This window comes from Phyllopteryx taeniolatus, chromosome 2, assembly GCF_024500385.1.
Source record: "Phyllopteryx taeniolatus isolate TA_2022b chromosome 2, UOR_Ptae_1.2, whole genome shotgun sequence".
Lineage (NCBI taxonomy): Eukaryota > Metazoa > Chordata > Actinopteri > Syngnathiformes > Syngnathidae > Phyllopteryx > Phyllopteryx taeniolatus.
The window spans coordinates 32,797,043-33,373,758 of record NC_084503.1 but is presented as its reverse complement, the minus strand read 5'-3'; the positions used below and the strand labels follow the sequence as shown (position 1 = coordinate 33,373,758).

At 42.2% G+C, this 576,716-nt stretch overlaps 6 protein-coding genes and 1 long non-coding RNA gene across 17 annotated transcripts in view; 5 read left to right on the top strand and 2 right to left on the bottom strand.

Moving 5' to 3' along the window:
* LOC133466179 (uncharacterized) overlaps positions 1-6,673 on the bottom strand; it is a 15,584-nt gene extending 8,911 nt beyond the window's left edge. Inside the window, exons 1-2 of the long non-coding RNA XR_009784873.1 lie at positions 6,218-6,673; positions 3,882-3,973 (exon numbers count right to left, since the gene is read on the bottom strand). This is a non-coding gene — a long non-coding RNA (uncharacterized LOC133466179). The remainder of the gene's footprint in view (positions 1-3,881; positions 3,974-6,217) is intronic.
* Positions 6,674-7,251: 578 nt separating this feature from the next.
* si:ch73-167i17.6 (regulator of G-protein signaling 9-binding protein) lies at positions 7,252-10,115 on the top strand. The gene has a single exon (XM_061765809.1). It carries the CDS (start codon positions 7,699-7,701, stop codon positions 8,437-8,439), a length of 741 nt encoding a protein of 246 aa, XP_061621793.1. The 5' UTR covers positions 7,252-7,698; the 3' UTR covers positions 8,440-10,115.
* Positions 10,116-10,733: 618 nt separating this feature from the next.
* Positions 10,734-15,954, bottom strand: nudt19 (nudix (nucleoside diphosphate linked moiety X)-type motif 19). The gene is made up of 3 exons (XM_061765808.1): positions 15,017-15,954; positions 14,421-14,628; positions 10,734-14,349 (listed from the first exon to the last, which is right to left on the bottom strand). Exons 1-3 carry the CDS (start codon positions 15,788-15,790, stop codon positions 14,162-14,164), a joined length of 1,170 nt encoding a protein of 389 aa, XP_061621792.1. The 5' UTR covers positions 15,791-15,954; the 3' UTR covers positions 10,734-14,161.
* A 24,438-nt stretch (positions 15,955-40,392) lies between these two features.
* Positions 40,393-55,252, top strand: LOC133474275 (b(0,+)-type amino acid transporter 1-like). Of its 5 annotated transcripts, none has more exons than XM_061765806.1 (13): positions 40,393-40,554; positions 44,406-44,534; positions 44,931-45,078; positions 46,150-46,392; positions 48,860-48,985; positions 49,064-49,163; positions 49,270-49,314; positions 52,400-52,523; positions 53,267-53,370; positions 53,493-53,589; positions 53,728-53,877; positions 53,956-54,130; positions 54,934-55,252. In XM_061765806.1, exons 2-13 carry the CDS (start codon positions 44,490-44,492, stop codon positions 54,957-54,959), a joined length of 1,383 nt encoding a protein of 460 aa, XP_061621790.1. In that variant the 5' UTR covers positions 40,393-40,554; positions 44,406-44,489; the 3' UTR covers positions 54,960-55,252. The 5 variants fall into 5 exon arrangements, with proteins under 5 accessions (XP_061621790.1, XP_061621791.1, XP_061621787.1 ...); XM_061765803.1 differs by having other exon boundaries at positions 40,395-40,554; positions 44,408-44,534; positions 54,898-55,252; XM_061765804.1 differs by lacking the exon at positions 40,393-40,554 and adding an exon at positions 43,285-44,091 and having other exon boundaries at positions 54,898-55,252.
* Positions 55,253-56,040: 788 nt separating this feature from the next.
* On the top strand, positions 56,041-79,244 carry LOC133474274 (b(0,+)-type amino acid transporter 1-like). 3 transcript variants are annotated; one of them, XR_009787432.1, is made up of 13 exons: positions 56,041-56,911; positions 58,517-58,641; positions 62,824-62,971; positions 70,066-70,308; positions 70,954-71,079; positions 71,164-71,263; positions 74,253-74,297; positions 75,724-75,847; positions 76,269-76,372; positions 76,463-76,559; positions 76,640-76,789; positions 76,938-77,036; positions 78,423-78,454. XR_009787432.1 is itself a non-coding variant. In XM_061765801.1 (13 exons), exons 1-13 carry the CDS (start codon positions 56,815-56,817, stop codon positions 78,482-78,484), a joined length of 1,596 nt encoding a protein of 531 aa, XP_061621785.1. In that variant the 5' UTR covers positions 56,045-56,814; the 3' UTR covers positions 78,485-79,244. The 3 variants fall into 3 exon arrangements, 2 of the variants coding, with proteins under 2 accessions (XP_061621785.1, XP_061621786.1); XM_061765801.1 differs by having other exon boundaries at positions 56,045-56,911; positions 76,862-77,036; positions 78,423-79,244; XM_061765802.1 differs by having other exon boundaries at positions 56,120-56,138; positions 58,519-58,641; positions 76,862-77,036; positions 78,423-79,243.
* A 21,212-nt stretch (positions 79,245-100,456) lies between these two features.
* On the top strand, positions 100,457-123,397 carry LOC133474273 (AN1-type zinc finger protein 3-like). Its single transcript, XM_061765800.1, has 6 exons — positions 100,457-100,829; positions 108,223-108,263; positions 113,875-114,069; positions 114,997-115,062; positions 117,641-117,877; positions 120,997-123,397. Exons 1-6 carry the CDS (start codon positions 100,747-100,749, stop codon positions 121,149-121,151), a joined length of 777 nt encoding a protein of 258 aa, XP_061621784.1. The 5' UTR covers positions 100,457-100,746; the 3' UTR covers positions 121,152-123,397.
* Positions 123,398-148,162: 24,765 nt separating this feature from the next.
* On the top strand, positions 148,163-419,608 carry LOC133474272 (MAM domain-containing glycosylphosphatidylinositol anchor protein 1). 5 transcript variants are annotated; one of them, XM_061765795.1, is made up of 18 exons: positions 148,163-148,822; positions 150,331-150,420; positions 225,216-225,355; positions 260,924-261,098; positions 316,297-316,493; positions 318,609-318,741; positions 335,731-336,000; positions 340,413-340,742; positions 342,358-342,657; positions 351,686-351,952; positions 353,188-353,336; positions 373,110-373,290; positions 374,093-374,116; positions 381,590-381,742; positions 381,821-381,982; positions 390,985-391,121; positions 411,857-411,965; positions 416,811-419,608. In XM_061765795.1, the coding sequence occupies exons 2-18, from the start codon at positions 150,354-150,356 to the stop codon at positions 416,894-416,896; spliced, it is 2,880 nt and encodes a 959-aa protein (XP_061621779.1). In that variant the 5' UTR covers positions 148,163-148,822; positions 150,331-150,353; the 3' UTR covers positions 416,897-419,608. The 5 variants fall into 5 exon arrangements, with proteins under 5 accessions (XP_061621779.1, XP_061621778.1, XP_061621782.1 ...); XM_061765794.1 differs by having other exon boundaries at positions 411,857-411,974; XM_061765796.1 differs by lacking the exons at positions 148,163-148,822; positions 150,331-150,420 and adding an exon at positions 204,850-205,075 and having other exon boundaries at positions 411,857-411,974.
* The last annotated feature ends 157,108 nt before the right edge of the window (positions 419,609-576,716 follow it).

Sequence of the window (576,716 nt, the reverse complement as noted above, 5' to 3'; positions counted from 1 at the left end):
CATCATCTACGGTCCATAATATCATCAAAAGACACTTCAGAAAACCAATGTCAGTAAATACAGTTCGGCGCTACATCCGTAAGTGCAACTTGAAACTCTACTATGCAAAGCAAAAGCCATTTATCAACAACGCCGCCGGCTTCTCTGGGCCCGAGCTCATAGAAGATGGACTGATGCAAAGTGAAAAAGTGTTCTGTGGTCCGATGAGTCCACATTTCAAATTGTTTTTGGAAATTGTGGACGTTGTGTCCTCCGGCCCAAAAAGGAAAAGAACCATCCGGACTGTTTCAGCAAGACAATGCCAAACCACATTCTGCACATGTTACAACAGCATGGCTTCGTAGTAAAAGAGTGCGGGTACTAGACTGGCCTGCCTGCAGTCCAAACCTGTCTACCACTGAAAGTGTGTGGCGCATTATGAAGCGTAAAATACGACAACGGAGACCCCGGACTGTTGAACAGCTGAAGCTGTACATCAAGCAAGAATGGAAAATAATTCCACCTACAAAGCTTCAACAATTAGTGTCCTCAGTTCCCAAACGTTTATTGAATGTTGTTAAAAGGAAAGGTTATGTAACACAGTGGTAAACATGACCCTGTCCCAGCTTTTTTGGAATATGTCGCACCCATAAAATTCATATTCAATGATTATTTGCTAAAAACAATAAAGTTTATCAGTGTAAAAATGTTATATATTTTCTTTGTAGTATATTCAATGAAATATAGGTTGAATATGATTTGCAAATCATTGTATTCTGTTTTTATTTATGTTTAACCCTACGTCCCAACTTCATTGGAATTGGGGTTGTAGGAAAGTCGCCAGGACACATTATGAACAGTGTTCCCTTGGCTCACGCTATGCTTCTTTATCAGGCCTTTGTGTAGCACAAGCAAACATTTTGTCACTCAACACTGTGACATTAGCATTTGCCACTTGGCACTGAGTCGTGAGCGTGGCTCCCACAGTCTAATTTCTTTATTGTCACACCATGTATGGCATATTCTGAATTTATTTCAGGAGGATTTAAGGTGTTCTGGAAAGTGTGATGCATTTGAAAAAAAATGTGATGATGACGGCTTCAGACTGAAATTAATATGAAGCTTTCACTCAAAAATCATCCTTGCATATCTGAGTGAGATAAATAATATCTGACCAGGATGATGTTCAGGATGTTTGAAAGTTAACCAACATGCTTACTGGGGTCATTACACCAAGTTGAAGTAAACTTTTGTTGTGTCCTGGCCTGTCCTCTATTGACCAGCACATCTCAGATCAAGTTGACTAAGTGGCGACAGACGACCATTTCCTGCTTAAGCCTCCGATTCCATATGATAAGCGTGCGAGGGGTGACGGCCTCCATCAAAAGATGCATTAGTGAGCATTATATTGCTCATCCCAGGATCTTTACCCACCCGCTAATCTGGATTACAGTGGGTTGATCGTTTACGGCATCAGCATCAGTATGTAAAAGTTCATTTTACACCCTTGAAATATGGTGGTTTTGGTCAGGATTTGTTTAATTTCTGTATTTATTTCAGGCATATATGTCAAATAAAGCTATTTTAGGATGGCTTCATAAATACTGTTTCCATATGACCGTTGTCAAAACTCCACACAGCACATGTGGAGATTCAGGTTTCGTGAGCGGGGGGCTCGGTATACAAACAAAAAAAGGGCACCGACTTCTTAATCTGATTTAAAAATGGAACACTTGAGAACGCTTTTTTTCATATGCTTAAACAAATCTGGTGGCATTTTGAAAGGTCACACACAAGATGGGATGATATAAAAGTGTGTGGTAGACAGATGTCACAGAGCAAATACAAATATTGAGGTCATTGCCACTAAAAGTGCTGCTCCGGTATTGTAAAAACATGACGCGTATTTCCAACATTTGGACATGTAAAGGCATGGCAATGGTTTCACTCCCAACTAAACCACACATTCAACGCTGCTCACTATTCTTCCTGCTTTTTGCTCGTTCACGTCTGTATATACTATAAGGTATCAGTTTAGGCGGCACGGTGGCCGACTGGTTAGAGCGTCAGCCTCACAGTTCTGAGGAGCGGGGTTCAATCCCCGGTCCCGCCTGTGTGGAGTTTGCATGTTCTCCCCGTGCCTGCGTGGGTTTTCTCCGGGCACTCCGGTTTCCTCCCATATCCCAAAAACATGCATTAATTGGAGACTCTAAATTCCCCGTAGGCATGACTGTGAGTGCGAATGGTTGTTTGTTTCTATGTGCCCTGCGATTGGCTGGCAACCAGTTCAGGGTGTACCCCGCCTCCTGCCCGATGACAGCTGGGATAGGCTCCAGCATGCCCGCGACCCTAGTGAGGAGAAGCGGCTCAGAAAATGGATGGATGGGTATCAGTTTATTCATGCCATTCAAATGTGCATCGATGTGAATTAATAATTGATGTACAGGTGCCACATGCGCTGCTGCTCATTCTGACCATTCTCATTGCATGGTGTCGTAAATATGTACAGTACATACTGTACAATTCATAATTTTCATTTCTTCTTCTTCTGTGCTGTTAGATATAACTTTGCTGCTGTTAAACCAGATAACTAACATAGGCCTATTGCATGTTATTTTATTTGAACACTAGTAAAGATATGCGTGTGAGTGTGTATGTGTGTGTGTGTTTGTCATGAGGAGCTGCTGTGAAGGAGACAAAGTGTGTGTGAGTCAACAATTATTCAGTCGTGTGTGTGAGAGCATTTCAGTAGTACCTGTGTGAGAGGGTTTCAATTTTTGTGAGAGAGTTTAAATTTTGTGTGAGAGCATTTCAGTAGTGACTGTGAGTGTTTCAATAGTGTGTGTGTGTGTGTGTGAAAGAGAGAGAAAGAGTAAGAGAGAGTGAGAGAGAGAGAGTGAGAGAGCGAGAGCAAGAGAGAGAGACATAGAGAGTGAGTGAGAGAGAGAGAGAGAGAGAGAGAGAGAGGTATTGCTGAATCACGTCCCTGACGGCCTTTGTCAGTGTTAAATTTATTTGTATAGGTGAATGACAATTAAGAATGTTAAAATATTACCGCTATTTTAAACATGTACTGAGCAGTTAATAAAGGTACTGTGTTTAACCATGTGCATATTCTCTCTCTTTGGTTAAAATAACGTTGTTACAATTGAAGGTTAAAATAAATCAGACAACTTCAGTGTGTCTGTTTTAGGGCACCACAACAATAGACAATGTAGCCCAGGGCCATATTACTGCCTTAATCTGATCCGGAATACTCCTAGAAAACTGTCAGGATGTTCACACCATTACAAGCAAACTGCAGGCATTTGACCTCTTGCATTACAATTGAACACCATGCTGTCTAACACTTCCTGTCAGTGTAAAAGCAAACCATAAGGAGCCTCAGTGCAGGAAATCACACCGATGCGATCAGTCTGAGAGCAATCGACCACTTCGGGTCTGACTCATGCCCTGCGCACTTCAATCTGAAATGCTGTCTTATTTTATCAACACTGACAATTGCTTTTGCACAGCAGGGCCAGGTGAGGTTGGGAATTAGGAGCTGGAACACATAAACGTGGGAATAATATAATCTGAAGGTGACTGGCTACCCTGTAAAAGTGTGCTCTTCAATATAACATCTACTGTGCTGACACATGTTGATTACCTTGGGAAAAATAACTGAAGTCACCCCAGCAAGGGGTTACAGGTTGTCATAGAGACACATTCAAAGGACTGCAGTTGCCACGACAAAAACAACAAATCGGACACAGGTATTTTCTTAGACGCCATTCATTAGGCCGTTAGCATTTACAAGATAATATTTCTTCATTCAGATGGACATTGTTGGAGAAGTATGATTTCTTATAACAATATAATCCCAGTTTTTATTACAGTAATGTAGAAAAAACTGTCATAACCTTTGGTGTCAGAAGTTGGATGCAAGGTGTGACAATGAAGATGTCTTGGTGGGAATTGAGAGCAAGGACATTCTCTCCTTTTTCCTGCAGAGCTGCAACAAAGCAAACACACTTTGCACGTGAGGATTGCTTCTATTTCATTACATATCATTTTTTATGCACATTTATATGGTTTCACAGCTACAACTTGGAAACCATAACTGCGAGGAAAATAAATGTGACACCCGTGCGCCACCATTACAATACAGGTGCGCCTCAATATATTGGCATATGGTGGAACACTTTCAATTAAAAAAAAAAAAAAAAAAGAACTACAGTGGAACCTCGGTTTACAAATGACCCGGTATACGAACATTCATGAACAACTCTTTTAAAAGAAAAATGACTGCGCAATACACACTATTTCTGGATTATGAACAGTCTTTGCATGGCTGCTGAAGGCTCAGAATTTTGTGCTTTTTCTTGTGCTATGCTGCATTGTGGGCACTTGTTAAGGCATGACTAAATATCTTTTGTGATGCCAGTCCTGAAACAACTTTCTGCTCTCTGGGAATCGTGGATTAAGACAACTGTGATACCTGAGCATTTCCTGACCTGCTATCGGTGGATTACGGAAAATTGCATTACTTTGACCCAAGACAACTTTCCTATCTTCAAATTCTGACCCTCTCGGCTTTGAAGTGAACCTCGCTGTATCCTGGCTTTGAATTGACCTGTCACAGTTGGTTTTAAATTGATTATTAAAATCCTTTTCAACTTTTCTGACGATTTGGTGTTTTCCACTTGGGTCCTTCATCACACTCGCCACGTGTCACTTGTATGGGATCTCATTAGATTGTGCAGGTGTACAGTACTTCAATGTTTACAATTTGTTGTAAACAACCATCCAAATCAAACCACTACATTATTCACAAGCCGGAATGTGACACGGACAACAACCTAAGCTTCCTTCATTTCCCCTGTGTGTGAGGTCCATTAGCGCTATACTGCTGTCACCGGATCATTAGGCACCATCCGCTTCAATAATGCAAAAAGAGCAAAGCGGGCGAAGCAGGTAAGCGCAACCTCTGCCACCTCTCAACACAGCGGGGCCCGTACAGGTAAACAACACATTATCCAAGCAGTGTACTGGAGTAAGCGGCAACAAACCCAACTCCCCCACTGACAACTCTGTGGGCATGCAACTCACTGGAGGAATGACATACAAACTGTCTGCGCAATGTCGCAAATGAAGAGAACAATTGAAATTATGAGATTGGAGTCATGCATGTGACACTGTGTGGGTTTTCTCTGGGTACTGTGGCTACCTCCCACATTCCAAAAACATGCATGTTAGGCTCAGTGAAGGATCTAAATTGGGTGTACCTTAGGTGTGAATGTGAGTGTCCAGGGTGTACCTTTCGCCCAAAGACAGCTGGGATAGGCTCCGGTTTACTGGTGCCCCCAATGACGATATGGATGGATGGAAATAATGTTGGAATTGACTGTGTGCAAAGTCTTTTTCTGTGTTTTAAAGAATCTTTATAATAATACAAGTTCCACTTTTTAAATTGAACAACTGAAATAAACAAACCTTTCTATGATATAATTTATTGCGATACATCTGTAAGCAATGCATGATGCAGATTGGTGGGAAGTTACTCAGTACAATTTCTTTATACATTAATGAACTTAAGTAGATTTTTCAGGTATCCACTTAAATTGAATATTTAGTTTTCTGACAACTTTTCATTTCATTCAGTAAAAGTAAAAAAAAAAAAAAAAGACAAAGACAAAGGTAAAATCAACCATGGTTGAGATTTTGATTGACTGATTGATAGATTGAGATATTGTGGTCTTATAAATCGGAAGAAAACACACACGGCAGTAACATGGAGGGATGTAAATCAGGGAGCATTAATGACTATTATGTAACATATTTAGAGAAGCAAGATATTCCCTATCAATGTCTTTGAGATACATTTTTTATGTTGTTGGCTCCAAGAATGACTTATCGCAAGTACATTGTGTCTTGTGTTAGCCTATAAAGCCAGCATCTTCTGGTGTTCAAACATTCTTCTAATCTGACAAAAACACTTACTGGTATATGTTGTATTTTTTCAGTATTTTTTAATTTAGCTCATTTTGTTAGTCAGTCCACAACGTTAGCAAAGCTATGGGAATACATTGTTTTGAAAGCATGTCCAGTGATTTTTTCCCCCCCCTTGTCATAATAAGCACTATGCAAGTTACTGAAAGATGGAAAGTATTTTTTGTACAGAGAAGTCTTAAGAAGTATTAAAAATGGGTATTGTTTTCACAGTAACTGACAGTAAAAGTTTGAAAAAAGTACTCACCTTGTACTTAAGTAGAAGTACAGTTATTGTTCTAGTAAAAAAAAAAAAAAAAGACAAAATCAAAATAAAGTGAATTCAGAGATTTGTTTCTTAAATTCAATTGTGGTTGTATAACATGAAACTGTTTTCACCATTTCAGTTTTCCTGATTTTTTTGGGCCGTTGCTACAACGTTGCCTCCCCCACAGTGTTAGAATTTGAGCGCCTTCATTCACAGCAGTGCAATTGAGAGTTAGTTATTATTACTAGGCCAAAGTCTGTTAGCTTGTGAGCTAGCTGGTGGATACTGCACGGAAAGCCCCGTGACGGGCCGGTGGGATATATTCCAGCCACTAAAGGCTTTAAGCAGATGCATTTTCATGGCTCAAACATGTAGAGAGGTGTAGGGATACGAAAGATGCCTGACGAAGTAGCATCCATTTTTCAGCGGGACTTGGTTTCGCGCATTCATCGCACATGGCCACAAAGTTTTTTTTTCATGATTTTGAAGCCTCACTTTAGACACTTCAAATTAGCCAGGGCTGCTCTTAACACTCTTCCTCTGTAATGTGTCAAATTTAGAAGAGATTTATTTTCACTTTACAGGTACTTTTCAGTACGGAAGTAAAAATGTGTGTGTGTTTTTTTTACTGTCAATTATATACAATACAGTTTTGATAACATCAAAAAACATCAAACACTTTACACCAAATAGTTTCCCTCTTTTATTAATTTACAGGAGAATTGACTCCAATCATTTGTTTTGTGTTACTTCCCAGCACACTTTTTTTCCCCCTACAGAATCCGTACTTTTACTTTAGTAGAGAGTATGACTACTTTTGCCACCCCTGATTGATGCAGTGACTACAAAGCGGCGGCCATCCACACCGTGGAAGGTGACGGTCACTTTGTGACGTGATCTCCGCTAGTGTACTGGTTTATAACCCAATGACGCGCGCGTGCGTCCCCCACGTGACGAGCACCCGCGCGAGCCAATCAACGCGCTCGGACCCTCCTCCAGCCTGTGTGCCATCCCTCCCCCGTCACGGTGGACCTCACTTTTTTTTTGCGCGCACACGTGACCAGAGAAGGCGCTTAGTGGCATTTAAACATCAGCCACTGCGCTTTCCGCCCCCAAAATAGACGCACCAAGCCAAACAGAAGCAAACGGCGAATGTCTCCACGTCGAGGGGACGGTTTTGCCCTTCTAACACCGAACGAGGCTCTCCGCCGTTATCTTCGAAATGACGGATTTGTTGAGTTCCTATTATTTTTGCGGCTAAGTGTGGATATTTTGTTGTGTTTCTACACGTGGGGTTTTTGCGCATCCGTGCGTAAAGGAGTTTCCCATTTAAGGGCGCGGAGAGGAAGCGGCGTGCAGGATCGAGAGGAATGTGCACTCACATAGGAGAGAGGTGATCCGCGCAGATCGCCATTTCTCTCTTGTTTGTCATATTTCTGGTGGAGGAGGAGGAGGAGGTGAGAGAGCGTCGGTGAGCAGCCATGGGCAAAGAGGAGTGTAAAACTATGCTGGACGCCCTGAATAAAGTGACGGCGTGCTACAGGCACCTGGTCGTTGCCCTGGGCAGCACTTCGGACTCGCAGAACTTGCGCGAGGAGCTGAAGCGGACCCGCAAGAAGGCGCAGGAGCTGGCCGTGGCCAACCGGACTAAGCTGACCTCCCTGCTCAAAGACAAGAGCATCAGCAAGGAGGACCGCGCCGAGTATGAGCGGCTGTGGGTGCTCTTCTCCAGCAGCATGGATCTGCTGGAGGTGGACATGAAGCGCTCCCTGGAGATAGGCCAGGACTTCCCGCTCAAGGTGCCCACCAGGCACCTGATCCAGACGGGCATGACGGGCAGCACAAGCACGGTGGCGGCGCGCGCCATGAGCGTGCAGAACATGAAGTACGAGGCGGACAGCAACATCGACACGGCGGACCTGCGGGACCTGCAGGCCGAGATCGGCCAGGTCAGCCAGATGATGGAGGAGATGGAGATGAAGGTGCAGGTGGCGCCGTGGGCCGTGGAAGCCAAGCAGGAGGCGGGCGCCGAGCTCAAGTCCAACATGAGTGTGGGAAATTCCTCCGTGGGCGTCATCTCCATCTGCGAGGAGGAACCCAAGGACGAGGAGGCGGGAGGCGGTGGGGACGCGAGTTTCGCGTCCATCTGCGCCGTGGTGGTGTTCTTTGTCATCGTGACTGTGGCGGTGGTGCTTGGATATCTGGTCATCAACATGTCCTGAACAGCAGCAGCCCGTCCCTGGAGGGACTGGGGAGGGGAGAGGGGACACACACACACACACACACACACACACATCCTAAACGCTAACAGTGGCGTGCAAAGGTCTTGGGGCAACTCCGCATGCACATTTTAGGGGTGAATTTTCTGGAAATTAAATAATCACCAGTTGGCTCTTTTGTCCTCAGGCCAAAGCCATGTCTAATATAAAAAATGCTTTGTCCCCATCTGGTTGCATCTAGTAGTTTCATTTATTCAGGTTAGATTCTTGTCTAATGGGAAAAACAGTTCTTTGCTGCCATCTTGTGAGAGTTACAGGTCATTACAAACCTTTCTTGTATTTGGGGCAGGCAACCTTTCCTCCGGACAGAAAAGCCAGTGCCTCTGTATTGTGGTGAGCCTCCAAAAATGGATTCATCACCACTGAAATGTCAAAATCACTATCTTAGTTACCCCCCCAAAACAGCAAAATAAAGATTTATGATGTAACTATTTCACCATTAAATAGACAATAGGACAACCAAAAGCACCACAGGGTGTGTTTATTTATTTTGTATGATTATTTATTCTGGCAAACAAAACTGGACTTGTAACAGTAAGTAACTTGAATTGTGAATGTATTTGCACTAGATAAAAAAACAAAACAAAAAAAAGTAGAACTGTAAGTGTTGAGAATGGCTGTCAGGCACAGATTGAGGTGAAGTCGGCCTGTTTTTAGGATCCAGAGGGCTGTGTATTTGTGGAAAGGAGTGGAAAGAAAAAAAATATGAGTAGAGTCATAGATAACTATATTTCCCCCGTTGGGCAGTTGGGTTTGTGGCACAATCGCTAGGCACCTCATGACAGGATATCAGATACACTGTATGACATGAACAAACAGTCCATACATCAGATACTGACAGACATAAAATGAAGAACGTATCTCGCACACTACAATCCACTTTGCACCACTGGTATGACCAGGCCAGCTGGATATCTGATTGAAGGCCTTTATGGCTTTGGGCGCAAAAGAGAATTTGGATGTGTTCTTGGTGGGCAGAAGCAATGGCTTGATGGCAGTAAATAAGTAAATGAGATGCCAGAGGGCGTGAATATCACAGACAATGTTATTTGCCTTTCTCGACTTTTTATAAATGTATTCAATGCTCGGAAAATATAAGGCAGTGAGTGTCTGGCCATCAGGATGCCAACAACGCATAATCCAAGTGGATTAGCGAGAGAGCTCATGCCTGAATGTAGCCTGACTACTAAGTATTCCTCTCGACGCTAAACGATGCTTTCTGTTTAGAAATGTTTAAAGCAAATGCGGCCATCGGATAGAGAGAAAAGCATGAGGGGAAAAGTTAGCACTTCACAGGCTGGATGTGATTCAATCGGCACTATTTCACACTCTAGTAAGAACAGGTTGCCCACGTTATCATATGATCCACGAAGCCAGATTGTGTATTAAATCACAATGCTATCAAGACAGTTTTTTTGGGGGACCTTTACTCGATGTCAACAGTCTTTAAATAATGCACCAGTTCACTGTTAAGCCTGTGCTCCTATTCAGGGTTGACTGTATATATTGCTATGTGGATGTAAATATACATATGAATAGAGGTTTTGTACAAACAGTCATCTGTCAGATAATGTACATACAATCCGGTATATTTATTATAATAAAAATATTACAAAAAGCACACAGAAATTATTCCATATATGCATGCAGTTTTTTTCCCTTCTCTTTAGCATCTTCAGAGATAATTATCTTGGTTTTAAAAGTGCCAAATGTCAAGCCTCTATGTTGTAAACTGCAAAGTTAAAGGGATTTTAAGCAGACGATTATTACCTCAGACATAACCACTTAAAGGTTAATCCATCCATCCATGTTCTGTACCGCTTATCCTCACTAGGGTTGCGGGCATGCTGGAGCCTATCCCAGCTGACTTTTGGTGAGAGGCGGGGTACACCCTGAACTGGTCGCCAGTCAATCACAACCTTAAGGTTAAATGGTGTTCAATTCTCCAGTGGAGACACTTGATCTGCCTGGCTAATGGTTTTAGTTGTAAGAGTATTTGTGTAGTCCTGGAATAGCGCAGGAGATGTTAAGGCTCTGAGGCTTGAGGAGGAGGCGTTTGGTGTAAGTAATGCACAGGGAAACCAATAAAATAACTGCTCAAGGTTAGTAGAAAGCTGAAGCTGGATACATCATTTTATGCAAAAACAGACAAATCCCCCCCCCCATTATATTTACAAGCGTGTTGTGGCACTTTCCTTGAAGGGAGTCTGTAAAAAAAGCAGCAGTACAAATCAAAGTCAATTCAATTATTTATTTTTCCTCAGCACACCCAAAACTAACACACAACAGCTCAAGGTTAGTAGAAAACTGCTTTTTTCTCAAAGCGGAATACATAATTATATGGACACAAAGACTTTGGACTGTGCTGTAGTGCTTGTTGCTTATGCTGGGTTGTTGTAGAAAGGGTGCAATACAAAGCCATCCTTTGAAAAGTGAATTTAATTCAAATCACATTGTTAAAAAATATTCAGTAAGTTTTCTAATGTAATTTCAGCAAAACATATTAATCATAACATTTGTATTCCTTTTGTGTGTGTGATTGGGTGTAAGCAAATGAGGCAAAATGGAGTGCACTACTTTGCTGCAACCAGCAGAGGCGCTGTTGATTCTGTCTAGTTTGTGGTCTCAAGAAGAAGAATATGAAGTCAGCTGTGGGAAGGGAATTATTCCGTTCAAACAAAACCGGCAATAAAACATGAGCTCCGAACATTCAGAGATTCTCCCATCCCATTACAAAAATATATATTTTTTAATAATCGATCATTGATTGTTAGTTTTTTCCATTTTCAATTAAAATGCCCATTTTTACTAGTATTGTCTACATTTTTTGTTTTAGCAATTAAACACAAACTAGGCTACTGTTTTCTTCAAGACGTTATTAATAAACAACCAAGGCTGTATTGTAACTCCTATTTATGCAATGGTTGCTGTTTCCATACTTTATGTGCAAGACTTAAAATGAATATATTTTTTAGAGTAAATACAACTCCCCCCCCCCCCCCCAAACATAATAATAGTTATGAAATCAATTTCAAGGAAAGTATATCAAACTCAACCCAACACTTACCCATCAAAATTTAAATACTACTTCCCAGACCTTTGTGAAATGTTTTAATCAGTCGTTTTGACAAAATACTTGTGGCGTGCAGCGCTGCCTTAAACTTGTTTAACATTAGACTTTGTTTAAAAAGTGCTTCTCAGGAGTTTTCACCTCTCTCTCAATGTCAAAATTTAAAAAATTAACTATTTTCCTATTCCCCCCCCCCGTTATTTTTCTCCAACTGCTGTGAGTCCCTTAAAAGCCCTCTGGTACAGATTGGCCCCTAATCGAAAAAAGGTTCCCCACCCTCGCTTTAAATAAAAAGCCAAAAAGCACTTAGGACACAGAGCTGAATTAAAATAATGTTGCATCTAGTTTAACTTTGCTGGCAGGCATTTCAAGAAAGTTTGAAAAGATCCAAAAATACATGGGTGATAAATTAAAACATGGCAAAGAAATGGCGCGGACTAAAATGTTGGGTCTTCAAAGCGAGAGTGACACTAACTCTACTATTTGAGACAGCCTGAGAAATATCGAAATAGATTTTTGTGCAAGCTTTCAAATTCTAGAACATCCACCAAAAAGCTGCATTACACTTTAATCATAAACTGTAAGCAGGGCCATTTACAGGTGAGTGAGTCCTCATCCAAAGAGAGTGCGCAACAGAGGCGCTAGCTACACACAGCAACGCATCATCGCCTCATCACAGACAGAGATAGTGAGGTTTCCAAGGCAGTGGAGTTGCCATGGTAACCCTCAATTGACTCTCCAAGACAAACAGCATGAAGGTTGAGCGTTGTTATTTCAACTTAGCCCATCACACATTCACGCATGCAGAAAAATACAGAGATATAGAAGGTAAACACACCATAACATTAGGCTATAATTCAATTTTTTTTAATCAAAATACAATAATTGCATGTAGTTTAGATATTATTTAGCTTTTTTTCTCCCAGAAATACAAAATCTTATACAATCAATGGTGCTTCTTATAATAATATAAACAATAACAACAATAATACATGATCCTAACTTAATAGCCACAGTACATGATGTACTATAAGGCTGGATTGGATGCTGATACTTGTCCTCATGCACACAATTTAATTTCACTCCAAATTGATGAATTAAAACAAAACAAACAGAAAAAAACAAAACAAAAGTCTTTCTACTGCTGAAATAAGTGTTAGCTTCATAAAAGTCTGAGGTTAGTTAGCTTTGACACACAGGTGCATCGCAATAAATTAGTCCATGGGCGGCATGCTGAAGTCGTGTTGGTTTCCCTCTAAGTATGTTGGCACCTTTATTGGGGGCCTACACCGTCAGCAAATGAAACAACAATGTAGACTTACAAGTACATTCTTATTTATGAAATATTTAATACCTGTCTGTTATTATTACTTGCAATGTGATGGCAGAATTGATGTTACATTAGACTGGCCAGCAGTAATATATTTTTCTTCACGGATCTTTAATATCCTGGTTGCATTTACTGTCCTGAAAAAGTGTCTCTATGGAAGACTGTATTTTAGGTTCTGAATATTTCTGTTTAAATGTTTGTGTGAAAGAAGAAGGCTAAGTTGATTTAATTGAATACATCAAGCCAAAAATGTAATTCCCGTCGAAACAGCCAATTCAGAGAAATCTTAAAATGTTCTTTTGGAATGGTAGGACAATAGTCCACAAAACACTAAGGCTCTGTAATGTTACTGTTGTGATATCAGTGCACTATCTGCCGGGAATTTGCTACTGCCAAATAATACAAGTGTACTCTAGAATCCTGTACAGTGGTCTGACAGTGTCTGCATGTGATTTTCACGTGTATTGCTTGTACTGTGACTTGTACACAATGTGCAGGTGTTTTTATGACCTGGATAGGAGGGCCTTTAAAAGATACAAAAATAAATAAATAAATGAAAAAAAACTAAAACTTAAAATCTCGATTTAATCAATTATAACAAAACAATCTGATTTAAATTAACATGACTTCCAGAAAAAGATGTGACTTTTTGATTATTGAATTATTATTTTTTTTTTTCATCAATCCTGGAAGTAAGTCATTAAAGCCGTACTCTTCCTATACATCAAAAAGGTTATATTTTCATCAAAGGCGCTTTGTCTGTTCGGGCGCAAAATTCCAGATTACCGATTACAATTTTCTATTTTTCCAAGGATGTTTCTATGACAGCTTGTTATTTTGATGACTTTAAAGTTCCACTTTGACCAGGAATTCCTTTCGTAGCCAAAGGTCTACTAGTCACAAATCTTCTAAAATATATTCACTGTGGGCCATGGTCCATAATACAGTACAATATAGTGAATAGTGAGGGTTCACTGTACTGTAATACAAAGATTTCTTGCCAGCTATTAATGATAATCGACACCTAACACAGTGGAAATAAACTACAAATAATCCAGCGTAGTTTCACCAATATACAGCACACGTAAATGAGCCGAAGCCCAAATGCTGTTGAGCAGTGTGAGTGCAGGCTGGCGGGGGAAAGTGAAGGGAGTGGGAATCGCCCCGAAGTCCTGCACAATTCTAATGGTTTCGTGTCAGTAGGCTCTAAACTTGATTGTGTGTTTTCCTTGAGTGATCTTGTTCATGATTTGCTCCTACTGTGTTCACACAGGGGTTGTGGATTCCAACGGTCCAATGAGGGGCAGCATGTGGTTGAACTTGGGTGTGATGTTGACCTGCAGGTGTGGACAGTAAGGGTCTGAGATCAGGAAGCGGTGTAGTGCCGATTCAGAACCTTCTCGAGTTTCCACATTAGTTGTTTCTGAACTGTTTGATGGGTACAGGTGGTCTCCTGCAGAGAAGAGAAGCCATATTTGAACACAATATCCATGGGAGGGGCGGGGCACTGGATGAGACAAGTACCTGGCAGCACTGATACATAGCTATCGTCCTGCAAGAAGATGACAGGAAGCCATTGCTCGCAGCCGTCGGTGCCGCGCCGTCTGGCAAACGCGTGGAGGTCGCTCAGCGAGGGGAAGCGGCACATGCGACTCAGCTCGTAGTACTGCGGGGGGGCGATCCACAAATCGCGATCCTGGAAGTTCTGCAAGATGTCTGAGGGTGTCGACCACTGGGACATAGTGGATACAGGTTTGATTTCAGGTGTGTCAGTGGGAAACAGGTTATTGTGATATCAAGATATTAAGACCTCACCAAATTATTTCAAAACTTTGCCCACCATTAATGGGATCAATAACAACACATCAATCTCATTTGGAAAAAAAAAAATTCTTTTTGAGAGGGGAAGTGAAAATAAAACCCTTGAGAATTGTTCAACCTTTGAGATTACATCGGAAACACTAAACATTTCTTTTGTAATGAGAAAAGTCAATCATTGTTTTGAATTGTAATCCTTGTGTGACACGATTCATGGCCAACATTTTCACATCACACACAATCGTAGGGCACGTATCAACAAACAAGATAAATAGTGGCCCTGAAACGATGTTATGTCTCACCTGTAAGTGTTGAATTTCCTTCTGGTCTTGGAAGGCATGTGGTCTCTCCTCCAGGCAGCACATGAAGAAGGCCGTGTCAAACCTCTTCACGCAGTATCGTCCCGCTGGGGTCAGCCAGTTGGCCCACTCGTGGAGGGCCCAGATGTTGGGCACCACCTCCAGCTCCCTGCACATCCTGACGAAGTTGGACGGGTTCTGGTTGACCAGAGTCCTCCACCTGCTCAGTTCACCGCTGCACAACTCGTTTACTCTGTAATGCTTGACTTCATCAGCGGCGCACCTGTCATTAAGGCTCTTTAGTAGACTCAATTCATCCTTTTTGGACACAAAAAGCAGCACGCCTGACTCCTCGAATGTCTCCCTCAAGGCACAGATCCGGAACGCAACATCTCCCGGGATTGGTGAGCCCAGCTTGAGCCTGTCAGTAGCAAATATCGGCGGTCTGGTCTCCGATGGTTGTTTCACGCTCCTTAAGCCAAAATTCCGAGAGTTCGTAAAAGCTTTGAAAACGTCCAACCACTCACTGGAAAAGTCGGAGGAGTCCACCATACCTCCGGGGAACACATAGGCGTTTGGCATGAACCCGCTTTTACTGCTTCGTTTAAGGAGTAAAACATTGTAGTCAAACCGCTGCGTGACTGGAGGTCGTCGTTCGTTTTTGCCCGGCTGGGAGCACACAACACCCGGTGAGGATAAACTGTCCGCGCCGAGCCTGTGACCCGCGGCCAAAATGAGAGTGGCCGCCTCTTTCCAGTGTTTCAGTCCAGTGTTCATTTTAAAACGTCCGAATTTTTGTGTGTGACAAATTCACTCGAAAGTCGCTACACAAACGGGGAAAGTTGCTTTGGTGGCGATACCCGGAAATTGTTGGACTTTCAGTCATAACTATTTCCGGCTACCTTAAGGTTGGAAGAGGTCATTGCTGCTCTCTACAGGCTGGATGATTAAAAAATATATATATATCGGCTGCTGCCACCTACAGGCTGCGAGACGCACACGTTCGCTCATTTTACAAAGTACTGGACCTCAACTATGGAAATCTGTGCCTTCTGAAGGATTACAATTTGAGCTTGAATTAGAAATTTCTAATACAGCTTATTATTATTACTATATTTTTACTATAAAAATTCTGTGGAAAAAAAATTCGCACAGTAAATGGGTACATCTCAATTCAAACAGTGAAAACCCTCCATAATATTAATATATAATATAGACACTGCACATAGAGTAGAAGAAACATGTCACAAATTCTTTATTTTTCTATTATGTTGATGACTATAGTATAAGGGTAACAAAAAACAAAAGTTCACCTTCTCAAGAAACACTTGAAATTACTTTTAACAGACAAAAGTAGGTAGGATTCGGCCTTTTAAAAAGTATTTTCCAATGTGTTCAATGAAACTACAATATACAATATATGAGTTTCACTTTTTGCATTTAACTACTGAAATAAATGAACTATTCTGCGGCATTCAAATTTATTGAAATGCACCTGTAGTTATTTCAAAATTGGTTCTCTTGTTTTAGGTATTTGTTATAAAGGAATTAACATAATATTTTTTCAACTAACATATTTGATCAAACACATCTTTGATCTGCTGTACAAATCATTTGGATACCTATGTATATATTTTAACTATCTTGTTTTTGTATTTACAATTATACACAATACACAATTTGTATAGGATACATTCTAAGACACAAACTTAATTGTATGACAAATACAGGTATGTTAATTGCAATGAATGAGTAATTTTAGCTGTTGAAAATAGTTACAGTGAATTAAACAAACCCTAGTGGGGCCCCATGGTGACCCTAGTGGTTAGCATGTCTGTCTCACAGGCGAGAGGTCCTGGATTTGATTCTCGGCTTCGGCCCTCTTGCGTTGGGTTTGCATGGTCTCCTTATGCTTACTTGCATCCCAAAAACATGCACGTTAGGTTCATTGATGACTTAATTGTCCATAAATGTGAGTTAACATGAATGGTTGTTTGTCTATACTCTGTGCCACCCATGCAACTGGCTGCAGGAAACTTCAGTGTGCCCGCCACTCGCCCAAAGTCAGATGGAATAGGCTTCCAGCTCATCCGTGCTGAGGACAAGCGCACGCAAAACGGATGGACAGATGTAGCATAATATGAAAGTAAACACACATACTGTCTTTCAGAATTCCCTAAAAATATAACATGCATATTTTAGTTAGTTCCTGCGATGAAATCTGGATGAATATAAAACATGACTATGGCTTTTATTTTTTAGATTGACATGCTCTAACGAAACATATCTAGCCATTTCCTTCGAGTTTTGATGAGTTACTTTTATTTTATGCATCACACCAAGTACCACCCCTTCAGGGTCATCAGGTGCCTCCATCCATTCAGATTAGAAGAAAATCTCCCAGTGCATGACGGACAAACATCCAGTGAAGGCCACTGTGCTTCATAAGGAAGTGAGTGTGTCTTCCAGTCTCATAATCAGAAATAATGCTTCATAATGTTTTTACAGCAGAACCTCCAAAGTGGAACTCAATTTGGTTTCATATTGGTCTAAAGTGTCCAAGACTGCCTCCTTATTAGTTATAATTAATATGTTTCAGTGGCAACTCTACGTTGATGCCACTGTATAGCTTGTTTTTCAGAACACAATGTATCTCTAACGGAGGCTAGTCCTTCCCATGCAAAATGAATGGATGTACCCTATTTCCTGCAGTAGCTGTTGTCCCTGTAATAGACGCTATGCCTCCCTTTTCCCAAACATCACAATTCAGAGACAATATTTTTAACACACGTATATCAAATAGTTACATAATTGCTGAGCTTGTTTGAACTCTCTCGCTAACCAAAACAGCAGCACCCACCAAAGTACATAAACAGTCTCGCAGATGAATACAAGTGCAGAGACTTACCTCATGTTGTCAACAAGTTCCTTGTGTAGTGTTAAGGATGATCTTACGTTATATGGAGATGGTGTTGCAATAGACTTTTTTCACAGTGCACTTGGTTTTCTTGGTGTTCACCGTGGTGCAGCACGCAAGGATGACATCGCCCCAGTGCAAGCTTGCCCATATTTGCAAGTATTTGCATAGCAGCCAACCAGGAAGGGACAGGGAGGCTTTTCCCGCTGGTTGGTCTATTTTTGTTAATGCTCTAAAATTACTCCGCCAGCCCCTCTCCTATTGGAGGCGCACTGCGACCCTGCTCTGGAATTGAACATTTTTAAATTCGAGGGCGCTTCGTGGCAAATGGCAACCTTGCACGATGTTCTATCCCCCGCCCTCGCAGCATATATGCAATTAACAGGTTCGTTGGTGGCGCGCTGCGCGTTGTTAAGTGCCATGTAAAAAGGCCTCAATTGGTGATCGCTCCACAATGTTGTGTGAGCCTATGTTAATGTTCGTGTCTGGTTCTTGACATTTCTCTGCTTGAGTTTTTTTGTGTTTAAACTCCTTTTTCATTTGCCCTAAATTGTAATTTATTGGTAAGATCATTTAATATGATTGAAAAATGCATTCAAATAAAGGCCTCTCCTCATGTAAATGCATCCCTTTGTCTGACGTTGTGTGTTTGACGTAAAGATGAGCTTGAGATACACTATCTCTACATGGTGGTAGTAGACCTCATGTCATCCACCCCACATTCTGCATACCACTCACAATTTTAAACGCTAGTAAATTGAGTTACAATCTCAGTCACTGAACAAATTAAAGTAGTAAGTCAAGGTACCACTTTATATAAATTAGCTCATCTCTAATCCATTCAAACAGCCAATTGGACATTACTATCCAATCTATTCATGGTGTACGGGGCAGTTATGATGAAGAAGAGGAATTCACTCAAATATCGTCCTTCAGCGAAGCTCACTTATTGTGGGGGCTTCTTTTCAACTTTGTCCATCTGAGTACACAGATGGTATCAAGAATACAACACAGATGCTGTGTAAAACATCAACTCACAGGAATGCTGATAATGATAACCACCCTGGTCTCTTAGGTCGTCTACTCAAGAGGGACTAACTCTGTATTTTAAAGTGCGTGAATGAAGTGGAATGCCTGTGCACGAAAAGGTGGATATCCATTGACACTGCATGGCAATCACAACAAAATGAAATCTTGCGTGTTGTTTGTAAGAAAAGTGAAACATTTAAAACCTAATGCTTCTGAAGTTGTAAAGTCAGAATTCCACCAACATTTTCAGGGAAAAAATAGTCCTCTAAACTGCGACTGGCTGGCAACTAGTCCAGGATGTAAATCGCCTCTAGCCAAAACCAATTATTTCATAAGAAAAATGAATTAAAAAAAAATGCATTGATAATGTAAATGCATGGGTTGTTTTAAAGAACAAAGCAGGCCATATGTGGCCCACCACTTCCATAAAACCAGATATGAAACTTTTGGCAACACTGTCCTGCCTACTGAATAAAAATAAGCTAGTTATAATAACTCAGTGAAAGATAAGAGAGCAAATGAGTGTATGCAATATATTTAGTAAGAGGCTCACTTCGTTTGACACTGCGTCAATCATCAAAGTTAAGGGCAAGTAATTCAAATTTTTTCAAATGAAACATTTTCACGCTTCTATGAATTTGTCATACAACAATGTTAAAATTATACCTTTAAAATTGCCTAGACAATTAGTAAAAGTTTATGATGGCTTCAGTTTGTCATTGTAATGGATGAAGTTTCTTTCCATTATTTTCTTTCTTTCATTTTGTGTTCGACCTTATACTGTAGATGTTCTACTGCAAATACAATGAACTCCCTTCCTAATCTCTTGTGTTTATATGCTGCCCTTATCGTCCCTTTATCAGCCAAGAACGTGTATGCCTGCTGTATGTTTATTGTTTTCTCTGCTGACTTAGTAAAACAAAAAAAAAAAGTAGGGCACATTTAAAGTACTTATAAAAAAAAATAAAATAAATAAAACACTTTGTGTTGGCATCAGGCGGCACGGTGGCCGACTGGTTAGAGCGTCAGCCTCACAGTTCTGAGGTGCGGGGTTCAATCCCCGTCCCCGCCTGTGTGGAGTTTGCATGTTCTCCCCGTGCCTGCGTGGGTTTTCTCCGGGCACTCCGGTTTCCTCCCACATCCCAAAAACATGCATTAATTGGAGACTCTAAATTGCCCGTAGGCATGACTGTGAGTGTGAATGGTTGTTTGTTTGTATGTGCCCTGCGATTGGCTGGCAACCAGTTCAGGGTGTACCCCGCCTCCTGCCCGATGACAGCTGGGATAGGCTCCAGCACGCCCGCGACCCTAGTGAGGAGAAGCGGCTCAGAAAATGGATGGATGGGTTGTGTTGGCAACAAACGTGCACATTGTCACATGTACACATTTCAGAAAAACAACAAAATTTCTTACAGGAAACAAGAATGTGGCTGCGGCTTTTGGTTGACTAAGCGCTTTTGTGTTTGAAAGTCATAATGTTGCAAGTTATTTATCAAAAATCTCAGAACGTTGAAGTTAAGGTGATGGTGTTCCTAATATTTTACCCTTCTCATAAAGATAAATTAGAACCAAAATATTGAGGTTGGACTCTCTTCCACTCTGGACTTGCCCACGGTGAGAGGCGCCAAGCAGGTGTGGGTATACTTATTGCCCCCCGGCTCGGCACCTGTACGTTAGGGTTCACCCTGGTGGACGAGAGGGTAGCCTCCCTCCGCCTTCGGGTGGGGGGACGGGGCCTGACTGTTGTTTGTGCCTTTGCACCGAACAGCAGTTCAGAGTACCCACCCTTTTTGGAGTCCTTGGAGGGGGTGCTGGAGAGCGCTCCCGCTGGGGACTCCATCGTTCTGCTGGGGGACTTCAATGCTCACGTGGGCAATGACAGTGAGACCTGGAAGGGCGTGATTGGGAGGAACGCCCCCCCCCCCCCCCCCCAATCGGAACCTGAGCGGTGTTCTGTTATTGGACTTTTGTTGCTCATCACGGATTGTCCATAACGAACACCATGTTCAAGCATAAGGGTGTCCACACGTGCACTTGGCACCAGGACACCCTAGGTCGCAGTTCGATGATCGACTTTGTGGTCATGTCATCGGACTTGCGGCCGCATGTCTTGGACACTCGGGTAAAGAGAGGGGCAGAGCTGTCAACTGATCACCACCTGGTGGTGAGTTGGCTCCGATGGTGGGGGAAGATGCCGGTCTGACGTGGCAGGCCAAAACGTATTGTGAGGCTCTGCTGGGAACGTCTGGCGGAATCCCCTGTCAGAAGAAGTTTCAACTCTCACCTCTGACAGAACTTTGCTCCTGTTCCGGCGGAGGCAGGGGACATTGAGTCCGAGTGGACCATGTTCCGCGCCTCCATTGCTGAGGCGGCCGACCAGAGCTGTGGCCGTAACGTGGTTGGTGCCTGTCATGGTGGCAATCCCCGAACCCATTGGTGGACACCAACGGTGAGGGATGCCCTCAAGCTGAAGAAGGAGTCCTATCGGGCCTTTTTAACACGGGCCTGAGGCTTCTGATGGGTACCGGCTGGCCAAGCGGAATGCAGCTTTGGTGGTCGCTGAAGCAGAAACTCGGGCATGGGAGGAGTTCGGTGAGGCCATGGAGAAAGACTTCTGGACGGCTTTGAGGAAATTCTGGTCCACCATCCGGCGTCTCAGGAGGGGGAAGCAGTGCACCATCAACACTGTGTATAGTGGGGATGGGGTGCTGCTGACCTCGACTAGGGACGTTGTGAGCCAGTGGGGAGAATACTTTGAAGACCTCCTCAATTCCACCGACACGCCTTCCCATGAGGGAGCAGAGTCTGGGTTCTCTGAGGCGGGCTCTCCTATCTCTGGGGTTGAGGTCACCGAGGTGGTTAAAAAGCTCCTCGGTGGCAAGGCCTCGGGGGTGGATGAGATTCGCCCGGAGTTCCTCAAGGCTCTGGATGTTGTAGGGCTGTCCTGGTTGACACGCCTCTGCAACATCGCGTGGACATCGGGGACAGTGCCTCTGGATTGGCAGACTGGGGTGGTGGTCCCCCTTTTTAAGAAAGGGGACCGGAGGGTGTGTTCCAACTAGAGGGGGATCACACTCCTCAGCCTCCCTGGTAAGGTCTATTCAGGGGTGCTGGAGAGGAGGGTCCGTCGGGAAGTTGAATCTCAGATTCAGGAGGAGCAGTGTGGTTTTCGTCTTGGCCGTGGAACAGTGGACCAGCTCTAAACCCTTGGCAGGGTCCTCGAGGGTGCATGGGAGTTCGCCCAACCAGTCTACATGTGTTTTGTGGACTTGGAGAAGGCGTTCGACCGTATCCCTCGGGGGGTCCTGTCGGGGGTGCTTCGGGAGTATGGGGTACCGAACCCCCTGATACGGGCTATTCGGTCCCTGTACGACCGGAGTCAGAGTTTGGTCCGCATATCCGGCAGTAAGTCGGACTCGTTTACGGTGAGGGTTGGACTCCGCCAAGGCTGCCCTTTGTCACCGATTCTGTTCATAACTTTTATGGACAGAATTTCTAGGCGCAGCCGAGGCGTAGTGGGGGTCCGGTTTGCTGGCCTCAGTATTGCATCTCTGCTTTTTGCTGATGATGTGGTTCTGTTGGCTTCATCAAGCCGTGACCTCCAACTCTCACTGGAGCAGTTCACAGCCGAGTGTGAAGGGGCTGGGATGAGAATCAGCACCTCCAAATCTGAGACCATGGTCCTCAGTCGGAAAAGGCTGGCGTGCCCTCTCCAGGTCGGGGATGAGATCCTGCCCCAAGTGGACGAGTTCAAGTATCTTGGGGTCTTGTTCACGAGTGAGGGAAGAATGGAACGGGAGATTGATAGGTGGTGTAGCGTCTGCAGTGATGCGGACTTTGTATCGATCCGTTGTGGTAAAGAAGGAGCTAAGCCAAAAGGCGAAGCTCTCGATTTACCGGTTGATCTACGTTCCTACCCTCACCTATGGTCACGAGCTGTGAGTTTCCTCCGCAGGGTGTCCGGGCTCTCCCTTAGAGATAGGGTGAGAAGCTCGGTCATCCGGGAGGATCTCAGAGTAGAGCCGCTGCTCCTTCACATCGAGAGGAGCCAGATGAGGTGGCTGGGGCATCTGATTCGGATGCCTCCCGGACGCCTCCCTGGTGAGGTGTTCCGGGCACATCCCACCGGGAGGAGTCCCCGGGGACAACCCAGGACACGCTGGAGAGACTACATCCTTCGGCTGGCCTGGGAACGCCTCAGGATCCCCCCGGAAGAGATGGATGAAGTGGCTGGGAAGAGGGAAGTCTGGGCGTCCCTGCTAAAGCTACTGCCCCTGCGACCCGACCTCGGATAAGTGGTAAAAAATGGATGGATGAATGGATGGAGAACCAAAATATTAGAAACTGCCTGCTCAGTATGCAGTTCAGAAAGCACAACTGTAATGCTAAACATATTGTTAAATGAATACCTCTCAAAACTGAGCATTATTGCATTGGTAAAGGCAGAGCTGTTGTCGGCATATCTAATATTGCATTGCGGATCCACCTTAACCATTTCACACGTTCACCCACTCGACTTTGACGTGGTGGTGGTGAGGTTATGTGGTTCTTCACGACCCGCTCTTATAGCCTTGGGTCGTGTTGCCCCGTAAAGTCAACAGAGGGTTTTAAAAGGGAACACCTTATCAAACTGACTCACTCCTGAGCAAACAAATCTCAGCGATAACATTAATTTGTTGCCATTTTTTAATATTAAATAATAACCTTGAATGTAAAAAAAAAACAAAAAACAAAAAAGTCAATCATTAATGCCTTGTCCCCAATCATAGTGCTCAACGGGAAAGTCTTGTCATGCTATCAGTATTTGAGTTTAGCATGCAATGTAAAAAATGTAATAAGTAATACTATTATGTAGACAGCACAGTAGCCAAGTGATTAGCACATCTGCATTACAAAAGGAGAAAAGCAGGTGTGTGGGATATGTTTAAAAGTCTGACGAAAAAGGTTATACAGTACATATAATGTACTCTTATCTGGAAGAAGGAGAATTTAGTGAACATTTTTTTTAGAAGGAAGCAAAATAATTTTTGGTGTACTTTGCATGTTCTCCACTGGTTGCATGGATTTTTCTAACACATCTCTAAAATATGATCCTAAATTTGCAATTGGTGTTAATGTTAATGTATATGGTTATTTGTCAAAGCAAATAATTTGTTTTAACTTCCATGATTCTTGCTAAAATCTGTTCCAAATTTTCTAGTTGTCATATGTAATAAATAATACAATTGAGATATTAAAAGCATTTTTGTTACCAAACCCCTTTTCATAGTTACTTGAATTGTAGTCGAACAAACTATTATCCTTGACTTCTGATTTCAAAACTAGTTATCCATTAGTTTGTTGTGTATACAGTATCTCATAATATGATGAAGCGATAAACATTTGATAACGGCCCTCTGAGGGAAACCTTAACTACAATATGGCCCGCGACAAAAATTAGTTGCTATTTGTGGCCTGGGATTTATAGGCAACCGTTCCAGGGTGTACCCCGCCTCTCGTCCAAAAGTCAGCTTAGATGGGCTCCAACTCACCTGTGGCCATAATGAGTCCTTTTTTTCAAACACGCTATCAGAAAAAAAAATATCCCACTAATTTGTCTTATCTGTTGTGTCATGCTTCACAGGAGTGCTGTGCTACGCCGAGCTGGGCACTATGATCCCAAAATCCGGAGGTGAGCATTTCTATCTGATGGAGGCTTTCGGCTCCCCGGTGGCTTACCTTTACTCGTGCACCGAAGTGATGGTATCAAGCCCTCAAGCTTGGCCATCATCACATTGAGCTTTGCAGAGTACGCTTCAGCTCCTTTCTATCCTGAATGCACCCCCTCCTATCATGGTAACCAAGTGTCTGGTGGCTGCAGCCATAGATAGAATCTACAACCCAATTCCAATGAAGTCGGGTCGTTGTGTTAAACATGAATAAAAACAGAATACAATGATTTGCAAATCATTTGCAACCTATATTTAATTGAATACACTATAAAGACAAGATATTTAATGTTCAAACTGATAAACTTGATTGTTTTTAGCAAATAATCATTAACTTAGAATTTTATGGCTGCAACACGTTCCAAAAAAAGCACGTTCCGCTTTTTGTCGTCTTTTCCACAATTGGCTCGGCAAATGGAAGTTGCTTTACTGTGGGCAGGTAAAGGGCATGGGAAAACTGAAGACAATTTGGCGCCGGAGATGTTGGGAAGGGGTTAAAGGTTTAAATTAAATGTTTAAATTAAATGATTTGATCCTGGTCACTGATGGTGTAGTGGTACACTCGCCTGACTTTGGTGCAGGCAGTGTGGATTCAGTTCCCACTCAGTGACGGTGTGAATGTGAGTGTGAATCGTTGTCCGTGTCTATATGTGCCCTGCGACTGACTGGCGACCAGTTCAGGGTGTAGTCCGCTTTTTGCCCGGTCAGCTGGGAGAGGCTCCAGCGTCCCGCAACCCTAACCAGGATAAGCGGTGTTGAAAATGGATGGATGGATGGATGGAGTTCCAAATATTTGCCCAAGGCCAGCCCGATTTAAGGCGGCACGGTGGACGACTGGTTAGAGCGTCAGCCTCACAGTTCTGAAGACCCGGGTTCAATCCCCGGACCCGCCTGTGTGGAGTTTGCATGTTCTCCCCGTGCCTGCGTGGGTTTTCTCCGGGCACTCCGGTTTCCTCCCACATCCCAAAAACATGCATTAATTGGAGACTCTAAATTGCCCGTAGGCATGACTGTGAGTGTGAATGGTTGTTTGTTTCTATGTGCCCTGCGATTGGCTGGCAACCAGTTCTGGGTGTACCCCGCCTCCTGCCCGATGACAGCTGGGATAGGCTCCAGCACGCCCGCGACCCTAGTGAGGAGAAGCGGCTCAGAAAATGGATGGATGGATGGATGGATTTGATCCTCAGGCTGGCATATGTATGTGGCCGAGTAGGTCACATGGTGGAAATTTTATCTTTTATTAGTCTGAGGCGCTTCACCCCGTCCCCAGCTCTGATGTTCTATATGTGAGTGTTATTAAGTTTTATGTTATTGTAGTACTTTATCGTTAATGTACTAAAAGTACTGAAGCTTTAATGTTTTTGCGAAAAAGGTTAATATGGTTTCTCTTGCAGGGATTTCTATCTATTTTATACATAATTCAAGCAGACATCATGAGTTTGAGTTTGACACCCCTGTAACCAGTAATCCACTGCAGTCTGTGCAGGGATTGTTGTCTGTGTTTAACATAACACAGAATTGACTCCTTGCTGCTTTGACCTTTACCCCCTCATAGGGCCCATCACCATATATCTGCAACTGCTAATGGAAGTCGTTCCTCCTGAGAAATGTGAGTGAGGAGGTGACAAACAGGTTGACTTCAATTTCGCTCCTGTAGCATGGAAGGTGCCAGACTCCTGGGAAATTTTGGAATACCTGACTGGATCTCAGTCAAAACTACAGGGTAACCTTGGTTAAATAGCTGCAAAAAAACGTGACACGGACATGTTGGTCAAAATGCACAAAAAGGAGAATTCCTGTTTACCTTATTCATAAATTCAGGACCACAACATTATGAACTCCTGCAAAACCCAATGAGTATATATCAACATACACACGTGGCTATTCATATGGAAAAATAAATAAACTAAAACATTGCGTGGGTTTTCTCCGGGCACTCCGGGCACTCCGGTTTCCTCGCACATCCCAAAAACATGCATTAATTGGAGACTCTAAAATTGCCCGGAGGTGTGACTGTGAGTGCGAATGGTTGGTTGTTTGTATGTGCCCTGCGATTGGCTGGCAACCAGTTCAGGGTGTATCCCGCCTCCTGCCCGATGACAGCTGAGATAGGCTACAGAACCAGAACCCCTCTATGCCTCGGCTCCATAAAAGTTATGAAGAGGCGGAGGAGTGTGATCCCCCTTTAGTTGGAACACACCCTCCGGTCCCCGGACCACCACCCCAGTCTGCCAATCCAGAGGCACTGCCCCCGATGTCCACGAGTTGTTGCAGAGGCGTGTCAACCAGGACAGCCCCACAACATCCAGAGCCTGTCGGTGGAATTGAGGAGGTTTTCGAAGTATTCTCCCCACCGACTCACAACATCCCGAGTCGAGGTCAGCAGCGCCCCATCCCCACTATACACAGTGTTGGTGGTGCACTGCTTTCCTCTCCTGAGACGCCGGATGGTGGACCAAAATTTCCTCGAAGCCGTCCGGAAGTCTTTCTCCATCAGCTGCCTCAGGAGTCCTACCGGCCAAAAAGCCCGATAGGACTCCTTCTTCAGCTTGTCGGCATCCCTCACCGTTGGTGTCCACCAACGGCTTCGGGGATTGCCGCCACGACATGCACCGACCACCTTACAGCCACAGCTCCGGTCGGCTGCCTCAGCAATGGAGGCGCGGAACATGGTCCACTCGGACTCGATGTCCCCCGCCTCCCCCGGAACATGAGCAAAGTTCTGTCGGAGGTGGGAGTTGAAACTCCTTCTGACAGGGGATTCTGCCAGACGTTCCCAGCAAACCCTCACAATACGTTTGGGCCTGCCACGTCGGACCGGCATCTTCCCCCACCATCGGAGCCAACTCACCACAAGGTGACAAGGTTGACAGCTCCGCCCTTGTCTTCACCCGAGTGTCCAAGACATGCGGCCGTAAGTCCGATGACACGACCACAAAGTCGATCATCGAACTGCGACCTAGGGTGTCCTGGTGCCAAGTGCACGTGTGGACACCCTTATGCTTGAACATGGTATTCGTTATGGACAAGCCGTGATGAGCACAGAAGTCCAGTAACAGAACACCGCTCGGGTTCTGATCGGGGAGGACGTTCCTCCCAATCACGCCCTTCCAGGTCTCACTGTCATTGCCCACGTGAGCGTTGAAGTCCCCCAGCAGAACGATGGAGTCCCCAGCGGGAGGGTTCTCCAGCACCCCCTCCAAGGACTCCAAAAAGGGCGGGTACTCTGAACTGCTGTTTGGTGCATAGGCACAAACAACAGTCAGGACCCGTCCCCCCACCCGAAGGCAGAGAGAGGCTACCTTCTCGTCCACCGGGGTGAAGCCCAACGTACAGGCACCAAGCCGGGGGGCAATAAATATACCCACACCTGCTCGGCGCCTCTCACCGTGGGCAACTCCAGAGTGGAAGAGAGTCCAACCCCTCTCGAGAGGACTGGTACCAGAGCCCAAACCGTGTGTGGAGGCGAGTCCGACTATATCTAATCGGAATTTCTTGACCTCACACACCAGCTCGGGCTCCTTCCCTGCCAGAGAGGTGACATTCCATGTCCCACTAAAACATTATTAGAAAGATTTTTTTCATTTTTTAAAATCTTTGTCATTGAAGGTGAATTTCAAAACATCACCACTACATGACAGTGGACCATTGTTTTGTGTAGGTGATGCATATTTTATGCTTCAGTAGTTAAGGTCAAGGCGTCATGGGACATTAGCCTCCTGACAGGCAGCGTAGACTCAGTTTCCACTCAGTGACGGACCGTGTGAAAGTGAAAGTAGTAATGGTCTGTATGTGCCCTGCAACTTGCTGGCATCCTCAACAGGGTTTAGGCTCCAGCTCCCCGCAACCCTTAACAAGCAGTATAGAAAATGGATAGGTAGATATTGATATAAGTATAGCTGCTGTGAAGCTGTAAGCCTGTTTGTTATAAAGTAACACATACGACAATATCTTTTCAATGCTGCAAAATGACACATTCGCTAAAAGACCGCTTTAATTAAACAGTAAAAATAATTCTGATACAGTATTTTTAATTTTCCATCTTGAAAATTGTGTTTTATTTTATTGTGATATTTTGTCATAATAAAAATGGATGAAACACATTTAATTGTATGACAAATAAATACAGGTATTGTCATAGCAATGAATGAGCAATTTTAGTTTTTGAAAATAGTTAAAACAACCTTGGTGGGGGAGCACCGTGGACTCAGTGGTTAGCACAGTCGATAGTCGAGAGGTCCTGGATTAGAATCTCGGCTCACCCGCTCCTGCGTTTTGTGGAAGTTGTATGTTTGCCCCGTGCTTGCGTGCGTTTCAAAACATGCATTTAAGGTTTGGTGAAGACTAAACGGTCTCTGTGAATGTGAGCATGAATGATTCTTTGTTTTTCTATATGTGTCCTGCGATTAGCTGGCAACCAGTCCAAGGTGAACCCCCGCCCAATGTCAGCTGGGATCAACTTCAGTTCACCCATGACTCTAATGAGGAGAAGCACTATACACAAATTGGATGTGTGGGATTCCTTGTGGTCTGTTGTTTGAATGTGAAATATATCTTTGGTGACAGCAGTCGTGGAACTTTTCTGACTTTCACATCTTAACATCCACATTTACCCTTTTCCATATTTACTTGCCGAGGTGGGGAAGCCAAATCGGTGTTGCAGATCTGGAGCTAAATGAAAGCTAAGCAGCTAGCTTAGCGACAGAGCCCTCCTTTGCCTTCAGTGATTATTGGAATTGTGAGCTTGCTACCGGACAATAGTGACAAACTAGCTGTGGTTGTGAACAACGACAGGGCCTTTGGAAAATCCAGTTTACTGTACTTTTATAAGAATTAGCTAATGGCAAACATCACGGATGCTAACGTGTCATTACGCCACATCAGCTCAATCAGATCGAACAGGTTAGCCAAGGCCTGTGGGAAGGAGAATGGGGGCTGACTCGCCTTGTACGTGATCGAAGTGTGATGTAATCCTGGCTATGTAATAATTAAGATCTTCATCTGCTGCAGGGACATCAGACATTTACCTGTAAGTCTGCATTCCTATTACTTACCCAGAGAGTTTGGACATACCATTGTGGTCATTATGTACATCCCTGACACAGAGAAAAGCGCCGTCGCTAAACTTTAAACACAGCACCCTGCGGTGTTTTAATCTCTTGGGACTTTTATCATGCCACTTGGGACAAGACAATACCTGGTTTTACTAGTATCAGGACTGTGTACCGTATATTGGTTTTGGAGAAAAACTTAATTAATTTGGAAATGTGATTCGTCGGAAGGTAACGCCTGCCTTCAATTCCGGTTTCGTTCGACATATGTTTAACGTTAAAATCAAACTATTTTTGTCTCGTAAAGGGCCACCACGTCTCTTTTTAGATGTATAAAATTTAGGAAAAGGGACGAAAAAACCTCAATCAGTCTCATAATCTAGAAGGCTGCTACATTTATGAAATAAGAGTTCTCGATCACAGAGGTTTATTACCTCAAAGCACATATAAAACACAACAAGAAGTGGAATTTTATAGAACATTTAATTATATCTTAAGGGAAATCTACAGGGAAACAATACGGAGGGATTTAACTACAAAAAGGAAACACCAATAATGGTAATAGACAGAAACAACGCACACAAAAAGGGAGGACGACATCGTGTATGGTTGGAATATAAATGTGAGCGTGGAATTGGTTGAGTCATAGCGAGAGAGAGCAAAGTTGGATTTGTGTGAAGATAGTATTTTCCCCAGACTTATAAGGCACTAATCATGTACATTCTGACAACCATTGTTGTGCTACTCACAACCGTAGATCATCTGGTTTTTGGGGATGGTCTTTCGCAGTTGTCTCTGAGAAACGGAGGCAGGTTCAGTTGAAGAAGATGCACAAAAATAAAACTAAAAGGCGGGAAAAGAAAAAGGGAAGTTCTTCGTCACGCTTTTGGTGGGAGAATACGACGGTTCCTCTTCCTGGCTTTTTCAGGGTCCGCTGGCACTTAGCTCACTCTTGGCTGGGAGCGTACCTGGTACTTTTAGTAGCTGCTACTCTGATTGCCTAGCGGTGACTCACGTAGGCCGGGAAGCCAAGTCTCCATCCCAGGTTCGCGTTGGCCAAACCGTGTGTTCAAACAAAGAAAAGGGGAGGGGGAAGGGGCGGTCAAGGTCAGCCCTGCAGCGGCAGGGAAGTTAGCCAGCAAGAGCCAAGAAGTAAGACAGGAGAATGAGAAGAGGAAGGAGTCAAAGGTTATACCCACGGGGGATGTCTAAGGGACGGAGAAACTGGAAAAGACCACTTCCATCGACTTGAATTTTGGTCTACAATTTAGCAATTTCATATATTAATATAAAATATTCCCAACTTTGTACTCTTACTCATAGCTCAAGCATATAGAATGATTGTTTAAACTTTGGTCTTGGCAGATCAACTGCTTATTGTTCAATACAATACAATTTTGTACCGTTTGGCTTCAAATCAAGACAAACAGTTCTCAAAGTCTTGCGGCTGGACCTGTAAAGCTGACACAATGACACAGACACCAAGGCATACATTTGGAATATTTCTGCAGCGTTCGTGAAATATCAGAACAGACATTCATCTTCAGTTAAAGAAACTTCGACTGCGAGTCCACAGGTTTGCATTAACTCAACCGCCACCGGGTGTTGTCCATCCATCCATCCATCCATTTTCTGAGCCGCTTCTCCTCACTAGGGTCGCGGGCGTGCTGGAGCCTATCCCAGCTGTCATCGGGCAGGAGGCAGGGTACACCCTGAACTGGTTGCCAGCCAATCGCAGGGCACATACAAACAAACAACCATTCGCACTCACAGTCACACCTAAGGGCAATTTAGTGTCTCCAATAAATGCATGTTTTGGGGATGTGGGAGGAAACCGGAGTGCCCGGAGAAAACCCACGCAGGCACGGGGAGAACATGCAAACTCCACACAGGCGGGGCGGGGGATTGAACCCGGGTCCTCAGAACTGTGAGGCTGACGCTCTAACCAGTCGGTCACCGTGCCGCGTGGGTGTTGTCCACGTTCCAGCAATTGTTCCCAGTGAGCATTTGGCGTTGTCTTGCATACATGTTTTAACATTAAAACAAATAGTTCATTGCTGTATTTGAGTTCCTGAAAAATGCGGTGATTCAACATAACTCAAGGTCCGGGAGTAATATCTGTGGCATATCCAACTAATAAAGCTATCGTTGTTGATCTGTCCCACTTGGTATTATTGGAGAGAGGATCTCCCAACCTATCTTCAATTCTGCACATCAAAGTGTCTTTGTTGAGAGGAGACCCAGGATTCGAGAGAAACTGTTAATTAGTTTAGGGTCGAGCTGACATACGTCAGGTGTCCTTTGGTGGCCATCTTGCAAAGCAGGGTGGCTTGGAAGAATGCAGTTTATCAAGCTGTTGTTGGTGGTGGGGGGGTTGCTATGACAACCGGGCCATAGTCACTACATATCCCCCTTTTCACCGGCTGGAGCAGCTTGATGGTGATGCGGACGGCGACTTCATGAAAGATGGCACAGGTTGGGAGGTGAACACAACAATGCAGTTACCAGAGTACAACATCAGTGCACTAAGTGGTTCTCACTAAGGGGTCTTGTAGTCCCAAAAAGTTGAAGGAAGCGCCAGTGTCACGAGAGTGACCACAGGTGGACACTGTCAGCATTGCCGGTGTGGACCCCCCTTTTGTAAAGATGTCAATCCGGTTGCGGTTTTGGTAGAGGCGGCGTATGAAGGAGCCTCAGGGCGTAGCAGTGGGTGGTTTCTCGAGTGTGTTCTGGCCTCCGCAGGGGTCACCCTGCACCTATGCATAAATCCCACGCCTAGTATAGTCAATTAATGGCATGAAACGACGTAGCAGATCTTGTCCATTGAGCATAGGCACTGACTTGACAGGTGACAGGAACACAGGATGAATTATAGAATATGGCCCAATTGCCCAATGTAACGACACAAGCGAGTCTAATTGGGTGTTTGCTAAGACAAAGTGGCGTATTGTCATTTCGCAGTGTTGAAGGTTGAGCGTCCGACCCTCCTGCTGTAATTTGTCACAAAGTAAGTCAAACATGTCCTCGGACATGACCGTGATGTCTGCTGCACTGTCCACGGGTCCGTCAAATTGGTTGTCAAGTAAAAATCTTTGGACGTTATTAAAGGTTAGCTTACCTGAAGTCGTCGAAATGGATGTTTGTCTTTTTTGTTTGGCAAGTTCCCGGAGTCATTTGGTTACTATTGAGGTTTATTTGACGCAATGGGTTTTCGCCTGTGCCGTTTGGGCTTGTCGTGCTCGGGCAAACAGGACCTGTAGTCCGTTTTTACCGGCAAATGTTCAAAGCTTTGGTGGGCGTCATTATTTTGGTAGCTCAAACCAAAAATATTCTGTTCCTATAGCTTTGTGTTGGTCTTTTTCTGCATAGCGAAGCCTTTAGCTGCTAGGTTGCACAATTGTGAGCGGGACAGCATGCGAGGGCAGGCTACCACTCCCAAATGTTGTTTAACATCTGGGTACATGTTTTCAACAAAAAGCGTTTTAAAATGTGTCTTCTTCCATGTACGGTTCATTTAGAAACCCGAAATATGCTTTGCGTAAACGACAGTAATAAGCTTGTTGCGTTTCGAGGCTCCCTTGTTTCACAGTAAGAGCGGCCGGTAAGCCGGTTATGGCTTCCGGGTTGTCAAATTCGCGCGACAAAGCCTGACGGAGGCTCACTTCTCACTACTCACTTCTCGACTACACTGTCAGACTAAAGGTGCTAAATTTGTACCTTTGAGGGTCCAATGGCTTGTCACTGGGGCAGTACCCTCAAGGGTACACCTACTTTACCCCTTAACCAGGGTACATATTGGGACCCTTAGAATTTGTACCCTTAGGGTACATATTTGTCTACACTGGGTACAAATGAACTCATTCAGTGCCAGCCCTCCAAGTTAACATGGATATTTGACTTCTAAAGCAGTCAGTGGCAGTGAATGTGTTAAAAGGGTACATATTACAATTTGTAGCTTCATGGTACAAGACCATTATACATTCTGCTTGTGCATGATATTTATCTTTGAAAAATCCATCCATTCCATTTCAACACCGCTTATCCTGGTTAGGGTCGCAGGAGGCTGGAGCCTATCCCAGCTGACTTCGGGCGAAAGGCGGACTACACCCTGAACTGGTCGCCAGTCAGTCGCAGGGCACATATAGACACGGACAACCATTCACACTCACATTCACACCGTCACTGAGTGGGAACTGAACCCACGCTGCCTGCACCAAAGTCAGGCGAGTGTACCACTACACCATCAGTGACTTCTTTGAAAAATATTATTTTAAATGTTAAAATTTCACATTTCCTTTGAGATGTGTGATACAGTGTGTTGTATTTTTAGTTTGATAAATTAATGTTAATACTGTTGATTCAGACTATTGTTCACTTCGTGGGAGAGAGATGAGAGGGTCACATGAGCAAGGTGGAAGCCACGTTGGTGGAATATGGAGATCCACAAAGTAAACATCCTTGCCCTAAGGAATATCACCTTTTACAGGCTGTTCTTTGATCCAGTTTGTCACGCAACTATCAGTGCCCAAACCTGATGCTGAACATTATCCTGGATGAGCAACATGCAAGCATTCTCCACCTGTTTAAATGTGTCTATTGATGAGTGGTATACTTTTAAACTACAATTGTTCTAAACCATTGAATCCATGTTCTTTTTTCACCCGAGGGTTATGAGGTTCTCTCGGGTGAGGCAGGTTTCTGATCCTTTATGATAATTTCATTGTTGGCCTGTTCTCATCCAGCACAGTTAACCTACACATTAAAGTGCACAAAGACGATCAAGGATTTCCATGCAAAAAGCTTTCAAATTAATTAGCGAAGATTTTATTTTTAAGCTTAAGAAATTGTTCATAAGAAAATATTTACAACTGCTCTTCGTGTGATACACAAAATGATGGGTTCAATTGTGCGATTAGTTATTTGAAGAATATTTTCACTGTACAAAAGAAAAAAAAGGCAACATACCAACTGGGTGGCACGGTAGCTGACTGGTTAGCACATCTGCCTCACAGTTCTGAGGACCGGGGTTCAAATGTGTGGAGTTTGCATGTGCTCCCCGTGCCTGCGTGGGTTTTCTCCGGGCACTCCGGTTTCCTCCCACATCCCAAAAACATGCATGAATTGGAGACTCTAAATTGCCCTTAGGTGTGAATGTGAGTGCGCAAATGGTTGTTTGTTTCTATGTGCCCTGCGATTGGCTGGCGACCGGTTCAGGGCGTACCCCGCCTCTCGCCCGAAGATTGCTGGGAAAGAGTCCAGCACACCCGCGACCCTAGTGAGGATAAGCGGAACGGAAGATGAATGAATGAATGAATGAACGTACCAACTGATCTCGAAGAGGATGACACCCTACTGTTGCCCATGTGGTGCGACAGGGCTAAAGGTTGGATGTCCAAGCCAAGGACTCATGCTGCTCCCCACAGTCGTAAACCATTTCAACATTTTGAGCAACACCTGCATTGTTTGAGAATGAGGTTACATGAATATGTTATCAGTCTGATATTTTGCTGCTTGCTAATTGCCGGAAATATGCACAGTTTATTTTATTTATTTATAAAACCAAGGGTGAAATACCTAGAGTCAAACCAGAGGATGCAATGCTGGAGTGTGCAGAGAAGCCAGTGGCTGCTCTGACAGTGGAGGGCCAAGAGACGCTGGAGGCTGCAAAAACAAAAAGGACCTTATTTTAAAAAGAGAACCTATTACATTTAAAAAAAAAACTAAATATAGTACAAGTATATCTAAATATGTGTTTATAAAAGACATACCGAAAATGGCTTTTCTGTTTGAGTCAAGGGTGACATTTCATTTGAACATTTTCTTAAATTCATCCAGAGCATTCTGGGTAAATCTCTCATAATGTTGTTTCTTGATTGTTGTTACATAATATTCTAGTTTCTAGTTTCTAGGGATGGTGAATCTTGGGTTAGTTTGCTGTAAGCTATAACCCTCAAAATAATACATATATCAAAATTCATAAAATATTTCACCGTGACTGTGTAGTGCATCTCTATAATATGAATTTCAAAATTTGAATGGAACTACCAAAATAAATAAAGCTTTTGACATTATTCCAATTTATTGATGTACCTGGAAACATAAAAAAAAAAAAGTTTTTCTATACAAATTCTTAACGTTCGTGTCACCAACAAGTAAAGTAATCACAACGGAACAATATACAGCGACTGAAATAAATATTTCACAAGTCTCCATTTTTCTCACTAAATATATTTCCAAAGGTGCTATTGACATGAAAATTTCACCATTTGTTGAGAACAACAACCCAAGTAATCCATACATACAAAGCAAGTAGAACAAATAAGCTCAGAAATGAAATTATGTGTAATAATGTGAAATGACACAGGGAAAAAGTATTGAACACGCCAAGTGGTATGTACTTAATACTTTGTACAAAAGCCTTTGTTTGCAATGACCGCTTCAAGATGCCTCCTGTATGGGGAAACTAGTCGCATGCATTGCTCTGGTGTGATTTTGGCCCATTCCTCCACACAAGCAGTCTTCAAATCTTGAAGGTTACATGGGCTTCTTTTATGGATGTTGAGTTTCAGTTCTTTCCATAGAGTTTCGATTGGATTCAAGTCAGGTGATTGGCTGTTCCATTCTAGCAGCAGAGAAATTTCACCTCCAAATGTAGTGTGCATTATGGCATCCAAGCAGTGCAATTTGCTCTGATAAGACCAGACTATATTCTCCCAGTATTCAACTGGCTTGTCCAGATGTTGTTCAGCAAACTTTAAATGAGCTTTGACTTGCTTTTTTGTCATTAATGGGGTCTAGCATGGTGAGCGTGCATACAGGTCATGGCAGAAGAGTGCATTACTTGTACTTGTGACAACAGTACCTGCTAATTCCAGGTCTTTTTGAAGTTCTCCACAGGTGATCCTTGGCTCTTGGACAACTCTTCTGATTATTCTTTGCACTCCTCTATCAAAAATCTTGCGAGGAGCACCTGATCGAGGCAAATTCATGGTAGTATGTGGCTTTCAACTTAAGTATTATGGCCCCAACGGTGCTCACTGGAACTGGGCTTTCCATGCCTTTTACTTTTACTTTTTCAGTGTGTTATTTCACATTATTACACACTTAATTTCTGATCTTATTTGTTCTACTTCTTTGTATGCATAGATTACTTGGGTTGTTCCCAACATCTGGTGAAAATTTCATGTCAATAGCACCTTTGGAAATATATTTAGTGAGAAAAATGGTGACGTGTTAAATACTTATTTCACCCGCTGTAGATGTGTGACAAATTGGATAAAAGAACAGCCTGTAATACATGATATTCCTTAGGGCAATGATGTTTACTTTGTAGATCTCCATATTCCACCAATCTGGCTTCCACTTTGCTCTCGTGACCCTCACTAAGTACACAATAGTCTGAACCAACAGTCTGTTTCTTTCCCTTTCGGCTTGTCCCTTTAGGGGTCGCCACAGCGCGTCATCCTATCTCCTGCATCCTCCTCTCGAACACCAACTGCCATCATGTCTTCCCTCACGACATCCACCAACCTTCTCTTTGGTCTTCCTCTAGCGCTCTTGCCTGGCAGCTTCATCCTCATCATCCTTCTACCAATATACTCACTATTTCTCCTCGGGACGTGTCCAAACCATCGAAGTCTGCTCTCTCTAACTTTGTCTCCAAAACATCGAACCTTGGCTGTCCCTCTGATGAGCTAGTTTCTAATTGTATCCAACCTAGTCACTCCGAGAGCGAACCTCAACATCATCATTTCCGCCACCTCCAACTCTGCTTCCTGTTGTCTCTTCAGGGCCACTGTCTCTAATCCGTACATCATGGCTGGCCTCACCACTGTTTTATAAACTTTGCCCTTCATCCTAGCAGAGACTCTTCTGTCACATAACACACCTGACACCTTCCTCCACCCGTTCCAACCTGCTTGGACCCGTTTCTTCACTTCCTGACCACACTCACCATTGCTCTAAAGTCCTCCACCCTTGCTATCTCTTCTCCCTGTAGCCTCACTCTTCGCCCACCACCCCTCTCATTCATGGACATATATTCTGTCTTACTTCGGCTAATCTTCATTCCTGAACCAACAGTATTAACATTAAATTTTGTGGACTTATTTTATCAAACTAAAAATACAACATTCAGTATCACACAGCTCAAAGGAAATTTGAAATTAGAAAATTTCATTCATCCATCCATTTTACTGGTCTCTTAAACATTGAAGATATAGTAGGACTATGGGACAGCATGTATTGTAAATGTTTTAAATTCATCTTTGCAGTTATGGGCGCAGGTTTGCACATTTTACCAAAGAAGGAGCTCAGATGGCTTGCAGATCTCTACAACCAGTCTTCCGTATCTCCAGGAAGAGGACGTATGAGGAGATTGCCATGGTAAGACTTATTAAATTTTTACAGACCCTAATTGAGTTTATCTGTGGTTGGCAAATTATCATTGTTGTACATACATGTCCAAAGTGTAATCTGCAACCCATTCCCTTAGGAATCTCAGACGTCTTTGATCAAGGGCACTTAAACTGCGGTCAAATACTCTCCAGGGGGAGTGGTCATTCCCATCTTTCAGCCACGCATCAATATTTCATTGTATTAAAATTCTGGAAGTGAAGCACATTTATGAGCTGATGACATACCCTCACTGGCTAGTCATTAGACAAAGCTACATGTAGCGGAGACTTGACACTTTATCTGCGAATCATGTGGCAAAAACAACATTTGTATATTCTGAAAAAAAAAAAAAAATTAAAAGCTACCAAACATTACGATAAAGAAATGTTCTACGATACTATCCTTGTTCAAAGAGGTTAATATTGGAGACCAGCTAATTTATAATTTACGATGTTTGTTAACAGCTACCGGATGAGATTTTGAGGATGATTTCATTCTTGCAGTGCTAAAGGGTGGTGACCATATGATCCGTGCCCTGGCTCTGACCTGCACCCGTTTTTGGGTGATAGACAACAGTCATTCCGCAATGAAGCACACCTTCACTGGCTAGACAGTGGGTGAGTGAGCGAATGAGTGATAGATACTATACAGATATATTTGACTGTTTTGTTTTTTGATATCAGGTGTCGTGACCTGGGGTCTGTATTCCCCTGGATTTAGGAACACTTTCAGAATCCCCTATGTCATCGACACCTGTGTCCAATGTCATAGTAAATTTAAAGACACAAAAGGGTTTCAGCGACAGGGAAAGAGAGGAGAAATTCTCAATTTTCAGTCTGACGACGACAAGCTGGGGGGATGCTGCAGTATGGACTGTTTTTTTTTTGTTTCTGGATGCACAGATTAAAAAAAAAAATTTGCTTTTGATTCTTGTTTTTTGTGTGAATATCTGAAGTTACAAAAGCATGTACATTCCATACAGGCTGCACAGTTATCATATGAAAACAGTGTTTGTGTAGGAGCAGTAAAATTTACAATGAAAGATTTCCTACAAAAACAACCCAGTTTAGATCACAAAAAGAATACTATTTACAAGGTTCATATGGACAGCATATTAGGGTCAGGAGGTCTGTAAACGGTTTGTAAAATTATATGAAGCAGAAAGTTTTAATTATTTGAAGTGTGCCTGTATAAGTAAACTATTTGAGGACCAAATGCCTTATTTACATACAGGTAATTATAGTATTTAGAACTAATGATATATTCTAAATGTAAAGCAAAGCAAAGTAAGACATTCAATTAAATTAATATTTATTAAATGTGGCGGCACGGTGACCGACTGGTTAGAGTGCCTGCCTCATAGTTCTGAGGACCGGGGTTCAATCCCCGGCCCCGCCTGTGTGGAGTTTATATGTTCTCCCCGTGTCTGCGTGGGTTTTCTCCGGGTACTTCGGTTTCCTCCCACATCCCAAAAACATCCATTTTAGGTTGATTGACAACTCTAAATTGCCCGTAGGTGTGAATGTGAGTGCGAATGGTTGTTTGTTTGTATGCGCCCTGTGATTGGCTGGCAACCAGTTCAGGGTGTACCCCGCCTCCTGCCTGAAGATAGCTGGTATAGGCTTCAGCACGCCCGCGACCCTAGTTAGGAGAAGTCGCTCAGAAAATGGATGGATGGATGGATTTATTAAATGTTGGTTCAATGGTGGCAGAAAAAATCCATGACCCTGGAAAAGCTACATGTAATTATAGTCCATCCATCCATCCAGCCATCCATTTTCGGTACCGCTTTATCCTCACCAGGGTAGCGGGCACGCTGGAGCCTATCCCAGCTATCTTTGTGCGGTAATTATAGTATTTTGAATTAATAAGCTCCATCCATTTTCTGTACTGCTAATTAAATGTAAAGCAAAGCGCAAATTTTGACATTCAATTCAATAAATACATAGTAAATGTTGGTTCAATGCTGGCAGAAAAAAATTCATGACTCTGGAACAGCTGATGAGTGTGATGACAGAAATTATGCCAATTAAAAAGGTTAATAAAGCAATTATTAAGCCACTGACATATATCATTTCAAAGTGGTAAATGTTTTAATGTTGTGTATTGATAGAACACTTTAGCATTGACAAAACAGTAACCCTCGTGAGTCAAGTTCTCATGCATTGTCTACTATGGGGACGACCTCTCCAACATGGCCGCCACGTAGGCACCTGAGGGCATAGTCAAGAGGAGCAACGTATCCAAAGTAGTGGGCGCAACCAAAGGAGCGGCTGCACGCTGTAGACACATACTGAACCCACACCCTCCCACCCAGAAACACACACACTCGGGGTTGAAAACAGAAGTAGACCAAGATGGTCAGAAGAAGAGAGTAATAAATGGAATCAAAAGCTATAAAACGTTGATTCCTTTACCTACCCACCGCTGAGGCCCAAGGTTAGTGTTTGTGATACTGTGAGAAAACGTTTATGTGAACTTTGTCCTAATTCATTGTGATGTAAAGTTGTAGCTCAATGTTAAGCTTTTTTTTTATTCTGTCATCGGCTCTTACACTAATGTGGGGACTAAAATAAATGCTAAAAACCATCAGTGTATCAGTGCAAACAACTGTTTACCTTGTTAGCTGCTTCAATGTACACATTGTCAGTGTAAGGATGTTTAAGTTTTGCTTAGAGAGAGTCAAACTCCTCTCTTGAAACAAGGGGTTTATAGAGTCACTTGGAGAGATTGTGGGAGAATTTTTTTAACATTATGTAAGTAGGAGATTCACTTTATAAAGCAATTTAGTGGGAGTAGCTGCTTTCTTGCTTATAAATTGTTGATTTATTTTAGATGTCATTTTTCCCACAGTGCGTCAGATCTCGCTTACACCAGGCTCCCTGCAACCTTAGGCACTAAGGGAGTCCTGGCCGGCTCTCCGTTTAAAGGGTTAGACCTCCCCGTTATTCCTACATATTACACAGTGGACCGTAAATGGCGATAGGAGGTTGCTTAAGCTGGTGTCGAGAGAGATTCGGTTAGGTTCCCACAGCCGCTTATGAAGCGTCGGCCCCGCTTACTTTAGGCTGCGCCTCAATAGAGTAACCTTAGCAGAGCAAACCACGCTTCTTTAAGGCTGCTCTATCTCACGATCTTTTGAATTTGGTACTGACCGACAAAATTTCGAAGGTCTTGGTAAGACAATCAGGACCTCCATCCATCCATCCATTTTCTGATCCGCTTCTCCTCACTAGGATCGCGGGCGTGCTGGAGCCTATCCAAGCTATCATCGGGCAGGAGGCGGGGTACACCCTGAAATGAGTAGGGGTTTGATGATGTCGTGAGGGAAGACATGAGGGCAGTTGGTGTTAGAGAGGAAGATGCAGGACATAGGCTTACATGGAAAATGATGACACACTGTGGCGAAAGGAAAAGAAGAAGAAGGGGTTTGAGGAGAGAGGTCAAAAAGGAGCAAAACCCCTATTTGATTTCACCTAATCTTTGTCAAAGATTCTTAAAGCCATCTTTTTAGAAGTTGCCTCTCTAATCATCCTGGGTCTGACCCAAAAATATATTGGAGACCAAGAGCTTCTACTGTACCTCTGTGTGTTCCATCCATCCATCTATCCATTTTCCTCCGCTTATCCGAGGTTGGGTCACGGGGGCAGCAGCTTGAGCAAGGAAGGACAGACTTCCCTCTCCCCAGCACTTCCTCCAGCTCTTCCGAGGGGATCCTAAGGCCTTCCCAAGCCAGCCGAGAGACATAGTCTCTCCAGTATGTCCTGAGTCGTCCCCGGGGTCTCCTCCCGGTGGGACGTGCCCAGAACACCTCACCAGGGAGGCCTCCGGGAGGCATCCTAATCAGATGCCCGAGCCACCTCACCTGGCTCCTCTCAATGTGGAGGGGCAGCGGCTCTACTCTGAGCTCCTCCCGGATGACCGAGCTTCTCACCCTCTCTCTAAGGGAGACCCTGGACACCCTACGGAGGAAACTCATTTCGGCCGCTTGTATCTGGGATCTTGTTCTTTCGGTCATGACCCACAGCTCCTGACCATAGGTAAGGGTAGGAATGAAGATTGACCGGTAAATCAAGAGCTTCGCATTTTGGCTTAGCTCCTTCTTCACCACAATGGACCGATACAAAGTCTGCATAACCGCAGACGCTGCACCGATCCACCTGTCAATCTCCCATTCCGTTCTTCCCTCACTCGTGAACAAGACCCCAAGGACAGCTTCACAACATCCAGAGCCTTTAGGAGCTCCGGGCAAATCTCATCCACCCCCGGGGCCTTGCCACCGAGGAGCTTTTTAACCACCTCAGTGACCTCAACCCCAGAGATAATAGAGCCCACCTCAGAGACCCTAAACTCTTTGAGGAGGTCTATTCTCACCACCAACACACGTCCCGAGTCAAGGTCAGCAGTGCCCCATCGCCACTATACACAGTGTTGATGATGCACTGCTTCCCCCGCCTGAGACGCCGGGTGGTGGACCAGAATATCCTCGAAGCCATTCGGAAATCGTTCTCCATGGCCTCACCGAACTCCTCCCAATTTTTGCCTCAGCAACCACCAAAGCTGCATTCCGCTTGGCCAGGCGGTACCCATCAGCTGCCTCAGGAGTCCCACAGGCCAAAAAGGCCCGATAGGACTCCTTCTTCAGCTTGGCGGCATCCCTCACCGCTGGTGTCCACCAGCGGGTTCGGGGATTGCCGCCACGACAGGCATCGACTACCTTACGGCCACAGCTCCGGTCGGCCACCTCAGCAATGGAGGAGCGGAACATGGTCCACTCGGACTCAATGTCCCCCGCCTCCCTTGAGACATGGGTGTAGTTCTACTGGAGGTGGGAGTTGAAACTTCTTCTGACAGGAGATTCTGACAGACATTCCCAGCAGACCCTCACAATACATTTGGGCCTGGCAGGTCGGACTGGCAGCTCACCGTGGGCAACTCCAGAGTGGAAGAGAGTCCTACCCCTCTCGAGAAGACTGATACCAGAGCCCAAGCTGTGTGTGGAGGCGAGCCCGACTATATCTCGTCGGAACTTCTCGACCTTGCACACCATCTCAGGCTCCTTCCCTGCCAGAGAGGTGACGTTCCACATCCCTAAAGCCAGCTTCTGTAGCCAGGGATCGGATTGCCTTTGGTCACCGCCCAGCTCACAATGCACCCGACCCCTAATGCCCCTTCCACAGGTGGTGGGCCCATGGGAAGGGGGATCCATATTACCCTTTCGGGCTGTGTAAGTTTAGTGATTGGGGCAGTCCCGATGGGGGTCTGTGATTATTGTATTTGTAAAGACTTATTTGTGTTTAATAAGTGTTTCATTGGGGGTTTAATGAGAGTTGTTTTTGTGTCACACATTACGAGGAGGTTTGGTGCAGCGTGGTCCCACCCCAACAGCGATGATATATGGCTGAAACGTATTCTTATGTTTTGTGGATTAGGATGTTCTACTTTTACGATAGAATGCTCCCCCCCACTTTCCTCTTCTCCTAGAGAGAGGTTTTTCGACGGGGAGCCGCGAAGCATTGGTGCTCCCACGAGGATGCATGTACAAATGTGTAAATTTAGATTTAGTTAGCTTTGTGTTGGTATTGTTTGTGCATAGGAAATTTGATTGATTTGGCTATTTGGTTCTCACGTGTGGCCTCAGGTGGCGACAAGGGGAGACGGAGCAATTCGACCTTAATAGGATCATTGCCTGTCCTAGTTAAAAGTTAACTTTAATTAGACGCCTTGGAGCATTGTAGGGTTTCTTTGACCAATTAGTTTTAAGAATTGTAGGTAACATGTTACTGCAGTCACCAGCCCGGGAGGACCATAGGGAACTTTGCTCTCTCCATTCCTGTTCCCCCTGTACACATTGGACTTCAAGTACAACTCCGAGCGCTTCCACGTGATGTTTGTCGACAATACTGCGATCGTGAGTTGTATTAGGAATGGACGGGAGGAAGAGTCTAGGACACTGATTAAGGACTTTGTGACATGGTATGAGCCAAACCATCTGCACTCAAACACCATCATTTCAGTGGGGGACTTCAGGAGGCATTCTTGCTCAAATTTTGACTTACTGGAGCTGGCTTTGAATACATTCATGGTAATTATTAACTAGCTATCTATTTCTTTTTTTCCCCTGACAGAAAGTCATATGAGGACGCATGTTTTGCTTCCACTCTTTCCTATACACACTATACTGTACACTAGGCAATATAATTTTCATGGAATTATATTTATTTATGAAGTTAACCTATAACATTTTGTGGCCCTGAGTTGTGCATGTTGTGTCTTTCTCATGCACCAAGAGACCAAAGTGAAGAAAGAAGCACAAGTGAGAGGTACAGGAAGAGTGCCAGAACGACTCCACAGGTCTGGACAGGGATTCTACAATGATGGACAAACATCCAGTGAAGGCAATTGTGCTGCAAAAGGAAGTAGGTTTGTCATTAATTTTGTATGTGTGTGAGAAGGTATACATAAAACGAGAAATGAATTGTAGGTGTCTGGGCCTGAGTACCAGGCAGTGCCACAGCAGCTGTCGCCGACAATTAGCTTCACAGTCACTTCGCCATTATTAATAATAAGATAATTCATTTTATTTATAGGTGAATTGCTTCTGTTTGGGTCCTATGAACCTCCTTAAGTCTGTATGGGCCATTTGAATCAGGGATTGAAAAGTGACCACTAAGGCGGGGTACACACGATGCAATTTTTAACCTCTTAACTGATTTTTAAAAAGAAAGACTCCATATTTGACTAGCAGAGGTGGGTAGTAGTGGTTGGGAATCACTGGTGTCTGTACTGTATTGTACATGTGTGTGTGAGCTCAGATTGGCCTGCTGAGCGCTGTCTGTTTGATCGTCGGCAACATGATCGGCTCAGGCATCTTCATCTCCCCAAAAGCGGTCCTGTTCTACTCTGGAGCTGTGGGGCCCTGCCTCCTCATATGGACTGCCTGTGGAGTGTTAGCCATTCTGGGTGAGAGACCAAAATGATTTGATACTGACTGCCTTAAAGACGTACTGTATGCATGACGCAATATTGACAACAAACAGTAAATGTTTTTATTTGTTTGAAAACAACACTTCAAGGAAACATTTTAAGGGAAAATCGGCTAAATTAATGCAACAAAGATTACAGGACTCTCAAATATTGAATGAACTAAATATAAATTGACCTGAATTGGCAACTAAGTCAGAAGCTAATTGTCCCTGGGATTCAAAGGGGGGTTGACTGATTGTCCCGATAGGACGGTAATCATCGACAGGGGTGGACATAAAAAAAAAGAGGCAAGATGCTTAAACAACATTGCCCATGAATGAATGTGGTTGGATGTTTGATGGTGGTCGGAGAGGCCGTAGGCACAGAATGGCAGCCATGCTTCTTACACAAGTAGCTTACCAACACTAGGGTGTGACTGTGGAGTGAATGAATTATGTGTGCAATTGTAAAGTGTCTTTGAATGCTTTGAAAAGCGCTATAGAAGTGTATCCATCCATCCTTCCATCCATCCATTATCTGAGCCGCTTCTCCTCACAAGGGGCGCGAGAGTGCCTATCCCAGCTATCATCGGGCAGGAGGCGGGGTACACCCTGAACTGGTTGCCAGGATGCATTATTATTATTAGAAATTATTACTATTATTATTAGAAATTGTGTACGTGTCTTGGATCTTTTCGTTCAGCTAATGAATTAGAAAATGGAAGGAAAAACAAGGTTTGATTGTATGCCTTCGATCTGAGATGTTCTGGATTCAAATCTCGGTTTAGGCCCTTTTGTGTGGAGTTTGCATGTTCTCCCTGTGTTTGTGTGTTTTCCTCTCACATTTCCAAAACATGCATGTAGACTCTAAATTGTCCATAGGTGTGAATGTGAGTGTGAGTGTTGGTTATTTGTCTAGAACTGCCCTGCGATTGACTGATGTCTACGACAGGGGGTACCCTGCCTCTCACCCAAAAGTCACGAATTGCCAAGTTGTCTCCTTGAATTTGCTATCAGAAAAATAATGCCTGCCACTAATTTGTCTTATCTGTGTTGTTGTGCTTCACAGGAGCGCTGTGCTACGCCGAGCTGGGCACCATGATCTCAAAATCCGGGGGGGCGTATTATTATCTGATGGAGGCTTTTGGCTCCCCGGTGGCCTACCTTTACTCGTGGACCACCGTGATGGTAGTCAAGCCCGCGGCATTTTCCATTCTCGCCCTGAGCTTTGCCGAGTACGCTTCAGCTCCTTTCTTTCCTGGATGCAACCTTCCTGTTATGGTCACCAAGTGTCTGGCGGCTGCAGCCATAGGTAACGACTATTACAGTATTACTGTAAAAGACTATTGCATTCTGTAAAAACAATGGTGTTTATGGACGGGTGTTTTTTTTTTTTTTATTTAAAAAAAAAAAAAATTTAACCACCTTAATTACATGAGAGCCGGTACTGGGGACGGCTCTCTAGTTTTCATGTTGGTTACACCTCTAACTAGACATTTAGTTTGCACAGGAAAAACCAAAGGTGAAAGAGTGAAGGCAATTGTGTTGAAATGTGCAAAAATGACATAGAAATGCATTGTTGGCGATGGCCACAATATATCCTGCCAGCCATCCTCCAAATGAAATGCAATAACTATAGATACGATTTTAATGGTACACAGGCTTGTAATAAGGAGGATTGGATCACCTATTTTTGGTGGTATTTAATACTGTTGGACCAGCCAGGACAACTCTCATGTTAACGTCAGTGTTAATGTTACTGTTCTGACTTGAGTGCATTGTTTTGTTGCCAACTAAAATGATTAAATAATTTCAATGTTATTGTTGTAACATGGGCAAGATGTGTTGGTGCGTAGCAACTGTAGTAAGATCTTGATTTGTAAAATTTTCTTAGACTGTTTTATTATTTAAAAATCAATATCTAACAAACTCTATTTTATATACACTTAGCCTTTTCGTGTTTTCCATCTTTCACAACCTAAAGGAATTTTTTTCCTAAGAACAAACAAAGCAAAGCAAATTTATTTATATAGCGCATTTCATACACAAGGTAACGCAATGTGCTTTACATGATTAAAAGCATTTAAAAACAAAGAAAAAACAGCATATAAACATTGAAAACAAAGAGAATTTAAAAAAAATAAAAATACAATTAAAACAGCATACAGTGCAAGAAATATCATTTAAAAGTAGAAATGCTCTAAAAAGCATGGGAAAAAAGAAGAGTTTTTATCCTGGACTTAAAAACATGCACACTTGGGGCTGACGTCACTTCTGTTAGCAACCTATTCCATTTATGTGCAGCATAATAGCTAAATGCTGCTTCACCATGTTTGCTTTGGACTCTGTGCTCCACTATTTGACCTGAGTCTGTCGATCTCAGAGCCCTACTGGGTTTTTATATTCCATATTTCTTTCATGTATTCAGGACCTAAACAGTTTAGTGATTTATAGACCAGTTGCAGAACTTTAAAATCTATTCTAAAGCTGACTGGAAGCCAGTGTAAAGGCTTTAGAATTGGAATAATATGCTCTGACCTCTTTGTTCTGGTCAGAACCCGAGCTGCAGCATTCTGAACGAGCTGCATCTGTTTAATGCTCGTTTTAGGGAGTCCAGTCAGAAGACCATTACAATAGTCAAGTCTACTTGAGATAAAATCATGGATGAGCTTCTCCTGGTCTGCTTGACACATACATGCCTTCACTCTGGATATGTTCTTCATATGGTAGAAGGCAGTTTTAGTAATTGATTTGATATGACTGTTGAAAGTAAGGTCGGAATCAATCAGAACACCAAGGTTTCGGACTTGGTCTTTGTTTTTTAAAGAGAGTGACTCCATGTATTTACTAACAGCAATCCTCTTTTCTTTATTGCCCCAAATTTTTTTCTCAGTTTTGTTATGGTTTATCCACCCATCCATTTTCTGAGCCGCTTCTCCTCACTAGGGTCGCGGGTGTACTGGTGCCTATCCCAGCTATCACCCTGAACTGGTTGCCAGCCAATCGCAGGGCACATACAAACAAACAACCATCCGCACTCACATTCACACCTACGGGCAATTTAGAGTTGTCAATTAACCTACCATGCATGTTTTTGGGATGTGGGAGGAAACCGGAGCGCCCGGAGAAAACCCACGCAGGCACGGGGAGAACATGCAAACCGCTCCTCAGAACTGTGAGGCAGATGCTCTAACCAGTCATCCACCGTGCCGCCTGCTATGTTTAATTGAAGACAGTTTTGGCTCATCCAGTTATTTATCTGTTTTAGACAGTGACACAACACCTCAATTGAACTGTAGTCATCTGGAGACTGCTAGATATTACTGTGTGTCATCTGCATAGCTATGATAGTCAAAATGAAAGTTCTGAAGAATTTGACCCAAGGGTAGCATATACAGGCTGAACACAAGGGGTCCAAGAACTGACCCTTGAGGGACCCCATAGGTCATTGCCATTCGATGAGATTGAACACTTCCAATGGTTACAAAATAATTCCTTTCCTCCAGGTAGGACCTGAACCATTTAAGGACTGTTACATTTAGTCCTACCACCGTTTCCAACCTGTTCAACAGTCTATTCCAACCTCTTCAGCAGTATATTATGATCTACCGTATCAAAGGCCGCAACAACAACACAATAAAAAAACATTTTTGGGGAATTTGCTGCTTGAAACTGTTAATTTGGTGCCATAACATATACAGTGTATTTATGGAGATTATAATGCCAATGTATAGCATTCTATTACATATAACCAATCCGTCATTTTTTTCCCCCTACAGTTTTCATTGTGACCATCAACTGCTTCAGTGTCAAACTAGCGAGTTACGTACAAAACATCTTCACTGCGGCCAAACTTTTAATCATCCTCATCATAGTGGGAGCAGGCATTGTTTTATTGGTACAAGGTGAGAATTCATAGATGTTGTTTCTCTAACAGAGAAAATGGGGTCAGTTGATCTAATATATATATTTTTTTTGTCCAGGAAAAACAGAGAACTTATCAAATACATTTGATGGCAAGTCAGTGTCTGTTGGAGGAATTGGATTTGCGTTTTATAGTGGACTCTGGGCCTATGATGGATGGTAAACATTATTTCATCAAAGTGAAATAATGAATGTCTTATAATATGACAGCATAGTTCATTTTTTTATAGTGTGCTGATATTATTTGTTTGGATTTCATTCTCAGGAGTCAACTGAATTTTATCACAGAGGAGCTGAAAAACCCTGTCAGGTAGGTAATAAATTCTGCCCCTCAATCCAAATGTCACACTACACGGTGTAACGTAAATCACTTGTTATTTAACGTATAATTAGTGAGTTAATTGATAGTAGGATGTAATTCAACACTACTGTTGGTTAGCACCACTATCTTTATTTACAGTGACCAGAGAAACACTGACAAGAGTCTCAAAGATTTCTCTGAAGGCGTGCTATATTTGAGAGTTTGTTAAGTCAGGAGAACAGCGGACCATTGAATCGATTATAAATAGATTAATAATAATAATAATATCCATCCATTTTCTGAGCCGCTTCTCCTCACTAGGGTCGCGGGCGTGCTGGAGCCTATCCCAGCTATCATCGGGCAGGAGGCGGGGTACAAACTGAACTGGTTGCCAGCCAATTGCAGGGCACATACAAACAAACAACCATTCACACTCACAGTCACACCTACGGGCAATTTAGAGTTTTTCAATTAACCTACCATGCATGTTTTTGGGATGTGGGAGGAAACCGGAGTGCCCGGAGAAAACCCACGCAGGCACGGGGAGAACATGCAAACTCCACACAGGCGGGGGCAGGGATTGAACCCCGGTCCACCGTGCCGCATAATAATAATAATAGTGGATAATTATTATTACTACTACTACTACTAATTATTATTATTATTAATTATTACTATTAGTGGCGAGGCTAGCCCCTATTTTGGGTCGTTGACTTAAAAAGTTCGATCAAAATTTATATACTTTCCAAAAATTTGATCATGGATTCAGTTCACCCAAAGTACTCGACCTAGACCCGCGACTGTTGTACAACCCCAATTCCAATGAAGTTGGGACGTTGTGTTAAGCATAAATAAAAACAGAATACAATGATTTGCAAATTATCTTCAACCTAATTGAATACACTACAAAGACAATTTAATGTTCAAACTGATAAACTTGATTGTTTTTTAGCAAATAATCATTAACTTAGTATTTTATGGCTGCAACACGTTCCAAAAAAGTTGGGACAGGTGGCAAAAGAGACTGAGAAAGTTGAGGAATCCTCATCCAACAGCTATTTGGAACATCCCACAGGTGAACAGGTTAATTGAGAACGGGTGGGTGCCATGATTGGGTATAAAATGAGCTTCCCTGAATTGCTCAGTCATTCACAAGCAAAGATGGGGCGAGATTCACCTCTTTGTGAACAAGTGAGAAAATAGTCATACAGTTTAAGGACAATGTTCCTCAATGTACAATTGGAAGGAATTTAGGGATTTCATCATCTACGGTCCATAATATCATCAAAAGGTTCAGAGAATCTGGAGAAATCACTGCATGTAAGAAAACACAGGTCCAAATGTACACAAACACTTCAGAAAACCAATGTCAGTAAATACAATTCAGCGCTACATCCGTAAGTGCAACTTGAGACTCTACTATGCAAAACAAAAGCCATTTATCAACAACACCCAGAAACGCCGCCGGCTTGTCTGGGCCCGAGCTCATCTAAGATGGACTGATGCAAAGTGGAAAAGTGTTCTGTGGTCTGACGAGTCCACGTTTCAAATTGTTTTTGGAAATTGTGGACGTCGTGCCCTCTGGGCCAAAGAGGAAAAGAACCATCCGCACTGTTATGGACGCAAATTTCAAAAGCCAGCATCTGTGATGGTATGGGGCTGTGTTAGTGCCAATGGCATGGGTAACTTACACATATGTGAAGGCACCATTAATGCTGAAAGGTACATACAGGTTTTGGAGAAACATATGCTGCCATCCAAGCAACATCTTTTTCATGGACGCCCCTGCTTATTTCAGCAAGACAATGCCAAACCACATTCTGCATGTGTTACAACAGCGTGGCTTTGTAGTAAAAGAGTGCGGCTACTAGACTGGCCTGCCTGCAGTCCGGACCTGTCTCCATTGAAAATGTGGGGCGCATTATGAAGTGTAAAATACGACAACGGAGACCCCGGACTGTTGAACAGCTGAAGCAATAAAGAATTCCACCTACAAAGCTTCAACAATTAGTGTCCTCAGTTCCCAAATGTTTATTGAATGTTGTTCAAAGAAAAGGTGATGTAACACTGTGGTAAACATGACCCTGTCCCAGCTTTTTTGGAACGTGTTGCAGTCATAAAATTCTAAGTTAATGATTATTTGCTAAAAATAATCAAGTTTATCAGTTTGAACATTAAATATCTTGTCTTTGTAGTGTATTTAATTAAATTTAGGTTGAATCATTGTGTTCTGTTTTTATTTATGTTTACACAAAGTCCCAACTTCATTGGAATTGGGGTTGTACATTAATCACGTGGATATTGGTTGGTATTGAATGTGTGTGAGTGTGTGCCAGAGACAGGGACTTGTTTTTCCCCTTGAATTTATGTACACTCCAATGTCCAGGAGTGACAGCATGCTATGCGTCTTTATCATGACTGTTTTGTGAATAAAAACAGCGATCCCCAGTGATTTATAGACATATCGTGTCTGTCGGGGATGGCCGAATAAACTGAAAGTTTATTTGAGGCCTCGGGCCTCTTTGGCCGAGTCTCTTTGTCTCTGGTGGGGGAAGTGTGTGTGTGTGTATCTGTGTGTGTGTGTGAGTGTGTCATTGAGTTCACCTGTAAAATCTTGTGTGATCCAATACAAGAGTGATTATGGTCAGAGAGGTATTAATGTAATAGTATGTTTATTGTTGTGGTTGCAATTTACCACTCCAATAGCCTCAAAAATAGTTTGGGTTGTGCAAATTTCTCCCACTTCTCCCCAACTGGGCTCTGAGCATTCTACCTATACAGAGCAATTGATATGATATATGATAAATATTGTGAAATATACAGCTTTTTGAAAGTGTCAATCAAAGGTAGGCCTTATTACTGTAACCTTGGAGTGATTATTATTATTATTTTTTTGATATAGCTAGTATATTGGCTCCCATTAGATTGAGCAGGTGTACCTAATGGTGTGGCTGGTGTTATAGCAGCATATGCTCTCTAGTGGCTGCTGTAATTATGAGCAGAGCTGGACAGCAATGGGACATTTCTGTTCCCTCTTTCAATATCTCTTTAATTTTATTCTTCACTTCTTTCTTTGCCTTTCATTTTGCCACAGGAACATGCCATTAGCTATCATCATTGGGATCCCCTTGGTGGCAGTGTGCTACGTGATGACCAACATCGCTTATTTCACAGTCTTGAGCAGAGATGAAATATTGCGGTCCCCAGCGGTAGCTGTGGTAAGAGGAATGGTCAGAGTAAAACTTGAGAGTCAATATTCATCAGTAAATTGGTACACAAAAAGAAAAAGAAAAATCTACTTTACACAAATTATATTGAGTCATGCTGGCACGGTGACCGACTAGTTAGCACATCTGCCTCACAGTTCTGGGGACCGGGGTTCAAATCCCGGCCCCGCCTGTGTGGAGTTTGCATGTTCTCCCCGTGCCTGCGTGGGTTTTCTCCGGGCACTCCGATTTCCTCCCACATCCCAAAAACATGCACGGTTGGTTGATTGAGGACTCTAAATTGCCCGTAGGTGTGAATGTGTGCGTGAATGGTTGTTTTTTTATATGTGCCCTCTGATTGGCTGGCGACCGGTTCAGCGTGTACCCCGCCTCCCACCCGAAGATAGCTGGGATAGGCCCCAGCAGCCCGCGACCCTACTGAGGATAAGCGGTAAACAAAATGGATGGATGGATGGATATTGATTTATACATACTCAAGGCCTTGATCAGGGCTTTCCAGACATGCACATATTCTGTCCGCTCATATAATGATGAAATGACCCAAAAGCGTTTTTATTTTTTTGCTTGAAGAGGTCACCAGTGATTACTGAATATGAATTCACAAACCAGCAGCACAAAATCAATTGATATTTCCCATATAGGTCCTTGACTTCAGAGGATATAATAGGTAAAATATTCAAGGTCAAAGGTTAAGGAAAGGACAAGGTCTCTTTTTTGTGTGTGCCCTTTTTCAGGCTTTTGGAGACAAAGTCTTTCACTCTATGTCGTGGATCGTTCCGTTTTTTGTCCTCTTTTCCACATTTGGCTCGGCCAATGGCAGCTGCTTCACTGCAGGCAGGTAAAGAAGATGACTGAAGATGTGGAAACTGACAAAGATTTGGGTTTTGGTTACTTGTTAGGAAGGAAAACGTTATGCCAATCATTTCAAAAGTAATTTCAGTATGATGTTTTAATCCTCAGGTTGGCCTATGTATGTGGGAGAGAAGGTCACATGGTGGAAATTTTATCTTATATTAGTGTGAGGCGCTTAACCCCAACCCCAGCTCTTTTGTTTAACGTGAGTGCTGCACATTATAAATTGTTCTGTTTGTGAGCATTAACGTCTCCCTGACTCTGCTTTCCCCCCCCCCCCCCCCATATAACACAGAGACTTATAACATGGTAGACTATAAACTGAATATTTTTTCTCTTGCAGGGTTTTCTGGCTATTTTATACATAATTCCAGCAGACATCAACACCCTCATCAACTACTTCAGCTTTGCTCAGTGGTTTTTCTGCGGCCTGACCATATTGTCTCTTATTGTCATGCGTTTCACTAAGAAGGAGCTGAAAAGACCAGTCAAGGTGCAGACCACCATCAATTAAAAAAATTATTATTATTTTTTTTACTACAACAATAGCTTTAGTGGTTGTGTTCCAAAGGTCCCCATCATAATCGCTGTCCTAATGGTGCTGGTCAGTTGCTACCTGGTCCTGGCCCCCATCATTGACAATCCCAACATTAAGTTCCTCTACTGCGCTATCTTCATTCTCAGCGGGCTCCTCCTGCACTACCCCTTTGTCCATCTGAAGGTCAAGTGGGCACGCAGACTCATGAGTAAGTAAATTAACAGTCTAGTTGTGAAAAAAAGGTGTTGAAATTGTACAATAGAGAGAATAATGTTGGGTTGCAGCATTAATTACAAGGTAAAAAGTGTGTACACTTCATTTGATTACACTTCATTTGTCACATTGCAGTGAAGTGCGATATGGTGCAAACATGCTGGAACACCTCGCCATTACATCTGTCGTACAGGAGGTGAAAATAGAAGAAAATATTCAGTTGTAGCTAAACTTCGCTTCAAATGTATTGCAGCAGTCAAAACATCAAAGATGTGACTGACAGATGTTTTGTTTCACAAATGTGTCCCATTATATTTATCGATTACAGACGGTGCCTGTGCAAATTACATTTACATAGAAGTGTAACCAACATATACCAACAGATAGCGTTTTTCAATAATTATGGCTCTCATGTAATTCATTAACCAAAATATTACACGCAGATCTGATTATGACGCAGTGCAGTTATTGAAAACTGCAAACCATTCATTCATTTGCTGCTGATTGTGTTCAGGGTCATGGGTGAGCATGAGCCTATCCCAGCTGACTTTGAGCGAGAGAAGTGTTACAACCCAGACTGGGCGTCACTCAATAACAGGGGACATATAGACAAACAAACATTCACACTCAGATGTGCCCATCTCGTAAACCTAGCAAAGGAATCAGTAACCCACCGCAGTCCAAGTTTGCAGGAATCGTATGTGTTTGGTGTAACAAAGAATTGACTCCTTGTGTGCTTCTTTGACCTTTACGCCCTCACAGGGCCCATCACCAAATATCTGCAAATCCTGATGGAAGTTGTTCCTCCTGAGAAATTTGAGTGAGGAGGTGACAAGTCGGTCAACTTCCATTTGGCTCCAGTAGCAGGGAAAGTGCCAGACTCATTTTTGCAAACTTGGAATACCTGACGGCATCTAAGCCAGAACTACGGGGTCATCTTTGTTAAATATCTGCAAACAGTTTGGCATTGACATACGGGTCCAAATGTACACAAATGAGGATTCTTGTTCTGTTGTATTGCTTATACATTAAGAGCCGTAACGTTAGGTATGCACCTGCACAATCTGATTAGCTGATCATTTTCAGCCTTAACAAAAATAAAGATACTCAATTTTGATTAACACTGTCAGAGAGGTTTATAGCAAGAATCATTTGTTACCTTTGTAATTGAACTAGAATTTCAAATAATCACCACTTGGTGTCAGTGGAGCATTGTGTAATGCACGTGAGGCTTCCTTCACTCCTGTTTTCTTTAATATGCATTTTATGCTTCAATAATAAAGGTCGCTCATAATGTCATGGGACATTCGCCTGACTTCGGTGCAGGTGGGGTGGGTTCAGTTCTCAATCAGTGATGGTGTGAATGTGAGAGTCTGTGTATTTCCCCTGTGACTAGTTGGCGACTAGTCCAAGCCCAAATTGTAGTCTGCCTTTCACCCGAAGTAAACTGGGAGGCTGGGATTGGCTACAGCTCCCCGCAACCCTAACAGGATAAGAAGGCTTAGAAAATTGAAAGATAGATGGATAGATTAATACATTTAGCCACTGTGAAGATGTTTTGCGCCTAAGTTTCGCATGGTTGAATCACCAAAACAAGCTTCTTAGGTTTATTGAAGAATAAATTCTCCCTATGAGTGAATGTGAGTGACTGCAATTGAATAGTGAACAATCCAGGGTACACCTGCCAAACGTAAACTGGGATAGGCTCCAGTTCATCCATGACACTAATCAGGACAAGCGGCATACAAACTGAATGGATGGATGGAATATAAAGTAAACACACACACACTCAGTCTTTTAGAATGCCCTAAGAATAATTTCCACATTTCAGTTGGTTCATGCTATGGCCACAAAAGATATATTTCAAACCCAAAATACACACGACGGATTTTCCCCTTCAGTGTAGGCCAGATGATCATCCAGCACGTCTACAAAGAGATCCTGCGGCCTTTGCTTCCTTTAATGTGTGAGAAGAAACAAGAGTTGCAACAGGACCTGCGTGGGTGAGTGGCTGCTTCACCATTGACAACGCGACTTCTCAAAATGCCTGAGCATCTGACAGTTCCTGGCCGAGAAGATCATCACCTTAGCGGAGCAACCTCTCTATTCAGCCAACCTGGGTCTGTGTGATAATATCCTCTTTCCTAAACTCAAGGGGGTCATTAAGGGAGAGGGGTGGGGCATTTTGAAGAATGGATGACATCAAGATGGCTGTGATGACACACCGTCAAGATCAGTGAAATGGTGGTGGACTTGAGCAGGCCCAGACCTCACCTGAAGTGGTTTGCATAAATCAGTGGTCATTAAATTTTGCACACGAAGTACCGCCTCAAAATTTGGTAATGGGCTCAGCTCACCCAAAGTACTCGACATAGACTCCCCCCTGATGGCCAGTAATCGCGTTTTACACACGAAGTAACGCCTCAGAATACACGTGGCTCTCAGTACCACCATAATGACCAATGTAGTGTTTGAAAGCAAACATTTCTAAATGATTAAATGCAAATGTCCCTTACTTACAAATAAAAACAACTGCACTGTACATAAAATGTTTACTGTATTGGATTAAGAAAAAAAGTTAGTCACTCTTTTGTCATACAGTTTGAACATTTAAGTACCACTAGAGGAAGCCCACGTACCACTAGTGGTAGTGCTACCACACTGAGAATCACTGCATAAATGATGACAGTGTGGAGTTTGTACAGATATACAAATACCTGGGTGTGCAGCTGGATGAAAGGCTGGACTGGATGGCCAACATTGATACTTTGGGCAGGTAAGGTCAGAGTCACTTGTACTTCCTCACAAGACTGACCTCTTTCACCATCTGCAGAAAAATGGACCGGATCACACTGCTCAGCCTCCCTGCAAAGGTCTATTCAGGGGTGCTGGAGAGGAGGGTCCGTCGGAAGTCGAATCTCAGATTCAGGAGGAGCAGTGTGATTTTCGTCCTGGCCGTGGAACAGTGGACCAGCTCTACACCCTCGGCAGGGTCCTCGAGGGTGCATGGGAGTTCGCCCAACCAATCTACATGTGTTTTGTGGACATGGAGAAGGCGTTCGACCGTGTCCCTCGGGGAGTCCTGTCGGGGGTGCTTCGGGAGTATAGGGTGCCGAACCCCGCGATACGGGCTGTTCGGTCCCTGTACGATTGTACCGTCAGAGTTTGTTCCGCATTGCCGGCAGTAAGTCAGACTTGTTTCCGGTGAGGGTTGGACACCGCCAAGGCTGCCCTTTGTCACCGATTTTGTTCATAACTTTTATGGACAGAATTTATTGGCGCAGCTGAGGCATGGAGGGGATCCGGTTTGGTGACCTCAGTATTGCATCTCTGCTTTTTCCAGATGATGTGGTTCTGTTGGCTTTATCAAGCTGTGATCTCCAACTCTCACAGGAGGTCAACTAAATTGGAGCTAGAAACCAGCTGACTAAAGAAATTAACATTGCAAAGAGAATCTATGCAGCAAAGTTGGAAAAACAGTTTAGCGCTAACGACTCTAAATCAGTCTGGCATGCATTCCAATCGCTGACCAATTACAAGCGACGATCACCCCAAGCTGAGAACAATAGCAGACTACCCAACGACTTGAATACCGCCTGCCAACCCACCTAGGACCACCACCATTTCCTTTCCTCAATAAACTGTTCATCATTTTACATGTCTCCGCCTGCTCTTGGATCCAGCTACTCCCCATACGTGACATAAAGATGATTCTGATTCTGAGAAGACGGAACGATAGGGCTTATGGGAGGAAGGTAGGCATGGTTGGCAGGCTGAGGCCGCTGGGAGGCAGACTGGTGACGTACAGGGTGACGTACAGGGTGTTCTTCCCGCTGGGTCCTGTTCTGGTCGGTTCATTCTGTCACGATTGGTTTTTGAAGGAGAGGACGGCAAGGCAAAAATGTAGAGGACCCAAGCGCAGGGAAGCAGGGAGGCAAGGCAGGAGTGTAGGAGTCTCGAAGAAATAATATTTAATTTCCAAAAAAGGGGCAAACAAGGAACATGGATAAAGCAAACTAAACAAAGTCCCACAACAGATAATCAAAGTAACAAAGAAACACTTGAATAAACCTAAAACTGGAAACAAAACATGACTGGAAACTAAGACGTGGCACAGACAGAGACAATGAGACCTGACAATGACAATGAACTGAGCAGAACTAAATGAAACCAGGGAAGTAAATAAATACTTTCTTTAACTGACTGAAGGTCGTATGAGGACACTGCTTTTGCTTGTAAACTTTACTGTACTGACTTTACAATACGCATAATAATTTTAGTACGGAAAATGGATGGATGGATGATTTTTATGTGTCCTGAAGTTAATCTATTACTTTTTTGTGACTGAGTTGAACATGTTGTGTCTTTGTCATGCACCAAGAGAACAAAGTGGAAGAAACATTCAAAGAAAAGAGGATGGAGTGCCAGAATGGCTCTGCTGGCCTTAACGGGGACCCTACAATGATGGACAAACGTCTGGGAAAGGCCACTGTGCTTCAAAAGGAGGTGAGCGTATAATTTTTAATTTTTTTGTATGACTGTGTTTAATTTTCGAGAATTTATTCACAAAGCAAATAATTAGAGATGAGTTGTCTAGGCCTAAATACAAGGCTCCACCAAATAAACGTCACAGTCACTCTTGCATTGCTAAAGTTTGAGTCCAATGAACCCCCTTAAGCATGTTTAAGCCCGTTTAATCAGGTTTAGGGAAACGTGACTACTAAAGCGGTTAATGATTTTTTAACATCTTAACAGATTCCTAAACTGTGAGCGATCCCATATGTGACAAAGAAAATTTTGGGCAATTGTGTGCTTCATGCTCTTATTGTGTTTGGTGTAATGGCGTAATACTAAGACAGACCTGTAAGAACCAGCAGGTTGTCCAGACTGCTGGAAAACATAAAAAAGAATCAAGAGTAGTAGTAGTGATGGGCACGGCAGTTCTTTTGAGTGTACTGAATCAGTTCTATAAAAAGATTTATTCACCTAATCGTTCAGTTCTTTCCCACAAAATCATTCAAATCAGAGTTTCACCTTCACGCAAGCACGTTCATCGACGGACTATGCTTTGTTGTTGTCATGTATTGTAAACTCGGAAAGGCGGGGAGATTTTAAAACAAAACAAACAAACGAAAATAAAAACTTCAGCTAAACTATCACCAACCTCTCTCTCTCAAACACCCGGCTTCGGTTGTGACTTGTGAACATGCGTGCAGCGAGCTCAGCTACCAAACATCCTTCCGCGTCCCCTTACGTCCAGCTAGGCTCTTGCCGGCCGGCGTGACTTTTCTGCATTCCGCCACGGTGGACAGCATCACTGACACCAGCACCCGCCACCCGGGCTTCCTGCTCACCCACCTTACTGTTATTGTCATCTGATTAGTGTGAAGCGTCTTTCAGTGCCTTGAGAAGCGCAATGTAAGTTTAATGTATTAGTATTATTATGAAATAAAAACCAGTTCACTTAAGTACCTTCCCTTAACGAATCACTCTTCAATTTTTCAGTACACTAGTACACCAGTACACCAGTTCACTGAATGAATCACTCTTCAGTTATTCAGTACACCAGTTTACTGGATGAATCACTCCGGTTCTTCAGTTCTCCAGTACATTCAGTTCACTTAAGTCCCTCCCCCGCCTGCACGGTGCTGCCTGACGCTGGCTGCTCATTGGTCATTTGCCGAAGTGAGTGGCAACGCTGGCGAACCCCAAATCACATGGCAGTAAGTTTAATGAAGTCCCGCCCTCGCCTGCACGCTGGCTGCTCATTGGTCAATCGCTGAAGATTCAGAAGTGAGTGACGGAATCAGAATAAGAATCATTTTTATTTGCCAAGTATGTCCAAAAAACACACAAGGACTTTGTCTCCGGTAGTTGGAGCCGCTCTAGTATGTGTCAGTAGTTCCGTTTACGCTCCCAGTCGACTCGCTCGGCTCACGGCGGCCAAGCTAAAAGAACGAATCATTTCGTAATCTGATTCAGTTCAGTTCGTTCACTAAAAATATTCTTTTTTTCTAAACGAATCGTTCGTGAACGAAACAACACTAAGTAGTAATAGATGAACAAATAGAAGAAGCTAGGCTAACTGTTAGTTTATCTGGTAACTTCATTACAGCTGCCAACTTTTCTCCTTGTCATTTGTATTGTTGTGAGAGCGCTTTCCTATTGACTATCATTAAATTTTACAATCCCTATTCCAATGAAGTTGGGACGTGGTGTTAAACATAAATGAAAACAGAATACAATGATTTGCAAATCATGTTCGACGTATATTTAATTGAATACACCACAAAGAGAATATATTTAATCTTCAAACTGATAAACTTTATTGTTTTTAGCAAATAATCATTAACTTAGAATTTTATGGCTGTAACACGTTCAAAAAAAGCTGGGATAGGCTCATGTTTACCACTGTGTTACATCACCTTTTCTTTTAACAACATTCAATAAACGTTTGGGAACTGAGGACACTAATTGTTGAAGCTTTGTAGGTGGAATTCGTTCCCATTCTTGCTTGATGTACAACTTGAGCTGTTCAACAGTCCGGGGTCTCCGTTGTCGTATGTTACGCTTCATAATGGGCCGCAATTCAATGGGAGACAGGTCTGGACTTCAGGCAGGCCAGTCTAGTACCCGCACTCTTTTACAAGAAAGCCACACTGTTGTAACACGTGCAGAATGTGGTTTGGCATTGTCTTGCTGAAATAAGCAGGGGCGTCCATGAACAAGACGTTGCTTGGATGGCAGCGTGTTTCTCCAAAACCTGTATGTACCTTTCAGCATTAATGGTGCCTTCACAGATGTGTAAGTTACCCATGCCATTGGCACTAACACAGCCCCATACCATCACAGATGCTGGCTTTTGAAATTTGCGTCCATAACAGTGCGGATGGTTCTTTTCCTCTTTGGCCCGGAGGACACGACGTCCACAATTTCCCAGAACAATTTGAAATGTGAACTCGTCGGACCACAGAACACTTTTCCACTTTGCAGATGAGCTTGGGCCCAGAGAAGCCGGCGGTGTTTCTGGGTGTTGCTGATAAATGGCTGTTGCTTTGCATAGATGAGTTTCAAGTTGCACTTACGGATGTAGCGCCGAACTGTATTTACTGACATTGGTTTTCTGAAGTGTTCCTGAGCCCATGTGGTGATATCCTTTACACATTGATGTCGGTTTTTGATGCAGTGCCGCCTGAGGGATCGAAGGTCACGGGCATTCAATGTTGGTTTTTGGCCTTGCCCCATACATGCAGTGACTTCTCCAGATTCTCTGAACCTTTTGATGATATTATGGAGCGTAGATGATGAAATCCCTAAATTCCTTGCAATTATACATTGAGGAACATTGTCCTTAAACTGTGCAACTATTTTCTCACGCACTTGTTCATAAAGAGGTGAACCTCGCCCCATCTTTGCTTGTGAATGACTGAGCAATTCAGGGAAGCTAAAATTAAAATTAAAATTCTAAGTTAATGATTTTTCGCAACCCTTAATTTACAATAAAGTTTATCAGTTTGAACATTAAATATCTTGTCTTTGTAGTGTATTCAATTAAATATAGGTTGAACATGATTTGCAAATCATTTTTTTCTGTTTTTGTCTAACACAACGACCCAACTTCATTGGAATTGGGGTTTCACATCACAATCATCACACACATTAGAATTGGCAATCGTAAAACATTTCCGATTGTTGGCCCTTATTTACGATTGTACTCCACACTACAGGATAGTCACATCAGAAACATACGCTAATCGAACCTTTGCAAAAATTATTATTATTATTGGTACGCGTGTATCGTGCATTAGTTATAAATGTGTCCATTAAACAATGAACTACCTGTATGGTGATTTTGTTATATCTTGCTGTATATTGTTCTAAGTTGATGAGAACATAAACAACTCACAAATAGCTCCATTTACTTTAAACACAGACAGTGCAGATGTGCTTCCAGTTTGGTCAAGTGTCATCGCATCTACAGCAGTGGTAAAACATTGCAAGGTTATTCGTAGAGCACAATTTGTACACAAGATAATTTAAAATGCTTTACAGCTACATAAAATTACAAGAAGGCAAACAAAGTCATTCAATAAAACATTAAAATAACCATTAATTAATTATATTAAAGGTCTCTTGTTATGCTAACCTCAACCTCACCCTCAATAACTGTACAATAACTCAAGTGCTACAGTTAAAAACCTGGGCATCCGCCTCGACTCCTCAAGTCAAGCTAAGTTTATTTGTATTGCCCTTAATTACAAAAGAGTCTCAAAGGGCTTCACTCCTGTCTCTCCTTTACTGCTTACATTCAAGACATTTCCAAAACAGCCTTCTTTCACTTACGTAACTTCTCCATGAGTCACTCAGTAATAACCCCAGACGCCGAAACTGAAATCCATGCATTTGTTTCTTCTAGACTGAACAAAGATACATGATTTGTATTGAATAAAGAATAATTTTCTGACCATCCAGTCATCCATCCAATTAACTTAAATTTTATCAATTCCCTAGCACACATGACGATCTCTCACCGAGCACTAATGTGTACTGTGGAACAGTGATTGGGATGGTGTCTGTACTTTAAATGTGTGTGTGTGTGTGTGTGTGTGTTTGTGTGTGTGTGTGTGCGCGCGTGTGTGTGTGTGTGTGTGTGTGTGTGTGTGTGTGTGTGTGTGTGTGAGAGCTCAGGTGGGCCTGCTGAGTGCCATCTGTCTGATCGTGGGCACCATGATCGGCTCAGGCATCTTCATCTCCCCTAAAGGGGTCTTGCTCAATTCTGGAGCTGTGGGATCCTGCCTCCTTATCTGGACCGCCTGTGGAGTGTTAGCCATGCTGGGTGAGAGACCAAAACGATCTAATACTGACTGCATCGAAGACGCATGACGTAATACTGACAACATATCTTAAAAAATGTCATTATTAGTGGTATGTTCCATTATGTTTTATCATTGGAAGCTTTAAAGTGGAACACAATATGGTTGAATATTGGTCTGATGTGTCCAGTGTTAAAAGTCCAGTGTTAAAGATGATCTTAGATAATATGGAGATGGTGGTAAATGATAAGCGATCACTCCACAATTTTGTATGCGTCCATGCCTATGTTCCTGTCTGGCACGGACGGTTTCTCTGCTTTTGTCATATACTGCCCTGCAGTTCCATTATAGGAGCCTGGAGGGCGCTTTGCGTCCTCTCTCTCCCCCCCCCCCCCCCCCTTTCTGTTTTCAGCGCCTGTCACCAACCAGCCTCATCACCACCGGTATATAGGCCTGCCTGTTCCCGGAAATCCTCGCCAAAGTATTGCAGCCTCTTCTAGTGGTACCACGGCCCATCTGACTCAAGTAAGCCACTCTATACCTCATTCCCTTTTTAACTATTGTCTCCTCGTTCTCAGTGTTCCCCTGTGTTCCTGAGCCAAGTCATTCCTGCCACCAAGCCAGCCGCCTGTCCTCTCCACTGCCTGCCACCTGTCAACGCCACCGCCTGCCAACACATCCAGGACCACCTCCATTACCTTTTCTCAATAAACTGTTCATCACGTTCTATCTGCCTCCGCATGTTCTTGGGTCCAGCTCCACTCCATTCTTGACAGAATACTTTGGCCATCATGGACCCAGCAATCATGAAACCACTCACCCTACAAGGCACCCACATAGGAAAACAAGAACGGAACTCATGGAATCCCTACACTCCCTCACACAACAAGTTTCCCTCCTTTCCTTGAAGATGCAATCTGAACTTCCTACTGTAAGTACTCCTTCCGAGCCCGCAGCCTCCGAGCAAACTCCGCCCAAGCCCTACTCCGGGGACCTAGGTGCATGTAGCCAGTTTTTTCTTAATTGCTCACTCGTTTTCAACCATCAACCCTACCGTTATCCCACCGAACGATCCAAGGTATCATATGTCACTATCCTCCTCCGCAGCAAAGTGGTCCATGTCCTTATGGCAAAACTACTCCTCGGTACTTAATTCATTCAATTCTTTTTCCGCCGAACTCCGCAAAGTATTTGATCACCCAGTTCAGGGCAAAGAAGCCACCCATTGCCTCATGCTCACGCAGGGCGCTAAATCAGTAGCTGAATATTCCATTGAGTTCCGGATATTGCCAGGTGAATGCGGGTGGAACGACGTGGCACTTAGGGGGATTTTTTTCCTAATGGGCTATCCGAACAACTGAAGGAAAGATAGCAGTCCGGGACGAGCCTTCCTCTCTCGAGGATCTCATCGCCCTTTCCATCCGTTTAGATAACAGACTGTGAGAGTGAGCATGAGAGAAGAGGGTCCGCATATGTAAGAATCCTCCCACTCAGAGCACCACGCAGTCCGGCCCTTCTTCCCTCCAGCTGTCTCTACAACTTTTCCCGACCTGAGAAATAGGCAATGGAGGACCATATCCATGACTCTCTGGCTTCCGGACTCATACGACCTTCTTCTTCTCCAGTAGGGACTTTTTTTGTTGAAAAGAAAGACACCACTCTCGGCCCATGTATCGACTACCGTGGTCTCAATGACATCACCGTCAAAAATAAATCTCCGCTTCCCCTCATCGACCCCTCGTTTGAACCCCTCTGTGATGCCCAGATAGTCACCAAATTGGATCTACGAAACGCCTAACAGCGTCACTGATTGCGTAGTGGTACACTCGCCTGACTTTGGTGCAGGCAGCGTGGGTTCAGTTCCCACTCAGTGACGTTGTGAATGTGAGTGCGAATGGTTGTCCGTGTCTAAACGTGCCTTGGGACTGACTGGCGACCAGTTCAGGGTGTAGTCCGCCTTTCGCCCGAAGTCAGCTGGGATAGGCTCCAGTGTCCCGCGACCCTAACCAGGATAAGTGGTGTTGAAAATGGATGGATGGAGACGCCTAACACCTCATCCGTATCCGAGAGGGGGATGAATGGAAAACCGCTTTCAACACCCCTCTTGGACACTTCGAATACCAGATCATGCCGTTTGGATTGAGTAACGCCCCCGCTGTCTTCCAGACCTTCATTAACGACGTCCTCCGTGATATGCTGAACGGGTTTGGTTTTGTCTATTTGGATGACATTCTCATTTTTTTCCTGCTTCCTTGAAGAACATTGCCATCATGTAGACCAAGTCCTCCAGCGCCTCCTCGAGAACCACCTGTATTTTAAACCCAAAAAATGTGAATTCCACCTGTCCTCCGTACACTTCCTGGGCTACTTTATCTCTAAAGGACAACTACAACCGGACCCTGCCAAGATCCAAGCCGTCGTTAACTGGCCCACTCCCACCACCCGCAAAGAACTGCAACATTTTCTTGGACTCGCCAATTTCTATCGTCGATTCATCCGGAATTACAGCAAGGTCGCAATTCCCCTCACTAGCCTCACATCCACCAGCTCCCCCTTTCAGTGGACCCCGGCAGCATCCTAAGCATTCAGTCAACACAAGACCCTGTTTACCAGTACGCCCATTCTTCGCCACCCCGACCCCTCCCTCCAGTTCGTGGTCAAGGTTGACGCCTCAGGCACGGGGGCAGGGGCTGTCCTCTCGCACCAGGACCCCACGACCCAGAAACTTAACCCCTGTTCCTTTTTTATCTCGTCGTTTGTCCCCTGCCGAAAGGAACTACGACGTCGGCAACCGAGAGCTGCTGGCCATTGTATGGGCCTTGGAAGAGTGGAGACACTGGCTGGAGGGGACTGTACGACCATTCATCATTTGGACAGACCACAAGAATCTCTCTTACCTCCGTTCCGCCAAACGCCTTAGCCCGCGACAAGCTCACTGGGCTCTCTTCTTGAGCAGGTTTAATTTCAGTCTCTCCTTCCGTCCTGGCTCCACAAACGGCAAACCAGATGCCCTTTACTCACCCCCATCCAGCCCTGACAAACCGGAACCCATCCTTCCTTGCTTGTGCATCGTTGGAGCTGCCACTTGGCAGATCGAACAAGTGGTTAAGGAGGCCCAAAAGACTCACCTGGATCCCAAGACCGGGCCTTCAAACCGCCTGTTCATACCCGATTCTGCACGCGCTGACGTCCTTCAGTAGGCCCATAAATCCAAACTCACCTGTCATCCTGGCATCACCTGCACCATTCACCATTCATCCGGGAGTACTTCTGGTGGCCCAGCCTTGTTAAAGACACCAGTGAGTTCGTCCAAGCCTGCTCCGTCTGTGCCCGAGGGAAGCCTTCACACCTGTCCCCAGCTGGAGCTGCTGTGTCCATTGCCTATCCCAAGCCGCCCTTGGTCCCATATCGCTCTGGTTCATTACGTTCCGCTCCCCAAACTACCATCTGCCTTTGAAACTGCTAATCTCCTTGTCCAGCATGTCTTCAGTCTCCACGGTATCCCCATCGACATCGTCTCTGACAGAGGTCCTGAAAGAATTCTATAAAGCAGTGGGCGCAGCAGCCAGCTTGTACTCAGGGTATCATCCACAGACCAACGGCCAGACAGAGCGGGTAAATAAATCCCTGGAATCAGCCCTCCGTTTTGTTGCAGGACGCAAACCCTCATCCTAGAGCTCATTCCTCCCGTGGATTGAGTATGCCCACAAATCTCTCACCAGCTCCACTACCAGTATGTCCTTGTTCATGGCTTGCCACGGTTTCCAACCACCACTGTTCAAAATACAGGAGCAGGCCGTGGCGGTTCCATCCGTACAGAATCACTTCCGGAGAGTCCAGGTGGTGTGGAAGAATGTCCGGGCGCCGTTGACCCGGTCTGTGGCCCGCAACAAGCTGCTCGCGGACCGTCATCGCTCCTCAATGCCCGAATACAAGGCGGGTCAATCCGTCTGGCTCTCTTCCCACGACCTCCCACTTCAGACGGCGTCCCGGAAGCTCACTCCGCGTTTCATTGGTCCCTCCCCCATTACCAAACTCAGCAATCCCACTTCCGTCCAATTAAAGCTTCCACAGTCCCTGAAAATTCATCCCACATTCCGCTCTCTTTGCTGAAGCCTGTCGCCACCTGCGCCCTGAGCCCTCTGGCTGAACCTCTTCCACCCCCCCCGGATTAGTGACGGCCTTCACAGTGTCGCGCATCCTCGACGTGAGGTAGAGGGGGAGGGGGTTCCAGTACCTGGTCGATTGGGAAGGGTATGGGCCGGAGGAGTGGTCTTGGATTTCCCAGAAGCTCATTCTCGATCACACCCTTTTGGACGACTTCTGCGCGGCTCACCCGGGGAAGCCTGTCAGGACGCCGGGAGGCATCGGTTGAGAGGGGGGTACTGTCATATACTGCCTTGCAGTTCCATTATAGGAGCCTGGAGGGCACTTTGCGTCCTCGCTCTCCCCCCCTCCACTCTCAGCCACTCTATACCTCATTCCCTTTTTAACTCTTGTGTCTCCTCGTTCTCAGTGTTCCATGTGTTCCTGAGCCACGTCATTCCTGCCACCAAGCCAGCCGCCTGTCCTCTCCACTGCCTGCCACCTGTCCACGCCACTGCCTGCCAACACATCCACGACCACCTCCATTACCTTGTCTCAATAAACTGTTCATCACATTTAAGCTGCCTCCGCCCTCTCTTGGGTCCAGCTCCTCTCCATTTTTGACAGATTTACAATTATTTTGGTTTAAACTCTTGTTTCATTTTAAAAATGCATACAAATAAAGGTCTTTCTCCGTGTGAATGCATCCCTTCATCTGTAGTTGAGTAAATGACACCCCCGGATGCTATTTGCGGGACTAGGGTAATTAACATGTCACAGTGACACATTAGTGGTAGTGTCCCAACAGATCCAGACAGTGACATGTCTATATTTCTTCCCAATATGTGTGTTACATTTGATACAGAGAAGTGCCGTGGTACCTTGACTTACGGGTACACCAACTTGGGAGTTTTCTGAGTTACGGGCCGTCCCTAGGTTGATTTAAAAAAAATTGTTTTGTTTTGTATTGCAAGCCAAGGTCTGAGTGAGCTTCAGATACACCACCACTACAAGTTGGCAGTGGACCTCACAATATCCGCCCAGCATCCCACATTTCACTTACAATTTAAGATACAAGTAAATGGCTCAAGCTCAATCATGCAGTGAATTTAACTTGTAAGTAAAGGTACCAGTACATAAATCAACTTGTCTCTAATCCATTCAAATTTTCAAGTGGGTACAAATGGCCAATGTATTCATAAAGTGCGTAGCAGTTATGATGAAGCAGAGGAATTCACTCAACTATTATCCATCAGCAAAGTTGGCCACTGTGACCTTACTGATTATAGGGGAAGCTTATCAACTGCAGAGTACAGTTGGCTTCAAGGCTACAACATAGATGCTGCGGAAAACATCAAATCAAAGGGATTCCTAGTGAGATAACTACTCTGGTCTCCGAGGTCATCCACTCAAGAAGGACCACTCTGTATTTTAAAAAGAGTAGATGAACTGGAACTCATATACACAAAAAATGTGAATATGCGACAACACTGCATAGCAATCAGGATAATTTAGTATGTGACATTACAAAGATGAATGGCATCTTGCTTGTTATTGAAAAGTGAAACCTTTAAAGTTGAATGCTTCGAAGTCATAAAATTCAGAATTCCACCAACAGGAAAAAATATACCTCTAAACTGTGATTCACTGTCGACCAGTCCAGTGTGAACCCTGACTCTCCCCTAAAGTTAGCTGGTAAAGGTTCCAGCTCACCCGTGGGCTGTGACCCTCAAGAGGCAAGTTCTAGAGTAAATGGATGGATAAATACACCTCTAAAGTCACACAAATGAGACATCAATATAAAGGTTCTGTATATCCTGAGGCCTAAGCTCAGTATGTTGTGTATTTTTTTTCCCTCATATGCATATTATATTAGATACAACTTTGTCATTACTGTAAAATGTTGATTAGCAGAGGTGAAGAAACAGTAAATTGCAGTTTAATAAGGCAAGTGGGAAAGCTGGAGTATTATTAATAATTCTTTATTATTTTTGTGGACTTTAACACTGATGTAAAGTCAAAGAAAGTTAACGTTTATTTTGACAATTTTAAGGGTGACACAACAGACTACTACTAGGGTTAAAATCTGTTACATAAAGGGGTACAAAGGGAATAACATTTTGATTGACTATTCAAAGCAGGAAAAACTTTAGCTAGCCCAAAGTAAACACAAACAAATAATAAAAATGTTGATTTGGTTCAATATATCGATTGTGCAGGTTTAATCTCTACAAACAATAGTTAGGACCTTGCCCTAGGACACTAGAGCACTTGTAAAAAAAACAAAAAAAGAACGGCAGCTGTAATAGTCCTGAACATAAAGATTGAACACAAATAAAAAGCCTTATCGTCAATGTATTGTGCAGATACAATTCAATTTGGGCTATGAAAACATAAAACACAACTAATAATAAAATACTAAAAATGTCAAGCAAATACCACTGGCAGGATCGTTGTCACTGCTCGAGAGCTTCTCAATCCCCAGTGATCGGGGCTCCGCTGGGACGGCTGGCAAGCAGCGCTAGGCGGGGAGGAGAGGGAAAGGGAGACGGCGGTTCTCTCAGTTCTCTCTCTAATATGTCCTTTTCATTCAAAACAACAAAAACCCTAAATAACTAAACAAAGAAAAATGTCATTTCCATTTTGACAAAAATAAAACTAAATAGGGCAGTACGATGGCCGACTGGTTAGTGCATACGTAGAGGTTGTGGGTACGTACGCGGGCTCTGGCCTTTCCGCGTACCTGCGAGGTTTTCTCAGGGCAGTCCGGTTTCTTCCCACATCCCTAAAACATGCGTGTTGCAATCCAATTGAAGATTAAAATCGTTACCTTTGTTAATGTGAGTGTTTGTCCAGGTTTGTCTATATGTGGCCTGCGATTGGCTGGCGACCAGTTCACGGTGCCTCTTCCCCAAAGTCATCTGGGATAGGCTCCAGCTCACTTGCAATCCTAATGAGTCATTTCCTTGAACCTGCTATCAGAAAAGTAATTCCCACTAATTTGTTTTATCTGTGTTGTTGCGCTACCCAGGAGCGCTGTGCTACACCGAGCTGGGCACCATGATCCCAAATTCCGGAGGGGAGCATTCTTATCTGATGGAAGCTTTCGGCTCCCCGGTGGCCTACCTTTACTCGTGGACCTCCGTGATGGTATCCAAGCCCTCAGGCGTGGCCATAATCACACTGAGCTTTGCCGAGTATGCCTCAACTCCTTTCTATCCTGAATGCAGCCCTCCTGTCATTGTCACCAAGTGTCTGGCGGCTGCAGCCATAGGTAGCGTATACTACGGTACATGACTACTACAGGTTAAAAAACAATGGTGTTTAGGGTAGTTTCTTGAATTTTTTAATTACAACCATCATAAATATTGGAGACACTTAATGCATTGCACTTTTCCAGCGCTTTTCAAGACACTCAAATATGCTTTAAAAGAGCATACATTATTCATTCACTCCACAGTCACACCTGGTGACTTCTTAGGTTTTCATATTGGTTACAATTTTTTAGTTTGCACAGGCAAGTATCATCTCCTTTTTTGGTGGTACAGTATTTGATAATGTTGGAATAGCCGGGACACCGCTCATGTTAGCATCCGTTCTGACTTGTGTGCATTGTTTGTGGCCCACTAAAATGATCTGGCAATGTTTATGTCAATGTTATTGTTTTGCTGTTAGCACCTTTAGTCAAGATCTTGAGCTGTTTTATCAATTAATTACCAATATCAAATATCTAACAAACTATATTTTGATCACTTTGTATTTAGCCTTGCTGATGTGTTTGCCATACTTCACAACTGTAGATGAAGACATTAAAGAAAATAATAATAATAATGAATATTGTTATTATTACCAACAATTCAATATATTAAATTTAGGAAATTGGCTGCTTGATACCAAGATTTTGTTTCTTCTTCTTCAGTTTTCATTGTGACCATCAACTGTTTCAGTGTCAAACTAGCGAATTACGTACAAAACATCTTCACTGCGGCCAAACTTTTCCTCATCGTCATCATAGTGGGAGCAGGCATTGTTTTCTTGGTGGAAGGTGAGACTTGTTAGACGTTGTCTCTGTAATAGAGTATAATGGTGCCAATTGATGTAATTTTGATATTTATATCTTTGTGTCCAGGAAAAACTGAGAACTTGTCAAACGCATTTGATGCCAAGTCAATGTCTGTTGGAGGAATTGGACTTGCCTTTTATAGTGGACTCTGGGCCTATGATGGATGGTAAACATTCAGTATTTCATCAGCGTTGCAATGAGCAATCTCATGTCTTATAATCAGAGATGGGTAGAGTAGCCAATAATGTCTTTAGAATAATATGACTCCAAATCATTTCTTGAGTAAGACTAAGAAAGTACTCAGAGAAAAAAACTCCTCAAGTACTGAGTAACTATTGAGTAACTTCTGATTTATTTTTTAAATCAGAGCATAACTGGCAAATAAAATAAAAATAACGAAATAAAATATGAATGTGCAAATTCAGATATTGCTGAACAATATCACGTAGTCTAAAACATAACAAATAAAATCTTTATAAAATAAAATATTTGTAAAATAACAAATTAAGGTACAACCCCAATTCCAATGAAGTTGGGACGTTGTGTTAAACATAAATAAAAACAGAATACAATGATTTGCAAATCATGTTCAACCTATATTTAATTGAATACACTACAAAGACAAGATATTTAATGTTCAAACTCATCAACTTGATTGTTTTTAGCAAATAATCATTAACTTAGAATTTTATGGCTGCAACACGTTCCCAAAAATCTGGGACAGGTGGAAAAAAAGACTGAGAAAGTTGAGGAATGCTCATCAAACACCTGTTTGGAACATCCCACAGGTGAACAGGCTAATTGGGAACAGGTGGGTGCCATGATTGGGTATAAAAGGAGCTTCCCTGAATTGCTCAGTCATTCACAAGCAAAGATGGGGCGAGGTTCACCTCTTTGTGAACAAGAGCGTGGGAAAATAGTCGAACAGTTTAAGGACAATGTTCCTCAATGTACAATTGCAAGGAATATAGGGATTTCATCATCTACGGTCCATAATATCATCAAAAGGTTCAGAGAATCAGGAGAAATCACTGCATGTAAGCGGCAAGGCTGAAAACCAACATTGAATGCCCGTGACCTTCGATCCCTCAGGCGGCACTGCATCAAAAACCGACATCAAGGTGTAAAGGATATCACCACATGGGCTCAGGAACACTTCAGAAAACCAATGTCAGTAAATACAGTTCGGCGCTTCATCCGTAAGTGCAACTTAAAACTCTACTATGCAAAGCAAAAGCCATTTATCAACAACACCCAGAAACGCCGCCGGCTTCCTTGGGCCCGAGCTCATCTAAGATGGACTGATGCAAAGTGGAAAAGTGTTCTGTGGTCCGACGAGTCCACATTTTAAATTGTTTTTGGAAATTGTGGACGTCGTGTCCTCCGGGCCAAAGAGGAAACGAACCATCCGGACTGTTATGGACGCAAAGTTCAAAAGCCAGCATCTGTGATGGAATGGGGCTGTGTTAGTGCCAATGGCATGGATAACTTACACATCTGTGAAGGCACCATTAATGCTGAAAGGTACATACAGGTTTTGGAGAAACATATGGTGTCATCCAAACAATGTCTTTTTCATGGACGCCCCTGCTTATTTCAGCAAGACAATGCCAAACCACATTCTGCACGTGTTACAACACCGTGGCTTCGTAGTAAAAAAGTGCGGGTACTAGACTGGCCTGCCTGTCGTCCAGACCTGTCTCCCATTGAAAATGTGTGTGCATTATGAAGCATAAAATACGACAACGGAGACCCTGGACTGTTGAACAGCTGAAGCTGTACATCAAGATCATCAGAATGGGAAGTTATTCCACCGACAAAGCTTCAACAATTAGTGTCCTCAGTTCCCAAACATTTATTGAATGTTGTTCAAAGGAAAGGTGATGTAACACTGTCCCAGCTTTTTTGGAACGTGTTGAAGCCATAAAATTCTAAGTTAATGATTTTTTGCAACCCTTAATTTACAATAAAGTTGATCAGTTTGAACATTAAATATCTTCTCTTTGTAGTGTATTCAATTAAATATCGGTCGAACATGATTTGCAAATCATTGTATTCTGTTTTTATTTATGTTTAACACAACATCCCAACTTCATCGGTATTGGGGTTGTAAATTCAGCTCCAAGAAATGGTCTTAGACTATATTGTTTCTACTTGATAAACAGCTTAATGCTGTCGGTCCACGCAGATGACAAAAACAGGAACAAGGCTACAGTGGATATTAAAGGTATTCACACCCCTGTTCAAATGCCAGGTTTTTGTGTTGTAAAAGAATTGTACAACTCAACTGATTTATTTTTGTATCTTTTTGAGAGGGTAGGTGAAAATAAACAACTGAAATAAACTTGAATGTGATTGACTTGGACTTGACGTTTAACTTGCTGCCTTCTTGGCCAGGTCACCATTCCAAAAGAGTTTTGTTTTAAGTGGTCTTTTACCTGGTTATATAACGTTCAGATAAAATAAATAAAAACAAAAGTGCCTGCACGAGGATGCACTCCCTCTTATAACTGGCATGTGGCTGTGTTCAGTAGTAACAGATCACATTCAAACTCATGTTCAATTGGAGTCCAGTTTTTAATTGGATAAAACAACAACAACAACACATGCATAGGGCCTTACATAAACAGTATTTGCTTTATCCACTAAAATGACAGAATGAAGTAGCTGTTTGCCGACCAAACCTATTGAAAAAAGTGTGTGTGTGTGTGAGAGAGAGAGAGAGAGAGAGAGAGAGAGCTAGAGAGAGACACACACACACACACACACGCACACACACACACACACACACAATAGAAGACACGTGACGTTCTTCTGTCGTTTGATTGGTGAACTTGAGTCAAATGTCATTGTGGTAATCACGGTGGATTGGAGCAATGACGCCCGATACGGAAGTTGAAAACGAAAGTCTAAAAATAGATCGTGCACGCAATTATTGATAAATGAAAGTAGCTAGCGGCATGTAGATGATTGTAACGGAGTAAAAGTACCGTTTCCTCTTAACATAAATACTGTAGTAAAAGTAAAAAGCTTTATCCAAAATGTTACTTGAGTAAATGTAACATGCTCCTACCCACCTCTGCTTATAATATGACAGCTTCCATCATTTTTAAGGTGTGCCGATATTACTTGTTTACATTTCATTAATTTCTCAGGAATCAAGTGAATTTCATCACAGAGGAGCTGAAAAACCCTTTCAGGTAGGTAACAAATTCTGCACCTCAATCCCAAAGTCACAATGTACTCTATGTTATATATTGAGATACCGGTAGGTTATCTTAAACAAACCCCAATTCCAATGAAGTTGGAATTGGGGTTCCAATGTGTAAAACATGAATAAATACACAATAAAATGATGTAAAAATATTTCTCAACCTATATTCAATTGAATACACTACAAAAAGAAGATATTTAATGTTAAAGCTGAGGAACGTTATTGATTTTTTTCTAATATTCTCTCATTTTGAATTTTATGCCAGCAGCACGTTCCAAAGCTGGGACAGGGGAAACAAAAGTTTATGAATGCTCAAAAAAATCCTGTTTGAACATTCCACAGGTGAACAGGTTAATAGGAAAATAGTGGGTTTGTCATGATTGGGTCTACATTTTATACCTTAGGGGGGTCGCACCCCCGAAGGGCTCAGTTGTTCACAAGCAAGGTTGAGGCAAGCGAGGTTCACCACTTTGTGAACAACTGCCTGAGCAAATAGTCCAACAGTTTAAGAACATCATTTCTCAACATAAAATTACAAGGAATTTGGGGATTTCATCATCTACGGTTCATATCATCATCAAAAGATTCAGAGAATCTGTAGAAATATCTGCATCTAATGGCAAGGGCAAGGCTGAAAACCAACACTGAATGCCCGTGACCTTCGTTCCCTCAGGCGGCACTGCATTAAAAACCGGCCACTCGGGCTCAGGAATACTTCAGTAAACCATTGTCAGTACACACAGTTTATTGCTACAGCTACAAATGCAAGTTAAATATAGAAAGCACATCGGACCAAAAACAGCTAAGTAAGAAAATGCAAGTTAACAGAGAATCAAACACTACTGACTACATGGAGGTAAACAAAAAGAATTTGTCTCACACTAGCACTCACCTACTGTATAAAGCAACTGATTACTGACCGACCGGCATCAGGTGCACCGCCCACCTTGCTCACCAACACTGCAACAGAAAAAAAACAACGACAACGGAAAACAGAGACATGACATTGACAGGCGCAAAACAAACCCTGGTCTGTCTACCTTTGGCCGAGGTGCCGTGAGGGATCCTGGTTAAAGTAAAACCATTTTAAACTTAAAAAGAAAAACTTATCTGTAAGGAGACAGGCAGCTAATATGCAACAGCCAAAATGTGCCAGAGTACTCTTTTTCCTGTTCAGTAGATTAATTAATTAATTTTAAAAAATTAACTTTCAATTTTTCATTTTGTTTGGCTTTATTCTGTGGGTGTACCTAATGTTCTGGCTGGTGTATACGTTCTCGCAGCAGATGCTTTCCAGTGGCTTTTGTATGAGCAGAGACGGACAGCAACTGGAAATTTCTGTGCCCCCCCCCCCCCCCTTTTTTTTTTAAATGTCTTTTTGATTTCTTTCTTCGTCTTTCATTTTGTTGCAGGAACATGCCATTAGCAATCCTTATTGGGATCCCCTTTGTGACCATGTGCTATGTGATGGTCAATCTTGCTTATTTCACTGTCATGACCCCCAATGAACTACTGATGTCCCCAGCTGTAGCTTTGGTAAGTGGAATAATCAGAAATGGGCTGAAAAAAAAATCCTGCATACAGGATAGTGCTTCATGCCTGCTTAGTTGCCTGTTTTCATAAAAAAAAATGTTTTATCATTCATCGGTTTAGCGGTAATTTAAAAAATTACATCGAGTCATACATCATATGAAAGGTCTTGATAAGGGATTTTCAGATATGTAAATATTTTGTACATGTGCCCTCGTATGAAGGCACAATGAAAAATATTTTGGGTACATTTTTCACACACCAGTATTATCCATCCATACACTTTTTATAGTGCATGTCCTCATTAGCGTCACGTGTGAGCTAGAGCTTATTCCAGCTAACTTTGGGCAATATTATGAGTATTTATATTTAATTACAGTTAAAATTAACCATGCTCCTAAACTTTCTTTTTTTGTGCCTTCTTTAGACATTTGGAGACAGAGTTCTTTACCCTATGTCTTGGATTGTTCCGCTTTTTGTCGTCTTTTCCACTTTTGGTGCTGCCAATGGAACCTGCTTCACTTCAGGCAGGTAAAGAACATGTGAAAGCTAAAGACAATTTGGCACTGGTGACATATTAGGAAGGGGTTAAATGCTTAAATTAAATGTTTTGATCCTCAGGCTGGCCTATGTATGTGGCCGAGAAGGTCACATGGTCGAAATTTTATCTTTTATTAGTCTGAGGCGCCTAACCCCATCCCCAGCTCTCATGTTCAACGTGAGTGACATAAAGTTTCATGTTGTTATTTTAGTACTTTATCAATGCTATAAAAGTGATAAATGTGGTTTCTCTTGCAGGGTTTTCTGGCTATTTTATACATAATTCCAGCAGACATCAACACCCTCATAAATTACTTCAGCTTTGCTCAGTGGTTATTCTATGGCCTGACTATATTGTCTCTTATTGTCATGCGTTTCACTAGGAAGGAGCTGAAAAGACCAGTCAAGGTGCAGACCACCAACCATGATTTTTTTTTTCTTAACTAAAACAATAGTTTAAGTGTTTGTGTTAATCCAAAGGTTCCCATCATAATCGCCGTCCTAATGGTGCTCATCTCTTGCTTCCTGGTCCTGGCCCCCATCATTGACAATCCAGCCATAGAGTTCCTCTACTGTGCTATCTTCATTCTCAGCGGGCTCCTCCTGTACTACCCATTTGTCTACCTGAAAGTCGAGTGGGCATGCAGACTCATGAGTAAGTACATTTACACTCTTGTAGTAAAAAAATAAAAAATAAATAAAAAAAGACTGCTGAAAATTGTAAAACAGAGAGAATGATGCTGCCACTGTTTTAGTAATGTAAATGTGGTAAATGTATGAATGCTTTGTTTGATTAGATGTACTCCTTGTCACATGGCAGTAATATGGTATAAAGTGCTGTCAAAAATGTATCTCGGTGTACTGTACATTATGTATAAACTCGCCACCAAAAGTATTGATTGATAAAACAATACATTGCACACAGTTTGCAGTGAATAACTACATTTACAGTTGGAGGTGTAACCACCATTAAAACCAGAGCATAGAGTTTCAACATTCTCATGTAATGAACCTAAACATTGGACAAAGTTTTCAATTTACGACGCTCTACAGGGTTCTACACCACGACAAATCATTCATTCATTCATTTTCTGCCGCTTATCAGGATTTCAGCAGGTGAGTTGGATCCTATGCGTGCTGACTTAAGGCGAGAGGGGCGTTACACCCTGGACTGGGCGCCAGTCAATAACAGGACACATAAAGAAAATAATCATTTACTCTCATATTTATCGATGGGCAATTTACAGTCTTTAATGAATCTGATGTGTATGTTTGTGAGATGTGGGAGGTAGCCGTACTACCCAGAGAAAACCCTGCACAAGCACAGGGAGCACATGCAGCTCCACACAGCACAGAGCCTGAGCTGAGATTCAAACATCAGACATGCTAGGCAGATGTGCTAACCACTAGAACTGTGCTGCCCATATTAGATTTATAATAATATATCCAACCATCCATCCATTTTCTGAGCCGCTTCTCCTCACTAGGGTCGCGGGCGTACTGGAGCCTATCCCAGCTGTCATCGGGCAGGAGGCGGGGTACACCCTGAACTGGTTGCCAGCCAATTGCAGGGCACATACAAACAAACAACCATTCGCACTCACAGTCACACCTACAGGCAATTTAGACTTGTCAATTAACCTACCATGCATGTTTTTGGGATGCGTGAGGAAACCGGAGTGCCCGGAGAAAACCCACGCAGGCATGGGGAGAACATGCAAACTCCACACAGGCGGGGCCGGGGATTGAACCCCGCTCCTCAGAACTGTGAGGCAAACGCTCTAACCAGTCGACACCGTGCCGCCATAATAATATATATGATTATAATTGATCATGACACCTTTTCCAATTTAATTTCAGTGTAACTTATTAATTACCATGATCACCTTTCTTTTTTAATTGGCTGGGAGAAGTCACCTGCTTCTGCCTTATTATGAGATGCTGGAAAACGTAGCAGCGGAACCACTATGTGTTGTATGTGTTTAGTGTAACACAAGCAAATGACTCCTTGTGTGCTGCTTTGACCTTTACCCCCTCACAGGGCCCATCACCATATATCTGCAGCTCCTGATGGAAGTGGTTCCTCCTGAGAAATGTGAGTGACGAGGCGACAACTGGGTCAACTTCCATTTGGCTCCTGGAGCAGGGATGGTGCCAAACTAATTTTTGGAACACTTGGAATACCTGATGGGATCTAAGCCAGAACTACGGGGTCATCTTTGTTAAATAGCTGCAAACAGTGTGACATTTACATATGGGTCTAAATGTACATGAATGAGAATTCCGGTTTTGCTTCACTGCTTCTATATTCAGGGTGACAAAATTATCTACACTTGCACTATCTGAGGTCGGCACGGTGAACGACTGGTTAGAGCGTCAGCCTCACAGTTCTGAGGACCAGGGGTTCAATCCCCGGCCCCGCCTGTGTAGAGTTTGCATGTTCTCCCCGTGCCTGCGTGGGTTTTTCCCTTCACTCCGGTTTCCTCCCACATCCCAAAAACATGCATGGTAGGTTGATTGAAAACTCTAAATTGCCCATAGGAGTGAATGTGAGTGTGAATGGTTGTTTGTTTATGTGTGCCCTGCGATTGGCTGGCAACCAGTCCAGGGTGTACACCGCCTCCTGCCCGAAGATAGCTAGGATAGGCTCCAGCACTCCACACAGGCGGGGCCGGGAATTGAACCCCAGTCCTCAGAACTGTAAGGCAGACGCTCTAACCAGTCATCCACCATGCCACCAGGAAATGGTTTTAAAATGGCTTTTTTTATTTTATTTTATTTTTTATTTCATTTGTTATGTAAAATTATGACATTCGTATGATAAACTGTTTTTGTTTGCTTCGTTGATTTTAAATAAACTATTCATGAGCAAGAATGCGTTTTCCTATTTTGTTTAACCTTTGCGATTGCACTAGAAAAAAGAAATACCACTAGATGTCAGTGGAGCATTGCTTTATGCAGGCATGAGGAGTCCTTCAAGCCTATTCTCTTCAATGTGTAGTTTATGCTTAAATAACTAAATTTGGCCGCATGAAAGATGTTTTGCACGTAAGTCGCAAGTTTGACACTGACACAGATCATTTATATATAATACAAAAGTTTGGACAAGAAATGTTAAGCAAAATTTGATTCAATTGGAATATTAAGAAATAATCTGTATGTTTCCAGCATTTGTGATACAAAGGTTAATGTGCTCTGCGAATCTGACCGATGTCTGCGGGGTCTTTTCCAGAATAAGTCAGAACTCCATGGAGATCTGGCATTTTTGATCCCTGTAATTACAAGTGACAGAAAGTTGGTCAAAGAAATATGGCACAAAAAAAAGTCGAACTACAAACTTTTAATGCTCTTTTTAGGGAGTCCACTCAGAAGATCATTACAATAGTCAAGTCTACTTGAGATAAACGCATGGATTAACTTCTCCTGGTCTGTTTGACACATGCAAGCCTTCACTCTGGATATGTTCTTCAGATGGTAGAAGGCAGTTTTAGGAATTGATTTGATATGACTGTTGAAAGTCAGGTCGGAATCTTTCAGAACACCAAGGTTTCAGACTTGGTCTTTGGTTTGTAAAGAGAGTGACTCCAGGTATTTATTAAAGGCAATCCTCTTTTCTTTATTGCCAAAAACAATTATCTCAGTTTTGTTTTGGTTTATTTGAAGACAATTTTAGCTCATCCAGTTATTTATCTGTTTTAGACAGTGGCACAGCACCTCAATTGAACTGTAGTCATCTGGAGAAACTGCTAGATATTACTGTGTGTCATCTGCATAGCCATTACAGTCAAAATTAAAGTTCTGAAGAATTTGACCCAAGGGTCGCATATACAGGCTAAACAGGAGGGGTCCAATTAACTGACCCTTGAGGGACCCCATAGGTAATTGAACACTTGATGAGATTGAACACTTCCAATGGTTACAAAATAACTCCTTTCCTCCAGGTAGGACCTGAACCATTTAAGGACTGTTCCATTTAGTCCTACCCACGTTTCCAACCTGTTCAGCAGTATATTATGATCGACCGTATCAAAAGCCGCACTGAGGTCCAACAAGACACCTTTCCCGAGTCAGTATTAAACCTTATATCATTTAGGACTTTGATAAGAGCAGATTCTGTACCGTGATGAGTTCGGAAACCTGATTGAAATTTGTCAAAAAGTCCATTTAAGTTCAAGAAATTGCTGAGTTGATTAAAAATAACTTAACTATCAACAATCTTGGCTATGAAAGGGAGATTTGAGATGGGTCTATAGCTTGCTAACCTGGAAGCGTCCAGTGTTCTATTTTTTAGCATAGGCTTAATGGCAGCTACTTTAAGAGCTTTAGGAAACTCGCCTGACTGATGTGAGCAATTTATTATTTGCCGCAAATCAGCTAGCACAGACTTCTCAATAGCTTTGAAAAAGTCAGATGGTATTGAGTCAAGACAGCTCGTTCATGGTTTCAGCTGCTGAACTGTTTTCTCTACAGTTTTTTTTTTGGTCCTTGAGTGTCGGTTGGACTCTTAATATGTTGAAAGAGGTCAAACGTGTCTCGTATAGCAGAGAGTTCTTTAGATTTTTTCCCCCCATGTTATTGTCAACATGAATGTTATAGCCTCCCTTTATGACAAAATAGTTGTCAGCAGTTCTGAAAAGTCCTCCATAAATTTTCTATTGTATCTTGGAGGCCTATAAATTATTAAAACAATAACCTTTGGGTCACCTTTAACTAAAAAAAGAGCGCTATTCAAAAGAGCTAATATCAGCCAGTGTAATTTCTTTAGACTGAAATAATGACTTAAAAATAATAGCAATACCACCGCCTTTTTACCTTACGTGACACTTGTTCATAAAATTAAAATTTGCTGGTGTTGCCTCATTTAAAATGGTATTACAGCTACTTTCTGTTAACCACGTTTCATTTAGTCACAAAAAGTCCAGAGCATAGGTTGTAATGATGTCAGTAATCAACATTGATTTATTACCCAGTGTCCTGATATTGAAAAGAGCTAGTCTCGCAGAGATAACTGGAGACAATGTTTTGATAGATTCACATTTTATCCTCACTTAGTTTGTAGTTCGACTTCTTTTGTGCCATATTTCTTTGACCAACTTTCTGTCACTTGTAATTACAGGGATCAAAAATGCCACATCTCCATGGGGTTCTGACTTATTCTGGAAAAGACCCCGCAGACATCGGTCAGATTCGCAGAGCACATTAACCTTTGTATCACAAATGCTGGAAACATACAGATTATTTCTTAATATTCCAATTGAATAAAATTTTGCTTAACATTTCTTGTCCAAACTTTTGTATTATATATAAATGATTCTATAGGGTTCCGTTAAGTCTGGCCACATGAGCAATATGGATTCATTTCACCAAGTTCATGTGAATCCTGCAAAGCAAAGTAAAGAAAAGCAAATGTATTTATACAGCGCATTTCATACACAAGGTAACTCAATGTGCTTTACATGATTAAAAGCACTTAAAAACAAAAACAAAAACTGCTTATAAACATTTAAAACAAAGAGAAAAAAATAAAAATACAATTAAAACAGCGTACAGTGCAAGAAATATAATTTAAAAGTGGAAATGCTCTAAAAAGCATGGGGAAAAAAAAGAAGAGTTTTTAACCTGGACTTTAAAACATGCACATCCCAAATACTAGAAAAAGTTAGTTTGGTAAAATATGGCACAGTTGAAGACCATGACAATAGGAACTCCTGGGATGTCATGGCAATGACAGAAATACAGTCCTCCTTATTACAAGCCTGTGTACCATGAAGATGTTATTTAATTGTACTGTAAAATTATTGATGAATTATTAATTGGGAGGATACCGGCTGGGATACAGTGTGGTCGTCCATAAAAATGCATTTCTATGTAGTTTTTATGTATTTCAAACAAACCAATACAATACTTTTTGCCTTTACACTGGCTTTCTGTTTGGCCTTTGCAAACAAAATTTTCAGTTAGAGGTGTAACCAACCAGAAAGGTGTCTCCAGCACTTATTACTCTCATGTAGGAAGGCAGCACGGTTAGCATCTGTCTCACGGTTTTGAGGTTTGGGGTTTGAATCTAGGCTGCGCCCTTCCTGTTTGAAGTTTATATGTTCTTCCCGTGCTTGTGTGGGTTTTCCCCAGGTACTCTGACTTCCTTCCACATTTCACAAACATGCAGGTTAGTTTCAAGACTGAATCCACGTCCATAGGAGTGAATGTGCATATGAATGCTTTTGTCCAGGGTATAATATACTCCTCTTGCCCCCAAGTCAGTTGGGATAGGCTCCAGCATATCCACGACCCTATAATGAGGACAAGTGCTATAGAAAATGATGTACTTAAGTAATATGGTTAATGTTACCTATGGCTGCAGCCACCAGACACTTGGTGACAATGACAGGAGGGCTGCATTCAGGATAACGTGATAATGGAAAAGGTCGAGGGCCTGGATACGATCAAGGTGGTCCATGAGTAAAGGTAGACCACTGGCCGGGGGCCCAAAAACCTCCATCAGCTAGGAATACTCCCCCCCCGGATTTTAGGATCATGGTGCCAGGCTCGGCATAGCACAGTGCTCCTGTGAAGCACAACACAACAGATAAGACCATGAGGCTAGTGGGAGGCTTTTCCCCCCCTGATAACAGGTTCAAGGAAACGGCTCATTAGGGCGGGTGTGAGCTGGAGGCATGCTGACATTCAAGCTAACTTTTGGGCAAGAGGAAGGGTACACCCTGTACTGCTCGCGATTTAATAAAAGGGGACATATAAACAGAAAACCATTAATACTCGCATTCACACCTATGGATAATTCAGACAGGATGAGTTCTGAATCGGTCCGGGTCAGATACTAGGGGATCCTTTACTGTTTCAAAATGAACTGAACTGAAGGCTGTAAACTGGGCTGTTCAACAATGGTCTTTATAATGATACTCTTTATGTTCTGAATGAAAGACCTTAGCGCAGAGGCTAAGTGTACACCCTGCAACCGGAGGTTCACCGGTTTGTATCCTCGCCCGAGCACATGTCGTCGTTGTGTCCCTGAGCAAGATGCTTAACCCCCATTCCCCGTAAATGAATGTGGTTGGATGTTTGGTGGTGGTCGGAGGGGCTGTAGGCACAGAATGGCAGCCAGGCTACCGTCAGACTGCCCCAGGTGACACAAGCAGCTTACCACCACCAGTGTGTGACTGTGGAGTGAATGAATAATGTATGCAATTGGAAAGGGTCTTTGAGCACCATGAAAAGCACTATATAAGTGTAATGCATTATTATTTTTATTATTATTATTAAAAATGTATTTCAACATAATAATGCATGACGCCCAACATACAGTGAAGTATGTAGAAGATTACCTGCAGGGTTGCGATGATGCCTTATAAAACAAAATCTGCTGTGTTCACTGTATTGTAATCAACTGAAATTTCTCCTATTCAGTTATTGACTGAAAGCATCCTAATCAATCTAGACTGAGAGGAAATATGCTAAATATACTGATGAAACCATTGAGGACTAGAACATGCACAGAGACAAAAGACACTCAAAGATGGACTCATTAAAGGAATACATTGGAAAGCTCTGATTAGAATTTATTCGCATAATGTTATCATCACATTACTGGGATCCTTTTCAATCAGTTATCATTTGGATTAGAACCTTCCAATCAATTCAGCGACCTTTCATAAAAAATGCCAGAATTAAGCAAATGCTGTGGATAGAATGTAAAATATTCATCCAACACAACAAAAAGATCTAAAGAATTGGATTGGTGGAAATGACTGGATGAAACGTTGAACAACCCTTTTAAAATAGTTTGTTTGAAATGACTGCCCTCTCACAAATGTTTCACAATTAACTTTGTTTGACAAATTGTGTGTGCTTGTTTGTTTGTTCCAAGCAGGCTGAAGCTTATTTACGGGGTCCTTCAGTAGGCTACTGTGTTACAAAATCTTACAAAAAAAGTCACTTATATCATGTAACATCCGTATTCAGATAGTATTTTGTGGTAATCAGTGAGATTATACTACAAGCATGTGGTGAGAAGTTATATTTTGATGAACAATTACTCGTTATTTTTAGTTACTGTAGTTTTTAGTTGAAGAAGAGGAAGAAAAAGAAGAAGACTATTAATTCCAACAGTAGAAGGGTGACACACAAGCCAAAGAAGAAAATATCACATTTTGGTGCAGATCTGGGAAGTTAATATCTTCCTAATCTTTGCTGTTACAGTCCGCTTGCATTGGGACAGGTGGAAGCACATGGACCTGTGGTGAAAAAAAGCTCGTAGGGCAAGAAGGGCACTTGTCCCTGACTTTGTATTGTGCTTTATCACCACCGATAAGATTGGAGTAGAACACCTAATAGATCATGATGTTTTTTTCTAAACCAAACAAGTCACACAGACTGTTGTTTAATGAGTGCCATTCTTACAGATTTAATGACTGTGACCAAATTAAAATACCCTACTTCCTCAATTAGTGGCATTCCGTCACAGGCTGGCCACACACAAAGCAAAATGTGACTGAAGTGGACCATCGGGAAAAAAATTACAGCTGGCTGCATACAAAGCGACTGAGCACCACAGATCTACCAATCTGGTGCAACAGGAAAACTGTGACACTGTATTGGGTTTTAAGGCTCCGCATACAATATACTGTAGTATATTATTTTTTTATTCTCCCACAAAAACATGGTGTGATTGTCAAGGAAGAATAGGAAACGGGTGAGAATAAAGAGAGAGTGTGGATATTTTCAGAGGCAGTGATCAGTTGTCCAATTCCATGACTGCGCCTGGGCATTTCGGCGACAGAGACTCTCCATGCTTTGCTTTCTAGCCAAAGGTACCTGTACATATTAAATTATAGATATAGTGAAGTATTATTGTAAAACACAATATGTAAATACTGTATATACTTAAATTGGAGGTGCCACAGTGCCTGCCAGCCAGGCTGGGTCTTGCTTACTTTTTTTTCCTTTTTTTTTGTGTGAAAGTTCACCTGCAATTTTAATTGGCTGTTACATCTCTGACGTTGCGACGCTGTTCACCGGCGATTAAAATTTTCGCAGCAAAAGCAATGGCCGGAGGTCGGCCACTCATGAAAACTAGTTGCCGATCCCCGCACACACTGCCACAGTTTAGTTGGTTTGCGCTGTGTTCCTCAGCGTGGGCTAATAGACACTGGGCCCATTAACCTTTATCATTTTACCCATGAAAAAAAAAAAATAACAGGTACTAATTGGGAACATTTCCTTTCTTCAGATAGTTGATGGCTGAGCCAATTTGAACTCCTTTGCTAACCAAAACAGCAGGACAGACACCCTTAAACAGTTTCCCAGATGACTCCGCTATATGCCCAACATCATGTGACCAAATGCGGACAACAGGTTAGCGGACTTCCAGTGTATGCTACACTAACAAGCATGACTACGGTTTGATCACATGAGTGTTTGAAGCAAACTTTTTGTTGAAAATGTTTTATTCTTTATGGTGTCTTGAGGCAAACGTTAAATACATTTCTATCATTTGTACCCTGTGACTGACTGGCGACCAGCTCAGGGTGTAGTCCGCCTTTCGCTCGAAGTCAGCTGGGATAGGCTCCAGCATCCCGCGACCCTAACGAGGATAAGCAGTGTTGAAAATGGATGGATGGATGTACCGGTATATCATTTATTTATATATATATACTAAGATATATGTAAACACAAACAAAACTTAAACATCAAATATTGTCATCTTTGGTGGCTCTGTGGTGACAAGTTGTATTCAAAAAAATACATTGCAGAAGTTTAAAGTTCCTACAAGTGCCACAATGGCCACAGTGCCCTTTGCCATTCACCCGAACAGGAACCCAAATGCGGAATTAGGTTGTGCATCAACTGGATTGTACCACATGTTATACATTCCTTATACAGTATTAAAGACGATGTTGAGATGGCATCTTTAACTACAATTATTGTTACAGAAGACGCAGACGTGATCGCATCACGTTGTGTGCCTCCATTTTTATATTCCGGGGATCTAGGTAATTTATTAATCCTGCCAAGTCTGCCTCGCTTCTTGCAGTGTTTCTGAATTGCTCAATAATAATCCTGGAATTGTGTTTTGAACTCCTCTTCAACGTGACATAAATTGTAATATACTGGTAATATTGTTCAATAATATTACAGAAATGCAACCCCCCCCCACACACACACACACACCGTAGTTGGGTTGATGAAACAAACATCCCGACACCAAACTTATGCTAATGATTTTAAACACTTAAAAGAAAATCAGTCATGTTTGTGGAATGTGTTGCTCTAAAGATTGTTGACGCTCGTACAGACCCAGTGATCTTCACGTTGCTGGACCTCGTTGTAAAATGTGAAATACTGCATACATTTTTAAAACAAGTTCCTTCTAAATTTTATTGAGAACACGATTGAGAGAGCTTACACTCACAGGCACTCAAGAGAAAGCTGTTTTTTTGAAACTGTCTGGCAATGTTTCTGTTTTCTTTTCTTTTCTGCTCAGTCTCTTCTCTCTCTTGATCTCTCTCTCTCTCTCTCTCTCTCTCTCTCTGTCTCACGCACACTGGTTGCTAATCTTCAAAATGCAGCATGGTTTGCTGCAGGTATGAATAAGATGGATAAGCACAAGCTGGCAGGTGTTGCAGCTAAGTTGTACAATCAAACAACAGGAACATCTGATAAGTTATTAATCATAATTTACATATCACACTAGCATTTTGTTACTTTTTGTGCCTGTACTACCTTCACATCATTCATTTAAAGCTGTAATACACTTCCATTTAATTGAGTGTGTTTTTGCCCTGCAAAATTTTTATGCATTTTTTTCCACTTTGCACATCTGTCTGCCCATAAGAGTTTGTGCCGTACGTCTGTGTTGAAATCCGGTGGAATTCAGGGGGATGTCTATAGGTTTTGCCTAGTAATTGTGCTGCAGCGCCTGCCAAGCTTGTGGCCTGATCCTGTACTTTTTACGTGTTTAGTTGCTCTTTGATCAGCAGATAGTAAGATGGTGGGCAGGCTGGAGATCCTACTTGATGCTCATACACATCCTGCACACAGCAGGCGCGTATGTATGAGGGTGTGAAAGAGGGAGAATGTTCAAAAAGGGAAAACAAAGTGGAAAATACATCATCTGCAAAAGTATGGTTAAAAAAAAAGACATGGACGGAAAATAAGAAAGAACAGAAAGAAAATGATGATGTTGTTTTGAGGGCATTTTGTCTTGAATGGAGGAGTGCAAACAGCTTTTAGTGAATGTCTGGCAGCATCCTCTCTGATGTTTATCCCATCTGTGCGCACTTCTAAACACCGCCTCGAGCCTCCAGTGCTTCACAGACTGGTTATGATCTCACAGCTCATTGTCAGACATTCCTCTTCATCTGTCAACTGAGATTTGTAAGGCTCTAAACCTCCATATTGGAGTCTTTATCATCATTTCACCACATTCAATCAGCGCACACTAAAAGCAGCACATTTAATCTGCCTTTAACAACAAAGAAAAATACTGGGAACTTGATTTACGACTATAATTTGTTTTCGTGACTCAATTTACTCGTTTATTAAATACATTTCCCCCCTTGAAATGAATTGAAATGCCATTAATCCTTTTCAGTCCCCCCAAAAGGAACATTTTTGTTGTGTTTTTAATGATGAAAAGAGCACTGTATGGTCAAATATAAATATGAAAACATAATAAAAGAGAATGTAAAGGAATAAACTGTTCTTTAAGTGTAATTAAAGGAAGCGGTTTTCAAACTGCTAACAAGGTTTGAATGTAGCCTCTTGCCAATCCCCGCCCTCACATCTCTGCTCAAAGAAACGTCCCCAGCTCTATCACATGCATGTACACCAAGTGTGCTACATTGCTAGCATGACTAGGTCATCATGGTACAGTACGTTGCTAAGCATGAATTGTTATCGGCTTGATGTTGTATTTTGTGGAATTTACAATCAATTAAAAATATAAGCGAGGTGATCAACTGACCTGACGACACGGTGAGAGCGGTGACGTAAGCGGTGGTTTTGTAAGCCCAGCCAAATGCAGCCATCCACGTATAGGACATCAATGTTATATATGTTTACACTTGTTTTGTCTTGGGATCTGTCCAATTTCGTTGTTTTTTTAAACTTTTGTTGCTAAACAGGGGGAAGAATCTGGCCAAAAAAAAAAAAGTCTGCAGGAGGTGCTGGGTGTTCAGACAAATAGATCAGTAGTGAGAATGCGACCCTATTAAAAGTCTAAACATTTCTACCAAGTATTGCAAAAAGTGCAAGGTGAAGATGTCCAAATAAGCAATAGTAGTGCAGTAAGAACACGAGAAATGCAATGACCATTAAGTAAATAAATTGCACTCGGGATAAATGAAATATGGAGTCTGTTTTTCTCCTCGGCCTCTAATCCGACGGCCTGAGGGCAAAGGCTCAAACTTTTGCTGTCGATGATTAAGACAGATCTTAATGGCATTAGCTTTCCTTAGGACCGGTTTGTTATGGATAGACACCATCCTGACCTGCTGACTTCCTGAGATTTTTCCAGGAGTTTTAACAAGATAATACAGGCAATTATTTTCAGACAAGAAATATAGCAACAAGGGGCTGAAAAAAGGTAGGCAGAAAAAAATAATCAAAAAATGTCTTCACTGTTGTTGTTGCACCGTTGCAGCTGCTTACACAGTAAAATTTTATAATGACTCATGAATAGTTTTTTTTTTATCTTAATTTACATTTTCTCTGGGTTCTCTGGCTTCCTCCCACATTCCAAAGATAAGCAAGTTAGGTCAATTGAAGACTAAATTGCCCCTAGGTGGGAATGTGAGTGCAATTACTGCTGACATGCCCAGGGTAACCCGCCAGCTGGACTCCAGGTCATTGCAACCGTATTGAGGACAAGCACGCAATTTTAAAAAAAAGTTATATATATATATATATATATATATATATATATATATATATGAAAGATGCATGGTTTATTTGAATAACCCCCAAGTGACAAAAGCGAATCCTTGCTTGTTTAAGGCCTGCAAAGTCCTGAAGGTTTTCATCCATGGTAAACATGATCTGCCATCCATAGAGTGTACTTAATTAAACACACACTGGCATTTTCACAGTTATCAGACATCAAGGTAATCCCATTTTTCTGATAAACGCCCTCAGTAGGAATCCTTGAGCGGTGACATGTGGCTTGTCCTCCAGTCAATAACAAGCAGGGCCGCCTATCTGCAGATAGTATTAAAAGATAGGAAATACTCATTTATGGACATATGTGCTGACATAGATTTCCCATAAAATCTCTTTGGAGCATGTTTTCAAGTGGCTCCCTCTGACATTAGCGGCCCGGAATTGACACTAGCTACTGACACGTGGACTAATGCATGTTTCGCTGCCTAATCAGTATTTACTGCATGGGCCGGTACATGCTACTGTACAAAATATTCATTACACACTGAATATTTTCTGAGCAAACACCTTGGGTACTGCCAGGAGTGACCCCTCCTCTTTTTGTAAATGTAACATAAAGAGAGCATTTTGAGATAACTCTCTTGATCGGGACTTTGATATGAGCCAAGGGAAATAAACGGGGAGGCTCCTGCTGCCGTCTTTGTGGGAAAGAACGGTGTTTGCTGTGTCAGGGTAAAAAACACAAATCTTAGCACTGTGGCTCCTCAACGGGATGGGAAGAGCACAAAATAGCTATTTAAGCCTGTGTAATGAAAAGTATTGGGACAAAAGTATTAGGACAAACGGCCATTACATTAAAATACATTATTCTTATTATATTTAGTAATTTCAGTTAGCTGTCTTTTCTTTTTCTGAACTTTGCGTTTAAATGTTTTTAATCATGTAAAGTACCTTGAGTTACCTTGTGAATGCAATGTGCTATATAAATACATTTACCTTGCCTTGCCTTCCACCAACAGGAAGTGAAAATAGATAACTGCATCATCCACTCTTCTGGAAGGATTTTTGTCTGTGGGGATTTTTGAGAGGTTAGCAGGGTTGGCACTGGGTCATGAAACCTTTAAGCCAATGTGGCTAAACAGTATGAAAATCTCCTAGCCACACTTGTGTGTAGTTAGTCACAACCTCACATGTGCAGCTAAACATTAAGCCACACTGAGCTAGAACCTCCTCACGGGGAAGCCAGGAAGCTTTTAACGATGTTGGCCCAATTAAAATTACCTTATCATCAATCAGGAGTAGGGCTGAACGATTTGGGAAAATACTCTAATTGCAATTTTAATTTTTTTTTAAAACAAATATTGCAATTTAGCATGAATTTTTTTGGGGGGTCATCAACATTATTCATCTAACACAAAAAATAAATCATTCTATAGTATGACCAAGACAACATTGGATACAGCCAATAAATAAACAACCCTTTTCTGTAGGCTGGGTGTAAATGTTATGATTAATTGATCGTCTTCTTCTTTTCCTCTTGGCTTGTCCCGTTCGGGGTCGCCACAGCGTGTCACCCTTTTTCCATGAGAGCCTATCTCCTGCATCCTCCTCCCTAACAACAACTTCCCTCACTACATCTACCAACTGACTCTTTGGTCTTCCTCTAGCTCTCTTGCCTGGCATCTCCATCCTCATCATCCTTCTACCAATATGAACACTATTTCTACTCTGGACGAGATCAAACCATTGAAGTCTGCTCTCTCTAACTTTGTCTCCAAAACATCTAACCTCCGTCCCCCTGATGAGCTCATTTCTGATTTTATCCAACCTGATCACTTCTAGAAAGAACCTCAACCTCTTAATCTCCGCCAGCTCCGCTTCCTGTTTTCTCTTCAGTGCCACTGTCTCTAATCCATACATCATGGCTGGCCTCACCACTGTTTTATAAACTTTGCCGTTCATTCGAGCAGAGACTCTTCTGTCACATAACACACCTGACACCTACCGCCACCCGTTCCAACCTCCTTGGACTTGTTTATTCACTTCCTGACCATTGCTCTGGACTGTTGATCCCAAGTATTTAAAGTCATCGACCCTCGCTATCTCTTCTCCCTGTAGCCTCACTCTTCCCCCTCAACCTCTCTCATTCATGCACATATATTCTGTCTTACTTTGGTGAATCTTTATTCCTTTCATTTCCAGTACATGCCTCTACCTTTCTAACTGTTCCTCCACCTGCTCCCTGCTTTTACTGCAGATCACAATGTCATCTGCGAACCTCATGGTCCACGGGGACTCCAGTCTAACCTCACCTGTCAGCCTATCCATCACCACTGCAAACAGGAAAGGGCTGAGCCGATCCCTGATGCAGTCCCACCTCCACCTTAAACTCCTCTGTCACACTTACAGCATACCTCACCACTGTTCTGCTGCCCTCATACATGTCCTGTACTATTCTAACATACTTCTCTGCCACTCCAGACATCCACATGCAGTACCACAGTTCCTCTCTGGGTACTCTGTCATAGGCTTTCTCTAGATCTACAAAGACACAATGTAGCTCTTTCTGACCTTCTCTGGACTTTTCCATCAACACCCTCAAGGCAAATAATGCATCTGTGGTACTCTTTCTAGGCATGAAACCTTACTGTTGCTCGCAAATACTCACTTCTGTCCAGAGTCTAGCCTCCACTACTCTTTCCCATAACTTCATTGTGTGGGTCATCAACTTTATTCCTCTAGAGTTCCCATTGCTCTGCACATCACCTTTGTTCTTAAAAATGGGACCCAGCATACTTTTCCTCCATTCCTCAGGCATCTTCTCACCCGCTAGAATTCTGTTGAACAAGCTAGTCAAAACCTCCACAGCTACCTCTCCTAGATGCTTCCATACCGCCACTGGTATGTCATCAGGACCAACTGCCTTTCCATTTTTCATCCTTTTTAGTGCCTTTCTAATTTACTAATCATTGCTACTTCCTGGTCCACCACACTTCCCTCTTCCACTCTACTTTCTCTGTGAGTTTCCTCATTCATCAACTCCTTTAATTATTCTTTCCATCTATCCAGCACACTGCTGGCACCAGTCAACACATTTCCATCTCTATCCTTAATCACCCTAACCTGCTGCACATCCTTCCCATCTCTATCCCTCTGTCTGGCCAACCTGTATAGATATTTTTCTCCTTCTTTAGTGTCAAACCTGGCATACATGTCATCATATGCCTCTTGTTTGGCCTTTGCCACCTCTATCTTCGCCCTAAGTCACAGCTCCACGTATTCGTTCTTCTTAGCTAACCTCCTTCCATGTATGATTTCCTGTACTTTGAGGTTCCACCACCAAGTCTCCTTCTCCATTTTCCTACCCGAAGCTACACCAAGTACACTCCTTCCTGTTTCTCTGATCACCTTGGCTGTAGTGATCCAGTCTTCTGGAAGCTCCTCCTGTCCACCAAGAGCCTGTCTCACCTCTTCCTGAAAAGCCGCACAACACTCTTCCTTTCTCAGCTTCCACCACATGGTTCGCTGTTCTGCATTTTTCTTCTTAATCTTCCACCCATTACCAGAGACATCTTACACACCACCATCCTATGCTGTCTAGCCACACTGTCCCCTACCACTACCTTACAGTCAGTAACCTCCTTCAGATTACGTTGTCTGCACAAAATGTAATTCACCTGCATGCTTCTACCTCTGCTCTGGTCACCCTATGTTCCTGCCTCTTCTGGAAGAAAGTGTTAATTCCAGCCATTTCCATCCTTTTTGCAAAGTCTACCACCATCTGTACCTTGAGGTTGCTTACCTACCTTACCTTATGATTAATTGATATGAATAACAAATCTTTATTTTACTCTGGAACTGTAAAAATAAAAATCTTTAATCATCGTAGAATATTGACTGATTGAATTAACTTCATGCCTTGTAAACATGTAATATAATGATGTTCTTCCCAATAGCAGTAGCACTGCTGTCAGTGTCAGCTGAGTATATAGATATAGCCTACGTTCACATGGCAGGGCATGATGCCCAATACGGATATTTTTGTTAAATCTGATATTTTTATGTATCTGTTACAAAAACAAATGCGACTTCTACTGTGGACCAAAAGCGTCCGTGACGTCACATGCATGCACAAAAAACAGGTTGTCACATTGTGGATGCGCGCAAACACGATGCGCCGTGTTGGCCGAAGTAAATATGGCCCCTTGTGCAGGCCTCATCTTGATGCATTAGTGGCAATTTAAAGGATTTTGTGCAACCGGAGCCAACATTTTCTTATAATGTATTTATCAGTTGTAAAGCATCTTTTCGCGACTGGCTGTTTTCTGCTCCTTTGTCAACCATTGCTTTTGTGGCACGTCTGTTTTGTCGAACAATTGTGACATTTGTTGCCTTTTGATGACCTGTAGGTCAGATGAGCGCCCCGTGAGCGTCCATATTGCACTCATGTCAGCTACATATTATTGTCATTATTATTATTATTATTATTATTATTATTATTATTATTATTATTATTATTATTATATCCGAATACGAAAGAGGCCTGTGTCGGATATGAAAAAAATCAGAATTGTACTGTTCATATTGACATGAAAAAAATCAGATACATTGGAATTCACCTGACGTGGGAAAACAGCCTTGGTTGAGAGTGACACGAAAATCTTTGGGAGTAAATATTAGTAGGCTAACTTAAGCTTTCAGATAATTGTAACAATTTCAAAAGCAGGACAATGTGGTCTAAATTACATAAGTTTTGTCAAAATTGACCTAAACTATAATTAATGGGCGGCTGTGGGTTAGTTGGTCGAGTGAGTTTTCCAGTGACCGATGGGTCGCCGGTTCGAATCCTGACTCTGACTGTCTGTAGGTCGAAGTGTCCTTGGGCAAGATACTGAACTTTAATTTGCTCCCAGTAGGCCTGGCAGCGCCTTACATGGCAGCAGCCACCCATTGGTGTATGAATGGGTGAATGTGAGGGTTTGTAAAGTGTTTTGGGCACTGTGAAAGTGTAGATAGAGCGCTATTTAAGTGCAGTCCATTTACCATTTAATATGGATGTGGGGGGGGGGGGGGGGGGGGGATAACTGGTTTGCCTTGGGCCCCCAAATGACAAGCTATTGCTCTGGGCTGAGCCAGCACCACCACCGCTTGACCAATGACACATCCAAACTGGGATTAGTGTTTTGTGCATTGATGAAGAAGGCAGCTACCAAGCTGTGAGAACTGATATAAATTTCAGGACACATTGACCATCGACACTTCAAACGTATGTCGTTGTAATACGCTTCAATTCAGTGCCAAGCGGCATTGGTTTTGTCTTCCCCGATCCACCGCTGCCTGCAAACTTCAGTCGACGGTTGATCCAACACAGGCTCTGTAGTATAATCTTCTTCTAGACCTGGATCAGGGTATCAGTTGGATAGTCCATAGTGTGATGGGGCAGATACAACAGCACATGACATCCCAGAGGTACTCGATTGGATTCAGGTCAGGTAAATTGTGGGACAGTTAATAATCTAATAATTTATCAATGCTTTTTTCACCTGGGTCCCCCTCTGGAGCCAGGTCTGGAGGTGGCGCTCGAGGGCGAGCGCCTGGTGGCCGGGCACAGCCCAAAAGGGTAACGTGGGTCCCCTTTCCCATAGGCTCAACACCTCTGGGAGGGGCCATAGGGGTTGGGTGCACTGCGAGCTGCGCGCTGGCAGAAGTCAGGGACCTTGGCGATCCAATCCCCGGCTACAGAAGCTGGCTCTAGGGACGTGGAATGTCACCTCTCTGGCAGGGAAGGAGCCCGAGCTGGTGTGTGAGGTCGAGTAGTTCCGACTAGATATAGTCGGGCTCGCCTCCACACACGGCTTGGGCTCTGGTACCAGTCCTCTTGAGAGGGGTTGGACTCTCTTCCACTCTGGAGTTGCCCACGGTGAGAGGCGCCAAGCAGGTGTGGGTATACTTATTGCCCCCCGGCTCGGGCCTGTATATTGGGATTCACCCCGGTGGACGAGAGGGTAGCCTCCCTACGCCTTCGGGTGGGGGGATGGCCTACGCACCAAACAGCAGTTCAGAGTACCCACTGTTTTTGGAGTCCTTAGAGGGGGTGCTGGAGAGCGCTCCCGCTGGGGACTCCATCGTTCTGCTGGGGGACTTCAATGCTCACGTGGGCAATGACAGTGATTGGGAGGAACGGGCCCTCCAATCAGAACCCGAGTGTTGGTCTGCTATTGGACTTTTGTGCTCATCACGGATTGTCCATAACAAACACCATGTGCCGGTCTGACCTGGCAGTCCCAAACGTATTGTGAGGGTCTGCTGGGAACTTCTGACGGAATCCCCTGTCAGAAGGAGTTTCAACTCTCACCTCCGACAGAACTTTGGTCATGTTCCGGGGGAGGCGGGGGACATCGAGTCCGAGTGGACCATGTTCCGCGCCTCCATTGCTGAGGCGGCCGACTGGAGCTCTGGGCGTAAGGTGGTCGGTGCCTGTCGTGGTGGCAACCCCTGAACCCGTTGGTGGACACCAATGGTCAGGGATGCCGTCAAGCTGAAGAAGGAGTCCTATCGGGCCTTTCTGGCCTGTGGAACTCCTGAGGCAGCTGATGGCTGGCCAAGCGGAATGCAGCTTTGGTGGTCGCTGAAGCAAAAACTCGGGCATGGGAGGAGTTCGGTGAGGCCATGGAGAAAGACTTCCAGACGGCTTCGAGGAAATTCTGGTCCACCATCCGACGTCTCAGGAGGGGGAAGTAGTGCACCATCAACACTGTGTATAGTGGGGATGGGGCACTGCTGACCTGACTCTGGACGTTGTGAGTCGGTGGGGAGAATACTTCGAAGACCTCCTCAATTCCACCGAAACGCCTTCCAGTGAGGAAGCAGAGTCTGGGTTCTCTGAGGTGGGGTCTCCTATCTCTGGGGTCGAGGTCACCGAGGTGGTTAAAAAGCTCCTCGGTGGCAGATCCCCGGGGGTGGATGAGATTCTCCCGGAGTTCCTAAAGGCTCTGGATGTTGTGGGGCTGTCCTGGTTGACACGCCTCTGCAACATCGTGTGGACATCGGGGACAGTGCCTCTGGATTGGCAGACTGGGGGGGGGTGGTCCCCCTTTTTAAGAAAGGGGACCGGAAGGTGTGTTCCAACTACAGGGGGATCACACTCCTCAGCCTCCCTGGTAAGGTCTATTCAGGGGTGCTGGAGAAGAGGGTCCGTCGGGAAGTCGAATCTCGGATTCAGGAGGAGTAGTGTGGTTTTCGTCCTGGCCGTGGAACAGTGGACCAGCTCTACACCCTCAGCAGGGTCCTCAAGGGTGCATGGGATTTCGCCCAACCAGTCTACATGTGTTTTGTGGACTTGGAGAAGGCGTTCGACCGTGTCCCTTGGGGAGTTCTGCGGGGGGTACTTCGGGAGTATGGGGTACCGAACTCCCTGATATGGGCTGTGCGGTCCCTGTACGACGGATGTCAGAGTTTGATCCGCATTTCTGGCAGTAAGTCGGATGCGTTTCCGGTGAGAGTTGGACTCCGCCAAGGCTGCCCTTTGTCACCGATTCTGTTCATAACTTTTATCCTACCCTCACCTATGGTCACAAGCTGTGGTTTGTGACCAGAAGAACAAGATCCCGGATACAAGCGGCCAGAATGAGTTTCCTCTGCTGGGTGTCCGGGCTCTCCCTTAGAGATAGGGTGAGAAGCTCAGTCATCCGGGAGGATCTCAGAGTAGGGCCGCTGCCCCTCCACATTGAGAGGAGCCAGATGAGGTGGCTGGGGCATCTGATTCGAATGCCTCCCGAACGCCTCCCTGCTGAGGTGTTCCGGGCACGTCCCACCGGGAGGAGACCCGGGGACGACCCAAGACACTCTGGAGAGACTACGTCTCTCGGCTGGCCTGGGAATGTCTTGGGATCCCCCCGGAAGAGCTGGAGGAAGTGGCTGGAGAGAAGGAAGTCTGGGCGTCCCTGCTAAAGCTACTGCCCCCGCGACCCGACCTCGGATAAGCGGTATGGATGGATGGATGGATGGATGGATGGATGGATGCTTTTGTCATCTAGGAAATGCTGACAAACACCAGCCACCTCAAAGAGGGCCTGTCTTATGGTCTCTGCTCTAATTCACTCCAAAGGTGTTTGGGCTCTCAAGTTCTACCACACCAAACTCCTCAAAGCAGGAGTTTGCACCAGGGAAACAAAGGGGTCAAGCCACACCTTTAATTGATTAATTAATTGATATGAAGATACTTTAATGTACTAAATTTTCAGGGTATCTTAAGGGAGCTAAATGTCTAAACTGTGTTTCATCCAGCATCTAATTAATTCTAGTTCTTTAGTTCTTGTGTTTATTGCTGTGATGGAAGAAAGAGGGGGGTACGTAAGTATGTAAGGGGAGGGGATATGTCTTTGAAGTCGTGTAGTGAACATCTCTAGAGGACCACCAAGCCCGAGGCTGGATCCAAGCTATGAGGAGGAAAAAGCAGTAAAGCACTTTTCCACACAGAGGCCCAAAATGAGGCTTGTAATAACTAACTGAATGTCCCTGTGTACTGCACTGACTGACCATTACAATTTGTTTATTTTAAACAGCAGAAAAAAATAGCTAAGTTCAGGGAGTTTCAAAGTTTGGAATCTGAAAGGCAAATAGGACTTTTATATGTATAGTTGGGACCTGTACTGAATTATGCCCCGTAGCAACACTGGAAATGTGTGAAATAATATCTCCTTGTACCAAATGAACATGCAGGTGGATGCATGCACAGCGCACATGTTCTTCCCTGCAGACAGAAAGAACTTCCTGGTCCATCCTGTTGGAGGAAACCACTCTGGTTCCAAAGGGAATTTTGCTCAAAGTTGAGGTTGAACAAAAACTAAAAACATCAAATCCATGGACGGGGAAATAACTGTGGCAGCTGAGTCATATTTAATCACAGACTTGATGACTTCAGAGAATGCAGTCATCAACTTTTAAGTTTTTAGATTTAAAGTACAGTAAATACTTAAGAGGAGTTTCTGGACAATAACATTCAGGGAATACGCTGGAGCGCTTCCATCTGTCAATGACATCACTTTTGGATCTAGGACAATCTGTGTTTATTATTATATTCTACTGACAAATAAACAAATAAATTACCTTTTACCTCAACATGCACCAAAACTCACCAGTTTTGTCAAGCGCATGTCCCCGCCTTTTCAGTGAGTTGAAAACTGCAGAATTTTTACACCACAGTTTTTTTTCTTTCTTTTTCTTTCTTCAGATGAAGTCTTTCTGGTTGAAGATCCATCCATCCATCCATCCATTCTCTACCGCTTATCCGGGTCGGGTCGCGGGGGCAGTAGCTTCAGCAGGGACGCCCAGAATACCCTCTCCCCAGCCACTTCATCCAGCTCTTCCGGGGGGATCCCGAGGCGTTCCCAGGCCAGCCGAAGGATGTAGTCTCTCCAGCGCGTCCTAGGTCGTCCCCGGGGTCTCCTCCCGGTGGGACATGCCCGGAACACCTCACCAGGGAGGCGTCCAAGAGGCATCCAAATCAGATGCCCCAGCCACCTCATCTGGCTCCTCTCAATGCGGAGGAGTAGCGGCTCTACTCTGAGATCCTCCCGGATGACCGAGCTTCTCACCCTATCTCTAAGGGAGAGCCCGGACACCCTGCGGAGGAAACTCATTTCGGCCGCTTGTATCTGGGATCTTGTTCTTTCGGTCACGACCCACAGCTCATGACCATAGGTGAGGGTAGGAACGAAGATCGACCGGTAAATTGAGAGCTTCGCCTTTCGGCTTAGCTCTTTCTTTACCACAACGGACCGATACAAAGTCCGCATCACTGCAGACGCTGCACCGATCCGCCTGTCGATCTCCCGTTCCATTCTTCCCTCACTCGTGAACAAGACCCCAAGATACTTGAATTCCTCCACTTGGGGCAGGATCTCATCCCCGACCTGGAGATGGCATGCCACCCTTTCCCGACTGAGGATTTCCCGATTGAAGATGTCAATTTTAATTACATTAAGTCAAGAGAACATTTCATGCTCCCTCTGGGCTCTCCTCGCTCAGTTTCCTACTTACGTTGCACCTTTCACTTCCACTCGTGTGCAGAGGTTGCAGTCATTTCAGTGGTGCTTGGGGGTTATTAACACGTGAATTGAAGGTATTTGTCGATTTACCTCCTTATTATCACATTAATTAAGTTGAAGAAGAGCGGATTAGCACTGGTTTCGACCAGTCTTGACTGAGAATCCCGAGTTGGACCAGTCCAAGACAAGACTTCAAGACCAGACCTTCAAAATGTGGTCTCAAGACCGGTCTTGAGTGTTAGTGACTTGCCCCCCCCCCCCCCCCCCCCCCCCACACACACACACATTTTGTGCAGTTTAATTACAAAATTGTATTTAAGAATTACATCCTTTGGCGTGCAAAGGTGTGTTTCTGCCCGGGGCACACAAGCCTTCGTGATTCCCCCCTTAACACCTTCGTCGGGGGGGTTTGGAATGTCTTGATGCCCACATTTGGATTCCTGGGTCCACCGTCCTTCTCTTTGGGAAATTTTGAAATGATATTGTAAAATAAATTTAAAAATATATAAAATAGAAGTTAATTCTGTGGTGAAAAGTGTGGAATATTTGGATTATGGGAATTATTACAATGTGGAAAATAGCTCCAAAGATGTTCTGAATGAGTTGATCAATTTGAATTTGGAATGGGAAAGATGGGGAAGTGTTTGTTGAACGTTTTATTCATTTGTGGAAAATGTGGAATTCCAAGGAAAGTGGGGATTTGGGAAATGTGGAAAAGAGTGGCCCGGATATGCTGGATGAAAGAGGTATACGTTGGAATGGTTTGAATCTGTGGGGAAATGTTAAAGAACTTGAACGATGAAAATTGCTTTTCTACTTTTTGGGGTGTGCAGTTAAATAATAGATTTAAAAAACATTTTGTTCATCAAAGTGTGCCTGCTTGAGCTCGAAAATACGTTTAGCTGTGAGCTTCCTAGTTATGAGTTTTTCATGGAACCTACCATGTCAACTCAAACGGAGGCGCTTCCTCTACAAATATTTATCATTTGGCTTTTAAATGGATATAATGTTTACATGATATAATTACTGGGTATTTCTACAGTTTCACTGTCCGGAATAATGGCACCGGTAGAACATTTGGCAGCCCCGTTTAGCCCAATCCCCCTCCTTTTGCGCCAGTGGTTTGGTCCTCTCTCCAGCTGATCGGCCCCAGGAATCCCCGGTGGTTCCGTCCGTCATCGGCTTTGACGGCTCCCATGTTTCACTCTCGCTTTAGGCTGTTTTAATCCACAGGACTTTGTGGCCGCTCGTGTCGGCAAAAAGCTCCACGCCCTCAGAAAATCGAGGAAAAAAGGGATTATCTCGTCGCGCCAACGCGTTTTGTATACATCCAAACGCGCGGATCTATAGGCGGATTTAAAGGCCCTCGCTCCATCCCCGGATTCACCTGCTACAAGGAGAGCCTCAACACGGAAGAGCAACATGGGGGACACCGGGAGCGAGGGCAGCAAGCCCCCGAGTAACGTCAACGTCGTACCGCCGCGCTGTCCCTGCGGCTTCTGGGGGTAAGACCGGGAAGCTCTCGAAACGTCTTGTTGTGGCTCTTAAAAGCTTCACTGTCGACGGTTAGCTTAGCCGCTTAGCCATTAGCGCTAGCAGCTCAAGCGGGGATGAGCTTGTTATCAGCTCCCCTCCGGTACGGCCCCATTGTTTTGTAGCATTAGCTGCAAGCTAACTCCAGCTGGCCTCTTTCACTTCCCTCCCCGGGAGACCAGGGTGGATAATCTAGCTAATGTGACAGGTGTGAGAAGGGTAATAACAAGGTTGGATCAAAAAGTGAAAATACACGGGCAAACAAAAGTGTAGAGGGTTTGTTTAACAAGACAACACGTTATTGTCATAAATCCCATCGCCCTGTACCGCGGAAAAGCAATTTCTGTCAGGATTTGAACGCATCATGTACGCTTGTTTTGTGATGTATACAGTACATAATATAGTAAGCCACATACTGTACAGTACTTGTGTTGTTGTTTGCCCAATAAGAGATGAAAATGCACGTTAGTGAACGTGTGGCGACTTCTATATGGCAACATTAGCTCTGTGTTTTAAGTACATAATTAGATTATTGACTCGAGACATGTACAGTTACACAACGAACACGTTTACAATTAAAAACAGAACAATTCCGATATTTGAAAAGCTTTAGTTGACTTTAAATGTTAAAAAGTGAGGTACATATGCAGTTTGTTAAAATACACCTGCAGTTGTGGTGGAGTATACTGTGTGCATACTACAAATGAGATCCATGCAAACATTTGAAACGCTTATCTTGAGGCTTTCACAGAGCTTTAATACATTCATTAACATGACACGATGAGTTCATACATTAAGGAACCAGATTCATAATAAAGCCATAAGACTCCAATGTCACCGTATGTTAAACCTTTGTTGTTGTGTTTTCAAAGTGGTTAACTTTTTCTTTTTTTAAAACTCTAGTGTGACAATGACTGCTACGAAATTAAGTGGACGAGACTCATTATGCCAGACTTTATGTGTTCATCATTTAAAGTTGAGACTAAAAGCAATGCTTAACTTGAGTTTACATTTGAATAACTTAAGCTAGGTACACACATACTGAAAATCGGGACGTTATTATGGGACGTCTTTGAAAAGATTATCCTCAGTGATTATCTTGAGGTTTGGGCTTTGTTAAAAGTAATTTTTACTTCTTGTTTTGCTCAGAAAATGGTTCAGGCTGTTGAATATTTACAATGGCAAATCCTTCCTTATGTGTGGTCAACACCGAGTTTGGGCAATCCACAGACTCTGGCCTGTGAAGTCTATTTACAGTTGATATATAAAAAAAAAAAAAAGAAGTTCCTGTTCAAATGCCAGGTTTTTGTAATACAAAAAAGGAGACCAAGAGAAATCATTTCAAATCTGTTTCCACCACAAATGCAGAGGTAGGTAGAGTGGCCAAATATTGTACTCAAGTAAGAGTACTGTTCCTCAAAAGTAAGAAGTAGTCCTCCAAATAATTACTTACAACACTTAGTGAAAAAAGTGCTAACTGGTGAGTAACTTCTGTTTTTTTTTTTTAAATCAGACCATGAACATCAAATAAAATAAACATAAAAATAATAAAATCTGAATGTGTAAATTCTTAATCTAAAAAATAACAAATAAAATATTTTATGAAATCAGAAACTGAATGAAATCTTTATAAAACAACAAATGTAAGCAAATTCAGCTCTTTTGTTGCCACTTGTTAAGCAGCACAATAGGCTCACCAGGCAGAGATCACAAAAAACAGGAACAAGGCTGCAGTGGATGTACAGTAAAGTCTTCAGCTCCCTGTTCAAAAGCCAGGTGTTCGTCATGTAAAATAATTTAGACCAAGATGAATAATTAAAAACCTTTTTCACCATTAATGTGACCTAGAATTTGTACAACTCAAATGATTTATTTATTTATTTTATAAATCTTCTTGAGAGGGGAGGTAAAAATAAGCAGCTATAATAATCCTGGGATTGACTTGGACTGGACGTTTAACTTGCTGCCTTCTTGACCTGATCACCATTGCAAAAGAGATGTTCTGTCTCAAATGGTCTTTTACCTGGTTAAATAAAGGTTAATTAAAAATAATGAAAATAAATCTGCTTGCACAAGGGTGCACTCTCTTTTATACAGACCCTATTCCCCAAAATTAGAATATCATGGGAAAAAAAATTTATTTCCATAATTCCATTCAAAAAGTTATAAACTTTCACATATTATAGATTCAGGGCCCACAATTTCAAGTATTGTTTATTTTTACATAATTTTGGCTTTCAGCTCATATTCTTCTTGATAATACCCCATAAATTCTCAATGGGGTTTAGATCCGGCGAGTTTGCTGGCCAGTCAAGCACTGTGATGGCATGGGCATCAAAGCAAGGAAGATGAAATCTGCATCTCCAAACAGATCCTCAGGAGAAGGAATCATGAAGTCCTCTAAAACATTCTGGTAGACTGCTGCGGTGACTTTGGATTTAAGTAAGCAGTGTATACCAACACCTGCACTGGACACTGCACCCCAAATCATGACTGACTGTGGATATTTCAAACTGGACCTCAAGCAACTTGGGTTCTGTTCTTCACCAGTCTTCCTCCAAACCCTTGGACCTTGATTCCCGAATGAAAGGCACACTTTACTTTCATCGGAAAAGAGGACCTTGGACCACTGGCCACCAGTCCAATCCTTCTTCTCGTTGGCCCAGTTGCGACGCTTCCTATGTTGGTTCAGGCTCAGGTGTGGCCTGACCCGAGGAACTCGACATTTGTAGCCCATGCATCTAAATGTGGTGTTTTTTTAAGCTGTGCCTTCCGGCTCATTCCACTCTTTCTAGATCTCTGCTAGATTCTTGAATCTTCTCTGTTTGATAATCCGCTGAAGCCCACGGTCTTCTCTTTGGCTGGTGCATCTACTCCTACATTTTGTCCTTCCTCTAGACTTTCCATTGATATGCTTGGACACAGCACTCTGTGCACAGCCAGCCTGCTTAGCTATGAACATTTGTGGCATAGCCATCCTACGGAGGGTATCATTGATGCTCTTCTGGCCAGTTGTCAAGTCTGCAGTCTTCCCCATATTGAACTCAACTGAAACAATTGAACCAAGCTGAAGAAATTTAATGACACATGGGGAAACCTGTGCAGGTGTTTTGAATTTACTAGATGATTAGTGTGTGATACTCAGTTCAAAACATTTATGGCCTGCAAAATTTGGGCTGATTTCTTCACAGTATTAAATTTTTTTTGAATTCCTGATTTTGTGGGTTTTATGACCTGAAACCCAAATTATGTAAAAATAAACAAATAAATACTTGAAATTGTTTAAATTGTGGGCTCAGAATCCATGATCTATGAAAGTTTAACTTTTTGAATGGAATTGTGGAAACCTTTCAATGATATTATAATTTTTGGGAAAAGGTCTGTAACTGGGATGCGGCTGTGTTCAGGAGTAACCAATCACACACCTGCCACCTTTTCAAATGCCAAAAAACAACAACACATGCATAGAGCCTTACAGAAGTATTGTAGGCATTATTCACTGAAATGACTTGTGGATATGTTTTGTGGTACTTGCACTACAACCGTGTGTGTGTGTGCGTGTGCGTGTGCGTGCGAGAGAGAAAGCTATTACAGCATATACCCCAAAAGATACGTTTTACTTCTGACCATAAAATAGGGTTAATGTTGCCATATGAAAAGCCACAACAACAACAAAAACATCTGCAACTTACTGCAAGGTGTTTTATCAAGTTAGACGTGAGCTGAAATATAGACAGACACAGACTACAATGCATGGTAAAGCCGGTTTTTTTTTTGTAGTCGGAAATGTAAATACGAGTTGCGTGGCGCAGAATTTTTTTGCCCAATATGAGTCACTTTGGCAGGCCTGCCCTAATAGATGCAGTCATGTGACTGCCTTGTGCTGTTTGATTGGTGAACTACAGTTAAATGTCGCTATGAGTTACATTGGATTGTTGCAACAGCGCCTGATGAGGAAGTGGGAGTCCAAACATAAAAATTGAGCACGCAATAATGGATCACAACAACAGGTTGCTAAGGTGCTAGGTGCTAACAGAGTAGCAAGGATTAAGAGTGAATGTTGCTTGCTTAAAGTTGTTTATTGACATTCCAGTTTAAGTTCACTGTAAAACTAAACTCACATAATAAAAGAATTACACCTAATGTCTGTCATTAGCTCCTACGTTGGTTTGAAGACTAAAATAAATGCTAAAAACCATCAGTGCAAGAGTGCAACGCACTGTTTAACTTGTTAACTGCCTCAATGTTGACATAGACTTATTTTATTGTTTCACACTCACCCAATTGACTTCACTTCACAAGTTCTGCGCGGTGTAGGCTGAGGATCAGAGTGGGAGGGAGCCCGTCAGCCTTCTACACATCGTGAAAGCCTCTTTTGCACAGTATAATCTTATTCCAAGTGTTGCACTGAGGCGATTTGTCATTTATTTTTCACAAATTAAGAAACACTTTTGTTCGCCATTTCCGTTGGGCACAAGCACGTCTTTGTGTGCGTTCTTTTTTGTTGTTTTTTTGCACTTTTTTCTTCGAGCTCGGCGGACTATAGGCATCAAAACTGTGAACTGAAATTTTAAAATTTGAACGATTCCGGGAGAACCGGAATGGGAGTCCCGGTTCCAATCGGTTCTTGATGCCCAATCCTGCCCATAGTGCAGACATATGAAGAAAACAGGAGATTGTTGTCACGTGTAGTAAACAGTCAGTACTAGCCAGAAATTCAGAGTTGATGTCGGCCTCTTGGCAGTCTCCTTAACCAGTGTGGTTCATTGCCTTTTCATGGAGGGACGTCCAGTTTTTGGTAGTGTCACTGGTGTGCCATATTTTCTGCACTGGGTGATGGCCATCTTCAATTATATTCAACGCCTGGGAAATTCTAAATTGTACCCTTCTCCTGACTGATACTTTTGAACAGTGATATCCCTCTGATGGTGTGGAAGCTCTGGCTTGTATAAGTTGTGACTAAAAAAATGTCAGGAAAAGCCTAATAGAACATCTGAACTCTATTTAAGGTTAATCAGAGGCACTTTAAATGGTGGCAGGTATGTGATGACTCCCATTTAACATGAGTTTGAATGTGATTGATTAATTCTGAACATGGCTTTGACTCCCCATTTATAGGAGGGCGTCCAAACACATTGTCTCAGTGAATTATTTTTACTTCCTATCTCTAAAAGGTTTTTTTTTTCCAATTGAGTTGTGCAGGTAATAGGCCAAATTAATGGTGGAAATTATCTGGGTCTCCTTTTTTTAAAACAAAATAAACAAGCATTTGGACAGAGGTGTGGAGACTTTTAACATCCTATCAATCTATCTATTTTTAATAGAGATTGCTATATGTATGGTGTGTCTTTTTGCCGATTTTTAAAAAATGTTTTATTTTAAATTTTTATTTATTTATTTATTTCCTCGGGGAACCTATGCTGCGATAATTGCTGAACACTTCACATAGTCGCTGTTTCTGTGTTCAGACCAAAGCCATGTCTATCTAATATGTAAATATTGGCTTTGTGCCATTTTGTGGCAGCTTGGGGCCAAGGAACTAGAGGCGGCGGAACTACCCCCCCTACACACTTTTTACCTTATGTGCCCCTTTGTGTGATGTTCCTCTTTGCTCAGCCACAATATCCTTTTTTAGGAATGAAAATTTCGATCAGCATACCTCCACCCAACCCAACATTTGACCCTGGAACTGTTGTTTCTATTCCCATTATTTCCTGTGGGAAAATGAAATTGATAGACGACCAGTGTTGCAACATTGTATTGTAATGTTGCTTAACCTTTTTGTAATTGTATGTCTCAGACAGCGATTTGAATTTCTATGAATCTCCTATGTATTCACTAAGTCAGAGAGTTTAACAGCTCATTCCGGTACCATCTATTAAATGCAGTTTCCCTGGAACAAGCGCCACCCATCCAAAGCTTTTTTCTCCTTAGGGGTGTCACTCAAGACAGAATCAGTGAGGTGGCAGAGCTCGTCTTCTTGTCCGTTCCATTCATTCTCATTAGGAGCAGCAGTGGACCACCTATGGGACTGATTGGTTGTGCTGTGCTCCAATTTCCTTTGCCTTAACAAGCATGCTGTCATTCTCTTGCTGCTTATGTTTCCTCTCCTCCTGCTGTAATTAATTTTTCCGATTACCTCTGCCAATATGGGAGTTTTTTTTTTTTTTTTTTTTTTTTAGGTAGACAATATATGCATTTCTTTGCTACCAGTATAGAACAAACATTTGTGTACAGATTTTAATTAAATTTGGTATGTCGCTTTTGTTTGACCGACGGACTGAATCTGGACTTTTTTTGTAACGGAGAAACTTGAAAGGGAGTAATAAAACTACAAATGAAAATATTATTATATTATACTGGGGTCAAGAAACTATGTTGAAGTGAGGGGAGCAGCTTCATGTAGTCACGCCATTAGCCTTGTCTAAGAAAGAAAAGTGCTTTGTCACCATCTTTTGGCATCAATTGGCAATTACAAACGTATTTGTGTGGGCGTCAATTATTCACAAATTTTTGCTATTTCCGGCAGAATAGCGGGAGTTCACGGTACACAAAAAGCCAAAGATCATCCATGACAGCGGTTCAATATTTTGTGCAACTTTATAGGTGGAAGAATTCTGAATTGTTCAACACCAGGTGTGTTTTGTCGATAGCAGCTCAACTGATGTTTTGGTCATTATACCGATCTTTTCTAGCTTGGTATCATTGTCAACTGGAGATCAGCGGTGGTCCTTTGCTTACTTAGAACGTTGGTCATTGTGCAAAACTATTGCAGTTTTTGCTTCTTCCAGTGATAAGTTTGCTTTTCGATCCACACTTCCTTTCTGTGTTGTACAAATCATAACAGTGACAGACAGATTTCAGATTTGCTGCGGCTGACCCCACATTCAGAAACGGGAACAAAGGTGTGCGCCGAATAAATAGAATGTGACTGACCGTCACGCTCGCTGCACAGACGGTAAGGAGGGAGGTTGGACAGGAAATGAGTTATCCGTCCGTGGAGAGCCAGAATCAACTGTTGTGTCTGAGTTGTGTTGCTGAAATCAGGAAAGCTTCAGTGATCCATCCAGACTTTTTATCAAATATCTTTCATCCACAATCAGGAGGGTAGTGGTGTTCAGTTCACAGTAAAATATTTTCCCTGAAGTACAGGGAAAAATAAGCTTCTACTAACTAAAGGCAAGGTAATAATGTTTTTGTCTGCGCAGGGATCCCGAATGAGTAAGTAATTCTCAGCCAGGGATTTTTGGATCATAGTTGAAAACATTTCCCCTTGGTTGTCAAGCACCATTTTTCAGATTAAAAAAGTTAATTTAAACATGTGACTGTTTCGAGAAAATCCCTTTTTTCTGCTCTTTTTCGCAGGTCCAGCAAAACGATGAATCTGTGCTCCAAATGTTTTGCAGGTTGGTTTTTGTTCTGCTGCATGACTGACCTTGTATCTTAGTTTTAAACTTTATTGCTGTTAGAATGTTTTACTGTTATCCCAATCTGTCTTTAGTTTTCAGTTAGTCAGGCTGCGGTTTAAAGGAAAGCAGCTGAATGTGCTTTTTGGGCGGAGAAATGTTGTGTACCTTAGCTGTCTCCCACCGCAATTTGACGTTATTTACCTGACAACTGCTCCAGAGATACTCTTTTTGCTGCTTTTCTTCCAACTGGGCGAGAGGTTCTAAATCAGTAATATTAGAAAATTTAAATGATTGAATTTTTCTTAAAAAGTAGAACTGTGTGACATTTTCACACAATCTTAACCATATATACATTAAATCCCCTTTTGATTAGACATTCTTACTAGCACTTATTCAAAGTTCTGGCATTCAATACAACCACATTTAGAGCCTTCATTTACAATATCAAATAAATCCCATCTGGTTCTGTACAGTTTCACATACTCTATGCTGCATATCTACGTGTAAGTTAACAAAATAAGGAAATAAAAGGTGTACCTACTCTTGATGTAGTTGAGAGGAAGAACAACCAAAATTAGTCATGACACCATTTTCAAAATGATTTCAGTGAATAAACAATCTGCAGTATATGTTTAGTCTTTAACCACCGAATAACTTGACTGATTACGTCCACTGTAATAGACAATAGCTCAAATTAGTCACCGGCTATCTACTTGAAGAAAGTAACCAGGTGGTGTCACAGTATGGCATCTGTAAAGCTGTATAGTGACCTTTGAAGATGTTTTGTTGCATGAAAACACATAGCATTCCAGATTGAAAAGCTATTATATACAGTATTCATCTGTAGTTATCAACAATATACAAGCAGACAACAAAATATCTGAGCTTGATGACAAGGTGGACATTTTTGGCTAATGTTAGCATTTAATGAGCACATGGTGGACCTTCATTTAACAACATCAAGTTATCAAGCGGACTGTGTACTGTTTACAAATATATCTGGAATTTGTGATAGGTTTTTACATCAATTGATATTTCACTCGAAGAGCCCTTATGATGACGACAAAAAATGGACTCAGGTTTCCCTTGCCCGGACAGGGGGCCACCGGGGCCCCCCTCTGGAGCCAGGCTTGGAGGTGGGGCTCGTAGGCGAGCGCCTGGTGGCCGGGCCTGCAACCCAAAAGGGTAATGTGGGTCCCCCTTCCCATGGGCTCACCGCCTTTGGGAGGGGCCATATCGGTCAGGTGCAGTGCGAGTTGGGCGGTGGCCGAAGGCGGGGACCTTGGCGATCCGATCCCCGGCTACAGAAGCTGGCTCTAGGGACGTGTAATGTCACCTCTCTGGCAGGGAAGGAGCCTGAGCTGGTGTGTGAGGTCGTGAAGTTCCGACTAGATATTGTCGGACTCGCCTCCACACACAGCTTGGGCTCTGGTATCAGTCCTCTCGAGAGGGGTTGGACTCTCTTCCACTCTGGAGTTGCCCACGGTGAGAGGCGCCGAGCAGGTGTGGGTAAACTTATTGCTCCCCGGCTGGGCGCCTGTACGTTGGGGTTCACCCCGGTGGACGAGAGGGTAGCCTCCCTCCGCCTTTGGGTGGGGAGACGGGTCCTGACTGTTGTTTGTGCCTATGCACCAAACAGCTGTTCAGAGTACCCACCCTTTTTGGAGTCCTTGGAGGGGGTGCTGGAGAGCACTCCCGCTGGGGACTCCATCGTTCTGCTGGGGGACTTCAATACTGACGTGGGCAATGACAGTGAGACCTGGAAGGGCGTGATTGGGAGTAATGGCCCCCCCGATCAGAACCTGAGCGGTGTTCTGTTATTGGACTTCTGTGCTCATCACAGCTTGTCCATAACGAATACCATGTTCAAGCATAAGGGTGTCCACACGTGCACTTGGCACCAGGCACCCTAGGTCGCAGTTTGATGATCGACTTTGTGGTCGTGTCATCGGACTTATGGCCGCATGTCTTGGACACTCGGGTGAAGAGAGGGGCGGAGCTGTCAACTGATCACCACCTGATGGTGAGTTGGCGCCGATGGTGGGGGAAGATGCCGTTCTGACCTGGCAGTCCCAAACGTATTGTGAGGGTCTTCTGGGAACTTCTGACGGAATCCCCTGTCAGAAGGAGTTTCAACTCTCACTTCCGACAGAACTTTGGTCATGTTCCGGGGGAGGCGGGGGACATCGAGTCCGAGGACCATGTTCCACACCTCCATTGCTGAGGCGGCCGACTGGAGCTGTGGCCGTAAGGGGGGTCGGTGCCTGTCGTGGTGGAAATCCCCGAAGCCGTTGGTTGACACCAATGGTGAGGGATGCCGTCAAGCTGAAGAAGGAGTCCTATCGGGCCTTTTCGCCTGTGGGACTCCTGAGGCAGCTGATGGTACCGGCTGGCCAAGCGGAATGCAGCTTTGGTGGTCGCTGAAGCAAAAATTTGGGCATGGGAGGAGACTTCCGGACGGCTTCGAGGAAATTCTGGCCCACTATCCGGCGTCTCAGGAGGGGGAAGCAGTGCACAATCAACACTGTGTATAGTGGGGATTGGGGCGCTGCTTACCTCGACTCGGGGCGTTGTGAGGCGGTGGGGAGAATACTTCGAAGATCTCCTCAATTCCACCGACACGCCTTCCCATGAGGGAGCAGAGTCTGGGTTCTCTGAGGGGGGCTCTCCTATCTCTGGGGTTGAGGTCACCGAGGTGGTTAAAAAGCTCCTCGGTGGCAAGGCCCCAGGGCTGGATGAGATTCGCCCGGAGTTCCTCAAGGCTCTGGATGTTGTAGGGCTGTAACACGCCTCTGCAACATTGCGTAGACATCAGGGACAGTGCCTCTGGATTGGCAGACTGGGGTGGTGGTCCCCCTTTTAAAGAAGGGGGACCGGAGGGTGTGTTCCAACTACAGGGGGATCACACTCCTCAGCCTCCCTGGTAAGGTCTATTCAAGGGTGCTGGAGAGGAGGGTCCGTCGCGAAGTCGAATCTCAGATTCAGGAGGAGCAGTGTGGTTTACGTCCTGGCCGTGGACCTTGGACCTTCGACTGTGTCCCTCGGGGGATCCTGGGGGGGGGCTTCGGGAGTATGGGGTACCGAACCCCCTGATATGGGCTGTTCGGTCCCTGTACGACCGGAGTCAGAGTTTGGTCCGCATTGCCGGCAGTAAGTCGGACTCGTTTCCGGTGAGGGTTGGACTCCGCCAAGGCTGCCCTTTGTCACCAATTCTGTTCATAACTTTTATGGACAGAATTTCTAGGCGCAACCGAGGCGTAGAGGGGGTCCGGTTTGGTGGCCTCAGTATTGCATCTCTGCTTTTTGCAGATTATGTGGTTCTGTTGGCTTCATCAAGCCGTGACCTCCAACTCTCACTGGAGCAGTTCGCAGATGAGTGTGAAGCAGCTGGGATGAGAATCAGCACCTCCAAATCTGAGACCATGGTTCTCAGTCAGAAAAGGGTGGCGTGCTCTCTCCAGGTCGCAGATGAGGTCCTGCCCCAAGTGGAGGAGTTCAAGTATCCTGGGGTCTTGTTCACGAGTGAGGGAAGAATGGAACGAGAGATCGACAGGCGCATTGGTGTAGCGTCGGCAGTGATGCAGACTTTATATCGGTCCGTTGTGGTAAAGAAGGAGCTAAGCCGAAAGGCGACACTCTCTATTTACCGGTCGATCTACGTTCATACCCTCACTTATGGTCACGAGCTGTGGGTCGTGACCGAAACTACAAGATCCTGGATACAAGCGCCCGAAATGAGTTTCCTTTGCAGGGTGTCCGGGCTCTCCCTTAGAGAGAGGGTGAGAAGCTCGGTCATCCGGGAGGATCTCGGAGTAGAGCCGCTGCTCCTCCACATCGAGAGGAGGTAGATGAGGTGGCTGGGGCATCTGATTCTGATGCCTCCCGGACGCCTCCCTGGTGAGGTGTTCAGGACATGTCCCACTGGGAGGAGACCCCGGGGACGACCCAGGACACGCTGGAGAGACTACATCCTTCGGCTGGCCTGGGAACGCCTCGGGATCCCCCCGGATTAGCTGGATGAAGTGGCTGGGGAGAGGGAAGTCTGGGCGTCCCTGCTAAAGCTACTGCCCCCACGACCAGACCTCGGATAAGCGGTAAAAAATGGATGGATGGATGATATTTCACTATCACGGAATGGACATGCTAAGCTTGACAATATCCAACTACACATATACTGTGATGAAAATCATAAACTCTCTCTCTAGTAAGTTTTATGTATTTTTTAGACTTCACACCGATTTTATCGGGCTGATCGGTATCTGCCGATATTTAGCATTTTATGCTGATCGACTGATCAGCTTTAATGTCATAATTCGCTGATCCGCAAAATGACGTCATTGATCGACTCCGCAAAAGACAATTTACGCCATCGTGCAAAGTATATTTTAATCCAAAAGCTAGTTTATTTTTAGCCTTGTCGCGTGTCTTTTGATGTAGTATTGGAAATATCTGACGGCCAAATTATTAAAAAAAAAAAAAAAAAAAAAAAAAAACCACGTCAGCGGTGTGGAACAGATAACACGTCTGAGACAGACAACACGTAATGCCCATTATTTCTGTCATCTAATGTTGGTTTGACCTGACTGATTAGAATACACGATCTGACAAGAGCAGTGATTTCCAACCTTTATGGAGCCAAGGAACATGTTGTACAATTGAAAAATCTCACGGCACACCAACAAACAAAATGTCACAAAAAGTGGATACATGAATTACTGTATTTACTTCTTGCCATGTAATAGCAGACCATTCATTTGTTCTGTCTGTCACTATGCCTCACTGGCATAAATGGAGGACAAAAGATACATTATTTATTGTAACTATAATTTTTTTATGAATTAAGTACACAAGTATATACAGTAAATTAACTGGTCATTTAAATAGACACATTCCTCCATCTTGTGATCGGATCGGTGATTGGTTATCGGTTTTTTTAAACTCGCTGATTGGTGATCGGCCCCAAAAATTCTGATCGTGTAAAGCCCAATATTTATTGCCTTGTACAGCACTTCGGTGCACTGTGCATGCTTTTAAAGTTCTTAACAAATAAAGTTGGATTAGATTGGACATATGTGTAAATATTTATTCTGCAACTATCCAGTGTTTAAAGATTCCACTGAAGAAAAACAAAATGCTGGTCGAAATGTCACTGAAAACATCAGATGATTTCTCAAAGGGGCAATTACCCCATGATAAGGTGGACAGCAATTTTCAGGGACACAACAATTTCAGGGACACATGCAAAAGGTTCGAGATGATTATGAAAATAGAATGTAAATGATTAAATGACTAATTTTGTCAAATAACTGCACAATAAACCCACATTCCCCCCCCCATATTTTGTATCATTTGACCCCTATTTCACACTGCAGAACAATGTGTAGTACATGCTAAAATCACCTTCATCCAATGAAAAAAGGTATAAAAGAAGGAAACACATATATGACTTATCCTTGTACTGGTACATCTGTAAATGTTTGGCCACTTATAATAAAACCTCAGTTTCATTATTCTGCTCCTTTTTCATGGTGACTTAGTGATTCTGTTGAGGACATTAAACACATTCTATAATGATACTGACTCTAATGAAGCCTTTTCTTTCCCAAAGACATCCAGAAGAAACAGCCAGATGGTGCCTCAAAAGCCTCTTCAAACTCCAGTAGTAGCAGCAATAGCAGTCAAGCAGACGTCTTCTGCAATGAAACAAACAAAAGCGTCAGTCAGTCCTTTACAGCCATGTCGGACACCTCAGAAGATCCTTTGCCAGGAGATGCAGCAGTGACCTCTCTACCTGCTCAGGATGGTAAGTTTGTAGATACTGGTGGATATCTGTTGGGTGAAAAACTCAAAAACAGCTTGGAGGTCTGCCCCTCTGAAATTATAGATGTGATGTATAAAAGGGATATATAAAAAATGGTAATGCACAAAATGACCAGATACTGTGTATGTCCTTTTGTCTTAAGGCATCTTTGTGTAGATGACAACTAGATGAAGCCGCAGCACTCCAGTTTATATTTGTCCTCCATGACACAGACAGCGTGGGTGAAAGCACAGGGTTATCTATTCCGTGCGAGGGCTTAAAGAGGACACCTATAATTGCCAGGGCAGCCGTAACCGCTGTACGGTGGCAAGGTCATTCGCGAAGGTCCGTCTAGGAAGAGATGACAAAAAAAGCTACAAAAAGGATATTTGGAGCAGTAAATATTTCCACTCCACTCTACTTTCTTGTTGAAGTACCAGTTATTTGTCGTCATTTACTTAACTTACTCACTGAAACACCTGATAGAACTATAAAACTCACTTTTTCGAGAATATTTTCCAAATTATACTTTAGGGGCATTTGACAACAAAAGTACAATTGAATGGCTTTTCTTATTTAGCTTCGCCTGCCACGTTAAAGATAATTTGTAAGACAAATGCACAGAAATATATATGTTGTGATATGATGTAACTAAGGGTAAAGTTAACCCAGCACATTACCCAGTATAAGAGTTTGAGTTCTAGTCTGTCCTCGTCAATATTGCACATTTTATATTTGCGTGGTTGTGGCCCTTTACTACTCATCTCTATATTTACAGTATTTAGTGTTGAATTATTTATGATTCTGATGCCCATTACAAGAAAATTCAAAAGTCTTGTCGATGAGAACGAACCTTATACGGCATTAAACAGCATTTTGTCGTCGTTGCACATCTCTTCCCCGTCTTATTGAACTGCATCTCTGTTGCAGAAGTATGCAGCACAGACACCGCCTTCAGCTCACACTCCACTCCTACGAAACGCTCCTTTGAATCAGGTACGTCTCAGCCAGACTGCAAAACATCTCACCCCTGCTGCATTTCAAACTGTGTGCTTGAACTGAGCACCATGGACTTGTCTTTAATGGATAATTTAGCTATGCAGACATACAGGCAACAGCTTATTGCTAATGATAATATTTGTATATCATATGTTAAATCAAGGCACTAAATTCTATAAAGAATTCTACATAAAATGTTCTAGAATTACCAAATGATCTGCTATAAATGACAGCAAAAGATTAGACTTGTCTGAATTCCCTTTTATTTTGCTTGTATCTAGAGATAACGTGATGCATATATGGCACATGGCTCTTTGTGTTTCGTGTTTTTTTTTTAGTCATAGTACCTTTAAAAATGTGTTATCCAGGCAATTTTTTCCACTTTCAAATATCACCTTTAAAGCCATTAAGACACTAAGTACTTTGGCTTTCAATAAATTAAAAAGCGTTTCTGCCATTGCTATGACAACCATGATTCGCCTACTAGAGTGCCTACTTTAATATTGGTGTCATATTATACATTACTTTTCAGAGTTGAGTGCAGGTCAAATTTTGTTTTAAAACTAAATTACTGTTGGGGGAACCCAGGCACAGCCAATTATTTTAATTACATTAAATGTCACTCTACTGTGTATACCTAACTTTAAACCTTCTTCTTTCAACATGTTGGACATCTGAATCAAAAGCGCTCTTCTTCAAATTCATTCTCCAAATGTTTTTACCCTTTGTTGTACTCCAGATAAGTTTGAGTTGCTTTCAATTTGCCACAGAGTTTTGCCAGGATAGATGAAAGCCAGGCAGGAGAGCGGTCATGCGCTGACAACATGCACACACGCACACGCACACACTCGGTGCACTCGGATGTGCGCGCACTCTCATATTGATGGTGGGCAGCGGTAGAATCTGGCAGCTCAGCTTGGCCTAGTTCCCAGAGATTTACTGATCGCCGAACTGCATTCGGCCCGGCCAGAGGAAAAGTCTGCAGGATTGATGAGAAAAGTCGGCCTGACCGGTTGAACTGGCTGCAGGTACATGCTGCTCCTGTGTCCTCTCATGCTCTTTTGGCTAGAACAGAATTCAGAGACTTAATGTGTAAGAGTAGGTTGCTGTTTGTCATTACATCAAGTACACTGTACTGTATTTTCTTATACAGTTGTAACTTAAGTTCATAAGTTTGGAAGATGTGTACCATTTAAAGAAAACATTTATTTTGAATGGGATTCAAATGACTATATGACTTATAATAACAATAATAATAATTCTGTCAGGCCAATTATACATTATACTCGTGCACTCACTGTAGTAGTCTAGCCACACTGCACTATTTGCATATCTGTTGTTGACCAATACTGGCCACTCATGCCAGAGTAGCATCTGCTGCATTTGCACACTGATTGAGGAGTATCTGCAACATTTGCACAACCAACATTGTCCCAGATTATCGCACTACTCGTCACTTTTAACTGCATACACTCCTTTAAGTCTCGGCGCCCTTTGCACAATGGTCATTGCACCGGACTATTGCTATATTAGTCATTCAAACTGCTCTAAGTGCTAGAGGACTCTGCATCTTTTTGCACAATTGTCAAAAAAAATAAGTAATTGTACCGGCATTACCAGATAACTAGCAACCCTTTATTGCTCAGTGACTGTTTTTCTCAAGGTCTTTGTCTCAAAATTGTTCTGTCTGTTGTCGTACTAGAGCGGCTCCAACTACCGGAGACAAATTCCTTGTGTGTTTTTTGGACATACTTGGCAAAATAAAGATGATTCTGATAAGGCATTTTATAATAGCACAATCATTAAACAAAATTAATAAAGAAGATGTCATATTTAACCAATAATTGCCAAACTTTCACACATTTTGGCTGTGTATGTAAACATAGCAGCACAATTGTACAGTGGCCTTGGGTTGAGTTTTCTTTTTTTATTATTTATATTTTCACAAATTTGTTTGTCCTGCATGGAATAAATCCCCTCCTAATGCTGTTCGACTCCTCTGTAATGTTCTGTTTCCATCCTCCGTTAAGATGCTCTCAGAATGTAATTTTTTGGATCAATGTTGAAATGTTAAGCAGCTTTTAGTCTGGAATACACTACGCTGCATATACTTTATCTTAAAACTGTCTGCTCAGCAGACATTCATTGGAGCATGGGGTCTAATAGAGCAGAGACTACTATTTGTTTTTTTTTCCCAACTGTTTTCCAACTCACAATTATTAGGACATGTGACCAATTCACTGACAGCTGATCAGCCTAAATATAACTGTTACTCACCAATGATTGTGTAAAACTTTAGTAGTATAAACTAAGTCCCATTGTGTCATGAGGTGCCCCTAAGTACAACTTGATTTTGGGTCTGTAATTACAAAATTACAGAATAACAAAATTACTCCTAATACTGTATGCCCTCAGACCAGGTTTATTACTGTCATCTCACCTCACCACTGGCCAAACGAATAATTTCATTAGTAAATAAATGTAACGTCAATGGTGCACTTGTTTTACTCTGGTTTGTACCTTTTTTTTTGGATTGTTTATATGTTTGTGTTATTTTTTTTGTGTGTGTCTGTAGCCTCTGAGTCAGAAAGTGACAGTTCTCCCGAGAAGCGAGCGAGAGTGGGTGAAGTGCCGGGGGCTGAGGAGTCGTCATCGTCATCATCGTCAACGTCGTCGTCGTCATCTTGTTCTGCGTCATCGTCATCTACTGCATCATCTCGCGGCGGCTCCAAACAGCGGCGCCGCAAACGTTGCCATCGCTGCCAAACCAAACTGGAGCTGGTGCAACAAGAGCTGGGCTCCTGTCGCTGTGGTACGACGACAACCGCATGAACGCACATTTACAGTCACCGTATCGTCTCGGCTGACGTATAAATGTGTGAACTCAAATGCACATGGAGCTGCCATAGATATTTTCTAAGTTATGTGCTCCAGCCACAGCAGCCAGTTTGAAGTGATTGTGATTGTCGCCTAATACGTTAGTTTTAAACGCAAATAATAGTCCACATTTTGCAGCACTTCTTTTGACAGTGAGCCATCTTAGTAGTTAAGTAAGAGAAGAATTGAATTACTGTATAGCAAATAGCCTCATACTTGCATTCACACCACCAAAACTTTTATTTGGGTTCATATTAAACTATGTTACCGATATGTTACAATTTATGTCAAGCAAAACTGGAGCTTAAAATATAAGCACACAACATGGTGGAGCTTCTCGTTAGTCTGATGGAACACTAATCGCAAGATCATCCCTCATAGTGCACAGGGAATGTTGGTATGAGGGACTGTTGATGTGCTGCTTCCTTCATTCAATAGGTGCTGATGTTTTTCTTAACAACGTAGTTAAAATGGGCTCAGCATTTTCTTTTTTTTTTTTTAGTCCATGGGCGAATGACGGTGTCAACAAACTGAGGTACAGTTACTGTTTGAAAGAGGTGGTTCTTTTTATGTGGATGACGCACCCTCGTACAGCATATATTACAGGGACAGCCACTAGTTGAAATAGCAGGCTTTTCCATGATTTTTACATTTTATTTTTTTAAACAAAAGTGTGTGTTCTTTGACACATGCAAGGGTTGCTGTATTTACAGAATCATGTGTTTGTAGACTAAAAATCTAACAGACCTGGGGGTGGGGGCATTGTAGATAGTCTTAATGTTTCACTTTGAACATAAAACATAAGCCAATTACCAGGAATACTAATGCAGTTTAAACCAATATCCGTGCTTGCTAATCAACTTGCTTGCATACAAATGAAAGTACTTAAAAAGTCACAGCACTTCACAGCTTTAAAGACCATCTGTTTAACCCCCCCTCCGAGTCATTTGTAAATTGGAAATTGACCCTCCCATTTTTATTTATTTATTTTTTGCATGGGACATCTATCCCTAATAGCTGTTTACTTTGAAAAGATGCAATTAGAGTGATTTCTGACCACTGAGGTAATTACTTTGCTAATGGTGCTGCTTGATACTTGATACATTGTAAAAGTTGTAACTTTCATGTGAGGTTGGGAACGTTAAAAAGGTTCTGGTGAACTACTTTATAAGTATTATTATATAATTTAGAATATACACTGCATACATTAATGTTGTTGTTTGTTAGCTAGGGGAACTATTTATCAGTTCTCTTTGAAAGGGTCTTAATGTTACACAATGTTTTCCCTTGCACTCCATTGGTGTGCTGGGCAATCACAGTGTTTTTAATTGCATATTAAGCAGCTGTCAAACTAGGATTTTTAATCACTGCTCATTGAATGCCAGCAGTGTATTAATGAATGGATATAAGATTAGGAAAACTAATGAGATTTGTTATGTGTGGCAAGACTCCAACAGCGGGTACGAGTGCTACAGCTTGTATATTTATATACTGTAGCATTCGAGAAAAGAAATAATGATTCATTCGGTTTGTCCAACTGAAATTTTAGGATACAGTAGAACCTCTAAGCACCGGCGCACGATGAGCGACACGACCGAGGACGATGACTTGTCACGCAGTGTGCAGCATTCAGCAACTAGTTATAATGAGTGGCTGCCTGTCGGCAAGTAGCTTTGCTGCAGTTCAACATTTGAATCGCAGGTGAATGGCGTCGCATTGCGGCTGTAACAGCCAAAAATAAAAAAAATGCCATGTCGTTTCACATGAGCTTTAAAGGTCCCATCCCATTAAGGGCAGCTGCAGTTGGTAGAGCGGGCCGTCCACTGACCGAAGTGTCGGCGGTTAGAATCTGAATTTAAATTGCCTCCAGTTCGGCATTGTAAATGAGAAATTGCTCTCAATGATTTCCCTATATCAAAGGATTCGTTGCTATGAACTTTTGGCCACCGAGATATCGACAACGGCCACTCGGAGGGAAGCTGTTTTCCATATTTAAATTCAGAATAACAGCAATACAATCAGAGCAAAGCTTATTTACATGTTGAATATTAATATTAAATCTGTCTTTTTCAACTTCACGGCGAAATATGACCATCTAGCATAGCATTATGGCCATTTTCACCCCAAAATAGCTTGAAAACGCGATAAAAGAGCAACAAAGATTATGTAAAAAAAAAAACTAAAAAAAAACTTAATGGCATGGAACGTTTAACAAAAGTTACTTTTCCGGGTACATAACGAGGTCTAGCTGGCAGCCCCCGAGCCGTACCAATACAGTAGCATATGTATACATATAAAGCGAGTCCCCATTGAAACACGAGTGCAGTCAATGAATGGGTCTGTCGCTGTCAACAGCCTCTCAAATATCCACACTCCTTTATTTCTGACCCTTTTCCTCTTTGTGGATTATCTCAATATGGCGACAACAGCCGGGATAATGGCGCCCTGTCATTTGTGGTTCAATTAAAAATAATACAGTACAGTCAGTATATGTGGAGCCATGAAACGTTGTTTCCTGATAAGAACCTGAGAGGTTGCAGTTTGTCCATTGAAGCGAGTTTGTATATGTGCAAGGGTTAATCGCCAGGTGTGCGGGTGTGAGGTTTTTTTTTTTTTTTTTTTTTTTTTTTTTTTTTTTTTTTTTTTTTTTTTTGTGATTGTCCAGTTCTGCGCCATTTGGCTGTGTCGTTTGATGTGCGGAGGGCTGAAAATTGAACACAATCCACTCATTTAAGACGATTGCATAAATGTGAAAGGGGATTTGCGCGGCAGATACACCTCACATAGACTACTCACAAAACATTTGGGATATTTGGCTTTCGAGTGAAAAATCAAGCTGAACCTTAAATGCATTAGAACCTTTAAAGAATGACTTCATTTGACAATATATTTTGAATGCACCACGTCCAACTGTTTGTTTCAGTACTTTTTGCACAACATGCCATTCTCTGACAATGAGCTGAACAGCAAAAGTCACAACAAGCGTTTGATCCATGAATCTGTTAGTATTACTTGTACAAATGATCTAATTGTTGTTCCTCCTTCCATGTCCAGGTTACGTCTTTTGTATGCTTCATCGGCTCCCGGAGCAACACGACTGTCTGTTTGATCACCTGGGCAGCGGGCGCCAGGAGGCCGTCCTCAAAATGGTCAAGCTGGACCGCAAGGTGGGCCGCTCCTGCCAGCGCATCGGAGAGGAGTGCTCTTGAGCACTGCGGAAGAAAGAATCTCTACACATAAGCCCGAGCAGGGATTTCTTCTTCTTTTTTTTTTTTTTTGTACAGCCTATTCATTTAAAAGGAAGCTCATTCTCTTTAAACTCCTTTTATCCCCCACTCATCCCAGACTTGTTGTGCTTCTGTCAGCTTGATTGTATCCCTGCTGCTAAACACAACCCCAATTCAAGAACGAGAACCAAACAGAGCAAAAGGACTTTGGGACTTTTCATTTATTTTTTTCCCCTATGACCTCACACATGTGAGTGGACTAATAAATGAGCAGCTCGATAAAGAGCTATACAAATGTTTGTCCAAGAAGCCAGTTGAAGATGATACCTCAAAGAAAAGAAAATATGATGATAAAGAGGACAATGAGTGTTTTTAGCCTCGTTACCTCAACAAGAAATCATTCACAACTGCTTCTTGTACCGAAGCAAGACATTCAACCATGGGACTAAGTGTCTTAGCCGCCTCTAATAATCGTAACCAACCTGATCGTGATCCACCTCAGGATATGGAAGCTTCTTTCCTCCAAGCTCACTCCCTTTGTTTTTTCATCCAGGATTTTTCATGGAGGACATCCAATCAGCAATTCTTGAATTACAATTTAGACTCAAACGCCATCAGGCTGTGTTCTGAGTATTTTTAATTTTTAAATTTTTTTGTCTGACCAAGACTTAACAAGTGGTGTCGTCCAATGAAAATAATGCATCTTTATTTGTTTGACAAAAAGAAAAAGAAAACTCAAAATATTAGGAAAGCCATGCTTTTCATTGGACGGCGATGACAGTTTTCATCATTTTGTCCCACGGTAATTTTTTTATTAACCTTGCAGTTTTTTCCTATATGGTGAAAAGCTTCCCATCATGTATACACGTTTATAATCCATGACAGTCTGCATTGTACACCTTCACCCAGAATTTTGACACTTTTTTAACACGCATACAGTGGAACCGCGATAGAACGGACTAACAGGGGCGAGGGGGTCGTCCGATATAGCCGATTGTCCGTTACATTGAAACACTTTTTTTTGAGGCCATATGCACCCATATTACTGTACAGTACAAAATTATTGTTTTGTAGGTGTTCTAAAACGCCCAGTATGGTACAAAGTTATTGTAAAGCAATATAGGAAAGCTTGAAAATCTTACAAAGTTTCACATTTAATCCAAATTTATCGCACCGGTGAGCTGCCATGCCTCTCCTTCTCTCTCTCTCTCTCTCTCTCTCTCTCTCTCTCCCTCTTGCTCGCTATCTCTTGCTCGCTATCTCTCTCTCTCTCTCTCTCTCTCTCTCTCGCTCTCTCTCTCTCTCTCTCTCTCTGCAGCACAGTATACTACAGCTGTAACCATCATGACATGATCACCACATCAATGTGCCCCACATTCAACATGGCCGCCATGTAGGCACGGGAGGCACGTCCTTTGGACTTTGATAGTCATACATCTGTGAGTTGGAAATACGTCAGTCCCATTCTCTGCCTGCATTGCGGCACAGCGCCTGTAAACAACAGCAGCCAATTTTGGAACTAACAGAGTTTGTCAACGGCTGTTTACGAGACAAATGGAAACTATTTTTGGACACATTGTTCAGTCCTGACAGTCCGTTTTATCTGATATCCATTATATCGGGATCTGTTTTATCGCGGTTCCACTGTATTGCTGTTCGATTTGTCCTCCGTGGACTAAAGCTGAGCTGTTTTGACTCAGCGCTTCCTCTTGTCGAGGTGTTCGTAGTGGTTCAGCTTGTTTTTTTTTAGTTATACATATTTTCAATGGTATTCACAAGCAGCGTTATTTGGTTTTCATTCTTCCACCTTCAGGTACTTAACCGGTCCTTTACATTGGGCAGTGTTTTGCTTTCCAGCTAATCATGACGACAACACTGATCAATAGTTATTTCTCTTTTCGCTCTCTGCTGCCTCTTCTCCCTCTTACTAGATGAGGTGCAGTAAACAGTGAATAATAAATCCTGTTTAAAAAAAAGAACAAATTGTAATGTTACTAGAAAAATTGAACAAAATTTGAATATTGTGTACCATGAAGAAAACTTTTATTTAACCTCTTTTTGCCTTTTCAGGTTGACTTACACCTAAGTGTAGAGTTTTTCTGTTATAATATGGTATTTGGGGATATATCAATATGACAAAATTGTTATATATTTTTCTTTCCATGACTGCATTTTCCTTTCCTCCTGTTTTTTTTTCCTTTTAATGAGAATAAAACGATTAGACAACGTCTGGATTTATTGATGTGTATGACATTGGATTCATATATTGTTGATGCAGAGATGTTTTGTGTGCATAACACAGGTCACATTTGTATTTACAAGTGGTATTAGAAAGTCCTTCCTGATTTTTGTTTTTCCGTGTCACACTAAAATGTTTCCCATCATGAAACAAATGTAAATGTTAGTCAAAGACAACACAGGTACACACAAAATGTAGTTTTTATTATTAGGGGGGAGATTTTTTTTAAAAAAAAGGTCCAAACCATCATTGGCCCTTTGTAATAAAAGTGATTCAATTTCTCTAGCCACAGCCCGGCCTGATACTGCCACACCTGTTCTCAATCAAGACATCACTTAAATAGGACCTGCTTGACAAAGAGAAGTAGACCAAAAGATTCTCAAATGCTAGAAATCATGCTGAGGTTTAAAGAAATTCAGGAGCAAATGAGAAAAAGGAATTGAGATTATCAGTGTGGAAAAGGTTATAAAGCCATTTCTGAAGCTTTGAGACTCCAGCGAACCACAGTGAGACCCATTATCCACAAATGGCGAAAACATAAACTAGTGTTGAACCTTTCGAGGAGTATCTGGCTGACGAAAATTACCCCAAGTGCAAAGTGACGACTCATCCAAGAGGTCACAAAAGACCCCACAAAAACTCAGTGAAGGTCAGTGTTCATGACTCCCCCATAAGAAAGAGACTGGGCAAAAATGGTCTGCATACCACAGTTCCATGACGAAAACCACTCCTGAGCAAAAAGAACATTAAGGCTCGTCTCAATTTTGCCAGAAGACATCTTGATGATCCCCAAGACTTTTGGGAAAATACTCTCTGGTCTGACGAGACAAAGTTGAACTTTTTGGAAAATGTGGCAGTGGTAGTGTGATGGGTTGGGGCTGTTTGGTTGCTTCAGGGCCTGAAAGTCTTGCTATGATAATGGAACCATGAATTCTGCTGTCTACCAAAAAAAACCTGAAGGAGAATATCCCGCCATCTGTTCAAGCTGAAACAAACTTGGGTTCTGCAGCACGACAATGTTCCAAAACACACCAGCAAGTCCACCTTTGAAGGGCTGAAGAACAACAAAATGAAGGCTTTGGAGTGGTTTAGTCAAAAAAAGACCTGAATCCTATTGAGATGCTGTGGCACGACCTTAAAAAGCCGGTTCATGCAAGAAAACCCTCCAATGTGGCTGAATTACAATAATTCTGCAAAGATGAGTGAACCAAAATTCCACCACAACGCTGTTAGAGACTCATTGCAAGTTATCCCAAACGCTTGATTGCAGTTGTTGCTGCTAAGGGTGGCCCAACCAGTTACTAGGTTTCGGGGGCAATCACTTTTTCACACAGGGCCATGTAGGTTTGGATTTCCTTCTCCCTTCATAATAAAAACCTTCATTTAGAAATGGCATTTGGCGTTTACTTGTCTGCGATTGGCTAGCGACCAGTTCAGGGTGTACCCTGCCTCTCGCCCAGAATCAGATGGGATAGGCTCCAGCACGGCCGCAACCCTAGTGAGGATAAGCGGTACAGAAAATGGATGGATGGATGTTTTTCGCTATTATTTAAATTTGCTTGATGATGGGAAACATTTAAGTGTGACAAACATGCACACAAAAAAAAGAAATGAGGAAGGGGACAAATACTTTTTCCCACCACTGTATTTTGATAGCATGTAATAGTACTTGAGATAGTAACATGGGGCGAAACTGGATTGCATTTGAATCAAAGATTCAATGGGCTTCATTCACTGATTGTGTATACGCACAGATTTGTGCTTAAATCGTGCGTTTCGCACAAAAACTAAAGTAATCAAAATGTAATGAAATGTTATTAGTTATATTACTTTGAAAAGGTAATTGAAATAGTTACACTACTATTACATTTTAGAAAGGGTAACTACATTTCCAAAGTAATCTTCACAACACTACCAACGGGATATGTTGAGGTCGCCTACGGACAGTGTTTCCTAACCAATATTGGGCAAAGGCACATATTCTACATGAAAAGAATGTCATTGTACACCACCAGACAAAAACATCACAAGAACTATAGACGGAAATAATGATGTCTCTTCTCAATTTACTCACTGTTTGACTTATTCAGTGTGAAATCCGGGCCGGTTTAGTTGAACACAAAGCTGTTATTCTGTTGTATGAATGAAAACAGGTGGGTTCACAGGTTTAATTGTTCTGCCCGACACTGTGTCACTGTACATGGCATAGTTCCTGTAATGAATTTTGTAGTAAATCAGTTTTGGACCAAGTAATTTCCTGTGGCACACCGTATGATCTCTCACAGCAAACGATTGTTCCGCAGCATCGTTGTTGGGAATCACGGGTCTGGGAGCATGCGTTCCTAGGTGGCATTATCTTGACCTTACCTTAATAGAACCACATTTAAAGTATTTTTAGACACCTTTTCCCTGTGTCCATGGCTACGTGCCATCAGCTGCATCCTGGCTAATTCATTATTGTGATGTCAGCATGTGTTTACAGCTCGCAGAGGGAGCGGCTATAAAGGCGCTCTCATCGACTTAACCAATGTGTTTATATGTGGCTGTGCCTGTGTTTGCTAATGGAGAATTTAAACTAAAGAGTCTTCTGACAGCAGCAATGAGTCTTGGCGGGGCGGGCTGCATTAATTCTTGTGGTGGGGGGAAAAAAAGCAGGAACAGGAAACGTCGACGTGCTCAAAAGGCAACTTCCAAGAGGAGTTGGACCACTTCTAGTGCTAGTGAAAGTTGGACTCCTGCTTTATCCAAATTGAGATGGAACTGCAGCAAGTTGGCATCTATTTTTGAAGTAGGTGAAATTAAGTTACACCAGTTTAAATCTAAAGCTGTAGTTAAAAAAGGGAATGCATGTTTATTTTAGCTCTGAAATCTGACCTTGCAATAGACAGCCACTATTTAGTCTTTATTTTTCATGTTTTTATTGTAATGTACATTAAATCAGACGAGACAATACACTCACTCTCGTTGGGCACTTCATTAGGTATGGCACAATCTATTGACATCCAGTAGAAGAGCTGTATGGAAAATACTAATTAAGATTGAGGCTTTCAGCTGACTGAAGTTTCAATTTTTCAGCCAACACCACTACAAAGTGATCCTTTCATTATCAACATATTGTAGATATACTACACCAGTTCCCAAGTAAAAACGAATTCTTAATTTAACCTCAGGATTTCTTCGGAAAGGAAGTTTGTATTGGATCTTTTAATTTTTTTTTTTAGGTTCTAAATTTCCTACATTTATGGATAAAATGCTTAAAAAACGTAACATTTTCTCTATCGTTTGCTTATTAAATTGATTTCAATAAATCTTATTCTCTAGGCTTTTTGAAAACATAATTGGTGTCATCTGTTGCTGAGCAGTAATTTTGCATTATGTATTGATTTGTGTTAATATATAATTTACAAAAAGCTTTTGGGAGCTCTTTGGAATTTGGATTTGCACCCCAGAAAGGACCCAATAAAATGTCTGATGAGTGGATATTGAATCCACGAGTGGACACGGTAGTTTCAACTTGCATCCTTGAATTGGACCTTTGTTGCTTTGTTTTTATTTGGTACTAGGTTTGTTGCGAACACTCTTCGTTTTCCTCAGGCTTCTTTGTTTCCACTGTCAGTGACTCGACTCCCTATTGTGTGTGTTGTCTGTGCCTGAGACAAATCCCCAGTATTGGATGGCAACATCCAATTGTGACATCCCTTTTTTGTTGGAGGTGCATCGGTCCAAGGGAGGAGATGTGATACAAGATGATGTAGTATATAGTAAGGCTTCTGCACAAACGGTAGCTCATGCATATTTCCAATTCACTTTTCACTTCCTGTAGATCACATTTGTCAAACTGCAGGCTTGGGAAAGCTTGCCGCAAAATTTCCTTGCCTATTATTCAAACCTAGCCAAATATTGAATATTAGGTTTCCACGCAGAATATACAGTATTAGGTAAGAGATAAGAAGATTAACTGCCTTGCACTCGTGTCACCTGCCCACTCGTCCTTCAACAAACACAGTGCAGCTCAGCTTCTGCCTAGCAAACATCATGTCTAGTCATATCTTCTTTTTTAATAACACAGCGCAAACAACTTCCAGTAGCATTTACAGAGCACCAATATGCTATGATGACTGTTTTTATAGTGTAATAATTCCCGCTGTTAAAACTTACTGTTCAACTTGTCTGCTTTAGACAAACTACTATTGTTGCACTTTCCCTCAAAAAGAAAAGATTTCCGATGTTGACGTTCATTGTTAATGTCATTAAATCTGTCCCTGATTACATAAAAGACAAGTCATTTGTTTTGCCATTTGTTCCCTTACTGTACCCAGTGTGAACCGAACCATTACCTTAGAACCAAGATCCTTACCAAACTGTGATTTCTGGTGTACCATTACACCCCAACAATTATACATGTGGTTTCACCATTGTCACAGTCTCCTTGAGGGAAACCATAACTCCAATGGGGCCTGAGATACAAAACATACATATGTACTGTATCGATGACACCCCTACTGTAGATGGGCAGTTGTCCCAATACCTTTGTCCCTGTAGCGTATAATCTACAGTAAATGATGCACAGCGTTAATACTGTAAATCAGTATGTCTCAATCACAGGCTGTTTTCCAGGCAGTTACGCATCTTTCTATCTTTCTTTATCTCGTGTACTCATCACTTATTGAGTACATAGTGGGCGCTTGACTACTTGTGTGTGTAATGTCACCTGATACGTTAAGCCACTTAGCTTCAGATTGTATTTCGCACACTTTAATTCGGGAAACATGAGGGCACATGCAACACAGGTTGATGATGTGGAGAGTCTTCGTTTCCGGAGTCAAAGCAAAACGAGTCTTTTTAATTTTGTATTCAAGGTTGGGGTTGGCAAAGCACTCTTTACAATCGATGCAAGAACCTTTGCGATTTTCAATGATCTCTGACATAAGATGTTCTATTCTTCTCCTTCACATTTTCAGGAAATAATGTTCTCGGCCAAAATAAGAGTCCCTGTTGATATTGAATGGAATCCACAGCAAAATGTCTCCTGGTATGTTATTAGCATGCATCCTCATTCTGGATGATGTGTGAACTTGCTATCAACAATCCTTAAATACCCATACTGTACCTCCCACTATACTGCTCATCAGGCCCACTCGTGACATTTGGTCATGTTCAAGAGAAATTATGCTGCACTATGGAAGATCCAATCCCAGCACAGCTAGCCATTACTGTCAACTGAACACGTTTTTCTCTATTTGACCTTTAAGAAAGAAGATGATGACATGTCTTGCTTCTTCTTCTGGATGACTTACTTGAAGAGGGCGAGATAAACCAGTGAACAGATAGAAAAGGCTTTGATGAAGATCTGCTGATGGATTCAACTGTGAGGCCTCCACGATGCATATCATGTAACCATGAATGTCTGTCCTTTTACTAGAATACAAAATCAGAATCAGAATCGGAATCAGAATCCTCTTTATTTGCCAAGTATGTCAACAGCGCACAAGGAATTTGTCTCCGGTAGTTGGAACCGCTATAGTATGACAATAGACAGCCATTTTGACAATGAATACTTTTGAGACATACTTTGTCTCTAGCAATTTAATGGGAAGAGGGGAGAAGCTGTTGGAATCTCTGCTGGTTTCAGTTTGCATTGATCGATAGCGCCCTGGAAGAGGTGGTTGATCTGTTCGTTCACAGCCACAAATACAGTATCTCACACATTTGTCTCTCCATTCACACCTAAATGGAAACATCAGTCTGTCTCGTCACAATACAAACATAATGTAATCATCAGCCTGTTCATTCACATACACATTGTTAACACCTTTCTGTCAATTCACATACACATTATTTAAACATCTGTCAACTCACATGCGCACATTGTTGACACCTTTCTGCCAAATCACGTAGACTTATAACGTCAACACATAACCCTTTATATAAACCAAAAAATATATAAACATCTGTACACTCACATTGTAAACATCTGTTCTGTCCATTCACTTACACAATTTATGCAAACATCTTACTGATGGGGAAATGCATGTGGCATATCATATGTTATGCCAGACAATACTTTCATAATGAGTCTTAATTTAATCAAAGTAGAGTTGCGCTTGTAATTGCTTTCTATTGAGCTTTTTGTTAAGCTTCAAATGTATTCAGCTCCGCATACAGCATAATGTAATGGACGCAGAGACACATCTATCTATACGGAACATCTTTGGACTGTCTTATCATTTGATTCCGCAAGGATTACTAATCAAAATGTGCAAGCAAGTAGCAGGAATAATTGTATTGCTCTTTACTCAAACCGACAACCACACAATGCCCTCAGATATTATGACATTATTATCCAATTTAAGTGACATATCATTGCTCGGGCAATATTGTGTGGAAATTTCCATAGCAATAAAGCTCATTAAATAGATCGGGATACGAATGGGAAGGATCGGATTGAGGAAAACCTATACTCGTCCGTCAGGAAGTCCTGACAACACAATCTCAGCGGCCCCGCCCACCTTGCTCCAGGATTCCATTACAGGGGCAATGATAAAATTTCCCCGATGACACCTGGCACCATCACATCTGCAAGTGGCAGAAACATAAATTCAGAGTCGCGCCCCTGCAATTTCTAATTCTTGCTGCGGTGGCTAACAATTTGCACACACCCATGCTGTTTGTGCATGGACGTGATTGAGCAAATGTGTTTATCCGGAGTGATCCATGATATTGGACAACTCCATGGAGGTTGGGTTTCACCCCAGGCGCTGATCAAATTTATGTACAGTATGTGTGTGGGAGTTTGTTATTCCCAAGTAAAACTATAAACTACATTCCAATTAAACTCTTTCTCACAGAGTTGTGATTTTCTTTTTTTCATGTTTTTTAAAAAAATTTTTAAATAAAGAGAGTCAATTAAATGAAAATACACAGTTTATCTCATGAACCTTTATGGAACTTGGGAGGTGCTTCTGAGCATATGTGCGTTTTATGGAGCAACGATTTTCGACACGAGCAGTTAAACACTTACATCATATTCTCACATGCGCTTGAGGCATTTCCTTACATTTTCTACAGCACTTGTTGTGAGTGAGCTGGTACAACCTGGACTCGTCGCCAGTCAATCACATTGCACATACATTATATTCATATACACGCATATACACATTCATAACGCTGGACAATTTAGAGCACAGGTGTCCAACTCCAGGCCCGGGGGACAGATACGACCAGACACATCATTTTAGGTGGCCCACTAAAGCAAATCATGTACGTCTACTTCATGTTTCTTGCTAAAATCTTTACTGTTATTCGAAATTTTCTTCACTTTTGATAATGTTGAAATATTGCAAGTAATAGTTCACCAAAGCTTTTTAGTTGTTTTCAAAAGTAGTTATCCATCAATTTGATATGTACAGCGGCCTGGGCCAGAGCATGAATAGTGAAAATCTGCAAATCATTGCTGCTCATTATAATTGCCATAAAAAAACATTTATTCCTTATCCCCCCCCCCCCCCCCCCCCCTTAAAAAATGCTAATAAACTGGGGATCAGGTAAAAAAAACAAAAAAAAGTGACTAAGTGAGTAATCGGGGGGCGGTGGTGGTGGTGGTGGGGGGGGGGGGGGGGGGGTACAGTAAATAAGTGGTAGTTTTCGCAAATAACAGAGGATAGGGTCCCCTCAAAATGTGTAAGTGAATATGCGTATACATGTAATAATATGAGGAAGCATTTGTACATTTATATGGTTTCCCAGTCATAAAGAAATGCTCAAAAAAATCTTTATTTACAAAAAATAATGTATCCTATTCATTTATTTATGCCAGTGAGGCATAGCGACAGACAGAACCAATAAATGCTCTTCTATTAGAAGTACAATACATACAGTAATGAATGTATCCACGTTTTGTGAAATTTTTGTTTGTTGGTGTGCCGTAATATTTTTTAGTTGTAAAATATGTGACTTGGCTCCATCAAGGTTGGAAATCACAGCCATAACAACAATTTGGCATGCGAGAAGATTGACTTTGATACCACTGTTTTCATTTTCCATTTGTCTTAAATTGTATAGTTTGTTGCTATAAAGGGAATACATATGTGGAGGAACCGTCCATCCATCCATCTTGTCCTCATTTGGGTCACGTTTGAGCTGGAGCTGTTTCCAGCTGACTGTGGCGAGAGGCAGTGTACAACCTGGACTGGTCGCCAGCCAATAGGAACCAGAAGCTTAAATGCATTAAATTCATTTGAATTTATCGACATATTTACAATTTTAAGAGACATTTTCCTTGGCTGCATGCTGCCTCATGACACATTGGATATTTCTTTGCATGGGGTTTCTTTTTTGGGAAACAAATTGAACATAAATCACACTTTTCAACAAAATACACTTCCCGAATGTCTCTCCGTAAAGCCAAATTAGTAATAGAACAAATCCATCAAAGAGAGCGACGTCTCAACGCAACACTGCGGAAAATATTTAACACTTAAAGTAAAATTCGTTTTGAGGCTGTGTGGCCTCCACGTCATTTATGTGTCAGAAAGATATAAAGAGTCTATTAAAGAGCGGACGACAACTAATTCAAAGCCACTCGCATCCCACTGGATTCCTGTTCACTAGAAAATCCTAATTGGCGGAAGAGATGTGGCGCTGTGATTGCTATTGGAAATGAAGTGATGCTGAGTCAATTGTCATCACGCTCTCCGAGCTGACTCAATGGAAGGTCTCATCAGGAGATGTTTATGTAGCACTAAATTAACACATGCTAGCTACAATTCCCCGGCTTGCTTGAAATTGTATGCAGTCGCATTGAACCGTTGCCTCTCCTATCTAATCAGGCTCTTTATTTGGGTGCGCTCTATTGAATTTCTTTACAAATAACATTTAGTACACACTTTTTATTCCTGTGTTGTTGCTAGGGATTATCCCCCTCCCCCCTTACAGAAAAAGTAAGACCATCCATCGAATGTCCTTGCTAATAGACTAAACAAACAAGTGCCACACAATAAGAAAATACTCAATGGGGACCTATTATGCCTTTTTATTGGGTTCATTCTTTTATCAAAGCTGTGTATGGATGGCTTTATGTGCCCTTATCGCTATGTACAAAGCAGCTTGAGAAACATAACTGCGGATTTTTGCATTACATCTTGGATAAACTACCCCCTGCTGCCTGTTACTTTCACGCGGCGTGAATAAAACACTGGCTTTCAAGCTATTATAAACACTCAGATGAATGGAACCCCTTCTAGCGCATAGCAGTTCCACAATGGGCTCATAGATTTGTCGTATATTTACACGTTTTGTACCTGGTGTCCATTGACAAGCATGTTTTTGTAATGGTGAGATGTTTTATAGTAGAATGGCACTCCGTAGAGCACAGACTTCTTCCAACCTTCTGGTAAGATTGATAATATAAATAATTCTCCAAAAAAGACGACTCTCAGTTGTAGCGTTAGCAATGACGCTAGTGCTAACACAACATCAGTGGTGTCCTGGCTGGTCCACTAATCATAGACTGCTAAAGTAGGTGATCCCAGATCAGAAAGGGAATTTTTGTGTTTTTAAAAAAAAAAAAAATAATGTTTTGTTGTTGCTATTTTTCAGTAACCTTACAACAGAGTTGTTTTTCCAACAACACAACATGTAGCCTGAGGAGTGATGTTGAGTTCCATCAACTGAGTGCTGTGGTGGTGAAATGAAAGTGTTCATTTAGATGATGTTGGCATTAAGAGAAGCTATTAAACAAAAGAGTAGTGCGAAGCTGGCGGCATTTGCTCACGGGGCTTATGTTTACATTAGTGGAGTTCTTCTCAGTGGACACAATGCGTTATGCAATATGTTGCTCTCATTTCAAATCAATTTTCCCAAGGAAGACAATGTATTTGTAACAGGCTCAAATGTTTTTTTTCCTCATAAAATATTCATATAACTGTACAGGAAAAGTTGCATTTTCACATTTTTAACTCTGGTTAGCATGTCTGCCTTACAGGTTTGAATCTCTGCTCCAGCCTTCCTGTGTGGAGTTTGCATGTTCCTGCAGACACCAAGCAGCCCCCAACGACCACGTAAGCAGCCCGTGGGCCTGTTCTAAAAATAGTTCACCAGTCATGGGAAATTGTGATTTCCTAGGAATGTTGTGGAAGTGTTTATTTGAAAATGTAAACACAGAAATTTACAGCTGTTGAATATTGATATTTTTCTTTATCCTACCTTGTTATATATCATTGATTGTTGATCATTATTGTGAGAAATCATGAACATGATCAGTGTCTTCATATAGATAAATATCTTGATTTATTAATAGCATGTAATTAAAGGTGCAGTAATTTGATAAAATTTGTTATTTTCAAGTGAGTATGAAACTGGTAACCCCATCCTAATCAGTACCAAAGAAGTAGCTCACAGTTTCAAAAGGGTTGGTGTAAACAAATGATCGATGGTTGTTTTTCTAGATGCGCCATGCAATTGGCTGGCTACTAGTCCAGGGTGCCCGCTCCCTCTTACCCAAGTCAGCTGGCAAATGGCTCCAGTTCACCCATGACCCAAATGAGGGCCATCACTACAGAAAATGGACAGATTGATTTTGGCCAAGGGCAAAACAAACAAAATTATACAGTGATCATCAGCCTTCCTTCTTTGCTATCACTGGTGCTCTATTTTTGTGTGTTGACAAAATACGGAAAAGACATAAAAGTCACACCCAGTGATAGTATGAACTTTTTGTTTGACTTTACATACTTTAGATTTATTCTCACAGAATATTTAGGTTGCGCTCATAATTGTTACATTTTTTTCGAGTGTTTGACTTTGGGGGTTTCATTTGATAATGGAAGAAAATATGACTGATGCCCCCAATCAAATAATAAGGAACACATATCGTTATGTTGCAATATGCAGCTGAAGCCCACATTTGACCAGTGCAGTAACTGGTTGTTTGGAAAAGTATTTCAAGGATGCCATGGACATACCTACCATCTAGTGAAGCTTTTTGAGGAAAGTGTGTCTCTACTGGTAACCACACTTATGCCCACGCACACACACATACCGCCTGCACCTCTGAGATGGGAATGCGGAGACCTCGAGACAATCTTTGTGGCAAATCATTAATTATTAACGGATGAGATTCGCACACCGCTTTTGATGTAGGAGCAGTCAAGCCTCTTATATGTTTGGTGGTGGTGGAGGGGGTGAGGTATGATAGCTTCTTGGGAGCCGTGACTGAGCTAGTAATGCACATTGTTTTTATCTGTGGGGTCAGAAGACGAGGGCCGACGTTTCTCCTCCACTGATGATTTCCTGTGGGCATCGCAGCTCTGCGGACACTTTCTTTCAGATGGCTTTATCAGTACATCTGCTGGGCTGCCCACACTTCGGTTTGGTGGGGAACTCTCACGTGTGCATTTTGGCTTTTCCTGGAAGAATGAAGAGCTAATCAGAGTAATCACTCGCGTGGCTTTCTAGTGTTCTGCTTGTTAGCGCGCAGGATGCAATGAGCTGACCCTCACTCGCTATGCCACCCCAACAAGGATCATACCCTCAGGAGCCAATTTCACCAATTGACTGCCTTCTTTCTCCTCATCACCCCTCCCTCGTATAGTTCCAGAATAGACCTGTTATTGATAGGCAAGGTTGAATGCTGGTGTGGACGTAAAAGGCAGAGGGCGAGGGCATCAGCTGCCAAAGGTAAAAAGACAAGTGACTTCCTTGAAACGAAGGCCCACGTCGTGTCAAAGTTGTGAGCACTCTTGATTCATGTGTCACAGGGCCTCATGTTTTGCATAAAGACAAATTCTTGTAACATCCTTGGCCAATAAAGCTGATTCTGATTTTGACAATAATAATTCTCTGATATGATGGGTTCCATTTTTTCCCCTTTTTCTTCTTCCCTTTTTCTGTCTGATCATCATGATTATACAAAATGCAAACAGCAGGATGTTTTATACCCATTTTTGTATCTGTCATATGTTCATGCTTCAACCCTGTATCGAGGGATTTTATCATTTATTGTATTAATCTTGAAGCTTATTCTGACTTTTTCCTGATATAACAGCATTGACTGGTACTACTAAAGTGTATTAGTACCACAAAAAAAAAAAAAAAATATATATATATATATTATTAACAATACTACATTAATACGGTGGAACAGCGGACGACTGGTTAGAGCGTCAGCCTCACAGTTCTGAGAACCAAGGTTCAATCCCCGGCCCCGCCTATGTGGAGTTTGCATGTTCTCCCCGTGCCTGCGTGGGTTTTCTCCGGGCACTGCGGTTTCCTCCCACATCCCAAAAACATGCATTAATTGGAGACTCTAAATTGCCCGTAGGTGTGACTGTGAGTGTGAATGGTTGTTTGTTTGTATGTGCCCTGCGATTGGCTGGCAACCAGTTATGGGTGTACCCCGCCTCCTGCCCGATGACAGCTGGGATAGGCTCCAGCACGCCCTCAACCCTAGTGAGGAGAACCACCTCAGAAAATGGATGGATGGATGGACTACATTAATACTTTAAATATTAAAATTTCCATCTCAGAATATGACAACTTTTTGTCAACTAAATTATGACATAGGATATAGAAAATGAATTCATGGATATTTTTGTAATATTATCTTTTTCTTGCACAATTGTAACTTTTCTTAAAAAAACAACTTTAATCATGTATGTTTATGATTTTATTTTTTCCATCCATCCATCCATTTTCTGAGCCGCTTCTCCTCACTAGGGTCGCGGGCGTGCTGGAGCCTATCCCAGCTGTCATCGGGCAGGAGGCGGGGTACACCCTGAACTGGTTGCCAGCCAATCGCAGGGCACATACAAACAAACAACCATTCACACTCACAGTCACACCTACGGGCAATTTAGAGTCTCCAATTCATGCATGTTTTTGGGATGTGGGAGGAAACCGCAGTGCCCGGAGAAAACCCACGCAGGCACGGGGAGAACATGCAAACTCCACACAGGCGGGACCGGGGATTGAACCCGGGTCCTCAGAACTGTGAGGCTGACGCTCTAACCAGTTGTCCACGTGCCGCCTTTTATTTTTTAATACTTGTAAAAATTCAACATTTCAAATAACAAGGCAGGGGTTTTCGCTGGGAAGTCTGTCTTCCTCCCACATTCCAAAAACACGCATGGTAGGTTCACCCAAGTCAGTAGGGTAGGCTCCAGCTCACCCGTGACCCTAATGAGGATAAGCACTTTAGAAGATGGATGGAAGGATAATCAAACAAGTTGAACCTTTAAAAGCAGTGCAGTCAAAATCAGGACTCAAATGCATATCACTTTGACTGACGTGAGCACTGAAAGGCATCACATGACTTGCTTCTAGTGAGTAGATGACGTTTGACAAGGTTGTAACCTTCTTTTCATACTTGACAGTGCAGGGACATGATCGGCGGCAGGATGTCAGGGTGTGTTTGTCTTACAATGAGGACAGTTGAGCTTGTCAGGTGGAAAACAAAACACATGGAATACATACAGTTTATACTGTAATTTAACACTTTGTTTTGATATTTTTTACAGACTTCATAAAAACAAGGGGAAAATAAATCAAAAGAGGTGTATAACAATAATATTGAATGCATTCATAAAAACATAAAAAGTAGCATAGGCTCCAGCACGCCCGCGACCCTAGTGAGGATAGGCGGTTCGGAAAATGAATGAATGAATGAATGAATGAATGAAAGGATAAAGGATGAGCCACTCACTACTCATGAGTGGCTCATTATCCATTGGATGAGACTTTATTTCTAATATTACATTATGTTTACTACAGAACAGTGATTCAGATGCAAAATCGGTGTGTGAAGTGCATTGCATCATTGTAAGAACTGTTTCTTATATGACCCTCTTATGTACGAGGTGTGTCAGAAAGGTTCCAGGACCGGCTTAAACAAAGAATCACCTTTTATTGTCATGAACATGCATGCATGCACATGAAATTTGTTCTCTGCATTTAAACCGTCACAGTGAACACATAAACATGTTAGGAGAACACACTGGAGCAGGGTGGAGCTGAAGCACCCGGGGAGCATTTTTGGGGTATCAGTGTCTTGCTCAAGGACACCACAGCCGTGAGTCCAGGGGATGTTGCACTGTATAGTTAATTTTAACCCTTTGATTCATTCGGTCACTACAGTGGACAGCTACTTATAGGGATCTCATTAGTCATGCGTCCGAGGCTAAGAATATAAAACGTGAAAAAAGTGTGATGTTGACCTTTCTTTTTGGGTGTTGTTTTAAATGACTGCCAATTACAACAATAGTAAAATAGAAACTTCAAGTCACTGCCAAAACCTTTGGCCACAACAGTACATATGTAATAAAGTGCATCCTTAAAAACGGTTTAGAACACCATCCAATAATCAAGCCTTGGAGAGGCATCCAATATATTGTGTGTGAAGGGATTGACCCCGTTTTCTTCTAAAGTTACAATAATGATTTTTTGCCAGTGTTTAAAAAAGAGAGTACAATAACTATAATAATTAAAACAAAATCTGTGTGTTTTGAGTCCATTTTTTGAACTTTTTACATGCACCATTGCATTGTGACACTAATGACTTCTACTTTGCAGAACGACTCATTAAGACAACAAAATGTCATGGACTCATTTATTTCTCTCCTCTTGTGATGATTTTCACTCCCTGTCTGTTCTTCCTCACCTTTTCTTCTCCTCTTCCTCACGTCCCATCTTTCCCAGCGAGCTGATCAGGATGTCACCAGCTGTCGAGGTAATGAGGATCAGTGTTGTTTTAAACATGATGAGGGGGAGGGATGAGAGCGAGAGAGTGGAGAGATCAATAAGAGCCATTACTTCTCCTCTCTAATGATGTAGCCACACATCCCACCCCCACCCGCTCCTCACCCGTTGTCTCAGCCCATTTCTACACACTATCCGATATCGGAAGGGAGGAGGTTATGAATTATCGAATCCCAAGGGCATGCGCCTTGCCGCCAATTACCCAGTGAAAAATGACCCATTCTTGCCATGTGTGTGTGTGCGCGTGTGTGCGTGTGTGTGTGTGTGTGTGCGTGTGTTCGATGGGAGGAGAGGTTTGAAGTGGACCAGCCAAAGTCAGTGGACAGCAACAGCATTTTGTCTCCAAGATTCCATAGAATCATTCCATAGACTTAATAATGGCTCACTATTACAGTGTTTCCCTATGTTTACCAGGCCCACAGCACATATTTTACATTAGTGTGCATGTGAACATCTGGGCTGGCTAACTGTGCCTCCTTGCGAATGTTCTCATTTGGGATTTGTGTGATAGACTGTTCACACTCTTTTCTGTGACGTGTCAAATTTACAACTCTTTTTTTTTTTGTGACGTACCTGGGACTTTAAGTTGGAAGCCATTTGCTAAATCTGTTGGTAACAAAAACAGCAGTACCTCTCATCTGAAGTCAGACAGGTTGGGCTCCAGCTCAGAAAACTTGGCTATTAAACTTGCGGGAAGTGATAATGAGCTCGCAGGTTGGACTACCCTTTGTCGGTGTAACGGTTTCCACTCTTTTGGAAAGACTTTCTACAAACTTGTCAATACCTTTAATCATATGGTCAGTGATGCATCCAGGCACATCAAGGAACAGTTCAAATTAGCCCTTTGTTCACTCCAGAGCAGCCTAGCAGTTCATTATCACGATGTCATCCTGCCTTAGCTACCTCACCACCCACCAATACTAATCTATTCGTCAAACACCATGTTTAATTTGCCATCGAGACTTTGTATTGTATCATATATTGATGTTTCACATCACTGTTTAATAGTTGCTTTTTTTTTGCTCTACTGTCACACGTACGCGTACAATGACGTTATTGACAGTCTCAAGTGTATCTTTTCCGTCCATTTGGCGGTCGGTGTTTGAGAAGTGCTCGGCGCTGATATACAGCACTTAGAGCTTTTATTGAATTGCACTGATGGAACGTCAATTACAGACCTTGGTGCCTGAGAAAAAGCGTTAACTAAGCTCCTCATATTACATGACAGTGCGCAGCGCTCTGATGGCTGCCCTAAATAAAATCCCATCATATTGAGTGTTTGCTGCATTGTCTCTTATTTGGTTCACCACAAACCTCAACAGTGATGGATTGTGTTGCTCCCAAATTTGTCAGGCATCGACATTTTTCTGAGGAAGTCCCACATTGAACTAGGCTTAAAAGAAAAACAGTTAACATTAAATACTCTCCCATTTAAATACCAGACATTGCTATACTGTTCACTTTCGTTCTTACTGTTTAAACTGAGTATTATAATGAAAATGTAGTTAAATATCACAGAATACTATGAATCTCCATGACGTACAGCTATGTTACATTATTATTTCCAGCGCAAGGCTCACTGCGTGTGTTTGCTAATTCGACAGACCGGTCTGCACCAAGCTGGGCGGCGCAACGAGGGTGTGTCCTTTGACATCCGGCAAGCGCATGGAACAATTTGTTAGCTAAAAGCCCATCTTAACTTACACCAGATCAGACCATGTCTAACGCAGCTGGTCTAACTCGGTATTGGTGAATCTGATCGGGCCACATAGGCAGACAGATAGTCAGATGTATTCCGTTCATAAATAGGCCTATGTGAACAAGAAATACAGCTCATTGTGTATTTTCTACATTAGTATAATCTTGTTTATGTTTGCTAAAGCGGGGTACACACGCACCTATTTTTTAAATCGTCAACATCTCTGATCATCACAAATTAAAAATTTACAGAATTCTGACCTACAAGAGAGGAGGTAGAAGCACGTAGGTGGATTACATCTTGTGCAGACGATGTAATCTGAAGGAGGTTACCAACTGTAAGGTAGTGGTAGGGGAGAGTGTGGCTAGACAGCATAGGATGGTGGTGTGTAAGATGACTCTGGTGGTGGGGAGGAAGATTAGGAAGACAAAGGCAGAGAAGAGAACCATGTGGTGGAAGCTGAGACAGGACGAGTGTTGTGCAGCTTTTCGGGAAGAGGTGAGACAGGCTCTTGGTGGACGGGAGGAGCTTCCAGAAGACTGGACCACTGCAGCCAAGGTGATCAGAGAGGCAGGCAGGAGAGTACTTGGTGTATCTTCTGGCAGGAAAGGAGCGAAGGAGACTTGGTGGGGAACCTCACAGACACAGGAAATCATACAAGGAAAAAGGTTAGCTAAGAAGAAGTGGGACACTGAGAGGACCGAGGAGAGGCGGAAGAAATACATTGAGATGTGACAGGGCAAAGGTAGAGGTGGCAAAGGCCAAACAAGAGGCATATGATGACATGTATGCCAGGTTGGACACTAAAGAATGAGAAAAGGATCTATACAGGCTGTCCAGACAGAGGGATAGAGATGGGAAGGATGTGCAGCAGGTTAGGGTGATTAAGGATAGAGATGGAAATATGTTGACTGGTGCCAGCAGTGTGCTAGGTAGATGGAAAGAATACTTCGAGGAGTTGATGAATGAGGAAAATGAGAGAGAAGGGAGAGTAGAAGAGGCAAGTATGGTGGACCAGGAAGTGGCAATGATTAGTAAAGGGGAACTTAGAAAGGCATTAAAGAGAATGAAAAATGGAAAGGCAGTTGGTCCTAGGAGAGGTGGCTGTGGAGTTTTTGACCAGCTTGTTCAATAGAATTCTAGTGCGTGAGAAGATGCCTGAGGAATGGAGGAATAGTGTGCTGGTTCCCATTTTTAAGAACAAAGGTGATGTGCAGAGCTGTGGGAACTATAGAGGAATAAAGTTGATGAGCCACACAATGAAGTTATGGAAAACAGTAGTGGAGGCTCGATTCAGAACAGAAGTGAGTATTTGCGAGCAACAGTATGGTTTCATGCCTAGAAAGAGTACCACAGATGCATTATTTGCCTTGAGGATGTTGATGGAAAAGTACAGAGAAGGTCAGAAGGAGCTACATTGTGTCTTTGTAGATCTAGAGAAAGCCTATGACAGAGTACCCAGAGAGGAACTGTGGTACTGCATGCGGAAGTCTGGAGTGACAGAGAAGTATGTTAGAATAATACAGCACATGTACGAGGGCAGCAGAACAGTGGTGAGGTGTGCTGTAGGTGTGACAGACGAATTTAAGGTGGAGGTGGGACTGCATCAGGGATCAGCCCTGAGCCCTTTCCTTTTTGCAGTGGTGATGGATAGGCTGACAGATGAGGTTAGACTGGAATCCCCGTGGACCATGATGTTTGCAGATGACATTGTGATCTGCAGTAAAAGCAGGGAGCAGCTGGAGGAACAGTTAGAAAGATGGAGGCATGCACTGGAAAGCAGAGGAATGAAGATTAGCCAAAGTAAGACAGAATATATGTGCATGCATGAGAGGGGTGGTGGGGGAAGAGTGAGACTACAGGGAGAAGAGATAGCAAGTGTGGAGGACTTTAAATACTTGGGGTCAACCGTCCAGAGCAATAGTGAGTGTGGCCAGGAAGTAAGAGAAACGTGTTCAAGCAGGTTGGAACGGGTGGAGGAAGGTGTCAGGTGTGTTATGTGACAGAAGAGTCTCTGCTCGGATGAAGGGCAAAGATTATAAAACACTGGTGAGGCCATCCATGATATACAGATTAGAGACAGTGGCACTGAAGAGACAACAGGAAGCAGAGCTGGAGGTGGCGGAAATGAAGATGTTGAGGTCCGCTCTCGGAGTGACCAGGTTGGATAAAATTAGAAATGAGCTCATCAGAGGGACAGCCGAGGTTTGATGTTTTGGAGACAAAGTTAGAGAGAGCAGACTTCGATGGTTTGGACACGTTCAGAGGAGAGAGGGTGAGTATATTGGTCGAAGGGTGATGAGGATGGATCTGCCAGGCAAGAGAGCTAGAGGAAGACCAAAGAGAAGGTTGATGGATCTCGTGAGGGAAGACATGAGGGCAGTTTGTGTTAGAGAGGAGGATGCAAGAGATAGGCTTACATGGAAAAGGATGACGCGCTGTGGCGACCCCTAAAGGGACAAGCCGAAAGATACAGTCTTGAACTTCTTTTTACAGGTGTATGACTGTTAAGAATGTTAGAATGTTACTTAAAACATTGCCTGTATAGTTAGCGGTTTTAACATGGTGACATTATTCCTATTTCTATTATTTCCAATGGGAAAATGTTTGAATTGGTCTGTAATTTCATCATGATTAGTTCAAAGGCAGTATGGTGTTAGAGTGGTTAGCCTGTCTGTCGGGTTAAAATTTGGACTCTGTGTGGAGTTTGCATGTTCTCCCTGTGCTCACGTAGGTTTACTGCTTCCCACATTCCAAAAACATGCATGTTAGATTAACGGAAGACTCCAAATCGTCTGTAGGTGTGAATGAGAACGTGAGAGTGAGTGGTTGTTTGTTTATATGCGGCGTGCAATTGGCGATCAGTCCGCCTCTCGCCCAAAGTCACGTTCAAGCTCAACGATGCCAGCAACGATTGTGTTGGCAACTCTCTGTAGCTTTAGCATACACTGAACACAATAAATATTATACAGCTCATCTTAGTGGCCACATATCAATAACTGCACATCACAAATGCATCTCCAGGTTACACAGCTCAGATGTCTGCAATAATATTACCCAGATGTAAAAGCCTGCATTAGAGTCCAATGTCATTTCTTGTGAGGATGTTTTAACCACTGCATTAAATTCTGATGCGTTTCTTATTTCAACAATGTCTGAATTGAATTGAGGCTCGTTTGTGCTTAGTGGGGATGCAGGACGATAATTCAAATTGTGCTAATGTCTTTGCGTATACATTTTATATGTATATGCTTTCAGTGTGCACTGAACGGTCAACAGATAAAAAAATGTTGTTACATAATTGTAGCTATAGTCTGCAGCAAGCTACACGAGAGTCAAAACATTGTTAAATTAATACCTCGGTCAAATGATTTTTTTGTTGAAGTGGATCTCATGCAGGTGTACCTAATGAAGTGCCCTGGCAGCTGTACAATAAGGACTACAATATTGTAATGATGATGGCAAGTGTGTGTGTTTGGATCAAGGGCAAAGTGATTCACTACTGGAAATTATGCTAAACATATTTGATGATGATGCTGAATAATAACTATTTACGTTTACGACCGTAGTGACTCACACTTAATATTGACAGATGAAAATAGTGTACTAAAATAGACACCAACCATATAGCTGAATGTTTTATCCTCAAAATGCAGTATTCACCCCTCAGTAGTTGGAAGCAAACATTACCCAAGCCAAAATTAATATGGAATGGAAACTCCAAGTAAAAATTTGTGCCACACTGACTTAATTAAATAAGCAGTCAGGGCACCTAACAATGAGATATTACAAAAATGTGGAAAATGGATGTGTTTTTGTTGCTATTTTAGTATGATTTTAAATACGAATGAATCACAGCAGCATGAGACTGATAGGAAAATTCAGCTGACTTTACCCAAGAGAAAAAAATACATCAAACTGAATATTCTTTTTATTTTGGAATTTTTTTCCCTGTTTCTCTCACTCTGTTTTACGTCAAACTAAGTGTCCTATAATTCTGTGATGAGGCAACATACAGAGAAGTCTGACAATCTACAAAGACCTTTTATGACACATGACAGACACTCAATACACTCACAGGTCACTTCATTTGGTACACCTGCACAATCTAGTGAGGTCCTCGGGAGACATTATGCTTTTTTTTCCACGAAAAAAAGTCTTAATAAAAGCTCTGTCATTCTGCAATCAAAATACACAAAGGATAAACAATTACAGAACACTTAATACAGTCTGGATCATGCAGTTTGTGTGTGTGGTGTGTGTGTGTGTGGGGGGGGGGGGGGGGTCTGCATGTTACCATGACAACTGCGGACACAGCATGCAATGAAGCCAACTTAACTCAACTGCTATATTTTTAACATTTCTTACCCCTCTAGTGATATTTCTTATTACGAGGAACAAATCTATCGACTGTAAGTCGTTAGGTATTGTCTTGGTGTCATGATGTCAAAGCATGAATCAAACATTGTGAATTTTTAAAACATTTTCATGCTGTATGTCCCCATTAATTCAGGAGCTGTGACAAATAGAGACATAGTGACAAGCTAATTGCACAAATCTTTAGACCTTAAAACTACGACAGACTATATAAGTTAACCAAAATAGAACACAAACACACAGTACATAGATTTTACTTTTAATATATTGTTTCCATGCAATCACATATCACACTTACTATCCATGTTATAATCTGCTTGCTTTGTATTTGTATTAACTTGAAACATACATCACAGCCTCATTGGATCTACCTAGAATTATGGATTTGGATAATTATTTTGACTAGATAGATGATTTACTATGTGGGACAGACCTCACAATAACGTGTATGAGGAGTGGGAATGAGCCAGTGGGTCAATATTGGAGTGCATTTGGTCTGGAAACATTTAAGAAAAAAAAAAAAAAAGAAAAAAGCCACAATGCTCAGATTATGTAATACTAAACATATATGTATTATGTCATGTATGGGGAGTGGCTGGATCCAAGAGCAGGCGGAGGCAGATGTAAAATGATGAACAGTTTGAGGAAAGGTAATGGCTGTGGTCCTAGGTGGTTTGGCAGGTGGTGGCGTGGACAGGCGGCTGGCTTGGCGGGAAACACTGGAACACGGGGGAAACCCTGTCAACAAGGACACACAGGAGTCAAAAAAGGGACCGGTGAATAGAGTGACTTGTGAGGTAAATGGGCCGTGGTACTGCTGGAAGTAACCAATACTTTGGCGAGGATTTCCTGAAACAGGCAGGTTTATTTATGAGGCAGATTGGAGACAGGTGCTGAAAACAGAGGGGGGGAGGGGACGAAAATCACCCTCACGGCTCCTATAATGGAACTGCATATGACAGTACCCCCCTCTCAACAGACACCTCCTTCCCCAGTCGACCAGGCACTGGAACTCCCTCCCCCCCTAGGCCTCACCTCGAGGATGCACGACACCGTGAAGGCCGGATGGTCATCAATAATCCGGGGGGGTGGAGGGGGTTCGGCCGGAGGACTTAGGGCGCAGGTGGAGACAGGCTTGAGTAACGAGACGTGGAAGGTTGGGTGAATCTTTAAGGACTGTGGACGCTTCAACTGGACGGAAGTGGAATTGATGATTCTGGTAATTGGGAAAGGGCCAATGAAACGGGGAGTGAGTTTACAGGATTCAGTTTGAAGCGGGAGGTCGTGAGAAGAAAGCCAGACAGATTGACCCACCTTGTATTCGGGTGTCGGGAGCGATGACGGTCCACGAGCTGTTTATTGCGTGTGGCAGACCGGGTCAACGCCGCCTTTCCACACTGCCTGGATTCTCTGGAGATGATCCTAGACTGCGGGGACTGCCACTGCCTGCTCCTGTTCTTTGAATAATGGCGGTTGGTAACCATAGCAAGCCATGAATGGGGACATACCAGTAGTGGAACAGGTGAGGGAGTTGTGGGCGTACTCAATCCACGGGAGGAATGAGCTCCAGGAGGAGGGGTTGCGTGCAGCAACATAATGGGTCCCGGTTTGCCAGGGCTGGTGGGGGGTGAGTAAAGTCGAGACAGGGCATCTGGTTTGCCGTTTTTGGAGCCAGGGCGGAAGGAGAGCTTGAAATTAAACCTACTCAAGAAGAGAGCCCAGCGAGCTTGTCGAGGGTTAAGGCATTTGGCGGAATGGGGGTAAGAGAGATTCTTGTGGTCTGTACAAATGATGAATGGTAGTTCAGTCCCCTCCAGCCAATGCCTCCACTCTTCCAAGGCCCATACAATGGCCAGTAGCTCTCGTTTGCCGACATCGTAGTTTCTCTCGGCAGGGGGGGGGGGGGGGGGGGGGGTGGAGAGAGAGAGAACTGACCAGATCTTTACGAAACACTGGAGAGAGAACATTATATTCTTCAGGGACTGGAGAGGTCAAACGGGCCTGGAAGAGGATGGCGGTTTACCAGGGGGAGGTATAGCTGACAGCAGGCAGTTTGAGTGGCAGTGAGGGCTCCAGCCGGTGATGGCTATGTGTGTCCAGTCTATGGTGGGATCATGTTTTTTTGAGCCAGGGAATTCCAAGGACTAATGGGGTATCAGGGGAAGGGATAACAAAAAGAGATGTTCTCACGGTGATTTCCTGAAATAAGCAAGGTTTGGTGGGTAAAAGGGGAGATGATTCAGCCATCCAGGGCTGTGACCTTCTTTGGGGACAGAAGTGGTTGGAGAGGGATTTGGAGCTGGTGAATTATGGATTCATGAATGAAATTGTCATCAGCACTGGAATCAATCAGGGCAGTGAGGGGGCGTTATGAGCAGAAACTATAATGCAAGCGGGAACGGTCATGCGAGAAGGAGAGCTTGAGGGAATGGATGTTTGGCTCACTACGACGCTCTCGGGTCACGGTGACCCTGGTCTTTTGGCCGGAGGGTACACAAGGAAATAAAGTGACCGGATTGACCGCAGTAGATACACAGCTGCTGGGTGATACGACGCTGACGCTCCTGTGGATCTAACAGTGTCTTTGCAATTTGCATGGGTTCTTCGGTGGCTACGGGGAGTGAGGGAAGTGCGGAAGACGGTGCGGGAGGCGCGTGTGAAGCTGACAGCGCGGTGCTCGGAGTGCTCCGTGTGAGCGAAGCCCCCTCTCTCGTATTCGCTCTCGCAGTCTGTTATCCAGACGGATGGAAAGGCCGATGAGATCCTCGAGAGAGGAGGGCTCGTTCCGGACTGCTAGCTCATCCTTGAGCTGCTCGGAAAGGCCATTAGGAAAAAAATCCCCCTAAGTGCCACGTCATCCCACCCCCCAATATTCGGAACGCTATGGAATATTCTGCTGCTGAGTTAGCACCCTGCGGGAGCGTGAGGAGACGACGGGTGGCTTTGCCCTGAACGGGGTGATCGAACACTTTACAAAGTTCGTTGGAAAAGGAATCGAATGAGTGGGAGTACCGGGGAGGAGTTTTGCCATAATGAAGTGGACCATTTGGCTGCTTTGCCACAGAGGAGGTTAGTGACATAAGCAATTTTGGATTGTTCGGTGGGATAACTGTATGTTTGAAAGTTGAAAACGAGTGAACAATTGAGTAAAAACCGGTTACATCCACCTAGGTCCCTGGAGTAGGGCTCGGGCGGCGGGACATGAGGTTCTTTGTACAGGAGGCAGGGTGGCTCTAAGGCTGCGGTCTCAGAAGGTGTACTTACAGGTGGAAGTTTAGATAGAATCGTTGAGGAAAGGAGGGATACTTGTTGTGTGAGGGAGTGTAGGCATTCCATGAGTTCTTGGAGAGTCTTTTCTTGTCTTCCTATGTGGGATCCTTGGAGAGTGAGTGCGTTCATCAGTGCCTCCGGAGTTGCTGGGTCCATAATGGCCAAAGTATTCTGGGGCAAAGCGCCCTCCCGGCTCCAATAATGGAACTGCAGGGCAGTATATGACATGACCTGCTTTTTACTTTGTACTGGCTGTTGTCACAGACGCAGAAAGAAAATGCATCTTGCTCGACTTCAGACATAAATAGATGGAAGCGGCTGAAATTATTTATACATGTACTGGAAATTGTTATCACAAAATGTCACATTTATACCTCTCTGACTTTTTATACAGCTTTTGCCTTATGCAGCCTCTGTACCTAATAAAGTGTCCGTTGAGTGCAGCTGAATGTGTGCGTTGAGCTGAAAGTGGGCCCCCTTGTGGACTTCAATGTAAGTGCAACACTCTCCGGAGGAAAAGCGAGGGAAGGTCGTAATCAGTGCGTCTATCTTTTATTGTCTGTCACATATAATTGGTCCACAGGGGAGGGGTTACGAGTTAAGACGCACCCCCACTTTAACCTCCCACCTCGAGAAAAAAAACAACACTTTCTTAGCGCTTCTAATCGGTGGTGAACTCAGCACAGCTCTCCGTGGTGACCCATCGGAAGCAAGAGGAGAGCTGCCTGCTGTAGTGTTCTTTTTGGACAACCTGTTCCTCACCACTGTGGAGACTCTGTTGTCCTCCCTCTCGCCTCTCTCCCTCTCTTTCTCTGCCTCTCCTCCCTCTCTCTCTCTACCTCTCCCCTCGCTCCATCTCTCTCAGTGCGCAAAGACAGGCGCGCTCGTTCTCAGTCTGCGCACATCTCGCACTTGGCCAGCATCACTTGGAGCCCACAGACACGGCTCTGATTGAGCCTCCTCACCAGAGCGGAGGTCCGCGCCGCTCCACCCCAACACCCACACACAAGCCTTGGAAGAGTTACACCGTCATGCGCACAACAATTGGAGGACTGTGTGCGGAGAAGTGCATTTATTGATTTGGGGGGTTTGTTTGAATTTTGGCAGCCTGGATTGGAGCGGGTGTAAAAAGTGTCAAAGCCACCGAGGAGATTTGTATTTTTTTTTCAAGTCGTTCAACTGATTTTCGGGAGGATTTCTAACTTTTCTGCTGCTGCAAAGAAGCAGCAGCGGTGGAATTCTGTGAGCGCAGCCCGAACGAGTGCGCGTCGCCCCGGCGAGCACGCTGACCCACAGGACCGCACCTACGGAGACAAGGTAGACCGACACACGGCTCCCAACCCCAATAAACACGCTGACCAGTGGACACACTTGTTTATTGGGCCTTCCTCACGTATTCTTAACGATTTCTGCAGGATGAATCTGGACGCACTTTTGCATGCATTTCAAAGCATCGTTTTGGGTGGAAATTCGCCTCACACTTCAATGATCAGACACTAGGTTTGATAATAGAACGGCGTCATGTCGTGCAGCGCTATCTTTGAAACCTGCATGAACAACTTAATTCTGAAAAAAAGAAAAGAAAAAAAAAAACTTTCACCATGAGCAGTGCATTCCAACGCCTGTGTCATTTTCGTCGAGGAAAAAGTATTTCCACCCTCCAGTTCGGGAAGCTGGACATTTTCTAACAGTGAGAAACTGGGAAGTGACAAGGAAAATTCTGGTCGCAGCATTAGGTACACATGCAAACTTCCAGTTCAAGAGCTGGATGTACAATAACAGTGATGACAGTGTTTCCTAACTTTGTTGAGCCAAGGCACATATTTTAGAAAAAAATCTCCAAACAAAAATGTCACAAAAAGACACACAGGTTAATTACTTCGATCTAGTGCAAGAGCATTTAATTCTTCCGCCAGTCAATGTACGTCACTGGCATAGATTGTTGAGCAAAGATGCATTATTTGTAGTAAAACGATAGTTTTCAGACTAATTAAGTGAAATTGGATAATTTTCCTCGACACACCGGATGACCTTGAAGGGCACACTGGTTTGGTATCACTCCTTTAAAAAGAACACAATGCTCATTTTATATCCATTTAATTTAGCACCATGTTTATTATCGCGGTTGCAGTGGAGTAGAACTGCACTGCATCGTACTCAGAGGTGTTCCTTAATATGTTTATTTTTTTTTTTGAGCTTCAAGTGAGTACCCAAAATAATAGTGTTGTAATGATTACATGCCCATAGCATTTGTAGCCGTGTCTCTAATATTTTGATCAGCTTTTATAGGTTCCACAGTTTAAGAAGAGCTCAGCATCTCTGACAAACAAAACGGAACACAATTTGATGCCATTTTGGATTGTACCTAATGCTGTGTCCTTTGAGGATCATCTTTTTTAGACTCGTAACCATGTGATTATGATGTGAGGCAAATGTCTGTGTGTATGGGTCAAGTGTATGACATCCTCCATGATTACTACAGTCCAGTCAGATCACCTGCACTTCACAATGAGGAGAGGACAGTCACGCTAAAGTACTCCCAAATACAATGCATGTCCGTCTCTGATGCCTTGCTTGTAAGCTTCCCATAATCCACCATTTGTGATTGAATTACCCACCCTTTAAATTGAATGAAATGTTGTAGGCCGTGCATTCGGAGCTTGTTCGGGAATATTACTTTCACGGCTTAAAGGGTTAGAATGGAGAAAAAAAAAAAAAAACAATTGGCCCAAAAGGCTGACTGGACTAGTTCTTCCATTTTTTTTTCACAGCAATCACTCAAGTCTTTAAAAGTGACAGGATGTACTCTCTTTCCCTTTGCATAGGTTATGACCGAGCACAGCTGAACATGGAGCTTTTGTGGATTTTGTTGTTTTCTAGCATCTATCCCCTTGCCCGCTGCCAAGGCGTTTACGGTAAGAATGATTTACAAATTATTTGTACAGTATGTCAATGCGTTCTACATCCGTTTGGACTGAATAAGCTCCAATCATAAAAGCCCTTTGTCGTTTAGAACTTTAATTGAAGTTGTGGACGATGATTGCTTCTGGGAAATCAACAGTATATTAATACATTTAGGGTTCACTCAGAAACATGTATACTTTCTCGGAATAAATAAGAGGGCCCTCATCCATTCTAGGGAGCTGGTCGTGTTCAGCTTGGAAAAAAACATTTTCCTTGAGGAAATAAATGGAAATACTCTGCTCCAGCGTCAAACCATGGCCACCAAGATTTTTATTATAAGCGTCAACAAGTAGTCACACAATTCGGTGTAACTTAATGCTGCAGATGTTTTCGCAATTGTCACACAAGTATAAAAAGAAGTTAACTACTGTAAACCTAAAGAAAACAAAATACTTGTTCACTTTTATTATTCAATTGTATTTATAGAGCAATAATTCAGAAAAGAAGTTATATAAAGGCACTTCAAAAATGGAGAAGGTCGAGAAACACACTATTCATATATTAAGAGACCAACCGGACAATGCGTTAGGAAACACTAGATGACAGAGGTGAGGAAAAAGTCCCTGTAAGAGACTTGGAACATACTTGAGACTCAGTGTGGGAGTGGCTGACTGCCTTGAACGAGTGGGGGCAAGAGAGAGAGAGAGTGAATGAGAGAGAGAGAGAGAGCGAGAGAGAGAGAGAGCGAGAGAAGCTGTGTGTACTGTATTAATTCTATTCATTTTCCGCACCGCTTATCCTCACTAGGGTTGCTGACTTTGGGCGAGAGGCGGGGTACACCCTGAATTGGTCAACAGCCAATCGCAGGGCACAAATAAACAAACAACATTCGTACTCGCTTACACATCCATCCATCCATTTCCTTTGCCGATTATCCTCACTAGGGTCGTGAGCGTCGAGGAGCCTATCCCAGCTATCTTCGGGCGAGAGGCGGGATACACCCTGGACTAGTCGCCAGCCAATCGTAGGGCACATATAAACAAACAACCATTCACACTCACATTCACACCTATGGGCAATTTAGAGTCTTCAATCAACCTACCATGCATGTTTTGGGGATGTGGGAGGAAACCGGAGTGCCCGGAGAAAACCCACGCAGGCACGGGGAGAACATGCAAACTCCACACAGGCGAGGCCGGGATTTGAAACCCGGTCCTCAGAACTGTGAGGCAGATGTGCTAACCAGTCGTCCATCGTGCCGCCCTACTGTATTAATTGTATTAGCAAAAACAATGCTATGATACGTAGCTAGCAGTAATGGCATTAGGAGTTTAAGTCATATAACCCGGTGCAACTAATGTTGCATAGGTTTTTAGTTAACCGGTATCAATGGTAAAACTAACAAATCACTCTTTTATGTTAACAATAGGTCTCAAAACATGTGGTGACACTGCAGTCTTACTCTTTTCAATGTGTGTACAGACATGAAAACGTCCTTTACTACATTATCAATCTAAAGCTCCTGAATCCCCAAAATACAACTGCAAACTGTGAGGTACGCACGAGCCACTACATAACATGGATTCCATTTTCCCCTTGTGGAGGCAGCACTTCATCACCTAGCCACCAAATTCAATTTGTCAAGGAGTGTGGAGCAGTGGACAAAATCACCAGACACACAAACAGTACCTCCCATCCTCACTGTGTCAACAATTGCATCAAGCAATGAAATACATGCAGTTTATCAGAAGCAAACGCTGTTAGCTAATGCTCATCTGTGCATCCAACAAAACTCAGTGCAACACTGGCTACATTTTGGCTTTTTATGTAAAAGAATTTAATAATTTAAAAATACCTTAACCAATGTTGATATTTTGACGTAAAAATAATAAAACACAAAACCAATGTATCAATGGTTCTCAGACTTTTGACACCAAGTATCTTTTGACACCATCATGACCAACATTGAAATACAGTAGTGTAGTAGGCCAAAGTGTTCAAGGCAGGGGTTTTAGTCCTAAAAAGTACGGTACATTGAATATTACTGTAAGCAACTGTAACATTATGCAGTTTGAACAGTAACACTGCGCTTGACTGTAGGATGATAAAAAGCTATATATAAATGATGTAAGTTGAATACAAATTGTACCTAAATAAACGCTTGAAGACAAAAGCTCTAAAAGATTAAATGCAAATGTATTTTATTTCAATGTTAAATACAGGTTAAAGGGATTTAACAAATGTACTGTACTGGATTTAAAAAAAGTTTAAGCCTAACATTATGCAGCGTTTGAACATTTAATTCAGTGTCTTCGTGTATCACTCGAGGGAGCACCCGTACCACTAGTGGTACCTCATACCACACTTTGAGAATCACTGCCGTAGATCATATAAAGACGATATTGGATACAGATGAGCCTCACATAATTTTGTTGTGTTCTTATCTTAATTTTGTGTTCTTATCTTCACTTTGATAACAAGTGACCACGCGTATGGTGATGCTGGAGTCCTACTGCTTGCGAATCTCGTACCTTACGTAACTTGGAGCGTATATTCTTCTCACATTGTTTTTTTTAAGTTCAACTTTTAGAGGTTCCATTCTAAAATGGTATTTTTAGGGCTGTATAATGGCTTGTCAGTGGGGTTGTACTCTCACAGGTCCTGCTTTGATACTTGACTTTTGCAGCTCAGGAACCTACCTTTGCACATACAGATTTCAATAATTATTCATAGACTCACTCATATGGTGTGTGTTTGATTATATGTCGAGGGACAGAACTGGTGTACGACACAGGCTCCGTTTCTTCAGTGACAGGCGCCGGTCCGGCCATGTGTTCCGCCTCAAAGCAAACACGCACAAGCAGATCTGTCGCCTTGGATACGCCGACCGGGAGGTTCGAGGCGTTGTGGCAGCCGTCGAAAACAAGGTCTGTTTAGTTGCGGTGGCGGAGGCCGGCGTTGTCATGAGCCATCGCGGGGAAAGGCTGACAATCTGTCCTTTGCTGAAGCGTTTGGACCCGTGAAGAAGAAGAAAAGAAATCCCTCTGCTTACTTCACCACACTTGGAACTCCTCCTGGTATCACCATCCGTGTAGGTATCCTGATATCAGTGTGTGTAGTACTGAAAAATGTACCCTCTATATCCTTCAATATCCTTCAATATCATTCTGCATCTGAACAACTCAGAAAGACAAGAAACATGCTGCTGGTTGACATAATGAAAAATTGGTAGGATATTTGAAGTGATATACGGGCAATTTGGATTGCTTGAAAACTATGACAGATAGCGCGCTAACGACAACAATGTACAGACAGCTACCATGACTTTGTTGTGCCGGATATCACTGAAGATGAATGTGATTCTTGTTCTGGCAAAATTAGCAGAGTTAGGCCGGATACAAATGAAAGGAGCCACTACATGAAGCTCCTCAACTCATTTCAACATAGTTCCTTGGCAATAAGATGCCACAGCATAGTGCAATGTTCCCCTTTTAATTTCTTGAATTCAATTCAATTATTTATTTTAAATTTAGGGTACATACACTTGAAATTCGGAAAATAAATACAATCTAGCTAAACAGTGCAAAATACCTCCTCACGAACTGTACAACACCTAGGACAGTGTCTTATACAGTAAATGAAGATGTAAAATAACATGACGTAAGGACAATATTCACTTGACTAAGTGGATTCCAGTCCACCTCGAAAAACATAAATGCTGATACATCAAATTTCACCAAGGGATAAAACATCATAAAATACAAATATCTCGCTGGTGTTACAATAGAAGCAAGCGAAAAAGTTTCTTTCAACAATATTGTATTCAGCTGTATTTTCTGTATTGTGTCTTCTCACATGTAGCTTTCTTTAAAACATGAATGTAGATGAGAAGAATATAGTTGTGCATAAAAATAAATGGTGGAATCTTCATGGACTCAAACCGGCTTCTGAATTGCCTGAACAGAGAATTCACATTAGCATAAAGTGTACGCATCTGTCTCCTCATGTCGTGATCATCGAATCGGTCATTAAACACAACAGTTAATATGGTCAACGTGTTAAAAAAAAACAAAAAAACAATCCTTACGCTTTTTGGGGCCCCCTTAATGGCCAGGGGGCCCCAAGCAGCTGCTGAGTTTGCTGATGCCTCGGGCCGGCTCCGCCTTGAAATCCATGCTACACCACTGCTCCTTCCTAGCTCATAGTTGAGCTGTTTTTCATTGTGGCTCACAAAAAGTCTGTTGTAGTCCCCTGGGTTGTGTCACACATACACAGAGTGGGTCAAAGCCAGCGTCAGTTACTTCTCGCCCATTGTGTTTCGGAGGGCCGTGCGTGTATATGTGTGTGTGCGTGTATAAAAAGGGATGAATCACCAGCAAGCATCGTGGGAACGACACTGGGCTGCATCTAAAGGCCTCCGTAGGTCCTCTGGTTGCTGCACATTTGGGACTATCGTATAGTAGAAAGACATCTTTTCACCATGAGCACAATCACAAGTCACCAGGAGGAGAGGAGACTCTGGGAGAAAGAGAACCAAACATGTTGGCAGGAGTCTTTTTCCTCACGTGGTAATTGTTTCGCACTCGCTGCGGCGGACAGATGCGACCGCGGCGTCCATCGGGAGGCCAAGTGCGCAAGCGTGCCTGATGGATTTCAGAGTATGAGCTTCATTTACTGTTGTCCTCTTTTGTGGCGCCTTTGGGTGCCTCTGTCTGCCTGTGAATATGTGTGCAAGTGTTCATCGTGTGTGTGCAGAGGTGGGAAGAGTAGCCAAATATTGTACTCAAGTAAAAGTACTTTTACTTTAGAATAATAGGACTCAAGTAAAAGTAAAAAGTAGGCATCAGAATATTTACTTGAGTAAGAGCAAGAAAGTTTCCATCCATCCATTTTCAACACCGCTTATCCTGGTTAGGGTCACGGGACGCTGGAGTCTATCCCAGCTGACTTCGGGCGAAAGGCGGACTACACCCTGAACTGGTCGCCAGTCAGTCGCAGGGCACATATAGACACAGACAACCATTCGCACTCACATTCACACCGTCACTGAGTGGGAACTGAACCCACGCTGCCTGCACCAAAGTCAGGCGAGTGTACCACTACACCATCAGTGACTGAGAGCAAGAAAGTATTCAATGAAAAAAATACTCAAATAAAGAGTAACTTGTGAGTAACTTCAGATTATTATTATTTTTTTTTCAAATCAGACCATGAACATCAAATAAAATAAAATAATAATAATAATGGGCGGCACGGTGGCCGACTGGTTAGAGCGTCAGCCTCACAGTTCTGAGGTGCGGGGTTCAATCCCCGTCCCCGCCTGTGTGGAGTTTGCATGTTCTCCCCGTGCCTGCGTGGGTTTTCTCCGGGCACTCTGGTTTCCTCCCACATCCCAAAAACATGCATTAATTGGAGACTCTAAATTGCCCGTAGGTGTGACTGTGAGTGCGAATGGTTGTTTGTTTGTTTGTGCCCTGCGATTGGCTGGCAACCAGTTCAGGGTGTACCCCGCCTCCTGCCCGATGACAGCTGGGATAGGCTCCAGCATGCCCGCGACCCTACTGAGAAGAAGCGGCTCAGAAAATGGATGGAATAATAATAATGTATGGGATTCGACACACACCTGCCACCATTTGAATTTTTAATTGCCCCAAAACCAACAGCACATGCATTGGGCCCTACAGAACCATTATTTGCTTTATTCACGTAAATGACTTTATGAAGAAGCTGTTTTCTGACCAGACTTGGTGATTGTGTGTGCGTGTGCGACACCATAGGATAGGGCTAATGATGCCAAAACAACAATAGAAACATCTGCTACTGACCGAAAGGTGTTTTCTCAAGTGAGAAGTGGGCTGAACTGTCCAAGTTTGGGCAGTCACAAATGAAGAGCTGCATGACAAAGCTGTTGTTTTTTGGAGTCTGTAAAGCGCGGCAGTCCCCCCCCCCCCAAAAAAAAAATATTTTTTGTCATTTTGATTGTCTCGCGAAGGCTACGTGCGTGGTCATGTGACTGCCTTGTGTCGACTGATTGGTGAATTGGAGTCAAATGACATTAAAGATCACGTAGATCGAACATGGAGTCTAGAAATAGACACACATGCGCAAGAATAGATAAATAAAAGTAGCAAACGACATGTCGATCATTGTAATGGAGTAAAAGTATCGATCCTTCTTCACATAAATACTCAGGTAAAAGTAAAAAGTACGGTGCATTTGAAGTACTCTGACAAGTACAGTATCAAAAGTATCAAAAATGTTACTTGAGTTAATGTAACGGAGTAAATGTAGCGCTTTACTACCCACCTCTGCATGCGTGTGTGCGTATGTGTGTGTGTGTGTGTGTGTGTTTGTGTTTGTGTGTTTGTGCAGCATTCATGGCAGCAGTTTTCTGGCTCAGTGGGGACTGTAGTGTGATTTCTCTTTCACAGCATTGTTTTGATTTGTGGATTTGTGACTACTACAATAACATCAGTAAGTCACATTGTCAAAAATGTGTGTGATGATATAACATATATAACATATTTACAGTCAGTAAGACACAACAGGACTATGTAACACATTGATCGCCATGTGTCTACCATGATAAGTTAGGATTCTCGCAGTGGTGAGGGTCAGGATCAGCAAGACCTTCTCTGCTCTTTAAGACGATCAGAAGCACTGACTTTTGTGTTTCTTATTCTTCATTTTTGTTAGATCACATTTGATGACATGAGATTTCTATCTTGGCGTACTAGATTTGAGATCGTTGGTGGAACAGAAATCTTTGTGTGTGGTGTTCTGTGTTGAGATTATCGGAGCACACCACACAGAGTATGACCAAAACTGTTAATGTCTGATTTTTGTATCTTCATGTGTGGGTTCTGTAACAGATAAAACAATTTTTTACATGAGAAAAATCCTTATATGTGTACCAGGCCTAACAGGTCAGCGAGAGGCTGCGGGGGTGTGTCCATTATGCGTGTGCCCACAAGTGCACGGCAAATGATTGACACCTTGTCAGTCACGCCTTCTGTCTCTGATTGGTGTTTTTTCCTCTGGCACAGTAGTTTATTAAAAATCCTGTGAGGGGGTTTACAGATAATTTTACTAATGTTCTACTGTCAGGTGAGACTGGCAGTTTGAACAAATATGACATATCGTGATTTCTTTGAAAATTGCAAACTACTCCTTTAGGTAAATATTTTTTATCCTTGTATCTTTTGACAAAGGAATGTTAGAAATCATTTGTTAAGACACATGGAAACCTTTTATAAATAGCGAAAAAATGCACATGCTTCCATTAACTCTCCACGCATTTCCGTCCACATTTCCATCCACACTTCCCTGCCTCCATATTGCATTTATGCGTTTTTCCTGTCCATTTAATGTGGATAGAACATAATCCCAGGCATTACATGCATGAAGTGACACTCACAAGTGCTAACTCTCAATTTACTGAAGGCTTAGGCGAGGTTTTCCAAACTTCAAGACTTTCACACAGGAAGTGACTCCTCAAGTCCTTTAACACAACGCACACACACAAGCAGGCACACACGCACGCACGCACGAGTGTTGCGGGGTTAGAGTGTGGGAAGCAACGCTCTTCACAGGAACACCAAAGAATTGATTAATTTGCAAACTGCAGGCGTCAATGGGATACCAACCACATTGTTTAATTATGTGATTGTTACAGGATATTTAATGAACTTGTTGTTTTGGACCCTGAAATGCTTGTAAAAGTAATCACTTCACTTGTTCCATGTTAGAGCCTTGTTCCAAAATGGATAAAATTATCGTTTTTTTCCCCCTTACAATTAAAGAAATGCTTCCTAATAAATACCATTTAAAATTCTTTTTTACACTTTTACCAAATGCATTAAAAAACATTTACCCACTCATTTTCTCCAGCACGTGTCTAATCCCAGTTTACAGTTAATTTAATCAGTACTTTTTTACCGAGTCTTTTCTACACAGGTATCTGTACTTCTACTTACTGGTAAGTACATAGTGTGACTACTTTTGCCACTTTTGCAAATATTACATGCCTTGGTCGATCATATTCATTCAATACATTGATCCCAGATTTACTCCAGCCAAGTTGTAGAAACATCAACAAATTATTTTTACTAGTACTTTAATAATATGGGGTATTATGTGTATTTAAAGGGAAAACATGAATCTAATCAATTTTGGAATAGGCCTGTAACATAACTCAATGTGTGAAAAGAGACAAAGTGAGCCCACAGTAAATAAGTCACTTGTTTGGATGTACTCCACATCAACTCACTTTTTTTTTTAGAAGCATGTGTTTGGATGTGTTGAACATCATTATATTTAAGGAGCATCTTACTGTAATGTTTACTGTACTCTATTCTGCAATTGACCTAGGGTGAAGAAAAAAAAAGGTCTTTCCAGTTTTCCTTCCCTGGCCACCGGCTCCCCTGCAATGTTAACTCTTCACATACTTTTTTTGGTTGCCTCCTCTTTTCATGTCCATCGCCACTCAGTTTGTTTGGGATGCTGAATATTGCCCTTTTCTAATAAGCATCTATAATTTATCTGCGGCTCTGAGGCAGAGGAGAGGAAGGAAGGGAAGACGGCGATAGGAAGAGACTGGAGCGTTAAGCTTGAGATGATGCTAATCTTTACCTCCCACAACATTGCACTTTCGAACACGCACACTTGTGCCCACGCACACACTCGTGTACGGCCAAGTCATTCTTCTTCAAATTGCATCCTCTACCTGAATGTCATCTGTATTGTTAGAGCTTGTCAAATGACATTTCCCTCTGTGGATAAAGTAAATTAAAGTCCTTGGAAATTCAAAAGTGCAGCCTGTTCTGCTTTCTCAAATGTCCATATGAAATCGGGAGACAAAAGAGGATATATTGAAACGTGCAGGGGGGGGAATTGTAGACATTTGTCTTTGCAAAATTGCACAACATTGCCTTATCACTGACATTTGTTAGGGTTATAATTTACTGTTCCTTGCAGAATATGTTGACAATGAAGGCCTTATTTATTTTTACAATTGGCACGTACCTCTTAAAACTGCCAGTCAAAGGTCTTAAAAATGATGCAGACACAAGAAACAACATAGCTATAGAATGTAGAGCGCTTTGTAGCATTTTTGTAATAAGCATGCATCGTTTCATACTTGTTATATGTACAACCCCAATTCCAATGAAGTTGGGACGTTGTGTTAAACATAAATAAAAACACACCACAACTATTTGCAAATCATGTTCAACCTACATTTAATTGAATGCACTACAAATACAAGATATTTAATGTTCAAAATGATACACTTTATTGTTTTTAGTAAATAATCATTAACTTGGAATTTTATGACTGCAACACGTTCCAAAAAAGCTGGGACAGGTGGCAAAAAAGACTGAGAAAGTTGAGGAATGCTCATCAAACACCTGTTTGGAACATCCCACAGGTGAACAGGCTAATTGGGAACAGGTGGGTGCCATGATTGGGTATAAAAGGAGCTTCCCTGAATTGCTCAGTCATTCACAAGCAAAGATGGAGCGAGGTTCACCTCTTTGTGAACAAGTGCGTGAGAAAATAGTCAAACAGTTTAAGGAAAATGTTCCTCAACGTACAATTGCAAGGAATTTAGGAATTTCATCATCTACGGTTCAAAATATCATCAAAAGGTTCAGAGAATCTGGTGAAATCACTGCATGTAAGCGGCAAGGCCGAAAACCAACAGTGAATGTCCGTGACCTTCGATCCCTCAGGCGGCACTGCATCAAAAACCGACATCAATGTGTAAAGGATATCGCCACAAGGACTTCAGACAACCAATGTCAGTAAATACAGTTCGGCGCTACATCCAGAAGTGCAACTTGAAACTCTACAATGCAACGCAAAAGCCATTTATCAACAACACCCAGAAACACTGCTGGTTTCTCCGGGCCCGAGCTCATCTAAGATGGACTGATGCAAAGTGGAAAAGTGTTCTGTGGTCCGACGAGTCCACGTTTCAAATTGTTTTGGGAAATTGTGGACGTCGTGTCTTCCGGGCCAAAGAGGAAAAGAACCATCCAGACTGTAATGGACGCAAAATTCAAAAGACAGCATCTGTGATAGTATGGGGCTGTGTTAGTGCCAATGTCATGGGTAACTTACACATCTGTGACGGCACCATTAATGCTGAAAGGTACATACAGGTTTTGGAGAAACATATGCTGCCATCCAAGCAACGTCTTTTTCATGGACGGCCCTGCTTATTTCAGGAAGACAATGCCAAACCACATTCTGCACATGTTACAACACCATGGCTTCGTAGTAAAAGAGTGCGGGTACTAGACTAGCCTTCCTGCGGTCCAGACCTCTCTCCCATTAAAATGTGTGGCGCATTATGAAGCGTAAAATATGACAACGGAGACCCCGGACTGTTGAACAGCTGAAGTTGTACATCAAGCAAGAATGGAAAATAATTCCACCTACAAAGCTTCAACATTTAGTGTCCTCTGTTCCCAAACATTAATTGAATGTTGTTCAAAGGAAAGGTGATGTAAGACAGTGGTAAGCATGACCCTGTCCCAGCTTTTTTGGAACGTGTTGCAGCCATAAAATTCTAAGGTAATGATTATTTGCTAAAAACAATAAAGTTTATCAGTTTGAACATTAAATATCTTGTCTTTGTAATGTATTCAATTAAATATAGGTTGAACATGATTTGCAAATCATTGTATTCTGATTTTATGTATGTTCAACACAACGTCCCAACTTCATTGGAATTTGGGTTGTACTAAATGTCTTGAAACAATGTGATACTATGACAGCCATTCAGTTTTCCAGTGATCATATGAAGTGAACGAGAGTTCTTAATTTTCACCAAAGCGGCCTTAAACCTGCAGATACCCTCTGTTAAGCATCCTCATTTGAAAAATGTGAGTGTTCAGTGGTTGACTTCTTTTTTTTACACTTGTAAGATTGAAATGTGGCTGCACGGTGGAATAGTGTTTCAGGCGCAGAGATGAGAGGTCCTGGGTTTGTTTTTATCAGATTAAAATCAACTGTCATTTGCATCTTAGACAAATCTGTCACCAGACAGACATACAGACAGAAAGACAGACAGATAGATACATAGAACTTCATCCATTCATAGATTTATTCAAGAGGAAAAAAAAACATCCATCCATCCATCCATCCATTTTCAACACCGCTTATCCTGGTTAGGGTCGCGGGACGCTGAAGTGGTCGCCAGTCAGCCGCAGGGCACAGACAACCATTCGCACTCACATTCACACCGTCACTGATTGGGAACTGAACCGACGCTGCCCGTACCAAAGTCAGGCGAGTGTAGGAGAAAAAAAACAAAAACAAAACCAATCAACAGTAACAACGGCGATGAACTCATTTTTACACTAGCATGACAGCCAAGGCTGTTAAGCCATTGCCTGTACAGATAATATAAATTTTGTGTTGCTGACACCGTGACCCGGGGACACATTATTTGTATTTCTTTTATTTCCTATGTGGGGAAAAACATACTGTATTAAATGATTTAACTACATTTTCTGACTACTTCCCCAAGGTTAGACATTCTCTGTTGTAATGGCTACTCAGTGTTAAAACACAAGGGATGAAACAAGATGATAAATAGATGGGAGGAATAATTCTAGTTAGCCACAGCAATCTTGTGTTGTTTTATTTATTTTATTTTGGTCTAAATGACTTCATTCATCAGTTGGGCGTGGGAGCGCATTAAACACCACCTCAATTGATCTATGTCCCTCTCTCATTGTAGTCCCTCCTCACGCATCAGTCAGTCCCTATCCTGTTTAAAATGTTGTCGTTCCGCACGGTGCTTAAATAAAGCTGTTTACTCTAAAGGTGTTTTTGTTGGTAAAAGCTATGCGATGGCTTGCTGCCTTGTTAGGATGCTTAGTCAGCACATTCTTCGCGGCTGTCATCCTTCTTTCCCTCCCTGCTCTTCCCTTTTGTTCAGTTCCCCACCTTGCTGTACGGCTGAGCACGTATAAAAGCCTGACAACGTTTCTATTAACCTGCGGGTCAGCCACAGAGCCAGAGGACTATGGCCGAAGTGATATGTTGACCATGGTTTACACTAGCCTTGCTACCCGGGGTTAAAGGATAAAAGCGTTTAGATGACGTGTTGGGTGGTGTGATTTATCACTTCGTCCATCAGTGGCAGCCTGAGGTGGGCACCAGAAGGTAGCCGTTAAAGGTAGGCTGTGGGCCGCGAGAGTTTATCTTCTTAGGAAGCAAATATAGCAGGGGCTGCCTTCCATTCAAGTGACTATAGGCACAATACAAACAGGTATTCCACTTTATTTTTCGTCTATTTGCTGTATATTCAATTTCTACATGAGCCAAAGCATCTATGCACTAATAAAAACATAATTTTGACCTACATGGTGTATTATATTTGTTTGCAATGTTTACAGACATTTTCTCTCTGAGAGAAATTACACAAAATTGCATTGTCAACGACATTGGTTGCAATAAAAAAAAAAATCACAGATTGAACATGTTGATGAATACTGGGGTGTCTGGGTGTTCTGAAATTTGATTTTACGAAGCTTTAATTACAGTACACTTAAAAATGGCTCTTCATCCAAAAACTATCTGTATTTTTTCTGTACAATTTGCAAGTAATGCGAACTGTTTCTAGTTACAATGGAACCTGTTCTGGGATGCTCGCTGATGTTTGATTTTTTTTCCTGGTTTTGATATCATTTTCCCCTAGGGTAAAACTGTCGTCATCATAAAAGTACAGGCACATTTTCAAGTAGCGTTATTAGTCACACAAGTGTTAAAATATGTTAACCAGCGTTGACTGTAAAATGTAAAAACAATAAAACAATTGTGTAATAAACAGATGAGTCTTGTATAAGTGTGAATAGAAGTTAGACGAGTTTGAAAGCTAAAAAAACAATACAAATAAAAATAAAAAAATTACAAAACCAGCACTGCTACATATGTTTAAGAAAAAGCACAATTAAAAAAAATAAAATAAATAAAATAAAATAAAAAAACACTGACAGAATTTTTTTTCGCTGGCCTCACGAATTACGCCGAATAAGTTTTATGCAATTTCCATGACAATTTGGTCAAATAATGAATTGTTGGTCCTTGGCGTAAATAACTTTGGCAGCCAACTAGGAGATTAGCATGAATTTTACCATCGCAACAGTTTTATCAGAACTAGATGACAGAAAAAGAAGAGCAAAGACAACACTACTTTTTGGGAGGCTTTCACTGTTCTCCCAACTAAATTCATCATGAGATACCATGTGCATCTCTAAGTATTGCTGGGAACTTCTTTTTAACAAGGTTAGCTGTGTATGAGTTACATTAATACTGTACTGTGTCTTAAATTTTGAAGAAGAGGCACTGGTTAACAATGTTGATGACGTCCACCAAATATTTTTGACTTTAGAACTCTCTTTTAAGTGAAGCAAAGTTACACTGTACTTTACTGTACACTGTACAGTATGTACTGTATGAATGCATACTGTAGGATATACGTATTGTAATGCATATTCTGAGAAGGCTGGAGGAAGTCAAAAGTTGAAATTTAATAAGGCAGCTCTCTTTTTTGCATCGTAGCACTAACAGAATTATTAACTCTTTAGTTCACATATGGTATCTGCTCATTGTCATTTCTTCTTGCCATCTTGGTTGAGGCCAACACAACACTTTTGCGCAGTGATGATAATGCTGCTACTGCTGCTGCTGCTGATGATGAGTTCAAACATCACTCATGGCATTTTCACCTTTTGATGAACTCTAGTTTATTATCTTGTGCTCAGTGTAGTCGTGTCAGCAAAGTACCCACACGCAAACACGCGTTGGCATATGATTGGTGGTTATATGTATATGTTACTGGTTCAGCTTCACGAGGTTCTTATTTGCTTGTGTCTTTGGGCGTAGCTTGTGGAAAGCCACTGGTAGCCAATTCGGTTATTAATATATATATATTATTTGTTATTAATATGTGTTAAGCTTTAATTAGCTGCTATAAATCATTATGAAAGAACAGCCGGGGTGACTTCCTGCCTGCCAAACGGTGAGCCCAAATTTAGTTCTACTGCCGAGCCCCATTGCTAGTTAAAAAAACAGCATCGATGCATATTTTTGTTTTATTTTATTATGCATTTATGATGCATATTGTCACTGTTGGGCAGAAACAAAAGTTCATATTTTTTCCACAAATCTGTTTTTACGAATTACTTATTATTTATTATAATGATGATGATTATTACTGAAATCTGAAGTGTTGAAAATGGCTTGCTGTCTTTGACGATGCAATGTTAATGGCTCATCAAAAATGCGTTAGTTTGGCTTCCTGAAAAGTGATGGTTTTGGAGAAGCGAGGGTTCCGCCCAATGCCAGCAATATGCATTTTTTCACACTTTTAAACAGTTCCCAAGTGTTTTAATAACATGTATGCAATACCATGGTTCAAGAATAATAGAGCACTTTACACACCTGGTGATTAGCCTGTTTTAAGGGGGCGGCACTGTCTGATGCAAGTGAGCCAGGGTGTCACGTACGTGGTTAGGGTGACGGCGAGGAACGCAAGGCAAGAACATGGTGGACCCAATTGCAGGGAAGCAGGGAGACAAGGCAGGAGTGCGGGAATCTCAAAATAATAATATTTAATCACAATGATAAAACAACAGGCGACTATGACAAAAACAACAGGCGACTATGACAAAAACAACTGGCGACTATGACATGGCAAGACATGTGACAACGACAATGAACCGAAGAGAACTGAAAGAATCCAGGGAACTAAATACAAACAAATTGACGAGACAACGAGGAACACCTGGACAAGACGAGTGGCTAGAGAGAGCTGATTGGTCAACACAAAGTAGACGAGAACAGGTGGACACAACAACCTAATGAGCACACGACAAACATGGAACACAGGAAAACATGGAACAAAACTAAACAACCCAAACCAAAACACAGACCATGACACAGGGCTCACTTGCATCAGACAGTGTCTGGCAAGTACAAATTAAGCTACCATGACAACTCTGGCGGAGCTACGGGTAACTGTACATTAAGATGCAAATCTAAAAATAAAGAGACTGTGAGACTGTAAAGCAGACACGAGTCCCCATAAAAACACGATTTATATTTTCCCTTGCAAAGTGCAGCAACACTTCCACACCAAGATGCTGGATTACGCTTGCCAAATAATGTGCGGATCAGTTTATGTAGCGCATGCAGCAGTCACATCGCCAAACGCAAATACCCCCACCAGATCAACAACTTTGCCGAGCAATCCGATATGTGCCACTCAACAGAAGCCCATGCTGTTGGCTAAGGCTAACCTGTGTCTCCCCCCCCCCAAAAAAAAAAAATTATTTAAAAAATGCAGCTCTGCTTACCATATGGCTTTGACGCAGTGTTTCAGACAATGACATCCTGAAAGTAGCGACTCATGTGAGTGTTTCTGCATGATAGTGCCTAGTAATATTGTTGCTTGAGAGTGACTCTGGATCTTCATACAGCCTAGCTTTCAAGTCATGGATGGAGAAACTCAGGGTTGGGAAATGTTATTTTACGTTATTTTTTTAAATGTAAATTGGCCTCATTGTTACGTAACAGGAGTAGAAGTGCAGAACGTTTTGCTCACAGACACATTTTCAGAAATAGGCAGCCAACTAAAGATTTACTTGCTTGATTTTGCACTCGATGAGTGGGCAGGCACTCCAGTCACCCGACCATTTGTATACAACCAATTCAATTATTAATTTTTCATTATATATCCCCTTTATAGCTGCTTGAAGAATCAATAAAGACTTTTATGATAGCGACAGTTTGACGCAGGGATGAACTATTTCAATTCCAATTATTTAGTGGACTTTGCTCTTGTAGCTTGTGTGTGAGTTGTGGGTGGCGTGCACTGGGCGGCGAGGGTGGGGAGCATTTGGCATGTGACTTATTCATGAAGATGACAGGATGCTTGTGAACAGCGTCGAGAACACGATTCACATCAGAGCGCCCGCCTCCTCCCGCACGTCTCTCTCCCGCTGTCACTCTCGCTCTTCTTTATGTCCTTCACGTTCAATCTTCTACTCTGCTTTGTCTTCTCTTCTCCTCCTCCTCGCTCACCTCAGTTTGATGCCACCATTCTGTGCTAACTGAATCACTCAGGTCCAGCAGTAATCGGACAGTGCATTACTTTTTTTTTTTTTTTTTTTGTAACTTTTTGATTCACCACCATGTCTATAAATAAACCCTCCCATCACCGTGTTCCAAACTAATTGGACTGTTGACTGTCAGTCGTGTTTCACAGCAAGGTGTGGCCGCTTCCCTCCTTATTTCCTGATAAATTAAGCGCATTAAAGTCTGGCACTGAGTTTGTTATTTATTTGGATTTGGCATCTGACATGCTGGTGTGAGTGCAAGTAAGTGGAAAAAAGTATTAGGACACACGACCATTACAGCTACATTACAATATCGGAATGTGAAAAATGAGTTTATAGCTTTAATATCCTCAACTTTTTGGGGCATACCTCCACAAGATTTTGCTGTGTATGTGGCTCTCTTTGCTCATTTGTTCGACTGTTTGATGGGGTTGTTCTTCAACACCAAACTAATCCAAGCATGCCTTTACAAACCTTGTGTGGGAACAGAAAATGGCCTTTCCTAAACTTGAAAGAATAGATTTAGGCAAAATGTCTTGATAAGATAAAAAAAAAAGATTCAGAGGTGTGTAGTTCAATTTTTGATTGATTCATTCCATCCATCCATCCATTTTCTGAGCTGCTTCTCCTCACTAGGGTCGCGGGTGCGCTGGAGCCTATCCCAGCTGTCATCGGGCAGGAGGCGTGGTACACCCTGAACTAGTTGCCAGCCAATCGCAGGGCACATACAAACAAACAACCATTCGCACTCACATTCACACGTATGGGCAATTTAGAGTGTTCAATTAACGTGCATGTTTTTGGGATGTGGGAGGAAACCGGAGTGCCCGGAGAAAACCCACGCAGGCACGGGGAGAACATGCAAACTCCACACAGGCGGGGCCGGGGATTGAACCCGGGTCCTCAGAACTGTGAGGCTGACGCTCTAACCAGTCGGCCACCGTGCATGATTGATTAATTAATTGATTAAAAATCTATCAATTGACCAAGTGTCATGGTCTGTGTTTTGGTTTGGGTTGTGTTTAGTTTTGTTCCATGTTTTCCTGTGTCCCATGTTTGTCGTGTGCTCATTTGGTTGTTGTGTCCACCTGTTCTCGTCTACCTTGTGTCGACCAATCAGCTCTCTCCAGCCACTCGCGTCTTGTCCAGGTGTTCCTCGTTGTCTCGTCAATCTGTTTGTATTTAGTTCCCTGGTTTCTTTCAGGGCGGCACGGTGGCTGACTGGTTAGAGCGTCTGCCTCACAGTTCTGAGGACAGGGGTTCAATCCCCGGCCCCGCCTGTGTGGAGTTTGCATGTTCTCCCCGTGCCTGTGTGGATTTTCTCCGGGCACTCCGGTTTCCTCCCACATCCTGAAAACATGCGTGGTAACTCTAAATTGCCCATAGGTGTGAATGCGAGTGTGAATGGTTGTTTGTTTGTATGTGCCCTGCGATTGGCTGGCAACCAGTTCAGGGTGTACCCCGCCTCCTGCCCGATGATAGCTGGGATAGGCTCCAGCACGCCCGCGACCCTAGTGAGGAGAAGCGGCTCAGAAAATGGATGGATGGATGGATGGATGGGTTTCTTTCAGTTCTTGTAAGTTCATTGTTGTTGTCTTTGCAGTATGTCATCGTCAGGTGTCATTGTCCCTATAGCAGATAGTTACGTCCTACTCACCAGTGATAGTTTGTTTCCAGTTTTAGGTATTTAAGTGTTTCTTTGTTACTTTGGGTTGGTTGTGGGACTTTGTTTAGTTTTGCTTTATCCACGTTCCTGCTTGGCCGTTTTTTAAGATTTTTTTTTTTTTTTTTTTGAGACTCCCGCACTCCTGCCTTGCCTTCCTGCTTCCCTGCACTTGGGAACCTCCATGTTCTTGCCTTGCGTTCCTCGCCTTCGACCAAACCCCAAACGTGACACCAAGCACCTCACTGTGTGTTAAAAAAAAGAAAAACTGTTTTAAAACTGGTTTTAAATTATTAAAATTACATATTCTCATTACACTGAATGCTTATCTCTCTTCAGTAGCCTTTTATAAAACAATCTTTGGTGACTTAAGTCAAAATGGACCCCACATGGGCAGCATGGCGTCCTCCTAGTGTTAGCACATCTGCTTCACAGTTCTGAACTTCTGGGCTCGATTTTCGTCGATCGCGCTTCTGTGGCAGAGCGCAAATCCTGGCATGTCTTTATTTTCATGCCAGCTCAAGGCTCACTACACGTGTTCACCAATTTGCGGACCTGTCTACACCAAGCTGGCTGTTCCGGCGCCTTTAACATGTGCCTGGCGCATGGGACAATTTGGTGACTGAAAATCGGCCTAAACTTACGCCTTCTCAGACCATGTCTAACTTTTGGGGCAGCTGGTCTAACGCGATTTTGCCGAATTTGATCGGGACACAGGCAGACAGATGATTCAAACCAAAAAAATAAGTAAACATCAATTCCCAGTTGGAATTGATGTGAATTTCTTCACTTAATACTTTGAAAAAATGCTTTTATTGAGAAGGTACAGCGAAATCTCCATGAGAAAAGTCAGACAAGGACGAGAAGTCAACGACACTAATCGGCTGCTGCATCGCGCAAAACAAGGAAAACAACATCATGTCTGGTATCAACAGAACGCTTGTGGTTCTCTGCAGCCGCGGATTTAATTCAAATGTACGTCGTTACACGTATGACCCAACAACAGGCCCTAATACAGTAAACAAAACATCATTGTTGCTTGACTAATGCTGAAACGCCACTCCTGATCTTTAAACGCACATATCACACCCTATACATCATTGGAAAGCATTTTTAATGCCTTTTCATAAAATGTATATCGCACAAAACATGGCCGTGTGACTTCCGATCAGTTTCATGCTGAAGGGTCACGTGTGGTGGATGTCCGACGTAATCCATTCATAAATATGTGAACAGCGGGTCCACTTCACGGCGGAGATCTGTGATGTCCTCCCAAGTCAACTTTACATTATCCGCCCTTAGAGGTGTGTTTGCAGTTCCATATAAACATGCTTTGCGTATTACGAAGTCGAACAAATCAGTTTTATTCCTCCACCATGTCAAAGACTGTCAGTGCGCTTACTCGTGCGCCACATTCAAAGGGAATGAGAGTAGCCGCTTCAATTGCACAGGATTGAAGTCAAATGATCACACCTACACCCTCTTTTAAATGCTGGTCCACAAAATGACCAACAGCGGGTCTCTGTGCAGAGTTAGCAGAGTTACGCCATGCACCGCGCCAGATTTACGCCAGTCACCAAAATAGAGCCCTCTGGGTATGAATCTCGGCTCGGGCCATCCTTTTGTGTAGTTTGCATGTTCTCCCCGTGCTTGTGTGGGTTTTCTCTGGGAAATTCCCAAAACATTCATGTGAGGTTCATTGAAGACTCAAGATGGCCCTCAGTTGTGAATGTGAGTGTAAATGGTTGTGGCTGGTTGACCAGTCCAGGATGCGGCTTCTGATACTCTAATGAGGACAAGTGCTCTAGGCAGTAGAACCTCCTTATGAAAAGGAATCACAAATTAGTTGTGTTGCCGATGCAACGCTGTGATTACAGTGATTTCCAACTAGGGTGCTGTGGCACACTAGTGTGTCAGTAGAGATTGTTCGGAGTGCTGCGGGAATTCATCTAATTTCACTCAATGTCTGAAAATTATATATGAATTACACATATCTTTCTTCACCTATCGATGCCAACAACGTCGAGTGACAAGCAGAACAATAAAATCCTGTTCCTTTGGAAGGTTCAACAAACCTGTGCATCCACAGTTTGAGACAAACTCCTCATTCTTTCAGTATTTAAAAAAAAAAAAAAAAAAAAATCAGAAATAGTACCGTTTTGTTCTTTTTCTGGCAGTGGTAGTGAAGTGGTACATGCTGCGAATACAGCCCTGGTTCGATTCCTGACTGCTGGCCCCAATCCTGGCGTATTGTCTACTTCAGTGGTTGGTGTCCCCATTCATTTTCACCAATGGTGAAACCAAATACATATCTTAAAAACAAAACAGCCACTGTGTGCTCCTGGCTCCATCTCAACCATGTGACAGCAGGGAGGCATCATTGCTAAGACTGTACCTCATGTGCTGACACAAGTCTGGCCTCAATAATTCAGCCTTTCTCACTTTCCCTTCGCTGCACACCCTTTCCTCACCCATAACGCCTTCAGTAAAAAAGAAAAGCTTTCTCTCAATTTGAAATTTGAGCTCTTTGCGCTCACACTTTGCCACGTTTTTTCCTTTTTCATTCCCGTCCATCTCACATCTCACTCACACGGAGATGGTGTTCGTTCACAATGTTTCAGTGGAGACGGTCTTCTCATCCTCTTCTTTTTCAGTTTACCCAACTTGGACAACTTTCACATATCAAGAAAGAGGCTTACAACTGATGCTTGACATGCTTGAAAATCTTGGAATCTTAGTGTGGATGTTTTAAGGTGGAATTTAATTTTAGATAAAGCAAGGTCTAAATACACACATTCTTACTTGCTGATAGGCAAAATTTGAGTGGTACAAGCCTGCAAACCCAATAATCACTGGTGTTTTCTTGGCAACCTGTGGCAGAGAGCTCTGCTACCCCACATAGTGGAGAAAGAACAGGGAGAGTGGGTAGGAACACAGTACAAAATAAAGTTCTTTAAAAAAAACAACACAGTAAATAAACTTTCTTTAAACATAAACAAATCCTTACTTTGTATTATATTTACTACATACTGGGGAAGAAGGACACCAAAGTGTTCACCCTTATGCCAGTTGTTGGTTTTGGATTTCATCACTTGTTTTGAATCATGACTAAAAATGTATTGTCCATCTACTATTAAAAACCACCATTCCATCTCTCTTAATGCAGTCAGTATTTTAAGTATGGCTACACCCATGCACAGTATACTGTGTGTAATTTACCACAGCCGTAATGGTATGAGGGTCGAGCTATGATGGTAGTACTTCTGACAAGTACAGGAACCTTTGGGGTGAGCTCTGCAGCGCTGCATATATCTGAGCGGAACTTTTAAACTCCAGGAACTGTGCCAAGAATGAAAACTTCTTTGATCTTTCGGTGGAAATGCAGCTCAATGTGATAAAGCGAAATAATCATTCTGAAGGAGGTATGCATTCATGTCAAATAAATAAATAAAATACCACATTTTTTGGAAGATTGTTAACAGTTCAAATACTGTACAATGTCAGAGGTCGAACCCAACGCATTCAGGGATGCTGGTTGACTTCCAATGAAGGTTTCCCAAAGAAATAACACAAATGATCCATTCAACAGCCAAACTGTCACCAACATTTATCTGTATTTTGATTTCATTTTAAGACTTAACAGCCATACAAGTGTAAAAAAATAAGCTAATCACTGTTACCATTAATAATAAAACACAGCGTTAACTTTAATGACAAAGGTGTAGAAAGAAAAGGTGATTTCCAAATTTGTTAACAAACTCAACCGCCACACAAGTGTAAAAAAACACTTGAATAACAAAATAACAAAGTGTATGTTGATGCTGGAGCCTGCTCCTTCTTTTGGGTTAAATGTCCCAAAAAAAGCCACGAGAAACGCAATCCTTTAATGCTCACTGAGCTGAGGTCTAACCTCAAACCGTCCAGGCTGAATTTAGGAGTACCGGTATATTTCAGTTTCTGAATGTTAGTCACATCCGACTTGTACAACCTCAGGGGCTCTCGACTTTAGCAGTTTCACTTAAGTTGAAAAGAGCTTGAATTTGGTGCATGAACCCTTAAGAAACATTTTCCCATCATCTCCATCCTCTCTAAACTCCTTCAGGAAAATCCTCTTTCACTTTCCTTAACATTACAGATAAATGTTGTCCAATCTCATCTTCACCAACCCTTTTCAGTATGACTCGTGCTCTCTCCTCTCTCCTCTCTTCTCGCCAACGTTAACTTTTTTTCCACAGCTGCTATCTCTCTCCTCGCTGTCAGGTCCTCGCTGTCATCCGCCGATTGATTCAGCGGCGAGCATCCACCCACCTCTCCACTTAGTTCATATATAGGAAGAGGGGCCCAATTGTGGCTGAAAGCTGCAGACAGCCGTTGGAAAGCAGAAGCCAGAGGGTTAACACAGGAAAACAAGCGTGTTAGTGAGCAGCTGGTCAAATGAGGGCGGGTGGGTTGGTAAATAATGAGTACGTGTGCTCTAACCAGTAGTAAGTCAAAACAAACAGAGGGCAGAATATACAACATGGTTGTTTGGCCAGTAGAGGGCATTCTGGGACGTTTTCCAACATTGAATTTGCATAATTTTTAACTCCTGTCATACAGCGTTTTTTCTCAAATATTGACCTTCCCTTGGATCAGGTGCATCATGTACTTAAGGCAAATATACAGTAAATACCTCCCTCAAATAGATGCCTTCCCTTTCCCCCCATCAGAAATAGGAGTAATTCGTAAATTGTTTGCAGACGGACATTAAATAAATAAGTGCTGAGCCCATGTGAGCTCTGTTACTAACCAAAAGAGCAGCACCTTCTGAAGCTTCTCAGATGAACTGCAGTGTGGAGACTTACCACACGTTATCGCTGCATTAAAACGTCAAAGGATATCAACTTGTCTCAGTTCTGCAATGCTTTGTGCTATGAGACTTATTGATGGAACCATCTAGTTCTTGTTTCTCTCCATAATAACCATATTTTCAATTATTTTTAAACTACGCTTTCAGTAGACATGGATTGTCATATACTGGTAGCATTCTTTGAGAGCATTCTAATATTAGTGTGCCTTCCCCACCTGGAGTTGAGTAAATAAATGCCCCTTGCCACTATTTGTGGAAATACAGCACATGGCTAAGATGCTATTCGGAGTTTCCACATTTGCTCTCTTTACCTGGTCGGGGAAATTTGTTGCAATTGGTCACACCCTTTTCAAATCAAGTCACACTGTTTTGTTTTGTTGTCGTTTTCCTGGGTTACGTTCTAAAATAATTCCAAGAATTATAATACAGCAGTTGTGCAGTAATTCCTACAGTATCTAATATCAGTTGTTATGTCACAATTGCATTGCATCTTTTGTTGAGTGATGCTTTTTGAGTTTGTCAGCCTAAATCCCACTCTTCCTCTCTGTAGCAAGGTCATGACACAGTTATTGTGTTTCATGTTTGCTCATCCTGGTCTTTATCTCCCTATCGGCCTGCTCGTCCAAATAATGGTGCTTTAGTAAATGCGTATTAACTATTGCATGTTCAAAAGTAGATTAAATTGACAAACATAAAAGGTCCCCGTCTCGTTGTGTGTCAAAGCATTTGCATTGAATCAGTCAGTCAGTCAGTTTTAGGAATGGATTGGATGTGACTCAGCCCTGCATGGACAATTTTCCATCACTGAAATGTATCTTGTATTGTACATTTGCATACACAGTGAAACCTCCATGGTAACAATCCATTATGTGGTGCTGTTTGACTTGCAAGTTGTTCCCATGTTTTGTATTATTATTTTTTTTTTTTACATTAAATATAATTGAAAGGGAATTTTTTAATCCCAGGCTAAAACTTTTTCTATCATGAAACTTGTATTACCCCTCCAGGAAAATTTGAGTTCGCAGTACCTGCACGCTATTTCTCCATTGCTAAAACACGACACCGTATTGTCTGAACCAAATGTTCAGTGTCCTGAACCCACTTATTGAATTGGTCACTCTTTTGGCAGAATCCTAAACACTTTTCACCAATTTAGACTCAACTTGCACACACATTTTCACCCACTTAAACACATTTTGCACTCTGATGCACTTGTGTTGTATGATGGTAAGCACAGGTAGCAAAAGTGAACCTCAATTAATGCAGATGCCTCAGCTTAAACACAGCAACTCAAAGCTGATCACAGTCATGGCTAATTATGTGAAGAAACCATATATGAGCCAGTTTAGGGAGCACTGGTTGTGTAAGTTTCATTATTGATAGAGACAATCAGAGAGACCGAGGCAGAGTAAGAGGTGGTCAAGGAGGAAGAAGAGCGAGAGGAAGTAGAGTATAAGACACGTGAAGAAATACGGTCAACTTTCGTAGACCATGTTTTTGTCCACTTTGACAATGAGGGAAGCGGGAATGCAGCAAGTGCAGCCAGCCTAAGCAGATTCATTGTGTCCACCATAGTCAGAAGATTCATAGACGTCGACAGGTATTTGCTTTTTCATTACGTACATGTTTACAGTACGACTCTTTACATTGCTGTACACAAAAAGGTGTTTCAATATATCCATTTTCCATTACTTTTTTTTTTTTTTTTTTGCAACAAATGTTATTTGTGGCGGCACGGTGGGCGACTGGTTAGAGCGTCAGCCTCACAGTTCTGAGGATCCGGGTTCAATCCCCGGCCCCGCCTGTGTGGAGTTTGCATGTTCTCCCCGTGCCTGCGTGGGTTTTCTCCGGGCACTCCGGTTTCCTCCAACATCCCAAAAACATGCATTCATTGGAGACTCTAAACAACCATGTGCGTAGGCATGACTGTGAGTGCGAGTGGTTGTTTGTTTCTATGTGCCCTGCGATTGGCTGGCAACCAGTTCAGGGTGTACCCCGCCTCCTGCCCGATGACAGCTGGGATAGGCTCCGGCACGCCCCCGACCCTATAGAGGAGAAGCGGCTCAGAAAATGGATGGATGTTATTTGTTTTGTTTTGCAAAAGCATGCATGCAAATGCATTTCTATTGTGAACAAAATGATTTTTACAACTTTATGATCTGATTATTGTGTTTCCCTTTTGTGCGCAATGACTGTTCAGTGGTGTTTTCATTTTGATTGACTCAATCTGTGTCTGTTTGGGTTTGGTTTTGCCAGAAGAGTCTGGGGTTTTGTGAATGTAGTTTGAATTGTTAGATTTGTTTAAGGTTTTGAAAAAAAATGGGCTGGAGTTTCAAGAAATGTGATTTAGCAATTGTTAAAAACTGTAATAATTCTTCATACTAGATATGTTAACCACCATAAATTATGGCGATGGTAATGGAAAAGGAACCTGTAGTGTTTTCACCACAGTAAGCTTCTCTAATTATTTTAATGCTAATGGTTAGCCATCATGTGATCAGCTACATGCTGTTTATGTTAGCATTGGCTGATTATGTCATAATCATATGTTATATAATCAACGGTTTTAGTCATATATTGGCAGCCAGACATTTCCCCAAATTGCATCAAATTGCAAATTAAATACATATCTGGGTCATAGTACATTTCTTTTAATCCTCAATCTCATGAGATTTTTCCTGACATCTAGAGACAGTTTGTTTGACTTTTGAGGCATATTTTGTTTAAACTCCAAATTTGTGTGCTCTTCAACTTTTGAATTTCCACTGTATTTGATTAAATGCAAGCCAGGGATTTGCTATCCAGAGTTTTTTGTAAGCACACAGATTTTAATTTTTATTTGTAGTACAGTCCTGCTCAGCGCTTTAACTTTTTTTTTTTTTTTTTTTGGTATGGTTTCCTTCCCTAGCAAGTAAATAAATCATCTTTCTTTGGCTCTGTATGTCATCGGGGGCCTGCAGAGGCTGTGTTGTAAATCAATCCATTAGTTGATGAAAGTCACTGCAGAATCAAAAAACGTTTGAACTTCATGGACTAATGTGGGTGCAAGTAAATGTATTGTAAACATCATTTAATTGGTTAAAGGCATAGAGAGAAGCAACAGTAGTTACTGTGCTGACCTTTATTAACAAACACCAAAAAAAGGAAAACATGTGCGTTACATCAGAGGTGTAAAAATGAAAGTAGCAGTAGTAGTAGTAGTATATCCACTGCACAACCTTTCCACCTTTTATCAGAAAAGTGCCATTCAGTTGCTATGATGGGGATCTGACTTATGATGGCGAGGAGAAAAGGTGCCCAGCAGGACAGAAGGCTCAAATTAAAAGCAGGCAAAGGCGCAGTGAGAGTGACATTGCAAAGGGCATCTTAAAGCTAAAATAAGAAATACTTCTCTGGAGACAGCGAGACACATTGACAGGAGGCTCCCCGAATGAAAAAGAAACGAGTCAGTATGGTGGAAGAAAGAATGAGGCTGCTTGTGTTTGGGGAAAGTATTTTTAAACATTGTCCCTCTTATTTTGTCAACCAAATTGTTCAAACAAAACACAATAACTGTTACAAGGTGTGGCATATAAATACACCTGGCATAATAGACGATTTAAACACATTCTGTAAAATGATGGAGCATCATTAAGTAAAGTTCAGAGCGCTTACTGTCTGCTGTTCTTTTTTACTCACCTGTACTGAACCACTCGGACAATAAACAGTACATGATTAATCACGAGACTTTACAACTTGAATTACGATTCCAATCTGGTAAACGTGGGAACACTGATTGAATTGAATTTGTGAGCAATTCTGTTCTTCACTCTTGTCACTTGTTACTGGGCAGAATTTCATTCCTGCCCTTATGTTCGATGAACAAATTGTTATATGAAATAAACGCTCACTACGTCGTCCCTCCACCCCCTCTGCTGCCCCACATAGCAGACAATGGACAGGGAGAGACAGCAGGAACACTCATAAAGCTAACGAAACAGCTTTATTTACTGTATATTAAATGTGATACATATAGTAATAACAAGGATAAAATAAGTATATAACAATCATTGCTGGTCATGGTCGAGACAGATTTGTCATCACTTTTGTGGCTAATAATGCTAACTTACACTGTTGCTGCTTCTTAGCTTTGGATGCTGCACAACTATACTCCACAGTCGCCACTTTGTTGTAGCAGCCTGTTTTCTTGCTCCTCTTGAATGAAATTTGTCTCCCCACCACATGCAGAGTAATACATACAAAGACCCTCCTGGATTGTTTTTTTGTTCATGTGTCTAGTTCTGACAATGGTGTGGTTATCATAGTTTACGGTGGCGCTAGTTTGAGAATTTGTCCATGTTGTGCTTAACATTTTGTACAATTCCTTACAAAACGTATTGCAGTGCGACGTCAGCAAGTAATGCATTTGGAGTGACAGTGGGCAGAATGAAAAGTTTCAGCATTAGGGCAGCTGGCCTCCTGCTTCTTTGGCTCATCACAAGCTGGCTGTCCACATCACTTCCTGATCCCCGCTGTGCCTGCGGAGCCTTCTCTCAATGTTTTGTCTAATTGGATGGCACGCTGCCATTCTCAATCTTTCACCTGTTCAGACAACAGTGGCTACTATGAGGTGACATATGGGGACCACTTTGTCACCCTCCAACCATTTCCTGTTTCTCTCTTTTTTTTTTTGGTCCGGTTATTAAAAGTTCTCATCTATCTTCCGCTTCATTCTTCATTGTTTCGTCTTTTTAATCTTTCTTCGTCTGCTTCTCTATTCACGCCTGCAGCACCCTGCAATGCAAACAACCTGTTCTGGGGGCGGGGTGGGGGGGGGGTGTGAATTATTGAAGGCGCCGCTGTCATTCCCCAGGTGCAGAAGTGGGCCGCAGAGAGGAAGTCGGGAGAGGATGATGATGATGAGGGTGGAAGCGAGGAACGGCTAGTTTTGTAAGGACGGGGAGAATTGTCGGGCGCATTGACGGGACGTCATTGTGTTTACGTACACTGTCGGCTGGGATACGGAGGAGCTGTTGTCTGTTCGTATGGGTTGTTGTGAATGAGACACACTGGCCCAGATAAGCAGAACATTTCTGTAAAGTTCACATGAGGAGGTTGTCTGGTGAACAAGTCATCTATTATCCATTCAGCTGCCCCACGGGGGAGTCTGCTTGAATAATATTATTTCATTCAAAATGTGTATAATTAATAGAAAAGTGATACTTTTTCATGAAGTTAAGATTAAGCAATGAATGTTGTGAAACGAGCTGCAATCCTACAAATTACTAATACAATGTTCCCCCACAATTTGTAGGGGATAGGGTCTGAGACCTGCTGTAAATGGTATAATGCAGATAGTAATTGACGCACACCATAAAATGATTTATAATTGGCTATAAATGCCACAGGATGGCAGAACCCTTTTTTTCCCCTAAATGAAGCTTCTCAACTCACTTAAACACAGTTCCTTGCACCAACATGCTACGAAATGGTGGCAAAAGCGCTATTTTTGTCTGAATTGGTGAGTTTTTCAGTGACTAATAGAGGATATGTTCGCCACAAAAAGACAAAACAAAACAGTGATTAGGTGAAGTGATAAATGGCGATTATGCGGGGGAACAGTACTGCTATCCTTACCCCTAACCCGAACGACAATAACAAAAGAGTTCATGCTACATGTTGGAGTCATTTTCTAAGCTTTTACAGTTTGATTATCCAGGATGACCTCGGTTTACAGTCCAGACGTACCAAGATTTCAATGTTACGAAGGGTGCACATTGAATTGGTTTGCGCAGTGTAAGAGTGCATCATCACTCGGCACTAGAAGGCGAGCTCACTTCCCACCGTGCTGAGTGTTTTTTTTAGTTGATTGTTTTGTATTTGTGGCTTAGAAGTATTTTTCATACAGACATTTACTGTAATTATGACTTCACGACTACATTAGTATAGGTTATTCAAGGACTGTGGGGCATTTCGTCATACAAATTCAGGTTACGTCATCAAATGAAACTCAGTCAGTAAACCAGGGGCTCCTTGTGTGTTACATGGGTGTGTTGCTGAATGGGTTACAAAAGCGCCTTTACGGTACTTGTGGTAATTTGCCTTTTGTTGTGAATAATGTTTGCTTATTTCATAACTCCCCTCCAGACCTGTCGGAGCACCCTCATGTCATTCACAGGAAAAAAAAAAGTGTATAAAAAGTGTTCTTTCGAACAGGCATCCTTTATTTTGATATGCAGACCACAGTCACTCCACCCGGGTGGAGGTCTACACTTTACTGACTGCCTTTCATGTATTATAAGTGTAAAGAATATTAATGAAGACATTTTATGTAAAAGGAGACATACGATGCCTTTTTTTTCACAATTTAAAACAGTTCTGGCATAATATGTTCCCTTTAAAGTGCTTTACTTGTTGACTGATTATAAGCATATATACCTGGCTTGACCTTTACTGTGGTCGGTTGGAAGGCGTTTACAATATTGGAGGCAGGCATGACTAAAATTAAGACAAAGGACACTGTGACCAACTTCTTTAGATTAATGGACTGTGGTACTTTGTCATAAAACATTAACAGCCAAGCATGCACTTCGTAATTAAAGCGTATTGAGCGAGGACACATTAAAAATGCATATGACAGTGCATTTGCCATGTTGTTTAAGCACCCATCTCATTAGGAGGCACCGACACATGCATTGCATTAACATCTGTGTCTGTAAAACCAATAACAGCAGAGTGAACCTATGAATGTTGAGATATCGTTGTGGTTTTAAATGAATGTATATAAATGTTTTCATGGAATTGTGAATTCATACATTTCTTGGCTCAGTTTGGTACACGAGCTTTGGGGCCATTTTAGTTGCCATGCACTTTTTACCATTATGCCGGGATGCTACAGGTGTTTTCTGTTTACTTTTCAATATACTGTACATCATTCACACATTAACAAGCTCAGTACCTTATAATCAACTAGTGGGAGCATCCATGTTCCCCATAAAATCACAACTTCTACGGAGCCTTTGTGCCACAATATTTTAATCCACAAAGCTGCTGCATTTTTCGAGATGCAAGGTACAAAGTTTAGTGTTAATTGTCTTGGTCTCTTTCTCTATTTATACATTAATTCATATCCAATTTCACATCTTTTTAATCTGAAGTGTTTTCAGTGTGTTGCACTGCTTTTTATAGTTCATTTTTGCTGGTGTGAAAAAGGACTGCTGTCAAATATTGTATATTGTATATAAATGCAATGACGTTAAGAATGTAATGTAATACCCTTTTCTGCACATACCGTATTTCATCAGTTTAATAATAGTAACCTGGTGTGTTGTCCACACGAAGACATTCAGTAGATGCCCCTTGTAATTCCTGCAAGGACTGTAAATGTTCACACATTGTAATATTTATTACATTATTGAATTACATTATTATTATAACTGCAAACATGTCTATGTTAAAAATGCTTTTTTTGTACAAATTTGGCAGCACTGAAATATTATATAATATGCTACATTCATTCAAGTCTACGTGCACAGCCTAATGTGATCTTAGGCAAGAAGTGTCTATGTGACAAGAAGACTTTTAAAACTACTGCTACTACTACTACTACTACTACTACTACTACTACTACTAACCTAAAAATATGTAATGAATATTATGGTAACCAGTATTTATTTATTTTTTAACACTATGGGCTCTATTTTCATGGACGGCGTATCTGCGGCAGAGCGCAAATGCTGGCATATCCCGAATTTTGTGCTGGCGCAAGGCTCGCTACACGGATTTGTCGATTTGGCAGACCAGAGACCAGAGTGTGGCAGACACTGGCCAGGAGCAGTGACAATCCTCCACTCACCCACGGATTGCTACGATTACACATTGTCTTTTTCCGCACAGAGATGTCTCCGTCCAGACTGTCACTACGCCACATTTAAAGGGAATGAGAGTAGCCGCTTTCTTTGACAGAAAATGAAATCGGCTGCAAACACACCCACAGTGTAGTTACCAACACCACTCTAACCTGCTTCTGGCCCGCAGCTGCGCTAGCCGATGTGCCAGACTCATGCCGTACATGAAAATAGGGCCCAAAGCCTCAAGAGATGTGTCTCTACCCAACTATCCATTTTCTATAGCACTTATCCACACCAGCTGCAGCTGTCTTTTCTGACTTTCTTTTCTGTCCTGGGCTGGTGGCTATTCAGTCGCACCCATCCATTTTCTATCGCTATCGGTGTGGCGTGGTACAGAGGGTAAATGTAAGCCCTATAACCAGAGGGTCACATGCATTATCCATCCATCCATTTTCTGAGCCGCTTCTCCTCACTAGGGTCGCGGGCGTGCTGGAGCCTATCCCAGCTATCAGGAGGCGGGGTACACCCTGAACTGGTTGCCAGCCAATCGCAGGGCACATACAAACAAACAACCATTTGCACTCACAGTCACACCTACAGGCAATTTAGAGTCTCCAATTAATGCATGTTTTTGGGATGTGGGAGGAAACCGGAGTGCCCAGAGAAAACCCACGCAGGCACGGGGAGAACATGCAAACTCCACACAGGCGGGGCCGGGGATTGAATCCGGGTCCTCAGAACTGTGAGGCTGACGCTCTAACCAGTCGCCCATCGTGCCGCCCACATGCATTATTATTATTATTATTATTATTATAGTAATAATAATGTTCTTGATCGTGGAAAAACTGGAGCCTTTCTCAGCTAACTTTGGGCAAAAGGCGACGCCACGGAGGGAAGCGAGCCAGAGTGCAGGTCAAGCTCCATAAGAGAGGATTCCGAATGCCACTCCCGTTGATTCACCTCACATAGGTACGCTTCCTACCCAACAAAATGGACGAGCGTCATCTTCTCACAAAGATCTGTAAAGACTTTGGACGTGCTTGACGGAGACATGGCTTTGTGAATGCATCGGCGATGGCGCTGTGATGCTTCCATGCTTCCAACTACACTGGGCAGACCCCATCACGGAGTTATCGGGGAAAACAAAAGGCGGCGGGATATGCTTCTATATCAACAAAAAATGGTGTACCCGTGTGACAGAGCTTAACACACACTGCAGCCCGGACTTGGAGTCGCTGTTTTAGTCATTCTACTTGCCGCATAAGTTTGCGTCATTCAGACTCGTGGGTGCCTATATATTCCTCCCCAGGCTAATATGAACACCGCGCTGCTAACACTTGCTGAACAAGTAAATTAACTTTTAAAAAAAGCACCCAGATTCACCCCTCATTATTCTCAGGGACTGTAAAAAGCAAATCTCAACCACAAACTCCCTAAATACAAGCAACACATTGACTGTCCTACCAGGGAAAACAACATTCTAGACCACTGCTATATTATGCTAAATGATGCATACCGTGCTATCCCCGTGCAGCTCTGGGCTCGTCTAATCGTTGCTTAATTCATTTAATACCAGCATACAGACAAAAACTTAAATGCGCGAAGCATGTGATGAAGGCAGTGAAGAAGTGGACCAATGAAGCAAAGTTAGAACTTCAAGACTTCACAGATTGGACTGTCTTTGAAACTTCAACTGGCAGCCTAGATGAATATACAGACAGTGTCACATCCTATATCAATTTCTGTGAAGATGTGTGGGTACCAACAAAGATATTTGGCACGTTTTAAACATAAGCCGTGGTTCACTGCCAAACTTCAGCAACTTCGCCAGGCTAAAGAGGATGCCTATCGAAGTGGGGACAGAGCCCTGTACAATCGGGCTAGAAACCATCTGACAAAAGAAATTAACATCGCAAAGAGAAATTATGCAGAAAAGCTGGTCTACCGCTGTAGAGTATGTCAGTCTGGTGTAGATTTACAATCGCTAACCAACTACCAGCGACCACCCCCCAAAGCAGACAACAATAAAGGACTAGCTGACGACTTGAACACCCTCTACCGTAGATTTGAAAAGGACACTTTCACACCCCACACCCACCCAGCAGCACCACCCACCACCATCACACCTCTGACTCCCCCTTCTACGTTGACCATCCATGAACAGGATGTGGGACGTATCTTCAAACAACAAAAGATCAACAAAGCGGCAGGACCAAACCTTGTGTCCCCATCCTGCTTCATAGTCTGCACGGACCAGGTCGCTCCAGTCTTCACAGTGATCTTCAATAGATCTCTGGATTTGTGTGAAGTACCATCCAGTTTCAAACGCTCAACCATCATCCCAGTCGCCAAGAAACCTGCAGACTTGGGTCTGAATGACTACAGGCCTATTGCCCTGACATCTATGGTCCTTTGAACGCCTCAGGCTGGACCACCTCAAGAGCGTCACAGGTCCCCTGCTGGACCCCCTGCAGTTTGCCTTCTGAGCAAACAGGTCTGTGGATGACGCAGTCAAGATGGGACTCTACTCCGTCCTAGAACACCTCGACAGCGCAGGGACCTACGCAAAGATCCTGTTCGTGGACTGGATCTCTGCGTTCAGCACCATCATTCCAGAAATCCTCTCCTCCAAGCTTCTCTAGCTCAACGTCTCACCTCCCATCTGCCAGTGCATTTACAGCTTCCTGACGGGCAGGAAACAGCAGGTGAGGCTGGGGGACACACTATTTATCCACACACACCACCAGCACTGGAGCACCCCAAGGATGTGTCCTCTCTCCACTGCTCTTCTCTCTCTACACGAACGACTGCACGTCAACGTACCCGGCTGTCAAAGTCCTGAAGTTTGCAGAGGACACCATAGTCATCGGCCTTATCAAAGACGTGACGAGTCTGCGTATCGACAGGAAGTGGAGCGGGTGGAGCTGTGGTGCAGCTGACACAACCTGGAGCTGTAACACACTCAAGACTGTAGAGATGATCGTGGTCTTCAGGAGGCATCCTTCGCCACAGCGGCCTCTCACGCTGTCCAACTCCCCTGTGTCAACCGTCGAGCCCTTTAAGTTCCTGGGAATTACAGTCTCTCAGGACCTGAAGTGGGAGACCAACATCAACTCTATCCTCAAAAAGGCCCATCAGAGGATGTACTTCTGAGGAAGCACGGCCTTCTACAGGAGCTCTTGAGGCAGTTCTACACAGCAGTCATCGAATCAGTCCTGTGTTCTTCCATCACAGTCTAATTTGGTGCTGCCACAAAAATGGACAAACTCCAACTGCAGCGGACAATCAAAACTGCTGAAAAAATTGTCGGTACCCCCATCCCCACCCTTGAGGACTTGAGGACTAAGACAAGAGCATGCAAAATCCTCTTGGTCCCTCCACATCTTGGTCACCACCTCTTCCAGCTATTTCCCTCAGGTAGGCACTATCGAACAATGCAAACTAAAAATAGCAGACATCTCTCTTGCCATTAACTTATTAAACAGTTAACTGACGATTCCATTGTAACATGCTGCCAATTTTGTCTTGAGATTGTTGTCACATCTCTTTCGGGCCAATTATACATTATTCGTGCACTCACTGCAGTAGTCTTCTCACTCCACACTATTTGCGTATCTGTTGTTGACCAATACTGGCCACCCGTGCTTGAGAAGTCTCTGCACCATTTGCACAATGGTCACTGTACCAGATTATTGCTCTATTAGTCATTTCAAACTGCTCTAAATTGCTAGAGGACTTTGCGTCATTTGCACAATTGTGAAAAAATAAATAAATAAAAATAATACTAATTGTGCGGTCACAGTTCTGAGGAGTGGGGTTCCATCCCCGGTCCCGTCTGGTTGGAGTTTGCATGTTCTCCCCGTGCCTGCGTGGGTTTTTTCCGGGCACTGCGGTTTCCTCCCACATCCCAAAAACATGCATTAATTGGAGACTCTAAATTGCTCGTAGGTATGAATGTGAGTGCGAATGGTTGTTTGTTTATATGTGCCCTGCGATTGGCTGGCAACCAGTTCAGGGTGTACCCTTGTGAGGATAAGCGGCTCAGAAAATGGATGGATGGATGGATGGATGGATAATAATTGTATCGTCATTACCACATTACCTGCCATTGCTCAGTGACTCTCCGTTGTGTGTTTTAATGTTTTCTCAAAAGTATTTTCAGTCAAATGGCCGTCTGTTGTCGTACTAGAGCGGCTCCAACTACGGGAGACAAATTCCTTGTATGTTTTTGACATACTTGGCAAATACAGATGGTTCTGATTCTGATGTTAATGACTTATAACAACAATTATCGGCAATAATTAAACCATGTAGGAAATAGATATGATGATATCGATATGCAGCACATTATTTATGTAATTTTTCTACAAATGTTCACATTTTCGAATGTTCACTTTTGCAATATTGCAATGAAATCGCAATGACCAATCATTGGTGAGCTATTTTTAGATGACAGCTCCTCATGTGGTGCACGCAGGGACCCTGTTGGTGACCACTTGCCTTTATTTAGTTTAAACCATACGTGTACAGCAATCTATGATCTATGATAGTTTATTTTAATTTCAAACTCATCTTGTAACATTACCCTTAAAAACAGATCATTTGAATAAAAAATAAAAAAAATGCTTCAGAATAGTGCGTGTGCATGTACATGAACATGCGGCACTCTCCGTAACCTCCAATAACAACCTTATCTTAACTTAGCTCCTACCTGACATAAAAAGATGGTCTTGTCTATATGTATCACTTTAACATACTTCCTTGACACCAATTACTACTTTCCTACATATTCAGGGCTTTGGCGCCATCTTTTGGCATCTAAAGGCGTTACACAATGACCACAGAAATCACGGATAGGTGACTTTTTAAGCAACTAGCTGAGGATAGGCTCCACAGGAAAAAAAAACACAAATAGGTAAATATGTGAATAGCGAATGTTGAATATTGTATTGCTCTTGAAAACTAAGTTAAACACAAATTTATAAACCTGACAAGGCATTCAACATTTAGTGTTTCACTTTACTTGAAAAAAGCTACATAATCCATAGTAAAAGAGAAAACCATGTAGAAGTTATAAATAGTCCACCGGAGGGATGTGTTTTTTGTTGTAATGTGCATGTTTGGGCATTTTCTGCACTTTCATCTTCTTCCCACTTGTAGAATCGCTGCGTTTTCATCTTGGCACTGGCAGCTTTGAACACACGCCTAAGAAAATAAATTGATTTGAAACTTGTTGATGCAATATAGATGTTCTTTCACCACCGGCGCGTCGGCTGTCGGCCAAGGCGTTGATTCATGTGCGCTGGCTCCACTTTTAAAAGCGCAACGATCACCTTCAGTTGTTTGTGGAGGCTTCTCTGTTGTTGTCTGTTGTTGTCCTTGAGCTTGACAAGACATATTTAATTTACGTCTTTTATTAACGATAATGCCCGCAGGAGAATAATTGTAAGCGAGGAGTCCTGCATAACTTCACTAAATCTCCTCTTCTAAATTGGACATGTTATTGGGAATCGTGTTTTCCACATTCTGCCAAAGATGGTTGGCGTTTTATGTCAGCACGCTTGACAAGAGACTATATGATATCCACTGATGTGTCCTTGAACCAAACACCCAAACTGCATGAGAATGCTGTTGCCAAGTGGGATCCATACACAGCTCATATGTAGATCAATATTACTCGGTTAAATAAAATTATTATTACAAAGTCAATAATAGTGGAGTCTGTTGATAGCAGCCTTACACTGCCACTCATTATCACTTCTTGTCAAGCATGAGAATACGATTGAAGTCAAGTCAGTTGTGAAAAATCTGCGCTGTTTTCATGGGACATTCGAAAGATCAACTGGTTCTGTTAAGTAATAAGAGAGTCTTTGGAGATTTTCCATCATGAGTCATCAGAGGTTTTCCAGCCTGACCCTCGCATCACGTTTGGAAATAATGATAACAATATTGTTGGAGTAGAAAATGTTATCCATTGATTCATTTTCTATAGCACATTTCCTCATCAGTCCCGAGTGAGCTTGAAGCTATGCCATCTGACTGTATGCCAGAGGCGGGGTTCACCCTGGACTGGTCATCAGTAATCGCTGGGCGCATCTAGGCAACCGACCATTCACATTCACACCGATGGACAACTTACAGTTTTTGTTTTTGAAATATGGAAGGAAGCAACAGTAGCCAAAAAATAATCATAATAAATAAATAAATAAAACACTAGCATTGCGAGAACAAGAGCAAACTATAAAGGAAGGTCGGACCCAAGGTTTTGTAACCTGAATCTCAGAACTGTGCGGCAGTCGTACAAACCCCTGATTGAGCACAAAACATAGTGGAACTTAGATGAAAATTGATTACTCTAGTTTGGTATAAAACAGGCATACTGTATTGGTTTGCTTTAGTAGGATTTTATACTGTTATGCACTGTTATTAGTCGGAAAGAAAAATGTTGATTAGTCGAAAACAAAAATATTTTTGGATTACTTTTGTATAATACTGAACAAAAACTAATATATGGTAATGACAGAATACATTTTAATTAATAGTAAGCTGAAGGTTCTGGTTTACTTCAGCAAACTTTCGCACAAAAGGTTAAGCCCCATTAATAAATAAGGAGAAACAATATTTGGTAGAAAAATTACATTTTAGGTTCATTTTGTAGAATTTTGCACAAACAAAAATGCACTCCAATTATTAATGAAGCAGTTTAATTAATAGTTAACTGACAAATGTATTTGTTACGTCATACAAAAAATACTAATGTATGAATATCAATTTCAGAATCATTTATTAATTGGGTTGGAAAATTCCAAGAATTTACAAAGTTGGAAAGGTCCTATGGAATTTAGAATTACAACAAAAAAATAAGAATAACAACAATAACAAAGCTTGTAAATTTAAGTGAATACACTGGAAACATTGCCAATTGCAGGTTGTTTTCGAACACAAATTGGACAGAGTGATGCGATACTTGTTTTGACATACGGTGGCCACAAAGGCTAGGAAAAAAAAGCACAATACCGAAGCCAGGGAGAAACAAACAAACAGAAACAAATTGATGATGACACTATTCACAAAGGACATTTTTAACAAATGCCTTGCTTTGATATCTACTGCTTCAAAAATCAAATTCCAAAAAAAGAAGGTTTAAAGTTAAGGGAGAGAAACGTATCAATGGGCCAATTGTAAGCAACACACTTGCTCCCATGACCACATGATTGTATGTAGTGAATTTTTAAATATCAAATACAAACGCACATGCACACACGGAATAATTACCCACAGGACTCATTCCATGAGCTGAATAATGAATTACACCCACCATACCAGCAGGAGTGTTTCATAGGAGGAAAATTTAGAGCAAGGATCCATCAGCCATATTTACTATGAGGACACACACAGGCTTACTGTACAAACTCTGCCACAAGCCTACACAACCACAAACAAACACACACACATAGTATTGAACAGGAGCAGAGGACACTGTGTGTTCTGCTGTGGTTCTAATGGCCCCATTATTCATCAGCATATTGCGCTTAAACAGCCAGCAAATATACAAAGAGTAAAACCAACAAAAACAAATAAACACATGCATTTATTTATAAATCCACATATTTATTCTCAAATTACTCTCAATAAAAATGTCCATAATGATCCGAATACTAACCTTAACTCAAACATTCCTGTAGCATGTGAAATTGCTTATTTGCTGATCGTTTGATGGGTGAACTGAATTGAATAATTTAGCACATCGAGCGTGAGGCTGACCCAGGCGAGCAACAAGACTGAAAGTAATGCCTGTCATAAAAACTGGAGTGTTGCTCTGAACATGTGAAGTATCACACCTACATTAACATCCATAAAACTATACATGAAAGATTTTAATCTTCAGAGAAGACACAAGCTGTGAGATTTTTGTCATGTCTACTTGGTCTGTTGAGAGTTTTTGGCCTGTTCCACACTGTTAGACATTCCTGTAAATTCTGCAGTTATTTACCACATACCATAGAATAAGATACTTTAAAGTGATTTTACAGAAATTAACTACAGTTTCCACTGCATCATGGGATTTTGGTTGACGTCACACAGAGAGTTACTGTATTTTGTAGCAGAGGCTGTGTGGCTCCCAGCATGCCTTGCGCCACGAAATGTTGAACTGTTGCCATAATAGAGACGTTAATTCTGAATGTTTATGAACGATCTGGATTATCATACCATTAATAATGTGTGTTTATGTTACCCGTAGTTCGTTGAATGCGTGTCTTATTTAACTCTCGCATTACATTTACAGTATGTAATGCAGCCCTATGGGGGGCACAAGTCAGTGCAAACTGTAGGCCGGTCCCAAGCCCGGATAAATGCAGAGGGTTGCGTCAGGAAGGGCATCCGGCTTAAAACCTTGCCAAACAAATATGAGCGTTCATCCAAAGAATTCCATACCGGATCAGTCGTGGCCCGGGTTAACAACGTCCGCCACCGGCGCCGTCAACCTGCAGGGCGCTGTTGGAAATTCAGCTACTGTGGGTCGAAGTCGAAGTCAAAGAAGAAGAAGAAGAAGAGGTGGAAAGCGGGTTCTTCGGCAGAAAGAGAAGAGGAAAACACAGAGCCTAGAACTGAATGTGGGGACTTTGAATGTTGGGACTATGACAGGAAAATCTCGGGAGTTGGTTGACATGATGATTAGGAGAAAGGTTGATATATTGTGTGTCCAGGAGACCAGGTGGAAAGGCAGTAAGGCTAGAAGTTTAGGGGGAGGGTTTAAATTATTTTACCATGGTGTAGATGGGAAGAGAAATGGAGTCGGGGTTATTTTAAAAGAAGAGTTGGCTAAGAATGTCTTGGAGGTGAAAAGAGTATCAGATCGAGTGATGAGGCTGAAATTTGAAATTGAGGGTGTTATGTGTAATGTGATTAGTGGCTATGCCCCACAGGTAGGATGTGACCTAGAGGTGAAAGAGAAATTCTGGAAGGAGCTAGATGATGTAGTTCTGAGCATCCCAGACAGAGAGAGAGTCGTAATTGGTGCAGATTGTAATGGACATGTTGGTGAAGGTAATAAGGGCAATGAAGAAGTGATGGGTAAGTACGGTATCCAGGAAAGGAACTTGGAGGGACAGATGGTGGTAGACTTTGCAACAAGGATGCAAATGGCTGTAGTGAACACTTTTTTCTAGAAGAGGCACGAACATAGGGTGACCTACAAGAGCGGAGGTAGAAGCACACAGGTGGATTACATCTTGTGCAGACGATGTAATCTGAAGGAGGTTACCAACTGTAAGGTAGTGGTAGGGGAGAGTGTGGCTAGACAGCATAGGATGGTGGTGTGTAAGATGACTCTGGTGGTGGGGAGGAAAATTAGGAAGACAAAGGCAGAGAAGAGAACCATGTGGTGGAAGCTGAGACAGGACGAGTGTTGTGCAGCTTTTCGGGAAGAGGTGAGACAGGCTCTCGGTGGACGGGAAGAGCTTCCAGAAGACTGGACCACTGCAGCCAAGGTGATCAGAGAAGCAGGCAGGAGAGTACTTGGTGTATCTTCTGGCAGGAAAGGAGAGAAGGAGACTTGGTGGTGGAACCTCACAGTACAGGAAATCATACAAGGAAAACGGTTAGCTAAGAAGAAGTGGGACACTGAGAGGACCGAGGAGAGGCGAAAGGAATACATTGAGATGCGACACAGGGCAAAGGTAGAGGTGGCAAAGGCAAAACAAGAGGCATATGATGACATGTATGGCAGGTTGGACACTAAAGAAGGAGAAAAGGATCTATACAGGCTGGCCAGACAGAGGGATAGAGATGGGAAGGATGTGCAGCAGGTTAGGGTGATTAAGGATAGAGATGGAAATATGTTGACTGGTGCCAGCAGTGTGCTAGGTAGATGGAAAGAATACTTCGAGGAGTTGATGAATGAGGAAAATGATAGAGAAGGGAGAGTAGAAGAGGCAAGTGTGGTGGACCAGGAAGTGGCAATGATTAGTAAGGGGGAAGTTAGAAAGGCATTAAAGAGAATGAAAAATGGAAAGGCAGTTGGTCCTGATGACATACCTGTGGAGGTATGGAAGCATCTAGGAGAGGTGGCTGTGGAGTTTTTGACCAGCTTGTTCAATAGAATTCTAGTGCGTGAGAAGATGCCTGAGGAATGGAGGAAAAGTGTACTGGTGCCCATTTTTAAGAACAAAGGTGATGTTCAGAGCTGTGGCAACTATAGAGGAATAAAGTTGATGAGCCACACAATGAAGTTATGGGAAAGAGTAGTGGAGGCTAGACTCAGGACAGAAGTGAGTATTTGCGAGCAACAGTATGGTTTCATGCCTAGAAAGAGTACCACAGATGCATTATTTGCCTTGAGGATGTTGATGGAAAAGTACAGAGAAGGTCAGAAGGAGCTACATTGTGTCTTTGTAGATCTAGAGAAAGCCTATGACAGAGTACCCAGAGAGGAACTGTGGTACTGCATGCGGAGGTCTGGAGTGGCAGAGAAGTATGTTAGAATAATACAGGACATGTACGAGGGCAGCAGAACAGCGGTGAGGTGTGCTGTCGGTGTGACAGAAGAATTTAAGGTGGACGTGGGACTGCATCAGGGATCAGCCCTGAGCCCCTTCCTTTTTGCAGTGGTGATGGATAGGCTGACAGATGAGGTTAGACTGGAATCCCCGTGGACCATGATGTTTGCAGATGACATTGTGATCTGCAGTGAAAGCAGGGAGCAGCTGGAGGAACAGTTAGAAAGATGGAGGCATGCACTGGAAAGAAGAGGAATGAAGATTAGCCGAAGTAAAACAGAATATATGTGCATGAATGAGAGGGGTGGTGGGGGAAGAATGAGGCTACAGGGAGAAGAGATGGCAAGGGTAGAGGACTTTAAATACTTGGGGTCAACCGTCCAGAGCAATGGTGAGTGTGGTCAGGAAGTGAAGAAACGGGTCCAAGCAGGTTGGAACGGGTGGAGGAAGGTGTCAGGTGTGTTATGTGACAGAAGAGTCTCTGCTAGGATGAAGGGCAAAGTTTATAAAACAGTGGTGAGGCCAGCCATGATGTATGGATTAGAGACAGTGGCACTGAAGAGAAAACAGGAAGCAGAGCTGGAGGTGGCGGAAATGAAGATGTTGAGGTTCGCTCTCGGAGTGACCAGGTTGGATAAAATTAGAAATGAGCTCATCAGAGGGACAGCCAAGGTTCGATGTTTTGGAGACAAAGTTAGAGAGAGCAGACTTCAATGGTTTGGACACGTCCAGAGGAGAGAGAGTGAGTATATTGGTAGAAGGATGATGAGGATGGAGCTGCCAGGCAAGAGAGCTAGAGGAAGACCAAAGAGAAGGTGGATGGATGTCGTGAGGGAAGACATGATGGCAGTTGGTGTTCGAGAGGAGGATGCAGGAGATAGGCTCTCATGGAAAAGGATGACGCGCTGTGGCGACCCCTAACGGGACAAGCCGAAAGGAAAAGAAGAAGATTACATTTACAGTATGTTGCACTTTGTTTTGATGAAACGCTGACTGTGGGTCGATAGAGTGGCTCCAACTACCGAAGACAAATTCCTTGTGTATTTTTGAGATATTTAGCAAATAAAGATGATTCTGATTTTTATTCTGATTTTTAAAAAATATATAGTAACTCTCTGTTTATGGTGTGTGATGTCAAACAAAATCCCATGATGCAGTGGAAACTATATTTAATTAAAGCATAATCACTTCACAGTATTTTACTGCATGGTATGTGATAACTGGAGAATTTACATAAATGTCTATGTATACTGTAATATATGTTCCCAGAATGCATTGTAATATTCATGGCTCCAGTGTTTACGCGAATCGGTGTAAATAACAAGCCATGTATATAGCAAGAGACACGTGCAGGAAAATACAATAATACAAAAAAGAGAATGAAAAAATTAAATCTATTGTGTAGAAATCCTGAACACGAGCAATGGGGCACCGTTGCAGAAAAGCATCATTGTATATGATTCTATTACAACCCCAATTCCAATGAAGTTGGGACGTTGTGTTAAACATAAATAAAAACAGAATGCAATGATTTGCAAATCATGTTCAACCTATATTTAATTGAATACATTACAAAGACAAGATATTTAATGTTCAAACTGATAAACTTGATTGTTTTTAGCAAATAATCATTAACTTAGAATTTTATGGCTGCAACACGTTCCCAAAAATCTGGGACAGGTGGAAAAAAAGACTGAGAAAGTTGAGGAATGCTCATCAAACACCTGTTTGGAACATCCCACAGGTGAACAGGCTAATTGGGAACAGGTGGGTGCCATGATTTGGTATAAAAGGAGCTTCCCTGAATTGCTAAGTCATTCACAAGCAAAGATGGGGCGAGGTTCACCTCTTTGTGAACAAGAGCCTGAGAAAATAGTCGAACAGTTTAAGGACAATGTTCCTCAACATACAATTACAAGGGAATTTAGGGATTTCATCATCTACGGTCCGTAATATCATCAAAAGGTTCAGAGAATCTGGAGAAATCACTGCATGTAAGCGGCAAGGCTGAAAACCAACATTGAATGCCCGTGACCTTCGATCCCTCAGGCGGCACTGCATCAAAACCGACATCAATGTGTAAAGGATATCACCACATGGGCTCAGGAACACCACAACACACAACTCAGAAAACCAATGTCAGTACATACAATTCGGCGCAACATCCGTAAGTGCAACTTGAAACTCCACTATGCAAAGCAAAAGCCATTTATCAACAACACCCAGAAATGCTGCCGGCTTATGTGGGCCCGAGCTCATCTAAGATGGACTGATGCAAAGTGGAAAAGTGTTTTGTGGTCCGACGAGTCCACATTTCAAATTGTTTTTGGAAATTGTGGACGTCGTGTCCTCCGGGCCAAAGAGGAAAAGAACCATCCGGACTGTTATGGACGCAAAGTTCAAAAGCCAGCATCTGTGATGGAATGGGGCTGTGTTAGTGCCAATGGCATGGGTAACTTACACATCTGTGAAGGCACCATTAATGCTGAAAGATACATACAGGTTTTGGAGAAACATATGCTGCCATCCAAGCAATGTCTTTTTCATGGACGCCCCTGCTTATTTCAGCAAGACAATGCCAAACCACATTCTGCACGTGTTACAAGAGCGTGGCTTCGTAGTAAAAGAGTGAGGGTACAAGACTGGCCTGCCTGCAGTCCAGACCTGTCTCTCATTGAAAATGTGTGGCGCATGTGTGAAGCATAAAATACGACAACGGAGACCCTGGACTGTTGAACAGCTGAAGCTGTACATCGAGCAAGAATGGGAAATAATTTCACCTCCAAAGCTTCAACAATTAGTGTCCTCAGTTCCCAAACGTTTATTGAATGTTGGTAAAAGAAAAGTTGATGTAACACAGTGGTAAACATGACCCTGTCCCAGCTTTTTTGGAACGTGCTGCAGCCATAAAATTCTAAGTTAATGATTATTTGCTAAAACAATCAAGTTGATCAGTTTGAACATTAAATATCTTGTCTTTGTAGTGTATTCAATTAAATATAGGTCGAACATGATTTGCAAATCATTGTTTTCTCTTTCAACACAACGTCCAAACTTCATTGGAATTGGGGTTGTATAGACACGTGAGTTTAGTAGTAGCAATGTGTGTGTCCATTGTAGGAAGCTCATTGTAGAGGTCAAGAGACAGGAGCCAATTGCTGCTTTCACAGAGCGTCACCTGATTGAAGCAAGCTAATCAACTTGTATTGAGCAAATAATGATTCACAGCTGGTGTATGACTACAGTAACCTACTGGCAACACTTTTGCCAGTAAGTTATTGTAAAAACCCTATGAAATGTCTAATTATTATTATTAGTGTGTAGTTTCATGTTTAAGTTTAGTTAAGCTTTTGCCGATCCAAAGACAAGTCTACACATTCAAAAAGAAACTTGACCTTTACTCTGGTTCCACAGATGTGTGGAGCGTCTGGCAATATTGCTGTGTAAATATATATAATTCACCAATAAGGCAGGGAAAAGCCATTTTATGAGGTCCTTGGGAATATTTAGAAAGACATTAAGAGCGTGTGGTTGGCAGTAAGTCTGTTTGCCTTGAATCCGTGCAAATAACACAACAGAGGCTTTCAGAGTGGACGTAAGCTGGGCTTTAATTAATCCATTTGTCAGCTGAGTGAGCCCCAAGTGTGCGAGTCATATGCCTCTTGTGCCAGTGACTTTGATATTCACAAGTCTGCTTAATTGCCATGGCAACGCTGACGCAGGGAATGTTGCTGATGTGGCTACCAGGACAGAAGCAAAGTAGTAGTTAACTGTTGTATTGTGTGTGAGCTGGGGCGAGAGGCGGGGTACACCCTGGACTGGTCGCCATCCATTGTCAACCAACCATTCAAATTCACCTGGACAATTTAGAGTCTTCAGATAACCAAATATGCATGTCTTTGGAATGTGGGAGGAAGCCGAAGTGCCCAGAGAAAACCCTCCCAAGCACAAGGAGAATAAGGTACACAATATTATTACTATGGCGACCCCAGATTGCCTATTTTAGTGCTGGACCTGCCAGGACACCTCTTACAATATTGCTGATTTTCCACTGTACAAATGGGTCAACTCAGCTCGGTTTTCCACTTCAAAACAGTACCTCAGGAAACTGCCAAAAAACATGCTGCCTTGAATGCATCAGTGAGAACAAGACACACTGAAGCAAGCAACAACAATGTAGGAGAATAATAGGCATTGTAGTTAAATTTTTATCCAAGAGGAGACTGAGGGCAGCGAGACAAAGGACTGCAAAGTGGATTTAAGGGTATAATACTGCATTGTCAAGCGTGAGGATGTGGAGAATCTGCTGGGCCAATGAGAGCTCAGCAGTGGTTGACATAACAGTATCTGCTTAGCATACTTGGAACCCTGGCTGACCAGGTACTTTGCAGTACTCGGTCGTAACTGTTTTTGCGAATGGTAAATCATCACTCGCGAGTGAAGCTGCTGAACTCGGTACCGTGCAGTGAGAGTCACTATTGTGTTACTGGTAGCTTCAATCTCATGCCACTGGGTACAGTGCATGGTTAATGATTATTGGGTACACACATTGCCATGACATCTTTTGCTTCCGACCGCGACTATTTTTTCCACAAAATGTCCATTTGTACTTACCCCAGTGACTTAAAAGGTGAATTACACAGAAGAACAAATAGAAAGAACTGTTCCTTACTGGGTACTCCGGTTTCCTCCAACATCACAAAAACATGCGTGGTAGGTTGATTGACGACTCTAAATAGCCCGTAGGTGTGAATGTGAGTGTGAATGGTTGTTTGTTTCTATGTGCCCCGCGATCGGCTGGCGACCAGTTCAGGGTGTCCCCCGCCTCTCGCCTGAAGATAGCTGCCCACGACCCTAGTGAGGATAAAAGGATGGATGTTCCTTTTCGTATTTTTAATGTATGTCTGTAATTATGACATGGCCTTTTCTTGACCTCACTGTTTATAATAGATGGTGAGAGCAGAGCAGCTGTACTTATTCATCAACACTCTAAATGGAACTCAATTAGATGTTAAATGCTACAAAAATGATTGTCACACTATATTTAAAGAGTCAGCCTTGTGTATGTGTGTGTGGGGGGCGCTGATTTGGAGAGGGGGTGTTGGTTCTTCTGTATTTAAACGTAGTATCTTTTACACCAGGGGTGTCAAACTCATTTTTATCACAGGCCATGTTGTAGTTAGGGTTTCCCTCAGAGGGCCATTATGATGGTGAAACCATATAAATGGGTAATCGCCTCATATTTTTGCATATACACAACAAATTGATTGATAACCAATTTCTAAATTAGAAGTATAAGTAATAGGTTGTTCAGTTACTGTAAAAAAAGGGGATTGGTAACAAAAAAAAATGCTTGCTAAATTTTAACATTATTGATTACATAAGACAATTTGATATTTTGGTTCAGAATCATGGACGTTGATGCACATGATTTGCTTTCGTGGGCCACATAAAATGATGTGGCGGGCCAGATTTGGCCTTCGTTAGACACAAAAGCTTGCTGAGCTTTCCACTTAAACCCTTAATTCCCAATTAGCATGACCTGGATCTTATTTTTCAAAGGCATTATTGCGTTTGCGAAGGTTTTAAAAGCATTTGAGGCTTTAAAGGACAACGTGGGAGCTATTCAGAGGTTTCCTTGATGCGCCTCTCTGCCTGCAACAGGGACAGAAGCGGGAGAACGAGATGAGCCACCTAATTCCATGTGGCCTTCGGAGTTTCCCTCATCTTTGTCTCCCTCACTTTTATACGTGTAGGCTTGTCGCACTCCGAGTAACGTGATGAAAGCTAACCAGTGTTGGGGACTAATTACATGGAACTAGATTAGGTAATTTAAATAGAAAATGTATGTAATTGTGGCGGCACGGTGGACGACCGGTTAGAGCGTCTGCCTCACAGTTCTGAGGACCGGGGTTCAATCACCGGCCCCGCCTGTGTGGAGTTTGCATGTTCTCTAATGTAATGTAAACAATTACATTACTGGGAGAAAATGTGTAATAAAATCACAGTTGCTTTTGGAAATTTCCTTCCATCCATCCATCCATTTTCTGAGCCGCTTCTCCTCACTAGGGTCGTGCTGGAGCCTATCCCAGTTGTCATCAGGCAGGAGGTGGGGTACACCCTAAACCGGTTGCCAGCCAATCGCAGGGCACATACAAACAAACAACCATTCGCACTCACAGTCACACCTGCGGGCAATTTAGAGTCTCCAATTAATGCATGTTTTTGGGATCTGGGAGGAAACCGGAGTTCCCGGAGAAAACCCACACAGGCACGGGGAGAACATGCAAACTCTACACAGGCAGGGCCAGGGATTGAACCCGGGTCCTCAGAACTGTGAGGCTGATGTCGTCCACCGTGCCGCCTGGAGAATTCCATAATTACAATTTTAGTTACATTTAAAAACATATCTTCAAAAACTTTTTTTCATACCACTTCCTCCTTCTAAAGCCGGTTGGCTGTCTGGTCTGCAGTTGTTTCAAATATGACATACTTTTCCAAATATGAGCACGAAGCAGCACTTGGGGGTGCAATCTACTTGATCTGTCTGTCTGTCTGTCTGTCTATCTATCTATCTAGCTATTTGTCTGTTATTTCGAAAAGGTTAAACGCATAGACACGTTTTTTAACACAAAAATGAACAATGACTTTTGACGTTTCATCTTTATAATTTTTTGACTTTTTTATGGAACCTTCACTTATCTGGGTTGTAATATAAAGCAATATTAACACTTTAACTAATGCAATACTTTAACTAATGCAATACTTTAACTAATGCAAGTGTAAAAAAAGTTAGCCCACCAACTAGTAATTTTTCCAAAAAGCTCTTTGTTAACTTTGATTACAAATAACGTGTATGGTGATGCTGAAGTCTTTTATTGCAGGCCCCCTTACATGATGTAACAACTGTTAAAAATCAGACTTTTGCGGCTTATTTTTCCTGAAAATATAGGCAGAACTTCGGTGTATGACTTCGGTGTTGTTGCTTTTAGTGCCTGCCCTTCCCAATGCGATGAATTTAGCAGAAAACCACATTTATAGTCACAAAAAAAGAGTGCAAGACCAGAGCAACTGAATGGATTTCGAGTGAAATCCCTTGAAAACCCCAGTTTATGTTCTACAGCTGATCAGGTTTCATCAGAGGATTTAATAGGCTAATTAACCGTATTACTGAAAGAGTATTATACGTGTTTTGGACAGCGCTGTGACCTAAAGAAATAGCCGAGCATCATTTGGCGCGTGCAAGCATTTAATGAAGGCTGGTAGATGGCTTCTTGCCTTTGGTACATTAAGCATTAGCATGCTGCACTTGAGCTCAGCCTCGATCAATTTACACGGCCCCAAAGACATGACAGGAAAATCTCGGGAGTTGGTTGACATGATGATTAGGAGAAAGGTTGATATATTGTGTGTCCAGAAGACCAGGTGGAAAGGCAGTAAGGCTAGAAGTTTAGGGGCAGGGTTTAAATAATTTTACCATGGTGTAGATGGGAAGAGAAATGGAGTCGGGGTTATTTTAAAAGAAGATTTGGCTAAGAATGTCTTGGAGGTGAAAAGAGTATCAGATCGAGTGATGAGGCTGAAGCTTGAAATTGAGGGTGTTATGTGTAATGTGATTAGTGGCTACGGCCCACAGGTAGGATGTGACCTAGAGGTGAAAGAGAAATTCTGGAAGGAGCTCGACCAAGTACTTCTGAGCATCCCAGACAGAGAGAGCCGTGATTGGTGCAGATTGTAATGGACATGTTGGTGAAGGAAATAGGGGTGATGAAGAAGTGATGGGTAAGTACGTCATCCAGTAAAGGAACTTGGAGGGACAGATGGTGGTAGACTTTGCAAAAAGTAAGGAAATGGCTGTAGTGAACACTTTTCCAGAAGAGGCACGAACATAGGGTGACCTAGAAGAGCGGAGGTAGAAGCACGCAGGTGGATTACATCTTGTGCAGACGATGTAATCTGAAGGAGGTTACCAACTGTAAGGTAGTGGTAGGGGAGAGTGTGGCTAGACAGCATAGAATGGTGGTGTGTAAGATGACTCTGGTGGGGGGAGGAAGATTAGGAAGTCAAAGGCAGAGAAGAGAACCATGTGGTGGAAGCTGAGACAGGACAAGTCTTGTGCAGCTTTTTGGGAAGAGGTTAGACAGGCTCTCGGTGGACGGGAGGAGCTTCCAGAAGACTGGACCACTGCAGCCAAGGTTATCAGAGAGGCAGGCAGGAGAGTACTTGGTGTATCTTCTGGCAGGAAAGGAGAGAAGGAGACTTGGTGGGGAACCACACAGTACAGGAAATCATACAAGGAAAAAGGTTAGCTAAGAAGAAGTGGGACACTGAGAGGACTGAGGAGAGGTGATACAGGAGGAATACATTGAGATGTGACATAGGGCAAAGGTTGAGGTGGCAAAGGCCAAACAAGAGGCATATGATGACATGTATGCCAGGTTGGACACTAAAGAAGGAGAAAATGATCTATACAGGTTGGCCAGACAGAGGTTATAGAGATGGGAAGGATGTGCAGCAGGTTAGGGTGAATAAGGATAGAGATGGAAATATGTTGCCTGGTGCCAGTAGTGTGCTAGATAGATGGAAAGAATACTTCGAGGAGTTGATGAATGAGGAAAATGAGAGAGAAGGGAGAGTAGAAGAGGCAAGTGTGGTGGACCAGGAAGTGGCAGTGATTAGTAAGGGGAAAGTTAGAAAGGCATTAAAGAGGATGAAAAATGGTAAGGCAGTTGGTCCTGATGACATTCCTGTGGAGGTATGGAAGGTGAGGTGGCTGTGGTGTTTTTTGACCAGCTTGTTCAATAGAATTCCAGCGCGTGAGAAGATGCCTGAGGAATCGAGGAAAAGTGTGCTGGTGCCCATTTTTAAGAACAAGGGTGATGTGCACAGTTGTGGGAACTATAGAGGAATAAAGTTGATGAGCCACACAATGAACTTATGGGAAAGAGTAGTGGAGGCTAGACTCAGGACAGAAGTGAGTATTTGCGAGCAACAGTATGGTTTCATGCCTAGAAAGAGTACCACAAATGCATTATTTGCCTTGAGGATGTTGATGGAAAAGTACAGAGAAGGTCAGAAGGAACTACATTCTGTCTTTGTAGATCTAGAGAAAGCCTATGACAGAGTACCCAGAGAGGAACTGTGGTACTGCATGCGGAATTCTGGAGTGGCAGAGAAGTATGTTAGAATAATACAGGACATGTACAAGGGCAGCAGAACAGCGGTGAGGTGTGCTGTAGGTGTGACAGACGAATTTAAGGTGGAGGTGGGACTGCATCAGGGATCAGCCCTGAGCCTCTTCCTGTTTGCAGTGGTGATGGATAGGCTGACAGATGAGGTTAGACTGGAATCCCCGTGTACCATGATGTTTGCAGATGACATTGCGATCTGCAGTGAAAGCAGGGAGCAGGTGGAGGAACTGTATGAAAGATGGAGGCATGCACTGGAAAGCAGAGGAATGAAGATTAGCCAAAGTAAAACAGAATATATGTGCATGCATGAGAGGGGTGGTGGGGGAAGAGTGAGGCTACAGGGAGAAGAGATACCAAGGGTGGAGGACTTTAAATACTTGGGGTCAACCGTCCAGAGCAATGGTGAGTGTGGTCAGGAAGTCAAGAAATGGGTCCAAGCAGGTTGGAACGGGTGGAGGAAGGTGTCAGGTATGTTATGTGACAGAAGAGTCTCTGCTAGGATGAAGGGCAAAGTTTATAAAACAGTGGGGAGGCCAGCCATGATGTACGGATTAGAGACAGTGGCACTGAAGAGGAACAGGAAGCAGAGCTGGAGGTGGCGGAAATGAAGATGTTGCGGTTCGCTCTTGGAGTGACCAGGTTGGATACAATTAGAAATGAGCTCATCAGAGGGACAGCCAAGGTTCGATGTTTTGGAGACAAAGTTAGAGAGAGCAGACTTTGATGGTTTGGTCACGTCCACAGTAGAAATAGTGAGTATATTGGTAGAAGGATGAGGATGGAGCTGCCAGGCAAGAGAGCTAGAGGAAGACCAAAGAGAAGGTTGATGGATGTCATGAGGGAAGACATGAGGGCAGTTGGTGTTCGAGAGGAGGATGCAGGAGATAGGCTTACATGGAAAAGGATGATGCTCTGTGGCGACCCCGAAAGTGACAAACTGAAAGGAAAAGAAGAAGAAAGACACGCAGCCATATGCACTAGATTTTTTGTGGCTCCAAGCGTCGCTCATAACTCTGTTTTTATTCATAAATTAACGGCTGCTCACTCTGAGAAAACGATCTTGGAGAAGGCTATGTTTTCACGAGAGGAAGCTGGATGGAGATGGAGCTCAATCCAAGGGAGAAACCTTAACATAGTAAGCGTGTGTGGGAATGTGCAGACATTAATTACTCCATAGCTTGTCCATAGCTGCTCACACACGCATGTACATTATACAGTACATGCTTGAGCAAGTAGTATGCATGCAAAAGTGTGTGAAATTTTCCTCTGAACTAGTTTGCTACCATTAAGTCAATTTTAAGTGGAAACAAGAATTGCTGTTATTTTTCTTTGCTTTGGGTCACTGTAGCATTTCCCCCCCCCGTCTTCATTAACTCCAATTTACTTCAACATCTGTCGATTTCTGATGCAGATCTTATCCTAAGCCCAAAACCTGTGTAAACTTGTACGACTCTCCAGGTGAGAGAGGTTTTTCTCCATGATTTCGTCATTCACTTCAAGCGAAACCATAAATCTTCCTCTTCTCTGTTGTCCTGCCCATTTTTCATCCTTGTCTCCACTGCTGCTGCTTTACTTCCTTTCTGGCTCCTCATTTCCTCCTCTTGTACTTTCTCCTCATCACATTCTACCTTCTCTCTCCTTGAATCTGCTTCAATCAGGAAACATGTTTTTTTTTTTTTTTTTTTACCGTGTTTCCTCTTGGAACCTAGGTATATTGAGTGGGAAAACACGGCTAACCACCTCACTTCTGACACCAATTTTCACAAACCCTTGGGAATCCTTGTCTACTTGATTGTGAAAACTTATACACTGGCCACGACACAGAATGAAAGCCTGATTTTGTACACAACTGCATTGGCTTTGTGTGCTGTCACACTACCTCCCCCTTCTGCAATTGGGCCCACGTCTCACACTTGTTCTAATTGTCCTGGGCTCACCTGAACTGAAGGTTTTTCTATCTGGGTATACCAGTAATGGCGTCACAGGAAACCATCACATTTCTTGCACCAAATTTCACAGAACTCTGAGGCTCTGCCTCAACTCTCAATCTGGGTTAGGTTGGAAATTTGTAGGTCATACACTGACCACAGCACGTACTGTAGCATGGTAGGCAGACCACATCTACAGTACAACTGTCGGCCTTAACACTACTCTCCTTATCAAAAGAGGGCCTCATGTCCCATACTTGTTCCAGTCATCCTAGTACATCACCCAGTGGTGGACCGTGCATTTCCTCTCTGGGCCTTCAATAGATATTATCATTTACCAGACTTAATCCACCTTCATAAAACCACCACTACTATGTCGCAATTTTAGAACCCGTCAATACTATACAAAAACACAATATAACAGCATGCAACTGTGCCACATACATCATAGACAACATTTCAGAATCAACTCTAATCTAATAAAAAGACAAAACCATTTCAATAAAATACATCATACTCAGTGACATGGTGGGCGACTGGTTAGCACATCTGCCTCACAGTTTTGAGGACCTGGGTTCAAATCCAGCCTCGCTTGTGTGGAGTTTGCATGTTCTTCCCGTGCCCGTGTGGGTTTTGTCCGGGTACTCTGGTTTTCCTCCCACATCCCAAAAACATGCATGGTTGAAGACTCTAAATTGCCCGTAGGTGTGATTGTGAGTGCAAATGGTTGTTTGTTTAAATGTTCCCTGTGATTGGCTGGCGACCAGTTTAGGGTGTACCCCGCCTCTCACCCGAAGATATCTGGCATAGGCTCCAGGATCCCCACGACCCGAGTGAGGATAAGCAGTACAGAATATGGATGGATGGACATCATACTCAACCAGAGATTATTAATTGTAGTCATCTGTGCACATTGCTACACTTGTTTTGCTGGTCAAGTTTTGCTCGAACCAACCAATCACAATACAAAAAGAAAATTAAACAGATCTATTCGTTTAAGTTAGATCAGACAAGCGCGACTGATTCTGAAGACCCTGGCCAAATGAAACTGACATGTCAGCACATCAAGGCCCAAATCTGTTTGGATGAAAAAACGCTAACATCCAGATTAAGCTATGAAATGAAGAGAATAGCCTAGACTTCGGTATGAATTAATACAATTTCATTGAATCAATTTTCAAATTTGTTTGGAAATGTAGGTCAGTGCTTCTTTTTCGGCCAGCAGAGAAGAACTTGCTAGCCCCGACCACTTCCCTATTAGTATAAATACGGTACCAGTCAAAGGTTTTTCCAGAAAGTGTGTCAAACTCTTGACTGGTACTGGATATGATTATTATTAAATCACTTGTTTAAGGCTTGTGATTGGTCAAGTGTTCACTGTTGATTTGGAGCATACTTGATAGTTTGCAAACATGTTTTCAACACTGTTGTAAAGGGCAAAGATTTTTTTGTTTTTGTTTAATAGCCTTGAGGGCTCTTACCTCTTTGGCCATTTGCAGCAATGCAGAGCAAATCTTTCCCAACCAACCCCCCTGAGCTGCAACATGGGCAACACAAACACTTATTTACCATGTGATCTATTTACAAATAAGGTCTTTTAACTTTTTTGCTTACATCCTTTTCCCCGGGAGGTGAGGATGGCAGTGTTGATCAATTGGGAAGAGGAGTGCTGTGTGCAGCCAACACATACCCACATGCGCGCGCACACGAGTACATTGGGCTTTGTTACCTAATGTACACACAAAGGTGCTCAGATAATGTTGAGCACAGTCATGCACTCAGTTGAAGGACAATGTCAACCTTTTCTTTCTCCAGCAAAACAGTCTCCACTCTCAGGACTGGGCCAATGGAGTTATTTAGTGTTGACCAAGTGCTACACATATCCTTTTGTCTTACCCTGTGTATTTGTGTGTTTGTGCTGACAAGAGGCAGCAAATCTTGTGCCTGCAGAGGATTCTTGCCAGTGCTGTAGTCGTTTGTAATTTTCAACTGACTTTAACACTCAATTGATTTTGGAATGTTCTTTCCACATGAGTCACTGGTGGCATAATAGTTCACTTGCCTGACTTCTGTGCAGGGAGTATGGGTTAAGTTCCCACTTGCAAATCTGAAAAGTTGCCTGTCTCTCTGTTACTGTACTTAAGTAGATTTTGTAGGTATCTGTACTTTACTTGAATATTTATTTTTACTTTTACTCCTTACCTTTTAAACACAAATAACTGGACTTTATATACCTTACATTTTTTAAATGAGCTCGTTACTTTTAAAACCTTCTAAGGTTACTGACGACGCAACGCCGAAAAGCCGGAAGCAAGCAAGTCCTCGTATGTACGACACTCCCCTTTGAGTAGCGTGCCTACAGCAACGCAATGCTAGTGGGGGCAAATAATCAGTGCATTCCATATAGCAAAGCTACTGGGAGGGCAATATGTCGGCGGATTCCATGTTTGTGAACGGACGACAACGGTTGTAAACCTAAACAACAAGGATGCCTGCATATTGTGCTGCGTAAGGTTGCACTCACGTCGAACAATCACAACACTGGAGCTTCTACCCGGGAATAACCTTTCACAGGTACGAATATTTTTGGTTCTTTTTTTCAAAAGTGCTGCAATGAATAAACCACGTTAGTTTTTTTCGAACGCTAGCTTGTTGAAGTATGACTTTCTGGCAGTTAATTATGTCACGTTTGAGCATTAACATAACATTTCCACCACATTCATTTGCCCACTGCCAAAACCAAAACGTTTTTTTTCTTCTTTTTTAAAAAAGGCACTGAAAATAATAATTTATAATAATAATAATTTATAATAATAATAAGTTTCAGTCAAAATTTTGGAGATTATTTCTTGGTCGAAGCAAATAACCAAATGTTTTTTTGTTAAAAAAAAGATCTGACATAACACAATAGGTAGGGTAAAATTAGTACATGATATGTCCCTTGCCACCGCTATAAAAATTTCATACTGACTTTGAAGTGACACAATATTTGAGGTCACACTTTTTTCCATTATGTCTTGTTATCCGCCTGCTTGGGATAGTTCAGGTCCAATTTCTAAAATTCCTGATAATTTGAGAAGAATCATTTTGATTGTGAAAACACTGACTCTTTTATGGCCAAGTAAGGAACGTTCTAATTAAAAATCCATAGATGTTGTTCGACTCTTCACCACTCGGAATTATCAACACATCTTTGGATGTTGTTGTCATGTTTTAATGAGTTCATGCCTCAGTACCATCTGAATGTTTGAGAAGGCCATATAAGAAGTATTACAAATATACTGTATTAGCTCAATTTCAAGCAGATGCTTAACCAACCATTGAATGCTAAAAGTATTAATTGTTTTAAATATTCAATGATGCACACACAAACATATACTGCACGCACACAAATTGCATCATATGCTCTGGATGGACCCTTGTATAAATGCAGTGGAGCCCCACCTCCCTCTTTTCGAATTTTATTACCTGTGCTTGCTGCTTATTGATCCAGTTATATACACGAGGACAAGCATCTGCTCAATAATTCATTTGGTTAAATATGACTTTTCCATTATTCAGGAGTGTGGCATGGTGTAATTAATATTGTAGCGATATGTGACAGGCTGGGTGGCATTTTACTGAGTGACAGCACATCGCTGCCTCTCACTTCTCTCTCTCTCTCTCTCTCTCCAATTCCCTGAGTCTCTCCCTCTACTAACTTCATATCTGCTTCTCTCTGTATATCTTCATTTAATTCCTTTTTTTCACCTTCTATTTAATTTCTTTCTCTGCACTGCACCTACTTCGTGATGGTTCTATCTGGATGCAGAATCCAGACTTCTAACTCCCTGACCTGTGATGCATGTGGAAACCATATGGAATATGGTGCCTTACCTCATATTGTTTCATTCTTCCATAGTGATGAGCAGGGTTGCCACAGTTATGATGCTACAATCTATTCTAACCTTGATATAATGCCCTTGAATAATATGCACACACAGCCAACAAGCAGGAATGAGAAGGGTTTGTGTGGTACAAAAAATATTCAATATTATGTTTACCTTTCCAGCTAAATGAGATAAAACGAACAAAACAAACATCAGCATGGTCTTACAGAAACATTAACAGATGCACAGCTTTTCAGAAAACCAAAATGTTTTACACAACAGTAATTCTGTCATTTTTAACAGACCAAAACCTAACCCTTCTAAACTCATTGAAACTTGGTGGCTAACCAAAACAGCAACAGCAAAGCACGTAAACAGTCTCTTAGGTAAATAAAACTGTGCAGACTCTAATGTTGTAAATGAGTTAGTTATTATTAAAGATGATTTTATGTTATGTGGAGCTGTCTTTTTTAATGATGGTTAGTGTTACAGTTGACGTGATCAATCCACAATGTTGTGTCACTTGTGTGCATCTACGTTTATGTTCTGGGAAGCTTTATGACTTATTAATTCTGCCCAGTCTGCCGTAGTTCTTGTCATTTCTCTGCATTTCTCTCTAATTCTCCATTTTCATTTGTTTAAACTCCACTTTTACTTGACATAACATGTAATATTCTAGTAACATTGTTTCATATTGCTCCAAAAATGTCTCCCCCATTCTGCAAATGAATAAATAAACTCCCCTACCACCATTTGGAGAAATATGGCAATAGATCGCTGATTGTGTCAATCAGAAGTGAGCATTATTATTTTTTTGAAAAAGTTCTTGTAGCGACTCTTATCAGATTGTGTGCAGGTGTTCCTAATGAAATGTTCGGTGAGTGTATCAGCTACTGTCGGTATGAATCGACTCCTCCCCGTTGAGCCGCCGCATTACTTTTAACTCAATCAGATCTCCTCTTTGGTCCCATCTTCTTCTCCGCGCTGCCAATTAGGAGACTTTTTTCCCCCCCCCTGTGCTTCAAAATCTTCCTCCACTTGTAGTTGTTTGACAACAACAGGAGTTAGGAGACTTCAAAAGAGACAGTTATGTTATCCACACACACAGCTTACACACACTCACACATACACAGCTTTTCCCAAGGCGCAGAGTGACACTACAGAGGTACTGGGATGACAAGATGAAAGCTCAAAGGCCCTGGTGCTTTTGGATTTGTGTGCTAAAACTACACCCAGAGGGATAATTAATAATGTCTCTGTGTTTCTAGTGTATCTACAGTTGTGGTCTAAAAATGTGTCATAGAGACATTGGTATGCATTCATTTGATTTATGTGTCAGTGTTTCTAACAGTTTTTTTGTGAAAGGTTTTGCCATCTTTTTTTTTTAACAATGATTTTGCATTCATACACTACCACAATGCAATTAAAATGATTAAAAAAGTCTGGATCTGATTGACATTTAGACTTTCATTATTCATTGGTTTCACAAATAGTATTTCGGTGTAGTTAAGCCGTAAAAGTAAAAACTTGACACGATCAATGAAACTTCTGAGACACCAATCCATCATTAAGCATTATTTTAGTTTTTTTGGCAGACAAGCTAGAATGAACTGTTTTGCAGCAAAAATCCATTATTTTCTCAATTTCATCCTGTTCTTGTAAATAGGGGTTTGGAGATTGTTTCGGATTGGATAAATTCATGCGAGACCTCAATCGACAGATTGATGACAACCTGTCACTGTGTGTCAAGATAATGCTTTATTTAACTAATCTCCCTTCGAGACAATGCGCATGACATCACTTTCGTCAGATGACATATTGTTCTATTGAATAAGTTCTATTAAATATTAGCTTTGTTACGAAGAAGCAGTTTGTCATGGTCAATAAACAACAAACTCTAGAAATAAACACTTTGACCGAAGATAACACTAAAGGCTATAAGACTGGCTCAAAACTACACTATATGGATAAAAGTACTGGGAACATGGAAGAATAGTGTATATGCAGTTGACCAGATACCCAAATAGAGTTTGATGGGGTTGAGGTCAGGGCTCTTAAGTTGCTCCACACCAAACTCATCCAAACATACTTTTATGAACCTGGTGGTGTACACTGGGAAATGATTTTTTTACCAGCCAATTGTTCCTATTCAATACAGTTGTCCAAAATGTCTAGTTGCTCATATAAAATGCATCTCAATACATTTGAATTTATTTCAGTCGTTCAATTTAAAAAGTGAAATTTGTTTATTATATACATTCACTACACAAATGGTGAAATATTGGTTTTAATATACAGTAGTTATGATGATTATAGCTTACATCTTATGAAAATTCAAAACTTACTATCTCAAAAAATTAGAAAATTACATAAGAAACAATAAAAATGATTTTTAATCTAGAAATTAGATAAGATTGTCTTTCTGAAAGGTATTTTCTCATGCCCAGTATTTAATAAATCTGAGTTTAACGTTTTAAATTCACCTACTGAAATAAATCAATATTTATAGGATATTCTAATTTATTGAGATACACATATATGGCTGGGGGGCTATTTAATTACTGTACTCAAAAGTAGCAGGCGTCTAGTTGGTAAACTATTCATCATTTTAGTAGGATAGTAGATAGTAGGCCCATCTGTTCTATATAAAAATTTCCTCAAATAAACAATGCAAGTTAATTACACTCTGTTAGACTAAGTATGCATTATAAATCATGTACTCTAGTTTATTATACTGTATATTGTATCATGGTCTCTGTTCATCACTGAAAGGCAGAACTCTGTTTCTTTTGGTTGTGTTGTCCCGGATCATGGTGGAGGTATCTGTTTGGGGTGAGGTGTTTATTTATTCAAGTGGACGAATTGGGGCACAGTGAAGAAATACAGTGAATCAATTCTTTAATGATGACATATCTTACAATTTGTTTCATATGTGTTTCAACAGTACTGTAAGTTGATTATTCAGTTACTGTTTGTCCATTTGCCATTTTGCTTGGTGTGTCTCCCCCCCCCCCCCCCCCCCCCCATATTTCATGCTGCCTCATATTCATTTTTTTCCTTTGTTTCCCTTGTTATATTTTCTCTGTGTTCTCGCTTGTTTCGGAAATCTTACGTCTTACTATACACCCCTTCGCACTCAGAGCTGGGCTTTTGAGTCTGCCTGCTCTCAGCTGCTGGTGAATATTTAATCTGCCGTTAAATAACGCATTGTCAAAGAATCACTGCCTTTGTAATACAATTAGCCACAAAGTACATTCCACTGTTTGTATTGCAAATGTGGTCAGTTTGTGTCGTGTTTCTGGCAAGAAATAAGCTCAGAAAAACACTTGCGATGTTTTTTGAAGTCATAGGATGAGCCAGATGCTTCTTTGCTGTGGCAAAAAAATGCCAAGTAGCTACTGACAGGTGTGCTATGTGTCCATATGTGCAACAGTGGGCAAGCGATTGGGACATTGTTGTATAAGAGTCTGTTGAGAAATGATCATAACCTGTTTTATATCATAATTTTCACTCAGAATACTAATTACAAACAGCAACAAACTTTTTAAATGTTTTTCTTTATTTGGTGGGAGTTTTTTTTCACCTCAATTTCATCCATCCATCCCTCCATCCATTTTCCGTACCGCGTTATCCTCACAAGGGTCGCGGGGGTGCTGGAGCCTATCTCAGCTATCTTCGGGCGAGAGGCGGGTACACCGTGAACTGGTCGCCAGCCAATCGCAGGGCACATATAAACAAACAACCATTCGCCCACACATTCACACCTAAGGGCAATTTAGAGTCCTCAATCAACCTACCATGCATGTTTTTGGGATGTGGGAGGAAACCGGAGCGCCTGGAGAAAACCCACGCATGCACGGGGAGAACATGCGAACTCCACACAAGGCGGGGCCAGGATTTGAACCCCGGTCCTCACAACGGTAAGGCAGATGTGCTAGGCAGATGTGCTAACCAGTTGTCCACCGTGGCCGCTACCTCAATTTCAATTAAAAATATTTATTTCTGGTACAAAGCACACAATATTGAAGTTATTTACAAACATGATTTTATCATTGTTAATAAATAACAGTAAGCCCCATTCACTTGTAACAGCTTATCCAAAAAGCCTTTTTGTCTCTGGTGAAAGTTTACAATACTATCCTTCGTAAAATGATCACTGCTGAGATGGAAGTAGTTGTTGATTTTCAGATCACATCAGCGTGGCTCCACATGAAGTCAACATCTTATTCATGTGCTCATTTTTGGGGAATTTAAATAACGACACTGAGCTGTTCTATAAATTGTGGCATCCAGGAAAGATGCATACAGGTATGGGTGGTGTAAGCATATTGCTAGCTAACTGCACGCCGTAGTGGTACAAATTATATAGTGTGGGGCGTGGGGGTGGGGGGACTCATGCTGGAGTTTAACGCTATATCTCCACAAATGACTACTACATAGTTCTCAATCATTGCACATTTTCAGCAATTACGGTATCTTCAAATGTGTAGTGTTTTTAGAAACTAATCTATGATTTCACTCTATACGTATTTGAACAGTTTCATTTAAGATGACCTCAAAGTATTTAAACCTGGTTATGTTTGTATTAGGCTTTACGCGATCAGGATTTCTGGGGCCGATCACCGATCAGCCAGTTTAAAAAAAAAAAACGATAACCGATCACCGATCCGATCACAAGATGGAGCAATTTGTCTATTTATATGACTTGTTCATTTATTGTATATACTTGTGTACTGTATCCATCCATCTTCTGTACAGCTTATCCTCACAAGGGTTGCGGCGGTGCTGGAGCCCGTCCGTCCCAGCTCAAATTATTCTCTAGCATTTTAGACAAAAGTTAAAACACCAATGACCTCTAGGGGGCATTCAAGGACTGGCCACTGACATAAGTTTAGGTCAAATCAACATTACATGACAGAAATAATGGCTGCTAACTTACTGCAATTAAATTACTTTATTGCAATAAAATTACTTTAATAAATACTGTTAATGACATGCTTACTCTAACTTTCTCACTGTCTCTGTTATATGGATGGGTGTTGTCCAGAGTTCAAGTCCGATTTATTCCCCCCCCCCCCCACGCTGCGTTGCTTGAACGCGGCATGCCCCTCGTGTACATTCTTCAGGTGCTCGATCAAATTTGTTATGTTGAAGCATTTAGATGATGTTCCCCACGACGTACTTCAGTGGTGCACAGACTGCAAATAACTTACGTGTTGTTTGAGACACAATAGTCCCACACCGACGACATGTTTTTTCACCGATAAGATTGAAAAAACTTTATTGGCCGTCAGATAGTTACAGTACTGCGCAACAAGACACGTGATAAGGCTATAAATAAACTAGCTTTTGGATTCATACGTGACGAAGATGAAGTTAAATGTCTCTGTCACTGTGATCGATAACGTCATTGATCGGATCGGCGATTTATGACATGAAAGCCGATCAGCCGATCAGTATAAAAGGCTAATTATCGGCCGATACCGATAACACCGATCAGATCGCCGTAAAGTCTAGTGTGCATCGCTAAAGAAAACTCTCTTGATGTCCGGTGAGATTCATTGTGGTCATCTACAACCATGCATTTCTTGTTAGAAGCTATATTCCTTATTTTCACTTCAGCATTCCCCCCGTGTTTTAGTAATCACACCGGTTAACTTTTGTTTTTTACACTTGTGTGGTGTAATTGCAATTAAAAGCATTGTCTGTACTGATCATATATATAGTTAAAAAAACAGGCTGGGTTCGGTACACGGACAGGTAGTCAGCGAGGGCAAGGACATCCAAAAAAACGTTAGTCAAAAAGACAAGGTCAATAATCAAACAGGGTCGAGGCTTAGTACGAGTCACTGGCGAGAACAAGGACTACTGGAACATGACGGGAAGGTATAACGAGCTGAGGACAAGGCAGAATGAGACATGAGGTTAAATACATGCAGTAATCAGGGATAACGAGGCACGCAGGTGAGGAAGGCACAATCAGGAGCGGGTGAGCACAAGACCGTGAGGGAGGCAGAAAACACACACAGACACAGAACTGACATAAAAATGGTTTTGTTTTGACTGTTGGATGACCAAGAAAAATATATTATATTCACCTCAAGATAGCTTTGTTTGGTGAAAAGCTGTATCTTTTCAGCACTCTAACTTCCATCAGATTTACTTCTCTATCAAATTTCAGAGATGGTCTTTCTATTATTACTATATTATATTGATTTAAATAAAAGGCTGAGGTGGTAGAGGTCTTTTTTCTGGATCCAAATGAGTTTGACCAGCGACCTGGAACAAACTGTGTTCAACCTTCAATGTTCAACTGTATTCAAATCCTAGATTATAGATAAGTACTTTTAGGTATGACTGTTCTGCTGAATTAAGAAACAGACTTTCAAACACTTTCCTTTTGTTTCGAAAGATTTTTAATTTTTTTTACATTTACATCCAACCCTCCCACTCCTGTTTCCGCCCCTTCCACTCACACGCCAAGTCCAGCTCTCCACTTCTTCCTAATCCTTTCTTCCTACCTCCTTCCTTCCGCCCACTTCACCTGGATTGCCCGCCGCTGCATTGTCGACTGCTCCACATGCACAAGGAATTCCACTTCTCGTTATCCGCTTCGTGTGTGTCATTAAAAATGAGTTGGGTTATTATGGTTGAGTAGAATTAGGTCATGTCGACAGTCAGGCAGACGGATGATGCGGGCCTTACGACCTCCCGTGCTACATCGCCTCGTCTTGCCTCCGAAATATAAAGTGCGTCTTACTGCGCCCTCCTCTTCCCGCCCTGTCATGATGAGGTTACATTCCTGTTGGCCTGAGCTGCCGCCGCTCTCCTCTCCATCACGCTACACTCAAATTATTCCCTGCCTCTCCTCATCATACCCGTGCTATTCCAGCTACCTTAACCGGAATCACCATATGTTACACCTAAGGAGGTTTAGGTGGCATATGGCTCCACGCGCACGTATTCAAAGTAAAGGAAGCTGAACGTTTTGCTGTCGTTTTTTTAAGCTCCCCACCAGCTGTTACCATGCCCTGTTTGTTAATTTCTCCTGTCTTTCGCTCACATCATTGGTTATTGTCATAACAGATGCTCTCAGACACCCAGAGGTTGGTTGGAATAATGTGGGTAGTTTGTATCACTAAAGAAAACTCTCTGGATGTCCGGTGGGATTCATTGTGGTCATCTACAACCATGCATTTCTTGTTCGAAGCTATATTCCTTTTTTTTCCACTTCAGCATTCCCCCCATGTTTTAGTAATAACACCAGTTAACTTTTGTTTTTTACACTTGTGTGGTGTAATTGCAATTAAAAGCATTGTCTGTACTGATCATATATATATATATATATATATATATATATATATATATATATATGGCGCAAAAGACTTGAATCTTGATAATGACACTGAATGCCAAGAGAGGGCCACAGGAGCAAATCACATGACTTGAGATTCAAATGTTGTTAATAATAAAATAATTGAAAGTCACAAATTAAGACAACCAGAGGAAAGTCACGGGTGCATCCCCTCCCAGTAGATATCAAATATGAGTCATGTAATTGCTTCAATATTGGTCTGTTGAACAACAAGATCCTCAGGATATACGTGATGTGTCTTTTCACCCATCTACCCACCACTATTTTCAACTAGACCACAAAATATAAGAGATTATCATTCTGTTTCAAAAATTTTATGGATTTTAATCAAAAATCACTCTCTTGCCTCCAGCAGTTTCAGAATGCAGCAGCTAGGGATCTCACTGACTCAAATAGAAAACAACCCCAATTTTAACACCATTACATTGGCTTCAAGTTAGTTTTAGAATTGATTTTAAGATTTTACTGTTGACTGTTAAAGCACATATGAGACAGCCATTTTAGCACAGTGTTTCTTAATTTACATGTTCCAGTTACAATATGTCAAGAACGAGTGGTTGTGACAGTGAAGTTTATGCGCACATTGAGAAAAATAGTTTTCCTAAAAGTTTGTTAGATGTTAAATACACATTTTAAAGATGACTTTGGAAGTTCGGCTCTACTCAAAACACAGTAGATCCTTTTACTCAGTTTGTTGGAGTACCATTTGGTCTAACAGATAATTTAAGGCTTTACTGCAATTTAGAGTTAAAACATTAATAAATCATGTGAAAAAAACTTTTTCTTCACATCCACGTTGTCTTTGGCTTATATTCATAATCAATGAATTATGATACTTCCTTCCATTGCATATACTCTTCACTTCACTCCCTCCATCCCCTTGTTCTCTTCGAATCTTCACAACTATCTATCTCCAAGAAAGATCTAAGTCATTCTCATCTCTTTGACACTCACCTTATCTTTTCATCCTGGAGAAGAAGCTCCAGTGTTGCAGTTGAAGTCAAAGTTACGTTTGGCTGAAATCTTGATAATGTGGCTTCATCCGAAATGTTTTTACAACCTTAGAGAAAAGAACGGGAAGTTGACATTTCTATAAGGAGATGATGCAATATAGTCTCAGATGGATGTAACACACAATGGCTTCCCATGTGTCTGATGTTTTAGAATTTTTCCATGTCATAACCAGGACCTGATCTGCAAATTAATTTCAAGGAACGAGCACAATATTTCAGATGTTTTTCTTTTGAGTAGCATACGGTACCTAAAAAAACATTATTTAAGCCTTTTTTAAACATACAGTCTATCCAAACCCAAATCAGACCTTCAACCTAACAGTTGCTATGAATTTCCATCCATCCATTTTCTACCGCTTATCCGGGTCGGGTCGCGGGGGCAGTAGCTTTACCAGGGAGGCCCAGACTTCCCTCTTGTATCCGGGATCTTGTTCTTTCGGTAACGACCCCCCCCACCAAGGACTCCAAAAAGGGTGGGTAATCTGAACTGCTGTTTGGTGCATAGGCACAAACAACAGTCAGGACCCGTCCCCCCCAACCCGAAGGCGGAGGGAGGCTACCCTCTCATCCACCGGGGTGAACCCCAACGTACAGGCGCCGAGCCGGGGGGCAATAAGTATACCCACACCTGCTCGGCGCCTCTCACTGTGGGCAACTCCAGAGTGGAAGAGAGTCCAACCCCTTTCGAGAGGACTGGTACCAGAGCCCAAGCTGTGTGTGGAGGCGAGTCCGACTATATCTAGTCGGAACTTCTCAACCTCACACACCAGCTCGGCCTCCTTCCCTGCCAGAGAGGTGACATTCCATGTCCCTAGAGCCACCTTCTGTAGCCGGGGATCGGATCGCCAAGGTCCACCGCCCAGCTCACACTGCACCCGACCCCAGTGGCCCCTCCCACAGGTGGTGAGCCCATGGGAAGGGGGACCCACGTTACCCTTTCGAGCTGTGCCCAGCTGGGCCCCATGGGTGCAGGCCCGGCCACCAGGCGCTCGCCTTCGAGCCCCACCACCAGGCCTGGCTCCACGTCCGGGCAAGGGAAAACCAAGTCCATCGTTTGTCATCATCATAAGGGGTCTTTGAGCCGTGCTTTGTCTGGTCCCTCACTTAGGACCTGTTTGTCATGGGTGACCCTGCCAGGGGCGTGAAGCCCCAGACAACTTAGCTCCTAGTATCATTGGGACACACAAACCCCTCCACCACGATAAGGTGGAGGGGTTTGTGTGTCCCAATGATCGGCTCAAGGAGGTGTGCAATTAATTTAAGAAATGTTTTTTTTTCATGGTCATGAAAACGTTGGCCTGATGGGTTGCAGTTATATCTTTTTTTTTTTTTAAATGCTCTCTCCTTTACTAAATAAAAGTAGGGCTGCGCATTTCAAAATAAGAGCAAGTAAATAAAACAGTTATACGTGTTCAAATAAAATGCTTATCCACAGAGAAATAAACAAGTTTGAGTTTTCCCTTCTGTTTGGCTTCTTAATTGACACAGCAGTGAGGTCTCAAACAACGTAAAATCCATCCATCTATTTTCAACACCACTTATTCTGGTTAGGGTCGCGGGACGCTGGAGCCTATCCCAGCTGACTTCGGCCGAAAGGCAGACTACAACCTGAACTGGTCGCCAGTCAGTCACAAGGCACATATAGACACGGTCAACCATTCGCGCTCACATTCACACCGTCACTGAGTGGGAACTGAACCCACGCTGCCTGCACCAAAGTCAGGGGAGTGTACCACTACACCATCAGTGACACAATTTAAAATATTTTAATTTAACAAATCTTAACAACTAAGCCGTTTTAGAGGTTGTTCAAAACCTTTATATTGATTTCATAAAGTCGTGTCTCTGTCTTTCGCTTAAAGTAGACGTGCACTATATGTCTTGAATCATAACCTTTCTTTTTTTGGGTATGGTGTGGGTCCATATGAGACTTCTTCTGGGTCCGGACCCGGATCGCGGTCCACCAGTTAGTAACCACTGTAATAGGTCAAAGGAACTACAGTAGCAAGTCGTTTGAAGTATGCCTAGAAAGTTAAAATATATCCTAAACAAGCATAACAATACCAAGAATCCACATCAATTACCAATCACGCATGCTATGCTCAGGGACAATTTGATGTCTGATCATCCCACATGAAAAACCAAACACAGTAGAACAGAGCGAACAATCCTTAAGTGGATCAGCACCAGAATTATGAATCTTGATTACATATAATAAGTTACATTTTTTTTTGTGGTAATTCCTAAAGTACAGTAAGGCTCGGTAGCCCTATCAGAATTAGCGAAAAACCATGAGCAAATACCACCACCTAGAAATGTTAACAATCGCCTATATTCATAGTTTAAACACGATATATAGTATACCACAAACTATGATCCCAAAACAATTATAATAATTCAATTATAATTATTTCAAAGTTATCTTACAACGTTGTCCTTAGAATGCTAAATCTCAAGCAAGACCAATGCCTTTTTTTGTTTTTTTTGTTTTGTTAGTTCAAGTTTTTTAATAGCCACTCACATTAACAAACCAGGCTAAACGTAGCTCCTCTCCGACATACAAAGATCTTTGAACAGTCCAGATTTGTCACTTCAAGCTACTTCCTTTAAACCAATTACAGATTTCCTATTAGACAGGGCTTTTGTACAAACCTGTGGCATCTTAGGAAGAAAGAGGACAAAAAAATATGAATAGATGAGTTTTTCAGTGAATAACTAAGGATTGGCTGTGATTGGCTGGCGACCAGTTCAGGGTGTACACCGCCTCTCGCCCGGAGTCAGCTGGGATAGTCTCCAGCATGTCCGCGACCTTAGTGAGGATAAGCGGTACGGGAAAAAAAATTAATGAATGAACTAAGGATAGGTTTCACGGGAAAAAAAAGTGCAAATGTGAAATTCCCTCATCGCGAATTGGCAGGGATTCACTGTATACTATATTCAAAATGTTATCCAGATATCTTCAATACTCTTTGAATTACATACAACATATAAACACAGGCAAAACAGCCTCCCTACTTCTTTAAATACATACTGATCTTATAAGTGTGTGTGTGTGTGTGTGTGTGTACATATGTGCGTGTGTGTGTGTTTGCATGTTTTGACTTCATGGGTAAGCACATAAACAACAGCTTGTGGTTGATTGAAAGCACCAATAAGGTTAATAGGGTAGTCCTTTCATATATAGCAGCTATTTACCGTTCAGGCCAAATGTTAAATCAATGCACCAGGCATGTTTTGATATCCAGAGCTCCAATTGAGCCAACATGAAAGCGGACTCGGGGGATTGGATGGGGGTCATGGCACCAACTGCTTAGATCTCTTCATTCTGTATACGATGAGTATTTTTGTTGTTGTTGTCTGTCAGCTGGTGTGAAGGAATCGCTTGATGGGATCAACACCCCCAAGTTATTTTTCTTTTTGAGGCCCAAATTTGTAACATTCTTTCTTTTTTTCCTGTTAGCCTTTCCTTTCCCGCCATGATAGCAGAGGAAGTGCCAAAGCATCTCAAAAGCCTCTTGTGAATGAAGGGAATTGAAACGGAGCTCATCTGCATGCATGAGCAGCCCCATAAAGTAACTACGCATATCAATCACATTCTGCGTGGCTTCGCCTTCCAACGGATTCATGACCCTCCACGGGAATTCCTCCTCAGAAACACTGACACATGTATCCGGATCTACTGTACTCCACACAAACACCCACACTTCCAGTTACTCTGATACACAGATTGCAACTGGCGCTCCGTCAAGCACTTTTTACACGGCCCTCCCATGTCGTTGTTAGTTCTGGAGAGAGATGTCCTGTCCTCTGTACACAAAAACAAACATGGCAGGCTGTGTACGACTCAATTAATCAGAGCAGCGACTTGCAGATAATTGTTCCACACATGACTAATGTGTATTGAATGAGTCCAACCATGTGGAGACAACACATTCAATCAGCGTCCTATGGGACTTTTTTTTTTTTTGATCGATGGATCATCACAGTCGGATGGATTCCTGCTGGAACAACCGCTTCTGAAGACTGATAGTCGCCTTTTATGCCAACAGAATAGATGCATGTCTGAGCAGCACGGAACACAGCACGACTGCTAGTGGGAAGAGATTTTGCAAGGTTTTCACAAGAGGGACGTTCCTTAATGTAGTCCCCACAATGTAACAGCACGACGTAAGATTTGGTCGCAGCCCACAGTGTAAGCACAGACAAATTTCTTGTCCTCATGAGCCTATGCCAGATGCCTTAGGGCAGGGGTGTCAAACTCATTTTTGTCGCGGGCCACATCGTAGCTATGGTTCCACTTGGGGGGCCGCTATGGCTGCAAACCCATATAAATGTATGATTGCCTCATATTATTCCATATACACAAATTAATGGATAATTAGTTTTGAAATCAGAAGCCAGTAAAAACTGTTTGTTCAACTCCAGTATGAATCAATTTTATTTTAAAAGGGGGCTTGGTAACAAAAAAATGCTTGCAATATCTCAATATTTTTAAAAGTGAAGACAATTTGCAATTTTGGTATTTTAGCAAGAAACACAAAGTCGATGCACACGCTCACGGGCTACATAAAATGATGTGGTGGGCCGGATCTGCCCTGGGCCACCAGTTTGACACCTGTGCCTTAGGGCAAGAGACGTGTACACCCTGGAATGGTCACCAGTCAATCGCAAGCCAACAATTCTTAACCCTCTTTACTTTTTCTTTCATGCATTACTGTCGTTTTCCAGTGCAGGGATCCTCCTAATTTGAATAACAATAGAGGCTCAAGGAATTTAAGTCTTAAAGGGCATCTTGATGTTTTAGAGCTGTCCAGGTTGCAGTTTAGAATCCTCACGGACGAGTGATGATTTTATGAGTACTGCAATGGTTCTTAAATGTTTCGGTTCTAGTGCAGGGGTGTCAAAACCAAGTTTTATCTATGGTTTGGCATCGAGAATCGAGAACCGATTGGAAAAGCGACTAACATTCCGGAATGAAAAATTCTGTTCCCAGTTTCGATGCCTACAGTCCGCCGACCCCGAAGAAAGAAGAAGAAAGTGGCGAAAACCAACGAAGAAGAACGCGCATGAAGACGTGCTTGTGACTAACAAAACTCTGTCTTAACTTTGGTAAAATAAATGACCAGTTGCCTCAGTGCAACACTTGGAATAAGATAATATTGTGCAAAGGAAGCTTTCACGATGTGTAGAAGTCTGACACGCTCCCTCCTGCTCCAAGCCTCAGCCTATGCCGCGCGGAACTTCAGTCAAGTCAGATTGTGTGAATGAAACAATAAAATACGTCTATGCCCACATTGAGGCAGCGAACATGTTAAACTGTGGGTTGCACTATTGCACTGATGGTTTATAGCGTTTATTTTAGTCTTCAAATCAACGTAATAGCTGATGAAAAAAAAAAAAGCTTAACATTGAGCTAAAACTTCACCAAAGGTCAAACTAGCAACTTTAAATACAATGAATTGGGACAAAATTCACAAAAACATTGTCTCACAGTACCACAAACACTAACCTTGTATCTCATCAGTGGGTCGGTAAAGGAATCAATGTGTTATAGTATTTTGTTCCATTTATTACTCTTTTTCTTGCCTTCTAGGTTTCTTTCATTTAAAAAATTCACCGGAGTCGTGTGAAGTTACTTTTCATGCCAAAATTCTGAGTTCCGGTGCGTACCCTTCAAAAGGCTACAAGTTTAAAACAAGAAGTCAAGTCGAAACCTGCACATATAAACCATTTGACGATAAAACAGTTAAACTTTTAGCTGAAACATTAATTCATGAGTCAATTGGGTTAGTTCACACACATTGCCTTTTAGTTCATAGGTTTGATATTGATACTGGTTATAGAAAACACCGAGTCAAATGTTCATTGTAGTCTATGCCGCGGGCTGCTAAGAAAATGGATGTTGATAATTTGGACACCCTTTTTTAAACCATGCAAACTTTTTTGACCCAGCCCCGTAAAAAAATCGGAATCGAGAATCGTTTGGAAACTGAATCGAAATGAAGAACAGGAGTCGGGTCCGGAATTGCTCAAATTCAAATGATGCCCAACCCTAATTAGAATTCTACTCTTTAAAATTGGAAAATATGTCTTGTTCTTGTATACTTTACATTGTAGCATTAGATTGAATTGAACAATCAAATATTTTTCTTTCACAGTACAATACTGCTATGCAACACATACAGTACTGCTCATGGTGATTTCTAAATGGACTTCATCACTATTGTATGCCCAAAAGGCTTCCAGCGACCTATGAAGAACCCTGGCTTGTGTACAATTAGCATCAACTGGCGTCGCCCCCCAGTGACGAGGGGAGACAAAAGAGAGCGGGGGGGCAGGCGCAGCGAAACAACAGGCGAGGAGGGAAAAATGCCAGAGAGGAGTGTTAAACCCCCGGGAGAGTCGCGGGAGGCGGGACAGCACAATGATGTGATTAGAATCGATTCATGTGGAGAACAAATCCTCACGGTGCTCAACAACTGTTATCATTGAACAGACAGCAAGCGAGTGGGCAGCCTGTTCACCTTACAACTTCGGCTCACATCAGGTATAATGCCGCAGCTCATCTCAAGTGCAGGAATGATGTTCATGCATCTGCTTTTCTAAGTGAGAGACAGCCTGAACACAAAACTCAAGACGTAAGCCTCTTCAATCTAGGCCATCTTTATTACAAGTGGGACTTGTTAGTAAGAATTCAATAGAGAAAGTGGATGTTTTGTTCAAGAACATATCAAGCAAGAGGAGTCATGATGTGACTTTCACAATGCAACTAGTGTGTATCGTGCATTCAAGGGTGCATTTAAAAACAGTCACTCTCCGCCATTATGTGTTGTAGTCAAGTTTACACTAAAATTCATTAACCCTTATTTTTACTATGGCACGAGCATGCGAAGGCCTCCTTAAAATTCCATTGTTTCTTTCGGCCTTTGTTCGTAGGCCAAATAAATCTTTCAATCTCATTTTTGAGGACTTGTCCATCTTTAAAACTGAACATATTTTGCAAATGTGTTGATCACTCTTACTCGAGAGTACGGTAGGAGTTGCTGACATGACCCCACATATTCTGCCTTGTTCGGAATTTTGAAAATTGAAGCCCCTGAAGTCAGTTTCCCTCAGTAACAAACAATTTGGTAGAAATGTCCATCATGAGTAGGCCCACAAAAAAAAAAAAAAAAAGTCTCCAAAAGTAATTTCTGATAAGACACAGTAGGTTTTGGGTTGAACCTCCCATTTTAGGGTTATTTTGGTCATTCCCAAGGGGTCCTTCGGGGAAAAAAAACAGTACTGTAAAAACTGTAAAATACGAAAACTCCAACGACTTAACTCCGCAAACTCAAAGCCAGACTGAGTGTCATGACTGTGATGGAGGACCTGAGATTCATGTTGCTCTCCACTTCCAGAAATGATTCGATGCAATAACTCCGCCCCTAATTCTATGGTTTCCTTTAAAACTCGCATCAGATCCTGCAACTGGCACACTTCCTAAATTGCATGCCCCTGACAGGCACCATCGCTTTGGAAGGGCTGGCTGCTTGCAGCTTTAATTTAGCAGTACTGAATATGCACAGTGTCTATTAAAGTCCATTTTTTCTGCAGCCTGGCTAGGCAGCAAAATCAGTTTGGTCTGAATTATTTGCGCTATGTGCTGTTTTAATCCAAGTCATAAAATGGTTTTGCTTGATTTTTTTGATTTTTTTTTAATAAATGTTTTTCATGTCAGAACTCAATTTTCTTTTAAGTCCAATAAAATTGTTGGAACGTTATGAGGTTAAAAAAAGGATAACATTCTACACTACAATACAAAAACCTGAAGATGAAGTAAGACTGATATCTTAGAATAAACAAACAAGATTTGTAATAATCTAAATTCTATTGATGATATCCATTCCTCGTAATATAATACAATTTTCACTAGTTCCCAGTATTACAATCTGTATATAGTGCAGAAGCAATGAGTTAGATGCCTTGCATGAAGGGCATGTTAGTAGCAGTTGCTGTGGGAGGGGGGAGGGGGTGTCATGTCATGTGTGTAAAGAAAACAACTTTCATGCCCTGTGTACACATTATTATGCTCATAGAACTTCAAGTATATTGAAAGAGCTTTGTGTGCTTGTTGTAGTAGTAGTAGTGTGGGAATAAGTTCAGAAAATAGGGAGCTGATATAAAATGGTGAATAATTGTCTGCTTAAAGCTGATTGGCGTGTCTGCATTAGTTTGCCTCTCTCCAGAGAGAGAGGTTGGATAGAGCGGCTCCTCTGTGTACTCCCGCCTCCAGCAGCTAGGCAGCTTCAGCTGAGTGATCGGAGAGAGAACTGACGGCAGCGAGGCAGATATGCGGAAGATGGAGCGGGAAGGAAAGAAATGTGAGACAGAGGGATGATGGAGACAGAGGGATGGAGAAAAAAATCACTACACCGCTTCAGTGAGTTATGTCTGAAAGTTACAGGCAAAGAAATAGAATCTAGTGTTACACCTCTGATGTCTCAACGATTGACACGGAAGATGGCCCAATGGTTGAATGAACAGTAACAAAACAAAAAAAAACAACAAAAAAAAACAGCCAATGAAGGTACACTCAGACCACACAGAAAGACGGGACCGAAAAAGGACACTGAACATGTCCTGGAAAAAGAGGATGTCGGGTCACCCAGTTCTATGAAGGGCAATAGGTAAAATATAGTCCAACATCCAATCCATCCAGTTTCTACTGGGACACAGGTTCGCTGGATCCTATCCCAGCTAACTTTGGGCAAGATGTGGTGTACACCTGAGACTGGTAGCCAGCCTATGGCAGGGCATATAAAGACAAAACATTCACATTCAAACGTATGGACAATTTCAAGTTGTTTTTTCTTACCAATCCGCTTTTTAAAACTTTATAATAGTCGACAAATATGTCTTCTGATTTCAAAATTAGTTATCCATCAATTTGATGTATACAGTGGACCATGAATAGCAAAACTCTGTGGATAACTGACGCTATAAAACACCGCTAAGCATTTTCAGGCTTGGTTCCCACCCTCCCTTAAATTCAATTTAAAAAAAAAAGCATCGTTTGAATTTGAGCGATTCCGGTCCTGATTCCGGTTCCTCGTTTCCATTCCGATTCTTTTAGGGGGCTTGGTCAGAAAGGTTTGCATGGTTTAAAAAAAGGGTCTCCAAATTATGAACATCCATTTTCTTTGCAGCCCGCAGTATAGACTAAAATGAACATTTGACTGGCGGGTCTTTATAACCAGTAAAAGGCAATGTGTGTGAAACTAACCCAATTGACTTACCACCTCAGTGTTGGCATAGATGTATTTTATTGTTTCAGTCACCCAATTTCACTTGACTGAAGTTCTGTGCGGTGTAGGCTGAGGCTTGGAACGGGAGGGAAGCGCGTCAGACTTCTACACATCGTGATAGCCTCCTTTGCACAATATAATCTTATTCAAAGTGTTGCACTGAGGCAACTAGTCTTTCGTTTTAACAAAGTTAAGACACTTTTGTTCGCCGCCGCCGTTGGGCACAAACACAGCTTTGTGCGCGTTCTTCTTTGTTGGTTTTCGCCAGTTTCTTTTTCGGGTTCTGCGGACTGTAGGCATCGAAACTGGGAACCAATTTTTTTTTAATTTAAAGGATTCCGGGAATATTAGTCTCAGTTCCAATTGGTTCTCGATTCTCGATGCCGAAACATAATTATAATAAAATAAAATTTGAATAATGTGATATTTCCTTCAGGTAATAAATGTTGTAATTATACAAATTATTAAGTAAATAAATAACTTAACATAAATCCATATTCTGTATACCATACTTTTCTAAGATTAAAATGGCTTGGCGAAATCCTTGCCACAATAGACAGCAAGGAGAACCGTGTAGCTGCCATTGCCAAGGTGACTCCAAATAACCTACTTCAGTGTTTTATATTAGCAGAGGTCACTCCTTACCACTGCCTACACAGCTGCTCATTGCTCTTTAGCAATCAGTTACGGACAAAAATACTCAGTTACTTTTACTTTCAAAATCATGTTAACTGTGGTTCAGCTGGTAGAGCAGGTTGTACAGTGACCAAAGGGTTGCTGGTTCAAATCCTGGCTCTGATTGTCTGGATGTCTGTCTGTCTTCAGGTGAGATCCTGAACTCTAATTTGCTCCTAGTGGGCCTGCCAGTGCCTTGCATTGGTTGGTGAATGTGAGGGTTTCTAAAGTGCTTTGGGCACTGTGATGGTGTAGATGAAGTGCTATATAAGTGCAGTCCATTTACCATTTTTATGTCATTCCACTGTTGGAATGGTTCAGTCCATTTTATTCATATTTTCTACGGGTGACGTATTGATAAAGCACCAGTGTTGAGATACATTTCTTGACCTTTTCGTGCTTGAGAGAGCTTACCGGGTACTGATTATGTACTGTTCTTTTTCTCCCCCTGCTTCCTATGATATGTCTGTCTCGCCACCCATGCATGCACCAAAGCTCCTGCTAATGCCCAGATTGTGCACTCGGGTGCCGCGTGCAACGTCAAGGATGATAACATCAGTGAGAGGATCTACACAATCAAAGAGGGAGACACGCTTGTGCTTCAGTGCATTATGAAGGGACACCCGAGACCTCAGGTGAGCTCCTGCATCTGTTGATGTTTGTTTGTTTTTATGTTCTTGTTTTGGGATAGTTACATGCACTCCTCATGTCTTCTTGGGAGACATTCGAATATGAAGTATGCATTTCAAAACTAGGCTAATGGACGCTGATAGCAGTTTTCAGTGTTGTACCTAAGCTAGTTCAATGAATGAAAGTTCATGAACTGGTTCATATTTTGTGTGAACATGAATTGAACATTTCTGCCTGATGAATGTAATTGAGAACATGCTCATTCTGGCACCAAAGAACGGTTTTGGAATGAAAGTTCATTTGGATACAAGAGTGCCAGGTATTTTTAGGGTCTTCCACGACAAACCAGTCTGAACCCACTATATACTGTAGAAGCCTTCATATGTCGGCGGATAAATGCTGTATTTGGCAACCGATTCAGTACTGCCACGGTGGCCATTCATTGCAGACGTCGTAGCTGCGTGAGAATGCGAGTACCTCTGAACGCACCGTTCAGGGGCACTGCGCAAATGGAAGAGAATGTTTTCTTCCGTGGTTCTTTTGTAATACAATTTTTTAGTTAAAACTCTGTACGATCTCACGGTCAGATGGAATTTATTTTGTTTTGTAAAAGAAGAATAAATGGCTACCAGTGTGGACTGAAAGGGTGGCAACACTGGGAAAATGAAATGCCAGTATTTTAAGGGAATAACGACAGCAACATACTCAAAAACAAAACAAAAAAAAACTATGAACTAGTTTGTTTTTGGAATGGTGAATTGAACTTTGAACTTGTATGTGTAGAAAATGAACTTTCCAAAAACTGGTAGTTTTCTCTAAAGCACCACCTGTGGATCTCATTGGGTTCCACAGGCGTACCTAATGATTTGACCAAGAGAACCACCTTGAGCAATGCTAAAACTACTACCACTACGACAATTGATTTCCATGAAACATTGAGTAGGGGTGTGGCATGGGCTAAAGTTGAATTTTGTTTTACAAACCACAATTCCAATAAATTGTGGTGTGATTCCAGATATTGCATTCAGTAATTTTGTATTTTTTATTGTGATATGGCCCTCCATGGAAGAAATTATTTCAGTGTAGTGGATTGGCAGTGTTTAATGAATTACAAAACTAAAACAGTTACATTAATGACATTATTGACAAAATTTTTAGTAATATAGCAATCCCCCTCCATCACGGGGGTTATGTTCCAGATTACCCCCGTAAGAAGTGAAATCCGTGATATAGAAATACCCCATTTAAATACACCGTAGGCATGTTTTTATAGCATAGGATTTTTTTTCAAGGTCTTCAAACACACTTTTTAAAACAATACACACACATTTAAACATAATATATTGCGAGAGCAAAAGCTATGGATAACACCAAAATATTGTAAAAACAATATAAAGAAATAGACTAACACTTGTAATAACACAACACATCTGCAATATGGCTGGACCACATAGCGTGACCGGCGATATAGCGGGGGCTTACTGTATACCTGCTACAATCTGAGAAATACACAGGGTGCATTTCAACCTTGCGTTGGGCGGACATGTCCATTATTTGTAATCTATAAAACTTTAGTTGCCATATATTCCTCCGCTTTACTGTGGCTTGGTTTTTGTTGTGCGGCCTGACTTTAAGCCAGCCTTTCAGTCATTGTTTGTACCATATCATTGGGGCATCTTCCTTGTCAATTATTAAAGCAGCATCTTTGATTGGCTGGCAACCAGTTCAAGGTGTACCCTGCATCTCGCCCAAAATCAGCTGGGATAGGCTTTCACACACTTGCAACCCTAGTGAGGGTAATTAGAATAGAAGATGGATAGCTCATTGGTAGTGGTCATTGTCTTGTTAAAGGACATTAGGGCATACTACATTTTTGACTGGCTGAAGGACAGGTGGTTTGCCTTAGCAGAGGCCTGTGCTCTACTGCGTGGGCTTGTCATCACCGTAAAGGCGGAATTGTGCATTCACAGTGACCAAAGTATTTGCCCTGTTGTCTTTTTCATGTTTAACAAGGTCGCAGGTGTTCTTGAGAAAACGCATGTTGTAACTAATTAATGGCTGGATTTCATCACAAACTATGCATCTTGCATGTTGCTTTCACATTGGGGCAGTTTTTCAATAGCAATTATAGCAAAGCCTGAGGCCTATTACGATGTAACTGTTGTTAGGATGCATTTGCGCCTTGTGTTTACACGGGGGTTGTGTAGATTTTGTGACAAACATCACCTCGTAGACGTGAGCATGTTGGTGGTTAACACTGCGGGCAAATCTGGCGAGAATTCACATAGTCATGTTTAATCAGTGCACCCCTGCTCCTCTTCCAACTCTATACTGTAGTTTTTCAGGTGGACACTGAAGACTATTTTACACAACCAAAAGTGGTTAAGACAAAAGCAAATTGTTATGAAAAGCCACAGTGTGTTTCTTACTATCCTCTTTGCTGCTTCACTTGAAACGTGCCTCCCACTTTTTAAAGCTAAGCTGCCGAGTTGTGAAGAACTGCAAATGATTTTACGCAGCGGCTTTATAGATCGCACGTGCTGGATCTCAGTAGAGACTCCAGATGTAGCAAACGTTACAAGCAAACAAAAAAAAGCATGCCCTGTTACTCCTTTGGGAATATTGTTTTGTATTGAGACAAATTTAATAAAAAATTGTGACTTTAAAAAAAAAAAAAAAAAAAAAAAATTTAAATTGTTTTTATTTATTTGTTTTTTTTTTTCTTCACTCACATATTCCGTAATGTGAAAAATACAATTTCGGGAATAGGGCTAGTCAAAGTCACACTAAAGTCATTTTTCTGTTGCGTTCTAAAATACGTGCTGAAAGCACATGCAAAGACTGAGAATAATTTAGAGCTGAATTGTTGAGAAGATGCTAAAAAATCCTTTTCACCATCCTTGTGAATATTCACATTTAACCAGGTCATTTCATTCTCAGCACATTGAATTGATCGCAACTGTTGAAGACTGTTGAAGACATTTTGCCTCTCATCCGAACAGGCTTCATCAGTTCATGTAACAAGGCTTAGTTCAGACAAAACTAGCCTGAGTTGGTGTGGAAAAACTCAAACTATTTTCTTCCCCAAGTTGGAGGCACAACCCAAACCACAGATGGTACCGGTATCATTCCTTTGGAATGCAAAAAAGGCCAGATGTTGGGAAGCCTGGCAGAGAGCCCACTGTCCGTCCACAAGAATCGTTAGGGGGAAACGCCCTCATTAATATACTATTCAGTTGTAGTGGTGCGAGGCAGTGTTTTTGTGCTATTTGTTGGAGGCAGAATTATTGAGTTTCTCTGGAATGGACGAAAGGATGGCATTGTAAGTGGGAGATAGGTGGTGTGGTAAGCCACCTCCTCTGTTAAGGGATAGTCTTTCCACCTTCACGTAGATGGCCTCTCTTACTCCTCTTTCAAACCATCTGTCTTCCCTGTCCAGAATATGCATGCTTTTGTCTTTAAAAGGGTGCTGTTTCTCTTGGAGGTGCAGGTAGACAGCTGAGTCTTGACCTGAGGGCTTTACCCTGTTTTGTGACATACATCGGCTGAGTGGTTGCCTGGTTTCTATTTCACCCACTCAACTGGCCGGATTTTTTTGGCGGTGCTTAAAACTAGCCCCCTGACGAAAGAGGGCTGGGGCGTATACTTTCTGGCATGAGTCCCTCGCCCACTGTATAACTAACAAGTGCCGTCTATGGCTATTCACTGCAATTGCAAGTTACTTAGTAATAATAGCTTGGCCCATTTCTACCACCACTGCATTGTGCAGTTAACCATCAAGCTATGCCTACAACCCAAAAAATGCATCTTCCTTGAAGTTTTTTTATTTAATTGGGCTAGTGTCTCTGTTGTGGTGACCCGCATGCAGCGAGCCAACAGCGAGTTGGACGGCTCCACTGCGAAGTGGTCTGCTACTAGCAGCCACTGAGCTGAGGAGCTAAGGAACTCGCTCGACTGTAGCGGAGACGTTTAATGCAGTCAGTGCCTCGCTTGGAGTTGTTGTGTGTGAGTCCCCACGTAACAGAGACACGGGAAGGTTAACTGTTTATTAACCATAACAACAGTGGAACAAGTTATTCAGCCAGTAGCTGATGATAGACAATTGAGCATACGTGTGCTCACATGTAAATATGTGTCAAGGAGGCGTTCGTAAACTTGAGACATTTGTTATACAAAAGGTATAAGTTGGACACCTATGCGCTGGCTTGTGCATTAGCAAGTGTACTGTGCTCTAGCCCAACTCTTGCCACAAAAGTTCATCGTGCTTGAGCGAAGCACATGCCAACACTTGTGATTAGTTGAGGTGTCAAGTGTGCCCAAGCAGAAGAATTTTTTTTTTTGGGCAACTTACATTGGCAACTTACAGTGATCAAGGCCTGTTCCAAGTTCCAAGCAACATTTTTGTATCATTAACTGTGCAAAAAAGTGCAAAAAAGTTATACATCTGTTGCAACTAAACTCAACGACAATAAAACACGCACAACTTATGAAAAAGAAAAAAAAGCCAAAGCAAATGTAAACCCCCCCCCCCCCCAAAAAAAAGTTGAGCATGATCCAACACAGTGTGGCAGAAGACGAACGAGCTAGCGAACTAGAAAGGGACCCAGCCAGCTCGGCACCGAGACCCGGGATGTACCTTTGGCCATGTTAGGGCATTGGATCTTGGTTAAAATAAGCCATTTTAAACTAAAAAGAAAAATTTTACAGGGGGAGAACTGGCATCCAATCAGGGCAGTGTACTCTCCTTCCATTGGACAGGTTGCCCAGTTTGGTTCTACAACCCCAATTCCAATGAAGTTGGGACGTTGTGTTAAACATAAATAAAAAAACAGAATACAATGATTTGCAAATCATGTTCAACCTATATTTAATTGAATACACTACAAAGACAAGATATTTAATGTTCAAACTGATAAACTTTATTGTTTTTAGCAAATAATCATTAACTTAGAACACATTCCAAAAAATCTGGGACAGGTGGCAAAAATCGGCTGAGTGGTTGCCTGGTTTGAGGAATGCTCATCAAACACCTGTTTGGAACATCCCACAGGTGAACAGTCTAATTAGGAACAGGTGGGTGTCATGATTGGGTATAAAAAGAGCTTCCCTCAATTGCTCAGTCATTAGCAAGCAACGATGGGGCGAGGTTCACCTCTTTGTGAACAAGTGCGTGAGAAAATAGTCGAACAGTTTAAGGACAATGTTCCTCAACGTACAATTGCAAGGAATTTAGGGATTTCATCATCTACGGTCCATAATATCATCAAAAGTAGACTTTACGCCGATCTGATCGAAGTTATCGGTACCGGCCGATAATTAGCATTTTATGCTGATCGATTGATCGGCTTTCATGTCATAATTCGCCGATCCGATCAACTACATCATCGATCGGCTCCGCACAAGACATTTAACTCTGCGTCGCCGTTGCATATGAATCCAAAAGCTAGTTTATTTTTAACCTTGTCATGTGTCTTGTGGCGCAATACTGTAACTATCTGACGGCCGATAAATTTTTTTCAATCTTGTCGGTGAAAAAAAACGTCATCGGTGTGGGACTATTTTGCGGTGTTAGTTGCAATCTATGCACAACTGAAGTATGTCGTGGGGAACGTCATCAAAATGCTTCAACACAACGAATTTGATCGGGGACCTGAACAATGTACACAAGGAGGAGCATGCTGTGTTCAAGCAACGCAACGTGGGGGAAAAAAAAAAAAAAAAGATAAAGCCAAACGTACACAAACTCTGGACAACAAACGTCCATATAGCCGGAACAGTGAGAAAGTTAGAGTAAGTGTTAAATGTCATTAACAGTATTTATTAAAGTAATTTAATTCCAACAAAGTAATTTAATTACAGTAAGTTAGCACCCATTATTTCTGTCATGTAATGTTGATCTGACCTAAACTTATGTCAGTGGCCAATCCTTGAAAGCCCCCTAGAGGTCATTGATGTTTTAACTTTTATCTAAAATGCTAGAGAAGAATTTTGAGCTGGGATGGGCTCCAGCACGCCTGCGACCCGAGTGAGGATAAGTGGTACAGAAAATGGATGGATGGATACATTACTCGGTATACAGTACAAAAGTATATACTGTAAATGAACAAGTCATGTAAATGGCCACATTGCTCCATCTTGTGATCGAATCGGTGATCGGTTATTATTTTTTTAAACTTGGTGATCGTCCCCAAATATTCTGATCGTGTAAAGCCTAATCAACAGGTTCATAGAATCTGGAGAAATCACTGCATGTAAGCGGCAAGGCCGAAAACCAACATTGAATGCCTGTGACCTTCGATCCCTCAGGCGGCACTGCATCAAAAACCGACTTCAATGTGTAAAGGATTTCACCACATGGGCTCAGGAACACTTCAGAAAACCAATGTCAGTAAATACAGTTTGGCACTACATCCATAAGTGCAACTTGAAACTACTATGCAAAGCAAAAGTCATTTATCAACAACACCCAGAAACACCGCTGGCTTCTCTGGGCCCAAGCTCATCTAAGATGGCCTAATGCAAAGTGGAAAAGTGTTCTGTGGTCCGACGAGCCCACATTTCAAATTGTTTTTGGAAATTGTGGACGTCGTGTCCTCCGGGCCAAAGACGAAAAGAACCATCCGGACTGTTATTGACGCAAAGTTCAAAAGCCAGCATCTGTGATGGTATGGGGCTGTGTTAGTGCCAATGGCATGGGTAACTTACACATCTGTGAGGGCACCATTAATGCTGAAAGGTACAGACAGGTTTTGGAGAAACATATGCTGCCATCCAAGCAACGTCTTTTTCATGGACGCCCCTGCTTATTTCAGCAAGACAATGCCAAGCCACATTCTGCATGTGTTACAACAGCGTGGCTTCGTAGTAAAAGAGTGCTGCCTGCAGTCCAGACCTGTCTCCCATTGAAAATGTGTGGCGCATTATGAAGCGTAAAATACGACAACGGAGACCCCGGAATTCCACCTACAAAGCTTCAACAATTAGTGTCCTCAGTTCCCAAACGTTTATTGAATGTTGTTAAAAGAAAAGGTGATGTAACACAGTGGTAAACATGACCCTGTCCCAGCTTTTTTGGAACGTGTTACAGCCATAAAATTCTAAGTTAATGATTATGTGCTAAAAACAATAAAGTTTATCAGTTTGAACATTAAATCTTGTCTTTGTAGTATATTCAATTAAATATAGGTTGAACATGATTTGCAAATAATTGTATTCTGTTTTTATTTATGTTTAACACAACGTCCCAGCTTCATTGGAATTGGGGTTGTAGGTAGTTTTGTGAATACTTTACTTTGGACTCGTGAGGGTGGTCTCTTTTTCTTGGCTTTAGCAGGATTATTTTTATTTTCTGATAAAGTAGTTGTTCAAACAGCAGCCAATATGGGATCAAATAGTGAGTGTAGATATGAACGTGAGTGTGAATGGTTGTCTGTCTGTGACCTGCATTTGGCTGGTGATTGAACCAGGGGAAGTCGTAGTTTACGTTTTGCCTACGTTTAGCTGGGATAAACTCCAGTTCATTTGCGATTCTGAACGTGATAAAGACGATGGAAGGAATTCTTTGTCTGCGATGCTTTAAGAAAACACAATGCTGAACTCAACCTTTGAAGTTTTTCATAATAACGTCCTCTGATGAAGCCACTGACAGGAAACTCTTTCACACATACTGTATATGATGCAGCATCACGAGTAATTAGCACACTTAGACACACTGCCCCACGGCAACAGATGACTTTCTTATCCATCCCAAAAGTGTTGCTTGGAATCACTGGCGATTTTGTCACAGCTTTTCTTTTCGAGAGGAAATTCCAATTGGAAAGTACTAGTTTGTGTTCTCTTTTTGGAGCGTTTTGCACAAGCAGACCGACTTAAGTGTAACACAATGTTTTTTGTTTTCTTTTTTCTCTAGAAAGACATCTGCCCTAAGGTTTAAATGGTTCCTGCCACGGTTCGTGCTATGCCCGTCGACTAAGTTTAGTCAAGAATCTGTGAAAATTGCCTTGTGACCAAAAAAAAAACCCACTGCTGGTAAAAAGAAAAAAAAACAACAAACAACAACCTGTTTTTTTGAGGGGCAAAATGAGGAATGAGAGCAAATAGGAGATGTTGCTGGAAACATGGTGTCCTGTGTTGAACTCCAGGTTATAAGGTCCACGTGTGTTAGTGTGTGTGTGTGTGTGTCAGGGAACTTGCAGAACGCTCGTGTGTTTTGTGTTCGGTGAGAAAAGCTGTGTTCCTCACAGGTGCATGTCCACTAGCATTACGTCAACATGAATAAAACAGTGCCTGTATGTTTACTCCTTGTTGTTCTTCTGCATTTGTTCATATGTACAAAGTGCATGTGTGCTACAGCCCCTTTTGCCTTGTGCAATGTCGTGCGTTTTTTTTTTTTTTTTTTTTGGGTGGGGGGTCTAAGAGCGGCAATAATAACTGTTGTAAGTACAAAGTATTCCTTGGAGTTTCGCAAAAATGATGTTCAGTTTGGGCTAGAGGTGGTAGTGTGCTTTAGGTATTTTTTCACAATACAGGGGAACTCCAGACATCAAGTGCCCCAAATGTGATACGATTTGGAGTACTGTACAGTGGTGCCTTGAGATAAGAGTGACCCGACTAACAAGTTTTTCGAGATACAAGCCATTGTTCGGCCGATTGTTTTGTGCATGGTGGCAGTAAACTTAAATCATCTCACTTCACAACAAGCAGCAGTTTGGCAGATCATGAATTTTTTTTCAAAAGAGTTTTCAAGTTTTCTACCACCTCATGTTGACGTTTACTGTCAAACTAAGCATGAAACAAAGATAATTACATGTTTTGTATTTAAAACAAACACATAACTTTGCCTTAAAGTCTGCTAGCTTAATCCTAACACATAAGGAATCCAGCCATAGTTGGGTCAAGTCAAGTCATGTTTATTTGTATAGGCCTTGATCACAAAAAAGTCTCCAAGGGCTTCACAGGCCCGCAGTTGGCAATGATTGATGACATCCCAGGCTTCAATGGATGTCAAGTGGGCAACATTTATCACATAGTCTGGTGCTGTACAATGTTCATTACGATGGCAAGATGCTGTGCAGTTCATCAGGATTGCATAAGAGTCAGTTTAAAGAGAAAAGGCTCCGCAGGGTGGATGCCTTTGGTGGTTCTGCCTCAGGACCTGGTCCGAGCAAGAGCAAAACCCTCTATAGCAATGACTCCGGGGGAACTGGTCCACTTCAGGTATTGTCCCAGTCGGTCGGTGCAGAACCCACAAAGCAACAGCCTCAGATTTGGTCAACGTCATCTCGCTCTCTCTCTCCGAGCAGGAGACGAGCGGGGAGGAAATAGGACAAGCGTTAGTAAAACAGGCCTACATGTACTTTAAATATAAGCCAAAGAGCAGAAATAAGTCTTAAACCAGGATTTTAAACATTTCTACTGAGGTAGCAGCTCTAATATCCGCGGGTAGGGTATTCCAGAGTACTGGAGCCCGAATACAAAAAAAACTAGAGAGCCTGCAGACTTCTTTCTGGCTCTTTGAGTCACCAAAAGACTAGCATTTTGTGAGCGTAGGTTTCGGGACGGAACATACGGTACAGCTAAGTCAGCCAGATAAGAGGGTGTGAACCCGTGTAATATTTTATGAGTAAGTAACAGGACGTTAAAATCACATCTCAAGTAGACCGGGAGACAATGCAAGTTGGATGATGGAGTAACGACTAGCAACTTCTCAGCACAATATTAACAGGAAAATTAATTAGATATCAAATGCATATACAAAAAATTTTACCAGGTGGATGCTAATGTATATAGACTTTTTCCCCCCACTAAGCAACACCTGGCACTACTAGGTATACTGCTATCGCTCTGCAGACTTTGCCCTTCATCCTGGCAGAGACTCTTCCGTCACATAACACACCTGACACCTTCCTCCACCCATTCCAACCTGCTTGGACCCGTTTCTTCACTTCCTGACCACACTCCCCATTGCTCTGGACTGTTGACCCCAAGTATTTAAAGTCCTCCAGCCTCGCTATCGCTTCTCCCTGTAGCCTCACTTTCCCCCCTCCACGCCTTTCATTCATGCACATGTATTCTGTCTTACTTTGGCTAATCTTCATTCCTCTGCTTTCCAGTGCATGCCTCCATCTTTCTAACTGTTCCTCCAGCTGCTCCCTGCTTTCACTGCAGATCACAATGTTATCTGCAAACATCATGGTCCACGGGGATTCCAGTCTAACCTCATCTGTCACCCTATCTATCACCACTGCAAACAGGAAGGGGCTCAGGGCTGATGCAGTCCTACCTCCACCTTAAATTCCTCTGTCACACCTACAGTAGCGGCACGGTGACCGACTGGTTAGAGCGTCAGCCTCACAGTTCTGAGGTGCGGGGTTCAATCCCCGTCGCCGCCTGTGTGGAGTTTGCATGTTCTCCCCGTGCCTGCGTGGGTTTTCTCCAGGCACTCCGGTTTCCTCCCACATCCCAAAAACATGCATTAATTGGAGACTCTAAATTGCCCGTAGGCATGACTGTGAGTGTGAATGGTTGTTTGTTTGTATGTGCCCTGCGATTGGCTGGCAACCAGTTCAGGGTGTACCCCGCCTCCTGCCCGATGACAGCTCGGATAGGCTCCAGCATGCCCGCGACCCTAGTGAGGAGAAGCGGCTCAGAAAATGGATGGATGGACACCTACAGTATGTATGTAAGACTACACCTTGGACTCGTCAACAGTCTATCAGTTTTTTGTTTAATTTTTACATTGAGAGAAGATTTGATTGACCATTACCCATATCTATCATCATATGTCTTACACCTTGGCATCCACAAGAAATTGTTTTTGTCCGCTTATCCAGTGCGATACCAGATAAAATAATGTGTATAGCCTATACAAAAGTAACTAGATTAGAAGTGATGAGTAGTTTTGCTGACCTTAGTGCCATTGTTCTGTGTAGGATAAGCACACTGCAGCATTCTCAGTTGTCTCCCTTTGGGCATACTGAATTTCCACTGCATACCATCAGCTGTATTGATCATGTGATCCATGTCACTTGAGTCTTCTTCACCCTTAAAATTTTATAGATTATTTATTTATTTCGGTCCTTTTTAAAAAAGCTACAAAAGTGTATAACCATACAATACTTGATTTAACTATTTTAACACCAAAAATACAGCACCCTCCATCCCGCGGCAGTTGTTTGTTCCACGGTCCACCAAATCCCTCTCACCTCCTCTGTTGCTCAGTGCATATCACTTCCAGTGCATATACAGTTGAGGTGTACTCTAAGTATCTGACTTAAACCAGGATATGTGGAACATTTCTTAACTTCCACCACTCAATAACATCACACCATTATCATTACCATTCCTCATTTTTTGCTGCATTTAATTGTAACTCACTGTTCATGTTGTTGGGTATGAGTTAGCTGGCGTTTTTACTAGCTAGGGAACGTTTCAGGTGGTCAGAGACAGCACCACCGTCCTCTGTTTGAATTTGAATGTGAGAAACTAGCTGTTGTGTCATGTACATCTACTAATACTAATCCCAATGTGATATTGACAAGCTAACTGACTGGATGCCTATTAACATTGTAACTCCACTTAGGACACCGAGAGAGGGAGGAGAAAAGAGATGATTTTATATAAGTATTCAAAGTATTCACAAAAATAAATTTTTGTGATGTGATTTCAATGCTGTGCTTTGCATTTCAGTCCAAGTTCCATATTGGGTATTTTTAGTACTGTCCTCACTATTGAGGCCTGTTTGACTCCAGAAAATAATGCATACTGTTAATGTGTATGTAGCTGTGCTGCTGTAACAAAATTAGTTGTTTTCCCCTGAACTTAAAAAAAGCTTGATCAGATTTCACGGTTTAATCACAGACTTTCCCAAAATGTGTTATGCTTGCATAAATGTGGGAATCAAATTACGTTAAAATGTACAAAACAGTGAAATTTATCTTGCCTGGGTGGTAGCTGAGCACCCCTAAACCTTCTCAGGGCCTCTGAATTGATCGTAGCTGGACTGTTCAGGTAGTCTTAGAAGACATTTTGCCTCTCAACCGAGCAGGCTTCATCAGTTCATGCAATACAGCTTAGTAAGGACACACTAACCTGAGTTGGTGTGGACAATCTCGACACAGGAATCCTAACGACTGTCCTTCTTTGTATTCCACATGAGTGATGCCATCCGTTGTTGGGGTGTGCCTCAAATTTGGAGCTAAAATAGTTGAGTTTCTCCACACCAGTTCAGTCTAGTTTGTCCTATCGAATCCTTATTGCATGAACTGATGAAGACTGCTCGGATGAGGGGCGAAACATCTTCCAAGACAACCGGACTAGTCCAGTTGTGATCAATTGCCTTGACAATGAAGTGGCCTGGATGAATGAGAATATTCACAGGCACCCCTAAACCTCTGATCCAAGAATCGCCCCTGGTTAATAAATTGCAAACTATTTATTAATTACCCTCAGTAAAATAGCTTTGAACAATAAATGCAATCTATGCAGTTTATAGCGCAACTTTTCGTATATTTTCTGATTCTGCCGTATTGATAAGTGGTAAAAGGGAGCCTTATTGTAAGGGGTACTGGTATAATTAGGTATATTATAATAATTAATAATTAGGGAATGCTTTTTATGACTAATTCGGTAGAGCTAAATATGGGCTCATTATTTGGCAAGCAGAATAAGATGTCGCTGTTGTTGTGACTTACAGCAGTTTGTTACTTCAATAAGAAATGTAAACATTCTATTTAATTGGCAATTTAGAATTTTTTGGTAATCGTGTACCAAGTAGTCGACTTGAATGTGTAATGTATATTTTAATGCAAATATCTTATTTACTATATCTCAGTGTGCTGGAAAAGCTTGAAAATTCATCTTTAAGTTGTTTCACCTTGGAAAAGGTGTATAAATAATGAATTTTAAGGACTCACCAGATGAGTAAGATGAAAAAAAGCAGTCAACAGCCACAAAAGTTACATAAAGTTGAGTTTATGAGATCTTTTTTCCCCCCCCCCTCCTCTTACTAGAACTTTGTATTTGCCTGTGGGTGCTGGTTGTCTCACAGTCTATTCTGGCTGCTTTATTATTTATGACTGCATTCCAGTTTATCAAGAGCGCCCTCATAATTCTCTCGGTATGCAGCCATCAGAGAGACAATACACCAACAAATTTGTGCCAACAACATTTGAATGAATTTATTGATGAAGGCGAATCTTAAGAGCGTCGTAGTTAATTTATTAGATAAGTGATTTCATTTCATTCAAGAGTCTTTTATCCATATCATCTGGCTTTGGAACAGTGTGCTGTTTAATGGTTCCATTTAAAATCGTAAAATGTCCAGATTAGGATTTGTTTTGGTGCCTTTTCAATCCATGCCTTCTCTGACTGAGATAGCTTTCACTCTTCCCTCAGAAGGAGGATCCAATTTAAGCAGGTGAGGGCGGCCCAATCGAAAGTTGCTTTGGACAGAGTGATGCTGATTGAGGATTTGTCCATTCTTTTATCAGGAGCGATTGTTTACCTTTGCCTGAGCTAGATGGGATTGAAGAGAGAGCTCTGTACACCCATGGAGCAATCTTATCATTTCAATTTTAGGCCGCACATCATTTTTTGTCTTTCACGTACTGTCACACTTATTCACTGCAAATCATTCTCACTTTACGGTCTTTGTTTTTGTCTCTCCTCTGGTGAATGCCTCTTATTTTCCCCTCCCATGTCATGTCGAGCGCTACTAATTCTTCTTCATCCCTCCCATCATTTTGATCTTTTTTTCTTGTAGACTTTCACTCCCTTCTCTTTCTGCACTTCATTTCAGACCAACTACAACATTCTACTCCTCAATCCACCACTGCTCCTTTTAGTAAAGTACACTGACAACAACAAGAAAAAAAACAAAAAAACATGAATATTTATTTCTTATTCAACACGTCAGGCGACACTATAAAATAAAGAAACAATAGATGAAAGGGTGAAAGGTATGAATGGAACAGAAGAAAGAATTAAAACATGGCATAATGCAAAACAATGAAAAAGAGAAAGAAGTGAAGAAGGAGGAAAAAAGGCAGAAAAAGAAAGACTGATGACTAACAAGAAGTAAAGAAAAAAGAAAACAAGGCAAGGGTAATAGAGAGACTGTTGGTTTGGGAATGAAATAAGAAAGGGGGAGATAAATGAGGGAAGGAGAAAACGAGAATGATGACAAAGCAAGTGGGGAGAAGAGAGATGAAATCAGATTACAAGGAAAGATGGAATGGAAAAAGGAAGAAGGGATGTACAACGGTGGGAAGACATGAACGAGTTAGGAGGTTATGGTAGAATGGAGGAAAGTAGGAAAGGAAGAAGGATGGGAGATAAGAGGAGGAAAAAGTGGCAAGAATTAAGCTCAGCAAGTAGGAAGAGGTGGCTGGAAGAAGGAAAGAAGGAACAGCTGGAGAGATGATGGAAAGAAAGAGTGATGTTAGAACAAAAGATGCAAGAAAGAAGGAGTACTGTACTGTAGTGGTAAAAAGAGAAAAAAAGAGGCGAGAAAAGGTCAGCACAAAGGTGATTGTTGCATCACTGAAGTGAACTCCCAGGGCAGCAAGGCTTTTAGTTAGAAAAACTTGGTCACACTCAGCAACCTCTTCTTGTGATACAGACACACAAACACACACACACATCACCTCTTCAAGAACACAATAAGACAGTAAATGGCTTTTCTGAAAGTGATTCCTACCCACTTTATTATTTATTCATGGGTCTGCTGGTCACTGCAACCTTGAGCTCGTTGTGCGTGCGTGTGTGTGTGTGTGTGTGTGTGTGTGGAGGATAGGTGGAGCTAACCATGAAAGAGAAAAGTGGCGAAGCAGAGACAAGAGAGGGTGGGCTGTGTGATAAGGACTGCGGTTTGGAATGTGGGTTTGAATTTCCGTCCTTGAGGGGTGAGTGGAAGGCGATCGATGGCGAGGATGAGAGCGGGCTGATCGGGGGCCAACGTGAGGCTGCACAGCCACTCAGCGGCTGCATGATTTGGACACAAACAAGGTCACCAGCTTGGTCTTTGATTGGATGGAGGGACAGAGAGGGAGATGATGATGCATGGAGATACAGTAGATATTAAATACTGTAGGTTGTCACCAGACAGTGCTGCTTCAAGTCTCTCTGAGAGCAAAGTATACAGTGGTGTCTTTAAGATACCCGCTTTTCCAGATACAAGCAGGTTTTTTGCTTTGACTTGCGAGCAAGAAAATTGAGATACGAGTGGTACATGATGGAAGTGAACTCAACACAAGTCAACACAAGCATAAGTTTGGCAGATAGTGAAGAGGAATTCTAAAAAGAGGCTTCAAGCTGCGGTACGGTGGCCGACTGGTTAGAGCGGGGTTCTGAGGAGTTCTCACAGTTCTGAGGACCAGGGTTCAATCCCCGGCCCCGCCTGTGTGGAGTTTGCATGTTCTCCCTGTACCTGCGTGGGTTTTCTCCGGGCACTCCGGTTTCCTCCCACATCCCAAAAACATGCATGGTAGGTTAATTGTCAACTCTAAAACTCTAAATTGCCCGTAGGTGTGAATGTGCAATTGGTTGTTTGTTTGTATGTGCCCTGCGATTGGCTGGCAACCAGTTCAGGGTGTACTGGTGCCTCCTGCCCGATGATAACTGGGATGGGCTCCAGCACGCCCGCGACCCTAGAGAGGAGAAGCGACTCAGAAACTGGATGGATGGGCTTCAAGCTGTTTATTGTCACAGTGTTTTGCTTTAGATAAGCCAATTTAGGTTCATGCTGGAAAAATAATGCAAAATGCCATAGATGGGCTAAAGTCAACAACTTTTAACTGGCTCCATGTATATCCCTGTGTCTGTATTATACTGCCCCCAAGTGGCCAATACGCACACACCAGGAGGAGCAGCACAATGTCCATTGAATTGAAACAAAGAATGTGGCAAAAACTGTTTTAGTCATTACATTCTACTTAATTATGTCATTAATGTATGATTTTATAAGGTAAAATACTGTAGGGTGCTATTTTTCTAATTAAAAAACACATTACAAACATTTTTCTTGTTGTTTTTTCGGGAGGCGGGAACGAATTATTGGCATTTCCATTCATTTTATGGGTGGCTGTGGATCAGTAGGTAGAGCAGGTTGTTTGGTCACTGGTTTGAATCCCGGGTATGACTGTCTGGATGTCGAAGTGTCCTTGGGCAAGAAACTGAACCCTAATTTGCTACCAGTGGGCCTGGCAGCGCCTGGCAGCGCCTTGCATGGCAGCAGTGGCCCATTGGTGTATGAACGTGTGTGTGAGTGGGTGGGTGAATGTGAGGCTTTGTAAAGGGCTTTGGGCACTGTGATGGTGTAGATAAAGTGCTATATAATTGCAGTCAATTTACCATTTGCCATTTCCATTTGCCATTTCCATTTGCCATGGAATGGTGATTTGAGATGCAAGGGTTTTAAATTACGAACGTTGTCACGGAACTTCTATCTCTAGGCAACACTGTACTGCATTTGTGTTTTGTCAGCAGGAGACTGTAGGCTTTTGGAAGAAATAAATATTGGGAAGATTTTGGTACTCTGGTCTAGATCAAAGGAAAAAAAAAAAAGGTTCTGCATGTTGCACTACTATTCTCCCCATGCTTTTGGGTTTTCTCCAGCTTCCTTTCTCATTCCAAAAACATGCAATTTAAGACGTCCATAGTTCTGAATGTGAATCATTATTTTGTTTATGTGCCCTGTGATCAGCTGGCAACATGGGACTTCTTGAAGTACCACGTACCACGTAGTCCACTCTGGTACTAAAAAGGGTACAACACAACTCACATGAATCCACATATGACAAATGCCTTGATTCCACCAGGTAATCCAGTTCTGTTTATATTGGTATATTTTTTTCTGCATTTCCATTGTAATATTACTGTGCCACTTTTCAAACCCCTTTCTTTAGGGATACCGATAGCAGTAATATGGTATGGTTGGGTTGTGTCAAGAAGGAAACAAAGCAGGCCACTTAAAAAGTTAATTATACCTCTGGTCTCACTTGTATCTGGGAAAACGTCACTCTGTAGCACAGCATTTTGTCACATTTATCCTATTAGTTGATTTAATTGGCAACTGACAAGGTGATCCGCTGCAATGACGTCACGCTATTTATGTATGCAGCTATCTCCATCCAACATTGGAGACCTGGTCAGGATTCATTGGTCTGAATCTAACTGAACTGGACCGCTTAGTGGCTATTCCTTTACAAAGCCATGATTAAGTTTTAGAAGAGCAAAGTGCTTGTGATAAATCATGCACAGTGTAAAGGACTAATAAGCCGGGGGAAGCAGCCAAGTTGAGAAGGTGGCCAGGCAAAATATGTCCATTATGTTCGCCGTTGCGTGTTCGACCTCAGATGAGTTTGTCAAATTCGTGAAATGGTAAAAATACATCAGTGACGTCAATGGAAAAAGGTCCGCCAGGGTTCTGTTCTTCCAGGAGCAATAATAAGCAGCTGGGCAAGGTGGAACATCTGCTGCACATTTTGTACACAAAAAAGCTTTTCACAATTGCTTGAAATATATTTGTGCGAGTTCATCATTATTAAACTAAAATTGGCCGTTTTAGTTATGGGACAAAGTGGTTTGCTTGTGAGGGCAATTCTGCAAAATATCACTTTGGGAGACTTTTTTATTTTTTTAAAATTAACTTTAAATTTCTTTGGTAGCTGGTGTAACAGAAATTTACCATATTAGGCTGCTATATGGGTTCAGATATCTTTAGACTTGATGAAGGGGCCTTAAGGTTACTCTTGTCATCGATTAGGATGACTATACCAGCTCTATACAATATCTCCTCTCCTCACAGATAATGGCTTTTCCCCCCTATCAAGCTTACATCATATTTAGGTAAGTGCAAGAGGAAGATGCAAAATTGATGGTAATCTGAGTGTATAGCCTTATCGCCTTACGTGAGTTAATATTTTTATTTTGTTTACTTACAAGTGTGATGTTTAAAAGTAACACTAACTTCACTATCAGTCTGTGTTTTCCTTGACCTCTTTATTTTAATGTGCCTCTTCGGGATGTGACTTTCTTCAAGCCTTCGATTTGCTATAATGACCTCACTGTTGCTTTGTAATAGTTTGGCTTTAGGCATACGTCTGTTACCAAGTTACAGTATATTCTATCACTTATGCTAAACCTCATTGGTGGTGGTGGTTGTGTGTGTGTGTGGGGGGGGGGGTCGGGGTTGAAATACACAATTTGCACTTCATCATATGTATTTTTTATTTTTTTATGTCACCCTTCAGTTTAAATAGACAGATAAGTACAACTTCTTCGATCGCGCTGGTGAAGGTGTTAAAATGTGAGTTGCACAGTCTTGGCAACTGCATCCTTGACTGCTTGATATGCAGAGTGACAGAAATAAAATTAATTTGGTCCTGAAGCAATACAAATCCCCCCCAACACGCACACAAACTGAATATTGCCAGTGTCAATTCTATGAGTTCCCATGCTGGACTCCTCTCCTGTATGTCTGAGGATGACTGACTGTCTGCTGCTGTGGCAGCGCACGTTGCATAGAAGCCCCTCTCTGAATGTCGACACCGCAAATTTAAAGAATATAAAAACACTTCACTTTATATTGAACTGTATGCAGTTTGGGGCGGCACGGTGACCGTCTAGTTGGAGCGTCTGCCTCACAGTTCTGAGGACCGGGGTTCAATCCACGGCCCCCCCTGTGTGGAGTTTGCATGTTCTCCCCGTGCCTGCGTGGGTTTTCTCCGGGCACTCCGGTTTCCTCCCACATCCCAAAAACATGCATGGTGTACCCCGCCTCCTGCCCGATGATAGCTGGAATAGGCTCCAGCATTCCCGCGACCCTTGTGAGGATAAGCGGCTCAGATAATGGATGGATGGATGTATGCAGTTTGGCATTTAAAATCACGGAAATTCTCCATTGTGGATGACGGACCTTTACAAACAAATGCACTCGCAGGCTGTCAAGTGAATGCCAAAACATTAAGTGGTGCTACAACCCCTTACTATCTGAGCTAATAATAAGCTTTAAGAAAGTCACTTCTGGAAAAGGAACAGTAAAAATAATGGTTAGATCGAGGAAAATGGAAATCATAGGGACCGATTCTGACTTATTCCTCAAATCACACTTAAAAAGTGAAGTGTTCAAATTTCAGCTCACATAAGGACAGCCCACACTTTGAGGTCATAGAAAGCATTGATTTTCCTCTCAATGTTAGCTTTATTTTATGGTCATAGGTAACTGTTAAACATGCACCTTTGCCGTAGTGTAATCTCTCTTTCTCTCTCTCTCTCTCCCTCTGTCCCTCGGTAAACAGTTTTTAACATAGAACTGAGTCAATAAAAGGCATACAAATAAATGACCTAAGTTACTTTTAATATCCATGGGCAGCATGGTGGACTAATGGTTAGCACATCTTCCCCAGAGTGGAGAGGTTCCAAAGACTCTATATTGTCCATAGGTTGTCCATAGGTGTGACTATGAATGGTTGTTTGTCTATAGTAGGTGCCCTGCGATTGATTGGGGACGAGTCCAGGTTGTACCCCTTTTTCCATCCTTCGATCATGATATCTAGATAACTGTCAGTTAAACAACCAAGTGGCAAAGAGATGTCCAAATGTGTCGCTTGTTTTACCTTCCGCTCTTATATTTTAAAGCAATCCACTTGTGAGGGCAATTATGCAAAATATCACTTTGGGAGACTATACAATATCTCCTCTCCTCACAGATAATGGCTCCCCCCCCCCTATCAAGCTTACATCATATTTAGGCAAGTGCAAGAGGAAGATGCAAAATTGATGGTAGTCTGAGTGTATAGCCTTATCGCCTTATGTGAGTTAATATTTTTATTTTGTTTACTTACAAGTGTGATGTTTAGAAGTAACACTAACTTCACTATCAGTCTTTGTTTTCTGTTACCTCTTTATTTTAATGTGCCTTTTCGGGATGTGACTTTCTTCAAGCCTTTGATTTGCTATAATGACCTCACTGTTGCTTTGAAATAGTTTGGCCTAAGGCATACGTCTGTTACCAAGTTACAGTATATTCTAGTCTCTGTTAACACTTGTGCTAAACCTCATTGGTGGTGGTGGTTGTGTGTGTGTGTGTGTGTGTGTGGTGGGGGGGAGGGGGGTCGGGGTTGAAATACACAATTTGCACTTCATCGTATGTATTTTTTATTTTTTATATAACCCTTCAGTTTAAATTGACAGATAAGTACAACTTCTTCAATCGCGCTGGTAAAGGTGTTAAAATGTGAGTTGCACAGTCTTGGCAACTGCGTCCTTGACTGCTTGACACGCACAGCGACAGAAATAAAATTAATTTGGTCCTGAAGCAATACAAATCCCCCCCAACATGCACACAAACTGAATATTGCCAGTGTCTACGCAAGACTCCTCTCCTGTATGTCTGAGGATGACTGACTGTCTGCTGCTGTGGCAGCGCACGTTGCATAGAAGCCCCTCTCTGAATGTCGACACTGCAGATGTAAAGAAAATAAAAACACTTCACTTTATATTGAACTGTATGCAGTTTGGGACGGCACGGTGGTCGTCTGGTTAGAGTGTCTGCTCACAGTTCTGAGGACCGGGGTTCAATCCCCGGTCCCGCCTGTGTGGAGTTTGCATGTTCTCCCCGTGTCTGCGTGGGTTTTCTCCGGGCAGTCCAGTTTCCTCCCATCCATCCATCCATTTTCTGAGCCACTTCTCACTAGGGTCGCAGGCATGCTGGAGCCTATCCCAGCTATCATCAGGCAGGAGGCAGGGTACACCCTGAACTGGTTGCCAGCCAATCGCCAAATTTCAGTTCACATAAGGACAGCCCACACTTTGAGGTCATAGAAAGCATTGATTTTCCTCTCAATGTTAGCTTTATTTTATAGGTAACTGTTAGGCGGCACGGTGGCCGACTGGTTAGAGCATCAGCCTCACAGTTCTGAGGACCGTGGTTCAATCCCCGGCCCCGGCTGTGTGGAGTTTGCATGTTCTCCTGCTTGGGTTTTCTCCGGGCACTCCCAAAAACATTCATTAATTGGAGACTCTAAATTGCCCTTAGGTGTGAATGTGAGTGCGAATGGTTGTTTGTTTGTATGTGCCCTGTGATTAGCTGGCAACCACTTCAGGGTGTACCCTGCCTCCAGCCCGATGACACCTGGGATAGGCTCCAGCACGCCCGCGACCCTAGTGAGGCGAAGCGGCTCAGAAAATGGATGGATGGATGGAAGGTAACTGTTAAACATGCACTTTTGCCGTAGTGTAATCTCTCTCTCTCTCTCTCTCTCTCTCTCTCTCTCTCTCTGTCCCTCGGTAACATAGAACTGAGTCAATAAAAGGCATACAAATAAATGACCTAAGTTACTTTTAATATCCATGGGCAGCATGGTGGACTAATGGTTAGCACATCTTCCCCAGAGTGGAGAGGTTCCATAGACTCTATATTGTCCATAGGTTGTCCATAGGTGTGACTATGAATGGTTGTTTGTCTATAGTAGGTGCCCTGCGATTGATTGGGGACGAGTCCAGGTTGTACCCCTTTTTCCATCCTTCGATCATGATATCTAGATAACTGTCAGTTAAACAACCAAGTGGCAAAGAGATGTCCAAATGTGTCGCTTGTGTTACCTTCCGCTCTTATATTTTAAAGCAATCCACCACTTTAATCCACACACACACACACACACACACACACACACACACACACACACAAAACCCTCCCAATTTCTCAAAAAAAGAAATCACATCCTCCTTGTTGTTCAACCTGATGATTCCTCTGCTTCCTGTAACATTGTCACAGCTTCGGAACTCATATTACTGTGGTAGAATGACCAATTCAGTCATTCATATTATATGACAAGGTTAAAGACAGGGAAGGCGTGTTCAATATCAATGAGTCAGTTTTATTGAGCATCAAGCGGCCCCACCTTCACTCCACTTGGCAAAGTTGTATTACTCTCCTTAAAAGATGGATTTGAGAGAATGTGAATTTATCATTGCACAAATCCACCTTGTCAAGGTTCAAGCTGATTGTGGACCAATCAGCAGCCTTTAGAAAAGTAGAGGTGGCAGCGAGGGGTGTGGTTTACATGTTGGCTGAGGTGGCAGCGCTCCAAAGACATCCGTATGGATCAGAATCAGAATCAGAATCATCTTTATTTTCCAAGTATGTCGAAAAAACACACAAGGAATTTGTCTCCGGTAGTTGGAGCCGCTCTAGTACAATTGACAGAGAACACTTTTGAGACATAAAGACATTGACAAAAAACAGTCACTGAGCAATAAAGGGTTGATACTTATCTGGTAATGCCGGTACATTTTATTTTATTTTTTATTTTTTTGACAATTGTGCAAATAGATGCAGAATCCTCTACCACTTAGAGCAGTTTGAAAGACTGGCAATAGATAGATAGACAATAGATGTCTCCCCCAGCTCCACCTGCTGTGTCCTGCCCGTCAGGAAGCTGTAAATCCAATGGCAGATGGCAGGTGAGACGCTGAGCCGGAGAAGTTCAGGGATGATGGTGTTGAACGCTGAACTGAAGTCCACGTACAGGATCCTCGCGTAGGTCCCTGCACTGTCGAGGTGTTCTAGGATGAAGTGCAGTCCCATGTTGACTGTATCATCCGCAGACCTGTTCGCTCGGTAGGCAAACTGCAGGGGATCCAGCAGGAGACCTGTGACGCTCCTGAGGTGGTCCAGCACGAGATGTTAAAATGACTTCATGACCACAGATGTCAAGGCGACAGGCCTGTAGTCATTTAGACCTGAGATTGTAGGTTTCTTGGGAACTGGAATGATGGTGGAGCGTTTGAAACAGGATGGTGCTTCGCACAGTTCCAGAGATCTATTGAAGATCTGTGTGAAGACTGGAGCGAGCTGGTTCGCGTAGACTTTGAGGCAGGATGGGGACACATGGTCTGGGCCTGCCGCTTTGTTAATCTTTTGTTGTTTGAAGATGCGTCTCACATCCTGTTCGCGGATGGTTAACGCAGAAGTCGGTGGAGTGATTGTGGTCGGTGGTGCGGCTGGATTCCACCGTAGCAGCAGAAGTGGACTTATTATCATTATTTAGTGAAGCTTCTGCTCCGGAAATTGTGTTTCGTAATCTTCATCTTGGTCATATATGTCATTTTGCATTTTCCTTGCCATCCAATACCACATCAAATTTATCCAATAATATCCTTTTTATTAAGTAACAGATTTATTTCAACAGTGGGTCTACAAACCTCTTAATCATCCATCCATCCATTTTCAACACCGCTTATCCTGGTTAGGGTCGAGGGGCGCCGGAGCCTATCCAGCTGACTTCGGGCGAAAGGCGGACTCACATTCGCACTCACATTCACACCGTCACGAAGTGGGAACTGGTCCCAAGCTGCCTGCACCAAAGTCAGGCGAGTGCACCACTACACCATCAACCTCTTAATCACTTTAGAAATAAATTTATTGAATGCATTATTATTATTATTATCATCATCATTATTATATTTTTAAAATCAACACATACTGGCTGGCACGCCGCCAGGGAAGGAACGATCGTCGGAGGAGATAAAGATCAGTGAGGTCCGCGGACATATTTAAGTCGGCAGTGATTTTTCACCTGCTTATTCTGTATTTAATAAGGGAATACCGCAAACGTTCAATGCTCCAGTCACATACGGGTCTCTAGGTCCTCTTCTGCATATATGACATCACCATGTGAGACTATTTGCGCCTCTTTTAAAGGGTACACAATAACCCGCTTTGATTGAAGAGGATGGAAGCCGGATTTTCACTTGTCAGGAAAATAGAGCCTTATATATTTTTTTCTTTAATTTCAATGAAGTTGGGACAATATTTGACCATTTCATACATGGGGTCATAGGTAATTGGAAGTGCATACCTTATGGTTGTCGATGACCACACATTTCTTATTAGAACAGGTGCCAAAATTAACTTAAGCTGTACGCTAACATCTGGGCAGCACAGTGAGATAGTGGTTTGTACGTGCCTCACTTTTCTTTGGTTCTGGGTTCGAATCTCAGCTCGGGTCTTCCTGTCTGGAGTTTGCATGTTTTCGCCGTGCCTGCGTGGGTTTTCTCTGGGTACTCCAGCTTCCTTTCACATGCCAGAAAATGTATGGTAGCTTAACTGTAGACTAAACTGTCCATAAGTGTGAGTGTGAATTATTATTTGTCTAGCGGTATAGATCATTCAGATGAATGGATTTATGCTGACATCATTGTGAGTTACCTAAGTTAGTTGTTGGTTGTGAATCAAGCATTGACAGTTGTGCAGCAGGTGGTGCTCCAACCCTTAACCGTTGGGCCATTTTTGCCAATCAGCAGTCTGAAGACAGTCACTTCAGAAAAAATGCACTGTAATAACAATGGTGAATCCAGGAAATGAAAAAATACATACTGGCGGCAAAATGGCTGCTACTTGTGAACATCACACCTAACTCATCTTCATTAACAACAACCCACCTGTGCGCTCACTAAATCTGCACTTCATTCGTTCAATGCAATTTATTACAGTAGATTTTACCACTGATGCTGTTCATTTACCGCTGTCATACTTTACCCAGAGTAGATTATGCAGCCTCTGAGCTTTCATACAGTCAGTGTCTGTGCATGTCTAAGGCTCTGTGTGTATGTGTTTTTGTGTCTGTGTGTGGTTGTGCACCCGTGCCAAGTAGTATTGCCTGATAACAGGATTACCATTTTAAGCCTATTCACGGTGAGTGAGCCAGCTGGGTGGATAAAGCAGTGTATCGTTGACTCCGTTGGCGTTACATCAACAAATGCATAAAAGAAAGAAGTAGACAACAGGCATAGCAAAGCTTTTAATGGGTTAGTGAGGGGGAGTATAAAGGATTCAGACCTTTGTAACACACCATGAAACCGCAGTGATACTGAGGGCTAGTGCTTTGAAAGCGAGACCAGACAGACAAGGACCAGTTTCAATTCTAAGTCGATATATTTAATGCTTCTAATGGTCCATTAAACTGAACATAACCATGACAAGTCCACAGACCAGTGCAGGACATAGAAGATTATAAATTAACAGACATAAACTGGAATTCTGATGCCCATTATGATAAGGAATAACAGTGGTCAGCTGTGGATTTGCTACTTGATCCTGGTCTTGATCCATTATTTGTTCTGCATAGCAATTATTTGCAAAGATGGTAGATTATCGATTTTTAATTACGCTGTCAGATATGTAAATGCAGTATCTAATCGGATTAAGTGATGATCAAGGGTTTGGACGCCTATGGACCCCGTTGACTTTGTCGATATGTCCTTGAATAGCATAATACTTTGCAAGGAAACGTCCAGCAATGGTCATCCACAGTGAAATGAATTTGTGTTTAAATTGTGGGTTTATTCGCAATTTCTGACATATTTGGTCCAACTGACTTTTTTTGTAGAACAAATAATGGTGACTTTAAGTTCAAGTGAGATGGCTGAGTGGCATCGTCATTTTGTAATTTTGGGGCTTACTGTGAGGATAAGCGGGACAGAAAATGGATGGATGGATGTAATTACAGCCCCGTCATGTGGCAAACATTAACGGTCATGGTCATTTCAGTTGTTTTTATTTTTTTTTAAGAGCACATTAAACTAGCTATATGCGAGAAATTTCAAGCAAATAAATAAGAAAGCAAGTGGTCTGATGATGGACTCAAGGTGTGAAAGGTTGGTTTCTTTTCCAATTTTTGAGACTTAATGACAACAACAGAATGGGGCAAATATCATTGGTCCAACAGACTTTTTATGTCGAGCACATTAAGTTAGGCTTGTGTGGGAAATTTCAAGCTAGATGGACTGAAGATTTGATGGTTGTTGCATTTTTGTAACTTTGGGGCTTAATAACAGCACCAACTATGGTATTTTGGTGGGAAACTTAAAGGCAGATGGACTTAAGGGGTGAGGAGCGTCGCCTTATTATAACCTTTGGCGATTAATGACAGCACTACCATGTATGATTTTTTTTGTAGCACACAATAAGCAGGGCCTTATTTGTGAGAGAAATTTCAAGTCAGATGGACTTAAAAAGGGGCATTTTTGTAATTTTGGGGCTTCGTAACAGCACCACCATGCAGTGAACATCAGTCTTTTTGTGCGAGAAATTCCAAGTCGTTAAGACAGATAGCAAGTGATGTCAAACCCATATTTGCCTAATTTTTCTGCACTCCAGTCAATGCTAATTCACTGCTCAGGCCTCTCGTGTGTTGTTTAGTCGTGTTGACAGCTTGCACTTTGGATAGCAGGCCAAAGATGTCTGACAGCACTTGGGCAAAAACTGCTGCATCCTGTTGTGATGTGTCACTCTGACAAGAGAAGTGAACAGCTCGCAGACAGATCAGCAGGCAAGAAGCTGTGTGTGTGTGTGTGTGTGTGTGTGTGTGTGTGTTTCTGTGTGTTTCTGTGTGTGGTGAGACAGATATTTTTACATGTAGGGACAGAATGTCACAGAGAATCCAAGAGTGAGGCAGACAAAGAAAGATGATAAAACGTAAGTTGCAGAGGCTAATGGAAACAAATAAAATTAAATATGAGAAGCGATGCGGATGTGTAGACATTAGGTCAGCCTGTCAGTATAGTGGACACACCTTAGCCCTCTGGTGCCTCTGAACCTTGGTTTATGTAATGCGTAACGGGAACAATTCCAAGTGGCAACAGAAGGTGTAACTCGGCTTAAGAACAGTGATCTTTTTTATATGTAGTTCAGGTAGTGGAAAACTAGTGCTTTTTTTGGGTAACTTTTGGGCTAATAACATACATGTTGCAAATTGCTGTAATCCAACATATGATGTTTCTACAGCACTGTGAGATTGACTTGTGTGAGAAATTTCAAATCAAGTTGCTGAAGTATCTATTACTTATTATTATTTATTAATTAATTATTAATTTGCAATATAAATAAGAACAATTTATAAAATTATATCATGATAAAATTATATGCAAACCTACTATATGCAGTATTATTTATGATATATTACGATATATACATATAGCCTGTACAGTCGTCTCAGAGTTTGCACATTTGCCTCACAGTTTTAAGGTTCGGCGGATTTCCTTTAGGTACTCTGTTTTCCTCTGTCCATCAAAAAACATGTATTAAGACTCTAAAACATGAATAGATTTGAATGTGAGGGTGAATTGTTGTCTAAACAGAATGTGCCCTGTAATTGACTGGTGACCAGTCCAGTGTGTAGCCCGCCTCTCAGCCAAAAGTCACAGCTGGGAGAGGCTTCAGGTCACCCGTGAACCTAATGAGGACATGTGGTAGAGAAGATGGATTTATATTATAAGGTATAGAGACCAGCAAGTGTAAGGACTATGTTGGAGGGAGGAAAAATGCAGTATGACTCTATGAAGGATGTGAAACATTACGGTTGGTTTTAAAATGTACATTATGCAATGTACTACCAGTAATAACCACACAGGATGTGACCGCTAATTGGATTTTTACACGCCTACATCTTGAATGCATTTCTTATAAGAACACTTTGATTGTGGCTGTAAAGGTGCCATCCTCCCATAAAACAGCCCCGTCCTCACAAATGAAAATATGCAGTACAATGAGAGATGCTAAAAAGTAAAGCCTCTTTTACACCTCCATACTCAATGAGTCTGTTTGTGGTTCTCGGCGTTGAAAAGTACATTTCCACAATTTATGTAGCGTTATGTCACTGTCCAATATAAAGCATATATTTTGTATTTTTCAGTGTGTGTTCATTTTACACTCACATGAAACACAAGGAAACACATGGAAATTAGTAAGAATTTGAAGATGCATGATTTTCATTGGATAACAATTAAATGGGCTGTGTCTGAAAAATTTCAGGACTAGTATCATGCACCTATGTGTGATGTAAACATGGACTTTGTATGATTTGGACTTGGCTTACTGCATATTTCCATCTTCCTAATGTTGATAAACTTTGCCATCATTATTTCTTACATTATAGTGAGAATTCCATTGATATTGAAGGATTTTCAACACAAACTGGTAGACTAAACAGTCGCAAATTACAACCAATCTGTCACGTTTGGGGTTTGATCGAAGGCGAGGAACGCAAGGCAAGAACATGGAGGACCCAAGTGCAGGGAAGCAGGGAGGCAACGCAGTAGTGCAGGAGTATATAACAAATTATATTTAATTCCAAAAACAAAGGAAAACAAAGATCATGAAAAAGTCTAAATACTAAATTAACAAAGTCCAAAATCTAAACACAAAGTAACAAAGAAACACTTGAGTAAACCCAAAACAAGAAACAAGACATGACTGGTGTAATAACTGAGCGACAACTGGCGACTATGACATGGCACAGACAGAGATAAAGACACCTGACAATGACATACTGCAAAGACATGTGACAACGACAATGAATCGACCAGAACTGAAAGAAACCAGGGAACTAAATATAAACAGATGGACGAGACAACGAGGAACACCTGGACAAGACACGAGTGGCTGGAGAGAGCTGATTGGTCGACACAAGGTAGACGAGAACAGGTGGACACAACAACCTAATGAGCACACGACAAACATGGAACACAGGAAAACATGGAACAAAACTAAACACAACCCAAACCAAAACACAGACCATGACACAATCTTTATTTATCGTTCAACGACGATAAATTATTTATACGATGCCAGAACAAGATCTCCATTTTTGAAGGATGCCTGATCAATGGTACATGAAGTTGCAGAGGTAAAAAGGTCACACGGGTGGCTAAAGTGCACATTTGAACAATTCTAAATTCATCCAGCCATCCATTTTCTGTACCGCTTATCCTCACAAGGGTCGCAGGCGTGCTGGAGCCTATCCTAGCTATCTTCGGGCGGGAGGCGGGGTACAGCCTGAACTGGTCACAAGCCAATCGCAGGGCACACATAAACAAACAACCATTCGCACTCACATTCACGCCTACAGGCAATTTTAAAGTTTTCAATTTACCTACTATGCATTTTTTTGGGATGTGTGAGGAAACCGGAGTACCCAGAGAATACCCACGCAGGCACGGGGAGAACATGCAAACTCCACACATGCGCGGTTGGGATTTGAACCCCGGTCCTCAGGACTGTGAGGCAGATGTGCTAACCAGTCGGCCGCCAATTGTAAATTGTAAAATAAAAAAAATAAAAAGCCACTATGATTTGTCATATCAGATTCAAGATGCGCAAGGTTTTGTTGTTGTAACTGTGACAACAGTGTGACGAAGTATTTGGATGGTGTCTGGGACAAATGTGCTATGATGGGATTTTGACAGCTGTTTATACTTTGTTTAATACACAAAGTAGTCCCTCACTTCTCCACAGTGTGATGTTCTGACAAGGTATACGTTTTCATATTGAAAAGTGTAAGTGTGTGGGGACAGCATGACACTCACAGCTGAATACAGAGAGAGTGCATTTCATGTCAAGCCATTTCCCAGGGGAACTGCACATGACACCCGAAAAGTTAAGAGCGACTTTGAAAAAAAGGGTCTCTCAACAAATGTAAATGTGGATGTCTATTGGAAGGTGCATCATTTAAATGAAGCGTATTTCAAGTAAGATCTAATAGAGAGTGAGAGTTGGACTTTGCTGTAAAAGAAGACAAAGGAAGAAAGAAGCCACCAGACGTTGAATAGATGATGGCGGGAAAAGGCACTGAAAGATATCCACGTGGATCCATCCACAAGGGACTTGCGCACACACACGCGTCTGTTGAAGTAAGCTCGAAGAGGCAAGGGCGATTGAGGTCTGAGGAGCGAGCCCGCATGCAGGTGATGGCATTCAGCTGCCGGTGTCACAGGCTGACAAAAGCTCCTCTCTCGGCTGCCTGTCATCTGCATCACATTCAAGATCTCTTTTATTCACATTACCACCTCACCACTGCACTGAATTTCCACTTCATCCACCTTCTGGGTGGAGGAACTCGCAGCACCTTTTTCGCTGCCCGTCACACAGCTGACAGCCGTGCTGTATATACTACATTCTAGCACTTTATTTTATTCCTCCTTTTTCTTACACATGAACACTCACTCACCACCCAAAAAATCACACACACACACATACACACACAGGCCCTGCACAAAGACCTCCTCTACATGTTGTGCTCATCGTCTACACACACTACCTCTCTGACAAAATTCTTACCAGAAATGTACTTCTTAAAAAAATATAAATACAATTTTACCTAGATCTATCCCTGCATGCACAGGGTTTATTCACCTTTTCCAATGTCAAGTTGAACCTTTTTTCCCCAACAAATTCAAGATGCAAAATAAAGGAGAGTCCAAGGGACTCTCTTTGGAAAAATTAAAAGCCTTTATTATCAGCTTTCATCCGGGAGTTAACAGCTCTTGATGAAGGCTTCTATACTGAAACACATTGTTTTTAAGGTTTAAGATGAGTAAGCCAAAACAATAAAGGCTTTTTAATTTTTTTTCCCCAAGAGAGTGCCTCCGAGTGGCCTTTGGTTTGGTCTACATACTTGTGCCATCCAAAGAGCATTCCTGCCACCAATGCAAGATGCATTTTCTGTACAATATTAATTTGGGAAATTACATGTTCAAATGTGAACACATTTAAACCCATTATTTTTCTGTATCTTTTTTTGCTAAAGATTTTTATTTCCCAAAAAATATGATGATGATGATGATGATGGTAATTGTTTTTAGTGTGGCATATCAAACCTATTAAAAGGTGACGACTTCAAGGATTTTGAAGAGTTAAAGGTTAAACATGCAATTACTTGGAATTGCAATGTGCATTTTTTTCCCCCCAAGTAACCCTGTATACCCAGCTACAACCAAGTGAGGGTGGTGCTTAGTTTAAATACATTTGAAAGTTACTTTATTGTGCCTAGATAGCAGGATTTTTGATATTTTGCTAACTTTTTGAGTTTTGTTGGTATTGTTGATAAAGCTGAATTCAGGACATGAAATCGTAAGTCACGTTATGTCTGTCCAACACTGTCTCTGCATTATAATCTTTGGCTAAGTGGTCATTTTACATTGTATTATTTTGTACCTGTTAGGAGGTACTGCATAAAAGGTACACAGATTAACATATCATGCTTCTTTTAACACTTTATGTCAGGGGTTTCAAACTCGTTTTTGTCACGTGCCACATTGCAGTTATGATTTCCCTCAGGGGACCGTTATGACTGAAACCATATGAAAGCTTGATGGGCCCATCATATTATTATATCTACATGGAAAACTTTTTGAATTCAGAAGTCATTAATAATTCAGTCATTCATTCAGCTATTCAAGTTATGGTAAAAAGGGGTTTGATAACAAAAAAAAATGCTTTTGCAGTAGCTCAACATTCATTGCATATGACAATTTAGAAATTATGATGCAGATTTTAGCAAGAATCATGGAAAGTGACACATGATTTCCTTTGGCGGGCCACATAAAATGACGTGGCGGGCCGGATCTGGCCCTCGGGCCTTGATTTTGACATCAGTGCTTTCCGTCCTATTTTCGTGAATGGGGGGGGCAAGTGTGTGCCAGGGGCAGGTTAGACCGGTGTTGATAATTCCGTAGACCAGCGCAGCTCTGCTGCACCACTGTGGATGTGCTTACGCCCAACTTCATTCACTGCCAATCAAAGCGACTCGTTTCATTCTCTAAATGTGGCGCAATGTCTCAGCGGAGATATCTCTGTGCGGAAAAGGGCAATATGTAATCGCAGCAACCCGTGTGTGAGTGGATCATTTTCACTGCTCTTGCCGGTGTGGCAACAGACAATGTGAGCAGCTACCCTTATTAAATACAGAATGTGCTGGTGATAAAATCTGGTAACTTTGATATGTGCGCAGATCTCAGTATCTTTCTGCCTGTGCTCCGATCAAATTCACCAAAATTGCGTTAGACCATCGGTTTACCTTGCGCCATTATTTAGACATGGTCTGAGCAGGCGCAAGTTTAGACTGACTTTCTGCCACCAAATAGTCACACCGCTTGGCGCATTCTCCGCGGAAACAGCTGGAACCGCCCAGCTTGATGCAGACCAGTCTGAAAAAATTGGCAAAAACGTGTAGCAGGCCTTGAACAGCTTTTACAAAGCTACACACACGCACACACACACACACACACACACACACACATGCACACACATGCACACACACAGACACACATGCACAGACACTGTTAATCACAAGTGGAATCACTAAAGCATGGACAGGCAGTTTGGTTCATTGCTCACCTTGACCAGTTTGATCAATGGCAGAGTGCCTGATCTAAATCCCTCCCACAAACAGAGCTGAATAAACAGACATGTGGCGTTTGCACGGGCCCTGATAATAAACTAATCCATAGAACCAGTTTGTTAACACACACAAACACACACACACGCACTGACTGTACATGAAGTGACTTTTGCCCATTATCCTCTTTGACCTCCTCAATGGCTGATAGCCTCATAGAGGTTGATAACTGATAGAAAGGTTAATAGGGATTAACGGGATGTTCGCTCACATACAAACACACAGTAAGAATATAAGTCAAACACGATGAGTTAATAGCCTCTCTTGTATCTGAGTGTATGTTTATTTAGTGGATTAGGCAAGGGAAAGCTTTGTGTCTGCTGATGGTGTAATTCAAGCGTGAAAACCCTTATACAGTTTGTCAGAAACCCTCTTCATGGTCCGAGCTGAGCGTCTTGGACACCACAAGTGCTGGAGTGCTTAATCTCACTGACTGTGTCCACTCGATGGCATAGGCTGATTTCATCTCCTCGAGTGAAAAACAAAGTCAGATGATCTAATGACTTAAGGACAAGTTCATAATTATCCTGTCTGCCTTTTTTTTTTAATCATCAAATCATGCTCACGTGTTTTTATGCTCATATAAGAAATGTCATTCATACAAGACTTACTTTGCGGGTGTTTGATAACAACCAATGCAAAAACGTTTCCGTTTTACATTTCTTTGGGCGATTTCAACAAAAATCAATAGTTTAAAAAATATGAGCCTCCACTAAATCGATGAGATTTCACTTGATGGTAAAATAAATAAATTAAAATAAATAAATGACTAAACAACCAGTTCAGGGTGTACCCCGCCTCCTGCCCGATGACAGCTGGGATAGGCTCCAGCACGCCCGCGACCCTAGTGAAGAGAAGCGGCTCAGAAAATGGATGGATAGATGGAAATGATAAAACAGGAAGAATAGTTACTTGTGAAAATAAATACACAGGTCAAAGTTTGGGACACTGGATTCCCTGTGTTTTTGTGTTTGTTATTAACATTTCATTGCTGCTTTTTTGAACGCATGGAAATATTGAACAAGAAATGAAATATTAACTGTTGACTAGTTCTATCTTCACATCTATCAAAGGTGACAAAACACACCTTTATATGAGTCTACAATAACATACATAACATAACATTGTTATAATTGATAAATAATTCCTTTATAAATCAGGGTCTACCAAACGGTTGAGATCTACCAAATGTTTAATCTGTCAACAATGGTAAGGGCATCTACTTTATCCTCCTTATAAGTCATTATTTCATTTCTTAATGTGCTCTACTAATTGGCTGAGTGGATAGTTAAAAAAGGGTGAAGGAAAAATTATTTAGCTTAACATCAAAACAGGGCCTGGCTATGAAATTCTAAGCAGGTTTTTAGAGGACACGGCTACTACTTAAATCATCAGTAGTCTAGTAGTTTTCAAAGATGATTTTCATCCATTTAGTATGGGATCAGTTCCCTGTTAATGCCCATTGTTCTCTTGTCCTCTCCTGGCAGCTCAACCCCTCTATCCCTGTTTTCTCTCTCTATTTGTATGTACCATATTTTCACGACCATAGGGTGCACCGTATTAAAAGGCGCAGTCTCAGTTACGGGGTCTATTTCTGTGTTTAACGCACACATAAGGCGAACCGCATTATTGGGCGCAGTAAAACATACGCTATTTTATAACATACGGTAGCATGCATGCATGCTAAAACAATGTTTTTAAAAAGGAAGCGGGAGCAAAACTGAATTTGGTTGTACTTTATTGAAGTATTTAACAGTGTACTCACGATATGTTTTGATCAATACTCATCCACAAATCCATCAAAGTCCTTATCTTCTGTATCCGAAATGAACAGCTGGGCAAGTTCTCAATCAAACACGCCAGGTTCCCTCTCATACTCGTCGGAGTCAGTCTCGTTGCTGTGCGGCTCCTCAGAAATAATGCCGGCTTTTACGAAAGCTCGAACAACAGTGCAAGCAGACACGTTAGCCCAAGCATCCACAATCCATTCACATATGGTGGCCTAACTCGCCCGCCGTTGCCTCCCAGTCTTAGTAAAGCTGTGTTCGCCATCTGTCATCCATCGCTCCCACGCCAGCTTTTCCTTGTAATCCGCCGGAGGTTGCTGCACCACGGTAGTCCTTGCCCGGACGGATAAATGGCGCCGTTTCATAAAACGAAAGCACCAAGACGGACCTTCTTGAAAATGTTCGATTTTCATTTCTTCTGCAAGCGTTATTGCCCTCAGTCGAATGGTGACTGTTGAGACGCTTCTCCCGGCTGTTCTTTGCTCATTCATCCATTGCTCGAGTTGGTCTTCCAACTCTGGCCACCTTGCCTTGTTTCCGCGGAAACTCAGCTTCGTCTTCTTGACTTGGCGAAGCTCGTTTTCCTGCTTCCGCCACTTGCGAACCATGGATGTGTTGATCTTGAATTCTCTCACGGCTGCTCGATTCCCATATTCCTCCGCGTAACTGACAGCCTGCAGTTTAAACTGTGATTCGTAAGCGTGTCTCTTCGTAGGTGCCATTTTCGGGGGTCCTTAGCCAAACCGATGTTGTTTTGCACAATGCACACCCTGGCGCTATATACCTAGTGGGGGCATGGCTTTCGTGTCCTCCTTCACGCACCCTTCCCCCTTTACGTCCGCATGCTGTCTCCTGCCACGTCCACTTTTCCTCTGTATAAGCAGCGTGTCGGCAGGAAATGCTCCCAGTCAGTCAAGCGGTCAAAAAAAATCACAAAAAAAAAAGAAAAAGTCAAGCGGAGCGCTCATCAACATTAATAGATGTTGGAACTCGGTGCACACATAAGGCGCGCCGCATTATAAGGCGCCCCGTCCATTTTGGAGAACATTTAAGACTTTTAAGTGTGTGCGAATCTTGACCTGTTCAATTTGTAAAATGACTTGAGAACACTTCTGTTGTGAATTGGCACTATATACAGTAAATACATTGATTTGACTTGAATATTTCCAGATTCAAGTATCATATGGGGTATTTCTACAGAATGTGTAGACTGTAATTGTTTTCTCTGGATACGTTGTCTTCCTCACACATTCCAAAAACAGGCATGTTAGGTTCATTGAAGACTCTGAATGTGTATATAAATGGTTCTTGCCAGTCAGCAGGGATAGTGTTTAGTTCAGCCTGTAAAGGATAAAAGGTAGAACATTTATTGAATTACAGTTTCTAAGAGCTTTTAGCTATGGAAACATATGTCATATCTTAATTAGATTATTTGTGTAGTTATTAAATGACAGTTTGAAGGAAAGTTTAAAATGTATAGCTTTCTGTATTCTATTGATGGTCATTGTTGGTTTGACTGACAATACCTAAACGGACATTTTCTCCTCAGATACGATGGACGAAGACAGCCGGCAGTGCCTCAGATAAATTCCAAGAGACATCCATCTACAACGAGACCCTGCGCATCGAGGGCATCCAGAGGGTGCAGGGGGGTCGCTACTACTGCAAAGCCGACAACGGGGTGGGGGTGGCTGCCATCAAGTCCATCCGTGTAGATGTGCAGTGTAAGTGGACAGGGAGGAGCAGCACTCCTTCCACATGTAGCTGACTCTCACTTGAGCCATTCCCACGGCCGAGGAAGCCAGGGATGAGATAATGGGACGATTGAGGGAGGATAGAGATGAAAGACAGATTGGGGGGGATGATGAGATTTCAGGAGGGAATGGCTTCCAGGAGTATCTGATGACTTACGGTGGAGAGGATGAACAGCACAGCCGGCGGATTGACAGGAAGACAGATTCATAGATCAAGTAGAATTTCTGTATCTGGGAATGAAGATAAGAGGGTGCAACACATAAAAAAAACATATCCCTGCTGGTAAAGTGCAGAGATAATGCAGGTGTGTACTCCTCCGATTTGGTTTAATTGCCAAAGAAAAAAGTGTCAGATGCTCCTGGGTGGAAAGTGAAGTCAGTTGGACCTTAATAACGTTTCCCAACAGTTAGTCCGGGCAGTACGGGCTCCCTAACCCAATGCTTCTCTGGTCATTCTCACCACACAAAAGTCACATTGATAATAATCTGGTTACAAGCCATCAGACTTGAAACTACCTGCTGCATTCAGCTCATATTTAAGAATGTTCTTCTTCTTGGCAATGCCACTTTAACTGTAGTCTAGTCCTGCATTTAATTTTTAAAAGGAGGAATCCATCAACCTTTGCCCGTGACACTAGTAATTACTAGACTAGTAATTTCCCAGAGTGATATTCACCACACTGTGTCTATAGATGTAGTGCTAACAAGTGAAACAAAAAAAAAAGACTTGAAGAGAGAATTATTTCACTAAAAGTTGAGGGTCGTATGTACCAAATGCTGTGACTGAGTTTTAATAGTTTGGGGACTTTACCCATTGCCTGTTTTATAGACAGGCTGAGACTGTATTTGAAGTTCCTGTTCAGTTCTGTCATAGACATCTTTCCTCAAGGATTTGATCACAAACGGTTAACGTCAGCTCACATTAGCATCAACATTCAATTCCACACAACACAATTCTTAACAATCAGTTAATTGACTAATGGAATCTTCAGTTAGTTTATTAGTTATGCTCATTCTTACATATAAAATAATGCTAAGTTTGGGAGAAAAATATACTGAGAGATGCCTCTATTTTATAGCAATAGGAATGAGAAAATTCTGGCTTTATAAGAAACCTACAGTGGGTACGGAAAGTATTCACACCCCCATTTTTCACTCTTCGTTATGTTGCAGCCATTTGCTAAAATCTTTTAAGTTCATTTTTTTCCTCATTAATGTACACACAGCACCCCATATTGACAGAAAAACAATAGAATTGCTTAAATTTTTGCAGCTTTATTAAAGAAAAACTGAAATATCTTACAGCTCACATGTCAGACCAAATGCCAAGGTTACAAAAACAATTCTGCTGCACTTAAGGTTCCTAAGAGCACAGTTGCCTCCATAATCCTTAAATGGAAGCCGTTTTGGACGACCAGAACCCTTCCTAGAGCTGGCTGTCCAGCCAAACTGAGCAATCGGGGGAGAAGAGCCTTGATGCGAGAGGTAAAGAAGAACCCACAGATCACTGTGCCTGAGCTCCAGAGATGCAGTCAGTCACTGCAGCCCTCCACCAGTCGGGGCTTATGGCAGAATGGCCCGACGGAAGCCTCTCCTCAGTGCAAGACACATGAAAGCCCGCATGGAGTTTGCTAAAAAAACACCTGAAGGACTCCAAGATGGTGAGAAATAAGATTCTCTGGTCTGATGATACCAAGATAGCACTTTTTGGCCTTAATTCTAAGCGGTATTTGCGAAGAAAACCAGGCACTGCTCATCACCTGTCCAATACAGTCCCAACAGTGAAGCATGGTGGTGGCAGCATCATGCTTTGGGGGTGTTTTTCAGCTGCAGGGACAGGACGACTGGTTGCAATCAAAGAAAAGATGAATGCAGCCAAGTACAGGGATATCCTGGACGAAAACCTTCTCCAGAATGCTCAGAACCTCAGACTGGGCCGAAGGCTCACCTTCAAAAAAGACAATGACCATAAGCACAGAGCTAAAATATCGAAGGAGTGCCTTCAGAACAACTCCGTGACTGTTCTTGAATGGCCCGGCCACAGCCCTGACTTAAACCCAATTGAGCATCTCTGGAAAGACCTGAAAATGACTGTCAACTAATGTTCACCATTCAACCTGACAGAACTGGAGAGGATCTGGAAGGAGGAATGGCAGAGGATCCCCAAATCCAGGTGTGGAAAACTCATGGCATTCCCAAAAAGACTCATGGCTGTATTAGCTCCAAAGGGTGCTTCTACTAAATACTGAGCAAAGGTTCTGAATACTTATGGCGGTGTGATATTTGAGTTTTTCTTTTTTCATAAATCTGCAAAAATTTCAACAATTCTGTTATTTTTTCTGTCAATATGGGGTGCTGTGTGTACATTAATGAGGAAAAAAAATACTTAAATGGTTTTAGCAAATGGCTGCATTATAACAAAGAGGGAAAAATTTAAGGGGGTCTGAATACTTTCCATACCCACTGTATATGACACTATTGGTGTTTGGTCAGGAACACATTTGCATTCATGCTACACTGGTTGCATTCAAAGCTACCTTTACTGTATCTGTGATCAAATCACCAGAGATGCAAGTACAACCCCAATTCCAATGAAGTTGGGACGTTGTGGCCCAGCTTTTTTGGAACGTGTTGCCGTTCATAAAATACTAAGTTAATGATTATTTGCTAAAAAACAATTATGTTTATCAGTTTGAACATTACATATCTTGTCTTTGTAGTGTATTCAATTAAATATAGGTTGAACATGATTTGCAAATCATTGTATTCTGTTTTTATTTATGTTTAACACAACATCCCAACTTCATTGGAATTGGGGTTGTATATACACAGTCTGAGAAGTCAGGTAGTGTAATTTCTAAGCTATGTTATCTGGCGGTGGTTACTCAACCCAATCAGCATACACTGTAAATATAATGACAAATCGGAAAATTATAAGATAACCTCCAAAATGTGACTTTAGGGTGTAACATTAAGATTGACGACTGAGAAGCATTGTAGTGTTGTAGGGGCCCCGTGCTGCTGCTTGTGTCACTGCCCCACTGTCCCCGTGAGCCAGGAGCCAGTTCGTGGCATCAGGTTAACACATGACCACTTGCCCTTACACCCCTTCACACTCAACAATGAGCATTCCCATGCACTCCTATCTCCAGTTGTATGCTTATTTTCCAGCAAACCTTAAATCCTTATTAATTCACCACAGCCATTCGTTGCCCCAAAACAGTTCCTTCCTTCATTGATCCAATCCTTTAAATGGACATTTTAAAGCCCAATTTTCAAAGGGCCTATAACACAAAAAAATCAATTTGTGCAGTACATTTACTAAATTCATCGTGTCTTCAGTCGTATTTTGTGCACAGTCCTCAATGGCCTTTCACAGACCCTTACCATCGAATCTCTTAAACCAAACAATTTAACCTAAACACACACAAACAGATTTGTCATTCATCCACTCCCCAACCTTAATTAGGCCCCCCTCCATCCTCCCCTCTATCTGCCTGTCTCCAGGCAGTAATGTGGCCCCCTCCACTGGGGAGCTGGTAACTGTTAGAGTGTCTGGCGAGTAAACTGGTTGTATTGTCAGCTTGGTAGTGACAGTCTAACCAGCTCTGACGGCCAATGCTTGTTCTGTTTCCAATCCCCCGAACACAGGGCTCCGAACCAGTAGCAATCCGTTTCTTACTCTGTTCTAGAGCTAATGATATAACAATTAGCACAGGCTACCAGGTTAATATTATAGAAAGCAGAAGAGGCTCCTCCCAGTAGAGGGAAAGATGGAAGGGAGAAGGAAGCCAAAACATGCTCTTTTAACGGCATTAAAAGGAATGAACGGAAAAAACAACCGTGAAACAATGATGTCAGTCTTCATTTACAAAATTAAATTAAAATAACAAACATAGTGACAACCCATTCTGTTTGAGATGTAATCCATATTTTTTCCAAGGGACTACAACACAAGGTTACCACTCTATCAAGTGTGTTTTGAGCTTTTGCAAGGCCAGCAGGAAAGGAAAAAAAAAAAGAATTATCCTCAAACACAGTGATCCAGAGAAAGAGAGAAATTTTGGAGGACAGACTTCAATTGCATTTTTAAAAACGATTTTGGACACTAAAAAAATCTACATTCACAGGGTACAAATAGCTGGTCAAATCAACATGCAGCGCTATAATCTCATTGTAACACAACACAAACTAAAAGAAAGTCATTTTAGGAAAGAAAAGGAAGAACAATGGTGTCCTCTATTTACTTACACATTTTGTTTGTGAGGAGACTGAGGGTTGTAAGAAAACGAGCTGCTTCAGCAATCTAGAGAGTGGAGTATAATACTGGAGTGCCCAGAGCAAAGCCACAGCAACAGAACCCTGGGTGCCCCAGCACTAGAATATCGTACAGGATAATTTCTACTATTGCCAACAGTAAATGTGGACAGTGGAAAGGGGGCATTAGTGCTCCTGATTGTCATGCTGCAAAATCAAACAAAATGACGTTAAAGTCTTCATTCTGGCCTGAGTTTTGCACAAAGGCGGCTGAAGAGGTAAACAAACCAGAAAATAATTCTAAGTTTAAAAAGGATGTGTTCTTGTGGGTGGCAAAAAAAAAACATAATGACAAAACCATAATGGAATGGCAAGATTGGGCAGGAAGAAACTCCTAAGAAGGTACATAAACTCACATTCTTCAGTGTTTAAATCCAGCAGACCAGTTATTGTACTAGTGAGAAGACCAAGTTGTTACTTGCAGTAGCTAAAACATACATTTCGCTCTCTCACTGTTCTCTTTCACATTTGGTTAATGTGAGGAAGCTAAACTTTGGTAATTTAACAAATACGTTTTTCATTGTTGAAGATAATGAATTTATCATCATTAGTCACTTAATACATGGCTTAATCTGCTTAAAGCTTTCATTTATACAGTGTGTAGTCCATACACGCTCATGCTCATTGATGCATACTGCCTTGGCACAAATATTAAAGCATGTCGAAAAGCCTTCACACAACATAAAGGATGCACTTAAATTTTGCCATGATGGCAGGTGTTCGGTGCCCATCAAACTCTGCAGTGACATGACGCCGCCGCTTATACAAAAACTTAATATAAGCTAATGCCTGTTTTAAGTCATCTTCCAAAACTGTTTTTCAAAGGTGAGCAATGTAATCAATCAAAGAATCATCTTAGAAACCCCATGCAAATAGCCAGAAATTAATCACTTACCTCCGGTGGCTGCTCGTTGCAAGGGGTCAATTCTAACAAAACAAGCCTACACAAATGTATCTAACCTCACTATTTTTACTCGTTATGAGCTTAAAAAAAACATTCAGACATTGAATATAGGTGAGAATTACGCCCTTGCTTTTGAGTCAACCAAGTATGTCAACCTGTCTGAGGAACTCAGTTGGGTTTCTGGCACTGACGTCACAGGCTCAAGCAGGTTTTCGACCGAAATGTGGGAAGGCCAAGATCTGTTTAAAAAAAAAACATCAGAAAATAAGCCTAAAATGAATACTGAGTTGTTTTGTGCTGGAATTCTTTCTGTAGACAGTGTTTTAAAGTCCTGAAACATGGAATAAGTGCCACTGTTCACGGCACTAGAGAGCTCCTTTCAGGACCTTACGTACTTCATCTGCTAATCACAGAATACACTCACAACAGACTTCCTATCCAGCTACTAAGTTACACTAGTTCTCCGCCTCGCACGTGCTTTTCACCCATCCATCAGCCTCTACTTCAAACACCCCGCTAGTCACCTTTATCACCCTTAACAACCAGATGAGCAATGACCTGGAACCCTAACGACTGAGACAGTGGGGCAGTGTACAGGCGAGGGTTAACTCTAAGTAGCCTCTACTGATGGGATGGACTTGGTTCAGAGACCCAACCAATGATACACATTTAGCCTGAAACGAGAAATGATACTGTATTCATGAGAGGGGCGGAAGAATGGGGTTATGTCTTCTCAGTGGTTATTCTCCTCAGAACACTACCAGGTAAGTGGCGTTCTCCATGGGTCAATGCTTTTGAATATAGTTATTAATGATGATGACAAAATGGATTCCGATTATGTCGCATGACTGGGTTATGACAGCGTTGATGAAGCCAATGATACAGTATGTCCCAAATGCCTCCTTCGCTAGGTTCTATTTATTGCTGTCAATCCGAAACGTGCTATTTAGTCATGTAGACAGTTTTAATTTAATATAATCTACATCACATTGAATATGTGGACAGCTCACTGAACGATGACATATGCCATACAATGATTGCGTAAACCATTTTTTTTTTGGGAATGAGGATAATAGGTTTTGATTAAATTGCATCCGGCAGTAGACAAAATGGCAATTTTGACACAAATTTACTGTTTTGTGTATCTTGGCAGATTTGTGTCAGAATTTGCTGGATGGTTATATTAATATAGAATAATAGCTGGTGGTGCATAGCAAGTCGTTGATAATTAATTGAGAAATTGGTTAGTAAAAATCATTAGAATTCACCAAACCAACCAAAGAGGCATCATGGCAATTTGTTGGACATGATTATATAATATTATATAATTTTTATACATGTAACCAATTGCTAACTGCAATTTCAATATCATCATGAGCATTCATCAAGTATAATTCACTTCACTTTTTCATTTGTGCAATCTTATTTTTTCTATTTGCTCATTGAAGATGATGATGATTATTTAAGTGGGACTAGACCTGCTCCTTTTGGTACCTAACAAAAATGTGTCTGGGTATGATATCAAAAGCTGCCTTGTATTCATCCGATGCACTGTGGCTTGGGCTTCTGTTAAACTTTCTCTTTCTCGTCTCTCGCTGTAGAGACTTCATACAGTCCATGACCAGATCTTCAGTCACTATTCACACAACCATTGGCCACTTACATGTCAGTCATTATACAAAGCAACAGCAATTGGTCATGATGATGCTCAGTCCTCAAGAAAACACTGGGCTATTTTTTTCTTCCAATCATCCCTTTTTTGAAACTAACTTTAGTGATGTCAATCATTGATAGTTTAGTGTTGCTGTATATTTGCCTGACTTTGGTGCAGGCAGCGTGGGTTCAGTGCTCACTCATTGACGGTGTGAATGTGAGTGTGAAAAGTTGTCTGCCCTGCGATTGACAGGTGACTAATCCAGGGTGTAATCCACCTTTTGGCCCACGTCAACTGGGATAGGCACCGGCTACCGCAACCCTAAACAATAAAAGCACTATCGAAAATGGATCGATACAGTGGTATGTTAAATTACGAGTAACCCAACTCGGCACTTGGTGGATTTATTTATTTTTTTATTTTTATTTTTTTGAGAGCCAAAATAGGATTTATGAGCAGTCTGCAGATTAAGTGCCGCTTGAGTGAAGTGGAGAAAAAAAGGAAATCACACTCATCGATATACTTGGGACAAATAGCCATAAACAAATCAAAAATAAAAACTCAAGAAAACAAGGAACATGGCGCAGTTAGCGCATGGAAAACGTCTATTTGGAGCTGGGGTCACACAGTAGGCCACGCCCATCTTAAAGGCACACACAATACACTACTATATAAAATAAATACTAGTTTTATTCTTTACATTATCTTTTACTACGGTTTACATTTCTATTTTACAGTAGTGTGCTATTTTTCTTTGTGGTGTTTTTATGGGGGCTGAAACATACATTATTAATGGATAGTCAAATAATTGATTTGATACGCATATAAATTGAGTTATGAGCTTAGTCACGGAAATAATTAAACTCCTAAGTCAAGGTACCACTGTATAGGACAAAATCCTCCGACATGATCGTGTAAACAGACTCCACTGAGTTTGTTTAACCCTGGCATGACTCCATACCTGGTCCGTACTCACAGCTCGCATGCTTGAGAGGACGCATACAAGGAGGCTAAAACCCGTGGGTGCTAGCGACTAATGCTAGTAGCCTCTCCGCTGGGCCTTTAGACATGGCATAACTGGAGCATGAAAAACGTAAACTGACATGTAGCGCTTCCAAACAGGCAAACCAAACTTTTGTGTGGAAAAAAGGGAGAAAGTCTGGAAAGATACCTTGACCTTTCTGCAGGTTAGAGGCTAAAAACCATCAGGTGACTCAGTTGGCCAAGACGCACGGAAGCTCACTTCCTATTGCTCATCATCTTTGTCATGTTTTCCGACTTGTTTTTACTTTGTTCTTTGTAGCATCAAATCATCCTCTTTGTGCAGTGTTTTTATTTGTTGTTCAATTTATTTTGTTCTGTTTGCGCTTTCCAAAGTGATCTGTGTGGGCTGCGTTCGCCTTATCTCGTTGGGATCTGTCTTCCCTACTTTCTTCTGTTTTTCCATCTTTTTAGCAGCTTATCTGAACCACTGAAAAAAAAAATTCTAAAATATTCTAATACTGTGTACTGAAATGCACCTGTCTATTCTTGTTAGAATTAAAGCCTACAAAATACTGAGTGCAGTTTTGTCAAGGGAAAACTGTTAACTATTTAGTTGACAATAGCCAGAGCCAGCACTTTGAGACAATTAAGAGATGCAATTGAATAAAAGTTGGCATTAAAGTAGACAGTTCAAATACAACCTGATAGCTGGTTCTAAGACGTGGTTGCCTATTTCTACATAGACAAGGTCAAATACAATATAAACACATGAACACACAGTTATCAACCTTTCAACCACATACATCTTGTTTTGTCTCATAGCAAAGTAATAACACAATAACAGACAAAGGAACAAGGTCTACTTTTTATCCTCGCACTAAAACAAAAGATTATATACAGTTATAATGAATAGAATACATTTGATAACTGCAACAGTATATATCTTGTTAACATGTTTAGACAAGCAACATGTAGTGTGTTTGAATTTGTGGAATGCTCACCCTGTCCTTTTTTTACAAAATGTTTTTCACCAAATCAGAATTTGTGTTACTTAAACGATGCAGTATCCAATTAAGAGTAAACTATGAATTTTCAGTTGTATGAGTGGGAAAACCATTTAACCAGTACATGTTGAATCGGGAATTGTTTTATTCTCTTCAACCCTTTCTTGTTGGATCCACCGTATATGGAAAACACCGACCCCTGAATCGAACCTTTTATTATTGTGGATTTTCATTTCCAGATAGAACATTAGTACGGCATGTTCACTCAAATTATTAGACTGAGTAGCCACATAGGGATTTGTACATTGTGAACTTTTAGGCGGCGAGTACCAAAGATAAACTTTGAAAATGTACTGCTGAAATTGTAATCGATATCATCAAATATAATCATATAAAAATATGCAGTACAGTAGAGGAGCTCTGTTAATTTAATACGGGGCTCACGCTGTAAGGTAGTAGGGGTCTCCGATTTCTCACTGTGCAAAAGGGAAGATTAATTTAAAAAAAAATACTTTTAGGGGTACAATTACTCATCACAAGGCCGCTATCCTCAAATATTCTGCTTTTGTACCCTTAATTAAGGAATTAGCCCAATGGAATACATTAGTGTACTAACTGTGGAGCTGATTTTGGACTCTTGTTTTAATTATTGTATTTTATAGTGACACACTGTGGCATCACTGTTGTGTTTGATTGTCTACTGTTGAAACGGAATACACGGGTGACAATGATGGCCTATTCAAAAGACGGACTACAGTCAAAGCGTGTGACCAAAGCCTAGATTTGGAGCACGCTATCATTCGTGTGTCACTGCTTCCTCCATCAGGGGAAAATGTCTTGATGCTACATTGAGTGCGATACTGTTGATAATGTGCAAACATCCCTGGGCTTTTCTCACCAGAACACTGCTGTGTTTTGGCCAGAAGGTGTGCAGCATCACAAAGTGTGAATAAACAAACACACAGCTATAGCCAAGGCCAACAGAAGTGTGGTTTTTATCGTTTATAACCTTGTCATAAAGGGTAATCAGTGTTCCTTACGTGAAATAAAGTACTGTGCAAAAGTCTTTCTCACAGCAGTCACTTTGACATTCTGTACTTAAGTTGAAAGATTCAGCTACCGGTCATGATGAAGTCAGATCCAGGTCAATTATTAAAGTTAGTTCCTCTATTATTAAGCCATTGACTTATATTTAAAAAAAATCACGAGAAACTGAAATCATATGAAATGATCTCAAAATTGCAATCGAGACCATTGTTTATTCAATACTTACCGTCTCAAAGTTTTTGAGTAGCTGGTTTATAATAGAATGAACATTCACCAAGTATATAAACATCAATATGGGTTTAGGAAAATTTATTTAATGGCTATACTTAGGTTTGGTGACTAAATTTATATTGCATTTAACAACCATACATTTGCCTTAGGAGTTGTTGGGGATTTAGCTAACACTTTTGACCACTGTTTATTCCATCCATCCATTTTCTGAGCCGCTTCTCCTCACTAGGGTCACGTGCGTGCTGGAGCCTATCCCAGCTGTCATCGGGCAGGAGGCGGGGTACACCGTGAACTGGTTGCCAGCCAATCGCAGGGCACATACAAACAAACAACCAGTCGCACTCACAGTCACACCTACGGGCAATTTAGAGTCTCCAATTAATGCATGTTTTTGGGATGTGGGAGGAAACCGGAGTGCCCGGAGAAAACCCACGCAGGCACGGGGAGAACATGCAAACTCCACACAGGCGGGGCCGGGGATTGAACCCGGGTCCTCCGAACTGTGAGGCTGACGCTCTAACCAGTCGTCCACCATGTCGCCCCACAGTTTATTATGATATTTAATTTCAAACGCTGCTACACTGAGTTTTTTTCTGGAAACACTCATAAAAGGCAACAGTTTCTTATCATTAATGGATGGTCATCAACGTGTGCCACTCTAACATGAGGAGTCTCACAGAGTTCTATTCTGGCACCGCTTCAATTCCTTTTTTATATTAATGACTTGGCTGCAGCATCTTCCTCATTTTGTAGTTGACACTCTTGACACACTTTTCTTACATGCTGATTTCCCTATACTTATGGCCAAAGCGAATTCTGAGTTAGATAATATTTCCAAATGGTTAAAATTGCAAAGAAAATATTACTTGTTGTCAAAAACTCACATTTTATTATATACACATAAAAAGTAAAAAAACTCTGGTCTATCCATACACCCAATTTTTAAGGTTTCATCAATAAGTTGCCTTAGTCTTGATTGAAGAGAGCTTAAATTGGAAGAGCAAAATTTGCCTTGTTAATTAGTAAACACAGCACCCCGTATTGACAGCCTTCTGAGAAGAGTTGAAGCTGTTATAGCTGCTAAGGGTGGACCAACGTCATATTGAACCCTATGGATTAGGAATTAAATATCACTTACAGTGGGTATGGAAGGTATTCAGAGCCCCTTACATGTTTCACTCTTTGTTATATTGCAGCCATTTGCTAAAATATTTTAAGTTAATTTTTTTCCTCAATGTACACTTCATATTGACAGAAAAAAACGGAATTGTTGAAATTTTTGCAGCTTTATTAAAAAAGAAAAACTGAAATATCACACAACCTTAAGTATTCAGACCCTTTGCCCTGACACTCATATATTTAACTCGGGTGCTGTCCATTGCTTCTGATCATCCTTGAGATGGTTCTACACCTTCATTGGAGTCCAGCTGTGTTTGATTATACTGATTGAACTTGATTAGGAAACCCACATACCTGTCTATATAAGACCTTACAGCTCACAGTGCATGTCAGAGGAAATGACAATCATGAGGTCAAAGGAACTGCCTGAAGAGCTCAGAGACAGAATTGTGGCAAGGCACAGATCTGGCCAAGGTTCCAAAAAAATTCTGCTGTACTTAAGGTTCCTAGAGCACAGTGGCCTCCATAATCCTTAAATGGAAGACGTTTGGGACGACCAGAACCCTTCCTAGAGCTGGCCCTCTGGCCAAACTGAGCAATTGGGGTAGAAGAGCCTTGGTGAGAGAGGTAAAGAAGAACCCAAACATCACTGTGGATGAGGTCCAGAGATGCAGTTGGGAGATGGAAGAAAGTTCTAGAAAGTCAACCATCACTGCACCCCTCCACCAGTCAGGGCTTTATGGCTAAAAAACACCTGAAGGACTCTCTGGTCTGTTTAGTCCATCCATCCATTTTCTGAGCCGCTTCTCCTCACTAGGGTGGCGGGCGTGCTGGAGCCTATCCCAGCTGTCATCGGGCAGGAGGCGGGGTACACCCTGAACTGGTTGCCAGCCAATCGCAGGGCACATACAAACAAACAACCATTCGCACTCACAGTCACACCTACTGGCAACTTTTTGGTTTTCCAGTTAATGCATGTTCTTGGGATGTGGGAGGAAACCGGAGTGCCCGGAGAAAACCCACGCCGGCACGGGGAAACATGCAAACTCCACACAGGCGGGGCCGGGGATTGAACCCGGGTCCTCAGAACTGTGAGGCTGACGCTCTAACCAGTCGGTCACCGTGCCGCTAAATAAGACTAAATTAATAAAAAAAGAAATGCTCGCACAGAGGTGTTAGTAAAGCTGCAGAGTGGGTATTAGCGGAGTTGAAACGTGATTATTATCATACCATTATCAGTTTTGTTTGAAACTAACGTGGCAGAATACTAACATGGATTTAATTTGCGATCACTTATATTTATCCACGTCTTTGATCCTATACACATTTTATTGATTGAGTTTTTAAAGTTTCACTTTAAAAAGAAAACATTTATTTTAAAGTTCAGAATAAGTAAGACTAACAGTTCTATCGGCTCATCAGTATGTGACAGTTGTAAAACTATTGTTATAAGAAAAGAATATATCGCTCCTTCTATCAAATCTAATTTAGTCCCATATTGCCACTTTTTTTCCTCTTCTTTTTTCAACTTGAACAAGCAAAAAAATATTCTATAGCTACAGATAGACAGTTGATATGAAAAGCTGCGGTAGCTATTGTCCTTTTCCTCATGAATACAGTTTTTTTTTTTATTAAGTTCATCTTTTATATTTAAGTTCATTCGGCTGAAAGTCTGGGTTGGCATTTCCTTCTCTTGTGATTTTTGGCTTTAACGTCTCATCGCTTTATCTGCTTTATGAGAAAACTAATTATTTAACACATACTATATAGAATTGAAAGCTTTATGAGCATCCTCTATCATACCGTGTGAAAATCAACACATTTACCCATCTTAAATTTTAGCACAGCTTCTTGACTTGTCTTTGCAAATGAAATTGCAGCTATTATATTTTAATATTCCTCTCATGCAGTGGAACATCCTAAGACAAATCCCGGAACAACTCACCAGCGAGGCGCCAAGGAGGCAAACTCATTTCACCCGCTTGTATCCGGAATCTTGTTCTTTCGGTCACGAACCACTCGTGACCTTAGGTGAGGATAGGAACGTAGATCGACCGGTAAATTGACAGCTTCGCCTTTCGGCTTAGCTCCTTCTTTACCACATCAGACTGATCATCAGACCGGAGCATCACTGCAGACGCTGAACCGATCCGCCTGTCGATCTTCCGTTCCATTCTTCCCTAACTCGTGAACAAGACCCGAAGATATTTGAACTCCTCCACTTGGGGCAGGATCTCATCCCTGACCTGGAGAGGCCACGCCACCCTTTTCCGACTGAGGACCATGGTCTCAGATTTTAAGGTGCTGATTTTTAACCCAGACACTTCACACTCGGCTGGGAACAACTGCAGTGAGAGTTGGAGATCATGGCCTGTTGAAGCCAACAGAAGCACATCATCTGCAAAAAGCAGAGATGCAATACTGAGGCCACCAAACCAGACCCCTCTACGCCTCGGATGCGCCAAGAAATTCTGTCCATAAAAGTAATGAACAGAATCGGTGACAAAGGGCAGCCTTGGCAAAGTCCAACCCTCACCTGAAACGAGTCCGACTTACTGCCAGCAATGCGAACCAAACTCTGACACTGGTCGTACAGGGACCGAACAGCCCGTATCAGGGTGTTCGGTACCCGATAATCCCGAAGCACCCCCCACAGGACTCCCCGAGGGACACGGTCGATAGCCTTCTCCAAGTCCACAAAAAACATGTAAACTGGTTGGGCTAACTCCCATGGCCAGGACAAAAACCACACTGCTCCTCCTGAATCTGAACTTAAACTTCCCAACGGACCCTCATCTCTAGCACCCCTGAATAGACCTTACCAGGGAGACTGAGGAGTCTGATCCCCCTGTAGTTAGAACACACCCCCCGGTCCACCTTCTTAAAAAGGGGGACCACCACCCCAGTTTGCCAATCCAGAGGCACTATCCACGATGTCCACGCAATGTTGCAGAGGCGTGTCAACCAGGACAGCCCCACAACGTCCAGTGCCTTTAGGAACTCCGGGCGAATCTCATCCACCCCCGGGGCTTGCCACCGGGGAGCTTTTTAACCACCTCGGTGACCTCAACCCCAGAGATAGGAGAGCCCGCCTCAGAGACCCCAGCCTCTGCTTCCTCATGGGAAGGCATGTCGGTGGAATTGAGGAGGTCTTCGAATAATTCTCCCCACCGTCCCGAGTCGAGGTCAGCAGCACCCTATCCCCACTATACACAGTGTTGATGTGAATAGTTTACGTTACGTTTGGGCCTGCCAGGTCGGACCTGCATCTTGCCCCACCATCGAAGCCAACACACCACCAGGTGGTGAGCAATTGACAGCTCCGCCCCTCTCTTCACCCGAGTGTCCAAAACATATGGCCGCAGGTCCGATGACACAACCACAAAGTCGATCATCAAACTGTGACCTAGGTTGTCCTGGTGCCAAGTGCGCGTGTGGACACCCTTCTACTTGAACATGGTGTTCCTTATGGACAATCTGTGATGAGCACAGACGTCCAATAACAGAACACCGCTCAGGTTCTGATCAGGGGGCCCGTTCCTCCCAATCACGCCCTTCCAGGTCTCATTGTCATTGCCCGCGTGACCGTTGAAGTCCCCCAGCAGAAAGATGGAGTCGCCAGCAGGAGCGCTCTCCAGCACCCCCTCCAAGGACTCCAAAAAGCATGGGTATCCTGAACTGCTGTTTGGTGCATAGGTACAAACAACAGTCAGGACCCGTCCGCCCACCCAAAGGCGGAGGGAGGCTACCCTCTTGTCCACTTGGGTGAACCCCAACATACAGGCGCCGAGCCAGAGTGCAATAAGTATACACACACACCTTCTCGGCGCCTCTCACCGTGGGCCACTCCAGTGTGGAAGAGAGTCCAACCCCTCTCGAGAGGACTGGTACCAGAGCTCAAGCTGTGTGTGGAGGCGAGTCCGACTATATGTAGTCGGAACTTCTCGACCTTACACACCAGCTCGGGTTCCTTCCCTGCCAGAGAGGTGACATTCCAAATCCCTAGAGCCAGCTTCTGTAGCCGGGGATTGGATTGCAAAGGTCCCTGGCTTCGACCACTGCCCAGCTCACAGGTGGTGAGCCCATGTGAAGGGGGACCCACATTACCCTTTCGGGCTGTGCCCGGCCGGGTCCCATGGGTTTAGGCCCGGCCACCAGGCGCTCACCTTCGAGCCCCACCTCCAGGCCTGGCTCCAGAGGGGGTCCCGGTGACCCGCGTCTGGGCAAGGGAAACCTACATCCATTTATATTATTCATCATAGGGGTATTTTAGCCATGCTTTGTCTGGTCCCTCACCTAGGACCTGTTTGCCATGGGTGGCCCTACCAGGGGCGTGATGTCCCAGACAACTTAGCTCCTAGGATCATTGGGACACACAAACCCCTCCACCACGATAAGGTGACGGCTCCAGGAGGGGCTAACCCAGAACCTCTCGCCTTTAAGTCAGATAAGAACCATGAGCCGACTGTAATGCCTGGTTGACTTCCAAGTTGTTCTAATTTCAAAACAATTGTGATGGGAAATATTTTATTCTATTGCAAGTTTATAACCATTTTTATAAGTAATATTTTAACATCTGTAAAGTTCTCACAAGTATTGCCACAGTGCGTCATCCTTTTCCATGTCAGCCTATCTCCTGTATCCTCCTCTCGAACACAACTGCCCTCATGTCTTCCCTCACGACATCCATCAACCTTCTCTTTGGTCTTCCTCTCGCTCTCTTGCCTGGCAGCTCCATCCTCATCATCCTTCTACCAATATACTCACTATTTCTACTGTGGACGTGACCAAACCATCAAAGTCTGCTCTCTCTAACTTTGTCTCCAAAACATCGAACATTGGCTGTCCCTCTGATGAGCTCATTTCTAATTGTATCCAACCTGGTCACTCCGAGAGCGAACCTCAACATCTTAATTTCCGCCACCTCCAATTCTGCTTCCTGTTGTCTCTTCAGTGCCACTGTCTCTAATCCATACATCATGGCTGGCCTCACCACTGTTTTATAAACTTTGCCCTTCATCCTAGCAGAGACGCTTCTGTCACATAACACACCTGACACCTTCCTCCACCTGCTCCCTGCTTTCACTGCAGATCACAATGTCATCTGCAAACATCATGGTCCACAGGGATTCCAGTCTAACCTCATCTGTCAGCCTCTCCATCACCACTGCAAACAGGAAGGGGCTCAGGGCTGATCCCTGATGCCGTCCCACCTCCACCTTAAATTCTTCTGTCACACCTACAGCACACCTCACCACTGTTCTGCTGCCCTCGTACATTTCCTGTATTATTCTAACATACTTCTCTGCCACTCCAGACTTCCGCATGCAGTACCACAGTTCCTCTCTGGGTACTCTGTCATAGGCTTTCTCTAGATCTACAAAGACACAATGTAGCGCCTTCTGACCTTCTCTGTACTTTTCCATCAACACCCTCAAGGCAAATAATGCATCTGTGGTACTCTTTCTAGGCATGAAACCATACTGTTGCACGCAAATACTCACTTCTGTCCTGAGTCTAGCCTCCACTACGCTTTCCCATAACTTCATTGTGTGGCTCATTACCTTTATTCCTCTGTAGTTTCCACAGCTCTGCACATCACCCTTGTTCTTAAAAATGGGCACCAGCACACTTTTCCTCCATTCCTCAGGCATCTTCCCACGCACTAGAATTCTATTGAACAAGCTGGTCAAAAACTCCACAGCCACCTCTCCTACATACCTCCACAGGAATGTCATCAGGACCCAACTGCCTTAACATTTTTCATCCTCATGCCTTTCTAACTTCCCCCTTACGAATCATTGCCACTTCCTGGTCCACCACACTCTTCTACTATCCCTTCTCTCTCATTTTCCTCATTCATCAACTCCTCGAAGTATTCTTTCCATCTATCTAGCACACAACTGGCTCCAGTCAACATATTTCCATCTCTATCCTTAATCACCCTAACCTGCTGCACATAAACACATCATTCCCATCTCTATCCCTCTATCTGGCCAACCTGTATAGATAATTTTCTCCTTCTTTAGTGTCCAACCTGGCATACATGTTATCATCTGCCTCTTGTTTGGCCTTTGCCACCTCTACCTTTGCCCTGTCGCATCTCAATGTACTTCTTCCGCCTCTCCTCGGTCCTCTCAGTGTCCCACTTCTTCTTAGCTAACCTTTTTCCTTGTATGATTTCCTGTGTCTGTGAGGTTCCCCACCAAGTCTCCTTCGCTCCTTTCCTGCCAGAAGATACACCAAGTACTCTCCTGCCTGCCTCTCTGATCACGTTGGCTGCAGTGGTCCAATCTTCTGGAAGCTCCTCCTGTCCACCGAGAGCCTGTCTCACCTCTTCCCGAAAAGCTGCACAACACTCGTCCTGTCTCAGCTTCCACCACATGGTTCTCTGCTCCGCCTTTATCTTCCTAATCTTCCTCCCCACCACCAGAGTCATCTTACACACCACTATCCTATGCTGTCTAGCCACACTCTCCCCTACCACTACCTTACCGATTACATCGTCTGCACAAGATATAATCCACCTGCGTGCTTCTACCTCCGCTCTTGTAAGTCACCCTATGTTCCTGCCTCTTCTGGAAAAGTGTTCACTAGAGCAATTTGCATCCTTTTTGCAAAGTCTACCACCATCTGTCCCTCCAAGTTCCTTTCCTGGATGTCGTACTTACCCATCACTTCTTCATCACCCCTATTTCCTTCACCAACATGTCCATTACAATCTGCACCAATCACAACTCTCTCTCTGTCTGGGATGCTCAGAACTACTTCGTCTAGCTCCTTCCAGAATTTCTCTTTCACCTCTAGGTCACATCCTACCTGTGGGGCATAGCCACTAATCACATTATACATAACACCCTCAATTTCAAGTTTTAGCGTCATCACTCAATCTTTTCACCTCCAACACATTCTTCGCCAACTCTTCTTTTAAAATAACCCCAACTCCATTTCTTTTCCCATCTACACCATGGTAAAATAATTTAAACCTACCCCTAAATTTCTAGCCTTACTGCCTTTCCACCTGGTGTCCTGGACACACAATATATCAACCTTTCTCCTAATCACCGTGTCAACCAACTCCCGAGATTTTCCTGTCATAGTCCCAACATTCAAAGTCCCCACATTCAGTTCTTGGCTCTGTGCTTTCCTCTTCTCTTTCTGCCAAAGAACCCGCTTTCCACCTCTTCTTCTTCTTCGACTTCGACCCACAGTTGCTGAATTTCCACCGGCGCCCTGCAGGTTAACGGCGCCGGTGGCGGATGTTGTTAACCTGGGCCACGACTGATCCGGTATGGAATTCTTTGGATGAACGCTCATATTTGTTTTGCATTGGCTTGTGCCCCCCATAGGGCTGCATTAAAGTTCTCACAAGTAGAAAGAGCTATATTTCTGGTGCTATAGTTAACATCACACGTTTTGTCTTTGTCATCACTGCTCTCGTCTGGCAGCATCACACTAAAATGCCAAAGAAAAAGACTCATGTGAAGGTAATCCTTAGGCTGTCTCGTGATAACTACTGACGTCTCACGTGACATCACACAACTTTGAAGGTTCCACCGTATTATTCCATACATGTGGACATAAGTAATTTGAAGAAATATGTGTGCAGATACTTGCAATATGCATGTACCATTCATTGTCAGTTATTGATATTTGTCTGTTAAATTATTTCTATTCTACAGTACATTGCATTGATAGTTGCAATGCATTCAGCAGCTGGATATTTGATACTACAGTGGAGGGTTACTCACCATCAAAAACTGAAGCAATATCATTGTTTAACTGTGATTGCAAGCATTGTTTTTTTTAAATTCTACACTACCTGAGCAACCATCACCACTATTATCAAACGGTTTACAATAAATATTCAACATGTACAGTAGAATTGTTTTCCTGACTTCATTTCATTTGGTGCATTGCTCATTCCAATTCTGTGTTGTTTGGTCTACATACAGCCTTACATGCAACCAGCTGGATGCAAAACATCTGCAGTGCCTACAAAGATAATAATAAAAACCACCAGGGCTTAATTACTGATGAAACATGAATTTGAACATATTTCCCTTTGTTTTCCTTTAAAATGTAGCTACAAATAAGACAGCACACTGCCTCACATTTTGTTCACATATTTTAGTTTCCTGTGATACCCAGCCATGGCTTATGTACATGTCATGAATTATACAAAACCGTACCAATAAACTGATGTGTTGGATCTGAAATGTTTATACTGAGTGCAAAGAAATAAATGAAACCTATGCAGAGAATGGATGAACCGCATTTAATTGCCTTAAAGGCAATTGCGAGCTGTGCAAAATAGCTGGTACAAAAGCTCACATGAAGTGTAGCACTGTAAATGGAGCAAGCATGCAGAAGCAATTGTGTAGACTCAAATGGTCTTTTAATTAACCGGCAGTCAGAATGCATCTGTGTAATGATAACAGGCTTACTGTGCTCTTCTTTACCTGAACTCTATGTACTTTGTCTTATTGAAGAGATGTACGTGCTTTCTTCAGGGGTGGCCTTCTGTCCTCAAACCCATGTGTTTTTTGCATTCTATAAGGATGTCTGCCAAAATTTTACTTGTAGAAGTAAAGACACATAGTGTAACCGCTCTGGTCGCACACAAACCATTGCGAGACGCTAGGGGACCTTGATTCATTAGGATTTTGAAAATTAGAAATAGAAATAATTGGTTCTAGGGTCAAAGGTTTTGAGGTTTGGGATTCGGATCTCGGCATGTTCTGCCCATTAATGGATTTTCTCTGGGTACTCCGGCTTTCACCCACATTCCCAAAAACATGCATTTTAGGTTCATTGAAGATTCTAAATTGAACATACAGTAGTTGTGAATGGGCGGCACGGTGGACGACTGGTTAGAGCGTCAGCCTCACAGTTCTGAGGACCCGGGTTCAATCCCCGGCCCCGCCTGTGTGGAGTTTGCATGTTCTCCCCGTGCCTGCGTGGGTTTTCTCCGGGCACTCCGGTTTCCTCCCACATCCCAAAAACATGCATTAATTGGAGACTCTAAATTGCCCGTAGGCATGACTGTGAGTGCGAACGGTTGTTTGTTTCTATGTGCCCTGCGATTGGCTGGAAACCAGTTCAGGGTGTACCCCGCCTCCTGCCCGTTGACAGCTGGGATAGGCTCCAGCACGCCCGCGACCCTAGTGAGGAGAAGCAGCTCAGAAAATAGATGGATGGATGGATAGTTGTGAATGTGAGTGTGAGTGATTGTTTGTCTATATGTTCCCTGCGATTGACAGATGAACATTTCAGGATTTACCCCAACTCTCGCCCAAAGTCAGCTGGGATAGGCTCCAGCTTACCCGCAACCCTAATTACGACAAGCACTATAGAAAATGGATGGACATAAAAAGAAGTTCATAATTGTTATCAGTAAAAACAATAAAAGACTGAATTTGAACTTTTATAACATGACAATGCAAATGGTGACACCAGTATCTTGCTGCTTTCTTTACGTAACTTCTTGTCTACTTTATACTCTTCTTTTCTCTTCTCCATTGAGACTGGTCCTATTTTTTAATATGTGTTACGTGACATCACACACGATCCCGGTTCAAACTCAAGCTGTGTATTGTGTTTTTTTGGAGGGTGTACAAACTATAATGTTAGAGGAGGAATTAGACCCAAAAGCTGACACTGAGCCCAAAGTAGCAAATCATTATTTAATTAAACAAAGAAACAAAGTATCAAAATAACTGATGACTGGGCGTGGCAGCGACTGAGCTCTCTTCACGGTGGGGCTGAAAAAGAACAAAAGGCAATCAGTCTCAACAAAAGTCACTGGGAAAAAGCCAGGGGAAAAAAATCTCAAAATTCCAACAAGGTAATGAATGGAAAAAATCACTATTGAGCAGTAGGAGCCAGACCAAAAGTTCAACAACTGGGGGTAATAAAGCTTGAAGCAAGCAATTCAAACAACTAAGAATGGAAGGCAAGCTGACCAATACCATGCAGGTAACGAGGACATTCTGGTGAGAAGCGGAAGTCAGACCGCAGGTCAAATGCAGAGGGTGATGAGTAATAGGGGATAGCTGTGTGAGGAGCTCAGCACACTTGGCCACGCCCACCCTTGAAACAAAAGAACACAGGAAACAGAACCAAAAATGACTCACAACACAAACAGCCTAAAAAGAAGCAAAACAGAGTTAATCATCACAACGTACAGTTTTTATTGTCTCTGGATGAGTGGAAAGACCTATTTTGTGTTACGTTGATTAACCAACGCACAGATTTCATTACCAAAGAAATTTCTTTGGTTTGGTTTTTTCAGTTTATGTCCTTCAAAGTGCATTGGGAACTTTTCACATTCCTCCCAGGAATATGTCTGGCAAGTTGTCAAGAATGCATCATTGATTCCTTGTTGCCTTCAGCATGACATCTTGTCACATAGAGATACTAAATCAGGGTCTGATTTTGAAATAGAATCAAAGAGCTAAGCAGTGATTTACGTATATAAAGGGGGGAAAAAAACAGCTCTTTGAACACTGTGTCACATTAGGCAAGGTTAATCACACTCTGACTCTGCTGTTGTGGAAATCCCACTTGGCTTGGACTTATTATTTGCAGTCCTCTAGGGCAGTGCTCTCCTGGAAGTGTTTACAGTGAAAGTGTCTTGCAGTCATGTCTAAATTATTACTTTTATACTTGACATATAGCTTGTCACGCAACCCACATGGAACTACCTTAGCAACCTACACTAAAAGCAATTCTACATCCACTTTAATGGTAAAGGGGCTTTCACTTATACAGTGCTTTTCTGCCTTTAGGGTAGAGAGCAGCTGTGTCCTCCAACCTCCTTGACACCATAGATGTGTCATAATGAAGCTATAGTATATGTAATATACAACAAAGAGCGATCATGCTAAGTATAATTTCATAATAGCAAAAATACAACAACACATTTTTGTGGAAAGTTTTTGTTAAAAACTATTGGGACAAGCCAAAAGTCAGTAACAAGATATAATGGAAATCTATCAGAGTGCTCCGTGTAATCAGATACAGTATAATGTCTTTTGTCTTGGTGGAGTAGAACATGGCTCATTGCCCAATGTTGTTGTGTCCACTTTGTTCCGAGTAACTGTAAATATGTTACATATGACATAATGAGGCAGCTTATGTTTAGCATAAGTCATAAGACTTTATTATTTATAAAAATTTTTTAATTATTATTTATTATTATTATTATTTATTTATTATTTCATTCACGGAATGTATTCTAGTTTTTTCCCAAGTGTACTGTAGTTACAAATGTGGTGAGAATTCTTTGATCATTACAATCATATTTTATTTAGCCATTTAGTTATTTATTCAGTCACTATACCTCCTTTTTTTCGATTGAATGAACCACATTTTTATCACATTTCCATAATATATAAATATAAAAAATCAGTTGAAATAAACTTCAAGGGGATTAACTAGGATAACCTATCATTTCATTTAAAATTATCTTTTTTCTTCTTGAATCTCCACTACAGTAGCTTTGCATGATTGACAGTTAAGACTTCTTTGATGGAGGGCCTCAGTGAAGCTTGCTTAGTTTCTTTTTGTAAAGGCCTCTCTCTTCGAACCTTTTTTTCCTCCATATTGGTCAACCTACTGATACCTGCCAAGGAGCATGAGCAATGCCACAGCATCCACAATGAGTGAACATCAACACGTAGAGAACAAGCTTTTTGCTCACACTGGCCTATTTTATGGTCATGTTTAGTATTAAGACAAGATTGACCGAATGAGCCACGTTTAACACTGAAACACCCAAATGAGCTTCAGTTTAAATGCAAGTAATGATATGAAATACTGTATTTCTAACATTTTAAATTCAATTAGTTTCTGACTATAAAGAGACAGACAGTATATACTGTATTCAGCATAACCTGAGGTATATCACCTTTGTCAATTGAACACTGGTGATTAATGTCTGACAGGCTGTGTGTGAGAAGCCTTTTAACAGCTTGTGCAGTCACACTTGTAATTAGCTCCCTGTCGTTTCTTCAATAGAGCGTGACATAAGGTGCTAAAGGTAAACACCTCTGTCTATTAGATATATTCATTTGTAAAGTTAAATTAACTCATAGGTGAAAATGTCACGTCCCAGAGTATGTACTGTTAGCACTGTAATGGTTGTTTTCACTTTTTAAAATTGATCAAGAAGCTTGTTGCTGGGGTCTAGAACCCCTTACACATTAGCAGCAAATTGTAAAATAGACATCATATGCACATGGAGAAGTTTCATACTTTGTGTCTTGTAAGACAGATGGATGAACACATGGTGGTGAAGAGCTTCTACAACGCGGTGCCATTTCTCGACATTTCAGAAACCGATTATGTCAAATGGATTGTATTAAAACCCTCGAACAGTGCATGCAGAATCCTAATATATATTATGAATTGTTCTAGCAGTTGCTCTTTCATCACCTTTTAATTACTTTTTTAAATATACATCTGGAATTAGTTTTTTCATGTTTTTGTTTCCCTTCGAGAGCCAGTGTTCAGTGTCTTCAGAGATCATTTAAAGTGTTCAATTAATGGCAGTTGATGATAATGATCACAATGAGTTAACAAACCAATCATATTACATTGCTATGATATAATATTAAGTCATGAAAAACAGTCCAGACACAGACTTAGAAAAAATACAATAACGGTAAAAAGTAAGAAATAATTTCTGTGCATTTGCTAATAATAGGAACAATGACACAAGAAGACACAGGTGACAGAGGAGTAAAAGGAAATAGAAGGGGTCCTAGACGTAAAACTTGAAGGACGCCACATTTAAAAGTCACAGAACAGGTAATCCCTAAATTGGGTAAAAAAATCTCCCAAACTATAGAAACTCTATTTTTATTTGTTAAGGAGAAATTAACTGAAGTTGAGCTGAATAGACGTGACAGTTTGATGTTAGAACAACATACATGTGTAAAACAGCTGGGAGAACTAACTAAGTTGAAAATGACTAAATGATGTGTCTCTAACGGTGAGTGGTACAGATGACCTACTCTCACTATAGTTTATGGTGCATCCCTACATGGACGTGAACAATTCTTGAAGGTTTTGATAGAATGAGTTTACGTGAGGTACGGTGGACGACTGGTTAGCACATCTGTCTCACAGTTCTGAAGAAAGGGGTTCAAATCACGGCCCCGCCTGTGTGGAGTTTGCATGTTCTCCCCGGGCCTGTTTGGGTTTTCTCCGGGCACTCGGGTTTCCTCCCACATCCCGAAAACATGCATGGTAGGTTGATTGTAAACTCTGAATTGCCCTTAGGTGTGAATGTGTGCGCGAATGGTTGGTTGTTTCTATGTGCTGGGCTGGCGACCAGTTCAGGGTGTACCCCGCCTCTCGCCCGAAGACAGCTGGGATGGGCTCCAGCACACCCGCGACCCTTGTGAGGATAAAGTGGTGCAGAAAATGGATGGATGGATGGAGTTTAAGTGACTTTATCTATGCATGCATGTAGAGTGCAACAATGTTCCCGTCACCAGAATCCTCAATGTCAATGTGCCATATTCGTATGTGGTGATAACATGTGACATAGGTTTTCATGACACGTTCATGTTGTTGTCGGGCATGGGGAGGGGGGTGGGTGAGGTCGTGTGTGTTTTAAATTAGGACGAGAAGCAAACAAGTCAGCTTAGAAGATAGAGAAGTTTCTACAACCTGACAGAGTAGTATACCTCATATTGAAGCCTGTACCAGTACATTTATTAATTCCACATTTTTAAATACACCCTCCTTCAGGGGAAGAAAAAAAATGCTAAACTACCTTCGGGTATGATGGGCTATGATGAGAGAAGAAAATACTGCATCTGGAAAGGGCAAAAAAAAATCCGCAAAATTAATGAATGAATTAATTCATTTTCCAGACTGCTTTTCCTCACTAGGGTCGTGGGCGTGGTTACGCCTATCCCAGCTGACTCTGGGCGAGAGGCAGGGTACACCCTGAACTGCTCGCCAGCCAATCGAATGGCATATATAAACAAACAAACTATTCACACTCACATTCACACCTACGGGTCTTCAATTAACCTCGCCGGGTACTCCAGTTTCCTCCCACAATTTGGAATGTGGGAGGAAACTGGAGTACCCGGCGAAAACCAACGTAGGCACAGGGAGAACATGCAAACTCCACACAGGTGAGGCCGGATTTGAACCCGGGTCCTCAGAACTGTGAGCCGGATGTGCTAACCAGTCGCTCACCGTGCCGCCTAATCAGCAAAATATAATCGCTAAAATCACCAGGGCAGATATCAAAAACAATTACATGATTTTCACAGTCCATACTGTAAAACAGACAGCAGCGCTATTGAGTAATTGTTTTTTTCTCTCTGAAACCACTCTGGCAGTTGTTTTTCCACAAATACATCTGGGGGAAAAAAACGATAGAACAGACAGGGGCAGGTTAAAGAGCAGTTGGTATGGATAATTGACTTTTTAATTGCTTGTATACCAATAATTGGATATCTGGGGTGCCTGCATATTCATCAGACTTTTCTTAACAGGGCTCTTTTGGGAACGGTAATAAGCAAGCTTCAATTCCTGATTTTTTGATTTTTTTGTATACCGTATGTCTCCTTTGGGGAGAATGCAAGATTCCCATTAAAAAAATAAGTTCTCTTCTATGTTCTTTTCATGAAGTCATGTAGTCCCCATTCTGATAAAACTGTTTTTGTGGCAACTTCTAGGGTGGGCCATTGTTTAGTCCCAGAGCAAGGAAATCTATAAAAATCTAACATTGGATTGTTTTTTTTTCTAACCTCAAGGTTATGGCTCTAGTGCTCTTATCTTGCATCATTTCACTCTTTTTGTGCAAGCTGACTTACTTTATTAAGACATGCCGTGGTTGAAAAATATAGTGCCAATGTGAGGTTCCAAACGTCACCCCTCACTTTTTCAACATTCTCTATGGCCAGGAGGCATGTGAATTTTTTTTAGATGGCAGTTTTACCGTGTCTCATACATAATCTAGTGAGGCTTGACTTTCATACAACATGTGGAGAAAGAAAGACAAAAAAAAACTGTATATTGTACTGTGTAAAGTAGATCTACTGTGCAGTGCTTTATAAATGTATTAGACCAGCACCGAGTGTAACGTTTACGCCATATGTGCCCTTGGTAGTTACCAACTCATCATCATTGTATGTTTCTGTGTTGGTTAATATATCTGTATGTTGAGGCGAAATATTTGTAATTGTAAAATATTATTTAGTTGAAAAAGAATTTTACACAGTCAGTCTAAACTGACATGGAAAAAAATAGAGGTTAAAGAAACAAAATTGCAAAATTTCACAGTCACCCCAGTTCCAGCTGAAGAAGAACAGCCCCAAAATATGAAGTTGCAAAAACCATGCTTCACTGTACGTATGGTGTTCTTTTAGTGATTAGTAGTGCTGTTTAGAATTATGGCCAAAAAGTTCAACCTTGCTTTCAGTGGATTGGACAAGAACACCTTTTCACACATGACCATAACACATTTTCCCACATAAGATTTCAAGTGTGTTTCTGTGAAATGTAGCAGAGCTTGGACATTTTTCCCTTGTCAGAGAAGGTTTCTGTCTTGCCACAATACCCTACAGCCCAGACATATGAAGAAGACATTAGATAATTGCCACACGTACTAAACAGCCAGTACTTGCCAGAAATTTCTGCAGCTCCTTCAATGTTGCTATTTGCCTCTTGGCAGCCTCCCTGCAGCTTTCTTCTCGTCTTTTCATAAATTTGGAAAGGGACGTCCAGTTCTTTGTCATGTAACTGTTGTGCATTATTTTCTCCACTTGATGATGACTTCCTTCACTGTGTTCTGTGGTATATTTAGTGCCTTGGAAATAATCTTTTTACCCCTCTCCTGACTGATACCCGAGACCCCTCTGTTTCAATTGAGTTGCACAGGTTAAACAAATACAAATAAAACAATTATCTTTGATCTCCTTTTTTGGGCAATTCCCGGCATGTGAATAGGGATGAGTAGAATCAGAATCATCTTTATTTGCCAAGTATGTCCAAAAACACACAAGGAATTTGTCTGCGGTAATTGGAGCCGCTCTAGTACGACAACAGGCAGTCAATTGACAGAGAACACTTTTGAGACATAAAGACATTGAGAAAAACAGTCACTGACCAATAAAGGGTTGCTAGTTATCTGGTAATTCCGGTACATTTTTTTTCTTTTTTTTTTTTGACAATTGTGCAAAAAGATGCAGAGTCCTCTAGCACTAAGAGCAGTTCGAATGACTAATATTGCAATAGTCCGGTGCAATGACCATTGTGCAAAGGGCGCTTTGCACATGCATGTTTATGTTCCCTGCTAATGGTTCAAAATGGTAATGGTTAAAGGCTGTATGAAATTGAAAGACTGCATTAACCACTTTGTGATGCTGTATGGTCTCCTCATGGAAGAAGGTGGTGAAATGAGCGTAGCTCTGTACATATTGGCAGACAAAAAGAAATGCTTTGCTACGCAAGAAACAACTCTTTCATTTGTCATTCATTCTCCTTTCATTTGACGCACAATGTATCTGAACTGATTGAAATCTTCTAGTTTTATTTTGAGCACATTTCACAAATAGGTCACATCAAAGCATTTTTTAATTACAGTATATCATGAAATTGAAAAACTGTTAGTTTTACAACGTGAATCATTTTATACTAGTCAAATATTGTAACACCAGTCTTTGCTGAGAAGCTTTATGCAGATATTAATTTTCATTAACATTTAATTAAGGGAATTAAAACCTAAATTGGCATTCCCATGACGAGGCAGCAAATAACACGTTCTGTCCTCCAGTCACTATGCGTGATCACATTTCAGGCAGCCTTTTTACGCAACTATGAGGTCAATTTACTGAAATTTATGGACCCGCTGGGACAATTATTGATGATGTGTTGGAGTGCAATGAGAGCAAATGAGTTTGAATCTCCAGTGGGCAAGGTGAAGCTTTGACTTCATTCCTGTCTTGTCATTCACTATTTGTTCCCTCTACCAAGTGATCAGTGCAAGGCTAGTCAAGGTTGTGTTATTGGTCGCATCTAAAGTATTTGTATCAGAATAAATCAAACGTTGCTCAACAGAGTTCAACATAACGTATGTGAAAGTGTGTGCCATGGGACAAAGAATGAAATACTTCATTTGAGCGCAGATGAGAGATTTTATTGTTATTTATCATTTATCATTGTAAAAACATGGGCACAGACACTGCTGGTCTTACTTCCACCAAAAGGGCACAGGTTTTTAAGCTTGACAAAGTTATTAATGTAGTTAAAGTGGGTCTTTATAATACCTTCTACCAGCATTCGGCCTCATTTAGTAAATATTTTAGATTTTCCCCTATTTATTTCTTAAGAAACTTCTTGAGTAAAGCATATGCTACAGAAATGATCTTCAACAGACAAATTGAAAATTCATTTTCTTGTAATTTAGTCACTCCAATTTCCGATACATGGAAATTGGTAGTATGAAGTTGAGCAATTAAGAAAAAACAATTAAAATTTATTTTATATTTACAAAATACATTTGGGCCATGGAGAAAGACTTAGAACTTTAGAAAAAGACAAACAGGGCTCTGGGGTGGAAGAGAACTGCTCCATCGTGGCTGAAATGGGGGGAAAAAAAAAAAAATTCCTAAAGCAAAAAAAGAGTAAAATCATGGTGAGAGGTACTTTTGTTTTGTTTTTGTTTTTTTGTCTATTTGTTACTTTTTGGAGTTTGAACAATGGTGTAAGATATAAGGTATATATGACTGAACATCATTAATCAAAGGGCAAACATAGAATGAAATCCCTTTTCCACAAGGTTTCCTGAAAATCGACTCTGAAATCTGTAATTTTGCTCACAAGCAAACCAACAAACAGAAAAACTATATCCTTTGAACTTGCAGAAGATTATGTTGCTGTAGTGTTGATTGATTGTATTTATTTCAAACTAGAAACCAACCTAAAAAGGTCAAGGGTTCATGCCAAAATAGTTGTTAAATTAAGTTTGCCGTTCTTTCTATCCTTACACATGACCTGCACGAGATGGAAAATAATCAACAATGCAGCTTTCATTTCTTGAATGTTTTTGCCTGACCTCAATTGTAGGAAAGCTGTCCAAATTAGGCAACTCTCGCAACCCAGAGACCCTGCTGGGTGGCATATGTATTCATCAGTGCCATAAGGCCAAGACAATTGTAATATAATTTTATGGCAATGAAATTTTTCATTCCACCCAGTCTTCAATAACTTCCAGCTAAGGTTTTTTTTTTATGCCGTTGCCCCGTTTTTTCTTACCCCACTATCAGCCTCATACTCATACTAGGTTCTAGTTTCATAGCCATCCTTACTATCGCCACCGCAATTGACTCATTGTATGGATTTTGACCCTTCCTACTCCTTTCCCCTAATTTGTTCCTTTCTCTTGTGCAAGCCTGCCTCCTACCACATCTTCAGTGTTTCGTTTATGGCCAGCTGCAGTGGGACTGGGTAATGAAGGCGGCGTTATAAAGTATGGGAGGTGCCTTGGGGCATTCTCACAGATAGAAAAATTGAAATAGGATGAGGATGGAGATGGGGGTCAGAGATTGGAGGATTATAAGGCTATGAGAGACAAAAAATATCCAAGTGTAGAAAAATGTTGTGAAATAAAACCAGGAACAAAGTCATGGATGATGAATTGTGTCCTCCTGATGGGAATATGTCTGGCTTTAATATTCAGCTCTTTCTGATGTTTTATCCCTCTTTTGTAACACAAAAATATATTTGAAACAGCTCTCAGTAGGATGGCATGCAGTTATACACTAACGCTGGTTCAAACTATGAATACTGCTTCATAATCTTTCAAACTACAGTATCAATACCCCAGTATTAGATATTGCTGTCACTGTCTGATGTCCAGTTCAGTCTTGCACTAAAGGATGGCTTGTGTAGACGAACAGTGGGTGAAAGTGTTTTTTATGCTGTAGTTTAATCATTTGGTTGCCTCAGTATTCGCTGCATTATTTCGCTTTGACTTAGAGTGAAGATTCACTATAATGTCAAAAAGGAGCCATTCATTGTTACTTCGTTTTAATGAACCGAGTGCTGACAACCTTAGATAATAAGCAGCAATGTTTTGAGTAGATTACTGATGATAATACACCATTATTAAAGCAGTAAACATTTTTTCTAATATATCAGTGGTTCACATTTGACTGTTTCTCTATAAACAGAAAAATATATATATGTTGTATGCTTATTGTGCAATAAATCTACTTAGATACTGCGATAAAGCATGATTTTATTTCCTAATACTGTATGTAATCTCTGTATCATAAAATCCTTTGACAAAATATTGATTTTTATCTACAAGTTTTGCCTTTTTCATTTACGTTGTAATATAGCACAATGTATATTTTGTCCAATATATCAATTACACAGGATCAAAGTATCAAACTTAACCTTTTAGTACAAAATATATTGCTGTGCATGAAGGGAGTAACAGATACAGTATCATCACTTGACTTTAAATCAGCCTGCAGAATAATCTCGGTAGAAGTATCCATCCATCCATCAATTTTCTACCGCTTATCCAAGGTCGGGTCGCGGTAGCAGTAGCTTTAGCTGGGACGCCCAGACTTCCCTCTCACCAGGCACTTCATCCAGCTCTTCTGAGGCGTTCCCAGGCCAGCCGAAAGACATAGTCTCTCCAGCGTGTCCTGGGTCATCCCCGGGGCCTCCTCCCGGTGGGACGTGCCCAGAACACCTCACCGGGGAGGCGTCCAGGAGGCATCCGAATCAGATGCCCCAGCCACCTCATCTTGCTCCTCTCGATGTGGAGGAGCAGCGGCTCAACTCTGAGATCCTCCCGGATGACCGAGTTTCTCACCCTATCTCTAAGGAAGAGCCCGGACACCCTGCGGAGGAAACTCATTTCGGCCGCTTGTATCCGGGATCTTGTTCTTCCGGTCACGAACCACAGCTCGTGACCATAGGTGAGGGTAGGAACGTAGATCGACCGGTAAATCGAGAGCTTCGCCTTTCGGCTGAGCTCCTTCTTCACCACAACGGACCTATACAAAAGTCTGCATCACTGCAGACGCTGCACCGATCCGCCTGTCAATCTCCCGTTCCATTCTTCCCTCACTCGTGAAAAAGACCCCAAGATACTTGAACTCCTCCACTTGGGGCAGGATCTCATCCCCGACTTGGAGAGGGCACGCCACCCTTTTTCGACTGAGGACCATGGTCTCAGATTTGGAGGTGCTGATTCTCATTCCAGCAGCTTCACACTCAGCTGCGAACTGCTCCAGTGAGAGTTGGAGATCACGGCCTGTTGAAGCCAACCGAACCACATCATCTGCAAAAAGCAGAGAGGCAATACTGAGGCCACCAAACCGGACCCCTCTACGCCTCGGCTGCGCCTAGAAATTCTGTCCATAAACATTATGAACAGAATCGGTGACAAACGGCAGCTTTGGCGGAGTCCAACCCTCACCGGAAACGCGTTTGACTTACTGCCAGATATGCGGGCCAAACTCTGACTCCGGTCGTACAGGGACTGAACAGCCCGTATCAGGGGGTTCGGTGCCCCATATTCCAGAAGTATGGGACACGGTCTAACGCCTTCTCGAAGTCCACAAAACACATGTAGAGTGGTTGGGCCAACTCCCATGCACCCTCAAGGATCCTGTCGAGGGTGTAGAGCTGGTCCACTGTAGAAGAAGTATATAGACAAAAAAAAACCTTCCCAAGATACAGAAATATAATGATATCAAGATATAATGCAGTGCATGCCAATCCCTCTAAAATAAATGACTCTCTCAAATAGATTTCCTGGCAGGAAAACAAAAACAGGTAGAAACTGTAATTATCTCAATTCATAGACTGTATTAACACACAGGCATAAAATAGCTAACTGCTAAACTAACCAAAAACAGCAGCACCTAAGACCCCTATCTCACTGGCCTGGAAACATGTTGGGGGGCTGATTGCGACTCGATGTTCCACTGGTTTCTACAGTGAAAAAGCTTAAGGAATCTTAATGTCATAAAACTGCAATCAGTCTTCACCAAAATGTATGTGGACAACTCTACCTATGCCTTCTTCAACCTATGAAATATCAGAACGATCGCACCTATGTTTAGGATTTTATGGATGTTTAGCGTTTTCTTCTTCACATGCTCATAGAAAAAGCTTAACATTGCTTCATGTCACAAAACGGTGACTACCATTATCAATCTATGTGGGGACATCTCTACCTACATGTGTACATATGTCCTCTTCAACCTCTAAAAATATCAGAACGATTGGCCCAACAGTTTGGATTTTATGGACGTTAAAGCGTTTTCCTCTTTATGAAGGACTGTCCCTTGGTGTGACACGGATGTCAAGAAACTTCGGGACATGTTGCCCCTGCATTTGAGAGTTTAACAGCATAAGACAGAAATGCATACATTATTAGTGACGTATTTTTTTTCTTTTGTTGTCACACTCTCAACTGGCCGATGGGCAGCAGGCTCCAGCTGCACCTGTTTTTATAATTGTGAGAAGCCAACATTGAAATCATGATTAAAATTTTATCAGTTGCCCAGCCCGTACGTTAAAAGTGTAAATGGTTTTGTTTCAATTGCGAGCTGTTACTAACTCTCTCTGCATTTTAAATTACCTATGTCTCGCTCTCTGTAGGCATCCATCCATCCATTTTCTGTACCGCTTTATTCTCACAAGGGTCACGAGTCTGCTGGAGCCTATCCCAGCTATTTTCGGGCGAAAGGCGGGGTACACCCTGAACTGGTTGCCAGCCAATCGCAGGGCACATATAAACAAACAACCATTCGTGCACACGTTCACACCTACGGGCAATTTATAGTCGTCAATCAACCTACCATGCATGTTTTTGGGATGTGGGACGAAACCGGAGTGCCCGGAGAAAACCCACGCAGACACGGGGAGAACATGCAAACTCCACACAGGTGGGGCCGGGATATGAAACCTGGTCCTCAGAACTGTGAGGCAGATGTGCCCAAAGATAGCTGGGATAGGCTCCAGCAGCCCGCGACCCTAGTGAGGATAAGCGGTAAAGAAAATGGATGAATGGATGTATAGGCTTACAAAAGCGACTTCCGGGTGAATAGGTTCACAGCTTGTCTGGTGAAATCTCTGAGACATCTTCTTGGTGTGAGCGTAAGCAATATCTTGGTCTCCCGGGTCACGGAAACTCTGCGACTGATCATTCTCGGCAAAGACTCCACCAGTGAGCTTGGCCGGTACTTCAACAGTCTCTAAAATGTATTATGTGGAGTCCAGCAGACTCTGACATGTGGTCGCCTCACAATGTTGTGTGCTTCCACGTTATGTATTCTGGTGCCCAGTCTGCCACGGTGGTTGCTTATTTCTCAGCTATAGTCCTTTTCATTCAGTTTTAAATTAACATAAATTGTAACACACTGGTAACATTGTTGAATACGCTTTCCCCCATCTGAACTTGGGGCTCTCTAATGCTTGCAGGACTAAAAATCCAAGGTGCTACATTTTGTAAAGAGCAGTCCTGCTTTGCTCAGCACTTTCTGGGTGGTCCGAGCAGAGATTATGGTGGCTAGCTGGCTGGCCGCCCCCACCCGTACATAAATCAGTTTGGGGAAACAGGCTATAACCATCACAGGTGTTGTTATTTACTTTCAAAGAAGTGCCTGATAAGCACAATGAAGATATAAGTAACGTCTGTTGGGCTTGTGATAAGCTGCATTTTGGTCTGAAACAGATCCATCTTGGGGCTCTTTAACTTGGTGGAACTTTTATTTTTTTGTGTGTGAAGTGTTGATAATATTGTTGTTGCATTGTCAGAACTGTACAATACTGAGTTTGCTGTAGATATTTCACAGAACAACAAGCTCTGATTCACGCTTCACTTACATCTCATTTTGCTTGAATATTTGGGATACATTAAATTGTGAGTGTATATTACCATTGGTTCTCAACTGTTGTCACACCAGGACCCGCATTTTCCTACTTTTGCTGAGTCACGATCCACTCTAATAGATGTTAAGAACAATAAATAAAATGTATTGTTCAAAAAGAGCCTTTGAAAACATCTTTCTATCATATTTTATCTACACATGCTTACACTACATGTTCAAACAAAGTGCCTTTCAGAGCATGTTATTAAGTTATACATAACACGAATTTGTACGGGAAAGCATCGTAGTCTATCACTAACTGATACTAATGCAGTATTAGTCATATTTCCAGTAAATATTTGTATAAAAAACGCTTAAAGGGCCATAAATATAAAACAATCCCATAAAAATGAGTAAATATAGATACAGATACAGTTCAGCGTCCTTTCTTGTTCTAGTGTGTTGTCTAAAGAAGCACAACATGATGTCTGCCATGAGAACCTGAGCGACATCCACACTATGTCACAGCTCCCCCAGGCAGCATCATTCTACATACACTTGTAGAGAAACAGGTCTTCAAGACATTCAGAGAGATTCTTATGAAAAACAATTGATAAATGTTTTTAAAAAAAATTTCTCCATGTCAAATAAGTGAGAAATAGCATGACTTTACTTTTACATTTACAGTATATACAGTATACAGTGTCACAAACAACTGGAGTTATAGAGTGGGATATACGTATTGTAGGTGTCTACAAACATGTATTTCTATTCTCCTCACTCCTCCAGCTATAGTTGTCCTCATTGAGCATTGCTTCCTATTATTCAGACATATATTTCAAGGTAATTGTTTTTGTCATCTAAAAAAAATAAAAAATCAGCTCTGTACTTCGATATTGACCTCTGAAGATGCAAGAGGGCCTCAAAGTAAATCCTCATGTTGTTCACGGCTAATTAATTCTTAATGGGACTTCTGAATAGCCAATAGTCGTAATGATGGAAGGATGAGTCATGCCACAAACAGTGTGCAGCCCTATACTTTAAATTTAACAACAACATTAAACATTAACAACATTAAATGCTGGACTCATGTTTGCCCTCTTGTGTACAAATTGTAGACATTTTTTTGCTGGAGCCGATAAAGTACAGTCACTACTGTACTTTGTAAGGTTTTTCAGTTTCTTGTTTGAGACCTCTCTTGTAAGATTTGTTATTAGCTCTAGGTGAGAATTACTGAACGTTTGACCTGTTAGTTATGAGATAATAAAATTGCTTATTCTCTAAGGGACTTAGAAAATGGTTTCTCGTTGTTTTTTCCTCCCTGCAACTGTTGCAAACAGCTAGTAGTTCAGTGTGGTTCATGTTGGGTCGCACAACACTAAATAAAACAGTTTACACAAATGCAAAATGACAGAGGTAATAAGAATGCAGGAGTTGTTGTTAGATTTACGTCACTCACAGCTCACTCATAAGATAAATCCTGAGGTTTTTATGTATAGATAGAAAGCATCAGAGGATGACTGTCAACAATGACGAGACCAATATTGTCTATTATTTTTCTCAGGAATGTCAAGCAAATAACCCTATTTTAAATCACAGTAACAGGCACATCGTGAATCTGGGTGTCCCATCCTCCTTGTACGTATAATAGTGACATATGTCGAACACTTAATTAAGTATACCTGTACACTTTAATCAGGTGATGAAAAAAATGTCATTATTGTTGTAGTTTGCTGCGGTGTACAACTGTACTGCATCGTACTGAGAAATGTTTGTAATATTATGAACTTCTTATATACTGTAGGTAACTAAAATGTAGGGAAGTTAATCTTTGTAAAAGACATTTTTCATGCAATTTTTATTCGATTGTTAAAGTGTACCTAATTTTGAGAATCGATGGGAGCATTTCTTTTGTGACCTACAAATACTACACACATACTACCACACAATGTTTTTTTTCTTCCTTCACATTCCCATCAAAACAGTGGACACAGTGTAATAATGCAGGTGTATGGATCCCGGCTGTTACACCTTGACCCAGAAGTCATTACGACCACAGACAGTGTTAGAAGGGCATTCTTTATCCTCTATGTTCCTCTCCTTGATAACTTCAGAAATGACTTCTAGGCACATGCCAGGATTTTCTCGTTTCACACTCCTATGGGCTGAACCCGGGGAACGGAGATTTGTGTTATTTTAGGTTTGTTTGTGTACAGATCAGGCTACAATAAAATTACAGATCAAATGTTTTTCGTTTTCTTTTTGTTTTTTTGTGATTTGCTTTTGCTCAACTTCACTTATAGATAGGTCTCTTAAAAATCATGCATTTTAGCATGTTTGTGTCCTCATTCACCCACAGTAAATGTTCAAATTTGTTTTCACCATTTTAAATAGTTCTCAGGTGTCTTAATAACATGTCTGTGACACACAGTTGTCAAAATACACCAAGGATCAAGAATTTGAGCACACATCCTATTTCTTGTCTTAGATTGAAGCTTGAGCTGCTTGAAACTGGCTCTGCATCTTTGTCTAGCCTGGTAGATCACGCCATGGGCAGAAGAACTGTGGGGGTGATTATCATGTAAATTATCCCCAGAGTTGCATAAGAACCGCAACACACTGAGGACATGGCCGATACAAACCCAACTATTGTGCATTATGCGGAGTTCGCCAAATAGTTTTTCTGCCACTAGTTTTGCTGCGAATCTCGATCCAAAATTTGAATAGGCGGTTTACAGTACAGCAACGTAGCAGATGTAATAGCCAATCATAAATGCACATGAGCTTTCACCCCGAAAAAAGAAAAAAGTTCCAGGTTTTCAGGGCAAGTGAGACCTAGCTGGCCATCACCAGTATATATAGAGTATAGATAGATAGATAGATATAGTGAGTGATTTACATTCAAACTCGTTAAAATTTTCATGTATGCCATGTTTTTGTGCTACAATATGAAAATGATACAGTACAGTATTTTGTATGCGGAGCCTCAAAACTCAATACAGGGTCACAGTTTTTCTGTTGCAGTGCGTTAGTAGATGTGCGGTGCTCAATCGCTTGGTGTGCGGCGAAGAGTCTCCATCTGCTCGGCAATGGCGGGCAGCGGGCTTAATGAGGAATGGCAGAACTCTTGTTTTTCTTGTTTTTTTTAAAGAGCAGACAAAGAATCACCTGTATTGTCATGAACATGCCTGGATGCTAACGAAATTAGTTCTCTGCATTTTACCCATCACAGTGAACACACACACTTCTTAGTGGAACACACTGGAGCAGGGGGGCAGCTGAAGTGCCTGTGCCTATCAGTGTCTTGCTCAAGGACACCACAGCCGTGAGTCCGGGGGATGTTAGCGGCTGGTCCGGTCGGGGTCTTGAAGCTAGGTCCCCCACGGTGGCAGGCAATGATCTTAACCATTGGGCCACGCCTGCCCAAATTCATACTTAATGGGTGGGCAAGCATTCCAGAGACCAAACTATTTGTATACAAGCATTTGTATTTTTAGCAAAGAAAGTCTGTTCTGTTTTTTCAAGTCTTCTGTCAATCAACATATAGAAATATTTGATTTGGGCCACTTGATACTAGATGTAAAAATGAGATCTAAATCAGAATTGCACATTGAGAGGTGCAGCATCGATCCAGCCTTGGTGTACGTGAGTGCAAATGTGTTTAAATGTGTAGCCAGCGTGCATGTCTTTTGCATGACTGTGCACACCTGATGGCTTAGAGGGTGAACACTTCCCCGTGTTGTTCGTCAACACCCTAAAGATGCTGTGCTGCGGCACTGCAACACTCACTGTAAACAACAAAGCCCAAATGAGTGTTGTATTGCATGAGATAATAAGTCATTCCGCCATTAATGTTTAATGACATTTCGCAGGCTCGTCGCAGACCAGCACATAATTATGACTTGTACATAACACGCTGGCTCCAAGTAAATTGTGTAAGCGTAAAATTTGGGATGAAGACTTTATTTGTTCCCTGCAAACAAAGCCTTAAATGGGTTACACACATACCAATTTTTTAACATCCCCACACATGATGGAGACAAATGTGGCAAGTGTTTGTTTATTGCTCTTATTGTGTGTGGCAGATTTCAGATGACCAACACACATAACAATATCGCCCCCGACAATAGCCAATCAAATGTCTCATGTAGCACCAAAACTGACCTGTAAGAGGCAGCATGATGCCACAGGGCAGCCAGACTGCCAGAAACAAACTGAGAAAAAGAAAGAGTAATAGTAGAAGAAGAAATAGAAGCGAGACCAACTGTTAGCTTGTGTATGTCCCCGCATGGCCGCAGGGAAGAATGCAGCTTATCAAGTTGTGGGGGAAGGTTGTGGCAACTGGGTCAGAGTCACTACACTTGTTTGGTAAGTATGTTATATTTGCAAACTCTTCTACTTCAGGTTACATCCTAATTGGCTATTGTTCCGTATCACGTCACAGTCATGGAGTCCGTAGCTCGGCCCAATTCTGTGTCGAGCACACACATAAGGATTTGTGATCGTAAGCATTTTTTTTTTCCAGAGGTGGATATTCCAAAATAGTTTCAGCAAAGCCCCTGAAGCCCAAGCTCACAGGTCAGAGCGAAGCTGGGGTGGTGTGCCGGTGACCGGCTATGAGTGTGCCTACAAGTGCACGGCAAATGATTGACAACTCGTCGGTCACGTCCTCTGTCTCTGATCGTTTTTTTCTTCCTTGGGTGTAGTGGTTCCTTAAAAACAAACAAGCAAAAAAAACTGCACTCTTCCTTTAAGTTCAAAAGCTTATTGGTTCCCTTCATCCGATCACGCAGCCTCTCTGATGGTCCTTTAGAAATATGCTGTGAACACAAGGCATCAGCTAAATGATGCAGTCTTTTATTATCACAAAAGAGTGTTTGTGGCTTAGAGTGAGGAGAAGTGTGCTCAGGAAACTTATGCAATCACTCAACAATGATGCAACTGACTAAAACCGTTTTTTTTTTTTTTTTAAATGAATGATGTTATTATTAGCGGCACGGTGGACGACTGGTTAGAGCGTCTGCCTCACAGTTCTGAGGACCGGGGTTCAATCCCCAGCCCCACCTTTGTGGAGTTTGCATGTTCTCCCAGTGCCTGCATGGGTTTTCTCCGGGCACTCCGGTTTCCTCCCACATCCCAAAAACATGCATGGTAAGTTCATTGAAGACTCTAAATTGCCCGTAGGTGTGAATGTGAGTGCGAATGGTTGTTTTTTTGTTTTTTTTGTATGTGCCCTGCGATTGACTGGCAACCACTTCAGGGTGTACCCCGCCTGCTGCCCGAAGATAGCTGGGATAGGCTACAGCACTCCCGCGACCCTTGTGAGGATAAGCGGCTCAGAAAATGGATGGATGGATGTTATTATTAAACTGCAGGTTACTATTAGTCACAGGCACGTGGAGAACAAGTTGGAATATCATAAAAATGCTCTGAAAAAGGTAGCTCAATATTCTGTAATATGCATTTACCTGTATACACTGTGGTAGATATGCATTAATAAACTAATGCATGGAATTTAGACTTATCTGCTGTCTAGCCTCCACTTTTGTAGTTATAATTTCATATTGCTCCATGGCATGGCATGGCATCTTAGCATATCTGCCTCCACGCAGGGCTTCCGATATGTGGAGTTTGCATGTTCTCCCTGTGCTTGTGTGGGTTTTCATTTGGCTTCTTCCCACTTTCCCAAAACATGCATGTTAGGTTCATTGAAGACTATAATTTTTCCATCAGCGTGAATGTAATATTTAAGGACAAATTGTAGTATTTTAAGTTATTCAAATAAGGGGTCTAGTAAATGTAAATATCTACCTTAATATTAATCATATTCTATGATGACCAAACACAAACAATCTAAATGTCTCTTCCTCTCATTTATTTTGTGAGAAAGGAAGAGTTTGAGAGAAAATTATCCCAAATCAATAAATCAATCTTTAATACTTGCCTTTGCATTTTAAATACAGGCAATGCACTTGTTATTTCCAAACGTGGGCCTTCTGCATGTTTCATGGTCTCTTTAGCGCTACGTCTATGCAAAGGATGCTGAATAATTGACGAGACGCGAAGCTGGATCAAATGGCAAGTCTGCCTCCCTGCAGGCACAGTCTTCTGCATCTTTTTATTTTATTTTATTTTTGCATCTGGTTGCACTCACATTGGGTGCACGTGTGATCATTTGTCTGTGTGTGTGTGTGTGTGTGTGTCTGTGTGTGTGTATGTTTGTGTGGTCAGTAATGCATAACATATTGTTAACAAATTATATTGCCAAAAGTATTTGCTCACTTGCTTGACTCATATTATCTGAAGTGACATCCCCTTCTTAATCAATACACAATGTGCACAAAGCAAGGTCCATAAAGACATGGATAAGAGTTTGGTGGGGGTGAACTTGACTGGCCTGCACAGAGTCCTGTCCTCAACCCGATAGAACACCTTTGGGATGTATTAGAGCGGAGACTGAGAGCCAGGCCTTCTTGTCCAATATCAGTGTGTAACCTCACAAATGCATCTCTGGAAGAATGGTCAAAAATTCCCATAAATATACTCCTAAACCTTGTGGACAGCCTTCCCAGAAGAATTGAAGCTGTTATAACTGCTAAGGGTAGACCAATGTTAGGAATTAAATGTCACTTACAGTGGGTACGGAAAGTATTCAGAGCACCTTACATGTTTCACTCTTTGTTATATTGCAGCCATTTGCTAAAATCATTTAAGTTCATTTTCCCCTCATTAATGTACACACAGCACCCCATTTTGACAGAAAAAAAAAACGAATTGTTGAATTTTTTTTCAGATTTATTAAAAAAGAAAAACTGAAATATCACACAACCATAAGTATTCAGACCCTTTGCTGTGACACTATACATTTAACTCGGACGCTGTCCATTTCTTATGATCATCCTTGAAATGGTTCTACACCTTCATTGGAGTCCAGCTGTGTTTGATTATACTGATTGGACTTGATTAGGAAAGCGACACACATGTCTATATAAGACCTTTCAGCTCACGGTGCATGTCAGAGAAAATGAGAATCATGAGGTCAAAGGAACTGCCTGAAGAGCTCAGAGACAGAATTGTGACAAGGCACAGATCTGGCCAAGGTTACAAAAACATTTCTGCTGCACTTAAGGTTCCTAAGAGCACAGTGGCCTCCATAATCCTTAAATGGGAAGACGTTTGGGAGGACCAGAACCCTACCCAGAGCTGGCTGTCCGGCCAAACTGAGCAATCGGGGGAGAATAGCCTTTGTGCGAGAGGTAAAGAAGAACCCAAAGGTCACTGTTGCTGAGGTCCAGAGATGCAGTCAGGAGATGGGAGAAAGTTCTAGAAAGTCAACAATCATTGCAGCCCTCCACCAGTCTGGGCTTTATGGCAGAGTGGCCCGACGGAACCCTCTCCTCAGTGCAAGACCCATGAAAGCCTGCATGGATTTTGCTAAAAAACACCTGAAGGACTCCAAGATGGTGAGAAATAAGATTATCTGGCCTTAATTCTTAGCGGTATGTGTGAAGAAAACCAGGCACTGCTCATCAACTGTCCAATACAGTCCCAACAGTGAAGCATGGTGGTGGCAGAATCATGCTGTGGGGTTAATGCGCCAAGTACAGGGATATCCTGGACAAAAACCTTCTCCAGAGTGCTCAGGACCTCAGACTGGGCCAAAGGTTCACCTGCCAACAAGACAATGACCCTAAGAACACAGCTAAAATAACGAAGGAGTGGCTTCAGAACAACTCAGTGACTGTGGCTGTCAACTAACGTTCACCATCCAACCTGACAGAACTGGAGAGTATCTGCAAGGAGGAATGGCAGAGGATCTCCAAATCCAGGTGTGAAAAACTTGTTGCATCATTCCCAAAAAGAATAATGGCTGTATTAGCTCAAAAGAGTGCTTTTACTAAATACTGAACAAAGGGCCTGAATACGTATAACTGTGCAATATTTTCTTTTTTCTTTTTTAATAAATCTGCAAACATTTCAACAATTCCGTTTTTTTCTGTCAATATGGGGTGTGTACATTCATGAGGAAAAAATGAACTTAAATGATTTTAGCAAATGGCTGCATTACAATAAAGAGGGAAACGTTTTAGGGGGTCTGAATACTTTTCATACCCACTGTAAGTTCATTTGTGAGTCAAGGAAAGAGAGCCTTTGGCAATATAGTGTATGTCTTGAAAGAACAAACTGGCAGACTGCTGTTATCTGGCTGAGAGCAATATTTTCATTCTATGTCTTCTCAGTTGTCATGTCACTTAGTACAGTCGACCCTCTAAGGTCAACAAAACTTAATGGATGGACAGGGACACTGTCCATCCGTCCAGTTTCTACACCGCGTGTCCTAATTAGGCTTACAGGTGAGCTAGAGCATATCCCAGTGTACTGCAATAGACAGGATACACCCAAAGTGGCCTGTCAATCGCAGAACACATACAATTCCGAGTATTAAATGAATGTTTTTGGAATGTAGAAGAAAGCTAGACTTTGTGCAGAAATGCCACGCAAGCACGGGTAGAACATGCAAACTCCACACATGAGGGCATACATAAAAATAATGAAAGACCAACACCCCTTGTCCAGGGTATGCTCTGCCTCTTTCCCAAAGTCAGCTGGGATAGGCTCTAGCTTACTCGTGACCCTAATTAGGAAAGTAGATTGATTAATTGCATTCTTTATTTCGAACATGTGTGAAAGTGACATAAACAGAACTACAAAACAGACAAGATTAAAAAAATATATTAAAGTAAAGTTGAATTACATACACTATATTTGGAAAAGGAGTAGGAAGAAGTACAATTTAATACTTAATAATAACTTTTAATACTTACTTAGTTTTAAGTTAACTTTAAACTTAAATTTAATTGCCAATAGGGTGAATTAACTTTAATAAGTGACGTCATTTTTTGTAATTTCTTTCATCAACGTAAAATGATGATGTAATGATATAATCACTGTCTTTATTATTGCAGAAATGTCATCCCATTAGTGGAATGGCAGACCACCATTCTTCGAGTTACTTGTTAATTTAGTGATGCAATAAAGCTTGTTGATCCACTGTATAGGAAGGAAATCATGCAGAGGAAGCAAAATCTTTCGGCTACTTGTTAATTTAGTAATACAGTAAAGCTTGTTGATTCACAGCAATGAAGCAAATCGAGTATCAGTGTGAGCAAAACACTCAAAACAAATTATTATAATCTACTACACTTCAATCTTCTAAGAGGAGCTAAAAGAAGACAGCTGGCTGCAATTAAATACATTTATAATATTTATCTTAGTCGTTGTAATAGCACCGATACTTGCTTAACTGAAGAGAAAATAGCTCCTCATTAAGCCTTAATAGCTTTTTTTGTCATAAATGTAGTTTGTTATCTGCTTTATTATTAGGCAAACTCATTGAAATGAATTGTGTTGTGCCCTTGAGTTAATCACATTCAAGTGTTCACTCAGACGAGTACATTTGCTGCTCGATGTTGGAATATAGCAACCAAACAACTTAGTCACATAATCACCCCTCACCACACACACGGAGTGCACACAGCAGGTCTAATTCTCTTCCATGACATGCTCGCACTCAATTGAGCCTGTCATCTTCTCTTTGCTCCCCTAATGGTCGTGTACTCCCCGAGTGCTATTAAGGAACAGGACATGATATTGGAAATCAAAGAGGATTTGGAGGCTCGAGGGTGCCGTCCTCCTATAGGGGCGGGTGGGGGTGATCGCCGAGCAGGGGTCTACTTGTTATAAAAACACAGTCGACTTGTTTCAAAAGCACACTTGCTCAACCGTGGCTAGTACGATGGATTATTTCTAAGGAAATCACTGCCGTGGTTCCTCTTATATAAGCCGGGTAATGAAAGCATCTCGCCCCAAACAAAAAGCCGCCATTGGAGGTAGTTTAAATTTGGGTACAGACTTAAAGTGTATAGGGACTGAGCGCTGCCGCCATTGGTGAAACTCTGCAAGTACCTGTCTTCTGTAATAAAGATTTATGATTGCCTATAGATGCCACAAGATGGCAGAAAAGGACTACTGTCATCTAAATGAAACTCCACAATTCATTTCAAAATAGTTTCTTGGCACCAAGATGGTGGAAAAGTACTACTTTTGTCGAAATGAAGCTCCTCAATTCACTTCAACATAGTTCTTTGGCACCAAAATGACATGAGGTAAGGTCAAAGTAAATAGAACAGAACAGCAAATATTGGTTGACAGGTTCGAAAAAAAACTAAATCAGTGAATAGGTGAATTTGTGAATGCCGAACTGTGGCTATGCAGGGATTCATTGGGCGGACAATCCGGTCATATTTGAGCATTTCTCCTCCCTTGTGATCAAAGTCAGCAAGGGGCAGATTCTCTGTTGCCTTTGAAAGATTATCCTGAGTGATTACTCTGCGCGCGGCACGGTGGACGACTGGTTAGAGCGTCAGCCTCACAGTTCTGAGGACCCGGGTTCAATCCCCGGCCCCGCCTGTGTGGAGTTTGCATGTTCTCCCCGTGCCTGCGTGGGTTTTCTCTGGGCACTCCGGTTTCCTCCCACATCCCAAAAACATGCATTAATTGGAGACTCTAAATTGCCCGTAGGTGTGAATGTGAGTGCGGATGGTTGTTTGTTTCTATGTGCCCTGCGATTGGCTGGCAACCAGTTCAGGGTGTACCCCGCCTCCTGCCCGATGACAGCTGGGATAGGCTCCAGCACGCCCGCGACCTGAGTGAGGAGAAGCAGCTCAGAAAATGGATGGATGGATGGATGGATTACTCTGCGCTGTGGGAGGTGATTAGAGTTTTTTTGTTGTTTTTGTTATTTTTTTGTGTCCCAGATCTACTTGGGAAAAAACGGCTGGGCCCACACTCATAAATGTTAAAGCTCTTCAGTATTTTCCGATTGTAAATCCTTGACAATGTGGTCAACACCTAGTTTAGACTCTGTGATTGAGACGTGAAACGGAATAATAGCCATTTAGCCAACCTTGCTGAAACAGAGTAGCATCTGTGTGCATTAACGTGTCTCACAAGTCATTCAACACTATAAAAATGACAAGGAGAAAAGTAGTTACCAGATAAAATAACACTTGCCCGAGCTTCTTCCCTTTCGTTTTTGACTACAACTCTTGCGTCTTCTTTTTATTTTCTGTCAATTTGGAGGCCTTTCTGGCACAGGTCAATCTTGGTACTATGACAGATATTATTACCATAATTTCTCGTGTATAATGCGCACCCATGTATAATACGCACCCCCAAAGTTGACCTCAAAATTCTGGAAAAACCCTTCTACCTATGTATAATGCATTTTTACAATGCATGATTTTGCTTCTACCCATATGATCAAAACATGAAGTATTATCTGTAGTTTGTTAGTTTTTTCAAATAGTTATTCTGACGTTAAGCACTTTATTTGAACACGTTTTTTATTTACTTGCGCTTATTTTGAAATTCACAGCCCTACTTTTATTTAGTAAATGAGAAAACACAGTTGCGCTCATATGTTTGATTACCCAGGCAGAATATTTTAAGATGGGTACAATTCTTTAAAGAAAACATGAAGGGCCAGGCAAGACACATTTCATTTTATTTTAATGGGATTCAAATTAAGAATGGCTAAGAATGTCTTGGAGGTGAAAAGAGTATCAGATCGAGTGATGAGGCTGAAATTTGAAATTGAGGGTGTTATGTGTAATGTGATTAGTGGCTATGCCCCACAGGTAGGATGGACATGTTGGTGAAGGTAGTAATAAGGGTGATGAAGAAGTGATGGGTAAGTACGGTATCCAGGAAAGGAACTTGGAGGGACAGATGGTGGTAGACTTTGCAACAAGGATGCAAATGGCTGTAGTGAACACTTTTTTCCAGAAGAGGCACGAACATAGGGTGACCTACAAGAGCGGAGGTAGAAGCACACAGGTGGATTACATCTTGTGCAGACGATGTAATCTGAAGGAGGTTACCAACTGTAAGGTAGTGGTAGGGTAGAGTGTGGCTAGACAGCATAGGTTGGTGGTGTGTAAGATGACTCTGGTGGTGGGGAGGAAAATTAGGAAGACAAAGGCAGAGAAGAGAACAATGTGGTGGAAGCTGAGACAGGACGAGTGTTGTGCAGCTTTTCGGGAAGAGGTGATACAGGCTCTCGGTGGACGGGAAGAGCTTCCAGAAGACTGGACCACTGCAGCCAAGGTGATCAGAGAAGCAGGCAGGAGAGTACTTGGTGTATCTTCTGGCAGGAAAGGAGAGAAGGAGACTTGGTGGTGGAACCTCACAGTACAGGAAATCATACAAGGAAAACGGTTAGCTAAGAAGAAGTGGGACACTGAGAGGACCGAGGAGAGGCGAAAGGAATACATTGAGATGCGACACAGGGCAAAGGTAGAGGTGGCAAAGGCCAAACAAGAGGCATATGATGACATGTATGGCAGGTTGGACACTAAAGAAGGAGAAAAGGATCTATACAGGCTGGCCAGACTGAGGGATAGAGATGGGAAGGATGTGCAGCAGGTTAGGGTGATTAAGGATAGAGATGGAAATATGTTGACTGGTGCCAGCAGTGTGCTAGGTAGATGGAAAGAATACTTCGAGGAGTTGATGAATGAGGAACATGAGAGAGAAGGGAGAGTAGAAGAGGCAAGTGTGGTGGACCAGGAAGTGGCAATGATTAGTCAGGGGGAAGTTAGAAAGGCATTAAAGAGGATGAAAAATGGAAAGGCAGTTGGTCCTGATGACGTTCCTGTGGAGGTATGGAAGCATCTACGAGAGGTGGCTGTGGAGTTTTTGACCAGCTTGTTCAATAGAATTCTAGTGCGTGAGAAGATGCCTGAGGAATGGAGGAAAAGTGTTCTGGTGCCCATTTTTAAGAAAAAAGGTGATGTGCAGAGCTGTGGGAACTATAAAGGAATAAAGTTGATGAGCCACACAATGAAGTTATGGGAAAGAGTAGTGGAGGCTAGACTCAGGACAGAAGTGAGTATTTGCGAGCAACAATATGGTTTCATGCCTCGAAAGAGTACCACAGATGCATTATTTGCCTTGAGGATGTTGATGGAAAAGTACAGAGAAGGTCAGAAGGAGCTACATTGTGTATTTGTAGATCTAGAGAAAGCCTATGACAGAGTACCCAGAGAGGAACTGTGGTACTGCATGCGGAAGTCTGGAGTGGCAGAGAAGTATGTTAGAATAATACAGGACATGTACGAGGGCAGCAGAACAGCGGTGAGGTGTGCTGTCGGTGTGACAGAAGAATTTAAGGTGGACGTGGGACTGCATCAGGGATCAGCCCTGAGCCCCTTCCTTTTTGCAGTGGTGATGGATAGGCTGACAGATGAGGTTAGACTGGAATCCCCGTGGACCATGATGTTTGCAGATGACATTGTGATCTGCAGTGAAAGCAGGGAGCAGCTGGAGGCATGGAGCAGTTAGAAAGATGGAGGCATGCACTGGAAAGAAGAGGAATGAAGATCCATCCATCCATCCATTCTCTACCGCTTATCCGGGTCGGGTCGCGGGGGCAGTAGCTTCAGCAGGGACGCCCAGACTACCCTCTCCCCAGCCACTTCATCCAGCTCTTCCGGGGGGATCCCGAGGCGTTCCCAGGCCAGCCGAAGGATGTAGTCTCTCCAGCGCGTCCTGGGTCGTCCCCGGGGTCTCCTCCCGGTGGGACATGCCCGGAACACCTCACCAGGGAGGCGTCCGGGAGGCATCCGAATCAGATGCCCCAGCCACCACATCTGGCTCCTCTCAATGCGGAGGAGTAGCGGCTCTACTCTGAGATCCTCTCGGATGACCGAGCTTCTCACCCTATCTCTAAGGGAGAGCCCGGACACCCTGCGGAGGAAACTCATTTCGGCCGCTTGTATCCGGGATCTTGTTCTTTCGGTCACGACCCACAGCTCATGACCATAGGTGAGGGTAGGAACGAAGATCGACCGGTAAATTGAGAGCTTCGCCTTTCGGCTTAGCTCTTTCTTTACCACAACGGACCGATACAAAGTCCGCATCACTGCAGACGCTGCACCGATCCGCCTGTCGATCTCCCGTTCCATTCTTCCCTCACTCGTGAACAAGACCCCAAGATACTTGAATTCCTCCACTTGGGGCAGGATCTCATCCCCGACCTGGAGATGGCATGCCACCCTTTCCCGACTGAGGACCATGGTCTCAGATTTGGAGGTGCTGATTCTCATCCCAGCCGCTTCACACTCAGCTGCGAACTGCTCCAATGAGAGTTGGAGGTCACGGCTTGATGAAGCCAACAGAACCACATCATCTGCAAAAAGCAGAGATGCAATACTGAGGCCACCAAACCGGACCCCCTCTACGCCTCGGCTGCGCCTAGAAATTCTGTCCATAAAAGTTATGAACAGAATCGGCGACAAAGGGCAGCCTTGGCGGAGTCCAACCCTCACCGGGAACGAGTTCGACTTACTGCCGGATATGCGGACCAAACTCTGACTCCGGTCATACAGGGACCGAACAGCCCGTATCAGGGGGTTCGGTACCCCATACTCCCGAAGCACTCTCCACAGGACTCCCCGAGGGACACGGTCGAACGCCTTCTCCAAGTCCACAAAACACATGTAGACTGGTTGGGCGAACTCCCATGCACCCTCGAGGACCCTGCCGAGGGTGTAGAGCTGGTCCACTGTTCCACGGCCAGGACGAAAACCACACTGCTCCTCCTGAATCTGAGATTCGACTTCCCGACGGACCCTCCTCTCCAGCACCCCTGAATAGACCTTACCAGGGAGGCTGAGCAGTGTGATCCCCCTGTAGTTGGAACACACCCTCCGGTCCCCCTTCTTAAAAAGGGGGACCACCACCCCAGTCTGCCAATCCAGAGGCACTGTCCCCGATGTCCACGCGATGTTGCAGAGGCGTGTCAACCAGGACAGCCCCACAACATCCAGAGCCTTTAGGAACTCCGGGCGAATCTCATCCACCCCCGGGGCCCTGCCACCGAGGAGCTTTTTAACTACCTCGGTGACCTCAAACCCAGAGATAGGAGAGCCCGCCTCAGAGAACCCACACTCTGCTTCCCCATGGGAAGGCGTGTCGGTGGAATTGAGGAGGTCTTCGAAGTATTCTCCCCACCGACTCACAACGTCCCGAGTCGAGGTCAGCAGCGCCCCATCCCCACTATACACAGTGTTGGTGGTGCACTGCTTTCCTCTCCTGAGACGTCGGATGGTGGACCAGAATTTCCTCGAAGCCGTCCGGAAGTCTTTCTCCATGGCCTCACCGAACTCCTCCCATGCCCGGGTTTTTGCTTCAGCGACCACCAGAGCTGCATTCCGCTTGGCCAGCCGGTACCCATCAGCTGCCTCAGGAGTCCCACAGGCCAAAAAGGCCCGATAGGACTCCTTCTTCAGCTTGACGGCATCCCTCACCGTTGGTGTCCACCAACGGGTTCGGGGATTGCCGCCACGACAGGCACCGACCACCTTACGGCCACAGCTCCGGTCGGCCGCCTCAGCAATGGAGGCGCGGAACATGGTCCACTCGGACTCGATGTCCCCCGCCTCCCCCGGAACATGAGCAAAGTTCTGTCGGAGGTGGGAGTTGAAACTCCTTCTGACAGGGGATTCTGCCAGACGTTCCCAGCAGACCCTCACAATACGTTTGGGCCTGCCACGTCGGACCGGCATCTTCCCCCACCATCGGAGCCAACTCACCACCAGGTGGTGATCAGTTGACAGCTCCGCCCCTCTCTTCACCCGAGTGTCCAAGACATGCGGCCGCAAGTCCGATGACACGACCACAAAGTCGATCATCGAACTGCGACCTAGGGTGTCCTGGTGCCAAGTGCACGTGTGGACACCCTTATGCTTGAACATGGTGTTCGTTATGGACAATCCGTGACGAGCACAGAAGTCCAATAACAGAACACCGCTCGGGTTCTGATCGGGGGGGGCCGTTCCTCCCAATCGCGCCCTTCCAGGTCTCACTGTCATTGCCCACGTGAGCATTGAAGTCCCCCAACAGAACAATGGAGTCCCCAGCGGGAGCGCTCTCCAGCACCCCCTCCAAGGACTCCAAAAAGGGTGGGTACTCTGAACTGCTGTTTGGTGCATAGGCACAAACAACAGTCAGGACCCGTCCCCCCACCCGAAGGCGGAGGGAGGCTACCCTCTCGTCCACCGGGGTGAACCCCAACGTACAGGCGCCGAGCCGGGGGGCAATAAGTATACCCACACCTGCTCGGCGCCTCTCACCATGGGCAACTCCAGAGTGGAAGAGAGTCCAACCCCTCTCGAGAGGACTGGTACCAGAGCCCCAGGTGTGTGTGGAGGCGAGTCCGACTATATCGAGTCGGAACTTCTCGACCTCACACACCAGCTCGGGCTCCTTCCCTGCCAGAGAGGTGACATTCCACGTCCCTAGAGCCAGCTTCTGTAGCCGGGGATCGGATCGCCAAGGTCCCCGCCTTCGGCCACCGCCCAGCTCACACTGCACCCGACCCCTATGGCCCCTCCCACAGGTGGTGAGCCCATGGGAAGGGGGACCCACGTTACCCTTTCGGGCTGTGCCCGGCCGGACCCCATGGGTGCAGGCCCGGCCACCAGGCGCTCGCCTTCGAGCCCCACCACCAGGCCTGGCTCCAGCGGGGGGCCCCGGTGGCCCGCGTCCGGGCAAGGGAAAACGAAGTCCATTGTTTGTCGTCATCATTAGGGGTCTTTGAGCCGTGCTTTGTCTGGTCCCTCACCTAGGACCTGTTTGTCATGGGTGACCCTACCAGGGGCATAAAGCCCCAGACAACTTAGCTCCTAGGATCACTGGGACACACAAACCCCTCCACCACGACAAGGTGACGGCTCAATGAAGATTAGCCGAAGTAAAACAGAATATATGTGCATGAATGAGAGGGGTGGTGGGGGAAGAATGAGGCTACAGGGAGAAGAGATGGCAAGGGTAGAGGACTTTAAATACTTGGGGTCAACCGTCCAGAGCAATGGTGAGTGTGGTCAGGAAGTGAAGAAACGGGTCCAAGCAGGTTGGAACGGGTGGAGGAAGGTGTCAGGTGTGTTATGTGACAGAAGAGTCTCTGCTAGGATGAAGGGCAAAGTTTATAAAACAGTGGTGAGGCCAGCCATGATGTACGGATTAGAGACAGTGGCACTGAAGAGAAAACAGGAAGCAGAGCTGGAGGTGGCGGAAATGAAGATGTTGAGGTTCGCTCTCGGAGTGACCAGGTTGGATAAAATTAGAAATGAGCTCATCAGAGGGACAGCCAAGGTTCGATGTTTTGGAGACAAAGTTAGAGAGAGCAGACTTCAATGGTTTGGACACGTCCAGAGGAGAGAGAGTGAGTATATTGGTAGAAGGATGATGAGGATGGAGCTGCCAGGCAAGAGAGCTAGAGGAAGACCAAAGAGAAGGTTGATGGATGTCGTGAGGGAAGACATGATGGCAGTTGGTGTTCGAGAGGAGGATGCAGGAGATAGGCTCTCATGGAAAAGGATGACGCGCTGTGGCGACCCCTAACGGGACAAGCCGAAAGGAAAAGAAGAAGAAGAAATTAAACAACTGTCAAGCATTTCAGAAAAGGATTATAATTAAACAGAACCTAATCATTAAGAAATTAATGATTTTTTTCAGTCATTAGTCGTATTAAAAGAAAATAAAAAAAGAATATATATATATATATATATATATATATATATATATATATATATATATATTTCACAAATTCTGCCAGGGCATGTAAACTTATAAGCACAACTGTACATATATCCAGTCATACGTACCCCTGTCATATTGGAATGAAAGTGTAGGCCACACTATTTGCATATACTGGCCACTCATGCCAGAGTAGCATCTGCTCCATTTGCACACTGATTGAGGAGTATCTGTAACATTTGCACAACCATTGTCCCAGATTATCGCACTACTCGTCACTTTAAACCGCATACACTCCTTGAAGTCTCAGTGCCCCTTGCACAATGGTCATTGCACCGGACTATTGCGATATTAGCCATTCGAACTGCTCTAAGTGCTAGAGGACTCTGCATCTTTTTGCACAATTGTTTTTTGTCAATGTCTTTATGTCTCCAAAGTGTTCTGTAAATTGACTGTCTGTTGTACTAGAGCGGCTCCAACTACCGGAGACAAATTCCTTGTGTGTTTTGGACATACTTGGCAAATAAAGATGATTCTGATTCTGATTCTGACATGGCAAAACACAGTTCCCTAATGAAGTCGTCTTAAGTCCATCCATCCATTATCTGAGCCGCTTATCCCCACAAGGGTCGCGGGAGCGCAGGAGCCTATCCCAGCTATCATCGGGCAGGAGGCGGGGTACACCCTGAACTGGTTGCCAGCCAATCGCAGGGCACATATAAACAAACAACCATTCGCACTCACATTCATATCTACGGGCAATGGTGAGTCTTCAATCAACCTACCATGCATGTTTTTGGGATGTGGGAGGAAACCGGAAAACCCACGCAGGCAAGGGGAGAACTTGCAAACTCCACACAGGCGGGGCCGGGGATTGAACCCCGGTCCTAAGAACTGTGAGGCAGACGCGCTAACCAGTTTTCCACCGTGCCGCAGTCTTAAGTCAAAACATAATATTTCCATGGCAAGACATACATTTATTTACCACTCATACCTCACTTAAGTAATTTCCTAGAGAATTCACTGTCTCTACTTCTTTGTGTACATGTCAATCTTCCACAGACAGAATGGCAGCACTCCTTTATTTTCTGTCACACAGACACACCAACTTATATTAGATATTCAGGTCTACCAGTGCACTGCAAATAATCTACTAGGCAAGGACAAAATATTGTGTGCCTGAACACAATCCCCAAAATCAAGTAAACAAAATTGAATGTGTTTATTCCTACTCTTTTGCCAGATCTCCTTCACACAAAGTCACACATTGGTAGTGCCAAGACGAGGCTTTGATAATCGCCCAGCTTTTGAAGGCTGTTGCTGGCATCGCCTCTCACAGCTCCCGGTGACGCCTCGCTGTGTCGCCTCCTGTTGGGCCTTTTGTCACGAGCAGTGTGTTGTCGTTATCAGAACAAGGGCGTCAGTGGTGAGATGAAAGGGAGGGAAAACAGGTGAACACTTCAGAGAGTGTTGAGGAAAATCTCAACCAAACAGATCAAGAGCAACTTTAGTATGAGAGATGTATTAGAGTAAGCAGCTTAGGCGGGTCACTCGCAGTACAGCACGCTCAGGTTTTACTTGAATTTGAACTTTTTGGATGACTTAACAGGAGGCATATCTGCTATGGTGGGTGATCCTAATAATCTCTGAACAGCATTACGTGTTAATATTGGGTGTTGGTACATTGGATTTTGCTTAAAAGCTGTATGTAGTTATTTTTTCAGTTTTAAACTATATCATCAAAGCCCCCAAAACATGCAGCAGTCTTATTACTTATGTTGTAAAGAAAATCTGTGACAGATCAGACTTTTGACCTAAGCAGTCCCATGCATTCCGGGTTGAATAGCTTTGCAAAAGTAAATCGAGTCGACAGATGATTGAACAAATACCAATCTCCACTGCCATGTTTTTACAGTTTTTATTGTTTATGGCCAAATAAAGCATACATCTCCAAATGTTTTTAAATTTGTTTTTTATTTATTGGAGAAACACAAATAGAATCTTTTGTTGTCTTGCAGATAAAAAAGAAAATCACAATTGTTCATATTGAGTGAAAAGGATGCATCTCCAAAGTGTTTTTCTCTTTTGTCCCAAAATATATATATATATTTGTTTTGGTTTTTTTTAATGAAAAATGGAGATAAATCATGGGAATTGGGACCAGTTAATCTTCCTCCGTCCTACATAGTCCAGTCGTTGTTTTTGGTTACTACAATTATCACTTGTTTTAATTGCTATTGCGTTTACATGCATTTAAACTGCATACACTCCTTGAAGTCTCAGCGCCCTTTGCACAATGGTCATTGCACCGGACTATTGCAATATTAGTCATTCGAACTGCTCTAACTGCTAGAGGACTCTGGATCTTTTTGCACAATTGTCAAAAAAAAAAAAATGTACCGGCATTACCAGATAACTAGCAACCCTTTACTGCTCAGTGACTGTTTTTTTTTTTGTCAATGTCTTTCTGTCTCCAAAGTGTTCTGTAAATTGACTGTCTGTTGTCGTACGAGAGCGGCTCCAACTACCGGAGACAAATTGCTTGTGTGTTTTTTGGACATACTTGGCAAATAAAGATGATTCTGATTCTGATTCTGTTCTGGTGAACTACTGTAACCAGGAGCACTGAATCGATGCATGTGTAACACAACTCATTAGTGACAGTGTTCCCTTTTCCAACAGCACACAAGATCTAGCATGCTTAATTTACACATTTTTCCTCTCAAATATGTCAGATTAAGAATGCAATTAGTCAAGTACATGTAGAGTACTTCCCTTGTTACTTTGCCTCGCTCACATGATGGAGTCAAGTAACATAGCAGTGACAAGTCAGCCCACTTCTATGAGATAGAATGCAGCAAAGTGTGAGGAATGCCCGATATGTTTCCATCTTGTTTGATGAGCATTTTATTTCAATTTGGCTGCATTGCATTCACATAACTTGCCGTGAAGGCGTCTGCATGAAGCGAGCGGAGAGGATAGGGAAGGACGGATGCTGATGAGTGGAAGTGGCAGTGATTTTTTTTTAAGAGATGGCAGATACTGAGGGAGGGCAACCTCCATGCTTGTGACAGCAAGTGAAATTGCATCTACTGTGGGAGGGGGAGATGACACTAGTATTGAGAAGTGAACATGGAAGCAAGGCATATTGTGGATAAGGTACAAATAACCACAAAAAAAGAAACTCAAAGCAACTGAGGCATATGGCAAAAAAACAACATTGGACTTCTGGACTCATTCATGAACTGATCACAAGGCAACTGTTTGACATCTTTGTTTTGTGTAGGTAGCAACTGTTTGTCTTTGTTTACAGTTTATACCATGAATCATATTAACAGTGTTTAGTGGCAGAATATGAATTGAAATTTTACTGTGTCATTATAATGTCCTCTACCTCGGCAATGAGTGGCGAGGTCTAACTTGGTTTCATATTTTTCAGACCTGGACACACCAGTTCTGACGGTTCACCAGACCATCAGTGATGTGCGTGGTAGTTATTACCAAGAGAAGACGGTGTTCCTTCGCTGCACTGTCAACTCCAACCCTCCTGCTCGCTTCATCTGGAAGCGCGCAAATGTGCTCATCGAACAAAGCAAAGATAATGGAGTGGACATCTACGAGCCACTTTATACTCAGGTACCGAACACTCTCCATATTTGCTCAGCAACTCTACCTTCTAATATCAACCAATCAACCAAAAAAAAACAGCTAAACCAATGAACCGACGATCAACAAACTAATCTACCTCTCTATTTACTTTCCGTTCTACATGCTTACTGATCATCCAACAAACCTACCTCCCAACTTATCTCCTATCCTCCAATCTCAAACTTACTCATTTACCTACCAACTTTCCAACCTTCTTTCTCATGACCAGCATAGCAATCTACCAAGCTAACTCTTTGTCTTTGAAACTACTGGTCATCTGACCAACCAAACTAGCTAGCTCCCTAACTTTCACACTAACTACCTCCCTACCTTCGAACATATATATTTCCTATAGTTATTAGTGCTTGCCCCAAGCCATCACCTTACTATCTAACCTAGCTTCCAACTTCCTACCTACTGACAATCCCAGCAGTCGACCTACCTTTTTCCTTACCTTCTAACCCCCCTAACTACTTACCAACTAATCATTTACCCAACCTACCTCCCTAGCTCACTGCCTACCTTCCAACCTACCTACTGACTTACTGACTGACAAGCCGACCATCCTTCCTTCCAACGTACCTACACTCTAAAAACGGCTTGGTCAAAAATAACCCAAAATGGGTTATTTGGGTAACCCAATGCATTCCTAAAGTTGGACCGACCCAACAAGTGGTTATTTTAGACCAGCTGGTCTGGGTTAGGGGGTTTGACCCTGCATGTCTACCCCAAAATGGGTTGAACATGACACTGTCGTTGGGTCAAACGCTACCCTGCCGTTGGGTCGAACACGACCCTGCCGTTGGGTCATCTGTGACCCTGCCGTTGGGTCGACTATGACCCTGCCTTTGAGTCAAATGTTACCCTCCCGTTGGGTTATATGTGATCTTGCCATTGGATTGGTCAAATGTGAAATACGAGAGTAGCTTGACCCTTGCACTTACTGCTCCACTTCACCAAATAGAATGCAGTCAGCAGGTGGCTCCAAGTCGCAGCTGAATGAAATAAGTGAAATCAAACAACAATGGTGACTTCAAGAAGGTGGATTTTCTCAAACCAATGGTGGTGTACCTGTAATGTAGCCATCATTTTATACCAATAGCTGGGTTGTGAAATCAGTGCATTTTGTTTTGTTGTGCGCAGGGCATATCTTATCCAGCAGATGTGTTACAAGTTTGACCCAGCATTTTTTAGTGTGTACCTATTTTACAACATTGCCCCCTTTGTACCTATCTAGCTGTGACTATACATGCAACCTACTGTATCTACCTTCCAATCGACAGACTTACCCATCTATCGTTGAACCATCTTACCAATAAACATATTAGCCATCTGACATACCTACTCTCTGATGCAGATGATCTCCCTACTTACATAAAACTGCCTTCCTACACACTAACAAAACCAACACATGACAAATAATCTACCAAACTGACAAACAGCCGCCTTGCCTACCAAATTACCCAACCAAGTCACCAAGGACTAACAAAACCGACTACCATCATATTGCTTCACTAACTGACTGTGCTGGATTTTTCTGTTAAAAACTGTGACCTACTATTCCTTCTGTAATTGGCTCAAGCAAGCCAAAATATCAGTTAATGATCAGTAAGTTGCAGTAAAATCACAAGTCATTATCTCCCATTCTGAAAGGACAAGCACAATAGCTTAATTTTGCTCCGTTTATCAGAGCATCAGTCTACCATCAAGCAGATTCCCTGGAGTTCAATTGTCCTGGCAGCAGTACAGTACTCGTCAATACTGGCTCAGGATTGATTAGCCCAACATCTGCAGTTGACGCTTATACAGTTTCGAACAAACACAGCATGTATTGAAACAGTAGGGAGCAGTGGAGAGAACACAGATCTGCCACCACTGTGGCAATTGGTCTGTGGAAATAATTGGGGCATGTGCTTGTTAATGTCTTTGTTTATTGTACTACTGCTCATAAAAAATGCAAGAGATCTTTGAGACAATATTTCAATATACGTACTTTTGGGAAAAAAATTCAAATGAAGCCAACAGATTTGTTTTTCATCAGGTTGTGTCCAGCATCAGCAGCAACAGTGTTTCATTTAAACAAATTTTTTTTTTCAACTTTAGGGTGAGACCAAGGTCCTGAAGCTGAAAAACCTGAGAGCGAAGGATTTTGCCGATTATACCTGCCAGGTGTCGGTTCGTAATGTGTGTAACATTGAAGACAAGTCGGTCACCTTCAGGCTCACAAACAGCACGTGTAAGTAAAGACACGAGAAGCAAAAATACCCTGTGTCGCCCAATTGTTGCTGCACAAATTTCTCTTTCTCCATTTTCACATCTGTCCTCTTTATTTTTCAACCTCCTACTGCTCTGCTCCTCATTCGGTGTTTGTTCCTCTGCCTTTTCACTCCCCTTGAATTTGCTCTGTCTCCCCTCTCACCTGCCTCCCGGTGTGCCCAATTTTCAACCCGTCTTGTTGAAAAGGCATCACAGGGCCGTCAGCCGTAATTCAGTTGTCACGTTGCCTGTTATCTCCAATTTAGTCTACAGTGCTCGATCCATCTCCACACTGCTACCTGGCAACTCTCTTACTTGCAACAACATTGCCATTGACAGCAGTATCAGCCTCGTTATGGTCAAACTGATACACTGAAGGGAAAGCCCTACACTCAGTCTTTCTTTTTTATTCTCAAAGCTGGCTGTTTCATTTCTTATGCTGTTCTCTCCTTCTTATATCCATCTGTTTATGATATCAACCATATGAGTTTATCAATGCTAACATTTCAAGAGAATTTCATTATTACCACAGTATACAGTAGCGCATCCAAAGCCCCAAATACTGTATGCCTGAAGAGGAAAACGAAAGCTTAGGGTTCAAACCATTAGGACACATCAACAAATCTTTTGAGACTTTAGCTGTCTGTCTGTCTGTCTTTCTCCCTCTCTCTCTCTCGCTCTATCAATCTATCCATCCATCTATCACCACGAGGTGACAGTATTGTTCTAAAAAGACCTTGCGTCAACGTGTTTTTATTTTTAACAATAAGTCAACTTCTGTTTCTACTTTTGTGACAGTAAGGAATGTTAAATGTTTCCTGTTATGAGCCTGAAACAGATAAAGTCACTTTATTTCATGCAAGAAATTTTGTTTAGGAATAGAGAAGTCGACCAGAACAGATTGTATTCAACTTTAGAGGCTCCACTATATTTTTCATTTATTTCAGTCCTGAGTGTTGTCATCCTCAGCCTTTATTAGTAATAAGACAAAACAAGCTGCAGAATGACCTTGTAAGAGTCATAGTATGTTAATGGTAGCAACTGCTGGAGGTTCTGCATGAGTCTCTTGAATTGAGCTGTTAATGTGAAGATAATAATTTGGGCTTTCCTTTCAAATGTAGAGTTTTAAAGAGATGGGGGTCACATCATTAAAAAAAAAACAATAGAAGAAAGAAAGGCAGAAAAACAGATATAATGACGCAAATGAATCAGAATCTGGTTAATATATGGTTGCTAGCTAACCTGACGTTACTTAACATACATAGGTCTTGTCTAGAAAGGCCAGAAATGATCAGGCATGGATTAGTTCATCTTTTTTGTACAAGTTAATATTATGATTCCATAACCTAAGCCAGTGTTCCGCAACCTTTTTTTCCGCCACTGACCGTTTCATTGAAGTACATACATACAAGTACAATGGAACCTTGATCGAACAGACTAATAGGTGGGAGGGGTAGGGGGCGGGGTCTTCCAATATACATAATTGATCGTCCGATATACTTAATGGATTATCCGTTACATTGAAGCACTTTTTTAGGCCATATGCACCCATATTACTGTACAGTACAACATTATTGTTGAGTAGGTTTTTTTTCATGGCCTAAAACGCCCAGTACAGTACAAAGTTACTGTAAATAAATTGAAAAAAAGCTTGAAAATGTTTGAAAGTTTGACATTCTTTCCAAACTTACTACGCCGTTGTGCTTGGTCATGGTGACATTGTTGACGTACAGTAGGCGAGTCGCTTTCATGAGCCGCAAGGAATTAGTGTGTTTGCTAGTTCAAAACCCATTGCCAAAGGCGAACGGCTTGCCAAAAAAAAACTGTTACTGTATCAAAATTAGCATGTTCCATACTACAAAGACTTGTTTTGTATTCCTCAGAGCCATGCCACTCTCTCTCTGCCGCGCTCTATGCACAATAGACAAAAGATAGAATCATCATCACATGGCCACCATGTAGGCACGGGAGGCACGTCTTTTGGCTGTCATATTGTATATCTGTGACCCAGAAATACGGCAGTCTCATTCTCTGCATGCATTGCACCACAGTGCCAGTAAATAACAGCGGCCAATTCTGGAAATGACAGACTTTGTCAATGGCATTTTAAGTGACAAATGGAAACTATTTTTGGACACATTGTTCAGTCCCGACGGTCAGTTTAATCCGATATCCGTTATATCGTGGTCCGTTTAATGAGGTTCCACTGTAGTTCGCACACCGAGAACCACCGGGGCGGTGATGCAGTGGCTGTTGATGGATATTCCCAAAACTTATCGTCGACAGGGCAGGCTCATTACCATGTGAGTTTCCCAGTGTGGAGCGTAGGAGGCGGAGTGTTCTGATCCAAAGCTAATCATCGACAAGGTTTCCTCCCACATCCCAAAAACAAGCATGTAGGTTAATTTAAGACTCTAAATTACCCGTAGGTGAGAATATACGTGCGACTGGTTGTTTGTTTATATGTGCCCTGCGATTGGCTGGCGATTGGCTCTCGGCAGGGTGTACCCTGCCTCTCGGCCAGAGACAGCTCGGATAGTCTCCAGCACGTCCAGTGGTTGAGGACCACTGACCTAGGCTACATACACTTTTCGTCACACACATACACACACTCACACACACACACACACGCACAAACAAACACACACACATACACACACACTGGGTGTTGCTGGTTTACAAGCTCACTGAGTTGCCAAAACAAACAATCTGTCTGAACCTTGCAGCTTCAGAGAGTGACAGCGTGCGTGTGTGCATTTTCAATGACTATGAAATGCAGTAAAAAGATAGGAAAAATAATACTAACGACTTATGATAGACTGAAATTGCACTAAAGTGCACAGACTGTAAAATTGTGATAATTTTTTTTCAATGCATTTTTAAATTAATATTGTATTGTATTTTTTATTTTTTTTTACTTGAGACTTTTTTACACATCTTGTATTTAAGATACAATGAGTGTTACCACTCATGATACATTAATGGGCTATAGAATGACAAATGTAATATAGGGTAATGAATTCCAGCATATCTAGCAACATTATATATATAGCATTCCCTTATCAGACTGATGTGAAATGGCAAACTAAAATCCCATTTCTATACTCATCCTCATCGTAAAAAAAATAAAAGGAATGACAACAAGAGACAGTAACCAAAATACACAAAGGGCTACGGCAATGAGATAGATTAACAAACTGTGACGGAGAAACAAAGATCATCTAAAACGAAGACAGTTGTTTTCACCTATGCATAGATCATTTTACACTTGAGACCATGTGAGTCCTGGGATGCAATTGTCATGAAACAATGAGTCCCAGCCCTCATCATCACGGAATACAGATACAGTGATCCTCCGCTACATCATGGTTGATGCTTTGCAGTCCCGCTATAGTGCAGATTTTTACTGCAGTTGTTACTCTACTCTCTATCTTTTTTGCTGTTTGCGCAATATTTTTGTGTTATCCATTGCTCTTGCTCTCTCTCAGTATATTTTTTTAAATTATATATTTTCCCATAAACTTTCACGATAAATGTTTTGTTTTGTTTTTAATGCCACTTATATCATAATATTAGAGCAGAATAAATAATTGGACACAAATTACAAATTATGCCCTGGTAATCAAACATATGAGCACAACAGTGTAGTTTTCCATTTACTAAATAAAAGTAGGACTGCATTTCACAATAAGAGCAATTAAATAATAAGAGGAAGTTACATGTGTAAATAAAGCACTTCAGAAAAATAAAAAAGAATTTCCCCTTTTCTGTTTGGCATTTTGAAACAACAATGAAGTCTCAAACAATTTTACATATTTGAATTTAACAACTGTACCGTTTTAGGGGTTATGTTTGTTCAAAACCTTTGTTTTGTTTCATAATGGGGTTTCACATCCAGTACATGCACTTTAAATAAGAGAAGTACAAACTATATTGCAGATTTTGATTACAGTTGTTATTCAATTTTTCATACTGTTTGTACAATATTTTTGTTTTATCCATTGCTCTACTACGACTACTACTTTATGAACAGATGGACTTTAAGGACTATGTAACATTAATATTGAAAATTTTGGGTGGTAAATATTATTTACTGAACAAAGGGAGAATATAAAAATGGTTATGTACAGTAACTTAAGCTGTCAGATCATTGTAACAGATCTGAAAATCTGGCCTAAATGACATACACTACTCACCCTTTGTTTGTCAAAACTGTACTGAAGTACAATACTTTAGTTCATGTGGATGTGAAAGGCCCGGTTCGACTGGGTTTGCCTTGGACCACGACACTGTGCTTACCCATCGACGGCAGGCTTTCTTTTTACCAATCGATTGCGAGGCTCATGGCTTCTCCGCTCCTCGCATGTGAAAGCTGGTGAGCCTGTCCGCCCAACACACAGCGAGCGGCACCGCCTCCCCCATTGGAAGAAGAACTCAAGTGAACTAACTTCCCCTCAATACCGGGGAGAGGGAAATAAGATAATCATGCAACTGTATAGTAGTTGTTTTTACAGCACTCTTACACCTCTACCTACCACGCTCACTCGCATGTCACGTCAGCGGTTTTTTGTGTCTGTTTGTTTTTTTACACACACATACATACTTTTCCAATTTCCAAGCCATGAATAAATAGTTGACTTTCCTTAAATTGTCCCGCTTGTGTGCATCTACGTAGACAACGCCTTTACGCCAGCGGCTTGCTGTTTTCATGAGCAGTGAGCCATTGTTGTTAGCACAACAGTGACAATTTATCGAGTCTGGAGAAAGGGGTCTGTTGTATTTATAGAACGACAAGCCGCCCTCCTCTGATTGGCTATTGGCTAGCACCAAGACAGGATACTTTTAGTGGATACTGATTTGCTGAAGGGCGGCACGGTGGACGACTGTTAAAATGTAACAAATCCGGCCTTGCCTGTGTGGAGTTTGTATGTTCTCCCCATGTCTGCGTGGGTTTTCTCCAGGTACTCCGGTTTTCTCTCACATACTAAAAACATGAATGGTAGGTTAATTGAAGACTCTAAATTGCCTGTAGTTGTGAATGTGAGTGTGAATGGTTGTTTATTTATATGTGTGCTGCGATTGGCTGGTGACCAGTTCAGGGTGCACCCCGCCTGTGGCCCACAGTCAGGTGGGATAGGCTTCAGCGCGTCCACGACCCTAGTGAGGATAAGCGGTATTGAAAATGGATGGATGGATGATTCGTTGAAACACGTCAGCAACACACACACATACGCAGATTCACCGTGCTTTACACTTCCGTGCCCATTTTTGTGCGTCTCAGACGTGGGACGCACATCAAACGAGATCCCTGCTATGTAATATTTTGTTTTTATTATTCCTAGCTGAGCATCCATGTGTCTGTCCTTGTGGCGTCACTCACCGATTAGATTAGATTGCCCCAACTGGGTCACACCATCACTTCTGCTTCACTGTGATGGGACAAAGGGATTGATTGATTTTGGGATCATAATCTCAGTCCTACCACTTACTGACAGCAGCTGCCAAATCCTCTTCCTCCCTGATAGGCACACAGGGGCAACGATGGTGGGTGAGGGCATGTTGTATTTGACAAAGTGCGAGAAGTTCTTAGAAGAACATTGGGAAGAGACTGAGTGATACAACAAAATATTAGGTTGTCTCAAACATCAGTGATATTTCAAGTGGAAATGGGAGTTGAGTCCTCCTTGCGCTTTAACACTTTACGAGCACACATTTAAATGCAAACCCCAATTCCAATAAAGTTGGGATGTTGTGCAAAATGCGAATAAAGAGAAAATCCTTTTTAACTATATGCAATTGAATACGCTACAAAGACAAGAAGATATTTAATGTTCAAATTGATAAACTTTTTTTTGCAAATATTCACTCATTTTGAATTTGATACCAGCAACACGTTCCAAAAAATCTGGGACGGGGCATGTTTATCACCGTGTTGCATAACCTTTCATTTTAACAAGACTCAATAAACATTTGGGAACTGAGGAGAGTAATTGCTGAAGCTTTGTAGGTGGAATTCATTCCCATATTTGCTTGATGTACAATTTCAGTTGCTCAACCTTCCAGGGTCCGCGTTGTTGTATTTTGCTCTCCATAATGTGTCACACATTTTCAGTAGAAGACAGGTCTGGAATGCTGGTTGGCCAGTCTTAGTACTCTCACTCTTTTACTTCAAAGCCACACTATTGTAACGCATGCAGAATGTGGCTTGCCATTGTCTTGCTGAAAAAGACATTGCTTGGATGACAGCATATGTTGCTCCAAAAGCTGTATGGACCTTTCAGCATTAATGAGCTTTCACAGATGTACAAGGGCATGCCAAGGGCACTATCACACCCCCATACCATCACAGATGCTGGCTTTTGAACTTTGCGCTGATTACAATCCTGGTATGGTCCTTTACCTCTTTGACCACGATGCCCAAGGGATAGGCTCCAGCACGCCCGCAACCCTAGTGAGGAGAAGCGGAACAGAAGATGGTTGAATGAATGAATTTAATATTTGGACTCGTCAGATCACAGCACACTTTTCCACTTTGCACCAGGTGTTTTTTGAGCATTCCTTCCCCACATTTCCCCGTCTTTTGTAGCAACTGTCCCAGTTTTTTTGGAATGTTTTGCAGTCATCTAATTCAAAATGAGAGCGTATTTGCACAAAAACAACAGTTTTCATCAGTATGAAAATGAAATATCTTGTCTTTGTAGTGTATTCAAATGACTATAGGTTGAAAATGATTTGCAAATCATTGTATTCTGTTTTTATTTACGTTTTACACAACGTCCCAACTTCATTGGAATTGGGGTTTGTACTTGGACTACACTATTTCACTCTAAGCGAAGTACACACATCATTTTTAAAATTACCAATTTTTTTTTTATGAGAGACTCCACACATAATGAGGAAAAAAATGTTTTTAGTACTGCTCTTGTAGTGTGCTCTGTCTCCTCAAAATGACGATAATGCCACTGAGTTTCTTCCCCTCAACCAGGAGTCTGTCGCAGTACCAGGTTTGACCTGTAAAAGGCAGCATTGTGCCAAAGGGGACCATGAGTTCAATCATGCAGTACGTGGTTCAGGCGAATTCCCTGTTGACCACACACATAAGGGTTTGCTATCTTAAATATTAAACAGGTTTCAACATGCGGCACGGTGGCCGACTGGTTAGAGCGTCAGCCTCACAGTTCTGAGGTGCGGGGTTCAATCCCCGTCCCCGCCTGTGTGGAGTTTGCATGTTCTCCCCGTGCCTGCGTGGGTTTTCTCCGGGCACTCCGGTTTCCTCCCACATCCCAAAAACATGCATTAATTGGAGACTCTAAATTGCCCCTAGGCATGACTGTGAGTGCGAATGGTTGTTTGTTTCTATGTGCCCTGCGATTGGCTGGCAACCAGTTCAGGGTGTACCCCGCCTCCTGCCCGATGACAGCTGGGATAGGCTCCAGCACGCCCGCGACCCTAGTGAGGAGAAGCGGCTCAGAAAATGGATGGATGGATGGAGGTTTCAACATTTCTTAACCGTTTTACGAGCAAGAATGATCACTCTTTGCAAATCCTGCACCACGGGAGAATCGCTAAAGATAATAGTTGTGAGATATCCAATGATAAATTTGGCCCGATTATCGATATTTGTTTATGAACCTTAATTGACAGTTTTTCTGCAAATAGTGATTTGTGCTGTTTATTTACTCAATGACAGATGTGGGGGAGGTGTCTATTTGAGGGAGTTAAAAAATATTACAGGTATTTTATAACATAAGTCCAGTAAAATTTGAGTTTAAAACTCAAGTAATGACTATTATGGAGAAATACTGTAAAATGATGAGAACATATGCAGACTGGGAACAAAAAAGTGGCATGGCTCCCAGGAGCCCAAACGTCTGTGTGTTTTGGTGGGTGCTGCTGTTTTGGTTAGCAGCACAGTTAAAATGGGCTAAGCAACTATCCATCCATCCATCCATCCCATCCCATTTTCTGAGCCGCTTCTCCTCACTAGGGTCGCGGGTGTGCTGGAAACTATCCCAGCTGTCATCGGGCAGGAGGCGGGGTACACCCTGAACTGGTTGCCAGCCAATTGCAGGGCACATAGGAACAAACAACCATTCGCACTCACAGTCATGCCTACGGGCAATTTAGAGTCTCCAATTCATGCATGTTTTTGGGATGTGGGAGGAAACCGGAGTGCCCGGAGAAAACCCATGCAGGCACTGGGAGAACATGCAAACTCCACACAGGCGGGGACGGGGATTGAACCCCGCTCCTCAGAACTGTGAGGCTGACGCTCTAACCAGTCGGCCACCGTGCCGCTTGTAAAACTATTGTTATAAGAAAAGAATATATCGCTCCTTCTATCGTCCACCGTGCCGGCTAAGCAACTAACTTTTTAATGACTGTGTGAATGTTATTTCTAATGGGAAAAATGGACATCTCTATTTAATGGAGGCATTGATTTATTATTTTCTTATTAAATTAAACAAAATAGTAAAGTGGAGTCTCGAAAGATGTTTCGTTATTTTCACAAGTTGCTGCGCCTCACACTTCTGATACCGTTTCATTACATCATGTAAAGAACCAATTCACACACTGGCAAGTGACAGAACAGCATTGTACCCTTGAGGTTTGTGGGTTAAGTGCCTTGCTTAATGGTATATAAACAGCTGACAAGCATCTCTCCTGTCCCAATTACACTCCTTTGTTTTTAAACCCTCAGTGGGATTTGGAACTTCAACCCTTCTGTCACAGAGCCAAGTCCTTGTGGACCAAGCTACTGGCGCCCCATGAATGTTTTATCGTTATCATTACATGTATTTGCAGATTGGCTGGGAAACACCATGTGATTTCACAGAGGTCATTTTGGGTCCAGCTTGAATACTAATTTAAGAATATGGTTCCCTGCAAGATGAAGGGTTAAGACACTATTTAAAAAATGTAACGGGGTGCAGTGGAAATGGAGGAAAGGCCACTGACATACTTCACAATATCCTACTGCATTTTTAATGTAAAACTTCCAATTACTATTCGGTACATTGTCATTTAGGGGCTATAATTTGTTTAATTTCCTCAACAATGTTTGTGTCAACAGTAAACAAAATTAAACAGTGGTTGGAGTTGTCTCTTTGAAATCAACCTGCGTGGGTTGTTTTTACTGCCAGCATTATGAGCAATTCAATTTTCTTTATGGGTATTGTAAGTGCTTTATCTAACCTGTTAAATGGATATCACTCTGACAGTGTCAATAAACACTGAGCGTGGTTATCTTTGAAATGCAGGCTTGTCTTATGTTGCTGGGGTATTGGAACTTATCATATTGTGCAGGTGTACCAAATGTTGTGTCTGGTGAGTGTACAAGAATATGACGCTGAAGAGCCTGTCACACAGAGAACTATGTAAAGTGTTGACAATTTGACAGAGGGGAAAATGGAGTGTTGAGTATACGAGAAAACATGTTGAGGATGGAGACATTTGTTACCTGCTTGTAAAGTGCGGTGCTGCACACAAATCCCATTAGTTTGGGGACGAGCGGCTGCTGATCCCGCTGTCGCCATCACCCACACATCCCCAGGAAATTGAGGCTATAATTCTCAAATCCGCACTTCCCCTCCTTGATTCACTTATCTCTTCACTCTCATATTTGGTTTCCTCCCCACTGTATGTTTTTGACCTCTTTTAGTTTGAAATGACAATGTTTTGTTTGGCTAATAAGCATGCGGTGACCATTTATGGGGTTGAGTGACCATTTATGGGGTTGAGTGTTTATTGGGAACTAATGTTATCAGTATTTATGGTCCACAAACTGACATTATAAAGTTAATTTAACACGCCCATTGGCACACTTCATACAGTCTGCAATGGGATATGTGGTTGTTTAAGACTCTTGCCATATCTCATTCTAATGCCGGAGGGGTTAGGATATTGTATAGCTTATTTTCATATACTGTACAAAGTCAGATTCAGATAAAATAAATGGTCCATTTGGGGGGGGTCTGTACATCAACATTTAGGGCTTCTACCTCCTTTAATTTTAATCAATCTGTCCAAAAAATGTGAGGCTACTTCCCCTGATGTTTCTCAAGTGAATGTGATATTAATATACAGTGAGTACGGAAGGTTTTCAGACCCCCTTAAATTTTTCACTACACAGTTGTTATATTGCAGCCATTTGTTAAAATCATTTAAGTTCATTTTTTCCTCATTAACGTACACACAGCACCCAATATTGACAGAAAAAAACTGTAATTTTTGAAAGTTTTGCTGATTTATTAAAAAAGAAAAACTGAAACATCACATAACCATAAGTATTCGGACCCTTTGCTGTGACACTCATATTTAACTCTGGTGCTGTCCACTTCTTCTGATCGTCCTTAAGATGGTTCTACACCTTCATTGGAGTCCAGCTCTGTTTGATTATACTGATTGGACTTGATTAGGAAAGCCACACCCCTGTCTATATAAGACCTGACACCTCACAGTGCATGTCAGAGCAAATGAGAATCATGAGGTTAAAGGAACTGCCTGAAGAGCTAAGAGACAGAATTGTGGCAAGGCACAGATCTGACCAAGATTACAAAAAACATTTCTGCTGCACTTAAGGTTCCTAAGAGCACAGTGGCCTCCATAATCCTGGAATGGAAGACGTTTGGGACGATCAGAACCCTTCCTAGAGCTGGTCGTCCGGCCAAACTGAGCAATTGGGGAAGAAGAGCCTTGGTGAGAGAGGTAAAGAAGAACCCAAAGATCATTGTGGCTGAGCTCCAGAGATGCAGTTGGGAGATGGAAGAAAGTTCTAGAAAGTCAACCATCACTGCAGCCCTCCACCAGTCGGGGCTTTATGGCAGAGTAACTCGACGGAAGCCTCTCCTCAGTGCAAGACACATGAAAGCCCGCATGGAGTTTGGTAAAAAAAAAAAAAAAACACCTGAGGGACTCCAAGATGGTGAGAAATAAGATTCTCTGGTCTGATGAGACCAAGATAGAAATTGATGGCCTTTATTCTAAGGGGCATGTGTGGAGAAAACCAGGCACTGCTCATCTCCTGTCCAATACAGTCCCAAATGTGAAAGATGGTGGTGGCAGCATCATGCTGTGGGGGTGTTTTTCAGCTGCAGGGACAAGGGAGACTGGTTGCAATCGAAGAAAAGATGAATGCAGCCAAGTACAGGGATATCCTGGACGAAAACCTTTTCCAGAATGCTCAGAACCTCAGACTGGGTTGAAGGGTCACCTTCAAAAAAGACAATGACCATAAGCACACAGCTAAACTACCGAAGGAGTGGCTTCAGAACAACTCCGTGACTGTTTTTGAATGGCCCAGCCAGAGCCCTGACTTAAACCCAATTGAGCATCTCTGGAAAGACCTGAAAATGGCTGCCCACCAACATTCACCATCCAACCTGACAGAACTGGAGAAGATCTGCAAGGAGGAATGGCAGATGATCCCCAAATCCAGGTTTGAAAAAACCTGTTGCATCATTCCCAAAAAGACTCATGGCTGTATTAGCTCAAAATGGTGCTTCTACTAAATACTGAGCAAACGGTCTGAATACTTAGGGCTGTGTGATATTTACGTATTTCTTTTTTAATAAATCTGCAAAAATTTCAACAATTCAGTTTTTTCTGTCAATATGGGGTGCTGTGTGTACATTAATGTAGAAAAAATGAACTTAAATAATTTTAGCAAATGGCTGCAATATAAAAAAAGAGTGAAAAATTTAAGGGGGTCTGAATACTTTCCGTACCACTGTAGTGTATATTCCAATAAGTTCAAACAAAAGGCTTTTAAGAATGTTAAAAAGTCACCTTTATCATCCATCCATTTTCTACCGCTTATCTGAGGTCGGGTCACGGGGGCAGTAGCTTTAGCAGGGACGCCCAGACTTCCCTCTCCCCAGCCACTTCATGTAGCTCTTCCGGGGGGATCCCGAGGAGTTCCCAGGCCAGCCGAAGGATGTAGTCTCTCCAGCGTGTCCTGAGTCGTCCCCGGAGTCTCCTCCTGGTGGGACGTGCCCGGAACACCTCACCAGGGAGGCGTCCGGGAGGCATCTGAATCAGATGCCCCAGCCACCTCATCTGGCTCCTCTCGATGTGAAGGAGTAACGGCTCTACTCTGAGATCCTCCCGGATGACCGAGCTTCTCACCCTATCTCTAAGGGAGAGCCCGGACACCCTGCGGAGGAAACTCATTTCGGCCACTTGTATCCGGGATCTTGTTCTTTCGGTCACGATTCACAGCTCGTGACCAGAGGTGAGGGTAGGAACGTAGATCGACCGGTAAATCGAGAGCTTCGACTTTCGGCTTAGCTCCTTCTTTATCACAACGGATCGATACAAAGTCTGCATCACTGCAGACGCTGCACCGATCCGCCTGTCGATCTCCCGTTCCATTCTTTCCTCACTCGTGAACAAGACCCCAAGATACTTGAACTCCTCCACTTGGGGCAAGATTTCATCCCCGACCTGGAGAGGGCACGCCACCCTTTTCCGACTGAGGACCATGGTCTCAGATTTGGAGGTGCTGATTCTCATCCCAGCCGCTTCACACTCAGCTGCGAACTGCTCCAGTGAGAGTTGGAGGTCACGGCTTGATGAAGCCAACAGAACCACATCATCTGCAAAAAGATGATGCAATACTGAGGCCACCAAACCGGACCCCCTCTACACCTCAGCTGCGCCTAGAAATTCTGTTCATAAAAGTTATGAACAGAATCGGTGACAAAGGGCAGCCTCACCGGAAACGAGTCCGATTTACTGCCTTACCTTTGTCATGCAGTCTTCAAATAAATTAAGAACTGAATGTTTTGTTTCCCGTTTTTACACATTTGTAAACTTGAATATTAATAAGGCAATAAGCTTGTGTAAAAAATACACAAGTGTGATTGTGGTCCGTGATGTGGCTGGCTGGGTGGGTGTGAAAGTGTCCTTTTCAAATCTGCATTAGAAGGTATTCAAGTTGTTGGCTAGTGTGCTATTGTTCTCTGCTTGGGGGGATCGTCGCTTGTAATTAGTCAGCGATTGGAATGCATGCCATACTGATTTAGAGTTCACACCTACGGGCAATTTACAGTTGTCATTTAACCTCCCATGCATGTTTTTGGGATGTGGGAGGAAACCGGAGTGCCTGGAGAAAACCCACGCAGGCACGGGGAGAACATGCAAACTCCACATAGGCGGGGCTGGGGATTGAACCCCGGTCCTCAGAACTATGAGGCAGACGTTGGCATGGGTAACTTACACATCTGTGAAGGCACCATTAATGCTGAAAGGTACATACAGGTTTTGGAGAAACATATGCTGCCATCCAAGCAACGTCTTTTTCATGGACGCCCCTGCTTATTTCAGCAAGACTATGCCAAACCACATTCTGCACGTGTTACAACAGCGTGGCTTCGTAGTAAAAAAGTGAGGGTACTAGACTGGCCTGCCTGCAGTCCAGACCTGTCTCCCATTATGAAGCATAAAATACGACAACGGAGACCCCCGGACTGTTGAACAGCTGAAGCTGTACATCAAGCCACCTACAAAGCTTCAACAATTAGTCTCCTCAGTTCCCAAACGTTTATTGAATTTTGTTAAACGAAAAGGTGATGTAACACTGTGGTAAACATGGCCCTGTCCCAGCTTTTTTGGAATGTGTTGCAGCCATAAAATTCGAAGTTAATAATTATTTGCTAAAAACAATAAAGTTTATCAGTTTGAACATTAAATATCTTGTCTTCGTAGTGTATTCAATTAAATATAGGTCGAACATGATTTGAAAATTATTATATTCTGTTTTTATTTATGTTTAACACAAGGTCCCAACTTCATTGGAATTGGGGTTGTATTTATTGCACACTTGTTCAACCGACGCATTACAGGGGAGGTATAGTGGAGGAGTTGCACTAATCGATGAGGGGCTGAATAAACTCTCCTGACCTTTGGATGTACTGGTGAGCTGTTACTGCTCAAATTTGGTCAAAAGCTGTAAAACCCTGTGTGTGTGTTTGTGTGTGTGGGTGTGCATATGCGTGCGTATGTTTTAGCTTTTATCAACAAAGATGTGTCCTCCTTTAAAAGAAATCATCCCAATACGCCGTGAATGTACGTGTAGACAATGTTGATGAGTACACCAGGCAGGCTGGGGTGGTACTGCATCTACAATATATGCCTAATTCTAAAAGACAGGGAATTTAGAGATTTTTGACCTTAGACAAGAAAAAGTACAATATAATCTATTAGTATTAGATCAGAGATTTTGAGTTAAGTGTTTTTTTTATGGAAATTAGTGTGTATACATTTGTATAGATAGTAAATTAGTTATTCAGTAAAATGTTCACCTGCCAAAGAGATTTTGTTTGTTGTCCGGACTGCTGCTGAAAGTCAAATTATCGATTCACAAACAAAACAAATTCTAGCTTATCGTGGGCCGTCAGCCATGTTTTTTGTTTACTTTCGACTGGGACATTTTAAGGTCGGAGCTTGCAAGCTGCAAATAATTTTTCCCCCCTCCTCTCCAGTCTTCTTTGAGCAGGGAAGACTTGTCATTCCCATGCGTCAAACAACACTGGATACTGGTTCAAAAAAACCTTTGTGCATAAAATGCATGATCGTAAATGATGACATTATATCCCATTGCGCATCCTCCAACTGTTTATTATTGTACTCTATGTGCCATGAATGTTGTTCAAAAAAGGTGTCAATGATGTCTTTTAAATCATATTTAATAAAAAAAACTAACTTCAATTTCATAACAAACATAATTTCAATCAAAATTTAAGAAAAACAAGAATAGTACAAACAAAAACAAATTAAAAGTGTTGACTACAATAAACTAAACTAAACTAAATCATTCTCTGTCAATGCAACAATCGCAAGTAAGGAAAATACAGTACAGTGTAATATGGACCTATTTAATTTAGCTGATTGCAGTCTGTTGAAAATGATTGGTTGAGTAGAAAAAATGAGGAATGGAGGGCTTCAGTATTATGTGGAGGATTAGCTTTCTGTCAGTCTGATAAAAACCTGAAATTCAAATATTACATTATGCACCTCCTCGAATATACAATCGAACTGTGGGATAAACACATACCAGTGATTGGTCAGAATTAGAATTGTTTTTCTCCCTTCTGATAAAAGTTAGTAAAGGCCAGATTGTCGGATGTCTCCGACTGATTATTCTGTGGTGTGGCATGAGTCAAGACTGATTTTTCCTCGGCATTCTGCTCCAAAAACTGTGGAGGACGACAACTGTTAACGTTAAACCCAGGGTACAGGGCCCTGACCATAGGCGACATAAGCGATCACCGAGGCCGCCATCTGCTGGAGGGGTGCACTGCCAGCGCCCTCCTCCTCGGGAAAAATATTTAAATAAAATCATAAAATAATTTGTGAGGCCCACTGATGCCCCCTTTACGTTTCTGTCTTGAAAATAACAAATGAAATTACAAAATAAAGTAACTATGTTTGTCACTTGGCAAATCACGTCACATGACGTGGGGGCGCATCTCTCGTCAGTGAACGAGCGATCAGTCAGAACAGGACAGGTGATCTTATTTACAAATGTTCCATCATGAAATGGACAGCTAAGCCCTCGGGTGCACATTTCCGCAAAAGAAGAAAAGCGGAGGAGGAAAAGAAGTCAAAATATAAAGGTAATGTTATGTCAACATATTTTTTAAATATTGTTTTGTGTTAAGAACATGTTTCAGCTAACTAGCTTGAAATAAAGTAAGCATTAGCTTAACACGCTGATGTCGGGTGACCAGATGTCTTATTTTAGCCGGACATGTCCTCTTTTTTTGAGACCTAAAAATGCGTCTGGCCGAAATTTCAAACTACCCAGAGATTCTCGAAGTACAATGCATAGTACATATTTCTCAAAATCCTAAATATAATAAAAATGTAGATGCAAATGCAATTACAAGCACCTCATTGCTAGAGGAAAGGAAATGTTTCTTGGTCTCAGCGAGTAAAATCCAGATGAAATCTTCCATTGCTGAATCAATCTCTTTCAAGTGGGGAAGCGGCAGTTATTTGCAATAACTTGACAACTAACTTTTAACATGGAATAACATAGACAATATAGATTCAAATGTCAAGAAATGCCCCATTAACTTGATTACAAATGATAACAGCAAATACTCCCTCCTCTGGCTGATTGGTATACTGCTCGCTCTCTGTTGGGGTAGGGGCAAATTTATTGACATCACCCCAGAAAACTCTGCAAACGTCAAAACGACCAAAACTGTCCAAAATACAGGGAAGAAGAAAAAGGGGGGAATGGGAGAATGACAGGTCAAGTTGTTACAACTTGTGGTTTGTCCCATTAGCTGTTGTAACAGCCATTACTCACAAGATTTTTTTGGGGGGGCAGTAACGATCGAGTAATCAAATGAATAAAATGTTCTGTTTTATATTTTAAATTGTGTGGCATGTTATCTTATAAATTAAAGGCAATGTTAAAAACTATTGGTATTTGACTTTTTACCGTACATAATCTCGCCAAGGTCGCCACATTGCCGTGGGCTGGCCCTGGTTAAACCTGTTAAACATTTATGATCACAAATCCTCGTGTGTGGTCGACACCAACTTTGGCCGAGCCACTGACTCCGTGATTGTGACATAAAACGGAATGCTAGCAATTCAGGAAGCGATGTGAAGCATGTGCTGTAGTCAGACACAAATAGAGGAGCAACTGGTTATGTTGAGTGATTGTAATCTTCTACATCTTAACACTTTTCCTTCCTTTGGAATAATAATAAAAAAATTTTTTAAAAAAAGCCGAAACACACAACATAGTCATTTAATGATTGTTGATCCGAGGTTTTTAAGAGCTAGACTGGAGTTGCACAAAATGCCTAACGGCAGAGGTTTTACCTAAAGTTTCAGTGATATTGAGATCAATCAATTCCAATGCTGCAACCACAATGCAATGCCTGTGAGCAATACCTTTTATATATTCAAGTATTACCTTTATTATATCTATCATTGCGTCTCTCCCCAGCTCCCCCGATGGTTCGGCTGTCCGTCAACGACACAGTTGTGGCGGATCCCGGGCAGGATGTGGTCATCACATGCGATGTAACTGCAGGTTTCCCGCCACCTACTGTGATTTGGTCACGTTACCCGGGACCCCTTCCCCTCAACGCCAAGGTTCGGGGTTCCCAGCTCACACTGAGGGCCGTCACACCAACAGACGCGGGCTTCTACAACTGCACGGCTGTCAACAATGTGGGCAACCCCGCCCGTAAGAACATAAACGTCGTTGTCAGAAGTAAGTATTATGAGTCCATTTGTTTCCATTCATATACTGTATATTTACCTCATTTGAAGTAAGTGCTCTGCTGAATCCAGTATATGCGCAACCTACTTCCACATTTGTCAACACGGAAAAGCACTTTCTCCTCTCTTGGGTGAATGGGGAAGGGGACTGTTCAAAGCACCCGTAGGAACTTTAAACGTCTACTTTGTCATTTTTTTAAACACAAGATGTCACCACAGAGCCACCAAAGATGACAACAGATGGTGTTTAGGCTTCATTCATGTTCAGATGTACTGTATCCTATTATATTTATAGTATAAATACATGATATACATGTATTTAATTTTTGTCCAAAGACACCTACCATAAAGAAAACTAAATTTTAACAAGTTCGGCTTTAAACATCGATTAGTCTTGCAAATGCACACGCTCTACCTAACAAAATGGACAAGCTTATTCTCCTCACAAGGACCAACAAAGACTTTGCACGTTCTGGTGTTCTCTGCTGTACTGAAACTTGGCTCAATGAACGCATCCCAGACGGTGCTATTCAACTGCTTGGCTTCCAATTCCACTGAGTGGATTGCGTCATGGAGCTCTTGGGGAAAACTAAAAAAAGTAGAATATGATGTACAGATGTCACAGAGCTCAACCAGCACTGCATCCTGGACTTGGTCTCTGTTTTTGAACCGTACAATTCACCACATGCGTTTTCCTCCATTCTGAGCGTTTTTTTACATTCTACCTCATGCTAACACAAACGGCACGCTGCAACTGTTGGCTGACCAGGTAACCGAATTCGTACAAAAGTACCCAGATTTGCCCCTTACCATTATTGGAGACTAAAAAAAGCAAAACTTAAGCACAAACTTCCTAAAGATAAGCAGCACAACTGTCTCACCCGGGAAAACAACACTTTAGACCACTGCTATATCACGCTGAGAGACTCAAATCACTATTTCCAATGCAGCTTTGGATTCATCTGATCACTTTTTTAATCCACTTGATACCAGCACACAATCACAAGCTTAAATGTGTGAAGCCTGTGGTGAAAACCGCAAAGAAGTGGACCAATGGAGCAAATCAGGAAATACAGAAATGTTTGAACTGCACAGACTGGAGTGTCTTTGAAACTTCAAGTAGAAGCTTGGAATTATATACACACACTGTGACATTTTATATCAACTTTGGTGAAGCTGTGTGTGTACCGACACACAAGCCACAGTTCACTGCCAAACTTCGCCAACTCCGCCAGGTCAAGGAGGATGACTACAGGAGCGGGGACAGGGTCCTGTACGGTCAGGCGATAAACCAGCTCCAAAAATAAATTTACATAACCAAGAGATACTACACAGAAGAACAGTTCGCTGCGAACAACTCCGCGTCAGTGTGGAAAGGATTACAATCAATAACAAAGTACAGAAGACCATCCCCCAAGCGGAGGACAATAAAGGACTGGCTGATGACCTAAATACATTTTACTGCAGATTTGATACCCCACACCCACCCAGCCCAACCACCAACGACCTCCATCACACCTCTGACTTTCCCTTCAGCCTTGACCATTCACGAACAGGACGGGAAGCGGACAGACAACAAAACATCAACAAGGTGTTAGTTAGGCATTCAAGTCCTCCTCCTGCCTGAAAGTCTGTGCTGATCAGTTTGCTCCAATTTTCACTACGATTTCTGATAGATCTTTGGAACTGTGTGAAATCCCATCCTACTTCAAACCCCAACCACCACTATCCCAGTCTCCAAGAAATCTGCAATTTCAGGACTGAATGACTATAGGCCTGTCGCTCTGACGTCTGTGGTCATGAAGTCCTTTGAACGCCGCGTGCTGGACCACCTAAAGAGCGTCACAGGACCCTTGCTGGACCACCTGCAGTTTGCTTACCAAGCAAACAGGTTAGTGGTTGACACAGTCAACATGAGGCTGCACTTCATCCTGAAACACCTTGAAGGCGCAGGGACCTACGCACGGATCCTGTTCATGAGCTTCAGCTCTGCGTTCAAGACCATAATTCCTAGACTCTCCTCCAAACTCCTCATTGTGAGCCTTTCGTCTGCTATTTGCCAGTGGATAGACACCTTTCCGAAGGTCAAGAAACAGCAGGGATGTGCCCTTTCTCCGCTCCTCGTCTCTCTACACGATGACTGCACCTCAACACACCTAGCTGTCAAATTCCTGAAGTTTGCAGATAACACCACAGTCATCGGCCTCAATTGTACTGCAATAAATTTGTAAAACCAAACAGTGATAGATTTAATGCAAATGTATTGCACTAAAAAGTTAAATACTACTGAACTGTACTTAAACTGAACTTGTTTTAAATGTACGAAAAAAAAATATTCAGTGATTGTTTTGCATACCACGAGAGGGAGCCCACATACCCCTTATGGTTCTCGTACCACACTGTGATCACTGTTCTAAACTGTTAAAGTACAGTAGGTTACACTACTGCAATAGCAGGGATGAAATTGTCTTATATTCTAATGACTGTACCATCAAGAGAATTGTGAAGCATTTATCTTATGTTAAATGGCTACATAATGTTTTTTGCAAGCAAAAAAAAAAAAAATGTAATGAGAATCCTGGAGCAGATGAATGTCAGTTTAAACATACTGTATTTTTGTTCCTGTTCAAGTTAAATTCCATAATTTTTTATTTCTTTATGGTAGATTATTTAAAAAATGAGACTTCCCTTTTTGAATCGCTGTAACAAATTACAGTGCAACACGCATGCACATTTTAACGTGTATCTTTCATGCAAGCAGTTTATCCATCATTATGGAGAACTGATGAGAATCATGTCAGAATTGCAGGGTTAAGTATTCCTCTTTTGTTCAATCCACACACACTGCTGATACAGAAGCCTTCCATTGCTTCTTCCCTGCAGCTATTTTTAGTCCCTTTTATCATCTTTATTCACTCCAATTAGTTGGAGCGGAGTGGAGGCAATTAGCAAAGTCTCGCCTGTTAGCTAACACCGTAGACAATGTATGCTGGATGGGTTTCTCCTGTAAACCTAATGGGCGTAAACGCATCATCGCACTAACACAGGTGACAAGGCAGCAAATGAGACACATACACATTCAGCGTGTGTGTGCGTGAGTGTGAATGCACAAGCAGAAGTTAGTAAAGTGTGAACCTCTACACACACACATTGAGCATTCATGCACATTAGACTCGCAACATTGTCTCCTGACTGGAGTGCATGTTAAACATATGGTCAGTGCCTCATGCGTGACTCCACTCGGCATTTCTGAGCAGATCTTGAAATTAAACTCATCTAAACTGTTCACTGCCTTTCCATCCCTTTAAGGAGGGAAACACACAACTGTTTTGTATTCAGCGCTGAAATCTTTTGGGAAAAGCTTTTGAAAGTGAAAATTAATTGCGACACTGTGAGAGTTACTCTTTGTCCTTGATTTTGTTCCTCTCTCGTAATGGCTTCCTCTTCAATTCTCTACATGGCTCCTTTTATGTCACACATTTTCTTTCTTCCCCTGTGTATTTTTCTATAATAAACCTTTTCCCTCTCTTTTTATCGCTTTGAGTCATTTTGCATCATCCGTATGCCTAGAACCATTTGCCCCACATTCTTCTTTTGCCTCTAAATCCTATTACTTCCATTCTTAAAATTTTAACTGATACTTGGGTATTTATTTTTAAAATTAAGTCATGATGAATCAATGGAAGTCATTACTTTATTGTATTAATGTTGTTTAAATATTCCGAAATGTATTTTTAAATCACTGACCCACAAAGCTATGTTTTTTTAATGTACTTTTTAAAACAGTAATACATACATATTTACTGCTTTTTTCGTTATTCTTTTTTGTGTGGTTTACTTCCATTTTTTATACTGTATTCTGTTTTATTTGACTTTTGTCATTATTGAATATATTTTTCTAATTGCAATACTATTCCAATTAAATTATACCTATTTGTCATTGCCTTCAGTTACTTCAGTTTATTTATTATTTATTTATTTTTACCATTGCAGAATGATTTTTAAATTGTTAACCCACCTAAGTATTTTTTAAATAAATAAGCAAACACTTAAACTCTAAGCTTGTTTGATAAGTGGGCGGCAGGGTGGGGGACTGGTTAGCACATTTGCCTCACAGTTCTGAGGACCCTGGTTTGAATCTGGCCTCGCTTGTATGTTCTCCTCTTGCCTGTGTGGGTTTTCTCTGGGTACTCCGGTTTCCTCCTACATCCCAATAACAATGACTCTGCAATTGGCTGGCAACCAGTTCAGGGTGTCCGCCTCTCACCCAAAGATAGCTGGGATAGGCTCCAACACGCCCGTGACCCTAGTGAGGATAAGTGGTACAGAAAATGGATGGATGGATGGATGTTTTGAAACTTAACCTGCTTCCAGTTAACCAGCCCTTCTCTCTTGTTGACCCAGCAATGAGCAACCTGACCTTCCAAATTACTCCGGACTCCAACAAGGACAGCGAGACCATCCAAATGGGTCGAGACCTCAAGCTGTCGTGTCACGTTGATGCCAACCCTCAGGACAAGGTCAACTACACCTGGTACAAGAACGGCGCGCTGGTTTTCAACTCCGACAGCCTAATCTTGCTGCGCAGTGACCCCGATATGGCGCCGGGCACGAGCAGCTTGGAGATCGTGGACATGAAATTCCGAGACTTGGCAACCTACAGCTGCGTGGCAAATTTCCCCGGCAGCAGCGTGCCAGAGCTCCGAGTAGATGTCAACATCTCCCAGAACAGTGGTGAGATCTTCTTTTTCCTGTGTGTCTTATTTCACATATCCGTTTATGTTTCACATATTTGCATGACTTACAAAGTATCTCTCAGTTAAAAGACAAAATGTCATAATGTGAAGTAATTTCTTCCTCAAAATGTTGCGTTTTGGAAAAGTTAGTAAAAGTCAGCTAATTTACATTTTTCTTTGTCACTCTCTTATTAATACAATACTGGTAAAATAACACCTGACCACCAAACTTTAAATCCACCAAAAAACAAAAATGCGCTTGATCTATAAGATCATATTTCCTCATGTAGTGCTCAGTAGTGTTTATTTAGCCAACTGCAGAAGGCATCATATGTCTATAACAGTGATTCCCAACCAGTGTGCCGTGAGCGCTTTTCAGGTGTGCCGTGGGAAATTAACAAGTTTTACTTAATTGCTCAAAAAATTATTTATTTACAAGAAATAATTTATCTTTGTTCATCTAATTATGCCAGTGAGGCATAGTGACAGACAGAACAAATAAATGCTCTTCTATTAGATGTCAGGAAGTACATACAGTAATTAATGTATCCACGTTTTGTGACATTTTTGTTTGTTGGTGTAGCGTAAGATTTTTCAATTGTAAAATATTTGCCTTGGCTCCATAAAGGTTGGAAATCACTGGTCTATAGGACCTAGGTGTTTATTAGGGGTGAGGCTTGTATTTGTACAAAGTCAGACAGGTCTTAGCTTCCTGGACTGTTTGTCTGTCTGTCTGTCTACCAACCTCCCCATCTATCTATCTGTCTATCTATCCATCTATCCATCTATCCATCTATCTATCTGTCTATCTGTCTATCTATCTGTCTGTCTGTGTCTGTCTGTCTGTCTGTCTGGCTATCCATAGCTCACATCCGTTTGTTTGCTTGTATAATTACATCATAGCTATTTTTAGTAGATAGATATTAGATCAGAAATTAAAATTTCCAACAATTGAATTATTTACAGTTGCCACCAGACAGCATCAATTGGGAGAGAGGCATTTATTTTTTTGTGGGAAACTCACCTGGTGATCAGTTAAGACCAGGCATCTAAAATATGGGAATGAAGGTCACTAGTTGAGAAAACATGACAGGGGATGTCTATTGGCGGAGAAGCACGTATCTATTTCAAGTGGACAACTCACCTGGTGATTATTTGAGGAAATATTTGAGGAATTACGCTATCTATCTATCGCCATATGCCATGAACCACACTTGCGCTTTCCTATTGACCCTTTTTCTGTCCCAATTTTACTATACTTAATGCCAACAAGTATCTACTTTACTTTACTCCTTGTGTAATTAGCCACAATGTTAGCACGTCACACTGAGCGGCCATTGCTTTTCACGGTTCCCTTGTTGCATTAAAACGGTGTGATTGTTCAATAAAATTTGCCTTGTTAACTTTGGTTTCTTTCATACCTTTTTATTCGCCATCTGCCTCTGTTTTCAAGTTTAACAGACACCATCTGTGATTTTTATATCAACGTTCACCTTTTACCCTCTCACATATCCTAACCATTGTACCCACCTTGCATATTAAATCCTAAGTCACCATGATATGTTGTGCCTATTAATGTATGGTCCATCTTTTGTATCGTTCCCCATTTCTAGTATCTCCACCAATACTGACGGTCCCCCCAGAAGGTCAGGTGGTTAGTGCCCGAGAAGGCGGGACAGCTGAGCTGGTCTGCTTAGTGATGGCTGGCAAACCACGTCCACCAATCCTCTGGTCGCGCACAGAAAAGGACCTGCTGATGCCATCTGGGAAGGCCGTGGTGGAGACGTCCGATGGCCGCTTGAGGTTGAGGAATGTAAGCCGGAACATGATGGGGGGTTACCGCTGCCAGACTGCTCCTTATAATGGACTCAACATCAAACGGCGAGAGGCACAGGTCCAGCTCAATGTGCAATGTGAGTGTTGATGTGAATATTTTCACCTTAGAAACGAACGCACTCATCCCACTTTGGGCCTATTCAACTTGTTGAGCCTGGCCAACTTTTTGTCCTATGATAAAAATGAGTGAACGCTAAGCTAGCAAGACCACATGTGCGTATGTGTATCTTTTTAATACATGTATAACTCCACCCTCGAAAAATGACATACTGTCTGTATTCAATTGAAAAAAAGAAAAGCCCACCTCCAAATCTATTCCCAAATCTGTTTGGCACTCCTTCTGTGTTAACACCCATCAGAGCACAGACTTTCTGCACCTTTGGTTTTAAGTTCCCTTTATCATCCCCTCTTATCTCAGTGTTTTATTGTCCTGTAATTATTTAAATCAGCTAGCTCCTCAAGGTGCAGTAACAAAAGTAGTGTATAGTTAAATGTAACCTGCATGAAAAAGAAACATCAAATATTATATTATATGATATACCCAGAGCAGAATGAATTAGTTTGAATTACCAGATTCCATTTTGTGCCTTTCCTCCACAAGGATTTACAGGGCTTGCTAATGCAAGCGGTGCGGAAGGGCAACACTGTGTGTGCCCTGTTGTCCACGCTGATTAATGGACCAGGTGGCCACCCCTCTCTGGTTGAAGAAAGAAACATAGATGAGACACACGGATACAACAGCAAGAACGCATAGACGAAAAACAGGTTTAAGAGAGAGTCTGAAATGGAAAAGTGGCATAAGGGAAGGTCGGGAAATGGATGGTGAAGCGCTAAGAAAAAAAAAAGTGTTATTGTCACGTTATAGTAATGGAAAACACCAAGCAAGAAGGGTAGATAACGCTATAACAACAACTGAGAAACATGTTGGAAAGCAGATCTGTATCCATTTCACGCTGTCCTTAATTCGTGCCTCATTATGCTAGATTCTTTTTTTGTTTGCCCATTTAGCACTGTCAATCGATGTGAGGGAAAGACGCCATTATTTTTATGGCAGACAGAATTAAGTATGCAGTCTTGGCAAACTTGCCCCCCACTCTATTTTCTTTGTATGCTATGTTTCTTTCCATCCCACTTTGCTGTTCTTCCTCATTGCCATTCTCATCATCATCATCAATCAGCTAACAGAGGGAGGACCCCTCTCACTCTCTCACACTGTCTATCCGGTCATTCCGTCTCTGCATCCTTTCGCTCATATTTAATCATCGTCTTTGCTTTCAAGCCTCACTTTTCCTGTCAATTGTCTTCCTCGTTGTTGCTTTCTCTCTATCTGTCATCCTTCCTCACTGCGTCCACACACCACCTCCTTCTCTAAATTGATTTTTACTTTGTTTACTGTAAATGTTTGGCTTGGTCAGTGTTGCTGTCCCGGGAAGGAAACCGTTTTGCATTCAACAAAACACCCTGTGCAACCTGTTTAAGGAGAACAGCTTTGATTCCACCCAAAGGGCATAGACACCTTCATTGGCCCATGTGTTAAATGTTGTACGCTGTAAAAATGTATCACATAAGGGTCTCCATGTAAATAAACTCCTCCTTTTCACTCCCTCCTCTTCAGTTTACCTGCTATGCCCTTGACAATCATGTTGCCAAAAGTCAGACATAATCAGTATGCATATTATATGTGCCTCTCAACAGCAGCAGGCTATGTAACCGTACACTAGTCAACAAGATTACAGGATGACCCTTCACCACTCAGGTATCCCTCAGCGCTGTCACATAGTATGGTTTCTGCTACATTATGTATATTGATGCTGTATAGAACAGGTCCTCATTATGAACCGTCTAATACCAATGAGTACTCTTGTATTTCTCTGGTTTCACTGGTCTTTGCATCTTTTTTCAGACAGTTCTGCCCAATGATTTTCTCCATTCCAGTCTGTCTACATTACATTGATTAGACTATAATTACACCTGCATCTGATAAACGTGACTCATAATGTACTGTAGCCATGCTGCCTCACCCCCAGGGCCCTGAACACACAATCTCATTGCCGTTAGTAATGCAATAGCACCATTAGCAGCGTCTCTATTATGCAGATGATTAGCTGGGGGTGAACTAGCTGATTGGTGATTTGTGGCGGACTAATTTGCCTGTGTTGTGTCTTCGCTGACCTCGGGGCAACAGCAGCTAGTCAGTCATTAACCACAAAGGCACGCAAGGCTGCTGGTAGGTTAATTAAGGCTGGGTAGCATAAGTTAACAGCAGAGATAGGTTTGGATTTCCTTGAAATTCTGAATCTCTCTTGGTAGGCTAATGTTATGTGAGTCACGGGAGCGTTCTGAAGTGTAATGATTTCCGTTTTAATGGTCATCATAGTTCTTAACTTTGGATGAATTCCAGCATGCAAGCTGCACCTTGCTGATACTTAAGATTAAAATTGTAGTATGAGAAAAGCACAGCTAGCCCATCCGCAAAACAAGTTCCCTCACACAACAACTCATTCTCTGCTGTGACTTGTGTCAGTCATTGGGCCTGGAAAACACATGACAAATTAGAAAAGTAACAACAGAAATTAAAAAAAAGAAACAAAAGAAATTGAATGAAAACTATGACAATTCAGCTACTTCTAGCAGTATTTTGAAAACTACTGAAACAAACTACATTTGCCGGCCAAAAGTGATACATCCAAATTTGGGGGTTTGTACGTAAACTAAGGATGTTTGATACCACTTTTTTTCTGTATTCAGTCTTAAATACTCACCAATAGTGATCCCAAGTACATATACTGCTATTACTTTTGATACATAAAATTCCAATAAACACAATGACAGATCATCGTGAACAGACCTTTCTTTCTTTCTGATATACATGATGATTCGCCAATGTGTCAATCTCCTGCAGTGTTGCGCCAACTACTGAGGAGGAGGACTTACAAAATGTCATATTTTTATTTTTTTGCCTTAAAGAATGTGAGTGAGAATGGTTGTTTGTTTATACATGCCATCCAATTGGCTGGCGACCAGTTCAGGATGTACCCCGCCTCTCGCCCGAAGATAGCTGGGATAGGCTCCAGCACACCCCTGACCCGAGTGAGGATATGCGGGACGGAAAATGAAAGACTTTGCGAGTACTCGATAGCTTGAAATAAGGCCGGCATCAGCCCAATACAATACGTCCATCCCAAGTATAAACACTGTGGGGAATTTGGTATACGTCTGCATTTGGCAAATTAGGTCAAAGCACTTCCTTCCGGCATGGTTAATAATTGTAAAAGTATTCTAACACGCATGGATTTTAGTTAGTTTATTGTAGCGCAACAAACACGATGCAAAAACGTAACAAAAAATTACTTAGATAGCACCTCGAATGTGCCTCTCGTTCTGGAACCACACGTGTTTGAGGACGCAGCTGTCCATGCATCCATCCCATTTTCTTCCGCTTATCCGAGGTTGGATCGCGGGGGCAGTAGCATGATCAGGGCAGCCCGGACTTCCCTCTCTCCAGCCACTTCGTCCAACTCTTCCAGGGGGACCCCGAGACGTTCCCAGGCGGGAAGACGGGAGACGTAGTCTCTCCAGCGTGTCCTGGGTTGTCCCCGGGGTCTCCTCCCGGTGGGACATGCCCGGAACATCTCACCAGGGAGGCGTCAAGGAGGCATCCTAATCAGATGCCCGAGCCACTTTATCTGGCTCCTCTCAATGCGAAGGAGCAGCGGCTCGACTCTGAGCCCCTCCTGGATGACTGAGCTTCTCATCATATCTTTAAGGGAGAGCTCGGACACCCTGCGGAGGAAACTCATTTCGGCCGCTTGTATCCGGGATTTTGTTCTTTCGGTCACGACCCACAGCTCGTGATCATAGGTGAGGGTAGGAAACTAGATTGACCGGTAAATTTAGAGCTTGGCCTTTCAGCTTAGCTCCTTCTTCACCACAACCGACGATACAAAGTCTGCATCACTGCAGACGCTGCACCGATCCATCTGTCGATCTCCTGTTCCATTCTTCCCTCACTCGTGAACAAGACCCCAATATACTTGAACTCCTCCATTTGGAGCAGGATCTCATCCTCGACCTAGAGAGGGCACACCACCCTTTTCCGAGTGAGGACCATGGTCTCAGATTTGGAGGTGCTGATTTTCATCAAAACCACTTCACACTGGGCTGCGAACCGCTCCAGAGTTGGAGATCATGGCTTGATGAAGCCAACAGATCCACATCATCTGCAAAAAGCAGAGATGCAATACTGAAGCCACCAAACCGGACCCCCTCTACACCTCGGTTGCGCCTAGAAATTCTCTCCATAAACGTTCTGAACAGAATCGGTGACAAAAGACAGCCTCACCACAAACAAATCCGACTTACTCCTGGCAACGCGGACCAAACTCTGACACCTGTCGTACAGGGACCGAACAGCTCGTATCAAGGGGTTTGGTACCCCCTACTCCCGAAGTACTCCCCACAGGACTCCCCGAGGGACACGGTCGAACGCCTTCTCCAAGTTCACAAAACACATGTAGACTGGTCGGGCGAACTCCCATGCACCCACAAGGACCCTGCCGAGGGTGTAGAGCTGGTCCACTGTTCCACGGCCAGGACGAAAACCACACTGCTCCTCCTGAATCTGTGATTCGACTTCCCGACGGGCCCTCCTCTCCAACACCCCTGAATAAACCTTACCAGGGAGGATGAGGATTGTGAAGCCCCTGTAGTTGGAACACCCCCTTCTTAAAAAGGGGGACCACCATCCAGAGACTTTAGGAACTCTGAGCAAATCTCATCCACCGCCAGCGCCCTGCCAGCGAGAAGCTTTTTCACCACCTCGGTGACCTCAACCCCGGAGATAGGAGAGCCCCGCCTCAGAGATCCCAGACTCTGCTTCCTCATGGGAAGGCATGTCAGTGGAATTGAGGAGGTCTTCAAAGTATTCTCCACACCGACTCACAATGTCCCAAGTCGAGGTCAGCAGCACCCCATCCCAACTATACACAGTGTGGATGGTGCACTGCTTCCCCCTCCTGAGACGCCAGATGGTGGAACAGAATTTCCTTGAAGCTGTCTGGAAGTCTTTCTCCATGGCCTCACTGAACTCCTTCCACGCCTGAGTTTTTGCCTCAGCGACCACCAAAGCTGCATTCCGCTTGGACAGCCGGTACCCATCAGCTGCCTCTGGAGTCCAACAGGCCAAAAAGTGGACACCTTTTTCAGCTTGACGGCGTCCCTCACTGCCGGTGTCCACCAACGGGTTCGCGGGTTGCCGCCACGACAGGCACCGACCACCTTACGGCCACAGCTCCGGTCGGCCGCCTCAGCAATGGAGGCGCGGAACATGGTCCACTTGAACTCAATATCCCCCGCCTCCCCCGGGATGTGGGTGAAGTTCTGGAACTCCTTCTGACAGGGGATTCTGCCAGACCTTCCCAACAGACCCTCACAATACGCTTGAGCCTGCCAGGTTGGACCGGCATCTTCCCCCACCATCGGAGCCAACACACCACCAGGTGGTGATCAGTTGACAGCTCCGCCCCTCTCTTCACCCGAGTGTCCAAGGCATGCGGCCGCATGTCCAATGACACGACCACAATGTCGATCATCGAACTGCAGCCTAGGGTGTCCATGTGCCAAGTGCACATATCAGAATCAGAATCATCTTTATTTGCCAAGTATGTCAAAAACATCTAGGATTTTGTCTCCGGTAGTTGGAGCCGCTCTAGTGGCCAGTATTGGTCAACAACAGATATCCAAATTGTGCAGCGTGGCGAGACTACTACAGTGAGTGCACGAGTAATGTATAATTGGCCCGACAGAAATGTGACAACAAAAAATTGGCAGCATGTTGCAATGGAATTGTAAGTTAACTGTTTAAGAAGTTAATGGCAATAGGGAAGGCTGTTGGAATGTCTGCTTGTTTTAGTTTGCATTGTTCGGTAGCGCCTACCTGAGGGAAGGAGCTGGAAGAGGTGGTGACCAGAATGTGGAGGGTCCAAGAGGATTTTGCATGCTCTTGTCTTAGTTCTGGCAGCGTGCAAGTCCTCAAGGGTGGGTAGGGTACCAACAATCTTTTTCAGCAGTTTTGATTGTCCGTTGCAGTCGGAGTTTGTCCTTTTTGGAGCAGCATGACTGATGACTCGATGACTGCTGTGTAGAACTGCCTCACCAGCTCCTGTGGCAGGCCGTGCTTCCTCAGAAGCCGCAGGAAGTGCATCCTCTGCTGGGCTTTTTTGAGGATGGAGTTGATGTTTATCTCCCACTTCAGGTCCTGAATGACGGTAATTCCCAGGAACTTTAAGGTCTCGACGGTTGACACAGGGCACTTGGACAGCATGAGGGGCAGCTGTGGCGAAGGATGCATCCTGAAGTCCATGATCATATCTACAGTCTTGAGTGTTTTCAGCTCCAGGTTGTGGCAGGTGAGACGCTGAGCTGGAGAAGCTTGGAGGAGAGGAGTTCGAAGATGATGGTGTTGAACGCAGAGCTAAAGTCCCACCAATAGGATCCTCATGTAGGTCCCCGCGCCGTCGAGGTGTTCTAGGATGAAGTGCAGTCCCATGTTGACTGCATCATCCACAGACCTGTTTGCTCGGTAGGCAAACTGCAGGGGGTCCAGCAGGGGACCTTTGACGCTCTTGAGGTGGACCAGCATGAGGCGTTCAAAGGACTTTATGACCACCAGATGTCAGGGCGACAGGCCTGTAGTCATTCAGACCCGAGATTGCAGGTTTCTTGGGGACTGGGATGAAGGTGGAGCATTTGAAACAGGATTGTACTTTGCACAGTTCCAGAGATCTATTGAAGATCTGTGTGACGACTGGAGCGAGCTGGTCCGTGCAGACTTTGAGGCAGGATGGGGACACAAGGTCTGGGCCTGCCGCTTTGTTAATCTTTTGTTATTTGAAGATGCGTCACACATCCTGTTCGTGGATGGTCAATACAAAGTCAGACGTGTGATGGTGGTCGGTGGTGCGGCTGGGTGGTTGTGGGGTATGAGAGTGTCCTTTTCAAATCTGCAGTAGAAGGTGTTCAAGTCGTCGGCTAGTCTTTTATTGTTCTCAGCTTGGGGGGTTGGTCGCTTGTAATTGGTTAGCGATTGTAATGCATGCCAGACTGATTTAGAGTCGTTAGCGGTAAACTGTTTTTCTAACTTCACTACATAGTTTGTCTTTGCAATGTTAATTTCTTTAGTCAGCTGGTTTCTAGCGCGATTACACAGGGCCCTATCCCCACTTTGATATGCATCATCTTTAGCCTGGTGAAGTTGCTTAAGTTTGAACCACGGTTTGTTGTTATTGTTCGTGCAAAATAACTTTGTTGGTACACACACCTCTTCACAGAAACTAATATAGGATGTGACAGTGTCCGTATATTCATCCAGGCTGAATTTTCAAAGACACTCCAGTCTGTGCAGTCTAGACAGCTTTGAAGATCTATCTTTGCTTCGTTGGTCCACTTTTTCACTGTTTTCACTGTAGGCTTTGTGCATTTAAGTTTTTGCCTGTATATTGGTATTAAGTGAATTAAGCAGCGATCAGACGAGTCCAGAGCTGCGCGAGGTATGGCACGGTATGCATTATTTAGCACAGTATAGCAGTTGACTGGTAGGACAGTCGATATGCTGCTTGCATTTAGGGAGTTTGTGGTTGAGTTTAGCTTTGTTAAAGTCCCCAAGAATAATGAGGGGTGAGTCTGGGTGGGTTTTTTTTTCAATTTCGTTTACTTTTTCAGCGAGCGTTAACAGTACGGCATTCGTGTTAGCTTGAGGGGGAATGTAAACACTGGCAAGAATGAAAGATGCGAACTCACGAGGCGAGTAGAATGGCTTACAGTTCAAAAACAGTGATGCGGGCTGCAGTGTGTGCTGAGCTCTGTGACGTCAGTTCACTATTTTTCGTGGATATAGAAGCATATCCCCCCGCCTTGTGTTTTCCCCGATAACTCCATGACGCGGTCTGGCCGTTCAAGATCGAACCCCGGAAGCTTTACGGAGCCATCAGAGACAGCCTCACAAAGCCAAGTCTTTGTAAAGCATAGGGTGGCTGAACATCCAAAGTCTTTACTGCGATCACACCACAGCTCCAGCCGCTCCACTTCCTGTCGATATCCAGACTCGTCACAGTCTTTGATGAGGCCGATGACAGTGGTGTCATCTGCAAACTTCAGGAGTTTGACAGCCGGGTGCGTTGAGATGCAGTCGTTCGTGTAGAGAGAGAAGAGCAGTGGAGAGAGGATACAACCTTGGGGTGCCCCAGTGCTGATGCTGCGTATGGATGAGGTGGCCTCCCCCAGTCTCACCTGCTGTGTCCTGCCAGTCAGAAAGCTGTAAATCCACTGGCAGATGGCAGGCGAGATGCTGAGCTGGAGATGTAACAGAAAATGTCATTTCCACACGACATTAGATAGAAAAAAATGTGAATTAAATTCCAGACACCAAACTGGGAAGTTATATTCAGGTGGCACACATCGAATTGAAGTTGTCCAACTTGCTGGCTCTCAGGAAAAATTTTCTTTGCGGGGAAGAAAGCAATGGCGGCTATCGGTAACCTCTCTTTTCTGTCCTCCTTCCCATGATGCAACGCGGTTTATTGTAAAAATTAAGGATTACAGTAGGCCTGTATTTTTTTTTTTTTTGCTTTTGCTCCATAGCGCATTATAGTTGACAATAAAAATACACTATAATACTGGACCTATTTTACAGCAAATGCTTCCAGTTTTACAGCAAAGGCTTAGATTATGGAGCCAAGATTCGTACCACAAACCTCTGAACTGTGAGGCAGATGTGCTAATCACACGTCTGCTGTGCCACCTTTCTTCTTCTTCTTCTTTTCCTTTCGGCTTGTCCCTTTAGGGGTCGCCACAGCGCGTCATCCTTTTCCATGTAAGCCTATCTCCTGCATCCTCCTCTCGAACACCAACTGCCCTCATGTCTTCCCTCACGACATCCATCAACCTTCTCTTTGGTACACATATGAAACAATTTTTTAATAACTTACAGAAATACACACATAAATTAGACTATATACAGGTGGCAACCAAGTTTCAAGTCAGACATCGGTGTCTACAATTCTATATTACACAGACAGACTAAAAGTTATATTCTTGTTGTCTTCACAGATCCTCCCATTCTGGACCCAGTGCATCAGGACACACGTGCAAGGAACTATCACATGGTGAGCCTCAGATGTTCTGTCCTGCGCTCCAACCCGCCACGTATCACGGACATCCGCTGGTACCGCAACGGAGACTTTATCCGTATGCCTATGCCGAACCTGAAGGAGACCCCAGAGCTGAAATTCAAACTGGAGCCCGCAAACAACGGCTCTTATGACTGCAGAGTCAGCAATAGTGCAGGAACATCCACATGCAGATTTGATGTCTCTGGTGAGTAAAACACAAAATGACAATGCAGTGACAAACACTCCTGAATTAGATCAGCAACAAATTATCCACCTCCTTGAATATGTCTAAATTTGGCTATGTATTATTTACTGAGAATTTTTTTATTTTTATTTATTTATATTTTTAAGCCCTCTACAGAACATCAAATTTAAAAAAATCTGTTGGTCGACCAATGTTTCCTTTTCATGGAAAATTATGCAAATACAAATGCACTCTAACTGTCAGCACCTTTATTATCTGCACAGGGATTTTTTTTTTAGGTAACATTTAACATTCTTAATGCTGTATATGGCCTCACCACCTGTAGGAGGGGCCATAAGGGTCGGGTGCATTGTGAGCTAGGAGGTGACCGAAGCTAGAGACCATGGTGATCCAATCCCCAGCTACAGAAGCTGGCTCTAGGGATGCGGAACATCATCTCTCTGGCAGGGAAGGAGCCAGAGCTGGTGTGTGAGGTTGAGAAGTTCTGTAGATAGTAGATATAGTCGGGCTCGCCTCCACACACAGCTTGGGCTCTGGTACCAGTCCTCTCGAGAAGGGTTGGACTCTCTTCCACTCTGGAGTTGCCCACGGTGAGAGGCACCGAGCCATGTGTGGGTATATTTATTGCCCCCCCCGGCTATATATATATATATATATATATATGTATATATGTATATATATATATATATATATATGTATATATATATATATATATATATATATATATATATATGTGTATATGTATATATATATATATATATATATGTATATATGTATATATATATATATGTGTATATATATGTATATATGTATATATATATATATATATGTGTATATATATGTATATATATATATATATATGTGTATATATATATATATGTGTGTATATATATATATGTGTATATATATGTATATATATATGTATATATATATGTGTATATATATGTGTATATATATATGTATATATATATGTGTATATATATATGTATATATATATGTATATATATATGTGTATATATATATATGTATATGTATATATATATATATATATATATGTGTATATATATATGTATATATGTGTATATATATATGTATATATATATATATATATATAACTTTCACCATCTCAAATGTACCTTTTTCCCACGAAGTAATGCTAACCAACAGCAAGAGCAGATTGTAACATAACCATTGTCTTAATTAAGAACAGTTTTGTTTCTTTCAATGCTCACCAGCACAACCTTACAATGCTGAATTCTACTTTGACACGCCCAATCCGGTGAGGATTCTAAAAGGGAACAACTACTCTTACAACCTGCAGTGGACCCAGAAAGACCCCGAGGCCACAGATCGTATCATTGGCTACTGGATTGTTGTCCGAAAGGTAAATTAAAGTGCAGTTATTTACTGAAGGAACCCATGAAACGGATAAAAAGTTGAGCTCTGTGGTTAGTGTGTCACAGTAAGAGGTTCTTGTTTCGAATCTTGGCTTGGGCCTTTCTGTGTGAAGTTTGTGTGTTCTCCCTGTGCTTACCTGCTTACTCTAGTTATTCCGTCTTCCTTCCACATTTCAAAAACATGCATGTTTTGTTAATTTAAAAAAGACTAAATTGTCCAGAGGTTGTTACTGTATCTTTATGTGCCATGTCCTTGGCTGGCAATCTATCCAGGGTGTACCTCACCTCTCTTTTTAGTTTACTTTTTTTTTTTTTTTTTTTTAATTATTATTGTCCTGTTCTGGCTGTTAGGTCAAGCAGAAAGAAGGATCTGTATCCCTTTTATGCCGGAACAGTTTTACTGTGCCTCAGTGGAGTTTTACAGCCGCCACTGTGGTTCTTTGTATTATTATGAATTTTTATTGACAATTCAGTCAGACAGAACTTAGTTTTAAAGGGGAGTGACAGAAAAAACAAAAGTGAGAGAAAGTGAAATGATAACTAAATAATATAGGAAGAGAGGACAACAATCCAATCAAAAATCCAAGATGGCGCCTACCAGTGTGGTCGCCTCGGTTACGCGCTCTCTGTTGTTGTTTGTTTTTGTTTTTGTGTTTTTCGTTCGTCTTTGGAGACATGACACGACTCAGTTACACAAGGGGAGACTTGCTAACCATCGAGGCTACTCTGGATTTTCTTTCACCAACTTTCGCAAATCCGCTCAGTTTTTTTCCCCCCGAGTTACTCACCTGAGCGGCGTCCGCGGTCTTCGGCGCATGGAGGCGACGCCACAGAGGGAACCGAGCCGACATCCAGGTGAAACTCCGCAAGAGAGGATACAGATTGGCGTTCCCGTCGATCCACCTCGCGAATGTACGCTCCCTACCCAACAAAATGGACGAGCGTCATCACCTGATAAAGACCAGTAAAGACTTCGGACATTCCGCCGCCATGTGCTTTACGGAGACCTGGTTTTGCGTCGCTGTACCCGATGGCGCGTCATGCTTCCCGGCTTCCATATTCACCGAGCAGACCGCGACATGGAAAACGGCGAAAAAAAACATAAACTCCTTGAAGTCTCGGCGCCCTTTGCAAAATGGTCATTGCACTGGACTATTGCAATATTAGTCATTCGAACTGCTCTAAGTGCTAGAGGACTCTGCATCTTTTGCACAATTGTCAGATAACTAGCAACGCTTTATTGCTCAGTGACTGTTTTTTTTTTGTCAATGTCTTTGTGTCTCAAAAGTGTTCTCTGTCAATTGACTATCTGTTGTCGTACTAGAGCGGCTCCAGCTACCGGAGACAAATTCCTTGTGTTTTATTGGACATACTTGGCAAATAAAGATGATTCTGATTCTGAAAAGACAGGCCATGAGCTATAAGAAAGATGAGGCAAGAAAATCATTATATGCCCATTACAATTGCACATTAGATTCAAGTGGGGCAGTAGCAGTAGTGCTACATCCTGTGAAGGAAGGACAGGACAATATAAGACTGGACAGGATAAGGACAGGAGGGGAAGCAAGCATGACAGAGGTAGTGGACCCGGCTATACAGATGTAGTGTGGTGGGAGTGGGTATGTAAATTCTAAACTTCTATCGAAACAGAGTGCAAGTGAGGGGATACCCAGGAAGTTTGTATAGTTATGAGTTATTTATCACAATGAGTAAGTGGCCCCACACCGAGCGAATAAGTCCCAGAGGTGAGTATCAGTGGACACATGTAAGTGAATTGACATCGTCTTGCATGCCCAATAACCTTCAGATGTGACCGGCACTTGCTGCACTTGCTGCACTTGCTGCGCCTGCACCGCGGGGTCAGCTAACCACCCCAACCACCAACTGACCCCTCCCCCCCTTCCCAGGAGAACGAAACGCCCCCCACCAAACCGCAGCGCCCGCCTATGTAGCCAGTCCCTGCCCAGCCAGAATGTTAGACAGTGTCTCCCATTTGGTGGAAAGGAGGGTGTATGGAGACGGCCAACATGGGAACGATAAGGATGGCACTGCGGAAAGCAGACATGGTGCATGAGAGGGGAGCCCCCTACCTAAGCGGCCATCCAACCAGAGGGGCCCGGCCCTAGGAGCACTGCCATGAGCCTATTGGAAACCCACGTAACCCCCTGTTAGGTGGGACGTGCCCGGAAGACCTCACCGGGGAGGCCTGGACCAGCCGACTCAAAGACAGTTTTATTCATTAGACTGTCAGGAATCTGAACTCTGTGCCCGCTCTGCCCCCTCTACCTCTTCTGTCCTCTGCCCACCTGAACTCTGAACTTTGACGCCCCGCAAACATGTAGATGCCCACACACTCACACACACACAATACACGCGTGCACACGCGCACACACACAAACACACACACACTCACAGCAGACTCAGGGTCGCACCAGCCACTTTAGCAGCATTGGGGTTTTGTCATCTAATTTATGAATGTCTTATTTGCCTTAGTTCTCTGACCTTGACTATGTTGCACACGTCACCTGACCTTTGATATTTGCACATTCAATTAATAATTTTTCATATTGTATATAATATAGTTTAGGCGGCACGGAGGCCGACTGGTTAGAGCGTCAGCCTCACAGTTCTGAGGACACAGGTTCAATCCCCGGCCCCGCCTGTGTGGAGTTTGCATGTTCTCCCCGTTCCTGTGTGGGTTTTCTCCGGGCACTCCGGTTTCCTCCCACATCCCAAAAACATGCATTAATTGGAGACTCTAAATTGCCCGTAGGTGTGAATGTGAGTGCGGATGGTTGTTTGTTTGTATGTGCCCTGCGATTGGCTGGCAACCAGTTCGGGGTGTACCCCGCCTCCTGCACGATGACAGAAGGGATAGGCTCCAGCACGCCCGCGACCCGAGTGAGGAGAAGCGGTTCAGAAAATGGATGGATGGATACTATAGTTTATTTAGCTTTTATATTGATGTTATTATTTTTGTAGCACCGCGGGCCCTTGAGTACCGTAATTTCAATCCTCTGTATGTGTTACGCATATTGAATAATTGACAATTTAAGTATCTTGTAACCTTGTAACCGTCACACCGAGCCCCGCAGTACCCCCCCATCCCAGCCAGCGCCCACTACCCGCCCACCCCAGAGTGTACGAGGAGGACCTGTCCCAAGACCAGGCAGTGACAAAACCCCAAAGCAGGCCCCACGGTCGACAGGGAACCCCCCACACCCTCAAAAGAGAAGAGGGGAGATGACCGCATCCGGACGCAAGGACCGGAGAGAAGAGGAGGAAGCAGGCCCGAGGAGCGACAGGGGGCGCCACCGTCCCCCACCAGCAGTCTTAATGAGGAACCAATGCGGCTGCCAATTGACACCACCGCAGCAGGGTGTACCTCGCCTCTCAACCAAAGTCAGTATACAAAATGGATGGATGGAGAAACTTGTGAAACATTATGCAATACGCATACACACACAAATACACACTTAGATTTGTTTGTTTTGTGGAGCACTGGGACGCACATCTGTATGTAGTGGAGTATGCAGGCAAAGCTACCATTGGCCTTTAAGTGCTCTGGAAGGCTAAGTGTGCAGTTAATCAATTGGTGGACTTCAGTTGAATGAACAATGACGCCATGCAGTTCTTTCTTTTATCACCTTTCTGCTGACGCTCACAACTGTCAATGAGTTTATTTTCATGTGACAGCCCTTTTCGATCCAAGAACCAGCACGTAACAATATGTTAAATACAAAACGCACACAGAGTAAGTAAATGTGTATTATGAGAAAATGAGAAAACAGCACACATATTACAATGTACGTGGCTGCATGCTTTTTAATCAGAATAATTACCTATGTGTTCTTTTTTCCTTTCAACTGAGCCCTCAAGACCGCCTTTCTGCGATGTGTTTGTGCGTCCGCATGCGTGTCTGCATGCATGTGCGAGCCAGAATGTAGACTGTGCAAGCTTGGTTTTGTGCAACTGAATAGCAGATTCATCTCCTATTTTAATACTAGGATGCTGGCCAAATGAAATAAGGCTCGAGAGAGAGAAAGAGAATTAGCTGTGTCCTTCCTTGAGATTCCAATTTCATTGTGTGCCTCGGATCTTTTGCTTTTTTTCACATTCCCTGTGCTCTGTCCTCCAATGATCAACAAAATTACTAAAACATACACATACCCCCCCCCCCCCCCCCCCCAAAAAAAAATCCCTTTTTATTCTTTTTGTTACCCACCTTGAAACCTATTGTTCTTTTGACACTGTTATCTTATATTCGGACAATGATGGCATTTAATCAAAGGAGGGCATATTAGTCAAATATTGTACTCAACTAAAAGTACTGTTACTTTAGAGAAATATGACTCAAGTAAAAGTAGTCCTCCAACTAATTACTTGAGGTAGAGCAAGTAAGTACTGAGTGCAAAAAAATTATTCAAGCACAGAGTAACTGAGTTCTGATGTCATTCATTCATTCATCTTCCGTTCCGCTTATCCTCACTAGGGTCGCGGGCGCGCTGTAGCCTATCCCAGCTATCTTCGGGCGAGAGGCGGGGTTCACCCTGAACTGGTCGCCAGCCAATCGCAGGGCACATATAAACAAACAACCATTAACACTCACGTTCACATTCACACCTACGGGCAATTTAGAGTCCTCAATTAACCTAACATGCATGTTTTTGGGATGTGAGAGGAAACTGGAGTACCTGGAGAAAACCCACACAGGCACGGGGAGAACATGCAAACTCGACACAGGCGGGGTTGGGATTTGAACCCCGGTCCTCAGAACTGCGAGGCGGATGTGCTAACGATTCTGTGCTGCCAACTTCTGATGTATTTTTTTTTTTTTAAATCAAAGCAAGAATGTCAAATTGACAAGTATAAAATATTCAAATGTGTCCAAATCAGAATCGGAATCATCTTTATTTGCCAAGTATGTCCAAAAAACACACAAGGAATTTGTCTCCGGTAGTTGGAGCCGCTCTAGTACGACAACAGACAGTCAATTTACAGAACACTATGGAGACAGAAAGACATTGACAAAAAAAAAAAAAAAAAAAAACAGTCACTGAGCAGTAAAGGGTTGCTAGTTATCTGGTAACGCCGGTACATTTATTTATTTTTTTGACAATTGTGCAAAAAAATGCAGAGTCCTCTAGCACTTAGAGCAGTTCGAATGACTAATATTGCAATAGTCCGGTGCAATGACCATTGTGCAAAGGGCGCTGAGACTTCAAGGAGTGTATCCGGTTTAAAGTGACGAGTATTGCGATAATCTGGGACAATGTTGGTTGTGCAAATGTTACAGATACTCCTCAATCAGTGTGCAAATGCAGATGCTACTCTGGCATGAGTGGCCAGTATATGCAAATAGTGCAGCATGGCGAGACAACTACAGTGAGTGCACGAGTAATACATAATTGGCCCCACAGAAATGTGACAACGAACTCAAGTCAAAAAATTGCCAGCATGTTGTAATGGAATTGTAGGTTAGGTGTTTAAGAAGTTGATCACAAGAGGGAAGAAGCTGTTGGAATGTCTACTAGTTCTAGTTTGCATTGATCGGTACCGCCTACCTGAGGGAAGGAGCTGGAAGAGCTGGTGACCGGGGTGCGGAGGGTCCGAGAGGATTTTGCACGCCCTTGTCTCGGTTCTGGCAGCGTGCAAGTCCTCAATGGTAGGTAGGGGGGTACCGACAATCCTTTCAGCAGTTTTGATTGTCCGTTGCAGTCGGAGTTTGTCCTTTTTTGTAGCAGCACCAAACCAGACTGTGATGGAAGAACACAGGACTGATTCTATGACCGCTGTGTAGAACTGTCTCAGCAGCTCCGGTGGCAGGCCGTGCTTTCTCAGAAGCCGCAGGAAGTACATTCTCTGCTGGGCCTTTTTGAGGACGGAGTTGATGTTGGTCGCCCACTTCAGGTCCTGAGAGACTGTAATTCCCAGGAGTTTGAAGGTCTCGACGGTTGACACAAGGCAGCTGGACAACGTGAGGGGCAGCTGTGGCGAAGGATGCCTCCTGAAGTCCACGATCATCTCTACAGTCTTGAGCGTGTTCAGCTCCAGGTTGTGTTGGCCGCACCACAGCTCCGGCCGCTCCACTTCCTGTCGATATGCAGACTCGTCACCGTCCTTGATGAGGCCGATGACAGTGGTCTCATCTGCAAACTTCAGGAGTTTGACAGTCGGGTTCGCTGAGGTGCAGTCGTTCGTGTAGAGAGAGAAGAGCAGCAGAGAGAGGACACAACCTTGGGGCGCCCCAGTGCTGATGCTGCGTGTGGATGAGGTGGCCTCCCCCAGCCTGACCTGCTGTGTCCTGCCCGTCAGAAAGCTGTAAATCCACTGGCAGATGGCAGGTGAGACGCTGAGCTGGAGAAGCTTGGATGAAAGGAGTTCAGGGATGATGGTGTTGAACGCTGAGCTGAAGTCCACGAACAGGATCCTCGCGTAGGTCCCTGCACTGTCGAGGTGTTCTAGGATGAAGTGCAGTCCCATGTTGACTGCATCCATCCGCAGACCTGTTCGCTTGGTAGGCAAACTGCAGGGGGTCCAGCAGGGGACCTGTGACACTCTTGAGGTGGTCCAGCACGAGACGTTCAAAGGACTTCATGACCACAGATGTCAAAGCGACAGGCCTGTAGTCATTCAGACCCGAGATTGCAGGTTTCTTGGGGACTGGAATGATGGTGGAGCGTTTGAAACAGGATGGTACTTCGCACAGTTCCATAGATCTATTGAAGATCTGAGTGACGACTGGAGCGAGCTGGTCCGTGCAGACTTTGAGGCAGGATGGGGACACAAGGTCTGGGCATGCCGCTTTGTTAATCTTTTGTTATTTGAAGATGCGTCACACATCCTGTTCGTGGATGGTCAATACAAAGTCAGACGTGTGATGGTGGTCGCGGGTGCGGCCGGGTGGGTGTGGGGTGTGAAACTGTCCTTTTCAAATCTGCAGTAGAAGGTATTCAAGTCGTTGGCTAGTGTGCTATTGTTCTCAGCTTGGGGGGATCGCCTCTTGTAATTAGTCAGCGATTGGAATGCATGCCAGACTGATTTAGAGTCGTTTGCGCTAAACTGTTTTTCCAACTTTGCTGCATAGTTCCTCTTTGCAATGTTAATTTCTTTTAACATTTCCCCACAAAAAAAAAAATATTTTGGGGAAATATTCAGATATTTCCCCAAAATATAACTAAACAGTAATGAATGAAATCTTTATAAAGTAACATAAATTAAGGTAAATTAGCCACAAGAAATGGTCTTGAGTTAACTTTTTTGTTTACCGTATTTTCACGACCATAGGGCGCACCGCATTAAAAGCCCCAGTCTCAGTTACGGGGTCTAGTTCTGTATTTAACACATACATAAGGCGCACCGTATTATTGGGCGCCCTACTGGGGGCGTGGCTTTAGCGTCCTCTGTCACGCGCACCCTTCCCCCTTTACGTCCGCCTTCCTCTATATAAGCAGCGTGTCGGCAGGAAGTGCTCCCAGTCAGTCAAGCTGAGCGCTCATTAAAGTCACACAACATTTACAGATTTTGGAACTCAGTGCACACATAAGGCGCGCCGCATTATAAGGCGCCACGTCCATTTTGGAGAAAATTTAAGACTCTTAAGTGCGCCTTATGGTTGTGAAAATACGGTCCACTTGTGAAACAGTCCAAGTTGAGTTCTTGTAGGCTGAAACGTGGACATTTTTAAGCAGACTCAGATGATGGCATGTGACATACTGTAGGTGCTCTTTTTTGTTGTCTGTAAGGCAAACAAAAATTTAACATGATCCCAGTAAATTTAACAAACTACCAGTAAATGCGCATTAACCTCGACATTTATTGTCAGCTGAACTTTGACATCTCTGCAGTAGTTTCTCCACAGATTTCTACCATGAATGACGTGTATGTTTGTTTGGTGAGAATGAGGATGGGACAGAAAAAGAAGAACTGCAAGAGGGTGTAACAGGGAAGAAATAGGATGGAAATGAAAGGAAAAACATTCAATCTCGACGGTGCCTTCCACTATTAACTAGAGTAGGAGAACATTGGAAAGTAATACCATATCAATTTCACAAGCCATCTATTACGGCAACACTTTCTGCGGCTCATCCTCTTAATGCCTCAGCACTCCATCTTTTTAGCACATGTCCAATGATGTGGGGCTCTCAGAGGACACATTGAGACGGTAAAACATTGGAACTCATATCAGACGTTGTTGAGCAGACGTCTTTACTGTAGAACTGACTGACTTGTGAACACCCACATGCAGCACACATTTCAGCTACTAATTGTTTTGTTGTTTGGACTGTTAATAAAAGTTGGAGGGTAAAAACACAAAAGTTTAGTTTTCTTTTTTAGTAGTTTTGTTTGTTTTCTTGATCACATTTTGCTGAGTGACAGTTTCTGAAATCAGCAATGTGCACTCAAGGCAGACAAATACCTTTATTGTCAGGCACACAAAAGACAGGAATCCTTTCTATAGCCTGTTAACTACTTACACAACATTAGGCAGATTACTTGGTGGGCCAGAATTACTTTTACATTTAAATTAGACCCTCCATAACAATTACCTTCATGTGTCCTGCCTGTCATGGTTGTGTGTTTGGAAACCATGTGGAATGCATGCATCATATGTCAGATATACTGCAGCCTCTTCATCCATCCATCCATTATCTGAGCCGCTTATCCTCACAAGGGTTGCGGGAGCGCTGGAGCCTATCCCAGCTATCATCGGGCAGGAGGCGGGGTAAACCCTGAACTTGTTGCCAGCCAATCGCATTTGTCTCCGGTAATTGGAGCCGTTCTAGTACGACAACAGACAGTCAATTGACAGAGAACACTTTTGAGACATAAAGACATTGAGAAAAACAGTCACTGAACTTCAAGGAATGTATGCATTTTAAATTGACTAGTATTTGCGATAATCTGGGACAATGTTGATTGTGCAAATGTTGCAGATACTCCTCAATCAGTGTGCAAGTGGTACAGATGCTCCTCTGGCATGAGTGGCCAGTATTGGTCAACAACAGATATGCAAATAGTGCAGCGTGGCGAGACTACTACAGTGAATGCACGAGTAATATATAATTGGCCCATCAGAAATGTCAGGATGTTGCATTGGAATTATAGGTTAGGTGTTTAAGAAGTTGATTGCAAGAGGGAAGAAGCTGTTGGAATGTCTGCTAGTTCTAGTTTGCATTGATCGGTAGCGCCTACCTGAGGGAAGGAGCTGGAAGAGCCGATGACCGGGATGTGGAGGGTCCGAGAGGATTTTGCATCCTCTAGTCTTAGTTCTGGCAGCGTGCAAGTCCTCAAGGGTGGGTAGGGGGGTACCGACAATCTTTTCAGTAGTTTTGATTGTCCGTTGCAGTCGGATTAAAGCGGTATATAAAACTCATGGATTGAAAGATACAAATTTAAATTACACACATTTAATATAAATAATTAAATCCAATCAAATAGGTCTTGAAATATGGGTCATTCCACTGAGGTGGTACACAATTTGTGACATGTAAGAAAAATTTAAGAACTTGAATCATCCATCCATCCATTTTCTGAGCCGCTTCTCCTCACTAGGGTCGCGGGCGTGCCGGAGCCTATCCCAGCTGTCATCGGGCAGGAGGCGGGGTACACCCTGAACTGGTTGCCAGCCAATCGCAGGGCACATAGGAACAAACAACCATTCGCACTCACAGTCATGCCTACGGGCAATTTAGAGTCTCCAATTCATGCATGTTTTTGGAATGTGGGAGGAAACCGGAGTCCCCGGAGAAAACCCACGCAGGCACGGGGAGAACATGCAAACTCCACACAGGCGGGGCCGGGGATTGAACCCGAGTCCTCAGAACTGTGAGGCTGACGCTCTAACCAGTCGGCCACCGTGCCGCTAACTTGAATCATTTTGTTGAAAATATGTTAAAAAATTTCTTTGAAGTATACCAGTTACATTTAGGGGTTCATGGGATAAAAACATACATAGTTTACTTGACATGACCATTATTTGACCAGTGGTCACTTGTATCACTGACTCTAGATATGAACATGAAAAGCTATTTATTGTATGAAAACCTTGGGAATTTTTCACACAAATACTCGTGTTAGAGTAGGTTCACAAACCAATTTATGTCCAACTTGTTAATGCACCGCAAAGTATCGAGTAAAAAATTTACTTAGGGCAAATATAGATGTGTGTTACATTGACTAAAAATACAACATGGAAAATGAAGGACCTGTATACTAACAGGTATAAGTGAATGAATTCAGTGGATATCAGAACTTAATAGGACTAGTGAATTTTTCAATATCAGTTTCCTTACTTGGTATGATACCCTTCACAGATAGACCATCAACTTGAAGGTTGAACGTTGACATGTTCCATCACTTGCCATTTTTAACTTCCAATTCAATCATTTGACCAACTAGGTTTATCTAATTGTTTGTACATGATAAACAAGTTAAATTCAACATTTTAGATCATAGGGAACATTAAGGTTGTTTATATTTTTATTTTAATTCAGGTTTAACTATTGCCATTTTTTACTGCTAAAACCCTAGCTGTACCTTTTCAGTGTTATGCTTTGTCAGTTGGAAGTACACACAAAATTGTTAATGAAGAACAGCATGTACGTAACTTTGACTGGGCTTTCTGCCAGACAAACACATTTGCAGTTACACACACCATGGCATTCCAGAGTTTCAACATGTATTCCAAATACCAATCCTGGATTGAACAATACTATGATTTCAAAACGTTAACACATAGTTCTGAACACAATGTCTCTGCAGAACTCAGTGTTAGTAAACAATAATACAGCCATTTAGACCTGTGCGTAATTTTGACACCAGCGGTCTTTGCCAGTGCCCATTTCATGTTACAAGCACCAGTAACAATCCACAGTGCACCACACATCGACATTTTTTATCAACAAAGTGAATCATATGTTTTGATCAAAGATAGTTAAAAACGTATGACAGGAGGCCTTTATAATCAGAACCAAATCCAAGTTTATTCATCGAGATTAAAGTATGCGCGTAATCATGACCACATCTTCAACACTGCTGTGACTCGTCCAAATTACCAGCGAGTTAGCAGTGCAGTCAGGAGACACAGAAAACAGCCTGTGCACTAGCGATAAAAAATGGTCGAAATTCACCAATAATTTCTCCTTCAACGAATCAAACAAGAAACCATCTAATTCTATACAAACTTGCTTTTCATCATTGCAAGTAACTTGACCGTTTGAGATCGAAGCTTGTAACATTTTGACATCATTTTCTTGAAAACACCTACCAGGTTCTACCGGCCCCTCCATGTTCCCATCAAGCTCAAATGCAGCCATATGCTGGTCCTATGTAAGCAGAAAATAGTCAATATTGTCTCCTACTCCTTCTGAAGCATTTGATTGGTCCTTCTATGATTATTTGGTCGTCGTAAAATGATCGTTGTTTGTTTACAGTTATGAAATTGAGTGACCGCTTGCTCGTAACGCGTTTTGACCGACAAAGTTACAAGCAGGATGCCTATTTCTAATAAGTGCCTCTAAGAAATCTCGCCGTGTAATGGTTGAGTGGTAGGTGCATCCTTTTAGCAGATATTGGCAAAGTGGTTGCATGATTTTGCCGATATTTTTCACACTGTGCCTATTTCCGTTGATGACTGCTAAAATGTCAAACTTCGGCGCTGGTCAAAAACCACAAAAATGCATTTGACATGGTTTATTGCAAAAATAATTGGAGGTGGAAAATTATTGATACAATATTATTTTACATCTACATGTTGATACCTGATTACTGACGATACTGTTGTGTGTTAATATATGATGCCTTTTAATGTATTTTGCCGTTAATAATTGCTTATAACATTTCACCACATCTGTGGAATGACCCATATATACATTGGTCATGAAATAAACATATCAAGCATTAATTAAATCATTATTAAATTGGTTCAATAAAATAGTTTGTAAAAGATTTCATTCCACAATTTAATTTATGGACAACTTGTTATATTATTTAACATTTTAAGTAGTTCATCTGTATTTTAACTCTTTCGTTGACTTTCTATCTCTTTAGACCCCGTAGACACAAAAACAAGTTTAGTATATTCACATAACATTGGTGGATCACAGTATCGGATATTCTTTACCTTGGCGATGAGATGGAGTTTCAAAGCAGAAATTCTACCTCATCGGCAGTCCACACAAATGACTTTTTCTTTACATCGCACTGGCTTCTTATTCTGTTTTTCCTGCTGCAGCATGAAGTGACACTTCAGGCCTTGCATATATTGTATACTATATCATTTCAAAGTCTTTGCGTGGAGACAAATTTCTTGAAATGATTCTGTATTTACAGAAAACTTTACAAAACAAATAATACTGCGTGGTACAAGAAATGTGAGCTTTAAGACAATAGGCCCGAACCATTTTTGATTCTATGGTGGGGAGAACAGTTTGATTGTAACTGAAACGCAATAACACAATATTTTAAACTGAGAACTGAAGAAAAAAATCTGTACAGTACAGCAGTGTGATTGGTTGGGATAGATCACAAGGGTTTGCTGCATAATAAATAGTGGGGCATGAACGGTTCACTGCTTTAGGTTACCAAATATGGTTGCTGACGCTAATGGGTTAATTGTAATCAGTTCTCATACAGTTATTTACCAAGTAAAAACATTTACCGGTAAGTAATTTTCAGATCATTTTTCACTTCTTCATCCTTCTCAATTTCTTTCTCTACCTCCATTTTTTGGAATAGTCACTGTATGTGTCACAACACAAACAGCTGGTCCTCTCCCCGACACAAACACACCTCCTATTATCATATATATGAAAAATTTGAGGGGGAAAAAAAGAAATAAAATCATGATGAATTGGAGGTGTACATTTAGTCCCATGACAGCAAAATATATGGACGTTATCTAGCCCATGATGCAGATATAGTGAACTCTAATCTCTCTTAAGAACCCACAGAGATTCAAGTCGCATGCATGTGTGCACATACAATGACTTCACATACACATGCCTCATAGCAGCAGACTGCTGGATCAAGTCATGAAAGACATCCATTAATAGAGGATGAGAGAATAATTAACCTCAGTCTGTTTATTATTTGAAGAGTCCCCCCCCCATCTCATTTTCTCTTCCTATATTTAGTTCACATGCATGATTGTCTGTTTTCATTGTGTGAATGCCTCCACAATCTTACACCCTTTCACACATTATTTGGCTTACCTTTACAAAAGGTAGTAGTTCGTGAACCAAGTGAAAATGTTTTGCAGTTGAACATATTGTTGCATTTCTAATGAGGATAGCAGCTTGTGTCTGTATGTAGATGTCATCGCTCTTGTCGTTGATCAACTGCAGGACAGTTATTGATTTTGCTTGATGTGTGACATACGATGTTTTGAAGTAATTGTTGTCGATGCCCAGATTAGTAGGAAGAAAATATCATATGAATTTATGTTTATGGACAACGCTTAATCTAAAAAGGCAATGTCAATCTGAAATTGATGAGTCAAGATTTTGTGAGTCTAAGCACGTATTAGAGTGAACTTGCCTATTATTATATCATGAAAATTAAAAGGAAATTATTATCATAAAACTGCTTTAGTCAGGGCGGCACGGTGGACGACTGGTTAGAGCATCAGCCTCACAGTTCTGAGGACCCGGGTTCAATCCCCGGCCCCGCCTGTGTGGAGTTTGCATGTTCTCCCCGTGCCTGCGTGGGTTTTCTCCGGGCACTCCGGTTTCCTCCCACATCCCAAAAACATGCATTAATTGGAGACTCTAAATTGCCCGTAGGCATGACTGTGAGTGCGAATGGTTGTTTGTTTCTATGTGCCCTGCGATTGGCTGGCAACCAGTTCAGGGTGTAACCCGCCTCCTGCCCGATGACAGCTGGGATAGGCTCCAGCACGCCCGTGACCCTAGTGAGGAGAAGCGGCTCAGAAAATGGATGTATGGATGGATGCTTTAGTCAGAAGCGGATGACCGAGCTTCTCACCCTATCTCTAAGGGAGAGCCCGGACACCCTGCAGAGGAAACGCATTTCGGCCACCTGTATCTGGGATCTTGTTCTTTCGGTCACGACCCACAGCTCATGACCATAGATGATGGTAGGAACGTAGCTCGACCGGTAAATCGAGAGCTTCGCCTTTCGACTTAGCTCCTTCTTTACCACAACGGACCGATACAAAGTCCGCATCACTGCAGACGCTGCACCGATCCGCCTGTCGATCTCCCGTTCCATTCTTCCCTCACTCGTGAACAAGACCCCAAGAGACTTGAACTCCTCCACTTGGGGCAGGATCTCATCCCCGACCTGGAGAGGGCACCGCCACCCTTTTCCGACTGTGGACCATGGTCTCAGATTTGGAGGTGCGGATTCTCATCCCAGCTGCTTCACACTCGGCTTACTGCCGGATATGCGGACCAAACTCTGACTCCGGTCGTACAGGGACCGAACAGCCCGTATCAGGGGATTCGGTACCCCATACTCCCGAAGCACCCCCACAGGACCTCCCGAGGGACACGGTCGAACGCTTTCTCCAAGTCCACAAAACACATGTAGACTCCCATGCACTCTCGAGGACCCTGCCAAGTGTGTAGCGCTGTTCCACGGCCAGGACGAAAACCACACTGCTCCTCCTGAATCTGAGATTCAACTTCCCGACGGAGCCTCCTCTCCAGCACCCCTGAATAGACCTTACCAGGGAGGCTGAGGAGTGTGATCCCCCTGTAGTTGGAACAAACCCTCCGGTCCTGGGGGGGGGGGGGCACCACCCCAGTCTGCCAATCCAGAGGCACTGTCCCCGATGTCCATGCGATGTTGCAGAGGCGTGTCAACCAGGACAGCCCCACAACATCCAGAGCCTTTAGGAACTCCAGGCGAATCTCATCCACCCCCGGGGCCTTGCCATCGAGGAGCTTTTTTACCACCTCGGTGACCTCAACCCCAGAGATAGGAGAGCCCGCCTCAGAGAACCCTTCATGGGAAGGCGTGTCGGTGGAATTGAGGAGGTCTTCGAAGTATTCTCCCCACCGGCTCACAACGTCCCGAGTCGAGGTCAGCAGCGCCCCATCCCCACTATACACAGTGTTGATGGTGTTGATGGTTCCCCCTCCTGAGACGCCGGATGGTGGACCAGAATTTCCTCGAAGCCATCCGGAAGTCTTTCTCCATGCCTCACCGAACTCCTCCCATGCCCGAGTTTTTGCTTCATCGACCACCAAAGCTGCATTCCGCTTGGCCAGCCGGTACCCATCAGCTGCCTCATGAGTCCCACAGGCCAAAAAGGCCCAATAGGACTCCTTCTTCAGCTTGACGGCATCCCTCACCGTTGGTGTCCACCAACGGGTTCGGGGATTGCCGCCACGACAGGCACCAACCACCTTACGGCCACACAGCTCCGGTCGACCGCCTCAGCAATGGAGGCGCGGAACATGGTCCACTCGGACTCAATGTCCCCCGCCTCCCCCGGCGGAACATGAGCAAAGTTCTGTCGGCAAGATGAACCTAAAAAAAATAAAAAATAATTTCCAGAACACAAAAAGGCAACCAAGGCACGTACAAAAATCGAAATAAAAAAAGTCCCCAAAATCAAGATACAACGTAACAAAGAAATACTTGGAAACAAAACCTCACCACAATAGGAAACATGACAAAACAGACAGACACGTGACTTTGCAGCGACAATGTTCTGACACAGAGCGAAAGAAAACAGGGAACTCAAAGCAAACAAATTATCAATACAACCGGATCAAATAGTCATTGTCTCTGTCCTATGTCACAGTTCAAGACAATTTTAACTTTTTAATGCTGTGAATGTCCATATTCCCACAAATACAAAAAAGTAACTGAGTGTAACAGCTTTTCATCTGCATTTATATGGTATGATTAGGATAGACTCAGATATTGAATTCCTTGAATTCATTTTGATGTTTTCCCTTCATCAGTTACGTAGATATTGTGATGTATTCTGAATTGTTTTCTTCCAATATTGCAAATATCCTGCCACTGTCGTATTGTCATACTATGAGTATTGGTAGAAAAAATATCAGGATAATATTGCATTGAATTACTCTGTGATGATTCTCTCCCCTACAGTAAACAAGCAACACAAATGGTGAACATTCCTCACGCCATTGTAATCCACAGTACTTGTTAACATATAGTACATGTCATTGTAATATGGAATCAACCATTGTCTGTTGACCAATCAGTGGACAGTAGTGGGACAAGTTCCGCCCTGCAAGCATATTGTTCTGCTGCGGCCTGTATCCCAAATGAACGGGTGCTCAGTTATATGCTGTATCTGTTGGATATTTTGAGACTGTTTACAGTCGGTTAACACATACCAAACTGTTTACAGTCGGTTAACACATACCAAACTGTCAAGAAGTCCAATGCACTAAACAAACCGCAGTATCTCAACTAAGGGCACTCTCAATTTTATTGTAAAAAGATGACATCTGCACGTTCATGTTATACTTGATAGTGGACAGTCCAAATCGGAGCAGAAGTAGCCATTAAAAAGTTGTAACTTCTCATAGAAGTTCCACAACGGAGACTTTCTCTTGTTAGAGCTCCGGACAGGAAAAAGCAGTGAAACTCTTGACTCAAGAAGGCTGCATAGACTTCATGACATACACAGTCTTTTATGTATATTTTTCCATCCATACATTTTCTTCCACTTCATCTTTCTCCCAGTGTATATAGCGCATCATTATGCACAGTATGTTTATGCAATGTATGAATGTTTACATGGATGAACACGGGGCGTAACACTTTCCATTGACGTGTGAATCTAAATCTTGATTAATGTGTGTTAGCCTTGGTAGTAAGTAAATTTATATGAATATGAAGCGTGACAGTGTGGCCCACAATGCAGATGCACTACAGATCTCTGCCATAGCAGGCAGAATTATTTGTCAACATGGGAATACAGAAATATGCTTTGCATTTGAACGGTTGACTCTTATGATATTGCTGAACTGTTGTTAAAAGAGAACAAAACCAATTTCTTTTATTTTATTTTTTTTTTGTCCTGTTCGGCTGTTAGGTCAAGCAGAATGGAAAATCGGTATCCCTTTTATGCCGGAACAGTTTTACTGTGTCACAGTGGAGTTTTTAAGCTTCCGCTGTGGTTTCTTAGTGTTGTAATTGAAGTTTATTGAGAATTAGACTTTATCAATCGAACAGAACAGTTTCTAGAGGGGAGAGAGAAAAAAAGACAAAAGACAAAGCACTAATTGTAAACAGGATGAGAGAAGTAAATCATTACATTATCTACAACAATGAAAATATGAGTGTAATATACCTGCAGTGCCTGACGTGGAGTACTGGTTTATAACACTTAACTTTTTGTTTGAGAAAGTGAGAGAGAGCGTGAGAGAACATGTGTGCTCGCATTTTCTGGCAATGCGAGCGCACTGTGCAACGTGCAAGTGAAAAATCTGCTCTCTAAGAGATGGATGAGTGAATTACAGGTTTTGACAGAAAACTAAAATTGTCTCACATTTATTGAGGGGCAGTATGTGAACTCCCCCGAACTGACGCCAACTCTGGAATTGGCCCCGGCAGGTGATCTTCTATTGACTCTGCCTGGACATCAAACATGCTCCACAGCTGCCCGGCATCCTTGTTTCATCTACAGAAAAACTGACAAAACCTAAAATACGTGAGGGACCCATCAGATTGTGACGGGCTGGAACGAAATGTACTGGTATCCATGGTAAACTGCGGACCGTACCATTGTGCGCCTTTGAGCCTTCGGGACTCATTAGCCTTTGGCTAACGGCCCGTCATGCATAGGCAGGGAAAGGCAAGGCAAATGTATTTACAGTATATAGGGAATTTCATACGCAATAGCCTGACTTGTCTTTATCATTTTACACTTGGCTTGCGCAATGTGCTTTACATAATTAAAAGCATTTAAAAACAGTCAGCAAAAAGTACAGAAAAATAAGATAAAAATAAAATTACTAAAAGAACATACACGTCCAGTGTAAGAGACTTTTTTCAAAAGATAAAATGCTCAATCATAAGCATGAGGAAAAAAAGCACATTTTTTAACCTATACTTAAAAACACTTGCGTACTGTAATAGACCCTGAGAAAAGTTACCACAGCGCACTACGTTTCAGGCAAATGTTGCTGCCATGTCCGCAGGGAACATAGTACTGTATAAATGTAGCCTAACATAGTTTTTTTTGTTGGTTTTTTTACATAAATGCCTTTCTAGAAATTATTTGAGCAGTCGAGTTTGAATTTAACCTTACTTGTTAGAAGACTGCAACGCTGTAGGAAGTACAGCATAGTAAGCGTAGGACAGCACACAGCACACCAACCAGCATTGCACGATGTACTGTATGTTGCTCACTGTGGAAAAGTCTCTGCACTTTCAGGTGTTTAACCCATTCACACATAAGCATGCAAACACAGACATGTACACACACGTGCACGCACAAACGCACACAGAACACACACACACCTCTGTCGCATGCCTTACCTGATAATGGCATGCTGTGGGTGTACCAGCATGTCATGGTTGAGTGGCTGACCTAATACATTAGAGGGAGCTCACTGTCAGGTCTTTAAGTAGCTAGGATCAGAGGCAGATACACAGCTAATGGAGCCTTCTCGACGTGGGTGGACTAACACAGCGAAAGTGTTATTAAAATGGTGTCAACAAAATACACACTCAAACTGGATTTACTTAACTTTTACAAGATAAAAGCACTGGATTAATGTTTTTACAATTGTCATTTTTATTCAAATTTGGGATTTAATGACAGTTGGTTAGGTGATATGTTTTCGTACGCCTACTGGATCTAGTCGCATCCGAGAAGTTAGAGCTGAATGAAATGCAAGTAAATATCTGTAATTTGTACATTTTAATAAATACATAACTTGTTTTTTAATCAAAATGAATAAAATATGATTTTTTTTTTTCAATCACCTCAAACATTCCAATGTGTTTCCAATGTGTTACTTTTTGTACGAAATCCTACTACAATATTATTAAAAACAAGCTCACAATTACAGTAGAAAAGTTAAGTCAGATAAGTGGCCCACCAAAATATGTTAGTTTTCCAATGATTCCAGCATATTTTGTAAAAAGTCCTATTAAAATCTCATAAAAACAGGCTCAAAAGCATACATGCTATTAATACGCTAAGAGTTGACTTGTACCCGTTACCCTTGGTCGTTAACGGAAATATGAAGGGCATGAACCACGGTAAAATAATATGAAGATTTGCTGATCAATACGATGCCATTAGTGGTTACCCACAACACAAAGTGCATATCCGTAGAACTCCGATCAGGGATGCTCTAATCTAATTGTATTTTTATAGTAAAAGTCATGCTTAACCTTGTATCCTCACTCACCTTATTAGTTTTGTCCCGAAGGAGCTGTCAGTGTGGCTGGGAGATACTAGTATCAGTGATTGATACATTTCCAGTCTCTAGGTGGTTTTATAAATACCCTGAAATTATAGTATTTTAAAGAAAGGATTGCGAAAACAACAACATAAAGTATATCCAAAGGCAGCAGAGGAGGGAATATGGGGAAAAAAAGTTATTCCAGACAGTGCAAGCATTGCAGTCTTTCAAGTGTAGCTTTTATTTTATCTGGGTCTCAAGCAGATTTGTTGTATTTGTGCTCTATGGGAATTTATTTGTGCTTGCTTGTAGTTTTTTGTTCACACATGGAGATGTTTGTATGCATTATATCTGAGCTTTGTCTCTCTTGACACTGCTGTGTGTTCGATCCAGAACAAGGAGAACCTGCTGTCGAGGCAGATCGACCTCAAGGGCAAGGAGCCAGAGAAGGGGGTGCTGATGTCCTACACCATTACCAACCTGAGAATCCCACTTTCCTATGAGGTCCGACTGGCTCCCATCACCACTTACAGCACGGGGGAATATGTCAGCCGCACCATCCAGTACTCAGAGCGTGAGTGCTCACACAAAAATACATGGATAGATTAGTAAACAGTGGATTCCCCTCAGATCAAACGCAATATGTCACATGTTTTTTTTGTTTTGTTTGTCTGTTTTCAGATTTACAATTACCAATTAAAATTAAACAAATGAGCATTTGTTCACACTATTTTAAAAATTTACTTTTGAGCACAATTTCACATTTGATAAACATTTATTTATTTATTCATACAAAATTTCCCCCCTCCCAAAAAAATACAATAGAATTTACACATTTTCTCATTGGGAATAATTCAAATAGAACAGTTACCATCATAAAACCTTTCAATAAAGCATAGTTCAAGTGACATTTTACATTATGACTGTCATACAAGTAGAAAAATAACAACAGTTAATAGAAAAACATTAAAAAGATAGTACTTAACATTAAAGATAAATGACTAAGGCCTAATGCAAAGGCGAGTGGCGTTGCAGACATTTTTAAAGAGAGAAAATGTTGGAGGATTATCACACTAGTATTTAAAAACAATTATCTTGTTCCATGTAAAACGTGACATGTATGTATCTCTTTTTATAAATGTTGCACACGCAAAAAATCCACATAAAGCCAAGGTAAAAGCCTTTTATTCTCACTGATATGAGCTTTTCTCACACAGTCTTGTGTGATGTCATTCATAAGGGCTGTCCACTTTCAGTTTTGTCAGACTTTCGAGACATATTTCGTATTCAAATTCCCAAATGTGTGACTGCAGAGTTTTCACTTTCTTGAGTGTTGTACATATCTATATGTTAACTAATGTTCTATTTTCTTACAGCGTACACCTACCCAAGACCCTCAGGTGAGCCCTCTCTCTCAGCTTCGCTCTTCCACATTCAAGCTTCTTCTAATCAAGAATTCGTTGCTGTCAAAAGATTGATGACTGGGTGGTGAAATTAGCAGCGCATTTTTATTTTTTGACTTTCCCCCCTCTGAAAAGCCAATTTATCTTTTTTTTTTTGCTGAAAGAACTGTCAACATTCGTTTGTAAAGACATGGGATGATACAACCTGGTTTCTTCAGGGAAAAGGGTTTAAAATGGTGTTATGAGAACCAGTTGATAATTGCATTTACAACCCCAATTTCAATGAAGTTGGGACGTTGTGTTGAACATAAATAAAACCAGAATACGATGATTTGCAAATCATGTTCAACCTATATTTAATTGAATACACTACAAAGACAAGATATTTAATGTTCAAACTGATAAACTTTATTGTTTTTCGCAAATAATCATTAACTTAGAATTTTATGGCTGCAACACGTTCCAAAAAAGCTGGGATAGGGTCATGTTTACCAATGTGTTACATCACCTTTTCTTTTAACACCATTCAATAAACGTTTGGGAACTGAGGACACTAATTTTTGAAGCTTTGTAGGTGGAATTCTTTCCCATTCTTGCTTGATGTACTGCTTCAGCTGTTCAACAGTCCGGGGTCTCCGTGTTATATTTTACGCTTCATAATGCGCCACACATTTTCGATGGGAGACAGGTCTGGACTGCAGGCAAGCCAGTCTAGTACCCTCACTCTTTTACTACAAAGGCACGCTGTTGTAACACGTGCAGAATGTGGTTTGAGATTGTCTTGCTGAAATAAGCTGGGGCGTCCATGAAAAAGACCTTGCTTGGATGGCAGCTTATGTTTCTCCAAAACCTGTACGTACCTTTCAGCATTAATGGTGCCTTCACAGATGTGCAAGTTACCCATGCCATTGGCACTAACACAGCCCCATTCCATCACAGATGCTGGCTTTTGAACTTTGCGTCCATAACAGTCCGGATGGTTCGTTTCCTCTTTGGCCCGGAGGACACGACGTCCACAATTTTCAAAAACAATTTGAAATGTGGACTCGTAGGACCACAGAACACTTTTCCACTTTGCATCAGTCCATCTTAGATGAGCACGGGCCCAGAGAAGCCGGCGGCGTTTCTGGGTGTTGTTGATAAATGGCTTTTGCTTTGCATAGTAGGTTTTAAGTTGCACTTAGGGATGTAGCGCCGAACTGTATTTACTGACATTGGTTTTCTGAAGTGTTCCTGAGCCCATGTGGTGATATCCTTTACACATTGATGTCGGTTTTTGATGCAGTGCCGCCTGAGGGATCGAAGGTCACGGGCATTCAATTTTGGTTTTTGGCCTTGCCGCTTACATGCAGTGATTTCTCCAGATTCTCTGAACCTTTTGATTATATTATGGATTGTAGATGATGAAATCCCCAAATTGTAGGTTGAGGAATATTGTCCTTAAACTGTTCGACTATTTTCTCACGCACTTGTTCACTTGTTCGGCCCATCTTTGCTTGTGAATGACTGAGCAATTCAGGGAAGCTCCTTTTATACCCAATAATGGCACCCACCTGTTCCCAATTAGCCTGTTCACCTGTGATTTGTTCCAAACAGGTGTTTGATGAGCATTCCTCAACTTTCTCAGTCTTTTTTGCCACCTGTCCCAGCTATTTTGGAACGTGTTGCAGCCATAAAATTCTAAGTTAATGATTATTTGCTAAAAACAATCAATTCTATCAGTTTGAACATTAAATACCTTGTCTTTGTAGTGTATTCAATTAAATATAGGTTGAACATGATTTGCATATCATTGTCTTCTGTTTTTATTTGTTTAGCACAACGTCCCAACTTCTTTGGAATTGGGGTTGTATATTTGAGACATTTTATATGCCAGGAATGGAGGGTGGCCATTAATAGTGACTATACCTGTGCAAACAGATTTCTGTTGATTAATGAATCAGTCAGGAGTTGGACTCGACCCATTAGTTGCTGAACTTACTTCTCTATTTATCAACACATGTTGGACAACTGTTTGCTTCCATATTTGTGAGCACAGTTTGGGGAAGACCCTTTTCAGTGCACAAAGCAAGTTCCATTACTGTAAGGCATGATTGTATGAGTTTGGCGTGGAAGAACTTGACTTCAAGCCAATCAATCATCTTTGGGATGAACTACATCAGCGATGGTGAGCCAACAGGCCCTCTTACTGATACGACATCAGCGATCAGAGTTGTGGAAAGACTTTTTCCCCCCTAAATTTTCACTTTTCGTAAGTATAGTGACCAAGTGACTGACTTTTGTCTGTATAGTTTATTATTGGTTTGGTCCAAGTATTGCATATGGCCGATGGGGAAAAAAAAAAAAAGGCAATTGGCCACTTCTTTTGTATTTACTGGTTCTACATAATTTGTGGTAGTGTACTGTAGTGGAAAATACTTGAGTGCCCCAATACACAGACATGGGAGTTCTCACCGACATCAGGTAAGAAGCCCCAGATAAATATAAAAAATGAGGAATACAATTAGACATCAACTTTTAACAAAACATAATAATATTGGTCTCTCGAGGGCTGCGACCATTTACTCAACTGCACATAGGATGCACACAGCATTGTGGAGCGGACTGTGGCTAAATACGTTACAAATGCCATATATTTTCACATCAAACGTATGATAATTATCAATACCGCATTGGTAACTACATTACAGTACAACATGCAGTAAGACTCCACACTTTAAGTAATCTAAGGGATTATTTACATGCTGTGTTGCTGCTGTTATCAACAAAGATCAAGTGCTCCTAGTTTTTAACTAATATCCGTGTGTGAAAGATGGTGTCTATGACATGATTTTTCCCCTGATGTGAAAAAGGAGCTGTATATTTGAGGGAGGCGTTTATTTGTCTTAAATTGATGATGCACCAACGAATCGTTAAAATGTGTTGATGCTCCCAAAAAAGATGAGGTTTGTTTTCACTGACTGCTGAGAGTCAGATTGTCTCTTCACAAACAAACACTCTTATTGCGGTTGTCAGCCATATTTTTAGTTTACGTTCCACTTTTTTCTCCTGAGGTCCGATCTCATAAACTCATCCAATGTCCTCTTTCCCAGTTTTCCTGAACGCAGCGTTAAACTACATTAAACCTACATCTTATCTCAGGTTTGTGCCGTTTTTGCCCCTTACGTATATACCCTCCCAGCGTCTTTTTTAAATTATTTTTATTTTTTATTTATTTTATTTTTTTCCTATGCGGCTATTAGATTAAACAAAAAGGAGGATCTGTATCCCTTTTAGGCCAGAACAGTTTTACTGTGCTACAGTGGATTTTTTAAGATGCCACTTTGTATTCTGATGGATTTTTATTGAAGATTTCAGTCGGACAAAGTTTTAAAGGGGAGTGACAGAAAAAACAAAGGGGAGAGACAGTGAAAAGATAACTAAAAAATATAGCAAGAGAAGACAACAAAAGACAGGACATTAGCAGTAAGAAAGATTAGGAAAATAAATCATTATATGTCCAGTACAATTACCCATTAGATTCGAGTGTTGTGTGGAGCAGTCGTGCTACAGCCTGTGAAGGAAGGACAGTGCAATATAGGACAGGGCTGGACAGGACAAGGACAGGAGGGGAAGCATGCAGGACAGAGGTTGTAGAACCGGCTGTACCCTTAAAGTGGGGTGGGAGTGGCTATGTAAATTCTAAACATCTTTAGAAATAGAGTGCAAGTGAGGGGATACTCAGGAAATTTGCATAGTTATGAGTTATTCATCACAATGAGTGAGTGGCCCCACACCAAGTGAATAAATCCCAGAGGTGAGTATGTGGGGACACATGCCAGTGAATTGACACCATGCAAAATTACCTTCAAAAGTGACCTGTAATTGCTGCGTCTGCACTGCGGGGGCTAAGGACCCCATCCTAACCATCCGAGAGGCGGGGTCAGGCGCAGGAGCCCACCTGAAAGCAGCCAGTGGACCAGACACCACCCACACCGGGGAACCCCAGATGGTCCACTGGCCCAACCGTCCACCCAGAGGAGGCCGCAGGGTCACAATTTTGGGGGGAAATAAAGAAGGTCATCCACATACAAATTGATTTTGTGCTCTGTCATTGGCAAGCAGATACCTTTAATACTAGCATTTTGACGCATAACGGTTGCGAGTGTTTCAATGAATATTGCAAATAACATTGGTGAAAGTGGTCACCCTTGTCTGGTTCCTCTTTGGAGACTACAACTTTGTGATGTTATCCTGTTCGTGGCAACTGGCGCTTTTGTCAAATTGTATAATGCTGCTATCCAATGTATAAATGAGTTTCCAAAGCCAAATTTGTGAAGTACTACAAATAGGAACAGCCAGTTAACTTTATCGAAAGCTTTCTCTATGTCAAGTGACATGATGATTGCTTTTAGGTTTTCACGCTGTGACATGCTTATTAAATTTAATAGACGTCTGGCATTATTTGTGGAACTTTGACCTTTAATGAAACCTGTCTGGTCATGGTGGTGGATTATTTCAAGTCTTGCTGCAAGGGCTTTCGAGATAATCTTGATATCTACATTCATCAGTGATAAGGGCTGATAAGTAGCCAGGAGAGTGGGGTCTTTGCCAGGTTTTAGTAGTAGTTTGATTGCAGCTATGTTCATAAGGTTACTATATTGGCCTTTATCTTTTATCTCCTTGACTGTTCTAAAAAACTAGAGATGCTAATATTAACCAGAAATGTTCAATGAATTCGACTGAAAAACCCTGCGGGCCAGGCTCTTCCTGACTGCATATTTTTTAATGCACTATGTGATTCTGTGATGGTTAACGTCAGTACTGTCCTTAGTTTCTGTGTTTAATTGAGGGATGTTTAGATCAATTATCCATCCATCCATCCATTTTCTGAGCCGCTTATCCTCACAAGGGTCGCGGGGGTGCTAGAGCCTATCGCAGCTATCATCGGGCAGGAGGCGGGGTACACCCAGAACTGGTTGCCAGCCAATCGCAGGGCACATAGAAACAAACAACCATTCGCTCTCACATTCACACCTACGGGCAATTTAGAGTCTTCAATCAACCTACCATGCATGTTTTTGGGATGTGGGAGGAAACCGGAGTGCCCGGAGAAAACCCACGAAGGCACGGGGAGAACATGCAAACTCCACACAGGCGGGGCCGGGGATTGAACCCCAGTCCTCAAAACTGTGAGGCAGACGCTCTAACCATTCGCCCACCGTGCCTAGATCAATAATAAAAAATTATTTTTGGTCTGGGTTGTTCGAAGAGGCCTATAAGCTGCTATAATTATTGTAAAATATTTCACTTATGTCTAGCGTTGACTGAGAACAGTTGCCGTTACCCTCCCAGCATCTCAAACACCTCTCCCTCTGTCTTTATCAGCCTGGCGAACGCTCTCTGTCCCCGTCAGTAGGAGATGCACAACATTTGTCTGGCACGGATGTCACTCAGCACTGCCAGGACAATCCAATTAAAACAAATGCAGATTAAAACAACACTGTGAGAACAACGGTGCAAATTGAAATGAGTGGGTGTCGTGGAGCAGGGTGTGAAAAGTAAAAGATTAGCTTCCTGAAATAAATACTTAACATGTCCCCCCCCCCCCTCCTCCTCACAGGGAGTAGCAGATACGGTATGTAAATGAGTCCAATGAAGAAGGGCCTGATGAATGAATTTATTGATGAAACTTACTGTTGATTACTTGCAATAAGACAGAACTGTTTAAAAAAAACTGATCCCACATTACAAAAACATGCAAACAGCAACTAGCTCGGACATAATTAATTGACTAAATAAAACAGAAAACTGAAATGAAATACAAAGAGGAGATGTTTGGGTTCATGACCATTTTAAATCAAAAGCAAGAAAGTACATGCAATACATATTGTTGAAGTGACTGGAGTGTGATTGCTCAGGCTTGTGAGGTGACTCTACCTGAATGTCAACACTGAGGTATCAATAGGCTGAGCTGACTTTATCATGTTACACTTGGCTTGCACATTTGAATGTGAAGATGATGAGCTCTGGGTTTCGTTCTTTGATGTCATTATGTAAACTAAACTTTAAAAAGTTTTTAAAAATGTTGAATTAAAATTGCATTCCTGGTGTGGAGTTTCAGGTATACCAGAGTCCGCTAACTGGAATACAGAAAGTGAGACGATTCCTTGGTCTGACAAAGCACCCAGGGCGAGTAGAACAATTTGCTCCCTTAGGACTCTCCTTAGGTTATCATCATCATCATCATCTTCGCCAAGACTTTGTGACTGGATATAAACACAAAAAAGGAAATGCATTTGGAAAAATACAGACAGCATCTGGTTGACGGAAGGGGATCAGCTGATAGTGCTCCTTTTTTGATTGGGTCATTGCAAATTGTGTGTTGAATCCTGACCATTTGGGAGCAAACTAAACCCTAAATTTTTATACCAGTGATTGGTTAAGTAAATGGAGTAATGTCTCCCAGGGTTGTGAAGTTAGCACCTCAGTATTTCTGCATTCTGGCATGCAAGGGAGATCAGATGACACTTCACTTCTTTTTGTTCAGGTACTTGACTTTTGAACCAAATTGTCATGAAATTTTAGGTTAAATTCTGAGCTGTTCCGGTTCCAAATGAATAGGGTTCCCTGGATGTGCTTTACTGCAAAGGCATCCAGTCCCTAAAATGTTACCCTTCTCCCTTCTTTAATGTACAGTACACTCCTTGGAAGTAACCACTGAGGCAGTGATCTATTTAGTGGCATTCTAGGAGCATTCCCTGTCCAGATCAGTTGATAAACTGCACTTGGCTTCATTCCAACTTCTCTGCTCTTCACAAAGAAAAGCACAAAAAGTCACACTGTGCTCTTTGGGAGGATGTGTCAGTGTGTGCATGTACATGAGCAGGGTGGGAGTTGGGTCAGCGGTTTGAATTAGAAACAGCAACAGCAAAAAGGGCAACATACTTTGATGGTAATCCAGGTCAGGCACTGATTCATTTTCCTGGCTCATTGCGAGCAAGTATCGATTTTAACCCATGTACATCCCAAGATACAAAGCACTCCGGAACACAGAAGGCTTTTTCATTAAACTTGCCTTCTAGTTGGGTCAGTTTGAGGTTGAACCAAGTTCTCTTTATAAACCCATCCAATCTGTCAGGCAGATTCAGGCTGGGCAGTTGCAAAATGCCAATTTGGTTCTGTTTTTGTGTAGTAAAACTCACCAACAGAACATCACATGAAAAGAAAACCTTTGATATCCATTAAAATTAGGTCATGATGTCTCTGGCATGACATGCATGATGATGGTTTGCACTTGTTTTGTGACTTTAAAGGTGTATTTTTCACCAAACCTTTGGGTAAATTAATAAATGTACCACCTCAGACTTCTGAGGTTTAGGGGTTAAACATTGTCTAAGAGAAAAAGGAATTCATTATCAGAAATGTTCTGCATCTCATGTCCCTAATATAACACAGTTGTCACTCTGTTTTTTCACATTTACACAACAGACCACGTCTGTGGGTTTGAGGATGAAAGAATTTGTGGTTTTTCACAAGACCGAAGTGACGTTTTTGACTGGACGCGACAGAATCACATGACCCAGAATCCCAAACGGTCTGCCAATACAGGCCCAGAGACGGACCGCAGTGGAACCAAAGAGGGTGAGGAAATGGGAATTATTTTAATACACACCTCCACACAGCAGTGCAGACCTGTGAATGCCATTTTCTTGTTCACAGGCTACTACATGTACATCGAAGCTTCGCGGCCACGAGTTCAAGGCGATAAGGCTCGTCTGCTCTCTCCACTTTTTAACGTGACCACGGTCAGGGGTCCCAAGGGGTCTAGTCGAGTCCCTTACTGTGTATCCTTCTACTACCACATGAAGGGAAAACACATTGGTGAGTGAACAAAAAGAGAATAATATTTGCACACTTAAAGCCCCTTGAGATCCCCATAGAAACACAATGGAGCATGGAGTAAAGTAAGGTGTACGTATATTAACCGTCAAACCTCAAAATAAGAAAGGATTTTCAATCAGCGGGGCATATACTGTGTGTGTGTGTGTGTGTGTGTGTGTGTGTGTGTGTGTGTGTGTGTGTGTGTGTGTGTGTGTGTGTGTGTGTGTGAGTGAGTGAGTGAGAGAGAGAGAGAGAGTCACTGATGGTGTAGTGGTACACTTGCCTGACTTTGGTACAGGCAGCGTGGGTTCAGTTCCCCCTCAGTGACGGTGTGAATTTGAGTGCGAATGGTTATCCATGTCTATATGTGCCATGCGACTGACTGGCGACCAGTTCAGGATATAGTCTGCCTTTCGCCCGAAGTCAGCTGGGATAGGCTCTAGCATCCCGCGACGTTAACTAGGATAAGCGGTGTTGAGAATGGATAGATGGATGAATATATATTTATATATATAGAGAGAGAGAGAGAGACCCACCCACCACCTGTAAGTCTCACACTTGAGCAACCACATTTTCTCAGTTCTTTATTTTTATTCCCTCTCTTGAAAATATTTCTTTTTGTCCATTGAGTTGTACAGGTTAATAGTAGAAAAAGGTTTAAAATCATTCATCTTGGGCTCATTTTTAATGTATACCACTAAGACCTGGCATTTGAAAAGTTATGTAAAAGTTTTCTATCCACTCTAACATTGTTCAGATATTGCCAACAAATGGTCACATTTACTGAATGTGATGTCTTAAATTTTATCCAAATGGCCATTTATAAAAGCTCTTCTTAAGTCTACAGATACCCTGACATTATGACAGAAGTCAGTTTTCACATTTTCAGTGCTAGATATCATTAAATTCCTGTTTCATTGGCCTTTGTATGAACACACTGTGATATTGCATTGCAATTATAAACATGTTTGTCAAATTATAAATAGGCCGTTTTGTTTGACCATATAAAATATAATTTGGCATGACCGCTTACAGCGGATTTATGTTTTCATTTTTTTTTCACCATCCTGTGTGATTGCTGTATGAACCAATGCTTGACAGTTGGAACGTCAAATGTTGCATTAAGGCCTATAAAACTTTCCATTCCAACAATGGAAATTTACTTGATTTTTACTGTTGTAGAACTTTGCATTTACTTAAATCGCTCTCATTCGCTCGTCAACGGCTTTCGAGAATACTGTATATGACCTACACTATCTGGCCCAGATGAAAGCCTACTATTAAACTAATGAATCGAATGGCAACTCCAAAAATTGGGAGAAATACAAGATAAATCTGACACCAGGAGAGCGAAGTGAAATATGGGATGCCGCCAAAAGTTGGGAGGGTTCGCAAATTTGGCTTCAGGGAAGGTTTTCAGATCCAATCCCAAATCTCAACTTTGTGCGTGACCTACACTGGTAGAGCTTGATAGTTTTGACTTTTGACAATAGTTTAGTTTAGTTTACACTTGTGCCTTTGTTTGTGTGTGTGTGTGTGTGTGTTTTAGAGGGCCGCCATGGGTGTGTGATATATGGCAATGGCACAACACAATCAGTCACTTGGGTAAACTGTCCTTCACAATATGCTGTCACACAGCTAGAAGGCATCCAGCTCGGAGCCTGCAGAACTCAACACAGACAGACACTCACACACACACACCTCCAGTATTTCCACTAGAGCATCACAAAACTTGCACAAATAATAACACATGCTCACAAAGGCTCGCTAACAATAGGGTACCCTAATCCAAACAATTGTCATCTTGTGGAACAAGGGGAGGTTGAAATTAATGGTTATTAAAAGTGGGGACCAACTAAGACATTATCACTACAAGTGTGCCTTTGCATTAATGTGGAATATATGAAATGTGCATGGAAATGTGGACAATACAAAAGTACTGCAAGGGAGTTGTGACAGTTGTATAAAACTAATTTAGCCAGTTATTCATTTTAAAGCCTGCATTGTGTCACGATACGTAATCGTATCTAATTGGACTGGACCCAAAAGCAGACTGAGGTGGAGGGAGTAGATGAGAGTGCTTTATTTAGAAGTGGCTCAGAGTTTGTGTATCCAAGGCATGATAGTGGTCCGTAGGAACAAGAAATGTGTAGGAAGCGGGAACGCGAGAAGGTGGAAGAGATTGACGCCGTGGCTGGAGCGGGCAGCGAAGTGGGGTGCACGGGAGGAGCACTGGAAGCGGAAGAGAACACAAGTGGGTGAGTACAGGTGCGGGTCGTCGGATAATAACTTACACACCAGAGTCGGCCTGTGTACCACAAACGAGTGAGAATACTCTGACGCCAGATCCCTGGGTCAGGCAGGCTTATATTCAGGCAGTGATGAGTGCTGATTGGGAACAGGTGCGCGGGCGAGGAGGTGGTAATTGCTGGGGAGAGAGAGAGAGTGGGGAGGGTGGGGCACAAAGCTCCACCCAAGCTCCAAAAGAGGAACTGCAGGGCATTAATCATGACACATTTCCAGCGTTTAAAATACTGTGTGTTGTTCAGTTTCGCAACGATCTAAATCAGAAAAAGTTGTAGTCAACAGTCGTAAATGTTAAACATGCTCAATATTTAGGATAAAAGAGAAGATGTGTGTGGGAACAAAAAAAGTAAAAAAAAATATATACAATATTCATCAATCGTGTTTTGTATTTAAGCTAATTTAAGGACATTTGTTTTGGAGGATCAGAATAAAAAATTCCGGATTGCTTCAGGTGTTTTATGTCTGTGAAATATGCTTTAACATACGGTACCATGCATTCACGCTAAAACAATGTTTTTAAAAAGGCAGCGGGAGCAAAACTGAGTTCGGTTGTACTTTATTGAAGTATTTAACAATGTAATCACGTTATTTTTTGATCAATCCTCATCCAAAAATCAATCAAAGTCCTCATCTTCTGAATCCGAAATGAACAGCTGGGCAAGTTCCCCATCAAACACGCCAGGTTCCCTCTCGTACTCGTCGGAGTCAGTCTCGTTGCCGTGCAGCTTTTACGAAAGCTCGAACAACAGTGCAAGCAGACACGTTAGCCCAAGCATCCACAATCCATTCACAAATTGTGGCGTAACTCGCCCGGTGCTGCCTCCTAGTCTTAGTAAAGCTGTGTTCGCCATCTGTCATGCATCGCTCCCACGCCGCTTGCAACTTCACTTTGAACGCCCTGTTTACACCGATGTCCAGCGGTTGGAGTTCTTTCGTCAAGCCTCCCAGAATGATGGCAAGTTCCGAGTTATTGCACTCAATCGAATGGTGACTGTAGAGACGCTTCTCCCGGCTGTTCTTTGCTCATTAATCCATTGCTCGAGTTGGTCTTCCAACTTCTTCGCCTTGTTTCCGCGGAAACTCAGCTTCGTCTTCTTGACTTGACGAAGCTCGTTTTCCTGCTTCCTCCACTTGCGAACCATGGATTCGTTGATCTTGAATTCTCTCACGGCTGCTCGATTCCCATGTTCCTCCGCGTAACTGATAGCGTGTCTCTTTGTAGCTGCCATTTTCGGGGGTCCTTAGCCAAACCGATGTTGTTTTGCACAATGCACACCCCGGTGCTATATACCTACAGGAGGCGTGCCTTTATCGTCCTCTGTCCCGCACCCTTCCCCCTTTAACGTCCGCATGCTGTACTCAGTCACGTCCGCCTTTCCTCTATATAAGCAGCCTGTCGGCAGGAAATGCTCCCGGTCAGTCAAGCGGAGCGCTCATCAAAGTCACACAACAATATTTACAGATTTTGGAACTCGGTGCACACGTAAGGCGCGCCCCGTCCATTTTGGAGAAAATTTAAGACTTTTAAGTGCGCCTTATGGTCGTGAAAATACGGTAGTTTAGTTCTCCTTAATGCAACTTCACTGGCAGCAGCACATAAACAATATTTAATGAAGTTTCTGCGGTCCTGGTTTAGTTTGTCTCCATTTTCGCACAGTGCCAATTGGCAAGCTGACTTGGAACCGTCATATTCTTTTGATGCCACAGTGATGGAAGGCAAAGGAATGGTTATTTAAATGATCCTTCACTTGTACATTCGTTTGGTTGAGATTTTTAATTAAAATAATTCCAGTGTGATTTACATCAGGAAAAATTTTTGGGCATATGTTGAATAGTGCCTGGCTGAGATGGTAAGCAACTTTAAGTGCTTAAAATAACAATGTTAGTCATTGTTATGAGTGCAGTGGAAGCTTGAAGGTCAAACACACAACCGTTTTAAGATTTCCCCAAAAAATACATAGGAAATGAAAATAAAAAGAATCAGTTACAGGGATAAATTGTCGCCAGCATGAAACTTTTGCTTACTGCACAGGCAGTAAATATATGACAGGCACTGGTAACATGATAGCAGCACAGTGGTTGACTGGTTAGCACATCTGCCTCACAGTTCTAAGGACTGTGGTTCAAATCCCGGCCCCACCTGTGTGGAGTTTGCATGTTCTCCCCGTGCCTGTGTGGGTTTTCTCCGGGTACTCCGGTTTCCTCCCACATCCCAAAAACATGCAGGGTAGGTTAATTGAAGACTCTAAATTGCCCATAGGTATGAATGTGAGTGCGAATGGTTGTTTGTTTATATGTGCCCTGCGATTGGCTGGCGACCAGTTCATGGTGTACCCCGCCTTTTGCCCAGAGATAGCTGGGATAGGCTCCAGCACGCCCGCGACCCTAGTGAGGATAAGCGGAACGGAAGATGAATGAATGGCAACGTGATAAAAACTGGTTAAAAAAAAGTTTAGTCACCTTGTGAATCACTTTGCAATGTAGGTTCTGGTTGTCGCAAGAAAAAAATCCAAAGGGAGAGCAAAACACGCATGGATTAAATATTTGATTTGCACTGAACTGAACTGAGTGATTGTGTGATATCTTGCGGTTTGAATGTTTTGTGTGAAATTGGTCAAAATTTGACCTTGTGGGCGCTCAACTTTAGTTTTTCAGTTAGACTTCATTATTTATTATATATTTGTTGTCTATGCTTTATAACCATGGCACTAAACAATAATGCTCTCATAAAATATTGTATGTAATTATTTTCTCTATGGCCTATGATGACCACTTCGGGCAGCAGAAATCCCTGAAAACATACAAGCAAAAATAGCTGATTGAACGGTTAGCATGAGGTCCAGTGTTTGCTGCATATCACAGCGGGAGACATGTTTGTTTGCTGGGTTTTGTGTTTGTTCTAAAAGCCTCAAGGCCAATGAGGGTCAGACCGAGGAGAGAATCGATGTCAGCATATTTCTGTTTGGCCAAATAGAACAGTTGCACCACTAATGTGTGTGTGTGTGTGTGTGCTGGTGTGTGTGTGTGCGTGCGTGTGTGTGTTTACCCTGCAAAAAGCTCTACTAGAGCTGTGCTGTCCACTGCTTTTATAAGAACCCCACAGTACAGTCACCCTTACCACAGTATATAGACACCTCTCTGGTTCACTGTGTGTGTGGGTGGGTGCCTGTGTGCGTGTGTGTGTCGGCTTTTGTAATGATAGCACAGAGAAGGTGAAAGTAAGAATTAGCCTTTGTGTATTTCGTGTGTTACATCCACTCAAATTCCCTTCAAAAATGTCAAGTAAGCATGGCACCCATCATGAACGGGTTGTGGCATGTGGCTTCTAAACTTGCCTTTTTTAATCACCATATTAACTTTCATGCTCTGAATGTCCATATGTTCTAATGGCTTCGTATGATGGCTATCAAGCCTGTTGCTTTCCTAATCCAAGTGTGTTGAGACTTGGATCATTAAACCAAAGTGAAGGCATCATTTTTTGTCATCATTGTTTTGTGAGCCATGGCTTGTCTTGAATACAATGGGTGTAGCGGTCAGTGGACAGCCTCGTTGTCAACATAATGGCATGTTTTCATTTGTTGTTTAGCTCCACAATTGTGACAGTACAGTGTGGAGATCCTGTCCGGATTTGTGAGGAGCTGGAGTCTACAGGTGAAATGCAAGCCCTGGATAGGTCACTAGTCAGTCACAGGGCACATCGATACAGACAACCATTCACACTTACATTCACACTGTCACTGAGTGCTAACTGAATCAGAGGTCAGGCGAGCAAGATACTACACTCTCAGTGACAAAAAGTCATAATTGTCTTTACTTCAGAGGTCTGCACTGGCCCAGCTAGGACATGTTGTATTACCACATCTGATTTTTCAAGTGTAGTAATTTAGTACAACACATGCAATAATGCAATTGAATAAAGTTTAAGCAACATGATTTTAGAATCTTCCACTGATTCACTCACAATACATAATCTTGGTGTCATTTACCCTTGGCACACATCCCTTGTGACAGACTACAACATTAATTGCTTACTAACTAGATTTTTTTTCAAGGTTTGAGTCACATTACCTCCAAAACATGCAAATGTCACCCGTGAGAGTAAGGAGAACATTTGTGGGCATATGGAGGCGATAAATCTTCTTGCAAAAAAACAGACTTCCACCAAATGGAAACACATAAAATACCTTAGCACCACTGCCTATGCATGTGTTAAGAGACTTTTTAAATTTTCTTACAACAATAAATTTTCCCAAAAACATTCACGATAAACCATTTTTTTAATACCACTGATATAATGATATTAGACTATAATAAAGAATTGTACACATCTTACAAATTCTGTCCTGGTAATCAAACATATGAACACAACTTTATAATGTTCTGTCATTTACTAAATAAAAGTATAATAAAATAATAATAATAATAATAAAACTGCATTTCACAATAAGAGCAAGTAAATAAAAAGAGAACGTTATACGTGTTCAAATAAAGTAATTAAGAAAAATAAAAAAGTCAGAATATGTTTTGACATCATGACACAACATTGAAGTCTCAAACAATTTTAAATATTTGAATTGAATAAATCTTAACAACTGAACTGTTTCTTTTGGTTCATAATGGCGTTTCACATTTTATGCACTTTTAATAAGTATTCCCAGTGGGAACTTCCCACAGATAAGTACAAACAAAAATGACATGGATCGTTCAATTTTAAGCACCATTTGTTCCCAATTTTCCCTTGCTTTATCAGTCATTTTCTGATCTTTCTTAGTCTTTCACTGAACTTCTTTGTTGGCTATGGTGTGGTGCGATGAGACTGTTTCTGGGTCCGGAGGCGGACTGTGGTCAGCCAATTAGTGACATTTTTTAAACGATGTCGCCACGATCAAGCGAGCTAGAGCTAGCTGTTTAACTCCTTAGTTCGCTAGCTAGTTAGCTCCCGGGCTAGCAAATGTAATAAATAGTTAACTTTCCCTAAAGTGCATCTACGGATCCAAAGCCTTTCCGTCAGCGGCTCGCTGCGTCATGAGCGGCGCGCCAGGTGTTACCACAACAATGACAATTTATCGAGTCCGGAAAAAAAGTCTCTTGTATTTTTGGAAGGATAACCCGCCCTCCTCTCCCTCTGATTGGCTAGCACCAAGGCAGCTCACACACACACGCACACGTGCACACATACATATACATACGCAGGTAGGTAAGCAATGCTGTGTGTCGATGGACGCAGATTGATCATGTTTTATGTAATATGTTTGGTGAAATGGGCAGCACATAGTACAATGGCCAATTACAGCCCCCACTCCCAAAAGGCAAGGTCAATTCCTTTGTTTTTTTTTGTATACTGAAGACATTTGTTTTTCAGATCAAAAGATAAATATGAGACAAAAGTTCAGAATTCCAGCTCTTATTTCATGGTATTTACATCTAGATGTGTTAAACAACTCTGCACAGAGCAGCTTTTGTTTGAAGCCACCCACTTTTCAAGTGAGCAAAAGTATTGGAACATGTGACTGGTGTTTCTAGTTGCTCAGGTGTTGCCTTTTAGATTGATTGTTTAAACATTAGATAGTGCTTGTTTTTAACTTTGGGTTTCACCTGTGAAAACTGCATTTGCTGTTAAGCAAAGATGAAGACTATAGAGCTGTTTATGGGGGCAAAGCAAACCATTTTGAAGCTGAGAGAAAAGGGAAAATCGATCAGAGCTATTGCACAAACATTTGGGCCTAGCCAATACAACAAGTTGGAATGTCCTGAAAAAGAAATAAACTACTGGTGTACAGTGGAACAGACAACAAACAGGTCGGCCAAGGGTATCAACAGCAGTTGATGACAGAAACATTGTGAGAGCTGTAAAGAAACACCCAAAGACAACAGTCTGTGACATCACTGCCAACCTCCACAGACCAGGGGTGAAGATATCACAATACCAGATTGGATTTTGCAAAGATTGGATTTTGCAAGGTAGTACAGAGATGAGTCACCTAAGTTTCAGGACAAAGTTTTATGGACTGATGAGACCAAGATTAACCTCTACTAAAGTGATGGAAATGCTAAAGTATGGAGAAAAAAGGATCTGCTTATGATCCAAAACACACAAGCTCATCTCTGAAGCATGGTGGAGGCACTGTATATGAGTAGCGTTCAATATGTGGGTGGAAATGAGCCATCATACATGGGTTAGTATCTTAAAATGTTTCAACCTTTGAAATTGAATATCAAAGCCACAACATTAAAATCTAAGGATCCATCTTTTTTCTGTAGCACTTGTGCTCAAGGGTTGTGGGTGAGCTGAAGCCTACAGCTGGCTTTGGGTGAGAGGCGGGATTGCACCCTGGACTGATTACCAGCCAATCATAGGGCTCATACATATACAGTATAGACAAACAACCATTCACACTCGTATTTACATCCATGAACAATTTAGTCTTCATTTAACCTAAAATACATGTTTTTGGAATGTGCAAAGAAGCCAGAGAACCTAAAAAAAGCATGAAAACATGAGGACATCATGCAACACTCAAACAATTACAACATAATGAGACCCAATACAAAAGTACTGTATAAAATATGCTACTTTTCTAATTTTGTAGTAAGATACTGCTGTTGAATTTTATGTCATTAGACTGTGGTATGTTGAATGAATGTATTTAGTCAGCTTTTTGTACATTTTCTAAATATGCCATGTCTTTTTACAGGAACTCTTAATGCTCTTTTGAGAGTAAGGAGCATTGGCATCGCCTCAGTGGACTCCATGTTGTGGACCAAATCAGGTCATCAGGGCCCCGACTGGAAGAAAGCATACTTTGACATCACTCCAAGTGGACCATTCCAGGTAAAATCATAATGATCACACTATCCCATTGCTATTGTTTCTCATTTGAATTCATTCTTTAAAAAACAACAGCAAAAGTACGGCTATACCTATCATGCATGTCATGGCCGTGGATCATTTGTACTATGCTGAATAGAAATAATAATAAAAATGATTTTTAGATTTTCTTTTTTTGGGGGGACAAGTGACAAATGTCACTCCAGAGATTCTTTGAAAAAGACAAAAATTTGGTTTTGCTAGAGTCGTCGGAACAACCTTCTCTTTGTGTTTTTACTGAAGGGACTCCGCTTTCTTCTTTTTATTGCGATTTTTTTGTGCTAGATGGCAGTTTGAATGTCAAGTGAATCAAAATGCACCACCTGTAATTTTCTGCATCACAAGAAAGTAAGCGCAGCTTTTACAATTGAACTTCAATCCTAACCTTCTTGAGGGTCGGGCTAATCACTTCCTAACAGAACTAACTATTAGGAACAAAATGGTTTATCAATAAACCGTGATAATATCTTAGGTGGTTAATAGTAACATTCCAAATGGTATTTATCGGTTATTAAGAAACTGTATTTAGCATCTTTAAAAGTAGTAGCTGTTCTTTGATGCAAACTGTAGAAGAAGCCAAAAAAGAAGATGATGCAACTCTGACAGCGAAGAAGAATAAGTTGTCATGTTACATGGCAGAAGGCAGCCTGGGTCATAGTGATTTATTTATTTTTCCACATTCCATCCAGCCTGGATCAGACTACAAGACAAATTTGGTCTTTCATGACTGCACTGTCAGACTACTACCATAAAATCTCGCCGTAACTCGGTCTGACAGTGGCAACACTACACGACATGTTTTATGATACCACCACATCCTGTCTTTTACGATCACTGGGCTTCATCTTGTCAAATCAAACACTGTCGGAGAGGGGGAATCAGAAAACACCGGTCAACACGACCGGATACACTTGTTACCATGGCGATGACAACAACAATGGCTTGTGTCAGTGTATTGTGTGTGTGTGTGGGGGGGGGGGGGGGGGAGGCGTAGAACAGAATTAGGAAAAACGTGAGATGGTCATCACCGGTGCTCGGGAGAGGACGTTCATTCAAGGATTGCTTCAGGTATGTTCACATAGTTTTAATATAATACGGCTCGCAAGCTGGTCATCACCAGTGATCGGGCGAGGACGTTCATTCAAGGATTGCTTCAGGTATGTTCACATAGTTTTAGTATGATATGGCTCGCAAGCAGGCAACATAACGATATGTAGCCTATCAAGCTAGTGCTAGGACTAACGGTTGTACGTAAACATGCCGGCATTTTGTCTTATCATGCTCTAAAGTTTTGGTAAATATTGATTTGTCCGTCTGAATAAATGTTGACAAAGGAGTGCAAGTATGTATGTTGACAACATACGGTCACAATAGACAATCCTATTCGTTGATGTCAAGGTGCGCTGTCGGAGAGTTTGTCGCTGATATGTCGCATTGGATTGAAGATCAAACCCAAAACCCAAAAAATCAAACATGCTAGACTTTTCATTTTGGTGTGGTAGGGCCAAATCATTGGTTGTGTATTATGTCACACAATCTGTCGAGCCTGATCTGGGAAATCAGAGCCAGTATCGGGGCTAAAATCCTGTAGTCCGATCTAGGGATAGAAAGACGAGTAGAGCAGTAATGTGCGAGTATGTTGGCGTTCGTAAGACTGCAGTTGAAAAATGAATTCAAGATCATTATCTCAAAGAATGCGGGGGGAAAAAGTTGCCGTGCCACTTCAAATATTCGTCTTAGTAGTATTTGAAGTAAATTCTGTGGGGTCTTGCATATATGAAAAATCACATTGGTTGCTTCTGTTTACAATCTCTGAAAAAAGTGCTGGTGTTAGTATTTTATTCATTTTTTTTTGTCATATCTTAAAACTTGTTTCATTGCTTTTAGTGCATGCAATTATGTGTTTTTGTGCGGTGATCTTACTTGCCCCTGCAACTTTACACTCACCTACAGGTATGTTGAATGCAAGCCACGGCTTGACCTAAATTTGTGACACAGTCATCTGTAGGAGTGAGCTCGGGACTACTTGTTGATTGTCTCTGAATTGACCCACGGCATGTCGCAACTCTACAGCGAGTACCGTATGGTATGGTATCATTTATTGTCACTCATATACAGACCCTTTCCCAAAAATTTGTATATCATGGAAAAGTTTATTTATTTCCATAATTCCATTTGAAAAGTAAAATTTTGATAGATTATAGATTTAGGGCCCACAATTTAAAGAATTTCAAGTATTTATTTGTTCATTTTTACATAATTTGGTCTTCCAGCTCATAAAACCCATGAAATCAGGAATTCAAAAAATTGAAATACTATGAAGAAATCACCATTTACTTCTCAGTTTTTGTAGAGAAAAATGAAAGAAATTAGGGTCACATTAAATCAATCAAAATGTGATACTTTCAAAACGATATGTTTATCTTCAATACTTGGTTGGGAATCCCTTTGCTTTAATCACTGCCTGGATGCGCCATGGCATTGAAGCAATCAGCCTGTGGTTTAGATCCAGCGAGTAGGCTGGCCAGGCAAGCACTGTGATGGTATGGGCATCAAACCAGGTTTTGGTGCTTCTGGTGGTATGGGCAGGGGCCGGGTCCTGCTGGAAGATGGAATCTGCATCTGCATACAGATCCTCAGCAGAAGGAATCATGAAGTCCTCTAAAACATTCTGTTGCGGTGACCTTGGATTTAAGAAAGCAGAGTTTACCAACACCTGCACTGGACATTGCACCCCAAATCATGACCGACTGTGGATATTGCACACTGGATCTCAAGTAGCTTGGGTTCTGTTCTTCACCCGTCTTCCTCCAAACCCTCGGACCTTGATTCGCAAATGAAAGGCACACTTTACTCTCATCGGAAAAGAGGACCATGGACCATTGGCCAACAGTCCAGTCCTTCTTCTACTTGGCCCAGTTGAGATGCTTCCTACGTTGGCTCAGGCTCAGACGTGGCTTGACCCAAGGAACCCGACAGTTGTAGCCCATCTCCAGGATGCGTCTGAATGTGGTGTTTTTTTAATCTGTGGCTCCCGCCTCATTCCACTCTGTTAATCTGCTGAAGCCCATGGTGATCTCTTTTGCTGGTGCATCTTCTCCTGCCACATTTTGTCCTTCCATTGATATGCTTGGACACAGCCAGCCTCCTTAGCTATGAACCTTTGTGGCTTACCCATACCCAGGGTATCAAGGATGGTCTTCTGACCATTTGTCAAATCCCCATATTGAACCCAACTGAAGCAATTTAATGACACCTGGGGAAACCCGTGCAGGTGATTTGATTTTAGTCAATGATTAGTGTATGACACTCAGTTAAAAACATTTGTGGCCTACAAAATTTGGGCTGATTTTTCACAGTATTCTATTTTTTTGAATTCCTGATTTCGTGGGTTTTATGAGCTGGAAGCCCAAAGTATGTAAAAATAAACAAATAAGTGCTTTAAATTGTGGGCCCTGAATCTATAATCTATGAAAGTTTAACTTTTTGAATGGAATTATGGAAATAACTAAACTTTTCCATGATATTCAAATTTTTTAGAAAGGGCCTGTATATGGAAAATAAATACATAGCGCTCTAAGAGACACAAAAATAAAGAATTTATGAAGCTTTTATTTCCCTGGTATTACACAGTATTGCATGCACCTACTGGGGGGTTCCTCTCGTCTGCCTATTTCCCAAGAGGAAAGCTTCCTATGTAGTGTGGGGGTGAGGGGGTATGCTCTGGAGGCTGGTTGGAATAAAAGGAATCCATCAGATATTGTTTGGAATTTGAGACATTTTTCATAGGAAATTCACCACAAGTGAAAGAAAAGTTGTAGATTAAATAATTATGAGCTCACAGAAGATTATTTGCACATGGAATTGACACATATACTGTACACCATTTTTAATCTTTCTTGAAAATGTAAATATATCTTGGTAAGTAGCCTACTGCTGACAAGGTTATTAATTCCATTTATCCCATTGTTACAAAAATAAACCTCGAAGCATATGTCATATTGGTGTCTTTGCCATAATAGTATGTTTTGGAATGGTTTCCCGGTGCCCAGTGAAATCCATATAGTCTGTTAAACAATTTGTGGATGAATTAGAACTAATCAGAGCAATTAACCTTAAAGGGACTCTAAAGGGGCAAAATATGTCTTTTAAATTTGACCCACTACAGAGAAGTTTTTTTTAAAAAGTAGTGGAAACGAGTGCTTCACCTGTCAATCAAATACGTTCGTTCAGACGGCGTATGCTCAGGTGTCTGTAGTCAACTAAAGGCAGATAATGTTTGGCACTGTTTTCAGTAAACAGTTAACTTTGCCGTAAGTGTCTCTGTTACGTATGTGGGGACCAACAACACAGTAAGGCGCTGACATATTGGATGACCCCGCCGTGGTAGAGCGAGCATGCAGCCTAGCGAACGTAAGTAGCAAAATTACATTTCCATGAAGTGTTTCTATTATGGTGACCCATGGACATTCACGGAGTGGACGATGGCGTTCTGGACAGCGCCAAAGCCGGACTGCGAGCACATTAGGAGCTCCTAGCCATTCCCTACTAGCGAGTCCAGCTGTGAGACTGGCCATGGGGTCGCCCAACACACCATCACCCACTGCAGGCATTGCGCGTGGGTCACCATGACAGAGACACTGTAGCCCAAATAACACATGACACTTCAGGGAAGATGCAGGTTGTAGGCATAGCTTGATGGATAACTGCATGATGTAGTGGTAGAAATGGGTCAAATTATTATTACTATGTACAATTCCAATGAAGTTAAACATAAATAAAAACATAATACAATGATTTGCAACGCATATTCAACCTATATTTAATTGAATACACTACAAAGACAAGATATTTAATGTTCAAAATGATAAACTTTATTGTTTTTAGCAAATAATCATTAACTTAGAATTTTATGGCCCTAACACATTCAAAAAAAGCTGGGACAGGGTCATGTTACATCACCTTTTCTTTTAAAAACATTCAATAAACATTTGGGAACTGAGGACACTAATTGTTTAAGCTTTGTAGGTGGAATTCTTTCACATTCTTGCTTGATGTACAGAATGTGGTTTGGCATTGTCTTGCTGAAATAAGTAGGGGCGTCCATGAAAAAGACGTTGCTTGGATGGCAGCATATGTTTCTCCAAAACCTGTATGTACCTTTCAGCATTAATGGTTTCTTCACAGATGTGTAAGTTACCCATGCCATTGGCACTAACACAACCCCATACCATCACAGATGCTGGCTTTTAAACTTTGCATCCATAACAGTCCGGATGGTTCGTTTCCCCGGAGGACACGACATCCACAATTTCCAAAAACAATTTGAAATGTGGACTCGTCGGATCACCAAACACTTTTCCACTTTGCATCAGTCCATCTGAGATGACCTCGGGGCCAGAGAAGCCGGCAGCGTTTCTGGGTGTTGTTGATAAATGGCTTTTGCTTTGCATAGTAGAGTTTTAAGTTGCACTTACGGATGTAGCACCGAACTGCATTTACTGACATTGGTTTTCTGAAGTGTTCCTGAGCCCATGTGGTGATATCCTTTACACATTGATGTCGGTTTTTGATGCAGTGCCGCCTGAGGGATCGAAGGTCACATGCATTCAATGTTGGTTTTCGGCCTTGCCGCTTACATGCAGTGATTTCTCCAGATTCTCTGAACCTTTTGATGATGTTATGGACCGTAGATGATGTAATCCCTAAATTCCTTGCAATTATACGTTGAGGAACATTGTCCTTAAACTGTTGGACTATTTTCTCACGCACTTGTTCACAAAGAGGTGAACCTCGCCCCGTCTTTGCTTGTGAATTACTGAGCAATTCAGGGAAGTTCCTTTTATACCCAATCATGGCAACCACCTGTTCCCAATTATCCTGTTCATGTGTGGGATGTTCCAAACAGATGTTTGATGTGCATCCCTCAACTTTCTCAGTCTTTTTTTGCCACCTTTTTTGGAACATGTTGCAGCCATAAAATTCTAAGTTAATAATTATTTGCTAAAAACAATAAAGTTTATCATTTTGAACATTAAATATCTTGTCTTTGTAGTGTATTCAATTAAATATAGGTTGAACATGATTTGCAAATCATTGTATTCTGTTTTTATTTATGTTTAACACAACGTCCCAACTTCATTGGAATTGGGGTTGTATTTTCGATTGTGTCTATCACCCTCTCTCTGACCCTATGTTGGAACACAGTGCTGAGTCTTGCCCTGGTCTGTTTTGCACGACATCACATTGCAAAGCTGATGACTAATGGCTCCATAATATACCACCCCCCATCCCCCCTCACCCACCACCACACCCCTCCACACACACGCATGCACACAAACAACAAATTCTGACACTTTTCTCATTTCAATGTACTTTCTTTTTGTGACTGTGACGTTCTGTCCTCAAGAGGGACAGTCTATTCTGGGTACTTCGTCCACAGTAATACAAGAAAACAAGACCCTCACACATTGTTTAATCAAACATCAGTCTAAAAAAAAATCATATCCACCTGCATAAGCACTGTGTTAGAGCCACTTACATTCGCATACACATATACGGATGCACACACACAGCAGTCTCCTATCCCCTGCAGCAATTAGCTATGACAGGTTAATTAACATGTTTATTTATGTGCAGAGGATACCTGCAAGTTGTATTGTAATGATTTCTGATTCTGTCAGTGTGTGCATGCATGGGGGAAATCGAATCCATGATGAATGTAGATGGAAGACCTCAGCTGGGGGGTGCACGGGCCCTTCATTACATTTATTTCTGTCGCAATGTGCTTCCTTCACCAGTATGGAGAACATTGGCATAAGTCTGAAAGCGTGCACAAGCAGAGGTACACACCCCTGGGGTGTTAGGCCATCTCAGCGGTGTATTGATTGAGCAATGTAATGAGCGCCTGCAGTAAACTCACACACACAAGCTCAGGTTCATTTCTAATGCATGTGGCTCACATGGAGAACACCTTGCAGACAAAATACATTCATTTCACGTCATGCTTTTTTTCTTAATGTTTTCTGTTCATTGGCCACATTACGCATTGATCACACAATAATAATGCAATATCGTTGCATTACTGTGTAACCATGCACACGTGGCCAATATGTTGATGGATATTCATAAGGAAATACATACTCTTTTATATCAACGTTCTCCACCTTTCCCACAGCATGGGTCAAATCAGAATAGATTGCATCAAACATTGCGTGCAATGTGCTAATTGTGGTATAATGTATGTACACAAGTCTGTTTAATCCAATTAACAAAGTAATTAGTTAGTTTTTTTTAAGTAATTGAATTAGTAGCAAACTTACTCCTTCATAAATGAATAACTTGTATGTCTGTCACATCCCCCTCCTCACCAAAGAAGGACAATCGGGGGAAAAACAAACACTTTGTTTGTAGTTCCGTCCTGTGCCTGACTAAGTGAGCCAAGTCGGATTACACAAAATTATACTGTCTGTAATGGTAACAGCATTGTAACAGTTGAAATAGTAGTCAATGAGATTACCTGTTGCTTGAACACAATAACGCTGTTTTTTTAACTGTTACTTTCCGACACTGATCAGTTCAAGTATTTGCCTGTAGACTTGGCGAATCAGCATGTGGTTCATTGTCCCAACTTATTCTACTAAATTATGTTCCACGTTACTGTAAACAATTGAACAAGTGCATGAGAAAATAGTCGAACAGTTTAAGGACAATGTTCCTCAACGTACAATTGCAAGGAATTTAGGAATTTCATCATCTACGGTCCATAATACCATCAAAAGGTTCAGAGAATATGGAGAAATCACTGCATGTAAGCGGCAAGGCCGAAAACCAACATTGAATGCCCGTGACCTTCAATCCCTCAGGCGGCGCTGCATCAAAAATCGACATCAATGTGTAAAGGATATCACCACATGGGCTCAGGAACACTTCAGAAAACCAATGTCAATAAATACAGTTCGGCGCTACAGCCGGAAGTGCAACTTGAACCTCTACTATGCAACGCAAAAGCCATTTATCAACAACACCTACAAACCCCGCCGGCTTCTCTGGGCCCGTGCTCATCTAAGATGGACTGATGCAAAGTGGAAAAGTGTTCTGTGGTCCGACGAGTCCACATTTCAAATTATTTTTGGAAATTGTGGACATCATGTCCTCCGGGCCAAAGAGGAAAAGAACCATCCGGACTGTTATGGACGCAAAGTTCAAAAGCCAGCATCTGTGATGGAATGGGGCTGTGTTAGTGCCAATGCCATGGGTAACTTACACATCTGTGAAGGCACCATTAATGCTGAAAGGTACGTACGGGTTTTGGAGAAACATAAGCTGCCATCCAAGCAAGGTCTTTTTCATGGACGCCCAAGCTTATTTCAGCAAGACAATGCCAAATCACATTCTGCATGTGTTACAACAGCGTGGCTTTTTAGTAAAAGAGTGCGGCTACTAGACTGGCCTGCCTGCAGTCCAGACCTGTCTCCCATTGAAAATGTGTGGCGCATTATGAAGCGTAAAATACGACAATGGAGACCCCGGACTGTAGAACGGCTGAAGCTGTACATCAAGCAAGAATGGGAAACAATTCCAACTACAAAGCTTAAACAATTATTGTCCTCAGTTCCCAAATGTTTATTGAATGTTGTTAAAAGAAAAGGTGATGTAACACAGTGGTAAACATGACCCTGTCCCAGCTTTTTTGGAACATGTTGCAGCCATAAAATTCTAAGTTAATGATTATTTGCTAAAAAACAATAAAGTTTATCAGTTTGAACATTAAATATCTTGTCTTTGTGGTGTATTCAATTAAATATAGGATGAACATGATTTGCAAATCATTGTATTCTGCTTTTATTTATGTTTAACACAACGTCCCAACTTCATTGGAATTGGGGTTGTATGTTTTTGATCACGAGGCGGCTTATGTTTAGTGTGACAGTAGTTGTCGTGACCTTTTATACCACATTCTGTACATCTGCTCTGTACATTCTCTTCTCATTTTTGCAAGGAATAAACTAGGAACATGTCATCAATGATGTTTCCTAGAGTTCATCCCAATAATATAGAAAGGAGTTTCCCAACAGTATCAAAATTGTAAAAATGTGCCCGCTCACACAAAAACCTATATCGTTATGCAATGAGAGTATATGGGTCGAAGAAGGAAAAATAAAATCATGTAGCACATATATTTGCAACATCAATAAAGTGATTACTACACCTTAAATATCCGTCGTATCGAGACTCGTAAAGCAAAATGGATGAGAGGGACCCATGTGAGGGAAGCGTTGTCTCCTTGGCAACCGAGGAGGCTGCATATGTGAAGTCCATCTCTCATGGCAATAGTGGAGCACAGTAAATATTCATCTTTAATAATGAATCGAGATCCATCCATCCATTTTCTGAGCCGCTTCTCCTCACTAGGGTCGCGGGCGTGCTGGAGCCTATCCCAGCTGTCATCGGGCAGGAGGCGGGATACACCCTGAACTGGTTGCCAGCCAATCGCACGGCACATACAAACAAACAACCATTCGCACTCACAGTCACGCCTACGGGCAATTTCGAGTCTCCAATTAATGCATGTTTTTGGGATGTGGGAGGAAACCGGAGTGCCCGGAGAAAACCCACGCAGGCACAGGGAGAACATGCAAACTCCACACAGGCGGGGCCGGGGATTGAACCCGGGTCCTCAGAACTGTGAGGCTGACGCTCTAAGCAGTCGCCCACCGTGCCGCATGAATCTAGATATAATTGTTAAATTTAGTCGTATTTGTATTTGTAATTCATATTCTTATTCAAATGCAGGCTATTAAGCACACAAAAAAATTCCCGCTAATTCTTCTTGTTTTTAACGTATTGAATATGATACTATGACATTACCTAACATACGTCTATAGCCTGGCTTGACTAGACAGGAACAGTGGGAGCGATTAATACAGTTTATAAAGCGTTAAATTGAAATCTACAACATGAGACTAACCCACTAATGCTTGCTGTTCAATCTTATTTTATTGGGTTTTATCTATGCAGCACTATTCAGTCTCTTTTTGGCTACATTGTTATTTTCTGATAATAATCAGTCAGTCATGAATTACACCAACCAAGAGAACTGAAAACAAAGGGGTTTAGTTGGCTTCAGACATGCTTATAATCAAATAATAACAACATCATATTGAAAAAAAATAAAAAACCTTTTTATTTTTTGTTTTTGGTTTTTATGCCTTTAGGGTTATTAGAAATATATGCTTTGCAAGTTCATCAAATAACCAATCTGGAAAACAAATACTAATTAACTCAACACATAAATCTACCTCCTTATGTATACAGTATACATTATTCTATTTCAAGTATAATGCCATTATCATGTTGTCTTTTTTTTTGCTTACTGTCACAATATCAATGAAAAAAATACCAATGTGCTTGTGTTATTCTCAGGTCTGAGTAGATTCACTGTCATCTAGGTCGCAGTAATTAAAGGTTGAATCAGGTCGACTGGACTTTTCTTGTTAGTTGAATATGTTGTGGTTTTATCCTGTTTTCCAAAAACATTCAGAATCAGAATAATCTTTATTTGCCAAGTATGTCCAAAAAACACACAAGGAATTGGTCTCCGGTAGTTGGAGCCGCTCTAGTACGACAACAGACAGTCAATTGACAGAGAACACTTCTGAAACATAAAGACATTGACAAAAAACAGTCACTGAGCAATAAAGGGTTGCTAGTTATCTGGTAATGCCGGTACATTTATTTATTTTTTTTGACAATTGTGCAGAGTCCTCTAGCACTTAGAGCAGTTCGAATGACTAATATTGCAATAGTCCGGTGCAATGACCATTGTGCAAAGGGCGCCGAGACTTAGAGGAGTGTATGCAGTTAAAAGTGACAAGTAGTGCGATAATCTGGGACAATGTTGGTTGTGCAAATGTTGCAGATACTCCTCAATCAGTGTGCAAATGCAGCAGATGCTACTCTGGCATGAGTGGCCAGTATTGGTCAACAACAGATATGCAAATAGTGCAGCATGGCGAGACTACTACAGTGAGTGCACGAGTAATGTATAATTGGCCCCACAGAAATGTGACAACGAACTCAAGTAAAAAAAAAAAATAATAATAATTGCCAGGATGTTGTAATGTAATTGTAGGTTAGGTGTTTAAGAAGTTGATTGCAAGAGGGAAGAAGCTGTTGGAATGTCTGCTAGTTGTAGTTTGCATTGATCGGTAGCGCCTACCTGAGGGAAGGAGCTGGAAGAGCTGGTGACCGGGGTGCGGAGGGTCCGAGAGGATTTTGCACGTTCTTGTCTTAGTTCTGGCAGCGTGCAAGTCCTCAAGGGTGGGTAGGGGGGTAGCGACAATCCTTTCAGCAGTTTTGATTGTCCGTTGCAGTCGGAGTTTGTCCTTTTTTGTAGCAGCACCAAACCAGACTGTGATGGAAGAACACAGGACTTATTTAATGACCGCTGTGCAGAACTGCCTCAGCAGCTCCGGTGGCAGGCCGTGCTTTCTCAGAAGCCGCAGGAAGTACATCCTCTGCTGGGCCTTTTTGAGGACGGAGTTGATGTTGGTCGCCCACTTCAGGTCCTGAGAGACTGTAATTCCCAGGAACCTGAAGGTCTCGGCGGTTGACCCAAGGCAGCTGGACAACGTGAGGGGCAGCTGTGGCGAAGTCCACGATCATCTCTACAGTCTTGAGCGTGTTCAGCTCCAGGTTGTGTCGGCCGCACCACAGCTCCAGCCGCTCCGCTTCCTGTCGATATGCAGACTCGTCACCGTCCTTGATGAGGCCGATGACAGTGGTGTCATCTGCAAACTTTAGGAGTTTGACAGTCAGGTGCGCTGAGGTGCAGTCGTTCGTGTAGAGAGAAAAGAGCAGCGGAGAGAGTCATTCAAAAATGACTTAAGCAATTATGCTGTTAGGCTAAATGTATCATCAACATCCTTTTTTCTGCTCTTGCAGTTCAATTGATTAATTTACTTTTTTTATTGAAATAATCTCTATTATGTATAAATCCTTAATTCTAAAGGCTTTAATGTTTTTAAAGACAGTCTTTACACCATGTGACTTGTTTAGTCTGTCCTTCCCTGTCTTTTGGTAAAATTCAAAATGTCTCCAACCATTGTTAGAAAGTTTGGCATGTCCTTAACTTTTAACTTGGGCTCATATGCATCGAATGACATCAGTTAAATAAAGTAATGTCATGATGTCATCATTATGGTCTGCCACTGCATCGATGTAAAGTATTGATCATCATTTTGGGCCTCGTGGCATCTTAAAGCAGACAAGCCCAATTTGAAAGTCTAGTTCAGTGGAACAATTTATTGTTACGCGACTCATGACGACAGCATTATGGGTTCAGCTCATGTGCCAAGTTTGTCTTGTAATTAAGGGGGACCAGCAGCAGACTGAGGGGCAACCAATCTCAACACGGTCCTTAATGAGGTGGAATAAAAGATTCTCTAATTCATGTAGTGACTCAATCACTTGTTGTAGGAAGAGTGAATAATATTAATGAGTCTGTGACATCCGATCTTTGAGCTAAACTGAGTGCGGTAGAATTCAAATGAGTAATATTTGATGGTCACCTTAAGATGTGAGGAAAACACCAGTGGCTAAGTGAGTATGCACTATAATTTCTCCTAAATGTCAGGTACAATACTAATGACCCTCAATTGGTATTTCCCGAAAGATATTCAAATATGCTGTGATGAATTATTAATACCACACACAGGAACACGCACACCCAAAACACATAATACTTGACATTTTGACTCTTGTTGAATTAATCAAGTTGTTCCTTTTAGCGTCATAAATTTAAAACGCCATTTTTGAAACCTTTCAAAGCAACGCCCCAAGATATCCGAGGACTTTTAGATGTTGAACATATATACACACACACACACACACAAAGTATGGTGAGTGCCTTGAATGTGGTGCAGGCCATATGAGGTGAGCATAAACTAGATTTTCGCTCCAGCCCTTCCTGTCACACTTTTCCTCTCCCTTCTTAAAACTTTATGTATCAGGGGCCGCAGGGCGAATCCCATTTCTCTCTCCAACCGTTTCATTCCTCCATCAGCCTCTCTCTCGCTCTGCGTTTTCCCCTCTTCACACTGCCTTGGGTACTGCCGTCCCACGTTGTCATCCTATTCTGTCGCTCCTTCCCGCTGTCGGTGGTGAGCGCTTTTTGTGTTCCAATCAATAATAATGATTAAGCTGTCTGCTGTTGACAATGGAAATTACCTGAATAAATTGGTTGTTGTTTTATTCCGGTTTTGATATAGCAAAGGATGGCTCTACTGTATAAAGGCTCTTTTGGCTTTGCTGACTTCCAATGTGATGACATATATCTTATTTCTTTTTACTGTCTGTCCATTCATCTATTTTTAGAAATGTTTGTCTTCATTAGGGTCCTGGGTGAGCTATAGCCTACCTTCGCTAACTTTGTGCGAGAGGAGGGGTACACCCTGGACTGGTTAGGAGTCAGGCAGGGAACAAATAGACAACCATTTCACTCGCATTCACACCTACGACAATTTAAAGTCTTCAAATGCATGTTTTTGGAATGTAGGAGAAACCAGAACAAACCAACTCAAGTAGGGGGAGAAGAAAAAACAATTGCCTCCAGTGGAGACATACCAATAAAGGGGAGGAGTCATTCCACTCCAACTAAACAATCTGTAACATTTAATATTTTCTTTATTTATGTCGACACACATTCTGGGCTTGTGTGGACATGGGTTGTTTCATGTGTTCAGTCAATTTAAACATTGTGTGTACAGTAATGTATGAAAATGGCAATAGACTGAAAAAAAGGGCCATCACGGTGGATTGTTGTTGCCATATCTGTCTCACAGTTCTGTGGTTCAGGGTTTGGATCTCGGTCTGGTCTTTGTGTGTGGAGTTTGCACTGAATGGTTTATGCACTTCTAATGTTACCAGGCTTTCACTGTAGCGTTGATTGACCAAAGGTGTTTCTAATTCGGCATGCGTGCATTGTTTTGGCAGATACTATACATGCACGTGTTGCATGAAGCTACATCAGATTTGTCCATTTACGAAGAGGCCTGATTCCGATCTGAGGAATGCTTTTTCTCTTCATACTGCCATGAACTGTATTTCATACTTCATACTGCCATGAACTGTATTTGAACATACAGAACATACAGGAGAAAGAAAAAAAAAAAGGTTTTGTGCAAAGTAGTGTAATGATTCCCAAACTGTGATTAAAAGTGTAATGGCATACTTGTATAATAATTACACATTTACATGATTTTCTTTTTCCCTCAAGTGGGATATTCCCTTGTGCCCCCTCCTCCCAAAAAGATCCAGTAGAAACATTTTCTCTGTGAAATGCATTTTTTTGCTCAAGTCTAACTAGTCAAATCTACAAGCGGTGATGAACGGGCCCTCGCACCCAATTCATGGTTAATTCTCAAAGTTTCATCAAACTTTGTCATCTTTCACCCACATTAATGAGTGCACTTAAAAAAAGCTTCACAATTTAACATTGCTCATCAGTGTAGGATACCTACTGTACTTCTGATTCTGATTGGGGCTGTCCCGAGCCAGAGGCCACGGAATTCGGCCAAAATGTCAAACCCAAGTTACTGACTTCCTGTTGAATTTCGTACATGGGTCCTTGGGATATTTTTTGTGTCCTGTTATGACAGATATGTCTCTTGAATTTTCTGTCAGTAGGGCGGGGGGTTTATTCTTTGTTTTTTCTCGCAAACTTTTCAACAGACTACATGCACTTACTTGAAAATTGGTGAGTTTTGGGGCATTTTGAGGCCCCTTAGTAAATTTGGGTGATCAAAGTAGAAAACACCGCGATAACAAGAGGGCCTACGGACTGCCTGTTACTCTGCCTCTAATCATAATAATCTTTGGAACTTTGCATATTAAAACATAACTTGACATACAAAAATTGTGTTTGTACGTGTCGGGGGGATGGGTGGGGGGGTTTGAGGCGACTTCATCTGGATGTTTTAGGAAGATTTGGGAAAGACGGTCTTGAGAGTGTGAAAGTGGAGATCACTGCTGGCAGAGAGCAGGACTCCATTGACTCACGGTAGCTGATTATCAAATGCCAAATGAAAGACTACGTATTGACCTTTCAGTACTCCTCTGCTACTCAAATTGTCCAACCTTTTAAGGATTAGTAATGTGATTCAACTGCAAGAACATAATTGATTCAACTATTGAATAATTGTTTCATATTAGATCACAAGAAGGACGCATGTTCTTTACTGTTAAATGAACACTTACCAAAGTTAAGTAAATGTTAGCATCGTTTTGTGCTAACGTTGGAACCTCACTCCATTTATGTTTTACCACCCTTTGTTGTGGGTATATACTTTACTGCAATATTTCCAAAATAGACGTGTTGTTGTTGTTGTTTTATCCCTGCAGGAGCCCATTTAAGCAGCAAATTAAATGGGCCTAAAAAAGTTATACTCTGCTGTTTGATAAAATTCCAGTTCACAATGCCTTTATTGCTTCGCGACAGCACAAAAACACCTCGATGATTGAATGTTGGATTTGTTTTCTACTTTCAGAAAATTGCATTTGTATCTTGTTGTTTTTTTAGCAAACCCAACAGTCCAGCCACTTTGCATGAATTACAATGAGAAGTTGAAAAAATAACAAGTCTCTGGAATCCTTCAAGTCAAAGCCCATACTGTAGTTGAACAAACCCTGGGGACGTGGCTGAGGAAGGAGACAACAGGGTTTTCGGAGGCTTTTCTTGCTCAGTGTGACAAGTACCCTGACATTAACATATAAACTCCGAAAAGTTGCCCTTTTAAGTTTCAGCCTGTGTTTGTGTGTGTGTGCGTGCGTGCGTGGTGTTGGTGTGTGTGTGTGTGTGTGTGTGGCTCGCTCGCTTGCTTGATCTTTGTGGAAAATCAAGTAAATGTTAAATGTCACTAGCGTTGATTTCAGGCAGTGTGCGTGACCCGTGTTAACCTGTTCTTGGATTGATCACAAGCGCCTCACCTGTGAAAATGTCATTTTCCGCCAAACTTTGACTACTGTACAGCGTTACTGTAGTGTAATAAAGACACAACATTTGAACATGTTCCTATTCAAATTGGGAACTCTTCTACACGCACACAAAAGATGTGTAAAACTATACAGTTGAACGTCTTAATGTCGCAGAGGTAGTACAATTAGGAATTTAAACAATGCGCCGCTAACATCAGATAAAACCCCAGATACGACCTGAGTGTACGCCGCAGGAACTATCAGTTTAGCAAGCATCAAAGGACTGCATGTTTACCTTTTTCTTTGTCTTGTTTGGATCACATATCCAGTGGTATCAAATTCATTTTTGTTGCGGGCCACATTGTAGTTACGGATTCCCTCAGAGGGCTGTTGTGGCTGTGAAACCATATAAATGTTTTATCGCGTCATCATTACAATATCGATTACAAATGCACAACAAAAGTTTTGAAATCAGAAGTCAGTGCCTTTGTCATTAAAGTGTTCTCATTAGTTTTACACCTTAATATTAAGAGTGGTTCATATATTTTATGCTTCAAAGACATTTAATCACTGTCTGTATGGTTAATTATAGAACAGTATTTTTTTTTCCCTATAGGAAAAAAATATTTTGATTGATTAGAGCTCTCTTCAAAACGTATGTTCTCCCAATCCTAGAATACGTGATACCATGAGATGCAAACTTTTTTGTCGTCATCCTCTTCGCAAATGTCAGAACAATTATCGTATGTATCTCTAAATCCTCACAAGAGTAGTGAGTGTTTTAAGCAAAAGTTGTCTGTGTCGGCCAACCGGCGTCACATGGATGTTTGTTTCATGTCGGGAGAGTCTCCGCAGAGAAGGCAAACTTTTTTCGTCCTGTGTGCCGCGTACTGACTGCACACGCCAGAGGCCTTTGAGGTGCTGCCACTCGTCTCTGCAGCTCCCCCTTGCTTTGTTGCTGCTGCCAACAAAAGTGAATGTCTTTGAGAGCATGCCTCTCTTCCTGTCCTTCCAAAGCCCGGCCAAACGCAACTGCTGTGGAAATATTCAAATTGTTTACTGCTGCTGAGATAAACATGATGTAATTTCATAAAATGAAAACCCCCATTTTATGAGCTTTTTTTGTTCTTAATTTTGTCTTTATTGCACCTTCAGGGGAGGCGTGTAACCAAAACAATGTTTTGTTGTTTTGTTTTTAGCTTGGCCTGCACATTTCAAAATTGCCTCGCATTGTCAGTCAGCAGATCTGCGGCGATGGCTTGTTATTGTTCCAGCAAAGCGCCATCTGTCTCACGCCTGCAAGCGTGCCAATCAGCGTCCTGTCTGAAATTGACTTCGGTAGAAGTGCTGGCCTTGATGCCGGTTGTTTATTGAGGCCAATAACTTCATCATACAGATGGAATCGCTGGAGATGCACATGCGAGGGTGGCCCTACTCGCTCCAGTGTGGACTACCCACAGGTCATCTGTGTCTCGTGCGGAGTTTGCTACCTGGCTAGTTCTTATTTATTTCTTTATGTATCCCATGTCACAGTCTCCTGCAGCCTCGTCCCTCGAGGCCGTGTCCTCTCTCGGGAGCGGACTGCACATCAATGGCAGCGTTAAAGGTTCTAAAGCTCGACAAAGCGACACATTCGCAGCTCCGGCTCAAAGCTTTACCTTAGCCGCGTTGATCTCGGAGTCGTGCACACACACACAGTCGACTTCCTCATGTTCTCCGACAAGGGCTTAAAAGTGAGCATATTTTACACGCATGTCGTCCACTTTCACAAAGCAGGGTGTGTAATTACTGGTGAATGTCAGCCTTCTATATCAGGCACATTAAGGATCGCAGCAACCTTCTGTGACCCATAACCCAATTTTGACATCTATTTACAGTACAAGCTGTACAACGTGACTATTTAGTCACTGTCTCTTGAACAAGAAGACATTATACATGTGATTACTGGCGCAAGGCATTGCTAATCATCTCTTAACCCGCCTATATTTTGTTACGAAACCTCATTTTCTTCCCTGTTCTCATTATTATGCCAAAAAAGGAGAAAATAGAGAAATCTCCAAAGTGGATCACAATCCATTCTAGATTGCTGGTTGACTTGGAACAAATTTCCCTATACAACAGTTGCTATCAGAAAACCCTTATCTAGGCTATACTTTAAATAACAATCCTAACTGTCACGGAACTGTAAAAATTCAGGAAAAACTACTATTAACACTACTCACCTTTTGAAGATGCCCGACAGACACTTAATGAAGAGCCTAGTGGTGTTTTATAAGTACAGTATGTCATGTATTATGTGTATTTACATTAGCAAATGCTTGCTAAAATTATCGTGGGTATGTAATAATTATTTCCTTCATTGTATTGCTCAGGTTGTACTGAACAACCAGACAATATCCTACATCGCAAGTTTAATTTCCACTCCAATGATTCTCATACTGTGGTCTGTGTTCTGTGGTCACATCGTGCAAAAACCCCACTGAAAAGCCAAAGTAAAAGCAAAACACACTTGATGGGCTATTCCAATATATGATTGCTGAACGTTTTTGAGATTGAGATGTTCTTGGGTGAATTTGCACATAATGATGGATGAAATTTTGAGGCATAATGGTAGAATTCCAAAATGTAAAACTTTTGGGAAGTTTGACTTTAGAGGTTATCTTAAGGATTCAGCAAAAAAAAGATTGCTCAAAAGGTTCAACACTATATTTTGTTGGGTTTTTTTCAGCCACATTTTTTTTCCCATCAAAACTAATAAGTGCTCTCATAGCAACGGCTGTAAAAACATTCCGCAAACATGACATCCATCCACTTCTATAGCGCTTCTAGTCTTGTGGGTCACGGAGAAGATGGAATCTCTCCAAGCTGACCTTGGGCAAGAGGTGGGGTACATGCTGGTCTAAAATAAGGACTCTAATTTAAGTCAATTTTTCTTCTCTGAGGAACAGTCTAATACCTGAATTTAAAGAGTCACTTTGCTCACAAAGTGACAAAGACCCCCAGACAAGGCAGCATGAATTATGTTACAATATGCTGTCCCATTTGCTTTTCTGCAATTTGCTTCGCATCTTGTTCACGTTTTGTACTGGCTCAAGGAGACTGTGCTTGTTTGTCAAGGTCACTTGTTAATCTCTGGATTTCCATCACCCAATTATTTTTGCAGTCTTTAATTATGCAACAAGCTTCACGTTGACTTGTGTCTTGCAAACATGCAAGTGCACTGAAGCATGCAACCATCTTGTAATAATGACATACGTTTACATAGCAGATGAAGGTCCTTCATAGATAATGCAACAATAAATTAGCATTGACCAATATTTTCAAATGAACCTGTAGAGAGACTTATACAGTACCTTTTTATGATACAACATCCCACTCTCAAAAGCCTGTTCTCAACATACTGTAATTTAGTAGGATTTCATACAAAGATCACACACTGTGATTACAAAATTACAATGTTTTTTGAGCCACTTGATCATTTTCTATTTTTGGTTTTAGCCATGACAAGTAAGGTTTCAATCTGGTTTTTTTTCATTTTCTTTTTGTTAATATATTGTATGTGTAACTACTTGGCTACACTTTTTTACGTATTTTGTCGATTTCATTTTGTGATGGGTAAGTATTCTTTTAGAATCTTTCCTTCGAATTTTTGTTTAGACATGTTTATATCAGAAAAAGTTTTTGTTACCGGTAAAAAAAATTTTGCGGAATGATGTTCTTGCGCTCTTTTTTTTTTCTTGACATTCTATATATAAACAGCATTTATTTTTCCAGCTAATCTTCATTTGTTTTATTAAACCAAGTGATGATAACCACTGTTTAATCTGACTATTATTATGGCAATGATATTTGATACAAGTGTATTTTTGTATGCAATTATTTTATTTCTTTGATACTTGTATGTTTAATGCATTTTTATAAATTTCCACATCTTCAATTACATACTCTAGATAACCACTATACCGTGATATTATCATTGGAAAAAAAATATTCCAATAATATTGCACAGCGAATTACTGAGGAATCCCGACCCACACTATGTCATTGTGGGCGAAGCTGGGTTTTAAGTGCTTTGCTCATGAGTTACTTGCCGTAAGAATGTAAACCAACACAACTTAGTGTCTCACAAAGCCACAAATCACACTTATGACATGCCTTTATGCCACTATTATACCTCAGACAAGATAAATTGTCATGTTTTACACAGGTAAACTTTTGGCAATATGCGCTATAGTTGTGCCATTACTGTTATTTTGCTCCAGCAAAGTAGTTTCCTTGTTTGTTTGCGCTCCCCCGGTATATTCCAGGCAGAATATGCTCCGCTTTTGATTAGCTGGGTGCGATGGGCTTTTGGAGCTTCGGCACGCCACAGTAATTAGACTGTCAGTCAAAACCAGATGGCTGCTGCCTGAAATAGGAAAGTCGCCTGAAAGTTTGTAAACAAGTCTCTTCTTTGTATTTATTTATTTATTTATTTTGTGTGGTTGCACAAAAGATGGACGCTCTCCCACATTGGAGTATTATTAGACAGATTTTTGATCTGATTCCCAACTTCTCAATGACCAGAATTGATAGTGAGCCCAAATGTCCCTGTTATAGCAATTTTTTGCAAACTTAACCTACATAAACATTGATTAATATGCTTTATTTTTTTCCCCTTTTTTCAAACAAAATGCCAATTTATGAATTACTCACAACCCTTTGTCTCATTTTGTCTTTTCCAGATTGTTTTTGAAGGAATCCGGGGGCCGAGCTTCGAGGGCGACATTGCTATCGACGACGTGTCCATCACCATGGGCAAATGCAAGCAGAAGAACACTGTTGCCAGCGCAGGTAAGACAGGTAAGATAGATTGGGGATTGGTTTTCCGGGCAGAGGTGAACATTAATTACATGGGAAAACATGTAGGAGCATTTTGTCACCGTTTGATGTAAAACGTGTATGTCCAAAAGGTGGAGAAAAAGCGATTTCACATGAAACAAAACTAATGTATACATTTTCACAGGCATTAGTCTATAAATTACTTACTGTTTTAAGCAGACTTACTGGTATTTCCAGTTTAAAAAAAAAAAAAGTCCTGATTGAAGGCTTCCAAAGAATAACAGGTGATTAAGAGCCACAGTTCTCTTTGTAGCAACAAAGTTTAGAACGTCATCAAATATTTGTGAAATAACCTAAATGAATTATGTAATGCTAATTTAGACACCTGATTTCTCAATCAACTTAGTTTTATCATCATGAATAAATGCAAGTGGCTTATCGTGGGGGGCTCGTTCCTAATGTGGTATGAGGACAGTGGAACCTCAATAAAACGGACCGCGATAAAACGGACCGTCGGGTGAAACGGGCTGTCGGGAGTGAACAATGTGTCCAAAAATAGTTTCCATTTGTCACTTCAACTGCCGTTGACAAACTCTGTTAGTTCCAGAATTGGCCGCTGTTGTTTACTGGCGCTGCGGCGTAATACAGGCAGAGAATGGGACTGACATATTTCTGGGTCACAGATATGCAATATGACTCGATCCAATTCCAAAAGACGTGCCTCCCAAGGATACGTGGGCACCATGTTGAATGTGGAGCATTGACGTGGCGGCCATTGTCTATTGTGTGTAGAACGGACGCAGAGAGAGAGAGAAAGAGAGAGAGAGAGGCATGGCGGCTGTGTTAACTGAGGAATACAAAACACAAGTCTCTGGAGTCTGAAACATGCAATTTTTGGTACAGTAACAGTTTTTTTGTTTTTTGGTCAAGCTGTTCGCCTTCGGCAACAGATTTGGAACTAGGAAGCACGCGAATTCCTCGCAGCTTATGAAAGCGACTCGCCTATGATGAGTACTGTACGTCAACAATGTCACCATGAGCAAGCACACTGACGTGGCAAGTTTGGATAAAATGTGAAACTTTCAAACATTTTCAAGCTGTTTTGTAATATTTATTTACATTAACTTTGTGCTGTACCAGGTGTTTTAGGTCACACAAAAAAACTGCAACACAATAATTTTGTACTGTACAGTAATATGACCTATATATATGACCTAAAAAAAGTGCTTCAATGTAACGGATAATCGGCTTTATCGGACGAGCCCCCTCCCCCAGTTAGTCCGTTCGATCGAGATTCCACTGTAAATTAGGTTAGGGTTTAAGTACATTACTATCCATTGAATGGTTAAATTTAACAAACCGGAAAGTGTCAAAAGATATTGTGTTAGGAGTTTATATGTTCTGCCCATGGGTACGTGTTTTTTTTCCTCTTTATTTTCCTGTGTAACTACTTGAGGCAACCAAAATATTAGACAGCTCTTATGATGATGACACGATTGCGGTGAAATTCTCTACACTGTTTTTTTTTCACATTCCCATTCTGCCACAAATATAAGTATATTTTCATCCTCTAACTTTCTACGCCCACGCTCTCACTTTCTGTTTTCAATCACTCTACTTTATTATCAGTACACCTCTGCAGAGCGACATCTTTAAGGGCTCTTCTGGACACGAGTGGAGAAGTGTTCATCCTGGTACAAACAAAATGAAGGAGTGACAGAAAGAGAGTGCAGTTTGGTGCTATGCTTGCGCTTTGTGTTTGTGTGCAAGGACATGCAAGAGCCAAAGTAGTAAAAGAAGAAAGAATATGAGCTGAAGCAGGAGTCAAACCATATTAAGAACTGAAAACACACACACACACGTCCTTAATTCTCATGCTCACCGAATTGTAGTGCAGTAATAGCACAAAAGAGGGCAACTTTATTAAGTATACCTGTACAATCTAATGACATCCAATACAAGTTCTCTATCCCAAAAAATATGATATATATATATATATATATGTACAGTGGAACCTCTAAAGTCAAAATTGCTCTCTAACTGTTACAATTCAGAACATGAACCAAACTTTGCCAAAAAAAAAAAGATAAAATAATCTAGCAAGGATCAAAGGATTTACTTTGGATATGTTAGCTTTTTCTTTGGCTAGCTGTGGCTTTTTTTGTGGCATTTGTTCAAAAATAAGGTACAGCCTCAACAAATGGTGTTAAAGATAAGAATGTGAAACATGGAAAGTTATGGGACAAAAGACTACAGTATCACTATAAGGTCACTTGTAATAAAAAATCTTTAATAAAATATTTTAATTTTTTTTTTAACTATCACTAACAGGTAAGTTCTTTTTAGACTTACACAAATGAAGAATGTAAAGAGTTAACTGTTAAAATGTCACTTAAAAATGTCCAAGATTTGATAATACAATTTTATACTTATAGAAAAAATAATTTTGGAACTGCAAACAAATCGGAAGTTGACCAAAAGACCTTCGACATGCCAAAACGACTTTCAGCGGGTATGATGCAGTGGAGTGCAAACTGCAAACTACAATCACTAGGAAATAAATACTTGAGGTACCTGAGTTATTATTATTATTATTATTATTAAGACAGGCGGCAATGGACGACTGGTTAGCACATCTGCCCCACAGTTCTAAGGACTCGCCTGTGTGGCGTTTGTATGTTCTCCCCGTGCCTGCGTGAGTTTTTTCCGGGTACTCCAGTTTCCTCCCACGTCCCAAAACATGCATGGTTGGTTCATTGATAACTCAAAATATTCCATTGGTGTGAATGTGAGTGTGGATTTTTATTTGTGCCCTGCGATTGGCTGGCGACCCCCCCTCTCGCCCAGAGTCAGCTGGGATAGGCTCCAGCACGCCCGCGACCATAGTGAGAATAAGCGGTTTGGGAAATGGATGGATGATAATAATAATAATAATAATAGCCGAACTATTGTTGTCCTTTATTAGTGATTAGATCTCTGTATGCTGCCAGCTGTAGAGAATCGAACTTAGTGTTGTCAAATGCAAGCAATCCCTCCCACACTGAAATGTGTAATGCAGTAGTTTACCACATAGTGTGGCACATTACAATAGGCCAAGATTGGCGATTCGCCGTAAATCCAACAAGTGTCTGCCAGTGTTGTTGAGTCATGCTTTATTTGTGGAGTAACAGACAAATGTAAAGGTTAGTCGTGACAATTTGTTATTTGGCTGCAAGGTCACTGTGACAGCATGTGAGAAAACACGTTCACAGCCAGCCTGGCACACAACACGAGGGCCCTTGAAAAATAACAAAACTGAGAAAATGTATTACTAACACGGCATTTATTTATTTATTTATTTTTACCTCCTCAAGCCAGCAGCTTGCCATGTGTGCGCATGTGCGCTCGCTCACTGGCCCGTGCGAGATGTGCCACATAGAGTATGTGTGCGTAAAGACACTGGCGGATGCTTTGAATAATGGATGAAGGTTTAAACAGGAAGGGGAAAGCGCTTGCACGTTTCAGAGTTGTGTGAGGGTGTCCTGCAGGTTGTGTGCGGGCCGGAACACTCCGTGCAGGCAGATGGGTAATTATCAGGCAGGCGGTGGAAGACACAAATGCTTCTGTCTGCCAGCATGCAGTTGGTGAGCTAAACACAAGGATTGGCAAAGCATTCCGCTTAATTGATGCTTTACAGGCATTCAAAATAACAATAACTTTTAATTGATCTTTAAAACTTACGGAACATTGTGTCTGTCTAATGAAGGAATCAAAACATTTGGTCGCTGTCTGATGAAAAACATGTACGTCCACTTACATACCTTAATATAATACATGCAATGCAACACTTCAATTGTGATCTGCATGCGTTATCATGATTAAAGTTGTTCTTTAATGAAACGAAATAATAATAACCAGCAGGTCAAGCACAACGCATGATTGCAAACTGCAGTTCATCAGACCCACTCAGACCCGTTGGAGTTCTCTTTTCCTCGCTGTAAGAAGGGTGCCGTGCTATCAAAAGGAGTAAGGAGAAAAGCAATCCTCAATGTATGCACAGCACTGAAGATAAAGATGTAGGTTGGCAGAACTCACATTATTTTTGAGTAAGAAAACAGATGTCAGTATGAATTGGGGGGATGGGTATGTGAATCCACCTGTCAAAGTTCAATATAAAGAAGTTTCATATAATTGAATAATTAGTCATCTCTGCCTGGCGAGCATATTGTCCTGTTTCTCGCGTTAAGTTCATTTCAGACAAGTTCACGTGGCTAAATTTACCTTAGTTTATGTTATTACATAATGTGTACTTGCTCTTACTGGAATAATTATTTGGAGGACTACTTTTTACTTTGACTTGAGTCATATTATTCTAAAGTAAGAGTACTCTTTATTGAGTCCAATTCTTTGGCTACTCTGCTCACCTCTGGTTGAGCCGATAACATATGGAGGGCGTAAACCACTGATAAACGCTCACAAAAAGAAACATTCATGCTAACGTTAGCTTACCCTGCTGCTGTCACTCCATAGTCTCCACCTTGCTGCAGCGGTCTGCTTTCATGCTGCACTCAGTCAATAATCCGGTCTCATTTATGAAGAAGTAAGTACAGGAGACCGTCATCCATCGGGATTCTAGTTTGTTAGCATATCGCAACTGATGCGTTCAATTCAACATGGTTTTTGTAGTTTCCAAATGTACCATTTTTATAGTAGAAAATCAATACCTGGCAGTGTGCAGTGGAAAAGTGGCAATGGTTAAGCGTTCTCTTTACATATGCAGTCACTAGCAACACAATTCTATTCATAAAGACTAAGTGACGTCACCCCCCTTAAATGTACATATGAACTAATTCGACGGCTCTTTTCTCTCTTTGGTAGTTCTGATCGGTGGCTCACCGGCGCTCCCATTGGCCAGAGGACTGACCGTTGTCCTCTCCTGCGTTACTGCCCTGCTCTGCAGATGATAAGCGACCGACCGCAGCGCCACCTTCTGTCCGTGTTGACAGACACGGCCCTGATTCGCGCTCTTACTTCTTCTCTCAAGCCGAGTCTCGAACTTCTATCGCCACTCGCCTGTGACCTCCCTGCATCCATGATCCATGCGAACATACTTTTGACTTTATTTTAACGCTTTGCTCCAGTGACATATTATAACAAACATATTCTTATCATGTATTTAAGCTAAACATCTCCTCTATTGGTCCATTCAATTTCCTAATATCCATATCAAGTGTGTCCCCCCGCCCCCGCTTTCTTCATTAGCCTAGGTCTACATGTATGACCATTCCACCTCCACACCCTCTTTCTCCCTTCCCCCGAGACACACCAAAGTGTCGGACACTCTACCAAAGATGACCTGAGGGAATAGAATGAGGGATTCCAGAGAGCTGGCAAACGAGACCGATAATGTGGGTGAATCCTTCCTTTAGCTGACCTTCGCCACCAGCCGAGCCGCTGAGCGACAAGGAGACAGTTTAAACAAGTGAAGATTGAATGAATGAACTGGAAAGACAGAAAGGGAGGAGGAGGAGGAAGAGGACACTCTCTGCTTGCTACAAAGAAAGCAGTGTGGATTATACGTGTACATTTATCACTATATATTATATAAGCAAAGTTTAAATATAACTGTACGCGGGGGACGCTGAAGGACTCTGTGAACTGAAATTAAAGAAGCACAACATTTATACGACCTCTGTTGTTCCCTTGGTTTTATTGAACTTATGTGACGTTGCAATTTGTCCGAGCAATTCCCTGATTTTTGATATTTTTAGATTTGTTTATCCCGCTTTGGGCAATAGTCGATGTGAGTGTTGCGACACAAGTATGAGGCGATATCGTGACTGACTCTGTGTGTGGGTGGTATGGAAAGCCAAAAAATGCACCAGGTCCTTGAATGTCCCGTATCGAGAAGATGGAGACGCTAATGTGTATGTAGCTGCCGTGCAGAGCAAATTACATGTGCAATTCACCTTTCCGCTAAGCCACACCCCTGAAACGTAGACTGGACAATTTCTTAATTCATTTGTAAACTATCTTTTTTTTTTTTTTCCCCGCTTTTGAAAGATGAATATGATTTAACAATGTGCACGGGCTGCGATTGGCTGCCGACCGGTCCAGGGTGTGCCACCTCTTGCCCGAAGTCAGCTGGGATAGGCTCCAACTCACTCACGACCCAAATAGAGACATGGGGAGCCCGCACAAGTGATATTCAGACTCTGGAGAAAGCTATGCTGCCGTGCACATCGTCAATTCAATCCCTTAAAAATCTGTACTTTAACTGATCCAAAGTCGGCAAGGTATTTGTATTATCCATAGAATCGTGGTACGTGGTTGTTAGCGCAGCAACTAAATTGCTAATGTTACGCTGATAACGTGAGGCCTTAGCCAGCTACGCTAACAAAGCTAGCTACATACTCCTGTTTGCAATGTTTGTATTAGTCCTTTTGGATAACTGTATAAGTAAATAGAGCATTAGCCAGCTTTAGTGGAATGGTGTTTCTCCTTAATATCGTTGTCCTTCGTCGGTCATTAGGCGATGCAGTGGTTCACTATTTTTGGGATAATTTCCTTGTTTTGCATTGATAGGGTCTATGTTACCCAGTGGCGTCGCTAGGCCTATTATAGGGGAGGCTTTAGCTTTATTTTCCTATTCCCCCTCAAACCGATCTTACCTCAACAAATATTGGTCTCCTCAAAATCCCCACATACACCCCCACCCCATTGACGATTATGTTTTGGGGTAAATAATATTCCATCCGCACCCCCAACTTCCCATCGATAACTACGTTTTGGGGCAAATAGTTTAATTACTTTCCATCAGCACACCCACCCCCAACAAAAACATTTGGGCGGGGGGGGGGCGGGGGTCTAAGCCACCCCGAATGTCAAAATGTAGCGACGCCCCTGATGTAACCTTCAAAGGCATTCTGGATAATACTTTAGATAAGGGAGGGTCCGTGTTGATTCCAAAAGCTTGAAAGAATTGACAAGGGTAGTTCAGGGGGCGAGTCTTGACGAAAGGTGAATTAGGGAGGAAATCTGCCGACATTGTTTAACGCTGAATGTCTATGTCTTGTACACAGTCACATAAATATCCACACTGTGCAATGAAAAGCATGTATGGCCACATATTTGATGATTTTTATCGATGAAAAAAAGTTTAATACTCTTGAAGAATCACATTTGGATTTACATGATTTGCATTGCATAGTACGGATAGGATTGTTAAAGTCAAGCAATACTCATCTATAGCGCTATAACCCATAGTTTATGATTACATTTCTGATAGCATTTCATCTTGCTCAAATGGCATCATTAAGTTTTAATATATAATTATGTGTTTATTCATACAGGCCTATACTGTGAATACACCTGTAGCCTGTTTAATCATTCATTAAAGTACAGTACCGCAATGATAATTCTCTGATTCCGGTGTGTTTTCCAGTGTTCTCTGTATTTTGTCTGTCACCTCACATTTGTATTGCTTCTTCTTTTTCTTTTTTTTTTTTTTGGTGTTAATCTCATTTTGCCTCGGCCACATGCCATTGCTAAAGTGTACATTATAGAGTGTGTCAATGTCACTTTTTGTTTCCACGCCTGTCGATCACGCTGGACAAAACGCTACAGATGGATGAATTAAATTGAGCAAAGCAAGCGGACCTGAGGTTTCAAACGTGTGCCTTGTTTGTGTCTTTTTTGTCTCATGCTGATGAGACGATTTTATTTCCTCAATGTATTAGCTCATAGTCTTTTTTCAAACTTGTATGCAGAACCTTTGTGCACATTTTGATTCAAACTGACAACCCTTAACTAAGAATAATTTTCAGGTACAACACATTAAAAAAGAACATTTACCAACTAAGTAGTATTACGTTAGGTAATATTTGTGAACATTACAAGGCTGAAAGGCTGTACGAAGGAACAATTTTATTGGTTTATTTCCTTCACTTTTTAGAACATTTCTGTTTGGATATGAACCAAGCTTCAAGTATTTATTGCATGAACACCACCTGGTTGCTAATCTACATTGTGTTTATCAAAGAAACATAAGGCTTTGTTTCATAATATACCAGCTGCGAATCTGCCTGATTTCCTAAAATTGCCCCCTCCAATCTAACAGACACTTCACCCCATTTAATCGCCAGGTGTGCCATCCAGTTGAGCAAAACAGACTATACCTTTATCGTGACTGATACCACTATATGTGATGGTAGAGCTTTACCACAATACACGACGCCTGCAGTGTACACGTGGCATCGGTGAAACTGATGTTTACGGTGGAATGTAAAGAGAAAGGGCAGAGCGTTCTGCAACAAAATCTGCTCGGGGAAAAAAAAACAAAGAATGAAAGAAGACAGATAATACAATACAAAGTAACACAGATGACACAAGTTATAACTCAATAGAGAATGTAATATTAGATGGATTATGATACGCATAGGTAGAGTACATGGAAAATGTCATTGAACAGTTTTTTTTGTAGGGAAATTACTCAATACGGTTATAAAATCCCAAATCAACACACAATCTCCCCCAATAGATGCCTGGCACTCTTTTAACTCTTTCAAGCACTATTACAAATGTGTTTCTGGAACATTATGACTTTTCGTTTCAAAATTATGACTTTATTCTCATAAATTTACGAGTATTTATATATATAATGGCCGGCACGGTGGACGACTGGTTAGAGCGTTGTTCTCCCCGTGCCTGCGTGGGTTTTCTCCCACATCCCCAAAACATGCATGAATTGGTGACTCTAAATTGCCCGTAGGTGTGAATGTGAGTGCGGATGGTTGTTTGTTTGTATGTGCCCTGCGATTGGCTGGCAACCAGTTCAGGGTGTACCCCGCCTCCTGCCCGATGACAGCTGGGATAGGCTCCAGCACGCCCGCGACCCTAGTGAGGAGAAGCGGCTCAGAAAATGGATGGATACTCTCAAGTGACTTTAATATTGATGTATTACGATTTGATTCTCTCTATTTTTTTGTAAAATTGCAGCTTTATTCTTGTAACAGTCCCAACTTGTAAATAATTTATTCACATACTGTATGATTTTTTTACATTTTAAATATAATATTACAATTTCTTTTAAAATAATATTACAACATTATTACCGCAACATTACTTATTGTCTGTATTTTTACATGTTTTCTTTCAGTTGTGCCCCTTATATACATTTGTATGTCAGACACAAGATTGATTTTGAATGAATTCTAATCCAAGACTCTTCAAGTCTCTGCATCCAAATAATTTGTATCCTTCTTTGTCTCATTTTATTTCAACCAAACCTCAGTTTCTAATCACTGTGAAATTAAAATTCAGATACATGACATGATTCGATGTCTTAATTGATTATTTTATATCATCTAGTACTTCAAAGTCCTTGTAGTCTGTCTTCTTTAGATCATCTTTTTGTCTCTGTGGATGTGACGAATTGAACGTGTTGGATGAAACGTGACGATTTTCTCAGAAGCCAATAAATTACCCACATGTACTTACAAAGAACAAAAAAATCTGCACTTGTTTGTTAATGAGTTTTAATTCCAAAGCTGCCTGCTCGTGCGAGGCTAATTTGTGACGTCTAATGAATCACACTTCCCATCTTGCAGCGTGCCACCACAAGGTCTTACTGTCAAAACAAATACCACAACATGTATTACACTTTAACACTTTGGGATGACATTTTTCCTTGTCACATAAACACTCACGATGCATTGTTGTTTATTTCCTTGAATCTGTTTTTTTTTTTTAAATCATCTTTTTTTGTGAACGGTTGGATAGCACATGTGCCTCACAGTTCTGAGGACTGTGGTTCAAATCCCGGCCCCACCTGTGTGGAGTTGTCCTCCCCGTGCCTGCGTGGGTTTTCTCCGGGTACTCCGGTTTCCTCCCACATCCCAAAAACATGCAGGGTAGGTTAATTGAAGACTCTAAATTGCCCGTAGGTGTGAACGTGAGTGCGAATGGTTGTTTGTTTATATGTCCCCGGCGATTGGCTGGCGACTAGTTCAGGGTGTACCTTGCCCAGAGTCAGCAGGGAGAGGCTCCAGCATGCCTGTGAGCCTAGTGAGGATAAGCGGTGTAGAAAATGGATGGATGGATCTTTTTTGTGTGCAACCACAGCTCGAGTTTGTTCTTGCATGTCCCCAAATAATAAGAAGAAGGAAAAGAAAAAGAAGACATTCTGTTTATAATGCACTTTACATTTCATAGAAATCTCAATCTGCTACAAAACTTTAAAAACAATATTAAAAGGATTCAGAAAGGTAAACACAAAACAAAAAAGCAAGGTTTGAAATGGAGATTTAAAAAAAAAAAAAAATAGCTAAAAACCATTCTTAAATAGAAAAGGTCTTTCTTTATAAGTAGAGAGCCCTGTAAAGATTTTGAATGGCAGCTGACCCAATATAGCTAGGGGGGGGGGGGGGGGGGAAATACAAACACACATTCACTCTCACATTTACAGCAACAGATAACTTAAGAGCAGTGGTCACCAACGTGGTACCCGCTGCCCCCAAGGACGATACGAGTAGCGTGTGAACCTTTAAAAAAAATCGTGATGGGACGTTGGGATTTGCTAGTCATATTTAAGTGATCATCTAAAACAAAAACCTCTCCCCAGCCACTTTGTACAGCTCTACCGGGGGATCCCGAGGTGTTTCTCGCATGTCCTCGGTCTTCCCCAGGGCCTCCTGCCGGTGGGATGTGCCCGGAACACCTCACCGGGGAGGCGTCCGGGGCGCATCCTAACCTCATCTGGCTTTTCTGGAGGCGGAGGAGCAGCATCTCGACTCTGAGCCCTTCCTGGATGACCGAGCTTCTCACCCTATCTCTAAGGGAGAGCCTGGATACCCTGCGGAGGCAACTAAATTTGGCCGCTTGTAACCATTGTCCTGTTCATTCGGTCACGACCCACAGCTGAGGGTGGCAACGTAGCTCAGCCGCACTTTTCCGACTGAGGACCGTGGCTGCAGATTTGGAGGTGCTGATTCTCAGAACTCTCTAACTGCTTCACATTTGGCTATGAACTGCTCCAGCGAGAGTTGAAGATTGTGGCTTCATGACGCCAATAGAACTACATTATCTGCAGAAAGCAAAAATGTCATTGTTAGGGCCGTTGACAAATAAAATGCAATTTGGTTATTGTTATTTGTTGTTTTGTACTACAAATCTTATTGAGGAAACGCTTAAATTTTAATGTTTTGTTGTGAAAAAAAATCCCATCAGTTATGATTACATTACATTGTACAAGGGTGTTATTGTTTTAGATACAATAAGGCTTTTGTGTTACAGTATTTAAAAAATGCTGACGCACACCACAGGTTTGAGAGTGAAGTGTGAAAATGTATTTTGCTTGAAGACTTTTGATATTCCTCCGCTGCACATCCCTTGTGTGTTAGCCACGAGTTTGCAGGGAGAACAATTGGACATCCTTACGACTGTCCTCTTTACATTATTCATCAATCACCTGGGCTTCTGCTCTGCTGTCTTTAAATGTTTCCTCAGCTAAAAAAAAAAAAAAAAAAAAAAAAAAAAAGGGGTGGTGGGGGGGCTGCAAAGATAAAAGGTGGAATTGTTCTGATAAATGTTTCAAGCTCGCTTTTATGAGAGCCATAAAAGAGTGCAAGTGACCTGAATGTGCGGTAAAGGTCACATCTTTCAGATCTTTTTTCTTTTTACTGCGTACTTCACCTTAGCCTTCTCCACCACCTGTTTGGACAAAAAAAAAAAACTGACCCATACAGGTCTTTCCATGCCCACAATCAGCATTATGTCAAATCAAATGTGCTCAAAATGACCAGTGCCTTTTAAAAGTAATTAGTGACATTACAATGTTTCTGTCTCTGGCTTGTAAATGTGTAACAAAACGTCTGCATTACTTGTAGTTATTTTAGTATGACATTTGTTTTAATACACCAATAACCATTAATAGGACAGTGGCAAAACAACAGCTTACAAATGATAGTAATGTGCTGTTCCACATCTTAGCAAAGGAAATAATAACATGTATTATTTGCAGTTGCCTGCTTAACTGTGTGAACTCACGGCCATTTAGTAGCGCTTCAAATGACCGATGACGAGTTTGTCCAATGATGCATCAACAGTCACGAAAAACACAGTCATTGACGCTACAGTCAAACAAAGGGCCACTGAATGAATGAATGAATGAAGTGTAAATATTGTGCCAGTATTTTCTATTTTAGTGTCATACACACTAAGAAATGAAACACATACAGCTTCACAAAGACTCACGTAGCAGTCTGTTCGGGTAGGTAAAATTCCTTTCCATTTTGGCCCACGCCAGACATGTTTCTCAATGTTGGTTTTGCCGTATGTCAAAATGTAGTGATTTTAAATAAGAGAAGTAGTGCTGATTAAAATCTTCGAAAGAAGAAGAATGGGCATAGTTTAACTTGTTTCGCAATATTGATTAATGTACCGTACCCGTAGTGCCCCTTTTTACAAAGAAAAAAACAAATACATGACTTTGAGATTAATGATACAGCTAAGTGCGTGCGCGCCACACATGCTCTCACACACACACACACACAGTTTGCCTGATATCGGCAAATATTAAAGCAGAGAACGTGCAAAGATAGATGTGCAACGTTTTAGTGATAAAGAAATTCTTAGGTCTCGTTCCTTGGCATGCAGCTGGAATTAAAGTGACTTCCATTGGTGTAATGATCACAGCTATCGATTGGTGCACGCTGCATACAGACAAGGTCATGCAGTAACGCTCAGACTAAAGGACAGAAAAAGGAAAGAAACGGGAAGCTGCTTTAATCACATTTGGATTTGCAAGACGATGCCGATCCATTTTCCATTCCAGGTTCACTTAAGGTTCCTGCACCATTGTGTATGAGCCGTGTATTTATACATTAATATTGCGAACAGGTACTCTAACTTTCAAATCTGCATTCTAAAGAAATCCTTTATATGACAAAAAAAGTTATCGATGAGCCATTTTAGCAAACAAGGCGATTGAAGTAGGTCATATTTGGAGGGCACTTATTGGGAAAGGGAAAGGGGAGGCGGAGATGTTCGCTCGTGATGTAGATAAGCTCGAGAATTCGAATGACCTCATTTCAGACCTCTTGGCAGAAAAATGTCTGTAACTCAGGAATGCATGGACGATTTGAATTCATATTTCAGATGTTTACTGAGGCAAATACGCAATGCCAAATAGCCAAATACGAGACAAATGTGGTTTTGCAAAATATGTCCTCCATCCTGCCACAGGGGCTTTCCTTCTAGGGCTCGTCGATTAACAAAACAGCCTCTTGTCTCATAAATAAAGATTTTGGGTAAAGCAGGCCATACATGTACTGGTACTTTCATCCCAAAATATGTGTCCTAAATGCCTTGTGTTTTATTATTGTGTTCGTCTTTATTGAAATCTTATCAATTCTCTTTGAGCCACTTTTACTTGAATGTAGCCTCTATAGACGTGACACAAAATCCCTTAATATCACTTGTAATATTCCTTTTGTTCATTTAAAAAAAGGGTGTCATACTCTGTGAAATACAGTACAGTATTTTTTTTTTTCTTTGTGCATGCTCCCATGTGTGTTGGATATTCTATTAATGAGCGATTAGAAAAAAAAAAAAAAAAACGTTATGATGCTCTTTTTTTATCTTCACTTACATTATGTGATTGTTGTTTCAGTCAGGCACCTTTGTAGATGACCCAGGGGCCTTACGGGGTCCATAATAGTATTGTGTTTAGTTAGTGGGTTAATATTCCTCATTGCTTGGTAGAAAAGGTCATCACCTCTTGATGAAGCTGTTACTATTTACAGAGATTAGTAAGTAAGTAAAATTTACTTTTATAGAACTTCTCACAGAAAGGACTCCAAGTGCTTTAGATGGTCGAAATACACAATCACAAACATTATACAGAAATTAAGCCAAAAAACTCATCAAAACAATTACAATTACAAGTCTTACTGGAATGCCTACCTGAATAAATAATAATAAATCCTAAATCTTTTTTTTGAATCCTTTCTTTTTAAGAATATCTAGAGATAAGGCTGCTCTTAGCTCAAAATGTCAGCTGACTCGATCAAGATATTGCTAGATATAGATATAAATATCAATGTATAGATTGATCAATAGCTTATGACCTTGTGTGTCTTTTTCCACAAATTTGGCGTTCTCCTGCACACAAGGCAAACATCACTTGATCCAGTCATTACGCCAACTGATCTCATTCCTGGTCAATTAGTCTTCACTAAATAACTTGCTTATCCGTTCCCTGTTTGCACATAAACAGAATGGAGCAGATAGAGAGTCTGGGTTGACCTATGTTTGCCTCGAGGACACCGATGGAGATCAAATGCTTCATTCCATCGCCCGTGTCACGTGTTTTTGGCATGGAATAAAAACATTGGAACAAGAAGTCAAATCATCATTTCAACTGATGAAAATGAATGGTAAATGGACTGCACTTATATCGTGCTTTATACACACACACACACACACACACACACACATTCATTCATACACTAATGGGAAGCTGCTGCCATGCAAGGCGCTGTCAAGCCCACTGGGCGCAATTAGAGTTCAGTGTCTTGCTCAAGGACAGTTGGACAGTTGGAGCTGGGATTCGAACCGGCGACCCTGGACGACCCGCTCTACCAACTGACCCACAGCTGCACTTAATAAAAGCAAGATTGTAGATTTTGCTGTGTCCAAGCTTAGTGTCAGCCAAAATAGACCCTGCTCATCAGAGGTATATCTAAATTGGGCTAGAGTTTAGGAGTCTGAGTTTATTCTTAATTCCGCTCTTTAAAAGATTCCATTTCTTCAATGAAGTTGCACATGTGACAGGTCACAAAAATGGCGGGGGGTGCCCGTCAAGAAAATTAAGACCATCAAGAAAATGTGGTTGTAGTTGATAACAGAGAGGGTATTTTTTTGAACTCTTGTTGAATTAAGAAAGGGGGAAAAAAAAGAAAAATGGGCTGCGGCAAAACGGGTACATTTTACATCCAGGGCAAAAGGGCAGGTGCTTGAGCACCACTTGGGGTCTATGTGTGCATGTACCTGCTTTTTCTACAGCCACTATATAACATTGCAAAACACGCGTGTAAAATATAAAGATGGTTTATATGCCTCACTGCCTCATGTACTAAAATACCAATTTGTCAGATGGGTAAAAAGCCCATGTACGGAATTATTGCTAAAATCTGATACATAGAAGTTTCTGCTTGTTTTTAACGAGCAAATGAAGCAATAGAACAAGGTGATCTTCTTTGACACACACACACGAAGTTAAGCACAATGAAATTAAATTTGCATCATCCACCAAGGAGGAAAACGCTTCCAATTTTTTTAAATGTTTCCCGACATGAAAGGAAAGTAAAATATCAAGGAAGCTTGTAAATAGTTGAAGAATCTTCAAGTGGAAAGAAAACATACGGCACGTTTAACTATTGGATGTAAATGGAAGACAACTATAAATCTAATCCTAATTCTAACCATACACTAGTCTTGAACCTAATCTTAACCTTATTTTAACCCCTAATCCTTGAACCCATTTGGACCCCTACCACACCAACTATCTAAGTGTAACCCCTAACACGAACCCTAATTCTTTCCATACTACTAAATCAAACCCCTATCTGCTTACCCCAAACTCTAGTCTAACTCTAACTCCTACCCATAACCCAACCCAAATCCAGCACGGACCCTAAACCTATACTATTCCTTACCATACATAACCTTAACTCGACCTTAACCTTATCCCCATCTCACCCGAACTATAACTTTTAACCCTAAACCTTACTTACTTACGTGCTATATCAACTTTAAAGAGACCCTAAACCAACACCTCATCCTAAACCTTACTCTAGCTCTATCGTCATTGTAAACCCTAACCCTAAAATGGACCTAACCTAATCCTAATAAAAGTGTTGTAACACTCAAGACCAGAATTGGTTTTTCGACACCGGTCTCGAGACCACATTTTGAAGCTCTTGTTCTTGTCTCGCCTCAGACAAACCAAAGTGTCGGTCTTGTCTCGTTTTTGGAATGGCCAGGAATTTTCCGTCGAGACCGGTTGAGACCAGCGCTGATCTGCTATTCTTCAACTTCATTCATGTAATAATAAGGAGAAGCACTTGGTAGAAGAACAAATACTTTCAATTCACAGTGTTACTAACCCTCCACCGCCCCCGTAATGACTGTAACCTTTGCGGTGTTGCGACTGACGCACACACACACACACACACACACACACTGCAGCCGTCGCTTATGTTTCTTAAATACACAATAGCTCTTCACAATTTATTATGATTTTTTTTTTTTGCATGAATTTTGTTGAAAAAGAAAGGTTAAGATTTTGGGCTTTCAAATGGATTTAAAAGGAAATGAAAATTAAAGAGAGCATGCTCTTACTTTTCAACCTTGTCATGGTTTATAAAATAGATGTTTATGTTCTTTGTCTTGTCACGGTCTCAGCTTGTCTAGATCTTGATCTTGATCTCCCCTCAGTCTCGGCTTGCCTCAGTCTTGGTCTTAACTCAGTCTCGAACCTCAAACGTCTTGGGGCCAATCCCAATTTTAGCCCTTAGCCCATTCCCCTTTGTCTTACCCCTTCTCCTTAGCGGCTCGTTTGAAGGGCCGAGATGAAGGGGTAAATGGCCCTAGGAATTGGGACAACAATCTATATCTACGATAATTGTGTGTGTTTCTAACATGCCCTCTTGTGTCAAATGAATCTTACTATTCTTAGAAATTGCTTTTTATATTGAAATGTGAAATGTGAAGTTTCTAAAGGTGACAGGTATTTTAAAATTGTTTACAATAAATGTTTCCTACCACGTGACAGGGTGCATACATTTCTATATTTACTCTCAAAACATTTTTAGAGACGGAACATATTTTGACAAACTACCTTTATGGCCTAATGTCGGCTAATAAATAACACCAACAACAACCATCACAAAACACATAACCAAACATTTGTTAACACACAAAAAAGAAAATATCTAAAACAGAACAGAATAGAACTTTATTGTCAGTGTCACAGGAATAATGATAATCAGTTACACATCTCACAATTTGTTTGGGTAAGCATGCATTTATCAAAGAGACACACCTATTTACAGAACATACAGTTATTAACATTTGGGAAATTGTCCATATAATATAGTAGTAGTGTGATTATTTACATCAGAGTCAGTATCAGAATCCTCTTTATTTGCCAAGTACGTCCAAAACACACAAGAAATTTGTCTCGGCTAGTTGCAGCCGCTCCAGCACGATAATAGACGTAAACACATAAAAACACACTATGGAGAGTTATTTAGCCTCTAGTAATTTAATGGCAGGAGGGAAGAAGCTGTTGGAATGTCTGCTAGTTGTAGTTTGCATGGATCGGTAGCGCCTACCTGAGGGAAGGAGCTGGAAGAGCCGGTGACCGAGAGGATTTTGCATGCTCATGTTTTAGTTCTGGCAGCGTGCAAGTCCTCAAGGGTGGGTAGGGGGGTACCGACAATTTTTCTAGCAGTCCTGATTGTCCGTCGGAGTTTGTCCTTTTCGTGGAAGCACCAAACCAGACTTGCGTGCTGTTGTAGAGGACGGTTGTCTCGTTGCGTCCCTGTGGATGAAACGACGTCTTGTTATTTATTACGTTGACCTCGTGTGTTTAGGACACCGATGTCAGCTGGGGAATCACAGCTAACGGCTTCACGAGCTCGTCATAATGAGCCGTTTAAACAGCAATTCAAAACATGGCTAATATTTACGTTGATAAAGACATGTTGATTTATTAGTATGCATATTAGTAATTATGTTCACTGACATTTATGTACTTCCTTGTCCGTTCCGCTGTCTTTTAAGCAAGGTCTTCGCCTGTCAAGTGAGCTCCCCGACCACACTTGGTTTGAAGGGTTAGTCACCCCTTCGTCTTACCTCTTCTCCTCGGAAATGGGCTACCCCTTAGCGCACATGCTTGCGCAAAACCAAGGGCCAAGACGAAGGGGCATGGCTAAGGGATTGGCCCTTAGTGTTTTCTTGTTCTCGGTGAGTTAGAGTCCCGGGCAAGTCTTGGTCTCGGATAGTGTGGTCTTAAGCAGAACACCACCTAATAGTAACTCAATCATAATGTCAACTCAAGTTTAACCTTAACCGTAACTAAAACCAAACACAATCCCGGCCACTAAAAGCCACTTTTACCCCCAAATCCTACTCTCTAACCCAAACTAATTTGATGGTGTTACATAACTGACCTTTAAAAAAATCTACATTTATAGTACGTGACTGAATTATTATACACTATATCAGAAATCGGGTAAAAAAGATTCCAAACCTGAACAGAATAATTATTTCATTCTTCAGTCGATTCACTTACCGAGTCCCTGTCATTAGAGCAGGAGTGCAAAATTACATTAATTTGCTAAAGGAACATGAATTCATTCCTTAAGTAAATCCCAACCCAGCCCTTGAAAGCACATTTGTAATTCTTTCCTTCCTGTCGCATACTCCTTCAGGGGACCAAATAGCATTTGTCGGGTGAACACTGATTTATATTCCTTAAGCTCTAATTAAATTTGTTCTGGTAAAACAAAAGCAAAAGCCGATCAACAAACAACAGCAAATCAAACAAGTAGGGCACATACGTAGAGCAAAATGAGAAAACCATTGCTGGGCCTGATTGGGTTCAGATAAAATTCTTGATAAAAAAAATTAAAAATTAATTTTAAAAAAAGAATCATTTGTGTTTTGAAAATGAGCCAATGAAAAGGACTGCTGAACAGGTAGGTATACTCTTATGCAGTCGTGGAAGTAATGAAGTACAAATAATTCATTACTACACTATATTTTTCAGGTATATGTACTTTGCTTAAGTATTTATTTTTCTGACAACTTTATACTTTTACAGCCGACATTTGAAAACAGATATTGGTAGTTTCGACTCAAGTCAAAATACCCTGGTCCTTTTTTCCACCTGCGGGGATGGTGACGCAGCGTAAGGTAAGGTGGTTAAGACAGGAAGTGTTTCAGCTTCAAAGTGGACTCCAAGGTACTTGTACCTGGAGACCACTTCCACTCTTGCTCTTCCAATGTGGGGGCAAAATGTCGTAGAATGTAGCAACCTCCAGATTACGAGACTGATTAAAAAGGTTTGTCGTCATTTCGCCAAAAGTTAAACTTGAAAAAATTGACGTGGTGCCCTTTTCCGAGACATTAGTTTGATTTTAACAATTCAATCAAAATTACGATAAACCGGAAGTACACAACCCTCCTTCCCTCAGGTAGGCGCTACCGATCAATGCAAACTAGAACCAGGAGACATTCCAACAGCTTCAGCTTCCAACACCTAACCTACAATTCCATTGCAACATGCTGCCAATTTCTTTTGTCTGAGTTTGCTGTCACATTTCTGTGGGGCCAATTATATATTACTCGTGCACTCACTGTAGTAGTCTCGCCACGCTGCACGATTTGCATATCTGTTGTTGACCAATAGTGGCCACTCATGCCAGAGTAGCATCTGCCCCACTTGCACAATCAAAATTGTCCCAGATTATCGCGCTACTCGTCACTTTAAACTTGTATACACTCCTTGAAGTCACGGCGCCCTTTGCACAATGGTCATTGCACCGGACTATTGCAATATTAGTCATTCGAACTGCTCTAAGTGCTAGAGGACTCTGCATCTTTTTGCACAATTGTCCCAAAAAATAAATTAAAAATAATAAGAAGAATTTGTACCGGCATTACCAGATAACTAGCAACGCTTTATTGCTCAGTTTTTTTGTCAATGTCTTTGTGTCTCAAAAGTGTTCTCTGTCAATTGACTGTCTGTTGTCGTACTAGAGCGGCTCCAACTACCGGAGACAAATTCCTTGTGTGTTTTTTGGACATACTCGGCAAATAAAGATTATTCTGATTCTGAAGTGCTGCAAACGTCACTCCCGGCTTATTCCTTTATCCTAAATTAATTACAATTTTTATTTAATACATAATCGCTACAAACACTATTGGCCAGGCTCCAGGCTGTATTATTCTGCTCAATCTCACACTGGCATGGATATAGCAATTTGGAAAATGTATTCAGTTAGAAGGTCGCTGATGGTGTAGTGGTACGCTCGCCTGACTCTGGTGCGGGCAGCGTGGGTTCAGTTCCCACTCAGTGACGGTGTGAATGTGAGTGCGAATGGTTGTCTGTGTCTATACGTGCCCTGTGACTGACTGGCGACCAGTTCAGGGTGTAGTCCGCCTTTCGCCCGAAGTCAGCTGGGATAGGCTCCAGCGCGCCGTGACCCTAACCAGGATAAGCGGTGTTGAAAATGGATGGATGGATGGATATTCAGTTAGAAATCCATCCATCCATTTCCAAAAGTGCTTGTCCTTTTCCTGACTTTGGCCAAAATAAAAATATGAATCAATCAATTCAGAAACAAACCTAACATGCAAGTCTTTCGAGAGTGACAGAATCTTTAGAACCTGTACAAAAACCACAAGCTGAGATTTGAACTATTATAGGGACGGTGTTGCTGATAGGCAATTCTTCCATTAAACCATGCTTTGGACAAAAACTGTGTCGCAGAGTTGTTGAGACATTTTGGCAGTTTAATCCTTTATTCATGTCCTTTTACATCAAACTGGCACCAGTGTGAAATTCACTTTTCAACTACTAACTGTGCACAAAAGAAACTGATATGGAGCCTGCAAACTGGTCCTGAAGGGACACCAAACAACTTAGATTCACAAGCAACTAAAACTGATAACTGAACCGTTGGGAAAAACTAAGAGCAAACTCAGAGGGGATCACATTTTCTCAGTTTCTGCCTCTGCAGTTTAGACAAGCCGTTTCACTTCCTTTAAAAAATTTTTTTTTTTTAAATGCTCTCCCATTGTTGCGACTGCGGCTTCTTTTAAAATGTCTTGCCTCCAAAAACAAAACCAAAAAAAGTATTGTACACGTTAATTATTTGATCCTCAGGGGCGATTAGAAGTTGCAATAGAGATGTTTGCGCTTCTCAAATGCTATCCTCTCTTATTGGTAACCATATTAAATTGTCCGCATACTGAAAGCAAGCATTTGCGATTCCCTGTGCTGCGCAAATGCTTGTGCTGTGTTTAATGGTTACAAACATCCCATTCACACGTGACACAACCTCCTGCGCTTTTATCTTCATCTTATTTGCTTCTTTTGTCTCTAAATTCCCTCTCAGAGTTTGTCTTCTGTACACGTCCCTTCTTCATCCTTTCCTCTCGCATCCATCTGCTTGGAGCTAATCAGTATCTAATCTCATTTTTAATTCTGCTGCTATTAACCTCGTGCTTATTTTACCATTAGCCTCCACACACGCACGCATACACACACACAAGGGCACACACATGCACACACGATTGCCTTCTGAGCTGAATTGTGCTTTATTTCAACATTGAGAGAGATATGCAGAGTTAATTACAGAGTGCAAATGATACTCGAGGAGGATGGTGGGGGGGGGTGTACTGGGGAAATTAATGGATAGTCCTTACAATGCCAACTCATACTGTATCTTAACACTGGTAGTCATCCAGGAATGCGGCTCACCAATTCATTTGTTCTTGCCTTCAGAGAAAGCTCACAATCTTGTGTTCCTAAAACTCAACCCCTGAAGCACTGTGTCATCCATCCATCCGTCCATTTTCCATACCGCTTATCCTCACTAGGGTCGCGGACGTGCAGGAGCCCATCCCAGCTATCTTCGGGCTATCATGTTCAGGATACACCCTGAGCTGGTCGCCAGCCAATCGAAGGGCGCATAAAAACAAACAACCATTCGCACTCGCATTCATACCTATGGGCAATTTAGAGTCTTCAACTTACCATGCATGTTTTTGGGATGTGAGAGGAAACCGGAGTACCCAGAGAAAACCCACGCAGCCACGGTGAGAACATGCAAACTCCACACCGGTGAGGCCGTATCAGAACTGTGAGGCCACCAGCATTGTGTCATATTTATTTCAATTATCTGCATTTTTCTGCATTCCTTGAAAAGTAGTTATGCTACCAGCTATTTTCTGTGGTTATTTGTTTGGCCACTAGATATTTGTATTTATTTATTTATTTCATTGTATTGTGTTGTCGGCATAAAATATATTTAATACAAAAAATATGTGGAAAAGATCACAGAAAATTGGCATTCATTTTAATTTTATGGAAAAATACTATATCTGGATATACAGGGTGATAGAAAAGTAACTCCCTATTTTTAAGTACTTGTAATTTATTTCTGAACTATAATTCTTATAAGAAATGAACATGAGAAGAAAGTTTTATTTAAAAATTCGATATGGGCGCCAGCATTAGCCACCAGTTTCTCAAGCCGCCTGGGAACGGCATTAACTGATTTCACAAGGAACTCTTGTGGGATGGAAGACATAACTTCTCGTATTTGCCCTTCAAGTTCTTCCAAAGTCGTTGGTTTGGTAGAATAGACTTGCTCCTTTAACCAACCCCACAGAAAAAAAGGAACATGGAACATACACACAAAAATTGAGAAAAATATTACAACATATGAATAAATTATAAGTATTTTAAAATAGGGAGTTACTTTTCAATCACCCTGTATATTGTACTTGCATCAGGATATAAATTGATGTACATATCGCACAGCTCTAACTGTATCATGCTGTTGTCATCATCAGTGGCAAAATATTTCAATATATCATCGATAATATCACATCATGAATTACGATGCGACGCCCACACTTGATCAATGTACCGTGAAATAATCCGTAAAAGAATGGACCACAGTCAAATCCTGTCATTCGTATGCGTTACGGCTCATCTCAGTGAATTCAATTAATACAATGACAGTTTATAGTAGTTGTTAAACCTACTTCCAATTCTGCTGCGTATCTGTGCACTTTATGAGATCTTGCCACAATATTCTATAAGCTCATTAAATACATATGTACATGGGAATAAAACGGGCAAATAAGGGCAAGCGTAATTTTTGTGAAAGCTTCGGGCTGTACAAAGTTACACTGAGCTTAGTAAGACTTTCATATGAGGGGATTGATTTCTCCCGGCTCTTATAAGCAGCAGTATATGCTGTAGGTAACAATAAGACAGGTGTGGGCAGATATCCAATGAATAAAGGAGAGCAGTACATTTAACCCTCAGAGGAGCTGATTTTCAATATAGCCAACTTGCTTTTCTCCAGCTGAGTCAACAGTTCTTTGGAAGCACAAAGATCAATGAAAGATGCATACTCTATTTGGCCGTGCACCACTGTTTGCTTTTTGTTTCTTCATATATATTTCCAATGAGCTGAATTTGCAAAGGGCCACTCTGGACAAATGAATTTTCAATTTGATTCTCAAAGGGGACCATTAAGATGCTGGAGTTTAATATACTGGCAGCACCCTCAACGGACTCACGGCACTTGACTGCAATTTACTTCTACACTCTTTTTTAGTGCTCAAAGCTTAACACCAGTGTCGGGTAACATTCTCATCTTCAAGCACGACCTGGGATGGAACATAATTAGGGCCCGGACCGCATTACCTTCATTTCGTTGTCGCCGTTATTCCTGGGCCAAATAAATCAGCACTAAAGAGGGCTTTCTAATTGTGCGTGTTCACCCTGGTGTAAATGAGTCTGATAGGGCTTGCAAGAATGACCCCCAAAAACTGGCTCAGTAGTGCCCCTTGGAATTGTTATGAAAAATCAGTCCTCAAAGCCAGTTTCATATAGGATAATTGCATGAGGTAGGTAGTCTTGTACACTTTTATAATTGACATAATTAATGCCACCACACTTCAGTTGTACAGCCGGTTTCACGACCCTGGTCCTGCATGCTTCTTCTCCTGTCCTTGTCCTGTTCTATCTTGTCCTGTCCTTCCCTCACAGGGTGTAGCACTACAGCCCCACACTCATATTTAACGTTTCATTGTTGTAGATAATGTAATGATTTACTTCTCTCATCCTGTTTACAATTAGTGCTTTGTCTTTTTGTCTTTGTTCTCCCTTCTAGAAACTTTGTTCTCTTCGACTGATCTTGTCTGATTCTCAATAAACATCAATTACAATACCACAGTGGGAGCTTAAAAACTCCACTGTGACACAGTAAAACTGTTCCGGCATAAAACGGATACAGATTTTTCATTCTGCTTGACCTAACAGCCGAACACGACAAAAATAAATAAAAGAATAAAAAAAGGTAGGTAGTCTTTCATGAGTAGACACACAAAAATGTCTCAACAACCTATGTCTTAGAAGACACAGGAAGTCTGTCATTTTGGGTTGAAACAGGATCATTTCTGCCATTTCCATGTATCCTTTCAACGCTTCAGTGGTATTTTGTATGCTTGCAATTAAATTTTAACTGTGCATATCAGACAGATGGGCAATACTAAATCGTTATTACATGTGGGCGGCACATGACACCAAAGTTTGACTACTTGCCACAGAACACAAAATTCTCCAAACTCAGTTCAACAAAGTCTTATCCTCACCAAAATTCCTGTTCTCAAGAGTTTCATAGGTACCCACTCCTGGAAGAAATGTAGATGCAATAACTCCAATAGCTCTATACAGTCGTCCTTCACCCATATCACAGTTCCCTTTTTTGCAGTCTCGCTGTACTGTGGATTTTGAAAACGTACATATTACTGTACATGCTTATTTTATATTGTAGATGTTTTTCGTGGTGATCGTTACTACAGACTCACGTAGCAATAAGTGCGAGCCAGTAGGAAAGAGTGCATAAAAAACGGTTTTCGGTTCCGAGAATGAATGGATGTCCTAAATTTGGGATTCCATCCATCCATTTTCTGAGCCGCTTCTCCTCACTAGGGTCGCGGGCGTGCTGGAGCCTATCCCAGCTGTCATCGGGCAGGAGGCGGGGTACACCCTGAACTGGTTGCCAGCCAATCGCAGGGCACATACAAACAAACAACCATTCGCACTCACAGTCATGCCTACGGGCAATTTAGAGTCTCCAATTAATGCATGTTTTTGGGATGTGGGAGGAAACCGGAGTGCCCGGAGAAAACCCACGCAGGTACGGGGAGAACATGCAAACTCCACACAGGCGGGGCCGGGGATTGAACCCGGGTCCTCAGAACTGTGAGGCTGACGCTCTAACCAGTCGGGCACCGTGCCGCTAAATTTGGGATTATTTTTACAATTTTAAAAAAAAAGGTCAAGTGCAGTGTGTCTACTGAAAAGCAGAACATGCTTGCATGCAACTGCTTGGCTACAGAAAACATCGTTAGCTGATTTAATATAGCCTACCACCACTAGTTAGAACGAATTGTAATCCCTCCATAGGTGGTCAAGGATAGACACAGCCATCGGTGCACTTGCGATCACTTTCTTAAAGAAACGGTCAGAAAACAAACTCTCCATTCATTCATTCACAAGCTGCCAATGGCCACAACGTCCGTCTAGTACCTCAACACGCAGACTGGCTAATGGTTAGCTATTTAACAGCCAGCGCTATCGACAGCTAGCATGGCCAACTCTACACTGTCATTTACTCACTCTGACGTAACTCAACAGGCCAGGCCTCGCCTTTTAGAGCGACACAAATTCAAAGTCATTGATACTACAATGTAGTATCTGTGAGGTGGAGAAAAATAATACATGGATGTTTTGTATTGGAATTATATTTAAAGTTTGAAAAAATATATAAATCATAATATATATATATATATATATATATATATATATATATGGTCGCTAGTTCGTGGCTTGTCTTCAATTGCAGGGGTTCTTGAACGTAACCCCCTGTGACAAATGAGACTACTGAACTCTGCTTTCCTTCAAATGATTGCACAACTTTTCATACAGCAACAGTTATTGGGCTCTAAAGCCTGTTCATCAACGCTCGCAACTTTAATTACAGCGATAGCTGGAGGCAACATACCCAACTGCTAAACATAACATTCATTTTTAAGAGAATTTTTCTGCAGAACACTGGTGTCCACCAAGAAATACACACACCAAAACCTTCTGTGTTATTTACATTTCCAATATGTACTGCTAGAGAAAGGAGCCACTGCTTAATTGGCCCAGCTGATGGAATCACACTTCAAGTTAGAAGTGCACGAGGCATAGATCGTAGACCCGGAGCAGTTCCCAGGTGAGAGCTGTGCTGCGGTAAGCTGCCTTTATAAGTCTCACAGCAATTTGCTCGGAATGTCGAGAGGAATACCAAGAGGAGTGTGACACAGAGGTTTACTTTGTTTTAGATGGTTTATTTCCACACAACTTCAGCTTTACTTCTTCAAATAATTGCTGCTTTGCACCATTGTGTCGCTCTAATGGCTACCTTTCTGCAAATTGTTGTCAAAAGTGTGGATAAGATGAGAAGTATTACTGGTATATTCCAATATATGTCAAAATAAAGTTTAAGAATAGAGTTGAAAACAAAGTCAAAATGACAATTATGGAGAAATGCAGAGTGACAGCAACAACTGAGGCAGACCGGGACTGGATTTATTCATTTGTGTCGCCCCCTCAAAAAAAACACGGACACACAAAACATTGAGGAGTGATCAAATGTGAGAGTCTACTGGAATGCTAAGCATCATTAAAGACACCAGGCTCTATTTTCATAAACGACACCTGAGGAGGGGCACAAATATTGCCATATCCTGATGGCTGCTGTTTTTGTTAGCGACATGATTTTTTAGGTAGGTGTTTATTGGTCTGGTTGACGCACCTGACGATATTAGAGGGATGGCTATCTCAGGAAATAAATTTACCGTACATTTACTTGACATTGTCTCACCAACGGTGAGGGATGCCGTCAAGCTGAAGAAGGAGTCCTATTGGGCCTCTTTGGCCTGTGGGACTCCTGAGGCAGCTGATGGGTACCGGCTGGCCAAGCGGAATGCAGCTTTGGTGGTCACTGAAGCAAAAATTCGGGCATGGGAGGAGTTTGGTGAGGCCATGGAGAAAGACTTCCGGACAGCTTCGAGGAAATTCTGGTCCACCAGCCGGCATCTCAGGAGGGGGAACCACTGCACCATCAACACTGTGTATAGGGGTGATGGGGCGCTGCTGACCTCGATTTAGGACGTTGTGAGCCGGTGGGGAGAATACTTCGAAGACCTCCTCAATTCCACCGACACGCCTTCCCATGAGGGAGCAGAGTCTGGGTTCTCTGAGGTGGGCTCTCCTATCTCTGGGGTTGAGGTCACCGAGGTGGTTAAAAAGCTCCTCAGTGGCAAGGCCCCGGAGGTGGATGAGATTCGCCCGGAGTTCCTCAAGGCTCTGGATGTTGTAGGGAGGGCTGTCCTGGTTGACACGCCTCTGCAACATCGCGTGGATATCGGGGACTGTGCCACTGGATTGGCAGACTGGGGTGGTGGTCCCCCCTTTTAAGAAGGGGGACCAGAGGGTGTGATCCTGGCCGTGGAACAGTGGACCAGCTCTACACCCTCGGCGGGGTCCTCGAGGGTGCATGGTAGTTCGCCCAACCAGTCTGCATGTGTTTTGTGGACTTGGAGAAGGCGTTCGACCATGTCCCTCGGGGGTCCTGTGGAGGGTGCTTCGGGAGTATGGGGTACCGAACCCCTTGATACGGGCTGTTCGGTGCCCGTATGACCAGAGTCAGAGTTTGGTCCGGATATCCGGCAGTAAGTCGGACTCGTTTCCGGTGAGGGTTGGACTCCCTCAAGGATGCCCTTTGTGACCGATTCTGTTCATAACCTTTATGGACAGAATTTCAAGGCGCAGCCGAGGCGCAGAAGGGTCCGGTTTGGTGTCCTTAGTATTGCATCTCTGCTTTTTACAGATGATGTGGTTCTGTTGGCTTCATCAAGCCGTGACCTCCAACTCTCACTGGAGCAGTTCGCAGCTGAGTGTGAAGCGGCTGGGAGGAGAATCAGCACCTCCTAATCCAGGAAAAGGGTGGCGTGCCTTCTCCGGGGATGAGATCCTGCCCCAAGTGGAGGAGTTTAAGTATCTTGGGGTCTTCACGAGTGAGGGAAGAATGGAACGGGAGATCGACAGGCGGATCGGTGCAGCGTCTGCATTGATGCGGACTTTGTATCGGTCCGTTGTGATAAAGAAGGAGCTAAGCCGAAAGGCGAAGCTCTCGATTTACCGGTCGATCTACGTTACTACCCTCACCTATGGTCACAAGCTGTGGGCCGAAAGAAAAAGATTCCGGATACAAGCGGCCAAAATGAGTTTCCTCCGTAGGGTGTCCAGGCTCTCCCTTAGAGATAGGGTGAGTAGCTCGTTCATCCGGGAGGACCTCAGAGTAGAGTCGCTGCTCCTCCACATCGAGAGGAGCCAGATGAGGTGGCTGGGGAATCTGATTCAGACGCCTCCTGGACGCCTCCCTGGTGCGGTGTTCCGGGCACGTCCCACCAGGAGGACACGCTGGAGAGACTATGTCCTTCGGCTGGCCTGGGACCGCCTCGGGATCCCCCTGGAAGAGCTGGTTGAAGTGGCTGGGTAGAGGGAAGTCTGGGCATCCCTGCTAAAGCTCGGATAAGCGGTAGAAAATGGGTGGATGGATGGATGTATAGTCTCAGTGCGATTGGCTGGCAACCAGTTCAGGGTGTACCCCGCCTCTTGCCCATCTTCTTAATGCAGAGTGGTAGTGCCGCTTGTCTGTGCTCTGAACTTCTCACACGTTCTTCTTCTTTCAGTCGTTTACCAGAAGCTCATGACAAGAGCTGAAGGATTGAACTGGCCATTTGGTCTGTTTAAATCATTAGTTCCCTATTTGTATTGCTCACCACAATCCGAGAAAACTGTGAGCATTGTTTCACACGGCGCAGATCAAACATCCATCTTCAAAGCTCATTTGTAGGCAAAGAATGCAAGAGTAAAGTTTTGCAGTGGATCTCACTGTGTTGTAGCAAAACAGTAAGAAGTTAGCATCATGAGTAGTGTTTTGCTGTAGTGTTTGTTGAGCATGTCCTGGAGCTGTCGGGAGCAGTGCACTGGGAAAACGGCACATTATGGAAGAAGGATGGAAAGGGGAGGTGGGTTTGGATGGAGGGTGGGAAGTGGCAGTGAGGAGGAAAGGGAGATCTTTGATGAGGCCCCGCGAGTGTCTCTAATGAGACGCAACGTGCTGCTCTCCTCCATTGCAAACAGCGGCGTGCCACGCTGCTACTGTGTTCAAGCCAAAGACATAACCAACGGCCTTAATTAAAAATCACAAAATCACCATTACGCCTGGCGCCTTGTGAAACGTTCGCTCTCTTCCAGCGGGAAATCTCAGCGCGAGCGCACAACAGGGAGACAACACTATCAAAAGCTTGTTTTGACAGTGATTTAGACTTTATAGTCACACTCTTTGTCACAATTGTTTTTTTGTAAAATCATGTCATTATTTTGTTTGTCCACTGCGGTGTACACTCACTGGTCATATCAGCCTTTGAAGCCCAGTTTTGATTGACACAGTCAGAGAGGTGTTATTGTGTTTCCTCAAATAATAGATGCCATGAACCAATTAGTTGTGTGTCATTTACTCAAGTAGATGCCTCCCTGTTCCTACCAGGTAGAAACTAATTATCTCAGTTCATAGACACCTTTGTTCACACACAGATATAAAATGGGTCCATTTGTACGCTGCTGCTAACCCTGTTGCTAATGAAAACAACAGCACCAAGGCATGTGAATAGTCAATTTCAGTTTCAGTGTCTTAAAACATGTTTCCTGCGCAGTATTGAAGATGATCGTAAGTTATGTGGAGAAGTAGTGATCCAGACTGTTGCCATATGTTCGCTCCACGATGTTTTTGTAATCCGCGGAACGTCACATGACCAAACCCGGAAAGCAGTTCAGTGGACCTCCTGTGTATGCTACGCTAACAAGCGTAACTCCATGTTGATGACATAATTGTTTGAAGCCGGACTTGCTAAAATGTTCTTTTCTTGATGGCTGGTGTCTTTGGAAAAAAAGTTAAATACATGTATATCATTTGTTTATGAAAATATGACATGATATACGTCAACACGAACAAAGCCTAAACATCGCATATTGTCATATTCGGTGGTTGTGTGGTGACATCTTCTGTTTGGAAAAAAAGACATTGTAGATTATTTAAAGTTCCTACGGGTGTTTTGTGATGGTCCCCTTCGCCATTCACCAGAACCGGGAGGAAGTGCTTGCACCTGTTTTGCTGAATGCAGAAGTAGGTTGCGCATCTACCAGATTCTAGTTTTGCTTAAAATAAATTGTAATGTTCCAGTAACACACGTAACAAAAAATAAAACAACAGTTGGTAGCTGCAAAAACACCTCCCTCACATCGATGCCCCCTTCATCTACTGAAAAACTGTACAGTGTAAACCACAAGTTACAGGAATCAAGCAGACTCATGTTCAAAGTGGGAACATGCCAGTTTATATGTCTTCACTTGGTTTCAAATTTAAGGTAGTGTTTGTTTTGTCGTGTTCCATTTATGGTTTACAGTGACAAACTTCTTTTTTCTTTTCCATCCATGCATCCATTGTCAACACCGCTTATCCTGGTTAGGGTCACGGGGCGCTGGGGCCTATATCAGCTGACTTCGGGCAAAAGGCGGACTACACCCTGAACTGGTCGCCAGTCAGTCGCAGGGAGCATAGAGACACAGACAACCATTCGCACGCACATTCACACCGTCACTGAGTGGGAACTGAACCCACGCTGCCCGCACCAAAGTCAGGCGAGTGCACCACTACACCATCAGTGACTTCTTTTTTTCTTTTACAAATATGAAAATGTTATTTAAAATAGTGTATTTATGGTACTTGTTTTACGATAGTGACAGTTTGACTCTGCAACAGATGATTTAATATTGCAAATAGTATGATACATTGGGACTGGTGTTTTGATTTTGAAAAGGTGATGCAGCAAAATGCACCCAGTACCAGAAAATGTCTGTCGAGTAAAAATTGTGAATGTCAGACTTACCTGTGAAACATTGAGCAAAGAATATCTTTAATCATTCATGTCACAATATTGTATACCAACACAGTATAGGGCTGGGAAATGTCAGAAGAGAGAAGACATTAAGAAAGAGAAAAAAATGTCAGCGATTTGTTTGCATTAAAACACATTTTACTCTCTCTCTACTGTAATGTCAATGCCCCAAATTTTACTTTTTAGTAGGGATTTATGATGATGTGGAGCTCAGACTAAGACATTTTAGCTATTCGCTCCAGTGGTACTGTGATGAACGCCAGATTAGCAAGATGCCTTTGTGGGTTTTCTCCGGGTACTCCGGTTTCCTCCCACATTCCAAAAACATGCATGGTAGGTTAATTGAAGACTCTAAATTGCCCGTAGGTGTGAATGCGCGTGTGAATGCCCTTGCGATTGTTTGGCGACCAGTTCAGGTTGCACCCCGCCGCTCACCCAGAGTCAGCTGGGATAGGCTCCAGTAAGTCCGCGACCCTCGTGACAATAAGTGGTACGGAAAATGAATTAATGCAATGCAGAAGTAAGGAAATTACCTAAACAAGTCTGGAAATGACAAAGCCACTGACTCTTGTTTTGCTAATTGTAATATTCACTCAAACTGCTCAATAAATGATGCAGAAAGCTTGTAATATTGACAAACAGTATTTACATTTTTTTCACGTAGTTTAGTCCAATCATCAAAAAGTATTAAGTATGGATTTTTTAAATGATTTCTATAGGCTGTATAGTGCTATGAAGCTTTGTGTATTTTTTAAATAATATTTGTTCTCTTTTTACAGTATCTACTTTTTTGTCATGCTGCGCCAACAAGTAAAAAAATATATGTGCGTACGTATGGAATAAAAATTATGCAATGTATTAAAGAAATAGCCACTCAAATGAAAACACCTTGAACAAAAATGTATGAACTCGGAACGTTATTACCATATTTGAGTTGTCAAGGCTGTCAAGTGACATTATTATATATCTGTCGAACATAATCATTTACAGATACATTGATTTTCAATTGAATTTTAATAACATGGCAGGACAAGTAAAAGAAAGGAAGCAAATAAATAATTAAATTGAGAAATATTTTCGGAAATGGTTTGGGCTCCAGTGTAAATTGATCAACTGTAAGGACTTATTTGAATGATTTAAGACCTGTGTGGTTCCATTTCATGTGGCCTTGAATGAAATAAAAGGTGCATTTCTGATCAATAAACTTCTAAGAAACAGTGACTACCCATTCAGTAAAAGTCCTTAAAAACACCAAGGTTCCCCATTAAACTAAATTCACTAATTAGCCTTGTGCTTGTATTAAAGACCCGTGCCTGCAATACAAAAAAGGATAACCAATTTCACTGAATGCCAATGAAAATGCTCTGAATTTAGCCAGTCGCCGGAATTTTTTTTGCATTTGATTTTAATATAGCTTTATGGTATTGATATTGCATGCAAAACACCCATAAAAAGTGTACATTAGTTTAATTTCAAATGTATTGCCATGGGAAGAAGGAAGATGCCTCAAATGTGGATGTACTTGTGGTAGATTTTTTAAGAGATGACAAAGTAGTTTACAAGCTCACTACCGGGAGAGTAATTAAAGAGGAAGACGAAACAGCATCCCAAATTTTATATTAATGGAATACACACACGCTGATCAATGAGCCATGAAATGAAAAGCCATTGATCTTTGGCTGGCAACTATTCCACCATTATAAAGCCTGCAGCAGCATCTGTGACTGATGAAGTCCAAGTCCAGCTTTGGAGCAATGATACAAATATGCTGATTTCATCGCAATAGGCCAAATATTGATATATTTTTCTTTTTACAAAGCTCCTCAAATTATAAGTTTAGGAAATTGATAATACAAAATTATAATACATGCAATAGAGGGATGATCATATAGTTACCATAGTTTGGTATCTATCTTTGGTATACCTTTTGACATTATGTTAAAAATTTGCAGTTGTTTAAAACAACTGCATTTTACTATGGTCACTGATGGTGCAGTGGTTCACTTGCCTGACTCGCCGGCAGGTAGCGTGGGTTCACTACTCACACATGTGAATTGTTGTCTGCCTCATAAGCGTCCTGTGATTGACTGGCGACCAGTCCAGGGTGATTTTCTGCCTTTCGCCCAAATTCAAATTCAAATTTAAATTGTTGTTGTTACCAACAGTCTAAGCTCTCAATGGATATGTTTTTTTTTCAATCTTTTCCATGAAACTTGTTTCATAACAAGCTTCATTTCAAGGCTTCGCACAACCACTTCGGCTCAATATACACCTCCAATCCAAAAGCAGTGGAAAACAGGGCCATTTTTTTCCCCATCATGAGTTACATCGTCAATAAAGACGAGTGAGCCCGTTCTAGAAGCAGCAATGCAAGCCCAAGCCATAACATTACCTCCACCATGCTTCACAGATGAGCTTGTGTGATTTTGGATCATAAGCAGATCCTTTCTTTCTCCATACTTTGGCCTGTCCATCACTTTGGTAGAGATAAATCTTGGTCTCATCAGTCCATAAAACTTAGTTCCAAAACTTTTGTGTCTGTATTTTGCAAAATCCCATCTGCCCTTCCGATTCTTTTTGCTGATGAGTGGTTGGCATATTGTGGTATGGCCTGTAATAATTTTCTCTCGAAGTGTTCTTCAAACAGTGGATTGTGATACCTTCACCCCTGCCCTGTGGAGGTTGGCAGTGATGTCACTGACTGCTGTCTTTGGGTGTTTCTTCACAGCTCTCACGTTTCTGTCATCAACTGTTGTTGATACGCTTGGTCGACCTGTTTGATGTCTGTGGCTCAGTACACAAGTAGTTTCTTTCTTTTTCAGGACATTGCAAATTGTTGTATTGGCTATGCCCGATGTTTATGCAATAGCTGTGATCAATTTTCCCTCTTCTCTCAGCTTCGAAATGGTTTGCTTTTCTCCTATATATACAGCTCTCTGGTCTTCATGTTTGCTTAACAGCAAATGCAGTTTTCACAGGTGAAAGCCAAAGCCAAAAACCAACACTATCTAATGTGCTACCAATCAATCGAAAAGGCAACACCTGAGCAACTAGAAACACCCATCAGTCACTTTCCAATACTTTTGCTCAGTGGAAAAGTGGATTCATTCAAAAAAAGGTGCTCTGTCCTGAGTTGTTTGACACATCTAGATCTAAATACCGTCATACATAAAAATAAACATAAAATACATAAACACCATCATCCCTGAACTCCTTTCTCCCAAGCTTCTCCAGCTCAGCGTCTCACCTGCCATCTGCCAGTGGATTTACAGCTTCCGGATGGGCAGGACACAGCAGGTGAGGCTGGGGGAGGCCACCTCATCCACACGCAGCATCAGCACTGGGGCGCCCCAAGGTTGTGTCCTCTCCCCGCTGCTCTTCTCTCTCTACACGAACGACTGCACCTCAGCGCACCCGGCTGTCAAACTCCTGAAGTTTGCAGATGACACCACTGTCATCGGCCTCATCAAGAATGGTGAAGAGTCTGCATATCGACAGGAAGTGGAGCGGCTGGAGCTGTGGTGCGGCCAACACAACCTGGATCTGAACATGCTCAAGACTGTACAGATTATCGTGGACTTCAGGAGGCATCCTTTGCCACAGCTGCCCCTCACGTTGTCCAGCTGCCTTGTGTCAACTGTTGAGACCTTCAAGTTCCTGGGAATTACAGTCTCTCAGGACCTGAAGTGGGCAATCAACATCAACTACATCCTCAAAAATGCCCAGCAGAGGATGTACTTCCTGTGGCTTCTGAGAAAGCACGGCCTGCCACCGGAGCTGCTGAGGCAGTTCTACACAGCGGTCATCAAATCAGTCCTGTGTTCTTCCATCACAGTCTGGTTTGGTGCTGCTACAAAAAAGGACAAACTCCGACTGCAATCAAAACTGCTGAAAGGATTGTCGGTACCCCCCTACCCACCCTTGAGGACTTGCACGCCGCCAGAACTAAGACAAGAGTGTGCAAAATCCTCTCGGACCCTCCGCATCCCGGTCACCAGCTCTTCCAGCTCCTTCCCTCAGGTAGGCGCTACCGATCAATGCAAACTAGAACTAGCAGACATTCCAACAGCTTCTTCCCTGTTGCGATCAACTTCTTAAACACCTAACCTACAATTCTATTGCAACATGCTGGCAATTTTTTTGACTTGAGTTCGTTGTCACATTTCTGTGGGGCCAATTATATATGACTCGTGCACTCACTGTAGTAGTCTCGCCACGCTGCACTATTTGCATATCTGTTGTTGACCAATACTGGCCACTCATGCCAGAGTAGCATCGGCCCTATTTGCACACTGACTGAGGAGTATCTGCAACATTTTCACAATCAACATTGTCCCAGATTATCGCGCTACTCGTCACTTTAAACTGCATAAATTTAAAGTGACTAAGTCCTAGAGGACTCAGCATCTTTTGCACGATTGTCAAAAATAATAATAATAATGTACCGGCATTACCATCCATCCATCCATCCATCCATTTTTTCTGAGCCGCTGCTCCTCACTAGGGTTGCGGGCGTGCTGGAGCCTATCCCAGCTATCATCGGGCAGGAGGCGCGGTACACCCTGAACTGATTGCCGGCCAATCGCATTACCAGATATCTATTAACCCTTTATTCCTCAGTGACTGTTTTCTGTCAATGTCTTTATGTCTCAAAAGTGGTCTCTGTCAATTGACTGTCTGTTGTCATACTAGAGCGGCACAAATTCCTTGTGTGGTTTTTGGACATACTTGGCAAATAAAGATGATTCTAATTCTGATGAGATAAAAGCTGGAATTTTGAACGTTTGTCTCATACTCATCTTTTGATCTGAAACCCAAATGTCTTCAGTATATAACAAAAACAAAGGAATTGACCTTTACTTTAACACTTTTGGAGGGGACTGTATATGAGACAAGGGATCAACAGTTCACATATAATTTTCAGGTATTTAATCTCTGGGAATGTGATACACAACACAGAAGAGCTCACCTTTTGTTTGAACTCAACCATTTTTCATGTCAGCAAAATTATTGGAACATGTGACAGGCAGGTGCGTCAAAATTACCACTGAATGCCTAAGATCAGTTGCAGATGTGTTTTCCTTGTGAAGACATTGACAGTATACTGTATATAACCAACATGAAAAACAGAGAGCTTTAATCAGAATGAGAATCAGAATCAGAATCATCTTTATTTGCCAAGTATGTCCAAAAAACACACAAGGAATTTGTCTCCGGTAGTTGGAGCCGGTCTAGTACGACAACAGACAATCAATTGACAGAGAACACTTTTGAGACATAAAGACATTGAGAAAAAGAGTCACTGAGCACTGGTTGCTAGTTATCTGGTAATGCCGGCACATTTTTTATTTTATTTTTTTGACAATTGTGCAAAAAGATGGAGAGTCGTCTGGCACTTAGAGCAGTTCGAAAGACTAATATTGCAATAGTCCGGTGCAATGACCATTGTGCAAAGGACGCCGAGACTTCAAGCGAGTAGTGCGATAATCTGGGACAATGTTGATTGTGCAAATGTTGAAGAAATTCCTCAATCAGTGTGCAAATGGAGCATATGCTACTCTGGCATGAGTGGCCAGCATTGGTCAACAACAGATATGCAAATAGTGCAGCGTGGCGAGACTACTACAGTAAGTGCACAAGTAATATATAATTGGCCCCACAGAAATGTGACAACAAACTCAAGTCAAAAAATTGGCAGCATGTTTTAATGGAATTGTAGGTTAGGTGTTTAAGAAGTTGATTGCAAGAGGGAAGAAGCTGTTGGAATGTCTGCTAGTTCTAGTTTGCATTGATTGGTAGCGCCTACCTGAGAGAAGGAGCTGGAAGAGCTGGTGACCGGGATGTGGAGGGTCCGAGAGGATTTTGCACGCTCTTGTCTTAGTTCTGGCAGCGTGCCAGTCCTCAAGGGTGGGGAGGGGGGTACTGACAATCCTTTCAGCAGTTTTGATTGTCCGTTTCAGTCGGAGTTTGTCCTTTTTTATAGCAGCACCAAACCAGACTGTGATGGAAGAACACAGGACTGATTCGATGACCGCTGTGTGGAACTGCCTCAGCAGCTCCTGTGGCAGGCCGTGCTTTCTCAGAAGCCGCAGGAAGTACATCCTCTGAAGAAGACTTTTTTTGACTTTTTCAAGAAACTTTATTTAGCACACCTTTTGACAAAAAAAAGATCCCAATATGCATTTACTTTAAAAACATTAAAAAGATATTACCAGAAACATAATTAAAACAAAACAAAAACAAATGAAAATTTACACAATATAAATAAAAAGAAAAATTAAAAATTCAACACCAGTGATCCATATTCACCTACTGAACACAAAACATTCCCAATAGCCCACCGAGCCACAAAAATCTCCAGATTATTGGTAACCGTATAAAAGGTGTGCTCCACCCTTAAACGGGCTGCCACCAACCCTCTCAAACAGTAAAGCGGATCAGTCCAACTAGCTCCAACAATCTTGTTTTTCCTACTTTTCCATATAGCCAATTTAGCACTTGCAAACATAAAATTCATTAACACCACAGTTTTCTTTCTTTTTCTGGAATACGTTGGTCCAAAAATAAAAAGATGGAAAGAGAAAACCTCTCCCAACCCCTCCACCCACTCCTTTAACATTTTAAAGAAAACATCCAACCGGGGACATAGAAGCACTAAGTGGTCCAATGTCTCTGGGTGTAAACAAAATGGAAAACCTTCCCCAGTGCTAGGGTCAAAGTGAGCTCTGTATCTGTTCGTAGCTATTATTCCATGTATAATCCTCCATTGGATGTCACCCATCCGTTTTTCAACAGGAGGTTTATACAGGACCCACCAGCTTCCTTTTGGGGAAAAATATGAACCAAACACCTCTGTCCACCTCGACTCTCTGACTCCAGTGAGCGATCCATTGTTCAGCACCTTTACACAACTCTCATACAGCCGCTTTCCACTGCAAGAGCTGAAGTTCCCAAGTTTTGGAGTTTTTAGGGACAGTACGATTCCACATTGCTCCCTCCATTCCCCACCAGCAGGAATCACGCCAAGAGGAGAAAAAACGTACTCAGCCCCCTCACCCCACTGGTGAGCTAAATCACTGTTCCATATAAAGTCCTGGTGTTTTTCTGACAGCGACTGCCACACCTCCTTCACCAGACCCTGTAGAACCCGGTTGGAGTGGACACCAGTCTTCTCAGCCAGTTTCTCTGGGGATGTCCTCATTAGGTGTCCCATCTTCACAATCCCTGCCTCCCTGAAAGCGCTTCTCATTGTGTCAGACGAAAAGGCACTCAAAGGTAGAAAACTGTTATTGAATAGTGGCTCTTCAAACAACCACAATCCAGGCTCTGCAGAGGCTCGAGTAAAGTCCAACGTCTGCCAAGCATCAAGGACAGAGCTGTAAAAAGGTGACAGTCCATCCAAACCAGAGCTAGAGGACAGCAGAAACAGATGTTTGTCATAACCTAGCCGTCCGGCCCTCCGGAGCAGCAGATGAGCGACGGCTGACCAGCAGATTGAGTCTTTGTACAACAGCGTCTGTGCCGTCTGTAAATGGAAACCAGTCATCCTGGAGGCAATGTCTATAAGGCCCTGCCCCCCTTCCGTCACAGGGAGATACAGGACTGACGCTCTCATCCAGTGATGACCAGAAAAAGTCCACCAGCATCTTCTGTAGCTGTTTAATCAGTCCTGGTGAGGGTGCTAACACCTGCAGTCTGTGCCACAAAAGACAGGCGACGAGAACGTTTACAATCAGAGTTCTTCCCCTGCAGGACAGCTGAGGTAGCAACCATTTCCATCTAGACAACTTAGCTTGCACTTTTCCCAGCACTCCCTCCCAATTTTTAGCAACCATCTTGTCGTCACCCAAATAAATCCCCAGAATTCTCAACCCACTATTTCCCCATGTAAGGCCACCAGGGAGACCATACGCAGTCGCCTGTGTTGGATTACCAACCCAGCATGGCTCACTCTTTTCCCAATTTACCTTAGCTGAGGAAGCCTTTTCATACAGCGTTAGACTTTCTCTCAGTGCCTCTATGTCCCCATGTCCCTAGACCATTACAGTAATGTCATCAGCATAGGCTGACACGACTATGGGAAGGCTATAAATCATCTCTGGCAGACATAGACCTTTCAAAGTTTTCCTAAGTCTCAATAGGAGAGCGTCAATAGCAAAACTACAGTAGTCCCGAAATAGGACAGCCTTGTCTAATCCCTCTCCCGACCACGACTGGTCTGCTCAGTCCTCCCCCAACCTTAACTACACAACATGCACTCTCATACAGGAGTCTCACCCATGATACAAAATGCTCCCCAACTCCAAATGCGCGCAATGTGGAAAATAAGAACGAAAGATCCAACCGATCAAATGCTTTTTCCTGATCAATAGAATTAATGCCTACATCAACACCATATGCCTTGCACACATCAAAAATATCTCTCATTAAAAATAAATTGTCCAACAAAGATCTGCCAGGGATGCAGTACGACTGGTCTTCACCAATTACAATGTCCATATAAACTTTTAGTCTATTTGCCAAAACTTTGGATAAAATCTTATAGTCCGTACATAGTAAGGCAACAGGTCTCCAATTCTTGAGCAAAGTTAAATTCCCCTTTTTTGGCAGAAGAGAGATCACCGCACGCCGACAGGAAGCTGGAAGAGTCCCTCTCGCAAAGGAGTCCTTGAAAACCTCCAACAAGTCAATCCCAATTATATTCCAGAAGTGTTTATAGAAATCTGCTGGTATTCCATCCAAACCTGGGGCCTTACCAGAGGTCAACTGGGTCACCGCAGTAGTCAATTCCTTCAGAGTAATGTCAGAACCCAGGACATCTTGTACATCAGATCCCAGCTGAGGGACATCCTGAAGTAGTGTCTCTGTAAGCCTTTCCATCGCACCTTTCTGCCTCAAACAGGTTGGAGTAGAAATCCACCGCTAGCCTTCTCATTTCTGCAGAATCTGAAGTTAGCATCCCATCAGGCCGCTGTAGGCACACCATTTGTTTTCTCTGTCCAAAAGATCTCTCCAGGTTAAAAAAGAAGGAGGTGGGTGCATCGATGTCCCTCAGTGTGGTAAAACGTGACCGGACCAGAGCTCCTTTAGCCTTCTCTTGAAGAAAACAAGTCAACTGCTGTCTTTTTTTATTTAACTGCTCGGTATTTTCAGCAGCCACACTCTCCAAAACCTCAATGTCCTCTTCTAGTTTCTCTATAGCCTGCCTAGTAGTAATACTAGAGAAGGATGCGTACTGTTGGCAAAACACTTTCACTTGACTTTTCCCTGCCTCCCACCACTGAATTAAGGAGGGAAAAAACTATTTCTTGGCTCTCCAATTGCTCCAAAACAATTTAAAATTTTCACAAAAAACAAAATCATGTAAAAATTTGACATTAAAATGCCAGAATGATTTCGGCTTGTCCATGTGGGACAAAATTAGTTCCAATAATACCAAATGATGATCTGTAACCCCAGGGTACTGGGTAAATTTGACAATTAATTGCCCCGGTGTTAAAAGCCACAGACATATAAAATCTGTCTAATCTGGCTGCAGTAACCACGCCATCAAAAACTTTCATTTGGGTATATTGTCTGTCGGTCGGATGCTTTGTCCTCCACACATCATCTAAATCCAACTCCTTGGTCATCTTTGACAAGAAACAGGATGACTGGGTATGGAGCTCCTGTCCTATTCTATCTAAAGCGGGATCGGTGCAACAGTTCCAGTCCCCCCCCCCAACTAAAACACATTCTCCTTTATCACAGTTGTCCAAATTTTCCTTTAGTACTTTGAATAAACTCAAACGGTCCCGCCCGCAATTTGGTGCATATACATTCACAAATTTAAACATAATGTTTTGGATTTCTGCTTTAACCATTACAATCCTCCCTGCAACTATTTGTGTAATCGCTAAAACATTAACACTAAGAGTGGGACTAAATAATATACCGACCCCCGCACTAAGATTAGAGCCATGACTGAGAACGTACTGACCGCCCCAACATAGCCCCCAGTCCGTTTCATTTAAATTATCACTGTGTGTTTCTTGCAACATAACGATATCTATTCTTTTTTGTTTTAGGATTTCTAACACTAGCGCCCTCTTCTGTGCATTTCTACCCCCGTTAATACTTAAGGATGCAACACGTAAAGAATTCATATTAATAAAAGAGAGAGAAAAACAACCAGCCAAAAGCCAACAGCAGAGAAAACACCCAATGTTGTAGTTCCATTCCTAATTTAATAATCAACTTTTAATTTTTTCCATCTTTTACCACTTAAAATTTTCCTAGCAGCAGTCACATGCTTCCTCAGGCAATATCTCTTCTTGTCATCAAGCAAGTCTGTTCCTACCACCTTTTGTAGGGTACTCACAGTCTTCACAAACTTTCTAACATCTGGAAAATATTCTTGTACATCAACCATTTTACCGAATGTATCCTCCAAAAACTCATCTAATTCTTTCAAAGGGTATAAATCCTTACTCTGGGAAACGCTGTCAGCAATTGAAGCACCATCAGAGTCACCATCAGTCTCCAGCCCCATAGCCTGGCTACCATAACCATGCTGAACCTGGTCTACTATATCATCATCAGTGTTTACCCTGTCAGCAGCCTTCAGCTGCTGTCTCACATCACTAGCCTGTGCCATTTTCATCCGATCAACAATACTATTCTGTTCTATAATTTGCCTGTCATTCTGACTTTCATCATTCTCAATAATAGCACGTTGTCCCTCTACCTTCGCCGCCACCGATCCACGGCTTTCAGCAAGGGCTACCTCCGCCGTCGAGACGGCATTCACACTCATAGGGCCCACTCCAACGGAGTCAGGCTCAGCCGTCCGCTCCTCAACGTCAACGACCCCTTCCACAACCGGACCTGCCTGGGCGTGATCCTCGGGGCTATCAACAGCAGCAGGTCTCACTGTAGCATTGTTATGCGGGCACGCCACCCGTTTATGACCAACATCTCCACACTCAAAACATTTGATGCTTCCCGAGCTTGCATACACCATATACATTCCTTCCTCATGACGAACACGGATAGAAACATCCAACGTCTGCGTCTGAGAGTCTAAAAACATGAAAACCTGTCGTCTAAATGACTGAACATGCTTCAGTTTTTCATTCTTACATCCTAACCCAACATTACAAAATCCACTAGCAAACTTACCAAACCGCTTCGGCTCCCGTTCCAGCGCCTCGTTCGAAATAAACGGAGGGACGCCCGAAACTGATCCGTGTTGACGGTACGGCCAGCGGGGAAACTGGGATAAACTCGTCATTTAGAATTAATCCATTCTCTACAAGTTCCGTTACATGTTTTTGTTGCTTGAAAAACACGACCACCGCTTTATTCATGCGGGATGCATGTGAGATATGCATATATCCCACCTGTTCGCCAACAGCCAGCAGCACTTGCTCCACCGTGAAGCTAGGCTGTGGCACAATCCACACGCCGTGCCTCAGAGACGGTGGCGTCTCAAGCGGCGCCATCCTCGCCACGAGGCACGGACAAAAACTTACGAAAAAAAACCTAACCTCTATTAATACACAAAAGCCTACACCGTGAAGATACAATAATCACACTGTGAGAAAACATGTATTTACATAAATATACAAATTTTTCCTTCCAACTCTCCCTCACACTTCTCTGAAACACACCACCACAGAAGAAGAAGAAGAAGAAGAAGAATCTCTCTGCTGGGCCTTTTTGAGGACGGAGTTGATGTTGGTCACCCACTTCAGGTCCTGAGAGACCGTAATTCCCAGGAACTTGAAGGTCTCGGCGGTTGACACAAGGCAGTTGGACAACGTGAGGGGCAGCTGTGGCGAAGGATGCCTCCTGAAGTCCACGATCATCTCTACAGTCTACAGGTTGTGTCGGCCGCACCACAGCTCCAGCCACTCCACTTCCTGTTGATATGCAGACTCGTCACCATCGTTGATGAGGCGGATGACAGTGGTGTCATCTCCAAACTTCAGGACTTTGACAGCTGGGTGCGCTGAGGTGCAGTCGTTCGTGTAGAGAGAGAAGAGCAGCGGAGAGAGGACACAACTTTGGGGCGCCCCAGTGCTGATGCTGCGTGTGGATGAGGTGGCCTCCCCCAGCCTCACCTACTGTGTCCTGCCCGTCAGGAAGCTGTAAATCCACTGGCAGATGGCAGGTGAGATGCTGAGCTGGAGAAGCTTGGATGAAAGGAGTTCAGGGATGATGGTATTGAACGTTGGGCTGAAGTCCACGAACAGGATCCTCGCGTAGGTCCCTGCACTGTCGAGGTGTTCTAGGATGAAGTGCAGTCCCATGTTGACTGCATCATCCGCAGACCTGTTCGCTCGGTAGGCAAACTGCAGGGGGTCCAGCAGGGGGCCTGTGACGCTCTTGAGGTGGTCCAGCACGAGATGTTCAAATGACTTCATGACCACAGATGTCATGGCGACAGGCCTGTAGTCATTCAGACCCGAGTTTATAGGTTTTTGAGGACTGGAATGATGGTGGAGCGTTTGAAACAGGATGGTACTTTGCACAGTTCCAGAGATCTATTGAATATCTGTGAGAAGACTGGGGCGAACTGGTCCGCGCAGACTTTGAGGCAGGATGGGGACACATCATCTGGGCCTGCCGCTTTGTTAATCTTTTGTTGTTTGAAGATGCGTCTCACATCCTGTTCGTGGATGGTTAACACAGAAGTCAATGGTGTGATTGTGGTCGGTGGTGCGGCCGAGTGGGTGTGGGGTGTAAAAGTGTCCTTTTCAAATCTGCAATAGAAGGTATTCAAGTCGTTGGCTAGTGTGCTATTGTTCTCATCTTGGGGTGATCGTCGCTTGTAATTGGTCAGCGATTGGAATGCATGCCAGACTGATTTAGAGTCGTTAAGTGGAAAAACAAGCAATTGTGAAGCTGAGATAGGATACAGAATTGATCAGAGCCATTGAAGAAACATTGGAAAAGAAAAAAACAACTGTGTAGTATAAGTAACAGACGTCGAATGGATAGACCAAGAAAAAAATGAAACATTGTGAGAGCTCTAAAGAAGAGCCCTATAACGTTGGTTGGTGTCATCGGCAACAACCTCCAGAGGGCAGGAGTGAAAGTAGTTTGTGTAGATTTCATGAACAAATTTACAGAGGCTGCACTAGAAGATGCAAGTAACTCACAAGCAAGAAGAATAGGAAGGCTTGGCTGGAATTTGCCACAAAGTACAGAGGCAAGACTGAAAACAATATGTGAGAAAATTTATGGAGTGATGAGGCAACGATTAACCTTCACCAAAGTTGTGGAAAGGCTATAAAGCTTGGAGAAACAAAGGGTGTGTTGTTGATCCCCAACGTACAAGTTCATCTGTGCAACAGTGGAGCAAATGTCATTGCTCAGGCTTGCATTCGCTTCCACTGGTACAGGCTTATTGATCTTCATTGATATAACATGACGACAGCAGGAAAATGAACTCAGCAGAGTACAAAAACAATTTGTCTGCCAATTTAAAGAAAAATGGAAATGGAAAAAGCTGCATATACTAATTAAGATCAGCGAGCAGTTTCAACCACGACTGTCAACTTACAATGACTTAGACTGTTCATAAGAACATACAAATTTAAGGAAGATCTTATGAGGTGAGATGGTTGACTCTAATTTTAAATTGATATATTGCTATACAGTCTCCCTGCTAACGTTACAATAGTTACGTTTGAACGAAGTATCACACAATGAAATAGGCACCCGACTCAGAATGATCCCAAGCACAATAAAGATGACAGGATGTCTTAGCAGCAACAGCTGAGCTTCAATGATAACCGCAGGGCTCCAATTCTCCAACTTCCTGTCCAAGCGTGATAAACAAAGAAAGAGGGAAGATGACATTTAAGACGACCCCGTCATCTCGGCTTCATGAGAGATGACTCAAAGCGTCCACTGGTAGAGCTTCATTCAGTCACAACACACACGCACACACACACACATGCAAAAGCCATTTCCTAAATGAAGACATTTACATTTTTAGCCCCCAAAGAGTCAGCAAACTGAAATCAAACCAAGAATTTGCCATATTCCAGAACACATAGGTCTTTTCATTTGGACTACTGGGACTACTGTTTCAGCTACTAAACCTTCCATCCATCCATTGTCTTTACCGCTTATCCTCACTCGGGTCGCGAGCTGCTGGAGCCTATCCCAGCTATCTTTGGGCGGGAGGCGGGGTACACCCTGAACTGATCCCCAGCCAATCGCAGGGCTCATAGAAACAAACAACCATTCGCACTCACATTGACACCTACGGGCAATTTAGAGTCCTCAATCAACCTACCACGCATGTTTTGAGAATGTGGGAGGAAACCGGAGTGCCCGGAGAAAACCCACCCAGGCACGGGGAGAACTTGCAAACTCCACACAGGCAAGGCCGAGATTTGAACCCCGCTCCCCAGAACTGTGAGGCAGATGTGCTAACCAGTCTTCCACCGTGCCTGCCAGCTACTAACCCTTTTGACAAAACTGTTTTAGTTTGAATTTATAGTCATTATGGTCCAGTTGGTGCATCTCTCTCAGTTTGTGTCAGGTTGGACACCTCAATACTTGACCCCAATGCAAGTGGACTGTGACAGTGAAAATGAATAAGTCCTTTATTCATCACCAACGAAAAAGTCCTTTATTCAGCACCTTTATTAAGAATGAATGAGTTTTTTCTCTGCAAACTAAATCAAAATATGTTGCCCTTCTGCTTTCATGCTTGGCACAGCGAACAGGTTACATGCATGTCTTCCAAGCTGTGTAGCTATATAGCTGGGCTGAACTGTGAGGAAAAGTTACAGAGCTACACAACAACATTTCTGGTAACCTTTGGAAAATTTCCAGAAACTTTCCATGAGAAATTTAGCTTGGGAATCTAAATCTGTTTTTTGTTGTTGTTTTTTTTCAATTAACCCAGAAAACTATAAGGTTTTTGTTTTAACTTCCCGGTATAAATGAACATGCAGTCTTGTACATCTTAAATTTTTCCCCATGGCAAGTTTGCCACTGAAGATTCTGCGAATTTTGCCACTCTGCCTGATACGACAGTAAATTTTACAGGAATACTAACATCATAAAAAGATGATAGTTAACCTAATGTATGACGATAAATCAGCATTTCATACAAGGATGTCCTCAACAGAAAATGTGGATTGCAAAGCTATAGCAAGTAGGTTGAACAGAATGACATGAATGAATATACAGTACACTAATCGTGTCAACTTTAGAAGTGAAGACAATAACATATGGAGTAGAATTGACAAATAAATCATGAACAGTCACTGCACATGAACTCAATAAAATATATTGTAATTTACTGATATGTCCATTAGAAAAGTCAATCTTAAATGATGGGACTGAGTGGGTTTCCACCCAGACGGTTTTCGCAGAGCAGCTGTAAATAATAAAAAAAAAATAATAATAATAAAATCAATGAACTAGTTAAGTTTCAAGGTAATAATTTGTAATTTTTAAAGGTAAGGTGGCACAGCTAAGCATACACTAGGTATGAGTAAATTAAGCATGTTTTTAGTCATTTTGACTCTTTTAAATCTGGGCCAAATTTCATATTTAAAAAAAAAAAAAAGGTCTTCTCCTGCAAAAAAGGTTTGGGGACCATTGTGTTAAGCTAAAGGTGAATTCACAACACAACTACCATCCATCTATTTACTTTCTATAGGCCTACCTCTTGTCCTATCTCAATAGATTGTGACAGCGGTATACACCCTGTACTGGTGCCAAGGGCACATATAGAGACAGTCAAAAACGTACACTGATGTTCCCTTCTGCTTCTGAAAGGAAACTGAACCCATGGTGCCTGTACTAAAATCAGAAAAATTTACCACTAAACCCTCAGTGACTTTATGACACCACTAGTGTTCGCCAAAATTGTTTACAGTGAATCCCTGCCTAAGTTGATTTTCATAAAGGTCACACATGAAACAAGACGCACATTTTCTCTCTCTGACTTGCCTGAAAGTAATCATGCGCTATTAATTCTGATCAGAATTTATCCCAAAGCCCACATCTCCTCACAGTCAGTGGTGAAATAACCCTTAATTTTGAACCCAAATCTGTCTTTTTTTTCCAGGCCGCCTCCCTGTGATATATGGCCACTGAGAGTTATTCCAAAGGACTGGGCGGTTTACCTTTCTGCTCCACGCCACAGCCTGTGTAACTTTGATAGCAGATACTCTTGTGGGCTTTGGGGACACAACAGACGGTAACCATGCAAACACACAACGCTAATCCTCACGGAAGCAGATGTAGATGCGTGAGACACAAACACATCCGCTCAAGGGCAGAGGTGTGTGAGCACTGCATGGGATTGTGTGTTACAGTGGTGATTGATGCTGCGTTGAAGAAAGTCGTGCAGAGAAGGTGAGAACAATGGGTCCTGGCCTGTCCACAACAAGAGCATAAATCAACTCTAAGCAGGAGAAGTGTGCGCTCTGACAACACATGTCCCAAAGCGTGTGAACACAGGACATTCATAACACTGACACTGTAGTGACACAGGAAAAATGGATACGGTATCTAACTTTCTTTGCTCTGTATGACATACATTATATTGTATGATACCCAGTGTGTGGAAAGTTACTTAGAAAATATAAACAGTGAAATTCCAAAAGTGTAATGCACATCAGTTAATAAAAATGTGATTATTTTTCACAGTGGTTATTTATATTTCTATGACAAGTGCAAATGTGAACAAATTATATTGACAGTTAAAGTTTTTACAATGGCAACAGATTGCCCCTGGAATAGTATTTCTTTTTCCATTGTTTTACATGGTACAATCCAAACAAAGGAACTTCATCAGGGGGAAAAAGTGGAAGATCTTCGACTGGCCAAGTCAGTCACTGGACCTTAACCCAATAGAGCATGCATTTTACCTCCTGAAGGGGAGACTGAAGGGAGAAAGCCCCAGAAACAAACAAGAACTGAATGAGACTGCAGTAAAGGCCTGGAAAAGCATTTCAAATGAAGAATGCAACAGTCTGGTGAAGTCAGTGGGTCGCAGGCTTGATGCAATTATTGCAAGTAATGGTTAGGCCAGCAAATATGAAATATTATTCCCTTTAAGTTAATTTAATAATGTCTGTTCCAATAATTTTGCTCACTTGAAAAGTGTGTGGGTTCAAACAAAAGGTGCTCTGTCCCTAGTTGTTTAACACATCTAGATGTAAATAGCATGAATTAAAAGCTGGAATTCTCAACTCTTGTCTCATAGTCATCTAAAACCCAAATGTCTTCAGTATACAATAAAAACAAAGGAATAGACCTTGTTGTTCCAATACTTTTGGAGGGGTCTGTGTGTGTGTGTGTGTGTGTGTGTGTGTGTGTGTGTGTGTGCGTGTGTGTATACATCCAACAATTTGAAGTTACTTATTAGCAGCGGAATTATAACTTTCTGCACTTGAGTAATGTTTAACTTAAATACATACATGATGTTGATCAAGAGGACAATGCCAAAACAACAAATTAAAAATTACTTTATTTTAATAGGCCTACTTCTCATTAAAATTCATTCACTAAATACAACAATTCTGTGTATCTTCCTGATACCTCACTTGAAGAAGATGTATTTTGCCCAAGTAGTCTTTATTCTGATTTGGACCGCAAATAAAATGAACACATAAATAACATTTAGTTGCCAGGTGCTCCAGTCAACACTTCTGTGGGTAAATGATGGTGTCCACGACCAAGTGTTAGACCACATCGTGACTTAAAAAATGGCTTATGATGGTATAGGCAGAGTTAGGTTTAGTATACAGTACTTACAGTTAGTCCTACATAGGTCTATTTTGTCTACTCAAGCGACTGTTATATATCCCGCAACACATACAATTGACTAATTAGTAGTGATGGACAACACCAGACATTTTTGGAAATGTCACGCTGGTATTGCGAGTACCGATCTTTATGCTTACTACAGTAGATTGACATTGCTTCTTAACTAACATTTCACCATCTGAACCAGGTACATTATGTGTAGGGCTGGGGAAAAAATCTAATAACTCATCTAAAAGCTACAGTAAAATAGGTCGATGCAAAATATCTGCATCGAAGCTTCGCTGGGACAAAAAAAAAAAGTACCATAACCAAAACCATATTTGCGCCGCCGGAACCAATGTTCCACATGGACATCTACTCCAGATAGACGCAGTGTTGGGCCATTGATAAACTTTGCCGAAAATTACACTGGAGCGTCTGTAAGTGATTTTTAAGACACTCTTGTGTATTCTACATATAACATGATTTTGATGAGTTGAATGATAGTTAGCACTTTTTCACCTAAAATGCTAATCGCTAGCGTGCCAATGCTAATCGTGATTGCTCAGCATTTACCATTTTGCTGTCTCAAATTCTATATGCCAAATGTGTACCATACACTCAGTACCAACACCCACCCATCCATTTTCTGAGCCGCTTCTCCTCACTCAGGTCGCGGGCGTGCTGGAGCCTATCCCAGCTATCATCGGGCAGGAGGCGGGGTACACCCTGAACTGGTTGCCAGCCAATCGCAGGGCACATACAAACAAACAACCATTCGCACTCACATTCACACTCAGATTCACACCTATGGGCAATTTAGAGTCTCCAATTCATGCATGTTTTTGGGATGTGGGAGGAAACCGGAGTGCCCGGAGAAAACCCACGCAGGCATGGGGAGAACATGCAAACTCCACACAGGCATGGCCGGGGATTGAGCCCCGCTCCTCAGAACTGTGAGGCTGACGCTCTAACCAGTCGGCCACTGTGCCGCCCCAGTACCTACATATGCAGTATAAGGATGGAAGTTGATCCCTCATAAATGAGACTAAAATGCATGTTAGTAGTAAGAAAAATTTAATAAAATTAATAGTGGGTGGGCGGGGCAAATATTATTCGATTAATCGACCAATAATACATAGGAGGATCGATTCTAAACAGATTTGGTCGTGACAGCCCTAATTATGTGTTGTCCAATTGTTTTTTAAACAGTTTAGTATTTCCGTATCAATTCTACACCCAACGAGCCCTCTTTGTCTCACACGTTTAATCCAAACTAGTCTGTTTTGTATTCACTCTCATACATCTGCCACACACACTTCCTGGTTCTAAACCAATCACCCTGCGACTCCATCACCAACACAAGCATATGGTGCTGCACCCCTTGAGCTAAGTTTGAAGGTGATTTGGTTCCTTGCTTAAGGGCACCTCGACAGTTGTCAGTCAAATTATGACCCTACAGTTCCAAAGTGCTTACAGATAAGCTAGCACCAACACTTAAGACATGAACTGATCGAACATTTAATAACCCATTACAGCTACTGCTAACGTCAACCCAGTCTGTTGAAACATTGTTTGCTACTCTCCATCTGACGAGAACGCATTTAGATCCACCTGCACTGAAACCTGCCATAAAAATTATACAGTTTCATAACTTCTCGCTTAGAGATGAGGCGTGAGAGGCGAAGCTTGTGAGCAAGTATGAGAAACTCAGTTCAATACAGCATCATGTTCTAATTTCACTCCCACTACAAAATATTTCACAGGCAGCATCATGCCAAAACCAACAAGCACCTGGTTACCCTTTCATTATCATTAAGCCCCCTCTCATCTCTTCCGCATGTTGGCAAACTGTGAATAGAATATAACCACATTCAAATTTGTGTGTATACATGAGAACACCGTCACCTTGTCAAATCGACACACAGTTGAACACAGGATGCACACCCATCAATGACGATCACTGTCACACAAACACATGCCGCCTCTATCTTAACACAAGCAGCCACCCTGAGTGTTAAGCGGCGGGACCCAGATGGCTGCCACCTGTGGTGGGGCAATGGGCTCTGGACAGGATCTGACAGACGTTCACACACACACACACACACACACACACATGTACACAGATGGAGACGCCCTGCGAGTGGCTGGGTGATGGGCATGCTTACTATTGATTTGCTCAGATCAATGATTCACAACCTGGTCATCTAACATGACAAGGTGGGGGTTGCACCCAATTAGCTACTATATCACTGGCTTGGCACATTGGTCACATACTTTATTACTGTTTATATGCTGGGAATTCATTTAAACAAATAGCTTTATTTAAAAATGAATTGTGGTGAACCCCTGCCTAACTACGATTTGCTATTTAGGAATTCACCAAGTCTATTCATGTTTTTTTTTCTGTTGAACCTAGTCTAAGCTATTCCTTGAAAAACTAAAACATTTTATACTCTTTCTATGGCATGCTGAGATGACAAAAGATGGGGCCAAAGCCCTAGCTCACAGGAAAGTAGTATTTGGTGAAAAGGAAAGTACTTTGTGACACTTCTTGACAGAGAGACAAATATATTTGTATGTCGGGTTAAGTTTAGCCTGAGTTGTTTGTGGAAGCTGCAGAGAATCTCCATCTTCAACAATATTTGTTCATTTCCCGTAATTTCTCGTGAATAATATGCATTTTCTTTCCTCCCCAAAAAATTGTCAAAAGGCAATAGAGCGCATTATACATAGATATAAGTAAAATGAAAAAGATATTTCACATTGCATAAATGTATCCCGGTACTAAGGAGTTGTGAAAAAGGTGTACTTTACTTTTATTGCAATAGCATATGTAATGACTAATGTTACATATTTATATATAAATACGATAAATTTTCACTCACCTAAGAATCATAACGTCCTCACGTGTGCCGCCATGTCATATCATGTCTCTTGCTCTTTGCATCCATCCATTGACAGCATCCGATTTAGCGTCTTAGTTTACTAGACGGCAGATTAATTTCTTGTGCCACCCCTTTGTAGAGGACATCTCCCATTAAAATATATATATGTAAAAAATATGTTGCATAAAAGAACATTCGAAAGAAAACACGGGAGTCAACGGGAAGTCTGGCACACCAAAAAAAAATGTGTGGAACACAATTGGCCCATAGTTCCATAGAGGAATTACGTCAACCCACCAGCACATAACTTTCATTCTAATATGATAATGTCTAATGTTACAAATGTATATATAAATTATACGGTAAGTTTTTGCTGGTTATCCGAGAATCATGACGTTCTCGCGGGGCGTATCATATCTGTCAGGATGGACTTCATATCCGACGGATGTGTTATGTCAGCTTGAAGCCACTCGCTATCTACTTTTCCCCTAAATATCTGGTCCCTTGCCGCTTACTTTCCACCGCAACGCGGTCTCCAGTTGGCTACTTTTAAGGCGTTTCATTCAGAACTCACTTCTTCTTGGATTGCTACTCTGCACTGCTATGAATGCTAGCTAGCTCCTGCCACTAGCTCCCTTGGCTAGCTCCTGTAGCTGCTAGTTGCTAGTCATGCTACAGTCATGCTGGAGAGCACTGGGGTTGCTTGGGGTCGGAGGGGCAACCTGAAGAACATGTTGAAGAACATCGCAAAACTAGCAGAGCATCCAGATGGCTGTGGATAAAAAAGAATGAGCAGTGGGTGGCTGAACAAGGCTGACAGAGGAGAGGGGTGTCAGAGCTGAATGGGGAAGACCGGAAGGGTGGAGGGGGCAATTCCACTGTCCTGGCTTTGCTGTAAAGCCCCATCATGGTGTTGTGGGCACGGTATTAGGAATTCCACTGACCTTCTCTTCTTGGCAGGACATGCCCAGCTGATTGGCTCCTGCATCGCAGTAAGGGCAGGCTATGCAGATGTAACAAGATGGCCATTCCAAATATGTATCATATTTGTACAAAATAAAAATAAAAAAGTTTCTTATGATTAGGTTTAGGGCTAAGATTGTGGTTAAGGTGATTTAGGATGAGTTAGGGTTAGGATTCGGGTGTGTTAGGGATGGATTCATATTAACGCTGTCACACTTAGGGCTCCCTTCTGGAAGCAGCAGCATGTCTTCTAATGGGACAGAGCAGAGAAACATATTATAGCGGTGTGTGTCCTGCATCCAGTAATATTGGAGCGGGCCGTGTCGTGCCTAGAACACAAGTGGGATTCCTAATAACGTGTTGTGGGCTAGTTGATTAATCACCAGCAAAGCCCACACTTGAGAACCCAGTGAAGTCTCAAGGTCAAAATCATACAACTTTCCCCACAGTTGAACAACATCTGAAGGGAGCAACTTCCATGCCATCCCTTGCCAGGAGGCAACTTCAGGCAACATGTTGCCAAAACGCTGGGACAGGGGTAACAAGAGACTGGGAAGGTTGAGGAATGCTCAAAAATTGTTACCTGTTTGGAACATTCCACAGGTAAACAGATTAATTGGCAACAGATAAGTGTCATCATTGGGTATAAAAGGAGCATCCCTGAAAGGCTCAGTTTTTCTCAAGCAAGGATGGAGGGAGGTTCACCACTTTGTGAACAACTGTGTGAGCAAATAGTCCAACATATTAAGAACACCGTTTCTCAATGTACAATTCCAAGGAATTTAGGGATTTCATGAGCTATACTCCATAATATAATTACAGGATTCAGAGAATCTGTAGAAATCTCTACACGTTAGCAGCTAGGCCGAAAACCACCATTAAGTGCATCAGTGCTAAGTTCAAAGCCAGCATTTGTAATGGTATAGGGGTGTCTTAATGCCCATGGCATAGGTAACGTGGACATCTGTAAGCACGATAAATGAGGAAAGCTAGATACATGTTTTGGAGAAACATATGCTTCTATCCAGCTCTATGGTGGGCACAAGCCAGTGCAAACTGTAGGCTGGTTCCAAGCCCGGATAAATGCAGAGGGTTTCATCAGGAAGGGCAACCGACTTAAAACTTTGCCAAACAAATATGAGTGTACATCCAAAGAATTCCATACCAGATCGGTTGTGGCCCGGGTTAACAAGGTCCGCCACTAGCGCCATTAACTTACAAGGCGCCGGTGGAAATTCAGCTACTGTGGGTTGAAGATGAAGGAGAGGTGGAAAGCGGCTCCTTTGGCAGAAAGAGAAGAGGAAAGCATAGAGCCTAGAGCTGAATGTGGGGACTTTGAATGTTGGGACTATGACAGGAAAATCTCAGGAGTTGGTTGACATGATAATTAGGAGAATGGTTTATATATTGTGTGTCCAGGAGAGCATGTGGAAAGGCAGTAAGGCTAGAAGTTTAGGGGCAGGGTTTAAATTGTTTTACCATGGTGTAGATGGGAGGAGAAATGGAGTCAGGGTTATTTTAAAAGAAGAGTTGGCTAAGAATGTCTTGGAGGTGAAAATAGTATCAGATTGAGTGATGAGACTGAAATTGAGGGTGTTCTATATAATGTGATTAGTGGCTATCCTCCACAGGTAGGATGTGATGTAGCGGTGAAAGACAAATTCTGGAAGGAGCTAGACGAAGTAGTTTTGAGCATCTCAGACAGACTCATGATTGGTGCAGATTGTAAAGGACATTTTGATGACGGAAAAAGGGATGATGAAGAAGTGATCTAGGAAAGGAACTTGGAGGTATGGATGGTGCTAGACTTTGCAAAAAGGATGGAAATGGCTGTAGTGAACACTTTCCCCCAGAAGAGGCAGGAATACAGGATGACTTACAAGAGCGAAAATAGAAGCACGCAGGTGGATTACATCTTGTGCAAATGATGTAATCTGAAGGAGGTTACTCAGATTCAGAATCAGGATCATCTTTATTTGCCAAGTATGTCCAAAACACACAAGGAATTTGTCTCCGGTAGTTGGAGCCGCTCTAGTACAACAGACAGTCAATTTACAGAACACTTTGGAGACATAAAGACATTGACAAAAAACAATTGTGCAAAAAGATGCAGAGTCCTCTAGCACTTAGAGCAGTTCGAATGACTCATATCGCAATAGTCCGGTGCAATGACCATTGTGCAAAGGGCGCTGAGACTTCAAGGAGTGTATGCGGTTTAAAGTGACGAGTAGTGCGATAATCTGGGACAATGGTTGTGCAAATGTTACGGATACTCCTCAATCAGTGTGCAAATGGAGCAGATGCTACTCTGGCATGAGTGGCCAGTATATGCAAAAAGTGCAGCATGGCAAGACAACTACAGCGAGTGCACGAGTAATACATAATTGGGCCCACAGAAATGTGACAACGAACTCAAGTCAAAAAGTCTTAGTTCTGGCAGCGTGCAAGTCCTCAAGGGTGGGTAGGGGGGTACCGACAATCCTTTCAGCAGTTTTGATTGTCCGTTTCAGTCAGAGTTTGTCCTTTTTTGTAGCAGCACCAAACCAGACTGTGATGGAAGAACACAGGACTGATTCGATGACCGCTGTGTAGAACTGTCTCAGCAGCTCCGGTGGCAGGCCATGCTTTCTCAGAAGCCGCAGGAAGTACATCCTCTGCTGGGCCTTTTTGAGGACGGAGTTGATGTTGGTCGCCCACTTCAGGTCCTGGGAGATTGTAATTCCCAGGAACTTGAAGGTCTCGACGGTTGACACAAGGCAGCTGGACAACGTGAGGGGCAGCTGTGACGAAGGATGCCTCCTGAAGTCCACGATCATCTCTACAGTCTTGAGCGTGTTCAGCTCCAGGTTGTGTTGGCCGCACCACAGCTCCGGCCGTTCCACTTCCTGTCGATATGCAGACTCGTCACCGTCCTTGATGAGGCCGATGACAGTGGTGTCATCTGCAAACTTCAGGAGTTTGACAGTCGGGTTCGCTGAGGTGCAGTTGTTCGTGTAGAGAGAGAAGAGCAGCAGAGAGAGGACACAACCTTGGGGCGCCCCAGTGCTGATGCTGCGTGTGGATGAGGTGGCCTCCCCCAGCCTGACCTGCTGTGTCCTGCCCGTCAGAAAGCTGTAAATCCACTGGCAGATGGCAGGTGAGACGCTGAGCTGGAGAAGCTTGGATGAAAGGAGTTCAGGGATGATGGTGTTGAACGCTGAGCTGAAGTCCACGAACAGGATCCTCGCGTAGGTCCCTGCACTGTCGAGGTGTTCTAGGATGAAGTGCAGTCCCATGTTGACTGCATCATCCACAGATGTGTTCGCTTGGTCGGCAAACTGCAGGGGGTCCAGGAGGGGACCTGTAACACTCTTGAGGTGGTCCAGCACGAGACGTTCAAAGGACTTCATGACCACAGATGTCAAAGCGACAGACCTGTAGTCATTCAGACCCGGGATTGCAGGTTTCTTGGGGACTGGAATGATGGTGGAGCGTTTGAAACAGGATGGAACTTCGCACATTTCCAGAGATCTGTTGAAGATCTGAGTGAAGGCTGGAGCGAGCTGGTCCGCGCAGACTTTGAGGCAGGATGGGGACACGTGGTCCGGGCCTGCCGCTTTGTTAATCTTTTGTTGTTTGAAGATGCGTCTCACATCTGTAAAGTAGTGGCAGGGGAGAGTGTGACTAGACAGCATAAAATGGTGGTGTGTCAGCTGATTCTGTTGGTGGGGAGGAAGATTAGGAAGACAAAGGCAGAGCAGAGAACCATGTGGTGGAAACTGAGAAAGGAAGAGTGTTGTATGGCTTTTCTAGAAGAGGTGAGACAGGTTCTCGGTGAACAGGAGGATCTTAAAGAAAACTGGACCACTACAGCCAAGGTGGTCAGAGAGACAGGCAGGAGAGTACTTGCTGTATCTTCTGGTAGGAAAGGGGAGAAGGAGATTTGGTGGTGGAACTTCAAAGTACAGGAAATCATAGAGACAGAGGAGTTTAAGGTGGCAGTGGGACTGCATTAGGGATCAGCCCTGAGCCCCGTCCTGTTTGCAGTGGTGATGGATAGGCTGAGAGATGAGGTTATACCGGAATTCCCGTGGGCCATGATGTTCGCAGATGACATTGTGATCTGCAGTGAAAGCAGGGAGCAGGTGGAGGAACAGTTAGAAAGGTGGAGGCATGCACTGGAAAGGAGAGGAATGAAGATTAGCTGAAGTAAGACAGAATATATGTGAATGAATGAGAGGGGTGGAGGGGAAAGAGTGCGGCTAAAGGGTGAAAAGATATCGAGGGTTGATGACTTTAAATACTGGTCAACAGCCCAGAGCAATGGTGATGAAACAGCTCCAAGCAGGTTGGAACGGGTGGAGGAGGGTGTCAGGTGTGTTATGTGACAGAAGAGTCTCTGCTAGGATGAAGGGCAAAGATTATAAAACAGTGGTGAGGCCAGCCATGATGTACGGATTAGAGACAGTGGCACTGAAGAGACAACAGGAAGCAGAGCTTGAGGTGGCGGAAATGAAGATGTTGAGGTTCTCTCCAGGAGTGACCAGGTTGGATAGGATTAGAAATGAGCCCATCAGAGGGACAGCCAAGGTTAAATGTTTTGGAGACAAAGTTAGAGAGAACAGACTTCAATGGTTTGGACACGTCCAGAGGAGTGATAGTAAGTAAGTGCCTGCAATTGAAGACTCTAAATTGTCCGTAGGTGTGAATGTGAGTGCGAATGGTTGTTAGTTTATACGTGCCCTGCGATTGGCTGGTGACCAGTTCAGGGTGTACCCCGCCTCTCTCCCAAAGATGGCTGGGATAGACTCCAGCATGCCCGCGACCCTCGTGAGGATAAACGTTACTGAAAATGAATAAATGAATATGAAAATAGATCCCAAAAAAAGATTTTGTTACTATAGCTTAACAGAGGTGCAAGGAATGCAAAGTTATCAATGCCCTTTCACCATCGCTCCTGTCATACTGTGTTGCATGTTTTTTATTTGCACATATGGACAAAAGTCCTGTTTTTGTTTTAATTCCTTATTTAAAAAAAGACCATTCAAGCAACACATTTTTCACATTGTAGGGTAAAAGCCACAGCTGACTGCAAGAGTGGACTGAATGGGTGGCAACAATGGGAAAATGAAATGCCAGTATTTTAAGGGGAATAGCCCGTCAGCAACATCTTGAGAAAAAACAAAAAAGAACTACGAACTAGTTCATTTTTGGAATGGTTAACCGAACTTTGAACTAGTTTGCGAAGAAAATGAATGAATTCCCAACGCTGCGTGCGTGCATGTGTGCTATCAAAACACTTACAGTGACAGTTTGTCTCATGTATTAAATGTCCTAAATAGCATGGTATAAAACCGCACATCTGCGTGTAAACTTTTGGAGTTCATGACCTCAGCGGGCCTCTTTGAAGCAAGCTTCTCCTTCACTGCCTATTCTGCAGTGTTGAAGTCACAGTGGGCAAAAAAATAAAAATAATTGATGGGGCGGATATGTTAATTTTCAGAGGCAATTAATGCTTAACACCCCAGAAGCCATTTAGGTTTCTTGGCTTATTAATTATGCACTTTGTACATACTAAAATATCCTCCTATGTTGAAAAAAAATCTGATAATTAGTGTCTCCAAAATATTGGTCGTTTTTCTTCTTAAGACATTTAAATAGGACAAGCGGGTGTTGTGAAAGTGAGCCAAGTTTTTTTTGTTGTTGCTGTTTACCATTATTTAAAAGCACAAATGAACTGTAATGAGGTTCTTAAAAAAAATAAAATCAGTGCATTGGCACAATATGCTCTCCACACTGTCTGTGTTAATGAGCAGGCTCTTTTTTCACTCTCATCCAAACTGTTGACTTTTTTTTTCTCAGCTTGTCTTCCAAAGTAGACTTGATTCAAAGTTGGTCTTTCTGGAATGAAAGCAGAGTTAAAGGAAGGGAGGCACAATAAACACTGAGGGTTATATTTTTCTACATTTCATGCATCTGCGGTGGGGCGCAAATTCTGCCGATCCTCATATTCATGCAAGCGCAAAACTCGCTGTGCGTTTGCCGTTTTGGCAGACTGGTATGTGCCAAGCTGGGCATTCCGGCAGAGCAGAGGCAGTGTCTTTGGAGATGCGTCTAGTGGAGTGACTACTTGGTGGCAGAAAGTTGACCACGCCTAACTCCTGATAAACCGCTGGTCTAACACCATTTTGATGAATTTCATCTGTGCGCAGGCAGACAGATACCAAGCTCTGCTGACATTTTGAAGTAGCCAGCTGTTATCACCATCTCATTTTAACAAGGGTACCTGCTCAGATTGTCTGTTGGCACACCAGCCAGAGCAGTGACAATCCTCCACTCACGGACGGATCGCTGCGATAACGCATTGTCCGCTTACACACAGAGAATGCGGTGCCATGTCTCCATGCGAGGCTGTGAGTGTGCCACATTTGAATGGATTGAGAGGAGTTGCTTTGGTTAACGGTGAATGAAGTCTGCTATAAACACTCCACAGTGGCACGGCCCGCCCACTCTCAGATCCGCTGGCCTGCGCTCATCTACGAAATTACCTTCACTGGTTTAACCCGCCTCTAGCACAAAGTTTCTCCGCCCTCCGCGCAGGATTTACAGTCCACTGTGCACAAAAATACAGTCCTGAGTATTAAACATCGCCTTGATATTAAAGTTACAGCATAATCGTTGTCTCATTGTGTGAGGGAAAACTTTGAGAACATGCATATGTTTAGAACACATAATAATAAAATAATAAATGTATTACCTGTAACTTCATAGGAGAAGCCATAACCTGTCAGACATCAATTTGTGATAAATTACACTTTATACATGCACTGTATGTGCTCAGATAGCTTTCACTCTAATATACACTGTGCCTCATTTTATCGCTGGCATTGTCTTCTGTTTAAATAAATACAGTAAATGTCTTTCTTCAAATACATTTCCATTTCCACCACCGGTGAAGTTCAAATTCGTGCCTCCTAAGATGGAAGTTACTGTTCGCAGTTGAGTATATAAACACCCCCTGCCACGATTAAAGAAATTCATTTGCAGGACATATACTTGCATCACAGTAAGAGTGGGTTCAACCATCAATGCACGCTGAGTAGTCATTGTTACTCTTGTGGATATGGTTTGTTTTTTTAGCAACACATTTGGAGGAAACATTTATAGTCACTGGAGTCTGTCCTAACAATGACACATCATGAGATGTGGCGTTTCCTCACAGATGACAATGACAAATACCCCAGGCTATACTCATTGTTCTAAACTCACCACAGAAAAGTGTATCTCTTAAGGAAGTGGGTTAGTAGCCCATGTGGATTTCATCCATGTGCATTTACATAAGAGGCATCAGTCAAGTCATGTGACATGGGTAAATGGCCATTTTATTTTTGGTGCACCCAGGTCACTGGTCAGTGGGTTCAGAAGGTTTCATCCTGGCTGATCTGAACAGTGGCTTAATATGGATGCCAGGGACAGACATACTGGTACCTGTAGTTTGTATTAAAAAAAAAAAAACCCTCCCTAACTAATTTTTAAGTTGCTTGCACTCCCCCCAAACCTGCATTTAGACTCTTCACGTTACTATTTTGGTAATATAAAGATTCATCCTCATCCATGATCTCACATTTAGGTGTGTCACAAAGCTGACAGTTGAATTGTTGGGAGAAGCCAGTGTGGGCTCATAAACTGTGAAATGAATTCATAATGGAGTTTTTGAAAAGCAGAAACAGTTTAATATGCGTGAAAGAAAGAAAAAACGTCAGGCTGGGTACGCACCATCTGTGATTTGACATCATTGGAAGGCAACCTGATAGTGTTAGTTGATTAAATTTGACGATGATCCATTTTTTTGTTCCTTTTGATCCTATCACGATTTCAACTGCAATGTTTTTTCTGACATCTACACAACTCTCCTCATGATACTATAAAGAAATTATAGTGAAACTGTAAATTTATATTTTAATGCTGTTTTTTTCATTAAAACATAAAAAGCAACAGTACTGTTAAATACAACAAATGAGAAAATAATATTTAATTATTTGTTATTATTATTTATTTTATAAATAAAATTTATACCAAGTCTGTCTATCAACGGGGATTTGAATACATTTGTAGAATAATAATAAATATTATTTAAAATAATCAAGTTAATAATCAAATGATAAAGTATTATCTTTACTTTCTCACTAATAAAATATGTTATATTAATGTTGATGTGGGAATTTATGGGAGCTTTATTTATTACTATCATGTCAAGGGAAATAAAGATTTTTAAAGATTTATTTTTTTAAATGACTATTATGGAGAAATGCAGAGAAACTGCAAGAATCTAGGCAGAATAATAATGCGCATAGTTCCCTAGATGCACACAACATTGTGGAGCGATCACGTCAGTGTCTACTGGAACGCTAATTGACGTTAAATATGCATAATGCAAAATCATCTTTAATAGTACACAGAACTATTTTACAATATGCAGTCAAATTTGACACTTGAATTAATCTGCAGTGCTGCTATTTTGGTTAGCAACAGACTAGCAAATACCTGTTTAAAGTCTGTGGGTGAACAGTGTGCATGAAATGTCATTAGTAATTTTCACAGAGGGGGAAAAAAGTAGAGGCATTTGCTGTTTGACACTAATTTGACCATTATTTGAGGAAATATGGAATATATGTATCGGTCTAGCTCAGTCTTTCTAATGCACATGAATATTCAATACCTCATCATGGTACTCCTATCACATATTGCTGTAATAAAAAAATGTAACCAGGCTTCTCTTTCTTTGGAAGGGGGTTGACTTTTTCCTCTGCGTCTCGCTCCAGTGGTCGGAAAGGTTACAGGGTCCTGTTTACCTCCGTGAGGATCCATAATGCATGCTTTGTATCGTTTACTTAAGGGACTCCCTGTGCCACTCATAACTGGCTCAGCCCGATGTGACAGCGAGGCCAGAGGAGAGAGAACATAACCAACTGTCAGGACACTTCTTGGGAAAACTATAAGTTTGTATTATGTACACGTATGCATGCACAAGCACCACATACAAATATTATATATTTATTTATTACTCAAGTTGTGTGCGAGAGGCGCAAACGAAGATTTCTGTAATGAATCACCATGTAGGATCCACTCTTTCTACATTAAAAGGTACAGCCATCCATCCATTCATTTTCCGTAACGCTTATCCTCACGAGGGTCGTGGGCATGCTGGCACCTATCCCAGCTGACTCTGGGCGAGAGGCGGGGTACACCCTGAACTGGTCGCCAGCCAAAGGAAACTGCATTTTCTCGTCTATGAACATTTCTAGTGAGGCAATTTCAAATACTAATACAAATGAATAAAACACAAATATAAATAAATTTCACTTTAAATTGGGCATTTCTTGTATCAAAAACATAAGGCATTGATTAAAAAAAGAGGAAAGTTTGTCAACTTGTCATCAAGGCACAATTTTATCCAACTGTGCTATCTCAGTCAGAACACAAGGGGGCACTGTATAAAAAATATTTCATCAAAAAGGCAAGTACAAGAAAAGGACACAAAGAAGAATGTAGCTTCATGTTGAATTCATGCAAGCAGTGTGCTGATCAGGAAATAAAAGTGAATAAATAAAAGAAATACAAGACTGATTGTTGGGAACACAACACTGACTAACCCAATAATGTACAGGAAGTCCAGACGGCGCACGGCTGGCCCGCCGTGTAACTATTTGACTGATCTCTCACAAAGCCAGTTGCTAATGCTAATGAAAACAAGGTTACATGATCAGAATCAGAATCAGAATCATCTTTATTTGCCAAGTATGTCCAAAACACACAAGGAATTTGTCTCCGGTAGTTGGAGCCGGTCTAGTACAACAGACAGTTAATCTACAGAACACTTTGGAGACATAAAGACATTGACAAAAAACAATTGTGCAAAAAGATGCAGAGTCCTCTAGCACTTAGAGCAGTTCGAATGACTAATATTGCAATAGTCCGGTGCAATGACCATTGTGCAAAGGGCGCTGAGACTTCAAGGAGTGTATGCGGTTTAAAGTGACGAGTACTGCGATAATCTGGGACAATGGTTGTGCAAATGTTACAGATACTCCTCAATCAGTGTGCAAATGGCAGATGCTACTCTGGCATGAGTGGCCAGTATATGCAAATAGTGCAGCATGGCGAGACAACTACAGTGAGTGCACGAGTAATACATAATTGGCCCCACAGAAATGTGACAACGAACTCAAGTCAAAAAATTGCCAGCTTGTTGTAATGGAATTATAGGTTAGGTGTTTAAGAAGTTGATCCCAACAGGGAAGAAGCTGTTGGAATGTCTGCTCATTCTAGTTTCCATTGATCGGTAGCGCCTACCTGAGGGAAGGAGCTGGAAGAGCTGGTGACCGGGATGCGGAGGGTCCGAGAGAATTTTGCACGCCCTTGTCTTAGTTCTGGCAGCGTGCAAGTCCTCAATGGTGGGTAGGGGGGTACCGACAATCCTTTCAGCAGTTTTGATTGTCCGTTGCAGTCAGAGTTTGTCCTTTTTTGTAGCAGCACCAAACCAGACTGTGATGGAAGAACACAGGACTGATTCGATGACCGCTGTGTAGAACTGTCTCAGCAGCTCCGGTGGCAGGCCGTGCTTTCTCAGAAGCCGCAGGAAGTACATCCACTGCTGGGCCTTTTTGAGGACGGAATTGATGTTGGTCGCCCACTTCTGGTCCTGCGAGATTGTAATTCCCAGGAACTTGAAGGTCTCGACGGTTGACACAAGGCAGCTGGACAACGTGAGGGGCAGCTGTGGCGAAGGATGCCTCCTGAAGTCCACGATCATCTGTACAGTCTTGAGCGTGTTCAGCTCCAGGTTGTGTCGGCCGCACCACAGCTCCAGCCGCTCCGCTTCCTGTCAATATGCAGACTCGTCACCGTCCTTGATGAGGCCGATGACAGTGGTGTCATCTGCAAACTTCAGGAGTTTGACAGTCGGGTTCGCTGAGGTGCAGTCGTTCGTGTAGAGAGAGAAGAGCAGCGGAGAGAGGACACAACCTTGGGGCGCTCCAGTGCTGATGCTGCGTGTGGATGAGGTGGCCTCCCCCAGCCTGACCTGCTGTGTCCTGCCCGTCAGAAAGCTGTAAATCCACTGGCAGATGGCAGTTGAGACGCTGAGCTGGAGAAGCTTGGATGAAATGAGTTCAGGGATGATGGTGTTGAACGCTGAGCTGAAGTCCACGAACAGGATCCTCGCGTAGGTCCCTGCACTGTCGAGGTGTTCTAGGATGAAGTGCAGTCCCATGTTGACTGCATCATCCGCAGACCTGTTCGCTTGGTAAGCAAACTGCAGGGGGTCTAGCAGGGGACCTGTGACACTCTTGAGGTGGTCCAGCACGAGACATTCAAAGGACTTCATGACCACAGATGTCAAAGCGACAGGCCTGTAGTCATTCAGACCCGAGATTGCAGGTTTCTTGGGGACTGGGATGAAGGTGGAGCATTTGAAACAGGATTGTACTTTGCACAGTTCCAGGTGGGTGTGTGGTGTGAAACTGTCCTTTTCAAATCTGCAGTAGAAGGTATTCAAGTCGTTGGCTAGTGTGCTATTGTTCTCAGCTTGGGGGGATCATCTGGGCCTGCCGCTTTGTTAATCTTTTGTTGTTTGAAGATGCGTCTCACATCCTGTTCGTGGATGGTTAACACAAAAGTCGGTGGTGTGATTGTGGTCGGTGGTGCGGCTGGTTGGGTGTGGGGTGTGAAAGCGTCCTTTTCAAATCTGCAGTAGAAGGTATTCAAGTCGTTGGCTAGTGTGCTATTGTTCTCAGCTTGGGGGGATCGTCGCTTGAAATTAGTCAGCGATTGGAATGCATGCCAGCCTGATTTAGAGTTGTTTGCGCTAAACTGTTTTTCCAACTTTGCTGCATGGTTCCTCTTTGCAATGTTAATTTCTTTAGTCAGCTGGTTTCTAGCTCGATTATACAGGGCCCTGTCCCCGCTCTGATATGCGTCCTCCTTAGCTTGGCGAAGCTGCTTAAGTTTAGCAGTGAACCACGGCTTGTTGTTGTTGGATGTGCGAAATGATTTTGTTGGTACACAAACCTCTTCACAGAAACTGATATAGGATGTGATAGATATTCCTCCAGGCTGCCAGGTGAATTTTCAAAGACACTCCAATCTGTGCAGTCTAAACAGCTTTGAAGTTCCATCTTGGCTTCATTGTTCCACTTTTTGACTGTTTTCACTGTAGGCTTCGCACATTTAAGTTCTTGCCTGTACGTCGGTATTAAGTGAATTAAGCAGTGATCAGACGAGCCCAGGGCTGCACGAGGTATAGCACTGTATGCGTTTTTTACCGTAGTGTAGCAGTGGTCTAAAGTATTATTTTCCCTGGTAGGACAGTCGATGTGCTGCTTGTATTTAGGGAGTTCGTGGTTGAGTTTAGCTTTGTTAAAGTCCCCGAGAATAATGAGGGGTGAGTCCGGGTTTTTTTTTTCAATTTCGTTGACTTGTTCGGCGAGCGTTAGCAGTGCGGCGTTCGTGTTAGCTTGAGGCGTTATGTAGACTCCAGCCAGTATGAATGATGTGAACTCACGTGGCGAGTAGAATGGTTTACAGTTTAAGAATAGCGACTCCAAATGCGGGCTGCAGTGTGTGCTGAGCACCGTGACGTCCGTACACCATTTTTCGTTGATATAGAGGCATATCCCACTACCCTTTGTTTTCCCTGATGATTCCATGTCGCGGTCCGCTCGATGAACGTGGAAGCCGGGAAGCATGACGGCGACATCGGGTACAGCGTCGCAAAGCCAGGTCTCCGTGTAGCACATGGCCGCGGAACGTCTTTACTGGTCTTTAACAGAAGATGAAGCTCATCCATTTTGTTGGGTAGGGAGCATACATTTGCGAGGTGGATCGACAGGAACGCCAATCTGTGTCCTCTCATGCGGAGTTTCACCTGAATGCCGGCCCGTTTCCCTCTGTGGCGCCGCTTCCGTCTCCATGCGCCGAAAACCGCGGACGCCGCTCCGGTGAGTAACTCGGGGAAAAAACTGAGCGGATATTCGAAAGTTGGTGACAGAAAGTCCGGAGTAGCCTCCTTGATGGTTAGCAGGTCTCCCCTTGTGTAAGTGAGTCGTGTAAGGTCTCCAAAGACGGACGAAAAACAAAAACAAAGACAATACTAGAGAGCGCGTTACCGAGGCGACCACACTGGTAGGCGCCATCTTGGATGTCATGTCGCACAAGTTTTTTTGTTTTTTGCAACAATTAACGTCCTTATTGTTAACTTAATTGCCGTTGTCGTTTCTGTGTATGTCATTCTACTTCTTGGAATGTCTACCTTATGCAACTGCCACATTTATTGTTGATTTACGTTGCACTTTGTGTTTTTATTTTAAACCATTACTTTAGATAGTGTCTGAAAGAGTGACCTCCTGACCAATTCTTCTCCTTGAATGTGCCCAACTGGGTATTAACTGTTAAAATAAATCATCTCTAATTGAGCTTTAATATGGGGAGACACTTTCACCTGAGTGATATTCATTGACTACATCAACTTTATGGTTATAGCATTCTGAAATTTCTTTAATAAAATAAACATTGGCATGTCCAGCTATTGAAGGAAAGCTGCAGAGTGCTCATTTCTCAATACTTTGGTAAAAATGGTAAGTCTTATTAAGTCAATGGGCTTGAGTCCAAGTGACATCATTGCTGTTCAAGTCGAGTCTAAAGTCATCAAATTCATGACTCGAGTCCAAGTCATGTGAATCGAGTCCACACCTCTGACATTTACTAAAGAAAAGATAATATGAAAATGTTCCTGTGTTGTGGTTGAATAGTTGGGGCTCTACTCCCACATTATTATTAAACACCCACTTGACACAAACACCAAATGAAATTCCCAGAATCACCATGTTCAGGAGATTTGGTTTAAGTTGAAAGGGTGCAAACCTATAGCTCCGCTAGTGGAGTTACAAAAGTATGTGTCAATACATTGGTGCGAGGCTTCAAATTAGTTATTTTAGACAAAACAAATTTACCTTTTTGGTCGATTTCAATATCTTGCTTTTGAGCTGTCAAAGTAAATATAGTGTTGACAAAAGCCCTGAGGTCAGTTACACATAGCAACAACAAAAGCGGCAACAGCAAATAGAAGAAGCATGCAGTCTTTATTTAATTACCAGTCGAAGAAGTAGGGCAGAAAATGAATTCAGATGTCCATCCAAAGTGATCATATGGACAGATCAAGGGTTGCCTCAGCATGCAACCTGAACACGAGATCCCGGACTCTCACTGCCCTGCGATTGTGTGCGTGAGTGTATGCCTCCGCATGCATATGCTTCATTCCATGGGCACTCTGCTTCCGTGTGTGTGCGGGCGTATGTGTGCCCATGTGTCAGGGGACCTTGGCACCTGCTGATGAAGAAATCAAGTCAGACAATCCCCCCATGGTCACAAGCTGCCCTTCCACCCCACGCGTCCTTCTTAGCAGTCTGTTGTATTGGCCTCAGCACTCATTGCTCAGAGTGGGACGATAAAGAGTCTGAGTGGTACTGTGTAGTAACACTCACGTGTAGAAAGTTGTTTCTTTACCGTTCTGTCCATTAAATGCAGATGTCATCACTTCTTAGCTACCAGTGAACACTTCAGACAAGGCTTGTTATGCCTTGAAGGTGTTGGTCAAATACAGTCGTTCTGGCAGCAGAATCACTAAAGGTGAATGCAGCACAGCAAACCATAGTCCTCTCTATATCCACAACATTACAGCATTAACAGGCTATGCCAACACTTTAAACATTTTATTGTTACATTTTATTATTACATTTTCTCCTTTTTGCTGTAATGCACAGGTATAAGGGTATTTACAAACTTAAATAGGCAATGAAAAATAAAAAATAAACACAATCCCTATGAAGCAAAAATAAATGTCTTCTAAATTTGACACATCACAGAAAAGTGCTGTTAACAGCCCTGCAATATTTGAATGATCAAGCCATTTTCTCCATTCTCAAATGCTGTGTGCGTCTGCTTAATGCGTGAAACCATGCGCCGCTGAAAAATGGATGTTACTTTATCCAACGTCTTTCTTATGCAGAAACATTCCTACATGTTTGAGTCATGAAAATATATTCACTCAAAGCCTCCGGTGGCTGGAAAATATCCCACCGGGTTGTCGCAGGGCTTTTCACGCTGCAACAATGAGGTGCTCTAAAGTGGCCACAAATTTCAGTTCTAAATTTGTTCCACTAGAGAATCATTTGATTTCCTCAGGTCCAATATACAGTGGAAGTAAAAAGTCTACACACAACTGTTCAAATGCCTGTTTTTTGTGATAGCAAAAATTGCACCAAAACATTTTCCATCATGAAGGTGACCAAACAAGGGACACTCTCCTGCCCTCGGGCTGGGTGGGGACTGGCTGCATCGCGGGCCCTGCGGGTTGGGATGGCGTCTGGCTCTCCGGGGGGTTTGAGGGGGGGTGGGGTGGCGGGGCATGTGGGGCGGTGGGAGGGGTTGGGGGTTGGCATTGGATCCCTGCGGCCCCCACTGGGTGGCCAGTTGTCGGAGCGCCGCCCTGGGTCCCTCGGTGTGGGACGTGTCCTGTCCGCCGGACTGCTCTCGGGTGGACCCCTGGGCCTGATCCCGCCCCTCGATTGATTGGGTGGGGTCCTCAGCTGCCGCGGTGCGCCCACAGCAATTACAGGACACTTTTGTCAGTCTTTGTGCATGTAAAACGGTGTCAATTCACTTGCATGTATCCGCAGGCACACACCCCTAGGACTCTTTCACTGGGTGTGGGGTCACGCACTTACTGCAACAAATAACACATGAATATGCAAATCGCTTGTGTATCGATCACTTATACTTTTATAATTTACATAATTAATGCCACCACACTTCAGTTGTACAGCCGGGTTCACGACCCTTGTCCTGCATGCTCCTTCTCCCCATGCAACACTCATATTTAATGTTTCATTGTTGTAGATAATGTAATGATTTACTTCACTCATTCTGTTTACAATTAGTCTTTTGTCTTTGTTTCTTTCTCCCTTCTAGAAACTTTGTTCTGTTCGACTGGTCAAGTCTGATTCTCAATGAACCTCAATTATAATACCACAGCGGAAGCTTAAAAACTCAAATGTGACACAATAAAACTGTTCCAGCATAAAAGGGATACAGATTTTCCATTCTGCTTGACCTAACAGCCGAACAGGACAAAAAAAAATAATAATAAAAAAAAACAATTACCTACATGAGCTGAACTTTATTTGGGGTTAATCACAGGCCCTTACCTAAATGGTGACAGGAGTGTGCTGACTCCCATTTAACATTCGGTTGAATCTGACTGGTTAATTTTTAACACAGCCACATACCCAGCTATACTGTAAGACGGAGTACACACTTATGCAACCACATTATCTCATTTATTTATTTATTTCCACCCATCCATTCTCAACACCGCTTACCCTGTTAAGGGTCGATGGGCGCTGGAGACTATCCCAGGTGACTTGAGGTGAAAGGCGGACTACATCCAGAACTGGTTGCCAGTCAGTCGCAGGGCACATACTGTATATACACGGACAACCTTTCACACTCATATTCACACCATCACAGAGTGGGAACGAAACCCACGCTGCCCGCACCAAAGTCTGTACCACCACACTATCACTATCACTACTATTTATTTATTTCTTTATTCAATAGAGTTATGCAGGTAATACATCACATTGATAGTGGAAAATGTTTTGAAATTATTTATCTTGGTCTCATTTTTTATATTACAAAAGCCTGGCATTTCAGCAGGGGTGTATAGACTTTATATAGACTGTAAGAGTATAATCGGTTCCCAGGAGCAACCAATTTCATTCTTCCAGGATGAGGAACGGTGGCACTGGTCAGCTGGGACGGATATGTCCCTAAAAAGTAACAGCTATCCTTGGGGAGACTGCTGCAGGCAGCAGGGCAAAGTTCTACAGACTTTAATAATAAAAAAATCCAGATATCCTTGGGTCTGTGCATCAGTTATTGGAACAAAACTTACAGCAAAACAGATTCATATCTGGTGGTAGTGAATAACACAAGGTGTTCCATATTATGAGCCAGATTATCCATTGACTTTCACTTCATCTTTTCCAATGTCACACGATTGTATCTCCTACTTAGTGTACCATACCATTACACTATGGGTGGTAACAGAAAAGGTGCCAGTGGAGTCTGCAGTGGAATCTTGAAGAGTTGTCCGAACAAAGTGTACAGCTTGGTTGAACTGAGTTATGTCCTGACGTGGAGGAAGTTTATCGTGTTAAAAAACAAAGCGCAGCAGAAATAGTAATAGCTAGTGATACAATTTGAGGTTCAACTAAAACTGTCTGGAAAAATAGGCCTTATTGTTGCCACAATATTTTTCATTGAAGTGTAATAAACACTGAGTTCACTTTTTAATGTATTCCTTGGGTAGTGTAGCGATTGCATCGAGGAAGCACACAAAAGGTAGGAGACAAGGTCTTCTGTCTAACATGGGAGCAGCTGTTACATTTATATTAAACAAGTGCCACTTGCTGAATACAAGCATAAAATTGGTTAGTTACAGGCACATAAGACTTATTCATTTCAATAATACCTATAAAAGCTCCGCTAGATCAAACCCTGCTGATCACAGGCATTATGTTACAGACCCAAACCAGCAATAGACAGATCATAGATTTTTTTTTATACATAGTTAAAGCCCCCCCACGTGCTTGAATCACATTTAAACACATCAAAACACACTTAAACATCTGAAAACAACATTTTAAAAGTACTTCTTCACACCTTTTGTCACTTTCTCAGTGTCAGGAAAAGGTTGACTATTATATAACCTCACTTTGAGGAAGGTAAAGACGACTCGCTCAGACAGTTCTCAAAAAAAGCAGCTTGCTTCAAGCTGTTTATCTGTAACTCCCAGTGGAAGTTTACAGTAAAAATGACATAAACCAAAAGCAAATAAAACACTGTATATCTAAAAAACAAAAAATTTGATAAAAATGCTAGCTTAATACACACATATATATATATATATATATATATATATAATGTGAAATGCCATAGCCGGTTAACGGAAATTAACATACAACCCCAATTCCAATGATGTTGTGTTAAACAATGATTTGCAAATCATGTTCAACCTTTATTTAATTGAATACACTACAAAGACAAGATATTTTATGTTCAAACTGATAAAGTTTATTGTTTTTAGCAAATAATCACTAACTTAGAATTGTATGGCTTCAATACGTTCCAAAAAAGCTGGGACAGGTAGCAAAAAAGACTGAGAAAGTTGAGGAATGCTCATCAAACACCTGTTTGGAACATCCCACAGGTGAGCAGGCTAATTGGGAACAGGTGGATGCCATGATTGGGTATAAATGAGCTTCCCTGAATTGATCAGTCATTCACAAGCAAAGATGGGGTGAGGTTCACCTCTTTGTGAACAAGCGGGTGAGAAAATAGTCGAACAGTTTAAGGACAATGTTCCTCAACGTACAATTGGAAGGAATTTAGGGATTTCATCATCTACGGTCCATAATACCATCAAAAGGTTCAGAGAATCTGGAGAAATCACTGCAAGTAAGCGGCAAGGCCGAAAACCAACATTGAATGCCCGTGACCTTCGATCCCTCAGGCGGCATTGCATCAAAAACCGACATCAATGTGTAAAGGATATCACCACATGGGCTCAGGAACACCTCAGAAAACACAGTTTGGCGCTACATCCGTAAGTGCAACTTGAAACTCTACTATGCAAATCAAAAGCCATTTATCAACAACACCTAGAAACGCCGCCAGCTTCTCTGGGCCCGAGCTCATCTAAGATGGACTGATGCAAAGTGGAAAAGTGTTCTGTGGTCCGACGAGTCCACATTTCAAATTGTTTTTGGAAAGGAGGAAAAGAACCATTCGGACTGTTATGGACGCAAAGTTCAAAAGCCAGCATCTGTGATGGTATGGGGCTGTGTTAGTGCCAATGGCATGGGTAACTTACACATCTGTGAAGGCACCATTAATGCTGAAAGGTACATACAAGTTTTGGAGAAACATATGCTGCCATCCAAGCAATGTCTTTTTCATGGACACCCATGCTTATTTCAACAAGACAATGCCAAACCACTTTCTGCACGTGTTACAACAGCGTGGCTTCGTAGTAAAAGAGTGTGGGTACTAGACTGGCCTGCCTGCAGTCCAGACCTGTCTCCCATTGAAAATGTGTGGCTGAAGCTGTACATCAAGCAAGAATGGGAAAGAATTCCACCTACAAAGTTTCAACAATTAATGTCCTCAGTTCCCAAACGTTTATTGAATGTTGTTAAAAGAAAAGGTGATGTAACCCAGTGGTAAACATGACCCTGTCCCAGCTTTATTGGAACGTGATGCAGCCATAAAATTCTAAGTTAATGATTATTTGCTAAAAACAGTAAAGTTTATCAGTTTGAACATTAAATATCTTGTCTTTGTAGTGTAGTGTAGTGTATAACAAGATGGTGCCTACCCGTGTGGACGCCTCAGTTACGCGCTCTCTAGTATTGTTTTTGTATTTTGTGTTTTTCGTTCATCTTTGGAGACATTACACGACTCACTTACACAAGGGGAGACTTGCTAACCATCAAGGAGGCTACTCCGGACTTTCTTTCACCAATTTTTGCAAATCCGCTCAGTTTTTTTTCGCTTAGTTACTCACCGGCGCAGCGACCGTGGTCTTTGGCGCCTGGAGACGGAGGCGGAGGCTCAGAGGGAAGCGAGCCGGCATCCAAGTGAAGCTCCACAAGAGAGGATACAGATTGGCGTTTCCGTCAATCCACCTCGCGAATGTATGCTCCCTACCCAACAAAATGGACGAGCTTCATCTTCTGATAAAGACCATTAAAGACTTCGGACGTTCCGCCGCCATGTGCTTTCCAGAGACTTGGCTTTGTGAGGCTGTACCCGATGGCGCCGTCATGCTTCCGGACTTGCATCTTCACCGGGCAGACCGCGACATGGAATCATCGGGGAAAACAAAAGGTGGCGGGATATGCTTCTATATCAACGAAGGAAGGCTAAGGAAGGCACATATTAGAGCGGGGACAGGGCCCTGTATAATCGAGCTAGAAACCAGCTGACTAAAGAAATTAACATTGCAAAGAGAAACTATGCAGCAAACTGGGAAAAACTGTTTCGCGCTAACGACTCTAAATCAGTCTGGCATGCATTCCAATCGTTGACCAATTACAAGCGACGATCACCCCAAGCTGAGAACAATAGCACACTCGCCAACGACTTGAATACCTTCTACTGCAGATTTGAAAAGGACGCTTTCACACCCCACACCCAACCAGCCGCACCACCGACCACAATCACACCACCGACTTTTGTGTTAACCATCCACGAACAGGATGTGAGATGCATCTTCAAACAACAAAAGATTAACAAAGCGGCAGGCCCAGATGATGTGTCCCCATCCTGCCTCAAAGTCTGTGCGGACCAGCACACTCCAGTCTTTACACAGATCAGAACTGTTCAAAGTACCATCCTGTTTCAAACGCTCCACCATCATTCCAGTCCCCAAGAAACCTACAATCGCCAGTCCAAACGACTACAGGCCTGTCGCCTTGACATCTGTGGTCATGAAGTCCTTTGAACGTCTCATGCTGGACCACCTCAAGAGCGTCACAGGTCCCCTGCTGGACCCCCTGCAGTTGGCCTACCGAGCAAACAGGTCTGTGGATGATGCAGTCAACATGGGACTGCACTTGATCCTAGAACACCTCGACAGCGCAGGGACCTGTGCGAGGATCTTGTTCATGGACTTCAGCTCAGCGTTCAACACCATCATCCCTGAACTCCATTCCTCCAAGCTTCTTCAACTCAGCGTCTCGCCTGCCATCTGCCAGTGGATTTACAGCTTTCAGGCCCAGCAGAGGATGTACTTCCTGCGGCTTTTGAACCAACTACTAATAGGGAAGTTTAGCCACAGGAGCTGCTGAGGCAGTTCTACACAGCGGTCATGGAATCAGTCCTGTGTACTTCCATCACAGTCTGTTTTGGTGCTGCTACAAAAAAGGACAAACTCCGACTGCAACGGACAATCAAAACTGCTGAAAGGATTGTCGCTACCCCCCTCCCCACCCTTGAGGACTTGCACGCTGCCAGAACTAAGACAAGAACGTGCAAAATCCTCTCGGACCCTCCGCATCCCGGTCACCAGCTCTTCCAGCTCCTTCCCTCAGGTAGGCGGTACCGATCAATGCCAACTAGAATGAGCAGACATTCCAACAGCTTCTTCCCTCTTCCAATCAACTTCGTAAACAGCTAACCTACAATTCCATTGCAACATGCTGCCATTTTTTTTGTCTTGAGTTTGTTGTCACATTTCTGTCGGGTCAATTATACATTACCCGTGCACTCACTGTAGTAGTCTAGCCACACTGCACTATTTGCATATCTGTTGTTGACCAATACTGGCCACTCATGCCAGAGTAGCATCTGCCCTACTTGTACACTGATTGAGGAGTATCTGCAACATTTGCACAATCAACACTGTCCCAGATTATCGTGCTACTAGTCACTGTAAACTGCATACACTCCTTGAAGTCTCGTTGCCCTTTGCACAATGGTCAATGCACCGGACTATTGCTATATTAGTCATTCAAACTGTTCTAAGTGCTAGAGGACTCTGCATCTTTTTGCACAATTGTCAAAAAAATAAAAAATAAATTGTACCGGCATTACCAGATAACTAGAAACCCTTTATGTCTCAAAAGTGTTCTCTGTCAATTGACTGTCTGTTGTCGTACTCGAGCGGCTCCAACTACCGGAGACAAATTCCTTGTGTGTTTTTTGGACATACTCGGCAAATAAAGATGATTCTGATTCAATTAAATATAGGTTGAACATGATTTGCAAATCATTGTATTCTGTTTTTATTTATGTTTAACACCACGTCGCAACTTCATTGGAATTAGGGTTGTACAATTACAGTGATTTTTAACCTTCACACACACAGAGCAGCAACACATACAAGCATAGCTTACAACCCACAGACATATATTCTCTCTGCTTTGTGGAAACAACTACTAATAGGGAAGTTTAATTGGGGCCTCCTGCGCCTCTTCTTCTTCTTGTACATCTTCTAGTCCACTGCATGTCTTCCAGGAGACCTCAGTTCCACCCGGCATGTTGCAGCACAAAACGGCACGACACTGAAGGTGGGCAATTCTCAATTCGGACTTGCCTGTACATGTAAAAACCCATAAAAAAAATAATGGTTTAAAAGTCTGCACTATAGCAGTGGTACACTGGTTAACTTCTCTTTACACTTATGTGTGTACCCTTATGGCATTTGAATTAGAGATGTTCAAATGTGACTCAAAACAGTTTTAATAAACTTTTGATGATGGCAACAGAGCCTGTTTTTCCATTTAGCACAGCTTGAAAGTCAACCGGCGGCACGGTGGCGACTGGTTAGAGCGTCAGCCTCACAGTTTCCTGTGAGGCTGACGATGTGGGAGGAAACCGGAGTTTCCTCCCACATCCCAAAAACATGCATTCATTGGAGACTCTAAATTGCCCGTAGGTGTGACTGTGAGTGCGAATTGTTGTTTGTTTGTATGTGCCCTGCGATTGGCTGGCAACCAGTTCAGGGTGTACCCCGCCTCCCACCCGATGATAGCTGGGATAGGCTCCAGCACGCCCGCGACCCTAGTGAGGAGAAGCGGCTCAGAAAATGGATGGATGGATGCATGGATGAAAGTCAACCAAGCATCACAGAATGGATTGAGATCCACCTTCGAGGTTTCCACTGTCCCTTGATCAACAAACACTTTTGTCTTATTGATTGACATAAACAAATTCTTAAAGTTATCAGAGAAAGGGTTAGCCATTCAAACCCTACAGTTTGAACTGTGAAGCAAATCAAACTAAAAGGCTAAAGGAGGCCGTGTATATACAGCAGGGCCATCTTTTTTTATGATACGGCAGCTGTGCCATGCTTCGAGACGGAGACATTAAATGTAAATTGTTCCTTGGGAACACCGCTAAGAGTGAATAAAGCTTGGCCGCTTGCAACTTTTTGAAAATGAAGAGCTGAAGTCGATCACTGTGAGAGGCGCTCAGAAGAGGTTCCTTCCTGACTCTATTAAATTAAATTAATTAATTAAAAGGTGTCAGAAGAGCAGGGAAGCGAGTCCTGCTCTAATGAATGGCAACAGATGGACGAGACGCGCAATAAAATGTCAGAAGAAGGGGGGCTCAATGGAAAATGTCTGTCTATCTATCTATCTATCTATCTATCTATCTATCTATCTATCTATCTATCTATCTATCTATCTATCTATCTATCTATCTATCTATCTATCTATCTATCTATCTATCTATCTATCCATCCATCCATCCATCCAACCATTTTCTACACCCTCTTATCCTCATTTGCGTCACGGGTGAGCTGGCGCCTATCCTACCCTGGACTGTCACCAGCCAATTGCAGGGCACATCTATCCAATTATTCTCCAAAAAGGCAGGTGGAGGGCGACAAGCCTCGTGAGCCTTGTGAATCATCTTTAGTTGAGTGAGTGTAGGGATTATACTGGTTGGTGGCTGCAGTGGACTAGCTCTTTAGACAAGGATGTATAATTTAAACAGCAATTTCCCCTAGCGGACTTATGTCTTACTTTTGCAAGCATTTTTCAAGTAGAATGCAGGAAGCATGAGTTTTATTCAGAGAAAATGTCATTTTAAAGTGTATAAAACAGAGAACTACACAATTTGTGTGTATGTGTGTGCTTGGGCTCTTAAAATTCTGAGGCTGAGGTGTATAACACATCTTTTTGTGTCTGTGTGCATGTATCAGTAAAGTGGGGAGGAAATGCTCAATAGATTGCTTTGTACGGCTAATTTGCTCCGCTCATTAAATATTGAAGCGCTTGTGTGATTGCCAATACAGTCTCTTCGCTGGTCTTTGTTATGCCTGGATGGGGGGAAAAAAACAGCACAAAATGTGGCGACACTTGCCGCAGCGGCAATTTGTGGTGGAAGAGCGTGAAAATTAGTAAAAGCGTTTTCAAGGTTTATTACAATTGAGAATTAGTTTAAGTGATTTTTTTTTTTTTTTTTTTTTTTTACTGTGTTAGTAGAAATATTAAAAAAGGGGCACAGTGCAATTATATTGGGCCGTTATGTGTTGTTTTAGCAAGACTGTTGTTTTAATAAAGATTTCCCAGTGCCTTTATTAAAATGCACACAAAAAAAACGATACCATCATAAAACTACAAGTAAATAAGTATTAGTACAAGAATTTACTGTGACTTCCCCTTACAATTACACTTATGTCATCTACTCATACCCATAATGCATCAATCCATTTTCCACTGTGAAATGTAAAATATAAAAACAATTAAACACTGGTGTATTTTTTATAAGGCCATATGGTGAACTATGGGCCACTCGGTTCTTCATTCCAGCTCACCAAGTGTTAAGAATTCTGTAATATCTGTTACATTAATGTGGCAGTTTTTCCACAAAATGATTTAATTAAAATGTATTTACATTTGCAGTCATTTTTATTTTAATTTTCATTTTCATTGTCATTCATTAAATAATTGGTTAACTGATCAGTTGTCAATAATGACACTATTAGTAAAATGAACAATTTTTAATGTATAATGATATTTTGTTATATGTGTTCATATGTTTAACATTATTATTTATTTTATGAAATAATTGGGCGGCACGGTGGGCGACTGGTTAGAGCGTCAGCCTCACAGTTCTGAGGACCCGGGTTCAATCCCCGGCCCCGCCTGTGTGGAGTTTGCATGTTCTCCCCGTGCCTGCGTGGGTTTTCTCCGGGCACTCCGGTTTCCTCCCACATCCCAAAAACATGCATTAATTCCAAATCGCCCGTAGGTGTGACTGTGAGTGCGAATGGTTGTTTGTTTGTATGTGCCCTGCGATTGGCTGGCAACCAGTTCAGGGTGTACCCCGCCTCCTGCCCGATGACAGCTGGGTTAGGCTCCAGCACGCCCACGACCCTAGTGAGGAGAAGCGGCTCAGAAAATGGATGGATGGATGAAATAATTGGTTGACTCATTAAAGACAATAATACAAATGATAAATAATTGTTATTTGATTATTCAAATAAAGTACATTTACATATTTGCATCCTTTGACATGCGCCCGGGGGAACGACAGTTTGGTGGCAGAAAGTCGGTCTAAACTTATGCTTGCTGAGTCCATATCTAAAACTGGTCTAACGCGGTTTTGCTGAATTTTATCGGGGCACAGTCAGATTCACAGTCAGATCAGCGGACGTGTGGTGGATGACGTATTCCATTTATGTGTGAACACCGGGCATCAAACCTGAATCATTGTAGAAAGTAATTAATTGAATGCATTATTATTATTATTATTATTAATCATCAGACTGGCAGGCACAGCTACGGGGGGCACACAAACGATAGGGTGTGGGGATAGATACATGACAGCCGCAGACATATTTAAGTTTCGGATATCACCAGCTCATTCTCACCTGCTGCAATTACCCATCATGCTCTTCCACATAAAGATGTCTCCATGCAAGACTCTCATTGCACCGCATTTAAAGGGAATGAGCAAAGTCTCTTTGATTGGCGGCGAATGAAGTCGGCTGTGTTCACTCCCACAGAGACACAGACTGCCCTCTTTTAACTGCGAAGTTACCAAAACGCGGTCTAACCAGCCTCTGTGCAGATTTAGGCTGCTCGCTGCACCGGGTTTATGCCAGTCATGAAAATAAAGCCCTAAATTTATATCTCCCAGTGTCTTCTTCTCTAAACACCTCTTGTTGAGACATGTACTTCTTTTGATCTAACCATCAAAAAAAGTCACAAAAAGTCAGAGAAAAAGCAAAACACATGCAGTATTAATCCTTGTCAGATACAAGGATTAAGGTCTTGCATGACAATCCCATATGATAGCAGTTTGATCTTTGAGGTTTCATCTATTTTAGAGGCCTTGTTTTCCTGAAACTATTGGTTAGTTCCAAAATGCACAACCACTGAATGTTGAAATGATAAGTGGGGGGAAAATGTGAGAACGCAGAATGCATAACATATTTTTCCACAGTACTATACTGTTGCATCAGATAAAATGATCGAAAACAGCTCTATCTGTTTACCATGATACTGCTTTACCATTCTTCATTCTATTTTATTTTTATCAAATTATGTAAATGTTGAAGATGCCGACTGGGCCAAGATCATGGTTATGTGCGAAGAAATCTACCCGTGGCTCCTACTTGAACATTTCCAACCAACCCCCCCCCCCCCCCAGATACCTCTCTGTGAAGTACTCGACAGTGCTGAGGTTAAGCATTAGAGCCGCATTTTTCAGTGCTTTTCCTGCCTTCGCATGCTTAAACGCGGCGCTAGTATGCTGCACTATGGATATAAAATACATACATCTTGGCATCCCTCTCCCCCAAATGAGGAACTGCAATTCTCCAACACGTCCTCTTAAATGGCCACTTTAGCTTTTGTTGAATTGTGCTCCAGTGCAATCTCGGCCATTGTCAGATGCAGTTTCGAGGCTATTTCTTAATGGTGCAGCCATTGCTCTCTGTCCTGTTTCCCCCTCTTCCAGTCTATCTGTTCTTTATTGGGTTGCAACGTGCTCTCCCTTCTGAGAACAGAAGCCTTTTTCCCATGATACCTCAAGGCACCTGCAAGAACAGCCAGTCGTGTCAAAACAGCAATGGTGCCAATAACAACAAAGTAGACAAAATGAAACCAAGGGAAATTATAGGCATCAGCTCTTGGTGATCATGTTAAACATTTCTGTTAAAATTACATTGTTTCAGAGGAGGAAATATAAATGGTTCAAAGTATTCTCTTTTACAAACGACCCATACAATACAAACTATACTGAAGAAAAAAAGAACTTTTAAAACATGGTATTGTTACAAGAATAAATTCATATTACCAGAAGGTAATTTGCTTTTGCTTTTAAGAAACAACTGTAATCTTGCAGGAAAAATAAGTCATTTATTTTTGTTGAAAAAGGTTATCATTTTACAATCAGAAGGGGTAATCCCCCAAATTACCCCCTTTAACTTTATTTAATATGAAAAACAGCAAAATATGCATTCTTAGTTGTTTTGGGTAAGACCTTTCCTTGTGCCGTGAAATTGCAGCCCAATGTGTTATTGTATGTCATCATGTCTATAAATGGTGTGTCTAAATTAGATCTACCATACTGATTTAAGTTAAAAAATGTCTCCCTCAACAAACTCCTCCCATTTTCCTATCAGGATAAACAGGTAGTAACTGTAATTATCTTGGTTCACACATGGACATTACATATTTGCAGTAACTGCTGAACACATTTGAACTCTGTTGCTCATCAAAACCGCAGCACAGTAGAATATTTGTAGCAGATCTGCATCACTGTCAAGATGTTTTGGGTTCGAATCTCAGCTCAGGCCCTCCTGAAAATCAGCTACGATAGGATCCAGCTCACACTTCGGTTGTACAGCCGGGTTCACGACCCTTGTCCTGCATTCCTCTTCTCCTGTCCTTGTCCTGTCCTTCCCTCACAGGGTGTCGCATTACTGCCCCATACAACACTCATATCTAATGTGTCATTGTTCTCGATATATAAAGATTTACTTTTCTCATCTTGTTTGCAGTTAGTGCTTTGTTTTTTGTCTTCTTTTCTCACTCCCCTCTAGAAACTTTGTTCTTTTCGACTGATCGACTCTGATTCTAAATAAATATCCATTATAATAGAGACCACAGCGACAGCTTAAAAACTCCACTGTGACACAATAAAACTGTTCCGGCATAAAAGGGATACTGTCATGGGTGTGTGTTCCGGTTTTTGTCTTCCCCCAGATACCGATCCTCTATTCTGCTACACCTGACAGCTGAACAGGACAACAACAAAAAAAAAAGAATTAAAGTGTTGAGACTTAGCACATGTTGGAAACGAGTCCCCAGCACAACATTGAAGATGATCGATTATGATTAGTGTTTCGGTAGACTCTGACATGTGATTCTTCCACAATATTGTGTATGTCCATGTTTATTCTTAGTAAAATGATTAATTCGTTCTCCCCAGTCTGCCTCAATTTCACTTCATTTCTCCATAATAATCCTTTTTCTGGTTTTAAAGTCCAGTTTCACTTAACATACATTATTACATATATTATTTTAACCAAGCCTACTTTTTCAGGAGGACAACATGTTGGAAACCATATATAATATTTATTATTATTCTAAAAAGGCATTTGAACCAATAGAGGCATCTCCCATGAGTAAACAAACAACACTGTATGAAGAAATGCAATGTTTTCTATGTACAGTATCCCGAATAGACACATTAAGCCAGTGTTCACAGACCCAAATAAATAGTATTGAAATTTTATGAAAAGACAGGAGAATAGGAGTAGAAGCGTGTCGGAATGTTCCAAACTGACGGAAGCTTTCAAGATCTGATGAGCGCCCACGCTGTTTATAGAGTCCATGTGGAGTCTCTCACCATCTCCTTGCACGGCTGGAATCGAACGTGTCGCCACTATATCTGGCCTGGATAACAAGCACTGAGCTGTCAGACACTGTCTAGCCCTCCGAGGATAGCTGCGTGTCTGGCCCCTCTCTCTCTCTGATGGAAAAACTACTGGCCGGGGGGTTGGAGATAGAGAGATGGTGTATGAAAAAGAGGATGACAGGTGAACAAAGACTGAGTCACTGGTTGACAAAGTGCAGGAGAGAGAAACCCTTTTATCGGAAGGTTACAGCAAAACCGGCACTATCAAGCAGCACATTATTCCTCTTGTATTAATTTAACGGCAAACGCATGGTCTGGTTTCAAATCCGGCCCTCCTGTGTGGGCATTATATGTTCTGCTAGTGCTTCCAGCCGTTTCCTCTGGGTACTCTGGATTCCTCCCACATCCCTAAACACCATGTGTTCAGTTAACTGAATACGCTTGTCCATCACTGTGAATGTGAATACTACTTTATCTTTCATTTGTTGTGGTGTAACCCACACATAGGTCAGCTAAATAGTCTCCAGCTCACCCACCACCCCAGTGAGGCAAAGGATAAACATCTATTAAAGTGGGTGGCAACTTCAACACTGTAGGAAAATGTGTGTCTCGGGGTATCATCACCCTATAGGCTATAAACCATCCATCCATCCATCCATTCATTTTCTACCGCTTATCCGAGGTCGGCCGCGGGGGCAGTAGCTTCAGCAGGGACGCCCAGACTTCCCTCTCCCCAGCCACTTCCTCCAGCTCTTCCGGGGGGATCCCTAGGCGTTCCCAGGCCAGCCGAAGGACGTAGTCTCTCCAGCGTGTCCTGGGTCATCCCCGGGGTCTCCTCCCGGTGGGACTTGCCCGGAACACCTCACCAGGGAGGCGTCCGGGAGGCATCCGAATCAGATGCCCCAGCCACCTCATCTGGCTCCTCTTGATGTGGAGGAGCAGCGACTCTACTCTGAGATCCTCCCGGATGACCGAGCTTCTCACCCTATCTCTAAGGGAGAGCCCTGCAGAGGAAACTCATTTCGGCCGCTTGTATCTGGGATCTTGTTCTTTCGGTCACGACCCACAGCTCGTGAACATAGGTGACTGTAGGAACATAGATCGACCAGTAAATTGAGAGCGTCGCCTTTCGGCTTAGCTCCTTCTTTACCACAACGGACCGATACAAAGTCCGCATCACTGCAGATGCCGCACCGATTCGCCTGTCGATCTCCCATTGCATTCTTCCCTCACTCATGAACAAGACCCCAAGCACTCCTCCACTTGGGGCAGGATCTTATCCTATAAGCCTATAAACAAACATGGAAATCTACATTCTGAAAGTTGTTTAACTACTGACAAAAACAGTCTAATAACGTTCCTGATTTCAAACCTGAGTGAAATTATAGCATCCGCCCGCAATCTGACAACCCATATCCTCAAGGGTACAATTTGTCGCCAGCCCTAAAATCAATAGTCGCCACTATATTATTACCATCAAAAAGTTCAGGTGTCCATCCCTATTGGGAGAAACAAGGTTATGTGAGCTCGTCCCGCATAAAAAGTTGTTTTTTGGAGGGTAGACTTCTACTTATGAAAACTAATACAACTGACAACACTCAATAGTTGTGTTAGTCGAGCTGTGCCAAAGCACCTCAACAACTAATGAACGATTAAAATTACCTAAAAAAAAAAAAAAAAAATTTTAAATAAATAGCCTACTGACATGAATAAAATATGGGCATAGATTGTGATACAAATGTTGTTCATCACCATCATAATTAACAAAGTGCGGACTATTTCATCCATCCATTTTCTATTGTGCGTCTCCTCATTAGGGTTGCGGGTGAGCTGGAGCCTATGCCAGCTGAGTTTGGGCGCCCTGCACTGGTTGCCAGCCAATCGCTGGGCACATACAAACAAATAACCATTCACATTCACACCTATGAACAATTTAGAATCTTCAATTAACCTAACAGGCACATTTTTTGAATGTGGAGGGAAACCTACGCAACGACGGGGAGAACATACAAACTCCACACAGGAGTGCCCGAGCCGAGATTCAAACCCAGAACCCCTTAACTGTGCAGCACACTTACTAACCACAAATTCTCCATGCTGTCTATCATACAAGTCTAAAATTCTGCCTTATTGGAAGAGCAACTGGGTTGCTGGCTAGTTGTATATTCCCTTGTCCAACACAGGAGAGCAGAGAAATGAGGATGATGCATTCGTGATGGTTTCACTGGAATAAATAGCTTTAAGCGCGGACGAGTGTATTCCCATTAGTGTAAGTGGTCTCTTGCTCTCTCTCTCTCTCTCTCTCTCTCACTGTTCACTGTACTTGGGGTTGAAGAAGTATTACAGTGTTCCCTCGTCACTTCGCGCTTCACGTTTTGCGGCGTCAGTACTTTGCGGGTTTTTCCAAAATATTCCTAAATATTTTTAAATAAAATAAAAACACAGCCATATCGGCAGCCATATTGCGGGAAGACGCGTTGTTTCCTGTTGATGCGCGCGAGAGAAGGTTTCCCTTCATGCCAAACAAAGAAATGAGTTGGCTCAGAGGCTTTGTAAATGCCTGTAATGTACAGGCACTCATACAAGGCGCGTGATTGGTTCCTGGCGCGACATCGACCAATGAGAGCACGAGTGGATTTATCAGCCTCACCCAACATCTTCCCTTGTTGTGTCTCGCCAGTCTCGTCCACGCTGTTGTGTTCGCAATGACTTTTTTTGTTTAAGCGATCATTTTTTTGATGAGTTAAGCAAGCCCTTACAATGCCGCCAAAGCGCTGTGCCCCTGCGAAAGCTTCCTCCGGGGCGCCCAAGAGAAAGAAGAAGATGATGACCATCTACACCCAGCTACACCGTCAGCGCCTCCAGCAGAAGAGTCTCCGAGTCAAGTGAGAGCCGCTCCTCCGCCACCAAGACAAGCCTCTTCGCCTCTCTCAGAAGGCAATGTTGATGAATGTTAATTACTGTATAATAAATGTTAATTACTGAATAAGGTTCTGTAATTAAATATTTAAGTAAATATGTGTACTGTTGTAATCATTGTCTCAAAGTATAAATACTGTTTACATATTTTAAACATTCTGGTACCCACATACACATCCCCGAAAATTCCTGTGGGGGGGGGGGGGCTGGTCATGGGGGGCAAATCCTACTTTGCGGTTTTTCACCTTTCGCATGGGGTTCTGGTCCCCATTAACCGCGAAAAACGAAGGAACACTGTATACACAATGTTCAATTGTATAGCCTCTCGCCCGAAGATAGCTTTGATAGGCTCCAGCACGCCCGCGACCCTTGTGAGGATAAAGCGGTAAAGATAATGAACGACCTGATTTCAGGCCTCTCTGTAGAAAAACGTCTGGAACTCAGGAATGCGTGAACAATTTTAATTCATATTTCACATGTTTACTGATGCAACAAAGAGACAATATTACATCCCAAATACTGGTTGGCAAAATACGGGATTTTTAAAATACAAGACACCTCAGTATTTAAAAGGGGACATTGATGCCTCTCACAGAAAAGGCGACCCAACACTGGTTATAATGCAATGTCACATGAGTTTCTAATGTGTTTGATACTTCTTTGTGCCCACCTCTGTTCAATAAACCATTTCTGAGCATCCCCTGACCCCCTTCCCAAATAAAAAAATAAAAATAAAAATAAAAAATAAAGCAGTGTTATGTGTAATCAGAGGCAGCAAAAGCACACTAGGGATGGCCTAGTTCCATCTAAATGCAGATTACATTCATTATCAGTCCACACTGCTTCCGCTGAACCTTTGTCATTTTTTTCCCTCCATTTGCTGTTGCCATGATCATGATTTCTTTCTCTCATCAACAGTTGTGGGAAGTAACCAAGTAACAATATTTCGTTACTGAACTTAAACTTGGTGTTTAATTTTCTGACCACTTTTCATCAAACACCCAACATTTGAAAACACATCGATATCTGTACTTTGTACTCCCTTGTCAAAATAAGCTTTTTACTTTTTCAAACGCCGCAGATGACAACATGGCATAAACAAAGGTGTAAATAGAGGGAAGTCAACTGTGATTGATATCTTGATTGCTTGAAATCTTTGGGTGTTATATAAAGCCCAAAAAAATCAAAGCCAGCAGCGACATGGAGGCATGTGGTTCAAGGAGCATTAACCAACTTGATGCAACAGATCCTGAGAAGCAAGAGATTCCCCGTCCATGTCTTTATTTAAGAAAAAAAATAATCTAAGTCAAAACTAGCGGGAAAAGGCACAATTGTGGTTACTTCCTGTTGGGTCGATTCACAACTACCGCCAAATATGGGCAAACTTGTGCTGTGCCACGTCATCCCTGCATTGTGCTGTGTCCTGCCTAGGGCTGCAACTAACAATTATTTTGATAATCGATTAATCTGTCGATATATATATATATTTATTTATTAATGAATTAGCTAAAAAAAAAAAAAAAAAACTTTAAAAAATTCTTCCCCTTCAAAAGAGGAAGTTATTTCAAATTGACTGCAGAAAATGCACAGACTAAAAAAAAAGTCATGATTCAGTTACTGGGTTGGTCCACAACATGGGCAAAAATGATGATCATTGTTCTCCAAAGTAAAAGCAGATGTTTGCAAATGTCTTAGTTTGATTAAACACAACAATAGTCTGCTTTCCTGCAGGACTACAGAAATGAAACTGAAATTCTGAGGATTTGAAATTTTTTTAGTTTAACAATGTCTCTAAACAATTCATCAATTATCAAAAGTTGCTGATTAATTTGATAATGCATTCGTTGTCGATTAATCGATTAAATGTTGCATCTCTAGTCCTACCCCGCAGAAACCGAATGCAGTGTGTAAGCGCCTTTATTTTTGCTCTTCTTTGTCACTGCATGTAGGCATGTCTGAGGATAATTCTTTAGAGATTTCCACAGCACCTTTCACATGCAAGGTGACAGTCAAAGTCACTTTTTAACAATCAAAAGGCGGATCTACGTCACATGCCGCTGCCTCTCCATAATTTAACATGCCTTGCAAGGAAGAGAAGCTTTGAATATCAATTCCACACGCTACAATATGAAAGACTTCTTTTCCTTACACACACACACACACGCAGGCTAGTCTACATTGTCATTCTCCACACTGGGAAAGGTCTCTTTGATATTTTTGTATCGTTCCGGGCTGAGTTGGCAATTAGCAGCTATGCCAGATTTGTTTGGCAAGACCTTTGTGTCGAGAGATGAAGAAGAGAAATGAAAAGACTGGCAGGGAGAAAAGAAAAAGCGAGTGAGGAAAAGCAAGACGTAAAGACTTGTCACTAAAAGAGGGAAGCAAAATATTACATCTAGTGAAATATCTTTTAAATTCAATCATTTGAATCGAGCATGGGTTATGAATCAACTTCACTGTCATTCAGTTCACCCCCAGGATGACCAAACCCACTCTAGCATGCGAGCATGGATGATGAGGATGTTGCTTTTGATTGGCTTTGCCCACCCTAATCCAAGTATGACTGGCCTGCCTCTTTAATAATAACGGTTTTACCTGAGCTTTATTGAGTGCACAGCAGGTCTTTGCGGCTTCATCCTTGTCATTTTTATTCCCCCCCTGCTCTGTTGTAACCTTCACAATTATAGTGCATTCCTTCGGACAGGAAATGGAAGGTGACCTCAAGTGGATATGAAAAGGCCTCCACAGGTCACTTCCACTTTATTTGGACCTTATAGGATTTATTATTATTTTTTTTTTTAATTAAGTTGTTTCGCAAAGAGGCGGCACGGTAGCCGTCTGGTTAGAGCGTCTGCCTCACAGTTCTGAGGACCGTGGTTCAATCCCCAGCCCCGCCTGTGAGGAGTTTGCATGTTCTCCTTGTGCCTGCGTGGGTTTTCTCCGGGTACTCCGGTTTCCTCCCACATCCCAAAAACATGCATGGTAGGTTAATTGAAGACTCTAAATTGCCCATAGGTGTGAATGTGATTGCAAATGGTTGTTTGTTTTATATGTGGCCTGCGATTGGCTGGCAACCAGTTCAGGGTGTACCCCGCCTCCTGCCCGATGATAGCTGGGATAAGCTCCCTCGCGCGACCCTTGTGAGGATAAGCGGCTCAGATAATGGATGGATGGATGGATGTTTCGCAAAGAATTACATGTGTTTGTTGTGAGCTTTACCATTTTCAATCATCACCTGTGTTTGATACATTGCAAAACGCTTTATGATAACTGTTACAAAGGAATAATATTTGGAACTTGCATAAAAGACAAAAAATAGTTCTAATATTCCGAGGGAAAAATAATGAGAGAGAGAAAACTCGCATCTCTGTGAGAAAAGGATCATACTGTCATAAGGTTGTTATGTTTAAAAAAAATCTAGAAATTGTTAATAAGTAATAAAGTTATATTTGTAATATTATGAGAATTATTTTTTTTTTAAATAAAAGAACTTCATTGGTAATATTGTTGTAATAAAGTCCATCCATCCATCCATTTTCTGAGCCGCTTCTCCTCACTAGGGTCGCGGGCGTGCTGGAGCCTATCCCAGCTGTCATCGGGCAGGAGGCGGGGTACACCCTGAACTGGTTGCCAGCCAATCGCAGGGCACATACAAACAAACAACCATTCGCACTCACATTCACACCTACGGGCAATTTAGAGTCTCCAATTAATGCATGTTTTTGGTATGTGGGAGGAAACCGGAGTGCCCGGAGAAAACCCACGCAGGCACGGGTTGAAAATGCAAACTCCACACAGGCGGGGGCGGGGATTGAACCCCGGTCCTCAGAACTGTGAGGCGGACGCTCTAACCAGTCGGCTACCGTGCCGCTTATACTAAAGTAATAATGTTAAAGTTGTATTTTTTTAAATGTGCAAATGCAAACCATTTTTAGTGAATATATTTTGGAGGTATTTTTAGTGGCATTATTAGTATTAGAAAGATATTATGATATGAGAAAAAAATCTGTAATATTTCAAGGTTGGTCAAGGTTGTCATGACACAATGAATCCTAATTTTACAGATTTTTGTATTTTTTTTTGTAGTCGTTATAGCCCTTACCCTAACTTTATTCTCTGTTACTAAAATAGAAGTTGTCACATTACCAAAAAAAAGACTAAAATTGGAATATTGCAGGAATATGTTATCATAGCTTTCTTTTTCTTTTTTAAATTCATGAAAAATAAAAAATAATGATTGTAATATTTTACTTCATCCTCCATCCTTGTCAGTACGAAATGTTGAATATTTGCCGCGCTTTTTGTAAACATTTAATAGTAAAAACCAAATTATTATTAAGAGGTTGTTTTTCCTACTGTAGATTAACATTTGAAATAAATAATTCCAGAGGTACGTGTAGATTGAAAAAAGATTTTTTTTCCATAATGGTGCATGATTCATAGCTTTTTGGATATACTAAAGCAACATTTGTGTTGTAGTATGATGATGAAATGAGGACTTTTAGCCATTACAGAAAGTTCTTCACTGCCTCTCGTCGGCATCTCACGACTTTGCAGTCCCAATTCCCTCCATTTCCATGTCTGATGCGCAATTTTCCAGATTGGAATATGCAGCTGGGGACTCACAAGAGCGCTCGGCGACTGGAGTGAGACTTCGGCCGCAAAGCAATAACTGGCTTGGGTAGGCAAATTGCTTGTGGCTTACCAACAAGACGTAGCCGGGACAGATGGGAATTACTCCAGTTTCCCAAGTTATACTCGGACAGGGTGCGGAAAGGTACACTTTTATGGTCAAACACATTTGTGAGGTGAGGGATTAAACCGCATGGAGATGTACATTCAACATTTGTCTCTCTCTTGGTGTTGGAGATGGATCAAATGATGATAGAAAAACAACTAATGGAAAGTATGAAAATCTCTCCGGTGTGCTTGGATGTCCAATGGTGTCGCACTGTCTGCATAATGATTGCAAATGGGGTGTCTGCGGTCGCACTCAGAAGCCCTGATGATCACTTGGCTGTACATGTTGACCTCCATCGACTTTTTATTGATGTCTCTTCTCTCTTATGTAGTTTCTCCAGCGCTTTGGAGGAAGAACTATTTAAAAGTTGTACGACTCTCAAAGCAAAATCTTTTTTAACATGGCATACAGAGGAAAACCTCTAGTATCTGTCTTTCTTCCCCAGAGTTTCTGGTGGAAAAAAATAAAAAATACATTTCTCATTGGAATGGAAAACAAATGTGTACGTGTTCATAAATTTTAATCATGCACTGAAAAAAAAAAGTTAATTTACTTAATTAGAACATGTACATCGCTTGCACAACATGATAAAAATGTGTTAAACTGACAGACAAAGGTACTTTATATATTTATTTTTGTGGAAAAGCGGGGAATTACGTCAGTTTACCACGTTTTAATCAAGTGCAATCAAAAGTAATTTTTTTCAGTGTGTGAAGGAGCTAAAAAGTTGCCACCAATTTCTTTTTAGGTAGATTACGGCATTTTTCTTGATAAAATACATTTTGATTCTTAATTACAATTTTTTTCTTGATTGAATATTTTTTTTCTTAACATTACACCTTTTTTTCGTGAGTAAAGTAACTTTACTCTTGTATTCTTGAGAAAACGTATGTCTTTTAGTTCAATGTTTTTCTTGATAAAATACAGTGCATCTTATTTTGTCAAAAAAAGGGTTACTATTTCTTGGGTTTGTAAAATTAGAAATATTTTTCATCAAATTAGGACTATTTGTGTAAAATTGAGACTTATTTCACAGAAAACAAGTTTTAAGATTACAAATAATTTTATCATGTGATAATGACCTTTTTCTCATGAAATTATGACTTTTTTTTTTTTTCCAAAAACTTTCTCCTCACTAGGGTCACGGCCATGCTGGACCCTATGCCAGCTATCTTCAGGTGAGAGGCAGGGTACACCCTGAACTGGTTGTCAGCCAATCGCAGGGCACATATAAACAAACAACAATTCGCACTCACATTCACACCTATGGGCAATTTATAGTCTTCAACAAACCTACCATGCATGTTTTTGGGATGTGGGAGGAAACCGGAGTACCCGGAGAAAACCCACTCAGGCACGGGGATAACATGTAAACTCCACACAGGCGAGGTCGGATTTGAACCCGGGTTTCAGAACTGTGAGGCAGACGTGCTAACTAGTCGCCCACTGTGGCTTTGGGGAACATATTTTTGACAAAATATAAAGTTTTCTGTGAAAATGCAACTTAATTGTCAAAAAAAATGAAAGAAAAACATGAAGTCGCATAACATTACAACTTCATTCTCGTAATGCAATTATTACAAATGTTTCAGTAGGACTGTAATACTACAATTAGCAAGCGTGGAAAGAAATGTATCGCTGCTTTTGTCCATATATGACAAAATGGAAAGTGGTTCACAACAGAGAATTGTGCCCTTCCCGACCTCTAATAGTCAGCTTTCATTATGTCTGCGCTTGTTCGTCCTCTGAGTGAAGCTCCCTTCTGCTACCAATGAAACGAAGGAGGTCACCTATCACACGCTGACAGAAAAGAGCAAGAAAGGAGGGATGTTAAGGGGAAAAAGTGAGTGGAAAAATGTCATCTCAAAGTGTGGCATGAGTACCGCTAATGGTACACAGGCTCCCTCTATTGGGATGCAACAGAATCACTGAATTAAATGTTCAAACTGTGCATCATGTTACAATGACATAAACAGTTCTTAATATAGTGCAGCGTCTTTGTAAAGTACAGTTCAGTTGTAATCTTTTTGACCTCGTTTTCTATATTTAAGTGCAGTGTCAACTCAAACTGTGCATAATGTAACAGTGGCTTACAATAATAAATACAAAAATATACTTTTTAGACGTAAAACCGCTGCCTGGTTTTTGATAAAGATTTAGTCTTATTTACTGCATTTTAAGGTTGATCATAATGGTTGTCCTTGGAGAGCTGAATATATTTTTAGGTGGTACTTGGTGTAGAATTTTTGAGAGCCACAGATCAAGAACACTGGTAAGAGAAAAAGGAATGAGACACATGGTTATAATGTAACATTCAAAAGACAAAACAATTAAAGGGAGAATAACAGTAAAGTCCTATAGGAGCATAGTAAGTCCCAACAACAGTTTATGTAGAAAGGAAGTGGGGGACCTGGTTCACAAACTCCAATCTAGTTCATTCCGAAGATGTTTGGTGGGCTTCTTCCACAGCCAACTCATCCAAGCACCCCTTCAAGGACATCACTTTGTGCAATTGGAACAGAAATGGCTCTTCCCCAAATTGTTCCCATAGTCAGGTGCATTCAATTGTCCTAAATGTCTGACTAAAATGAGCAATTAAGGTTAAGGGCAGAACTAAGGAGCCTAGCCTGATTTCTAATTGATGAACTCATTGTTTGGAGGTGTTAAATGCCTTTAATGTTTTAACTTTACAATTACAATCCATTTGTTGTCTCCTGATAGACATCTTGTCAAGCAAGCAATGGCACTCATGTTTTATTGTAATTGACAGATGGAGTGAAACACTTGTTTCCTATAATGGAGAAATGAATCCGGAAAAAATAAAATAAAGATCACAACACACCATAACTGTGAAATAAAGCGCTCTTATCATGAAAGTTACCTCTTTCCAATCTCTAACCTGTGCATTTTAAAGAGTACATCACTTATTCCTATTTATATTAATTAACTACTGTATTTCCTCATATAGGCCTTGAATTTGCCATGCGCAGCTGCAGATTCTCCCGTCGATCGGTTTAAGCCTGCCATTGATGCACCTTCACTCCGGATACACGCTCTGGGAGGAGCAACCCTAAATTGTGGGTGTTCCTTTTCAAATTGGGTCTGTCTCGTATTCTCCCAACGAGTAATCTGAAAATGGATGCGCACAAGGTTGAGGAGCAAGCACCATGGCAAATGAGAAAAATCTCCACACACTTTCTAATGTGAAAATCTGTTTATTTGCAGATTATTTGACTGTTTATTTGTTTCAAGTGGATGACCCACCCTACGATTAATTGAGATAAGGCAGCTATTAGAGTGGAGGTCATTATTTGAAGTAAAAAGGTCTACACTTGGAGATGGTTTAAGCGAAGCATCTTGATTTTAACCTTCATGAAGACTGAAAGAAAAAAAAACATCTCCACATAATGTAAAACCATCGCTAATATTGTACAGGGAACTCATTTACTAGTAAGACTCGACACTTAATGTCGCTTGGAGACTGTTCAGATACTTCAGTGGGTGCGGTGGTTTTGCTTAGCAACAGAAATCACATGGGCTCACCAGTTGACTGAGTCTAATGTCCATATGTGAACACTACTATATGACAATGACTGCCTTTTCGTCATAAGAATGAATGGTGGTGTCTATTTCAAGGTTTGTTTTCAAGTGGCTGACACGCAGAGATTATTGCGAATATACTATATATTATATACATTAAAATATGGCGTGTTAAAGCAAAGTGTGTCTTTATTTCAATATTCAAAATGTTTATGATCATATGAACAATAAACATGTTGCCCTTATAAGATGAAATTCTCACTTTGCCTTCCACGAGGATGCCAACGTGCTCAACTCAACATTATTTCTTGAGCACTTTAAAAACAACCACAGATGCACACAAAGTGCTGTACATTATGTTTAACTCAAACCTATAAAAACTGTTAAACAGAGGACAATTCAAGCAATAAATTATTAACAATGCTAAAAACAATAAAACACTAAAACAATGCATGGTCTCATGCTGAGTTGAAAGCCAAAGAAGAAAAATGGGTTTTAAGATGATTTATTTTTTTTAAAATCTCGATGTGAAGCATTAGTCATCTTGTTGACGAGTTGGTTCAACCCCAATTTTCTAATGTGAACGTAATGCAAAATATATCAAGAAAAAAATAATAATAACACGAAGTAAATACACAAAATACAAATTGTAACATAACAATACAAAATAAAGGAACATAAAGTTGCGGAACGTGAGAAGTACCGTACTTTCACGACTATAAGGCGCAATTAAAAGTCTTACATTTTCTCCAAAATGGACGGGGCGCCTTATAATGCCTTATGTGTGCACCGAGTTCCAAAATCTGTAAATGTTGTTGTATGACTTTGATGAGCGCGCCGCTTGACTGACTGGGAGCATTTCCTGCCGACACGCTGCTTATACAGAGGAAAAGCGGATGTGACTGAGGACAGCATGCGGACGTTAAAGGGGGAAGGGTGCGCGTGAAAGGGGACGCTAAAGGCACGCCCCCAGTAGGTATATAGCGCCGGTATGTGCATTGTGCAAAACAACATCGGTTTGGCTAAGGACCCCCGAAAATGGCACCTACGAAGAGACACGCTTACGAAGCACAGTTTAAACTGCAAGCTGTCAGTTACGCGGAGGAAAATGGGACTCGAGCAGCCGCGAGAGAATTCAAGATCAACAAATCCATGGTTCGCAAGTGGAGGAAGCAGCAAAACGCCGGCATCATTGCTGAACAGCCCCCCGGCAACGAGACTGACTCCGACAATGACGACGAGAGGGAACCCGACATGTTTGATGGAGAACTTGCCCAGCTGTTCATTTTGGATACAGAAGGTGAGGACTTTGATGGATTTGTGGATGGGGATTGATTATTGAAAATAACGTGAGTACATTGTTAAATACTTCAATAAAGTAGAACCGAACTCACTTTTGCTCCCGCTGCCTTTTTGAAAACATACGCTAGCATGCATGCTAGCGTATGTTTTAGCGTGCATGCACGCTACCATATGTTTTAAGCTAGGGTATGTTTTACCATGCCTGCGCCCAATAATACGGTGCGCCTTATTAAATATGTGTTAAATACAGAAATAGACCCTGTAACTGAGACTGCGTCTTTTAATACGGTGCACCTTATGGTCGCGAAAATACGGTACAATATAAAAATACAAAATATAAGCTACATGTAAGTTGACATTTTACACTGAGGAAAATATATTACAATTGCATTGTAGAATTTTCTAGCAGCTGTACAAATAGTGTAACATTGGGGTGAGCAAGGTCAAAGTAGTAGAAGTAAAAAATAACAATAAAAGTAGAAATGAATGCTTGTTTAATTTAAAAAAACAGGCGAAAAAAATAATGAACCTAGTTGTAGCAGCTGTGTTATGGCATCTACACTTGAATGCAAAACAGATTTGTCCCGAGCTCAGTGTCCATTGTGCACCTAATGATCATGCATAAGAGCGAGTGTGCATTGGCTAAATGTGCAGGGAATTTCCCCGCACAAGTCTGCCAAATCTTCTCAACTGAGCCCCACGAGGTGATAAAAGCAGACACTTGGCAACCCACTTTCCGGAGGAAAGCATCTGCCCATTTGCAGGCAACAGGTTTAACGTCAGACTCTATCATTCTTACTTTGAAAATGACCTTGGCGTTGGTGTAGGTGCACCACTAACTGATGCATGGCTTTTAAGAGCAAGAGAGAGAAAATGTGACTGCAAATCAATTCAAGTTTCAACACAGGGCCTTGTGACGGCCATTAGTAAAACAAAGTCACCTTCAAAATGAGCGCAGACAGCCATTACTTCTCCGAGCGCTGCCTTATTGACATGCTGCTTGATTCTTGTCACGCATGCTTGCCTTGCAACCTTTTGAAATTGGGCTCTCCGTCGAGTTATGAGCCCACACTCGGACAACTCTATCAACTGTACAGTAACGCACTTTTTCGCCGTCGGCTTACCAAGTTAACACATTCAGATTACAAGACACAACAGCAGTGGTGTGACGCCGCTACTTTTGTCAGCATCACCTGTAATGTGTGAGGTTGGACAAATCGTGAATTGCGGAAGCTTACTCATTTGATATGCACCTACAATATTCCAACTTCTTTGCTAGAAAAAAAGACTAATTCTCATATTTGTACTTCTTGATGAAATAGGACATTTTTCTTCATAAAAACTGTTTTTCTCAATAAAATGTTAAAAAGTCTTCAAAATATATGAACTAGTTTTTAATGAAATACGATATTTTTCTCATACATTTTTTGTTTGAAGAAACCACTATAACGTGGGGCTGTACAAATTTTACTACTTGCACAAAACGATGTACCGAACTTCTGGTAATCTAAAAAATATATATTTCCAGCTGTTTTACCCACAAGCGTGAACGTCTTTGTGATTGCTCAATCTCGCCGACAATACTTCTGCAAGCCAAAGGACCTCCCGTTTTCCTTGTGTATTAGCACCACAATGAATAAAAACATGGATTTTTAAAAATTCAATAACTATATGTTTATAATGTTTAGAATTCCTTCATTCATTTTCCATATCGCTTATCCTCACTAGGGTCGCGGGCGTACTGGAGCCTATCCCAGCTATCTTCGTGCGAGAGGTACACCCTGAACTGGTCGCCAGCCAATCGCAGGGCTGTTTTGGAAATTAAAACAGGAAACAATCTTTTCTTTTGTACTTTTAATATTATCTTTGCATAGAGAGAGAGAGTCAAGAGAGGTTACAGATGCCCGCGTCTCTGCCCATCTCTGAGACACATGCGAAAGCGATGCCTAATTAAACAGAAAAAATGGGAAGGGAATGAGGTAAAAAGAAAGACCTATACACAAAGTTATCTCATCTAGTCTCATCTTGTCCTTGAGAGAAAAGGGAGGTTGGCACAGCTACCGAGACACTATGATGGAAAGGACGAAGAAACAATTTAGCTAAAAAGTCACACAAGAACAAAGAACTATTGAAGTAAACTCTGGGAGAAAACAATAAAAGAGACTATAGACTATATTTTGTCATTATGCCATAACAGGGCACATATAAACAAACAACCATTCGCACTCACATTCACACCTACGGGCAATTTAGAGTCTTCCAATCAACCTACCATACATGTTTTTGGGATGTGGGAGCAAACCGGAGTACCTGAAAAAAACCCATGCAGGTATGGGGAGAACATGCAAACTCCACACAGGGGGGGCCGGGATTTGAACCCGTGTCCTCAGAACTGTGAGGCAGATGTGCTTACCAGTCCCCCCACCGTTCCATGTTGCAGTGGAAACTATTTTTAATTAAAGTATGAACACATTACACTATTTTATTGTATGGTATGTGGTCAGTGTTGCCATTGCTACCATGAAGAAGTAACTTAGCTACTGATTACTTAATTTTAACTAAGTTACCTTACAAGTAAGATAATTAGTAATCAATGAATTAATTATTAATAGCAATTAGTTACATTCAGCAGATGCCGACAACACCGCCATCCATCCATCCATTTTCTTCCGCTTATTCGAGGTCGGGTCACGGGGTCGTAGCTTTAGCAGAGAACCATAGACTTCCCTCTCCACTGCCACTTCCTCCAGCACTTCCGGAGGGATCCCAAGGCGTTTCCAGGCCAGCCGGGAGACATAGTCTCTCCAGCGTGTTCTGGGACGTATACTCCCGGTGGGACATGCCCGGAACACCTCACCAGGGAGGTGTCGAGGAGGCATCCTAAACAGATGCCCGAGCCACCTCATCTGGCTCCTCACAATGTGAAGGAGCAGAGGCTCTACTCTGAGCCCCTCCCGGATGACCGAGCTTCTCACCCTATCTCTAAGGGAGAACCGAGGGCTCATGGGTACGAGCTGGCTAACCAGAAAGCAGCTTCGGTTGTCGCTGAGGCAAACACTTGGGCATGGAAGGAGTTCGGTGAGGCCATGAAGAATGACTTCCGAATGGCTTCAAGGAAATTCTGCTCCACCATCCGCCATCTCATGAAGGGGAAACATTTCACCATTAACACTGTGTATATTGTGGGTGGGGCGGTGCCAACCTCTACGCGGGTGTTGTGAGGTGGTGGGGAGAATTCGTCAAAGAGTTCCTCAATTTCCCCAACCCGCCTTCCTACGAGGAAGCGGAGTCTGGGGAAGTTGAAGTCTCCAAGGTGGCAGGGGCCCAGGTTGGATGAGACTTCCTGAAGGCTCTGGATTTTGTGGGGATGTCCTGCTTGATACGTCTCGGCAACATCGCATGTACATCGGGGACATTGTCTGTGGATTGGCAGACCAGGGTGGACCAGCTCTACACCCTCAGCAGGGTTCTGGAGCGTGCATGGGAGTTCGACTAATAAGTTTACATGTGCTTTGTGGACTTGGTGAATTTGTTCAACCATGTCCCCAGTCTTGCTCAGTAAGTATGGGGTACCAGACCCCTTAATACAGACTCTTCAGTCCCCGTAAAACTGAATACGTTTGAGACTGAGTTTGGTTTGGAGTCCGCATTGCCAGTAGTGAGTGGGATTTCAGTGAGGGTTGGACTCCGCCAAGGCTGCCCTTTGTCACTCATTCTGTTCATTACCTTTTTGACCAGAATTTCTAAGCACAGCCGAGGCATTGAGGGGTTCCAGTTTGGTGACCTTAGTATTACCACGATCTTCAACTCTCGCTGAAACGGTTCGCAGCAGATTGTGAAGGTTGGAATGAGAATCAGCACCTCCAAATCTGAGGCCATGGTCCTCAGTCGAAAAAGGGTAGCGTGCCGTCTCTGGGTCAAGGAAGAGATCCTGTATTGAGTTTATGTATCTTAGGGTCTTTATTCACGAGTGAATGGTCACAAACTGTGGCCTATGACCAAAAGAACAAGATCACGGATGCAAGTGTCCTAAATGAGTTTCTCTCTGCAGGCTTTCCCTTACAGTTAGAGTGAGAAGCTCGGTCATCCCGGGAGGGGCTCAGATTCGAGCCGCTGATCCTCTACATCAATGAGGTGGCTCTGGCATCTAGTTAGGATGCACCCTGGACGCCTCCTTGGTGAGGCCCCGAGGATGACACAGGAGACTTGGACATATTCGACTTACTCCCATCTCTGCTAGACAGTATATACTTTATGAGTGCTTTATCCCTTAAAAGAGCTGCAATCTGCTCATATGATGGCTATGAGCTGTGCTAGGCTTGAATGAAGCTCATTATGACACCCACAAGCTCTCCAGGGAAACAACTTGACCTTTCCATCCTCTTTTTATAGATGAAACAGGCACCAGTTCGGGCACATATTCCCTCATCTCAAAGCAATGGGAGATACAGTATATGCTGCAAAGCGTTATATAATTCCCAGCAGAACTGCAAATAATTATGACTAAAATGACCGCGGTGGCAAGGTGGACAGACATATTATTCTCCGATTCTCCCATTGATGTTTAGTAGAAGTAGAAATGAATGGATGCAGGCATTGTATTTTAATTCAATTCTGAGTTGTTATTGCTATACAGATATTATTACTGTCAGTATGAAAAAAATGCAATTAACAAAGCTTTTGAGGTGTGATTTGTCTGAACAGATACGGCAACAAAATAAATGACATTTGACATTTGAGGACGTATTCATAGGCTGGGCTAAGGCAAGTGTTGGGTGGGCTGGCCACCCCACTGCTGTACACTTCAAGTAAGTGTTTCTTTTATAGACAAAATTAATCCTATTTGGAGAATTTGAGCAGATTGCAGACACAGTTGCTATCTCCACTGATGCAGAATGCTAATCAGGGCTAATATTGACAGTGAGAAAGCACTGATGCAAAAACAAGACAAACAAATAGAGAAAATGGTGCAGTGGGTGGTGTCTGTCTGTCTCTGTATATATTTTCATTGTCATGCATTACTAAATGAACACATGTTTTATTTTGGTGGTTGGCTGAACAATTGCAATAAAGACTGACTGAAGGTCTGAGTGAGGGGACAAAAACTGCTGTCTCGTGATTTCAACATGTGTTGTTAATCCTCTTTCTTTCTGAACATTTCCATCCATCCATCCATCCATTTTCTACCGCTTATCCGAGGTCAGGTCGCGGGGGCAGTAGCTTTAGCAGGGACACCCAGACTTCCCTCTCCCCAGTCACTTCATCCATCTCTTCCGGGGGGATCCCGAGGCGTTTCCAGGCCAGCCGAAGGATGTAGTCTCTACAGCGTGTCCTGTGTCGTCCCCAGGGTCTCCTCCCGGTGGGACGTGCCCGGAACACCTCACCAGGGAGGCGTCCGGGAGGCATCCGAATCAGATGCCACCTCGTCTGGCTCCTCCCGATGTGAAGGAGCAGCGGCTCTACTCTGAGATCCTCCCGGATGACCGAGCTTCTCACCCTATCTCTCAGGGAGAGCCCGGACACCCTGCGAAGAAAACTCCTTTCGGCCGCTTGTATCCGGGATCTTGTTCTTTCGGTCACGACCCACAGCTCGTGACCATAGGTGAGGGTAGGAACGTAGATCGACCGATAAATCGAGAGCTTCGCCTTTCGGCTTAGCTCCTTCTTTACCACAATGGACCGATACAAAGTCCGCATCACTGCAGACGCTGCACCGATCCGCCTGTCGATCTCCCGTTCCATTCTTCCCTCACTCGTGAACAAGACCCCAAGATACTTGAACTCCTCCACTTGGGGCAGGACCTCAACCCCGACCTGGAGAGGGCACGCCACCCTTTTCCGACTGAGGACCATGGTCTCAGATTTAGAGGTGCTGATTCTCATCCCAGCCGCTTCACACTCGGCTGAGAACTGCTCCAGTGAGAGTTGGAGGTCACGGCTTGATGAAGCCAACAGAACCACATCATCAGCAAAAAGCAGAGATGCAATACTGAGGCCACCAAACCGGACCCCTTCTACGCCTCGGCTGCGCCTAGAAATTCTGTCCATAAAGTTATGAACAGAATCGATGACAAAGGGCAGCCTTGGCAGAGTCCAACCCCTCACCGGAAACGTGTTACCGGAAACATTTCCAATGTTCAAAAACAAGACAAAACAAGTCTTTTAGTGATACATGGTGCAATTAAAATGTTAATTTGAAACCCTGACCATGGCTTGAAACTGTAACTTGAAACCGTGCTAAAAACAGCATTCCATTACACCAGAGTTGAAACACAAGCACATTTCTTACCTTGGAGCCAAGAAAGACGTACTGGATGATTTTTTATTTTTGGGGGGGATTTATTTATCATTTTTAATGACGGTGGAGGACCACATTCTGTAGCTTTATCCAGATACTGCATTTATCTGAGTTAGTTTTGATTTGTGGAACCCATATCAAAAAAGAATGTAACTGAATCCAAGAGACCACAGCTAAGAAAGTGCCAGACCAGACCTTTTTTGTGTGATTGGCTGTGATTGGCCAGTCTGTATTTCAGGGGTGTGGCGAAGCAAAACATGAGTGAGTTTTTTCTTTGGCTGGACAGTTTTGTAAGAGAGTATGTGACACAACTAGGGAGTTCTAGTTGCGCAAATATTGCAGAGCCAGAGGAAAAAATGACTTTTATCGCATTTATAAATTTTACTCTTATGGTAGTCATAAACAGTTTTAACACCGTAGCTCATTTTTTGATTATGGAAACACTGTTTTTGTTTTGAATAATTATTGTAAAAGCAAAACATTTTCATTTGCAAGGTAAATGTATCCACCCACAGTAGATTAAATGGAATGCATAAAAGTGAATTATCCTTGGTGCGTGAGATATGGGCCACAGTAAATGTTTCCCATTCATCTTCCATGCAAACAGTGAAAGAAGTGACATCTTGGCAATGGCTCCCCAGTGCCTGCCTCGGAGTTCCAGCACTAGGCCGGCAATCTCTTTTAAATGAACTGTTTGTGTTCCTCTGACCCACTCGGTGTTATTTTAATGGTCTGGAAACCACAGAGCAATATCGTAAAGGATTATTATACCTTTAAATCACCTGTGAGAACCAATCAGAATGCATAGGTATTCCATTAATCATCTTTCCCAGAGTGTGGTACAAATTAACCTTAAGTCACATCTTAAGTCAAAGCGAGCAAGCACATTGAGAAAACATTCAGCATTTCAGGCCATGCCAATTTGTTTTCAGGGATAAAAAAAAAAAAAAAAAGAATGGTGTTTCACCTTTGCTATGAGTTTCTTATTTCATGATTGGGTCACAGTTCGTAAAGTCCAACCAGGAAGTCAGACAGGACTACAGACAAAAGAAAAAGCCAGTCAGAATATACCATAATTTCAGTAGTCAGCAATCTAATAGTTACGTTCTGCCAAAGAAGTTAAGTCCTTGTAAAGTACAATAAGTGTCTTCTAAATTTCAAACACCTTAAAAAGAGTGTTGGTAAGAACCATGCCAAATTTGAGCGAACAAAAAAGTGCTTGGGTTAGTTGCTGATTGAAAATTTTCGCCCGGAAAAACATTACATTGGGGGTCTCTGCAGGGTGGCTGCGCCCGTTGGTGAGGTGACCGAGCCCGTCGGTGGAGTGGCTGGGGCGGCTGGCTTTCTGTCTGCCGTGGCCGCAGCCACCCCTGGCCACCACGTAGCTCCACACCTGCGCTCAGCTGTCAATCAAACATTATTACTACGACCTCGAAAAAATGGATGCTACTTTGTCTCGCATCTTTTTTTTCCCTACTTATAATTACATGTTTGTGCTGTGAAAATATATAGTTGAAACCAGATATTTACATCCATAAAAATAAAAATGAGGTTTTTTTCCTGTCTGACATGAAATGATGAAATAATGACATGTAAGGTATCTTATGACTTTGAATAAAGTAATGAAAAATTGTCCCAAAAAAATTATTCTCTCATTTTTCTAGCATTTAGGAGCATTTTGGGAATATAATTGACCTAAAACAGGAAACGTTTAGTCGGATTTCATGTCAGACAATGACAAAAAAAAAGTGGATCCGTTCAGCCTCTGGCGGATGAAATATATCCTACTGGGTCGACACAGGGCTTTTCCATACCACGACAGTCTTCTTATTTTCCTTTCAGTTTGTCCCTTTAGGGGGTCCCACAGCGTGTCATCGAAGTTTGCTCAGTCTAACTTTCTCTCCAAAACATCTAACATTGGACGTCCCTCTGATGAAATCATTTCTAAGTTTATCCAAGCTGGTCACTCCGAGAGGGAACCTCAACATCTTAATTTCTGCCACCTCCAGCTCTGTTTCCTGTTGTCTCTTCAGTGCCACTGTCTCTAATCCGTACGTCATGGCTGGCCTCACCACTGTTTTATAAACTTTGCACTTCTTCCTAACAGAGACGCTTCTGTCACACAACACACCTGAAACCTTCCTCCACCTGTTTCAACCTGCTTGGACTTGTTTCTTCACTTCGTTACCACACTCACCATTGCTCTGGATTGTTGACCCCAAGTATTTAAAGTCTTCCACCCTCGCTATCTCTTCTCCCTGTAGCCTCACTCTTCCCCCACCACCCCTCTCATTCATGCACATATATTCTGTCTTACTTCAATTTGTCTTATTCCTCTCTTTTCCAGTGCATGCCTCCACCTTTCTAACTGTTCCTCCACCTGCTCCCTGCTTTCACTGCAGATCGCAGACATGCAAACACCAAAGGGATGAAAAAAAACAAAAAACAAAAATTGACATTGTAGGAGTGTCTGGGGGGGATCCCCGGGCCCCCAAAGAGAATTATTTGGATTGTAACAAATTAAGCAATCTGGAAGACTTCAAGCAGAAAAAACATTTATTTACACCGCTCAAATACATGTTGATGTACATATTTAAGATTAAAATTAAATATGCCTAATTTCTTTGCTTTTTTGTTCTGGCCTCCAACTCGAACCAGGCCCATCTCCACCTGCACCTTATGCCTGCTCCAAGCTGTGCCACATGAATAGCATCCTCCTGTTTAAGCACTCATTCTGGAAAAGAATTGACTAAAATCATTGTTTCATGTCGTTTTTTTTTTTTTTACTAATACCAACTTCAAAGGCTAATCCCAAATGCATCCTCCAGGAAAATATTAATATTAAGTATTTTTTGTTTTTTTGGGCCATTGAATTTGAAGTTAGTTCATTCTGTGTTGTGACATAATCCCTAACATCGCTCTGTCGCTTAATACATTTAACATTAACATCCGTAAATTAATTAGATAACTGTAGCCGCATTTCCTAATTAATACAAGATGTACTGGCGGATCAGCTCTTGTCGCCGATGTTACGTGTGCTTCGCGGTTCTGCTGGGACCACAACCTCAACACGAAAACACAAAAGACCAGTGCAACAAATACGACACTGGCTGATATGATGTGCAAAAAATGTTGCTTAAACGTAAAGGCCTCTTTATACTCCCACGCTCGCGCGGCCGACAACGGCCGTAATTGCATCACGTGACCGACGCATTGGCCCGCGCGGCCCCTCTGCGTAGCTTGACGCGCATATGGCAAAAATTGTTGCTGCGCGTAGAACGCCGCGGAGATCATCTCTCGTGATTGGTCCGTTTTAGTCACATGCTGTGATGATGTACTCAGCCTGCCCCTTGGTTCTACATACCATCTACGTCGCCACCTTCTTGATCGATTTTGGAGCCTAATTAAATGGTCGCCATTGTTGTTGCTTTGTTCCTTGTTACGGAAAGGAAAGGAAAAACGGCTACCAAAAAAAATGCAGAGGAAAACTCCACCCTGTGGTGTCCGAGCCAATACCAGCCGTAGCGACACCCCCGACTTGGAGGTGAACTGCAGTACATTTTCAAAACTGCGCGAGGGTGTTGCGCTCGAGTATAAAGGCAAACTACAGCCGCAGTGATGTCAGCGTACTCACCGCCCGTGCGAGTATAAAGAAGCCTTAAGAGTAACAATAGAGGATGTCCGCGTAGCCAAATATTGTTCTCAAGTAAGAGTAGTGTTACGTGATGATAATGTGACTCAAGTAAAAGTAAAAAGTAGTCCTCCAAAAAATTACTTGAGTATGAGTAAAAAGTACACAGTGAAATAATTACTCAAGTACTGTGTAAATAGTGAGTAACTTCTGATTTTTTTTAACTACAGCATGAACATCAATAAAATAAAAATAACAAAATAAAATGTTTTTTACTGCAAGGTGTTTTCTCAAATAATAAGTGGGCTGAAATTGATTGGGCAGACAGTGCCAGACAAATACTACAACACATAAAAGTTGTTGTTTTTGTTTGTCTAAATGTAAACACGAGTAGCGTGCCGTTGCCTTCACAGTAACGACGGCCTTCCCAAAATGGCTGCCACGTTAGCACGACAATCAGCCGGGCTGGCTTATCTAGTGTTAATACCTATGCCCGGGGAGCCCAAGAGAAGACGCTGTGTGAGGTCATGTGACTTTCTTGTGTCGTTTGATTGGTGAACTAGACTTAAACGTCACTAGCGCTTAAACTGGATTGGCGCAAACGCCGCCCAATGCGAAAGTCGAAGAAATAAGCAATAATTGATAAATAAAAGCAGCGAGCGACATTTAGATAATTGAAACGGCGTAAAAGTACCGATACTTATTAACAACTGAAGCAGCGGAAGTGCTTTTTTATGGTGCCGTCAACTCCTGTGACTCCAAAGCAGGTCGCGAGCGCACAAGCAGAACCTCAGGCCGGTGCGCTTTTGCATATTAGTCCACCGCGGAGTAATATTCAGAAATTACATCGGTGTGTGGATGGTGGATGTGTGGAATGGATCAAGCTGCCAGCATTTAAGGAATATGAAACAGCCTATGATGACGACAGCGATGGCGACAGCCCCCCACCCCCCAAAGAAAAAGTCATCGGATCTATAGGAGTCATATAAACGGCCTATTTTGAGTTCAAAATGGCGAATTTCGCCATCATCTGTGAACATCATGGTCCACGGGGACTCCAGTCTAACCTCATCTGTCAGCCTATCCAACACCACTGCAAACAGGAAAGAGCTCAGTCCCACCTCCACCTTAAAGTAGTCTATCACACCTACAGCACACCTCACCGCTGTTCTGCTGCCCTCGTACATGTCCTGTATTATTCTAACATACTTCTCTGCCACTCCAGACTTCCACATGCAGTACCACAGTTCCTCTCTGGGTACTCTGTTATTGGCTTTCTCTACCTCTACAAAGACACAATGTAGCTCCTTCTAACCTTCTTTGTACTTTTCCATCAACACCCTCAACGCAAATAATGCTTCTGCGGTACTCTTTCTTGGTATGAAACCATACTGCTGTCTAGCCTCCACTACTCTTTCCCATAACTTCATTGTGTGGCTCATCAACATTATTCCTCTATCGTTCCTGCAGCTCGGCACATCAACCTTGTTCTTAAAAATGGGCAACACCACACTTTTCCTCCATTCCTCAGGCATCTTCTCACCCGCTAGAATTCGGTTGAACAAGTGTGACTTGTTTTTTGCCACCTGCTCACTTATCCGCCTTTCTCTCCATGATGTGCATGCATTCATGGCCGAAACCGAGGCGATCTAAAAGCAGCCATACCAACAGTCCACACACTGACTGTCTCATCTGACTTTTTTTGTCGCTCTTTCACCACCAGCTGTGGGCAATCTGAAGGGAAGATGTATTTTTAGGGATGTAGACATAGCTGTAGCTACCTAACTGCACAAAGGCACTCAAGTTCTAAAATAGAGGGGGAGGGGCCACTCCTGCCCAAGCAGAAGTGAGTCACTCGGCGCCATTTTAGCTATGCCCAAAATACCAAGAAAACTGAAATGTGAAAAAACAGTTTAATGCTATATCTCCTCTTTACACTTGTTTTCACCAATTATCTTAAAACATGTACAATATATTTTGAAAAAAGTCTCTGAATTCACTTTACAGGGTCTTTATTGTGCTTGTGTACAGCTTCTAGTGTATGTTATTATATCAACCTTGATTTATTTATTTATTTATTGTTAGTTGCTTATGTACAGTCGGCACGGTGACGCCTGGTTAGAGTGTCTGCCTCACAGTTCTGAGGTCCGGGGTTCAATCCCCGGCCCCGCCTGTGTGGAGTTTGCATGTTCTCCCCGTGCCTGCGTGGGTTTTCTCCGGGCACTCCGGTTTCCTCCCACATCCCAAAAACATGCATGGTAGGTTAAATGACAACTCTAAATTGCCCCTGGGTGTGAATGTGAGTGCGAATGGTTGGCTGGCAACCAGTTCAGGGTGTACCCCGCCTCCTGCCCGATGACAGCTGGGATAGGCTCCAGCACGCCCGCGACCCTAGTGAGGAGAAGCGGCTCAGAAAATGGATGGATGGATGTTTATGTACGTGCTTTGAACAGTACATAAGACAATGTTAAAAAGTCAAAATCATGAAGTGGAGGTACAAACTTTCATTGGACAGCTATTTGTTATCAAACTAGGAAGCTTAATGGCTGACTTAATTAAAAAAACAATCTATCTCACAAGTCTATTAATCATCATCATATAGAAATACCACAAAAAGAAAATGGATGGGAGCCACATACTCATCCAAGCACAGTGAGTCAATCGATATATCAGCCAACAGAGCTCCATGGCAACGCCTCTTTAATTGCCTTATTCAGGTTCCAATGAAGCCTTTAATGAGGTGTTGAATTTCACTGCAGGGATTGAAACTCGGGCAATTAAAAAGGCAGATGTAACGCGGCCCAGGTGAACTGAAAGATGGCTACAAGATAACATATTAACATCGTCAAAGCTGATGATTGGAAACAAGGTCTCAGACACATTACTTCTGGATCTATATATTGAGGTACATAAGTGCAATAAAGAATGGAAATTACCCAGATAAAATGTGTTTGTTCATATTAAATACACTACTGTTGCTTAACACACAAAAAAGGGAAATCTATTCCTCCAGTGTGGTGTTTAGTTCGAGAGACCTACACTTCCCATAATTTGTGTTGTTGTTTAGTAAACACTGTAATAAATTATAAAACTACATTATTAGTTTGGGCATCTATTACTCATCACCAACTTGTACTGTCAAGTAAAACACAAAGAGAAGGGGGGGAAAAAGGGTAGTAGTGCAGGAAACAAACTAATTGTTTTTACACAAAGAGCCTTGTTTACGTTGATTTACTTGGGTTAATGGTGCAAAAGTGTCTATTAGCAACTAATCACAATTTGCTCCCCTTTAAGCTTGAATGGATCACTGAGTATGGATTCTACCAGCGAACATTGAAACAATTAAGGCAATTGAGTGTTGTGTGAAACACTTACCGACAGGCTAATGGCCGCCGAACTTACATCACATTTACAAGCAAATTCTGACCATTCTGTAGCAGGACGATAGGGCATGAGGTTAGCACGTTTGCCTCATAGTAAGGAGATATAGGTTTGAATCTCGATGGTGAACGTCTCTGTATGGAGTTGAAGACTAGATCTAAATTGCCCATCGACGTGAATGTGAATGGTTGTTTGCGTTTATGTATGATTGACCGGTGACCAGTCCAAGGCCCCACGCTGGTTCATGAATCAGATGGGGTATGCTCTAGTTACGCCTTGACCTAAATGAGGACAAGCAGTACAGAACATAAATAGATAGCTAGACCATTGTGGACATACTGTTTCTATAGAGATCTATAGAAGAGAGAGGGAATGCCTTTTATTTAATTGGTGACATTAAGGGCAATTTTCTTCCTATGAAGGATTTGCTATTGTCCACAGAAGGTAATGTTAGTTATGTTCAGTTTTGTCAAAACGCAGGCTGCCAACATACTATATAATCATCTAAGAGAATGTGAAAGTGCTTGGGTAGGCTCTGCTGTTTTGGATTGCAACATAGCTCAAACGGACTCAGAAGTCAGCTCTTTAATATCTGTATGTGAACAATAGCATCCATGAACTGATAACGTGTTATGTTTGGTTTCCTGATGAGAAAAGTGAGGCTTTGATTTAAGATGGGCCTATATTTGTCTTAAAGGCGACATTATGTATTTTTTTCTTCTTCAAAATTTAAAACAATTCCCAGTTTTCTGATTCAAACATATTTTTTTTTAAATCCAAATACACACAGGATAAATAATTGCAGCACACTCGGTTTCAAATAAGTTGATTTTGTGTGTCGTTTCAGTCTCATGCAAATGCAAAGATTTTATGTCCATGACATCCGGGGAAAGAGTTAGAGCATTGCAAGGATGCTAAGGCTACTCAGTGTTGGCACCTTAGCAACGTTGTCGCTATATTTACCAACCTTTCTGACACTTCTGGCAACTATAAAAAAAATAAATAAATGTCAAGATTTTTGGCATTACAGTGTTCCCCTGTGCATTCACAAATCCGAACTCGCAATTGTTTTCTTTCACCTATGCTCCATTATTTGCTGAAAATCTCACCTATTTTCTGTTTTTGTGGTTAAGTCAAAGTCTTATGTAATATATAAATATGGTGCAATCTTGTGGCATCTTGGTGCCAAGGAACTATATTGAAGTGAGGGGAGGAGCTTCATTTACACAGGTCATAGCCCTGTCTAATAGAAAAGAAGTTATTTGCTGCCATTTTATGTCATCTTCAGGCAAGTAGGAGGTAGGAGGTGTTCACGCTTTCTTTCACGTTTAGACTGCAAAGGTATCGCCCTCGGTGTGGGAAACCTTACATACATTAGCTGAATTGTGACAACGCCATTAGCAAAATTCTGAACACCTTGTTCACAGACACATTTTCATAAATATGCTGATAATGAAAGATTTACTTGGTTGTTTAATGTCACACTTCTTGGTTGAGCAGGCAACCATTAGTTTACCAGCAATTCAAAAGTAAATGTTCCTAAATATGCACCGTTTCAGTGGATGCAACCAGCAAATAATTTGGGCATTGAGATTCAAATTCAGCAAACCTTATTAATCCCTGTGGGACAATTCATCTATTTGAGGAATGGGCACTATTTGAAGACGTATAGTACAGTGGTGCCCTAAGATACGAGTTAACTCAAAACATGCATATCTGAAATCATATTTCCCGATTGACATGAATGGAAATGCCACTAATCCGTTCCAAACTCACACGCTATAATATTGTACTTTATAACAACATACAGTAATGACATAATTAAATAAAATGTACAGAATGAAACATATTTTTGTGCTTTAATTCAATAGCCATTATGCTGCTCCTACTCGTGTGCGCTCCTTGGGCACCTGGGAGGAGTGTAAAACAGACATGGATATACATGGAACTGGTCAAGACTCCTCAGTAAGCCGCAGTAATATTAGTCATCCTTCACAGAGGATAAAGAATATATGCCTGTGAGTATTGTTATATTATCCGCCTACATGTGTTGCACCAACGTTTGTGTTCAAATATCTGTTGCTTAAAGGGTTATCACACCAACACACCATTGCTATTCATAAGCCAATCCATGGCATTTTGTATTGTTTGCATTAAGCTAAATGGACCTGTTAGCTGTAGCTGAAGCAGTGTGCCTGCTTGAAATACACACTGTGTAACTCTCTTTGTTTTATGTTTAGTTTGACGGGAAACTTCCACTATGGGGCAGCTTGTATCCAATTTTGGGGGGGGGAAGAGAATTCTTCACTCTCTGGCAAAGTGCTACTTGTTGTGAAGTGAGTTTAGTTATTTGCCAGTAAACACTGTTTTGCACTGTATCTTGAATTTTTGCTTTCAAGTCAAAGCAAAAAAAAGTTTTTTAAATGGCTTAACGACGGCTCGTATCTCGAAAAACTAATACATTGGGTCACTCTCAATAATAAAATAAATCAGTGTGGCTTTTGTCTCTATTTAGAGAGTACAGCATTTGGTAAATTTGCTGTTTTTCCCTCTTTCTGGTGTTTTTCCTGTGAAACAAGTTGCTAAGCAGACAGCTGGTCTTTGTATACAGCCACTTCACTTAGCTCAGCCTTGATCGACCATGTTTATCCAGAACCGAGCCGCTTTATTCTCCCGCACACTAAGACAGGCCTTACTTCACCTACCTTCCCTTCTTTCTCTCAAATGAGAATGTTCCCTTTTACTTCTTTTCTTGGATTATGTTTTTCAATGTCTCATCATCTGGAACCATCTCCCTTTCAAACATCACTAGGCTATCTAATAATAATAATAATAATAATAATGGCAGAATAGGTCTGCAGAGCTCCAAGCTATGGGCTTTTACGCCTCTGTTCCAACCCCCCCTTTCTTTGCCGTTACTGGTATCACAGGTGTCTAGTGCATATACTGTAAATTGGCCACAAAAGTGTCCAACTCCGAACACCGATCCTTGACTAATCTCAGAAATTCTCATTGGATGCAAAGTCAATAGAGGGAGCTAATAACTTCAAACCTGTGCAGCAGGGGGAGAAAAAAACAATAGAAAAGTCCAATTATGCAAGGTTTTTACCTTGTAACTGAGTCGTTTATATTAAAACACTCTTCTTCTTTTGGAATATCCATTCTTTTTACCCCCTCATTGTCGCCTTTTCTAATAGCTGGGGATTAACATTTAATATACTCCGCTGTCGAGGATTAGAGAACAGGTGACACCGTTTTATTTCCATGTCACTCCAATGACGTGCGCCCAAATTTCATCCAGGATTACCACCAGAAGATAAAACACAAAATGATAAAAATGATTGTGTTTGATGTAAGCCGTGTTTGATTTTTAGGGACACAACTGGATTAAAATGAAAAAAAAAGTGCCCGGAGAAAACCCACGCAGGCATGGGGAAAACATGCAAACTCCACACAGGCGGGGCTGGGGATTGAACCCCAGTCCTCAGAACTGTGACACAGATGCTCTAACCAGTCATCCAGCCGCAGGATGCGAATCAGTACCTCCAAATCTGAGACCATGGTCCGCAGTCGGAAAAGGGTGGAGTGTCCTCTCCAGGTTGGGTGTGAGGTCCTGCCCCAAGTGGCGGAGTTAAAATATCTTGGGGTCTTGTTCACGAGTGAGGGAAGAATGGAACGGGAGATTTACAGGCTGACTGGTGCAGCGTCTGCAGTCATGCGGACTTTGTATCGGTCTGTTGTGGTGAAGAAGGAGCTAAGCCGAAAGGCGAGGCTCTCTATTTACCAGTCGATCTACGTTCCTACCCTCACCTATGGTCACGAGCTGTGGGTTATGACCGAAAGAACAAGAGCCCGGATACAAGCGGCCAAAATAAGTTTCTTCCGCAGAGTGTCCGGACTCTCCCTTAGAGACAGGTTGAGAAGATGGTCATCTGGGAGGGGCTCAGAGTAGAGCCGCTGCTCCTCCACATTGAGAGGAGCCAGATGAGGTGGCTCGGGCATCTAATTAGGATGCCTCCAGGACACCTCACCGGTGAGGTGTTCCGGGCACATGCCACAGGGAGGAGACCCCAGGGACGACCCAGGATACTGCTGGAGAGACTGTGTCTCCTGGCTGGCCTGGGAACGCCTCGGGATCCCCCCGGAAAAGCTGGATGAAGTGGCTGGGGAGAGTGAAGTCTGGGCTTCCCTGCTAAATCTACTGCCCCCGGGACCCGAACTCAAACAAGCGGAAGAAGATGGATTGAGGGATAGTTTGCCAACCGTGCACCTGTAAAGCACTTTGAGACTCTTTGGTGATTAAGAGCTATACAAATAAACTTGACTGGTTGTTCTTCTATATGTGCCCCGAGTCCAGTATGTAACCAGCAAAAAATAAATAAATAAATGAAAATGAAAAAAAAAAAAAGAAAATGGTCCAGGCACAGTGGGCGACTGGTTAGAGCGTCTGCCTCACAGTTCTGAGGACGGGACTAGTGAGGATAAGCGGTTCAGGAAATGGATGGATGGATGAAAAAAGAAAATGGATGAATGGAAGTATCCCTCAATGGTTGAAATAAAAAAACTTAAATCTTGGATGTTGAACTGTCATCGTGCGTGTCAGCTATTCATGAGACTTCAGCTTAGTAAGCATCTAAAGCCTGGGTGGCCAACACAGAGCCAAGGTTACCCTTGTGGATCAAGTCAATCAATTGTGGCTGGATTTTGGCACTCCCTTCCTACTGAATCAATGTGTGTTTTTGCAAGAAGGAGGCAGCAGATGGTAACTAAATGACCTTCATCTGATACCGCCTACAAATGCAAAACAACAGGAGTATAGGGAGTGATTTGTGATGTCACCACAAGGGCAGACACAAAGAATAATATGATAACCTGTGGCAGTCCTAGCTTCACCCACAGCTCATGAACATAGATGAGGGTAGGAACGTAGATTGACCGGTAAATTGAGAAATTATTCACCACAACGGACCAATACAAAGTCAGCATCACTGCACCAATCCGCCTGTCGATCTCACGTTCCGTTCTTCCCTCACTCGTTAACAAGACCCCGAGATACTTGAACTCCTCCACTTGGGGCAGGATCTTATCCCCGACCTGGAGAGGGCACTCTACACTTTTCCGACTGAGGACCATGGTCTCAGATTTGGAGGTGCTGATTTTCATCCCAACCCCTTCACACTTGGCTGCGAACCGCTCCAGTGAGAGTCGAAGATCACGGCTTAATGAAGCCAACAGAACCACATCATCTGCAAAAAGCAGAGCTGCAATACTGAGGCCACCAAACTGCATCTCACCGTGGGCAAATCCAGAGTTGAAGAGAGTCCAACCTCTGGTACCACAGCCCAAGCTGTGTGTGGAGGCAAGCCCGACTATATCACGTCGGAACTTCTCAACCTCACACACCAGCTTGTGCTCCTTCCCTGCCAGAGAGGTGACGTTCCACGTCCCTAGGCCGGCTTCTGTAGCCGGGGATCAGATCACCAGCTCACACTGCACCCGACCCCTATGGGCCCTCCCACAGATGGTGAGCCCATGGGAAGGAAACTCAAAACCCCATTCGAAAAAAGAAAAAAACCTCGAGAAGGAATCACAGATGGACCATTACAGGTTGATCATTTATCACATAGTGTTGAGCTGTACAATGACATAAAACAGCATAAGAGTCCATTTAATGAGATGAAGCACCACAGGTAAACGCCTTCGGGAAAGTGGTTCTTCTTCAGGACCTAACCTGGCCAGTCGATGCAAAATCCTCCATAGTCGCCTAAATTCAAATGTCAGAGGGGAAGGCAGAGCAAGACGCAATTTGCATACTGCTTGTGGTTTAACTAAAGTGTGAGTGTAAAAATAAGTCTTAAGTCACACCTATGGACCATTTAGAGTCTTCACTGAACCCAACATTTTTGTGGAATGTGTAAGGAAGTGGCGGCACAATGGGCGACTGGATAGCACATCTGTCTCACAGCTCAGAGGACCCGGGTCAAATCCGGCCTCGCCTGTGTGGAGTTTGCATGTTCTCCCCGTGCCTGTGTGGGTTTTCTCCAGGTACTTGGGTTTCCTCCCACATCCCAAAAATATGCATGGTAGGTTAATTGGCGAGTCTAAATTTCCCGTAGGTGTGAATGTGAGTGCGAATAGTTGTTTGTTTATATGTGCCCTGCGATTGGCTGGCGACCGACTCCAGCACGCCCGCAACCCTAGTGAGGATAAGCGGTACAGAAAATGTATGGTTGGATGGATGGGTGAAAGGAAGCGGGAGTACCCGAACAAAACCCACACAACAGGCGCAGATCATGCAAACTCCAAGAATCGAACTAGGGAACTCCCAACTGTGAGGAAGACGTGCTAACCATTATAAAACCCTACTCCTTTTGAGGGATACTTTTTCCTGAAAATGTTGGTCGAACTTCAAACCGTACCACTTTAAACGTATTGTTTGTATAACAAGGGGATATTCTCAGGCGAAATCAATATGAAACACTGAGTGAATAAGTTGAATGACAGAGCATATTATCATCGCATTCGCTCCGCTTTTGTTGTCACAACCCTCCACAGCTCGCAGCTCATCAGAGGTGACAGCTCCTGCATGAAAGAAGCAAACAGCCTCTTGACATCCTCAGTGGGGGTTTCATTGCCAGCTATCATAGCACAGCAACACCAGGCCAATCATGGCTTTTTGCAGGCCAGAGGCTAATTAGTTGGCCTTCAGCCCGCATGGCTGATTGGCAGTGTGTGGAATGTCACATAATAATGCAGCTTCCAGAAACAAAGCAGAGCGACCATCCTTGGCTAAGGGATAATTTCATTGCTCTATCCCTTCTTGATTCACACACTCAGCATACATTTTGATGGTGGTCTTACAGAATTATTGCCACAATGGGATAGTGTTGTTACGATTGCCAACTCCAGCTTGACAATTTTTTATATTCATTGATAAATATTCACAACAGTGGCAAAGTAAAACATTTTATTTTCTTCAATAAAAACAGGTGAATCTCAATAAATGAGAATATTGTAGAAAATGTCCTCTATTTCAGTAGTTCAATTCAAAGAGTCAAACTCGTATTATATATAAATTCATTAAAATTTAACTACAAATAGGAAACTGTTTTTAAGAAGGCCAATTCTTACCTATTTTATATCATTTCGATTGTTTCTTATGTATAATTAAAAAAATGTTGAGATGTTGACTTAGGGAATTTCCTTAGATCAAAAGAAGCTATAGTCAAAATTATAAAGAATATAATTCTGAAATAGTTCACTCTGTATGTAGTGAATATGGTATGAATATTATGTGTAATATGAATATGAAAAAATATGAATGTGAATATGAAAATAAAAAAATCAGTGAACCGCGATATAGCGAGAGAACACTGCATTCCAATGTATTGAGATTCACCTGTAAGTTGCATTTACTAGAGCGTAGTTATTCAGTTCAAAATGAATAGCTATAACTTGTCTCATGGTCCCGCCTCCCCATCCTTTCTCTATGGTGGGAGTCAAATATAAATAGATTTCAGTTTAAACTTGACATTTCTTGTGAGTATCAAAAACATACGATATTAATTTTAAAAAAGAGGAACACAAGTTTGTCATCTTGTTATAAATGCACAATTTTATCCAACTGTGGTATCTCAGTCGGAACATTAGGGGGCACTGTGTAAAATATCTCAAAAAGAGGTGAAGAAAAGGACATGAAGAATAATGTATTTTCACGTCGAATAGATGCTAGCTGTGTGCTGATCCACTGGTAAATAAAGTAAATAAAAAAAGAAATACAGTACCAGACTAATTCTTGAGAACACTACACTGACTAAACCAGACTGTAATGTACAGGAGGCCCAGACAGCGCTTGGCAAGCCTGCCGTGTAACTATTTGCATGATCGCTCACAAAGCCAGCTGTAATTGTACCGTTTTTTTTGTTTTGTTTTTGTTTTTGTTGTTGTTGTTTTTTAAAATGAAACCATTACTTTTGGTAGTGTGTGAAAGAATGACCTAATGAACTCTTGGTCAATTCCTCTGCCAGAGTGTGCCCAACAAAGTTGTCAACAGTCAAAAAGTAATAAGAACTAACGACACATTAACAGTAAAGGTGTGGGACTCATGTCTTAAAGAATTATTAAGACATTTAACATTATGGTACCACTTAGCACTTAGTAAAACTGTAAGTTGCACATACAGCTATAGTAAGCAAAAACTAAGAAGTGTTTTCAAGTCAATGGGTTCAAGTCCAAGTGAAGTCACGAGTCATTGCTGTTCAAGTCAAGTTGCAAGTCTTTTATTATATTGTCAAGTCTAAAGTCATCAAATACATGACTCGAGTCCAAGTCATGTGACTCGAGTCCACACCTCTGCCAAACAGAGGAAAGTGATGCGGTCTCTGTCCACCTAAAACATTTCCTAGCTAGAAAGCTAACTCCTACCTAACAACAATGAGATACGATTAAATGCAGCAGAAATGATGAATGGTAATGAGTTGTGTTGGTATTAATTGGTAAAAGTTAAGAAATGTTCCACATATCTTGGTTTAAGTCAGATACTTACGACAACATATACGATTATATATCACTGCAAGGCATTTGAGTGCTCTGTCCAGAGAGCCCGCTCAAGAGACCAGCCCGGTGAGGTGGGATGGATTGAGTGGAACAAACCACGTTCGAGGCAAGGAGGGTACTGTATTTTTGTTGTTAAAACATTACGTTTCATATACACATTTATCATTAGTTTCGAAAGGTCATACAGTAAAAGAAAGAAAAAATCAATCTCTCAAAGTTTAAGGGTGGTGGGATTGAATTTAGGTGTGCTTGAGCCACCCCCAAAATGGGCTAGGAACCCCTATTATTAAAAGCATACCATATCAGCAATAATCAGTAATAACGGGCTGCCTCACAGAATACAATAAGTAGCCAGCAACAGACTCAGAAATGCTGTATTAATGGTGATTATAATGTAAAACTGTAATATCACCCTTTTAAAAGGTTGTTATATTCTATATTTCCATATATTTCTATATCTATATCTATATTTCACTCCTAGTCATATTTGGGTGTATTCATAAGAGCAAAGATCTTTAGAGGATCAAATGAAGGATATACTGTCAGATAATGCATACTAAATGAGGATTTTTCCAAAGTGTCATTTTAATGCCAACTCTATATGAAATATGGACACACACTCACACACGCACGCGCACACACACAGACGATGATGATGAGCGCAACAAAACCTTCTTCTTTAGGTGACCAAGGAATTCTTTGTTGTGAGGTTTCTCCAAATGATCCAACTTTTCCCCCAAACTACTTTGATCACCTTTCCTGTTGATGTTATTCCTGTCAAACTGAGTTGCTTGCGTGAATGTGAGCCTCCTTCATCACATCCTTTCAAGCTTGGAGATAATTGCACATTGTGTTCTGCCTTTCTGCCCACGTCATAATATATCTCTAAATTTTACTTCAGTCTTCTCATGTTGTAAAAGTTGAAAATTGCATTTGTCATGTAAATGTGAACTACAGTCCATCAACTGTTTCCTTCTAAGATGGTAAGCAAATCCATGACATCCAAGCCGATGACTATTGGAAACAACTCCATAAAATATGTGAAGGTGTATCGTGTCTTACTTTTATATAATGGAACAGTACAACACTCTAGTTGCTACACTGGGGGTTTTCTTTTTACTGTATTTGGTGTGACTGTGAGTGCGAATGGTTGTTTGTTTGTATGTGCCCTGCGATTGGCTGGCAACCAGTTCAGGGTGTACCCCGCCTCCTGCCCAATGACAGCTCAGCTGGAATAGGCTCCAGCACGCCCGCGACCCAAGTGAGGAGAAGCGGCTCAGAAAATGGATGGATGGATGTATCTGCTGCTGTCGATCCAGATGTCCAAATATTCATTCACGCTAAAACTAAATGGTACTACTTGGTATGAAATTGGATGTTAATTTTTAATGCAAATTTTTGGGGGAATATTTCCTCAAATAAGTCAAAATAAACCCCCCCTTTTACAGTCAGAAATAATTATCTGCCTTGACATTTTTTAAATACATACACAAACATTTAAGAGTTACTTATTCTCCCCATTTTAACTATGTTGTGAACCCCCAAAGAATATATAGCACTTTTATAACAAGTCTTTGAGAGTATTGAGTGTTAGCACATGTTGGTCTTTAAAGCTAAGCGCTTAATAGTGTTGTGTGTGTCCATAATAATGTTGCAGCTGCAAATCAGTTCTGCTCAGCTTGCCTCGGTTGTTGGTTTTGCTGCAATTCTCCATAATTATTCTTTTTGAACTCCAATGTCACTAAAATTGCAATCCACAAGTAATATTGTTTAATATTTTTAAAATGTGCAAGAAAGTTCTACAACCATCTGCAGTTGTCTAAATGAACACCCCTGGTCACTATTTGTGGAAATACAGCAGTTAATAAAGTTGTCTTAATATTTTTACAATATTTTGTAGTAGTCAACTGTCACTCAATCAAGCATATTTGTCTTTGCCTGCTTTTTAACTGAAGCATTAAAGGTCAGGGTGCAAGTATTTTATGGGGTTGGTTAAAATTCATATTTGTATTTTTAATCCATCCATTTTGTGTACCGCTTATCCTCACTAAGGTCACAGGCGTGCTGGAGCCTATCTCAGCTATCTTCGGGCGAAAGGCGGTGTACACCCTCAAATGGTCGCCAACCAATCGTAGGGCACATATAAACAAACAACCATTCGTACTCACACCTACGGGCAATTTAGAGTTTTCAATCAACCTACCACGCATGTTTTTGGAATGTGGGAGGAAATTGGAGTGCCCGGAGAAAACCCGCACAGGCACCGAGAGAATATGCAAACTCCACACAGGCGGGGCCGTGATTTGAACCCCGGTCCTCAGAACTGTGAGGCAGATGTGCTAACCAGTGTGTGCAGCTGCCCCCTGCTCCAGTGTGTTCCACTAACATGTGTATGTGTTCACTGTGATGGGTTAAATGCAGAGAACAAATTTCGTGTGCATGCATGCATGTTCATGACAATAAAAGATGATTCTTCTTCTTCTTCTTCTTCCAATGCAGTGCCACTTCCATTTTTTGAATATGTTTTGTAATTCATACACGTCATTTCCAGTTTATTTTAAAAAGTTCACAACACTCATGCAAGTAGTGATTGTGACTGAATGCCATAAATACATTTTTATAGCACATCGTCTTTAGGGCCGGGTGTGAGCTGTACCATATCCCAGCTGACTTTGAGCGAGAGGCGGGGTACACCCCATGACTTTGTTTGAATAGCTTAGAGAGTAATGACCATCAGAATTCTCAGCAGGCTTTAGGACTTATATGTTAATTGATCTTTCGGTGACTATTAATACAGGGCAAAGATATGCATGCATGAACAAGGAATTTTCATGAGGCAATAAAAATGTAAAATCGCAAACTGGCATAATTCATATGATATAACAAAAGTTACATGAAGGATGATAATGTTGGCTGGTTTAACCAAGACACAATGGCATGATTGTATAACTATAATTGAGTCCGAATAATAATTATGATTTTCCTCCTTGACTTCTGACCTCGTCAAGTGGCATGTCAAATGTCAAAAAGTGGGTTATTAATTATGAATGTTAAAATCTATTGAATAGTTCTAAAGAGCAAGGGTCAAATGAAGACTCTCATACAAGTATTGTACAAGTACATTGACCTTTTCTCAAACTTTAAAAGTCACGCAGCCCCTTCAATATCACGACAGAGAGGGCACACCCTCTCTCCCCAAAAATAAAAATATAAAGCTGATTATAGCCAATAAACCTTCAGATTAAATCAAAACTAACCATAACCCTTAACCAAAACGCCACTTCCAATTTTACTCAATTGATAAAAAGTTATACACATGCGGTAGTGGAGCTACATGGATTTTACATCCGAGAATTGCATAGCTGATTGAAATGCATCGTGGTTAGTGAACTACTTCAAATTTAATTAAAGAGGAACAGACCATATCTAACCTTTTATTTGGTGGGGGGAAAAACTCCCACGTGTGTGTGTAATTATTACACCAGACAACTATTGTGATTTTAATCTTATTACCATGAGCATTGTGTTTTACATAAGCTATAGTGGTTAACTTCTTTTTAAACTTGTTTGCCAGTTAGAAATGTTAAAAGTATTGTTGAAATATTATTTATGTATTTATTTTTTATCTTGAAGTTTGGAAAATATTTTTTGGACGCTTTTTATTCCTAGTTTAATTTGATCACACGGTTTACCCCATTTTTATTGATAAAACTGCTGCGCACATTTACAGTATATTCTTTCATTTTCTATGGCCTGTGGAAGCAATAGCATCAGTTGGGTAAGCACCTGAAGCATAGTATTTACTTTGAAGCGTCCTAACTTTTACTGTCAGTGCTTCTCAACGTAGCTCCCATATTATTCCAACCTTTTATCCTTTGGTGCTGCCTTTGCTCTCTACATCAAAACAGACAGCAGGACGTGCGTGTATTCTGATGTATTGATGTATTCATTTTAAATGGCCCCCACGCTTCCCTGAGCAGGAACCGTCGCACGTAGGTTCCGCCAGGGCAAATGATGCTGACAGGCCTTGTTGCCACTCTCCGCTACTTAAAAGCAGAGCAGACAACCTTGGAAGTGTGTTGAGTATACAGGTATTTCCAAAGGACATGGTTTTGTGGAATTTTTATATCCTTGTCTTTCACAAATGTGATAACCTTTTGGTCCCTCCCCCCTTCTTTCATGTCGGTCACCATTGAACAAAGACATAAAACTGGGAAAAAAAACAAAAACTTTTACAAAACAGATTGTGGTCCCTAAGTAACAAAGGAACAATAATTCTCACTGTGTGACCACACAAAATGTCACCAGGGCATAGGAACCAACATGCTGCAAAAGCTTCATCCATCATATAGTATTTCTAACTCTTTCTCCTTGCAGTCATTTGAAGCCCATTCCTCACCTTTTCTGACTCGTCTTTTTGTCCTCTGCTCTGACCGGTTTAACTAATTTCCTCATTGTGATGAAGGCAATGTTACTAATGAAGGCCTCGGACACTTAAAGGCCCGTCAAAATTCGGTCAGCTGAGATGGCGAGCAATTATTTGCTAAGGATTCCGAAAGATATCGAGTCAGAACTGGCCAGCCAGAAGATGAAGGTTAGGACATTTTGGAATCTGAGTTGGAAAGGCATGCTCTAATTCAGAATTTAAAACTATTACAAATCGAGCAGTGCTTTTTCTTCAAAATCGGACAACAGGATGTTCCTGGAGGTTGTTCCGAGCAAAAATCTTTGACCGTGTTATAGATTGCGTTAGTTGTTTATATTATGGTCTACTGTCTCTCTGTACTGAGTTTTGAGTCTGACCTAAAAAAAATTCCCACAACTCTAAACCTTGTGGAAAGTTCCCCCAGAAGAGTGGTAGCTGTTATAGCTGCAAAGGGGCAGCGGGGGCATGTCCATAGTTTCTTAAATTTCACAGCCTAACCCAGCTAACTAAAGTCTCTTGTACACTGCACAATTTTGGCCAGTTGTAGTTGTGCAATCGAAAAATCAGCCAAAGATAAAGGATGTAATGCGACAGTCAATATTTTAAGAACGCATCACAATGTGCCACTACAATGGCAAGGGGCGAACAAACCAATAGGAAGACGTCATGAAAGGACATGATTATTACCGCATCCACCTAGTCATGGTCATTATCATCAGCGCCAAATCCAAAAGAGATGGCGTGGCATCAGTGGTGAGCCATTTTTATGGGGGATTTATGTGGTATGTTGTGGACATGTACCGTAATTTCTCGTGTATAATGCGCACCCATGTGTAATATGCCCGACCCCACCCCCAAAAATTGACCTCAAAATTCTGGAAAACCCTTCTACCTACGTATAATGCATTTTTACAATGCATAATTTTGCTTCTACCTATATGATCAAAACATGAAATAGTATCTGTATTTTGTTAGTTTTTTTTTATTTATACTTTATTTGAACACGTAATACTTTCTTTTCTTACTTGCTCTTATTTTGAAATTAACCGCCCTACTTTTATTTAGTAAATGAGAAAACACACAGTTGTGCTCATATGTTTGATTACCCAGGCAGAATTTGTAAGATCGGTACAATTCTTTAAAGAAAACATGAAGGACCAGGTGAAACACATTTAATTTTATTTTAATGGGATCCCAATTAAACTGTCAATCATTTTAGAAAAGCATTATCATTAAACAAAACATAATTATAAAGAAATGAATGCTGGTTGTTGTTCAGTCATATTTAAAAAAACAATATTTCACAAATTCTTCCTGGGTATAAAAACTTAGGAGCACAACTGTACATATATGCAGTCATATGTACCCCTGTCATATTGGAATGAAAGTGTAGGCCACACCCTTTTCATAACCTCTCGGTGGCAGTGGCATACTAGAATGAAAGTGTACACTTTTTTTCATAACCTCTTAGATGGCGGCATATATTCATAAAATGGGAAGGTTTTTTTTTTTCATTTCCCCCTATACCTATGCATAATGGGCCCTATTGACGTTTGACATTTTTTTTGTGCAAAAATTGCACATTGTATGAGAAATTACGGTAATTTGGCTAAAGCTAACGCTAACTGGGTAAGTAAACTTAAATTCATAACATGATTCAACACCACCAAGTTGGCCAGGAACGTGACTATACTTTCCTCTTCATTCTTTTATTTATTTGCTTTTCAATGCACATGAACAATGGCATGTGGCAAATTTTGGCTTGTCATGATAACACTCAAGTCGACACCTACCGACGACGCTTGTATCCACAATGTTGAAACAAAAAGCAGACTTCAGCTTGGACTGGTCGACAGCCACAGGGTGAACTGAGAATTTGTGTGAAATGCTGCACTACCAATGGCCAATCATTTTCAGTTTGTGTAGGGCATCGACATGAAGGAATGTGAACCATGGAGCATAAAAGACGACTGATTAAGAGAGGTAAGATATTCCCAGTTCATGGCCTTATTTAAGAGATTTTAAGAAGCGTTTGATGTCATCAGAGACAACAACGAAATGTGGTGTCTTGTGCCAGCCTAAGATTTTTTTTTAAAAATCGCTCTCCTTTGAAAAACAAAAAAGTAAGTTATAATTTTTCTGTTATTGTCATGAGCTAATTCAGCATTTTTTGTTACCCATTTCACAATGTTAGCAAAGCTAACACATCGTTTTGATTGCATGCATAAGGGTCAAGACAAAGCTAGCTAGTTCATAAACAGCAACGTGACATATAACACAATTTTTTTTTTTTATTCTTCTCAGTACTAGCACTATTGAAGTTAATAAGAGGGAGACTTTTGTGTTTTTCTTTCAGTGCCATAGTTAGTTAAATATATTGTAGAAGTTATCATTTATTTGCTTAGCTTGCATTAGTATTATGGACGATTTTGAAAAAGAGAGAGATTTAGTACGTTATGTCTTGTAAACTTAGAAACCTCCCTATTTTCAAATAAATGCAGGAGCGACGGGAGAGCTTGTTTAGTGCGTGTTGAGAGGCTGTAATCTGAACAATCTCCCATCCGCCCTCCTCATGAGAAAAAGAAACCAGCGTCTTCATTCCTTTTGTGTCTATTTTTTGTAATGTTGGGTAAGATAAATCCAACAGTTACAAAATGAATATTATATATAAGTGACAATTAAAAATTCATTTTAATTCTACAACATTTACTTACTGTAAATAAAGTAGTTGGGTCTTTTTCACAAGTATATGTGCTAAGTACTTTTGCCACCTCTGATGGTGTTCCAATACTTAAGTGTATATTGTGTAGCTTCATTATCAGACAGTTTCAAGCTGCAGACTGCTCTGTCTCCTTTCCGGTTGGAGAGAAACCAGCTTAATGAGATCACCCGCAACCAATTCGGCATGGGCCCGGTCAACACTCGTTCAGAACAATTCATTTTTAATTGGTCTCAAATCGAATCCATTTGATCATGTCGGGGCCTGTATTCATCACCTGAGTGATCACGGCTGTTCCCTCAAGGTTGTTCACGTTGTGCATCTTCCCATCGTCTGAGGTGATTTGACGATGTCGTTGTTGTATTAGATGTTGTTGAGCCACAGTCATCCTTTTTTCGTTGTAGCGCCGACTGCCACCCTTCACCCACATCGTCCATTTTGTTTGGATTCCATTTGCATCTGCTTGAGCCACAGACATTTTATTTTCTTCTACTTTTCAAGCGTTCCCATCCTCTGTCTAACTTTGGTGACCAGCTGTGCCTCCTGCTTTGGTTCCATCAAAGTGTCACTTCTAATTTAGCTTTTGTGCTGACTCCATCCCTGCGAGCAATCAGTGAAGAAGACATCCATTACTCCTCGCCGTGACAGCTCCCTTCAGACTCACATTGGACTTTAATGACACCTGACAGAACACAGGTTTACTATTTAGCCAACTGCCCTCCCCAAATCCCCCAGAGACAGCCGACAGGGACAGTTTGGCTAATACTTTACTTGGTTTACAAACCACACATGGGAAAACAAAGTAAGTGATCTGCGCGTACAGAGTTCTCATCCTGACCAAGAAGAAGAAAGTTTGTTGAAAAACATGTCTTGAAGATCTGTGGTTTATCAAATCATTGATCCCTTTTGAGTAATTTTTGTTGTACAGTGGACCTCAGCAATTCAAACCCAATCGTTTCCAGCACTTAATAAATTTATAATACTGCATAGTACTTGTAGTAGTAATAGTACTGCAAAAATAATTGATCTGGTTAATACATTATAGAAAAAAAAACCATCCAAAAGTAAATAATGAAAATTTAACTGTTCCAGGCTCAAACTGTACATTTATAATCCTGTATTAACTGTTATGGTTTGAACCACGGTTTTAACATTGTTATTTGTCATACAATTATAAATGGAAGTTGTGTAACTGAAACTTAAAAAAAGTAAAACTACTCACCATGTGAATACACCTTAGTCATTATACTTTCAGCTACATGCTATTGCTATTAATCAATAAAATTGCTCATTGTACTGTGTTGTCATATCATTCCCATGTCGTTCCATTGCATGTTTCCTCATTGCCATTACTGGTACCCTTCTGTGATAGAATCTTAAAAACTATTTTTTGAGTCAAATAATTCACATCAAGCATGATGACGGTTTGAGCTTTTGAGAATTTATTTTTTATTTTTCGACACATAATATATTTATCCAGAACATTTTAGTTCAACTCTAACTTGCGGTATACCACTTTTGAAGCGTTCTGTTTGGAGATTCAACCACCTTTCCAAAAGATTGTTTACACACCATAGAAATTATCTTTGAGACGAATGAATGCAAAGTATTTTCTAGGAGAAAAGGCAACCAAAGTGTTGTTTATCACATTGCTTGCTCCAGTCACAGGACATTGGTGACCTGCTTGGACAAAGTAAGCAAACAATGTGGCATTGCTAAAGGAAGGCTGCCAATTTTTATGCTTAAGGCAGCACGAAGCAGCATGCAGTGGGAAAGACACCAACTTGCAATATTTGCAAGTGTCGCAAGTTCGCAACATGGCATGGGAACATAAAGGACTCAATTAGCTTCAAATGGTTAAGAAACAAGTGCCAGATATGGTTCATCATTATTGCTATGTGCTCATCATCAAATGTACTCATGAATGTGAGAGTCAAACTCTTTTAGGACTATAAATACTTAAACTAACTTTGCCAGAGCAGCTGACACACGCTGAGGGTGAAGTCATACTTCTTATATTACCGCCTATGGCAATTTGGCAACGGCGAGCTCCTGAGAAAAGTGTTGGACTTGAGGTAATTGTTTAAAATTGATCCAGACTAAGTAAGTGGCCAAACCACTTCCTTGGGTGCAAAATCAAAAGAGTTAAATCTTTTGATTTACTCCGAGCTTTTCAGCTTATGCAAATTCTCTTTTAAAAGTGTTCACTTAATTAAGTAAGCTGTGATAGACAATTTTATATATGCATTTCTTTGCATCGGTAAATCAATGAGCTGAGCTGGGAATACCAATGCTAATCCATTTAATATTGTGATGACCATATTTCATCTACTCTGATTTATAATGCCGAGTCTGCCAGTCACCTGTGAATGACGTTTCAAGTGGTTACTCTGAGTAGATCTTAGTGTATACTGTAGTACAGTATACAATGCCAAAACCTATAAAATGTTACATTCTGTCTGAGTTTGTAGAAATACACTGCACTCACTTCAAAGATGGACAATTTTCAATTGTATAGCAATATGAATGGAACCCCCAACTACACACTGTTTAATCATTTAGATGATGGAATTTATGGGCCTTGAACTCAGACACTAATTAGTTTTATTCCACCTGATCCGCATGTGATGCTTCAGAAGGTAAATTGAGTGTGGTTCCGCATTTACACTTTGACAATACAATGGTTCCTTCAAATACGAGTTTAATTCGTTCTGTGACCGTTAGGGTTGGTCAACGTTTGAATTTGAGTGGTTCCGGTTCCTTGTTTCGATTCAGGTTCTAAACCATTCTTAATTCTGATTCTTTTAGGGGACTGGGTCAAACAGTTTGTCCTTTTTTGTAGCAGCACCAAACCAGACTGTGATGGAAGAACATAGGACTGATTCAATGACTGCTGTGTAGAACTGCCTCAACAGCTCCTGTGGCAGGCCGTGCTTCCTCAGAAGCTGTAGGAAGTGCATCCACTGCTGGGCCTTTTTGAGGATGGAGTTGATGTTGATCTCCCACTTCAGTATAGGTGTACACTTTACACAGTGCTTTATTTTTGAAAACCTCATGTAAATAAAATTCACACGTGAGTCTCTCATGCTTATGGATTTATAAAATGTTACTGAGCTCTCACTGATGGGCTAATCTGTTTTTTATTTCATTATCATATCTGCCTTTCCAAGCAATGTGTGTGAGTTTTGTAGACAGGGTGTCTTCTGCACTCGCTTGGTATAGAAAATAAATATCCTAACGTTAGCTGCTTATTTGCATTTATGTTGACCCACTGCTTTAGTCAGTTAAACTTGTTAGCTGCCTTAATGTTGGCGGTATTTTATTGTTTCACTCACCCACTTGACTCTTCTGAAGTTCAGCGCACTGTAGGATGAGACTCGGAGCGGGAGGGAGCACGTCAAAGATGGCACCCTGTTACTTCTACACATCGTCAAACTTTTGCACAACATAATCTGATTGCAAGTGTCGCATGAGGCGACTTGCAATAAGTTAAGTTAAAACACATTTCTTCTTCATGGTCGGTTGACTGTAGGCATTGAAACGAGGAACCGAAATTTTTAAATATAATCGATTCTAGGAGAATCGAAAGTTTGGGAATGATGATGTTGAACGCAGAGCTGAAGTCCACAAACCGGATCCTCTCATAGGTCCCCGCGCCGTCGAGGTGTTCTTGGATGAAGTGCAGTCCTATGTTGATTGCGTCATCCACAGACCTGTTTGCTCGGTAGGCAAACTGTATTGGGTAGGCAGAGGACCTGTGACGCTCTTGAGGTGGTCCAGCACGAGGCATTCAAAGGACTTCATGACCACAGATATCAGGGCGACAGGCCGGTAGTCATTCAGACTCGAGATTGCAGGTTTCTTTGGGACTGGGATGATGGTGGAGCGTTTGAAACAGGATGGTATTTCATACAGTTCCAGAGAGCTATTGAAGATCATAGTGAAGACTGGCGCGAACTGGTCCGCACAGTCTTTGAGGAAAGATGGGGACACAAGGTCTGGGCCTGCCGCTTTGTTGATCTTTTGTTGTTTGAAGATACATCTCACATCCTGTTCGTGGATGGTCAACGCAGGAGGGGAAGTAAGACGTGTGATGTGGTCGGTGGATCAGCTGGGTGGGTGTAGGGTGTGAAAGTGTCCTTTTCAAATCTGCAGTCGAAGGTGTTCAAGTCGTCAACTCATCCTTTATTGTTCTCTGCTTGCGGGGATGGTCGCTTGTAGTTGGTTAGCGATTGTAATCCACGCCAGAATGAATTAGCGCTGTCTGATTATCCACCACACGAAAGGGTTAAGGTAAAGTCTACATTAGTGCAGTTTATATCCATGTTTTAAAGTTAGCAGTTACTTAGTTAGGGTTACAGTAAGTACAGGATGAGCTGGTCCAATCTGTACTAATGGGTAGGATATAGTTTGTAGCCTACAGATACAGACTGGAAAAATCCAGTACATACAGGTACCCAATTCTAGGGTAGTCTTGGCTTGTCCAATATATACCCATGGATTTGTCTAATTTTTACCCCCAAATTGGATCATATCTCTTCCACTTAATATCCAAGTGGTTCGCGTACAGTCTGTACTTGTACAATTTTACCACAAGGAATACAACAAGGATGGACACATAGAAGGACAGTGAGACCTGGAAGGGCATGATTGGTAGGAACGCTCACCCCCCACCCCACCCCCATCAGAACCCGAGCGGTGTTCTGTTATTGGACTTCTGTGCTCATCACGAATTGTCCATAACGAACACCGTGTTCAAGCATAAGGGTGTCCACACGTGCACTTGGCACCAGGACACCATAGGTCGCAGTTCGATGATGGACTTTGTGGTCGTGTCATCAGACTTGCAGCCGCATGTCTTGGACACTCGGGTGAAGAGAGGAGTGGAGCTGTCAACTGATCACCACCTGGTGGCGAGTTGGCTCCGATGCTGGGGGAAGATGCCGATCCGACGTTGCAGGCCCAAACGTATTGTGAGGGTTAGTGAGTCCGAGTGGACCATGTTCCTCGCCTCCATTGCTGAAGTGGCCGACCGGAGCTGTGGCCGTAAGGTGGCCTGTCATGGCGGCAATCCCCAAACCCGTTGGTGGAGACCAACGGTGAGGGATGCCATCAAGCTGAAGAAGGAGTCCTTTCGGGACTTTTTGGCCTGTGGGACTCCTGAGGAAGGTAATGGGTACCGGCTGACCAAGCGGAATGCAGCTTTAGTGGTCGCTGAAGCAAAAACTCGGGCACGGGAGGAGTTCGGTGAGGCCATGGATAAAGACTTCCGGACGGCTTCGAGGAAATTCTGGTCCACCATCCGGCGTCTCAGGAGGGGGAAGCAGTGCGCCATCAACACTGTGTATAGTGGGATAGGGCGCTGCTGACCTCAACTCAGGATGTTGTGAGCTGGTGGGGAGAATACTTCGAAGACCTCCTCAATTCCACCGACACGCCTTCCTATGAGGAAACAGAGTCTGGGTTCTCTGAGGCAGGCTCTCCTATCTCTGGGGTTGAGGTCACCGAGGTGGTTAAAAAACTCCTCTTTGGCAGGAAGATGAGATTCGCCCAGAGTTCCTAAAGGCTCTGAATGTTGTGGGGCTGTCCTGGTTGACACGCCTCTGCAACATCGCATGGACAGCGGGGACAGTGCCTCTGGATTGGAAGACTGGGTTGTTTGTGCCTCTTTTTAAGAAGTGGGACCGGAGGGTGTGTTCCAACTACAGGGGGATCACACTCCTCAGCCTCCCTGGTAAGGCCTATTCAGGGGTGCTGGAGAGGAGGGTCCATCAGGAAGTTGAATCTCAGATTCAGGAGGAGCAGTGTGGTTTTCATCCTGGCCGTGGAACAGTGGACCATCTTTACACCCTCAGCAGGGTCCTCGTGGGTGCATGGAAGTTCGCCCAACCAGTCTACATGTGTTTTGTGGACTTGGAGAAGACGTTCGACCGTGTCCCTCGGGGGGTCTTGTGGGGGGTGCTTCGGGAGTATGGGGTACCGAACCCCCTGATATGGCCTGTTCAGTCCTTGTACGACCGGACTCAGAGTTTGGTCCGCATATCCGGCAGTAAGTCGGACTCGTTTCTGGTGAGGGTTGGACTCCGCCAAGGCTGCCCTTTGTCACCGATTCTGTTCATAACTTTTATGAACAGAATTTCAAGGCGCAGCCGAGGCATAGAGGGTGCCCGGTTTGGTGCCCTCAGTATTGCATCTCTGCTTTTTGCAGATGATGTGGTTCTGTTGGCTTCATCCAGCCGTGATCTCCAACTCTCACTGGAGCAGTTCGCAGCCGAGCGTGAAGAGGCTGGGATGAGGATCAGCACCTCCAAATCTGAGACCATGGTCCTCAGTCAGAAAAGGGTGACGTGCCCTCTCCAGGTCGTGGATGAGATCCTGCCCCAAATGGAGGAGTTCAAGTATCTTGGGGTCTTGTTCACAAGTGAGGGAAGAATGGAACGGGAGATCGACCGGCGGATCGGTGCAGGATCGGTGCAGGATCGGTGCAGCGTCCGCAGTGATGCGCAGTTTGTATCGGTCCGTTGTGGTAAAGAAGGAGCTAAGCCGAAAGGCGAAGCTCTAGATTTACCGGTCAATCTACGTGCCTACCCTCACCTATGGACACGAGCTGTGGGTCGCTGGAGAGACTACGACTTTCGGCTGGCCTGGGAATGCCTCGGGATCCCACCGGAAGAGCTGGATGAAGTGGCTGGGATGAGGGAAGTCTGGGCGTCCCTACTAAAGCTACTTCCCCCACGACCCGACCTCGGATAAGCGGTAGAAAATGGTTGGATGGATGGTGGCACATTATAAAATCTTATAAAGTTTTTCGAGAGATGTGTTATGTGTTTTTTTTTTTAGATTGACGTCAGTAAGAGTAAATACAAATATTACACTTGTAAATGCCACCTGGCAGCAAAGTTCCTCTACTGCCTCTGTGGCAAGCACATGACAATTTTTTTCAAATAAAATCGTTGCGAGGAGGAAGAGATGTGGGATTGAAAGTGTGAGCTTGAGAAACCTCAGGGTGCTGGTGACCTTTTCTGTCTGCGAGAGGCAGAGTTGAAGTTTGTGTGAGCTAATGAGATGTCAGCTGCAGCTCATCTGATGACACTTCTCACGTGTGGCTTCATGTGGGCCTCACATTTGCTTTTCTCAGGGCCAGCAGGTCCTATAATTGAGGTGACGCCTGTAGAATGTGCTGAATTCTTGTGGGACAAAAAAATATCCATGTGGAACATCGTGTGGATACAGTAGACTTTGTATGTCGTCCAGGTCAAGGTCAGGGTTGATCAAACATGGCTTAGCGTGTATATGCGTGTGTGTGTGTGTGTGTGTGTGTGTGTGTGTGTGTGTGTGGGGCGGGGGGGTAAATGTAATTATTTTACATACCGTATTTTCACGACCATAAGGTGCACTTAAAATTCTTAAATTATCTCCAAAATGGACGTGGCGCCTTATAATGCGGCGCGCCTTATGTGTGCACCGAGTTCCAACATCTATAAATGTTGTTGTGTGATGAGCACTCCACTTGACTGACTGGGAACATTTCCTGCCGACACGATGCTTATACAGAGGAAAAGCGGACGTGGCTGAGGACAGCATGTGGACGTAAAGGGGGAAGGGTGCGTGAAGGAGGACGCTAAAGCCACGCCCCCAGTAGGTATATAGGGCCGGGGTGTGCATTGTGCAAAACAACATCGGTTTGGCTAAGGACCCGCGAAAATGTCACCTACGAAGAGACATGCTTACGAAGCACAGTTTAAACTGCAAGCTATCAGTTACGCGGAGGAACGTTGGAATCGAGCAGCCGCGAGAGAATTCAAGATCAACGAATCCATGGTTTGCAAGTGGAGGAAGCAGGAAAACAAGCTTCGCCAAGTCAAGAAGACAAAGCTAAGTTTCCGCGGGAAAAAAAGAATAACAAAACGCGGAAACAAGGCGAGGTGGCCCGAGTTGGAAGACCAACTCGAGCAATGGATTAATGAGCAAAGAACAGCCGGGAGAAGAGTCTCAAGTCACCATTCGACTGAGTGCAATAACTCTGCCAAGTGCAGCAAGTGAGGAAGCTTGCCATCATTCCAGGAGGCTTGACTGAGGAACTCAACCGCTCGACATCTGTGTAAAAAGGGCGTTCAAAGTGAAGTTGCGAGCGGCGTGGAAGCGATGGATGACAGATGGCGAACACAGCTTTACTAAGACTAGGAGGCAGCGCCGGGCGAGTTACGCCACAATTTGTGAATGGATTGTGGATGCTTCGGCTAACGTGTCTGCTTGCACTGTTGTTCGAGCTTTCGTAAAAGCCGGCATCATTTCTGAGGAGCCGCACGGCAACGAGACTGACTCCGACATTGACGAGAGGGAACCTGGCATGTTTGATTCAGAATTTGCCCAGCTGTTAATTTTGGATGCACAGGATGAGGACTTTGATGCATTTGTGGATGAGGATTGATAAAAAAATAACGTGATTACATTGTTAAATACTTCAATAAAGTGTAACTGAACTCAATTTTGCTCCTGCTGCCTTTTTAAAAACATTGTTTTAGCGTGCATGCATGCTACCGTATGTTTTAAACTAGCGTATGTTTTACCATGCCTGCGCCCAATAATACGGTACGCCTTTTGTATGTGTTAAATACAGAAATAGACCCCGTAACTGAGACTGCGCCTTTTAATATGGTGCACCCTATGGTCGTTAAAATACGGTACTTTAAATTAAGATGCAATTTTCTTAGGTGATAAAAGAAACAGCTTGTGACAAGTGAGAAGACAAGACTTCTGTAATTTGTACTTCTGTAACATTGTTCCCTAATGCGACAGCAAATGAAGCAGAACAAATTGTATTTAGATATTTAGACATGACTATTTTAAATCCATGCAATGATAGCAATGATTTAATAGAGATGAGTCTTGCCAAAAAAATCATTCATAAAATACATAGCATTGTCATTTAAATACATAACTAACAGCTTGCTCAATAACTAGTTAGACAATTATCAATGTTCAATATCCAAATTAGGGCTTCCATTCTCATGAAGTATTTAAAAAGGGCAAGCTAAACATATGTAAATCATGTTTGCCTTTGTGTGTATGATTTATATTTAAGTGTTACCTATTTGTGGGTACAAGTGGAAATCACACTTGCCACACAGCAGAGAGGTCTCTATGGAGAGGTAGGAGAAAGGGATTAACATGCAGGAGACTATGGGCTCAAGTGAGTGGATGAGTGAGCAGCAAGTGAATGTACTCTCTGGGCTCTATTTTCATGACTAGAGGAAATCCAGCGCTGCACTAATTTCATGTACCGGCGCACCCCCAGTGCATTTAAAATGGGACGTGTGAGCATCATCACAGCCAACTTCAATCCGGTCCAAATGAAGCGGTTTCTTTCATTCCCTTTAAAGACAGCGCAATAGTTTTGCATGGACACGTCTCTATATGCGGAAGACGACTCAGTTATCCATGTGTGACTGGAGCATTGTCACTGCTCTTGGCAGATGTGGCGACAGGCAACTTGATTAAATAGAATATGAGCTGGTAATAACAGCGGGTGACTTAAACATGGCCGCAGACCTCATGTACTGTATCTATCCCCACCCCTGATCATTCTTGTGCTCCCCCTTCCCTGCGTGCCAGCCAGTGGATGATTTAAAAAATATAATAATGATGATGATAATAATAATAATAACCAGTGAATTGCTTTCTACAATAATTCACAGGGTTCGATGTCTGCTGTTCACACATTTAGGAATGAAATATATCTGTCATCCACCATACGTCGGCACGGACCTCAGAATCCATGCCCATGCCCCGGACAAATTCACCAAAATTGCATTGGACTAACTGTGCCAAAAGTTATACGTGATCTGAGCTGGTGTATATTTAGACCAACTTTCAGTTGACAAATTGATACATGAAAGAATGAATGAATAGACTTTGTTTGAATAGGGATGATACAGTTAAACAGAGCTAATGCTAGCTTTCAACCCTTGTCCCTAGATGGGATTTGATTACGCCGGGCGGATGTCAAAGGACACACACTTGTTATGTCGCTATGCCCATCTTAGCAGAGACTGTTTGCCAGATTGGCAAACATGCCAGCAAGCCTTGCACTTGCATGAAAATCAAGATACACAACTATTTGCGCTCCAGTGCACATTCCACAGTCTAAGAAATTAGAGCCCTCTAAATTAAAGGAGACAAAAGATGAATTATTCAACTGTTTTTATGAAAATAATTGAATCTTGGGTGTCTGTGAAGTATGAAATTAAACAACAAAGTAAATCCTTTGCTATCTGCCTATTTCTGAAAATCTGCCGAGTGAGGAAGCATGGGCATAAGCGACTTGGCATTGTTATGTGTGGAGGTGGGCGGAAGTTGCGCCCCCAAGGCGCCCCAGGCCCACCTGCTTCGCTGTCAAAGGTTCTACCTGAACCAGCTGGTCTCTCTACTCTTTCACATTATACATACGATTATAAAATGAAAAGTTGCTTTTCTGTCGAGTTTTAATTCATTTAAGGACTGTTGATGGATTACAGATAGGATATTTAAATGCGGCGGCAGGGTGATCGACTGTTTAGCACATCTACCTCACAGTTCTGAGGACTGGGGTTCAAATCCCGGCCCCGCCTGTGTGGAGTTTGCATGTTCTCCCCGTGCCTGCGTGGGTTTTCTCCGGGTACTCCGGTTTCCTCCCACATCCCAAAAACATGCATGGTAGGTTTGTTGAAGACTATAAATTGCCCATAGGTGTGAATGTGAGTGCGAATTGTTGTTTGTTTATATGTGCCCTGCGATTGGCTGACAACCAGTTCAGGGTGTACCCTGCCTCTCACCTGAAGATAGCTGGCATAGGGTCCAGCATGCCCGTGACCCTAAAGAGGAGAAGCGGTACGGAAAATGGATGGATGGATGGATGCTTATTGTCCTGCAAAAATAAATAAATAATAATAATCTGACAGCCCAACTTTTTAAGAAAATAGAGCCCTCGAAATTAAAGCAGAGAAAAAATGTAATTCAAGTGCTTTTATGAAAATAATTGAGGCTTGAGTGTCAAGTATGAAATTAAACAACAAAGTAAATCCTTTGTTATCTGCCTATTTCTCAAAATGCGTCCCAGTTTACGGGTGTGGCGTATGTGGTTAAGCTGCAAAGGTTGAATCAAGGCAACTGTACTGTTTGTTGAAGATGTTTCACCTTTAATCCAAAAGGCTTCATCAGTTCTAAATTTTAGGTGTGCATTCTCTCTATTTATGCCTTGGTGGGTGTGGCCCCTGGGGGTGGTCAACAATAGGAGTGTTGTTGTTGTTACCTGGTGTAGTAAGTCAAACATCTTGTGGCAAAAGAGCTCCTTTGGGCCACTCTTCCCATTGAATGAGGCAATCTTTGGTGGGAAAGATTTCAGAAAATTGTTAGAGGCAGACAATAGATGATGCCTCAAACCTCCTCTTCTGTTTAGACGGCTTTTCTAGTTTGACACAGATGGCTTATTCACGCCGCTTTCAAACCAGCGGTCCTACCTATCCAGAATTTGGACATTGTTCTCCTCGAAGGAATGTTCCTTCTTCTTGAGATGCAAATGAACCATATGCCCTGTAACGAAAGCCATACTCGGCATTTACATGAGAAAGGATCGCCCGCCAAAAGTGAATGATTTGAACCAAAGTTCAACAAGTAGATATAGTGTGGTGTAATCCATTATCCTTTTTTTACTTTTGACTGAATGTCAGATAACTTATATTAAGACACCTGAGAACTGTTTAAGATTGTGATAAAATTGCATATGACTGCTTTATGTACAGTATAGCTGTATCTGTAAGGCCAGACTTACAATTAAATTAACATTGCCAACTGGTTAGCACATCTGCCTCACAGTTCTGAGGACTGGGGTTCAATCCCCGGCCCCGCCTGTGTGGAGTTTGCATGTTCTCCCCGTGCCTGCGTGGGTTTTCTCCAGGTACTCCAGTTTTCTCGCACATCCCAAAAACATGCATGGTAGGTTTGTTGAAGACTCTAAATTGTCCCTAGGTGTGAATGTGCGTGCGAATGGTTGTTTGATTATATGTCCCCTGCGATTGGCTGGCAACCAGTTCAGGGTGTACCCCACCTCCCGCCCGAAGTTAGCTGGGATAGGCTCCAGCATGCCCACAGCCCTCGTGAGGATAAGCGGTACAGAAAATGGATGGATGGATGCTTATTGTCCTGCAAAAAAATAAAAAATAAATAAAAAATCTGACAGCCCAACTTTTTTGTCAGAAAAAGGCAACCTTAACATAGGTCGCAAGTCATCAGTATCGCCTCTCCCTCTGCCAACCAATCAAAATGAAACACAGGTGTGACTTGATTACCAAGGTGTCTGATATAACAGCACTTGTGCACATGAACCCTTTCCCTTCCTCCTTTATGTCCTTCCTTTCTTCCTTCTTCCCCTCCTTCTTCCTTCTTTGTTCTCTCCCCAGTCGGGATTATTTACCAGCATATCCCGCAGACTGAAGCGGCACAGCTCCCCTGCCCCGGAATGCCCGCAGCCAAGCAGCAATCACAGCAAAGCGTCATCTCTCTACCATCTGCTCCCATGGGTGCTGCGGTGGCAGTGCAGTGGGGATGTGAAGGGAGAGGTGTTGCTCAGGGATAGGTGGGAAACAGAGAGAGGGGAGCTAGCTAGAGAGCGTGAAGTGAAGACACCGTGAGAGAAATAACCCAAAAAGAGAAGTAAACAGTGGATCAGAGGATTGGAGATGGTCTGTAGGGTGAGGATAGGGGGTTCAAAATGGAGGATGACAGCAGCTGTAGACGTTGAGCAGCCAGGTGACACAGTCGGTAGATGTCACGTGCAAAGAAGCAAGAAAATTAGAGAGGATAAAAAAGCTTCACTGTCCCATTCATCATGATGAATTTCACTGAGGACTATGAGAAGCTGTGAGTTCTGCCAGTGCACTTCTATCTTCCATTTTCTTCACCGTTTTTTATTCTGTTCAGGGTCACAGATAAACTGGAGCCTATCCCCAATATACTTCAGGCGAAGGGAAGATAACACCCTGGACTGGTCACCAGTTAATCACAGGACACATATCAGAATCAGAATCAGAATCAGAATCATCTTTATTTGCCAAGTATGTCCAAAAAACACTCAAGAAATTTGTCTCCGGTAGTTGGAGCCGCTCTGGTACGACAACAGACAATCAATTGACAGAGAACACTTTTGAGACATAAAGACATTGACAAAAAACAGTCACTGAGCAATAAAGGGTTAATAGTTATCTGGTTATGCCAGTACAATTTAAAAAAATTTTTGGGGACAATTGTGCAAAAGATGCAGAGTCCTCTAGCAGTTTGAATGACTAATATGCAGACAAAACAACCATTCACACTCAACATTCAAACTACTTCTTCTTCTAATAGCCATGCAGTGTTTGTCCACACCAGTAAATAACTCGAGACGATTAGCCAATTGTTGCCACATGTCCTCACGTTATTAACGTTGAGGTTTTGAGCTATTCTTTTGTTTTACACTTGTTTGACAATTAAAACTGCTGAAAAAAGATATCCATCCATACTCCTCACTTGGGTCGCGGGCGTGCAGGAGCCTATCCCAGCTATTATCGTGCAGGAGGCGGGGTACACCCTGAACTGGTTGCCAGCCAATCGCAGTGAAAAAAAAGACGTTTGTCTTTTTTATATTATACAGTGGTTAACTTATTTTAACACAAACAATCCTAGTAATGTGCCTGACAGCTTATTCAGGTGAAATAAAACCAAACAAATAAACAGGTGTCAACTACTCTAAGTGCAGTTACAGTTGGCTTAAAAATGTTAACAGCTCAACAATGATTGCCTAAAATTTACTATACGTCAGGATAAAGTTATATAAATATGTGGTCAACACTTTGGCTGACCTGTAATGAAACTGTCAAAGTGCTGCCGAGTGAGGAAGCAGGGACACTACTTGGGATTTTTTTGTGTGGAGGTGGGCGGAAGTTGAGACCCCAAAGCGGCCCCGGCCCACCTGCTTCTCTGTCAAAGGTTCTACCTGAACCAGCTGGTCTCTTTACTCTTTCACATTATATGTATGATTATGAAAAAGTTGCTTTTGTCTCGTTTTTATTCATGTAAGGACTGTTGATGGATTGCAGATATAATGTTTAAATGCATCTATTGTTTCTAAATTTGTAGTCGTTTATTTACAAGCAATAATTATGACATGATGATACGATTCTTTTGGATTTTGTACTGTATACGGCGGCAAATGCAAAATTAACGATGGAGAATGTGAAAACAATATATAATGATGAGCGACGTAACTTTACGTGGCGTAACTTCATGTGGAGTAACTTGACATGGAGTAACTTCACATGACACAACCTCACGTAGCGTAACTTCACGTAGCGTAACTTCACGTAGCGTAACTTCACGTGGCATAACTTCACGTGGCATAACCTCACGTGGCATAACTTCACGTTGCGTAACTTCACGTGGCGTAAGATCACTTGCCGCAACAATGTCACAAGCATAACAATCATGTCGCTGAACGTTATGTAGTGTAACATCATGTAGTGTAACATCATGTTACGTAATTTAACCTAGCATAATTAACCATGTAGCTGAACGTCATGTGGAGTAACTTCACATGGCGTAACTTCACGTGGCACAACCTCACGTAGCGTAACTTCATGTGGCGCAACTTCACATAGCATAACTTCACGTGGCGTAACTTCACGTGGCATAACTTCACGTAGCGTAACTTCACGTGGCGTAACTTCACGTGGCGTAATTTCACATGGCGTAACTTAACGTGGCGTAACATCACTTGCCGCAACAATGTCACTAGCATAACAATCATGTCGCTGAACGTTATGTAGTGTAACATCATGTAGTGTAACATCATGTTACGTAATTTAACCTAGCATAATTTAACATTAGCCAAAGTCAATTGGCGTACCAGAAACTACTATAAACGTTACATGATGTAATTTTTAATGTAAGATACAAAACACACAACACATTTTTTAGCCCCCATGGAGGAAATAATTAATATCGTATAATAAGGGGATATTTTACGAATACATAGTTGCACATAAATTGTGTACTGGGATAAAAGATAAAAGGATAGATACAGTACTAGTGATAGGAATATACATAATGTTATTACAGAGCTAACACTGTTTCCTATTTAAAGTGCAGCATCAGCTGGGGAGTGGGCGTTGTCATTTGATCCTATTGTCCAGATGGAAGGAAACACAACTGCAGTGGATAATGTTAGTGTTAGCAGCTGATTACACAAATAAGCAAGTGTTTGCTCCTGGAAGTACCTCATTCTATTCAATTATGTTCTATTCGTGGGGGATAAAAAGCTCTCCTTATGCTCAAATTTCCATTAGTCTCTCGAATACAGGGAGTTAGCGGTATTGCATAACTTGTGGAAGGTGCACATTTTCATCCATACATCTGTGCGAATATATCGCAAATTCAAAGTGGTCACATCCCTTGGAATTAACTGCTTTGTAGCGCCCCGAGCAACAACCTCTCCGCCTATTAGCCACAGTCGTTCTCCAATTATACTGTGATAGAGTTTGTCTGTCTTAATTGTCCATTAAGGTAATTATCACACACAGTAATTGCCTTTTAAAATAATGGGCACCCAAAATGATCTGGTTGCTGAATTCTGATAACCGCTACACCCAAATTAGACCCATGATGTTTAAGCTCAGTGATAAAAGTGCACCGGGGAGTCATTAAACCACAGGCAAAACACTTGCTGGGATCATTAAATGTTCAAGAAGCACAATTTCCACACCCTCCCTTTGAAGCTGCATGAACAAGCCTATAAAGGGCATAGATCTGTAAACAAAATCTTGATCAAACTAGAATAGCACTCAGTAGAAGCGAAAACCACTGCCAAGTCCAAACTGTTACCAAAAATGAAAACAGGATAGTCAGCTCATGTGAGACTAATTCATTGTAAATGCCAGACACCCACAAACGTGATTCTTCCTTAGCCTATGCGCCACCTCTCCTCAAGAACTTACTCGAGACGGTCCATGGCCATAAAGCACATCACAATAAATACAATGAGCATGAATTGAGAAAGCCCTCAGAGTCAATGTCAGTCAACGTGTTAATCTATGTTCGGTGACGCTGGTTGACTTCCAATTAGAAATCATGTGAAGTGAATTAAATTAACAGGAGTTTTATTGGTTTGTACTGTATATTCATATTCATATTTCTTGGTACTGAATATTAGGTATGGAGGCATACTCACACAGAACATACTGTATTAGGCAAAAGGACGGGAAGTGTAACTGCCTTGAGCTCTAATCACTTGTCTATTCTGTAAACAAATACAGTCCAGCTCAGCCTCTGGCTAGTGGACATCATGGCAAGCGAAAGACCTTTGGCAATAAATCAAACGCATAGAAAATGATATCACACAAAAGTGAATATCTGTGCGCGTCACAGAGAAAAAAATAGCGCAGTGCAAAGACAACTTCCAGCAACATTTAAACAGCCTCTCCTCTCTATCTATCTATCTATCTATCTATCTATCTATCCATCCATTTACAGTATCTATCTCAAATGTATGTATATGGTGGGGGGTGGGATATGGCGGCCAAGGTCCAGATCACAGGTACTTCGTAGGTGTCTACAACGAACAAGTTGAAATGAGAATCATAGTTTCTTGCAATATGACTGTTCGCCAGTGAAAATAGTATTGCGATACTTGATAAAATGGGGAAACAACATCAATCTTTGCAATGAAAAAACTTAAAATTTGTAGAGTAGATTTTTTTTAGATATTGTGACGTATACTTTGCTTCCAAAATATTGATTATTGCTATATTGGAAATAATTCTATTGCTGGTGTGATAATATATCAACAATTACTCTGTGATTGATGGTGTATTAACACTGTATTGTGGATTTATTGCAATATTTACAGTCTTTTACAACTTACCAATCAACATTCCTCCTTCCTAATTTTGAGCTTGACGGAGGTAACAAAGACTTAAATATTGACGACTTGGTTTCCAAATGAGAAGGCCGAGATGGTAAAATGAGGAAAGGTGGAATAGAATCGAATGCAATGTATGATCAAATTAACATAAAGGAGTGTGGGCGAGTAAGACGGGATGGCGCAGGAAAGAGTGCCGGGGGCTCCTGCCGAGTGAGGGCCCGATAAACACCTGAGCCTCAGACGACAATGATGGGCGTCACGGAGCGAAAAGCGTCATATTAATAAACAGCAGCATAAATGAGGTTGCCGCCTGTATGCATCCGTGTGTGTGCAAATGAGCTCCTCTCTTAGCGTTGACAAGCCTTTATGGACGGCTTGTGCATTGTCGGGATAAAAGGCAGCTCCATTTACCTCTCACATTAGGTGAGCGCACGGGTCCATCATTTTCTTTTGGCGGCCATCATCCCACTCTCACTCCCTTTTTAAACTCCCTCTTAAAGGATTTATATATATATATATATATATATATACATACAAATAAATATATATACACGTACATTTTTACTTCTCTCTCTCCCTCTTTGGCTTATCATGACAAAGGGGGTACATAGAAACAATGCAGAAAATCCAGTTTTGGAGGCAAGTACCGTATTTTCACGACCATAAGGTATTAGAAGGCGCAGTATCAGTTATTTCACCTATTATAATCTATTTCTATTTCTGTATTTAACACATACATAAGGCGCACCGTATTATTGCGCGCAGGCATGGTAAAACATACGCTAGCTTAAAACATACGCTAGCATGCATGCTAGCGTATGTTTTTAAAAAGGCAGCGGGAGCAAAACTGAGTTCGGTTGTATTTTATTGAAGTATTTAACAATGTACTCACGTTATTTTTTGATCAATCCTCATCCATCAAAGTCCTCATCTTCTGTATCCGAAATGAACAGCTGGGCAAGTTCTCCATCAAACATGCCGGGTTGCCTCTCGTCATTGTCATGGTCTGTGTTTTGGTTTGGGTTGTGTTTAGTTTTGTTCCATGTTTTCCTGTGTTCCATGTTTGTCGTGTGCTCATTAGGTTGTTGTGTCCACCTGTTCTCGTCTACCTTGTGTCGACCAATCAGCTCTCTCCAGCCACTCCTGTCTTGTCCAGGTGTTCCTCGTTGTCTCGTCAATCTGTTTGTATTTAGCTCCCTGGTTTCTTTCAGTTCTTGTCGGTTAATTGTCGTTGTCACATGTCTTTGCCATGTCATAGTCGCCAGTTGTCATTTCGCCCTAACCACGTACGTGACAGTCATTGTTGGAGTCAATGTCTGTTCAGCAATGATGTCGGCTTTCGCGAAAGCTTGGACAACAGTCAAAGCAGATACCTTAGCCCAGGCATCCACAATCGATTCACATATGGTGGCGTAACTCGCCCGGCGATAGATGGCGCCGTTTCATAAAACGAAAGCACCAAGACGGACCTCCTTGAAAATGTTCGATTTTAATTTCTTCTGCAAGCGTTATTTCCCTCAGTCAAATGGTGACTGTGGAGACGTTTCTCCCGGCTGTTCTTTGATCATTAATCCATTGCTCGAGTTGGTCGCCTCGCCTTGTTTCCACGGAAACTCAGCTTCGTCTTCTTGACTTGGCGAAGCTCGTTTTCCTGCTTCCTCCACTTGCGAACCATGGATTTGTTTATCTTGAATTCTCTCGCGGCTGCTCAATTCCCATGTTCCTCCGCGTAACTGATAGCTTGCAGTTTAAACTGTGCCTTGTAAGCGTGTCTCTTCGTACGTGCCATTTTTGGGGGTCCTTAGCCAAACCGATGTTGTTTTGCACAATGCACATACCGGCGCTATATACCTACTGCGGGGATGCCTTTAGCGTCCTCTTTCATGCACACCCTTCCCCCTTTAACGTCCGCATGCTGTCCTCAGTCACGTCCGCCTTTCCTCTATATAAGCAGCGTGTCGGCAGGAAACGCTCCCAGTCAGTCAAGCGGAGCGCTCATCAAAGTCACACAACGATATTTACAGATTTTGGAACTCGGTGCACACATAAGGCGCGCCGTCCATTTTGGAGAAAATTTAAGACTGTTAAGTGCGCCTTATGGTCGTGACAATACGGTAAGCGGAGGAGATCAGTCGTATTTTATTACCACATTTTGAACCTATTTTGACAGCTGAAACAGTATTGGATTGCATTCTATGTCAACACATCCAATAGGTTTTCCTCACTTAACGCCAACTGGTCCCAAAGCATGTGAAAAGATTCAACAAGTTATATTTGATTTTGCTAAGAGTCATATTTGTGGGCTTGCTGCCAGAATAAATTTATGAGAAAATGCCTGGGGAATTTTGAGTCTCGCACATTAAAAGGCTCACATTGCAGCTCAGGATGGGTTATGAAGGTGGGATGGCCCACTAATTGGTCAGCAATATACTCTGACTCAGCTCTGCTGCCATTCCACTGGGGTCCGTATCATCAAAGGAAGTAAGATTTGTGGACTAGCCTGCTGGCAAAAAGCAGGATGACCTTAATTATTAGTAACAAGCTGCATATTAATGTCCCGGAAATGTGTTAATTCCTGCCAGGGTCCCTGACAGTGATGACTTTAATGGTGCCCATTCAGCCATTATTCCCCATCACTGCGGATTTACTTTTAAAGTCCACATGAAGTATAGCACCGGTGGAAAAATTTAAGAGGAAATGTGTATTTTTATTTCACTGGCTGCATTTTAATCGATTGAGCCTCACTGAGTGTACTTTATACTTTAATCCCATTAGTAGCTTCGACCTGCATGACGTGTACAGTACTATGGTAGTCCTTGACTGAACTGTGAAAAGTGTGTTTCATGCCAAATATTAGGTGACGGGATTTGTAAATTACTATAATATTAGTATAATAATTATTATTATTATTAGTAGTAGCAGTAGTAGTTGTAGTATATAATTATTAAAATAATAATAATAGTAATGATGTCATTATTATTATTATTATTATTATTTTTATCCATCCATCCATTTTCTGAGCCGCTTATCCTCACAAGGGTCGCGGGCCTGCTGGAGCCTATCCCAGCTATCATCGGGCAGGAGGCGGGGTACACCCTGAACTGGTTGTATTATTATTATTATTATTATTATTATTAGGCGGAACGGTGGTTGACTGGTTAGCACATCTGCCTCACAGTTCTGAGGGTCAAAACTGGCCTCGCCTGTGTGGAGTTTGCATGTTCTCCCTCTGCTTGCGTGGGTTTTCTCCGGGTACTCCGGTTTCCTCCCACATGCCAAAACATGCATGGTAGGTTAATTGAAAGCTCTAAATTGCCCGTAGGTGTGAATGTGAGTGTGACTGGTTGTTTGTTTATATGTGCCCTGCGATTGGCTGGCAACCAGTTCGGGGTGTTCTCACCCAGGGATAGCTGGGATCGGCTCCAGTGCGCCCACAACTCTGGTGAGGATGAGTGGTACGGGAAATGGATGGCTCAATGGATTATTGATCCATTATTATTATCCATCCATCCATTTTCTGAGTCACGTCAAAATGAATTTGAATTTCAAAATGAACCACTTTTCGGGTATTGGAATATGGAAGGTCCACTTTATAAGAGAGTGGGCAAAGATGCTGCAGCAACATCAGTTCTAAGTGTTACACAAAATACCTTTTATTGTATTCTGCGTTGCTAGCCAACAAACATATAAAGTTTATCTATTAAACTAGTGTGCACGTGTGTGCTTGTGAGACAGAGGCCCTCACATCTTGCAGGCTCCGCATCTCTGAAACAGCAAGAAGAGATCACTGGGATTAAATAGGGGGTCCTCTTTTGGCTAAACCGCAGCCTCGTGGGAGCCTCAGCAAAAACAAAGACAAACACACACACACACACGCACACAAACACACACGGCCTTACTGCTTTCCCACCATAGAAATGAAATGAAGCAAAAACTCACGGGATGTTTGGGCTCATTAGCTAGTGGTGTGTGTTTTATTCATTAATCAGTCTTTATGTTTTTTTCTTTTCTTTTCCTATTTGGCTACCGGAGCCACTGGAACCCAAGGAGTTTGATGTGATTAGCCAGGAAATGACATCCTTGAAATAAAAGGATTTCTTGTTTCATCACAATACAATTTACTTTGATACCCTGTTCTTTTTAGAAACTAGTTAACATTGACTCGGAATGAAGTTAGCCCAGACCAATAATGGAAGTTGAGCAGGTTAATTAGAAGAGGACACAGTAGTAATAACTTGTGGATGGGAGCAAACCAATAAACTGCGGTGCTTAAGTTGTTTAAATACACATTTGCAGTCCAAAATAAAGTACAGTATAATTGAATAACTACTATCCATCCATCCATTTTCTGAGCTGCTTATCCTCACAGGGGTCGCGGGAGTGCTGGAGCCTATCCCAGCTATCATCGGGCAGGAGGCGGGGTACACCCTGAACCGGTTGCCAGCCAATCGCAGGGCATATATAAACAAACAACCATTCACACTCACATTCACACCTACGGACAATTTAGAGTTGTCAATTAACCTACCATGCATGTTTTTGGGATGTGGGAGGAAACCGGAGTGCCCAGAGAAAACGGGGGAGAACATGCAAACTCCACACAGGCGGGGCTGGGGATTGAACCCTGGTCCTCAGAACTGTGAGGCAGACGCTCTAACCAGTCGTCCACCGTGCCGCCTGAATAACTACTAAACTAACTAAAAAGAAGGGGCTGAGTATTTAAACGGACAGAACAATGTGTTTCTAAAATGTATCTTTTAAGGTTTTAAAGGTTATATGAGAAAGAAACTGTCAGAATTTGATCATCCGATGATGGAACGTAAGAAAGTATTGTGTAGGTATGTATATAATGTATGTAGCATATGTTTAGAATATGATGTGCTATTTAAGTAATTGTTCATCCATGTTTCTGGAAATACACTGCTTCCTGAAATCAGAGTGTATATGACTCATGGCTATTACAGCAGTTCACATTCACATCACATACCTTCTCCTCTCGTTTGAATCGCTCTCACAGTCTACATGCAGCCTTTATATTAAATTAAATGCAGAAAGCTGACCTTTTCAAAGATGCCACTTTCTTGTCTGTGCTTTGACGTCCTGGTAAGAAAAATAAACAGGAAATTCACCTGCAGTGTAATTACAGTCACAATCTACGTTCCTCACTTCTAATAGGCTGTCAAAATACACATTTAAAAAAATTACCCTTTCCATAAAGTGAGGACTACATCTCCCTCTGTGTGACTTCTTGCATACATTTCTTTTTAGAACCATATATAAACGTACAAACCTGTTAAACTAGGATTTTAATTGCAACTTTAAAACATCCAGTTTGTTCAGCTTAAACAACACACACCTGTGAATTCAAAGGTATGAAAGGTGCAGCAATAAACAGTTTCACCAGTGTACACTGCACACGTGTATAGAGGAGCATGTTGTTTTCTTTTCTTTAGAGATACATTACATGAATAACCAATTATTGTATTAACATGAAACACGGAGCACGACTAGATGCGTTTTTTGTTTTTTTTTAAACTTACTCCTTTTGAACATGTAAACTGTGCTGAACAATGACCCTATTGATGTTTTCTTTTTGTTTAGTTTTGCTTTTACTTTCTTCTATGTCTTCCGTAACGTGTTTGTATATTCAATAATAAAGCAATCAATCAATAAATCAAACATGGACACACAAAACATTGTGGAACAATCACGTCAGAGTATGCTGTAAACAATTAATCTTCTCCACATTACATTGGCTCATTGTTAACACTGCGCATGGAACTCATTTACAACATTTGGTAAGACTCTGCACTTCAATTCAACTAAGACTACTGTTTTAGCTATCAACAGAGCTCAAAAGGGCTCAGCAGTCAACTAATTAATGTCTGCGTGTGAACAATAGAATTTATGTACTAAGGGAATTATAGTTATGTTTTTATTTTTCCTGATGAGGAGCGGTTTATTTGTGCACCTGGTGACTAATAGGGATACTGCGTCTATTAGAAGGGCAGATAAAATATTTCTGGATTCCCAGGACTCGAAATTTCAAAACTCCATGGGTTCTTGCAGTGCTGAGACCCCACCTTTGGACAATGGTAATAAAACATAAGTTCCAGGGCGAAGGTAATAAAAAGGTTTAAAATATTGCCCCTTTATGTATTCTATAATCGCACAATCTCACTTTTTTTCCCCACCATTAAAATTCTTACACGACCAGACGTACGTAAGCAATAACATGTAGACTCTTTCCCAATGTCTGATGTTATGTTACTCAGTTTTTGTTTAAAAGGCTACCTGTGTCAAAAAAAACATAAAATATTCCTCAAAGTGTTTTACCAAGAGTGATTTTTCTTCACACCGTCTCATGTAAATTATTGAACCTTTATGGATATTACTGTTTTATTAAATGCATCATCAAAACAAATATATTTTTGGAAGGAGCCCCCAAGGCACAGCTTGCCTGATGGCGTGACAACGTGAAGAAATCTTTCATTCAACATGACAGAAATGAACAACCAGATCAAACTATTCTAAATGTGTCATAAATTACTTTAGCTTTTAACTAAATTAGACAGAAAACCCACTCAATAACAGTGTGAATGTGAGTCTAAAAGGTTGTCTGTCTCTATACATACCCTGTGATTGAGTGGCGACCATTTCAGCCTGCCTTTCACCCAGAGTCAGCTGGGAAATAAGTTCAAGCTCTTGACAGAAAAAAGTGTTTCGAAAATGGATGGATGGATAGACAGGAAGCACATCACCAAATCATAGCATGTTAATATAGACATTACTGTCAGATTTGTGATGTCAATGAGGAAGCAAATGAAAAAAAAAACGTAAATGGACATCAACCAGAATATTATCTCATCTTGTCTGCTTTTTTTTTTTGTCCGAGATCAGCATCGCATCTGCTCGGTCGTCACAACCGAGACGCAATCTGCTGCTCTGAGCGTTTTCACCGTGAACAAAGATGTGTCAGAGGCATCACACCACAGCCCATTAGCCAATTGTGGTCCACTCGCTGGAGTCAACTCTGGCAGCTTGCATATGATACAGCCAGGTTCCTGCGGTGGCTTGTTGAAAGATGACACCGCCTGGTCTGTTGCTGTGTGCTGTCATCGTTCGTATTGATTGGGTGACGGATGAGCCCCAGGAGGAAGTACGCAGTGGAAGATTGGGTCTGGGATCTTGTTTTTGCTTCCTGCTTTCTTGGCATGATGCAATGGACACTGAATCTATTGATCGGGCAATTATAAGGGTGGATTGGCAGGGAAAGAATTGTGCATCCTCAGATCCCCCAGCGCACCTTGTGGATGTTGGCTGGATACGTGGACCCACTCTGGAAAAGCAGCAAGGGGTTTAACTGGGAACATCATGAAATTGATTCCTGCTTGTCCCTAACCACTTGCTCATTAGCTTGGGCAGCAGCGGTGGTAGGCAATCCACTAACACATATAAGTATCGATTGGGCAAGAGTACACAGAGCCTAAATCACAAAGAAACCTAAAGCTCTTGTTAGGACAAGAATCAACCGAGGGCTTAATTGTGCTGTGTTGCTTGGAATTATTATTTATTTATTTTTTTTCGATTAGCTCAACACCTTGTTGTAAAGCTGCTTGGCATTCAGGTGGGCTCAATCAAAACAGCCTCCACCTTTAACTGGACTCCGCCACATATTGCAAGGCGACTTGGAACAGCGTGGGGCCAAAGATTACGTTTAATGGTGCTCTTAAATCAGCCCAAGTGTTGGGGTGAGGGGCTCGTGTGGGCGCGACTTCCACCAAACCGCATTACTCAGTCTCCGGAGGCCCACGGTGAGGGGACAGCGGCGGCATATAAAAGCTGCCCTAACTTGACGCGCTAATTGCCTGTTGTTCTGTAGCAACACTCGAGACGACAGAGAGGCGTTTAAAGATGAGGATTATAGCTTTTAGAAGCGCGATCGATGCGGGAGGAGGAAGCGAGCGCCTCTCATGTACAGTGAAACTTGAGAATATCGACGCTGTCAAAGCCTGAGAGGTCTCCAATGGAGCTAAATTTATCTCAGCAAGTGAAGTTTAACAAGGTTATCTTAGACTGAAGCACATATTTTTCGGCGGATCTAGCTCTTAGTTACCAAAACAGATCATCCATTTTGTTGTACAGGGGAGGAAAATTGACACGTAATGCGTAAATAATGAGCAGCACGATTAATGAGGCTTGCGTCAGCCATCGCCGCCTGTATCGAGAAGTGTAACGAAGTACTGACTGAGACGAGGTGCTTTACTCACACATAAATTACCCTTCGAGATTTACAGCAGAAAAAAAATTGGTGGACTACACTTGCTCATTTTGAGCAATTCATATTTAATATGTGCAGTGCTTTAATGACTCGTAATTAGTATTGTATGAACTAGCAAGAAAGGTATGGAACTGGGATGAAATACAGTATTCTAATCTGAAATAGATCACAATGATGATAAATTAGGAAATCAATAAAAGGAATTGTATTTGGAATAATTTGCTCAAGAGTCCAAATTGTAGCATCATAAAAAACTGTATTAACTGTAACGCTTTAACTTTAGCCTACTCAGCCTCTTAGACCAGTAAGCCTACTGTATAATCAAACAAATATATAAAGTATAAAGCAAATAAAACCCTTTTTATAACACACTCCTTTGCTCAGTAGCAGAGCTGGCGTTAATACATTTGTACGACATTTAAGATGAGACTCAAGGCTTTGAGAATGGAGGTTCGACTGTTCACATACACATTCGCATAAATCAGGATTGACCACTACTACACACACTAGGAGGGAGAGAAAAAAAGATAGATAACGGGCCATGGCCGCACACCTTCTGCACACACATATACTCAGAGGGCGTGCTCCAGACATCCTCCAGAGTGCAATGGGGGCAAGGGAGACAGTGATGGATTACAGGCACATCTGGGTTGTAATAAGTAGGTCCCACATCCCACCTGCATGCAGCAGGAGGCAGGAATCCTGCATAATGGCAGCACATAGTAAGGCCAGCTAGCCATGGATCTGTAATACCTTGTCAGCATGCGAGCACGCAACTTGTCACCACGGGATTTACCACTCAGAGGGCAGAATAAAGCAGTCTCACGAGGAGGGTTTTTTTTCTTTCTTTTTCATTTTTCTCTTTTTATTTTTACCAAATCAGACTTAAATTGTTGTTCATTTCACTATTTTGAACCATAAATAGGATTAAAACAGCTACAATTGGAGATAATTTAATGATTTCAGGCGTATTAACATCATGATCTGTCAATTTATTAGGCACACCGAGAACAAGATAAAAAGAGGACCTTTAACGGCGATTATAGAATTTGACCAGACTTTGACAACTTACATCTCTGTCCTAGCTGCTCAATAACAAAATTAACGTTCATTATACAATCAGCTTCCTAAATCATTACTATTACACTACTAAGGTATATTCGCGGCGGAACGGTGTCCGACTGGTTAGAGCATCTTCCACACAGTTCTGAGGACCGGGGTTCAAATCCCGGCCCCCACCTGTGTGGAGTTTGCATGTTCTCCCCGTGCCTGCGTGGTTTTCTCCAGGTACTTGGGTTTCCTCCCACATCCCAAAAACATGCATGGTAGGTTAATTGACGACTCTAAATTGCCTGTAGGTGTGAATGTGAGTGCGAATGTTTTTTTTTTTTATATGTGCCCTGCGATTGGCTGGCAACCAGTTCAGGGGTGTACCCCGCCTCCTGCCCGATGATAGCTGGGATAGGCTCCAGCACTCCCGCAACCCTTGTGAGGATAAGCGGCTTGGAAAATGGATGGATGGATGGAGGTATGTTCGCAGAATTAGGGGTAGGCCCTGATAAGTTTTTTTTTGTTTGTTTTTTTTTACTTCTTCCTTCTCCTTTTGAGCATACAAATTGTACATTCCTTGGATTATTTCCTTGTTTTTTTATGTTTTGTTGTTGTTTTGTTTTTCCATTTGTCACAAGTTTGTCTTGTGTTGATTGTTTTGTTTTCTGTATATGTTCAATAAACACTTAAAAATATAGTAATAATAATAATAGAACTTACACTAAGTCTATTTAGGGAAAATATGAAGAGTCTCACCACCCAAATACGTTTGCAATCATCATCAAAGTGAATGGTGAGTACATAGTTTGTTGCTTGATATGTTTGACTGTACTGTGGTTGACTTATTTATACACTCAAATTACCTGAATGTTTAAAAGTTAACTCATAATTTCATGTGATTGTAGTTTTATTTAGGTTTGCAAATTATTTAAACTAATGTTATACTTACTGTATGTTATCGGGGGGGGGGGGGGGGGGGGGGGGAGTTCAACCAGCGCTCCAGAACAGTTTGCATTCGATATTGGAGGTTCTACAGTAGTGGCTTTGTACAAAGAAATTTATTCAGTTTATTAATGTTTAATGCAAATCAATTAATCAATAAATGGCAAGCATTTAATTTATTCCCCTCCGGCACTTTGTGCGTGAGCCAACATGATGCAGATAAGTATGCATGACTCATCATCGAGGGCTGAATACACATAGTTTTCAATCGAGAGCTCTGGCCATAGTAATGAATTATTAAACTATTTCTTCAAATAGTGGCCCTGTCTCAAAAAGAAGTGTCAATTAATCGCCATTTATGTCAAGTAAACACCTCCACCCAAATATACCCCTCTGTGTGGTAGATGTAATTACCTTATTTTGTAGATGGTCATAGGTCCCACATGGACAATAAATAGTTAACTGATGAGCCAAGTATGTTGCAAACCAAAAGAGCAGCACCTACCAAAGAATGTAAACTCTTTCAAATCAATTAAAGCGTGGAGTCTTAGCACATTGTGCAAATGTCCCAGTAGAGTCTGACGTGATTGCTCCACAATGTTGTGTGTTGTTCTGCTTTGTCTGCCTGGGATTTTGCCATTTGTCTTAATTTCATCATCTGTCTATCATCCATTTTCTTTAGCGCTTGTCCTCATTAGGGTCAAGGCTAACTAGAGCTTATCCATCTGACTTTAAGCGAGCAGCGAGGTGCACGCTGGATTGGTTGCCAATCGCACCTTAGGTTCGCCGTTTTTATTCAGTGCTGTTGTACATGTTAGCAAGCTACTGACCCATCTCAAATCTCCCTTTCATAGCCAAGATTGTTGAGAAAGTTATTTTTAATCAACTCAGCAATTTCTTGGACTTAAATTGACTCTTTGACAAATTTCAATCAGGTTTTCGAACTCATCACAGTACAGAATCTGCTCTTGTCAAAGTGCTAAATGATATAAGGTTGAATACTGACTCGGAAAAGGTGTCAATTCTGGTCTTGTTGGATCTCAGTCCGGCTTTTGATACGGTAGATCATAATATACTACTGAACAGGTTGGAAACCTGGCGACGACTAAATGGAACAGTCCTTAACAGTGTTGTCACAGTTACCTTAAAAAAGCAACTTAGTTACTTTACTGATTACTTGAGTTTAAAAGTAACTTTGTAACTTTACTGATTACTTGATTTCAAAAGTAACTAAGTTAGAAAAAAGTAACTTCTTAGTTACTTTCAGCAGTTGCCAAGTGGCAGAAATATCATTTTTCGACAGTTTAAAAAAAGCATTAGCTTAACAGTACCCATTACTTTTTAATGTACGCCACACAAGTTACAGTTACATCAACATGAACCAATAACTTAAATATTAGTGTAGTTGAAGCCACATTAAAGCAGCAACTTAGTGCAGACTTGACATGGAAAGACAGTACAGTAAGTACCTAAATGTAAACACGCACACCATTCTCAGTACACTTCTCTAAAGACTCTTAACTGATAGATGCCGATGATGGTCCATGAAGGCAACTGTGTGTGTGTGAGTGAGTGAGTGGCGGTTTGATATTGGGGGGGGATACACACACACAAACACACACAAACCATTGCTCCCACCATCGTAATTTTGATGCGAAGAGGGAGAAAAGGTGACGCAAGATTACGCAACTGTTTATATTTTGTATCCATTAGAAGTCTTCAATCTCATCGACTGGGAATGACCTAGTGCAATGACCGCTTTGTGCTGGAGCCTATCCCAGCTATCTTCGGGCAGGAGGCGGGGTACAACCTGAACTGGATGCCAGCCAATCGCAGGGCACACATAAACAAACAACCACTCGCACTCACATTCAATTTAGAGTCTTCAATTAACCTACCATGCATGTCTTTGGGACGTGAGAGGAAACCGGAGTGCCCGGAGCATTTCCACTTTTATATATTTCTTGCACTGTATGCTGTTTTAACTGTACATTTATTTTATTTTTTTCTTTGTTTTAGCTGTTTATAAGATGTTTTTCTCTTTGCTTTTAAATGATTTTAATCATGTAAAGCACATTGAGTTACCTTGTGTATGAAATGCGCTATATAAATAAATTTGCTTTGCTTTGCTACTGTGCAAAACATTTGGGCCTCCAATAGACACAGAGCATTGTATTTGTTTTTATACACGTTTGTTTGTTCGGAGACTACTTCCTGTTTCATCGATGTGATAAGAGGTGCTATTATAATTCTGGGGGTGTACAGTTCCATTGGTATCATTCTGACTCAAATAGTAACATAAAAAAATAAAAATAAATAAGTGAATATAAAATCTAGTCTCAAGCATTATCCCACTACAACACTTTGTGGGAATTGGTTTTGTACGTACTGTGTAATATGACAACAATGTTAAAATTAATGATGTAAACAAAAAATAAAAATGTAGATTAAGGATTTATTTTGTATTTTCTTAACTTTCTGTCATATCTGCTGTCTCATATCAGCTGTCTCTGCATCCTGAGCTCCGCCCCCTTCCCCTCTGTGCTTGTGTGTATCTGTGTAATTGCAAGTTTGGATACATGCATGTTGGAGTCAGCCAACAGCTGCACTTCAACCGACTAATTAGCAGAGATGGGGGGGATAAATGACTTGACTCTAGTCGCCTCGACTTGCCAGTTTTACGATTTGCTTGCCAAATATTTAAGACTTGACTTTAGACTTGGTAGCCAAGAGACTTGACTTTGACTTGAACTACATGACACAAGTCATCCCATTTAGAGGTGGAAATCTGTATTTTAACTAAGACAGATTGCTTTTGTTTTTTTGAAAGAAAAACATTTTGGAATGTCATTCGCACCAACCTGGCAACACAGTCTGCGTTGTAGCGCACTTGCTAGTGTGACGTAGCCACCTTCATTAACATTAATGGAAGGAGCTCCAAAGATTTTAAAACATTTGGATTCAAGGATTATGTTGGCGGCACGGTGAAAGACTGGTTAGAGCGTCAGCCTCACAGTTCTGAGGACCCGGGTTCAATCCCCGGTCCCACCTGTGTGGAGTTTGCATGTTCTCCCCGTGCCTGCGTGGGTTTTCTCCGGGCACTCCGGTTTCCTCCCACATCCCAAAAACATGCATTGATTGGAGACTCTAAATTGCCCGTAGGTGTGACTGTGAGTGTGAATGGTTGTTTGTTTGTATGTGCCCTGCGATTGGCTGGCAACCAGTTCAGGGTGTACCCCGCCTCCTGCCCGATGACAGCTGGGATAGGCTCCAGCACGCCCGCGACCCTAGTGAGGAGAAGCGGCTTAGAAAATGGATGGATGGATGGATTATGTTGTCGATGAACTCTGCAAAAAGAGGATGGCAACCTGGGCTGGTTTGCTACTTGCGAATTAAAGACAACAACAACCACGTTGAACTTCATCCGTCACTACAAAACTCACAAAGACAGTAAGCTATTTTAACATTTTAGCAGGCTGGTCAAACATGGGCGCTCGGTGGACGACTGGTTAGAGCGTCAGCCTCACAGTTCTGAGGACCCGGGTTCAATCCCTGGCCCCGCCTGTGTGGAGTTTGCATGTTCTCCCTGTGCCTGCGTGGGTTTTCTCCGGGCACTCCGGTTTCCTCCCACATTCCAAAACCATGCATTAATTGGAGACTCTAAATTGCCCATAGGTGTGACTGTGAGTGCGAATGGTTGTTTGTTTGTATGTGCCCTACGATTGGCTGGCAACCAGTTCTGGGTGTACCCCGCCTCCTGCCCGATGACAGCTGGGATAGGCTCCAGCATGCCCGCGACCCTAGTGAGGAGAAGTGGCTCAGAAAATGGATGGATGGATAGATGGTCAAACATGAAGTTTCATAGACTGGTTTAGGTAGATTAAAAATAAAAATGTGATGATTGTGAACGTTTTAGTGCAGCTAAGTAACGTAACTAGCAGTGGGACGGTGTATGATAATTGTCCGAACCATTTGACTCGGTTCATGGGTGCACAAAACTTGCTTTTTTTCTCTCTCTTTCATTTACTAATGAGGCGAAGCGGTATGAACTGTAGAGCAGAAAGTAACGCCTAAAATATAATGCCAACCGCTAGATGGAGAAGTGAAGCGGTCTTGCTCGCGATCAGTTATGGAGATTTAAAAAGTGTAGAAACGTTTGCGGGCATGACAAAAGAGTCGGCGCTAGAAGATGCCTGGTGCGTTATGGGTCTTCTGTATCGGATCACTTTGCCTTACAATCACGGCGATAAAAAAAAAAAAAAAAAAAGAGTCTTTGACAAAAGTGTGTTCCACCATTAGTAACTACAGTACTGTCATGAACGGAACAGAGGATAGGACCCAAAAATGCATGACTCCAAAACAAATGGAGTGAAACCTAGATGACAGACTGACGGTAGCACCTATGAGATTGCAAAACTCCTTCCAAAATTGCGAAATGAATTGGGGACCGCTATCGGATACCACATTCTTGGGGAAACCATGGAACTTGAATACCTGGTGTATCATTAACTCGGCAGTGTCTTTAGCTGAGGGGAGTTTCGGGAGTGCAATGAAGTGTGCCATTTTCGAGAACCTGTCCACGACTGTGAGAATTGTGGTATTTCCTTTCAAGGCCGGTAATCCCGTCACAAAGTCTACGGAGATGTCTGACCAAGGACGTTGTGGTATTGGCAGGGGTCGCAACTCCCCAGAAGGATGTTTACGAGAGGACTTGTTAGCAGCACATACCTGGCAAGCATTGACATAATTGGTAACATCCCTTCTAACATTGGGCCACCAAAAGCGCTGTTCGACCACAGATTGAGTCTTGGCAATGCCTGGGTGACATACAGTCCGGTTAGTGTGAGCCCAGTGGATGACTCTTCCCCTTAAGGTCGGAACCACATAAAGCCTGTTTTCAGGGCAATTTTCTGGGCTAAGAGTGTTCTCCAGAGCCTCCTTTACTGCAGTCTCAATGTCCCAAACAAAAGCAGAAACAAAACATGACTTGGGCAGAATGGTTTTAGGGTCGGACAAAGAATTCTCTACGCAGAAAATACGCGATAAAGCATCTGGCTTACCATTTTTAGAACCAGGTCGGTAGGATAACGTGAAATTGAATCTAGTGAAAAACAGACCCCATCTACCCTGCCTCGCATTTAATCTCTTAGCAGACTTAAGATATTCCAGGTTCTTGTGATCTGTCCATACTAAAAACAGAGTATGTGCCCCCTCTAGCCAGTGCCTCCACTCCACCAAAGCCACCTTGACTGCCAGCAGTTCACGGACACCAATGTCATCATTTCTCTCGGCTGGGGTCAGTTTTTTTGGAGAGATAAGCACAAGGATGTAACGTACCACCCTTGAGAGATTTCTGGAAAAGCACTGCTCCTGTACCGGCATCAGACACATCAACTTCTACCACAAACTGCTGTTTGAGATCTAGCAAAGTAAGGATGGGAACGGAGGTTTCTAAAAAGCTGCCTGACAAAGCGGGTTCCATACAAAAGGTCTGTGTGGCGAGGTAAGATCATGCAAAGGCGAGGCTATAGAACTGAAATTTCGAATGAACGTTCTGTAGAAATTAGCGAACCCCCAAAACCTTTGTACGTTTTTGCGTGACATGGGAGTGGGCCAATTAGTCACGGCATCAACTTTGCAAGGGTCCATCTTGATTTCACCTGGAGCCAGCACAAACCCCAGAAAATAAACGGACGCCTTGTGGAACTCACATTTCTCAGCCTTGACCTATAGTTCATTCTGCAGTAACTGCTGCAACACAGAGCGGACATGAATGATGCGAGTCTCCTCATCCAGGGAGAATATCAAAATATCGTCTAAATATACAAAAACATACACATTCAACATGTCACGCAGGACATCATTGGCAAAGTTCTGGAACACAGCTGGAGCGTTAGTCCAAAAGGCATCACCAAATACTCGTAATGTCCCGTTGGTGTGTTGAATGCTGTTTTACATTCATCCCCCTCCCTTATCCTAACTAAATGATATGCATTTCTTAAGTCTAGTTTGGTGAAAATCTTGGAACTCCAGGAATTCAAAGGCGGTGGAGATGAGAGGAAGAGGATACCTGTTTTTCACCGTTATGTGTCGTTGAGATCCCGGTAATCGATACAGAGTCTTGTCCTTGTCCACAAAGAAAAATCCGGCTCCCGCAGGGGATGAAGATGTTCGAATGATCCCGTCTGCCAGTGATTCATCCACATACTCCTTCATAACCTTGTGTTCCGGCCCTGAAAGAGAGAATAACCTCCCTCGTGGGGGTGTGGTTCCAGGCAGCAAGTCAACAGCACAGTCATAAGGTCTGTGGGGTGGAAGGAATTTGGCTTTGGAAAAAAACGTCTTTAATATCCTGGTAACAGGTGGGCACTTGAGATAAATCAGGATCCCCAGATGGGGTCTGTGGATTGTCATTAGAAACATAGTCCTGAACATCACATGGCGGCTTGAAACAGTTCTGGGCGCAATTGCTGCCCCATGACATAACCTGCCCAGAGGACCAGTCAATGTGGGGGTTATGTAATTTCAACCATGGGTTCCCTAAAATAAGGTCATGATTCATGGCGTCAAAAACATGAAAACTAATGCGTTCTGAGTGAGAATCAGGAAATGTCAATGTGAGTGTTTGGGTGCGGTGAGTGATCTTGCCCATAAAACTGCCGTCTGCAGCATAGATGTTGCGGTGGTGTTTTATTTGAAAGGTTCTAAGGTGCATACGTCTAACGAGGAGGGTAAGTTTGAGTAAGTTTGCGTCAGAACCAGAGTCAATTAATTCAGGTGTATGAATTTCTTGATCAGGAGAGCATAGTGTCGCTTTATGAAGAACCTCTCCCGTGCCCTTGCTACCGGCACCGGCAACTTTGACGTGACAGTTGCTCACGGAATGACCCAACTGCCCGTAGTAGAAGCACTGCCCTTTCCTCAGCCGGCATTGACGTTCCTCAGGTGAGAGACGGAATCTGCCCAGTTGCATGGGTTCATCCTTGGTGACGCTAGCCAGTGGGTTGACACCGGAAACAGGGGCTCTGCCTTGGTTTGGCTGGTCACCGAGGCTCGTCCTCCAAGTGCGCGGTGACGCAGCCCTCCGCCGAACTCCGTCCAGCTCGCGATCCAAAAGCCTCTTATCGATCTTTACGGTGAGAGCGATGAAAGTGTCCAAGTCGGTCGACAGGTCTAGCGGGACCAAATGATCCTTGACGGCGGGGGATAGTCCTTGAAAAAAGGCATCGAGCAGTGCCCTATTATTCCACTGACTCTCAGCTGCTAGAATGCGAAACTCAATCGCGTAATCTGACACCCTGTGCTTGCCTTGTTGTAAGGTGAAAAGGGGGCGAGCTGCCTCCCGATCTGGTGTGGAAAACTGGAAAATTTGCTCTTTACCAAAAAAGCCCACAAATGACACGTGGCTGAATTGCGGCTCCATTCAGCAGTAGCCCACGCCTCCGCACGACCAGTCAGGTGGGAAATAACGAAAGCAATTTTTGCCCGCTCAGTGGGGAAGGCAGCTTCCTGCAGCTCTAAGTGGAGTTCGCACCGAGTGATCAACGGCTTAATGTTCCCAGAATCTCCAGAGAACCTCTCCGGTCGAGAGAGCTGTGGGCAGACAGCAGCGGAGGTGGCAGGTGGCTGCATGGTGACTGCTTCACATGGAAATGTTGGTACCGTGGTGGTATCGGGTGTTGTGCCAACTGATTCCTTCTTTAGAAACATTTTCATAAGAACTTCAAACTGTGAGGCCACCTGTCTCATCATATTGTTCTGATGTTCTGATAGTCCCTCTAGATGAAGGTGGAGGGAAGCAAACTGCTCATCCTGCTTTGAGAGGCGTTGACCCTACGCTTGAAGGGCTTTGCGCACCGGGTCTGAGTCTGTTGGTTCCATGTTATGGCCAGTTCATTCTGTCATGAAAGGAACAGAGGATAGGACCTAAAAATGCATGACTCCAAAAACAAATGGACAGTTTCAAAAAAAGAGAGGTTTAATATAAGGGCAGAGGTCAGTACACAGGCAGGCAATCCAAAAAAAGGCAACAGTATCCAAAAACATGAGGCAAAAAGGCGAGGTCAATAATCAGAACAGGGTCTAGTCTCACTGTGAGTCTTTGACGTGGAAACAAGGAATGCTGGAACGTGACGACAAGGTACAACGAACTGGCGACGAGAAAGAATGAGACATGAGGTTAAATGCAAGGGGTAATTAGGGTGAACGAGGCACAGGTGGTGAAGATGCTCTCAGGAGCAGGTGTGTATGAAACAGGGGGAAGACAAAAACCGGAACACAAACCCATGACAAGTACAAATTGTGAGTAGCTACGTGTGAATATAATTTTCATACTGCTGAGCGTGTTTATTGAAGTGTCACCATTAAAATGTTATCTGAAGTAGGCGGAGAGGCTCACTAGCGATGTACAGTAGAAAAGCTCAAGAAATTCGAAATTCAATATCCACTCATTAGAACAAATATCTCAGCATCATAACCTGCTGTTCATCTCTCGTATCTGCACGTGGCTTCTTCTCACAATCGGAACAATTTCTCATCGATAGTGTATGATTGAGTGCCATGGTAGGTTACACTCTAAATTGCATGATCATTGTCAAATAAATACATATGAATAAAAATGATAATTTAATAAATAAATATGTCAGTGATTTACAGTTATATTTCATTATGTGCACTCCTCAAATGGACCAGACAATATCTCGAGTAATATATCTATATGGCTAGTATGAATGGATTGGTCTGCCACATAAAAAGTTTTTTTTTTTTTTGTGCTTTATCACTGGAGAAGTAGAACAGACACCACTGGCATGTGCTTTCACAGAGGTGTGTTCACACTTCAGCACTCCTCTTGTGTGAGGAGAGCTCCCCAGACTCCACGTAAGCTATGCAATTCCTTGTCATCGTTCTGACCTCCATGTTTTTCCTTGTCCTCAGTGTTTCCTCCATGTCCCTCGCCAAGTGGAGTGCCAAGTCAGCCGCCTGCCCTCATCACTGCCTGCCATGCATTCTCTGCCTCAACAACCCGCCAGGGCATCTCAAGGACCATCTACATTTCCATTTTCAATAAACTGTCATCACAACCTCTCAGCCTCCACCTGCTCTTGGGTCCAGTCTCCATCCATTCGGGACAGAATACTCTGGCCCCAAATGGACCCAGCAAGGTGGCGCTAAAACGTGCACTCACCCTCCAAGGCACCCACATAGGGCGACAAGAGAAAACTCTTCAAGAAATCATGGAATCTCTACACTACCCTACTGCCTCTTCGTCACCCCCCACTGCACCTAATGAGCCCATGCAAGTTTGTAACACACATCTAGATCCCCAGGAACCTCAGCGTTGCGTCTTCCAGCGGTTGTGCATTTATTGCGGTCAATCAGGTCACTTCATTCTCACATGGCCCTTGCAGCCAAAAAGACCAGGCTCGCCACGGTCAAAGAACCACATCCTCTAGCTCTCCCTCCCATATGACCGTTCCTGCTTGCATTCTCGGTAATACTCATAATACACCCATAGCCTGCTCTTATAGATTCCAGTGCAGACACCAATTTTATTCACGAAGGTATAGCACATCAGCTCCAACTCCCTCTCCAACCACTTCCATCTCCTAAAAAAAGTCACAGGCCTGGATGGCCGAGTCATATCCCCTGTCACCCACCAAAGAGTGCCATTCACCTTGCTTATTTCTGGGAATCACCGTAAGAACCTCTCTCTTTTCATTATCCCTTCCCCGGACACCCCATTAGTCCTCGGAATTCCCTGGCTTAAACAACATAACCCCGCCATAGACTGGACGTGCTTATCCATCACTGGATGGAGCGCTCACTGCCATTCACAGTGCCTGCTCTCTGCTATACCACCCCTCTGGAAACCCACCACCATCTTCCACACCAGTTGACCCCTCCCGAGTTCCCAAGAAGATCATGATCTCTCGCCGGTGTTCAGCAAAGACCTGGCCGTTTCTCTATCCCCCATCGCCCTTACGACTGTGTAATAAATCTCCTGCCAGGAGCCCCTCTTCTCTCCAGCCATCTCTTCAATCTCTCCCGCCCTGAGAAAAAGGCGATGGAGGACGACAGCCGTGATTCCCTGACTTCTGGACTCATTCGCCCTTCCTCGTCTCCGGTTGGGGCCACATTATTCTTCGTCGAAAAGAAAGACACCACTCTCCGGCCATGCATAGACTACCGTGGACTCAATGACATCACAATAAAGAACAAATCACCACTACCCCTCATTGACCCGTCATTCGAACCCCCCTGCGATGCCCAGATATTCACCAAATTGGACCTCCAAAATGCCTACCACCTCATCCGTATCCGAGAGGGGGATGAATGGAAGACCGCTTTCAATACCTCCCTCGGACACTTTCAATATCTGGTCATAACATTCGGATTATCCAACGCCTACGCAGTCTTCCAAGCATTCATCAATGACGTCCTCCGTGATATGTTAAACCGACGCTGTACCCGATGGCGCCGTCATGCTTCCCGGCTTCCATATTCACCGAGCAGACCGCGACATGGAATCATCGGGGAAAACAAAAGGTGGCGGGATATTCTTTTATATCACCGAAAAATGGTGTACGGACGTCACGGAGCTCAGCACACACTGCAGCACACGTTTGGATTAGCTGTTTTTTAACTGTAAGCCATTCTACTCACCGCGTGAGTTCACAACATTCATTCTTGCTGGCGTGTACATCCCGCATCAAGCTAACACGAACGCCGCACTGCTAACGCTCGCCGAACAAGTCAACGAAATGGAAAAAAAACACCCGGACTCACCCCTCATTATGCTCGTGGACTCAACCACGAACTCCCTAAATACAAGCAGCACATCGACTGTCCTACCAGGGAAAATAACATTTTGGACCACTGCTATACTACGCTAAAAAACGCATACCGTGCTATACCTTGTGCCGCCATGGGCTCGTCTGATCACTGCCTAATTCACTTAATACCGACATACAGGCAAGAACTTAAATGCGCGAAGCCTACAGTGAAAAAGTGGACCAATGAAGCAAAGATGGAACTTCAAAGCTGTTTAGACCTCACAGACTGGAGTGTCTTTGAAAACTCAGCTGGCAGCCTGGATGAATATACGAGCACTGTCACATCCTATATCAGTTTCTGTGAAGAGGTTTGTGTACCAACAAAGTCATTTCGCACTTTCAACAACAACAAGCCGTGGTTCACTGCCAAACTTAAGCAGCTTCGCCAATCTAAGGAGGACGCACATCAGAGCGGGGACAGGGCCCTGTATAATCGAGCTAGCAATTTAGAGTCCTCAATCAAACTACCACACATGTTTTGGGGATGTGGGAAGAAACTGGAATGTCCGGAGAAAACCCACCCAGGCACGGGGAGAACATGCAAACTCTCCGCACAGGTGGGGCCGGGATTTGAACACCGGTCCCCAGAACTGTGAGGCAGATGTGCTAACCAGTCGGTCACCGTGCCGGGCTAATATATACATATTATTTAAATATAGAAATATTATCCATCCATCCATTTTCCGTACCACTTATCCATATGTTTTTATTTTGTTGGTAAAAGGACTCGAAAGGACTCAAAACTCAAGGTGTAGGACTTGTGACTTGACTCGGACTTGCCTGTCTCGACTTGGAACTTGACTCGGGACTTGACGGCAAAGACTTGAGACTTACTTGTCACTTGCAAAGCAATGACTTGGTCGCACCTCTGCTGGGAATAGGTGGTCAATGAGCATGTTGCCGCAGGTGTGAAAATATACTGTATATCTACAAGATTGACACAATCCGAGAGACCTTCAATGAGCCTCCCACTCTGGAATACAAGCGCAGCTCTTGGCTACTACATCTATCTGCTATCACTCTATCATTGCAACAAGCCTTGACCTGAACTCAGTCAACCCATCATTTTCTAACTTTTTGGAATTTCGATTCAGCTGGGTGGCTGCATATTTCACCCTTGGGGCGTCTCTTGCAAACTGTGCGAAAAATGATTTCAGTACTTTCTGGAAGAATATATACTGTACATATTGTGTAAGACACCACTTAAATTCAGCTAGGAGAAAGTCAAAAAGATGGACGGCTTTGGGGCCTACTCACTATCGTACCGTGCTTCAGTACAGACCACCCCTGTCCCTTACCGGCCTGGTACTCACATGGCACTGCATTACTTCATCATACAAGCATGAGTGGGACATTCAAATATACCACGCTTGAGTGCAGCATGGAACGCTAACAGTAGTCAAACAATCAATCAAATAACTTTAGGTGGCACATTGTTTAGTGCAATTGTGTGTGTACACCCGTGACGATAGATTATTTTTAGGTTAGATTAAGTCATTCCTATCAAATATGTGTATTTATAAAGCACTACAACAGTCATCAATCAAAGTGCTATAAACAAATACAATTTTACTTTAAATATTAAAATGACAGAAAACACCTGTAGATAATAACATCAACCAATACAAAGTAGGTGTTTAAAGTAGGTTTAAAAGTGAACAAAGTGGTCTACCTGATTCCAACATGTAAATGTGTTGAGTAGTTTGAATTTGTGACATTCAGTTGCCAATAGTATTACAGGCCTTGCCAGTGTTGCCACAGTTATCTTGAAAAAGTAACTTAATTACTGTACTGATTACTTCAACTTAAAAGTAACTTAGTTACTTTACTGATTACGTATTTTCAAAAGTAACTATCCGTCCACCCATCCATCCATCCCGCTTGTGACCCGCTTAACCTCACAAGGGTCGTGGAAGTGCTGGAGCCTATCCCAGCTATCGTCGGGCAGGAGGCGGGGTATACCCTGAACTGGTTGCCAGCCAATCGCAGGGCACATATAAACGAACAACCATTCGCACTCACATTCACACCTACGGGCAATTTAGTGTCTTCAATTAACCTAACATGCATGTTTTTGCGATGTGGTGGGAAACCGGAGTGCCCAGAGAAAACCCACGCAGGCACGGGGAGAACATGCAAACTCCACACAGGTGGGGCCGGGGATTGAACCCCGGTCCTCAGAACTGTGAGCCAGACACTCTAACCAGTCGTCCACCGTGTCGAAAAGTAACTAAGTTAGGAAAAAGTAAATTGTTAGTTACTTTCAGCAGCTGCTAACTGGCAGCAATATCACTTATCAACAGGACAAAAAAAAGCATTAGCTTAACTGTACCCATTACTTGGTAATGTCGGCCACACAAATTACAGAATGATGTCATGAATATGAACCAATAACTTAAATATTTGTGTAGTTGAAGCAACATTAAATCACCAGCTTAGTGCAGACTTGACATGACAACACAGTACAGTAAGTACCTAAATGTAAACAAGCACACCATTCTCAGTAAACTTCTCTAATCTTAACTGATAGATGGATGCCGATTGTGGTCCATGAAGGCAACTGTGTGTTTGTGCGTATGTGTGTGTTTGTGCGTGTACTTAAACATGAAAGTGAGTGGAAGTTTGATATTGGGGGGATACACACACACACACACAAACACGCATCGCGAATGCTCCCACCATTGTAAATTTGATGCAAAGAGCGAGAAAAGGTGACAAGATTATGCAACTGTTTAACTAGCAAAACTGTGGGCGATGCAGGAGTGGGGGTCGGAGTTATTGTCGGCAGCCAGACCAGACTGCAGTTCCGTAGCTCCTCAATGAGAGTAGACTTTTAACTCCGTAAAAGTAGTTCTGCCTGTGTCGAGCAGCTACCTACGACTGTATCTGGCTTCATTTCGCCATCACTACTTACTACCACACTTGGTGTGTGAGAGTTAACTGTTGCGATAAACCCGTATTTGAAGTAGCGAACTGATATAGTGTTGTTTCGTTCGCGAACGTTTCGTTCAAAAGAACAAATCTTTTGAGTAAACGTAATGAGTTGAAGTAGTTTATGAAATGATTTCGTTCTTTGAGCTCTGCCGCCATTAGCCAGCCCGATCGTACCGGAAACAGAAGCGTTCGAGCCGGCTGGGACCGGAAACAGAAGCGTTCTGTACAGTCTCGACGTGTCAATTGAGATGCGCAGCTGTTGCGGCGGAGAAGATCCGGTCAATTTTTTAAATAAAACACATTGACACGCAAATTGCAATACAACAGAAATTATATAAATTGGTCATTCTTTCTCTGCGGCCCGCTAATAAATGCCTCACGGCCCGGTACCGGCCCACGGACCGGTGGTTGGGGACCAATGGCCTACAGTATTTCTGCAAAAAATTATATTGTGTAGAAATAGTGTCACTGTGTTGTGTTTTTGAGTCATTGGACCGCCATACCCGGACACACTTAATGTCATTTATTGTTATTTCTAGAAACCTTAACAAGAAAAAAAAACATGTTTTAACAATTTGTAATTGCGGTGGTAGTTAATAGTTGTGTGTACTGCCCTGCATCGTACTGAGAACTGTTTTTAATATTTAACATGAGAGGTCCAGTAAAAACTATGAGATCCAGCGCTTGGTATAATATTGTGCACAGCAAACTACAACCACAATAATAAACACATTGTTAAATGACTGCCGCTCTGGCAGTTTTGCCACAGTGAACATGAAAAAGTAACTTTGTTACATTACTGATAATTTGATTTTAAAAGTAAGTTAGATTACAAGTAACTTTATGAGTTACATTCAGCAGATCCCGACAACACCGTCTCCACATAAAAACGACAGCCGGTTTTGGCAATACTTTATTGGAAGAGCTTTTTTAACAGTTGTGTTTAAGAATAAAGTTTTTATTAAAAATAAAACAAAGACAACCTTTTTAGACTCAACATAAATACTTATTTTTACATTAAAAAATGATGGTCTCTCTGGATTTTATATTACATAAATAGGCTATTTGTTTTTTGTACATATATATATTATTTTGATTAGACACAAACTCGAAATGAGGCTCTCCCCTTTGTCCATTATTGACCGAATACTTGTACACGTGAGTTATTCACTTGTTGAAAATCTGACGTGACGCATCATAACGTCACTCCCCCGAACGGGAGGACGTGGGCTCTTCCCAGAATGCCGCCTCCGTTTGAAAATATTTCGCCTTTGTTTCATAATGTACAGTTGTTCGTTGTGTGTCTTTTAGTAAATAA

Excerpts from the sequence above, each read along its gene's own strand:
- LOC133474275 (XM_061765803.1), top strand. The coding sequence starts at position 44,490 with ATGATGGACAAACATCCAGTGAAGGCAATTGTGCTGCAAAAGGAA. Across the intron at positions 49,164-49,269 it reads CTCTGGGCCTATGATGGATG|GAGTCAACTGAATTTTATCA; the intron begins GTAAACATTATT and ends TTTCATTCTCAG. Across the intron at positions 53,590-53,727 it reads CCCCAGCTCTTTTGTTTAAC|GGTTTTCTGGCTATTTTATA; the intron begins GTGAGTGCTGCA and ends TTTCTCTTGCAG.
- si:ch73-167i17.6 (XM_061765809.1), top strand. The coding sequence starts at position 7,699 with ATGGGCAAAGAGGAGTGTAAAACTATGCTGGACGCCCTGAATAAAGTG.
- nudt19 (XM_061765808.1), bottom strand. The coding sequence starts at position 15,790 with ATGAACACTGGACTGAAACACTGGAAAGAGGCGGCCACTCTCATTTTG. Across the intron at positions 14,629-15,016 it reads AGGAAATTCAACACTTACAG|TGGTCGACACCCTCAGACAT; the intron begins GTGAGACATAAC and ends ACTATGTCCCAG. Across the intron at positions 14,350-14,420 it reads CTATGTATCAGTGCTGCCAG|GAGACCACCTGTACCCATCA; the intron begins GTACTTGTCTCA and ends TCTTCTCTGCAG.
- LOC133474272 (XM_061765794.1), top strand. The coding sequence starts at position 150,354 with ATGGAGCTTTTGTGGATTTTGTTGTTTTCTAGCATCTATCCCCTTGCC. Across the intron at positions 316,494-318,608 it reads ACGAGCCACTTTATACTCAG|GGTGAGACCAAGGTCCTGAA; the intron begins GTACCGAACACT and ends TTTCAACTTTAG. Across the intron at positions 351,953-353,187 it reads ATGCAGATTTGATGTCTCTG|CACAACCTTACAATGCTGAA; the intron begins GTGAGTAAAACA and ends AATGCTCACCAG.
- LOC133474274 (XM_061765801.1), top strand. The coding sequence starts at position 56,815 with ATGATGACAGTGTGGAGTTTGTACAGATATACAAATACCTGGGTGTGC. Across the intron at positions 70,309-70,953 it reads TCTGGCGGCTGCAGCCATAG|TTTTCATTGTGACCATCAAC; the intron begins GTAGCGTATACT and ends CTTCTTCTTCAG. Across the intron at positions 76,373-76,462 it reads ACCTGCTTCACTTCAGGCAG|GCTGGCCTATGTATGTGGCC; the intron begins GTAAAGAACATG and ends TTTGATCCTCAG.
- LOC133474273 (XM_061765800.1), top strand. The coding sequence starts at position 100,747 with ATGGGGGACACCGGGAGCGAGGGCAGCAAGCCCCCGAGTAACGTCAAC. Across the intron at positions 108,264-113,874 it reads GTGCTCCAAATGTTTTGCAG|ACATCCAGAAGAAACAGCCA; the intron begins GTTGGTTTTTGT and ends TCTTTCCCAAAG. Across the intron at positions 117,878-120,996 it reads GCTGGGCTCCTGTCGCTGTG|GTTACGTCTTTTGTATGCTT; the intron begins GTACGACGACAA and ends TTCCATGTCCAG.